Source organism: Chroicocephalus ridibundus, chromosome 2 (assembly GCF_963924245.1).
Source record: "Chroicocephalus ridibundus chromosome 2, bChrRid1.1, whole genome shotgun sequence".
NCBI lineage: Eukaryota > Metazoa > Chordata > Aves > Charadriiformes > Laridae > Chroicocephalus > Chroicocephalus ridibundus.
This window is the reverse complement of record NC_086285.1, coordinates 62,670,465-63,213,118: the sequence shown is the minus strand read 5'-3', so window position 1 is coordinate 63,213,118 and position 542,654 is coordinate 62,670,465. Positions and strand designations below refer to the sequence as shown.

Below are 542,654 nucleotides of genomic sequence, written 5' to 3'. Positions count from 1 at the left end.
AGCAACCTGGTCTAGTGGAAGGCATCCCTGCCCATGGCAGGGGGTCTGGAACTGGATGATCTTTGAGGTGCCTTCCAACTCCAGCTGTTCCATGATTCTTTGCTTCCCCTCTACTCAGTCAGTTTTGCAAAACAGTTAATGGAGTGCTGGCCCACCTGAAGGCTGTAAATAAAGAGTGAGGATCAGGAAATAGAGCTCTTGAAATCCACTTTGCCTGGCAAAGATGGTTATATAGCTGTTATGGTTTGAGAAAACCCATAACAATTTATTGTTATTTAGACAATTATTTTATCACCCAATGACCCCTCCCCACCCGGGAAGGGGAATCAGGGCAAGCAAGGAAACACAAGGGTTGAAATATAAATAGATTTAATAGGATAAGACTAAATAATTAACAATAACACTAAAGAACCAGTATTAATCCTGATAACTAATATAAGATATACAAGAATTATACTCAGCCAATTCTATCAGTAGGAAGCTGTGCACTCCCAGCAGTGGACAGTAAATGTGGGACACTGCGAGTGCAACGGCTTCGGGAGGAAGGGAAGGGCTCGGGGCTCTGGCACTGGGGCAAGGAGTTTCTCTGGACTGCCACCATCAAGGGAGAGAGAAACTATGCAGCAAACTTCCTAATTTATATTGAATATGACATTCATGGTATGAAATAATCCTGTTGGCCGGCTTTGGTCAAATGCCCAGTCCTCGCTCCTCCTCGTACCTGCACCTGGCAAGGCTTGAAAACACTGAAGCCTAGCTGGCTATAAAGTAAATATTTTCACAAATTCAGACACTAGAGACTTCCAAAAGTGGAGTTTTCCCCAGCATTAGAAGATAAATTAGTCCTGTGTTGCTCAACCCAGGACAATAGCAAAGCCTTTATAATTATGAGCTGTCAGAATTGCAAAGGACCTGAGACCTGAGTTCGCTCAGAACAAAACTCTGCAGCATATCCCTCAGGCTGGCAATACGCCATTCTTGTGTCTTGCCTTAAAACTGAACAGAAACATGGATTTTGGTAAGATACTTTAACAAATCACCTCCCTCGACCTGCTGGCAAAGCTGTTTTGTATGCAGCCCAGAACACAGATGGCTGCCTTAGATGTGAGGGGTGCACTGTTGGGTCCTGAACAACTTCTAGTCCACCAAGGATGCCAATGTCTTTCCCTGCAGAGCTGCTTTCCAGCCAGTGGGCTCCCAGTGCAGCTGCAGGACTTCGGATTTCCCCTGTCGAACTTTATGAGGTTCCTCTCTGCCCACTTCTCCAGCCTGTTGAGGTCCCTCTGAATGGCAGCACGTCCATCTGGTCTATCACTCACTCCTCAATTTTGTATCATTGGGCACCAGCTTTCCTAATGCCATCCCTGCATGATCAGCCAGCATCCCTATGCTCCTCCTGGGTCACCTGCCCCGGCTTTCACCTCCTGTACATTTCCTTTTATCTGAGTTTGGTCAGGAGATCCTTGCTCATCCATGCAGGCCTTCTGCTACCTTTACTTGATTTCACACTTGTCAGGATGGGCCGTTCTTGAGTTTGGAGGAGGTAATCCTTGAATATCAACCAGTTTTCTTGGACCCCGCCTTTTCTCTAGGGCCATATCCCATGGGATTCTTCCGAGGTGATCTCTGAAGAGGCCTGTTCTCCTGAAATCCACGTCCGTTGTTCCTGCTATTTGCCCTGCTACCCCCTCTTACTGTCTTGAACTCCACCATCCCATCTTCACTGTGTCCAAAGCTTACAGGAACTAAGGAAGTGAGGAAGAACTGGTTGGGGGTATGGAAGTACCAGGTCCAGCAGAGCACCTTTCCTTGTTAGCCTCTCCATCACCTATGTCAGGAAGTTGCTGTCAATGCACTCCAGAAATCTCCTAGATTGCTTGTGCCCTGCTGTGCATCACTGTAAGAGATGAAAATAAACTGTAGCATCTCTCTGACAATTTGCGACGTTTTCATTCTCAGATCCAAAACTATTCACTGTAATCACAAAAAATGATGAGATGCCCTTTGAACATACAAATGGATTTATTTATTTATTTGCTGTTTAGCTACCAGAAATACACCTTAGCAATAAACGTCATACACAAGGAGGTATTAAATAGGTGCATGTCTCCGGTAGTACTTGCTACTCCATCTCGTATTGCCTAATCCAAAGATAGAACTGTGGCAGCTTCTTCTTTTGAGACAGCAATAAGGAACCTGTACTGAAAGTTAAATTCTGAAGAAAATAATGTTATGCATACAAAGGAGTCATGTCCACACAGATATTCAAGCTTGGCAAAATCCTTAATGATGTGAGTACAAATGGTGTCTGTGAGGGCAGGAAGGTCTTCTCTCAGGAGAAAGCCACCAAACAGGTTCATCTTGTCTCTTCGACAGTGAGACTGCCCTTTTACAAAAACTTATTTTCACTTGTACTCCAGTTTTTCCTTATTTTCACTTGTATGCCTTTCCTTTCCACCTGTGAAGATGTACGACATGGTGAGGTCAAAAAATCCTATAAACTTTTCTCCTACTGGGCAAAGAACTTGCATAGATGTTTGTGTATGGTTGCTCCTCCTCTTTGTACGTGCGCTTTCTTGTGAAACTGTGGAGTACCTAAATCCCAGACTGGGGGAACTGTCCATACGTATCAAGCACTCTGGAAAACAGAAGTACAGAGAATATATTGAGAGTCGGGCATTCGTAACAACTTGCCTTGCATCACAAAGCAATTCAGTTCTATACGGAAGCAGAGATGTGGGGGAGGGGCAGTGGGGTTTAAATATAATTGCAGTTAGAAAGAATTGTTATTGAAAGAAAACCCTTAAGGGATTTCTATGGATGAGACAGACCCGGGTACTTCCAGAAGTGCATAGTAAGAGGATAAGAAGTAACCGGCACAAGTTGCAACAGAAATCTGATAAGGAGAAACATTCTTCACCGTGCGAATAGTCAAGCGTAGGAACAGGTTGCCCAGAGAGGTCATGGAATCTCTGTGCTTACAGGTTTTCAGCACTCAACTGAACAAGGCCCTGAGCTATCTTGGAAGCTAACTTTGACTGAAGCAGGAGGCTGGAACCCCAGAGGTCCCTTTCGATGTAGCTTTTTCTAAGAGTCTGTAATTTATCTGCTATAACCATGAGATCATCCTTCTGAACGGGCCTGAGATTATAGCCTTCTGGAAGAGCTTTTTATGATAAATGATAAGAAACCTCTCAAAAGTAAAGTAGCTATACAATCTTCAGTTTAGTTTTATTGCACTATGAAGGCAAGAATGCCAGTTATGAGTAGGACAGACTAGATGGAGAGTTCTGATCTAAGTAATAATTGTACTGGTAATGTGGATATTGACTGGTAAATGCTGTTGAGAAAACATCATTTAGATTAAAGAAGATTAGGGATTTCTCTTTAGGGTGAAGATAATACCGTATGGTAACATTTTGATAGCATGACTTCAGTCAAGCATAGTTTTTCATAGTCTGCCTGGGTGAGTCCTGGGAAAGATGACAGGTTCTACTGAAATGTTATTTAAACGTTCATCTAGACTGCTAAACTGTTTTCAGGTATAGATGAGGATACCTCTAACACTATTAGGAAGTGTCGTTATTATTAAAGACTTGAATTTTCCAGAAAGGTTAGAGAACAAATTTTGTTAATAATAGCTAATCCAGACGTTTCTGGATGAAATTTCCACAAAGCTTTTTTTTTCACTGAAGAATTGCTGAGCCAGCTCTCTTCATAACTATTTTAGACTTGATTATGGGAGTAATAGAAGAGACTTCTTTCGGAAATTTTTGGATTGAAGAAGCATGACTTGATTTGGCTTCAGTTAAACGATAGGGTAGACCTTTCACAAGACAGTTCTGTTTCTGGGAGAACTGAAAGCATATTTGTCACATTTAACCATGACCTATGTGGAATGAAACTGGGAAATTTACTGTCCGTAACAGAGGTTCTGTTTTGCAGGAATGCAGTTTCGGTAATGGGATACAGGGACCAGTTGGCTTACAGTGCTACAGAGCTCAGTAGCTTGAATTTTGTGAAGATTTGGGATCTTTTAATTTGAAGACACTGAAATGGGCAAGAATCTATAGCCTAAACAGAGGATGAAAGTTTCAGTTCATATCTCTTTAGTCCCAGGATCCTTATAGAGGTTGTTCAGAAAGTTAATATGGAATAAAATGATGAATAAAGATATTGGTTGGAAAATATAAGGAAATACAAAACAATTATTACCAACAATGAAGTTGATATAGACCTTGGAATGATACAAAAAGTTTAATTAGTCAAAGTACAGCAACACAGGGTTCTCAAACGCAGAAAAGGAGAGACTACCATTCCATGGCATATTCAGGCTTGAGCTCAGTGATGCACAGGTCTGTAGCACAAGCTGTTTCCCTATTTACTTTCATGTTTATCTGTTTTTAAAATGATGAGCAAATGGAGAGAGTGGACAGAGTTGCGTTTTGAAACACCCATTTGCAGCTCAGCTGGAACCGAGGGTTTGATCTTCCCCGGGCAGCTGGGTGGTGACTGCTTTGGAATTCTGCTCCTGCTGTGAAGCACACTTGTGCCTTCAGGCAAATCCCCCAACGCATCTAATGTTGGCAGGTGGTCTCAACTCCATCCGATCCTTTGGATGATTCAGGGAGCAGCATAGTCCTGGGATCTTTCCTCAACGGCATTTTCCTCATTCAGCACAGGGGCTACGGAATCTTCACGGGGTCTCTAGATCTGCCCAGCACCAGGTCAGCAGAGGCCTTTGCCAGCCCCACCTACATCTCTTCTGCTGAGCCCTCTGTCTCCTCTGCACTCACAAGATTTTCAGGAGGAGCTGGGCCTTCTTACAGTCTGAGTAGTGAGCTTGCAGGTCCTGCAAGAATAAATGCTGAAATAAGCAGTAAGAGCAAAATGACTGTGTCTGCCTGGGAAGCAGGGGGTGCCATACTCTTCCAGCGTGGATTCTCCTGGGAAAGTGATGCACATTCTGCCCAGCTTTGTTTGCAAATATGTATGCCTTTATTTCTTTGTAGACATTGCACTATGTCTATTATATCAGCTGAGGAATCCTTATGCAGAGAGAATGGCCACATAGGGGAGCATTGCACATTCTTTGCGTGTGTGCTGGTGTCTGCATCAGGGTACGGAGATCTCACGTCTTGCTCCTCCATCCACATGATAGATGGGAAAAACAAAAGCTAATGTTAGGAGCAGTTGTTTGAGCAGGACAATTAAAGTCTCATAAAGAGAAGGTTTGCTCCCATTTCTACTCTGTTTTCTGTTGGTATGAGCTAGAAGGTTAATGCTGAAATTCCTCTCTGTGTGACTACATCTTGGAAGATCTATGTAATTGTGTTGAGAGATTTGAAGTTGTCATGAATACGGTTCCCTTTCTTCCCTTAGTGATTAGCCATTGAAATGTGAAATAAGGGTACTTTTTAGGATTTGTTTGCTTGATTAATTTTTTTTCCCTTTTGGGAATGGAGATGGTACATCATAACTCAAACTTCAATAACTGTACTTGACTATTACTATTATGTTTCACTCTCTACACTCATATTTCTCTGTTCTAATACCTTTTTTGTATCAGAATTTTATTAAGCGATAAGTGGTGTCGAAGGAATGCTTGGTAAAAATATGAGCTGTTTTGTTTTTTTCAGATTGCTCCAATTTCTTCTAACTGCTCTCATATCTAATGTATTCTCCCCGAGCTTTTGAGCATACTCCAAGGATGAGCTGCGGCTGTGGAAAGGGAATCTGTGCTAGATGAAGTGCAAAAGTTCTGTGCTTAAGTTTTTGGTTGTTAATAACTTAAATCGCTACCTCTGCTGCACCTGTATTTTCCCATCAGTCGCAGCAATGCTGAAGCAAGCTCTTCCGTTTGGGAGTTGTTAGAAATGTGTGTATGGTAATGTGTTTGGGCTGCTTTGCTGCTCATGCATTGTGATTCATCTGTGGGTTCTTGGAAGTAACCTGGATGATCCGCTGCACTTTGACAGTGTTGACTGTTGGAAAGTGATTACATGGACACACAGCCTTCTTTTGGTCTGTACCTCCCTAAAGGAATTTTAATTGGAAGGTGTCTTTAAAACTAATGTGGTTTTGTCCTCTAGTACAGTAGGTCTGATTTCTCATACTTAAATTGTGTAGTAAATATAAATTGATTCCTGTAATACACTCTAAGTAATAGTTACAGTTGGTGGGGAAATCTTTATTGAAACACTTATGTTGAATTGCCTACTTTAGCTCTTGAATAAAATTCCACAGTACAACGTTTAAAATATTCCTCTAGATGAACGTGCTGGTTTGTTTTGGGTTTTGCTTAAACTTCTGTGTATACTATTGAAAACTGAAATAACATACAGTGTCTTATCTGATATCTTCATCTTGAGTTTCAGACAGAATGCGTTCAAACTTCCCGAAATTCTGTAAATCGGTCTTTATGGGCTCTGTGGGCCAGATGTATAAAAGGCTGTATATTCTTTGCATCATTGCTACACCAGGAAGCACCTTGTGCCTGGGAAAGATTTGCTTATTTATTCAGCCTATCTGACCCTTAAGCGATGCCAGTCACGCACAGCAATCTCTAACTGCAGTCCTAAGGGGGCTAGACAGTAATTTTAACAGGCCTACTGCCTACATTCTGCAGGGAAAAAATGCTTTTAAGACAAAACTTCTTCCCAGAAGCAAATACAAATGTTTTTGCTTGCATGCTGTGGTTTCTCTCCATAAATGGCAGACATTGACTTGTAGCCTGTTTGCTAAACATGCTGATACACATGACTGGGCACACTAAATGCCTCAAGAAAAGCTTTCATTTTTCTTTGAAAAATCTCATTCTCCTATATTTTATAGAAAGGTTGGACTCTTGAGTTTGCAGCCTCTGGTTAAAAAAAAAAAAAAAAAAAAAAAGACAAGAGTTTCCTGGAGTTTTAAAATATGTGCTTGAAGCGACTTCTTTCAGTTCGACTTGTTTGTAATAGTGCATTTTTACTGATTCTCAAGCTTAAAGAGAATCTCTCACTCCTGTTCCTTGTGGCTGTTTGTGTATACGCCTGTCCTTGTGCCGGTGGTATGCTGTTGCATTTTGCAAATCATAGAATGGTTAGAGTTGAAAGGGACCTTAAAGGCCACCTAGTTCCCTCCACCCTGCTGTGGGCAGGGACACTTTCTGCTAGATTGGGTTACTCAAAGCCCCATCCAACCTGGCCTTCAACACTTAAAGCAATAGGGCATCCACAACTTCTCTGGAAAACCTGTTCCAGTGCCTCACCACCCACACAGTAAAGAATTTCTTCCTAATACCTAATCTAAATCTACCCTCTTTTGGTTTAAAACCATCACCCCTCGTACTATCACTTCAATCCCCAATGAAGAGTCCCTCCCCATCCTTCCTGTAGGCCCCCTTCAGGTACTGGAAGGCTGCTCTAAGGTCTCCCCGGAGCCTTCTCTTCTCCAGGCTGAACAGCCCCAACTCTTTCAGCCTGTCTTCATGAGAGAGGTGCTCCAGGCCTATGATCATCTTTGTGGCCCTCCTCTGGACTCTCTCCAACAAGTCCATGTCGTTTCGTTGAGGGTTCCAGAGCTGGACACAGTACTCCAGGTGGCATCTCACAAGAGCCGAGTAGAGGAGCAATATCACCTCCTGGCCACACTTCTTTTGATGCACCCCAGGATGCGGTTGGCTTTCTGGGCTGCGAGCACACGTTGCCGGCTCATGTTGAGTTTCTCATCAACGAACGCCCCCAAGTCCTTCTCCTCAGCGCTGCTCTCAATCCATTCTCTGCCCAGCCTGTATTTGTGCTTGGGATTGCCCCAACCCAGGTGCAGGACCTTGCGCCTGGCCTTGTTGAATTTCATGAGGTTTGCATGGGCCCACTTCTCAAGCCCGTCCCTCTGGATGGCATCTCTTCAGTCCAGCATGTTGACTGCACCACACAGCTTGGTGTCATCAGCAGACTTGCTGAGGGTGCAGTCATCCCTACTGTCCATGTCACCAACAAAGATGTTAAATAGCACCAGGCCCAGTCCCAGTCCCAACCCCTGAGGAACTCCACTCAGAAGTGATTCTGTTTTATTTCAAGAAAAGCTTTAGGAAGCAATTTTGCCAGTTCTGTTGCTACTTATTTGAAGGGAAAGAAATTCCTAAGCCATGTCTCATTCACTCTTGTCTATGCAGGTTGTAAGTTCATATTAAAATACACTGAAAAGCTTTGAAATAATCAGTAATGGCCTGTAATCTTACAGTGCCATATAAACTTTAGGAATTTGAAAAACTTTACTTAGTACCATGATTTCATTTAACGTATACTTACCTCTCTGTTTAACTGTAATCCCAGATACACTACAAAGGGATGTTTTTTGAAGTTCATCTGGTAGACATTTCATGTTTAGCTCATTTGGAAGAGGACTGTATGATCATGGCAACACATTTAAATCTGTAACACGACATGCATAAAATCTTCTAGCTAGGTGGCACCATAAATCAACGAACTTTATGTGAGTTGCCATCTGTCTGAATTCATGTTTCTGATGTTGCCATTGAAATAGTTGAATTTCAATGAAACTGAAGAGTTGAATTTCCCAGGATGTTTTTTAAAACCAACACAGAGTTTCTATAACAATTGAGAAAATGAAATGCATCTGTTCTAAATGCACCAATGGATTTTGAGGAAACATCGGAGACTGATTTGCAATTTATTTTTCCTCTAATAACTGCTGTATGAAAAGTTGTGTTGAAGTAAGGATGGGAGCAATAGTAAGAGAAATCAGTTTAGTTCTGTTTTTCCACAGGATGGAAATATGTCAGTGAAAATGGAGAAGTGTCTACATAACTGTGAAATTTTAAATTTTTTTGACTGTTGTTGTCGATACCATGCTTTAGCGCAGCCATCTTCATTGACAGCAAAGGGAAGTTTGAGAATATATTGTACATGTTTGCAAACATCTTTCAGCATGAAGCAACTTTCCTCCACTGTCTTTTTTGAGATAACTAAGTATAGGGACAGAATTTACATGAAAATATTAAGAATAAATTAAAAAAAAATCTTTCTAACATGCCTCTTTTTCTCAAAAAAAAAAAAAAAGGCAAAAAAAAGCACAGGAGCATTTTTTAAAGGCGTGTCGTTCTTTGCTTGCTGGCAGATGAATTGCTATGACAAGAGATTAATACAGACAAGACCTGAACAGCTGACCAGCAGAAATATGATTTCTCCACCCCTACATTCCAGAGTGAATGGCCGGTCCTTACCGTGCCGTTCCTTTTTGAGTTTGTTGCTTTGCTGCTTTTTATCTACCTGACTGCAGTAGCATTTGGAGTCTATATACCATTATTGCCACACAGATGGAAAACTGTCCAAATAAAGGGAGGGATGGAAAAATCTCCACCCACCTCACTAATTATGCTACAAGTAAAGGCTAGGGCATCTCCAACGGGATGACATTTATTCCCGGTGAGATTAAACCCTCACTTGAATGTTGTAGCACTGGGTTTATTAGTTGGGTTTATGTTCATTCCCATCTTGCAGGAGGGCACGTGAGTACGTATCTCTGTGTGTGCATGTTATAGTTAATAACATTCTGAACGATCCTTCAGCTAGGTGGTGGCTGGAAGAAAAGGGACATGGGGCAGGAGAGGGAGAAGAGCCACAATGGTTTGGCAGCTGGGAGAGAATGAATGCATTGCAGTTGAAGGATCAATCTTAATCACAGGAAGTACCCTCCTACAGTAAAGAGTAAAACAGTAAAAGTAACAGTAGAACTGTAAAATTAGTAAAACAGCCTTTTTTTTCCCCCCTCCTTTTTGTTTTGTTGATCATAAGCCTTTCAGGTACTTAAAAAATAATGTGCGAGGAAGAAAGCAGATCTTTACTTGAATTAAAAAATTGTTCTTTACCGTGCACACTTTCATTACCTACTCTACAGCCCAGCTAGCAGTGCAGGAAGAAATGAGCTCTGAGCAACTCTTGGCCCATCACTTAACTGCAGGTGAGGGGTTGTCTTGCTCTCCAAGAAACTGCAAGAAGCCAAGGCAGCGTGAAGTTCCTCCTCCATATATCTGATAAAGGAAACAAATACACAAAGCAAAACTCCATACATCTCCATGACTGCGTATCGTGCTCCAGATCTCTCTGCTTATAGACATCAGGGTATCCTACAGTAATACCATAAACAGGTTATTCTGGGCTGCCATTATGTGCTTGGAGTGCATTCAGTGCTGCTTTGCAGGAGTAACGTATGACAATCCAGGTATGCTGCCGTTGTTACTAGGGATTTATTATTCGAAATAGAAGACTTGATGAAACATTCTTTATAGACTGGATGCTATTTTTTCAGGGAAAAACCCTTCAGAAGTAGCCCTATGAAAAGCAGAATGCCCAGCTCTCTGTTTGCTTATGGGGCACTCTGTCCATTGCAGGATTAAAAATCAGTGAATCTGGAGTGGATTTATGAACTAACACTAACTTTATTTTTAGAAGGGTCAAACTGGATAACATGAAACACCTTGTCATCTGATTGCTTGTTTTTTGGTAATTCAGTACATTACAGAGCACGGTCTGAAGTTCTGCATTATGTCCAAATAAGACTCTTTTCCTTTCACATGAGAGAGGGAGGTTTAATAACATAATGAGAAAAAAACCGCTGATAGGCAGTATTTCATCCACTTTTTTATGTACAAAACATAGATTGTTGCTAGGAAATGCTATAGTGTCAATGGAGCACTCTTATGACAGCACTGTAATTCTTACTGAAACAGAGGTTGAGTAGTCAGCACAGCTGTAGGTCTTATGCTTAACTTTTTTTACAATGGGTTTAAGAAAATAGCCTATTAATTGTGTCCCTTTTCTTTTTTTTTTGAAAAAGAAAGAAAAGTTTAACATATACACCAGAAAAAACAGGATTCTGATTAATACCATGTCTTTATATCTGAGTAATTAACAGCCTTGCTGAAGCTCTGATGTGTCTGCAGTCCTGTTTTTTCAACTGTGTGCATCCTCTGTGTCATCAGTTGAGGACCTGTGCTTTAACTGCGTCACGTCCCACAACAGAGATTAGTCTCTATGTTGAGAGGAGCCACAGTCACAATACCATGTATCACATAACCTACGCTTTATGTAAGTTCGAGTGAAAGAAGCTAAATTCATTATATATTAATGTCTGTTTTGTATTGAAAATGTCCTACAAATCTACAAATTAAGATGGATGTGAATGACTTGACTGTGAAACATATGTGTTAGTATAAGTTGCTTTTACAATGCAGGAGAGATCTAGGAAAGGAAGACAGAGACCTGTAAACCCAGTAGCGTGCTGCATTTCTTCCTCAGGAATTCTCGAATGAGATGGCAGATCAGGTTGTCCATTCAGATGTTTTCCCATTTCACTCTCTCTCTGGAAGAAAAGGTAGATCTAAGCTAGCAAGAAGAATCCTACTAGCGGTTGTGAGGCCTGATTTTTATGCCATTTTCAAAATATTGTTGTTACGTACCAAAGATATAGAATGTACTAAGAGGTTTTGATTCTAACATTAATAAAAGTATAAAAGAAAATGCGGCCAAAACATACATTTGTCACCTATTTGGCAAAGTGCTTTTAAGTTCTAGCTGTCAGAAGGATTTCAATATAAGAAATACTGAGACTCTTAATTTTTTTCTTCTTAAATTTTTGCCTCTTTTAACAGATATTTGAAGAGGCAAAGTCCTAAAAATGCTGTGTCTCTACATTGTTCCTTTCAGAATTAGAGTTTTTCACCAGATTAGCTGCTGTTCTGTTTCTGATGAAGAATAACTTTGCCTAAACATCGTAGGAAATAATTGCATTTGGGCACACAATGAGACTTCCTGGACTGGTGAAGAAAACACACCTTCCCATTGTCCTTTTGTTGTGTCAGTAAGCAGTCATTTTCTTCAAAATATGGTAATTGCTGTCATGGTAACAAAACAAAAACACAGTGTGGCAACTGTTCTCAGCATTGTACATGTGATATCTCTTCTGACTGTAAAACACTTCAGTTTTTAACCAGGGCAAGAGGTGTCCCCTAGTTTAAACCTAGTATAGACAGATCATTTTTTCTGGACAATGGTCCAGGTGTGGGGGCTTTTTCATTGAATTCTATTAGGCAGATGGGTAGCAGGTTAATTTTAGAGGTGGGAAGGGAATGACAGGCCAACCAGTACAAAGTAATCAACTTACTTCTACTAGCTACTTGCACTAGTCCTGAACACCTCTGCAAATAACTAGCTGGGATTGGATTGGCACTGAAATTCTGGGGGCTCTGGCAATAACCAACCTAGCCCTTCTGTCCTTCAGCACCAGAAGAAAGCAACAAACTTCTTCACAGAAAGTGGTGGTCACGCTGCAACCGGTGGAAAAAAGGTTCCTCAGATGACTGTAGCAAAACAGCCAAGAAAACAGTGGGAAGGAAGGTGAGATAAGCTGGCAGGGAGGGAACACCTTTGTGAACAATGGGGGCAAATTATGAACCAAGAGTTGGACAGCTTTTGTGTGTGACTTTTTTCTTGGGCTTTTGCATTAACAATTTAATAGTAATGTGCCTTTTTTCCCTCTGCCTTCTCTGCACCAACTACCAACAACTTATAAGAATTGTAAAGAGCACCCTGTAACATCCAACTCTGAGGAAGGCAATTCATATACTTCTGGATATTAGAGAACGTTTCATTGTAAATGATTGTCTTAGGATGTAATTCTACTGAGTTGCGGAGAAGATGGAGCTTGAGATTCCTTTTAGACAGCAGATTTATCTCCTGTTCTGAGGAAGGTACACGGACCTTATCACATTTTGATTTGGTTTGAGGCAGGAGGCTTCAAAGAGGTGAAAGAAAGACGTTTGTAATGGGGGTTTAATTAGTTTCCAATACTGTTCAATAGAATTTTAATTCACAAAATTCTGTGGCATGTCACATGCTACCTAAAATCTGAGGGAGCGTGGAGAGTAATATTTAGCATAAAAAAATCCGAAAAAAATGTTTTCTCCCTTCATAAACTTGAAATATGCTCTTGACAATTGAGAGGGGAAGGTGCAAAATGAACATAGTTCTAACTTGGACAAGAGGAAGATAAGCTATGCTAGCTGATGTTTTTCCTCTTATCTTATGATACTGACGCTCTTACCAATAAAACAAACATTTTGAGTCATATGATACAAAATTATTACAAGGGGTACCTACTGGATCACAGTTTGTTTTCCTTTGAGTAACAGTTTGTTGCTAGAACACTTGATGACTTCTTAACTGGTTTTAACACAAGTCACTGGTCTACTTTTTCTTCATCACCTTACTTTCTCACCTTCTTGCAGCTACAATTTACCCAGCAGTGCAAAATGTGCTACGAAAAACTTGAATAAATCTGTACCTGTCTTTGATAGAAATAAGCATAAACATGTCATCCAGAATCAGCATTGTTATCTCTGCAAAGCCGATGTGTAAATTATTAGATTAAGGAAACAAAAAATTCTGGGGGTTAGCGGGAGGGAATGGGTTTTTCTGGTATTGTTTTTTGGTAGCTTGGCCATAGTAAAAAGAATTGCTGGTATTTCCTACATGCACAGTCATTACACATTTAAAATTCCATATCTTTTATCAGAGCAACCGTTTACTAGAATTGATAATCTCATAAGCAGAGACAAGGTATTCTGCTTTTAAAAGTTTAGAAATGCTTTTCTTAAAATCATTTTGCTGTTTCAAAGACAAAATCTGATTAAAGCACTGTTTCTATCGATGCTATGGATCCCTACAAACTCTTTTTTTAAGTCTGTCACACTGTGTCTTACGTGTAGAATTAGGCCATTGCAATATCAAGAATGTACCTTTTTCTGTCTGCCTTGAAACTTGCTCAAATTTAGTCATGTTTTTATGATGCTTATTACACTAAGGCCAAATTCCCAAATATTACCTGCATTGGGTATATTTTTCACCTTCCTACAGTTACCGCGTGTATCTTTGCTAACTTCCTTCCCTCATTTAGTCAGTGTTATAAGGATTTAGTAAGAGAGTGCCTACTGCTTGCCTTCCCCTTCGCTGCTCAGGCAGTAAGGAGAAACAGATCAATATATATTGATTGAAATGTAGGTGAGGAACTGAAGGGGAAACAGTCCAGGACTCTAAGACTGTTGTGAGATTGATTGATAATATAATGCACAGTAAGCAAGCCTTTCAGTCTCTGAGATGTTTGCCTAGTATATTCAATTAAAATATTTTAACTGTGGGGTTGTTTTTTTTCCTCATTCCTTTTCAGGCAGCCAAAAGCCAAGCACTTGCAAGCCAAGTACTTGTAATAAGTGTATTTCAAACTTTGATGACCACTGTAAGTGACTGAATAACTGTGCGGAAGTCAGAACTTACTGGTGTGTGTTTTACAGTCTTTCTTTCCAGTGGTCTTCTGAATCATATCTCACTTCTTGTCAGGGTTAAACACGTCCACTGCAAATCAAACAATACCATCAGCCTTTTTTCAGTAGTTGATAGAGAAATCACCTTAGAAATTTTCACTTCCCTTCCACATAAATGGCAGGATTTTCCAGCTCTTGCTGTGCTTCCAGTTTGTTTCTAGTCTACCTGTAAATATCTTGAAGTTAGGCACCAACTGCTTTGATTTCTACTTGTTTTAAAATAAATAACTCACTAACTCATCGTCCGGTTTTGGGGTTAATTGTTCTGAAAATCAGGGACTACTTAATTGATTTGGAAGCACAAGACAAGTGATCTGACAGAATTGCTTCTCTTCAGGTAAGTTCTGAATTCAAAACCTTGTCTTTTCCCTGATCCCTCTCGTCCTGCAAATGAGAATAGGCTTGGTATTTCTAACCTAACATGGTTGCCTGTTTATCCTGCTAAACAAAACTCAGCCCCTTGTGAAAATACATGGACTAGCACAACCTATGCCGGGTTTGCATTCCAGGAGTTCACAATGGTCCTACTCCAGTTCTGTACGTACCCTGGTGAGAAAGATGGCGAGGTTTCCTTACCACAGTATGAAATACAGTAATCAGACAACCTCCTTCACTAGTTGAGCATTTTTCATGCACTATATAAATATTTGTTCCATCTCATTTGCTGGGAGATATAAGAAAAAAAAATAACAGGAGGTGTGCAAATCTTGAAGTATAATTTTTTGAAATGTGTTTAGATCTTATCTTTAGCATGGTTGCAGAAGAAATAGGAAGTTTGAACTTCTAAGTTTAGGCAAGCTAAGTGTCGAATGTATGGAATAGAACAAAGCTAAAACCAACTGCTTGTAATTTCGTGTATATTTGGTTTATATAAAGAAAAATTGGAAAATATTCTATATTCTATTCTGTTAGTGTGCATGATATCATATCTAAAAATTTATATGTACAGGGCTCATTCTTTAAAATATTAAGCCTGCTGAAATATCTATTATATCTATTATGCAGGTATTTTCTTGATCTGAGTTTGTCTTTTTTTCACACAACTTAAGAATGCTAATTTAATAAAGGGAAAAATATAATATTCTGTCAAATGTCCACTGGCAAGATTTGTATGAATTGCAAAAGAGTTGAAATTGGTATCTTACATATTCTGTATGTTGCTTGACCTTTTTTCTGCTAACACTGGACAAAATACTGATCACGGTGAAGATGATTTGACTTAAACCGAGGCAAAATTTCTAGCAGATATTCAGCATTCTCTTTTCTGTCCTATCATCTACTGCCAAACTATCAACAGTAGGAGGAAGCTGGTCAAAAGAATTTGAAACTGGCTAAGAGAGAGAGGGGGACAAGACGTCGTATTAGGAGTCTGCAATGGGGATAATGGGGCAGGACGGGCCTTGGTCTTCACATTAAGTCTGACTAATTTTTCTTGTGAGCAACCAGATGACTTTTCTTCCTCACTGCTTGGCCTCCATCTAAGGAGAGCAGCAGTTGCCTAAAGTACTAAAAATCTGGAGGTTGACCATTATTTAATGCATTGAAAAATTCAGCAATGAGTCATGTAGATCAGTAAGGCTGTGGAAAGCGATTCATAGTGCTACAAAAAGCGTAGGAGGGAGAGAGAGGAGAAAAAAAGTAAATGTTCTGGTAAAATAGCAGTTGACCATCTCCCCTTTCTGCCACGCTGTGCAAAGGCAGAGCTGAAACTAAAATTGGAGTTTGTAAAATCGTAACATTACAGTTTACAAGATCCCTCCGTTTTGACACTTGGAAGTGAAATGGCAGTTCCTCAAATGTCTTGGAGATCTTGTGGATTTGTATATTTCCTTGGACATGTTTGGACATCTGCCCATTGGGTAGTGTGTCTTTTGTTGCATGTTGTACATTTAGCCAGACTGAGTTGGCACTGCACAGTGCTAGAGAAAGCTGGTTAGAGAAAGTTCCATTTCTAGGTCACCTGTTTGCTTTGTCACTTTTGTTAATCCATGCGAATGGCTCTGGAGTTAAATACCCACACCCATAAGTGGGTATACATAGGGTTGCATTTTGGAACCTCTGGACAAAAAACACTGCACTCTGTCAGCTCCAAACAGCTTCTATATTTTGGAAGTAGTGAGAGATCTTCCAATTAATACATTTTAATACCATTATATACTAAACAAAGTACTAACAAAGGTTCTTCTTTTGTGCTTTGAGAACAATCCGAAGCTTGTAATATTTTTTGAGGTTTTGTTTTGTTGTTCTTTTCTACTTTGTTGTCCTTTTTCTGCCACCTCTGGAGCCAGAGTTCTGAGGGGTTTGTTTTCTTTTCTTCTGGTCGTTAAACTACAAGGTGAAACCTGTACCATTGAACTCATGCAATATGGGTTAAACTGCTTCTGCCATAAGACACACAGAAACCTTTTAATATCATTCCTCATGAATGAAATTACTGCATAATTTTTGGAGGATTAACATTTCATTGCTTCTTTTAAAACAAAGTTAAAATCCTCTAGATCGTGACAATGAATTAATTAGGAGTCTAATCTGTGTGCACAGGCTTTCTTAACCAGTAATGTGTAACTTCTGTTTCTAATTATTTGCACCTTTAGGTCTTCTGTTTTAAGGTGTTTCCTTTGTCTTAGGGCTTGGCCAATATCAATAAAATATAAATATTTATACTGGCCTTTGAATTGTTAACTGACTCAAGCAATAGCTTAGCAACTGAGATAACATAGCAGGTTATTTCTAGCATTCTGTTCTTACATGCTACTTTGCTGCCAGAAATGCTAAGGAAAGGCTTCAGAACAAATCATCTCCTAGCCCTTTCTGGTGTACAGGGGCTAGAACATTGTTGAAGTTTACTACTGAGCAAACTGGCTTAGAGTGACTTATGACCCTTTTCAGTACTATTCCTGATGTAATTTAGGGTGTTCTTGTAACTTGATTTAAGAATTAACTGAATTTATGAAGTTATAACATTGTGGCTGTGATGAACACAGAAAGGCTTGTTGATAATTGTAACAAATTACAATGCTGTAGGCATAATTTTCTAGCAGTCTGAGTTAGCAGATCACCATGGACTTGCTATTACCTGAAGCCCTGTATGTGTGTGTATCTTATGTCAGTATTTGTAATACATCCATGTACTTCAGAAAAAGAATAATGTAAATATGTTGCAATAATTCTCCATTTTAAAGTTCTTCTTTTGCTTCTTTTCTTTGTATTTTTTTAAAGAAACTATATATGTCTATAGTTTCCATTAATGCTTTTTTAATTGATGAAAAAATATAGGCATACTTTCTTGATATGGTTTAGAGATTGATCAGAGAAACATATTTTATTTTCTAATAAAAACCCCAGGATGATTTTTTTTTTATTTTTCTAATAAATAACCTCCTATACCCAGAAGTAGATATCAGTATCTTGATAAGCTTGAGTTGTGTTTTCTTGGAGTATTTGCTGTGAATCCCCCTTAAAAATTAAACAGCATCTGTACTAACAAAATAGCTTTGCACTGTAATGCACTCAAGCAATCTCTATCTCATTCAAAAAAACCAGCAGGAGCTGTAAAAACTGCAACAGATGTGAAAAAACATATTATTATGGTAACAGAGAAATTTCTCTCATTTGCAATATACAGTTCTGCCAGATATTCTGCATCATCTTTTTCTCTGAGTGGTATGATGGATTGTAGTTTTCTCGTAAAGAGTTGCTAGGATAATTCTGACAGGAAGCCAGCAGAACACCCTTATGGCTAGTAGTATAGTAGAATTGTAAGTGAGGTAGAATTGCGACTAATACGACTCTTGGAGGAAAACTTTTTTCTTCCTCTCAAGTAGTGGGTTGATACTTCTGTAGTCAGGCTCTAGCACTGATTATGTTGACTGCTCTACCTATTTATAAAGTGGAGACAAGGATGGGAATACTAGCAAACACAAGGAAATTTTCTGAGTGTCTGACCTTTTTCCACCTGGTAGTATTTAATTATACATCACTCAGTCTTGTCTGTCTAATTTAGGTATATCTGGAGGTCCAACTACTTTGGGGTTTTGCAAATTGTCAGGCAGCCTCATGTTACTGTCCTTAGTTGGCACTGCTGGTATTCTGAACATCTGAAAGTCAAAAAGGCTAGTGAAGGTTCTTAACTACATTTCAATTCATGCTTTATGCTAAGATTTAGAAACTCTATCAGTGTTCTGTTAAGTATGACAACTTTTTATCTTGTAAGCATGTCTAATGTTTGCTGACCCTACAAATCGATGGCTAGATCGATGAGCTGAGGCCAATGGTATGAGGTTCAACACGGCGAAGTGCTGGGTCCTGCACTTGGGTCACAATGACCCCATGCAGCGCTACAGGATTGGGGCAGAGTGGCTGGAGAGCTGCCCGGTAGAAAAGGACCTGGGGGTGTTGGTTGACAGCTGGCTGAATATGAGCCAGCAGCGTGCCCAGGTGGGCAAGAAGGCCAACAGCATAGAATCATAGAATCATAGAATTGTTGAGGTTGGAAGGGACCTTTAAGATCATTGAGTCCAACCTTTAGCCTACCCTGACAAGAGCCACTTCTAAACCATGTCCCTCAGTGCCCCATCTACCCTTTTTTTAAACACCTCCAGGGATGGTGAATCCACCACCTCCCTGGGCAGCCTATTCCAATGTTTAATAACCCTTTCAGTGAAAAAATGTCTCCTAATATCTAATCTAAACCTCCCCTGACGTAACTTGAACCCGTTTCCCCTCGTCCTATCACTTGTCACCAGGGAGAAGAGGTCAGCCCCCATCTCTCTACAACCTCCTTTCAGGTAGTTGTAGAGGGTGATAAGGTTCCCCCTCAGCCTCCTCTTCTCCAGGCTAAACAACCCCAGCTCCCTCAGTCGTTCTTCATAAGGTTTGTCCTCCAGGCCCCTCACCAGCTTTGTAGCCCTTCTCTGGACACGCTCCAACACCTCAGTGTCCCTCTTGTAGCGAGGGTCCCAAAACTGAACGCAGTACTCGAGGTGGGGCCTCACCAGTGCCGAGTACAGGGGGATGATCACTTCCCTAGTCCGGCTCACCACACTATTCCTGATACAGGCTAGGATGCTGTTGGCCTTCTTGGCCACCTGGGCACACTGCTGGCTCATATTCAGCCGGCTGTCAACCAACACCCTCAGGTCCTTTTCTGCCGGGCTGCTTTCGAGCCACTCTGCCCCAATCCTGTAGCGCTGCATGGGGTTGTTGTGACCCAAGTGCAGGACCCGGCACTTGGCCTTGTTGAACCTCATACCATTGGTCTCAGCCCATCAGTCCAGCCTGTCCAGATCCCTCTGCAGAGTCAACCTACCCTCAAGCAGATCAACACGCCCGCCCAGCTTAGTGTCATCTGCGAACTTACTGAGGGTGCATTCAATCCCTTCATCCAGATCATTGATAAAGACATTAAAGAGAACCAGCCCTAGCACCGAACCCTGGGGGACACCACTTGTGACTGGGCACCAACTGGATTTAACTCCATTTACCACCACTCTCTGGGCACGGCCATCCAGCCAGTTTTTTACCCAGCGAAGAGTACACCTGTCCAGGCCATGAGCAGCCAGTTTCTCCAGGAGAATGCTGTGGGGAACAGTGTCAAAAGCTTTGCAAAAATCCAAGTAGATAACATCCACAGCTTTTCCCTCATCCACTAAGTGGGTCACCTTATCATAGAAGGATATTAGGTTTGATAGGCATGACCTGCCCTTCACAAACCCATGCTGACTGGGCCTGATCACCCTGTTCTCCTGCATGTGCCATGTAATGGCACTGAGGAGGATCTGTTCCATGACCTTCCCAGGCACCGAGGTCAGACTGACTGGCCTGTAGTTCCCCGGATCCTCCTTCCGGCCCTTCTTGTGGATGGGTGTCACATTTGCTAACCTCCAGTCAGCTGGGACCTCCCCGGTTGTCCAGGACTGCTCATAAATGATACCAAGTGGCCTGGCGAGCACCTCCGCCAGCTCTTTCAATACCCTCGGATGGATCCCATCCGGCCCCATAGATCTGTGCACCTCCAGGTGCTGAAGCAGGTCCCTCACCATTTCCCTTTGGATTAGAGGGGCTTCATTCTGCTCCCCATCCCTGTCTTCTTGTTCAGGGGTCTGGGTGCTCAGGGAACAACTGGTCCTGTATCAGGAATAGTGTGGCCAGCAGGAGTAGGGAAGTGACTGTACCTCTGTACTTGGCACTTAGTGAGGCCCCATCTCAAATACTGTGTTCAGTTTTGGGCCCCTCACTACAGGAAAGACATTGAGATTCTGGAGTGTGTCCAGAGAAGGGCAACAAAGCTGGTGAGGGGTCTAGAGAACAAGTCTTATGAGGAGTAGCTGAGGGAACTGGGGTCGCTTAGCCTGGAGAAAGGGAGGCTCAAGGGTAGACCTTATTGCTCTCTACAACTACCTGAAAGGAGGTTGTAGCAAGGTGAATGTCAGTCTCTTCTCCCAAGTAACAGGTGATAGGACAAAAGGAAATGGCCTCAAGTTGTGCCAAGGGTGGTTCAGATTGGATATAAGGAAAAATGTCTTCACAGAAAGGGTTACCAAGCATTGGAACAGGCTGCCCAGGGAAGTGGCCTGAGTGACCATCCCTGGAGGTATTTAAAAGATGTGTAGTTGTGGCACTTAGGGACATGATTTAGTGGTAGACTTGGCAGTGTTAGATTTAGTTGGCTCACTCAGCAGCTCTTAAGCAGCTGTGCAAGTTATCTTATACACACTCCAGGAACCTCCTAGACTGTTTTCTCTCTGCTGTGTTTTATTTCCAGTAAATATCTGGTAAGTCGAAGTGAGTCACAAGAGCAAGGGCTAGCAATTGTGAGACTTCTCCCAGCTGCTTATAGAATATTTCATCTGTATCCTCATCCTGGTTGGGTGGTCTGTAACAGACTCCCACCATGAGGTCTGCCTTGTTGGCCTTCCCCCTTATTCTTACCCATAAACACTCAACCCTTTCATCATCATCATCAAGCTCTGGACAGTCAAAACACTCCCTAACATACAGGGCTGCCCCATCACCTCTCCTTCCTTCCTTATCACTTCTGAAGAGTTTATAACCATTCATTGCAGCACTCCAGTTGTGTGAGTCATCCCACCACGTTTCCGTGATTGCAACTATATCATCGTTTTCCAGATACACAATGGTTTCCAGTTCCTCCTGTTTGTTGCCTATGCTGCATGCCTTAGTGTAGATGCACTTCAGTTGGGCTATTGATCCCACCACCTTTTTAGGGGGAGAAGCCCTAATTCCTATGTGACTTTTCTCAGGTACTTCCGTGGTTTCTAACACATCAATAACCCTCGTGTCTTTGCTGCCACGTGGATCGCTGTCCTCTGCCTCCACTGAGTTGGTAGGCAGATCTTACTGTGTGCAAGGAATTTTTGCCCTTTTTATGAAAAAAAAAAACCAACAAAAAAACCCCAAACCCCAAAGCTTTGCTATTTAACTTTACTTTTAAGAAACTTCAAAATATTCTGACATTGTGAGGAGGGAGGGCTGGAAATAACATATCCAAACTGGTTTTAGAATGAAGTTCTGAAAGGCCATGTTAAATTCTCATGCATTTCTGACTTTGCTGGATTTGTACTCACTTCATTAAGGATTTTGCCAAGCTTGAATATCTGTGTTGACACAATTCCTTTGTGTGCATAACATTATTTTCTTCAGAATTTAACTTTCAGTACAGGTTCCTTATTGCTGTCTCAAAAGAAGGAGCTGCCACAGTTCTATCTTTGGATTAGGCAATACGAGATGGAGTAGCAAGTACTACCGGAGACATGCACCTATTTAATACCTCCTTGTGTATGACATTTATTGCTAAGGTGTATTTCTGGTAGCTAAACAGCAAAAAAATAAATAAATCCATTTGTATGTTCAAGGGGCATCTCATCATTTTTTGTGATTACAGTGAATAGTTTTGGATCTGAGAATGAAAACGTCGCAAATTGTCAGAGAGATGCTACAGTTTATTTTCATCACTTATAGTGAGTTAGAGGAACAACACAGCAGGGCACAAGGTATCTAGATTTCTGGAGTGCATTGACAGCAACTTCCTGACATAGGTGGTGGAGAGGCTAACAAGGAAAGGTGCTCTGCTGGACCTGGTACTTCCTGTGGAATTTAGATAATGAGGTGAAGTCTCTGTGCTCAAAGAGCAATTAAGACTGGCTTTGCTATCTCTTGTGCAACCCAGGGGAGTGAAGGCTTCTCTGGCTATTACAGGATATATATATATATAACAGGAGTGGTCTTGGGGAGCCAGGACAGCCCTGCTTTTCGTCAGCAAAGACATTAAAATCAAGATAACAGAGACTTTGTGTAGTTCTTTGTTTCCTTGAGAGGCTACCATGCCAGATAATTGATGTTTGCCTCATTAACTGTGAAATGCGTATTAAAGTTGACACCCCTGTATATGCTAATGAAGATTTTAGAGATCATGCTAAACATATATGACTATAGCACTTGTCTCTCCACGCAAATCATACTACACGTCACCTAGGGGAGGGAAACCTCATAATTTTGGGGATAAAAGGATGGGGAAAGTGACTGTTAAATTGGGAGAGAAGAAACTAGATACCTGACGGACCAGTCGACGGGCTGCTTTCTGTTCCTCCACCCCAGACAGGCACTCCTTTCTGCATAGGCACTGCACCTTTCACCCTCTGGTGAACGTTACCCCGAGTTGTTATATCATCATTATTTTTGCTAGCAATATTAACCTTAGTTAATTAGCGCTATTGGAGTTAGTGAATTTATCAACAGCAATCTCGAATCTGTTCTGTTGCTCTCAATAAACTAACAAATTTTGATTATTTGTGAATCTCATTCAGTGAAAGTACTTTTGCTAGGACTCTGACAGACAAATATTGGAACTGTTATTATTTTTGCTAGACTAATTTCGATTACTTGTGAATCTGACTCAGTGAAAATCCTTTGCTGGGACCCTGGTAGTAAATCAGCAAAAGTTCTGGGACTCTGACAGACAAATATCAAAACTACAGTCCTTTTAATGTGATGCTTGCATACCCCCAACCAGTTCTTCCTCACTTCCTTAGTTCCTGTGAGCTTTGGACACAGTGAAGATGGGATGGTGGAGTTCAAGACAGTAAGAGGGGGTAGCAGGGCAAATAGCAGGAACAACGGACGTGGATTTCAGGAGAACAGGCCTCTTCAGAGATCACCTCGGAAGAATCCCATGGGATATGGCCCTAGAGAAAAGGCGGGGTCCAAGAAAACTGGTTGATATTCAAGGATTACCTCCTCCAAACTCAAGAACGGCCCATCCTGACAAGTGTGAAATCAAGTAAAGGTAGCAGAAGGCCTGCATGGATGAGCAAGGATCTCCTGACCAAACTCAGATAAAAGGAAACGTACAGGAGGTGAAAGCCGGGGCAGGTGACCCAGGAGGAGCATAGGGATGCTGGCTGATCATGCAGGGATCTATTTGAGGCTGAATCTGGGAAAGGAGTGTGAAAAGCAACAAGAAACTGTTCTACAAGTACATGGACAGCAAAAGAAAGACTAGAGGAAATTTGGGCCTGGTGCTGAAAGTAGCAGGGGGCCTGGTGAGAAATGACAGAAAAGGCTGAGGTACCCACTGCATTCTTTGCCTCAACTGGTAAGACTAGCCTTCAGGAATCCCAGGTCCATGAGACCAGAGGGAGCTGGCCAGTATTGTTGTGAGGACACTCTTGATAATGTTTGAATGATTACGGCAACCAGGAGAGGTTCCTGAAGACTCTAAGAAGGCAAATGCCATTCCTTTCTTCAAGAAGGCATTACAGGCTGGTCAGCCTCACCTCAATCCCTGGGAAAGCAGTGGAGAAAATCCTCCTGAAAAACATTTCCAAACTACTTAAGGACAAGAAGATGATCAAGAGTAGTCAATATGGATTTACAAAGGGGAAATCATGTTTAACTAACCTGATAGCCTTTTACAATGAGGCAACCAGCTTGGTGGATGAGGGGAGAGAAGTGGATGTTATTTACTTCCATTTTAGGAAGTCTTTTGACATTGTCTCCCATAACATCCTTGTTGGCAAGCTCACAAAGTACGGACAAAATAAGTGGACAGCAAGGTGGATTGAGAAATGGCTGAAGGGCCAGGCCCGTACAGAGTCACAGAGGTCAGTGGCACAAAGTCCAGCTGGAGGCAAGTCGCTACCAGTGTACCCCAGGGGTTGATACTGGGTCCAGTCCTGTTTAACATCTTCACTAATGATCCAGATTATGAGGCAGAGAGAGAAGCTCAGCAATGTTGCAGATGATACAATACTGTGAGGAGTGAGTGATGGACCAGATGGATGTGCTGCCATTCATAGGGACCTCACAGGCTGGAGAACTGAGCAGAAAGGAGCCTCATAAAGTTCAACAAGGGGAAATGCAAAGTCCTGCACCTGGTGAGGAATGACACCATGCACCAATGCATGCTGGGAGACTACTGGCTGGAAAGCAGCTCTGCAGAGAAAGACACTGGCATCCTTGGTGGACTAAAAGTTGTTCAGGACCCAACAATGCACCATCACATTTAAGGCAGCCATCTGTGTTCTGGGCTGCATTCAAATAGCTTTGCCAGCAGGTCGAAGGAGGTGATCCTTCGTCTCTCATCAGTACTGGTGAGACACATCTGGAGTGCTGTGTCCAGTTCTGGGCTCCCCAGTACGAGTGAGATATGGACTTACCGGAGCAATTCTAGCGCAGGCTGATAACGATGATGAGAGCATTGGAGCATCTCTCATACAAGGAGAGGCTGAGAGAGCTGGCGAACAGGAGGCTCAGGAGCAATCTCATCAACGTGTAGAAATACTTGATAGGAGGGAGTTAAGAAGAGGGAGGCAGATTCTTCTCAGTAGTGCCTACTGACAAGGTAAGAGAAAATAAGCAGAGATTAAAAACATGTTTTATTGGTTTCTTAGTTTTGATACTCCCCTTCCCCCATGCTGTTCTGGCTACCTCAGGAAAACGTTACTTTCCACTAGTCTTCTCAAGGAAGACTGTTTATACAACCCAATGACCCATTGGTACACTCATGTATCTACAAGAAGGATTACCCTCCAGTCCACCTTATGTTGAGATAAGTTCAGATTTTTTTACAATAATTGGTGGTCATTCTTTATATTTTCCCTCAGATAATTATACATTTGGTCATCTCCTCTGAGCCTTCTTCCATTGTGGGTGTTTGTTGGTCGGTTACAGTGGTTCAAGATCAGAGTAACTAAGTAGTAAGGAGGAAGAGTCATCCATTGTATAAAATGTTAGGACTTGAAGACAGATAAGTTAATTTTCATTAAGATTCAAGTGAAATAAGATTCTTCAACCTACAGATATATATCTTGAAAGTTGCAGCTGCAGGCTGTCATACATTGGCCTCCTTTCCCATGTCATTTTGCTGTTCTTCTGCCAGATCTCTTTTGGTTTTGTTTTTGATCTGTTCTGAGCAATTTACTGTCTTTATTAGTTTCTTTTAAATTTTTAGCTGATTTTTGTTTACTTTTAAAACTTCTTAATGAAGTCTGAATTCCAATGGTTTTGTATGTTCCAAATTAGGAAAAATATTCTATTTGAAAATATGCAAGAAAATGTATTTTAGACGTGGGAAATGGGGACATTTGAAACTGACTAAGCATTGCTAATACTTCCCCAAAATGGAGAGTTTCACTGGCTGATTATTAGATTCTATGAGTTGACATCAACTTCTGTTTGATCGCAAACAGAATCAAATTAATTGAATTGGTTCGATTCCTGATCTATGAACATGAAGAAAAAGCTTCAGTTTAGACCACGTTAACATGAACGCTGGGGCGGGGGGTGGGTGGGGGTGGAGAGAGAGCATGAAGGGGAAGATATAAAATAACATATTCGGCATGTTTTGTTACATTTCTAAACTAAATCAGAACTAACAAGAACTTTTTGTAGTAAAATATTCAGTTGAGGACATGAAGAAAACAAATCATGAAACTGTAAAGACATGAATTTTTTTAATGATAAGAATTTGTTTTCCATGTTTAACTTATTGATATCAAAATGACCTTTTTCAATCTGCTTGTTAAAATCTTCTCTGTGTTGTAAGAATTTCCTGTCGTCAGTTCTAGAATTTTGTGTCATTAAAGAATAATACTACCAAAAAAATGCCTTGTCAATTTGCATTTCCTTCTAGAAATCAGAGTTTTAGAGCTCCTGAGTGCTCATAGAACTGATGGAGATCATCAGCACATTTTAATTTTCTTGATTTTGAGGTACAGGAGCATAGAAGGCTCTTCAAGGCTTCCATGCTGAACTTCTAGTTATAGCTGGGGCTGATAAAGACAGATTCTCAGGAAAATCCTCAGCTGCAGTATAGCAAAACACTAAAACTTAACAATCAAACTCAGTAGCAAAAGTCAAGATGGAAGCTAAGAATTTCATATAAATGAGTGGCTAAAATAGCACATAAATGTGTATTTATAAATAGCATTTTTTTTTAAAAAAAGAGATATAGCTGGTAATAGGTTAGCATAGGATTATTTTTACTATGTTAATTCAGTGTTTCACTAATCCGTAAATGAAGGAGAAATTTTGAAATTTCAAAATTAAAGGGAAAGAGGAAGTTTTAAAAACTCTTAAAACCATGGGAGTTTTTATTTTAAGTTTTCTCTGGAAAGGGAAACGCAGGATCTGAGGTCAACCATAAGTGCAGATCAACCTTGCTATGCTATTTGACTTAAACCAAAAATACTTAGCTTTGATTTAGATAGCATGGAGGTCTGCTGTTGGTGTTTAAATAGAAATGTAAATTTAAAGAAAAGTTCAGATTCTAGGAATTGTTCTAGTACTCCCTTTTCCTTTAAATAGAATGAATGAAATTTCACTCTTAAAATCAAATCATCCCCTCAAATTCTCAGATTTTCCAAATTTTAACTTGGAGACAACCTGGAATTTGTCTGAAGCCAGAAATGGGAAAAATATTTTTTTTCCTCATAGTAATGGTAGAATTTTTTTGAAGTGATGACTTTTATCATTTCTACAATCTAGCACTCTGCTTTTGTAAATAACACTTACAGCAGGTTTGAGGAAGAAAATAATTATTTTCAACGCTTGACAAAAATTATGAAGCTTAGCTTTTTTTTTTTTTCAGCTTTAAACTATGTACTACAGGAAAAACTTACACAGCATAGAGAAACAAGCAATCTGTATTTTCTTTCCTTAAACTGATTCAGTATTTTGAAATTACGTTAGTAGGAAACATGTGCGTGATCTCGTAATAACTTTGTGGTCATTGCACAAAACAATAAAGCAATGAATATTTTTAATGAGACCAGAAACCTTAATTGCTCTAAGTTGTTTTTTTTTTTCCCGTTGCTATCGTGATTCTGAGAAAACTAAAGCAACAACTGAAGCAACTTCCTGCCATGGAAGCAATCCAAAAATGAGAACAAAAGCCTCCTACAGACTGGACATGTCGTCCTGGATCGTTATCATTCAGCATTTGTGTCTTAGTAAATTAGCAACCTTTCCTTGTTCTAGTGCCTAGAATGCTTCAGCTTCTTGTCTAAGGGTGAGGGAGCAGGTAAGTGTATTTGGGGGAAAGTATACAAATCTTTTAACCCACTGAAACTACTTTCAGTTTTACAACAGAGAAAGTAAGTGAGGAAATGGTTTTGACATATTTAAAGCAGTCGCTCATGTTAAAAAGGCAGGAGACAATTATCAACAGGCTACTCTCCAGATCTTTGATTCAAGATTAAAATCTTCATGTGGGAAAAATTATTAATTCTGGAAACCGCAAACATAACATTTTGTAAATGCTCTTTTATTCAGGATATGTTCTTTTAAATTTGAAACTGCAGTCAGTGCTTTTATAGGTATTTTCTGGAGTGCTAACAAAATTCTGTGAGGAAAGGTAGTTATAGCTTCCTCTTACAGCCTTCACTCTGGTTCAGTATTGTTTTGTTCACCCAGAAATTCCATGTGGCTTGGGGAGAGGGGGACACTGCTCCCCCAGCAGATTACCGACGCCTATGTAAAGAAGCGGCCAAACTTGTTTCTGCAACCTGTGTTGCTGCAAAAGATAAAAACTGTCTTGTCCTTCTCCATTTCTGGCTGGAGGGTATTGTGGTATACTGTGGGTGTGTATTTGTGCACACACACCTAAAATGAATGTATTTTAGCCCACACTAAAATGAGAGTAAACTTTGAGCACTGATATGCCTAATAAGTAAGAGCTTTGAGCAAGTACAAATGCACTTTTAAATTAATTAATTTAATTAATTAATAATTTGAATAGTAGGAAGGCCTGTCTGGCTAAGGAGCAACTAGTCCACTTTCCTATACCTTAAGACTGGCTGTTACTTCCTGATCTGCTGATGAACAAGAACCATAAACTTTGCTGTTCTTTAGATCACAGTCTTGACCATAAATGAAGAGTTTAATCAGAGTAAATGTAAACTTCAGAAGAATGGTTTATAAAGTACTGAAAACTTGCAAATACGAAATTCTTATGGAGGCATCAGGCACCTTTGAGAGCATCTTGGTGTTCAATCTGCCTTTTTTCCTGCTACTTTTTCTACTCCACATATGTATGGCGATGGAACCAAGGCAATCAATTTTCTGTGTTACGAGGATACATACTGTTTCTCTGCCTGACTTTAAGTACCAGAAGAGCCATTTCAGTCTCGTGTGAGCTTCATTAAAACCTCATGTAAAACAAAGAGAGTGATCAAGTGGCTTTTCATTGCCTTAATATGGATATGAAGGGAGACGTTCTTTCCATGCTGATAAAAAGTTGATGGGACTAGAGGTAGATGTTTTTGTTTGCTTGTTTGCTTGTTTTTAATAGGGAACTACGTGTGATCCATTCCAGCATCTTTAACGTGGGAAATAACTGCTGTGGGAATGAGGGAATGGATTTGCACCTCGGTCCCCCACATTAAAGGCTGTTGCCTGCAGGCAGACCATCACCAAAGGGACAGTTGAGTTTGCGGTGTTAATTTCCCTAATGAGTTGTTAGTGGTCACTGTCCTCCTTTGACTGTCCAACTGTTTGCATGAAATGATCTTATAGCATTAAATTTGTAACTTAAATGACAGGAGTGAATGGAGGCAAGACCATGCTTGAAATGGCAGACAAACCCCTTCCTTGCCCACCCTGCGTAGCCAGGTGCCTCTGTACAACAGGTACGAGGCTCTGGATGTTAAAGGCCAGTCAATGGATGATGTGGATGATGATCCATCTTCAGCAGAGGTGCTGCCAAGGTCAGAAAGGCGCCCTGTATCATGACCACCACCGTTCGGAAGAAAAGACAGGTTATAGTTGCAGGCGACTCCCTTCTGAAGGGAACAGAGGGTCCAATATGCTGGCCAGAGGCTCCTCTTAGGGAAGTCTGCTGCCTCCATGGGGGCCTGGTTAAGGACATCACTAGGAAACTTCCTAGCCTGGTATGGACATCAGACTACTACCAATTACTGCTTTTCAATGTGGGTGGTGATGAAGCCACAATGTGTAGTCCAAGTACGATCAAAAGAGACTTCAGAGTCTTTGGATGGCTGAAAAGGGGATCTGGAGCACAGGTTTTTTCCTCTTTCCTTCCAGTTTCGGGCAGCGACCTTGGAAGAAACAGGTGGGCCCAGTCCCTCAATACTTGGCTCCATGGCTGGTGTCACCAGCAGAATTTTGGATTTTTTTGATAATGGGATGGCCTACACTGCACCAGGCTTGCTGGTGTTAGATGGGATTCACCTTTCTCAAAGGGGGAAGAGGGTCTTTGCTCATGAGCTAGCGGGGCTGACTAACAGACCTTTAAACTAGACTTCAAGGGGGATAACATCAGGCTTGCCTGTGACAAGCCATGGGATGACACGCCAAGGTTAGAGGGACAAGGTACTAGCGAGGGCCCTCAGCCTGTTGCCCTGAAACATGCTGGCTACACTGCAGCACACCTGAAGTGTTATGGAGAAGAGCCAGGGTGTCTTGAGGTAATAGGAGCCAAGAGGAAAATGCCAGTGAATTACCTCAAAGGAACTAAGGGGTGTTCTTCTAAGAAGATGACATGGCCGACCGCCCAGCTGAAGTGCCTCTACACCAATGCACACAGCACAGGCAACAAACAGGAGGAGCTTGAAGCCACCATGCTACTAGAAAACTATGACCTAGTTGCTGTTACTGAAACTTGGTGGGATGAGTTCCATGACTGGAGTGTGGCTATTCATGGTGTTGCCCTATACATCAATAAATGGATAGAATCATATAATCTTACAATGGTTTAGTTTGGAAGGGACTTCAAAGATCATCTAGTTCCAACCCCCCTGCCATGGGCAGGGACACCTCCCACTAGACCAGGCTGCTCAAAGCCCCATCCAGCCTGGCCTTGAACACCTCCAGGGATGGAGCCTCAACAGCTTCTCTGGGTAACCTGTTCCAGTGTCTCACCACCCTCACAGTAAAGAATTTATTCCTAATATCTAATCTAAACTTCCCCTTTTCCAGTTTTAAGCCATTACGCCTCATCCTATCACTACATGCCCTTGTAAAAAGTCCCTCCCCATCCTTTCTGCAGGCCCCCTTCAGATACTGGAAGGCTGCTATAAGGTCTCCCTGGAGCCCTCTCTTCTCCAGGCTGAACAACCCCCAACTCTCTCAGCCTGTCTGCATAGCAAAGCTGCTCCAGCCCTCTGATCTGATCTTCGCAGGCCTCCTCTGAACTCATTCCAAAAAGGTCCATGTCCTTCTTACATTGGGGCTCCAGAGCTGGATGCAGTACTCCAGTCTGACCATCTTTTCTGCTGAGTGGTTGGGGTTAGCAGTGTCTGGATGTGGATTGCGGTGGAATGTATGTAAAGGGAATGATTATTTCTCTATGACGATTGAAAAAAAAGAGTCCAGATAACTGTTTCTGCTTTATGTGTTCCCAATACAAAACAGTGAGGAATTTTTAATTTTTTTAAACGCCTTGTAAAAGCATTAGCCTCTCTTCTGCACCAACCGCTGATGGCTTACCCTTCACTTACTCAATTGTTTGGGTTATGTTTGGTAGTCATTATTGACCTCTTTGTTAACATAGCTACTGTTGACATCATTCCTTATCCAACAGAGATAAGGCCTTGTGTTTTGTTGCATCGTTACAAGGCAGCTCTCCAAGTCCGAATTGTTCATCTTTATTTGAAATATTTGTCTTTTGAGCTTTGTAATGAGACTTGTTTACATCGTGGAAGGAAGAAAAAAAATCCTTATAAATGAATGCAGTAGTCTCAGTGTAAAAACAATAATTTAGTGAAATAATAAGGAGAATGTGTTTTTCAGCTGCTGTTTGTAGATCCCAGTTGCTAGGGTGCTTGAAATCACAGAGTATAACCTTGTCCCGTGGTTACGGTTTGCATATCTTTGCTTTTCTTGGCAACGAGGTTAAAGACTATACCCTCATCACTTATCTGATTAGAACTGGCTCAGAAAATTAATGCTAGGAGAAAAAAAATCTCATGCAGCCCATGTAACCATCAGGATGTTGGATTTCATTAATGAACTGTTAAACCTGTGAATGACTCATTGGAGGGGTGGACATGAAAACCTGCCTTGCTTGCATTCATTTTATTGGCTCTAATTAAGGGAAATGTGTCCTTCAATGTGATAGCTTGCTGCTGTAAGCACAACGTCTTTGCAGGAAAGGGAAAATTTTACTCTTTAGAATAAGGCTGGCTGCTTGCTTATTGCATTAAAAGAAACAGCCATTTAACCAGGTAGTCACTGGACAAGCAGTTAATACACCTCGCTGCCCTCATCTGTGCTTGTAGACTGTAGAAGACTGCCCCTTCCCAGTTAACTCAAACATCTCTTTGGTACTGATTAGCCAGTGTCAAAATACGTCCTAGGAGCTGCACAAAGAAAGCAAGCAAGAGGTTTTTCTTGAAAAATCCCTATGCTCTGTACTTGAAATAAGACTAAAACAAAGCAACAACTAAAAGGAAGAAGGCAACACACTAACACCCGTGACTGGAGGAAAAGAAAGCAGAGGTTGGAGAAGATGACAAAAATTTATTAGCGTTCACAAGTTAGCAAAATACTCTTTGGGGCTTTTATTTTTCTCTACTTAGTAATTATGATCCCATGTCTTCAATGGCTGTTTGTTCGTGATCTAAATCAACACTCTCCTGACGTTATTAGTCTAGCAGTTGGCTATATTCTAAGCTATAGATAACCATAGAATCGTTTAGGTTGGAATAGACCTTTGTGGCTGCTTAGTTGCATTTGACATACTGTTCTTTCTTTTTCTACCAGCAGTCAGGACCAGAACAGCTCACAGGGCTTTAAACTCCCAAAGAAATCAAACTGCTGTTATTCCGGGCTGTAAATCCACTGGCTTGTTATAATCACTCAGTGTAGTGACCTGCACAGTACTTGAAATCTTGACGGTGGCTTGACTTGAAATCAAGACTGTGGCTTTTAGAAAGCTGAGAAATATACATGCAAAAGGCCTTTTTAATATTAGCTAGATATTTTGATAAAAAATGGTTTAGCCTGTTTCTCAATTTTTCATAGCATTAATGCATTAGCATTAAAATAAAGAATTTTCATCAATAAATTGGCCGCCTTTGAATGATCCTATCTTAAAAAGGAGATTTTGACCAACACCTTTCAGTTACCTCGCCATGGCTCCACTGTTCTGGGAGGTATATCGGCCCCAGATTCCTGGTTTGTGATAGAGCAATCTCAGGTTTATTCTTGTGTTCTCATGAGTAGTAAGTGTTCTAGAAATGGCTGTTAAGAATCATTTGGTTGTGATGCCTCCTTTGCTGTGCTTTCTCTTTTTCCGCTTATGTCCAAGCATGAGGACAGGAATGAAAAATTAAGTTGCAGCTGGTCACCTGCTCTACTTTCAGGAAGTGACTTCCTTCATTTGAGTTAATGTTGCTAAGCTGCTCCATATGCTTGTTATAGAGGGCGGCTAGTATGAAACTGTTAATAAAGTTTGTAGTTGTGAATCTGTTGTATTGAACACATTTCAGTTAGAGAGCACCATGGAATCCTTTTTCATGTATCTATTCCATTTGCTTAGGCAACTAAACTATTTGAAAAAAAGAATGACAAGAATTATAAGCTAGCGTCATAATGTGACCTACATATGAATGACCAAACAGCATGGTCCCATTTCAGTAGGGACTTGAAAGGAAAGCTGTTTAATGGACAAGTACAAGGTCCAACTTACACTGTCATCAGTAACTTGTCAGTCTCCTGTTTTAGATAAACATAAAATGCCCAGAAATGAGCTTCAAACATTCATTTAGCTGTATGTGAATTTTAACCATATCGCAATATGAAGATAAATTTAAAATGCACATCACTAGTGCTAAGAAAGCAGAATATTAGTCTAGGAGAATCATTGTTTGCTTTGACAGGAATTTATCGAAGAGTATCAAGAAACACAAACCTGACCATTCTACCAGAAAGATGCTCTAACCATTCCTAATGTTACAATATTCATGACTCTCTAAAAATATTCTTCTGATAGAGATTCAAAGAATCACCATCAGAAACGAAGCAGTTCTGCAAGAAAGGTACTGAGGATTTAAGTTTCTATAGGTCCCTTAAAATCCTTAGCCTTAAAATGGTGCAATTCCTTACGAGAAGCCCTGCGTCAGGTCATGCGGTAACAGAGGTGTTAAAGTTACCAAGATCAATTCCAAAAGAGCTCTTGTCTGTACAGATGTGGCTAAAAATAGCTGACTTTACCAGTTCTTAGTCTTATCAGGAATTTGTTTGTCAAACTAACTAAAGCCTAGATGTGAGAGAATCCATATCTGTTCCTGGAGGCTCATGGGTGCCATGAGAGTTCTGTGAAATTCCCTGTTTTTTCAGTTGGATTTTCTATTCCCATGCCTTTACTGTAATTTTCTTCCTAGTTTCATTGTTGTTTGTAACATTTTTCTGCTTACAAAGGGTCATAGAAATACTGGATCTCTGGAGATTAGCTAGTATGACCACCTTGGTAAGCTGGAGCTTTGCCTACCTGAGTCTTGAAAACTTCCAGGGCTGGAGATATCAAACCTCTCTGGCAACCTCTTCCAGGGCTACACAACTCCTCCTAGGGGAAGCTTGTCCTGATATTTTTCCTAACTTCTAGAAAGAGAATGATAAAACAGGGCCTGAACATCTTGGAACAAGTTCACAACTCTAAAATAGCATGTAAAAAAGCAAGACATTTTTCTTGAAACGATGTCCAAAGCTTTAGCTATCTGTATTTTAAAGAGGAAGAATTGGGACTTATTTGACACCAACATTTATCCAACTAAACAAGGTGAGAATTTGTACCAGCATGAAAAGTGAGCGTATCGAATTAATTTTGCTGTTTTCTTGAAGTGAAAATCTCGCAGTCCTTAAAAATGGAAATTCACTTTCTTTTCTCCTACCCCCCACCTGCCACCTTTTTTTTTGAAGGATTTTGCAGACACGTTCATGGCCATCCATCTAGGACTAGTTGAGAAGAGCACGCAGACTTCTGTAAGAAGTACTTCATTATTAATGTCCACTGATAAAGGGATGCTCTATAAGGAACTGTATAAATCATGTACAAGCTTCTGAAGCCCTGAAGTGGGATTAACTGAAGAAATACATTTGCGCAAAAGCACACTCCTTTTTTTCCGCATGAGACACTTCTTCCCTTCCCCAGCTCCCCTTCTTACTTAGAATCTGTGCTCACACTGCCTTTGACAGGAGTGTCATGAATCTGTGCCTCTCCACGCACTCTTTTTCTTAGAAATGACAGAAAAACTTACGTGATGTCTGTCAAACCTCTTCAAATCAATTTGTGGCAGAAACGTGTTGCCTTAATTTTGCAGTCAGTGTTGTCATTGTGGGTTTGGGGTTTTTTTCCCATATTTTAGCTTAAAATGAGTTTTGTAGGGAAGTAATAAACATGTATTTGTATGTATAATTTATTACTGATCATTAGTATGCTGAGGGCGTCATGAAGTAGGCTGTACTCTCTGCTTTGTTGCATTTGGGAAGGACTCAGGCTGTCACAGACTGGCAGCCAAACAGTTTGTTGGAACAGCAGCTTTACAGTATGACATCATGTGCTTTCGAATCACTTCTAAGTTGAGTCAAAGGAAAAAAATGAAGGAATGACTACAGCATTCCTTTGAGAGAAAGGATTTGCCTGCCTGTCAGGCTGCTGAGGGGCTCTGGCCTGGACACCCAGTATGAGTGGGACCATGGCTTTTTCTTTCCACTTAGTACAAAAACATTTCAAGAGAGTGTTCCACTTCCAATTTGAAGTGCCCTTTGGCACCGGTTCTAGGACAGGCCCTGTAACCCTGTCTGTTCTCACCTAAAACTCCATTTTGCTTTATTTATAAGCTTAGTCTTGTGAATAATTTTTGCGTGAACAAGCAACTGAGAAACTGTGCTAGAAATTATTTAATTCCTCTGCAAATCATGCAACAGCTATTAACATAATACTCATAAATGGATTCCTTGTGATTTTAAAAGTGAAACAGTGGTGGAAATCAAGCTCCTATGAGAAATGCCCAGGTGGTGCTTTGCATTTTGCTGATTCTTCAGTAAAAGAGCTTTCAATTTTATTGCTAAGCTTTGGCTGTATATTTTAACCTTTTGTTTGACTCACTAAATATAACCTCCTATGAGAAAGTATCATAGATTTTTCTAAAGGCAGATAATATTGCATTGGGAAAAGAACAGAGCTCAGCCATTCTGTGTTCTCACAGGAAGCTAAAAAGCTCTTGGAGAAGTGCTAATGTCCGTGACATTTTCCATTCTTATTTCAGGCCATGATTTCCGATACTCCATGGCCTTGGTGTGCTGACTGCAGCTTTGATTTCCCTCTGAAGTTCAACTGGAAGCTATGGCATTGTTTTGTACTGTACTGTATTCCTATTTGATCCAAAGGAGGGAACTGGTGGGAGGTGCTGGGGAGTCTGACTGGCTACAGCAGGAATGAAATTCATTAGTACATGAGATGAGAGAATGAATTTGGTCATACACACCAGGCAGGCTCTGCCCTCGTGTAAATGCAGTTCTTCCTTATTGCTATCATGGGGTTTTTTATGCATCTAAAAGAGAAGTACATTTGAAATGGCTCAAGTAAGACAGAACTGTGAACAGTTCTGTGAACAGTAAGAACAGAACTGTGAAGGCGCTGTAGGTGATACCATGCAAGAATTGCCTGGGATTTCCCATACAGTCTTGCTCACTAGAATTTCCAGGCATGTATTCCTGGCCAGCAGGGAATGGTGTAGGCATCACTGCTGGTTTTTGATCGCTATTTAGGGTTCCCCATAAGTGAAATTTCATCCTGACCTTCCTTTAAAGTTTGTCATTGTTTGACAAACTACTAGTTGTAATTATATTTCACTTTATAAGGGTCGTTTTTAATTTCAGTAACCTATCTTGTGGACTCCCAGTCTGAATAACAAAGCTTTAAGAATGTTTTGACTTCCCGTGTTTGTGGTTAGGTTTGTTTAAGTTCTAGGAACGTGCAATTTTGCGTTCCAGGTCCTGTAGAGACAACCTTCCAAACTGAATGGTTTCCCAGAGAAATTAGTTAGTCACTGCATCGTTAGAGTGAGAGTAACTAAGCCCTGCAACAGTTTGTACAGGGAGGTCTGTCTTTGGAGATAGCGGAGAACTTGACTGAATAAAACCCTGAGCGCTGAGCCTTGCCCTGCGTTTGCCGTAAGTCTGGAACGACCCCAGGAAGTCCCTTCCAGCCTAAGTTATTTTATGACTGATCTGAATACAGCCTACAATGTTTCTCAAGGGAAATTTAATTTGTATTATTGGTAACAATTTTTTAGTAGACTTCTCAATTGACCTCTGAGAAAGTTACCATTTAAAGATGCAAAGAATTGAAATGAGCAGGCTAGTATTGATTGCAAAGTGAGCCAGTGGTGAAACTGAATTTATTTTACCACTGCTCAGAAGTCTTTTTTTCATTTTCAAAATGTTTGTTAGTATGGAAGAGAGCAAAGGATCAGATCGAATTTATTTTAAACTTTTTTCATTTTCCTATCTGTTTTAATGAGCTTGGGTATATGAAATGGAATATTGGAATTTTATATTCTTAAGAATTCCATTTGGTAATTAGTGGGAATTCTTATCACTCTTGTGCCTGTTATCTGCTCCATTTGATCTTGTGCAATATTTCGATACCCTATTTTATATCTTTTGAACATTCTGATAAGGTATATGTTTTAAGTAGCCTTCATGGTAATGAACGCTATACTTGGGGAGATTTTATTTCAAATATTATCCTTATGGCTGTATTCCAGTGCATGTTTTCTGTTGCTTAATAAAGTTACGTGTAGAGATGGTAAGGACCCATGTCATGGAAAATGCATGCTTCACCATAGGAAAGCTTATTGTGAATGGTTGCCTTTCTTTTAGTCTTTAATAACACCTGAAATGTGCATGCACCTGAAAAAAGGTTTTCCATTCCTTTTATATGTTAACAATTTTACGTGTGTGTGTAGAGAATATAGGTGGAGAAGTTTAATCTGTCTTCTTTGAACGGCATAGCTTTTGTTAACTATGTTCCTGCAAACGTGTATAAAACATTTTGGCTTTTGTGTGTGAATACTATATAATCTGAGGAGAAGAACAAGTTATGTGATGTAATGTAATGTAATACTGAGAGGATACAAGTGAAAAGGCATGTATCCAAACAATTACTTAGTGGTTGGAACTATTTGACAATACTTATGATCTATTAGTTTGCTGTCAGTGATATTCTTGAATGAAATGTAATACGTATCAAAACTGAGCACAGATTTTCTGTCCAGAGCCTTTAAACAACATATCCAAACACATACATCCACCTTACCATTTATGCATGAGTTTGTTTCAGATTTTAAAGTCCATCTTCTAGGTACAGGTTTTGATATTCTGCATTGTGTTCTAGATGCGGTGGGTTTTGCTGCCAGTATTTATAATTGCCTTGTTGTTTGGTATTTATTGAAAAAAATGCAAGCAGAATAGATTTTAATTTTAACTCTTTAAAATCAATTATAATTTAAATAAAATTACTTTTATTTTAAAGCTTTCCTTAACCTAACATTCTACAGTTTTAGCATTTAGTCCTCTGGAAAGCTGGACTATTTTAACAAAGGCTGTAACAACCAATCAAAAGAACTAGATAAAGAATGTCAAAACTCAAAACTTTGTACCACTTTTAATTTGTACCACTCTGTTGAAGAATTTGAAGGATAGCCACACAAAACTAGAAAGGGGGAAAATGCAATAGTTCAGGGTTTCTTCCAAGCAACTGAATTTCCTGGACAGTGTACAAAGTATTGCTGTTCTGTATGCTCGGATCTGGCTGATCTAAATCTGAGAATTTTTCTGTAGCCTTTGGCCATTTTGTATCAGTGATTGTTTTTATTCTGTAATGGTTATCTGGGTGGCCAGAGACATATAGGATATGTGTATGAAATTCTCTGTGGCAAAATGACCAAAAAGCTTTTGAGGATCTCGCTTATAGTGGCTTACACAAGGAAGAACAAGTCACATTAAAGACAACTGCACCAACAGGTCTGTTCTAGACACATGCGAAACAGCCACTTCCTTAGCTTATTTCCAGGATTGTCAGGATATGTCTCCTTTTTGTCTGCTACAAACAGAATGTAATGTAAGATTATTTCTCGAATAGTGCAATTTAACATTTCTTCATTTCTTCACTTTTTTTTTTTTTTTTATTTCCTTATTTGCTTGGTATTCTTTGTTTGGAAAAAGTTATGTGCTATTTGATCTTAGGCTTTGTTATGTGCTATTCAGTGCTAGCATTCTGTGCTAGGCTTTGCTGGGTAAAGGTTTTTAACTTCCTGTGTAGGGTCTTTGCCTCGCAGGAGTGAATTGAGATGCAAACACTTAGAGGCAGACCACCCTCCAACTTGTCCTACGTTCACTGTAAATATCCAATGGAAGGGCCTGCATTTATGTGATATGAAGAAAAATGTAACGTGCTGCACATGTGTTGACAGCTAAGGAAATCAAAAGGGGAGAATTAGCTAATCTTGTATTGCTAATTAGAAAATCTTATTTTGACCACATTCTTACCTTTCCTCTTATGGCACTGTGCCCAGAAGATATGGGGTCTATTTCTCATTCCATTTTATGATTGTGAAGAAGTTACACATGCCTTAGCAGTAATAGGCAGCAATCACAAACTGCACAGCGCTTTTCATAGCAAGATTAAGTTTTCAGTGGCTGTAACTTCAAAAGAATTTGGACTGAAATCTTGCACGACACACGTTTCAGCCACTATTAAAAATCCTTCATAGGGTGAACCTAGCAAAAGAGTTTGGCTCTTCCACAGTTTAAAGGAAAGAGGATCACTTGCCCATGTTACCTGTTTTATAGTTTTTTTTCATTTTGAAGACCACACTCATCAGTACTTTGCTGTTTGGGGAAACGGGGAAGTAAGGGAAGTTTCCAGATCCTAGAGTAATACATTTTGTTCATGCTAGAAGGCATTTGCCCACTGATAAGACAAGACATCTGTTTCAGAAGACTTGCCAAAGCTTGAAACTTAATACTGGAACATGTTAATGGGTTACAGGGGATGAACTAGCCTCTCTGATGGTTTGGCATCCTCTTGTACTAATTGCCAGCATATGGAGACTTTTCAGTTCTCCTTCCTCTCTTTTCATTGGCACCCCATCTTTCCCCGCTGCCATCAGAAGAAGCACAAGAGTGGATCATCAGACTGGTGGCCATGAAACACAGTGCTCTTGTTCACTACACAAAAAACTATTCTGAACATGAATAATTGTTGAAAGCGTTCTGAGACAGTGATTGGTTAACCTGAATTTTTGTTGATGCTTCTGGGCGTAGTTCAATATATAAACAATACCAGTGCAAAATTTAGGGGCTTTATTGCTGACTTATTCCAATTATTTATGAATCATTGGCTTACAGGGGAATGTAACAATTCACAAAGACAGAGCTTTTGAAACTGAGCTCTGTAGCTCAGTTGAGATGGTAGCTGCTAAATCACATCTTTGAGTACATTTCAGTCAACTGCCTTAAGGTCTTTGGTTTCCTTAGAAACCTAAAGGAGTTGTTCCTCTGATTCCAGTTATTCTCACATCTCTCTGCTTTATGAGACAAATTCATTTTTCTGGCTCACATTAGAAGTTCTGCTGCTGTAATAAAAGAATATGGGAGCATATAAAATAAATTTCCAATGTTGAAACTTTTTTTTTTGATTGATAATTTAGTACTAGTGTCTGGGGGGGTTGGTTGGGGTTTTTTTCTGTTTGTTTTGGTTTTTTTCCCCCCCCAGCCTCTGCATCTCTGTGATGCAATCAGAGCACTAATTACTGTTCTTCTCATAAACAGAATATATATCCAGCATAAAAGCATAAAGCTGACCAACTATGTACTGTTCGCTCTGGGTAACTCAACTGACATGGTTTCAGTGATCATTTAACCATGAGCATTTAAATGTGATCAGAGACTATTGTAGCAAAAGCCTGATCCCATGCCGGGGTCTGGTCATGCAAAACAGCGTAGCGTTGTTGTTTGTCAGACATGACTTGCATGGCGGCTCCATGTGCAACAACAAAAAAACCAAACCAAAACAAAAAAGGGACAGAAAGAGCAAGTACATAGCGAACCTCCAGTTTTGAGGCTTTCAACGTCCTCTAGCAATTCATGCCTGATTAAACCTCAGTGTAATGCCTGAATTCTTTTCCTCCTTACACCTATCTGCTCTTGCTCGCTGCAGGAATTTCCCATTTCTAGAGCGGAAGCAGCAGAGCATGTTTCCACATCCCAGGTACTTCCACTCATAGTCTGACACAAAGTGACCTACCTGTAGCAGCACTTTGACACATGACACTATGAAATTAAATGCTTGACACAGGGACAAATACTGCACTCAGACATCTCGTTACAGTGGTAATAAAAATGGAAGGCTAATCTAAACACCTTGAGACAAGGATATCTTGATCGGCTTCAGCAAAAGTTCACAGAGAGCACGTCTGTGCCTTTTGGTGTGTGAAAAGAACAGTATTCACCTCCATTGGGCAGCAAAAAGGATTCATGTATTAGCTCTCATTGTTGACCAGAAAATACCCTGATTTTACTCTAGTTGACTGTTTGCTTTGTATTTTGTAGTTGCGTGGCTTTTGTTTGTAATAGATGCAGATCTAAATTAAGAGTGGGACTCAGCTGTTCAAATTCTTCTAAGGAATAAGCACTAAGTGGCAAAACGTGACACTAGACCTAAATCAAATAACCACACAGAATATGAGAACTTTTATTGCATTTGGCCCTTTGCTTCTTGTCATGTTGAACCACATGCTCCCTAAGCAGTACAGAACAGATTCAGTTTTGTCTTATTTGATTTTGTTTTTAAACAGATTTTTCTCTGGCTTTATTTAGTAAAAGTATGTGAGAAAGTAAGGGAGTTGAAAATGAAATGCTAACTCCTTTTATGTTAATGGTAAAAAAACTCTTAGTTTTAGTGGGGCTAAAACTTCACGTGTTGATTCTAGGGTGGATTACAGTAAAGTCCACATACGGTACCAGTGTATATTCACACTGGCGGGATGAGCTCTGACAAAGCTCTCTTTGTCATAAAGCCACTAGAAAAAGAAAGTATCACAGCTAAGACTGATGGATAGGCTTATATTATTGTCTTTAGCCAAGAAAAAAGTGGACATGTGGTAGCTGCTTAGATAACAGTCACCTAGTTTTAACACAAATCTACATCTCTTATCACTTCATTTCCTAATCAATGAACACTTGTTAACAGCATTCTGTTATAAAATGTCACAGTAAAAGAATTCTTACTTTTACACAAAGAAAATAGTTGTGGAATTTAGTGTCAGGGGCAGTCAGCGACATTTGAGATGAACAAACGGGTGAGCTTAAGAAATGTTTCATAACATTCATAACCTGCCACAAAGTAAATTAAGCTAAACTGAACAAAAAAGTACCCAGCTCCTCAGATTCTAGTGGCAAATTGCTGCGAGTACCTGAAGGACTGCTTCTGTTCTGTGGGCAGTCTTGGTAACGTTTCTATCTTTCATTTTGACTTCTCCACCTCTCCCTGAAGCATTTGAGAGTGTAGGTCACCAGAGGCAGAACAGCGCTGAAAAATTCTTGCACTAAGGAAATAGCTTGGTGTGGCCATTTCCATATAAATGCCATCAGGTTCTGTTTACCGTCTTAACAGCAATGCTGAATCTTTGGTGTTAGACTTCACTGATGCTCTGCAGTTCTGCAATTCACTTCCTGGCCATTTCCCCTCCTGTCCAAAAGAAAATTTGTGATTTATATTTCCTCCTGAGAGTATTTTAGGGCTCTGGATAAATGCTGAGCTAACAAAGATAGAGTGAAGTTGGGACTACATGTGAGGAGTTGAATAAACTACCAAAAAGGGACAAGAAAATGTTTTTCAACAGTTAACTGAGGGAAAAAGAAATCAGAAAATGAATAAGGCTGCAGCAACTACTGTAGTTGTTGTCCATTGTATGAAATGATATAGAATATAGATATTTAGAAGTGTGTAGGTGCTGTGGGCTTTTCAATGTGCCATCTTCAACTACAAAGTCATTCACACAGAGCTAAAATACTCACTGAATGAAGGACTGCCTTAAAAAGCTTTTTTTAAAGAACTGCCTCGTCACAACCTTCGCATCACTGAGTGCTTCCATAATAAAGGCTTTTTTTTTCCTTTAAAGTAATGTCTTTGTGCTACAATATCTTTATGTCTCTCAGATATCCTTATTGTAAAATGGATTAACTCCAATTTATGTCTGCAAAACAGATGCAGACCGAGACTGAGCGTGTTGCTAACTGCTCCATGCAACGCCTGTACAAAATACACTACTGGAATCCAGGTTTCTTAAAATTGATCCAAATTATTGGATCTGCTGCAGAGGCTTATCCTTTTCTGGAGCTGCTCTGCATTGTCCGGCTTTGTTCCTTTTCACTTTTTGGTAGGAGATTGGGCAAGAGAATATGGGTTAGGATAGCATTCCATCTGAAAGAAAGAGCATGTGATAAGGTACTCGCCAAAAGGGTCTGTGTGCAACGGAGAAGAGTGAGTGAGAGAGGCTGGTTTTAACTTTACAGCTTCTGGAGCTCTACGTGCTTTGACTGAAGCTCACCTTTTCATGAATGATTTTTGTTGGCAGCTTTGGCAAATAAAAATAAATAAGGAATTCTATCATGGTCAGACATTTACAGGACTGTGCCCTGTACTGTTAGCGTGATGAAGTTATTTCATGAATGCAAGTGCACATCTGAACTATGGCTTCTATATTGGCATGATTTTATTATTAATTTATAAGTCAGTAAAATTGATGAGCAGCACTGATTCCATAAACATAATTGGATTAGTTTGTACACAAAGTTACAGGACAGCGCATTGCAAAATACAGAATGTCCTAAATCAAACTTCCTGTGAAATGAGAATGGCCTTTTATGCTTGAAATTCTGCCACATTGTTTATACAATTAAATATTCCCTGCAATTTTATATATAAAAAATGCATTTGTACTGCTGGTGGGGGCCTGGCAGGTAGCTAGCCCTCCTGTAAAAGACCGAGACTACACACATAGCTGTATATAAATTGACTATGTGTAATGTTGTGGCAATATATTTCTGACTATTTGTATCACTTGGAAAATTGTACATGATTTTCACCAGGTGAAAGGCTGGCGTAGGCTTGATTGATTTTTAGTTTCTGTAACTATTCTAAGAAGTGGTTAAAAAAAAGCAACAACAACATAAAAAAAACCCCTGTTTTTCTAAGTGGAGTGATGACTTGGCATTTTAAAGTGATTATTTTGATGGAAGTTTCAACCAAATTAATACTCTTTGATTCACACAAATATTCTGATTACTGTTTGAAAATTCCAAGCAAACTAAAGTGACCTTTAATCATAATAAGGCGCTCTTGGTGATACATTTTCCTACGCAGGCCTGCTGACTTGAAAAATCTTTTTATTTACTGTTTAATAGTTCTGGCTCAAGATACGGTGTAACTGCTGGTTCACTGAACACCCAGAGCTTATGTAATCTATCATTTTGTCAGTGTTGCATCTCATTTCTCTCGGTCCGGGAAATAATGTTGGCCACAGAGTTTTCCAACCCTGGTGGATCTGGCTTAATATGTTAGCAAAGGAGCTGCCTAAGCAGTAAAGAATTCTCGGCCTTGTAGAGAACTAGGGAAGAAGGAAGGAAAAAGCAAAAAAATATTTAAAATTGCAAAACTTGTGAATAAAATTCATATGAGGATAAACATCATAGAAATAACAGGGATGGGCAGTAAGTAGAGCAACTTGAAAATCAGCTGTGTCAACTACAGCAAGCAGATCTAAGTCCTTCCCAGATCACTTTGCCTTGAAGCGAAAGAAGAAACCAGCATGCTAGCTGATGGAGAGCATGAAGTAGGGGAATACATACAGTTTCATTTTGAACAAGTCTGTGTACTTCTTGTAGTGTTAATTAAAATCAGTAATATTTTGGAATTCAATGTGAAGTCTGGCTGTGGTTTTCTTATTGTGAAGCTCTGAAAATGGAAACTGTAGGGCCAGTTTTCGTAATCTTTGTTGCCATCAGCCCAGAGGCAAGAAAGTTCATCCTTAAACTGGCCTGTAGGAATTTTGCATTCTGAAAGACCCTGCAGGACGTAGGGTACAGCTAGTGCCTGCACTCTGCTCCATTCCTGGATTCTAAGGAAACATACTCCTGCTGCAGTGGCTTGGAGGTGTCTGACAAGAGTATGTCAGAGACAATGACACTTGATCAATCATATTTTTAAATGTTTATTTAGAAGACCAAAAGAGAATTTAAACTGCTGGGTCACACTGACAAATCAGGTCAGGTCGTATGCGAACTTACACAGTGCTTAGAAGAAAAGATGGTATCTTTCAGCCACAGCTACAGCCTACAAACACAGCTGTACTAACCTCTTGGGGAAATGAAGCTAATCTTAGGATAAGACAGTGAGACCTCAAGGTCACGGTCCAGGGTCTTCTTTTCTTGTGAGGGAATGGACTTCCAGAGGAGATCAAGCTAATCAAGGGTTGGACTACTCTCAGGATTTGTTGTGAGGCCCTGTTCTGTGGCAGAGCACTAGTGTCTTATCAGCGTAAAATTGAATAGATCGTTTTCTGTACTGAGAAAAATAATTCTTTGTGTGGGGATGAAAGGAGGCTTCTGGGAGCTCTAGGGAATTCATTGTAACAGTGTAGTAGTATCATGTAAAGCAAGTGTACCAAGTGCTGCAGAAATACACAACATAGATGCGTGTTGGCATTCACATTATTTTTTTGAATAAATGTCCAAGGCACACATAACACTTGAAGACAGCATTCTTGAGTTAAAAATGAAAATACATGCAAACAAAGAAGAACTGCCCCATCCCCCACTTTAAAATACAGAAGGTTTTGATTTGCACACAGGATTAAAATGAATCCAAAGTTACATTACTTTATTAAGGTAGTGTAGTAATACGGTGGGTTGACCTTAGCTAGCTGCAAGATGCCCACCAAGCCGCTCTATCACTCCGCTTCCTCGACGAGGTAGAACGAAAGGTTCATGTGTCAAGATAAGGACAGGGAGATCACTCAGCAATTACCGTCATGGGCAAAACAGGCTCGACTAGGGGAAATGAATTTATTACCAATTAAACAGAGTTGGGTAGTGAGAAATAAGAACGAACCTAAAAACACCTTCCCTCCACCCCTTCCTTCTTCCCAGGCTCAACTTCACTCACAACTTCTCAACCTCAGTCCTCGAAGCGGTGTGGGGGAACGGGGAATGGGGGTTGCAGTCAGTTCGTAACGCTTTGTCTCTGCCACTCCTTCCTCCTCACACTCTTCCCCTGCTCCAGCATGGAGTCCCTCCCATGGGAGACAGTCCTTCACAAACTTCTCCAGTGTGGGTCCTTCCCACGGGCTGCAGTTCTTCACAAACTGCTCCACTGTGGTTCCATTCCACAGGGTGCAGTCCTTCAGGAACAGACAGCATGGGTCCCCCAGTGGGGTCCCGACAGAAAACCTGCTCCAGCACGGGCTCCTCTCCACAGGGCTGCAGGTCCTGCCAGGAGCCTGCTCCAGCACAGGTACTTCATGGGGTCTCAGCCTCCTTCAGGGTGCATCCACCTGCTCCAGTGTGGGGTCGCCCACAGGCTGCGGGGTGGATATCTCCTCCACCATGGATCTCCATGGGCTGCAGGGGTCAATTTGCATCACCATGGTCGTCCACACAGGCCACAGGGGAATCTCTGCTCTGGCACCTGGAGTACCTGCTCCCCCTCTTTCTTCACTGACCTTGGTGTCTGAATAGTAGTGTCTCTCATTTATTCTCCCTCCTCTCCTCCAGCTGCTGCTGTTGTGCACCATTTTTTATCCCTCCTTAAAAATGCTATCACAGCACGCTACTACCAGACTAATCTTGGGCGGTGGTGGGTCTGTCTTGGAGCCAACTGGAACTGGCTCTGTCCAACATGGGGGGCAGCTTCTGGCAGCTTCTCACAAAAGCTACCGCTGTAGCCTCCCCAAAAATTTGCCACATAAACCAAATATAGATAACCCTAAAATGGGCTTTTGTGATTTTGTACTACATTTTCATAAAAATTAGTTTGCAAGGGAGTCTTCAAAGTGCCACCAGAAATTAAGTGTTCTTGGGTTATTTGATAAACATCAAATAAATCCCATCTCCATACACTAAATGTAGCACAGAGCAACAATGACAAGCAGGGGAACCTCCATACTTATGGGGAACTCAAACAGATCCCCTGCCCATTGCCCATCAGGACTGTCACAAAAGAGAACTGACACCCATCATCCAGGTCTGGAACCCACCAGATGAATGTGGAAAGGCTCTGGAAATGCAGGGGAATGGAATGGAATGGAATGGAATGGAATGGAATGGAATGGAGTGGAATGGAATGGAATGGAATGGAATGGAATGGAATGGAATGGAATAGAATAGAATAGAATAGAATAGAATAGAATAGACTAGACTAGAAGAATAGAATAGAATAGAATAGAATAGAATAGAATAGAATAGAATAGAATAGAATAGAATAGAATAGAATAGAATAGAATAGAATAGAATAGAATAGAATAGAATAGAATAGAATAGAATAGAATAGTTGGAAGGGACCTACAACAATCATCTAGTCCAACTGCCTGACCACTACAGGGCTGACCAAAAGTCTCTTAAACACTGACAGGCCTGGGGCACTGACCACCACTCTAGGAAGCCTATTCCAGGGTTTGACCACCCTCTCGGTAAAGAAATGTTTCCTAATATCAAGTTCGAACCCCACCTGACATTCAGGGAATCTTGGGATTGCACAAGACTTCTTATGGCACATTTAGGGGACAAACCAAAGGCAGAGAAAGGGAGGGATCATGGTGGCTTGGAGAGGAACAAGTATGGGTAAATAGAGGGCTAAGAGGGCAAAAGGGGTCACACGTGTAAACAGGTTGCTAGTCAGTATGCTTGTCTGTCCGCGCCCTGGTCATCACCAGCTGGTCATCACCAGCTGTCCTGCCACCTTCTTAAATTCCATTTCTGTTTTCCTGCATAGGGGACTCTCTGTTCCATGTGGAGGTCGACGTGTCAGCAACTGGAGTCAGACCATGGATTACAGGGCCTGCATATCAGCAGTGTAAAAACAATCGCTAACAACTGCACTGCGGATCAGGGGTCATACGTGTCTGCGGTGCAAGCAATTGGTCCAAGCGAGAGTACAAATATCAAGCCATACTAGGTGGAAAGGAGGTTAAGAGGCTTTGGAACAAGGTGTGTCTCTAGGATTGAGGCAATTGGAGAAGCTGGCTCCCAAAGGGATCAGGAGATTTATGCCAACTGATGGAGAAGCCGTAAGATCTGAAGGTCAACTGAGACACCACATGTGTGTGTGTTCCTGTGCAAGAAGTAACTGGGGAAAACAGGGATCCAGGCTGCATGGACTCTATGTCTAAGCTATTGGCTAGTGTGTGCCCAGTTACTGGAGGGATCCACAGTGTGCATGTTTATGTGCTACTGTGTGCAAGGAAATCTGTACTGGTGGAGTGGGACTGGGGGGACTGGAGACTAGCGTGCCCAGGTGTCAGCAACTGGGGAAACCCGGTATCCACAGCCAGTTACTGGATGGACTGTGTGTCTAAGCCTAGCTCCTGAGAGGTCCATAGTGCATGTGTTTGCGAGTGACGAGGTCTGTACCAGCAATTGGAGTTGGGTTGCAGGCCTTGGGGGCTCATGCCTCTAGGGTACAGCATCAGGGGAGATCGGGGATCCAGGTACCAGCAGATCCATAGTGTGTGTATCTGTGAATGAGGTCTGTACCAACAGCTGGAGTGGGATTGCAGGTCTTGGGGGCTCATATGTCCAGGGTACAGCAGTGGGGGGGATCAGGGATCCAGGGGTAGCTTGAGTATCTAAGCTCACCTACCAGAGGAATCCACATAATGTATATGTATATATTTTGTACTAATGCACCTTCATCCTGATGAGCCAAAGGGGAACAAGATGAGGCCATTAGTGCTGTTAGTGTTTGTGTGAGTGCTAAGTGTTTCCATCTGTACAGATCTGTGCAGTTGTACATGTGTGTATGTTATGTATGTGTTGCAGAAATGTGTTTGTATGTATGTGCCTATTGGGAATACATGTTTAGTCTCACTACTCCATGACCTTTAAAGGTCCCTTCCTAACCAAACCAGTCTATGATTCTATGAAGTTTGCTTCTTTCTATTTTTTTTTTAATGAAGCACAAATGAATTGTGAAATTTGTCTGAATTCTGTCACAAAATCAAAATTGGGCAATTCTTACTCTGTACACTTTCTAAGATTGATGGCATGGTTTATGACACAAAATTCTGTTACAGTAACAGAAAATTATATTCTGAGCTGTGTGGGATGGGGGAAATAATTGAAAATAATATATAGGATGAGCCCCATATTAAACGTTAGGAGAATAGTCTCCACTGGGCTATCTACCATACGTTATTTCATGTTAATGTATATTGCATTCCTCTTTGCCTTCAAAACTAGGCTCTGATTTAAAGATGTACCTGTCTTAATCTGTTTCTCAGCTTTATAGTAAGGACTCTTCTTGGGCCTTAAGCCGGCCCAGGCTTCATAGAGGGTAGGTTTTCTGTATCCACATGGTGAAAGAGAAAACCTGGGAAAAAAATACAACATGATTTTGGTTTGTGCTTCTACGAAATATCACAAATGCATTTGACATAATCTATCACAAAACCTTAATCAGTAGTGCAGCCAAACTCAATGCTAATACAAGGGGACCTTAAATGACATTCTGGGTCATTTCAATAATACTGAAGTAAGAGTTTATAAACTAGTTTTATAATATTTTATACACTTTTATTGTGCATCTTAAGGCAAGTAGAGGTATATGACTACTTTTAAAAGTTAGCTATGTGTCTATCCTGCATTTGAAAAACTGAGACTCCACTGCACATTAACTGGATCATTTTGCTTTTTTCCCTAACCTCCGCAGGTAGATTGTTTCAACTTGATTTCAGCACAGCAGCTATCAAGTTACGGTCCACCAGTCTCTGCCAGGTCATCGGAGTCTGGTTATAAATTCATGAATGAGGCTACACGACAGTTAAATCATTACATTTCTGCTGACTCCTGAACTGTCTCAGTGCTCTAAGGCTTTGGATGGGATCGCTGCAGACTGGGTTTGTGTCTGCACCTCTCTGCTGTGCCAACCCTAGGCCTGCTCCTAGGCAGGCAGCAAGCTGAGGGAACGTGAGGTTTTACGGAACGCCTACTGCATTGCACAGCCCTGTCTTTTACGTGATTTTTATTTACTTTACGTCACCAGCCAGAGCTTAAAGCATCGCCGAGCAGCAATCCGGATCCAAACCCGCCGGGCTCAGGACGCAGAGGTGCCCCTCGGTCCCCGCTTCTCCCTCGGGAAGGGGGAATACGATGTTCGAGATGGCGGAAGCCGCTGGGACTCACCGGCCCGGCCCACCCCGCGTCGCCCCCGGCGAGGGGAGCGGTGAGGCAGCCACCGCCTCCTGGCCGCCCCTCCACCTGCCCCTGCCCACCTGCTGCCGCGCACCGGGCAGCGAGCAGGGAGGAGCGGGCGGAGGCGCCGCCAGCCTTAACCAGCCATTTAAGGCAGCAAAAGCAGCTGCTGCCCCTGCGCTAATTCATTACCTCAGGCTCCGCGGGGGGCGGGAGCGGCCGCCGCCGGACAGGCCGCCCGGCCTATGGGGGCGAGCAGCGGAGGGGCGGGCAGGCGGCGCCGGGCGCTCGCCAATGCCCGGGCAGCGAGGGCGGTGCCTGCTGGAGCCGCCGCGCCGGCTTGACACGGGCTGCCGATAGCGCCGGAGCCGGGCGAGTGTCAGGTTGGGCTGGCGGGACTCTGCCGCCCCTCGAGAGCCGGCGGTGAGTTGGCACCTCTTGCGGGGCGGGCGAGACAAGCCCCTCTGTTTTGGGGCTGGGTGGTGGTGTGCGCGTCTTTCCCCCCCACCCCCCAAACCTAACAAATTAGGGCGCTGGCTACCTAATTCGTGTTCGGTTAACGAAGACGCGAGGGGAGGGGGCGGGCGCGTCGGCGGAGCTGCCCCAGGCTGGAGGCCCCCGCTACCGCGGTGCCACCGGCGGCCCGCCCCCAGCGGAGGGGCGCGCGGCGCCCTGCCCTGCCCTACCCCGTTATGTAACGTCGGTGGGGGGCTGCGGGCGAGGCGGCGGCGGGCGCCGCAGTGGAGCGTTCCTCCGCAGGATTAACCCCTCGCTGTCCCCCCTCCCGCTGCTGCGTCCCTCCCGACAGAGCCAGGGGCGGGGGAGCGGCGCTGGGTGCAGCGCTGCTCTCCTTCGCCAGCCCGTCGGGATGGGCTCCGGCAGCCGCATCTCCCACCGCCATCGCGGCGGGGCCGGGGGGGGGGGGGGGGGGGGCTGTCTGCCGGCGGCACTGGGTGGGCGACGCCGGCGGCTGGCAAGCCCGGCTCTGCCTGCGGGCGTCGCCCGGAGGAGCTGGGGGGAAGATCCACCTTGCGCACGCATCAAATGCTGCGCTGTTGGCCATTATCTGGAGCCGGCGGCGAAGCCTCAGCTGCTGCGTCGTGTTGTTGCGCAGAGCAAGTGGTCCCCCCCTTTTAAAGGGGGTCGATGGGTAAAGCCGATTTGCCTTTTTTTTGTTTAAATGCCCAAGTGTTAGCCGAAGGGGCTTTGTCTCTGAGAACCGCTCCTCCATGGAAACCGGCATCAGGTGTGGGAGGCTTTTTGGATGCTGCGGTGTGACACGCGGAGGTATAGAGACAAGTACGGTAGCCTAGGGTGGAAAACAGGACGAGGCGAAATCATGTGAATTAATCTGCCACCCGGCTGGCTAGTTTGAAAACGAAGACGCGTACCCGCACCCTTCCACCCCCCCCTCCCCAAATCAGCAGCGGTTGCAAGCGTTTCTTCAGTCCTGGGTAAAATCTCGCGTTCCTGGGCGAAATTCTTCCACGGGGAAGATGCTACAAGGTGCCGAACGCCCAGGTGAAAAGCGTGTGTCCTAAACGCTGGCAGCTTTGAACCTCGCAGCATGATGCTGCTGACGAGCCATTTCCCTGTTCGTGTTTTGTAGGGTCTACATGAGCAGGTTTGGCGGGGGGGTGGGAGGAGAAATTCTTTCAGATTTTACGGAGGATTGCATAACTGCTTATGTTTATTTGAAAAGAAAAGGAGGGGCAAACCCAACCCCCAGCCTGAAATGAAACACACGATAGGAGACTGTTTTCACTGACTTCTCCTGAGCCTTCATACTGTTTTCTCAACTGGTGTCATTAAATAGCATGCTTTAGAAGCGTTAGCGTGATAATGAAACATTAACGAAACAGGTTTGGGGTTGTTTTTTCTATAGTGCTCTGAAAACTTGCAGCGAAAGTGGAGAGACAGCTATACACTTTCATGGTCTCAGGCTTAAAATAGCATGACTGTTTATGAAATGTATACAATCTATTTTTTAAATGTCGATGGCCATTTTTTTAATCCTTTAGTGATGAGCCACTTCTTTTTCAAATTAGGTTTTTTACAGGCCCTCTCCTAACTCAAACTCACCCCTCCCAAAACCAGAATAAAGTGCTATTTTGACTGCTTTTGTACCTCTCTGGATCACAGTCGTATTCCTTTAAATAGTCCATCATTTGTAACTGCCAAAGTATATGTCCAGTATTAAATCATAGTACAGTGTAATGCTTAGACAGCATGCCATGCAAGGATCAAATTGCAGATAAAATTCACATAGGAATCTCCTGCGGTGCTTGCACTTGGCCCTTGTAAATGTAAGAAAAGGCCTTTATAAATGGAAATATACATACAGCAAGTAGTGTTTTCTGTGCCCAGTTTAAACTGTGGATTGACAGTGGTGAAAAATAATGTCTTTTTATTTAATTTTTATAGTAGATATATTCATTCAAATTATTTTCTGTAGGCAGCTATATGACAGAAGTTATTTTTACTTCTTGAGCTTCTTTGAGCTTAATTTGAAAAAGGAAAGAAAAAAAAGGACATATCTTTTAAGGAGGAAGGAGGGATGCAGGCAGGCAGTTATGTCAATTTATGTTAAGATTAGTGTATTCTGATTATTGTTAGAGGCAATTAATTGTACTTAATGTATCTCAGAATGTTTTAGAGAATAAGCCATACAGTGTTTAAACTTAATACCTTGCTCTCAGATGATAAGCTAAGATGCAAATTAAAATAATACCGGATATTTTCCTTGCTTTGCATACTTTGATTACGTAAGCCTTCAGTGTGAGAATGTGACTGTATTCACAAGCCTATATCACTGTATGAAGAACAGCTTAAAACAAGAACAGTTTTTCCTGTGGTGTAGTCACTCCATGATGTCATGTCCTTTCTATTTACATGCATATTGCTTGTTGCTCTTGCATAAATTAAATGAACTCTTTTCAGCAAGCAACAAACAGAGGGGTTTTTTTCTCCATCCAAAAACCATTTTTGTGCTGGGCGTAGTAATTGAAATTAAATGCAGGTATGTAATTTTCATCCCTAGTGTTTCTCTGCTATACTGGCATGACTGCTATGGGCATAAGTGCTTTTAGGTGCCTCTGCCAGTTAGTCGAAAAGAAATATTTTGCTTACTGTTTGTATTGCCATAGTGTCTGGCAGCTGTGATCAGGGACCTTGACTAACGTGTTAGGTGCAATATGACCATGGAACAAAATATTATGATCCAAAATACAGAACATGACACTGGTACGAAAAAGGGAATGTGGGTGTTGTTAGGAAGGATACATTGATACATGTGTGTGCATTATCCAGCTATGTATTTTCTCTTTCTCATATGTTAGGGCAAATGGAATTGTAGACCTTAATGTCAGACTTGCACAGTTCTGTGAGGGAAGTTCTGGTATCAAAGGGCATTCTTGGGACATGTGAATAATGTCTTGATTTGGGGGCGCTTTTAAATGTATTTAACTTGAGGAAATGCTGAAAGTTGAAATAAAATAAAATAAAAACCTACATCGACCCAATATGAAAATTTTTATCTTAAGGCTACTTGGTTTTTACTATTCTTTAAATTTAGGGTCACTTCTTAGAATTTCGAAATGGTGTTTTCATTTCAAAATCAAAACATTATACAGGAAAAATCACATTGCTCTGCCTTTCCCCCAGTGCTTTCAATAAGCAGTTCTAGCTAGCTCTTCTTCTCGTCTCCCTCATGTGCCCAAATCCATAAAAAAGACATAGTAACAAATACGCCTTCAGCAGAAAGAAATTTCTTAGTGAATGCATCGATCCTGCCCATCCTAAATTGCCCATACATAGAAGCACTGCAAGAATTTCCCATTGCAGTGTAGTCTGGCTATTGGAATACTTTGAAATAGTAGTGAAAGTAACTGTAGATTGAGAGGATGTTATTGGTAAAATACCCTGATATAAATATGGCCTTTTAGTACATATGGCCCGTACATGTAGTACAGGACAAGTACACATAGCCTGTTCAGGTTTCAGGACGCTTTTTCTGACTGGGTGTTTATCTCAAGTGCTGATGGAGCAGAACAGACTGATTTTGTGTTGGTCAGTTTTCGTGGCTCGCAGTGGTATGTCCATCAAAACAGATGGGAAGTTTTTAATCTATTGTTAGTTATTATGTGGAGCAGGTGGGCAATTCAGTTTGCTCCTGCTAAGAGGGAATCTTAACTGTGTTAGGACTTGGCAGATGGTAAGAAACCTGGGTTCTTTCTTAGTCTTGCCTGTTGTCTTGAGATTCCCTCTTCCTTTTCTTTTCTTCCTCATCTTTCCCCTGCCTCATAGTGTCCTGAGTGTTTGATAAGAACTTCCCTTGTCCTGGGTAGAAAACTGAGAGTATACAGACCAAAGCTTTGGAGCGTTACGTGGAAGATGAGAAGTGAAGAAGAATGAAAAGGAAGAAATGGATCTGCAGTACAACTGTCTTAAATAATCTTACGAAGTTAATTCTTGCCCAGTTTGACTAATCTTAAGAATATACTTGTGTGATAGGGTTCAAATATTGGAGCATTTGGCAAAATGAGGACAGAGAAACTTTAAAAAAAAAAAAAAAAAAATCAAGAACGTAACAGTTTTTGCTTGAATCTCTGAGGGATGCAGTCCCAGTTCAAACAAGTTCTTAAATGCACTGTTGAGGAATGGTGTTCAGTGCCAAGCAAATTTTTGCAATGGAAATTCAAATGCTGAGGCCTTGCTTGCAAAAGTACTCTTTAGTTGTTGGTGACTCTGCTGATTTTTAAATTAAAAACAAATCTGCATCTGCCTGTCTCATCTGATTTCACTGTCAGAAGGACCAGTACTCGAACAGCTTATAGATGTGAAAGAACTTACTGGTGATTTAGCAAGGCGAGTATTGCCCTCCAATATTGTACCAAGCTGTAGGTAGTTGAAGAAAATCTGTACTTAAAAGTTAGTTTATTTTTTTGTATTCAGACAAAACTGAAACAGCAGACTTCAAGAACATAAGCAATCTTTAGACTACCTAATCTGACTTCATGCATTAGTTATTTTCAGTTAGTTTTCTGAGACCAATAACATACAGTTGATCACAGTCTGTCTTTCAGAGATGCTTGACCAAGTGTATCTTCTGTATTAAATGGAGTGTAATGTGCAGACGTCAGGATGTGAAGTATTTGCAGCTATTCTTGCAGTTTACCTTTAGTATATCCAATGGTTGATTATTTCTCCCTAAGGAAGTCTTATTTCTAACTTGAATTGGTGTAGCCTGAATTTTCAGCTGTTGGGTTTCTTTGATAGTAAAGAGCCATTTAGTATGTGATGCACTTTCTCTACGAAGATAGTTGGATACCTCACCAAAGTGACTTCAGTCACCTGACAAATTACATTGGTGGAATTCTTTAAGTCTCTCGTGGTAAATCATCATGTCTCATGATTTTGTAGCTCTAATACAATCTCCAGTTCTTCGATCAGAGGTGATGTTTTGTGACTATTAAATCTTACAGTGTTTTCAAGGCCTGTAAGTCTCTGTTAGCTCAGTTTTTGTTGGATCTAATTCTATCCTTGTCAATAGCATCAGTTGGTTTTTAACTATAGGTGGTACACAAAGCCCCCGTCTTACTGGTGTTTGAAGTAATTTCCTTGCTATGCAATTTCTGATCTCCTTCATGGAGTGGATCTTGATTACTCACGGCTTTTGCAGAAATATTTTGAAAGGGTTCTATGGAAGTTCAGATTGGTAGTCTGCTCTGGATGGGGAAGGTAGGAGGGGACAATGTATAGTGTATGAGGAAATTAAGCTAAGCAAACTCTGCAATTGTAATGTTACAAGTTGGGAAGCTGTACTCAACTAATCCTAAAATGATGATATGCTCAGCATGTTCTTTGGAGCTTTAAATTAATTATATGACTAACTACTGTGAAGAGCAGCTGTTGTCTTCCCGTCTCTTTTGGATCTGTGTTTCCCAAGTCTTTTTTTGATCCACCTTGATAAAATACCTCATCTGAACAGTTGAGGCTCCTCTTCTGTTGTGCTTTAATCGTTGTGAATATCTTTTTCTTCCTTTTCAAAACTGTTGTATCCGCTTCCTTCTGTGAAGGCCGTTCTAGACGCTGGTTTGTATCCTTGTGTGGAACTGCAGAATATTTGTGTCCAGATTATTTCTTCATCTACCAAAGCTAGACAGCAGCCCAGCTGAGCTCAGGATGAATACTTAGTAAGTGGAATCCTCAAAAGTGGTAGTCGCATAATGGAAAAAAATGCACAATAAGAATTCACCAGTGTATAAATGAGTGGTGGATACCTGTATTTGTGCTTCTGCCTTCATAGTTGAAACCTTGTGTAAGTTACACAGTGGTACTACAGTATATTGTAGAGCTAGTTAAGAGTTATTTAGTTAGGTAAAGAGTTTTTGTGTAGTTTTAAGTGTTGTCAGGTGAACGCATGTCTTTTAAGAGAAAAACCTTCTAATAGAACTATTGCTGATAAAGGTGTGTGTGTCTGTGTATAGGTGTTTCATTTATGCATATATAAAGAGGTGATATTTTATGAAGTGGTTCTTTGGAGCAAAGGAGTGTAAATTACGAAGAACTAAACTCAGTTTTGTATGTAAGTGATGTTGTAGCAGTCACTTTGCGGGTGGATAGCAATAGCTTTTAGAAATAGAATAGTAAGACATTTGTCAGCAGTCAAAATGCTCTCTGTGCTTGATAGTGTGTTTTCTAAGGTTGCTCCTTTGATGGCCTATCACGGTCTGAAATACTGTTTCGCTAAGGAGGAACACTGCGCACCTTGAGTAACCACCTTTTTTGTTACTCTGTGTGTGTCCTACTAAAGATCTTAATGTAGCGGTGTGATCTAGCCAGCCGTGCCCTTGTCCATAGTGCCAGGTACATGTATATTTTCAAGAGACCTCGAGGTTCAGTTTCTCAAAAAGCCTTATGAAAGGATTTAATTTTCTTTAAGTAAAGATGGGTTTAAATGTAGATAGAGTTGTGTTAGCTTTGCTTGGTCTGCAGTGTTCTTTGCTCATTTTCCTTCTGTTACACGCTAGGGAAAATGGATGGCTCTCATTCACTTGAGCATCACATGTGGAGAAATATGACCAGAGCAGAACTCGGAAGAGAAATGCTTTAACTCTTGCTCCTACTGATAGCTGTGAAGGAAGCTTAAGGAAAGCTTCAAGAGCATTGTCTAAAGCATTGCATTTTATTAGGAGGATGTTGCATTTCTCCAGCTGTTTATCCCTTCTCTCAGCTTGAATGTTTATGCACGAATGTGGGAAAAAGATTCCATCTGCTGTACTTTGTCTCTGCTATTTTTATTTGGCATAAATAATTACAGACAGAAAATAAATGAGAATTCCCTTTAACTGCAATTCTGTAATGTTTTTAAAACATGAGGAAGATAGATCAAGTACTAAAATAAAACAGATGCAGTCAGACAAATTCAAATGCCTTGAACAGCTTGATAATGAATCCAATTCACTCATAAAAATAGCACCTCTCATGCTCATTGAAAACTTGCTTTCTTTTTTGCTTGGGTTGGCTGGGAGATCTTTAGAAATTTTGGATGGCAACTGTTTGTGGTGCAGTAGATAAGGTTTACCAACAGTGCAGAAACAGATTCTGATAAAAATTACACATTAAGCACTTGCATGCTTACCAACACTTGATGTGCAGGAAGGATTATCAGGAGAATGGAAGATGAAGCCAGGTTACAATTAACATAAAACTACTAGGGTGTGTGCCTGTGGTCAGAATTCTTTCTAGTATGCCTGTTTTCTATCTTTCAGGTTTAAGACCATCTAAGAAATACCTCTATTTGGTAGTTCGGCTGGTCTGAGGAGCTGAGAATGTAGGTGTGGAGAGTTTGAGGCTGATGCATTTGTAAGAGAACAGTGCAGAAATAGGAAGCTTATTCTGAGGTTAAAACAGAAGTGAAATTGTTAATGTTACCAGACTTACCTCACCTTGCTGGCTATGTTAACTGCATTGCAAGGGGTCTACCGTCTCTCTCCTTTCCCCCTACTCTATTTCTAGTTTTCAATAAAATCAGTAGATTCCTAGCTACCGTTTTCTTGAGCATTCATTCAAATGTCTGATGCGATCACATGCATGAGAGATGCTATCTGACTGCATGTAAGAATCCTGTTTTTCTTGGCCAACTAAATAGATGTATAGATGCTTTTGAGGTTAATCTGTTTTATTTTCTCCCCTTTAGAACGTGAGGATGCAAGGAAGATCAGCTAGATGAAATTTGCCCATGAGCTAGGGAATTTTTTGGTCTGAATGCCCATTACAAGAAGCAAAAGTGGTGGAAAGCCTGCATACTTAGCTTAAGTACTGGCAAAAATGGAATAGAGTGCTTGTAAGATTTTTTTTTCTTTTTCTTTTTTTTGTTTTTTTTTTTTTTTTTTTTTTTAACCTGCTAGTAACATTTTGCAGATAGTAAAACAGTGTCTTTGCTTATGAGTCTAGAGTTTGTGCTGTGGATTACCTACTTGCCCTTCTCACTTGACAAATCAGGGAGACAAAACGTGCAAGAGAATTGCTGACAGGCAAGGAGGTTGCAGAAATACTGTCTCGGGAATTAACTTACGTCTTGGTGAATATTTAGAATACAGTTAGGTACCTTCTCCACTCTACCTTGTGGCCAAAACTCTACGGTATGACTGTAAACAAAGCAGAACCTTGGACTTTGCATAAAAACAACAGCAAAAGGAACTGCAGAAAAGGACTAAATCAAGGACAGAATTTGTAGATTTTTGTTGCTTAGTTGTCTGGGGCATATGGTAGAAGGGGTTAAGAACTTATGGAGGGATCCGGGCTAAGATTGAAAACTTGAGCAGAGATTCCATTTTAGGGCTATTTTATCCAAGTTACTGCCTTTGGGCTCAAGATGAGGAATTTACACTGTGGACTTTGGATTTTAGCTAGAGGATGACCCTGATGCGCAGCGTAAACCTAACTTTGGGATCTTGTGGAGTTATGTTGCAAGTTGCAATGCAACTCGGTGTTGCACGTGAGAAATAAGGTTGGCATATGCATAGGCAAGCATTACAGGAAGGGAGTAGATGTTAGGAATGCCATTATTGCATTGCAGCTGTGCCATTGTGCTATTTAATCTTTTCTCCAAATTCATCAATCTCAGCAGTCTTCTCAACAGAGGTCTGCTTGATGCTTGAATGTCTTCTGCCGTTAGAAAGTTTGAACTGAAAGTTATCCTTAGTTCACAGGACTTTTCACCTCATTTTAGCCAATTCTTGGTGAGTAAATATTCTAAAAAACAAATGGTTTTACAATAAGCTGCCTTTTCTATTAACTGGATTGTATCTGAGGCTGTAATAAGTATCTACTGTAGTGTTGTAGTCTTTTATGCTGTCTTAGACAAATACGTTCTTATTCATGTCTGTGACAGTAAATGCTGCAAGAAGACTTCCATTAAAAACTGGTTTTGTAATACTTGCTGCAAATGAAAGCAATTCAACTTATATTGGGACAGAATATTCCCTAGCATGCTAGAGGCAAGCTAGATGAAGTAGATGAGAAAGTATATGGTATAGCCCCAAAAGCTAGGCATTCACACTTTTGATAGTTTCCTGTTGATTTTTTTTTTGAAGCATTTTTAGGTATGGAGATCATAAACTGGGTTAATACATTTGCAGCTAGTGAGACTATGTTTGTATTTCCTCCGCAGAATCAGAGAACTTCATAGCACTTCAGAGCACTCCATGCAATAATGTACTCGCTTTACGTGGCCTAATAATTAAAGCAGTGTAGAGTATGGGTCCCAGAGTCCTCATTAAGTTCTGAACTCTGGCAGCGGAAGAGTCATGCTTCTTCATCCCTTTGCTTTGGTTTCCCTGTCTGTGACACGGCAGCGATGCTAACTCCTGTTACAAATACTAACCTGCCTGCACTTCCTCAGCAGATTAGCCACACGTTAGTTCTCAGGGGCCGGGCAGGGAAGGTGCCACAGTGAATCCTTACCAGGTAGGATATACGCGTATTCTGTAGAGTTGCGTAAATCGGTGAAATTGTTGGCAAAAATACTCTGTGTTTTAGGAAGTCTTCGGGTCTTCCTTGTTGGTGCCAGGAGGTGGTCTACTTCTAACAGGAATTCCCCCAAATCTAAATCAAGGCCATACCAGAATTCCTGCAATATGCTGACGCCTGGAGCGGTGGTGGATAAGTGAAAGAGTGTAAATTAATATAAAACTTCCAGAAGAGCTGACAGTTGGCCAGTATTGAGGCTTTGGGCTTATTTATAGGTACCTGGTATTCGTGCAGCTACACAGCATTGGCAGCTGGCATTCACAGGAACAATAGCTGCTTGTCCCCTCGTTTTTGAAAGAATACAGATTAATATGTGACTCTATCTAGGGGAGTTCTCCCAGCTGTCTGTCTGCAGATGAGTATGTGTTGTAGTCTCTGGCTGAAAGGAAGTTTGATGCTATGAGAAAACTTTTTCTAACGGGTTAGGCATGTGCTAAGAACACAGATCTGCATTTTCAGTCTATTTTAGCATGAGTTAGTCATGACCTCAGTCAGATTGATCCCTAGCTTAATCTCTGTCTGTATAGATATCTCTGTCTGTATAACGTGCTGTATTATTTACCTATTGTAGAGTGAGAGAAGGGACAAGACCTGTTGTTTCATGATACTAAAGGAGTATTACATGATACAGACTACAGCGGTTCATAACACAACACCTATTTGTCTAAATATTCTGTGGACTTCTGGAACTGCGTTTTTTTGCGGACATTTCTGTTCTTTCACAAAGCCTTCTGAACTCTAGCGTCTGCTTATACCGCTTTCTCAATGTCTTATATGGCTGCTTTTGGTTATTAAAAGGTTGTTTCTGATCATGAAGCTTAACAGTAACTGCTGCTTAGCAGGTAGTTATGGTTAGTTCTGTTGCAGCTGCAGGAAAGGGGTATGCCTTGGTTGTTAAGTGACAGATGTTAAGCAATATCAGAAGAGGGAGAATTTTAGAATTGTTTCCATTGGAGGAGTTTGTGTTGAAGTGCAGTATATAGCCAAAAGAACTTTCTATCTGCTGCAGAAATAAAACCTTAACTAGAAAAACATACCAATCTTTGCACATGTTAGTCACATACCATGTACAGCTGTGACTTCAGAAGAATGGGAGAGGTAAGTGTTTGCCCTTATCCAGTATTAGCCAAAATTCTGATACCTGAAGCACCTCTTTATGGGTTAAAATTTGTAGCAGCACCACAGATGTGAGTCTGGGCAACAGTCTGCGTGTGGCTGTTGGAACAGGCCAACAGTGCACCCTGTCCCTAGGATTTTTATTTCTGCGACGCTGAGAGCGGATGAGCGGAAGGCAAAGGCTTCTGTGGCGTGCTTCTGGTGTGTTAGGGGTTTCTTCTTTATGAAGGCCCCTGAAAATAATTTTAGTGTTCTGTTGCTCAGTTTAAGGTTTCTTTTAAAAAAGGCAAACCTATCCTCCATGAGCTATGATAATCTGAAAGTTACTGTGGTAATTTGAAAGTTGTTCTCTGTAGTAATGATGTCCCTTCTCAGTGCTCCTGCATCATGGATGTGTGGATGAATTCAAATGAATTCCACAGCTACAGGTCTTTGGGCATGAACTTGAGAAATGAATGGTTTTGTTAACAAACTTTTCTAAGCATTTCTGAGGCTTCCTTACTTGTTAGCCCTTTCATTATATAATATAAGGGTTATTAACAGCAATATTTTTGCTGCACTTTCAAAATATTTCTTTTTGCAATAAAAAATAATTTAAGAGCCACAGTCCAGAAAATGAAGGGCTACTTATTTTTCCTTCAGAAATAAAAGTAGGTAGAGATGCCTACAGTGTAAAGAGCATACTTTTATTCAAATCAGTAGAGTGACTGTGGTGATTGTAATTTTCAAAAAAAAAGAAAAGAAACAAACAATGAGTGTTCTCTCGTTGGCTGATGTAATGGTGGTGAAATTAGGTTTGTGCCCTGTTTTGGAATGTTCTTTCCATGCCCTTTTTTTTATGTGCTATAATTTTTTTCTAGATGGGCAGAGAGTTACATAGTTCTATTTATAGACTGTTGTTTGGTGGTGGAGGGCACTGAGTTCTTGCCAGCTTTACAGACCACTTATTCTTCATACGTTGTGACATGTAGCTTAACAGAAAGTAAACTAGTGCGAATTAATGTAATGAGTTTACCCTCCTCTTCTTTGTAGCACAATGGCTGACAATAAAGCGAAGTCAACCAAACCTGTGAATAAGACTCCTCCAAAGTCTCCTTCAGATCCAGCAAAGGACCGAGCAGCAAAACGGTTATCCTATGATTCAAACAGCTCCCATGAGGGAGCTATGGCAGGAGAAATAAGTGCTCTGGAAGAGGCCTTTAGAAAATTTGCCATCCATGGTGATACAAGAGCCACAGGAAAAGAAATGCATGGGAAGAACTGGTCAAAGCTATGTAAGGACTGTCATGTGATAGATGGGAAGAACGTGACAGTTACAGATGTTGACATTGTCTTCAGTAAAATCAAGTAAGTTCCTTTCTGCCATCAGTTCCTTGTCTCCTCAATGCGTTTCATAGATATCATCTAAATTTATCTTCTGTTGCTTACAGATGTTGTGAGGCACTGTATGTCTCTGTCACAATTGATCTTTCTTGTTCCTTTATGAAACTGTTCCTTTGTCTGAAGATACAGCTTTCAGCTTTTGTCCTGCTATCTTAAACTGACTTCAGCATCACAGGTGTTATACCGTACAAAGAGGTATGATGTGATCAGGGCAAATGCAGGCTGTTCCAAGAAACATATTGGTTTTTGACTGCAGTAAATGATGTGAATGTTTCCTGAAGGATATCTGACTGAAGTCAGGATGTAGTTTTGCATCTTGCCAAAATTCAGCCTCAGAGGACAAAGGCTAAGGTGGGATATGTTCTAACAACAGTCCTGATGTCCAGCACAACACCTACTCAAGTTTAAAGTGTAGGGCCACACCACACTGATTGTGAATTTGTGATGCAGACCCATGGCTTTCATTAATTGGTTAGGATTATCTCATTAGTCCTGTCGTATTCTTGTGAGCAGACTGGAACTTTAGTGAAATTTCTCCCTAATTTGAAAACCTAAGCAGGCTTGATCCAGAAACTCATCAAATCCAAGGAAAGACATTCAGCTGTTCCAGCATATTCCGTATGAAGCCCCAAATCATTTTTTTGTTCCCACTTTATGTGTAGAATTGGATTATTTTCACCTTCCCCCTCCCCCTGGTGTCTGAAGTGGTAGTCTTGTCTTTTCTGCTTTTTATAATCACAGTAACGGTTTAAATTGTCTCACACTTCATTGTGTTGAGGAACATGCTTTAAGGGAGGTCCCTTAATTGTACTTGCAGCTTGTAGGAATATTTGTTTGGCTTGTGCTCTCAACTACTGTGGTGTAATGCTGGGGTGGACATGCAAACTGTGTTGCTTACGAGGATAGTTGGGAAAACTTGCTACAAGCACTGACCCTTTAGAGTGCATCAAAGCACAGAAGGGCAGAGAAGAAAAGGCCCTTGATCTTGAAAGGTTGTCTAGTCTAACATGCACCGATAGAATTACATTACTTATTTCTTTCTGTATTTGTTTCTTTTCTCTTCAGGGATCTTATCTAGGCAGTTGAAATATGCACACTCCAACCCTCTTGTTCTTGTATTAGTCTACTTTTTCTTTTAGGCCCTACATGAATTTTTTGGAAGTTGTGTTTCCAGAGTGTGGTATACTTATTTGAAACAGACGTTTAGGCTGTAGGGCTGTTTGTTTCTTTCTTGATCTATGATAGACAATGCTGCCTTCATTTTCAAATTTTCTTTGGCTTTCATCAACTTAAAAATTCCTCTTGTACCTATCATCACAGGAAATAATAAATCTTAGCGCCACTTTCTCATGTCAGCAAGTTAGTGACAGGACAGCCCCATGATAGGCCATAAACAGTTGCGCAACATTAGCGGATATAAAGAAGTGTGAGTTTTGGTGCCTGCTGGGCTAGAAGGAATCCGATCCTGTTCTGCAGGAGTGAGTATGAGGTGGCAGGGACCTGAGGCTCAGGGGGAACGTCAGCACATGTTCAGTCTCAGCTCAGCTTGGGGGTTTTTGTCTCTGCCTCCGTGGGAGGTGCCTGTTCAGCAGTTTCTCCTGTGACTGCTGCTAAGCGTTGTCATTTCTCTTGGAAGAAGAACGCTCTTATGTCTAGCATTTAATAGTTTAGAAGGTAACTGCATCGAATGCAAAAGCTTTTTTTTATCTTAATTGCGTATTAATTACTTGCTCGTTCCTCACCTGTATACATACGTATAACATGTATTTTGTATATTCTTCTCTTTTAAACTTTTTTTTTTTAAATTAATATTGCTTAAATGGCAGATGGGGAAATTTACGATAGCTGAGATTTGCTGTCTTTACTGAGGTGGTCTGTTTTTTCACGTGCATGCTTTCAGTAGGTATACTTCACATTTTCTTAAGTGTTGGGTGGAGGTTTTTTTACATTTTTGTTCTTGAGAGCAAGATGTCAGCAATTCTTTTTAGTCTAGATTACATTTATTATAGTGTTTTTAAGTTTTAACAAGGGAAGATTTAATGGCTGTAGTTACTCAGGTGTTAGTAATGTGCTGTAACTTAGGAGGCTTATGCATGGGCTGAGTATAGAGGGTTTCTTGAGCATGTTTAGACAATTGCGTCTCCTTGCTTTCTCTTTTTGCTTCACGTTTAACCCTAAGCTAAAGGATAATGATAGATTTGGTGATGCATCAAAACAGGCATACTTGCAAAACAAACTCGTGCTCGTTTCCATTTTACAAGCATTTTTCCCAGCAGAGCACTAGGGTTTTTTGACAGCCCAAGTGTTTCCCCATCTGTGTTGAATGAAAAACATTAAACACTATAAAAGAATTTCCGGCTCCCCAGAAAGTGCAGAGTACTGCTTCCATGCCTCAATAAGCGTTATGCTTATGGGTGTCAGAAGGTTCTGTACTTCACTGTTGTTCCTAAGTTCTTCAGCTAGACTGTGTCTCCCAAGATGGACTTTGGCCTGGGATTCTTATGGTAAGCTGGTGGATCTTGGCAGTTGTAGTCTGTCCAGGGAACACACCCAAATATAAGAAGATATCTTTGTCATACCCAACTGCAATTGCCATCTAGCATTGTGATAGAACTTCTAAACAGGTTTTCTGTTGGGTTTATTACTGGGAAACCACTGTGTTTAGCAGGGTTTGTTTTCTAGCCAGCTATACTTACAGTTTATGACAACGTCAAATGTTGTTCAAACACTAGAAAATAATTAATCTAGTAGAATTGTTCTTTGGATTTATGAATTACTATGTCTGTGTATAAAGCCCATGTTTGTCATCTTGCTAGCTCTCCCAGGCTTCATTTATTGTTCTGCTACAGATACTGCCAAAATAGGTAGGAACTATACACATTGCTGATAGTCAGGGTAAAGTAACAGGGAAATTCGTAACAGATAGGTTTACCTAAGAGCTACTGAAAGATAGTGTTTTATTCACTGATCGGTAACTTCCTCTGCTGCAGGAGAGATTTTATCAGTTCAGTCCTGAGAAGTAATGAACATTTTTGTAGACTCAACACCCCCTTCCCCACCTTCGCCAAATCAGGTGAACAAACTTCTGAAAGTTTTGAATATCCATGGTACTTTTTCAAAACTGGGACTATATGTCTGTCTTTCAGAGATAAGGTCAATTAAGGTTAAGTTTATGTTGTTATGAAGGTTGAGAAAATTCTGGTAAACCTTTGTTACAAATCAGAAAATAAGTGCAGAAAGCTGTTTTCCTTCTGCATGAGGATGGCAGGTCAGACTGAAGTGTAATCTGTCTATTTATCTTGCGTAAAAGGTCTGCTGAAGGCCTTCATGTAAGGACAACATTTGTATGTAATTTAGGATGAGAAGGAGGAACGGTCTAATGCAAAGAATGCACAATAGGAGACGTGAAATAAGAATTGCTAGAATTGCATTGTTTGTAAAGATGTAAACTGGGTGATCTCCGCCCTCCCCCACCCCCTACCCACCCTCCCCTCCATGTATTTTTGTTTAATAGTAATTTGTAGGTCCTTAAGGGTCTTACAAATCCTTCCAATGTGGTGGATTGTAATATAAGTTGTGTGTTAAAAATTGATTTAAGAGATGTCTTTTTCTGTCTTTTTTTTCCATTTCTATTTTAAAAACTTTCTATTGTCAGTTCAGAAAACACAAGAAATTAATCAGCAATGAATTTTGTAATAGAATTACTTGAAATGAAAAGCCAAGGCCTACTTGTGGGAGTAGCCATGCATGTGAATATTTAAAAGTTGCATCCCTAGAGATCCGAGGAAAACCACCTACATTTATGACAAGTATTTGGATTGCAGTTGAGATAAGCTGCCATTTCTATAATAAGTAAAAAAGTATTTATTTTTTTTTTATTTTTAGGTTATAAGAACATACAATAAAGACATCTCATATGATACTGTTATCTTTCTGTGCATGTTGCACCTGCTAAAGCAAAAGAAACTGTGAAGAATGAATTACAGAGTTTTACAATATCTTATGGGATGAAATCTTTTAAAAATGCAGCAAAACCAACAAAAGTGTATATAACTGTAAATGCAATTACGTAGTGAGCTTTCCTTACTGTATTTTACGGTTTCACAGTCAAAACTTGAGATGTTGGACTCTTCTTCATATGTTCATTGGACTGCATACAACTGTAACGCTATGATTGCAGGGTAAACTTTCATTTCAAAGATAGCTTAAAGTTAATGTAAAAATCTCTTTTGCTAATTGGTATCAGGATGGCTTTGTCTCTTGGCAAAAATGAAGCAACCCCTTTTATGAAAAACCTGCTCATATCATTGTTTTAAATATTTTAAGCCTTCTTTTTTTAGGAAGTAATTTTTTTTTAACAGGTCCCTAAATTCACTGCCATACTTGAAGGCAAGGATAAGTAACAATCATATTCTATGAGAAGGAAAGTTTTAATAAATTACTGTATGTGAAATTTTAGTAACAGGACCAAAAATAGTATTTCACCATTTTTGTAATGATAATAACTTCAATTTCCCTGTAGGTCAGGCTTCTGCTAAAATGTAGGGTTTAGTATAAATATCTTAGTAATATTAGATCATTTCAAGCACTCCTTTTTCACATACTGTCTGAACATTATATAGACATCTTTCTTTTACATTTTGCAAAGTAAGAGGGATAATGCAATCTGGGTCTACTGAATTTAGAGACATACAACTTACAGACATACAACAGCATTTGAAAATGGATGGTTTTCATTAAAATGGAAATTCCATGTGTGTCTTTTTAGTAACCGAAGCAATTGTCTTCCTTCTTGGAATTTATCCTCGTTAACCGACTATTTCTTTTATGTTACTCTTCCAGAGTTGCAAAAGTCTGTAGGCTGTGTGTCTTTTGTTGTGCTTGCAGAGTGCAAATATGGGTTTAGTGAATCTTGTTGCCTTGGAGAAAGCAAGCTCATTGGTGACACAGGAGAAGGGCACAGAAGTTCTGCATTTGGTATCAAAAGCAACATGTGGCTACATTCTTCTTCTTAATCCAGCAAGACAGTGAGACACAACAGTCTAAGAACTTCAGGGTTTTTGTATCAAGGAAAGCACAGTACCCAAGAAGAATAGATGTTACTGATCTCTGACCAGCATTCTGGCATGTTGCCTTAGGAACTTAAATTTCTTTGTTTATTGGGGTCAACAACTGCTCTGTCAAATTTGATATGTTAGGTATGCCATACACATTACTTCACTTGTTGTATGTAGTTAATATGGTAATAGTAATAGCCCTGATATAAATACCGCTGCTCTTATTTTAGAAGTGTTCCCACTCAGCACTGCAAGAATATGGTTTAAGTACTGCCATAAAACTGCTAATTCTATGACATTATTAGGTAGAAAAATAAAAATATTTCTGTTTACACTGGCATGTTACTATGGTTGCAGGCAGGCCTGAGTGACGTCACGCCTTGGATCCATTGTGAGCATTTATTTAGGTAGTTGTCTCCATGGAAACATTTGTTTGTTTTGATGTTACTATGTGTTAAATTTTAAACAAATTTTTGTGGTTCTATACTGGATTGTTATTGAAGGCTAGTTAATCTACAGAAGCTTTGTAAATATACCTTACTCCCCTCCCTCTAAAATATTTTTGGTAAAAGATCAAGTGAAAGCATAATTGTCCTCTCACATTCCATTAATAGTTTCTTATGTTGCTTTAACATGTTTTCTTGTTGCTGAGGAAGCCATGTGTTCTAAAGGCCAGAAAACTCTCCTCCATCTTTTTGAGAAAGGAAGGTTTTGTTCCCATGGAGAATCTTCACAACACGCTTTATTGTGCCCTTACTTTTGAGCAGTCCCACCCATACTCTATCCTTAGTACATCTTGCCCAGTCAGCTGTTTCGCTGAGTTCCCACAGTCTGGATCAGTCAAGTCCCTACAGGAGTGCTTGTACCTGGGACCAGCTGGGTCTTAATTCAGCAGTAGTTCACCACCACTGCGGGACTGTGGAAGAATTAAAATAGATAATGTTTGCTCTAATTAGCTGGCAAGATAACTCTTGGCAAGAATGAGTACATGCTTTCACCCTTTGTCAACTGTAATAGAATTGTTGCCTTTTCTTTGTATTGAACAATTACAATGCATCTTGCTTTCTTAATATAGTTGAAAGGAGTATTACTTTGACGCCCGCACTCATTCAAAATAACTCTCTCTCCCTGAGGTTTCGCTGAAGTAATTTGTATTTAACAGAGATCTTACTGAAGCCCCTCTTAAATTTTTAAAATACGTAAGTAGATATGAAGTGGTCTTTATATATAAATTAAGCACATAGTAGCTGTAAGTTGTGTTTTACTTCCTTACTGGAGAGATTCTTTTAAAAGTGACATAGAATCTGATTTATGTAATCCTACTTTATGCATGAAATAGGCATAACAGTTAACTTGTGTACTTTAATATGTCTGTATCAGGAAATAAGTTTTAAGTGGATATAAAATGGTATGCAGAGCATAATCTATGCTAATAAATCTAACTCTTCCAGGCAAATTGTGAAGAAGTGCAGTTATATGTAGAAATGTAGGTAAGTTACAACAGAAAGTGTTCTTTACCACATCATCTATATTTTATTTTAATTGAAATTAAGATCCAGTCCTTTCTTGTCCAAGATGCCAAATGTAATGTTGTCTTTTGCACTTTATCCTTGAAAAGCTTTTCATTTAAAAAAAAAATCAAATCAGCTCTTCTCCCCCTTCTGCCAAGAGGCATAAATTCTAAAAGTGAAACAGTGATCACTTATGAGAAGAAAGATGGATTTAGATTCACTTGCTGTTATGCGGGCTTGTTTTGTGCATGCAAAATGGGTAAGTTCTGTACCCCTAATGATGGATGCTGATTATGCTTTTAAAAACACCTTTTTGTGTGATTAGACATCACGTGAAAACTTACAGATAACAGTGGTGGGTGATTCATTTCCCAGCTGATACAGAATGCTGCATGATATCATACATGGTACTATATAGCAGCTTGCTTGGTATTTGCTACACTTTGTGGCCTATGCCGCTTGTGGACTATGGGGACTTCTACTGGTTTAGAGTAGAAGTAGGGGTCTGATAGGAGATCTTGCTTCCTGGGGTTTTGGAGGGGTGTTTGCCCTTTTTGCCTTTTTTAAGTCAGCCTAATTTCATCATACTGCACCATCATTTAAAATTCCCTGTTTTTCATTTATAAAAGTGGCTGTGTGAAATCTGTGTTAGTTATATAAGTAAGTAACTGTTACTTAAGTAGGTAACACGTAAGTAACATTTTACTGATTAACAAACAAGTATTTTCTAGACTGTTAAACATCAGCGTAGACTTTGTCTTTTGTTTTCCATGGATTGAAGTTTATAATTAAGATGTAAAAGGATGAGGCAGCACTGTCTGCAGCAAGCGGGTGACTGTAAAGTTTAGGATCCTGAGAGGAGTGGGCCAGGTGAATAACAGAATTACAGACCTGGACTTCAGAAGGGCAGATCTTGGCCTGTTTGGTTTCCTGCAGGAAAATGCCCTGGAGGGCAGGGGGGCCCAGGAGAGCTGGTTGATCTTCCAGACGGAGTCCTCAGAGCACAACAAGGGTCCATTCCCATGCGCAGGAAGTTGGGCAAGCATGGCAACAGGCCAGCATGGGTGAACGTGGAGCTTCTGACTGAGCTCAAACACAAAAAGGAAGTAGAGAGAGGCTATGCGGGAGGAATATAGCCCATGCATGAAGGAACAGAGTGAGGAGAGCAAAAGTTCGGCGGGACTTGAGACTAGCCAGGGAGGTGAAGGACGACACGAGAGGTTTCTGTAAGTACACTGGTAGCAAAAGTGTGAGCTGACTGCTCGGTGTGGCAGGGGAGCTAGTGACAAGGGACATGGAGAAGGAAGAGATACTCAACGCTTTTTTTGGATTCCCTTTTCAACTGGTAGGGCTTGCCCTCAGGATTCCCAGGTCCCTGAGCCTGTGGGCGTGAAGCAGTACCCACAGTAAAGGAAGACAGAGTTAAGAATCACTTGAGCCAATTAGACAAGTTGATGGGACCAGGTGGGATGCATCCAAGGGCGCTGAAGGAGCTGGGCAATGTCATTGCAAAGCTGCTGCCTAGCACCTTCAAAAGGCCCTGGCAGCTGGAGGAGGTTCCCAGTGACTGGAAAAAGGCAAACAGTGCACACATCCGCCAGAAGGAGGATGCAGGTGACTACAGGCCAGTCAGCGTAACCTCAGTCCCTGTGGAGGTTGTGAAGCAAATCGTCTTGTAAGCCCTTTCTTAGCACACAAAGGACAAGTTGATTTGGAGCAGACAGCATGGATTTGCCAAGTCATACCTGATCAACCTCATTGCTTTCTATGATGAAATGACTAACACTGTGGGCAAAGATGTGTACTATACCTTGATTATGGCGAGGCCTTGGCCCCAGTTGCATCATCGCTAAATTGGTGAGGTATGGGCTGGATAGCAGGCTGATAGTCTAGGAAGCAGCTCTGGAGATGGTGATGGACAATAAGTCGAACGTGAGTCAGCAGTCCTTGCAGTGAGTGACTTTTGGCAGCAAGCAAGGGCAGCTGCATCCTGGGCTACATGAGTAAACGTGTGGCCAGCGGGTACAGGGAAGTGACCCTTCCCTTCTGTTTGGTGCTTGTGAGACTGTATATGGAGTGCTGTGCCCAGTCTGGGGCTCCCTTGTGCAAGAAAGATTGATACACTGGAACAAGCCTAGTGTGGGGCCACCAAGACGGTCAGGGGCTGGTTACAGTATATGATGACTGTGGCAGGGAAAAAAAAAAGTTTCTTTATGTTCCTGTGTAAACAATAGGAATTAATTTCCCGTTCTGAAGTTAGAGGGGAAATTTTATAGGAATAAAGCACGTGAGTATGTGTATGTGTTGTTTGACTCCTAAAATAGGGACATGCGCTAGAAATCATCCGTCTCGTAAAGAAGACTAATACACCATAAAAGTTGTAATTAAGCTATTTTTAATCTGTCTATGTGTATAAAGCTACTAAAAGAATTAAGATGTGGTCTGCTTAGGATGTGATGCTGGTAAATGGAAGCATAGTGCATTCGATGTAGTTTTTCATCTTCCTCCAACTTTAAAAAAAAAAAAAAAAAAAACAAACCCAAAACACAATGGGCTGACTTGGGAGACCCCATTTCTTGTGTTCTTCCCATTATTTAGAAGTTTAAGAGGACTATTTTACAACTGAATCGGAGCAAATCTCGTTAAAGACCAGTTGTAACTAACATTAAGTTGAAGAAGGATTCACCAACACCCCAGCTTAAAAAAAAACGTGAGTATGTACTATCTTTCCTATTCTGTTTCATCCTCCCCACCAACGTAAAACTATTCCTTGGAGAAGTGTTGGCACATTGTTTTCAACTTTGTGGAAGGCTGTGTTAATCAGGCTACTAGATCCCCTGATTTGGAGTTGCTTGGAGTCTTGAAATGCTTGGGAGCTGGAGTTTGGGGCTAATATTACAGAGGAGGAAAAGAAAGGGTCGTTTGTAAATGCTAAGTGTATATCACCTGATCTGCCCCTTCAGGTTGGGCACTGCATGGTCTCATCTTGATGGAGTTAGATCTGGGCCAGGCAGGTTTAACTTATTAATTTGAAATTGTTCCTGGAAGTGATGTTACATGCACCTTCTTAATGTATTTTGCTCTTGCTCTAGCCAGACTACTAGTTGGTGAGAATTTTTAGGTGTTACATATAGAGTTAGAACTTGCAGTGTTAAAACACCCAAGTGGTGTTACTGGGAAACAGTTCTTTGAAAGTTATCACCCTGATTAATTAGAATGGTGTTACTGACTATCTTCTGGCTTTATTGAAGTGCAGTTTCTTATCACTTCCGTTTGTGTGTGGAAACACAAATGAAATCCAGATTTTTCTTTGAAACTTGATCTCCGTTCATGACTTTCTGCATTATTTTTTTTAATGCATATGCATGTATTCCCATGAATTTAAAACAAACAAACAAAACCCAAAACCCCAAAAAACAAACAAACAAAAAACCCAAGCATTTTGATATGGAATCCTGGTATAATCACCAAAAAGGGAAATACTTGCCCTTTGAGAATTTTTTTCCCAATTTTGTAGTCAGTTTTAGGTTCTTGCCCTTTACAAAGGGTCTGGGTGTTACCAGGTAATACATAATTTTGAAAACCTTGATAAGATTGCTAATGTTGGTGCTGATTCTGAAGGCTCCCTGAACATGTTAATTACATAAACAGATCTCTGTGGCAGCCTTTGCTAGGAAGAAATGCAAGATTAGATACTGAAATTTTATGGTTGAAGGAGCAAATACAGAAAGCCACCCAGTTTCAGTGAGGAACTCAGAAGGATGATTGCAGTTGAGAGAGTGTAGCCAGGAAGAGCACGGCTAAAACATGTACCGTTCTGGTAAGGAGTAATATTGACACCTCACCTGCTGCCCGTTGCCAGCATTTTTGGCAGTGCAGGCGCTCCCAGCGCCCCGCTGCTTTGCTACGCGCAAGTACTGTTACTGGGCTGCTGCTTGTTTTGGAGAGCAGCGTTGTGTCCTGAACGGCCGGCACCAATTTTTGCAGCGCTCCCGTCAGAGTGTTAATATCGTTGATTTAATGATGTAGCGTGTGAGTTGGGAAATGCTTGCAGCCTGCCATTTTGTCAGGTGGTGTTTGCCTCCAAGACTTCCTTTGATCCACCGGTTACTAAAAAGACACAGTACCTAAGGCAGGAAGGGAATGTTTCTGCACTATCTGGACATTGGTAATTCAGGCAAAAACAACCCAGAAAACCTTACTGCAGTGTTTTGTGTCAAGCCAGGAAGTTTCTGCTTAAGCTGTAGAACAGCTTTAAGTCAAACGTGAGTCTTTCTCAGTGATGGCAAGCAGCGGACAACATCTTCAGGCAAGCTGTTTCAGTGGAGAGAGGAGTGCGTGGTGAAAACCTCTGCGCTTCACGTCTGTTTTGAATGTCTGATACTCCTGAAGTCCAGCAGCTTTTCTTGCTGTGTTGACTTCCCGCTAATTGGCTCTGGAGATCCTTCTTGGGAATGGTGCCACGTCCTGTGCGAAGCCGCGTGGCGCCCAGCTAAGGGGAGCTTGCCGCAGGCTGTGCTCGCTGCAGAAGTGGAAGCGGTGCAGCCACAGCTGTGTGCTGCTGCACTCACCGCGTTGTCCAGCCTCTCGCATCGTGCCAGGCGAATGCGCCAGCTTTCCTGGCGTTGGCTTGGTGTTTTAACCTGAGCGCTTTGTGAAAAGGATGGTAATGAGTGCTGTCAGAAAATGAAGAACACAGCCCTAGCAGCATTGAATTGTCTTCCTCCTTTTTTGCCTCAGCTTTGTTCTGGAAGGAAGCGTCCTGAAAGCGTGGGTAATCTTTTAGTCTTACACTGTTGCCCTATTTTCAGGGTTATGGCACAAGCTTTATAAGATGCTTTGAAATGCGAAAAGCTTTCTGGCGCGCTCCTTGAAGCAGACGTGAAAGTATAAGACTCTTAAGGAAAAGGATAAGCCACTGTCATCTGGCATGTAGGAGTTAGTGCATCTCTTTGTCTCTGCTGATACAGCAGAGCGTTGTACCACTTAGTGCCATTTGTGATCATGGGCACCAGCAGCTGCAGAACAGTGATGATCTTTGGCACCAGGCTGTGACTCTCATGACACATGAATTCATTGCCCAGATGTCTTGGGTCTTCATTCTGTGCCCTTCAGTTGCAAATATTGTTTAAAAAAAGAAAGTAAGCTAATGAGTGGAGCAGCTGTTGTGCTGTCAGTGGCTGTATTTTTTGTACTGTGTAAAAGATGCAACTGATAGCTTGTATATCATCATAAAAGTGCGTACAAAGATAAGTTGTTTTTCTTTCAGCTAACAACCAATATACAGTGATATTGTAACGTGATCGTAGTTCATTACACCACAACTGAAAAATCAGTATGAAAAAACAAGATAGGTCTGTGCTTATTGTTTGGAATCTAACTCAGTTGTACAAGATCTGCAGGTACACTCATTATAATTCCCAGTTCAGTGCCAATTAACCCTGGATTTATCTGCTTCATGGTATTTGAGGTGTTTTGTTGTTCAGCGTGGGGTGGTGTTGGTTAAGCTTCTGAACGGAACTGGTACTGCTGGGAATGGAGAGTTTATCTCACCTGGAGCAGTGTGGGAGTAATACAAGAGGCTACTGAGGAGAGGATCAGAGAGGAGAGGGCAGGCAGCTCTTGCTCATCATCATGTGCGGCCTGTATTTCACAAAAAGGTGTTGTGTGTTCACTTCCGCAAGAACGCGGCTCTGGGGTATGGGATAGATGGAAAATGGTGACTGCGCTGTTTACCGTCTTGTCCAGTCACTTCCCCCTGTATAGCAGCTACTACTGCTGCACGCCAAGCTACTTTGTGGCTCTAGGGGAACATAATGAGCCCTCTTTTGGTACTCCTCATGCTCAGTCTTCCTGTGTCTCAATTTGAAACATTTCCATTTTCTTCCTGTGGTGGATGCTGTGTGGAAACAGATGCCTGGGGCACTTAAATCCAAGTGGAGATCAGCGTGCTCTTGCAGGTAAAATAGCGTGTGTCATGCTATTCTCATTTGGCTTGATATCAATGGAAGGTTTTGCAGGTTTGCGAGCAGTATGTGTTGATTAGCGTTTACAGCTCTGTAAGAGGGTGTCTAGGGAGAAGGTTTTAAGTTGGTATTTTTGGTGGGTTTTGTTTTGGTTTTTGTTTTAGCAAAAGGAATGAGTATTCTAAAAAAAGTCTGTAGATAGACGAAGGAAGAAACAGGGAGTAACTTGTCATTTATAGGGTCTTACATTTTTTTATCTGAAGTACTTCGTAAGATGAGAGATAAGTTTCAAACATAAGAAAACAATAGGAGAAGGTACTGAAAGGTAGCCATGATGAAAGAAAATGTATACCCCATATGGTAGCTGATAGCCACTCTATTAGATGATATTCTTGTGTATATCCAAAAAGAAAGAATTTTGATACTTTTCAAGCATTGTATTGAAAATAGGTGTTGGATGAAAATGGTGGTGAACTGTCTATGATTTGAGTTTAGGACATTTTAAATTCTAGTAATTAAAGATAATGAGTGGTGTGAATGCAAATCTGAGAGTAATGACTATAATCTGATTAAATGTTTTTTGCTCCCAGTAAATCCTGGTATTAGTTTAAAATGAACAGTGAAGAGTATGCAGTTTAGTAATTCCTTGAGAGGACCGATACATTTGCCATGTGCTCCAGCAGCTCATTCTTTATTAAGGTAGCACAAATAGCATGATTGGTTTTCTAAGCTTTTATAGTAAAAATAAGTAGAAATTGTTTCCCTACTTTTACAGAAAAGCTGGAACTGTAGTTCCTCTTCCAGGCAGGCTGCTTTTCTTGCATTGCTTCACCTCAGATGAGAGTAGTGGGAGAGCTTTTCATTATGGGCGGCTTTACATGAAGTGGGTGGCATAGCTGGGAAAGCTGTTGAACTAAAATGCACAGAACTAGCTTGATCTTTTTTGTCAAGACAACGGTATGTGACAGCTTGGGTCTCCACTAGCCAGATGAAATGAAAGCTACAGAAAGGATACCAAGCAATCAATTAAAGAAGCTGTTTGGTTTTCCTCCTGCTGTACTGATAAGATGAACTCTGGTTGCCGATTTAACAGTCTGGTTTTGAGTTTGACCTGCAAATCTATCTGACTGCGGCTTCAATCAACATGGGCGGTTTTGAACAGTTTGTCTGATTTTAGTAATTTTCTGATTTAGTCCTGTGTTCTGTGACCAATCAATGAATGCATGAATACTTGGGAGACTGTTCCTTTTATTCCCCTCTTAATTGCTACACTGTGTTACCCAGTCATTCTAGTTCTATGTCTTTAAGGTACTAATCTGTGAAAGGCATAGTCCAGGTGGACAGTGAAGTGTCTGTCACCTGAGGTAAACAGTAAAGGTACATAAGAGCTATCAGACTAAGGGCTACCCATAGAGAACTGGATGTCTTTAATGTTGGGGACAGGGACTTCATGTTATCTACCATGGCATTTGCCCTTTTTGGAAGTGTTTCAACTCCATTTGTCAAAGCCTTGAGACAGAGAAGATAGCAAGATGTACTTTCTGGAGACAGTTATCCAAATAATTTATGCCAAGTGTTGATTGGATTCCTCTACGTGCTTGCTGCAAGTGTAATCTCTTAATCTTGGAAGAAGTCACTTGCTGAACAGCACAGCTTCTCTAACGTACGTACATAGTGATTTTTAAAGGAGTTATAGTATTGACTAACCTCTCAACAGCATTATTGAGTTAATTGTTGTGTGCTGATGTTTAAGAAAATAAAGCACACAAAGTGTGCCCGTTTTGCCTGTACTCAGAAGAATTATGGCCAACATTTCTGCTTGTCATCTTCATTGAGCTCCATTGAAAATCTGTGAGGCTTTTTGGAGCTTCGAAGAGTGAGAGGATTTGACTTCTGATACCTCTAAAGGGGTGGACACCCTACCTCTGCTGCAGGGTGGAAAGGCACAAAGACACTAGTTTTTTGTAGCTGTGGTCTCAACGGGGCTTTGTTGACCTGTGTAGAATAAGATGTTTAGCAAATGCACAAAGCTTACTTTGGTTATATTCTACCCTATCAGACTTTCAGTAATTGAAGCAGAGTGTTGGCCTGGACCAGTTACTGCTGAGCTCCTTTTGGTTTTGCTGTCCTTACTGTGACAAGTTAACTCAACTGTAAATAAAGGCATCAAGTACTTAAGCTAGTTTTAAATTAACTACTTGCATAAACAGACCTAATATAGAGGCTCTGTGATAAAAATTACCAGCACATAACCCTGCAAAGGTGTTTGTCTGTTGCTTGTTATGGGGGGAGGGGGGGGGGGGTCCACAATAGGCCTGCACCGGCTGGTATATGCTGTCCGGCACATAGAGTTTAACACTGTGTATGTACATGGCATTGTCTTAATATATTGTTTTTATGTCATCCTGTTTTCCTGCAAGAGTCAGTTTGCAGTTTTGCTTTCTAGGCGATGAGGATATACCTGACTTGCTTATGAACAGCAGTCTACCCTACAGGCAATGCTGGTGGAGCGTGAGACCAGGTGTTGGATTAGCTCCCATGGAAAATCATCAGCAGTCCTCATTCAGAAGATATTAAATTGCAAATAAACAGATATATAAGAATCTGGTGGGGGAAGCCAGTCTCCTGACATGCACCGGAATAAGAGCACAGAATTCCAATACGAATTGCACCGTTAACTGGCCACAATTTAGAAAACTTACTCTCCTGTACCAAACATTGCGGGAATGGATAGTACTACATTGAAAATCCTCCTTGCACCAAAATACCATATTGTCAGCAAATGACAGTTTGAAACAGTACTTGACTTTCTTGCTTTAGCTCGTAAAATCAGTGGCTTTGAAGAAAATGTCAGCTTCTGAATTGTTTTTCCTGAATTGCTATGTGAAGCCTTATTTCCTGAATATAAGTAACTAAGAGCTGCTAGGTATTGCTAATGTAATTATGCAACGATTCCTGTTTGGAAATGAAGCAGAAGGTGCCCTTTGTACAAAGCAAAAGTCAAGCGGGCAGCACGTATTTAGCAGTTTGTATTCGAAGGCTGGGGAGTTGTGACCTGACAGAAAACAAAGAGAGGTGCATTGAAAGGGAGTTCTTACTCCCTTTCAAGAAGGTTTCTGGTGTTGGGTATAGCTGGTTGCATTGTGAGGGGTGTTTTTTGGAAGGAAAAGCTTCTAAGGTATTTTGAGCTTATTAAACACTATTAACTATTTGGTGGTATCTGATCACAGCAACGTTGTTTGACTGGACGCGTCTAAGGAGAGCTTAATTTCATCCTGGCATGCAGGGAGGTCCTCTGCCCTGATAGATTTTTGCAGGAGATGTAAGAGAGAGGCTAAATTTGGCAGAAATTTCCCCTAATAGTTCAGTAACTCTAGCTGCTTCCTTAGTTCAGTCACTGAAGTTATGTTAAACGTTTTCAAAATTGTTGGAATCTTTCGCAGCACTGGTTTGATACCTTCCTTCAGTAGCTGTTGATCTAAATAAGTCACAGATTTCTAGAAGAACGTATGCTTGTTCTTTCATGGTCTCCTCTCTGCCTTCACAATTCATTCCAACATCTTGGAGGCTTCCTTAATTGTTCCTTGTCATTTTGGTTTGTGATGATGATGTCTGCAAGATAGAAAACCATGTGGGTAAGCCTCCATTTATTGTAAGCTTTTGGATCTTTCAAATAGAGCTAGCGCTTTGAATTGAGAGAAGCACGATGTAAATGAGAGAGTATCTGTATTGGTGTTAACTCTCAGAATTTTCTGCATTTCTTTTGGATTGGTTTCAGGTGCTGACATGAGTCAGCAATGTGAAGACTGATAAACAAACCTTTAATCCAGGGGAGGACATAGATTCCCATAGATAATTTGGTCACTGTCTGTTTATAGCTTTTACAAAGTGCCAAGACGTTGGCATGGACTGTTCTGCAGATTCTGTGGTGCAACTGAGACTTCCATTGGTAAAAAAAATGTTTCCCTCTCTGAACTCAGAGAGGACCGATCTCTCTCACCCCAAGGAGTACTGCCTCAGAATCAGAATGGCTTATTTCTGAAGCTGGATGTAGCTTTATCGTAACTTTTTGTTTGGCAGACTTTCTGTGGTAGAGTTATCTTGGGATTTTTAGGATTTTTATCAGGAAATTCATAGAGCTCTGGTTTGCAAACGCTCTCTTTTTTTTTTTTTTTTTTTCTATTCAGTCTCTGCTTTGCCTACGTTGAATTGTTTAGGCCTCACGAGGGCCTACACTTATAACTTGCAAGGTACTTTGCACTTCCTGCAGATGTTCCTTGTTATGTTTAGTAGGGGAATCTTAATTCAGATTGATGGTTGCTTTGTCAATTACTGCAACTTTGTGTTGGGATGGTAACTGCATAGACATGGCTCTTGAGATATACAAAATAAGTAGGCAGATGCGTTAGCTATTTTTCCCCTAAGTGGTGCAAAGATACCTATCTCCACAAGATACGGTTAAGGAGAAATGATAGAAGCATAGCAGAGGAACTTATCAAAGAATATTTTGTGCATTGGAATATATATATATGGAATTCCATATATATAGCGCATATATGGAATTGTCTTTAGACTTGTGGATCTGTAGAAGAAATGTGGTGCTGCCTTTCTTATATGCAAGTGTTATACAGCTTTTGCTGCTGTATAATTTAGCTTGAAGACTTCCCATCTGCATTGACAGCTACGCCTAGCCCCAATTTTCTTTCTGTAAGAAAGAGAAATTTCCTACTGGAGAAATTAATAAGGAGGGAAACAGTCCAGAACCGGTACTTGATTAGAAGGCACGGAAAACAGAAAAGCAAGTATTTACTTCTGCATTTGTGTATATCTCTATGGCACACATGAGCAATAATGTTTTGAGACCAGCTATAAGTGTTATCAGAACATGAGCCTTTTCAGCTTCAATGTGAAAAGTCCAGTAGTTAGAAACTGCTCATCGCTCTATACGTTCTCATGGAGGTCGTTTCAGTGCCTGTTCTGCCAAAGAACAGTAAGATTTTTCTGGAAATGACATTGATGCTTGAGTGAGCAGAGAGAAGTAACTACTGTAATAGATAGGTAATAAATAGATAGGTGCATTGTTGCTTTATGGTAATGTTGCAACAGAGCTTTTTCCAAGAACGCAGGATATATATGATGTCTGACCACTCAGTGCCAAATGAGCTTCTTTGGATCCATACAAAAAATGAAATATGTGCTCAAATAAGGATCCTGTTGACATGACAGTTGTCTTACATTTATTCTTTGGTCTGAACGGAAACAGCCTCAGTTTATAGTTATTTATGTTTTTGATTTGCTGGGTTTTTTGGTTTCTTCTCACCTGATTGCAGGATCAGCTGTCTGAAAAATGTTGGCCTATTTGATTTTTTTGGGATGTTTTTCACTATGCTTCAGTTTCAGGTTAACTTGAAAGCATTTTATTATGTCTATGAGAAGAATTCAACGTGTTTGGTGTTCCCCTATTCATTCACTGTGGTAAAGACATATCAAAGCTATTGCGAAAGGTGAACCGAGCAATACTGTGCTCTTGACATAGAGTTTGTCTTCTGACATTCTTTTGAACACCTCACTTTAGAGAATTAATTTTCAACATGATTTCTGAGCAGGTTACAGTTCTGCATATGTGCTTTTCAAAAATACCGTGTCCACCAATTAAAACTCTTTGTTGCTTAAAAACCTTCATTTACATGCACAGCGTTCTAGATTACTTGTATATAATCTGAACTAGAAAGCATGATGTCTACCAAATGAGAACAAATGCAGATTTAGAGATATATCTGAAAACTTGGATTTGGTAGCTGGATTATCTTTGGCCTTTAGTATGTTTTGTGATGTGAAGAAGGTTTAAAAAATGCAAGACTGGACATTTTTAAAAAAAATTCTTATAATACTTGTTTAAGTTCAGCTTACTTCCTAATTTTTCATATCAGCAAGAATTAGCTTGGACTCATAGATTTCCTGTTTGTTTCCCACCTCCTGTTTTCTTCCCCCCCCCCCCCCGTTTTTTTCTGAATGATAGGAAAATACTTTTTCCCCAAATTTTTCTGTGCATTCAGTTTTTGAGTGAACTAACTGGCTTTGTTCCAGGTTGAAGTAATGATGTTTCTGCAGGTTTGTAGCTGATTCAACAATGCTGTACACAAAGCAAGAATATGATTTAAAGTGTTGAAATGTCAATTGCATACATCTCAAGTATACGCAAATTTTTTTGTGTATGTGCTTTTTTAAATTGTAGGCAAAGATTAGGAGGACTATTTTGCACAACAAACAAGTATAGATTTCCTGGGGTTTTTTTTGTTTTTATTTTTTTTCTTCTTTTTTAAATAGTACAGTTCTCTTAGAATCATAGAATCGTTTAGGTTGGAAGGGAGCTTTAAGATCATTGAGTCCAAATGTTAACGTAGCACTGTTTCTTCTTGTCCTATCACTTGTTACTTGAGAGAAGAGACCAACCCGCATCTTGCTGCAACCTCCTTCAGGTAGTTGTAGAGAGTGATAAGGTCTCCCCTCAGCTTCCTTTTCTCCAGGCTAAATGAACCCAGTTGCCTCAGCTGCTCCTCATAAAACTTGTTCTCCAGACCCCTCACCAGCTTTGTTGCCCTTCTCTGGACATGCTCCAGCATCTCAATGTCTTTCCTGTAGTGAGGGGCGCAAAACTGAACACAGTATTTGAGTTGTGGGCTGACCAGTGCTGAGTACAGGGGGATGATCACTTCCCTAGTCCGGCTCACCACATTCCTGATACAGGCCAGGATGCTGTTGGCCTTCTTGGCCACCTGGGCACACTGCTGGCTCATGTTAAGCCGGCTGTCGACCAACACCCCCAGGTCCTTTTCTGCTGGGCTGCTTTTGAGCCACTCCGCCCCAATCCTGTAGCGCTGCATGGGGTCATTGTGACCCAAGTGCAGGACCCAGCACTTGGCCTTGTTGAACCTCATACCATTGGCCTCGGCCCATGAGTGAATATGTTCTATGTGAATTAAAGGTTGCTTTTTCTATCCCTTTCCCTTCTTTTTTCTTTTCTTCAGTTGGTGACTTTTTTTTCTTTCTACTGAACAGTGTAACTTCTGAATTAGGATGGACGTTTTGTCAGAGACCTCACTGAAATAGAGCGAGAAACAGACATCTTTTCCTATCAGAACAAGTAATAAAATGTTCAAATTGCACTTGTGGTTTTATTTGAGCTTCATTGTGATTTAAAACCATGTCCCTGCAATACACACCCTTCGCCTTGCCACCATCTTGCGTTGTTCTTTTCATGACGCTCTGATGTGGATTGGCCCAGCGTAGGTGAAATGGCCATTTTCGTAGCTGTAAAGATCCTGCCTGCAAATTAAAAAACTTGCATAATATTAGACATTAGATATGGAGCTAGGCTTCGTGCTGGAACATCACAAAATCCCAAGAGGAAAGCAAGAAAGAAATTCTAGGAAAGCTAGCAGCACATCAAAGTTGCTTGGATTTTCTTCCGTGCAATTTTAAGGAAAAACTGAGAGGAGAAAAAACTTCTGGATGATGTGTTGCTAGAAAGAAGGTTGGATCCTTTACTATTGTTACCTAATGAGTTTAATTCAATTCTTATTCTGCTCCTTGTGCAGTGGTTCACTTTCAACACCCAATTCAGTTCTTAATGAAAGCATAATTTAAGCTCTAATATCTTGAGGCTTAATGAGTTAAGATCATACTATGTCAAGTCCTATTTAATAATGCCCTTATTCTTTGAGCTCTTGTAGTTCTGTTTGAATTTTGTCTGAATCAAGATGTCATATCATATAATCGTACAAAATCTAGTCGTTAGTGAGATACTGAGCATTGAGCATTTTTTGTTCTGAATCTCATTAATAAAAATAGCACTATCTAGTATAACTGATTTCTATTGTGAGGATTTCGTTTTTCTTTCCTCTATCCCATGCCACGTCCACATCCTTTTCTTGGTTGACTGATCTCATCGAAAGAGGTAACTTGTCCTCCCTGAATGTCAAAACCATCAAAACAGTTACTGCATGTGGAGAGAAAGCAGTAAGGAAGCTTACTGGCTATCAAAAGCCTGTGGGGACTTGGTGCTAACATGAAAGTTCATTGGGTTACGCCTCTCTTCCTATCTCTGATTGTCATTTATTTATACAAATTCAGGTTAATAATATAACAGAAGTCCTGAAAAATAGCTAATAATCTGAAAGCTGCCCTTGAGAATCTTTTTTTTTTTTTCATGCTTATGAACCATTTTGTATAGCTTCTAAAGATTAACTACTTGGGATCAAACGCATTCGCTTTTGCTTAAAGGACCTTTGGCCGTGCAGCATTGGACTTGCCTGTGGTTACAGCTTGTGACAGTATTCTAGCTCCCTTTCAGCAGTGTTTGTGTTGGACACTATTTCATTGTATATAGACTGGTCTCCTTTGTGAACAAATATTTTCACACTGCTGGGGACAGTGAATCAAACTACACAAGTCCAGTCATCTACCTGTCAAAGCACTTGACGCTGTCCTACACTCCATCCTTGTCTCTAAATTGGAGAGACATGGATTTGATGGATGGACAATTCAGTGGATAAGGAACTGGCTGGATGGTCACACTCAAAGAGTTGTGGTCGTCAGCCTGATGTCCAAGTGTGTAAACCGATGACGAGTGGCATTTCTCAGGGGTCACTATTGTGACCATGCTGTTTAACATCTTTGTTGGCAAGATGGACCGTGGGATTGAGTGCACCCTCAGCAAGTTTGCCGACAACACCAAGCTGTGTGGCACAGTCAACACACCGGAGGGGAGAGATACCATCCAGAGGGACCTTGACAGGCTTGAGAGGTGTGCCCATGCAAACCTCATGAAGTTCAACCAGGCCAGGTGCAAGGTCCTGCACCTGGGTCACAGCAATCCCAAGCACAAATGCAGGCTGGGCAGAGAATGGATTGAAAGCTGCCCCGAGGAGAAGGACTTGGGGGTGTTGGCAGCTCAGACCCTGAAAGAGAGGAAGCTGGCGATACTTTTCCCCTGTTTTCCACTCTCCATGCTTCCAGTCAGAAGTTGCGTGTACTTTTTACCTTGCACAAACTCTTGTGTTCTCTGGATTCCTCTGTGAGCTCATGCACCATGTCAATTTGCCAGAAAACAACTCTACCAGGAAAAAGAGGACTGTCTTCTCTGCTAGGTTAATGAATTGAACTGACTCACAGAATTGTCTGATGAGTGCCAGAGAGAAGGCAAGGGAATGTGCAGGACTATATGGCCAGGAGCCATGGATGAGGGAGCGAGGACCCTGAGGTACAAGAAGGGAACAGAGAAGGAAGATACAGGAACGAGCTATTCCTTTCACTCTGTTTTTTCTTGAAAATAACTTGATTGTTAGAAACTAGGAAAAAAATAGTGATTTTATTTTTGCATTACTAGTGGAAAAAGCCGTAAAAAGTAGAATGAAAATTAGCAATGTTTCTTCATTAGGTCAGATGTTGCACCACCACAGTAAATCAAACTGGAAAGCTGATCCAGTTGAAAGATACCTGGGGTATTTTTTGGTGTTCTAGTATTTCTTTTTTAGATTTATTTCAGCACTGAGCCATTGGTGCCTGTGGCAGGGGCAGGAAGCAGAACAGACATTTGTTTCAGCAATACTACTGCTCAATATCAATTCATGGACTTAATTGCTATCTCACTGGAGTGAGAAAAACCTCAAAAGTAATAATTGCTGAATATACTGATGCCATTTTTCAATAAAAATTCTCAAGTAACTTAGATAACTCCAAAACACAAGCAGCTACTTAAGATCCCCATAAGCACCTGGGATCCCCACATGCTACTGAGAGTTCTGTGATTTGCAACGTTTGAGGGGTTGTTGTGAAATCAGTCGCTGTTAAAGAGAAGTTCCTCCACGTGTTGTCAATTCAACATGCAGAGGGAATATGTTCTTCTGCATACTCAGCCACCAGTGCAATATAGTCTTTGTGAAAGACAAACTTCAAAGTTTGAAACGCTTACCCAAGCTCTACATCTGTTTCACTCAAACTACTGCCAAAGGTTTGCTTGCTGTGGCTGCTCATTTTGAAGTAGCCTAAATCCGTACATGCTTTCTAAAGCATACTTTGAATAGCTACAGGAAAATAAGCTTTAGCTGCTGTTGATCAAGTGCACAAGTAAAGTTACCACCTCAGCGTGAAACCTCTATAGTTTTGCAGATACTTCCTTTGCAGCTTTTTATCAGTAGCTAACCACTACATGGATCTTTATTCTTAAATGTCCAGATACAATATTATTTTTGTTCCCTTAAACTGAAAAAACCCAACAAACAAACCCCAAACAAGTGGATTCTGCTATTCTTTTAAGCTCATTTGATCTATTCCTCTAAACCCTATATAACCCTCAGACCTATTTTCTGCTTGGACTTTTTCTTTTCCTCATCCTCCTTAAGTCCTGTTAATCTCTTTAACCCCTTTAACTCTGGGATTTGCTTTCCTTTGGAAGCTTTTACCTACTGCATGTTTTTGCCAAGTCATTTTCTTTCTCTAGTTCCCCCCTTCTTTCCCTTCCTAATACTGGTTTATCTGATAGGCTTATAGCTTTTGGGTCCCCCCCCCTTTTTTTTTAAAACTTCAGATTTTATTTTAATGAAAACAAATTTTCACTGTGAGTATAGCGCATGGGAAGGAAGTGCAACAAAAATAAAGCTAACAGGAGGAAAAGGTTAACTTCAAATATAGAAGAAGAGAGTTTTCATGAGAGAAGCCTAAATGTTTAGGTTAAAATGAAGCCTGATAAAGGTATCAACTGCTGGTTTAGTGAGCTGCGGACGTCCTCTTGCTTCAGATGCAACTTCATGGCAGTTCACAAGCTGTCACAGTTTCAGATACTTAGAACGAACTAGATGCGCTCTGCTTTACTCTTGTTCAGTGATGAGACAAAAAGCACGTGGCGCTTCCAGGTTCATTTCCTGAGCGAATGATGTGTGTTCTTCTGCCCTTGCTGCCCACTCCCTGCCTCCAGAGAGGTTTCTGCAGTTCATGACTATTGCTGTGATATAGAGAGGGCATTTTGCACTGTACTTTGCATTGTGCCTGTCTTGTTGCTTTGCTCTACTGGAACGATGAGAAGAAGACTGATGATGGGATCACCTTTTGATTGTGGGGTATACGAAGTCATTCAGTTAAACTCCTTATATCTGCCAAGATGCTAGAAGTTATATCTATACAGTAATTGTGAAGGTCACCTGGACATGTTCTTTGTCAGTCCTAATCTTTTCCTCAAGAGAATCCACTTCTGGTAAATAGCCATGCACTCAAAGATGCCTGCATTCCGGAATTGACCACTGCCTTAGCTGAAGATCTCTGTTCTATCTTCTTCCTAGGAACATTTTTCTGAGGATATTTTCTGGAAGGGTATCTTCTTTCCTAACAATTTGCCAATTTGCACTTGCTTGCATCAACATCCAGATGTCTAATTTCAGTCTCACAGTTTTACCCATTAATTGGGCAGAAGTCTCTGATGCAAGATGATACCTCAGGTTTTGTTTTCTTATTTGTCTCTTTTACAACTGCCTTTCTTTAGATCTATTAGGTAGTGCAGCTCAAAGAACCTGATAGAATTGTATTACAGTATCTTTCCTTCTTCCCCCCCTCCTTCTCCATTCAGCTATATTTGTCAAGTTTTTACACAAGCCTGGGTTAGTCATACACACTGTTCAGTTTTATCCAAGAAACTGTGTTCTCTTTTTCATTTGTAAATTTTTTGCATTGTATATCTAAATTTTGTAATTTTGTTCTTGACTGATACGTAGCAAGAAACAGATCTTCACAGGGTGTGTTAAATACTCCATTAGATTGTACTGTTCTAGCAGCCTGGTTAGCCTGCCTAGGGACCTATCTTTGGTTTGGGTTGGGGTTTTTTGGCTGCGAATTGTGGGGCTGATAGTCAGTAAAAATGATGAGCCTTATAGCCCAAAGAGAGCAGAAAGTGAACATCGTAAACTACAAAAGGAAAACAATAAACTACCAGCCCTATAGCATAATCTGCTTCTTGGTTAAACAGATTAGCTTTGGACTTTTTGCTGGTGACATTCTTGGAAAAAAGAATACATATTTTAGATGAGTGATGTATTTTGCAGAGACCAGTACAAATCTTTTTTTGCTTCAAGGAGTTCGTCTGTGGTACCTTTTTACTGTCAACGCATACAGTACAAATACTACTAACCATTGATATTAATGTACATTATGTTTAGAGACTATGTCAAAAAGGTTGGTGTGTTATCACAAGTAGCAAGAAAAAAAAAATAAATGTCAGGTCTGCTAAGCAAAGAGGAGTGAATGCTTTGGGAAATACCACAGCAGTAATCATAAAGTTGCTGCTGTAAAATGGTAAATTAGAAAAATCTATTTGTATGAAAATCAGGGAGTTTCAGCTGTACTGAGTTTTTAGTATTGCAGACTGCTCTTGAAAAAAAAGTAAAAAATTCTGGACAAGTTGAGCAAGATCCACCTATTATTTCTCCTAACTTAAAAAAAAAAAAAAAAAGAAAAAATCAAACATCTTTTAGAAGAAACACTTTCTCATTTCCCTTTTTTTGTTTGTTTGTTCGGGTAAAGTAGAAATGGCTTAAAGTTCAAAGTCTGGTCTGAATGTCATTAGGAAATATGCCTTTGTTAGGATTTGGGATTAAAAATCTGTCTTATGTTCTGATCTAAATGTTATCATCGCACCTTTATATGATTAAATTGAATAATTTAAATTATTGATTCTGATAATTGAGAAGTGTTTATTATTACTTAGTTAGCAGTTACCTACATGGATGTGGGAGTAGTCGTGGCAAATCAGAAATTGCCTGATTAAACCTATTGTGCCAGAAAGTCAGAAACTGTGACAAGTAAGCCACTCGGGCATTCTGTTGCCAGTGCAATCCTTCATTCTGCCTTCTGAATGAATGAGACTGCCTTGGGAAGGGAGTAAATATAGGGAGTGGCCAAAATCCTGTTTGTTCTGATTTACAAGAGATTAAACTTGCTGAGTTTTACTTGACCGCTCGGTTGACTGAGACACCCAAGTCCATGGTGAATTTAAGCTAAATAAACCTTACAGACAAAAGTCCTTGTTTATGCAAAAACATTTGTTGGGCTCCCACCTCTAGTTACGCTGTCTTCAGGCCCTTGTCAGACTTTCTTTGCTCCTTAGACCTTTGTGGGTAGATGACAACTTCCACAGCAAAGCAGCCCTGGTTAGTGTAACCTGCTGTAATCCTCTCTGGCAGTCTAGCAAGAATAGAAGCTCCTCTGAGTATTTTTACATCTTCTTTACCCTCTTCAGTCTAAGCAAATTGAAAGTTAAAGTGACGTTTTGGGATGGGGGTATGGGATTATTTTCAGTAGCTCAAGAGATTAAGACAGAGGGCTATTAAATTGAAGACTTGGCTGTATTAATGCTGAACTATAATGGTACTATGAAGTTAAAGATTTCTAATATCGGTCAAGAATTTTGTGTATTGGATATGTGGGGTCTTTTCAGCTAAAATTGTAGACAACTGTTAATCCAAAGAGTATTCAAATCCAAATAACATAGAAGTATTAATTTGCAACATTACGTTTTCACACTGTATTGTTCTAATCTTATGAACAAGGGACACTGTTAGTAGTAATATTTACAAATGAAAACTGCAACACTTGCTCTTGAAATCTACTTTGAGCCAATGTTTAGGCTTTTACACTTGATATTCACTATGCTGATACCCAGGCTCAGAACCGATGCTTTTACGTGTATGAACTTAGGCTCCCAAGAGCGAACGGAGGAATTCAAGCTTTAGTTCGGAATCTCCCTGTTTGTAGTAGTTACATGTGAAGAGACCCATCAAGGAAGGGGAAGTGATGAGAAGCTTCCTAAACTTCTTCTGACTATGTTCAGTCTGTGGGCATAGATGCAAGCAACTTTCATGAGTGTACCATAAATACACTGTTTCCTTCACTGAAGGACATTGGAGAAGTTTTTTTGTAAGAAGCAGAGCTTAAAATAGAATAGCATGAAAGAATGTGTCCTTCCTAAATATAAAGGTTTATTTGTGCCATAATAAAGTACAGGGATTAAAAAATTTTACATTATTAATGTCTCTCATATATATTTTGTTCTTTTCATGAATGTGGCCAAACTTACGACATCTGTTTTCGTAAAAGCCCTTTTTTCCCCACCTTCCCTCTATCGTTACTATTTTCCATTTTGTCTCATTTTCTGGTCGATAATTTTAATTTGCATTTCTAGTGTCTGATTATATCATATTTCCGTAGGTATTCACACATTCCTTCTATTCCGTTAATCTTTTTTTCCCCTTTTTTAATGTACAGTATTTTGTCGTTTTTCTACGTCTCTATTAACTCTACAGAGTGCTAAACCTAAGAGAAGAGTGTTAATAGCTGAGAGCTCACCCTTGGCATACTTAATTGTAGGCAAATTGTTTGAACTTGTAACACTTGGAAAATGAAAGTTAATCTATTTGTTTTGCTACTCCCATGGAAACGAGATATTTATAATGAGCTTCTAAAAACAAGTTACAAATATACACAAAGAAGCTGATTCTTTGTAGCAATTGCTTAATAGAAACAAACTGGTTTGTTTGTGGTTTGTTAGTTGTTTTTTTTCAGTTTAACTTCATGACCTCTGGAAAGCTGGTGTCAGGAAGCAGCTTCCTGAATGTGAACAGAGCACTAAAAATGGTGGCAATAAACTGAGGGTAAGAGTGCCTTGTGTGTCATGCAGTGATGATAGTATTATCATTTTTCATAGAATCATAGAATGGTTTGGGTTGGAAGGGACCTTTAAAGGTCATCTGGTCAAACCTGCCCGCCGTCTCCCCCCACTCCCCCCCGGCAAAGAGCAGGGACATCTTCAACTAGATCAGGTTGCTGAGACCCCCGTCCAACCTGACCTGGAAATGTTTCCAGGGATGGAGCATCTCCTGCCTCTCTGGGCAACCTGTTCCAGTGTCTCACCACCCTCATCATAAAAAAATTTCTTCCTTATATCTAGTCTAAATCTACACTCTTTTAGTTTACAACCATTACCCCTTGTCCTATTGCTACAGGTCCTGTTAAAAAGTTTGTCCCCATCTTTCTTTTAAGCCCCCTTTAAGTACTGGAAGGCTGCTGTAAGTTCTCCCTGGAGCCTTTTCTTCTCCAAGCTGAACAACCCCCAACTCTCTCAGCCTGTCTTCATAGCAGAGGTGCTCCAGCCCTCTGATCATCTTCGTGGCCCTCCTCTGGACTTGGCTCCAACACGTCCACATCCTTGTTGTGCCAAGGGCCCCAGAGCTGGACTCCAGGTGAGGTCTCGCAGAGTCACCTCTCTCGACCTGCTGGACACACTTCTGCTGCTGCAGCCCAGGAGGATGCAGTTGGCTTTTTGGGCTGCGAGCGCACATTGTTGGCTCATGTCCAATTTTTCATCCACTAGTACCCCCAAGTCCTTTTTCACAGGGCGTTTTTGTGGACCTGGAGCGGGCTGGTCCTGTGGCTTCAGAGTTTTGTAAGTCAAGAGCTACGTAGGTTTGTTGAGAGACTTTGCCTCTGTCATTTCTACCTGCTCAGTTTGTTTTCTCCTCTGCATTCAACCCATGACTGTACAGATAGAAGAGAGGGTGGGAGCATGCTGTTCTGCTGAGTAATGATGACAGCAGCTGCTCAGAGTTCTTTGAGACCTGCGTCTAGAGACAGGAGGGCTTGTAGCATTGCTACTTGGTAATTTAGATGCTATGGTACATAGCGTACCAAAAGTGCCACATATTGTGAGTTAATCAAGAGTTATGTTCTTAGGGTTTTCCACCAGACTTGGCGTACCTTGCAACTGTAGAATTTTTCAGTCAATTATGATGCTTTTCAAATTGATTTGATAATACTGTAATAGATGTGAGAGGGAGAGAGGATGTTTTTGGAGTGTAGAAAAGATAACGAATTTCAAAATGAAAGCTGTATTATTTAGGAAACTTTTACTTGGGATATAGTTCCAAAAATTCCTTTACTCCCAGTCCCATTTTTAGTGTCACTCCAATTTAATATTTTTTGCTGGTAAAGAATATCTGTCATAATGCACATTCCTTTTTCTTTTGGGTCCAGCAGCAATACTACATTGCTCATGTACGTATCCAGTTACTGGTGACACCTTAAATTGGAGGGGAAAAAAACCTCATTTCCTTTCCCCATGTTAGTGAGACAGGGAAAAGACCAAATGTGAAAGGTAGGAATGGCTACCATTGACTTGACTATGTCTTGTTCCTCTCGGCACTCTTATTTATGTATTTTTCCTTTTAATACCAAAAAAAGAAAAGTCTTCCTCTCCTATTTGATAAGTGCAGAACCAAAAATTTGCATGTGTTAATAAAAATAAAAGAAGTCAACATGAACTTCAACAGCTTTTGCTGAAAGTGGTCATTCCCGTTGTGATGATCCTGGCTAAACTGTGGCAGTCCTGATTGGAGACTTCCAGGTAATGTATGTGCTACAGAAGATTGCATTTGAAAGGTCTGTATGTTAGACTTGGCTGTGAATCTGTAATAAACACAGGCCTTCTCGTATGGTGTTATGCTGAAGCTGTGCACTGATTGCCAATGCCATGTTTTTCTAAATGAGAAGCAAACCAAAATGAAGTCCTGACCTCTTGAGGTAGTTAAAAGTTCTTGGGTATGTTTTGTCAGAAGAGAGCCGTTAATCCTATTAATGAGAATCCTGGACAAATTCCAAGTAGTGAATTGCAGTTTATTCGATGTGTCTTTCTGATTAATGAAATACTGGATTATAGTCTTCGTTTCCACTGTCATGATGTTCTTTTACTAGCTAATTCCATGAGGTACTCAAGCATATGCTTCATCTAAAGCAGACGAGTAGTTGCAAACAGCAAAGTCTGGTCAAAAAACATGTAAAGTTTATTTCTGGCTAAAATAGGGAGTGTGAAGGATGTAGGGATTAAAGGAAATAAAGGATAAATACAGGAAATAAAGGATACTAGTAATGAGTGGTATGTTAAAGGGTTGCATTAGAGTTGAATTTTGTTGTGAATAACGAGTTTCTCCTTGTTTTAAAAGCCTGGAGTAAAATTTCATTTTGTGTTTAATTTAAGTAGCAGTCAGTTCCTAACTGTTGGTATCTAAAACTGAGAAATCTCACTTCTCCCTTTCATTAGTGCAGACACCCTCCAACTGAGGGGGATTTGACCTCTGAAGGTGTCTGAGAGAATATCAAAGACAAATCAATGATAGAGAGATAGATTAATTGCTCTTTGCAGTGGCTCTTTGTGGCATTTGAATTAAAATTAGATTTCTATGCATAGTTTTTCTAGCCTGAGATTTCGATTGCCAGTGTACCCTTTCTCTATCCTTGCATCGATCATTTGTTCCTGTATAAACAGCTGTCACTGTTGAAAGGACTGGTCTGGGTTGCGTGGTGTGGTTTTTGTTGGGTTTTTTGCTTTGTTTCTTTTCTGATTTGCTTGAAATGCTCTCTAAAAGAAGTATTAAAAGAAGTGGCTTAAGTGGAAGCAAAACTCGTGTAGTAGCATGTTTCCCAGCAACATGGACTCTCAAATATTTCTTTGACTTTGAGGGTTTCATAATGTTGTAAGCAATTGAAAATATCGTCTTCTATTAAAGATGGTACTATTTAAGGTTACATCACCGTCAGAATTATAACATCTTTTTGAAAATATTTCTATTTGATCTGTTATGTTTTAGCTTAAAACGTATGGCTAAACTGTGGTGTGTAAATTCTTGTTCTAAAGATCAGGGAATCTGTAATTTATTAATGCAGCAAAAGGTGTGCTTTTTTGTGTGGTAGAATTCATAGCAGAGAAAAATTTTGTGTTTTAATGCTGTGGCCTCGTACCATTTTTAAAATGAGGAATTCTAAAATGAGGAACACTACTGAATTTTAAAATGAGGAACGCTAAAAATAGTTTCATATTAGGGAAAAGAGGGGAACAGTGCGTACTCCACTACATTATCTCGTGCCTAAACCGAATGTTTTAAAATGCTAGAAAACAGACTTGCATGAATCGCCTTTTGGTTAAACACAGCTCTGTAGTGAATGCTGTGTTTCTTTCTGAGAGTTTTATCAATTGAACTCTTTGGCCTGTAAATGATCTGCAGGAGTGACTGTATAAGTAGATGTTTGTAAAGCATGAATTTTCCACTCTACTTGTCAGATATTGCACTGTACACTGCGATAGCAAGGTCGTCTCTACTTAAAGTAAGCCTAAGCAAGTAACTTACCAGTGTGGAAATATGATCTTCCTCTTAGTGAAAACAACAGCAAGTCTTCAGCTCTGAATTTCTGGCGGGTTTATGAGTTCATCAGACTACTATATTGTGTTTTCCATGAACTTGTGAATGTTTTATGAAGCAGGAAAACAGGTATTGAATTCACATTCATCACTTGAACATTTGTCAGTCTTTAATAGAGGAGGAATTTCAAGTTTTTAAATGCTTTTCAATAGTTTGCGTTACACAAAGTATCACTCTTAATTTACTTGTGAGTATATGAATAGTGACCTATGAATAATATGTCATAACCAGTTATTCAAAGAGGAATAAAAAATATTAGAAAGCAAAACTCACCTAAAATGCTTCAGTTCTTGTCTTTTGTGCATGCAAGCTTTACATGTGATCACCAAAAGAGACTATATTTGATTTGATGAGCTGCAGGCGTTCTGACAGCAGGCCAGGTCCCTTTGTTTCCTCTTTATTTCTGAATTTCTGAACACTCATCCAGGGAAGTTTCTAAAGTGCTATCTTACCAATGTACACAAAAAAAAGAAAGTGAAGTTCCTGGGATATATTTTATTTGTCACCATAGATGGGCTGCATGGCTCTTCCTGTTCTTGCAGTTTTCTGTTGTTCATTGTGGTAAACTGAAACCATCCTGCTATTCTTGGAATGCCTGTTGTACTCTTTTGTAATTTCTTCCAATTCTTGTGTGTTTCAACAGGGGAAAGTCTTCCAGAACTATCACTTTTGAGCAGTTTAAGGAAGCTCTTCAAGAACTCTCCAAGAAGCGATTTAAAGACAAGAGTGATGAGGAAGCAGTTCAAGAAATATATAAACTAATTGAAGGAAAAGCCCCGATTATATCTGGAGTAACGGTATGTTACTGATCTAATGGATGGACTGCTCTAGCCGTCCTTTGTTCTGCTGCAGTCTTGTTATATTCACCTGCTTCCCTTTACGATCCCCAAATCCGAAAAGCATGCCTCTGTGGGCCTGGAGGCGACGGCTGTGCTGAGCCGAGTGGGAGCAAAGATCCTGTGACAGCTGAGAGGCAGCAGTTGACTGCTGTGTGTTCTTGTGGGGCACTGTCATTGCTTCTGCTAGGAATTGCAGTACCAGCTAGCAGCGTGGTCAGGAACATCCAGGAAGAGCTCCCGCCTGTGGTTAGAACGTAGAGGCATTCATGAAGAGTGGTGTATCCGAATCAAAGAGAGTAGAAGGGGAATCAATTTAGAACCTCATTAAACAGTTATTGGGCGCTGTGTGAAATACCAAAAAACCTAAAGCAAAGACGTCTTAAAATACATTTAATACACCACGTGAATCTGGGAATAATTATCATGTGATCTGGACTTTGGTTTTTGTTTGTTCCAAGTCTGTCAGAACTATAGTGTTCTTTCTTTTTCTTTTTTTTTTTTTCTTTTTTAAATATTGGCGTTAAGCTTTAAATATGATAAAGGAACTTATAAAGCCTAGTGTTACATAAGTTTGTCTGTCCTTTTAAATGTTCAAGTTTTTAGGCAAGCTTTTACCTTGGAGTATCGGAGATACTGGAGTGTTTACCATCAACTTGAGTAGGAAAATTCAGTCAATTTAGTTCATGTGATTAAAATTCGTGATCCTCCTGAATTTTGGCTGTAGAGCTGTGAATGAAAATCTAATTGTAAATAATCTTTCTGGAAAATGGTTCTGCACAAATGAAGAGTGGAAATGTCAAGTGGAGAGATCTCTTTTGAGTTGTACAGTTTATCAGATTTTTACAAGATTTTATTTTATTACTCTTGTACTCTCATTTGAAACAAGTGGTAGTTTTGATACAGACTTAAAATAATGAACTTTTATTTCGTCCTCCGCTCATTTTAGTGAGTTGGAATAACCTGTTCATCTATCCAGGGATTCTCCCTTGGAATTATGCACGTTCTTCTAGGCCTCACTCCTGATTCTTTTTTCAATACTTCAGCAGTCAGATATTAAAATGATCAGCGGCTGCTAATAAGGGGACAGCCTCTTTCCCCGTGGACGACAGGGTGACGAGAGAGCTTTGCAGATGCAGGGCAGTGTCACGGAGGTGCTGCAGAGCTGTATGAATGTGCCAGCAGCAGGGGGACAGGAATGGAGGGGGAGCATGAGCCAGCAGTGTGAGGCTTGCCTGTACTGCTGTTGTATCTGCGGTCCTGGGGAGGGTTGCAGAAGAAGTGAAGAAATAACGGGAGAGCGGGCATATCACAATATTCTCTCCCGCTTGCTGGCAAAGTAAGGAACGGGAAGCAGAGTTTAAAGGGAGGGAGGGACATCACAGGCTGGGAGTGTGTGGGGGGGGAAAACCCCCAAATTTTACGTTTGTTGTGTCATGCAAATTTAGTTCCCAGGTGGTAAAAATGACCCAGGCACTTGGATATTAAAGGTATTAAAATAAATAAACACACAGCCACTCTCCCACCCAGCAACCTGGGAACACAGGTCTGAAATCTATATACAAGCATTGTAATGCTTTGTTTACTTTGGGAAGCCCATGTTCTGGAAATTTTATGTTGGACTGCTTGCTGTGTGGTTAGACAGAGTTGTATGAAGCTTTTCTTAAACTGTTGTAGCGTAACTCAGTCATGCCATGTAGTGTGTGCCCTGCTCTGTACAGCTTTGCCATAGGTCACATAGATTTGTTTCAGGTTTCAGACAGAAAACTTTAGTGTGACTGTGGGCACATTAGTCTAAACGTATTAGGGAGAGAGTTGAAAGCATGATTGAGTGAGGCATGTGGATAAATATACTTCAGGAGGAGATTTTTGTGTCTTAACTTCTCATGGTTTGTGCCCTCTGTTTGGAGGGGGTGGGCAGCACGGCAAATATGTCTGTACTGAATGGCAGCGTGGGGAAACCACTGCTTCAACAGGATGGCTGGGAAGTTCACTTTCACATCAGACAATAAGGATTTTGGTGTATGTTGTGATAGAAGATTTTTTTTTCTTTTTCTGTTTATTTTTTCTTCTCCTTCAGAATGTTGTAGAATTACGAAAATCCCTGCTTGTGCTTGAGAAAGCTCAGCAGACAGACAGTGAAACTGAGTGAAATTTTGGGCCGCTTTCTAAACTGCAATGAAAGGTGTATGGTTGGCTTGGTCACACAGGAAGAAAACCAACAGGCAAGTGATAGGGGTTAATTAGGCCATAGCTTTATTAGCTCGCTTGGTAGTGATTCGGCAATAGAATATACAGTGCATATCATATATCTTTGACAGTTTACAATCAGACATGTAAATGAAGTCTAGGGCCTTTTAGTTGCCCTCACTCCTATAAAAGAGCAAGACTGAGGTTCTTTCTTTTGTGCCAAAAGCTGTGTGCTGTAGCTTATGTTGAATGCATTTCTACATCTGTGGAACAGATACTTGTTTTGATCGTTGCTGGCTCTTAAAATGAAACCAGTTCAACCTCAGTGTATATTCAAGAGAGTCCCTGACCTGCCCCTGTAGAATAATTTCAATTGGGAATGAAATTCCCAATGGGATGATCTCATTCAATCTTCTGCCCACAGGAGGGTTAACTTCAAAGCTAGATCAGGTGGCTCAGGGCCCAGTCCAGTCAAATTTGCTCTGAGGGTGGTGTGGGTGGCGGGGCAGCACAGCAACAACAGCACTTTAACAACTGGATGATGGGTGCTCAGGGTGATGGTGATGAGGGACAGGATTGTATTCTCACAAAAAGGGACCTGTGAGGGAAAGAGCAAGGAAGCCAGAGTGCGGCCCACAGAGCGCAGCAAATGAGACATAGCAGTTAGAATCATGGAATTGCCTGGGTTGGAAGGGACCTTTCAGGTCATCTAGTGCAACCATCAACCTAACTTGACAAAAGCCATCATTAGCCGTATGTCGAAGCCCTATGTCTACCCATCTTTTAAATACCTCCAGGGATGGTGCCTCAACCGCTTCTCTGGGCATCCTGTTCCGATGCTTAATAACCCTTTCAGTGTAAAAATGTTTCCTAATACCCAGTCTAAACCTCCCCTGGTGCAACTTGAGGCTGTTTCCTCTTGTCCTGTCGCCTGTTACTTGGGAGAAGAGACCCAGAAATTCCACTCAAGACTATGTGAGTCTGCTTGAAGACTACAGTGGTGGTCTCAACATGCTGGAAGACATACTGTCCAGCACATGGACATCTATTAAGACGTAGTAGTAGTAGTCCACAGGACTACCATTAGCACATCAGAGTCCTTGGCTCCAGAGGGAGGAGCCCTCTATCCAGGTCCTATGCTGCAGAGTGCTCCTGTCTCTCCCTGGAGGTCTGGGCAGTGGTGGCCTTTCCTGTGGGACATGTGCTGTGCTCAAGGCCCTGAGATTCCAGATTAAGGGGGAAGATGAAGAGGAGACTGACATGATATTTGTGGAAAACACAAGATACACAAGGTGAGGAAGGGGCAATGGCTGGAGACCAAGTGGATGGAGACTACGAAGATGGAGAAGGCTGGGAGCTTGTGACTTCTAGCAACAAGAAGTCACAGATGTGTTTCACCTACAGATCTCCAATTTCAGAATAGATATCGTACTCTGGGTGCTGGTGAGGATCAACAAGACCCATCAGAATCAGCTAAACCTGAACTTCATGTCCACACAAAAGGGAAAAAGTCATTGATAATGTCACCCAACACTACCTTGATGCTATGGGGACATGCAGGTTCTTTTAAGGATCCTTGGTAGAATGAGAACAAGCCACAGGTTTGTAGTTATAATTAGAGCTTTATTATTATAGAAAGATTTTAGCAATTAGTGTAGCTTACTGTTACACTGAATTCCTATCAATTAGGATAGCTTTCCTATTACCGAAAATTGCAGTTACCTATATTTTTCAGTCACCTGGACCCTCTGCAGATCAGGTCAAATTCTTAATAATCATCGCGCAATAAAATAATCGTAATCTGGACTCTGACTTTAAAAGGTACATGAATCATTCACTGAATGCTCGGAAGAATAACAATGGAGGGGGTGTCACGGTACTCTAGTCTACAGTGAGAGTGCTCCTCCTTTTCTCTTCTGTTACGGTGAAAGTGTCCCCTATATCACACCAGGAAGCCTGAAAGCCTTGAAGTCTTTCTGCTCTTGGATCAGATTAAAAATCTTTCGCATAAACTGATCTGTTTATACCTCTCAGTTTGGGGGCTTGGCCTATACAATTTCCATGAATTAGTGGATTATGAAGAGACTACCAGACAATCAGTACGCAGGGATTCTAGCTGCAGGAGACAGCAAGCTGCAGGTGATAATGGCTGCATAATGATCTTTATCTCCTCCTGTCCATTGTGTTCCTCAGATGTCTTGCCCTTGCTTTGACCTAATGGTGCCGCACCCAGCGTAGATCAGGCCGCGGTTGGCATGGGCTGCATGTTGGCCAAAATAGGAGCAAGACTTGAGTGAACAGTCACAGGAGGCATCCCTGACCACCAGGGGATCACAGCTTTTGCCATCCAGAATATCTCACGTGCAGTTATGCTTCCCTGTTCCATAATGGGTGTCAACAAGCCCTGGCAACATTGCTGTACTAGGTGTCATAAGCAGTGGGTATACAAATGAATTTCAAATTGTTCTTTGAAACTTGATCGCTTGAAAGTTGAAAAATTTTCCTTTAGAATTTTTTTTTTTCACATTTTGTAGACAGTTTTAGGTTCTCGCCCTTTACAAAGGGTCTGGGTGTTACCAGGTAATACATAATTTTGAAAACCTTGATAAGATTGCTAATGTTGGTGCTGATTCTGAAGGCTCCCTGAACACGTTAATTACATAAACAGATCTCTGTGGCAGCCTTTGCTAGGAAGAAATGCAAGATTAGATACTGAAATTTTATGGTTGAAGGAGCAAATACAGAAAGGCACCCAGTTTCAGTGAGGAACTCAGAAGGATGATTGCAGTTGAGAGAGTGTAGCCAGGAAGAGCACGGCTAAAACATGTACCGTTCTGGTAAGGAGTAATATTGACACCTCACCTGCTGCCCGTTGCCAGCATTTTCGGCAGTGCAGGCGCTCCCAGCGCCCCGCTGCTTTGCTACGCGCAAGTACTGTTACTGGGCTGCTGCTTGTTTTGGAGAGCAGCGTTGTGTCCTGAACGGCCGGCACCAATTTTTGCAGCGCTCCCGTCAGAGTGTTAATATCGTTGATTTAATGATGTAGCGTGTGAGTTGGGAAATGCTTGCAGCCTGCCATTTTGTCAGGTGGTGTTTGCCTCCAAGACTTCCTTTGATCCACCGGTTACTAAAAAGACACAGTACCTAAGGCAGGAAGGGAATGTTTCTGCACTATCTGGACATTGGTAATTCAGGCAAAAACAACCCAGAAAACCTTACTGCAGTGTTTTGTGTCAAGCCAGGAAGTTTCTGCTTAAGCTGTAGAACAGCTTTAAGTCAAACGTGAGTCTTTCTCAGTGATGGCAAGCAGCGGACAACATCTTCAGGCAAGCTGTTTCAGTGGAGAGAGGAGTGCGTGGTGAAAACCTCTGCGCTTCACGTCTGTTTTGAATGTCTGATACTCCTGAAGTCCAGCAGCTTTTCTTGCTGTGTTGACTTCCCGCTAATTGGCTGTGGAGATCCTTCTTGGGAATGGTGCCACGTCCTGTGCGAAGCCGCGTGGCGCCCAGCTAAGGGGAGCTTGCCGCAGGCTGTGCTCGCTGCAGAAGTGGAAGCGGTGCAGCCACAGCTGTGTGCTGCTGCACTCACCGCGTTGTCCAGCCTCTCGCATCGTGCCAGGCGAATGCGCCAGCTTTCCTGGCGTTGGCTTGGTGTTTTAACCTGAGCGCTTTGTGAAAAGGATGGTAATGAGTGCTGTCAGAAAATGAAGAACACAGCCCTAGCAGCATTGAATTGTCTTCCTCCTTTTTTGCCTCAGCTTTGTTCTGGAAGGAAGCGTCCTGAAAGCGTGGGTAATCTTTTAGTCTTACACTGTTGCCCTATTTTCAGGGTTATGGCACAAGCTTCATAGCATGCTTCTAAGCCTTTGATGCCAAAGTTCCGATAGAAGTCCTGTTGAGTTAATAAAATTTATGCTGACCGAACTGCATCGGTGCAGTTTCTCTGCTGCAAACAGGGTAAGCCAGTGCAACAGCGTAGCTTTCAGTGGATGTATTTTTCTTCAGCAAACTGCTATATTCTTCTGCAGTAGTGTTGACAGAATGTACTAGCTAGATTTCTGTGCTCGCATTTCCTTTTTACTGTAGGATCCCTAAAGATTGATAGTGCATTTCTGAAACTTATTCTCAAAACTGATGAAATGGAATGTTTCAGTTGCTCTGCAAACTGCTCTTTGATTTATCTTGAAACAGAGGGCAAAATGTGCCCGAGTTTGCAGAGGTATTTTTATAAGAAAGGAGCAGGAAGGCATGTGGCACTGTTGTTAAGGGTGTCAGGGTTTAAAAAGACTCTACAGCTTTCATTTTCCTGTCTGTGGTACGAGGGCTGTTTCAGACAGATAGAAGTTGGAACATGGGTAATTTGTAATTTGAATGAGATGTTGGATTTTTTTGTTACGTTTTGTTTTTTACCCTGGGTGTGATCAAACATTGCAACAAGTTGCCCAAAGACGCTGTGGAGCCCTCCGTGTTTGGAGGGTTCAGGACTTGACTGGAGAAGCTTCTGTGCAAAGCGGGGAAAAATACTGAATTGCTAACAAAAAATGCATGATTGCTTTAAATTAGCAAATCTACTGTTCTAAATAAAAATTCTTTTTATTTCCCCTAACTGCTTCTGAGACTGTGGCCTGTTCTGGTCTTCTCAGTGAGGTTTTGGTGTGAGAGGAGTTTCAGTTGAAAGAGGCGGGAGGCATGCATACCTTTCCTGCCTCATCTGAGATGTTCCCTTGAACTTGGAGGTCATGTAACCACATCTTTGGTTGGAAACTGACAGTGAAGGAGCAACAGCCATTCTTAAAAGATTTTTTTTATCATTAGGGGGAGCACGATGGTCCAGCAAAATATCAGCAAAAATACAAGCTTGAACAGGTCTTTGTCAGTGATCTCTTCTTTTGATAGAGGCAAAGACGCTGAAATTATAGCTGCTGGCGTGTGTTAATGGAAATAAGTGAGTGAAGGGAAGAATGGTCAGTCTTGGAGAGCAGAAGTCTTGATATTTTTGGAAAGTACCTTTGGTGTTCCAAAATGAGTTTATACATGGATTATATTTGATTCTGTTGTGCTAAGTAAAACTTTTCTCTGAAAGAGAAAGTTTTTTTAAAAAAACCAAAAATGTTATGTGTATCTTCTGTGATATGCAAACTATGTACTTAACTGTATATGCAAGTAAGAGAAAGAAAATGGAGGCTTCTGTGGGCTCACAGAAAGGAAACGAGGAGGTTGACCCCCAGTAGTTTATTGCCTTTAAAAAAATGGAACTAGAGAAATTATATAACTTAATGTAGGTAGTAACAGTTCAAGCAGAATTGCTATATGACAAGACAGAATCATTTGTCTGTGATTCATTGTGAAAAAGAAGGGAGAGTGTTGACTTGCCAAGATGAAAATTGTCCTCATCTAGCCCTTTGTGCTGTTCACTATATTTCTTCCTACGTTTTCCCTCACTGATGAGGGATGGTCAGCTCCCCCAGCCCTCCCTTTTTTTTATTTGCCTCCCACTGCTTACGTGCAATTAGTAATGAACAGCTGGGTTGCATGGAAGGATGAGCTCCCAACTACCCTGTTAATTATTCTTGCCCTTTGCTCAATTGCAATTTAGTCTCCATAATTGGTTTTGCTGTTCATAACCAGAAACAGCATTTTGATGTAAACAAGTTGGGTGCACATTTGGTTCATAAAGGCAGTTCACTAAAAATAAGGCTTCAGCACATAAAGGAATCTTTTAGGAATAAACTTGTCACCTTAGGACGCTGAAAGTGATGGAACAGCTAATCCTGGAAATAATTTCCAGACACACGAAAGTTATCAGTAGTAGTCATCGTGGCGTCACCAAGGCGAAGTCATGCTTAACCAACTTGATAAGCTTATACGATGAAGTGACTGGCCTGGTAGATGGGGGAAGAGCAGTGGATAGTGTCTACCTGGTCTTCAGTCAGGCCTTTGACACGGTCTTTCATAAGAGTCTCGTAGCCCCTCAAGCTGTTGCTGTAGGGGCTGGATGAGCAGACAGTGGTGTGGAGTTTCAATTCAGCAAGGTGGATGGAAAACTGGCTGAATGGCCTGGCTCTGAGAGTGGTGATTCATGGTACAAAGTCTATTTGGAGGCCAGTAACTAGCAGTGTACCTCGGAAGGGACATGCTTGGTTGGAGACCAGTAACTAGTGGTGTACCTTGGAGGGGGCGTACTTGGTCTAGTCCTGTTTAACATCTTCATTAGTGATCTGCACGGTGGGGCAGAGTGTCCTGTCAGCAACTTTGCTCATGACACAAAGTTGGGAGGAATGGCTGGTACATCATCCAGATGCTGCCATCCAGAGGGACCTTCATAGACTGGAGAAATGGGCTGACAGGAACCTCAGGAAGTTCAGCAAAGGAGAAGTGCAAAGTCCTGCACCTGGCTAGGAACAGCCCCGTGCACCTGTTTATGTTGGGGGCCACCCAGCTGGAAGGGAGTTTGTCAGAAAAGGACCTGGGGATCCTGGTGGACACCAAGTTGAACATGAGCATGCAACATGCCCTTGCCACATGGAAGGCTGCTGGTATCCTGGGCCACGTTAGGCAAGGTATTGCCAAGCGGACCAAGGGAGGTGCTCCTTCCCCTCTGCTCAGCACTGGTGAGGTCACATCTGGAGTGCTGCGCTCACCTCTGGGCTCCCCAGTAGAAGACTGATACAGAGCTACTGGACAGAGTCCAGTGAAGAGCCATGAAGATGATTAAGGGACTGTAGCATCTCTCCTATGCAGAAAGGCTGAGAGAGCTGGGACTGTTTATTCTGGAGAAGAGAAGGCTCAAGGGGGAATCTCATACCGGAAGGGAGGATGAAAAAAGATGGAGCCAGGCTCTTTTCAGTGGTGCCCAGTGATAGGACAAAAGGCAGCGGGCACAAAATGAAACGTGTGAGGTTTCCTCTGAACATCAGGAAACACTTTTTCACTGTGAGGGTGACCAAACACTGTCATGGTTGCCTAGGCAGGTTGTTGTGGCTCCATCCTTGGAGATATTCAGAAACCATCTGGACATGATCCTGGGGAACTGGCTGTAGATGAAGGAGTGGGTGTTTGGAGCAGTTGACCTCCAGAGGTCTCTTCCAACCTCAACCTTTATATGATTCTATGATATATAGTACCACTAGCGGCTTCTGGTTGAGGAGGAGTCCAAGACAAATGTGAAGTCCTTGTGTATTCTAGTCTGTATTTACAAAGGCTTTTTTAAAAGAAGGCATCTTAGCAGGATGCTTAAATTGCCCCAGCCCTTCTATGTAATGTTCACGTGACCTTAAAGAGGAAGTAGTATTTTCTTTTTAATGGATATGCATTTGTCATAAGAAACATAAAAGGAGAAATGGGGTGTTCTGCATAAGCAAACATTATCAGGCATCTCATTATCTCTGGTCTTTTATGTGGATGAATCAGTTCAGGGAGTGAGAGCATAATATACAAGGAATTAAAATTGCTTGAATTTTGTACTGTTGAGCCTCCCATTTCATAGAAATTGTGCCAGCAGGAAACTAACAGGGGTTGCCATCTTTCAATTGTTGGAAGGGGTGCACCAGTGACTTCACATGCAACTTAGGATAAGACTGCAGTTCTTGTTCAGTTAAAAAAACTTCGGAGAAAGAATGTTTGCCTTGCAGCTACTGCCTTTGTGGTCATTTTACATACTGTGACTCCTGCGATGCAGGAAGCTTTCTTATCCATCCTGGGTTGAAAGAGCACAGGATGTTGGATCACTGTTGTTCTTGCTCTGGATTTGTGATGTTCATTGTGCTGGGGCTTTAGGTTGGGCTGAACTGTTTTTCAGGACAAAAAGACTGGTTTTTTAATCTCTGGTGTTAACTTACCTTTACTTCGAATGTTGATGTTTCTTTCTCCCTGAACATACACATATCAACTTTCAATTAATAGATAGGAAAACCAAAGGTCTGAATCACTGTCCCAAGTCATTTACTAAATAAGTGTGATATTTATTTTTTTTTGAGAAATGTGAAAAGGGTGCTAAAACATAGAGCTATTTTTTGTATTTCAACCATTTGCTATATTGCCATTGCACTTGGAACACACTTGGCTCTAGCAGATGAAGAATGAGTTATAAAAGAAAGTTTTCATGTTAGTACTAGTACAGATCTTCACCAGAGGACGTAACAGCGTTATGAAAGAGACACCAGCTGGAAGTAGGGGATGGGAAATCTGTAGACAGATGACTGGTAAGTTCCAAATAGAGAAGTATCAAGGGAAATTAATGGGGGAAAACAAACAAACAAAACCCAAAAACTCCACTCAGTGCAAAATCCTACAGAAGGTGAAAGTAAAATTTATTTGCAAAGTCTACTAAGCTGGTTCTCATTCATATATACCTATTTTCTAATAGTTTTCATTCACTCACACTCTCACAGTCAAGCACAAAGATGCATGCGCCAAATCAGTCACGTTTTGGCACACACGTTGCATCCCCTGTGTGTGTGGGACACAGAGGACAAGGGATGCTCACTGCTGAGATATCAGTATGTCTCCTGGGTTCTTCATGATTGACAATGACAAACTAGGTTTTGGATAGATGTTTCATGACCTTTAAGAGACAATAGTAATTACAGACTGGTCCTTTGCTTCAGGATCTTACTTCAGCCTCCATGAATTGTAGGCCATCCAGTCTTTTTGTCCTGAAAAACAGTTCAGCCCAACCTAAAGCCCCAGCACAATGAACATCACAAATCCAGAGCAAGAACAACAGTGATCCAACATCCTGTGCTCTTTCAACCCAGGATGGATAAGAAAGCTTCCTGCAATGTTGCTCATCCTCTGTTTTCTTTGATGGTTTGAAATGTGGGATGTGTCCCTGCCCGTGGCAGGGGGTTGGAACTAGATGATCTTTAAGATCCCTTCCAACTTCGATTCTATGATTCTGTGATTCTGTGAAATGTGTCGCTGTTTTCCCAGTAGACTAACAGGAAAACAAAAGGTTCATGTATCACACTGCAACCTTGTTTCTACCATCTTGTTAGGATGCACCTGATTTTTTTTCTGGTAAGTCATCTGTGTTGTGGTCTTATCAGAGTGCATACTGTCTTGATGTAAACAACACGTTCCTCAAGTTTCTGAGACTTCGTGTGAGAATGTGGAGTGTATGCACATTTAGAGAACACTGATTTTCTGTAAAGCAGTGGTGATTAGATACAAGGAAAGTAAATACATGTTAAGTTGGATTAACTTTATACTGAATATTGCCTCTGTCTTGCATTTAGAGTGTTGCCATATTTACAGTACAAACACGTTTATCACTGGTACCATCCTGTGGCGTTTAGCAATAGTGTTATATAAGTAAACATAGAGCAAAGTTTAGCCCTTTGATTATATGATAAACTGTCTTGCATCTTCTACGACAACTTCTTCTGGTGTTAGGAACGATGAAAGATCCTTTGGCAAGAATCGTGCCCTAACTTTTTTCCTTGCTGGCTTACATGGGGAGAGTCACAGATTTTTCTTCATTTTTTTAGTAAGTTTGTTAAGAGCACACAAGTGTGTTAATAGTTAAGAAAATGACTTTAGTAAGAAGCATCATATGTTCTTTTGGAGGGAGAATGATCTAGTAATAACTTAAACATGCATAAGAAACTTGCCCACATGTATTCTATCCTACAGTCAGTCTTTATTAGTATGCTTCTGCAGCTGTTATGACCTGTGAGGGGTTTAAAATGAAATGGGGACCCCAAGTATTTATACGAGTTAGGCGAGACAGAGGTACTGCCCCCTAATCTAGATGCTTCACGGTTCAAAACGGTGGTTGGTGGAAGACTTTATTCAGTCAAGCAGTCCGTCAGTTTGTCTTCAAGTAGTGGCTGGGTCCTTACTCGTGAACACTGCATAACAGGAAACACTGCACCATATAAAAGCTTATTCCTGATGGTTTGTGCCAGGATTTTTGTTCAAGGTACAAGCCCCTGTGTTTCCCTTCACTTACCAAACAAAACCGTGGTTCGCAAGTATAAGGCTTAAAATAGCACAGAATTCCTAGTGCCTCTGGCCAGGGTGAAGCTAGCAGGTTGTACAATCTTACAGAAGTGTGTTTCTGTGTTTTCCCTGAGTTGTCAGAGTAATTTCCAGTGAGCAGACAGTCCTTTGGTTCTGTTGCGTTATTCAGTAAATCGAACAGGTTGTACACAAACACCCTGAGGAACAGAAAGAATAAATTCTCAAATGGACACCAGGCCAGGAGTTTTTTCTTTGCTGCTTTTGATGTCTCAGCTTATACATTTCTATTGCATTTTCATTTTGTCTAGCTGGGCTGCTAATACAATTACTGATCACAGGGTGTGTTTTTTTTAATTAGCTCTACTGTGAATGCAGGTTTCCTGGTTATAAGGTGCTAGCAGGCCAATGTGGACAAGAAAACTGTATGTATTAAGAAGCAATACTTCTTCCTAAGCGATGTCTTAATTTCCGTTTTTCAATGTCGAAAAATAAGCACTTCTGCAATTAATACTCTGAGACTGCAAGGCAAAAGTCCCTAGATGTCATTCAGCAATACTGTGTTGAGAAATGAATGCTCCAGTTGTCAATTTCTTTCAGATAGTGACAGAACTCACACCTCCACACCATCTTTCCCCTCAGGGCCTTATGTGAAAGTAACACTGTAGAGCAGTGCGGTATTGTGTGTCTCACATATCGGGTATGTTTGGAGGGAGAAAAGCAGTAAGTTTGCAACCTGAGATTCTCATTAAGTAGTTATGTATGCGGACAAATTCCCTCAAAACAGTTTTTATTTAAATGGTGTGGAGGATGTGTGGCTTCCATGCTGTACACGTTATTAGCATTCATTCCCAGTCTAACTGAATCCAAGTATCCTGTTCCTATTGGTACAGATTCGAGCATCTTTTACAAGTCTCTGATCTTTTAATGTTCAGCATTAAAAGATACTCGACATACGTCATCCTATGGAAGAGCCTGTTTGTTAGTTCTCATTAATGAGCATTTATTTGGGCTGAGGATGGGTAGAGGGAGAATGAGGTTTTTGATGAAATCTAAGTTTCCCAGAGCATTTACTTCACTGCAGTAAAGCCCATGTCACTTTTGTCTCTAAAATGCACCCTAACAGGGTAGTGCACACAAGAAAGATACACAAATTTTATTAGTCTTTGTTTATCTTAGCTCCATTTCCACTACTCCGCAAAAATCTTTTGTGTTTTCCCTTCACCTTTAGTGCCCTTTCTCTTCTGGTTTTAAAATGTAAACTTAAGGATCAAAGGGACTGCTCCCAGTCCAAGCACACAGGTTAGCATGTGCCTGTATTGTTCTGCGAAATCTCTTTTTCTTTCTGTTAGTGTAGGCAAATTTTCTTAGTCTCATTGACAGCAAAACTTTGATTGTTAAATAGCCTGATACGACTCAGTGGAAGCAATGTAGAGGAAAGTCTTTGCTCAATCCCATTTCATAGACTGCTAATTTGCCAACATTGAAAATAACTTTCAGTCCTTCTAGTTTGTTACTTTTGTCATGAATCCTAGAGTTTAGAATAAATTTGTCTCTTGAAGCAGTTAATTCTATCTGTATTGGTTTGTTTTTTCTGTATTGGTAGAACCAGACTTTTATGCATGGATTTTGATGTAATGGATTTTGAACATGGCTGTTCCCTATGACTTCTTCATATCTTTGGTGCTTAGAACTTGATTATTACTCAGAAGTATCCTCATATTGAAAGACTGTTCCAGAAGTTTTTGACATAACTTGCATGATTTTCTTCTTGGCTATGATTGTTGTCATTGTATGTAATGGCAGGAAACAAACATTTTTTGCGTCATTTTGCTGGGAGTAGATATTTACATAGTCTCCATCATTAGTAAAGATTTAGATGTTGACAGCAAGTACAAATATCTGTATTAAGAGTAATTTATTTCTGATGTGTTTTTTTTGTTTTTCTCTCTTCCAATAGAAAGCCATTTCATCTCCAACTGTATCACGCCTTACAGATACATCAAAATTCACGGGTTCTCACAAAGAGAGGTTTGATCCCAGTGGGAAAGGAAAAGGCAAAGCTGGCCGAGAAGATCTGGTGGATGCTTCAGGATATGTATCTGGCTATAAGCATGCAGGCACATACGATCATAAAGTACAAGGAAGCAAGTAAGGCTGAGAGTTTACAACATAGAGGGAGAAAGAGAGGGGGAAAGAGAGTATATTTTGTCAGAATGATGTAGATGAATCCCACAGGTTTTGGTCATTGTGAACGCTAAGACTATGTTGTCAAGAAGTTGTTTTCAGGAACTGGAACTGATTTCAACATCTGCTGAGCTACCTGCAGCACAACACCACTTCGTTACATTCCTCATGCGTATATTGGCAAAAATAAATATATTGGTACAAAAATTACATCATTTTGTTGAGCTTTCGACAAAAAAAACCCAAACCAACAAAGTCAAGAGCAGTTATACTACACTTTGTCAATTCAAGCAAAAGGTCTCAAACATTCCTAAATGTCCAGTTGCCCTGAGGATGTTGAAGAGAACCTCTTTAAAAGAGGGTCTTTCATAGCAGTCTTTCTGAAGAATATCCCATTATTTACACAGCCTGATTGGACTACTATTTTGGGGCTTTTTTAAAATGTCTTATACAGGATCTGGCACTCAAAACATTCAACAATATACTATTGGGGAGTAAGTGGTTGTAATATACAAGGTGCTAGCCTGTAAATGTCACGCACCACTCATGAAAAACTGAAAAAAAGCTATTTCTAGGACAATATAGGTTCTAAACTATTTTACACCAACAGAAAGAGGTGGAAAATACCAGCCCTTACTTTCCTCCTGTCTAAACTTTGTGCTTGTTACTGTGTGTACTGTAGCATGGTTCTTACTGGCTAGATTTGGATGGAGCTATTGTACTAACCTGAGAGGTGAGGAACAAGTCATTACTAAGTCTATTAAAGCTTTTTGCAGTCTGTTTTCAAGTTTGCACTGCCTCACATTTGAAATGAAGGGGGCATTAAGCTAATAATGCTTTAAAATGTTACGACTAAACACTGCCAATCAGATTGCTATGAAGTGAATGTTATTATGCACGTACATTGGCACATACTCTTTTTAAGCTATAACATATGTCAGGAAAGTTTATGACCCCTCGGAATAAGGACATTTACAATTAATATCCATGTAATTAGTTGCAATTTGCCCACAAAAATATACTATTATAGCTGGGCTACATTTTATGTTAGATTTGGTTGAAGCCAAGGGATTTGATTCTCTGTTCGCTTTTGCTGCCCAACTTGGGAGCAATAGTATTGTTGGGCATGGCTTTCCTTGCTGTAGAAGGAGAACCAATTCCACAGGCTTAAGGTACAGGCAGCTGAGTGTGACCTGCCTGGGACCCAGAGTGCCAAAACAGCTTAATAGGAATAAAAATAACCCATTTTTTATATTGGTTAAAAGGCAGAGAAAAGGCTGGTCCAATTTTCCGCAAGAACTGAAGAAGTAACCTAATGTATTACTCTGCTTCTCTAAAATTTTGAAAAATAAGATTTTCAGGATTCAAAACCAGCCCCTAGCAGTTTTGCTTTGCTTGCTTTCAAAAAGAGCTCATGCACTGATTTTCATGTTCAACTCTGAATAAAGGTTAATAAATGTATTGCTCTCACCCAACCCATATCAGCACCCCCCTCAGAGTACACAAAATTTAATGAGCAGTGTGTGCCGTCATGTGCCATGCAGGTCAACAGTCTGTATTAGTCCAATGTCCGGTAACAGAGCACTAGTTTTCAGCCCTTAAACTGTTGATGTTTTCTCTTTCTAACATTGAATACAAGCCTTTCTTGTAACTTTGCCACCAATGACCCTTTGAGCCCATACATCAGCCTGAAACCAAAACAACAATAGCAAACAAAGGCAAGGACTTCCTTGTGGACTCAGAGGTTTTTTTCTTTGTTTATAATTTATTTTGTCTTTTGTTTTGAAGAGGGAGGGAATTTTGCCAAAACTCAGCACGTGTTCTTGTAAAGACTTAAATGGTTGGCTCTGGTTACCTGGGAAGATTTTTGATGTATGTAAGGATGCTCAGGATGAGAAGCATCCAGCTTTGTAAAGCCTTTCCAAGAGTTACCCATTGTTCTTGAAGAAAAATTTCCATGGAATGAAGGATTACCCACTCCTGTGTTGCACTGGTGACCTGTCCCACTCTGAGGCAGAAAAGAGCATACTGTGATACCAACAATAGCTAAATTATTCCAGCATAGTAGTGAACTAAATGTAGAGAACCTTATTCTACATCACCGGTACCTGTGCACCTGAAGAAAGCTCCAAGATAGTCCTGGTTTTTATGAATAAAAAGGTTAAGCCTCTAACCCTTGGTAAGTCCTTCAGCTAAGTTACAGACAAAACCAGCGTCCCTCTTCTTCCCATTGACTTTAAGACTTGACTCATAACTCACTGGTAACTGAAAAGGTCTGGATCAGCCCGAATGAAGGATGAAGTCCAGTCAACTGCAGAACCCTTTCAGCACACTATTGATGTGGCTGTTTGTCACTAGCTGGCTGCCTTGTCTGGCACATCAGGTGGTACTTAACCTGAGGTGCATAAGTGCCAGGTTTTCTGAAGTACCCAAATACTGAGTGTCAGTAATGCCAGGCTGTTGCTACACAGGAGGAGTGATTGGTTAGGAAGATTTTAAGGTATAACTAGGTTTTAAGTTGTTAGTTTACAGTGTGAGAGAGACCAGCATGCTCATAAGATAGAAGGCATGCAAAGGAATGGAGAATGTGACAGATCCAAGCTGACGCTGGCTAGAAATTGAGCTACTCTCTTTGCTTAGAAGAGGCTGATGGAAATAGCTGGGATTCTGACAGAGTTTACTTTGCATTACTTGTACATTATAAAATCCTTATCACGAACCAAACCACTTTATATGGACCTGATGGAAAGTTTTTTTAAATACTTTCGGTTGCATGGTAAGCTTTGGATCAGGACCTGAGGAGATGCTTCAGCTAGCAGTATTTTATTTTGAGGAACACACTTTGTTTATTCTTCATTTCTACAGTTGGATAGTTTTAAAATTCAATCAAACAGATGCCTGAAAAGAAGTCACTCTGATATCACAGTGACAAAGGGAAGTTGTAGCTGGAAAGATAGTACTTTGGAAAGATTTTTCCCTTTTACTGCACTTAATGTGGAAGATAAGAGCTATAAGAGGAATAAAACCACCACATCCAGCTTTGTATTAGGGGTTCAGACACCTCCTTAAGCTCTTACTTTTCCACTAATATATGTAGGAAGTCAAAAGCCTAAATACTAGCTTGAATGTTAGCCATAAGTTCCAGGCCTGCTTAGGAATGAGGCAAAGTACATTTTCTCATTCATCTGTCATTCCCTCAACTCTCAGGACAGCACGTACAGCTGATACCTCAGAGATGAGGGGAAGAGGTAGCTCAGGAGGTGCAGGATGTGACCCATTTTCAGCTCTTGAAGTGTTGTAGAACATATGTTTTTCCTGTGTACCATACTCCTGACTGTAACTAAATGTCACGTCTGAAGTAAGTACATGGGTACCTAATAGGGTTTACACTCATCTCCTTTTTTGGGGCATCTCAACTCATTCCATCTAACTTTCCCGTCTAATTTTCAGCATCTTATACCATGCAGCACTCTTCTGTGTGACGTCTTCTATAATAACCTGTTGTTCCTAATTATCTTTGCTTTCATGACTACTGAACATGCTACCAAAAGAAATGTGATCAGAAAGTTTAGTAGCTTTTAGCAATAAAAACCTTAAAGAACAAACGCAAATTACACTGTTCATTTACAATTAAATCCTTAAATACTATGGCAGTACACAGTCTTACCTGTATCTCCACTGAGGCTTAACCTGACCATCAAAGGCTTTGCAAGATTGAGGACAAGAAATAAAAATCCTCACTGAGGCTAAAGAGTAGTCTTTACAACTAATTTTCTAAAGGTAACCTAGTTTTTAAATAAAATACCCAGAAGTCAAATGGGTTTTCTTATTAGTGATTGCTTACTAATTCCCTCTAGTCACTCCCTGTGCTTCAGTTACTTGTTGAGAATTTTGCAACAATCTTATCAATATGGAAATATCAGAAACAAAAAATTATTGTCCTGCTTTTTGCGGCTATCAAAGCTATCACAATAGTGTTACTGAGAAGCAGACATTAAAAAACATACATTCTTTCAACAGTCCTATGTGAACAGTTGTCAGTAATTGTAATCAAATATTTGGAATCCCAAAGGAAATGGCTAAGATCTAGCCACTTTTTCCTTTTTTTAAACCTACAATATTTCTTATCTCTTTTTCACTTTAGGGAAGGGAAAGGGAGATTTCAGAACTACTCACATGTCACAACTTGTGTTCTTCATCAGCATAGAGATTGTCCTTCAAAGATATTTTGGATTGAAGTACAATATTTTCCATGTATTTTACTGAGCTTCCCTAAATTAAAAATTCTTCTGACAACTTTTTGCATTATAGAAAACTTTGCTCATGAAGTAGCATTTCAGTCTCCCATATTTTCCCTTGGTTGGCTCAATTAATATTTTTTATGGTAGCTGGAAATAGCCAGAATTAAAAGGCAAATGACTGCTCTGGGTTTGGCTTGCAAGTGATAGGTATCCCAGCCATCTGTAGAGAAAATCCTTGTGTACCTTTTTCCAAAACCAAGAGTTTAAACTTGTAATTGATAGGTTTTTTCCTTAAGGCTTGTCATAGTTATAAAATAAATTTTAATTCTTTGTGCCTGCATGTATGATATTCAAAACATAACCCTGCCGTTCAGTGATGCATGTATTCTGGAGGCATGTGCCTGTCATCCATGATGAGAATTCTCTGTTTGCACTGGCCAAGAAACAAACCTTTTACCTTCATGATAGAGCAAATGTAATGTGTTGCACTAGTGTGTGTCCTCCTAACTGACTGTTAGCCTTGCGTGTGTGCCAGAATAGCTACACCTTTGTGTACATTGTTTGTAGTGTGAATATTATGTTCTTCGCTATTAGTTGGTAATAAGTAATGTAATACACAAGACTTGTACAGGTTTGTGTGTGCATATACATACTCTTTGGATCCAGCTAAGTAATTAAACCATATAAATGTTAATCCAAACCTTCAATCTTATTAGGGACAAACTCTAGTCCTGCAGCCAATGCTGTTCAGCTTGGCCAGTTGGTGACACTGCCATTCTCCCTCCATAGCATGAGGGTAAAGATCTAAGGAGGCTTTTATGTTTTTACACAACTATCCTTTTCCTGTTTCTGGGGGAAATCACTCTTCAGTGATTCTAACGTAGACTTGGTGTGACAAGAAGAGTTTCTCTGTAGTGAGGAAGTAGTAGAGAGAGGGTCAAGGTGAAAGCAAGATTTCCTCTGAGTGCTCTCAAGAGACCATTTAAAATTATGCCCTGCATGGGCATAATTTTCTATATTCCTGCATTTTCCTTTGCCCCAACTTTGTGAAGCAAGTTGACACTCACTATGTATACATGCAGTTTTTGTCATCAGTTAGTAAGTACAAAGTTATGATATATTGAGGTGGGAACAGGAAATAGGACTGTCGTACAGTGCCCATGGACTTGAGTCGTGCATAGACCTTTATAAAATTAAATACCTGCAGCACAATGACAAACTTGTGTGAAATTCTCACAGTCTGGAGTGCCTCAACTTGATACATGTGTACGTCCTGTATTGGGAGTATTTGCCCATAAAATAGCATTTAGACATTCAGTTACGCATTTTGTGCACCCAAGTGCCCATTTGGCTTACCTAGTATAAGCTGAAAATGGTGGACTGGGATGTTTGTTTTAAATCTTCAGAATCATAAAACCAGTGAGAGACCTTTAATTGCATTCATGCTGGCTCATTAAAATCAAACGCAATGCTTTGAAAGATGTTCCACCTAAGAATGGTGCTTCAGGAAGCTAAAGAATATTGCAGATAGAACCTCCGCATCTTAATTGTCCAAGTAGTTTGTTTTTGCAGGGAGAAATAACTGTAATATATTTGGTACTTTTTCATGTTTTTCAGTATATTACCTTGGGGCATATATGCCCACTACTTTGGAGCAGATAGATATATATGAGTGGCAAGACTATAGAAGAGACCTTTTTTTTTTTTTAATACCTTACATTTGGAAATTGACATTGAAATGCCCAACTGGCTAACGTGATTTGGAAAAATGTTAAGCACCTACCATATTCCATTGCAGGTAAACAGCCAATAAATTAATTTTCAAATACAGTTATATAGCATCTCTTTTTGTGAGTTACTGAAAAGCTTATGGAACTGTACAAAGCAAGTTTTGTTTTAAACATTTGTAAAGGTCTTAAAGATAATGCTCATAATAATTTGCCCTTACCTTCAGCTACCTTATTAAAGATTTTTCTATTATTTGCACATTTTTCAGAACAGATCACAAACGTGAATAAAGTTACATTCAGGTTCATTAAAAATATAGCCCTAAAAATACATTCATACTTCATCTATCTTTACATTTTGATCAGGAGCTATATTATAGATGGCCAACAAAATTAGAAAAAAGATGGCGATCTGCATCCCCACAGTGGTGATTATTTTAAGCTCCAGTTTACATCAGATGAGTTTCTGTATGCTTGCATTTGCTCAAATGCTATTTTTAAACAAAGTAATCAAATAATGTGAAATAATGCAGCCTGGGCTCTGTTAAATAGGGTTATAGTACCGCAACGGAAATGCTGTATGTCTGTAATAGTCATGCTAAATACGTACTAGCTCTTTACAAAGGCTTTGTATGAGGTCAGTTACCCTACAAACTCTGATGTCCCATATAAAATCCTGTTGGAAAACTGCTTTTATTAGCACTGTAGTATACGAAAGGGCAAGGCCATAGACAAAACAAGTTATAGGATGCAACAAAAGTGTGTTTGTGTTTATCTTTGTGCTGGGTTCAGAATATATCCGCTTTGGCAAACTATTGCAGCAGGGAAAATGTTTTGTACAATGCTTATAATACAAAGTAATTTGTCTTTACATTCTGTAAAGCAGAGAAATGGTCAATATTGGATAAGTATATTGAAGTTTATTCTTAGCAAGGTTTTGAGTTTCGCATATTTAAATATTATGGGAGAAATATATATTTATACAGAAGTATAATTTTTGAATGTTTGAGGTTGATTTTCTTCAGTCATGAACCATTTATTTATCCACATTATGCTTTATTCCTTTGCTAGCTTGTTTATCTGTCCATGCTGTTCCGACATCCATTTCTAATTTGGTTTAGATGCTTTGATTCTTTATTTGCACAAATCTGGATGTGCACGCTGTCAGGACCTGATCGGAAAGTGTAGAGGCAAAACTATTTTGTCTTTGGTTACCTAGAGCACTAATAAAAATTTAATCATTAAATAGTTATGACATGGAGATAGGTCTTGACATAGTCTTCCTTGGAGCACTGTACAGCATGATAAAAACTTTCAGTGAATCTTACTGTTTCTTGTTCTTATTTTCATTTGTCTTTCGTCTTGGTCCAGAAAACCAGGAAGCTGCTGTGTGCTAATAATAACCTGCAATATTTATAATTGCGGGCATTGCAAACTTTAACGTTCAGCTGTACTAGCCTACTGTGTTCACTGTGAAATTTTCAACATGGTAAAAATTTTACATGATCATTTAACCTTACAAGTTTACTTTTTTTCCTCACTAATTTAACACTGAACATTTTTTTTCATTATTGCAAATGAACAACTTGAGCATAGCGTTTCTTAATCTTAGCTATAATAGATAAACATATCGTAAGCAAAGATTTTTAACCACTTGATGAAGGGGGACAGGCACCATCTAGTGCAAAGCACACTTGGCAAAATCTTATCCCCACTGCAGTCAGTGCCAAAATTCTAACTGATGTTCGCAAAAATGAAATCACCATTACTAAGGGGTTAATATGCTTAGTAACCATGTGAAGAGGTTATGGGGGAGCACAACAGTGATTCTCTATTTCCATATCTTTATTTCTGTTAATTTAAAACTACTACTATTCAATCTTTAAAATAAGTAAAGAAACTTGAAGGGGGGATCATATACTACTAGTTTGTACTAGGTTTTTTCAGGAAAAGGAAACAAATTTATATATATATATATATATATGCAATATATTTTTACACTGTTTATTAATGCTAGAAAGTATTAAATGTATCACTTTATCAGTGTGAATGTTAAAGTAATGACAATGTTATGGATATTTTAAACCTTTTAAAGTTGTCTTGTTAAATTCTAAACCCACAGTAACAATGGAAAAGCTACTTTGTCTACAACATTATTGTTGATGTTTTAGGGAAAAAGTTCAAGTACAGCAGTTGTTTGATTAGCACTGTAAAAGCTTGGCTTGAAAAGTTGTAGTGAAATCCATATTGTAAACACCATTTTTTAAAGGATAGCTTCTCATAAAGTACGTTTCTGCTGTTGACTGACTGTATAAAATTGTATCTTTAGTTGGTAAAGTGATCAATAAATGTGTTACTACATCAGTTCCTGGATTTCTTGAAGTAAATGGTATTTGCTGATAAACTTTGTTACCAACCGTTATTTTACCATTTAGATGTTAAGCAAATTACTAGTGAACGTATAAATTATGTCAAAATACTCTCTAAACAACAAGCTCTCTGGTTCTGGGCAGAATATATTTCTTCTTTACCATTTATTTTCCTAGTTTTAATAATAATTAAACCTGACAATTAACATTTTGCGAACTCTAGTGTGATCCACCAAATGAGATCTGTCAGGGATGAAACGATTTCTTCCTAACTAGCTACTTAACGTGGATAGGTCCTCAGTCTCAAAAGCCTACGTTACTTCTCTCACCTTTTCTGAGTGGTGTTGAAAATGTTTTATACTTGCAAGGAAAGTCATTTGCTACACCGAACACTGTTCGAAGGACGTTACATTCAAAAGCAAATATGGACCTTTTATTTATAAATAACAATATTCTTCAGTTTCCAGTAGCAATAATACCACGATTATTCAAGAAACAGAAGACTGAAGTTATTTAATCCAACTAACGTCATAATAACATAATGAATAATGTGACAATAACCTGGCCACAGTGCTGCTCTAGAAATGTAGAGGTACTGGATTAGCAGCTACAAGGAAACATAACTAAACAGTTCACAGCGACACTGTGCCTTCTCCAGATGCTCTCGAACTGGACATGGTGGTCTCTGTGTTCACACACTGGACAACCTTCTTTAGAAATGCCTTTTAAGTGAAATCTACTACAGTTGTATCCCAAGATAACTTTTCTTCCTGCATAGGGACCATATACTGTTTGTAGTGTGACTGCCAGATAAAGCTCCCTTTATCTCTGAGCATGTATGGTTACCGAAACTGTAAAAAAACCTAATGAAGCAAGACCTTTAGGGATTACTAAAGGAAAAATCAACATTTTTTTCCATTCAAAAAGCCCTTAAGGAAGGGGAGATAGTACCCTTCTGCCCTATGAGAATAGAAGACACTAAGATCTGTATTTTCAAAAGAGTTGAGGATTTTTTATTGTTTTCCTGTAGAGTCTTAGAAATGCCCACTCAACCCTACACTGCACTTATGCATAAAATAAAAAATAAAAAAAACATCTGCCAGAATGTGTTCTGTTTATTCCATGAATATAATTATTTGGGCTAGCTTTTCTCTATGTGTAGCTACTGTTGCAATAACTACACGTGGATTGTACTCGTAGAGGTAGTCCTATTGAGATGGGACTGACAGAGTGCCACGTAACCCTTGCCGGCTTTCTGTTCCAAGCTTTCAGAACTGACCACTCACATCAGCGTCAGGTCTCCTGCCGTCATGTCCATATACCAAATTCTGATCTCTCCCTGTTCTACCAGGTGTTCTACCACACCAAGGACTGCATGGAGAAAGGTGGGGTGGAGGGAAATTCCAAAAAAAAAGCTACCTCTGCCAAATCTAATCTTCAGGGGACTCATAAACCCTGGTCATCTAGTTAGCCTTTTTTCAGTTTCTGTTTAACTCACTGCCACTGCTTATTAATAATGTAAACTAGCCCAGGCTCATTGAAAATTGCTGCTCTGGTTCATATTCCAACCAGAAGTTCATTCCAGGTCTACATCACTTTATTTCCAAAGCTGTGAATTCAAAAGATTACACAACCACCCATGGGTCACTTAAGGGCTCAAGGCCTGCAGGGTTTTTCAGGAGTGAATGCAGGAATATAAGGAGTGGCAGCGATAGTAGGAAAAAATAGCCAACTGGGGCTAAAGACCTTGCTACCAGCTAGTGCAAGAGTGTCTTCCCGCTTCAAAGCGGGTAAGCTAGTCAACTGAAGCATCGGTTTTACACCCTCATTGGAATGATAGCAAAAAACTGTCGTCACCATCTGTTATATCATTACTATGGCAACAAGACAGTTTTCTCTGTGACAATCCCTGATACATCAGCCTGAAAGGTATACGAAGAATTTTTAGTTCCTGCAGAAAATCTAGATCTCTTCTTCCTTAATGGAGATATGAAGGGGAACAGCACATGTTAGAAGAGATGCATTTGTTTTCAGACACGCATCTGAAAAGTAACCTTTTCCTTCATTACAGAACAAGAATTTCATCTTGGAAGTCATTATCCAGAGCCTTCAGGATAGGCTTATAAAGGAGTAAATGTACAACAGTTTTTGACATTTTGAAGAATTCTTCTACTATTGCATGAAGGGAATTGTTCTGTCTTTTCAAGAAAGGTCAGCCATTGTCATCCCAGATGTCTGTGATTCCTCCTTCACTTCCCTTCTGTTCTTAGTTCATGGGGCAATCAGAAGTAGGGCCTCTTCGTTCTCTTTTGCAACCGGAAGGAAAATGCAAAGTACATAGATGGGCACAGATCCTTATTTAGGAGCAGGTTTCACAGAGAATTTTACATTGATTTTATTTTTATTTACCTTAGAAATTAGATGAGACATAAAGGTTGTTTTTCCACTACTTGCATAATGAATTGTACAAAGAAGTTCAGGGAGATATCCCAAGTCATTGCCAAGAATCTTTGTAATGCAGGTTAATATCCCCTCTGTTGGATTTCATGTGCAGCAGTAGAATTAGAGAAGTATTAAGTACTGAACGTACTAAACTGTGCAGTCTCTTTTCTGGCACAGCGGAGATTGTTAGGCCATATGGATTAGTGACATGGCTGCCTGCAGAATCTTTTGCTATTTGTCTTGCTCCTCCCTACAGAGGGAATATTGAAGAAACAGCAAAGGAACTTGAACTTTGAACACAGAATCATAGAATCGCTGAGGTTGGAAGGGACCTTTAAGATCATTGAGTCCAACCTTTAACCTACCCTGACAAAAGCCACTTCTAAACCATGTCCCTAAGTGCCCCATCTACCCTTTTTTTAAACACCTCCAGGGATGGTGAATCCACCACCTCCCTGGGCAGCCTATTCCAATGTTTAATAACCCTTTCAGTGAAAAAATGTTTCCTAATATCCAATCTAAACCTCCCCGACGTAACTTGAACCCGTTTCCTCTCGTCCTATCACTTGTCACCAGGGAGAAGAGGTCAGCCCCCATCTCTCTACAACCTCCTTTCAGGTAGTTGTAGAGGGTGATAAGGTTCCCCCTCAGCCTCCTCTTCTCCAGGCTAAACGACCCCAGCTCCCTCAGTCGTTCTTCATAAGGTTTGTCCTCCAGACCCCTCACCAGCTTTGTAGCCCTTCTCTGGACACGCTCCAACACCTCAATGTCCCTCTTGTAGCGAGGGGCCCAAAACTGAACGCAGTACTCGAGGTGGGGCCTCACCAGTGCCGAGTGCAGGGGGATGATCACTTCCCTACTCCTGCTGGCCACGCTATTCCTGATACAGGCCGGGATGCTGTTGGCCTTCTTGGCCACCTGGGCACACTGCTGGCTCATATTCAGCCCGCTGTCGACCAGCACCCCCAGGTCCATTTCTGCCGGGCAGCTTTCCAGCCACTCTGCCCCAATCCTGTAGCGCTGCATGGGGTTGTTGTGACCCAAGTGCAGGACCCGGCACTTGGCCTTGTTGAACCTCATACCATTGGTCTCAGCCCATCGGTCCAGCCTGTCCAGATCCCTCTGCAGAGCCAACCTACCCTCAAGCAGATCAACACGCCCGCCCAGTTTAGTGTCATCTGCGAACTTACTGAGGGTGCATTCGATCCCTTCATCCAGATCATTGATAAAGACATTAAAGAGAACCAGCCCTAGCACTGAGCCCTGGGGGACACCACTTGTGACCGGACACCAACTGGACTTAACTCCATTTACCACCACTCTCTGGGCACGGCCATCCAGACAGTTTTTTACCCAGCAAAGAGTACACCTGTCCAGGCCAAGAGCAGCCAATTTCTCCAGGAGAATGCTGTGGGAAACAGTGTCAAAAGCTTTGCAAAAATCCAAGTAGATAACATCCGCAGCTTTTCCCTCATCCACTAAGTGGGTCACCTTATCATAGAAGGATATTAGGTTTGATAGGCATGACCTGCCCTTCACAAACCCATGCTGACTGGGCCTGATCACCCTGTTCTCCTGCATGTGCCATGTAATGGCACTGAGGAGGATCTGTTCCATGACCTTCCCAGGCACCGAGGTCAGACTGACTGGCCTGTAGTTCCCCGGATCCTCCTTCCGGCCCTTCTTGTGGATGGGTGTCACATTTGCTAACCTCCAGTCAGCTGGGACCTCCCCGGTTGTCCAGGACTGCTCATAAATGATACCAAGTGGCCTGGCGAGCACCTCCGCCAGCTCTTTCAATACCCTCGGATGGATCCCATCCGGCCCCATAGATCTGTGCACCTCCAGGTGCTGAAGCAGGTCCCTCACCGTTTCCCTTTGGATTACGGGGGCTTCATTCTGCTCCCCATCCCTGTCTTCTAGTTCAGGGGTCTGGGTGCTCAGGGAACAACTGGTCCTACTGCTGAAGACTGAGGCAAAGACGGCATTAAGTACCTCAGCCTTTTCCTCATCCTTGGTCACTATGTTGCCGGCCCCATCTACTAGAGGACAGAGATTAGTCCTCTTCTTATTGCTAATATATTTATAGAAACTTTTTTTGTTGTCCTTGACAACAGAAGCCAGGTTTAGTTCTAGCTGGACTTTGGCCCTCCTGATTTTTTCCCTACATAGCTTCACTACCTCTTTGTAGTGAATTAGCCTCAGATCTGCAGAGTAGTTACGAGAATGCTACACCCTTCTAAATGCTAGATGAGCGTCACAGATCTTGGTAGGTACCTATCAAAGCTCATCGTATACCAGCCTTGCCATTAGAAGTTGAACAAATTGTCATTACTCCTGCAGGAGATGCTGACTACAAGCCTTTACAGTGAAGATAAGCCTGGAGTTCCTTCTGGTTTCACAAGTGGCTAGAGCAGGGTATGAGCAGGGACTAACAGCCTTTAAGAGGCAAGATAGGAAGCAATGTTTGTGTTGTGAGATAATAAGCAGTATTTTGCAGTATCGAGTACTGCACAGATGCAGAAGAACTGCTTGGCTTTGTGCAAGGTCCCTGTCCTAGAACCACAGTTTTGAGGGGCAGATTCCTGTGGCATTTGGAGAAGCCAAGTTACTGAAGTGTTGAAAGAGGCCTAATGCTTGTATGGGTTAACTGGCTTAGGTTTTGGGTGTTTGGGGTTTTTTTTATCCCGGGAGCTGAGAGGTAAGTATTGACCTGACTTAAACAGATTCTGTGTAACTACCATCAATGAGAGAGAAGGCTAGATGTGTTCTGTAGAGCTTTGCTAAAGCCTCATCCAAAGCTATTCCAATGTAAAGCTGTGATATTTATTGACTGCAGCGGACCATTCATTCAATCAGCACATTTTCACTCCTGGTGAGACTAAGGCAGATGCCAAAAGCTAAATGCTATATTCCTATTGTGCTTTACTCCTGGATTGGTAAATGTGATGTACTTATAGAAAGTTGTGATTAGTTTGAATGGAGTAAATAAGGGGTAGGAGGACAAGAACCAAAACAAAAATATGCCAAGTAGTGGAAACTTCAGAGAAAAGGGGAGCAGAAAAAGACACTCACAGTGAAGTTAGAGAAGAAGCAGTCTGAGGACTATGAACTTAACAGAGAAAGACCATCTGTAGGTGCCTGAAGTTAACCTTTTGATGGAATAAAGTGAGATGTTTCAATAAGAACTTACAAACTTGTCACAAAAAGTGTCTGTTACTGGTTTGAATCAGCATAAAGTTGCTGAAAGGCTAGAAAGCGTAAGAGGCTTAAGAGCTTGTCTACCATACAAAACACACTAGTTTTTCTGAAAAGACAGAACTCCTGCAACACAAGAATTGGATAATTTGTAACTACTGCTGGATGCATCAGTGAGAATGGAAATGTACAAACAATTAGAGAGTTAAGGGGTTTGTTTTTTTTTAAATCACAAGGACAGATGTGCTGGCACATGGGAGAATGGTATTTACTTTATCAAATGAGCTGCACAGTCCTGTGAGAGCTGTTATAAAATGTCAGTGGAAGCTTTGCCTACGCACGCTACCAGGTTATCTCTACTTTTTATGTAGGTAATCGGAGTACTGAAAAGATTTTGCTCTGATTGAACCAGCTTTCTTTTAAAATCTGAGAAAAAAATGACTTTATACTTATTTGAGTATTTTGGAGTACATCCATACTCTTTCACAACGTCAACAAGTCAGTCAGCAGCATCAGACACCTCCTCTGCACGCTTTGCTTGGCAGCCCACCTGCTCGGCCTGGCCTGGCCTCCCTCCCTGCCGCAGGACCCAGCGGCAGCCCCCATGTCCTTATCTGCTACTGCTAAACAAAAATATGGGGGAGGGGGAGAGGTTTATACAATCCTCTACTGCAGGATGTGTTTCTACTGAGCAGTACAACACTGTCCCCTCTAACCACTGCTTTCAAAATAAATGCATAGGTCTGGATCATTCACATCTCAATGAGGACATCAATCTCATGTTGTTGACAGGCATACGCAGCACCTGATTAGCTATACTGCTGCAGCACACAGCCCAATTCTAGTTGGCCTGTTGATCGTCAACAGGCGGATACAAAAGGAGAACCTATTTCCAGCTGAAATACGAAACACAGTAAGAATTTGTGCTGATTTGTTTTGCAAAACACGATCTACAATCTCCTTGACAGAAGTCTCTATTGGGAAAAACCCTCCAAGAATCACTTCACATGAGTTTAGAAAGTACCTACCTTCCATGGAAAAATCCTGTTTCTTTAGATTTGATCTATCCCAGAACTACAGGGATTATACTTGGCCTTAAAATACTGTCTTTACACAGGTTTAAATCTAGAAACAATGCTGCAGTAAACAAGGCTGTGGTCTCCTCTGGTTGTTACAGCTTACTTCATTCCCACCTTCTGGCCTAAGGAGAGGCCATGAAGCAGAGCAGGAAGTTTCTGCCCCCGTGTCCCCTCTCCTCATCCTACCAGAGCAGAGGACGGTTTCACCATGCACAAACCAACAGCAGAACACCTGCAGAGACAGATGTTGGGTAAGATTCCAGCTAGCCAAGAAAAGCCCCGTAATCAACTCAGTGAACAAAGGTGTAGCAGGGATGTAAGAAAGTTATGGAGGAAGCAAACCTTCTGTTTCAAAGCCGACACTTTGAAAGATCTGACGGATGAATCACCTGTTGGATATCCTTTTTAGAACCTCTGTAAAGATGCCAAGAGCTGGTGCGTCTCTGGGTCTCCAGCCACAGTCCCAAAATACAGTCCGCTGCCCGCTTCTGACAGCTGCCGTGCCTAAATGCCTGCCCCAGGCTCCAGTGCCAGCTTCTGGGGTGAGCTGTTCTTCCCCAGAATCCCACCCATGCTTCCTTGTCACTTATTTGCAGAATAAAGCAGAGAAAAATGTTGGTAACAACACTGATAGCACATCTTTCTGAATGCTGAGTGTGCATTCTTGTCCCTTTTAAAGCCAACAGCTTTGCTAAAGCTTTCCTAAAAATCTGTCCTCTTCCTCCCCAAAGCCTCTCTGTCCCACTCTCTCACCTCAATATTTCCAACTTTTCCTACGACAGCCCTGGCTGTCTCTAATCATTCTACCATTTACCTACCTACTGAGAGATAGAACAAATTGGTTTTCACAACATTAGGCACATCTTTAGCCAGAGTAAACAAGTATGCCTTTTGTCCCCAAGTCATTCTAACACTGCAGGGGTCTTGTCAGCAACGTGAATACACACCGAGAGATGCAGAGCGACACACAGCTTCGTAGTACTGAATAGAACTGGAAGAGAAAGTAAGTCACCGCTGTGTCACAACACCGGACAAACTTAAATTTTTCAAACAGTCAAACATGGCTGCTGAGAAGAAAAAGTATGCTTCTTATTTGTCTGTTTCATTTATGCTTAAAACTTAAAGTGTACCTGTGACTGCCATGTTTTTAAAGGCTCCTCAAGTTTATCACAGCGTTGAAGCCATTCCTTCAAGCTAATATTTTCATTTGTTATCTGTTGGTGATTTCGCAGTTCTGAAAGAATTAGATCATTTCCTACGATATTCAAACATCCATTTTCTGGATGAATCATAGAGAAATTCTTGGAATTTCATGCCAAAAGATTCTGTAACATTTTTCTTGATCATAACCAAATACTTCATACATTTCCACCAACCATACAACTATAGAGTATTTAAATTAAATTTCAATATAGTAAAACGTACTCTTATCTTCAGTCTTCTCCTGGCAATACTAATTGTCAATCAAATTCAATTTTTCTATTTTAAAGCTATTTTCTTATTGCAGCTCTGTTGCTAGAATGGGCAGTTGCCATTTACTGAAGTGATGCATCTGAGAAGTATTTAGCTTAGTTTGTAAAACACTTCAAGGCCCTATAGACTGGAATCTGTATAACTTCTTTTAACCAATCAGTTTCATAAACTGTCTTCTGATTTGGAGACACAGGCTTGACTAGAACAATACACAGACCATATATCACACACACACAGAGAACTATGTCACATCACACTTGCATCTAGATGTGAGGATGATAATTTATTGCACAACTTTGTTTTCCAAAAAAGTCAAAGTCTTGTCCAAGGGGGAGGCTAGAATATAAGATAAGTTTATATTTCTTCAACTTCTTCCCCAAAAGCTCAGTCTTTTCTGAGGTAAAAAGTAGTTAGATTTTTGAAGAACGCTTGATATTCCACTACTGGTTTTTCCAAACATTGAAAACCATTAGCCACAATCCAAAAAAGGAGTCTTCCTGAAGGAAAAAGTGTCATTAGAATTTCCATTCAGACATTTTTATTAGGTGGACTGCACTGAAGCCTTCCGCCGTGTGAAAACAATCTAAACACTATTTCATAGGAAAAACCAAAGGCATGTATCCTATTCTTTAATACAAAAGCCAACTAGAGTAAAAGTATCCAAAGTACAACAGTTACTACCTTTGTTGGAAAATACTTATACAAGATAGCAAATTCAAATTTTTTCTATATCCAAAATTAGGAGATTAAAAAATGAGCGTGATTCCCATCACTGATGTTTATAATGACATTAGCAGTAGCGTACACAATTGCTTAAGGCATTTTTCATGTCACAAGGTTATAATTGAGTTAGCAAACAGTGTTTAATTAAATATTAAGTGGTATTTCCAAGTCCTTTAATTTACTTTACAACAACATTTGTTCACAATTTTTTATTTTTATATCCACAAGAGAAGGAGAAATCCGATTTTTCTGAGAAAAATAGAAGAATGAAAGCAGATTGACTGGATACTAAACAGGCACTTTGAGTTTACACAAGAGTTCCCCTTGTACACACTCATTAGCAAGTGCATCTCTTGTTTCCAATGTCTGATGAGATGTATTAGCCATTACCATTATAGAATAATGCCTCAGCAGCTGGTATGGATTTACTGTGATCCTAGCTTGACTCCAGAATACAGACAGGGATGAAACTATCATAGCAAAATGTACTATTTATGCAGACATTCCAGGCTTTCCCCATTTTCATGATACAATGACACGAGACAAATAGGGAAGTGGATAGATGCAGTCAGGTAAACTAAACTTATTGCTTGTTTTACTCAGTTACCTAGATCGCCAGGCTTAAAAAAGCACAGTATGATACACAGCTTACTTCTCCACAGAATTTATTCCTAAATTTACAGTCAGCAGATTTGTGTTTTCTCATTCTAATACCCTCAATTGGTGCTGAGCAAATCTAAATTACTTATGTACAAAACTTCACTAAATAAGCAAGCATCAGGTAAAAGCTAGCATATTTAAATATGCTTACTTGGGTGAGAGGTCACGGTCAACAGTTAAATACATTTTGACTGCTGTCTACAGTTACGATGGGAATAAAAGCATCACAGTCGGGCCACCCTATATGAATTACACCTACCATAAAATGTTTGAGATTTGCTTCAGATAATACTACTGAGGAAGGATCTTTAAAACTCGCTGTTAAGCTATAAATATCTGTGCTCACTTTCATATTTAAAAGACTTCAAACTGGTATTCTCGTCCAGAAATTGATCCAGCTGCTATTTTTAAAGCGGTCTGAGGATATTTAGAAACAAATTAAGCAAAATAATTAAAGTTAGTGAGTGTTTCCAACAGAGTTCAGCATCCCCACTGAATCACAGAACTATACCATGTAAGTAAATGTGATCATTTTCTTCTTCATCTGCAGCTGTGTGAATGATTTTGTATAAAACCCACACAGGCACGCACTCTTAAAGACCACTGCTTCGTTGTTTCATGTTTTGCGGCAGTGATGTAAACCCAGTGAGCTTCAGCAGCCATTACAGGGAATCGCATGTATTTTCATTCATTAAATACTAAGTGGTATTTCCAACTACTTTCACTTTATAAAAACGTTTGTTCAAAATCGTATTTAATTTATAATATTTAAATATTTCATTTTTAATTAATATAGAAATAATAGGTATAAATAAAATCTTACCTGAATTATATATTATTATATGCAAATAAGTATATTAAATAGAAGCAATTAATTATAAAATGATAAAAAATAGTACTTTTAATAATACAAATTCTTTATTTCTTACCCAGCAGAGAAGGTCTTCTTGTCAGCATGTCTATATGCTGACTTATTTTCACTTACGGAATTGACTACCAGCGGTTTATGAAGTCCAGAAGACTTGCTTTTACAGCTCACTAATTAAGGAACAAGGGAAGATAGAGGCATGGTTTCTAATACATTAATAATGGATGGGATGGATGGGAGTGGTGTTGACAGGACACTGGTGTATTTGGTTGTTGCTAATCAAGGCCTTTTCTTCTCCTCACACCACCCTGCCAGCGAGTAGGCTGGGAGTGCGGAGACACAGCCAGGACAGCTGACCCCAACATACCAAAGGGATATTCCATGCCATGTGATGTCATGCTCAGCATATAAAGTTGGGGGGAGAAGGAGGACGCTGCCAGCACTACGGCTTCAGGAGAAAAGGAAGGCCTCAGGGGTCCAGCACATTGCCGCCATCATGACTTAGTTGAAACTAAGAAAAACACTTTCACTGCCAAGTCCTAGTGGGTTCTTTTCACATGGTTTCATGCAAACTGGACTTAGGACTTTTGAAAGCACTCTAAATTGGTGAAGGCTAAAGTTAAACTAGATTGCCACTAATAATTATTGATTCCATATGTTAAACTAAGAACTCTTTATCATGTTGCTAAACACAACTGGAAGTTAAACAGAAAGGTATGAATTAAGACATATTTTGTTACTAGACGAAGTAACTGGTGTGTGAGTTATCTTTGTGGAAACAAGCAAATACTGCATTTCGTGGACCTGTAAAAGGATGGATCTTTGGAGGGAAATTAAAAGAACCCACTAGGTGGTGCACAAGGCATAGAGGAGACAGGCAACAGTCTGGAGACTTAACTCCCACCTAGAAATTGTTTTCAATTTTTAAAACAGTCATCACAAAGAACTAAAAGAAACCCCGTAATCTAAGGTTAAGATTATTGATGGCAAACCTCAGTGAAAAGTCCAGGGTACAAGCAAATTTCACCTCACTTTGGCAATGCAAGTTCACTTATATGCACATTCACTGACTACATCTGTAGGAAAAAAGAAGCTGCTAAATAGACAAAGATTTTCCTCCTAAAGCCTACACTATATGTTGTTGCTAGAGAAGAACAGGGAGAGCATGAACTTCCAAACATCTAACGTATGACATTGAGCTGAAATCCAAAGGTCACATCCATTTCTCCTATCACACAGGAGGAAGGAAGCACAGGGACTTGCGCATCGGTTCTGTGTCATTTCTACCCCAAGATGTGTGTCCATTATGTCTCTGAGGATTGTGGGGTAGAAGAGATTTAGCAATCTTAACAAGTAGAAAGCAACCACAAACAGCCATAGACACATACTTCTTATAGAGAAGATATAGTAATAATTTGCACCATGGTAATCAACACCTTGAACAAAGCAAGAAAAAGAATTTAAGTGCTAAAATTGATACCTGGATGGGTTGTAAAGTTAGCCCAGACTATAATTTTATCATAAACTTCATCTTGAAGGTTTAGATTTGGGCCTTTTTTAGACAAATCCTTAGTGTTACTTTCTGAAAATGTAACTTTGCTAGTTCTTTTTCAGGTCCTTGTGTACTGTTGGCATGTTTAGCTGGTGAATCATTACACAAATATTTATACTGTAGCAAAGAAATAAAAGAAATTTAGGTTTGCTATCAAATAACTACAGATAATTTAATATATGGATATACACTAGAACATGCAAGAGAAAAGAGTGCTAATGGATCCCCTAGACAATCCTCATTTTCCAAGCACGACAAAATACAATGTGCTGCTTTTTTGAACAGAATTGAAATACAGCTTTTCAAAATTGAGCCACTGACCAGGTGCTCCACACTTACTGTTTGGTATTATAAGAAAACTAGGTGATAAAAGATGGATATTTTTCTGATTTTATGCTACACTGTATTTTTGCTTTGTCCATAGATTGATGGCACAGTGTGCTGCACTATTTTCTTATAGGATGTAGTGTTAGCACTGCTGCACTAAAGTACTACTGCTTTCTGTTGATTCAAAGCGTAAGTGCACCAAACCCATGGTTGCCCGCAAAACCCGAATATCATCTTCAGCAATTTCCACTACACTGAAATGTCATACTCTAGGCATAGGGATTTAATGCAAAATTTCAAACAAGTTCCAAATATAGGTGATTAAATATAACACAAATGCTTATGCCATCTTTATCTTTATAAGGTATATCATTTTACTCGCCTGAAGCTAAACACTTACATTCTTTAAGGAATCAAGATCCTAGTATTTACACTTGCATAGGAAGCGTTATGAGAATTGATCTTTTCCTAGCATTACCTGAACTTCCTATTACAAAGGTATCTAGGTATATCTAGCAAACTGTATTTCAAAACATGCTTGTTAAAAACATGCTTGCTAATGATTCTTCTCTCATCCCCTCTCCCCCCCCCCTTTTTTTTTTTTTCAAAGGAAAATTATAAAATTCTGAAGACGCCAGCATTTTTGCAGTACTCCATCTTAGATACTGTAACTATCAGGACACGTGTTCAGCAGGCTACCCTTTTGCTGATGAAGTGATACAAAATGTTAGGAAATAAATTCTATAAGAAAGTTTCCTCAAGACCACAGATATTTTCGCTCTTTGATATTTATCACAGACTAATAAGAACCTTTAAGTGCTCTTGCAATCTCTTCTCTCAGACTTTTGCTTTCAAAGACTTTTTTCTCTCAGACTTCTGCTTTTTGCTCTCCAAAGCCAGTATACAAACTTACTCTATCTCTACCCAAAAAAGCACAGAGAGCAGCACAGTCTTCAGGTCCGTCACCTCTTGCAATGAAACCTCGATCTCTCTCCTTACAGAGATATGACGACTCTGTTGGGAAAAAATCATGAGAACTGCTAAAAATTCAGGACTCCATCATCTTGAACTTACAGTTAGCTGGTAAAGCAGATATATAAGAAGACCGTGTTATGCCAACTGTGAAGCACTTCCTGCACTAGTCTCTTTTTTCCATGCAATTCTACTTCATTTATTAACAATGGAAATGTCAATCCTGCTATCTAAAATGTTACAGAAAGAACTTGTGGTAGAAACACTTTGATCCCAAATACTATGAAGCTGCTGACTTTCAAGCAATACCAAAAAAATCCTATACGGGTTTGACAAGTAAAAGAAAGGTTCACCTCGAAAGAAGCATTTGAAAGAAGTGTCTATTTTGGGGTTTAGTTTTGGCAAAGCAGTTAGTGTCAGGCTGTTCAGTTCAATTATGCCTTAAGTTACAAGCTAAACTTGCAAAAGCCAGGAGAGACGTCATCAATTCAGCAGAGCCCAGCTTTGTCAATACCATTGTAGCTACCATTAGCAGTGGGATAACCTTTATGCCCAGACACCAAAAATAAAACCAAGGCAATAAGGAAAGAGATAAAAAAGGTGTGGACAAAGCAAAATGAATAACCCAAGGCAAGATTATTCCAACAATAGCACAATGTACCTCAGTTGTAACCTGAAATGCTCCCACTTTTGAGCAAATGCCAGGCTGACAACAGAACAAAGGTGAACATCCCAGAAAGAAATTCAGACATTTAAGGTCATTTCATCTATAACCATTTCTATAAGCCTATACCTATACACGTGCAGGTGTTTTTCATGAAATCTGTGGTAACAAAACAGCTACGGGTACCAAACAGTTAATGGCAATAGAAGCTTACTTATTTATTACCATGTTGCTTCCATACTTGAGAGGTGGGTCGAGTCTCAGACTTCTTGTTCTTTAACGTTTATGCCATCAACTTAAAGATACCAAGGAAATACCATTTTAAAATTAAAAAACATAAAAATAAATTGACAAGAACCAAACACGCATGTCTTAAAATTATGTCTCAACTGTATAATCAGCAGCTGCCTTCATCACTTGAAAGTAAAACTATACAAATCCCAAACTTAACTGACATTTTAACCCCTATACAGGACTTTAAGATCTGCATGAATCTGAGTCTCACAAAAGCCAGAGAACTGATACTATCTTCTCCTTATCCACAACTTTATTTACCAAGCTTTTGGGTTTCGTCCTGGAGATTTCACAAAATATTTATACCACAGCTAATTATATTTCACCTTCCCGAGTGCAAAGATCAGGTTACACAAGGCAGAATTAACATGAAAGACTGCTGATCTCCGTCAGATCAACGAGATTTTTGCTGGCAACCTGATGACCACGTCACTAGAGCTCATTCCCCCTTTTCTCTGCAAGGGTCTCTCGCTAGAACGCAGCAGCCGGAACACTGCTCTCTTAAAGCACAGAAGAACCCTGCTGTAACCAACAAGGGGGAAGGCAGTTGCAGCAGCAATGAGAAAGCGGCGGCGTCCTTGGAACCTGAAATACCAGCAAATTCCTGTACTTCTACTGGGTCCAAACCCAATTTGTATCAAAACAAAAATTCAAAGGAAAAAATTCAAAGGAAAAGCAGTTTCCTGTCTGACATGTAAGGCTAGGCCTAAGTTTGCATTATGGCTATCCTTCAGATTCTAATAGAAGTTTAGAGGAAAATATTAAAATATCTATATACATACTTTTGCAGCAGGGCCTTTATGGTTTTGGTTACTTCACAGGATTTTTCCAAGCTTCTAGCAAAGGGTGTGCCACACAAGCTTTGTTCACTGGATTGCAGTAGGATATTCTTGCATTTATGTCAGGAACAATTTAGTTTTAATTAGAGGTCTGTCAGAAATTTCTTTGTGTGTTCTTGGTCTATTTACCTCCCCTGTGTTCCAACTCCCAATTTATAAAATGGTGAGGTCAATAATTGTCCTCTCCTACTTATTGTCTGTGTCATTTTTCACCACAGTTCTGCATGTGACTCCACTAATCCACATCACAACTTTAGAAGAGGGTTTAAATGAAAGGTAATAATGCATTCAAAAATTTTCCGACACCATTTTGAGAGGAAAAATCAATATTAGAATACTAAGTTTTATGTAACTAGCTTGTACCTTAATTATAATCATAAAATAACTCAGGCTATAAGGGACCTCTGCATGTTCTCCACTCTCCGAGCTTCTGCTCGAGCAAGCTCTAACTTCAACGTCAGACAAAGCTGCACAGTGTTCTGTTCAGTCATATTTTGAAAGTCCTCCCTGGGTGCTTGACCAGTGGAAAAAATCCTTCCCTTACACCAAGCTGGAACTGTCTTTTATTGCCATGGAAACGCTAGCTGCCTCTTGCCCTTTTACTGCATATATTTGTGAAAAGTCTGGCTTCAGCTTCTCTGTATGTCCCCGTTAAGTAGTGGAATACAGCAACTAGATTCCCCTCCTCTCCCTTCCCCCAACTCTTCTCCAGGGTAAACAAACTCAGATGCCTCAGCCTATTCCTTGTATGTCATATGTTCCAGACCCATACCAAAGTAGAGGCCCTCTTCTGGACTCTCTCCAGTTGTACAACCCGTCTTTTACTGGGGAATCCCAAAGCGGAACACACCGTTCCAGATGTTGTCTCGTAACTGCTGAGTAGAGGGGAATAATTGTCTCCCTCAATCTGCTCTTGTTAATGAAGCCAAACAAGTATTGCACTCATATTCAGCTCATCATCCAACAAGTGCCCTAATTTTCTGCTGTCACAGTTTGGGCTGGGTTGACCCATGACGAGACAACAGATGCTCTCCCCACCTCTCGCTGCAAGGAGAGGAACCGAGATAAAGAGATTTATGAGTTTAAAAAAAACTAAACTACTTTCATGAAATATTAATAATAAAATAAAAAAAGGAAATAATGAAACAGATACAATGTATACAAAACTGTATCAGGCTCCCAGGGAGTTGTCACCAGCAGGCACCGGGGAAGTTCCAGTCTGGACTCAGTGACAAACAGGAACTAGATTCCAGAACACACTGATTGGGATCAAAAGCAGACAGGGTCTTCCTCAAACCTCACTCATTGCAGAAAAGGAGCCGCTGAAGAAACCAACCATTGAGAAACAGGTGACACCTTGGTCCCTCAGCTTTTATACTGAGCGTGGCAGATGGGATGGAATACCCGATTGGTCAGTTTGGGTCACCTGACCTGTCCACTCCTCCCCACAGGTGCAACCCCTCCACAGGGTAAACAGCCAAGTCAGCTGACCCTGGTTGCCACAACAAGAAGTAAGAGGTAGAGTCTCTCTTACTGAACAGAAGGTTGGCTCTGCTCTGCCCCAAGCTAGGACATCTGCAGAGCTGGTACGTCACCAGCCAGATTCAGTACTTGTTGCAGGGGGTTATTCTGCCCAAGGTACAGGACTTTGCATTTGTCTTTGCTGAGATGGACATGGACCTGTTGGAGCAGGTCCAGAGGAGGGCCACGAAGATGATCAGAGGGCTGGAGCACCTCTGCTATGAGGGCAGGCTGAGAGAGTTGGGGCTGTTCAGCCTGGAGAAGAGAAGGCTCCAGGGAGACATTACGGCAGCCTTCTAGTATCTGAAGAGGGCCTACAAGAAAGCTGGAGAGGGACTTTTTATAAGGGCATGTAGTGATAGGATGAGGGATAATGGCTTCAAACTGGAAGAGGCTTGATTTAGATTAGATATTAGGAGGAAATTTTTCACTATGAGGGTGGTGAGACACTGGAACAGGCTGCCCAGAGAAGCTGTTGAGGCCCCATCGCTTGAAGTACTGAAGGCCAGGTTGGATGGGGCTTGAAGCAACCTGGTCAAGTGGGAGGTGTCCCTGCCTGTGGCGGGGGGGGTTGGAACTAGATGATCTTTGAGGTCCCTTTCTGAGGTCCCTTCCAACCGAAACCATTCTGTGATTCTGTGATCGTATAACTTAATGATGTCAGCCAACCAAGTGCAGTCTGTTCTTTCCTATCCAGTTGTAAATACTGATTACTTGTTATCTAGAAATTATTTTGTTGCTTTGGGATGGGAATAGGAAAAGTAATGTAAGTTTACCCAGAATACATTTATTCAGAATAACTTGCTTCGTTAACTCACCTCTTTAAAGATATCTATAGAATCACATGAGCAAGTGAAAAAGCAGTTACAAATGAAGGTGAAAGCCCTAAACAGACTTAGGTCTGCTTTAGATACCTAAGTTTGAACATGCTGAGGAATTGAAGTAAATGCACACTAAATGACAGTAATCTTAAATGATTTTTTCTTCTTCCACAGTTTTCTGACTGCCTGTCCAGAAAAACAAGATCTTAAGAGGAGCAAGAAGAGCAGACATATTAGGGTCTCTATGGATTCTCTACGTGAGCGAGTTCTACATAGAACACATGCTGAAGAGTAATTTCAGCTGAACAGAAACTAGACAACAGAACTTCTTTTTGGAAGGGTTATGTTACTAAACTTTCTATATGCTCCCCGTAGCTTTAAAAAATGGAGCCTGATGAAAGTCTTTCAGACAGTCACCGGACTGGTAGAAAGGAAACACAAAGCCTTTATTTTATTTACAATTCATTGTGAGACAACTTTAAAAATGTAAGACTAAAAACCTGATAAGTTAGCCACCTCCACAATTAAAATCAGATGGCTAAAATAAGTCTACTAATTTAGGCTATTAATGGCAGGATAGTCCACCTGAGAACAGCTCTGAAAGCTGCAACAACATGTTAGGTAAGAAGGAGACAATGAAACACTGCTAAACTGAAAAACACCAGGCAAGTTAACAAATGCATTATGCTTGTTTTTATGTGAGCATACATATAGTTATAAAAATTGTAATTGCTATAATCTAGTCCTGTATCTTGATATAACAAAATGATAGCACCAAAGCCGACATTCAAAACATAATATAAAATTGTTTTTATTGCCAGAGGGGTGCCTGAAGGCACAGTATACAGTTACGTAAATACGAAGAGCCAACACAATGGAAATTTAAATGCAACTGAACTACACTCAAACCAGGTATTTCAAAACATCAAAACCATTCTGAATACATCAGAAATCCTTTCTTCCCTATGCTAACCAGTGGTATTCGTTTCCCAAAATGCTTACAAACCAATTCCAGGTTTAGAAACAAGCTAGCATGAACGTAGGGGGCTGGTGTTGAAAATTAATGTTTTAATAAGTTCACAAATGATAAATAAATATCAAGAGACCACATGGAGACACATGATGCCAACAGAAAAGGCGCCACCAAAAGTAAATTAATGCACAAGAAACCGACAAGACTTATTAGATATATCTGTGGTCATATCTATGCTGCTGAGCGTACTACCAGACAGCTATTTTTAAATGAGACACGTGATGTACCAGAAACATTCCAGCCACTGACACATGAAGCTGTGTGTAAACCAGTTCACCACACCGAGGCAGTAGTGCTATAGTTACATGTAATTCTCTTTGCAAAATACTTGAGAAAAATTCAATTGGTGAGTAAAGTCTTGCAGATTTTCTAAGCGTTTCCAGACTTCACTGTGATTTTTCTGACCTCACCTAATTATACTATTCACTTTTTTGAATGAAGCTCTAACTTATGAGACTGCATTTCAATATCACTGTTTTGGTGCTGTTGTACATTTATTTTCATCTATTTCATTCTGTTGCTGAGGAAGACTTAATTTAAATGAATGATCTGTAGTAAAATGCAAGATGCACCTCATTCACTATCACTCACTGGACAATCATCTAAAGTTACCAAAAAGGAATTGACTATGTTAGGATTTTCACAAGTGTTTAAGCCAGGTTGTTAGAGCATTACCACTAAATGTTCGAGATTATTGAATTAAAAGACAGTTTACCAATCTAACGTCGTGTGTCAATACTGAGGTAAGTAAAAAATGTTAATAGAAAAAAAAAAGTACACTCAAGACCACCATATAGGACATGAAATCCATACTAACGTAGCAACTGTAGACAAAATCTTGATAAATCTTGTAAAACAAACCATTCGACAGAGAAAAAGGGATTTTTTTTTTTTTTTATTTTTTAAATTCAGATGTCAGGAAAAGGTTACTTCTTGACTGTCATTTCAAAAAAATCCATTATATTACAGCAGTTGCTGCAATTCATCTCCCATTGATAGCACGTGTTAGAGCTATAAAGGAAGCAATAGGAACAAACTTGCTGACTTTAGGTTAATGATACTTTTATGTTACTGAGAAATACAAAGGGGATGTGACAAATATCGAACTTTGGCGAGAGTTAGGCATGTAGGAAATTTAGGCTGGCACTGTACAATCAGAATTTTTGGCAATAGAATCAGTGGCCAAAAGTGATGACTAATGTCAGTAGCATTGGGGCTTCATATGGAAATCGGAAAGCTTCTGAATGCTTCATTTGAGCATGATTATACTTTAACTTAGTCTTACACCTGAAATAATGTGATTTTATTCATACAAAGGTAAATATGCAAACTGTCTGCTGTGGAGCTCTTGAAATTTGGTAGGAAAGAAAAATTGAACAAACAGCCTTCACATGCAAAAAGTAGTACAGCAGGAACTCTAAGAAAGTCACAGAAAACATAGGAAAGCCTCACAGTTAACATCCACTTAAAAATATACATTTGCTATAGTGTTTAGTGAGTCAGTAGTACTAATTGTACTAGTAACTACTAACAGAAGTAGCTATCTTCACTTTCTGTGGCCTTTGATATCAATGAGAAAGCAATAAACTACAGTATGGGTGGAAGATCAAAATTCACAAAGAAATAATATAGCAATTTGTTTTGTAGCTCCACAGAAAAGAAAAAAACAGCACAGCTTCCCAGAGGAAAACAGAATCTAGTTGTCTTCCCTTGTGTTACTGTGAGCACAAGATAAGCCATAAGCACAAGATCAAGACATTTCAAAGGGACAAATGCAAAGAAAAAGGAAATAATCTATCTTATCAAAACATTTGTAGGTACAATAAATCTGTAAATGAAGTGTGTACACACCCGTGAATTTAATAAAGTCATATCCTCATAGGACAGTAATATAAAAGCTTAAGCGCAAAATATAGTATTGTTTTGTATTCCCTGGGTTTTACCTCGATCCATGTTTCAAAACAACTTTATTCTGAACTAATTTTGTATTTCCAAAATACAGTCCAAACTGACAGAATTAATGGAATCTGATGTTTTAGAGAAGCCAGTGTAGTCTCCCCAAAACAAGAACGGGATTTATACCAAAGCTGAACACATTTATAATATAACCTTGAAAGTATACATCCTTGCAACTTCAAGGTCACCCATTGATGGGTTTTTTTGAACAATCTCATTTTACTTAGAAGTGGTATCAAGTACTTGAAATAATTAGATTAAGGGAGTTTGTCGATTGCTTTCTTCAGCTTTCATTATTTACATTTCTGCTACAGTAAGCTAACAAGCCACAACGCTGACTGACATACTCCTTTATACACACCATGCTAGTGATTTTGCTTGAAAGGCATCCCTGTAAAGATGTGACTTTGAAGTCATGTTATAAATGGAATAGCAACTGAGGACCCTGGGTTTGTCTAGTTTGGAGAGAAGAAGGCTGAGGGGTGACCTCATTGCTCTCGGCTTCCTGCGGAGGTGAGGTGGAGAGGGAGGTGCCGATCTCTTTTCCCTGGGATCCAGTGCCAGGACGCATGGGAATGGCTCAAAGCTGCATCCATCAGGGGAGGTTCGGACTTGACATGAGGCAACATTTCTTTACTGACAGGGTGGCCACACCCTGGAACAGGCTTCCTAGAGAGGTGGTCGATGCTCAGAGCCTGTCAGTGTTGGAGAGGCATTTGGACAATGCATGGCCTGCATGGATGAACAAGGAACTCCAGAAGAAACTCAAGACTCAAAAAGGAAGCCTAAAAAGGATGGAAGCAAGGACAGGTAGCCTGGGAGGAATACAGAGAAATTGTCTGAGCAGCCAGGGATCAGGTTAGGAAAGCTAAAGCCCTGATAAGATTAAATCTGTCTGGGGGCATAAAGGGCAACAAGAAAATCTTCTATAGGTATGTCAGTGATAAAAGAAAGACTAGGGAAAATGTCAGCCCTCTCTGGAAGGAAATGGGAGACCTGGTCACCTGGGATATGGACAAAGCTGAGGTACGCAACGATTTTTTTGCCTCATTCTTCACTATTAAGAGCTCTAGTCACACTGCCCAAGTCACAGAAGGAAAAGGCAGGGATAAGGAGAATGAGGAGCCGCCCACTGTAGGAGAAGACCAGTTTCAAGACCATCTAAGGAATCTGAAGGTGCTCAAGTCCATGGGACCTGATGAGTTTCATCTGCAGGTCCTGAGGGAACCAGCGGATGAAGTTGCCAAGCCTCTATCCATCATATTTGAGAAGCTGTGGCAGTCTGGTGAAGTTCCTGCTGGTTGGAAACTAAGGGCAAATCACACCCGACAAATTTTGGTGACCTACAACAGCATTACAGAACTAGTGAATAAGGGAAGAGCAACTGATGTCATCTACCTGGACTTGTGCAAAGCATTTCACACTGTCCCGCACGACATCCTTTTCTCAAAATTGGAGAGACATGGATTTGAATGATGGACAATTCAGTGGATAAGGAATTGCCTGGATGGTAGCACTCAAGAGTTGCAGTCAATGGCTCAATGTCCACATGGAAACCAGTGACGAGTGGTGTTCCTCAGGGGTCAGTACTGGGACCAGTGCTGTTTAACATCCTTGTTGGCAACATGGACAGTGGGATTGAGTGCACCCTCAGCAAGTTTGATGATGACACCAAGCTGTGTGGTGCAGTTGACACGCTGGAGGAAAGGGATGACATCCAGAGGGACCCTGACAGTCCTGAGAGGTGGGCCCATGCAAACCTCATGCAGTTCAGCAAGGCCAAGTGCAAGGTCCTGCATCTGGGTCACAGCAACCCCAGACACAAATACAGGTTGGGTGGAGAATGGATTGAGAGCAGCCCTGAGGAGAAGGACTTGAGGGAGTTGGTGGAGGAGAAGCTCAACGTGAGCCAGCAATGTGCGCTCGCAGCCCAGAAAGCCACCTGCATCCTGGGTTGCATCAAAAGAAGTGTGTCCAGCAGGTCAAGGGAGGTGATTCTACCCCTCTACTCCGCTCCTGTGAGACCCACCTGGAGTACTGCATCCATGTCTGGAGCCTCCAACACCAGAAGGACATGGACCTGTCAGAGTGAGTCCAGAGGAGGGCCACAAAGATGATCAGAGGGCTGGAACACCTCTGCTATGAAGACAGGCTGAGAGAGTTGGGGCTGTTCAGCCTGGAGAAGAGAAGGCTACAGGGAGACAGTATAGTGGTCTTCCAGCACCTAGACGGGGCGTACAGGAAAGATGGGGAGGGACTTTTTCCAAGGACATGTAGTGATAGGATGAGGGGTAATGGTTTTAAACCGAAAGAGGGGAGATTCAGATTAGGTATTAGGAGGAAATTCTTTACTGTGAGGGTGGTGAGACACTGGAACAGGCTGTCCAGAGAAGCTGTGGATGGCCCATCCTTGGAAGTGTTCAGGACCAGGTTGGACGGGGCTTTGAGCAGCCTGGTTAAGTAGGAGGTGTCCCTTCTCATGGCAGAGGGGCTGGAACTAGATGATCTTTAAGGTCCCTTCCAACTCTAACTATTCTATGATTCTATTACAATGCCCTTAACAGCCTTGTCGAAGGCTTGGAAGCATGAGCAGTATGAAAATGCAATAATCAGATTTTTTTTACATGTTAATTCAAATGCAGGTCCAGACCTTGGAGTGCAGTAAGCTATGAAGTCTAAACACCTCTGATAGATATGAAATGTGGTTGTAGTAGAGACTGAGTTTTCTAAAGAGCATAGATGCTGAATACCATCTTAATAGACAGAAAACAAACCAAGTTAACACTTGTACACGGCTTCAATAAACCAGGAAGCTAGAAACTGAAAGTTTTTGACACATGGCATGAGTCAGTAGCATCTTCTAGGTAAAATGGATGCTAATATTGTCCATGTTCTGATGGACACACTGAGTTAAATCTCCTCCTGCAAAACATATAAACAAAATCTCTGACAACTATTAGTCTATATTAAAAGACAGAACCAACATGCTCAATCTTCCTACTGTATAAGGTTTAGATCTTCATATAAAATGGCTTGGGGAGGGTGCTGTTTCTTTAGAAGGTGAGGAGAAGTGTGAGAAGAGAAACCGACCTGACTGGATATCTGTTGTCCTTATAAAGGTATTTGGTGAACAAAGCCTACCTTTACATACTTTACAAAAGAATAATATTTTACTTTAGATGAGTATAAAGTTAAAACAGAAGCAAGACTGAATTATGAACTTCATGCATCCCAGGTTGCCATTGGCCTTCTTGGCCACAAGGGCACATTGCTGCCTCATGGTCATCCTGTTGGTGACTGATCAGTCACCAGCTGGTGACTGATTTGCCTGTGTAAAATGAGCTCCTAATAAATCATCCAAAGGCCAGAAAAAAATATTTAATTGATAAAATTCTTGATTGGCATAGAACCAAAGACACCAGAGGGGAAGGAATTGCATTTATTGTTTACTTGTTTCTACAAATGTCAGTGACTGATTCATTAATGTATTTTCAGAATAAGTATGGAGAAAAAAAATATCGTTTTTTAAAATTCAGATCAATCTGTTATGGAGAAGTTAAAAGACAACCTAGTAACAGTAACTTCTGGAAAGGGGTTTCCTTCCTCCTTGTTCTGCTTCCATCTACACATTTCCACGCACTCCTTTGTACCAGCTTTATTGTTTGCTGGACCTTTCTGTGATTGATTCAACTTACTAATGTAGCACAAGGCTGTCTAGAGCTAGGGTGACCTAAGTACTGCTGAATGTACGGCAGGAGCAAGACAGCTGTTCACCGGTGGTAAGCCTTTAGATCTCAGTCTCCTGAGTTTGTCTTGTGTGAGTTCAGTCTGAGGACATTTTTTTTTCTAGACCACTGTGGCTGTGCAAAGGTAGATGACGAGATCATTTCAGTACTGTAGCCACATAAATCTTTGTCCTGGATTCAGTCGCCTGGGACAAGGACTGCATTCTCAGTACACTATTTTGCAAACGAATAGATGGTGTGGTGTGTGGATCAGTGCGGTTCTGCCACATTTACTATGTCGTGATGCAAAATGTCTTTTTTTTGTCTCACAGCTCCTCACTAGGGTCCCTACTGAGTGATGTTCTGGGACAAAACACAACTTTAATGTTATAGTTTCATGGGTGACTCCTAGCTTTACCAGTGTAATAAATAATTATTAATGTATGGAAGATAAGGAAGAAGAACCCATAATGTCATTTGGATAGGTCTGAGAATAGGGTATATTGAATAATTCTTATTTACTTTTATATTTTTCATAGAATACAAAATTCAATATTGGATAATTCTAACGTGGACAAATTCTGTAGCAAGTTTCTGATTGTATCAGTCCCTGAAATGTTATGGCATTAAAATTATTGTGAACAACAATAGGTTATTATAATTTATCTTTCCTACTTAATTCGTGTCAAAAGGTTTATGCGTAAGAGGAAGTATTTTAATCATAACTATTTGCAGATAAGAAACTGTAATGGGATATAGTGATAGATGTAAGTAAACCCCTCCCATTCTGATAAATTGACATATAAAAAAAGGCATCTCTCTCTCCTCAAAGGAGGTAAAAACCCAGTGGTAAGAAAAAAGAGTAGAATAAGTCTGGGTTAAAATTCTTACTTCCAGCACTGCATCAAGAAACAAAAACTTGGGGCTAGACTGTTAAGGAATTTAGAGAAAAAAAAAAAAAACAGTCCAGTTCAGCCAAAGAAACAGTCCATAACTCTAAATATCAAATATCTAAATTTAATTTTTAAAAGTAGAATGTTTGTTTTTTTTTTTAAAGGCAGGATCAAGATAACTGAAAGTAAAGTTTAGTCATATTGAGCAAAAGCTTATTATTGGGCAGAACAAGGATAACTGGGAAGTAAAGTCCAAAATCAAGTCAAAGACATCTATAGGAGAATTGTTGACCACAAAGGCAAGGAAGTTTAAACTCTGCCATCTGTGCTGTCGGCCTTACTTTTGTGCAGTCTGGGGAAATAAATGAACGCATTTTCCCCTCAGCACTTCAGTTACGGGGTTTGAAGCATTCCAAGACAAGGTTAAATTGCCAGAGGCATGAAACAGAAGTAACAGAGGTAATATTAAACACAAATTAAACATACTTGCTCTCAGTTGATACGATGTTCACGTACCCCATCTCATTTCTTTCTGGATCCTAGTGGCTCTTGGATCTCGGCTGGGTAAGCGAGCTATTAGGTGCTTATTTGGTATTTCAAATATACTTTCTTATGACATTGAAAGATTATTTGTAGTCTGTGTGAAACATTGTTTGAGTCAGTTGTTGCATATTTGGCATGATATCAATTTACGCATTTTAGAATAATCTATCTTCTCAGAAATGTATCATATTTCTGCAAGTGTAGTAAACTGAATCGGCTCTCCAAGAAGTCAGATGAGCCCCGGTGCTGACAACAGGTAGTACATAAATGTGTGTGTGACTGTGTGGGAGGAGAATGAGGAATTAGACCTCTGTATTTCATCCAGATAAGCCAAAGCGTAAGATTAAAATGGAAAGAGTCTCTTTCTTTCTCTTTCATCCATGAACTGTCACGGGTTTCTGTCTTTGCACTTGCCTGACGTCCAGTTTTCCCTACATTAACGTGTGGCACCTTAGTCAAGGGATGTCCAGATTCTGAGTGCAACATGTTAACCCTTATACTCAGTTTTTTCTTTAAAATACTCCTAGAGTTCAAGATTTAATCTTGTCCTGAATTGAAAACTTGCTTTTCCTCTGTTTCCACGACATGACTGTCTAATCAAAATGAGCAAGTATCTTTTTGCTAGTCCTGGTGTTCTCTCTTGTACTTGAGTAGCCAGTGAACAACTCCTTTTCTCTCCATGACTCATTGTGCGTGTTTTCATGGTGAAGTGTGCTCTACACTGGATTTTATATTCCGTTACAATGCCTGTGTAGAAACAAACCCAGTGGAAACATCTACATGTGACAGATCTGTGTAATCTGCTGTTTCTTGCCTAGGCATAATAATAATGGACCTCTTTGGAGTGATAATGAGCGTGGTGTGCTTGGTTCCTGAACTTCTCTAAAGCATAATGTAATAAAAGGGAAGTAACCAACTGTTTGCCATACAAAAATGAGCTTCATGTAGGCTGTTCTGACTTGTTTCTTCAAATACCATTCTGAGATACAAGCTTTCCTGAGGATTTTTTGTTTGGAACGTGGCAAGTGGTTTGCTGATGCACAGCAGCCAGCAAAATTAACCTGATGAGCTGAATGTGTTGAATGACATGCCAGTTCAGAGATTGAGAAGTGTGCCTTTTAATGTTAAGGATGTTATGCTTCATTACAGGCTAACGAGAAAACAAAATTATTACAGCACCAGAAAACATCTTTGAAACTGAATTGAAAATTGATCCTAAACTGGTTGTTGAAATAACATATTTTTCCGTTTTTCCATTTTTTTACTTTTCAAAATTCAGCGTGTGACTCTTGAAGATACTGATGAATTTGTTCTGATCACTGTTAAAATCTCAATTTCCTGAGAATTAGAATCACCAGATGAAGTTTACTGTATCTCATTTGAATTAATCCGGTTTTGTTCCGCAGCAAAGAGATTTCCCGTTAATAGCAGAGTTTTTCTCTAAGAACTAATGAAAATACATTGATTTTCATTATAATTTTACAGAAATGTAAGCAATTAGAACTTTTCTTGTGTCCAACAGCTATCTAGATGAAATTTATTTAAATTATTGTCACAGTAAAATGAAATACAAATATACAGCTTTGCTATCTATAGTTTTTTTGGTTATCATTTTAGAGTTCCATCATCAATCATTTAATACCATGCTCCAGCGACTGTCATCATTACCATGTTTTTCTGTCCTTGACCTTTTATTGACTTGATTGGCTTTAATTAATCAGCAAGAACTAAATGTTTTACAAGTGTTCAGTTTTGTAGATGAAGCGGGTGAGTTCTTTTTGAATACCAGCCTGTTCCAAAAAGCCAGCTGCTGAAATTCAGCATCTTCTCCAGTTGATGCTCCTAGTGGTCCATCCTCCATGTCATGCACTGTCCCTGTGTATTTACATTGTATAGAAAATTAAGAAATCTACACATCCCCCTTACATTCAAACTAGTGGGAAAAATGACAAACTGTTAACCATTGTACTTTTCAGGAACGCATCCTCAGCAAACAGCAGGGTATGACATAATTATTTTTTTTGTGATTTGGGTATGTTTCTTTATCGATTAGTAATTAAAAACATGGTTTTTAAAAGGATGTTTTAATGGACTCTGATATGCTTCTTCACATGTATGTTGTTATGAAATCTAAGAATGATCGAGTCTAAAATATATGTGCACTAGAAGAGAAATATGTATTTTACTTAAGACTTTTTAGAAAAACAAATATAGCACATGCAAATCAAGTGTATTACTGTTGATTTTGGCTGCAATACACTTTTAGTTTCTAGGTCAATGATATTATGATAATTTTTTAGCAGAAACTCAGATTAGGAACTAATTCCATCAGGTACATGATACATTTCTCAACCCGCAGAAAAGATAATCTTCAGGGTTTTGAATCATTTAGGTATGGTGGGAGCAGTTGCCCCATGATAACACTGTCTACATTCAGGGAAGTTACAGTGCTGTCATCTCTAATTCATGTCCATTCATATTCATGCATTTTAGCCCAGTGCTGCAGGAAAAGAAAGTAGTTTACGGTGAGACAGAGTGCTCCAGACTGCACTGTTCAAGCTAGGACGATCCAGCAGTGATCGTCTTGTAATTTTAGCTGCTAAGGCTGCTCTTTCTAATACAACACAGCAAAGTGGCTGTAACGCAGGTGAGGGTTTAGGACTCCAAAGAATCCCGACTACTTTTTCTTTCGTTTTCAAAATGTTACAGAAAGGAAGAAGCTGATTAGCACCTGTCTTCAGCTGCCTGTGTCAGTACGGCAAAGAATCGGTTTAGAATTTCAGACCTCATTGTCCACAATCCACTAAAGGACCTCCATTGGAATTTCCTTCTCCAGCATATGTTCAGTTTTCTCTAAAAGGAAGTCCCTGAAATAGCAGGTGGCTGCAAGATACTCTGTGAAGGTGAAGCTGTGAAAGGTGAAGCTGCGAAAGGTGAAGCTGCGGAATACCGGTAAGGGACCCTGAATACTGACAGCTACGAATCTTGTCAAGGGATGTTGTGGTCTGACTTTTGTCATTTTTCTTTTGGAACAGATTCTTTGTGCATGCTAAAATTTTGCTGTGAGTATTCTTATGGAAATCCTGCAAGGAACAGGAAGCATTTTATATATCCCTCCATTATGTGGAATGCTTACTGGAAAAAATAGCGTGCTCTGCAGTGCCCAGATTACAACTGGTTGTATAGAATGATTTTAAGGCATATGAGACTGCTTTGTATGGAGACAAAGTCCTCCATATTTATTAATATATTTTCAGTCGAGCATGCAGGTAAGATACATGCTAAGTTGTAGTATATGATTATCCTCACAAAATACACAGAAGAGTTCACTGGAGAGAGAAATTTAGAAATGCCAGTCCTTTATGCCACGTGTAAAGAAAGAAGCCTTTACTCTGATCTTTTTCCTGAGAGAACTGAAGATCATGTTCACAGAATTAGTTATTAAAATAAATAAAGAAAAATGTCAACTTATATTTTTAGAGCATCTTCTCTAGTATACTTTCAAAATCAAAGTTCAGTTGCAGTATTTTGATATTTCGGTACAGTCAGGGAAAGTCAGTATAGAAACTGATTTTCAAATACCTCAATTTGATTTTTTTTATCTACTATTTATTCTTTATAGAAAGTGCTGATAAGCAAAGTAGTTATGCATAGATGTGGTACACTGCTATGCATATACGTATATACAAGAAACAGAATTTATTTTAAAACTTGTTCATGTAATATTGCATAACTCAACTCTTGGAGCTATTACATTATTAACTTTTGTATAGCAATTAACTTTTCCTTGAGGTTACCTGTTAATATTTATCACGTAATAGTTCTGCCCTAAAATAATTACTTGTGAACATGCTAATTTTCAACTTTGTTTGAAAACATAAGAAACTGCACTCCACTTTTTTCATACTTACTGAACAAAAAGGGGGGAAAGTAGTAACTGATCTGCTTTTTACGGTAATGTCATTCGAATTGTCACTTATAACAAGTATAGATAAACTATCATTAAATCTGTAATCTGAACACTAAGGGGCATGCTGTGTTCAATGTCTTTTGTTTTGCAAATGAAATGACATGAAATAATTTCATACCATTGTATTTGACCTTATGGTGTTTCTGGTGTTTATCAGAATAATGAAGTTGTGAGGAAATCTCCAAATATCCTTAAATGTTCTAGCAAGGAGTGATGGTTACTCAGCAGATGGTGTTCTTTTCTTTAAGTTCATATTCTTTCAGTGCCACATCAGGACACTTGTTTTTTCCTCAGACAAAGCCAAGGTCCTGGTTAAACCTGATCAGAAAATGGAAACGGTGTTCTGAAAAAAAAAAAAAAACCAATCAGATTCTTATATGCAAGGTTGACAACTGAAGAGTTTCCACTCATAAACAAAAAGAAACCCATTTATGAGTATCATAGAGGTAGTAAATCAAGTACTTGATTTCCTTGGGATAGTGTACATTTGAGGTACTGCAACATTTCAGTGTATAAATTTACCTTCTGAGTGTATTTTTCCAATGTCTGAGGATAGTCTCATTGACTTACAGGTTAAAACAGTGTGTCTGTAGTCTTTTCTAATTTCCCTACAGGTCCCTTAACTGATACATTTAGATTCAACTTCTGAAGTAAAATAGTATTCAACTTAGAAGTGTTACATGTCTGTACAGTACAGACTTAAAACAAAAATTGAAAATAAATGGAGTTTTAAAAATGAAGGCAATGTGTTGGCTAGTGTTTAGACTGTAGAAACTGATGTTTGGCCATGTAAGGAATTTTATAGTGCAAGAGATAGGTACTAACATATTTAGATAGGTACTAATATATTAAGATATGTCATTGATTTTTTTTCACCATTGGATGCTGGGCTCATTGGGTGACTGTCTTGAACTTCAGTACCAAACTTCTACTCAAGCCCTAGAGTAGGTGTCAAGAATTACCTCTGTGGAGCTTGCTCTCAGTGATCACCCAAGGTCCAGATATGCTCTTGACAGGGGAGCAAATCAGTGTTACTTTTGGAAAGAGAACCGCCAACTTTATTTGCAGTTTTTCTCTGTCCAAATACTTTCTGGATGTATTATTCTTTGTATATAGAAGTCTATTAAGTGTAACACACAGCCTCTAATCTTCTCTCACAGTGATTGCCTACATTTCTTCATTAAAAAAAAGGCAACTGAACAGTAAGTAAAAAAAATGACATTTCTCCTCTAGACTGACTCTTTCAAAAGGTTTATGTGAAAACAGATTGTAAATCTCAAGTTTTATAGTTGGCAGAGCTGATCAGATGTTTTCTTGCTCCTGAGGGTAGTGTGTCTTACAGGTTTTTTTTCTCTTGCTCTGCTTTACTGTCCTCCCTTGTTCCGGGTCACATGCTACTGTCCCTTTCTTTGTGCAGGCCTGGTGCTTGTCAGACTCTCCTGTGAGCTGTTTTAACTCACTAGCAAGGCAGAAAACTGACATCTTTCTTGCTAAGCTGGGTTTCTGTTACTTTACTCAGTGAAAGATGCTCACAGAAAGGTCCAAAATCCACCACAGGCAGCAGCAGACATGGGACCTGCTGGAGACAGGAAACTGAGTGGGTTATAGGCAGAAAGAAGCAGAAATTCACTTTTGGGGAGCAGGGCGTGTCACGTTACCTTGTCTTATACTGAGGCATCTCAAAACTGGATCTTCAAATCCAAACTCTCTTTGTACTGTGAAGACAGACCTCTCCACACAATAATTCATCTTGTAAGACAGATATCTAAGACAAATTGTAAGAATAACCTTTTAAATTCTTTCCTCTCTATGGTTTAAAACGGGATCCTGGAGGTGAATAATAGAGTATTCACATCAGCTCCAAAATTAAGAGAGATTAATCTTATTTTCCTGGCTTGCAGCAAGTCTTAGAGTAGGATTTGAGATAACATTTTCTTTCACAGTGTATTTCAGGGGAGGCTAAGAGCACACACATATTCAGTTAACACAGTTTAGCTGGTGAGTGGTCACTGGCTATGACCTAGTACCTAGCAGCCTGGGGTCGCTACTCCATGCCTTCAGCCTCTGCTGATTCTGTAGTCTGCGTTGGCAGGAAGAACGATTTCTGAGGTCGGCTGCTGTAAATTTCTTGTTCATTATTATTGCCCCCGGGAACAAGTTTCAACGTGAATAGTATATGACACAAAACAGAACTGTATTGTATTACAAGATGTCTGCAGCAGGTGCTGTTGTTGTAGAGCTGTCACAGGTCAAGTGGAAGAGTGGAGATGAGAGGCATCACGGCAGCAACCAGCACAGCTGTGGATGCAGAGTGTGGGCATGAAATTGATTACAATTACTTCGTGTCTTAGAAGCAAGCTTTAACAACAGTTCTGAAATAGAGATGAGAAAAATTTGTTTCATTTATACTTCCTTACCTGTAATCTATCTGTATCTAAGCTAACAGCCCCTGGTAGTATTCTTGTAACAGTTTTCACATGTGATAAAATACTGAGCATTTATTTCCAGAAAGGATATTGCTGGCAGTACAATGTAATTTCTGTATTTTAATAATTCATCCAATAGGTGGCAGTAGCTGCTTATTGGCTGATAAATTAACCCATTCATAGTACACTGTGTAAACACAAAGCAGTAAAACCCAAGTATGTTCATATGTAGACACTCAACACATAACTGACATGTAATTATGCATGTTACAAGTGTGTCACCCGTTTTCCATATTTGAACACAAAATCCTTTCCGAGTATTTCCCTTTTGAGTCTGTTGGTTTGCTCAGAATTACACGATAGTATAAAACTAATAAAAGTATTACAGGGCTACTAAAGATTAAGGACAGATATATGTCAGAGCATGCTTAGTTCTGAGGTCGTTAGGGTTTGTCTACATTTGAAATCTGTTGTGGGATACTTTGAGTTGTTTCACCTTATGATTTCTTACATCCACATTAGAACACTTTATTGTAAATTATCTGGCATTAAATTGTGCTTTTATGATTGACATTTTACTTAAATAATATTGCAAGTTTATTCGCACCAAAACCAGTCTGGATGTGGTGCCGGGCATGGCAGCGTGAGCACGTGAAACATGTCATGTTGCAAGACCATCAAAACCTGCCGCTGTTTTTCTACCATGTTTTGCTGCTTCTAGGCTTTCTGTTCAGCCATGGTGCTGCTTCTGTTCTGGAGTCATGGTAAAGAGATGGTTATTGTGCCGATTAAACATTTATCTGAAGACTTTTACATGGTCATGCCTACTTCATAAGGAGTTCACAAACCAGAGCTCTTGGTGCTTTGTCTGCCGTATATGTTGTTACTGGAGTCATATACTGAGAAGCTTGGAGTGGAGACTTTTTTTCACCAGAATGATCTGCATTACTTTGATCTGCAGATATATAAACAAAAACCGTTATGCAGATGAAGGAATACATAGGATGAATTCTAGTTTTACTAAATACCTCATAAGTAGATTTTGGATGAGAATTACAGTGGTCTGCTATTTCTACGAAAAGTTTGATAGTATCTTGCTAAACGGGCTATGGCAGTCTCAGTAACATAAATACAAGAATGTCAGGCACACTGGACCTCATAAACCCTGATAGAGACATGGAGAACCTGAAAATACCCTGAAAAATACTGAAGAATTAACCTGAACCACAAGCAGAGGACAAAACCCATGCATGGGGCCAAATCCAGCAAATAGAAATGGATACAGCAGAATATAACTTCAGCGTAGGTGGGTAGTGAGGTTTAAATAACTTAATGGCACTAACACATTTTTCCAGCCTTTCTTTGTTTCATAGATTTAGTGCCTTTCCTACCACCTTGCCTGCACCCTGACTGCTATTCAGCTGTCCTGCACACCACCTGTTACCGCTTCCCTATTTCTGTAAGTACATACAAACAGAAACACTCTCCCACTCTGCGTTCCCCATCGTGGTGCTTCATCTCGTCGCTTCTGCCTAGTTGACTCTTAACTCCCTGAAAAGGGAATCCAGGTGAGTGTTTTAAAGACTGTACAGAGAAGAGAGATTCAGTAAGTGACATCTTGGAAAGAACGAAAGGGCACACAGAACTCTGAGCTTTTCACTAATACACCGTCATTATGTGGCTTTACAATATTCACAGGAACAGCCAGCTTGTCAGTGGTCGTTCATTTCTCCAGGTTTTGAGGGTAACCAGTTTTTGCAGTGATGCTTCGTATCACACCTGGGGAGTAGCAACGCACATGAGGAAGCTATTTTTTTTCTGCTTTTTGCCTTATAGTTCTAATGCCATGAAAAATAAAGTGTGGGAAGAGGGAAAGGATAGTGGATGATGTTGCAAAGGCAAACAACTTTCTTGAAATACATAGCAAGGTAGTCTTTGGATGTACATATTGCTATGAAAGCCTAGGCCAAGATTTTTATAAGAATAGTATTAATTTTTTGGTATTGCTATGTGTTGAATTAAAAACAGTTGACTTTTTCTTCTCACTCTTTTGGGTCATGGATCCCCCTTTTATACCATCATAACAGATTCAAAGACTGAAATAACATGGAAACTTCAACCTTGTTAGAACAACTGTGTTAGAAACTATGTGTGAATGTGCAGCAAAAATAACACTAAATGTGATAACATTTAGCAAATCTGATTAAACTGAGATACCACTACACTGAGCCAAGAAGACATGTAGCATTCCTAAGATATGTCCTCTATGAAAAAAAAAAGTATACTGATGAAAAGCTGAAATTAGTATCAGTGTGTGAGTACAATACATCCCTCATTTTTTGAATTTGTATCATTCCACTGAGTCCACATTTCTGACTTACCAAGCTTGCTTTTCTCCTACTCCCTTGTGCAAGATTCTCTCTCTTACTTGCTCTCCTCAGCTTCTGCAAAACACATCAAGCAGCAATCAAAAGGAACATGGTGTTTTTTTCCATGGAATCTCTGTCTTTCTTTCAGTCTTTTAGATGTGCCACTGTATTATGTCTTACTCTTTTCTATATATCTCATTACTGTACGTGAACTTTCCATACAGAGGCCAAACTCTGACACACCACGGAGAAACACTTTTCTCTGTTTATGAACCTTGGGCTATAGAGTAAAAAACCCAAACATCCAACCATTTGTAAAATCAATTGCCTTCTTCGATTTAGAGAATGCCAGCTATGTAAAACCAGCTTGCCTTGTCGTGCTATTCTTGGATAGACTCACTTGTCTCTACTATGACAGTCCTAACGTTTGAGCTACTTATATGCCAAATTAATTAGCAATCACCAGGGCGGTAAAATAACCACCACAATGCACTTTTCTCTCTTGAGGTCGTTCTCGTGTATGAGAGGTAATATCTGCAGCCACAGGACAGACTAAGCAGAGAGTTCTAAGAAAGTATGTTTGAGATCCTACAGTTCTGCTGCCATGTCACGCCCGTCTTTTGGCCCATTAGTGAGTAGTATTTGACTGAGCCCAAAGCCACTGCCTTCCTTTGCAGGTGATCCTGATTCACGAGTTATTCTCCATTTTGTATATGTTGGCAACAGCTACCTGTGTTCATCGCAATTTGCTCCAGACTGCCTGACTTCACTTTGAAAAAGAAATAGGGTTATGAAACCAAGACGGTAATAAGACCAATAAATGAGAAATGACAAAGGAGCTTCAAGGTTGAATAAAGCTGCATCATAAGCACAGCTGATCAGGCCCACTGGGTAGTGGGAGTACGCACAACAAGCTTTGTATAACTGTACAAAGTCAGACATCAAAAAATTGGTGGAACTTAGCGCATGGATGACAGAGGCAAGGTGGGTTACTGGTGAGCAACATCCTGTAATAGGTCATTTCCATGTGGAGACTGCAATTATAAAGACAAAGTCCATTTTTGGACAAGTCTGGTAGCTTTGACTCCTGGGCAGTGATCAGCTTCCCCACTCTCATATGGTTATCTTCCACATCCCCAGCAAACGTGGATCACTCCTACTGTTTCAGGCACAGTGCTGCAGATTTGTTTCTCTGATGTGGAGAGAGAGAGGAGGGAGAAAGGTTGTGCTGGCCTCACCTCAAACTGGGTACCTTCTCAAAACAGGCCTATGGAATGCAAAAGTACTCCTAGGAAAAACATGGCAAGCTGCCCAAGGTGCCAAAATGATTTACTGTGACTCTGCTCCACTACAACTCAGGCAGTGCTAGGTGCAGTGCAGCTTGCCAATCTGGATGAATATTGCACTGTAAATTACATATTTCCAGTGAACGTTGTATCTTTCAAATACCTTTGGCATCTAGACTAGTCTGTTCACACAAATTCTATACAGTTGAGTATGTCTGACCTTCCTGACACCAATGTCAAGTTTCTGGAAAACAAATTAAATGTAAACTTCAGTAGCCACTGAGCCACAGTGCCACTGCTACAGCAGATTGACCTTTCCTAGTCTATGTAAGTGTTTATCATATGTGCATGCACACCTTGATTTCCTGGCAGAAATATTCAGAATATGTGCAAACTTTGTTGGAGTGCACTGCTTGTCCTGGAGAGGATAATGTTTCTCTAGGTGTATAAACCCCATGCACTTTACGTAAATCACTTAGCTGCTGAGATAAGCAAGTAGGTTACTACTCCCAAGCAGGAGCAGTTGGCTCCTAGGAGCCAGCTAGCTCTTCTTCCTAGTTGCAGCCTCTAAAATTTGTTTACAGAGCTGTTTGTATAAATGCTCCTTTGTCTTTTTTGGTCAAATGAGTTGACTGAGCAGCATTGTATCATTCATACTTTTTATCCTGATCCCATCTGAGCTTGTTTAACTATGAGCTTTACACTCAGTATGGAGCATATGAACAAATATACTGCTCCAGGGAAGCCAGAGTTCCTTATATTCCAAAGATTGTCTGTGTGATAAACATCACTTACTTTGAACTAACAAACGCCAAGTGCAAGGTCCTGCACGTGGGTCAGGGCAATCCCAAGCACAAATACAGGCTGGGCAGAGAATGGATTGAGAGCATCCCTGAGGAGAAGGACTTGAGGGAGTTGGTGGAGGAGAAGCTCAACATGAGCCAGCAATGTGCGCTTGCAGCCCAGAAAGCCAACCGCATCCTGGGCTGCATCAAAAGAAGCATGGCCAGCAGGTCGAGGGAGGTGATTCTACCCCTCTACTCTGCTCCTGTGAGACCCCACCTGGAGTACTGCATTCACATCTGGAGCCCCTAACACCAGAAGGACATGGACCTGTCAGAGTGAGTCCAGAGGAGGTCCACAAAGATGATCAGAGGGCTGGAGGATCTCTGCTATGAAGACAGGCTGAGGGAGTCGGGGTTGTTCAGCCTGGAGAAGAGAAGGCTCCGGGGAGACCTTAGAGCAGCCTTACAGTACTTAAAGGGGGCCTACAGAAAAGGTGGAGAGTGGAGTGTAGCAACAGGATGAGGAGTAATGGTTTTAAACTGAAAGAGGCTAGATTTAGATTAGCTATCAGGAAGAAATTCTTTACTGTGAGGGTGGTGAGGCACTGGAACAGGTTGCCAAGGAAAGTTGTGGATGCCCCATCCCTGGAAGTGTTCAAGGCCAGGTTGGATGGGGCTTTGAGCAGCCTGGTCTAGTGGGAGGTGTCCCTGCCCAGGGCAGGGGGTTGGAACTAGATGGTCTTTAAGGTCACTTCCAACTCTAACCATTCTTTGACTCTATGATTCTACGAATCAGAGTTAAAAATCCTGCTGTAGTGCAGGAATGCTATAAATGCAAAAATGCCATAAAAGCATTTCCTTAGATAGTAATTTGAAGAACTCATTCTGCTCCTTCTTCTTTGCCCTTAAAAAAAATCACTCTACGGCAGATCTGAGTAGTTTTATGTTATAAAAAGATGGGTTGTTTATGTCATTCTGTATATCCACCTAGCCCCAAGGTGTGGAAACATAATGAACAAGCTCTAGCAGCAAAAATCATTACAAAGTTTTTCGGAGTTTTCCCCTAGCATTTTTTCACATGAGGAAAGGACATACACATACCCAAGTGCTACGGGGCATAACCAACAAACAGTTATGATCTGTGAGTGATTGGAAGGCAGTCAAGGACACCATGCTGAGTCTACGTTTCCAGTATTGTCTTCTGCTCCCTGCTATAGCATTTTTCAGTAGACAAAAGCAAACAGTATTGAACATCATATACGTGCAAACTGTGTCATCTACAGTCCGTTGTCCACATACTGCCACATAGTTCTTTAAAAATACAGTCAGGCACATTAGGGCCAGTGCCAAAAGTAGTTAAGATGCTATTGGCCCGCCCTCATTGTCAAGAACTCTGGAGGTGCTTGTGGTTGGGACCGGGAACTGATAATTTCTAGTCCAGAGCAGCTGTCTTGTTTCTATAATCTTTCCAAATGGAACTGGAGCCTATCTAATCCCATTTTTTCCTTGACCACAGAGAATTCACTCGGGATAGTTCATAGATCAAAATTGGCTTCCAGGACTGTGCCGTTCAGTTTGAATATGCATTCAGCAGGCATTATGCAAGTGAAAACAGCTTGGCTGACAACAGTTGCAGACTTAGTGAAATGGCAGGTGAGGTGGAGGAACTTTTGCCTCAGTAAAACAAGATATTTCATTAATCAGCTGATATAACTGTGATGGCATGGTCTTTTGTCAGCAAAGAAAGAATTTAGCTTTCAGACAAATGCTGATTCCTGAAAAGAACAGATTTAGCAGGTGTGAAGACAAGTCACCGATTTGTATCCTTTCAGGAGTAAAGAGAATTACTACTTTTTTTGTCACCGATAGAACAAAAACTTATTTTATTTAAAATGAAAAAATGTTGACATAGTTGAGTAATTGTTGCGTGAAAGGGGCAAAGCGGTTTTGGCAGCAAATAAACCCCCTTGCATTCTAACACCCCTCACCGAGGTGGGAGGCTAGGTGAGGCTAGGTTTAAATTCTGAGTGAGTGATGCCCAATTCGCCACTAGCAGTCCAGTCATGTTTAATATGTATTAAACTGTTACGAGTTGGAAACACTAATAGTGGACTGCACCTTCAGTCTAGTCGTACTCATGAACCATCACGGCCGCTCTCAAGTCTTTGGTCACGTTCAATGAGAAACCAAAATGACTAGCTACTTAAACCGTGCAGTTTATAGTTTATACAACAGATATCTAGGTTCTTAGGATTCCCTGTGATAAATACACGGTCTGCAAAGCACGTGCAAATGAAAGTACACAAAACGCATGACAAAGTTACAAACGATACAGCCTGGCTATAAATGTAGGAAGGAGATTCTCTAGAGAGATTTCTAAGTTTCCCGAGGAAGCACTCGGTACAGTCTAAGTCTTACCCAAAGGTGTCCCTGTGGTGGGGAAGAAAGGCTCAGCCCGTCGACTGATCCTGGAAATCAGTGATGGAATTCTTTGCGATGGTGTCTTCCCTGGGTATCCCCCCTCTCTCGGGCTATTTTTATACTATTTTTTACCTTCAGGGTGGGGTTTGAGTGACTTTAGTCATAGATACTTTTATTATGATTGGTGTAAAATTCTCTCGCTTCACAATTAAAGGTATAGTTTACGAGAAATTCAGGGCACAGACTCAAGGAGGCGTGGTCACACCTTGGAGGCGGGTAGCCTTCGGGATGGAGGTGTGTTTTGGTACTATAATGACATTATAATGAGCAAAGATCGCACAAAGGACAGCATTTCATCAAAATTTGACAAAATGTTGGCTCTGAGTACCGAGCGGGCAGCTAACTGGCACCTTATCAGTTTCATGGTATCATCCCTTTCCCGTGTCTGCTATACATCATAAGGTAAAGCCGCGGAATAATTGCATCCCATCCCGTACCTTATGTAGCTTCACAAGCATCCTTATCAGGGAACCACAGGTGTTGTAGTCTTCATGCCAGCTGTGGTTATGTTCTACCTCAGAAGCCTCTTGATTTTATACTTTTCCTTAATGTGTGAACAATGCTATACTTTTGTATTTTTAGCCAATTTAGTAATTATTCCACAGTAATTCACTTAGTTTGTGAAATCAAAAAGCAGCCAAGAACTTCTGCTTGATCAATAAACTAGTGCTTTTCTTTAGTTGTAAGTCTGACATATTCACAATCATGCAACCCAGATTAGAAGTACTTAGAGTTTAAAGATTTAGTCTCTACATTTCTAAGTAAATGTAAAATGTGAATTATTTTGAATTTTCTTTGGTCGTAAGCAAGATCATAATTCCAAAAACTATACAAGCTTAACTGACCAAACCTGGTATCAGGTGTTTTCCATGAGAACTTTTGAGGTTTTGACCTATATTTTTTCCATCCTTCAACAAGAGGCAAAGACTTTGCAGCATTTCTCTGCATAAAATGTCTGCTTTTGAATCAGCACTTCTTGATTTAGTGCTCTCTACATTCTTACATGAAGAAAATACATAAATGTCAGTAACAGGAAATGGCTGTTGTGCAAACACTGTTATATCCTCTGCAATAATTAAGAAGTAGGAAATACGTATGATTTTACTCACATGTGCACATACAGACACATCCCCTGGTATGAGAGTTTAAACGTCTCTAGAATCTTGCTTTTTTGGCTCAATTTGTTTCAGTTACAAACTTTGAATACCCCACCTAACTTGCGGGAAATCCTTTCCCTGTGTTTACAGACCTTTTTCTTTGTGTTTACTTCATGCAAACTGAGAACAATGGTGGCTTTTTTTTTCAATGCTTTTTATCTTTTGGAATTGTTAGAAGTCCCACAGTTCTGCTGTCACTAGGTCACTTAACAGACAGTTCAGCTTTTCCCAGTTGTGTGTCCTGTAACAGAGTAACTCGGCTTTGATACTTAAAGTCAGGCTTCAAAGGCATCTAGTTTTTAAAGCTGGCTGAAGTGTTGCATCTTTTTAGAAAAGGTAAAACCCATTTCCTTTTTTAGACACAGCTTTTCAGCTGATACAACTTTATCAAAACACCTTCGCTAGCTTTTCCAAGGTGCACACTAATGGCAAGAGGAACGTGGTTCCAGTCCTTGCATCTGGTCACACAGTACCCTGACATGTGTCCTGTATCCCGTCATGTGTCCTGCATTAAGTTAAATGACAGGAACATGCTTCTGCATTGACAGCGCATAACTCGAAGACCACAGCACACCCCTATTACAGCCATCTCTTCTTAGCGCCTGTAGTTTCATAAGCAACGACTGGGACATGGAGAAGGGCTGGGCTGGTCTCAGCTAAGTTTTTGAGGTAGCCAGTCAGTTTAGGCAGTCCGTTTTAACTCATCGTATCCTAATTTTCAAATGGTGATGATTAAGACCTCTTTCAATAGCACATTAAAAAATTCCATATAAGATCTAAGTAAGAGAATTGTTCAGCTTCTCATTTTGTGAAAACCTGGGGTCTAAGTATCCCAGGGACTTTGCAGGTTATGTTAAATAAAATATAGGCATAGGTAGAGACAGAAACATATCAACACCTAGATTGTTTATAGATCACTTTTTTTTTTTAATTTTTGCATTTTGATTTTTAATTGGATTGTAAATTCCAATTTAATCTAATGTAAATTTGGCTAAAAGTTGATGATGTGATGTGTACAGACAATGAATGGGGAAATGTTTCCGTTCAGAAGAGCTTAACATTAATAAAAGAATGTTTACAAGTCATGATATACATATAACCTTACAAGAGAAATTTTGTTCAAATTTTAAAAAAATATTTATTGCAAGTAGTCATACATATAGTGCTAGAAGCTAGATCATGAAACAGAACTATAAGTTCTTTTTCATTCAGGTGTTGATGCGTAGTACTATGCAATTTGTCTAGGAAAATGAAAGGTTGTCTTAAAGACTTTCTAAACCATTAGTTTTTCACTAGAAGGTAACTCGTACTTCCTAGCAAAAGCCAAAGAAATTGCTGGAGAGATAATGTGTAAAGGTGGCCTATGTCTTCTCCTTGTAGTTCAGTTTGATTATGAGATAAAAGCATCCTTCTGAGAGATATGTTATTTAAAATATAATACAATATAGTGAACACAATATTCATTATTTTTCCACATAAAAAATAACTTAGTAAATGCTGCTAGTGAGTTTCTTAAACCTGATGTGCTACCTGTTTGAGTTATGTCTTTGTGTGACAACGTCTGGGGAACCTTCTTCATTTGTTGACGCTCTTCCCTTCAGACATGATATTATGGGGATTTAAGTATGTCTTAACTGATTTTGAATCTGATCTGTTATTTCTGCTAGGTTATTTTTCCTTGTTTGTAGCATTTCGTGCTCAGTAGACCAAAAATCTAGGTCTTGTGTGGTTTTGCACATATGTACTCTGCTGGTGCTTCTGTTATCTGTTCAGTTCTTCATTACCAAGTCTGCAGCAGTGACAAACAGTAGTGAAGTGATGTAATCCTGTATCAAACCAGTGATTCCACAAGGAAATATCCTGTTATCTGCTGGTTAAAACCCTACAGGTTACTTCAGACATCTGAACATGATGATATTGATGGCCGAACTGGAATTCCATAGAGCTGAAAGTCAATGCTATATGTCTTCGCAGAATAATGCCTTCTGAAAAGAAACACAATAGGTGTTGGGGCTAGCTGACTCTTCCGTGCATACATCTTTGAATATCCTTACAGTGAATGCCTGCTTATATGTTCAGTACACAGTAAGAAGAATAAGTGTATCTCTATTTTCAACTTCCTGTGAGCTTCGCACGCTGCACATGATGCATTTGCATCATGCAGCAGAAGGCTCTTTGTGCAACAGGGATTATAAAGATTTCTCTCCAGTCACACTCAGTGAAATATCCTTTGTTAGATATTCTATCAAATGTTCCAAGTTTCTTTCGGTGAGCAGTGGGCCCTTTTTTCAGTTTTTACTCAACGGTTCTGTCAGTTTTAATGGTAGGGAGGCTGCTTTAAAATTACTGTCCTGGCTTGAGTTTCTCCTTTTGCTTCTCTGTTTACCAGTTTCTTGATTGTAGTCTGTATTTCTCGTCTTTCCATTGGGCTGATGGCTCGTGTATTTCACCAAAATCAAGTAATGTGCTGACTTAGTGGACTGGGAGAATCCATTTGAAATGCTGTGGCCATTCACGTACCTGCTTTATCTCAATTATGAGTAAGCTGATGCTGACTGAATAATTGGATATTCCCCACACATACGTGCAACCTGACCTGTCTTATATCTGGTAAGTCCCTGACTCCTTCAAGGCTATCTTAATTGTTCAGGTTATACTGCTTAAAACAGCAAGCAGAGATGAACTTGTGACATGGTGCTTTCCATGGCCAGCTTAATAAAAGGCTCATTACCTCTGATAGACTCACCCAGATAATGGTGCAACACAATGGAACCTTCCTTTGACAGTCAAGCATATCCTTCTGTCCAAAGCCTGAAACTCTGGACGTGTCTCCGTCACAGAGTGCAGCTTTACATAGCAAAGCTGGAGCTAGTTCTGATTAAGCTGGTATGTCTACAGAGGGCAGCTCGGTGCCATACAGATACACCAGCCTTGATTCCCAAAGCAATATAATTACATCAGCTCAGACTCCACTCTCAATAACATATCCTGCTTCCCAGTAAGAATAATTACACAGCAACAGAGCGCTACACTGAGGCGGCCACAATGCTGACCCCTTAGCTAGTTAGTTTTGGGTTAGCTTAAGTATCTTGATAAGTCTGTGCCCCATGCTGCGTAGAGGTATTCTATACTGCGGTGTTGATAGATCTATCATCTCATTTTGTTGAGCGTATGTAGCAGTGGGATATGGAATAAAACGGTAAAACTTTCCCAACTAATGGAAGTCTGCTTGGAATTTCAGACTTGAATTCAATTGATTCCTGGAGCGCAGCTGAAAAGAAACATGCTGCTTCATTTCAGTGCTGATAAATTAGTAATCATTCTTTTTCCCCCACAAGCAACATTGAGGCAGCTATCACAACTCTGAAAAGGGCAGAGCCTGGCTTATTTTTATTAAGGTGCAATCTGCTATCTCCTCAGTGTTCAGCACAGGTCTGTTCTCTGCTCTTTGCCCCGAAAACAGTACCTCAGTTGTGCTGTACTCAGACTATATATAGCACTTAAGAGATATCAAGGGTTGACCTTGACATCAAGCCTGTACAGATACTTAAGCTTTAAGGAGTCACCTGAAGGAAGATAAGAGAGGTGTTTTAGCCCATTTACTTCTTTCTGAAAATTTTAGTATCAGTACTTGGGGAGACACACTTACTGAATATCTTTCTAACGGTTGCATTTTATGTGCTTTTATTTAAAAAGCCAATGGAGAAAATGGGTGCTTTGAGGATTCTGTTTAACTGTGTTTCTCTATATTGAATACTCATTTTGACAGTGATCCCCCATTAACAATAAAACCTCTTTCCCTCTCATTTTCCCCACCTAAGCTCTTTATAATGAGCACAGAATATTGCAAGTTTTTTCCCATTTTTTTTAGGAAAAAGTTGCCAATACAGTCCTGAATTACATTAGAAAATAAACTGCCAAGGATTGACTTGCATGCTATGGATGTTTGTTGTAAAAGAAAACTAAGCTAAGTTTATGTTATTCCAAGTTGACACAAGTTTCTTTGAGCAAATATTATGTAAGCATGATGTGTGATAGTGAAATCAATAACAACACAGTGCCTTACCCCAGTAGTAAGCTTTTCCTGCAATAATAAGTTCAGTAATAATAAGCTTTCACTGAGAGTGTGTGTGCGTAAATTGGTGTCACATTGCAGCTGAAACCTCTGTCTCCCTGCTGTGTACTCTCCCGCTCTCTCTGCTCTGTCTCTCAATTGTATTATTCCCCAGATTTTGCCAATACTCCTTTGGTCAAACAGTAAACTAACCAAGAAAAAACACGTTTGTTTATCTTGAATAAGCTCACAGTGCAAGCAGACAAGTGCCAGAGTTAACAGAAGGTGAAAATAGTATTTGGTTAGAAAAGGAAGATGGAGGAAAGAGGAAGTGGGATCTCTCCTTTTGAGTGGTGAAAAATTCTTAATTTGGGCTACTGTAATACAAAACTGAATTTAACTGTATAAGTAGACTGCACGTACAGTGACTGTTCTGCAGAGACAAGGATTATATCAATAAAGAGCATGTTCTAACTCACATTTCTCATTTCTTTAACTTGTGTGCTTGAGAATTTATAAAATAGAGTCATTTGCAGAATGGCTTACAGTCATTAATAAAAACAGGCAGTTTGAATGTAGCTCTTCTTCTGGAGGAAAGTTACACATAACTATTGAAGTATTTTTGTTAAAATCCAGTATTATCATCTCCATTGGATATATACAGCAATTTAAGTATTACATTCACAACACCAATTGCTAATGAAAAAAAGGTATTCAATAAATGACTCACTAGGCTACATATCGCTAAACTCTGTTTCTAAAGAAACCTTAAATAAGTGTCAAAATTGTTAGACAAATTTAAAATGACAAATTCTTTGCTTTCAAACAGTTTCAGTTCAAAATTCAGTTGAGCTAGTATAGAATATGCTTGAATATGCTAAAGAGTAAATACGGTTTTTCAGAAAAGACACAGACTATCTGCTGAAGTTCTCTTTCTAAAAATGATTTCCAGAACTTTTTGTCGTTGTTGCTGTTTTTCCACGAAAAACAATCTGCAGGTCTGAAGTAGAGAAGCATGTAGACCTTTCTTTGAGTAGCACTACCATTGCCAGCAGAAAAACGATCAGAAAATTCTGTCTAAGATGACTGTGACTCTTCACTCAACTCCTGCTCAGATTTTGGCTAAGCCAGCTCACGCAAAGGCCTGATGTACCCTGGGAGCCATTCCACTTGTTCAACGTAGGCAGGATATGGTGTCCAGAAATGGCTAGAGGTCATGAGGTAACCACTATCACCTACGGCTCGTGGTCTCCTGCAGCTATAAACTTTGCATCAGCAATTGTGTGGCAGTCTCTCCAGAATCTGCTAAGAATGGATGGAAACACACCACACTTCTAAGCTGGAAGGTATAAATACATCAGCTTACCCAAAACATTTTTGAGGTGGATCCAACAGCAGCTGGACTCCTGAGGTTTTCGTGCTTCTTGGTGGGATAAAGGGGAAGCCAGCACCATGATGGGGGAGAGAGGATGAGCACTCTCACCATCAGCTACATAACTATTTTGTTCATAGGTGCACGAGTTTCAAGTTATGAGCTGCAAGTTATAAACTAGAGAACCCGTGAGTTAGAAACCTCATGAATTAAGTGAAGATTTAGTGAAATTATGTGTTAGACTAGTCTGTAAAAAGGGGATTGAGCCCTTGTTTGTCATGTTTGTTAGTTTTCTTTCCTAATGAGCTCATAAAATAAAGTTTAATTTACAGAGTACATTGTCCTGTACATTTGAAAGATCCAAACAGACAGTGACAGAAGAACCGAGGAGAACACTGGGATATTTGGTCTCACTTTAGAAAAATGACTAGCAAATGGGGAAGCAGAGACAGATGTTACAGAGGGATGTGAATTTATTTTGAAATGTGCTGGACAGGTCTGTCTGTCTGAGCCTGACCAAGTCCCACTGTGTAGTGATGTGATACTTGTGTCCTGATAGGACAGACAGCTAGATAGAACGATATAGACCACTGCTGTTTCCAACAGTGGATTACAGGTCAAATTCCCAAGCTTCTAAAACAATCACTTTAGGGACAACAGGTTTGGAAAGTTAGAAATAAAAATTTAGCAAAGAATTTTTTAAAGTCATCTTATCTTTAAAACACCTAGATTTAAGAGATGCATCTTATCCTTGTTTGATTTTACTTTCTGTGTGAGCTCAGATTCTCAGTATCTTAGATTAGCCAAAGCTTTCTTGTCTGCAAGATGTTGCTTCCTTTATTACTGCTTTAATTTGCCATACCATTGCTTCTCAAGCATAGTCGTTCATGTAGGCATCAAGCTTTCCTGCAGTGTTGACAGTGACAACTATCAATAATACAGCATGTTAATTGTTTCAGACAACCTAATACATATGTTCAGCTTAAAATGCAAACTGGTATTTATAGGTTTATTCAGATTTTTTCTCCCTCTGTCCTACCTCTTCTGTCAAAATAATGTTTTTACAGTATAAGTGTATCTATATGTACTTTCCCAAAGCACTAAATTCTGTCAATTCAGAACACTTAATGTGGAGTTTTACTTATTATTCAAAAGTATATACTTCAGGTATCTAAACTTTAAAAAAAAATGTAGAGTAATTATTGCCTGTTTATACATTTTTTCTTATACACTTCTGTAAGAGAGAAGCGTTAAAGCAGTAAAGTAATAGGTTGGATTTTGATGTCTGCTCATCTCAAGATGGCCAGTCAATAAAGGAACTGCTGTCTTTTTGGAGTTTGAACAGTGATCTGATGACTTGCCTAATGGAAGAATCCCCGTTTTAAGGTTACCAGTCCATCGTGTGCTATCAGATCATGCAAAGTTTAATACATTACTTCCCGTGATGCACCAGGTCTGGTATGAGGAAAGGATTTAGGTGCTTATAGGAAAAGAATTAGATGGGAAGGACATCCCATAGACCACTGAAGGTGCATTTGTCAAGAATGGTCCTATCCTGGGAATGCCCAGGCTCACAAGTTCTCCCACTACAGCTGAGTTAGTAAACTCTTGAAAATAAATAACAAAAGGTGTCCTTTCTCAGGTTTTGTCAATGGGGATCAACAGTCTACAGAAAAACAAAACAATAATCAAAAGGTTCTAAATTACCTAATTATAAAGCCTGTCCTCACCTGGGTCCTGTTAATTTTCTTACCTATTGCAATACCATAACTGCACTAGCTATCCAGTTGCCATGAAGTCTGTATGACAGATAAGACAGCAGTTTCAATCAGTCTAAACTATATTTTGTATTGGTACAAATATATACATACACATATATATATATAAAAAGAAACAACATCAGCTTTTATTCATAGCAGTTAGTTCCCTTCTGGTATTCCTTTTACAGATTTAGAAGGAAATTAAATCATAATATCAGACCATGTATTTTTCCATGTATCATAAAGTCAAAACTTTAACACATCCTGACACATTGTACTTTAGACTTCATGCCCATACTTCATTATTTAGCTCATTGGTTATTTGCAAGCATCAAAGGACTGTGTAAGATAAGAAGAACAAGAAGGAAGGCCTAAAGCCTTATGCACAATTGTAATAATGAGTCAAAACCTTGCATCTTGAAGGGAGCTATGCCTAGATGGGACAAGATCAGCATTCAAAAATTTCAGAAACTGATTGTGGTTTAAATATGTTCCTTAAATATAATCTGTGCTGAAGTGAAGCCTAGAAGCAGTGAGAATTTTGGATCCCCTTTTATTGGGCCAATTTTTCCTCAGGAGCACACTCTACAAGTCTGTAAAGGAGCTGAGATCAGAATTAGTATAGAGAGCAGTTCAGGAGAGTGGGAAAGTCTAAAACTAGTAGCGGATGTTGAGTTCAAAGAAAACTTGCTGTATAAGGAACAAGCCAGAGAAACCAGTTCTTTAGCTTAGTTTGACACTGTCAATCAGCAAAAATGTGATCAAGAGGGAGCCTAAAGCCAGCTTTTTTTTTTTTTCAAGGAAATGGGAAATAGTTGTTTACCTGTAAGGCTTATTGCCATAAAAAAGTATCCAGTCTGGTCCAGGAGCACAGTATAGAAATCATAGTTCTGCTTTCCCTCCTTCAAGTAAGTTTAATCCTTTACCTTGAAGATAGCAATGCATGTGGACTATTGAAAATTTAAAAAATACAATGAAGGCAAAGTACTTCAGGTCTAATAGAAAAAGAATGTGAAGTACAAATACTGCCTTTTTGGTAAAATTGAAAGCAATTTTTTCTTCATTGCATTCTTTGCCCAGGAGAATTTTTATGTGTTGGTTACTTTCAAAGTGAAAACCAAGCAAGGAAGCAAACAAAAACTATAGGGAAAGCAATTTTATAGATGATATGTCTGGCTAATATTAGTCAAAGCAAGACTTTTAGGATTCAAACTATTTCATATGTTCTAGTGGAGTCTGCAACCTTTTATAACCCTTCTCTGTTATTTTTCAATAATTATCTTTTCCTAGGATTTTACGAACTATTTTAACTATTTTTATATAGAATTAAAATAAAGTCCAGTATACGAAGTCTTGCTATTAAGGTTATTTGTATGAAATAATTAAAACAAGCAGAATGCTTATCTTCCCTCCAGACCTTGTTTGGTCCCCTTTTCCCATCAGTAATTAAATACTGCCTTCTATTCTTTTGCCTACAACTAGGTAAAAAAATGAATTAGAAAGAAGCAGTAAATATAAATCATATGCAAAAGATGAACTAAGCATCAAAAGGAAAGTGCCAGGTCTTGCAAGGGGCCAGAATTTCTACACAAATTCAGTTGGAGGTTCAGTTCTCCAGTGACTTGTCTGGACTAGGCATTTACAAAAGGAATTGGGGAAGAAAGACTCTCATACACACTTTCTTTCCCTTCTCTGTGCGGGCTACCTACCATGTCAACATCCACAACCATCTCAGGGCATGGAGGCAGTCAGAAAACATGGAGGAGAAATGGTCTAAGCCTTACATCACACATGTCCCAAGACGATGGCCAACACCGCTGATTGAATAGTAAATTATTACCCCCTTGAAGCAATGAGGAAACGATGTTTATGTTTTGCCCCTGAGGTGTGTCTCTGGGACATAGTGCCTCCTGTGACTCCCACTCCCATAATGAAGGTTAAACACCAACCTTTGCTTGGGGCTATGCCCAAAGGCAGTCTGCGTTTTGGAAGAAGTTTCAGGCTTTTATTTCCGGCCTTAACTGTATGCAGTCAGTCAAGATACTGGGTGTATCAATGGAGGCCCCGTCCTCTGTTGTAGTGGTGCTAGGCAAAGGCTGACCAGTATTCAGATGTTCCTGAATCGGTTTTGCATCCTTGTACTTGATCGTGGGTGAAATGTCGAGGCTTCTGGAGCTCTAGTTTCATAAAGATGCAGACTACATGTAGTTTCACTGCAAATTTTTGTTGCTGCTTTTGTTTCCAGGGGGTGGGCTGAGCTTTGAATCTCAAGGAGGCAGATAATCAATGCAAAATGATAGGGAATAGAAAGGGCTGCAGAAAACTTTTAGTTTATGAATCTTATTCTCTAAGGGTTTGTATACTCATTAAAGCATTCATGATTGGGGTGATGGTCTTTTGATCCTGCTCCACTTCCTGTATATGTGTGGTTGTAGAGACTAAATGTTTTTGGGATCCAGACTTTTCCAATATTGCAATATTTGAACTTGGCTGATAATGTGTCTCAAGGCCATTATATAGTGCTGGTACTTACTACATCACATATGCGGAAAATGTTTAAAGGATTGTATGCTGGACTCTATACGTGGACAAGTAAAGCTCTAAAATAGTGTGAATACATTCTACAGGTACTATTTGTTACTCAGGTTATTCAGTAAATATTACTTGTTTGCCATAATTTTCTACAAGGTTTCTGTGGTGCATTTCTACATAATAAGGATTTTACAGTGCAAAGTATGTCTGCCTTGAACTAGGAAGCATGTATAGGCTTCTCACTTGCTTCAGCACTCATTTCTTCTTGCTAATTCTGTATTTGAAGTCTACTGGATGGCTTGGGGCAGTCATTTGGAAGCCCTACATCTTATTACCTGCAGAGTCACTAGCAATTTGCTGGACATCCTGAGTTAATGGTCACTGAAGGCAGCAGTGTGAAGGCCAACACCTGATATTTTTCAGTTTGTGTATCTCCACCAGGCTAAGTTGTTAAACTTTGGGGCACATTGTAAGTCTTTTTCTTCAGGAAGTAGGGTGGAGAGGATTTCAGGTAACCTTATATCTTCTTGTATTAACGCTCAAGGAACTTACAGGATATGATTAACACTGAAATGATAAGCCCAGAGCTTCCCAAAAGTGGTTATTAAGCCTCCATATGTGCATATTACTCTAGTTAGTTTATTCTGAGAGATTCCCAGGTAAGAGCCAAAGGTCATGAAATGGCCCTTTGCTCTCCCTGGTTAATGATAGGCTATGGCCAATAGAACTCCCTGGTTCATCAGAAATATCAATATTCCCGTGTCCTGAAATACAGAAGGTAATGAAGTGTTAAACAATTATGCATAGTGGTAGGTGACCGTGTAAGAAGAGAGATGTGTTCCTAATGGGTTAATATCCATGCATCAGTCTATTACAGCAGCTGGAGAGCAATTTCCTATTCTTTTGTTTTGGCTATGGTTACTAATATCCCATTTTTTCTGGTCTACCTCACTTTGATGTCAAAATAATGATTAAACAAATAAGTACCCCCAGTTGGCAAATGGTCTTTATAGGAAGTCTGTCCACAAATATAAAAGGGTGGGAATGAATGACAAATAAGTATACCTTGTACCAGCTCGTGCAGATTTGCTAAAATCCTAGCAGAAGCTGGCAGAAAAAGAAACCGTTAATTGTCTGTTAATAATCCTGTCACAAGGAAGAGTGTATATGTGTCTATGAAGTGTGAGTAACTTTTCAAGAGTGACCCACTCCACAAGAGCCTTCATAACAGTTAAATGTGGTTCAACAACTAAGACACTATGGTTTAACAGCCTTCTTTGGTAAATTACTGGCCAATTACTAACACATACTAAAAGAGCACATTGCATCTGCCAAACTTTATTCGGGGATCTGTGTACTAACTTGAAGACATGCAGCCAAGTGTTTTGTCTGGTTTCTCTGTATTTTTGTTCCTGTAGAAATAATGCAGTGAAGTATTTTTCCTCCTGGGCATAGGATAAAGACAATCATATATGTTCCATACAAGTGATTCCCGCTTGTTTGTTAATGAGTGGTTCACAGAAGTATGACACATGGGCACTCAAGGTGAAATATAGCACAGGGCTCGAATAAATAGACTCTCTGCTTGTACCACAGAGTGCAGTTCTGCTGTTAGCACCACACTTTGCTGGAAGCAGATGTGTTGAGGAGCACAGTTCAGGGACACAGTGACAATTCTGAATGGCATTAGCTGATCTTGTTTGTTTGGCCTTGGAAGCCAGAAAGTGGCAGCAGCAGCCCTGAAGCAGCGCAAGATGAAGCCTCAGGGCAGGAAACTGATGCCAGTGAGACGCAGAACATTGGCAGATTTTTTCCAAGTGACACAAGCAGACTCAGAAACCACAGCCTGAAACTGAGCTGTCTGTTACATGATGTTCCAAAGCAAGTAGCTGTGTGTCTTGTCTGTCTGACAGTAGCTTCTTTTTTCATTTTTCGTTTTGCAAATATATAGGAAAAACACTCACTGGTATTCCTGTGTATGTGTTCTACAGTTTGAGAAAATGCTGCTCCCTCCTAGCTGCAGATTCCCCCAGTATAGCTACATATGTCAAGACACTTTTACACTATTACATTAAGATAAAGGTTTGAGTGTACGTGAACACGAAGATCAGCGTCCCTTAAGTCACGTGGGCTTATTGGAGCCAAATGACTTCATTTGAAGTTATTTCCATCAAAATCTCAGCCCAATTAGAATATTTCCATAATATCCATCTAAAGTTACATGAAACAATGTATTGACTTAAGATTGTGGTCATCTGAGCTCTTACTGTGTTAAAGCAACAGGGGGGAAACATTACCACTGAGAAGGGTTTGAGTGTATGGTTCTTAGTGCTTTTTAATTTCTGTTGTAGCAGACCATGTATGCACCCCACTTTCTTCAGTGGCAGTAATTCCTTTATCTGCAGTTATGGTTCAAAGTTCCAACTTGACTATACCCTCAGGTGAGTAGGAGGGCATCACCGTTTCAGGAGCAATAAAGTTTGCCTCTGGAAAAGCAAAAACATACTACAGGCTTTGCCGCAGGAAATTTAAGCTAGTTTAAAAATGAAAAGCCAGTAGACTGAAGTGAATAGGTGAACAGCGGCTTGCATGTATCTGTACTTAGTATTATTTATGCTATAAGACCCCTTTTTATTTGACCAATGAGTAATAGAAGGAAAGCTGTTACGAATTTTCTAATGTTATTGTTTTCGTTGCAATTTTCAGTTTTAAAAATTTTAATGATCATATAAAATTCTTTGTTTTGTTGCCTTGATCCTTTTATTATTGATGTCATTTTATTCAAGAAAACAGGAATGTTCTTGCCTAGAAATGCTTTACTAATGTTATTTTCTTCTGTTCAAAAAGTCTACCTCACAAGACCAGATTGTTGGAAGGCTGTGATACTCAGGTATGCAATTTGAACTATTCTGGGAGTGGCAGCTAAAAGGAGTTTGAACAACAAAGTCTACTAAAGACAAATCCTCATGGCTATGACTAAACCAGCTGAGAAATCCAAAATAAAAGTAAACTCTCCACAAAATTCAATTAAGTGTCCTAATGGGTCAGCTGAATTATCTTGCTTTCATTAATAGCTGCTTTTAATGGGCTCCTGAGCCAGCCTACACGTGAACCATAGCTGTAGAAGACATAGTCAGCGGAGCCGAATTGCCTAATGCAAACAGAAGCAACTAAATTCCGGCTTCTGACACAGATGCAAATTCCTTTTCAGTGTATATCATGGGGGAAGTAAATGTTCTGCAAGTCACTCCAGAACTGTGGGAGGATATAAAACAGAGGAGAAAGACAGGATGGCAACGGTATGGTAGTTGATAAGAAATCAAGGACTGGAAAATTCAGTAAGAAGACATTTTCCTATAGCATGCGACAGCATGAAGATCCACCCTCTTGAAACTAGTGGAGTTACAGTAAGTTTAAATTAATATAAATAATAAAGAAGCAAAGCTGTATGTATCGATTTTTGAAATAGACTTTCCTTGCAGTAAAATACTAGTACCAGTATGCTAGTTTTCCTACTAGTAGAATACTAGTTTTATTTTAATGAATCTTGCCTTCATCTTAAAAAGAAAGTATGATTTCTTGGGTCCTAAGAGAGTTTGCTGTGATGGCATGATTCATCAAATCTACAAAGATATGCACCTCCTCTTTTACACGCATGAGAAAAGTAAAAGTCCACCAAAAAAAAAGAGGATTTTGGTTATTTCTTTCCCCCGTCAAAGTCTGATAACGTTATGTGCTCCTTCAGCTGTAGAACTGTAATAACTGGACAACACTATGATAAATCTTACAGTGAAAGGGAAGGAATGGCAAAAAAATATTTCTTCCTGTTGTGCCTGCCTCTGTTCTTAGCTTCAGCCGGTATTACAGCCTCTACCATCACTGACCTACCGTGAGATAAGATATGCATTCTAGATATAAGAATCAGTATCGATCTGAGAAAGAAGAACACTAGTTCCCAGTCAGATAAAATTATGAAAAGGCATGAAGGCATGAGGCGTGTGCCAGAACCGTGGCCTTAGGCCAAGCTTACTACTTACATTTCTTTCTATTTCAGGGCATTTCCTTGCTGTTCCACATAAAAATAACTCATCCAGAGTTTCACTGTGCTCTTTTTGTTTCCTTGCCACTGAAAGTCCTGGGAGTCTAATCTTCCCCTCCATACGGGGGATCCTGAAGTGTTAGTACAGGTTTCACGGCTCTGTGGCTTCTGGGCAGCCTGCAGACTGTGTCTGCCCTGAGGGCAGGTGTCAATTCCCATCCAGGTTACTGCAGTTGCCCAGAGAAATTGTCATTCCTGTCAATTCTGATTAATAATTTGTTAGAAGAACACTAAGAAGGGCACTTCCCTTAGAATTTCGGGTTCTGAAAGTACCACTAACCAAATAAAATGTCAGACCTTTACAGACCAAATGTAAACACGAGTAAACAAACCCTGCTTCATAGTGAATTTGACAACTCCTTGTACTTCACACCTCCTTCAGCATGGACTGCATTTTAGTAGACATAGTCTAGACACCAACTCCGTCTCTGATATGCTAACCTTATCTAACTTCTTTTTTCTTATGTTACTGTACCAGAATGAGTTGTACTTGAATAGACACCCTATTGTAAACTGGAAGAATTCCGGATATGTGTTAGGGGATTAACATTCTGAATCAATAAAATGTAAGTTTGTTTTCCAAATATTTCTGTTGCTCTTGATCAGTGTAATTTTGTTTATTGTTCTGTGTATTACAATTAATAATAGGAAAAAATCGTTTTCTAGTATACCCAGTGGAATGATGCTGGAACGCTTTGATTTTTAATTGACTATGATGGCCAAAAATGAACTCAGTACAGACAGCTCACCCAGAGTTTACAAACAAACTAGTGAAGACAGAAATGGAACCTGGGTCCTAGTCGGTTATTACTTTATATCAGAATCTACCTTGTTAACAGATCGGTACTGAAAAGCCAACATTCGTGTCCGGAAAAAAAAAACCAAACAATTAATTGTGCTTTCAAATTTAAGGAAAATTTTTTCAGCACTAATAATAAATCAACTGAGGCAGTAAAGACAATGATTACTTTGTATATCACCATTTCTATCTTTGTTATTTATAGTTAAATACACGGGAATTATTTTTAAAGCAAATTCAATGATAAGCATAATTCCAAGAGGACTGAGCTGCTTACTAGAAAATGTTTACTTGAAAAAAAAAATGTGAGTCATGAAAATATTAAAATGTCTGAACTACTGATTTTGAACAATTCAGAATTAAATATTTGTTTTGAACAGAAATTTTCATTTTGCATTTGTTTTACCATAAGCAAAATACTGAGGCTAAGTAACATGGAAAATAAATTTTTGAGGTCGTTTTTCTTCTAGAGTGAAGGATTTCAGGTTTATTGGAACTCACCGAGTCTTCCTTTTTAAAAACTTTGTGTGAACTTTTATTGTGATTTCACCCAAACCAATACTTTTTTGCTTTGGTTCTAGTGATGTAGCCACTGAATGGAAAAAAAAAAATAATATTGCACTGCTCTACATATGTCCTTTCAGAAGCCAGTAGAAAATAAAAATATAGGCCACAAGTGTGCTTGCTGAAGTTGAATTTCATAAGTTTTACCAGGCCACAAACAGCAGTCAGGCTGAGAAAAAAGTAGCACTTTTAAGTTTGAACACAGAGTGTAATAAATGTTATGAAGGTGCAGTTTGCCATTACTCCTCTCTACAATGATGGCAGCCCTTAAATCCTAAAGAAAATTGTTTTACAAACGATTATGGATACAAGAGTATCTGGCCAGAAGGGGTTATCTACTTCCAGATCAAATTAGGCTTCTGAACTAAACTCACACTTACAGTTTTGGATTAGCGTGATCTCTAAATTGTTATGAATTTAGGAAAATCCTGATCCGAGTGGTTAAAAATTGTTGTGAATCATAAACGTCTGGTCTTGAAATTATACTAATGACAGTAATATAGAACGTGTCTAATGAAATAATCAGACAGGTAATGTGCCCACTGCAAACAATGGTTTGCCTGTACCAAAGTTGTGACCGTGTAATATAAAATGAAGACTTCCATGCTAGTAGCTGGATGTTGTGATGCTATATTGCACTAGAGAACCTAGAAAATGTTTTCCATCACTGCCAGTCTGTGATAGATTCAATTAAATGAGCCAATAAGTCTGTTCAAGATCTTATAGGTAAATTATTTGCCATGAACATGCCAAAGTACAGACACGTAAACAAATATAAAATATTGCTCAACAATGTGCATCCTATGGTAGTAATGTCATTTTGTTTCTTCAAACAACATAACATTTGCCCTCTAATCTCTAGTTCTTATTTATAAAGTAAGGTATCTTTCCTTAAAAATTCTCATTTTGGCTGAGCTTTTGAGGTTATTTCCTTAATTGTGCTGAATCAACTGATTTAACGTAGCCCACACAGTTATTCATTTGTGTTTGATTCTAAAATGTTGGATTCTAATATGTTGGATCTTTCCCTTGTTCTTTTATGTTGCTTTTTCTTAGAAAAAATTATTGTTTTAGATATTAGAACTAAATAACTGACCACAAAAGCAAATATTTCTTAACAGTTGGATTAAAAGAATTCTTTTCCTATTCTCAGTTTTGTATTTCTTGTTACATCAATATTTCATTTAGTCTGTAGCCCTTATTAGAATCTTCCCATGTATAGCTATATTCTATGTTAAAAAAAAAAAAAAAGAGAGAGAAGCACAGAAAAGCTCTCTCTCGGGCATATTCCATGACAATAAAAGAGACTTTAAAAAACCTAATTTCTGGATACCTTTGTGATCCCAGGCAAAAGATTACCTGATTCCACATGCAAAAACACTGCTGTCTTCCTTCACAGAATCCCAGGCACAGAATAACCATTTGCTTTTCTGCCATGAGCTATCAATCTGCTTTAAAAACATATTTTCTATAGAAAATATTTTAATGCTCATATTGGAATGTATACACGTTATAATATTATATATATATATAAACATACATATAAATATAAACATATATTTGCAATTCAAAATCTAGTGCATAAAAGCAAGTTTTCTGGGGAAAAAAGACATAACAGTAAAGTCAATGTTTGTAGTAGTTTTTCTTTTGAATGGAATCTTGTGATTGCTGCTAAAACATTTCAAATATGGCAGATAACAATATGACTTCTAAATGATAACATGCAGGAGGCAAAAAAAAAAAAATCCTACAAGTAAACAGATCTTTTTGCTAAGCGTGTATTCCCCACTCTTCTGTAATATCTTTGGTGGGGAAGTCACAGTATTCAATTTCCTAAAGCAATACAACTTACAAAGACCCCCAAGAGGGAAAAGAATGACTGAGATTACATTGAGCTTTGTGTTTGATATATGGGAAGTTACTCATAGCTGTAAGGAAGAACAACATGTAGAAGTGGCTTTGTTGTTGTTGCATTTGTTACGTTGCCAAGATTAGAGTTTACCGAGGATTATAGTTCCGTTTGCAAACTAAAGCAATGTCTTATTTGATCTAAAATAAGATCATAGTCTCATCAGTTCAAAAGCAAATATGAGTTTTTATATAACTGTGAACCTGCCTTTGCAGTTTCTTTAAAACCTCTTTAGGTTTTAGCCTTTGCAAATAGTGCTTCCGAAAACAAGTTTGGAGCTGATATCTCTTTTTTTTGGTAGCAATTGATTGAAAACTTTTAAATCATTAGAAATCAAGCCTGAATCTCCCTCCTTAGAAGAAGTAAATGTGTATACCACATCCTGTTTAAAGATGCTTTAATTTCAAATGTATTTAAACTTAAGTGTAGTAACTTACAATTTAATACACTTAAAAATATGCAAGTAATATTATGTTACATGAGCTATTCAGGGAAAGACAACACTGTGAGGAACTTCAGAGGAATTGACTTAGTAATGATGAAAGTCAGTGTTGACTAAAGCAAAGTATTTGACTGGGGAAGGGGGGATCTGAACTACCACTCATAAAATTCTACGTAAATTCTCTCGTCTTCAGGACAGGTTTTGAATTTTTGTCAATTAGGAAAAAACAAAACAAAACAAACAAACAACCCTGGCAAGCATGTAGCGTTAAGAAGGATGTTTGAATTAAAAGAAAAAAAAAATAAAGAAAATAAAAGAAAAAGAGTTAGCATATGGAAAAGAATGAGAAAATGACACACTGAAATTACAATTTTATTTAGAATATTTTGTTCACTATCTGAAATTTCAGTCCACGTTCTTCTTGCGTAATTGTATCATCGAGATACCTAAATTATACAAGTAGATCCCCTTAACCTTACTTTCAATATAGAAAGGATAAACAGGCACCTCCAGGTAATTAATTTTTATTTTCGAATATCCTGAGTTTCCCTGTGGACAGCCTGTGTCTTTCCACTGAACAAAGAACGCTGAAGCCAATACGGTCCTAACTTTACTGAGGTACATAATGTAAAGGTAGATTAACCTGTGTACAAATATGAAATATCAGAGTGGTAGTTCAGAATGAGGCAACACTGAGGAAGCCAGGGGAAAAAATCTTAATCTAAAGAATAAGTGGAAAGAATTATATGGATTCAGAGGAAGGTCAGTAAAAGGTATTTGTGGTAATTGTACGTGGTAAAATAATAAAGGAAATAAGGTGGAACCTTTCGTTCTTCCTATCACATAAAAGGAACAAGGAAATATTCAGTGAAATTGTAGGATAATAAATTCAAAACTCATGAACAAAAAACCCCAAATCACTCAGTCAATAATTGCAATCTTAGAAATCAGAGCAACAAAGAAGTTAGTCAGTTACTCATGAGTACCTCATCAGTTTGAATAAACGATAAAATCACTGGATGCTCTGCTCTGTAAATCTAAGTCCTGTCTTTTTATTTTTTAAGAACTCTCAGTCTTAATGCTTACTTATTTTATGAAAATGTCTCTTGCTTATATAGAGCCTTATCATTCCAAATATTTTGTAAACTCAACCCCTGCTGCTGATTTTAGATTTTTTTTTTAAACTGTATTGGTCATATACTGCTGCATTCTATTTCAGAAACTTTCTGACCTTTTAGAAACCTCACCTATAATGAGATCCTGACAATGCTTACGTTCTTTTTCCTTTCTTAAATTATTTTCTAGGTCATGAAGTTTCATATTAAATGTTACTGATGTGCACCACTGCTAGAGCTAAATGTGATAGATAAGAAGAATATAAGAAAGGTCACCCTAATTCAAACCAGTCACCTATTGTTCTGACAATGGTAAATACCTGATGCCTAATAAGGAGTTCAAGAACAGGAAAAGTATGCCTCTGGTATTTTATTCCTGGAAGGAAACTTTATTTATCACTGGAGTTTTGTTTGAATTTTGGTTTCCAATTCCTATTAAAATTTTGAGCAGCCTGCAGGTTTTGAAGGAAGTAGCTAACTAGTCTTGGAAGTAGCTAACTGGGATTGATTTCTTTCTGTGTAGATTGTAGTCCAGAGAATATCAAAAGAATTTCCATGACTGACTTCCACTGAAATACTTTTGGGCTCTTTACTCTCTCTCACAGCCTACAAATCATTATAAACATACTCCTGTGAACATAACTGAAAAGTAAATATGACTTATGTATAGTATCTCATAGTATATCATCAGATAAATTATGATACACCTATTTACTTGTAAAGAGAGCAAAATTTGATCTGACATAATCTATTATGGGAGAGAAAGAAAAGGCATTTGGTCAAGAGAAAAATTTAGAAACAGAGATGTTTACTAATATTTCTTGTAGATCTATCACCATTGATAATCAAGAGTATTCAATCTTATCTAAAGATTATAAATACCAATATAAATAAGGAAATATGGCAAGGAATTTGATTCATCTTTAAATAGTGATCAGCCTATAATATTCAACGATGCAGTACCCTTATGAAGTAGATCCTAATTAATTAATTAACACAATTAGATCATTTGATGCACAACAGACATATTCTTGTCTCATACTGTTTACGTTTTGATGTCTGCTTTTTAATGCCACTATGGTTCTTCTCAGCCTAGAGAAGAGAAGGCTCTGGGGAGACCTTATAGTGGCCTTCCAGTACTTGAAGGGGGTCTACAAGAAAGCTGGGGAGGGGCTGTTTGCAAGGGCATGTAGCAATAGGACGAGGGTCAATGGTTTTAAACTAGAGCAGGGTAGGTTTAGATTAGACATTAGGAGGAAGTTCTTTACAATGAGGGTGGCGAGACCCTGGCCCAGGTTGCCCAGAGAAGCGGTGGAGGCCCCATCCCTGGAGACATTCAAGGCCAGGCTTGATGAGGCTCTGAGCAACCTGATCTCGTTGAAGATGTCCCTTACTGCTTCCTGCAGGGGGGTTGGACTAGATGACCTTTAAAGGTCCTTTCCAACCCAACACATTCTATCATGCTATGATTCTACATATAATGACTCTCTCAAAGTGACACAATATACACATTGTGACATGATACTTTCCCTTAGCAATTTAAGAGCTCTGCGTGAGTAGGGTCAGAAAGTCAAATTCTTTCCTTTGACTTATAAATATGTCATCCTTGAGGTTCAAGGAAATCTCTGATTTACCTGAAGAATCAGAACTGTAATACATAGCTTGTATTCACATCTCTACTGGACACCAGTTTATAGTGGATTATATAGCCGGTGTCTGGTATGCTTGCTTACTTGCTTGCTTTAGAAGGTACTCGTTATTTCAACATGGCCATGGTTATTTTCAGCCCTGATCTGACATGGAGGAGTGGGTAAGTATAGTTCTTTCAAGGTCACTAGCACAGAACATGGTGATGCAAGGTTATGTAAACTGATTTAGGAGAAACCAAGAGTTTATTGTGTGACCCAATATATGGACTATCATAGTTAGCGTACAAGGTAATAGAGAAGTAATAAGTTGTAGCTTGCATGGTTTCTTTCAGATACAGAATACTGCACTGTTAAAGTAGCATTCTCTCTGTCTTTCTCTCTCTAGAATAAAATGTAGGCGACATTTAATTAATAAAAAAAGGTTAAAATGGAGATGTTAAAGTAGATTAAGGAAGTTTTCAATTTGTTTAAGAGGAGAAAAAAGTAAAGCATGTGGAATGTTGAGATCATAGTTTAAAATGTTTTCAGAAAATATTAAAAATTACTTTACTGAATCTCAATAAGGAAAGTATTAGCCGTAATTCTCAGTGATTCCTCTTCACAGTAAAAGTTAAATGAATTATAACTAATAAGCAGAAGTAAAAATGAAAAGATTAATTATACACCTTCTACCCTGTATTCATATTAATATCAAGATCAGTAAGTCTGCAAATTTCTCTGGATCCCTACAATAATGTTTGATGCTTTCTTTGCTAAGCACCTAATAACTCTAGGGGTCACAGAAGGAAAAGGTGAAGCAAGAAATTTATGAGGTAAAGGACATAGGGGAAAGTAAAATTTTGTTGATGCTCAAGTGTGATGTTGATTTCCCAAGCACGGCATCGTAAAAAACACTGTTGCAAGGAAAACTTTGGGGAATAAGTTTGTAATTTGTGAGCTACTTTGGCAAAATCTTAGTTCTTTTATTTCCTTTTTTCTTTTCAATTTGTAGTAGGCCCACTGTTTATGATTCATTATCAAATATAGTCCTGAGAGGAACACTTTTTGGCAAAAAATCAGTAGTAGACACCTCCATTTCAAGAAAATTGGGCTTTCAATTAATTAAATGGCAACCCTATATTTTTTAATAAAAGAATTTTTTCATATTAAAAAAATAAATTTTGTAGAATATGATAAAAAATATGGAAAATTAGGGAACACAATGGAGTAAAAGCATTCTAGGTTATTTGCTTATATTTAAATTCATTTAAACTGCTCACTATTGCCAAAAGGCAATGATTTTTATGCTTTGGCTTGTGTCTACTTGTTCCTCTTTTCCCTGCACTGGGACAGATGGCCTTGGTTTCTTCCCTTGCCCAAGCTGTAGAACTTATTGGATCTTCAGAGGACCAGTTCAGCTTACTAACTCAGTAGAAAACTATTCTGGTATTTTTTGCTGGGCTGTAAGAATGACATCAGGGGTGGTTCTGTTGCAGCACAAGGTAAATGGTAAGCTGCAGTAATGAAGAAGCAGAAACAGATACAAGCTGTGAGATCCTCCCATTTTGATGCTTCGATCACAGACTCACAGATGATTGAGGTTGGAAGGCACCTCTGGAGGTCATCTGGTCCAACTTCCCTGCTTAACTAGGGTGACCTACAACTGCCCAGGATCACGTCCAGACAGTTTTTGAATATCTCCAAGGATGGAGACTCCACAACCCTTCTACGCAACCTGTGCCAACGCATGGCCACCCTCACAGTGAAAAAGTGTTTCTTGACATTTAGAGGGAACCTCCTGTGTTTCAGTATTTGCCCACTTCCTCTTGTCCTGCCACTGGGCACCACTGAAAAGAGCTTGGCTCCATCCTATCTGCACCTTCCCTTCAGTTATTTTACATATGGATGAGATTCCCCCTTGAGCCTTCTCTTCTTCAGGATAAACAGTCCCAGGTCTCCCTCAGAGATAAGGTGATCCAGTCCCTTAATGTTAGATGAGTTCTCAAAATTCCTGCTCTCAATGACGAGATGTTAGGTAAGCTCACCACATCGTTTGAAAGTGCAGGCTTAGTTCATTAGAGAAGCAAAACAAAGCTTGATGCCTACTCTCAAGTCCAACTCCAAACTTCCTCACGTAACTGAAAATTTTATAGGAGCTCACAGTTCTTCAACCTGATCACAGTTCTTCAATCTGATCACAGCAACTGTTGCTGACCATGGGGTTTGCCTAAACAGTCATAAACTCTGATTTGGTTTAAAAATTCAAGTTTTATGAAGGCCTGTTTTTAAACAGAGTTGCTGGCTTTATGTGTGGACAACTAAATAGATTAAAAATTCAAATAGCTGAATCTATTGAGCTGACAATTTTTGAAAATGTGAACCCAGTGAAAGCTGATTTTGTTTTAACTCAGCATAAATTTTTTAACTTTTTTTAAGCTAATAATCATGGGGGAAATTTTGCCTCATTTGTCAGTGTATACCATGCTGCAACAGCACTGCATGTTCCTTCAGACTGTATATAACTTGAAGTTTGTCATGTATAAGCAACAGAGTTAGAGGTACAGAGAGATGTTCACATTTTAGGACACACAAACGTTTACCACTTCATGCAGGAATACCACATTCTCACTGTTCTGTTTGTCAAGGTGCTAAGCTATAGTTTGTAGACTGCAATGATCTGTGAAGACAACTACTATTGAAAAAGTGGGGCGAGACGCAGGCTGGAAGGAAGTGAAAAGAGGAATACCTCAAGGTTACACTTTAGGGACGGTCTCCTTTAATATTTTCATTAATGCTTTTGGCATCCACAGCTGATTTGCTGATGATGCAAAGTTTGGAGTTGCCATCCATACAGAGGAAGATTGTATTGAAAGGACATGATGACACTGAGGACTTAATACTAACATAATGAAATTCCATGCTATGAAACAAAAGATCATGCAGTAGCAAAAAAACAATCATCAGTAAGCTAAAAGCTCATTCATTGGAAACCAGTGGAAAAGAGTAGGACTTGCCTATATTACTTGATTTCAGGATGAGTATTGTGATAGGTTCCGGGATGTAGCTGTTAAAAACAATGCCATTCTGGTGTGTTTCAGGCCATATGTTTCAGAGGTGATGAGGAAATATTGTTGCCAGCCCACAAGGTTTAATAAAACCTCACTTGTGTGTCTCCTGGTGAGCTCTGTTCAGGAAGGAATAATTCAAGCTTCTTTTCAAAGAAGGACTGCTCAGGTAGTTAGGGAGTGGAGAGCCCGTCGTATAAACGCAGACTAGCTTAGGTTAGCCTAGTTTAGGTTGAAAGAAATGCCCAAAGAGAGTATGATTACTTTTACAGGGTGAAAAAGACCAGAAGAAGAAACAACAGTAAAGGACAATGCTCACACAAGAATAAATAGGTTGTGAAATTTCTGATGAAATTTATGTTAGAAATGGTATGAATATTCCTAACCAGCTGAATGTATTTCAGATAACATTTTCAAGACAATATGTGGAAAATTTATGCAGGAAATACACAATTTAATGCATGTACTCCCATGCACGCATGGATTTAGTGACCAGGGCAGCCCTCATAGGCTCATCTTCGTGTATCTGTCTTCAGTATTATCTGCATTTCCATGCGTTTCTCTTCACTTTTTAAGACTAAGGTACAGTACATAAAGCTCGATGCTGTCCTGAACCGAGATTAGGCTGGTGAGGACCTTTCAGAAGAAGTGCCTCTGATTTTAATATCACCTCACTTCAGGACTGGAGTGGACTGAAAGCAGAAACAGCTTATCAAAAGGTCCAGCAAGGAAATAGGAGGAAAACGGCAAGAATGTGCAGCCAGTGGGCAAGTGATATGACTGAATCCTTAGTCCCAGACACAAATGCCCCAGCGTCTCTCAAAGATGTGGCGTGTCCCTGCGTCATCATATTGAACAATGCCTCCAAGGTGGCGACAGCAGTTAAAATTTAGGGAGGTTTTACAAATTACTTGTTTGCTGTGTGGATTCTTAATTTCATGTAGTAGATAAAATTAGTAACCCTTCGTGGCAACTGCGTGGAGTACTTCTGTGTTTTCAAAAGTGTGACTTTGTAGGAAACAGCAGGTTAAAATACATTAGTCTGACAAAACCTGGATCCACTGCCTAATTTTATTAGTAAAGCTTCATGAAAGCAAAGTTCTAATCAGTTTCTTTCTTGTTTTCACTTCAAAGTTATCATGATAAAGTTATTTTTTCCATGTATTATTTGATTCTAAAAAGAATTATTGAAAATTCAGTAATAATAACCCTGATCAAGGCTTTCAGATGTCAGAAATTTGTCAAAGCAGATTAATGTAGTTAACTACTAAATGAAATAGTGTCAAATTAATTTGCATGTTTAGAAAACATCCCTCTTCCTGTTTACACATTCATTCATTTACTGATCTTAGTCAGTTTATGGCTGCTGTTTTAGTAATGTGGAAGTGCACGCCGTAGATATGCTGCACCTTGTGGCCTTTGGAACTTCAGTGAGATAAAGAGCAATTCAGTTCAGATTCCCTCAATTCAAAGTAGAGAGCACTTCCACTTCAAAGAATCTCTGTCACAGCCCCAAAGGATGATTTCTCTTCCCATTCCACTCCACTACTGCCCAATTGACTACAAAACATGTGCTGCATTCTGGTTAAATTAACATTTGAAATGCCACATGCAAACTTCTTCAAATTGATTGCAATGTCCAGCACAGTTAGTGCAAAGATTTGTGTACTGAAATAACAAATGTTTTTAAAAGATCAAATCAGTTGAAATTTATTTTTTTTCTCAAAAATTGAAGTTTCAACAATTGTTTTTGCTTCAGTGCAGACCAAAATTAAATCAGGACCACCTTAATTTCTTCTGAGCCATGATCAATATCAGGGCATTCACCTGAAATATATGAGATTCAGGATTATGTCTTTGCACTGAATTAGGCAGATTGTTGATATTATCACCGGCTCTGAAGTTTTTCCTTCCTCTGTGGCTTTAACCAGGAATACCATTCTCATCATGTGAAGACTTACTAAAGAACGGTTCATAAAAATATGTATGTTTTGGTTAAATGTTTTGATTCTAATAAACCGGAATTATCCAGTGAAACTCCCCACCATTTCTAATGCATCATTCTTAAATATTTGCAGGTTTTAAACTATGTATCAACTACATGGAAGCACTGACTGTAATCTATCAACAATTCTTGTTGATCAAATTGCCACATTCAATATCTTAAGCCATAAATTGTGTAGGTAGATTTTGTTAGTATCATACTTAATTTAATTATTGTACTCTGCTTTAACTGATTTAAGTTTAAAGTAACTGCTAATTATTACATTATTGTTGTTGCACACCAGGTAAGGCTCACTGATTTCTTCATTACAATTTAGATAAAGAAAAAAGAAAAAAAAAAAAAAGGCAAAATTTTGCCCTCACAAAGTCTCAACTGCCTTCTGAAAATACTTCGGATGAAAGCTCCTTGATGTGTAACGACAGAGGAGAGGCTTAGATTGGGCATTTTGATGTAAGGAAGCATCCTGAAGGTAGGAGCAGTTTCAAAGCATCAGATCCAAGAAGCTCCGGGAAGCCCCATATCCATGGGTTACCGGGTGCCCTTAAACCCAGGCAGGCTGCAGGGTCGCTCCCTCTGCTGGAACAAGATATGGATTGCGACAGGTAAGGAAATTTACTCTTGTTGCTGGGTTTTCACATACTGGTTAAACCATTTATGTCCACACCATGGCCTACCAATAGAAACAAGTGCGAATCACTACGTGATGGTGGCTGCTGACGGCTAAGCAGACCTCAGCATGTAATTTGTGAAGGGCAGGGAGAACGGGGGACACCCTTGTTCACTTTGAGGGGGTGGGGGAAGTCTCCACCTGCAGATATCACACATGCTTTTGAACAAGCTTTATGTGTCTGCCAAAAGAGGAGCTCTGGGGATGGCATATTGAATTCTGTACCTGCTCTAGGTGAAACCAAATGGACTTTTTAATGTGAACGTGCACATATTAAACCAGGCAGGGCAGGCATGAACCATGGATTACAGAAAGTCATGGTATGTGGGGAATCAGAAAAAGGAAAGATTCCCTCTCCATAGGTCAGTCAAAACTTGAGATCAAGAAGCATCTGAGCCTAGATACAAAACCAAGAAATAAATGTAAAATTATTGTGCTAGAAATTGAAACTGTTCCATTTAGCTGCCTTTGTCATTTAAGGGTCATTTGTTTTTCACCTAAGCAATTCAGCTGTTTGTTTGGCTTGCCATGTCAGGTGAAGCTACAGAAAGCTGAATACCTCTACATGGAAATAGTTCAGAGAGATGCACTTTTATTTCCTTTTTTTTACCCACTTGATCTCTGGTTTCCAACACAGTCTTCCCCCAGCCTTTTTAATATACAGCCAAATGACAATTGATTTTTAAAGATGAGCAGGTACAATCTCCCTGATGATTAGGAAAACTAGCAGTGGCATGTCATGAGTCTAGTATATGCATTTGTGTTGTTAAGGATGTTGTGAGTACCTGCAAGAAGGATATGTGGTGAAAAATGACAAAGCTAAATTTGAATGGATAGAGAGAGTCATGTGGGAGCTTAAGCACTGAGATGAAACAACATACACATATAGCATTTTGAGTGGTCCTTAGGTCTCAGTATTTGGGATTTTTGGTGAGTACTGACAGAAGACATGCATGAAAAGGAAGGAGTGCAGAGACCAGGAGTACAGAGAAACAAAACAGGAGTAGGATGCCAGAAACATAGGAATACAAACAGTACAAGAGGGAAAGCGTGGAAGATGCAGGCTGCCACGGATGAAAATCTCCGTGGTCATCTTTGACTAGCATCAAGCCCAGAAGAGCCCTAATACACAATAGAAGACTTTTCATTGAAGTTGGAACTTAAAGAAGGAGGACTTCTAATACACATAGCATTTTATAAAAGTACATCTCTTTTCTGAACATAATATGAGAAAATGTATTAGGTATCTGGTGCCTTGTAATAACTTCTTTCCCTGTCCCATTCCCTTTTCACTGCTTATTACAGTGAGAGCTCACACAGATATAATCCCTTATGGAGGGGGCCATCCTTATCTGCTGGGGCTAATGTTTGTCACTTGTACCCTCCCACTCCTAGTAGATTAGCTGCTAATCTAACATAAATGTGGGGGTTCATTAAAAACAATAATAGCAACAACAACAAAACAGAAAAATCTCACAATCTGCGTGAGATGTCTGCCATTTTCAAAAAGATGTGAGGCTAAAAATGAGTGATCCGGTAAAAATCCCCTCCACTTACTGTCCTTAAATGCAGTCATGTCTTGAAATGAGTCGTGAAAAATACAGATAATTTCCTCTGCCATCCTACTTCCCAGCCAAATCCATTTTCATGTACTTCTCTGATTCATTCGCCCTCACCCTAGTCTTCATTTTGTTCACTTAAACTGGTAGTAATGTGTGTGAGCTGAATTAATACATTGCTTCTCAGAATGATTTCAGAGGTTCATAGTCATCACGCTGTACATAATGCTCTGCAACATTGCTCAGTCCAGCAATATTTGTCCGACGCCTTGCAGCATAAACTTGCACAGCTGCACTCATTTCACTTGGAGAGAAGTTGGGAAATGTCAGCTGTTGAATCTAGTAAAGTCAATATAAATTCACATGGTTTTGCATTCATCTGCATGTAAACCACACTAATTTTCACCAAATCATACAGTTATATTGGTACAATACCATTCACAACTATTACTGCTCTATTTAACTATGTATACAGTTGGAATTACGGTGTAAAAATATATGCTGGAACTATATCCCTTTCAAAATCTTACCTTAACCTGCTTATGCATTTAATAGACATTAATATGAAAAGAGTGCATTTCCCTGAGGAAAGAAAGGAAGGATAATAAGTGATTTATGATGGTTTATGTTGCATCAGGAGGTTTTTCACAATTCATTTGCCAAGTCTTTGCTACTTGGATTTATCTACTTTCCTTTATGAAAGTTCTGGGTTCCACAGGAATGTGTTTCTTAATTTCACCTCAGCTATGAATATTTCACATTTGTTGTAAACACTAATATTGAAACTTAATTATAACTTCTACCTCTAAGTTAGTACAACTGAAAGGCTGTGTGTGCTTTCTAGAAAAAACGAATATGATTTTAAAGATTTTAGTTTATCTGTTGGGGGGGGGTAACTGAAATTGTCTATTACCTCAGCTTTAAAAAACTCCCCAAAAAGTAATCTTTACAAGAGACACATCATGTGAAGGGTGTATAAGTTGCTACTAATTATTTTCTTTAAGCAATTATTTACACATATCCAGAAGCTAGAATGTTAGAGTTCTTTCAGTTGCAAAAAAAAAAGAAAAAAAAAAATCACTTAGGACACAAAGCCATTATTTTACAGTAGGTAGAAATCTTCCTTGTGCGATCTTTTTGGAGAGTTAGCTGTCGTGTGATATCTTTATTGCAAACATAGTACTCAAGCTGATGCTTTTTTTTACTGATACAGAATCAGGACATAAGAAACTACCTAAGGCTTCCATAAAGACCCTTCAAGAAAACCGAATCTGTTAATAAATGCATAAATGCAAATGTATTCTTGTACAAGTATATATTCTGTACATGAGTTCATGTATATACAGTGGACTGTTGGTTTAGCATGTACTCACGTACCTGCAGGAGATTCATGGGGCTGCCAGTTCCTTCCTCTGTCCTCTCTGTGTCGTTCCACCATATTAATGAGTTACACAAGAATTCCCTAATATGTACAGTCATTTGCTATCCAGCCTACTTAAAAAAATATTCTCTAAGCAGTCGGATGATAAGACAAATGTCACAGATACACTTTGAACCATTAACTTGTTACAAAACACCGTGTTGTCATTTTAACAGTGTTGTAAACGTTGTTTTGAGAAGACTTTGTGACAAGAAAATTATGTACTTTTGTAGCAGTTTGGACCAAGGCCTTAAAAAATCTTTACAAATTCTGAAATTCTCACAACATCCCTTTAAGGTAGGTTCTGGGGTATTTACACTTTCAACTGAGGAGCATATTAACGTTAGCTTGACTGTGCTAAGATGGTACTTCCAACATTTTTTGTTTGCTAATACTGATTTACTTCCACCAGCAAACTCAGAATTGTCATGTAACTTGGTTGCTGTCACCACTATTGTCATGAGTACATCATCACCTAAGGGCAATCAGAGGCATGATCTTGGCTCCAGCTCCTCCAACTGAAGTGTAAGCCTTTGCTTATCTGTAGAAAAGATCCCCTGGGGAAGACATTCTCATTTTTCTTGCACAGCTGCAGGTATTCTTGATCTATGACACATTTGTCCTAACATAGTTAGCTTCAACGCTTCCAATAGTAAGGTTTATTTCTACCCCTGTTATCATTTTGTGGAACTAGATTTGGGAAGAATCACATATATAAGCCGGGACACTATGGCAGTTGCGGTGCCCTTTTATCAGCTGCGGCTGAAATGTTCGTGATGTGATGGTACTTGGAATAAATTGTGATGATAAAACCAGTGCTGACAGCTGGTCATTTTCTCCTAATATATCAGCGAATGGAACTGACATTAACAACTAGGAACTCCTACTGTTCACATGTTACACAGGTGATCAACAGCTACTTACTTCCAACTGTAGTTCTCTCTCTATAATGGCAATACACAAAAATGCTACTCTCGTATTGTCCAGAGTCATTTGCAGAACCTTTAAAAACTTGGGAGCAAATTCTAAAGGACATTTGGGTGCCCAAGTCATGCTCCAAGAAAGATAAAATAATATTGATGGGATTTCAGTTGTCAAAACACTGAAATATTCTGCACGTCTTTGTCTACATTTCCTAAATGTAAAGAAAGTATTTTGCTGTTCTGTCATGCTTCCTAAAAAGAGTTGTCAATTCCATCTTCAGATTGGCTCCTAGTTTAAAAAATTCCTACATAATTTCCCTTCCCTTAAGTAATGAGGAAGAAGGGAAAATAAAAACCAAGATGTTTCATTGTTTGAAGAGAAGAGGGTGCAATGCAGGGCCTGCACTTGCCTTGAGGTAATAACTGAATCTTCAGTGCACTAACTCAAGAGAACTTTGCTCCTTGAATTCCTCAGCTAAGATTATTATGCGATAATGATAGGCACCCTTTATAATAATGACATTCCATGCAAATTTGTTTCAATTACCCAGTTAATTGATTTATAGAGTGTCTGTGCAGGTCACTTAGACTTTGAAATAGTACTTAGCCTTTCTCCCAAGTGATTGAAATAGTCGAAATAATTTCTTAATTTTCCAAACATTTTTAATTTTGAACTCTTGAGAAAACCAGCTGTCATGTAAGTAAACGAAAAAGGTAGTATATTTTTTCACAGAAAGTCGAAGAAGCAGTGGACTGCACATGTGGCCAGCTGGATTGCTTCAGAGCACTCAATACAGGAGAGGAGCTCCTGCTGCTGCGGTGTGTAGAAAGGTGCACTCAGATCTGTTTGCTGAAAACACGCTACTTTGCTGCCTTTTTTACGGCAGGGTGATGATTATCATGGGTCCACCCGCCTGCAACACACAAGTGGCCGGGCTGCGGACTGGCCAGGATACCAGCAGGCAAATGTTATCAGCAAGAAATAAGCTTTTAGGGGGAAAGCGAGAACCTTCTAAAAGGTTTCACGTTGTAACCATTAAAAAAAAAAGGGGGGGGGGGGGGGAAAGAAGCCAGGTAGCGTTTTTAATATAGCACATCTTAACAAAAAGTTGCAAGAAGATCTAAGTGCAAAGCCAAACCGTGCCTGCTGGTGTCATTTCCCCGAGCACCGTGGGCAGAGGTGCTCTCTGGCGGACAGAAGAAAAAGATGGTCTGAGACATCTGCTCTATCTTCTTCAGTGAGCGACACCCTAACGCGATTTGACGCTAAAAAGCCGAAAAGAGTGCATTTCCCCTGTAGCAACCAGCTAGGTGAGCGGATTTGAGGGAGGGAGGCTGGCCCATTAGGCTGCGCGTCCAAAGCACCCAACCGGAGACTTGCGGATCTCCTGCTCATCCCATTCCGATCCGAGCGCGGATCCCGGGCTCCGCCTTGGACATGCCCGCGGGAGCGCCCCAGCCTTAGCCCTTAGTGCTCAAGGTCGCTTCTTTCGAACCTCCCCCCCCGTGGCCAGAGCTGAGGCAGGACGGTAGACACGTCCCCCCGGAGGAACGGAGCTCCCCTGCCGATCCCGAAAGGTGCTCAGTCAGGGCATAGCTGTCTCCGCACTGCAGCCTCCGCGGGAGCGGCAGGAAAAGCTCCGCCTCCGGCCGTTCGGGAGCAGTCTGATAAAGGCAGGTGCGGGCAAGCAGCAGGACCCCAGCTCGAAGCATCTGCCTGTGCACAGAGCCCCTGACCCCTCCTTGGCCACCCCGTGCCGAAGCGGCACCTGAGCCAGCCGGTGCGGCCGTGGCGAGGGCGGTGGGATAGGACCCTCTCCGCTGAACGCGCCGGTGTCCCCGCGGTCCGCAGTCTTCGGTCGCGCCCCCGCGAAGGGCCAAGGACCTCGCCCCCAAGGACCTCCGAAGAGGCGGGATTTCTCCGGGAAGGGGAAGCAGGATTTTGCTTGTGGCTTGGAGATGAGGCAGGTATCTGGAGTGGGGTTCCTCCTGGGGCTGATGTCTCTCCCAGAGGCGCTGGGAGAGAGAAGTTCGGAAAGCCCTAAAAATAGCAGCCAGTCTGAAAGCTTTGCCATCGTCTCTTTCAAATGGCATCACGTCAAGGACCCTTACATCATTACGCTCTGGATACTTGTGGCCAGCTTGGCCAAAATCGGTGAGTTTGGAGTTACATATTAATACATGTCCTCTCCCTTTCCCTTCCCCCTTCCCCTTCTCCCACCCAAACGTAAATGAAGAAAGCTTATCGTAAGTCCACTGACCCGTTTTCAGGGGGTTTACTGTACTCTGTCCTGATTTCATAACACTGCCCTACACGGTGCTTAGCAGCGTGATGTTCACCTGCCCCAGTGGGTTACCTAGTTCATTTTCAGTGCCTAGGACTGCGACTTCTGCATCTGATTCCTTGCATAGCCTTGCTATTCCTTGAAACCTTGCGTTACTGTTGCTCCCAGGAAAAACTCTTTCACAGAACTGAAACAGAAATCAGACCTTATTTCTTGTACAATACCTGTTCTAGTTTACGATACGCTGTTCTCCTGATTATAATTAGTAGTTATATTAGCTAGCACCATCAGAAATAAATACTGTAAATTATACGTGACCTTCACATTCTCTGCTTTGCAGTGCGTTGCCGAATAAGTGAAAGAGCATAGTTTCTAAAGAAAGGTAATATATATTATCAGACCATCTGATGCACCTGAAAAAATACAAGCTTTAGAGCACATGGAATTTTCTTCAAGAAACTGGAATCAATGAAAAGCAAGGACTTAGTCTATCTTCAGTGCAGTTTAAGTGAACTTTTATGAATGCTCTAACGCTTATGTTCTGAACTTTGTGACTTTTCCAAAAGCAAATTTATATTAATAACAGTGTTTGTTGAACTAGAAGAGTCACTGTTTAGTTGGACTGTATTTTATTTGCTTATGTACAAATGATATTCTAAAGCATTTTTCAGTGATATTTGCATCTTGGGTTTCACTTGCCTAACCATAGATATATCTTTATCTGAATCACTGTTGGACTAAATCTTGCAAATAGTTTGTGTTCAGATGGTTGCTGCATTACCTAGATTATGTAGAAATATAGTTTTGTTTTAATTGAGTTTTTTTGGTGAATTATATCAGGTAGAAAGCTGGGGAAACAAGAAAGAGGAAAAAACAGCGATAATGTTGAGTCACTATAAAATTGTGCTAACTAATACAGCGGTTGCTCATTTGAACCGTCTTTCTGAGATGCTCTTCTAAATAAGTATTTGCCCTCGGTGTTATTAGGCTTGTGCTGTTTTGTACGTGCGCCACACTTGTATGCATAATATTAGTGCTGCACAATCATATCAGTGCTGTGTCAGAAAATCAATGAAGTTTACAGGAGAGTTAGATTGAGAGTTATATTTAAATTGCAATAGCCTGGATTAAGATCAGTTCGGACTAAGATGAGCCATTTTACTATGCAGTCCTCAGTATAAACTCTTGGTAAAGCACTAATTGTTTTTGGAGTTCAGGAGCTGAAAGTTACTCATTCTGTTTTTAAATTCTGTGTACTTCTTTCGCAGCTGTACAGTGCATGTCGCTTATTAATAGATAGTATCTATAACCAACTCCATTATTTTTCTTCCCCAAAACTCTCAAGCTTCGTTCTTTGCTCTCTTAACATTTGTAATTGCAACCCTATACTACTCTGGACGCTGTCTCTGAAGAAGCAATGGAGAACTGCTGTATTCCACTGGGAGCGTATGAATGCTTTCCCCACCAGTCACAAATAAAATACAGAAAAGCAGAAGTGTACACTCACTGTTCAACAACTTATTAATGAAGAAAGCATGAAGGTATTCATGTAAGTCAATGAGAAAAGGAACTGAAAAAAACAGCTTGTCATCCTTCCATCTGCCTCGGTGTGTCAAGGGTTCTGGAAAGTAGGCCAGAAATCTATCGGAAGATTTTGAATGGCAAAAATCTTATGCTAGATCAAAGAAGCCTTATACATTCAAAAAGCAGACATAGAAGAACCGAGGAAAAAAATATAGAATATCTGCCCTTGTGTCACTTGCTTTACTACCTGAAGGAGGGCAAAGGTAGTGGAGTCAAAATGCTGGTTTTGCTGTGGGTTTTTTCAGCAGGGGAGGAGCTGTTCTTGTACATACAACCTCACTTCTCCACGGCTACAGAGGTTGGGAGAGTTATTTTACTGGTGGATGATAGGCGATTGGATTAGCAAAGAGTGCTCTGGGAATTGCAATTGGTAGCTGGGGTTGAAAAGTGCATGAGAATGCTTTGCCTTCTCTTGCATTAGAATAACCTTAGGGGTTTGTGGTGGATTTTTTTTGGTTTTGTTTGTTTTGTTGTGGTTTGGTTTTGTGATTATTATTTTTTTTAAAGTTTCAGTTCATGATGTTATATGGCTTGGGGAAACGTATTTCTTGTGGATTTTCTGGGATGTTGTTCATATTGTGTACATTCAGAGTCTAAATTGGTGCTGACAAAGTATTCTGCAACATGAACTATCGGATGTGAAATCTCATAAGCATCCCTAATACATGAAGTGCCTAATGTTTTGGGCTTTGTGGGAAGGAAGCTGTTTTTTGTGTGTTGGTATTGCTACAAATGAAACTGTGGAAGAAGAGTCTTCGTACAGTTAGCTTTCACGCCCTGTAGGAAATAAATAAATTTGTCTGTGCCTACTATGAAACTTCTGATGTATCTCAGTGTACTGTTTCACACACTATAATCGATTTGATCTTCTTCATTTGAAATGTTCCAACCCTTCGGTCTAAGGTAGACAGTATTCCACTTTGGCTAATGTTCTTTATTTCCTCTTTTGATAGGCTCTCTTATCACTACAAATGAGTATCCTTACGGGATAAGGCCAATAAACTCCTTACATGTGTAAAGCTAAGTCAGAAAAATATCTTATCTACATGAAGAAGGTACTTGAGGTACAGCTGAGAACCCTCCTAGTGGGCTTCAGGTGTCCACTTCCTGGTACCTCAGTTCTCCAGATGAAACAAGCAATACTAATGAAAAGAAACCCAAACACACACATACGTGTACGTATAGATAGTTATTGTTATAGGCTAGGGCATTTCCTACAGTAACTAGTTGATAAAGGATGTAACATTTTTAATCAACGTACTTGCACAGTTCTAATTTAAGGTCAAAGACACATGCACACTGACCAGCCTTGCACATGCTTTCTAAGTTCACTTCGTCATGTGCTTTCCTCCGTCTTTATCTGTCTTTTATAGATCACATCTTGAAAATAACATTTTAATAAACAGACGTGTAGAAGATACAAAGAGTGTCAGGGAAGTTTGCTACGGAAAGAGCCAGAAGTAGGAGGGAGATCAGAAAACAACTTTGCAGACAAGTAGAAGGAAAGGAATAATCAGCTCAGCGCTAAAAATGGGCAAGAAATAAATAGTTTAAACTCTGAATATTGTATACACGTTTTAATATTTAATTGAATCATGATATTTCTGATATTTTGTCTATTTAAAAAAAGTATGCTTTTTACTTGGGAGATATCCACTGCATGCTTCTAGACTTGTTAAAAATCCCAGGAGACAGAGAGAGGTTACATTTATATTTTAATTCGATGTTGGGGAACTCATAAAATTCCTACTTGTTTAAATCCTTTTGTGTACTGTAGCACTTTTCAGAAGGACAGGTAATTTCTTGTCCCAAAATAAAATTTAAAAAGACCTACAAAGTAGTCTTTCTCTCTGTTTAGCCCCCTGAACTGGTTTAATGTGGAGCAGATAAACAACTTTAAGAAACGGTGGGCGAGTGAGTGACTATGAACAGGAATGAGGAAGGGTACATAGCCTTTTCATTATCTGTGAGTCAAGCCTCTTGCCAACTGTTTTTGTTGGTATAGTTTATGCTGAGCCTAAGAATGTCACAAAAGCTTTTTTTTTTTTTTTTTTAAGTGCCTGTGTAGTTGCACACAAATTCTAAAGGCTTTTATATTAGAAATTTTAAACTGGGAGTGAAATTTGAATCCGAGGCAGTTGGTAAATCCATCTTCAGGAATGCCACCATGCTTTGGAGGAGGGGGAAGAAGTGATTCAACAACAACGAACAAACACTTAGGAGAAGGCTGGCCTAGTGATATCTCAAAAAGATACTGTGTCAGATGGACTTGTTGAGTCCATCAGCTCTTGAGACCCCAGGAGGACCCAAGCTGTAAAGCACACTATATCTCTAAACTTACAGAGATACGGGTTCCTACAAATGCTCTAGTTTCTGCATGCCCAGGCCCCTTCATATTGTCTCAAACTACTCTGAGAAAGGAGCTCTTCAGAGTATTTTGTTAACACAAACAATTGCTGTGGAGAATTTTAAGCATGTTAGGGATGGGCTAGGGAAGGAACTGTGAAATGCAGGTCTAACAACCCATCCAATTTAGACTCCTGGGGCAATATTTTCTTTGAAGAAATCAATACCCCTCCCTCCAAAGCAAACTGTCAAAACAAAAGCCCATTTGACTCCCAAGTTTCTCCTCCTGGCATTTTAGCACTAGTGAAAAGAGTGAACTACTTAGAGAAAGTGATTTAAGGTATTGTTTTAATAAAAGCAAAAAATGTGAGAATAGCTGTTCTGTTGGCGATTCTTCAGTAAATAACATCTTCAGGAAAAACGTTGAAGGATGCTTAGCAGAACTTTAGTGGAAGTATTTAAGTGAAAATGGAGTCAGAGACTCAAATGGTGAGGATACTACCAGACGACCCTGCAAAGGTTAAACGACCAGCCTGGTCATGATTGTAGTGCTTTTTAAAAGCTGCTTTCATTAGCAGGTGATAATATGAAAAAGGTCTTTGCATTGTGACTAGGAAGTCTGGACTTGGCTACCTTCACCCGTATCCTGAACAAGACAACAAGGAAAAAAATATATCTTTTACTTTTATTGTAAACTCAGTAGAAGCTGGAACAGGTTGGCATACTTATAAGGGAGGCATATGCATTTCCTTACTGGGTACAGCCTTTCATTATCTATCTTAAAAACAGTTACACAGAAATGCTATGAATTTGTGCGGACAACTATGTTATATAACTGGGGTGTCTTCATTTTAGTAAGATGCTGTATTTCCTCTTGCAAAGTGCTGTTTAGAATACCTGTAAGCTAGGAATGCTAAGTACTGTAAAATCTCTGCCTTCTAAGGAATTACCTTTTGTATGCAACATTTTAGGCAGCTGAAAAGAACATTTCCGACATAGAATAATAGCTTAGCATTTCCAATCCTAGGAACAACTGTGTAAACCATGTCTTTATTAAATTTATAAGCTGTAAATGGATGCCTATTTCCACATTTTATTTCCATTTTAGTCTTGTACCTTACTCATCCTTTTGCCACCCTTCCTGCCTCTCTGAAACACGCATCTGTTTTTCCTCTCTCCCCCTCCAAGTCTTGCAAGCCTCAAGTCTTAATTATTTAGAGTAGGGAAGAAGACACCAGGACAGAGTAATTCGACAAGATTCAGATTACATCCCTTGACGAATAGCAAATGTACAATGGCAACTTGTGTGAATTACATAAGAAAACAATGGCATTTTGAGAATGGGCCTGAATTGAATACAGTTCAGGCATGCATACCTAAGAAAGGATCTCTGCCATCAATTACTCTCAGGCACCTGTGTGCAAAGTGCTCAGCGTTCTCTGTAGAACAATGGAATCCTTTTAATACTGTACTCTTAGGATTGTTGAAACCATTGATTTACTGTCTTCAGAGCTAAAGCCACTTACTACTAAGAGTGATCTACAACCCCGCAAAGTGACTGTAATTCTGTCATGTGGTAATGCAGCAGACCACAGGCCTGCAAGTAATAAGTGCAAGCAGCAAACCTTTTCAGGTGTATACAGGTTTTTGAAGTGAAAGGCTTTCTGAAGTCCCCGTGGTTTTAGTGGAGCTTTGTGTGTTAGAGATGCTTAGCAGGGAAGCTGGTATCAGAAATCCTGAAGTATCACTCAGAGTTATTTTCTTGCTGCCATAAGAAAGTTGCTTTTCCAGTTGTTTTGACTCATATCGCCAGAAGTCTATCAAAAGTCAGTTTCAGCACCAATTTGCTTGAAGAAAGACTCCTTTTCCCCTCTATCCACCACCTTTTAATTGCTCTGAAACAGTAGGGCAAAGGATTACTGGTTCATTCTATTCCAAGATGAAGTCCGAAGTCGTAGGAGAGTATTTCTTATCTGAATATTCTTTTTGCTCTTGCAGGAAATTGTCTCTGATTTTTCTCATCTCTCTGCAGTAGCGCAGTTAAACTAATGTCCCAAAGAACTAGGGGCTGCGATTATTCTTCAATTTGCTAACAAGTGTCACCCATTTAAATTACAGACCATTAAAACAGTCTTGGTAAACTGCAAAGAACGATTGATTGGCTGTATTGTGATATTTTGATTCCTTCTGTAGAACAGCTTACAGAGTATTCACGCCTGTGAAAGGAGTGACTTGATACCCAATTGGCTGCTATGTAAGCACTGTAAAGTCATAAATACTGAAACTACAGGCTGACAAGGAAGTGCTGACCTAGGTGGAATGCAAGACCTCAACTGGAAACACTTTTAATTAAGGCACGAATATTTAATGTTTATTCATGAAAGAAAAAAACTGGAAGATATACTGAAAGGCCTATGCAAAAGCAGGGGTTTTGAGTAGATGAATCTGGAAAGTTTTCTCCTTCCAATAACTGAAAGCAGAAGAAGTCATTCTGGATTCACTAATAAGTGACTAGGTGGGTTCTTCTGCTTTTATCTATTGAAAGAAAAAAATGCCTCGGCCTTTTGTCAACGTCAAATGTTAAAATAGCAGCAGTCAGACAACAAGAAAGAAAATCTTCAAGTAGATTGTATACTGATTTTCAAAAGCATTTGGTTACAATTTTCTCTGGTTCAATTACAGTTTTCTTTAAAAAGTGGGAAAAAAGTGGGAAGTGGAAGCTTTATGGATTCCTTCACTTCCAAAAATTGGGCTTTGAGGAAAACATTAAATATTCAGAAACCTGTGAAGTTCTTCAGCTAGTAAGATTTCATAATGAAAATCTCCCAGCTGCAAACAGATTGTAAACTGATGGAGGGACTTGTCTAAACACACAACTGATTTTAAGGTAACTATTTTGTCATAGTTAAAACATTCTAACTCCATCATTAAAATGAATATTGTTACATTAATTTGGTGGTATAATAGTATTCCAGGGACTAGATGCCATAGGTTGATGTCAGATGGCTTTATGTCAGTGTAAGTATATCACTAGTGATGGTTGTACCGGAGGTATAGTTGTTATGTGATCATACATTAAAATAAGTATAGTTGTAGAATGGAGTTATTACAATCCTCCTAATCCGGTGGAATAACAGTATTGATAAATATCTGGATGTAGATTTTCAGGTCTTGACAGCTTTGACATATGCTTAACAAACTCATTTAAGGAATGTTGTTTAGTGGTTTAAGTGGTTACAATATTCATGCCAGAGTGAAGGAAATAGTGTTTGAATGCTTGCTCTTCTGTTCTGATGCATAGTCTAGAGTTTAAACTGCTATAGGACTTGGTTTGAATTGAGTTGCCAAATTTTCCACTGAAACAGCTCTCATCCTCAGCTATTCCATCCTACTTAGTTCTAGGGATGACTTTGGGACAATAGTGAACTGAGGAAAAGTAATCTTTCAAATTGTGTCAGTTAGTGATAAGTGACTGTGTTTAAGGCTTAAGTCAGTGATACACTGCTCCTGTGATGTAACTAGCTGGTGGCTGGGGAGAAATACACCAGAATACAGGCATGGTGTCCTGCAACACCAGCATAAGTTTGATATTGTGCTGGACACTGGATCTCCTATAAAGTTCACCAAGTCATAGAATCACAGAATGGTTGAAGTTGGAAGGGACCTCTGGACATCATCTGGTCCAAGTTCCCTGCTCAGCTAGGGTGACCTACAACTGCCCAGGATCATGTCCAGACAGTTTTTGAATATCTCCAAGGATGGAGACTCCACAACCCTCCTATGCAACCTGTGCCAACGCATGGCCACCCTCACAGTGAAAAAGTGTTTCCTGATGGTCAGAGGGAACCTTCCGTGTTTCAATTTGTGACCATTGGCTCTGGTCCTGTCATGGGGCATCACTGAAGAAAGCCTGACTCTGTCCTCTTTGCATCTTCCTTTAGGGTATTTTTATACATGGATGGGATTCCCCTCAGAGCCTTCTCTTCTCCAGGTTAAACAGTCCTAGCTCTCTCAGCCTTTCCACATATGTGAGATGCTCCAGTCCCTTAATCATCTTCCTGGCCCTTCACTGGACTGCCCAGTATGTCCATGTTTCTCTGGTATGGAGAAGCCCAGAACTGGACACAGTACTGCAGGTCTGGCCTCACTGGTGCTGAGTAGAGGGGAAGGAGTGCCTCCCTCAGCCCACTTGGCAATACTATGCCTAATGCAGCCCAGGATACCAGTTGCCTTCTTCCGGAGGTTCCTGTGAGCCCATTTCTCCAGTCTGTTGAGGTTACTGTGGATGGCAGCATGACCCTCTGGTCCATCAGCCACTCCTCCCAACTTTGTGTCATTGGAAAACTTGATGAATGTACACTCTATCCCATCATCCAGATTGTTAATGAAGATGTTGAACAGGACTGGACCCAGTACTGACCTCTGGGGTACATCACTAGTTACCAGCCTCCAATTAGACTTTGCACCCTTACTCACCACCCTCAGGGCCTGGCCATTCAGCTAGTTTCCAATCCACCTCTCTGTCTGCTCATCCAGCCCTTACAGCAAGAACTTGAGTGGCTATGAGGCTCTTATGGGATCTTGAAGCCATGAGGAATGTACTCCTGAGGAATGTATTGTCCTTCATGTGCCTGGAAATGGTTTCCAGAATTAGTTGTTAAGACCATATAAGTTGTTAATAAGTCCATGGGACCAGATGAAATCCATTCACGGGTCCTGAGGGAGCTGGCAGATGAAGTCGCCAAGCCGCTTTCCACTATATTTGAAAAGTCGTGGCAGTCTGGTGAAGTTCCCGCTGATTGGAAAAGGGGAAACATAACCCCCATTTTCAAAAAGGGGAAAAAAGGATGACCCAGGGAACAACAGACCAGTTCTATCAGAAATATGTATAGTAGTTCTATCTATCAGATCCTGGTCTTTGGATCAACAGTGTTCATACACGGATGGAACTTTATCCATGTCCTACCTGGTCAGAGAAAGCAACATTTCTGCATGCTGTTTTGATTTACTGATACAGTATGAGTTCCATCTATTATTTTAGACAAACCAGGATGAGCTGATATTCTAATAAGTAGTATTACTTGATGGGAATGTGCAGTGAGATCTATTAATTGGTAGTACCAAGCTCAAGCAGTAGCTAGCTGATTCAGCAGGAACATGTGTAAACCTGGAGTTGGTGGTTGTAGTGTTCCCTGCTTCCTGGGGAAGAGGACGACAGATCTGCTTCCTACAAATCTCTCTTCTGCCCACAACTGTATGCCAGAAAGCACACTTCTGTAGTCCTCCTCTGTACTAGGTAAGAATTACTTCTGGGTCTTCCACTTACCTGAATTGTAACACTTTGGAATCCTATCTCAGTTTCCCCATTCCTAATGAGAATTTTCTCAAGAAGGCTGCATTTTTTCACCTAAAAAAAGAACCCCAAAACAAACCCAACAAGGTAAAAATCCAAACCAAACAAACAAATAAAAGAAACTCAGGCAAAACTATGTGGGTGGGTATTCCATTGTTACGGTTCTTTCCTCTCCTACAGGAAGGACCAGGAAATTTTCAAGTCCATGATAGTTATGGCTATGGTGGTCTCCTAGCACTTCCTTATATGGTACTTATTTGTCTCCTATCTTCATTTCACTTCACAAAAAATTCTGCAAGCTCTGACTCTGGATAGGAGGTCATTTGAACTATTGAACTGATATTTTTGTCAAGATACATTGCTGGAGTGTAGATGAAGATATTTTGAGCCCAGTTACCTGTTTAGATTAGTTGTGATGGGTGATCATTAGTGGAGGATAGCATATTCTTTTTCTAAGTAGAAATATTGCATAAATACTGTGTTTATTCTCATGTTTCTTCATGCTTGCTACCGTAGATGTGATGTGGAAAAGCAATCATAGATATTTTTAGAGGGAAACAATGAATTTAAGTTGCATGCACAATCTTGCTAGTGTAACAAGCTGAGTAATGTAGTCTGCATTTTTAAAAAAATGAATAGTTTTGTGTTGATCAGTGCACTGATCAATAATGAAAAAAGTAGGACAGAAACTACTATGAGAGAAAGGGCAGGATGGAAGCTACAGATGAAAGTGCTGTGTTGCACAAAAATGAAGTAATTAGATTGTGAGGGAAAAAGAAGAGAAACTATGTACATATTTATATTTGGTGTCTCATAAATGAATGAATTAATTTCTTATTTTCCTAATTTCTGTTTTGTTATTATCACAAAGAAGATAAATATTTGATTATCGTCAGAGGTTTTCTGTTAACATATTTTCCATTCAATTAAAGGATGTTGTCATAAACTACTGCGTGACAGATTCTATCAATATGTCCATTACTCATAATCTCTTATCATGAATTAGCAATGTAAGATTTTTTAGACTTTGATCTATAGAGCTTCAAGAGGATAGCTTTTACTCTTGGGCAATCTCTCCTCAGAGGGACTCATCCAGTGAGCCTACGTGTTGTGATGTGGAGTACAGTGTATTTTAGAGAATGTTACCTTTTACAGGTATGAAAGGAACATGCATAGCAAGGCTTAGTTGTTTCCCTGCTAAGAGGCATTTCCTAGACAAGACGAATAATCAGCATCACTTTGTTCTCTTCAATGTTATGCTAAGTATTGCTTCAAATCAGGGAGCCGCCTTTCTGTCTCATCCAAATAGTCCTATAAATCTTCATTTTATCTGGGCTTTTTATAGGTGGATTATATATATGCCAGTTGTTGCACTGTTACTGATCTGTGCGTGATTATACCTAACAGGTTAAAAAAACCAACGGTATGATGCAGCTATCCACAGTTGCAGAGTTTGAAGTGCTTTTTTATTTTAGTATTTACTTTTTTTTTTTTTTTTACTTCTGTGTTGCACAATCTCTCATGTAGCAAAGTCATATGATTCAAGACAAGAACAAAAGATAGGTTGTAAAACAAGGAAGGTGGTAGCTCATTCAGGCCAGTGAAGTGGTTGTGTAGTATCCATAACAGAGCCTGAAACTTGTATTCTGTAGTGCTGAAAACTTACATTGCTTATGCAGTAAAAGTGTCTGGAAAGAGAAGACTGGTCTTGTTACTTTTTCTTGATAATATTTACAAAAAAGGACTGCACTCTTCAAAATTTTTTATTAGAAATAAAGGACATAGCAAGTTCAGAAATTACGCTTTTTTTTTTTTCTTCACAATGTGACACATATGTCATTGGAGTCAGTGAAAGATAAATGCTTTGCAATTTACCTTCCCTCTCCCCTCACCCCTCAAGTTAATTCAATAAATTTTCAGACATTCTCTGATCTGAGGATGAGGTTATTACACTTTATATGAGTCTAAAAAAAAGCCTGTTGCATTTATCATGGAGTTAAGGGGAGCAGCAATTCACTAGTACATAATACATCAATCTTATTGGCAACCTTATGTTCCCTAGCATTTCAGTAACCAGAAGTACATCTTATTTTCATGTCTTGAATACTTGTACTGGTATTTGTACTTGTGATTCATGTACATGTATTTCATGTGTTCATGCACACGTACATGTACAGGTATTTCACATGTACATGTGAAAATGGTAATTAAGTGAAAAGCTAAGTTTTTGAGAAAAAAGTATTATTTTTAAGCTCTCAATAGAGCACCTTAATTCTTCAGCCTTTCCTGAGAAATGCAACATAGTTGACCTTACTAAAAAACAAAGTTTTCAAGGCATGTTCACTTGAATAGTGCTGTTTGGTGTTTGAAAGTATGAGGATGTAAAAACAGCAGGAGGAAGTATGAAGTTTCCTTCTGTTTATTGTGATTTAGAAGTAAAGATTAAAACCAGTCCAAGATAAACCTGCCACTGTAGTAGAAACTCAGCTTGTGTATGGGTATTGAAGCTCTCATGTCAGGAAACACCTACCCAAAAGTAAGGATGAATGGTCCATAGATACATTTTCCTCTTACTGCCTGGTGTAGCGTGTGTTCTCTGCCACATAATGGAGGATCCCAACATGTTGAAAGTCAGTAGAATCTTGTCTATATGCCCTCATCTAATAAACATTTTATGATTATAGTCGAGTGAAGTAGTACTACGGCCAGCAGCAGCATTCATGCTGTAGTGCCTAAAACACAGTATCTGCACCTGGGGTTGAAAGAAGCCTGGTAGAGAACCTCATACTTTGGGAACTGCTTATCAATTAAGAATATAATGGAAGTACAGATAAACCATCAAGCACATTCAGTTGCTGACAAACTAAACTCTCATAACTGAAATTAAAATAGTAAAATATATCCTGTATATCATATGATTGCTTTGATGCTAGTGAACATGTCAGAAAGTGGAGAATCCATAGACTTAAAGAAAATTGAAACTTGGCTTGTGTCTTGACGTTTGTTAATCTGTTTCTTTTCTCCCTATCAGGACTAGCAGTATATTCGGGTACGGGATTTCAAGAGACTAATGAAAGAAACAGTATTAGCAAAAAATTATGAAGTTGGGCTGTTCACAGTACTTTCTGTTTTAGAACAACAGCAGGACTTACCTACCTGCATTTTTTTTAATCTATGGTTGGTTTAAAGCAGTGTCAGTTCAGCTAGGTCTTTCTGTCAGGTTGATGCTTTTCCACTCCAGCATATTTTTTTTTCTAGAGACTATCCTGGCATTTACATGTATATGAAGATGCTACACTAATCCTTTTAGAATTAAATCCACATATATAATTTTTTTTTTCAGTTATAAACTTTCTCTCACTTAGCTTTCATTTTTATTCTCATTTAACTCCCTTTACTAGACATGAGCTGGCAATATGCACTCACAGTCCAGAAAGCCAACTGTATCCTGGGCTGCATCAAAAGAAGTGTGGCCAGGAGATCAAGTGAGGTGATTCTGAACCTCTACTCCACTCTGGTGAGACCTCACCTGGAGTACTGCATCCAGCTCTAGGGCCCTCAGCAGAGGAAAGACATGGACCTGTTGGAACGGGTCCAGAGAAGGGCCACAAAGACATTCAGAGGGCTGGAGCACCTCTGCTATGAACACAGGCTGAGAGAGTTGCGTGTAGTCAGCCTGGAGAAGAGAAAGCTCTGGGCAGATGTTATTGTGGCCTTTCAATACTTTAAGGGGCCTTATAAGAAAGATGGGGACAGAATTATTAATAGGGCCTGTAGGAATAGGACAAGGGGTAATGGTTTTAAATCAAAAGAGGGTAGATTCAGACTAGATATAAGGAAGAAATTTTTTATGATAAGGGTGGTGAAACACTGGCACAGGTTGCCCAGAGAGGTAGTAGATGCTCCATCCCTGGAAATGTTCAAGATCAGGTTGGACAGGGCTCTGAGGAACCCGATATAGTTGAAGATATTCCTGCTCATTGCAAGGGGGTTGGACTAGACAACTTCTAAAGGTCCATTCCAACCCAAATTATTCTATGATCCTATGATTCTGCTGAAGTTTAGCTCATATATATGTGTCAACAGAACACAAAAAGAAGCACTACTGTGCATGTATTAAGTCTAACATTTTATCTCTTTCTATGACCACGTGACCCGCCTTCTGGACGCGGGGAAGGCTGTGGTTGTTGTCTATCTGGACTTTGGTAAGACCTCTGACACCGTCCCCCACAGCATTCTCCTGGAGAAGCTGGCGAATGATGGCATAGACAAGTGTACTCTTCACTGGGTTAAAAACTGGCTGGGTGGCCGTGCCCAGAGAGTTGTGATTAATGGGGTGAAATCCTCTTGGCGGCCGGTCACCAGTGGTGTCCCTCAGGGCTCAGTTTTGGGGCCAGTTTTGTTTAATATCTTTATCAATGATCTGGATGAGGGGATTGAGTGCACCCTCAGTAAGTTTGCAGATGACACCAAACTAGGTGGGAGTGCTGATCTGCTTGAGGGTAGGAAGGCTCTACAGAGGGACCTGGACAGGCTGGATCGATGGGCCAAGGCCAACTGTATGAGGTTTAATAAGGCCAAGTGCCGGGTCCTGCATTTTGGTCACGACAACCCCGAGCAGTGCTACAGGCTTGGGGCTGAGTGGCTGGAAAGCTGCCCAGCAGAAAAGGACCTGGGGATGCTGGTGGATGGCCAGCTTAACATGAGCCAGCAGTGTGCCCAGGTGGCCAAGAAGGCCAATAGCATTCTGGCTTGTATCAGGAATAGCGTGGCCAGCAGGAGCAGGGAAGTGATTGTGCCTCTGTACTCGGCACTGGTGAGGCCTCACCTCGAGTACTGTGTTCAGTTCTGGGCCCCTCTGTACAAGAGGGACATTGAAGTGCTGGAACGTGTCCAGAGGAGAGCTACCAGGCTGGTGAGGGGTCTGGAGACCAGGTCATGTGAGGAGAGGCTGAGGGAGCTGGGCATGTTTAGCTTGGAGAAGAGGAGGCTGAGGGGAGACCTCATTGCCCTCTACAACTACCTGAAAGGAGATTGTCGAGAGGTGGGTGTTGGCCTCTTCTCCCAAGGGAATAACGACAGGACCAGAGGAAATGGTCTGAAGCTGCGGCAGGGGAGGTTTAGATTAGACATTAGGAAGAATTACTTTACTGAAAGAGTGGTCAGGCACTGGAACAGCCTGCCCAGGGAGGTGGTTGAGTCACCATCCCTAGAGGTATTTAAGAAACGTCTAGATGTGGCACTTCAGGGCATGCTCTAGTGACAGAGACTGTAGGGGGTTTTTTTTGTGTGTGTATGGTTGGACCCGATGATCTCAAAGGTCCTTTCCAACCATGAAGATTCTATGATTCTATGATTCGTGCTGAATTCTTACTGCTCCCTAAAAATGAATTTTTGCACAGATCTTTTTGGGAATACATGCAAAATCTTTATCCCATGTCAGAAGGGCTCTGACTAGACAAAGGATATTTTCCTATATAAAGCAAAGAATCCTGTGTATCATGTTTAGTCTATGTGTGTGACATTGTGGGATGTTATTTTTTAGTTAGGAAGAGATTTGTATCTGGGAACTTCTTTTTTTTCTTGAAACAAGCAGTCATCTTCGGTAACTAAAAGGTTTGAGTTGTGAGCTACTTCCAATACAGCTTTAGTCAGTTGGGTTTTTCCCTTCTTTTTTCTTCACTATGGAAAATCAGTTTAAAATAATGTCCTTTGAACTTCCCTTTCCATGCTAGCCTTTCTCATTTTCCCTGTGTATGCACTTCAAAACATGAAGGCATAAATGAAAAAACAGCTGGCTCATCATCACCTTCCTCCCCTATTTTGAAATATCAAGCCTATTTTCCACATACTACATATTGCAGTATAAGGACATTACTTATAGGACACTGTTCTTCCTGCTGTTATCATTGTGTACTTCATCTCTCAAATGAGATAATGAAGGTATGAGAGTTAACATATTACTTAATCAGAGAAGCTGCAAGGACAAAAATCAAAAGCCACGTTAAAGCACATTGAATGACAGCAATATCTCAGACCCATTGGCAAGAAAAAATTAAAGTGATAGACATTAAGCTCCACTTTGCTCTTCGTAAATTTGTGGAAAAATAAGCCATGTACCTGGATTTCTGAGCAAAACTACTTCCTTTATGGTCAGGAATAAGTCCATTCAGTAAGGAAGCATGTAACATTTTCTGCACTCTATTGGCTAAGCCAGAAACTCCCAGGCTTGATTGGTGAAAATGGTGCTTTCTTAACCTTTTGTGGAACAAATAGACTGAGTAGTGCGCAAGTATTGTAACACAAGAATCCGTGCCTTTTTCTTTCCCACATACCACCTTGCTCAGTTCCTTACCATGTTCTTTCTGACTAGCACAACTGATTTTAAAAGAGCCATTCTGTCGTGAACTGAAACTCCACAAAGGGAACTGTTTATGGAGAAACAGGTGAGTGACAAGCAGCAGCATTCTTACAGAAAAAAGTTTTTACTTGCTTCTCTATTTCCTGAAAAAGCTTTGGAATCCCAAATCCTTCACTGAGGAGCTTCCACAGTCCTGTAAAAATCTTAGGAAAAGACTCTATCCTTTATCTGTTGTAATTCTGGACACCTTTTGCAATAGGGAGTGTTTCTCTTAAAAGCATTTCTAACTTTTTAGTGAAAAATAACCTCATCTAGAAAATCTGAGATTACCGAATTCCTAGAAAATGTAAACAACATACTTGAGTTTCTGAAGCTACGTACAAGAGTTGTAACCCATCATGAAACTCTTATCAAGATGCTGGGGTCTTTCCTCCAACAAAAGACTGGCAAAATTTTGAAGCCTCGCAGGGTGCGCAGTAGTATTCACTTTCAGTGGAAACTAGCCAGGTATGTTTTCTTAATTTCTCTCAAATGAAGTTTGTTTTCAGTTTTAAGCAAGAGCTACTTGACATTTGTGGGGTTTGGTTTTTTTTTTCTGTCTGTGGGCGTCGCTGCTAAATATGAATACCCGAATGCTTATTTAATTTACTGCTGTAATCAGGAATACTTCCACTGTAATTCCATGCTATTCCAGTTGTACTAATTAAAAACTTGCCAGGGTGGAATGTAGGGGGGAGGAAGCAAGGCAGTCTACCAAGGCTTGAAAAACGTGCTTTCCTACCCCATGACTTGGAGCAGGCTTCATAGCTATTTCCCCTAGCCCTTAGGCTTTAATTACGTCCCCTATGCCCCTTCTAACAGGCAGCAGTCCTTACTGTGCCCTGCAAGAAGCAGTACTCCAGAAGCACAGGAAGTCCCTATAGTAGAATGAAACCTTCAGAGTTTCAACCGACTATTGGGATTCATTATACTATTTTTCTTCTTCGTTTTCTTTTTCTTCTTTGTACAGTGGACCTGAACCAAGGAGAAGAACTGGTTCTGTTTTCTGTTCAGGTTTTGGTAATTTTTTATGCGACTTATCATGATACCAGAACAATCGTTTCCACGTATTACTAGTAATCCATTTCTTTGCAGTTCTTTAGCTGTATGAGCAAATGCCAAAACATTCCAAAGGGAGACTTTTGTTTTAATTCATTTATCATACTAAAGTGAAGGTCAAAAGGAAAAAAGTTTCTAAAATTCAGTGTGAAATGACTTAACTCAGCATTTCTTGGCATTTCTTTATTTAACCCAGTTCTCCCCATCTTAGTGGAAAATTGGTATTTTAAAAATAAAAAATTGCTTTCACTATCTGTCAATAAATTTCAGTGAATTTTTGAAGATAATTTTAACGCTGGACCAGTTGTAATGTATACCATTAGTAAAAGTAAATTTTAGCTTGTTTTCATGCCCCCATATTATTTTTTAATTTATACTGTAAAATCAGCTGGATTTTTAGACCTCAGGCAATTACTTTAGTCAAAACTACCTTAGCGATGAGAAAATTACTGTGAATTCTACTTAAGGTTATGGCTGAACCTTTAACATTGAATTGGAAGAGGTTATGACCAAAACATACTATTGTTATTCTTTTGTGCACAGAGTAGCTCTAGTATGTAATACCCTTCAACTGTGCTTCTTTATATTTATGTTCAGTATGGATTATCTTGTACTGACAGCATCCTAAACACAAAAAAACTCATAGGAACCCTTAACTGAGTTCAGTCTGTGAGGAATATTAACTTGAGCAAGATTGTCTTTCAAACTTATTTCTAATATCTTTGCATAGGAAATGAAGCAGTTTTATGACACTTTTGCTGTCCTGTTTTATATCCTCTACTATACTTCAAGGAGTTTCTAATGCGTACTTTGCTCTCATTTTGAAATATTATTTTTGACTGTTCCCATTCTTTCAGTGCCATTCAGTTCCATAAGGCCCAAATGCTACCACAATTGCAGTGCAGTGGGACTGCTCCTTCAAAAAAGAACTATTTGGCATAATTATGATAAACCGTACCTGACTGTTTAAACTTCATTATGTTCTAAGTGCTAGAGAGGTAATAGTTGCTTACTCACACACTTCTTCGAATTTGACTTGGGGCTATCTTTTTATGTTATGACCTATCAACTGGGAACCCTGACCTGTATGTTGGTTGCATTTTTAATTGCTAACATATTTTGTTAATTGTTCACCTACAAAGAACAGCAACCTGAAATCTCCCATTTAATGAGCTCATTACAATGCTGTACACTTTGCGAATGGCGATCATTACATATGTGACAAATAAAGAAAGCTTTCTTGAGCTGGATAAAACCAAACTCAAACCAGTTCATCTAAACAAGTTAAATATGAAGGACTTTCTGCTTTGCTTAGGAAAAATATATCCAAGATTAAGTACGAGTAGGATTAATAGTGGTGTTCATGCAGTATATTTTAAGACAGTAGCCAAGGACCTGCATCAAAAGTGTTTTTTACTGCTTGTTACACAATACATGTATATTATATATTTTGAGATTTTTCAGATAAAAATAGCTCTGAGATATAAAATATATGAGTTTTTTCAATAAATCTTTACATTTTTGCTAGACTGGTAAAAGCATAAGGTACTGATTAATAAAATAATTTGTGTCTAAGTAATATAGTTTAGAAGAAATTAGTAAAAGCTTTTTCCTTAAGGGTTTTGTACCACTTGTATATAAGCAATTCAAAATGGCAAAATCAGTTCATAAGACTTGCTAAATACCATTGTTGCAAGGTCCACAGAACAGAATCTAAAGGACTATAAAATATGCTATCAGTGTCCTGACCAGGAAAAAAACCCTGAGTGCACTTTGTTGATAAAGATTAGAAAGGCAAATACAAGTAATAATGATCAGCTTCAGCCATGTTGAGTCTGCTCAAACACTTCCTGACAGACTAGAAAAGCAGTTCCCTAATGCTTTGAATCCTTGCTTCAGCCAAACCACTCTTAGAAAACAATGGGAGACTTTTTTTCCCCTTGATTTAGGCCTAAAGTCATCTATTAATAAGACAAGGGGTAGAACAGTTACTGGGTGGGTAATGAAAAGACAAAACAAAGAATGAAATTGTAAGAAAGTTATTTGTAGAAGTCGCTAGGGTTTAGGTTTTTGGACTGGTCTTATGCAGGGGTTTGTTTGTTTATTTTTTTGTTTTAAATTACCACTGCAAAAAGAGGTGAGGTATCCTACTGAAGGAAGGATACTGAGGTATCCTATTCCTTTCTGATGATGCATTTCTCTAGGAATACATTTCAGTATTCGTGTAGCTCTGGCTATTGTACTAGAAAAACACATATAATCTTGAGGACTAGGGGAAGGGATGAAATACAGTAGTACCCAGGGCAGTTTCACTCAGGGAACAACGACAAGAATTTCTACGTGAAGCTGCAAATGAGAAGAAGAGAGGTATACGTCTGTATGAAGTGAATACAGGATGACTGTAAGTCACCAATGTGATGATAATGAATCCAGGATGTGGCTGAACTATAGATTGTGATAGGAAATTATTAATGCTGTTGGACCTGGTTCTACTCTGACTCATGCAGAATGCAGTCTGTATTTCCGATGACTCCACAAATGTGAACTCAGATTGAAACAGACAGAGAGAGCTGAAGTGAAGGCTGAAAATAAGGGGCTTAGTTTAACAAACCAAAGACAAGCAACAAAAAGAGAAGGTTTCTCTCTGTGCTTATACAATAGGAAATGAAGGATTTGGTATTAAGGGAAAAGGACTATTTAAGAAAATTGATATCACTGTTAGAAAGGAAAATGGATATAAAATAGCTGTGAACAAGTTCAGGCTAGCAATCAGAATTAAGTCTCTAACTATGCGATGAGGGCTGCTTGTGTGCATTCACATAGGCTTAGCTGGAGCAAAAATCATCCAAAAATTGTCAGATCATTAAATGTTGTGGTGTGATAAGGAGAGTCTGGCTACACAACCAAATAGCTCTTCTAGTTCTTATTGGTCATAATTAACATTCCTAGATCCTCTGTGCGGGCTACATAAGCAACTGTAATTAATTGGAAGGTATGCCTATGGCTATGCACGCAGGAAATGCTGCGTTTGGTAATGCAGCAAGGGTAGAAAACTTAGGTAGTCAAGTCATGAAGGAGATCTTAAAAAAGAGATCCAGTACAACTCAGGTCAATGCCCAGGGATGTAAAACTGGCGTGATGTGTGAAAATAATAAAGCGTCACAGAGATGGAGCAGAAAATGAAAGACGTATGAGTATAAAGAAATCAAGTATAGCAAGTGCAGGAAGCTTATTAGAGAACTAGTAGGTGGGCAGGACTGCTGAGAAGTAAAGGGAGCCATAACAAAAGATAAGAGAAATATAAATACAGGAAACTTCATTACACAGGAAATTGTGTCAAAAACCTTCTCTTAGTAGAAGAGTGGAGTAAGTAGAAAGTGGACTTATCAGAAGACCGTGCTCTTGAACAAATATATGAAATAGATAGCAATTAACACCAAATACTTAAGGACAAGTAGCAAAATCTCTGGAGAAATTTGCAATTAAAGCTGCAGAAGTATCAAGAAAGTTGCCCATCAGACAAGGTGACTTAAGCATGGAAGAGAGCTACCCTTCCTTAAAGAAAAAAAAAAAAACGAAAAGAAAAAGGAAAAAAAAAGTAAAGAGAGAAACACTAAGAGTCATTATTGTTAAGTAATTTTTCTAAACAATTGCAACAGTGAAGTTTCCTAAGGAGTTTGTACTGTTTCAGAAACATTCACTATTAGTCTGGACCAGGTGATGCGCAGAATGAAACCGACATACGTTGCCCTATCATGACAGGGCACCACATAAAGATCAGTGTTTATATGAGAATATTAGTAAACCGGGAGTTAGATGTAACTTTAAAACAGCGATTGTTCAGCTTCTTTTTCGATATTGGGGAGGTCAGACTATCTGGATCTCCTATGTATACAGCTTAATGAGAAAAAAACTGTCAAAGGCTAAGGGTCAAAAATAACCTTTTAAAGGAGTTTGCAGAGAAGCAGGGGGAAAAAAGAGAGAAAATACATGGTTCTCTCTGCCCCAGCATCTACACACAGTTCCTACACCATGAATGCTGCAATCTCTGCCCAGGGGCTTGCATAGGCCACATCACACATTTCTACAGAACTGATGCTTCTTTCTTCACATGGCAAATGCAGCTGGTTAGTCTGAGCTGTGATCCACCAACTGGCTGCAACTAACGCGTGGAGATATGGAGCAAGAGAGTGGGCAGGGATGCATTCCTTTTAGAGATGGTGGAAGCAAAATGATCCCTTCTTGAAAATGTATGCTCCATATTATGTTTTAGACGACGTGACCATTCCCTAGTCAGGTAGACCAAAATAATCAGAATTTCCAGAGGCTTTTGGACTGCATTACTGCCCAACTACACTTGTCTCATTTAGTTCACAAACTGGTATTCCATTATACTTCGAGCTATAATACAGGCAAGGTAAAGCAGATTTTTTTTCATGCGTGCTATTGGAATATATTTCAGACTTATGATTTTTTAAGTAATGACATACATCTGCAGAAGACGCTACTGAAAAAAAAAACCCATCATGCAGAAAGGGTAAAAATAAACAGTTTTTAAACAGAATTCCCCCTCTATAATGCTAAGGAGAACACGAACAGGTAGATAAGATAAGAAACGAAAATTTCTTGCTTGCCAGTCAGAGTCCAACTCCTAGAAGATGTTTAGTAGAAAGATTTTCCTTTTGGGCAGAATATTCTTTTGTGGAATTCATTTATATCTTCTCTTAAGCAGCTTCTATGTTGTGCCATTACAGGAATTTTATTATATAGTGCCTTGGAGACATTATTATTTGCATCTCTGTAAAGTAAATGTAAAGAATCCCGAAGAAAAGTTTGCAGCATTTTGCTCTCACTTCGGTCAATGGCAAGGATTCTCACCAGTTACAGAGAATCAAGTTTTGTATTTCAAATTAGAAGCGCTCATGGCTTGATTTAATATGACAACTTCATCTTTATAAATGAAAATTTGAAGTGAAGACTGAAAAATAGACTAATAGCATACTATTGGTGCATATTTGACCCACTAGCAAAAACGCATATGGTAGACCCCACACCTGTCACAAGTAGTCGTAGGAGGACCTGAGAAATATTTGTAAATTTGTATCTATGTTTTCATGGGAACTATGGAAATGATAAGTATGAAAAAAGAGGTTGAAAATCTCTTAATAATCTAAATTATTTTGTGATTCCTTGAATTTTATCCAAAGATACATAGAAAAGAAACTTTGAGAATTACTAGCATTATTATAAGTCAGTTCTTGATTTTTCTGCTGACATGTTCCATACTGTGAATATGCAGTAGGCTTTGTGATTTACTGGGACAGTGATATTATCTGAAAAAATTATTTCAGTGTTTTTGGGGCCTTGATTTTACGCTAACAAAGTTAATGGAAATTAACTTTGGAATTTATTAATGCAAATAAATTTCCATTAACGAAGTTTATGTTTATACTTTGTAGAAAGCTTCAAACTCAGTGATGCTCAGCTTGAATTTAAACACAGTGTACCCACTAGCCAGTCCAATCTGCTTTCAAGACAGGTTTAGCATGTACTGAATGGAAGATATATATTTAACTTTTTCACTAATACTGTGCCTAGACATATGTAGATGACTTCTAAATTGAAAATATTAAAATTTATAGATCACAAGATTGGCCTGTGCACTGTTATTTCTTTTATGTCATGGACTGGCTACAATTTTTCTTTGCTCTTTCCCCTCATTAAAATATATACATGCACTTTTCATTATTAACAGCAGTGAAAACAGACTTAATTTCGCCTCTGGGTCCCTCACAGGGTAATTTATCTGAGCACCACTGCATGCTATCCTTCCTGATATTTGTAGTTTCTTTCACAACAGAATCCCACTAAACTCCTTGTCCATTATTGCTGGATTGTATTTACTCCTCAGTCACGTGAAACACCTAGTCATGCTAGACATTCAGAGGTAATTAAAGCTTCCAAGTCTACTTTGTCATGGGGACATAATTCATTTTGTGGGACTATTTCTGGTTTTCTCCTAAGTAAGTAAAGGCAAACTTTATGAAATGAATGTACTATCATACGTCACTTTGTAACACACCAAGAATGTATTAGGGACATAACTTCAGGATAATGAATTGTAAAAAAAACCAAAACTACATTAAGAAGTGAATTTGTAATTAATTTATCATCTCTATCAAATTCTATAAATGTAATAACTACTCATAATGTACAATCTTGATTGAATATATTTCATGTACATAGCCAGGAAAAATAATCAATCACTGTTAAGTGCAAATATGAACTAAAACATTAATCTTAGTTCCAATTACATTTTACTCTAAAGCTATTTCATTGAATTTCATCAGTTATGGTATTTTCCTTTTGGATATTTCTATGTTTATAGACACTAGGATTCTGCTGATCATACTGTATACTATCTGCCTGCAGAGTTACCTAGCCAGTTACCCTAAAACAAATACAGTCTGGTGTTCAGATTTTGTTTGGGCCAAATGCAAAAAAGACAAGAGACTTCTCTAGAGCCCTATTTCGTGCAATAACTTTGCTGTCCACAGCCTGCATTCCTAAACTAACAGAGTAGAAGAATTTATTGCTGATAGTTTTAAAATCTTGTAAAATAATCAGTCAGTTGGATTTAAAGGGAGCACAGATAGATATGATGTAGCTGATTCACTGGGAACATGCAGCTTCTAGAAGACAGTGTTATAGCCAAAATCAGCTTGGCTTCTGAGTACTCACCGGGAGAAATTGTTTTGGGTTGTAAACGTAAGAATTCTACAGAATATGAATTTTTATCTGGACATCAGTTTTCTTTTTCCAGATGTCTGGTTCTGAAAAGTCTTCATAGGTTTATTTTAAAATTCTAACTTTAACTTCTTGTAGTCATAGCTTATCTGCAAACCTAAGAGTAGGAAAAACAGACTTGGGTTAGTAAGACTAGCTCAGCAGCATTCATTTTCAGGGATAAGGAGATAATCCCTACTCTGTGAGGTGATAAATTAGTTGATAATTCACTGACTGGAAATTCAAGGAATCAAGAATGATCAGTAGGAAAGACTTCTGAGAAGTTAAATGCTACAATTTCACTTGAAATAGTAACCACTTTTTCTTTCTTCATTTAATTTTTTCTTTTTTTTTTTTTATGCAAACCCAAGGGATTTTATTATAAAGAGAGGAAGCTAATTGTGAAAAAACACAGTGTTTGTTTCTCTGAAGTGTTATTCAGCTATTGATTACATGACACAGATGATGCAGAAAACTGGCATGGTTTAGCCAACTTCACTGAATGCAGTTTGCTTCCATGTGTGATTGCTGTTGTATTAATTCCACTCTGAAGCTCTGTTCTAACATGGCTTAGTTTTCACGTCTTGTCTACAAACACTTAGAAACATGTACATTCATGCTCATTCTTGGTACAGGCTGGCTGTTCTCATGTTTTCTATTCTGATGAGGCCATGGAGGTTATGCAACTAATAGGAAACATCTTACTGTGGTACTACTATAATGATGGGTGATGCTTCTAACATTGACTGTGTAGATGCAGCCAAGACAAAGACAGACAGTTCGGGAACGGGGCCCTTAAAACACTCTAAAATGTAACTAGTAAATGTTTGACTAGGACAAATACTTGACTGGGAGGAAAAACAATGGTCTTTCAGTAAAGTAACCTGGTCTAAGATCTCTGCATAGTCATGGGAAAGATTCTTCCACTATACCTTAAAAGGCTGTAATTCTTAATGATGGCTTCTTGTCCAAACTAGTTTTGAGCTAACTTGCATTAGTGTTGTAAAAGTTTCAACACAGTTCTAGACTGATGGTCAAACAGGAGAAACTCGGTGGCTTTTAGTGGAATTTTCTTCCTAAAGTGAAACTCACATTTTCAACACAAAGCTATACAAGTAAAATCCCATTTATTGGCCAGTATCACAAAGTGCCAGGGTTCAGACCATCTGGGACACATCAATATTTAAGATAAACTCAAGGAAAAGCTCACAGAAATACCAAGAAAGTCAATTAGCACACCTGTGCTTATTATCAAACACCCTGCAACCTCCTCCTTTTTCATGTTGCAACTTGCTTTGTAGACTTGACTTCTCTCTGCTCTTCTGTTTTTTGGTGTTTTTTCTTTTTTCTGATACCTAACAAGTGCACTATAAATATATGTTGCCTCATATATTTGCTGTCTTACTTGTCTTTCTGTCACCTTGAACAGTATATTTTTTCTGTCTTGGCCTCGCCATCTTTCTGTCTCTTTAGATTCACCATGGCACTCTGTAATTTTCTCTCCCTCTAATTATTTCCTAGTTTAATAGTCTTACCGCACCATCCCATTACATGTTTTTCTATAATAGGTACCATACACCTTTCATCTTTATTAATGGATTTGACATACTACTGTAAGATACAGATTGTATGACACTTTATACAAAAGAAAGCAGCCTATTGCTGAATCATTTCCCATGAATATATCTTTATATAAAAAAGGCACCATTAAAGCCCCCGTTCCTCCAGAAAGCCTCTGAATTAACTGAAACGTTTACTAGGGAGATTTTGAGGAAAAGGCCCCAAAGGGATCTCCTGTGAATCCGCTTCTGCTGCAGGCTACGTTATCGTACAATATTCTTCATGAATTTAAAAAGCGTTGTCTTGAAACTAGTTCTTCTTTGAGTATTCTTCTCTGCCCTGGTTCCGGCGGGGACAGGGTTAATTTTCCCCATCTCTGGCAGGGACAGAGGCATCCCATGCGGTGCGAGCCATGCCCAGCCTGGAGCCGGGAGCTGCCGGGGGAGGGGGCGGGAAGTCGCCGCTGGGAGCGGGCGGGGGCGCCCCGGCTGCGGCCGGTGAGCGGTGGTACCTCACCGTGTTTGTACCTTCCTCTGCCAGTGGCGTTGGTGGTGTTTTCTTCTGCCCTTTGCTGTGCTGCTGAACTGCCTTTGTCTCAGCCCACGAGTTTTGCCTTTTTCTTCCCATTCTTCCCGTGTTGGGGGGAAGCTCCAGAGAGCGGCAGGTGGTTCTTTGTTGCCGCCTGAGGCTGAACCACTGCATTCTCCCATCCTCCAATAAACCTGCTAGTATGCTGATCATTTTTAAAGACAAATGTTGGGAGGTCAGAGGTGTATTTTTGGATACAGAGATAAAGTCATACATTTCCAGCATTTCTACCATTACTTTTCAGTCTTGCGCTTACAGCTTTGCACAGAACACCATCTTTCTCTAAACAGATCTTTTATGGAGAAGATAATCCAATAAAGGAAATAAATGTCATGGAATATTGGTTTCATATAAATTGAAAATAAACCTTTTAATTTTATTTTATTTTATAAGTGGCTGGGTTCTGATACTGTATGTATCCTATGCATTCCATGCATGCTTTTAGGTCTAATAACAATGAAAGCAGGAAGTTTGTGTGAAGTTGTGTGAACCAACAACAGTTGGTTCTCACATTGTTTCTCCATTCAAATTCTGACAAATTATTTTCCTCTTTCCTTGCAGTTTTCCACTTGTCCCACAAAGTCACTCGTGTTGTTCCAGAGAGTGCTCTGCTGATTGTTCTTGGTCTCCTCCTTGGTGGCATTGTATGGGCAGCAGACCACATTGCCTCCTTCAAGCTTACACCAGATTTATTTTTCTTCTATCTGCTGCCCCCCATTGTTTTGGATGCTGGATATTTTATGCCAAACAGATTGTTCTTTGGAAATCTTGGTTCCATCCTTTTGTATGCTGTCATTGGGACAGTCTGGAATGCTGCCACAACTGGTTTATCTCTCTATGGTGTCTATCAGACAGGAATAATGGGTAAGTTCGATCTGTGAAGGCAAAATTGTGAATGTTACTGTATCCCAGCTGTTAGATGGGTGATACTTTACAACTTAATTCTTTTCAGCAGAAAAATACAATTTTATTGTGAAAAATTTGTAATACTTTTACCAAATTTAAGAATTATCTGAGAAATCTTCTCTGAAGCAAGCACAAATGGGATTGAACCTGTGTCTCTCATACTTCCCTGCTCTAAACGTTTGCATACACTCTCAGGATAAAGCTCAGGATTCATTCTGCTAATGGACATCTGGGCAAAAATATACTCTGAAGGGTTTGTTTCTTTTTACTGTGATAGAAACCTTCCAAGTTATTGTGAAATGGAACTGTCTTCCTTCAGTCAGCTTTAATATTAAGTAAGCAATGGTTGCTGAGTGGGTATGTAGGCATGACACATCTCTATTCTACCTCCTGTGGCTGGAAATTGTAACTGAAGACTTACAGAGCCGAGTAGCAAATGTAAGACACGCTCTCTCTTAGTTATACTACAATATAAGCTCAGGGGGCAGCTAGAAGAGGCACAGAACAGCAATTCTTAGTCTTCTCAGCCGGTGTGGCAGGCACACAAGATATGTACTGCCCCCTGAAGAATAATAATTCACATTGTATGTGGGTTGCGTGTGTTTTGAAACAGACATCCTATCTATGCTTTTTTAGTGCCTGTACTGAAGAAGCTCAAGATCAATTCTAGGACAAAATTCTCTTAGGTTAGTGAGTTCTAGAAAATACTTACAGGGCACATCTGGGTGCTGCTGAGAACAGCACAGGTACAGCGTGCTGCTGTGCCTGTGCACTCTGGCCATTTGCTCTTGGTGACCTTGGATTGAATGAGTGGCTCCAAGACTGCAAGGGGTATGTTGTGTTGTACAAAAGGCTCAACAGCCAGTCATGGCCGTGTTCTCTAACCACAGTGGTGCAAAGTTGACTCAGAGAAATTTACCGCAGGCTTCCTTTTCAGTCCAGATAAAAAGAGTGCCTCAAATGTCAGAAGTTGCAGATGTTGCAGAGAACATTTTTGTGATAAGAATGAAACTATTAGCTGATTATTGCAGAAGATAACATAGTAGAGTTTTCCAGCCTCAAAACTTATCTCATGGTCCAGCACAGGGAAGTAGCAGAATTTGGGGCTAGGTTCTTTGAAACTGAGCATAAGATTGGGATATCTGTTCCATACATTTTAAGGGAAATCTGTGTTGTCCTTTGAAAATCCCAGTCTGAAAGAAATAGACCACAGGCTTGTTCATATGAAACTCATATTACATAACTGCAGATGTTTGTGATATAGGCATCTATGATGGACTGTCATGGTTTAACCGCAGCTGACAAGTAAGCACCATGCAGCCGCGCTCTCACTCCTCCCACGGCGGGACTGGGGGGAGAGTCAGAAGAGTAAAATTGAGAAAACTCATGGGTTGAGATAAAGACAGTTTAATAAGTAAAGCAAAAACCGTGCACACAAGCAAAGCAAAACAAGGAATTCATTCACTACTTCTACAGGCCAGTCAATCTCATCTCTGTGCCTGGCAAGATCATGGAGCAGATCCTCCTGGAATCTCTGCTAAGGCACATGGAAAATAAGGAGGTGATTGGTGATGGCCAACATGGCTTCACCAAGGGCAAGTCACGCCTGACAAATCTGGTGGCCTTCTACGATGGTACTACAGCATTGGTAGATAAGGGGAGAGCAATAGACATCATTTACCTGGACTTATGCAAGGCATTTGACACTGTCCCACATGACGTCCTGGTCTCTAAATTGGAAAGACATGGATTTGATGAGTGGACCACTCAGTGGATAAGGAACTGGCTAGATGTCCACACTCAAAGGGTTGCAGTCAACGGCTCGATGTCCAAGTGTAAACCAGTGACAAGTGGCGTTCCTCAGGGGTTGGTACTGGGACTGGTGCTGTTTAACATCCTTGTCGGTGACATGAACAGTGGAATTGAGTCCACCCTCAGCAAGTTTGCTGACGACACCAAACTGTGTGGCGTGGTCAACACACTGGAGGGAAGGGATGCCATCCAGAGGGATCTTGACAGGCTTGACAGGTGGGGCCATGCAAAACTCATGAAGTTCACCCAGGCCAAGTGTAAGGTCCTGCATCTGGGACATGGCAATCCCAGGCACAAGTACAGGCTGGGCGGAGAATGGCTTGAAAGCAGCCCTGAGGAGAAGGAGTTGGGGGTGTTGGTGAGTAAGAAGCTCAACATGATCCGGCAACGTGCGCTTGCTGCCCAGAAAGTCAACCACATCCTGGGCTGCAACAAAAGAAGCATGGCCAGCAGGTCAAGGAAGGTGATTCTACCCCTCTACTTTGCTCTCATGACACCCCACCTGGAAACTGCGTCCAGCTTTGGAGTCCTCAGCACAGGAGAGACATGGACCTGTTGGAGTGGGTCCAGAGGAGGGCCACAAAAACCATCAGAGGGCTGGAGCACCTCTCCTATGAAGACAGGCTGAGAGAGTTGGGGTTGTTCACCCAGGAGAAGAGAAGGCTCCAAGGAGACCTTATAGCAGCCTTCCAATACCTAAAGGGGGGCTATAGGAGAGATGGGGAGGGACTCTTTATCAGGGAGTGTAATGATAGGCTGAGGGGTAATGGTTTTAAACTGAAAGAAGGGAGATTTAGATTAGATATTAAGAAGAAATTCTTTACTGTGAGGGTGGTGAGGCACTGGAACAGGTTGCCCAGAGAAGTTGTGGATGCCCCAGGAAGCGTTCAAGGCCAGGCTGAATAGGGCTTTGAGCAACCTACTTCCCATTGGCAGGCAGCTGATCAGCCATCTCCTGGTAAGCAGGGCTCCATCACATGTAACTGTTATTTGGGAAGACAAACACCATCGCTCCAAGCGTCCTCCTCTTTCTTCTTCTTCCCCCAGCTTTATAAGCTGAGCATGATGTCATGTGGTATAGGATATCCCTTTGGTCAGTTGGGGTCAGTTGTCCTGGCGGTGTCCCCTCACAGCTTCTTGTTTTATAAGTAACAATTTTTCTTTAGAAGATGCAAAGGTGACAGCTCAGATGCAGACACTATTGACTTTTATAGGAAGATACGATGTTTTATGTGCTTTCAGCCTGTAGGCACAATATATTGCATCCACAATTTCACATTTATAGTTAAACACAGGTTTTCAGCAACAAAAAAGATGACAAAAGGATATTGCTATTGCAACTGATTGGACAAGCATTTCTTTCTTTAAATATCCAAGCTGCTTAGAACAATTTCTAAGTAAAAAAACTGGCCAAAAATATTTTATTAACATCCTGTTCTGTGAAACACAATGAATGATAATTACTTTAAAAAATATGGTGATAAAAATCATTAAAGTGAAAGCATTGACCTCTTTATGACATGTGAAATGGAAAAGCCAAGTGTTTTTCAAAAAATTTTATTTTAAGTGAAAAATCAATTTATCTCTTGCTCTCCTCTTGCTCTTCAATCCTTAAACAATTCTCAACTAACTGTAAAAACTGGATTTGATGGCTTCATGTTTTGCTTCATCATTATTCAAATCTTTCAGTGACAGCATATACTAGAACTCTGAGCTTACGGTTAAACAGGAGAATCAACCCCTACCGCAGGTCACAGCTAAAGCCCTACAAGCTAAAAATAGGGACATTAACAAAGGCAAATAATAAACTGATGTGCCTACTGAATTTAAATGTTTGGAATGAGCATTAATTGGTATATTGTGGGGACCTGTATTTACCATCAAGACATATTATAACCTACTAGAGTTCTAATTTCAGCTCTGGAAAAGGCCAGAGAAGCCTGTCCCCGATTCAAACTATGTCATTCTCTAGCAAAGCTAAGTAGGACTTTAAAATATCCACATGACACATACTTACTAATCCACTAAATACATTGTGTTGACCTCCAAGATGCCAGCAAGATCTAGCACCACACTTTGTGAAAAGCCTTGCTGTTGTTACTTGCTGAAGATAGGAGAATGCTGAGTTATTCTATTTCTAGAAGAGTTCGTAGCAGCCTCTGGTTGAAATTCTATGGCATATAATTGTTTCTACCCAACTTTTTCTACAACTGGAGTGAATAATGCCAAAAGTAATGTCATTAAAACATAGGAATGTAAATCCCCTACAGACTAAGATGAACAAAAACCAAATTACTTCCAACTTTACCATTGAATGGCCTGTAGTACTGTCCATCAATATGAGCGCATAATCCAAATTGGATTACATAGATTTCCTAATAAATAAACTTAAAAGCAGCTCTTTGTATTCAATATCCTTATAGATATTATAATTTGCAGAAGAAAAAGTGAGAAGGTGATTATAACAAAGAAATCCTTCTTTAGAAGTGAAATTAAAAGATCAGCACCTTAACTAACAGCCATACCAGTCTGCTTTCACTGAATAGGAAGAAATACCTTATCCTAAATCTTCCTGGCCGATTGCACCTAACTGTTCGCCATCGGCTTGAGAACTAACACATGCAGCACTTCTCCGCGGAGTAATTGTGGTTGTGACTAACACTTAGAATTTCCTGTACGATCTAGGTCATAGCGACAACACGCTGAGTGTGTGTAGAAGTCTTAAACTGGTCCCAGCAAATTTACCTTGCTCAGCTGTTACTGCTGGCAGCTAGTCACTCCCGAATCTAGTGAGCTGGAGGAAGCAATGGTCATGTATCACTTGGAAATCACTGGCATTATTAGTCTATATAAAAGTCTGATTTAGAAACCCCATGCCTCTTGGCACTGCTTTGTAGGAATTATAGATGTGTCCTAACCTTTCCATAAATATTTGCTCACTAGCTTTGCAAGTCTTCAAGGAATGTACCAATGATTATAATTGGTAACACATAAAAAAGATAAGCAATCTCAGTGAGCCAATTTATTTTAAAAGCTTATGTTCTATTGTACCCTGGTATCTGATAGTTATTGTCATTGTGTTCTCCTTGAGCATGGCAGAGAAGGACAGCATTTGGTGGAACCATTATTTAGGTTCAGGTTCAAGGCTGTTCTCAGAACTTTTCGCACAGACATCAGCTCACTGCTTCGACCCCTCTCTCACACTAAACTGGGCAGATTCAGCCCTCATTCACAGCCCAATATGTCCAAGAGTGAACAAGACTATTTCTCTTTTTGAAAATATAAAGTAGTTACATGTCTGTGCAAACTATGAATTTCTGTTTTCAGGGCCTTACCAAGGTCCCTATAAACTGTGTGGAGAACACTGTAGATGCTCTGATTGGCAGACAGCAGCTAAGAGAATATGTACTTCTGCAGCTCCCCCAGATTATTGGCCATTGTCATGTACAACAGGGTGTTGTCTACTTCTATCCCATGTAAGTGTCCTTCTCTTGAGTAAATATGCCCATGCCATTTGGTATCAAAAAATATTTGCAATCTAGTTTCTGTTTCAATTACCTTCCGAGCACTAAACATTCTGAATTTGAAAAACTATCTCGTAAGAGTTCTTGCTAGAGGAGTGGCCGTGTTCTGGAAGTACCTTACAGGCAATATTGATCCTTTGCTACGGCTACTGACTGTCATTGTCTGACTCACACTTCCAAATCATTTAATCAGATGGATTTCTCCCTCACCTGTAGAAATCATGCCTGATACAACTGTCTATTAATTTGGGGCATGGGCACTGTGTCCTAATGAATGAACTCTCAACATATTCCTCCTTTGCTTTTTCTCATATACTGTTTGGCTTCATCACATTTTAGTGAACCTTGCTTCCTCCTCCATCCATTAATGAACACAAAGGGAACTTTGTTCTCTACCCTTTCAAAAATCTGTTCCCCAGAAAAAGTGACTGGGACGCCACTCTTGATTGCATGAAGAGGGTAAATTTTGCAAGGTATTTAGGAAGCTGAGCAAAGCAATCTTTGTATCTCTCCCTTTTACTTTTAAAATGATAGTGATGCTTGTCTCAGTTTGTTTGCATAATTGAAAAAAAAATCTTAATAATGAAAAGAAGAATTAAAAATGTAAATAAATACTGGGTTAGTTTGTCACCAGAGTTTTGTAGTTCCAAAACTTTTGAAATCATTGCCAAAATTCCTAAGGGGCTACAACACAAATATGTTGAGGTAGATTTTAGTCCTTCGTCTCTTTTTATGGTCCGCTTGTGAACAGTTTAACAGTGGCCTCTTGAATCACAATTTAGGAATAAGTGGCTCAACTGGACCTGTCAATGAATGTCTACTTGAATAAGGAGGCCACAAGTGGTGTTTAACTGCACTGAGTGCAGCTAAGCCCCACTGTAGCAGTTCTTAGTGACCAAGAGTCAAATTTTGCCTGCAGCATGAAGTATTTTGGAACATTTACTTCAGGAGTACTGTTATATTCCTCTTACCATTTTGTCAGTTCTCATTTATCCTGAGATAATTTACTCAAGTTAGATAAACCATGCTACACACAAATAGAAAACCAGTTTTGATCTGGAAATACTTATCTCAAGTGCCTTGCCATTAGAACAGGACTGTACTGCTCCCAGAATCAACTTTGATCCACATGGGCCCTTCTGGATCCAACAAACCTTGCAGGATACAAGATGACACAATGCAGAACTTGTTAAGTAGTTTCTGTGCCATGCTGTCCAGTTGATGTCTTAGGATCCCTATTTTCAAGGATTTTGCATTATCTCCAATATCAGAGTCTGTCATTACTATAGATAATACAGAGCTGACTCTGCTTATAGTTTGTTTGCTTTGCTTTTGAAGGCAAACTGAATACTGGACTGCTGGACTTCCTCCTGTTTGGCAGCTTAATTGCTGCTGTGGATCCTGTAGCTGTTCTGGCAGTGTTTGAAGAAGTCCATGTCAATGAAGTTCTATTCATCATTGTTTTTGGAGAATCACTTCTGAATGATGCTGTAACTGTGGTAAGTAAATAATATATCCCAAAGTCACCCAAACTCTGGAGGGTTTCCTCTGAAGTTTATTTTCCACTTAAGTGAATTACTGTATCAACTGTGCATATCTACTCATGGACTAATGTAGCGTAGCTCACAGTGTTCTCTGTCTTGCTTACAAACAAAGATTAAATGTTTGAGTATGAAAGCTAGTTGGAGCCCCTAAGCCACATAAAAATATACAGTCCTGGGTTGGATGAGCACTAGCATGGATGAAGTTTCAAGTGTGTGTTTTATTTGCCTTTGCTGTTGAAGTATGGCTTTCATGACTTACTGAAATTAGTTCCAGGGATTTTAAGCCTTTCTTTGCTGCTGTTTTTTAATGCACATACTCTTTTCTGCATATTTCCATTATGCCCATAATTTATATGCATACCTCAGATATATTGACAGTGAGAGAATAAGAATACTCGCCAAAGTACTTATACCTGTTCCCTCTCTTTTAGTTCAATCAGATGTTTATCAAACAGATATAAAACAAAAACCCAGTTTGGGAAAAACTGTGGGACATTTTAGAAAGTTTCTGACTTGGTTTGGGGTTTTTTGGTAATGTTAATTTCTGGGTTTGTTTGGGTTTTTTTGCATTTAGGAAGAAAAGAAAAACTTAATAGACTTTACTGGACTTAAAGCAATCACAAATTTCTACTGATGTTTTAATTTTAACTGAAACACTCTTTCTTTTCATGCAAAATTTTTCTCAGAATAGAATAGTCAGTAGTTTTGTAGTGCAGTGCTAGTGGGCAGGGACACAGAAGTCCTATGGCAGAAAGATGATATGCAACTGAGTAGCTATACAGCTTCAGTTCTCTTCCTGGATCATCTGTTCCTGCTCCTGCGTATCTCCAAAGGAGGGTAAGACATGTTCACAAAGCTCAATGACTAAATTTTTTGTAACCTAGGCAGCAAGGCACTACAAGGTCACTGGCAGCAGCCTAACTGAAGATGCCATTTGGGGCCTCCAGAGAAACCTAACTGCCCTTAGATATTAGTCTCATTAGGACTTTTGAGATATTACCAGAAACAAATATTAAAATAAAACCTTGATGAACTCAAGGATCAACTTGAGTTGATCCTACTGGCTTTCAGAAGGAAAGTAGGTTTTTTTACTGTGAAATGAATACAAGAACTCACTTTATATACAAAAGAAAGTTTGACTCTCTGAAGAAAATCCAGAATAGAAGAGTAAGCACGATCAAGAGTCAGAAAGTAGAGCCTATGAGAAAGTTTGAAACAATTGGAGTTCTCACCTTGAAAAAGAAAGAGTGGAGGACAGATGAAAGTGGATGATGTAGTATTCTCTAAATGTAAAGGTGTAGAAGACTACTGTTACAGAACAAAGTAACCTGTATGCCATGACTGGGGTAAACATGATAAGAATTAACCAGCTTAGCTGCAACAAGGAAAGCTGAGAAAGCCTCCAGCTCTCCTTCATCACTGGAGGAATTAAGAATAGATTAGACAGGCATGTGTCAAGAATGAGGCTCATACAAAACTCCTCAGGCAGGGGTATGAGTAAGATGAATTCTTTACTTTCAGCACTGTCACTGTTAGGTAATTATTTTTAAAGCTTTAGTACAATTATTATAATTTATTCTCTTTTATGTTCAACTTATTTTACGTATATTAACCTATTCCAATCCAATCTTATTATTAGCATATTATTAAGTATCTTATTTATCTTATACAGACAATTAAATAAATCTGCCAAATACCTGGATTTTAGAGTAAGAAGCGCTTTAGAAAAAACATCTAGATATACCAAAGCTTCTTATAGACATCATATTGAAATAAGAAAAGTTGCTTTTTTTTAAGACTTTTTGTTTCTTCTTGCTCCACTGCATTTTTTCCATTTGAAAAATTCAAAAATCTCCAAAATCTTCTCCCTCCAGATAGAATTTCCTTCAGTCACACATAATTTCAGAATTCATAATGTTGGGGCCCATAATGGGACTATTTTAATAGGCTTAATTCAGAAGCAAACATTAAGTTAGTCTACTTTTCTTTTCAGGTGCTGTACAATGTGTTTGACTCTTTTGTTACAATAGGTCCAGCGAATGTGACGGGGATTGAATGTGTCAAAGGCATAGGTGCGTAGAATTGAATTCTGTATCACACCATTGTTATATATATGCAGACTTTTAAACAAAATATTATGATTATGCTATCAGTAACTGTTATCTTTCAGCCAAGGATCAGCCCTTGTCACTCTCATTCCCACACTCCTGTGGCGTAGACAAACAACTGAAGAAAATAACTAAGTTAATATTCCTGAGTATTTGGGAAACTTAATCAGATTTGTTTTCTTCTGAGGAGGCTCAATGGATGTGGAGTTCAGGTGTTAAGACCACCAAACTTGACAGCTCTGCATATTTTCTTTGTATTTTATAACACGTCCTTAGTTTCCGCCTATGCTTTCCCTGCATTCCAGGAAAGTTGAGATTGCATATGGGCGTTCTTACTCCTTATCACTGATTGCCATCAAGTAATGTTTGACAGTGACAATTAAGAAATGTTATTTACCTAAAAATTTAGTCACTATTTCCCATTCCAAGCATGACATGATTTATGAATCAAGGTTTTACCAATGACTTTAGCATATTCTAAAACATGCTTTTGGAAAAGCATTTGTTTACAGAACATGTGAAAAAAATTGTTCAATAGTGAGTTTTGAATAAGCCTAAAACAGTGAGACTTACAGAAAGTAACCTTGGGTTTTTTTCTACAGAATGCTGCATTCGCATACCAAGTGGTCCAAAGCAATTCATCTTGTTGCATTTTAGAAATAATTTTTGACATGTCCTCCAAAATTTTCTCTGATTTGCTGGCCATACAATAGAAGAGGACTAGTTCAAACCATTATATTTCTACCACTTAAGTTGTGTTTGGTTTTGTTTTTCAGTGTCATTCTTTGTGGTGAGCGTGGGGGGAACACTGGTTGGCATTTTCTTTGCATTCCTGCTCTCATTGGTCAGTCGTTTCACCAAGCACGTGAGAATCATTGAACCGGGATTTGTGTTTATCATTTCCTACCTGTCCTACCTCACAGCAGAGATGCTTTCTCTTTCCGCTATCCTTGCGTAAGTCTCTTTTTATTACTGCCTGTGAAGGGGCTGAGAAAGGAATATGGTTTTTAAAAACATTGCAAAGAAAGAACTAAATTATATAGGACAGCAATAGAATATGACACTCATGAAATTTATGCTGACTATTACTATCTTCACACTGCAGTAGATTATAGTTTGCAAATACTGTCATTCAGCCTTGAAAAGGAATGCAAGTTTTCCAGTATCTGCTGTGCAACATGAGAACTTCCTTTGCAAAATACAGACTTGACTCTTGGCTCTTTGTGATTAATAATTCTTCAATAACTAACAGTTGTCCATTTGCATTGACATCTTTCCCTATAATTTGTAATTGAACTAATATTTTTCTAAGGCATTATGTGAACGTCCGTTATTTGCTGCTCTCACTGTCTTGACTAGCCTGTTAAGGTTTGCCTAAACCTTGCCTGTTTTGGCTCTGTGGTCTTTCTTCTTTCAGTATCCATTGATTCTTGACTATCTTTCTTCTCAGTTTTGCTTGTTATGTTTGTAGATGCTACAGTGAGTATACCCAAGATCTGAAAATTTTACTGCAAACAGATCATTAGTTTATGTCTAATGTAAACAAGATTTTAAATTTTGCATGTAAAGCACTGCAATAATCTGAAGAGAATTAAGGTTTGTTACGATCTAATTAACTGCTGTCTTCAGACCTCTTGTGATCAGCTCAGGATGAATGTTTGAGATATGCTTTTTACCTAGATTAGACTCCACAATGACTCCTGAGTGTATTTTTTCTTAGGCATTAATGGTGGGGTTTTATCACTGTGTGACAGACAGATGGAAATAATATTAAATATTACAACAAATGTTTTCTGAACAATTGCTTCTTTTTTTTTTTTTTCTAGGATAACTTTCTGTGGCATCTGCTGTCAGAAATATGTGAAGGCTAACATCTCTGAACAATCTTCTACAACTGTAAGATATACCATGAAAATGATGGCCAGTGGAGCAGAAACTATTATCTTCATGTTCCTGGGAATTTCAGCTGTAGATCCAGCTATCTGGACTTGGAATACAGCTTTTATTCTGTTGACACTGGTCTTCATCTCAGTATATAGAGTTATTGGTAAGGGGACAATCTTCTTCCTGTCCTTGCATTGTATTGTTGATGCAATCACATATTCTTTTGGAAAAAAAAATGAAAAAAAAATATTTTGAGTTCTGGATTTGTTCCTTTTAAACTATTCCATTTATTTGGTTTGAATTTGTGGTTGGTTTTGGGTTAGGAGGGTAGATCTCTACAGTAAGCTTCATCACATGCTGAAAATATATAGTAGGATTTCACTTTTGATGATGTGTGAGGATATGACTAGCCCAGCAGTTAACATTAATCACCCAGTTGCTAACCTTTGTTGACCCAGCGCATGGTATTGGCAAAATCTCCCAGAGAAATGGACCTTGTTTTTTAACTTGCAGCCTAACAAAATATGTGAGTTCCGTCAGCTATATCTTTCTTTCAGCTCTTTCAATTTAGTAATAAAGAGATTGTCTTAAGCTAATTTTATGGTCAACTTCAGCTTTGAGACACACAGTGATGTAAGACTATATATAATTACACCACAGATTCTCTGTCTTAAGAAATAATTCTCAGGGGCTGGTGGAAAACAGTAAATAAGACTGTGGCCGGTAGGGATTATCTACTGTCAATTTACTGTGTTTATATAAGTTTGCAAACATGTCAAAATACCAATGACGATTTCCCCAAATATTGTTCTACTTGTTGTAGAATTGTTCTACTATTTAATCACTGTTTTGTGAAATAGAAAAGGGGCTAACTGGAAAAAAAGCACAGAATGATGTACTGCTAGACAGTAACACATAGTGTCTTGGTGTATGTACTTACATCTGGGAATAAATTGAACAGGTTTATTTGCCCGTTTGTCTTGAATCAAATTCAAATAAAAGGTAACACATCTATATAGCTGGCAGTTTTCCCCAACTCGGTATTCTTATTCCGTCTGGAGATTCCTGGGTTGAATGAAGGGCCTAGCCCCATGTCTTCCTTTCTAAATAGTCTGTAGCCACCTCTCAGTAACCACTGATGCGTGTGAGATATTTAAACAAGTTTTCAGTATTTTGACTTTGTCACTTGTTTTATTCCCAGAATGAGTGATTAACAATCCTGTAACGAGTGTAATCCATAAGTAAATACTAAATATTCAGCAATAACAATATGCCTCCATTAAAGTAATTGAGCTTAGAAATTGATAAATTACTGAAGACCTGATGATATTGGGCCTTATGTAATTGCAGCTCTCATACCCTTGGAGGAGTCAGAGCGGTGGCATGAATTAATTTTCAAGGTCCTCTCCACCAGAGGCCTATATATACAAGACACTCTTCCTTCAGCACAAGTTCGAAGTTCTCCAAAAAGAGGAATATCTATTTTGTACTGGTTAGCAGTCCTGGCCTGCTGAGTGGGACACACGTGCTGCACCACTCTCAGGAGCAGTGAAGCTGTTTTCCTTCTCTGGGAGACATTGTGATTTCTAGAGCTTTAGTTCTCCTGCAGCAGGGAGCATCTCACCTGAAGACAGTATTAGCATAGCGACACAACCCTTCATAAGACAGTGGCATAAATGTCATTTTTAGTGATTTGTAAAAAGTACCACACTTACTCCTTAAATCAACACTGTTTCAACACACTTCTCTTCCTATTAAAAGACTCTGTGCATATCACTGACTATGGTGCTAGAAATTCTATTATTTCTCAACGGAGAATTTCAAAGGTCAGTACATCAGAATTTCACCTGTAGTGCCTATGTCAGAGGGCAGCACTCTGAGAAGAGCTGCTGGCTCAGAGAAGCTTCATCTAATTCCTTTGGCTAAAGATAAAGAGTAAGGTACCAAGTGGGTCTGCACTCCTTGGCAGTGTAGAAAGTGGAGGGAGAAGCAGATGGTGTAGAGGATTTTTATGAAAGCAGACTGGTGGTACTGTTTCTGTTATGCACGGTTGAGATATTGACATTTCATAAGAGTATTTCTAGACATGCTGGCATTTGTTTTTTATAGGTGTGGTCTTACAGACATGGATTCTTAACCACTACAGAATGGTCCAGTTGGAGATAATAGACCAGGTGGTGATGTCATATGGTGGACTACGTGGAGCAGTTGCTTTTGCTCTGGTCGTACTTCTGGATGACAAGAAGGTGCAAGAGAAAAACCTGTTTGTCAGCACAACTATCATTGTTGTGTTTTTTACTGTTATTTTCCAGGTAATTCAACTTCTTAAGCATGCTTCTTGCAAGGAGAAGGAGTCCCCAAAAGTACCAACTGCTTAAAGCAGTTCTCAGCTGAAGGTTGCATATTGTTTCACTGAACTGAAAGCATAATTGAATTTGTAATTTTAGTAACAAAGATCCTATTTTATGTTTTCATATGGCACCGCAAGGGACAAAACACAATTTCCTCTGTGCTAAAAAATGTTCAGTCTTAGCTGCTTGGTATTAATAGCACTCAAGTTAATATCAGGTTAACATCCTTCACTGCATGTGAATAACTATAGGGAACAGTCCTTTTTATAGGCAAATACAGTCATTAAGCTGATCCACCTGAGCCTAAGTCCTTGTTTTAAAAGATGACAGTAAGCAGTGGGACAAGAAAGTATTTAGAATCCAAACAAAATAGCACTTTCTGGATTAAAAAAAACAACATTAATTTAATTGGAGATATGCCAGTATATACCAGCTTGGATTTTTTTCTCAAATTTATTATAGAAAGTTTAACTGTGGTCACAAACAAAAATATGTGCAGAAAACAGCAAGTTCAATGCTACAGGAAACACTTTAACACCTCCACTGCCACATTTTTCTTATAGGAGATGTATTTTTCTACTGGTTGGTGTCCTTTCAAACCTTTATAACAGAAGCGGAGGGTATTACCTTATTTTATTTTCTAAAGGGGACAGAGATCAACTGAGGAAGTATGAGAACCAGCACATAACACAGAAAAATGCTCTATTTCTCTTTAACAACCACCAGCTGTAGGAAAGCCTAAGATAATTCCTATGTATTTCGTATCATGCTTCAATCCTTAGGGACTGACTATCAAGCCTCTGGTACAGTGGCTGAAAGTGAAGAAAACTGAACACAGAGAGCCAAAACTGAATGAGAAACTTCATGGCAGGGTAAGATATTTTTAAACACAACTATGGTGTCTTTTTGATTTTTACAGAGTGCCTTAAGAAGAAAAAAAAATAGAGAAAATTTATTTTTGAAAGGGAAAGGGGAATCAAATTTCAAATGCATAATCCTTCAAACATTTTAAAAGTAGGCTGTAGTTTATCTTTGGGTTGAGTCCTGTGAGGGAATACGCAACTGAAGGTTCTGGTCTTTCACTTGAGAATTCAGTGGGGCTGACAGTACTGGGGAAGCAGCACGACTGGAATATGCTTCTTTCTCTTCATCTAAAAGAGGAGGACATTTGATTGAAGATCGCTAGGGCAAAGTGTGTGGAAGTTCATTTTTCCTTCTTAAATATTGTTTATTTGTGGATAAGATAGGAAAGCAGGCTTTGTAGCCTGCATATTACATAGAAAGGTAGTCTGCTGCCCAGTGCAAATGTTACTTATACACTGAAATTCCAGGTTAACGTTGATAGTTTTAGTTCAGTGAGAATGCTGTCTATGCACCTGCATTTCTTTAACGTTTTAAAAGATTTTGAAACGTGATCTCTTCCAATTCAGTTTCACACAACATTGTAAAGTTTTTGTTCAGTAAAAGAAAACATACATTTTCAATACAAATATAGGCTAAAGGACAGAAGCCCGTAAGACATCTTTCATGGCCTTCTTTAATTCACAAGCTTTTCAGATTTACACAGGTATCCTGCATTGAGTATTTTAACATATTCTTGTAGGAGCTTCTAATCTTGTCTGTTCACATCGGAGGTTACCTGAAGTGAATTAACAACTTAATGATGGACAGGGTTGGTTTCTGGGGAATTCTCTTACAGAGTACTGAATAAATGCGTTATGCTTTTGTTATCCAGCAATTCAAATTTCAATTTCCGTTCAAATAATTTACTATTTGAAAATTAGGATTCTTCCCCCAGGTGAAGAAATACAGTCTGTCTACATTTATGGGATATAGCTTTACATGTCAGTTAGTAGTGCAGGCCGAGCAGTAATCTTAATCCTAACGCTTTGTAAAGTTGTATGTACTGATTCGCCACTTCCTAGAATATTCTAGCAGATATTGTTCCAGGAGGCACAGTGCTCCTAGAACAGTATAAATTGCAGCCTTCAGAGAGAAGGAGCACTGTCTGTTCTCAGCCAGTAGGAGGGAGACAAATTAGTTATATCATTTTCTCCACTTCCATGTCAGATATCTCCTGAGGCAATAATTAATATTATATTCAGGAATAATCCATATCACCCATTTTGTTCTAAACCTAGCATGCTGTATATTTTGCAGTAATCACTCCAATGTTCAGAGTGAAATGTTAACAACCATATACAGAAAAAGACCAAATTTTATCTGCAGCTGCCTTGGTTTGAGTCAAGAATTATAAATCTCAGGATTTCTATCAGCCATCTAATATACAGAGTATGAGATTTTTCCCTAGATATCAAAAGCATGGTGCTTACTTCTACTGTGAGGGAAGTATGGAGTCCTGAAACATCTAAAAAGAAACACTAGGGAAATTTTTCAACTGATTTAATCACTGGCACTAATAGTGACTGACATACTTCATAGGGCAGAAATGGAGAAGGTAAAATGAGTGGTTAAAGAGAGTCTTAAAATTGGATGTTAAAATGGGGGCTTAAGTACCTTCTTGCTGAGACCCTTGTAATTCAAAAATAGTTAGTGAATTTGTAAAGAACTGGTTAGAAACCTCAGGACCTTTGAAGAAAAGCATATAGTAGTATTTTTGTAAATGGGAAAAAAACCCTGCTTACCAGCAAAAAAATTATTCTGCATAGTCTCTTGGTCTAACCTGACATAAATTGAGCTATTTTCTAATTATGCCTGTTATTTCTGTAAAGGTATTAATTCCACTTTTGTTTTCCTAGGCCTTTGATCACATTCTTTCTGCTATAGAAGACATTTCTGGACAAATAGGACATAATTATCTGAGAGACAAGTAAGTAGTAACTAACTTGGAATGTTGAAATACTGCTAGGAAATCTTATCTGTAAATTATGACTTTTTCAGTTGGTGGGTTTAGGGACAGCTAGGATGTCAAATGTAGTTTAAAAGGTTATATACTGAAAATACTGGAAATATGGCAGATGTGAATATAGTTTATTTTTGTCCCCTACAACTGGAATCTTTTCCTTTTCTTCCACAGTCCAGATTAGGCCTTTGCAAACGCCTCAGTTCACATCCGGGGATCAGCTTCTCTCAAGACTTGAGAACTGTCCATTTGCACAAAATTTAACCTAAAATGCTAATGTTGGTCCTTCTCTGTAATACTCCATTCTGTTCCATTCCATTCCATTCCATTCCATTCCATTCCATTCCATTCCGTTCCGTTCCATTTCATTTCATTTCATTTCATTTCATTTCATTTCATTTCATTTCATTTCATTTCATTTCATTATCCTATTTCTACAAAGGATGTGTTCAACACCCCTGAAAGCAATGGCAGAGCGTGCTTTGAAATGACTTGAATAGTTTAAAACCGATAATGAAAATTATGGACCATTTCCATCCCCCTCTGTTTATAGTTGATTCATCTTGAGAGATTACTCAGCTGAAAGATAGAGACACCATTTTCTTTAAACTACACGTGAAGAGTTACCATTGTGATGGGCAGACTTCCATAATCTAGATGAACAAATGTGAAAAAAGGACATTAAATCTGGACATCTTGAGTGTTAAGGACAGGCAGTTCTCTCCCTGGAGTTAGGTCATTTCATAGGTGCAGTCACAGTTCTAACCTGCTCACGTCCTGCAGACTCAACACGTCAGTTCCAATCCAAAAGCCATGTGGTTGCATCAGCTTTCTGCAGAGCACTCCTCTAACCCTTGCTGAGAAGCTGAGTATATTAGCTTAGGTTTAGCTTTATGCTCATATAACTACACAACTGCTGGGCTGGAGCTAGATTGTATCTGAGCTCAAGTAGAATTGCTCACCTTTCTGTACCCAGTTACAGGGAGAATCTCCTTCATTTCTTTTTGGTCTTTGTTCATTCATGCAGTGAAGAATTTTCGTGACGTATCCCAAATAGAACATCCTCATTCTTTTGGTCTAAATTTTTAGTTTACTTTTTGGGAATGAATTTCAGCAGGCTACAGGGGATACATCCCCAGTTTTGACATACTGTCTTTAAGATGGAGCTAAATATTTTTAAAGTGGAAGTTCAGAGTTTGACTTCTTAGGTGTTAGAAAGTAATCTCCCTGAGTAACAAGAGAAGGAGTAGCTTAATGTAGATTCATGGTTGAGTGTGTGGTTTGATGACTAATGTATTTTGAATGAGATCACCTTAAGTTTGCTTCTTTTGGACTATACGTACCTGAAAGTGCTGCTTCCTCAAAAAAATGGCAGCCCCTAGCATCCTCACTGATACGCTCAGGTGTGAAAGCATGAATTAGAGACTGCTTGTCAGGTGTTCTGTCTAGAGAAGAGGAATAGTTATCAATTCTGTGAATAATGTTTAATAACAAAAAGGCTTCAACAATCTGAATAAAAAGTCACAAACTCAAAATAGCCATTGAGTAAGATGAATAGAGTAACTTTGAACAGTAGTCTCCAACGTTGCCTCAAGAAAATCTTGAGGAAGGCAGATGGAAGCAAAGCAGCCTTTATCTTCTGGAGCCTATATACGAGATGGGAGATATCCTACTATCAAATAAGCTTGGAAGTGTAAATCACAGAAAATATACATTAATTCTATCCCCCTGAGTACCTCAGTGGCATGAATAAGGCCCTCTATAAGTGCTTTAGGAAGGGCCCTGCTGTTGTGAACTGATTTTCTAGGCTGGCTTTCCTACAATACAATTGGGGAAAAGCAGATTCCCTTCCAAAGGAGGAAAGAAAATTAAACTTCTAGAATGAAGCTATTAAATATAACAATGCATAATCAGAAGTGGAAAAATAAGGTAGCATGATCTCCCAGAGTATAAAATACCCTAGTGACTCCGAAATGAGATACTGTAATCATAGCGCCCTTGCTGTTGTAGTAGTGTTTGGTAAGTTAACCTATTAAATGCTTTGTGACAGCTGCACAGCTCTGTAGGAGGCTTTTCCTTAACTTTCTTTAAATGCTAATTGAAAACCTTCAAAACACAAATCCCTCTCGTTGGTATGTTCGCCATTTTTTTTCAAAGTGCTTAGCTCACAAAAATATCATTTATGCTAGACTAAAAATGCTGTGAAACTAAAATTCCTTGTTGCCATTAACAAAGTTTGTTTAAATTATCAGGTGGTCCAATTTTGATAGGAAATTCCTCAGTAAAATACTGATGAGAAGGTCTGCTCAAAAATCAAGAGACCAGATCCTTAACGTTTTCCATGAACTCAACCTGAAGGATGCAATTAGCTATGTGGCTGAGGTATTTATGAATGCTTGTTGACATATTATAACATAGTTTGGGGTTTGGGCTTTTTTTTGGTTTAGTTGGTTTATTTTCTGGTTTTGGGGGTTTTTGTTAATTTATGATATAACCTAAAGTTGATATATTGCAGGGGATGTCTAAAAGAAAACTACTTTCATTTCTGCTCTGCTTTTTTTTTTTCTAAATGTGCTTTGAGTCTCAGTATCACCTGTTTGAGTGGCTGTAGTTCTCAATATTATGCCTGATCCCCAAGTATGAATATTATGTCAGTGTACTCTTCTGTTGGATTTTACTGAATAACTTTGTTTCTATATTCATTGCATGAAAAACAGCGTAATTCCCAAGGGATTAGGCAAACTGCCGTCTTTCTAAATGTGTCAACAGAGTCTGGCTCCTGCAGAACAGTGGTTCTGTGTGATGACAAATCTTACTTGAAGCAGCTCACTTCCAAATGGTGTGGATATATGACCAAAGTAGTGGACTGCTATAATCTCATTCTGACAGATCACAGTAATACAAAAAAAAAAAAAAATTGGGAAGGGTAACTTTAATTCAGTGGAATCATAACACCCACACTTCAAAAGTTAAAGTGGTATACAACAGATATCAAAAGCAATCACAGAATTGTGAAGGTAGAGCAATTTAAGACTCGCAAGAGGAGAAATGTTTAAAGTTACAGAATGGAAGAAAGTTACTGGCCTTCTGCATGAGTACCATTCTCAGTCTGGAGCAACGCTAAGAGATTGTGTAAGAATTCCTAATCTTTTTCGGTATGAAACTGGTCACTTCAGTTCAAATCACTACAAATGTGCAGTATTCATATAGTGTAGAGTGTAGTTTTAAATGGAATATTTTAAACAGTGATCTTTGAAGTGATAATCCATCTATGCCTGTAATCTCCAGGTGAACCCGTTTTCACAGCTACATGATATACCAGTTAATTTCTTTAACTAAAATAAAAACTATTACTATGACTGATATTACTACTAATAATAATCTCCTTTCTTTTTTTGAAAATGAGCCATATCCAGGCAGACTTCTTCCAGTGAAACATGGAATTTCAAAGACTGAATTCAGAAAATAAGAGGAAATTCGGAAATTATGTTAGTGTGAAAAATGGGGAGTGGTTCACAAGATAAGCAAATACTTCCTTTTGAGATTTTGTAAATTACCCATTCAGTTTTCAGACCATTTGAACTCAAGAACTAATGTTCTTTCTCGTGGTGCTTTCTGGGTCACACCTCAGAGGAAGAAAGTTAGATAATGACTTTGACTTTGATGAGCATGAGACTTATGTTCAGATTCACTGCTGAATCTGTTCAGTAGATTCATTACAGTATTTTTTATCTTTAACAGATGCAAAGGGCCCTATAGATAGCTAAGCCATGTGGGTTTAGCCCCAGAATCTTTACCCGATAATGTCTTGAATCCCATACAGTAATGTCAGATTAAGTTAGATTACTGCTTCTTGTGCCATTTCCATACAGCAGCCTCGGAAATGATCTGCATTTTCTGATACACGTTTTGCCCTAGGTGTTCACAGCTGTAATATGTCTTGTTTCTTTCTGTGGCCAGGGAGAACGTAGAGGTTCCTTGGCATTTATACGTTCTCCAAGTACAGACAACATGGTAAATGTGGATTTCAGCACCCCACGCCCAAGTACTGTGGAAGGCTCTGTCTCTTATTTACTGTAAGTAATGTGGACTGATTGCGGTGCGGAGGGGGGGTATGTTATATGTGAAGAAATGGAAACAATGTCATAAATTTTCAAAAATGCAAATTGCAGGGCCTTCATTCACCCCTATTTTGAAATTCAGTTACTCTTTTCTCCCACACAAAATGGGTATACATACAGTTATATTGTTGCATTTTACACACAAACAAATTTTTGCAGTAAAGGCTGGTCAGATGAAGCAGACATCCACATTAGAGTTGTTCCATATGCCTTTTGTTCATCAACTGCTATAGACAGGTCTACATGTCATTTCTGTGTCTGCTCCAGAAAAAGTCAGGAGCGAGGCAAGGAAAAAAATTTCTCCTTCCTTATGATTCTTTCACTTAACAGACAGTGTCACGTAAGCTGAGAAATTAATGCTACACCCACCTGAAAGACAAAAACCGATGATCTTTACGCATTTCCCATTAGGTATTTCCTCACTCATTTTCATCTAGTTGATTTTGACCTTCCCCTTTTTTTTTCAGACTTCATCTTCATTTCTCTTTCTTGTTCCCCATTTTCCTGTTTTTTCTTCCCTTTCAGCAATTACTGGTTTTAAATACTGCTGTTTGTATATTGTATTCTTCAGGAGAGAAAAAGCTGGACCAGTTTGCCTTGACATGCAAGCTTTAGAGCAGAGGAGGAAAAGTATCCGGGACACAGAAGACACAGTTGCTCATCACACCCTACAACAGTACCTGTATAAACCCAGGCAAGAGGTGAGAGCCTAGCATTGGACTGTTTTCCAATCTAAAACTAGGAGACATTAGGAACCAAAATTTGGGAGCAAAACTCAGAAGGAATCAACCCATCTGTAAAATCTGCACCCTTGAGGAAGATAGGCTCTTTGTCCATATTTTTTCCCATTTATGAACATGCCTCTTTAACAGAACTAGTGCCTTTGACTTCTTGACTGGGGCCAGTGGAATGCAGAACTGGGTCCAACATAGGTTCTGAAGCAGGATTAAATGGAGTGTATCAACTGAAGTGATTCAGGCACTTTCAGGGAGAGGCTTACTTTGAATGACAGTCACTCTTACATACTTAAAATTCCTGGACTTAAACCTGTTCCGTGGTGAAGAAAGAGAAAGGAAAATAGGAGTTTCATTAATGCCTTCAGACTAGTCTTCGATTCATTCTTTTTTATGGAGTTGTTTACATTTGCATGACACTAACTGAATGCATTGATTCAGGGCATCCAGCTGTATTTCTAAATAAATGAATATTGTCTTCCCTTCCTGGCCACAGCACAAACACCTGTACAGTCGACATGAGATCATGCACAGTGAAGATGAGAAACAAGACAAGGAGATTTTCCATAGGACAATGAGGAAGCGCTTAGAATCTTTCAAGAGTACCAAACTAGGAATAAACCATTCCAAGAAGCTCAATAAAATCCACAAGAGAGACCGGGGCCAAAAAAGGGTAAAATACTTTCACAAGGACCCAGATGTAGCCACCTATTATACAAAATAAGGGATGGGGAGGGCAGGGAGGACTCTGAAGGGTCCTATGTCCTGCATTTATCTCTGTCCTTTAGAACTTCATGAATTTAAAGGGCCTAAGCAAGAAGAGATTAAACTATGAGATAGCTCGAGGGGCATCTTCTCAGTGCTGCTTTTCTCTTTGCTTTGGGAGCCTTCTTCTGGGTGATTTTTGATCACTTGAAAAACAACAGATCTTGAGCCATGCTACAACACTGTGGGGAGATGTTGCAGGGTCGATATACCACGGTAGCACTATAGCATAGAGCGTTCTACAAAATTTACATGAAACTAAGAGGGAACGTACAGCATACAAAGAGCCGAAGTTTCTTTCTTTTCTTGTAGTGAGTATGAGCGTAGGGGGGAAACTAATGACATCCATGTTGAGTTTCAAGCAAAGCTTACAACGGATTTCAGGGTTATGCTGCTGAACTTGTGATTTCCAAGGATGTCACTGCCATTGCTATCTGATGATGGTAGTGGTTTTGGTAACTTTCTGTGTTTTCTTTCAGCGAAACAGCAATGTCATACCAAATGGAAAAATACCTTCAGAAAATCCAGTACAAGATTTTACTTTGAAGGAAAAAGGTAAAAAAGACTCGTAGACCAGTTTCATTAGCTGCATTTTACCAGCTGCATTGTCAGTAAACCATTACTGAAAAAATTTGTTACATGCAACATTGAAGCTGGTATTAAAAAGGGACTTCTAGTCATAATTCAGAACTCAGAGTGGGGATCTGCTCCATGCATAAATGCAGTGTCTTGATGATTTAGAAGTTGTTTTTCTAGGCAGCTCGATGACAAACCAAATTTTAATTGTCTCTTTACTCACATTTTTAAAATGCATTTAAATTTTGTAAAAAAAAAAAACAGTGCCGTGGCTGCAACATAGATGAACTTTCAGATTCCTTTTGGATAAGCTGCACAGAGCAACTTTTGCTAACATTTTTCATCACAGCAGGATATTTCTGCCTGGGACACCATGCCATATAAAATTAAGTAGTGGAGATAACACGCTCATCTGAGTTAAGGTCCATTTGTTTAGAAGGGTCTGAATCAGAGCTGACTCTAAGCAAGCACATTAGAACGCAAGGAGAGCGTAGCTTTGAAAGGAACACATAGTCAGAGGCCAGTTTCAGCACTGATTCACCCTTCATGCACAATTTTTACATATGGTTCAGCCTTGAAAGCGCAATCTGAAGCTGAACGGCCTAGGGAACATCCCTAGCACAAGCTGGTTTTGCATGTAAAGCCTCAAATTCTTTCACCTCATGTTTTAGCCATCTTTTGGCATTGATGTCAGTCATAGCAAGACATGATGGACGCCAGTATGTTTTTTATGTAATTATAAAATAATACATATCACTTAAAAACTGAAACGTGCTTTAAAAGCCACTGAACTAGCTCTTTTCCTGTTCTTTCCTTTGTTGATGCATGCAACCCCTTGATCTCAAAGAGAATTGAATTTAAGTAGAGAGGGATTCATCTTTTCTCAATAGCTCCAAGCAAAGATATTTTTCTTTATGTATGTTCTTTGAATCATTTTCTGAGCATTATTTTTGTTTGACTGACAGGGGCAATACAGGCTGGCTGAATAAGTGTAATATTCTAGAACCTTTTTGCATGGGAAGAGCTTTCCAAATACTTATAAGTAGGTCATTCAATGCTGTCATGTTAAAAAACACTGTGTATAGATGTCATCCTCTACTTAAAAAAAAAAAAATCTTCATTGGAAGGCAATCTTAACAAGTGGTTTGGCAGCTGTCGTAAAACTGATTCTACAGCAGTAGAAGCAGCAATGACTTCAGGTTTGAAATCAGTCAGGATCCTAATGCTAACTTCTGTCAAATGATGAAGTGCCTGGTCACTGTGATGATGACATTTGTCAACACGTGAGCATTTAAGACACAAAACACAGCAGCAGCCGTGGTGCCACATCATAGGGTGGTTTGTTTCAGCCCCAGGAAAGCAGACAATTCTGTTATCCAAAAGCTTAGCCAGAGTGTGAAATTTATGCCGGCATCAAAACAGCACAAAATAGCACTTCCTATCAGAACTGATTCAAATCTCTAATAAAATTGGACTTTCTTTTTTTTTTTTTACCCCAGATTTGGAGTTTTCGGAATCAGAAGAAAATAATGATTATGAAACTTTTCATCTAGGCAAAGGAGTTGATTTCCTGGCTAATGTGACAAAGCAAAATTTCACAGATACTCCTACTGGTAAAAATATTAATTACCTACTGAGGGTTTGGGGTTTTTTTTCTCAAACGTTAAAAAAAAGACTAGAAATGCTGATCATTTAGCCTGGGGTTTTTTTGTTTTGTTTTGATGTGTTCTATTAGAAAATGTATTTGCTTAATATTAATGCTAACAGATAAAAACTTTTGGCTATCCAGAGGTATGGAGAGCATCAAATTTGCTACTGATAGAAGTTGCAAGCATGACTGCCTAAACCAGACCTAAACCCACTAATTATTTCTAGTAACAGAAAATGTTATTTTAGAATTGTCCTACCTCACAAAACCAGTCAATACTAGTCCTTTGGAACTGTTTTCTACTTGCATTTGAAGTACTTTGTTGTGATAAATGTCATGCTTCTACTTTCAGGCCAGATTTCTCCTCTTGAATTCACAACTCCCTCAGATTCTTACAGGTTCATAGAAGTCACTGAAAAGGGCAGATTTGCAGCATGCCTGGAGAATTCATTGGATTTCATTTCCAGCCCTGAAAGGCTCAAAAATATGAGATTGAAACTGTATCACTATATATTATTTATAAAGTTTTAAAGTATTTCTCTTTAGCACTTTTGTGTTTGAATTATCAGCATGCCACTTTATGCTTCATATGTAATATGCTGCATACAGTGAAGAAGAACGCTTGTATCTGTACTCTTTTGGCAGACATGCTGATACAGCCTTTTCACTGACCCATGACAAATTCTATGTTTGAGAATGTATAACGACATCCAGAAATTGATCCAGAAATAAGCAGGTGGCAAGATTAGACCTAGACTCATTTTTAAAATTTCTTTTTCTTTTCAAACACTACAAACTAGATATCTATATTAAAAGGCTCGTGTAACTTACTTTTGACTGTTTTGTGGCCTGCTTTAGTTCCCTCACACGCGTATCATTCCTTTATGGAGTTGTGCAGTTTATGCTTTTGCGGGGTTTTTTTTCATCTTTTTTTTTATTATATATGGGTTTGATTTGACTTTTCTGCAGCTATTTTATATTGTGCTTTGTTTTGCTTAATATTTGCGGACTGATTTCTTCTTTTATTGGTTTTATTTTTTGTCTCCAGATATTCCAAACGTAACTACATATTGGATATAATATCCAGTTTTTCCCTCTAATAGAAATCAAAAATGACTCGCAATAACCAAACAATGTATGTGTATATAATGGTCTGTGTATTGGCCTAGTCACACCTATACCATATATACACCTATACACCTATATCAGCCTATTTTTTTCCCACGATAGCCATTCTCCTTTTACAAAGCATCTTGCTGTATTACCGAGAAATTATTTTGATTAATTGTATTTGTAACTCGTGAACTTTTTTTAGGAATTGATAACCCGGTATTTTCAACTGATGACGATCAAAGCATCTACATGAAATTCTCGCCATGGTTATCTAGTGAAGATACTGTGGTACCATCACAAAGGGCCCGAGTGCAGATCCCATACTCTCCAAACAACTTCAGACGGCTCACTCCTTTCCGGCTCAGCAACAAATCAATAGATTCCTTCCTGCTAGCAGATGGCCCAGAGGAACGACCCAGATCTTTTCTCCCAGAATCAACACATATGTAATATTTTAAAGGATGTTATCACCTTTATTTTTAATCAACCTTCCTATCAACCCTGACTACAGACAAGTAAACTTACTTTTCTGATTTTTCTTCTCCCAGAGCATCTCTTTCCTTCCTGATTTCTTTGTACAACTAAACAACTTCTGTTTTTCTCCAGCTTGAATAACAAAACATCTATTTTTCTTTTGCAGAAGAGTTGTCCAACTATTTGGGGTCCAATGACGCTATTTTTACAGCAGATAATGGTCCTGCTCTTTGTTTTGGCTTGAACACTTAAATGCCAAGAAAATAGTATTCCAAATACCAGAATATTGTGCACCCATTTTCAAGAGGCCCCAGGCTTCTTGGTTAGTCAGTCCTAGATGATAAAATTTGTACCTGAATTCCCTAACAGGAATCAGGTAATTCTGATTTGACCTCCTTAAACAGTGATAGGTCTTTTTGTGTAACATTGTCACTACCATCTGCAGATGTAAGCAAAGTAGTCTGAAGCCCCAGAAAAACAATCCAGTTGCTAATTTCAAAGGATATGGTTTGCCCATAAGAGGTCAGACAAGTCATTTAACCAACTGGACTCTATTGCATTCGGATGTACACTAAGAGCAGCAGGGCTAGACCAGCAACGATCTGGGCTAAGGCTCTCATTCTTAGCGTGATTAGAATATGATTTTTGACTCTCTTGCTAAGAAGCCTTGAATCAGTTTTGAGCATTTGTCCAGGTTATTTATCTAGTGCCCAGGAAGGGAAAATGGTCCCACCACTACAATACAAGTACTCAATGACACTGCTCATATCATCATTAAATTACATAAGAAAGAGTTTTAAAATTTAGCACGTTTACTAGAATGCATCAGAGTTCCCTTGCACAGGTAGAGATAATTACACAACAGCCAGACTGTGGAAAAGCAGAATTCCAGTTTTGGTTAGAGCTTTATCCTTAAACCGTGAGTTTATCTTAACACATACCTTATTTTAAAACCAGAAAAATGCTTAGCTTTCTGATGCCGTAAATAACTTGTTGTTTCTAATGTGGTAGAGGCATAAAATTATATTGACTCTGGGTTTAAATCAATTATCCTAGTTGGCCTTTAATTCTCACTTTGTGGAAATTTTCCACACCATAAAAAGCAGCCGTCACTTTTATAATCAATAGGGTCAGTGCTGTAAATGAGGTGTGTCAGGTCACAGTTCAGACATCACAATTGAATAGAACACTGGGCACTGTGGGGATCATGCAATGAAATGCAATGATCAGTTTCATCATGAATTTGCTTTTGTGGAATCCATGGTCACAAATGTATGACCTAGTGTCCTCTATGCATCAACAAATAAAAGGAGTGTGGTAAGTTGAAAGTACTTCTGTAGTTAGCTGATGAAACTTTTTTCAGATAAAGACCTCAGGGTAAGAGTGAATGCTGGTAATTTTGATTTGAGAAGAACTTCATAACCTTTTGAAAAGAAATAGAAAAGGAAGTTCCGTTTTTCTTCTGTTCTGCCTTCTATCTCTGCAGAAGATGTGCTAGTTCAAGTGTAATTACAGGAAGCACATCACTTTCTTTACTGGAGCGGCCTGTAGGTTTGTGGTTGGTTCTAGTACTCAGTTCCTTATTAATACATCTTCGATTATTTTCTAAATGAAGATTTGAAAGGATCAGCAGATTAATTAAAGAACTGTGAATTAAATTCCAATATCCTGATTAAAAACTTGAATAATGAGTAGCATTCCAAGAGGAAAACTTCTCCCTGACTTCCACACTGGAATTCTCTTCACTTTTTTTTCCACTGAGAATATTCCACATAAAATACTGTCATATGATTTGATGAATATTTTCTTGCTAACCTTTATTCTTTTCCTCTATTCTATTGCCTTATTTATAATTGACTTTATTATTAGGAACCGGTATGTGTAAGTTCTTGTGCAAGTATCTTTGATGTATCAAAATCACTAGGTTTTTACTGCTGTGTTTGTTAAGAAGTGTTTTGGGAAGTTAGGTTTCCCAAGCTAATAAGCTTAGAATTTGATTACTCTCTGAAGCACTCCTCCGAATTATCTCCTTAACAAAATTCTCCTAATAGGAGAATGATACTGAAATGTCAATTAAAAGGTTTTAAAAACCCATGTAAACTGTAAACCAAGGGTCAAAATGTGAAGTTTCTCTACGTAGTCTCAAGTATACAGAAAACTGATCATAGGCTCTGGTCAATAAGAAATTGACTCCCTGGTGAGACCCTGGGCTACTTGACTCAAAGAGCAGAATTTCTTTTAAAAGCTTCTGAAAGATTTCCTTGCTGAGCATCAGGACTACATGTTTCAAGATAAAGCTACACCTTAATGACTAGATGATGGCTCCATCTCCTAAATATACGAATCAGGCAGTCGGTTCATCACAAACACTGAACTAAGTTTTGCCGGATACTCAGCAAGGATAAGAAGTTTAATAAACTCACTTTAGGTTGTCTAAGATAGAAATTGGGAGAGGGTACAGTTCCCCAGCAAAAAAGCCATGTTAAACCACCCACTTTCATAAAACCTTCATAAAAATAGCCAAAAGCAAACCCCAATAGCCAGCATACTAGTATAGAAAGTATATATTACAAGTGTTTCTATTTAATTGTGCTCTCTAGGTGATATGGACCATGATGTTGAAATCACAGAATACTCCTCTTCAGATGACCAACTAAACCAAAACCAAAGCGTTTCAGTGACTCCCCTCCACTTCTTTCCATCTTGCCTTCAAATGCCTTGGACACAAAACTATTCTTCATTGGAAAACAGAGGGAATATATCTCTTTCTTCTGTCTCTGAGTATATAGCTTCTTGTGACCCAAATGTAGCTGACCTCTTCTGGGAAGCAGGTACAGATATGAATAACAAAGAGACAGTAAACTCAGGTTATTGTTCTGAAGTTAGCTACAAGTCAGAGAATTCACAAGAAGAGAATTCTCTACTTATGTTTGAAGGGCTGGAAGACTCTTATATGAAGGAGCCCCAAGAGAAGAAAATGTTGCTTGATGCACAAGGAAATTACAGATCTGCTGCAGCCAGACGTGTACAAAGCCGACGTTCTTTTCACAGGCCAAAACCTCTGCAACACCCTAAGCTTCAGAAGCTAGCATCTCTTCCAGCATCTTGCCACATCCCTCCACATTCCTTAGAACAAGAGGAAACACAGTTGTGAGCCAGGACTTACTTGAAAAGAGAAGATGAGCGAGAATAACTTGAACAAAGGGCTTCTGTAAAAATGGAGAGCAACCTCTTGGTTCACAGGATCTGCTCTAGCATGGTTTCAGATGGAAAGGGAGTGGGGCCCCATAATGTCAGAAACATGGAGCTTTTCTGCTGCACTTAGATTTTTGAGTTCTCATTCATAATGAAAGGGTGAATAGTAAAGGAGAAATATGCCTCCTTGTTATTTTTTCATGCAGACTGTTACAAAAAGTCAACATTATTTTTGGAAGGCTAAACCAAGAACCTTTTCAAATGGTAAATCCTTGTTGTGTTTTTTACATGGAAATGGTTTATTATGCCATTATGCCACAAATACATTTAAAGAAATAGGCTGCATTATGCTTATGATGTATGAAATGAATGTAGGAGAAGCCAATGGTTAGCCTCTTGACTGCTAAGTCTACCCTGTCGGTATGGATCAGTGCCTTTTATAAGTGCAAGCTAAAGAAAAATATTTTCCTGCTCTTGAATATTTGTGTCACTGAGTAATTGTGTGACATTGACTCTGGTGGAAAACTTTCCAGTAAGAGGAAAGTCCTAGCACCTTGAAATATAATTAAGTATGCCAGGAAGGCCATTTCCTTCCTTCACCTTCATTTCCTCTACTCACTACCACTGGAATGAAAGGACATCCAGAATTAGCTCAGAATTTTAGTTTGTGTGTCACAAGCAACTCCTTTCACATTCTTAATTAAGCTGCTCTACTTTAAATAGCCTCACTCAGACAGAAGTGTAAAGATTTGTCATTTTTGCTGCTGCTTTGGAAGACACCTTCCAAATACTCTGTTAGATTATCTTGTTAATTTATGTATCACTTTCAATAGCTGATCAGGATAATGGTCTCTTAGATGCTAACCTGTGTTTTGCCACATGGTTCAAGTGCCACAATGACTCAGGATGTTGATGGTTCTAAGTATTGAGGTAGTTTGGCTAATGTGTATGTATATACCTGTTTGTGTTAGGAACTTCCTTTATCTTTTTTGTCCCCAGTTTTCTGTTGAATGGCAGTAGTTAAGATTGCACTAGATGCCTATTGCATATGAATCAGATCTACATCACCTTGAAGACATCTGGAGACGTCAGGGAAAGCCAGCTCAGATGAAGACTAAAAAGTGAAAACTCTGAGACCTCTTGTGGGTGTATAATGCTACATGCTGGCATATAGTCCTCTGGCCTATCTGTATTTTGCCTTGGATGATTCCAGTCCTGAAATTTTGGCTTGAAATCTTCAGTGGTCTAAGTTGCAAAGGTTCTGTGACATCAATGAGTGCTTAGCCACTTCTGTGATCCTAATTTGTGCATTTCTTTTTGATATCAGTGTAAACCATTTGTAAATGAGCTAAATCACCTGCAAGGAGGTATCTGAATTGCTTAAGACTGGATCCAATGGAGACTTTTTGAAATTTGAGATTTACACGGGCAGCCAAAAAGATTGGAGCAATGTGTGAAAATTTGTGCCCACGCCTTTTTCCTATCTTTGTCCTCTTTGCTAAAACTGCCTGTTAGGCTGGTGCAAATTGTAGAGATACGTTAGCAAGTGTCATATAAAAACCCAGATAGATGCATAACATACGCCTTTAGAGACTACATTCAGAGTACTGGTTCTTTTGATATCAACCCACAAGCAGCTGCCTGTTTGCAGTCATCCTGGGGACTGATTCAAATCAGTGTCCCTAATTGGAAAGCTTCATCACTCAGAGCTAGTCTTGTTAACGAGGGTCCTAAGGCTGTCACAAGTAGGGATGCTAATTTTAGAATTCAGTAATGTAAATACAATTTTTTGTGAACTGAGTACGTATGAACACACTATTTTGATGAAGTAGAGCACACTAACGCTGTTCCAGATATTATAATTGCAACAAGTATTTTAGTCACTGGCATAGATACACTACGAAGCCGTGACTAATCCCAAATATTAGCACAGGTAAAGTGCAATGTACCAAAATCTAACATCCAGTCTCATAGCATAATGCTAAAGTACCAACACCAAAGTTGGCAGGATGCTTGTCAGGTGCTGGCTTTGAGATAAAACTTTCATTTCTCATTGCTGTTGTACAGAGGTCATTGCTGTGTTGCAATCAGAAGAACCACCACACTGTGGACTCTTTTCTGCGTGCTTGTTAGAGCATTCTTAATCTATTTGTGTACAGGCTACCTCAAGAAAACATTTGTAAATCATCATCAGCAGATAGGCATTTTCATCAGATGAGCAAGTGTTGCACACACAAGAGTATGCAATTTTGAAAACCACAGGATATAAAATTTTGATGTTCTAGTATGCTTTTATGCTAAACAAGAGAGGACCAATAGAGACCATAGTGTTTACAAATACAGCAGTCACTGTGAAAAGTCAGCACCATCCTGCATGCTTTTCAGAGGGCTGTGGGCTGTAGGAGATTTTTGCAAACCAGAGAAGAACATTATGCCATTTTTAACAACAGAAGAAATGGAAAGACACTACATACAAAGGGCTTAACTCTCCATTTACTTTCAAAGGCTTTATGCATAGTTTATTTGTTGTGTCGCCACAGCTGAACAGATGAAGGACAAACTGGACAATACAAAAAGCGGGTTATAAGAATTCATCATCTGTCCCACTTCCCCCCCGCCCCCCCCCCCCATACTCTTTCTACGTACTTTCACATTTCAGTACGTGTCCTCTGAGTGCAAGTGTTCGGTTGCTTCTTCGGCACACTTTAATCAGTCAAGCACCACTAACTTCCATCACAGCAATATAGATTTAGAGCTGCTGAGGAGCTGGCTGTATGTATCGGCTTCTTTTTTTACCACGTGGATTAAACTGAAATGATCCGTTAGTAAATCAGTTCACCTCTGGTGAGGTCAGTTCAGTTCTTCTTCCCTGGCTGAAAACTCAGTTTCTAAATTTTTTATGTGACATGCTGTGTCAAACAAAGGCAAGTTGGGAGTTCCACAGTCCCTATTTATTGAACAAGTAACTATGGCCTACCTTGTTGTAAAAATATGAAATGCAGAAATATTCAATGTCTTTTCTACAGATGTTGCTCCATGGAGAAGGTTCTTTTTAATAATGTTTATTACGCTGCACTATGACCTAGTAATGTTAAAAAAAAAAGTGTTGCCTGTATTCAGATGAATTTTGTCTCTCTGAGCTGTGAAGCTAGTTATTGAAATATATGAAATTATGTTTTACAAATATATGGTCTAGATGGAAGTTTATGTAACAAAAGTTGCAAAACAATCACGTGCCTTAAATTCTCACTCTTTGGAGTGCTGCTGTTCGGAAATTTTTGTGTGTACTTTCCAAAAGGTGTCAATTTACTGCATGTATTTTTAAACAAGTCAAGTTGTTCTGCTAATGGGTCTTTATAGAAACATTTTAATAGTATACCATAATGAGAAGTTTCGCAATAAATTGTATCACTTTGGTGGAATCACACTGCTCTGGCAAGTGATTTAGAGAATCGTTTATTTAGTACACTTAGCACACAAGACTTCTGAGAAGTTTGTATTTCTGCTCCCAAATCAAAGCTAAAAAAAGAAAATAGTGTGCTGCTCATCATTCAGTGTCATTCATAAAACACAAATCATTAAAAGCAGCAACAGAAGCTGTAGGTCTCCTGAGTCTCTCTGACAACTGTGACGCTTTTGTTTAGTTCTAGCCTCACTGCAGTGGATGACAGAATTCCCATTGACTTTATAAGCCAGTATTTCCATCCTTGGAACGGAAGAGTTCGTATTTTGTCAAGGTATACAGAGAAGTCATCATTATAACAACGCTACAACTTAAAGTTTACATACATGATGATATATAGCATCTCATAATACATAATTATATATTATCAGATTATAATACATATAATATTATATAATAGTTTTGATGCAAAGATTCAGTCTTTTGGGGTTTCGTTTTACTGTGCAATATTTTTGAAGATTTCGTAGTCACTAGTAACAGCCAGCTTGATTTCCTACACAGAAACCAAGGAAACTTAATCTAAGCTGTTTTGTGATGAATCAATTTTCCCTGAAGGTTCTGTGATCCCAGTGAAAATTACCATTTCTACTGTCAACCTGCTGTTAGGATGTTTCCCTACCTGACATTGCTTTCTACAAAAGCCAGGAGGCATGAAGTGAAAAAATAAACTATAAATAAATTCAGAAGAAGTTAATGGAATTAAATAAATATTATTTTTTAAGTATGTATTTGAAGAGATTTAAAAAGATAGTGCAGATGACCAAACCATATACTAGCAAATAAGATGCTGCAATGGCAAAATCAGATAGAACTGGTTTTGTGGTATGCACATGCAATAGTTAATCAGCTAATAGTTTATTAACTCAATGGTGGTGGGAGTGTCATCCCTTGTCACCTTTGTTGATACACAAAGCATACAGAAGCCATGAACAGCCACTTCTGTTGGAAAAATTGAAATCTATTGGTAAGGATTCTGATATCTCAAATTTACTGGCTTCTTAGTTTAATAAGGGAAGAGGCACATCACACTGAAACAGGTAACAGGCTTTTGCAAAACTGGCACACAAGAGGATGAGAGAATTCATTGCTATCCATTGCTCAGAAACACAAAGAAATATAAAGTTGTGGTCAGCACAGTAGACCCAAGCAAGGTAAAGTGTGAATAGTCCAAGATGGTTTAGATAGTACCCCACATGAGCTCTAATCCCTGATAAAAACAGTGAGATTATACCTATTCAAGTCTCAGCTGTGTTTTCAGTTTTTTAAAACAGCATTGGTGGACTGAACACACACACAAAAAGCTTTTATATTCTTTCCCCTTCACATCTACTTGGGGTCCTCCTTACATGCTGAGAGGCATCCCAAAGCTTTGTACCTCATGGATCTGGAGGTAGAGAAAAGCTCAAAGCTAGTTATTAGCTATTTCAACAAAAATAAGCAGAAATATGGCATGGCATTTTGGTATTGGACCTGACTCACTTCTCAACTTGAACAGAAGACAATGGCTTTTGGAAGCTACAACATTCACACTATGAGAAAGTCAAAGAAGCTTGGTGTTGGGGCACATGGCACCTATTGCCAAGTTGCTGCTTTGCATCATTTTATTTGATTGTCATTTTGTTTTGTTTGCCATTTCATCTGCTTTATAAATTGGAATGTATTTTTTTTCAAGGTAATTACATTTGTATCAGCTAACGTTTTTGTAGCACTGGAGCTCTATATTTAAAAGATGTACCATTACCTACTGGTATTAGTTCATATCAGCTCCTGCCATCACACAAGATAACGGCTATTGCAGTCTTCATACCTATCATAGCTAATGTCACCACTGTTTGTGTGTGATGGTTTTAGCAGTAAGACCGGAAACCCCACCTTCACTACAGACATTGCACTTTACAGGAGGATGAAGAAGTTTTTGTTTCAGAGTTTTATAAGTTGAGTTTCATATTCAAACCAAGACATAAAATGAAGCTCAGTCAACAATGGTCTTTTGCCTACCTAGAGTCAAAACTATGTACACTGAGGGTCTTTCCAATATCCTCTCACCCTGAAATTCTAACCACACCTGAGGTTCAAGTTTCCTTACCAATATTACACCCATTATGACCAGCAGTTATGGAAAATGAAGACTGGAAAAGAGGAGTCTTTCAGTGAGGTTCATTTGATGCTGTTATGGATCTGAGTGGTACCACTTCTGCCTCAGAAAATAGGTCCTTCTGATTGGTTGGCTAGGTGATGTGCCACACAGAACCTGTACTTCCATCCATTACAGGTGAGCTGGTTGGCCTGCAATGCCTCTGTCAAGAACAATCTTGAACACATAACCATCAATTATGGTTTAATCCCAGCTGGCAACAAAGCACCATGCAGCAGGGGGAGAGTCAGAAGAGTAAAAGTGAGAAAACTCAGGGGTTGAGATAAAGACAGTTTAGTAAGCAAAGCAAAAGCTGCACACACAAGCAAAGCAAAACAAGGAATTCATTCACTACTTCCCATTGCCAGGCAGCTGTTCAGCCATCTCCAGGAAAGCGGGGCTCCATCACATGTAACTGTTACTTGGGAAGACAAACACCATTGCTCCAAATATCCCCTCCTTCCTTCCTTCTTCCCCCAGCTTTACATGCTGAGCATGACATCATATGGTATAGGATATCCCTTTCATCAGTTGGGGTCAGTTGTCCCAGCTGTGTCCCCTCCCAGCTTCTTGGGTACGCCCTGCCTTCTTGTTGGCAGGCCAGTATGAGGAGCTGAAGAGTCCTTGACTGCTTAGCAACAACTAAATTATTAATGTGTTATCAACATTATTCTCATCCTAAATCCAAAACACAGCACTATACCAGCTGCCAGTAAGAAAATTAACTCTATCCCAGCTGAAACCAATACACCATCTAACATTGCTTGTTAGAGCTACTGCATTGTTATTTGCAAAACCTGATCCTTCTCATTTGTGTGCATTTGCCATTTAATTACTTGCTGTTCTGAAATATTGATGTATTCATCTTGAATCCTGAAAGTGTCAGTATTACACCCAACATGCAATTCAAAGAAATCAAATTTCACTCTATCTGTGTAACCGGGCTGTGAACTGTGGGGCTATGGTTGAGTGAACATTTGGCTGATACTACATAAGACAGAGAATCATAGAAGTTAAGTTGGAAGGGACTTTTGGAGGTCATCTAATCAAATCTCTGAGGAGCAAGCTGAGGTCTAACTAACTTAAAGCTAACTGAACAAAGCCAAATCAGGTTAGAATCTGGAATGATTAGGGGAATGGCAGGGTTCACCTCTTTTCATACACACACTTTCAGCTCTCAGGGCTACTTTCTCAGATCACCAAAAGAAAACCTGCCTTCCTGGCAGAAGGCCATCAGGGTATCCCCAAGAAAACGTTCCAAACACCTGACATCCCTGGTGTCTAGAGGGTTATACAGGAGCCAAGAGTCCAGACTGCAGAGGGGCATGGTATGGTATGCTCAGGAAAGCGTGGGCTAGGATCACTTAACCAGCCAAATAAAGCCCTCTGCATATGCTGATCCTCAGAATGTGTGATAAAGAAGTGCTTATTATGCTGGTATGTCTGGCTCTAATTTTGAACAGATGCCCTTTTCCCCCATAAGCATTGGCTTACCTTGCTGTATGAAAGACATTACTCCTCTGTTCCCCAGAGGTTGTAGCCACAAGTATAATCCTGATCATAGGATTACAGGTAGGTAGTCTTCACTTTCTTTAGCTTTAACTAGCCCTGCAGGAAGTTGTACTGGTAGATGTCATGGTTTGGGCCAGGCTGGCCAACAACAAGACAACAGATGCCCTCCCCCACCTCTCGCTCCAAGGAGAGGAAGAAGAGAGATAAAGAGTCATGAGTTTAGAAAAAACTAAGCTACTTTCATGAAATATCAATAATAAAATAATAATTAAAAAATAATGAAATAGATACAATATATAAATATATATACAAAACTGGATCAAGTTCCCAGTGGCAGGCACTGGGAAAGTTCCATACTAGACTCAGTAACAAATGGGAAGTGAAACACACTGACCAGGATCAGAAGGCAGATGAGCTGACAGGGTCCTCCTCAGATATCAGTCACTGAAGGAAGAAAACCATTGAAGCAACAACCCACTGGAGAAGAACCACTGGAGAAGTGGCAACCCGATCCCTTTGCTCCCTCAGCTTTTATAGTGAGCGTGGCAGATGGGATGGAATACCCGATTGGTCAGTTTGGGTCCCCTGATCTGTCCTCGCGTCCCCATAGGTGCAACTCCTCCACAGGGCAACCAACCAGCCAGCTGACCCTGGTTGCTACAACAACAGGAGCACGAGCCTCTCTCACTGAACAGAAAGTTGGCTCTGCTTTACCCCAAACCAGGACAGCCAATCACGTAACTGCTCTGCAACACTCTTGTATGTGGCCAAGATTCTACAGGTCTTAGTGAACTCTGCTTTCCAGTAGTCTTCACCACATAAAACCATCTATCATTTAAACTTCAAATTTCCCCTGGAGCTTTCTTAATTCTTGAAACATAAAAAGACCCCAATAGTACATGTACCCATTCTTTTCTAGTCATCTTCCTTTGAGAGACAGCTGCACTAAAGCCTGCCACCTGAGGATTTTCACCCGATGCGATGTCCGTGTGCTGCATGCAGATAAGCATGGGAAAGGGTGTGCATGAAGGGAAAAGGCTAGAAAACTGGATAACAAGATGGGGACTGGAGCTTGAAGTTGCCTGAGCCGTTCTGCCTGTTGGAGTGTTCTGTGGAGTATGTAGCCACTGAATCTCTCCTGCGAGCTGGAGGCAGGATTTGATTGTTCCTGTTGCAAAGGCACTTTGGGAGTACCTTAACAAGCAGGAAGTGTGAACAGTCAGGGAAGCAACCCAAGCCAACAGTTGTGTACAAAGTCAATGTTTGGTTTCTGCACACCACCAAGAGTGTATTGTCCATTCACGTCTTCATTTGTGAAATGTATTCCTTTCTACTGAAAGACTTAAATTTTTTTTCTTCTATATAAAATGCAAATTTGGGAGGAATCTTGAAGTGGTGACTTTTTTACCTCACAGCCGTATGCGGGCTGGGAACTGAAGGAATGGCTTGAACTTGTGTGAGAGCGATTGGAAGCATACCTCGTATCTTTCCAGGTCATTGGCTTTTAGTCTGGAGTTGTTCCATAGTTTGTTCATTGTGCAGGAAGATCCTTGAAATTGGGACTGATCGCCTCCACTTATGTTTGAAGATCATTAAACTTCCTATTACTACTGATTGGATTAAAATTGATAAAAAGAAAGCGGGCTTAGAGCATTGAGGTGTGAGGTGTCATTGATAACATTGTCTATGTTATCAGGCTCTGTTTATGCAACAAGATGCAGCGTATAGGAAGGTATGAGGTTTTGAATAACCCAAATCACCACAGGTAATATCATACAGGTGTACACTGGGTTAAAAAGCTTTTTCATGGTATTGAGTTTCTTTCAGTAGCCACACTGCTGAAACCAAAAAAGAGGCATAGTGTCAGTTCTTTAATCTCGCACTGCTTTCCTATACATGAAGAATTGAGATTTTCATTATAATTGTTCACAGAGTTCTGACTATCCAATTTTTTGTCACCAGCTCAAACCTGAGTCTTTCTATAGCAGCTTGATATAACCTGTTATGAAAATTCCCATCCCTAACTATTATATCAGTCAGTCTTTGTAGTATGTAGTTCACGTTATACACTGCAATGTAAAGAGGTAGTGGAATTTTACTGGAGACTTTGGTGTTGTTCATGGTGGTTTTGGTTTTTTTTTTTAAGGCCAGCCTTGGGAATTTTTTGTTTGTTTAGTTTATCTGAGTCCGCAACAGTTCTTTTTCAATGCAGATTGGATTTAACACATTTCTTTTGCTTCGAGACCAAAGGCAGTACAAACACTGTCCATTAGCTGGGTGCTTGGTGTGATTGCATGTTAGTTTCCCATCTCAGTGTGTAAAAGAAGGTCTATTATTCCTTTTTAATTTATTAAATCCTAAGCCTTCAGAACAGTTCATTTAGCAAAGTTGTTTCTTTTGGGGTTATGTAATGACATCACTGAAGACACAAGAGTGGAGGTACTAAGGAATTTCCTAGTACTTCCACAGCACTTGCTAATAAGCCGCTGCTGTGGAATATGGTTTACCTTGCAAATTGCACTTGATTTTTTAAATAGCCATTGAATAAAACAAATTTGTTAGGCGCTATGCTGCTTTGCCTGTAGAAAAGCAGTATGGGAAGTCTCTGTAGCTGTTTCACGGGTAACTTCCAAAGCAATCTAAGAACCAAACTTTGGTCTTTAAGTATGCAGCTTTTGTCAGGTGTTACTCTAATAACAATAACAGGAAGCAAACAGTAGACTTCGGAACAAGTCATTTCCACATCGTGTGAAATCCTCACTTCAGGAATTCTCAGCCCCGTAACCTAAATGCTACTTTTCCCTGGACAGCTACTCACACTCCGACACAGGCTGCATCCACAGGGCTCATTTCAACAAAAGCAGTGTCAGCTGAAGGGCTTCCTCTTATGGAGAGGTGTCTATTAGAAGGCTGAGATACATCTCAGAGGCGCAGGCATAAGAAGTGCGAGAGGAAGAAAGGGATGAGTGATCTTTGATAATGTTATAAATCAGTTGGAAGCTGCATTGCAGTGGGCTTTCCCGAGTGGGGTGTATTGCTTTGGGCTCACCATTGTGCTTTAGAAATTTAGATCTTCGGGGCAGCTGAGGGGTTCAGTCTCCTACAACTAATAGTGCAGATACAGAGGGGTCTGGAATCAGGTGGACATGCAGCTCTCAGAGCTGTATGTGGCTTCAGAGTTTCACAAACTGGATAGATAAGTGAGAATTGCTTTGAAATGGGCTCCTCCCAGGTTCCTGATTTGTATGACTAGCTACGACATGACCGGTAGTTGCTAATGTATGGATGTTCCAGTCTCTTATCTGTGCATCTTCCCATCAGGAATTGTGTGATTTTTCTGTGCCACGTTCTTCTTCGGGAAAGAACAGTGATAGTACAAAATGTGCATCTCACAGCCTTAGTTTATTCTGGTAAATAATACTTCGTGAGATGTCTTGAGAGTCACCTATACTCTTGTGCTTTTACTTACCCAGGCTAGAATTTGATCACCTTTCAAAGGATTACTGTTTTTATTAGCTGCACTTAAAAAAAAAAAAAAAAAAAGAAAGCAAGCCATGTCACGGAATATTTGTCCATGTGGTCCTGAGAGTCTTTCATTTGAATTTTAACTGCCATCTTGTGGTGGTTCCCTGACTTAGCTACAGATTTGAAGTGTATATGCCTAATGACTTTTTGTTATGGTGAGCCTCCCTAAAACAGATGAGAAGACAAAAAATTTGGTGTTTCAAGTTAGAATAAAAACGAGGAACATAACTTCCTTTAAAGAGAGATCAAAACCACTAGGTGAGACAAAGTAGAAGAAAAAAGTCCAAATACATAATGATTTTCCTGCCCACCCTCTCATTGCAGGTGGGTTTATTGCTTCCATTCTTTACAATTAGCTCCGTATTCAAGAGGTTAGCAGATGCTGCTTGGTGCTAAGATGCTCCTCTGAGGTCTGGCAGCCTGCTCTTAACTCTTCATTGCAGCTTCTGCTTCTGTTGTAATCTAGAAATTCCCAGATCCATTTTGTGACTCCTATATACCAATAGCTTGCTGCCTCTTTAGAACCCTCTGTCCTTTAATGGATTTTGTACTCCAATGACAGGAATGATCGTCTCCCTGAAGGACTCAATATATACCACCCGCTTTTCTGAGCTATTTGAAGTGAATGAAGGTGTTTCTTAAGGTGGTATCATCCCCCCATGCAGTGAAGATACCTGTTCTGTCATGATCTCATGCACAATTTAGCTTGTAGTGTATGCAGATGACCAAGGATGGGGAAGGCTTATTTTAGCCTTGCCTGCTCCTTACATATCCATGCTTGGAAGCATGGAGAACTGGTGGTCCCTAGACTGGTTGTCTCCTTGAAAGCAGAGACTCCTGTCTCAAATTTTCTTTGTGCTAAAGGCATTTGGACAGATGACTTATGGGGGTAGCTAAGTCGCCAGTAAGCATGCCTTGATCACAAACCAGTCCAGTTCTGTTCTCTAGAGGGATGCCAACATCTACTGTGTGTCTATCTTCCGCTGCTGAATTCCCTTAGTTTCTAAGCCCCCTTGTTTTTGAGTCTCTTGAGTGCATCTCTGTATGCAGATCAAATAGCTGAAATAACTTGATAATCCTCAACTGCTTAAACTTGCTGCTTTTCCACTGTTGTCTACTCCTCTCCTCCTCCCCTAAACTTGTTTTCTTTCAGAGCCTACCTTCTTCTATCTCTGGTTTATAGATGCATACATCAAGGACGTAACTTGATTTGTTACCTCTAGATAGCTTGCTGCTCTGTAAATTCATGTGTTTCAGCAGACGCACACCTGGATAAATATAGCTACCAAACTGAGGTGAGGCTTCTTAATCAAGCCCTGCCTTTTATGTGGGAGGTGGGAAGGAAGAAGAGAGCTGGCAAAACACCTTAAGATTTGCTCACCTCCTCATCAGTGCCCTGACATAGTGCTGCTCTTGTACATGAACTATACTTGTCGTCTTCTGTCTAGTATCTATGACTGGGACTTACCTCCCTCATCTCTGTAATCCTCATAGTCTGATACCTTCTGTCATCTTCTGTATGCTTTCTTACAGCTTTTGGTATCTTCTTCCTCTGACATTTTCCAAAGGGTTCTTGCCTGCAGAGAAACAGGAGTGGCATACACTTCCTGTTCTTCTCCACAGTTCTTTGGAGCTTTCATGAGTTCCTTCTTCTCCCCTTCTAACCGTGGTCATATGCATACAATTTATTGGAAATTTTAAACCAAAAGAGTATAACTCACTAGATTACTCGGGATGTTGGGGGTCTATATGCTAGCTAAATTTTTCTTCTTTTCAACGCAGGGCTACAAGTAGCTGGGAAGATCTCCTAAAATGTGAGGAATTTGCAACACTCCTTATGTACCATCTTTTCAATATGACTTTACACTGAATTCTACTCTTGTTTTCCCATCCTACCCCCAACACAGTGCTAGTGTAACCTTATGCAATAAGAGTAGTTACCAGGCTTTGGCTTTTGAAATCAGGAAACAGAACTCTTCCTCAAGAAGAAAAAAACCAATCATTTCGCAGATTCGTGCATCACTAGATCTCTTCTGCATATTTCTCAAGTTCAAAAGGAGTTCAGTCTTAAAAGAAAAATGACAGCATTTTACAGTGCTGAAGCTGAGCATGGGAAACTTCAAGATGATACAAGTAGGCTTTGCATAAAGTGTCAATTGGTGTTATTAGCATAGAATAGCTTAGAAGGGAGGGTGTTTAACTACCGGAGTCTCTTCAGAATCCATAGGTAGTATTTACTGCACATGCTGTGAAAACATATGCCAGCATTTTGTAATACGAATAAATAACTCCAGTTGCATGAAAATGGATTAAGAAGTAGTGCAGAAGAAGAACTGTATTACAATTCTGCCAGAATTGCACAATGGAATTAAAATGCAGCAGCTTGGACTGTGACATAAAAAACTAACTTTTACACACTGTTGTGCAACTTAGACAAGAGAAATTCCTCATGAGCAGTGATGAATGGAATGTATAAAGACAACAAGGTGGAATAAATACATGGAGAATTTGTGTCTCATTTTCTGAGAGACTTCTTGAATTACTATTTTAATGCTTTTATTACAGGACTCTAGGTCCCTTGACACTTACCTTCAGAACGTGCTCTCTTCGTTGTACGCATCTTTTGAGGCCACAACTGCCCCTGTCCTGTGGCAGCTATTCGGTGTGATAGAAAAGTTGTATGGAGATGACTTCAGGTGCCTAATTGACTTCCTTGTCCCAGCTAAGAGAGCCTTACAACGTATTCAGCAAGAAACAAAAGTATACCCACTCCCGCAAAGCAGAGGCCTCCTTTGTCGCTGAGTTAAAGAAAAAGATAACGTTGAATTTAAAACAGATAAGGTGGAATTTAATCACTTAACTGCAGGGATCTTTAGATCTGGCAAACAGCTCCAAATGTAGTGATCAAGCCGTGTTGTAAACTTACAAAAGAAACGATTAAAAGCTTAGTAAATATTTCTTTTCAAACTCTTGACCTCTACAACAACAAGATCTAGCACCTAAAGAAAATGTTTTCTGCAAAACCTTGGAAACATCCAAGAAAATGTACCTTTGTTATTACTTACTTCAGTTTAAATATCCCAGCTTTATTTTAAATCATACTTCTGCAGTCACCAATGTAAAACTAAGGCCAAAATAAAACTTGGGTTAGTTAAGCACTAAACGAAGGAAAATGCTATAAAAAAATCCACAAACTTGCAAGATGCTTTCTACAGGGCATAATACTGCAGTGGGGCAAAACATGCAAACAAACAAGTGTTGTGTTTTCCAAACCAAGAACTTAAATTCTGGTTAACGAGTGTCTTTAGGATGAATTGGCTGTAACTTCAGGAGAGGATGTTTTTCAAGGAAATTTCCTGGGGAACCCATGCTGCCTGCAAGTCCTTCTTTTTCTAAAATGGATTCTGTTGGAGGCCAAATGAATCCTGTGAGCTGGGAAAGTTAAGAAAAACAAATCCAAGACGCAGTGTTTGTTTTCTGTTTTGTGTTTGGTTTGGTTTGGTTTGATTTTGTGCATGCGTGTGAAGTTTTACTCATTTCTTCTCAGCTCATGACTTCATTTTTACGTTGTCTTAATCCCTTACAGCTGTTGTAATATATAAGATTAGAAAGAAACCTGTATTTTATTTTCTTTTCTTCTTCCCAGTTTGAGTTGCTAAACTGAAGTTCAGCTACAAGTCTGACACCAAATTGTATTTTATTTTTCCCTTCCCCCAATGTGCTATTGTATACAATTAAATCTATTCCTAACCTCCTTTATATTGTTTAGTGATTGAGAGGCTTCACCTTAGGTGAAAGCCTTAAACAGGGAGCAATAAGAGTGTATATAAGCAATAGGAAAGTGTATAACTTCATTCCTTTTTGGAAATAAACTGTTAATTAGAAGTTAAATGTTTCACTTAGGAATAGAAGAATATTTAAGAAGTGATCTCAAGGTACTGAAACCTGTTGGACAAATACTTCTGTGAAAATAGTCAAGGGCAATATTTAGTTTATATTAGTTGTCTCACCTTATCAAAGTACAGTATCTCTTCATAAACATTACACATAAAGTAGGGTATCGTTACCCTTGTTCTCTAGGCACATTGTTCTCTAGGGGTTTTTAATTAATTGTTATTTTAAGAATGATCTCTTAGAAACCTCTGTAAAATCCTAGGATTCTTCCCTTGTAGAAGTCGTAACAGAAGACACCTTTAAGTTGCCTAGAAAGGAGAGTGTAGAAAGGGAAAGTATAGAATCCTACAAAGTTTTCTAAGTGATCATTAAAGTTTTGCATCATATTGCATCAAATTGCCCACGAATTTTTGTTAGCCTGTGTCCTGTCATTTAAAACTGAAATTCGCTACAAATTGTAACTTGCTTATTCCACATTTTTAAAATGATCACAGAATGGTAGGGGTCAGAAGTGATCTCCAGAGATTTTTCTAGTCCAACCCCCCTGCCAAAGAAGGTTCACCTAGAGCAGGTTGGACAGGAACGCCGTTTTGCAACAACCTCTCTGGGCAGCCTGTTCCAGTTCTCTGTCACCCTCAAAGTAAAGAAGTTTTTCCTCATGTTGAGATGGAATTTCCTGTGTTCCAGTCTGTGCCCGTTGCCCCTTGTCCTGTCACTGGGCACCACTGAAAAGAGCCTGGCCCCATCCTCCTGACAGCCGCCCTTTAGATATTTATAAGCATTGATGAGATCTCCTCTCAGTCTTTTCTTCTCCAGGCTAAACAGACCTAGGTCTCTCAGCCTTTCCTCGTAAGAGAGGTGCTCCGTTCCCTTGATCATCTCCGTAGCCCTCTGCTGGACTCTCTCCAGTAGTCCCCTGTCTTCAAACACATCTGTCTTCGCATCTGTTTTCACCACTAGAGGTCGTCACTGCTTTAGATGACTAATTTGCAACTAATTTGCAACTGACCTGTCAGTAAAGCAGACGCAGGGAAAATTTTGTGCATCCTGATTGAAACCAAAGCAATAACTGTATACCTTCTGGTGACCTGTGTTACAGTACCCATGTACAGTAAAGTTGACCATAAAATTAGTGCTGAAAAATATTTCTTACATTCCTCCAGTTTATTTTGAAGATAATTAAGATTTATTTTTAAATGTAACTTTTTTTTTAACCAGACCCCACTGAAACATGTTCGCGAAGTGCTGCAAGTTCAAGAATGGAATCTTTCAGATATATCAGATAGAGCAGAATAGATTTTACCACAGTTTACTAAGATTGGTTTTGTGTCTTTGTCATGTGTCTTGTCTTGATGATACTTGGTCAAATATAAATTCTCAGCGTTGTTCCTGATCGTGTTTTCAAGATAATGTTCCCCTCTTTTTTTTCCATAAAGACACAAAAGTCTTTTTTTTACAGAGCCAAGATCTCAAGCATCAGTAGCAATATCTGTCTTCGATCATTCCACACCACTAAGGAGACCACATTCTACTATCGCTAGTAGTAGCACATCTTCCTCAAGCAACAAGACATCATCATCAATTCTAGGTTCATTGAGCCTGCATGTCTGCTCCAGCCCATCACATTCAGGGTTCCACTGGTTGTATGATATTAGCACCTGCATTGAGGAAGATGAACTGGAGCAAGAAACAGGAAGTCAGCCTTCAATGAGTAAGTGGATTTCGGTATTGGCTGAAGAAGATATTTTTCACATGGTCAGTGGTTCAGATTGTTAAGGGACAGATTTACAGATGTACAGCAGCACGGCTGAATATCAATGAATTGTAGTTTCTTACTTAAAGTTGTATCATTGCTCAAATGAATGACATATCTCATATTAGTAGCAACTCCCAATGCACTCTCAATGCATCACTGTTGCTCAGATACGGGCAGATCCTTGTGTCACTATTTAGGCACTATGTTTCTTCTGCCTTCAAGAACCACATTCTTCCTATTTTTGGCTTTGGCAGTACATAGAATCATAGAATCATTTAGGTTGTAAAAGACCTTTAAGATCATTGAGTCCAACCATAAACCAAATGCTACCAAGTCCACCGCTAAACCATGTCCCTAAGTGCCACATCTACAGATCTTTCGAATACCTCCAGGGATGGTGACACAACCATTTCCCTGGACAATCTGTTCCAATGCTTGATACCCCTTTCAGTGAAGAAATTTTTCTGAATAGCCAATGAAAACCTCCCCTGCCACAACTTGAGGCTGTTTCCTTTCATCCTATCACTTGTTACTTGGAAAAAGAGACTGACACCCACTGTCCTGGTTTCAGCTGGGAAAGAGTTAATTTTCTTTCTAGTGATTGCTGTGAAAGGAATGCCAACATGCATATTGTTTTAGTTGTTGCTAGGCGATGTTTATACTTTTCAAGGTCTCTTTTCAGCTTCCCATAGAAGCTGAGAAGGAGCACAGACAGAACAACAGAATGGCCAGTGGAATATTCTGTACCATAGACGTCACGCTCAGTATATAAATGGGGGTCGGCCAGGAGGGGAATCTGTGATCACTGCTCAGGAAAGTGCCAATTCACTCGGTGGTGAGAGTGACTTGTGTCATTATTATTATTATTATTATTATTATTATTATTATTATTATTATTATTATTATTGGTGGTGTTGTTCAGGAAAGTGCCAATTCACCAGGTGGTGGGCGTGATTCATGTCATTATTGTTGTTGTTGTTATTTCCCTTTTCTGCTATTGTTCTATTAAACTGTCTTTGCCTCAACCCATGAGGTTTTTTCCTCTTCCTTTCCTCTCCTTTTCTCCCTCTTCTCCCTGCCCTTCTTGGGGGAAGGGAAAGAAATGCAGGAGCAGCTGCATGGTCCTATCTGCTGTCTGGGGTTAAGCCACAACGCTCACCTTGCTACAACCTCCTTTCAGGTAGTTGTAGAGGGTGATACGGTCTCCCTGAGGCTCCTTTTCTCCAGACTAAACAACCAAAGTTCCCTTAGCCACTGCTGACAGGACTTGTTCTCTAGACCCTTCACCAGCTTCGTTGCTGTTCTTTGGACACAGGCATTGTAATGATAGTATTTCATCAAGGTACTGGGCTGTCAGACAGGTAAGTAGTGCAAGTCCAGAAGCACCGTCTTTCATGTTATTAAAATTCAGTTATAGCATCTTTGGAGGTTTATGTTCAGTTTGGGACAAAAATGGTCTTAAGATTTTGGAAACCAGGTGTTTACTTTCTTCTGCTCTGTTGTTGGAGTTCATTCTGGTTTACAGTGCATTTCACTTTTTGCGTGCTTTTATTCCTGTTCATAAGTCATAGAGAATTTGGAGTCACCTCAGTGCACTTCAGGTGAAAGTGTGAGAGGTTTTCGTATTTCTGCCTGTTCTGAGTTGTCACGGCTTACTACAGAGAGTTTTGGAATGAAGGCGTTTCAAGTGCTATTCCAATATATTCCAAATATTCCTCGCAGTGCACAGCTCCTCTTCTCCCTGAGAAGAATCACAGAGCAAAGTAAAACAGGCAGTGTGTTACATCTGTAAGTACCGTTACTGGCAAGAAGCCAGTCCATTTTTATTTTGCATATCTTTGTCCTCTTAGAAAAATGGCATTATTGAACTAATGCTGAGATCTGTTGACGATCCAGACCCTATGGACGTCAAACTACTCCCCGTGAGACAGGTAACTAAATTAAACTATCAGTTGCTCACCTGCAGTGTTTTGATTTCCTTTGTGTTGCAAAATTGCCATGTTTTGGTTTGTGTTGCAATGTTGACATAACTGAGTATAAGCACGGTACGCTTTGGCTTTTAGCATCTTACTCCATATAGTGTTATTTTACACTTCTGTGGTTGAGGCTTTTAAAAATCCATCTTTTAGAATCAGTTTTGGAGAAACTAGAAATATTAGTCCAACGTACAAAGTTGTCAAATGATTTTTTTTCAACTGAATTTACTTAAAGCAATTCACTGATTTAAATTTCTGCATTCAGTTGTGTTTTTGCTGAGTGACTTGCCTGAGTAACAAAACAGATTGTATTCCACATTAACTCAGGGTGCAATTCATTACATGAGTGCCAACATTTATCTTCAAGTTATTTTATTGGCCCTGTTCGACCATGCTGCTGTTCTTTTTTCTGGGAATGGTGATACAGATCTTTCAGCAAGACTTCTCATGAGAGAACTCCAAGCCTAGAGTGAGGATAGCAGAGTCTGGGCTTATGAGTTTGGTTTAAACCGTTGAGATAGCATTACAGGAACAAATCATATCAATACCGGTTGTAATTCAGCAGAACTTCGGAGATAGCGTATCTTCTGGCTGAAACGAAATTGCTTGGTAGCAATGCGCTCTGTTCTTTCAGACAGACTTTTCAGATCTGAAGGGTTTACGGAAGAGTGTCCAGATGCAAAAGACATAAATCCGTAGGAGTGTATGAACGCTCTGAACATCAGTTCTGTTAAAAGCCCTGAGTATCAAATGGACAGTCTCTTCTGAACACCTGTTACAGGCTGTCATCACAAAGACATCCCTACAGTGCTTGTTCTAACACCAGCTCCTCCTAAAAACTGGAACTTGAGACAGGGCATTTCTGTCTGTAGAGCTACATGTGACATTCAAATAACATTTGTATGCACATACAGACTATCTTGAACGTTAATATATTTACAGTTACAAAAGAGAGCAAAATGGAACACTGTCCAATGGGATATGCGCCCAAAAGAGGCAGAGGCTGCATACTCTTTACTTACAAAGAGATTATTCAGACACAAAAAACACTGCAAGTTCAATGTCAGAAGTACCAGTAATTTTAACAGTATATTGTAACGCTGAGGCAAACTGGAGGTCAAAGGTTGCATGGTACTAAACGAGTGCTAGTCAGTCAGAGCAATTATCTCTTTAAACTTAATTCGCTTATACATGAATTACAAAGTAAGGTGCAGGCCTATTTAACCTATAATAAAAATCCCTGTTGCCTCAAGGGAGCAGTGGCAGGAAGATCCCCATCGTGTTTGATCCCCTGATGTTTGCAAGATTCTGTGAGGATAAATGAAATGTATGATGTAAGGATACGAGCATTTTTGTAAAAGTCACAGGACAATACAATACTAATTACAGCTCTTGTAAATATGATCTGAACAAACAAACAAAAATCTAAAAATAGGGGATACTCATCGTTTTTTGGGTGGTCCAAAACTGAGGATACAAAGAAGTAGCTGACCCTCTCATTACATAAAAGCATTCGGGAATGCTGTTAAATGTTCTTATTGGAGTTACAATTTGCAGAGCAAGCAGTTAAGGGATTTTTGCACAGGAATGAAAATAAAATGTCTTAGCTACCTTGTGTGAAACGAGCTCTTTTGAAATCTCAGATAAGTGCTTAAACTAAATTTTGTCTGTATTTGGAATAAGTAGAGATGAGGTTGATGCTTGGAGGAAAGTTAATAGTTTTGATTATTAGCTGTTAGACTGCTGAAGTGGCTATAGCAGTGTTAACACACTAGGAATTTAGTATGTTCTTACAATTGGAAATTAGGCTTTCGTCTAGGCTCCCTTTCTCACAAGAGGCTGGACCAGATGATCTTTTGAGGTCCCTTCCTCCCAAGCTATTCTATGATTCTATGATATTACATGGCTTCTCGATCTTGCAAGGACATGAATTTACAATCAAAATCGACAGCTGACATCCACCTACAGCTGGATACAGCTGTGCATTACCAGCACTTCTGTGTACGTGTCCAGCTAGATAGAGAGAAATATAAACCTGGTAAAATCAGTTCTGGAATTTCAGAGTAGCTGAAATACCCGTGTTCACTGTGTATGTGCATACATTTGCATGTATACAAATGCAATTGGCTGAGGTCTGCAAATTCATTCAAGGAAGTAGGCAAAGTAGAAGGAAATATTACTGTCACTAAAAGTAATAGTATTTTATAAGGAGATAGAAGGAGATAGGAAAGCACAGTTAAACCAGATTCTCTTTATTAGTCAAATATGCAGGTAGAATACCATTACTATTCCCAGTGCTATTTGTTTTTTATTAGGAACATATGTAGACCTGTTTCATATATATGGCAGAAAAAGGACTAGAGCTCCTCATTATGGATTAGACCGAAGCTAGCATGCTAGCCAACATGGATCCAAGGTCAACATACTCTGTTGAAGTATTCCTCTACACGCCCCATACCCAGAGATTGCTTTACTTTATCCTTCATCCCAGCTATCGGCAATGACCTGTGTTAGTTATACTAGTCAGCCACCTGGGGAACCACGAGCACTGCCTCTGGGGTGTTCCAGCACACGTCATCTGTGCTCCTTCACAGCAGTCTCGCAGGTTTGGAGTGGTGCTAGTACTGAGCTTGGCTTTGACTTTTATACGTGCTGAGGTTAAATGTGTTTCCTTAAAGTGCTTCTGCTTTACAGCTGACACGTTGCTATATCTCTGCTTCTCCTATTTTGTCAAAGGAGCACTTTTGCGGAGATTTCTCATCAAGAAAATTGCTGTTCTGAGACACTCTCCTGGTTCCGGCGGGGACAGGGTTAATTTTCCCCATCTCTGGCAGGGACAGAGGCATCCCATGCGGTGCGAGCCATGCCCAGTCTGGAGCCGGGAGCTGCCGGGGGAGGGGGCGGGAAGTCGCCGCTGGGAGCGGGCGGGGGCGCCCCGGCTGCGGCCGGTGAGCGGTGGTACCTCACCGTGTTTGTACCTTCCTCTGCCAGTGGCGTTGGTGGTGTTTTCTTCTGCCCTTTGCTGTGCTGCTAAACTGCCTTTGTCTCAGCCCACGAGTTTTGCCTTTTTCTTCCCATTCTTCCCCGAGGGCGGGGGGGAGGTTGGTGGGGGGGGGGAAGCTCGAGGGGGCGGACGCGTGGTTCTCTGTTGCCGTCTGAGACCAAACCGCGACAGACCCTGATTACAATCCTTGTGTGACACAAGAGAACATCAATAGTGTAGTTAAGAGGAAGGGAGCGCTTAGAAATGCTTTTCCTAACTCCTCCATGAGCAAAGAGAATGTTTTATTGATTAATTGCTGTGCCAAAAAAAAAAAAAGCATTCTTGTGAGCTTTTTTTATGGATTAATGTGGTCAGGTCATTCCCACTAAGCAGTAAGGTTTGTTTTAAATAGATTTCCCTTTTCCATCAGAACAAACTCTGTCATGTATCAGATCTCTTGAGAGTTGTTTGACAGGCATAAATGAGTAACCAATGCATTTTTTCTCTTCAATACTGGAATGGTGAAGGGAAAATAATACAGAGAAAAATGCTGCTTGTTGCTATGTTAGTTTTCAAATAGCCAATTAAATTCGGGCATGGGTGAATTTCCTAAAGTTGGCTTGAATGCTTTAACCATATTAGAAAGCTTTATGAGCTTGAATCACCTCTGTAACACCTTTTGTAAGGGCAGTCTGGTGGAAAGCTTATACGTACCTCCTTCTTGTAAATTTTTTTTCTTGTTTCACTTGAATGTTCAGCATTTCTCAGACCACTGTCACTTTCATGCAGCAGCTTGCTTTGGGAGCTGCTTATAAGAATATGAAATTAAACCCATTTTCTGAACTAAGGCAGAACAATGCATTTTTAACCCTTCATGGTTGGAAAGGAACTTTGAGATCATCGAGTCCAACCAAACAACCTACAATCTCTGCCACTAGAGCATGCCCTGAAGTGCCACATCTAGACGTTTCTTAAACACCTCTAGGGATGGTGACTCAACCATCTCCCTGGGCAGGCTGTTCCAGTGCCTGACCACTCTTTCAGTAAAGTAATTCTTCCTAATGTCTAATCTAAACCTCCCCTGCCACAACTTCAGACCGTTTCCTCTGGTCCTGTCATTATTCCCTTGGGAGAAGAGGCCAACACCCACCTCTCTCCAACCTCCTTTCAGGTAGTTGTAGAGGGCAATGAGGTCTCCCCTCAGCCTCCTCTTCTCCAAGCTAAACATGCCCAGCTCCCTCAGCCTCTGCTCATATCACCTGGTCTCCAGACCCGTCATGTACGGACAGATGTTTCAAGTCTTTCATTTTAAACAATGATGGTTGCACCAATGTGATAATCAAACAGAAAATATGCAACTGCACTTATGACTTAGAACTTCTGACTTTTGGACTGGATCACGTTATTCAAACTATGGGAGTCTGCCAGACTCTCTGAGGGTACAGAAGGCTGAGTTGGCCAAATGGTTATTAGTCTGTCACTGTGGGGCAAATAAAACCTCTGCCACTGCTCTGTTAACTCTCCTACTTTCCATGCTCATTAGCAACCTTTGTCATCTCCGAGTTACCTATAGATAGTGTCATAATGACCTGTTCCAGTGTGGTAGTTTTCAGAGAATTAGGCATGAGCTGTCTCCATCTTTCTGACCATTGGGACCAACAAGTACAACTCAAGGCTATGTTTCATGTAGGGTGGACTACAAACGCAACCTGGTTTTGTGCAAAGACAGCAGCTTGCTGAGGGAATACATGGAATTTTCTTGCATAGACAGAAAAATTTATTGATCACTTCAGGCTTAAACTGTTTGTAAAACATTAAAAGACTTAAACTAAACTGGAAAATATCCTCACACAAAATATAAATTTTTGCAAAAAAATAATAGATTTGAAATGAAAAAAAAATTTAAATATACTACATAGAATCACAGAGTAGTTTGGGGTTGGAAGGGACCTTTAAAAGTCATCTAGTCAAACCTCCCCCAACAAGGAACAGGGACGTGTTCCTAAATCAGATTGATCAGAGCCCTATCCAACCTGACCTTCAATGTCGCCAGGGATGAGGCATCTACCACCTCTCTGGGCAACCTGTGCCAGTGTTTCACCACCCTCATAAAAACTTTCTTCCTTTTATCTAGCCTGAATCTAACCTCTTTTAGTTTTAAACCATTGTCCTATTGCTACTAAAAATTCTGTCCCCATCTTATAAGCTCCCTTTAAGTACTGAAATGCTGCAATAAAGTCTCGCTAGAGCCTTCTCTTCTCCAGCCTGAACAACCCCAACTCTCTCAGCCTTTCCTCACAGGAGTGGTGCTCCATTCCTGTGATCATTTTTATGGCTCTTCTCTGGACCTGCTCCAACAGGTTCATGTCTTTCCTGTACTGAGGGCTCCAGAGCTGGGTGCAGTACTCCATGTGGCGTCTCACCAGGGTGGAGTAGAGGGGCAGAATCACCTCCCTCCATCATGCTGGCCACGCTTCTTTTGGTGCAGCCCACATGATGCCTTTCTGGGCTGCAAGCGCACATTGCCGGCTCATATATCCAGCTTTTCATCCATTAGTACCCCCAAGTCCTTCTCTGCAGGGCTGCTCTCAGTCCCTTGATCCCCATCCTGTACTGATACCGGGGGTTGCCCCAACACAGGTGCAGGAACTATGACATGGCTCTGTTGAACCTCATGAGGTTCACGTGGGCTCACTTCTGGAGTTTGTCCAGGTCCCCCTGAATGGCATCCCACCCTCAGGCTTGTCAATGGTACCACCCAGCTAGGCGTCATCGGCAAATTTGCTGAGGGTGCACTTGATCCCACTGTCCATGTCATTGATGAAGATATTAAACAATACTGGTCGCAATACAGACCCCTGAGGGTCACCATTTGTCACTGATCTCCATCTGGACATTGAGCCGTTGACCACTACCCTCTAGAGGCAGCCACCTAGCCATCCTCATCCACCAAACAGTCCACCCATCAAATCCATATTTTTCCAATTTAGAGAGAAGGCCTTACAGAAGTCCAGACAGATGACATCCATAGCTCTTCCCCTTTCCTGTGATGCAGTCACTCCATTGTAGAAAGCCACTAGGTTGGTCAGGCAGGACTTGCCCTTGGTGAAGCCATGCTGGCTGTCTTGAATCACCTCCCTGTCCTCCTTGTGCCTTAGCATAGCTTCTAGGAAGATCTGTTTCATGATCTTCCAGGCACAGAGGCGAGGCTGACAGGTCGGTAGTTCCCAGGGTCCTCCTTTCTACCCTTTTGAGAAATGGGTGCAATGTTTCCCTTTTTCCAGTCACCGGGGACTTCACCTGTCTGCCATGACTTTTCAAATATCATGGAGAGTGGCTTGGCAACTACATCAAACAATTCCTTCAGGACTCTGTGATGCATCTCATCGGGTCCCATGGACTTGTGTAAGTTCAGGTTTCTCAGCTGGTCACAAACCTGATCTTCTCTTACAGTGGGAGGGACTGCTCCTCCAGTCCCCCGCCTTGCAATCCATCCTCTCAAGAGGTGTGGGAAGAGAGGCTGACAGTGAAGACTGAGGCAAAAAAGTTGTTGGGTACCTCAGCCTTCTCCTTGTCTGTCGTTAGCAGCTTGTCAGTTGTGTTCATCAGGGAAGTACACTTTCTTTGACCTTCCTCTTCTAGCTGACATACCTGTAGAAGCCCTTCTTATTATTCTTTGTGTCCCTTGCCAAGTTCAGCTCCAGCTGCACCTTGGCCTTCCTGACCCCATCCCTACACAACCAGGCAGTGCCCCTATGCTCTTCCCAGAACACCTGTCCCTGCTTCTGCTGCCTGTGCATTTCCTTCTTGCCCTTTAGTTTGACCGGCAGGTCTTGACTCATCCATGCTTGTCTCTTGCCTCCCTTTCCTGATTTCTTACACCTGAGGATTGAGAGCTCTTGTGCTCTATGGAAAGCATTCTTAAAGATCTACCAGTTCTGTTCTGCTCCCTTGTCCCTAAGGGCAGTTTCCCGGAGAGATCCTATTGACTAACTTCTTGAACAGCTGCAAGTTTGCTTTCCTAAAATTTGGGGTCCTGACTTTACTCTTTGCCTGTCCCATATACTTCAGGACTGCAAACTCCACCAGTGCCCGATCACTGCAGACCAAGCTGCCTCCAATCTTGACATCTCTGATTAGCTCATTTGCGTTGGTGACTAACAGGTCCAGTATCGCATCACCTTTGGTAGGGCTGTCTGTTACCTGGCTTAAGAAGTTATCCTCGATGCACTCCAGGAGTCTCCTGGATTGCCAGTTTTTGTGGGAATTTTAAAACATTGTCAAACCATTTTGCTCAACATAACTCTCTGAACTCTACCCTCCCAAGAATCACAAAATCTTATATGAAAGATGACTTCTTAACAAGTGAGAAATCTCTGTAATTTTTTAGATTAATTTTGATTGCTATTTCTGTAACACCTCAAATAAAATATAGATGATAACTGTCAAAACACTTTTGCAGAAAATGTTTATAGTGACAGATTATTTCTGGACTGAGAAATTCCGCCAAAATAATTAGATCTGTCATGTCCACCTTCCCCTACATTCCCTACAGAGCAATCTTCTCAGTATTTTCTGAAGTTAGAATGAACTATGTAGTGTTATACTCTTTTCTTTGCTTAACTTTCATTCCTTAACAAATCAGTCCTCTCTGTTCTTTTCCCTTAGTTATGTCAGAGCTGCATCTTTGCAAACCGAAACCTCTGAATTCTGTTTTTACATGACTATGCCAATAAATGTTGAATGTAAACAGTATAAACTGGCAAGATCTGTGCAAAAGCAATGGATTACCTGTATTCTCCCATGCCCTATCTCATTTTGATCTGACCCAGGAGTGCTTCCATAGCTGCTGATAGACGTATATATCCTGTAATGGAATATAAAAGTGAAATCCTTAATAGAAATTTCTCCCATATTGGATCCGCTTCAGCAAGAATTAGTTTCTTCGTGCATTTAAGGACGTAGTTTAGTTCTGAGGTTCTCAGTGGTAGCCTACTTCAAGTTAATTTGAAAACCAGCTATTTCATCATTAAATACTTTTATTTTTAAAATACTCTTTTTAAAGGTTAAAAACCTATTAAAATCCACTTGATGAACATTTTTTACACTGATTAGTCTTTTTGTAGTAACTGAAAAGTTGTTCATTTTATTCTGTTAAAAATAATTTACTATTTATTGCCATACAAGCAAAAAAACAATAGTTAAACAGGTTGAATGCTGGAATATCATGAACTTTGCTGTTCATCAACATTTTAAAGTGATTTTTCATTATTTCTTCTACCATTAAATAAAACACAAGATGTTTAATATAGTAATTGTTTTGACAGCTCTGAATCACATGACAATGAAGACTTTTTTCAAGCTGTGCTGACCCTGCTTTTCTAGATTCCACGTCTGCTTTGCTGTGAAAAATTTACGCCATACTTCATGGATTCAATTTTTTCTTTTTTTTTTTAAGTAAACCCATTATGGAATATTTTGTCAAAAGGAAAAGAAAAATTCTAAATATGTTTTAAATGACATGGGAAGGGACATCTTTATTAGACTGTGTCATTCAGAGGAAGCTTTTTATTTTTGCAGAGTTTTTGGTTTGTGTCAGCTTAATTTTGCCTTCAAACAGATGAGTGGCATCGCTAAGATAATTAAAAAGCATGTAAGATGAAATAGATAGAACTTGTCAAGGTTATTAAGTATTTCCTCTGTTTTTCAACTCCAGTTCATGTATAGCAGATGATGATGTAGGTATTAATATATTTTGTGCAATTTTGTAAATGCTGAAAACAGCAACATATAACTAATCCCTGTATGACAAGAAAAATGCACAAATTGATGGAAACTTTTGTAAGTATAGTTTTATTACCTTTCAAAATTTAAACAGCTAGTTTTTAAGGTACATACACAACTTTTTATCTGCTTACCTAGTATATTTGGACCTGTTTATCTGCTAACCTAGTGTGTTTGGACCAGTGGTCCAAAAGTTCCAAGATAAACTGCTCTAGTAATGTCCTGGATTTTTATTAGAACAAAGCAACAATTATAGAGGTAAAAACCTGAAATAAGTACTTGTAGTCACTTTTATATATGAAAAATCGATTGCTTATTTGCTGGGGAAGACAGTTTGACTCTTTGCTTCTATGCTTTTTCATACTTCTTTTAAAAGAAACAGTAAATGTAATACTTTTTTCCATGTTAAATTTGGTACCATCATCTGCAGCTTTTTCAACACAGCGTGCTACTGTGAGATCCTGATGCATTTCTCAGCAGGAGTTTAATCTTCGGTATTGACCATTTCCAACAATAAGGTGGGGCATGGCATGGAACTCAAGTCTATAAATCTGACAGAACCTTCTCTGGATTTGAACAAGGGCATCTCAAGACAGTCAGTTTTGCCAGCCAGGCAGATGATCTCAGAAACCTTTGTACAAATGACACTGGAGAAATGGGAGGTGCAAAACAGAAGAGGTGTAGGGGTCATCTGCAGAAGGTAGAAGGTGAACAAGAGAATGGGCAGGGGAGCAGAAGGAATGGATGATGTGAGCTGGGGCTGTAGACACTTAGAAACTATTTAACGTTATTGATTTGAGAGTTTTGCTAGATGACAAAGGAAAAAAGAAAGATGCTTATGGGACTGTCTTGCACTCAATGTTCAGTCAATAGCTAGTAGAGGACAACCCAGCAGATATACTGAAATCCCAATTGTATGGCAAAACCCCTCACAACTCAAATATAAGGCACCCTTGCCCCCCCAAAAAAACCCCAACCAAACAACAACCCAACAAATATAAAGTTTACAAGTAACTCAGTAACTTCAGTCTATGCTCATTATCTGTCCCACTGGTTGCTCACCAAAAGACACGAGAGGAGACCATAAAGGAGATATCCGACATTGCTTCCCCTGGCAGGCAAGTACCAGGTTGAGAGAAAGAAACATCATCTCTGCTTTTGTGACAGCTGGGCGAGAGAGGTTTTTCTCCTGGCCTGAAAAGATAATAGATTTTGAATGCTCTCCCTTTCTTGTATCCCAGTGAAAACATGATTTCTCAACAGGAAAAAAAAGACCATCTGTTGCTCAAAGCAACAACAATAGGTTGGTTGCCTGGAAGTTACGAGAAAGTTTTAACTCTATGCTCTGTCTTGTTCAGCTTGTCTTGTACTTAACCCTCCGTCTCCTATCACAGGGAAGTGTCCTGGTCACCAAGTCTCTGAGCTCTTCCAGAGTCTTTGGTCTTTTCCACTGGAGCCACTGTATTTAGCTATTCCTTGGTGATAGGAAGGGCAAAATGGAGGGACACTGTGTAGCTCAATGACTGTAGCACCTCAGTCTTTCCTTATAGCTATCATTTTTAAGAGAAGCTCTATGCTAACTCTGAGAAATCGTCCCCATCAAAATCAGCATCTGAATCCCCAGCATATCATCTTTCATGGAAGAAAGTGGAATACAGATCATGTTATGTGTTTAAGTTGGACCCTGAATTCCTTTTTGTATGGCATAGGAAAGATACATTCTCATGTATGTGTGCTGCCCTGATCTTACTGTTCCTGCTGGGCAGTGGTCTGTACTTAGCTGAGTTAGCTTGTTTAGAGGACTTAAATGAATAAATGATCTCTGATGAAAGATCTCACAGTTAATTACTGCAGAATCACAGTATAGCACCAAAATAGAAAGCAGAGGATTAGCATGTGACTGCTCAGTCTGCCTTCCCAGAAAGGCTTCTGTTAGCAGCAAACAGCAGCTGCAGATAAAAATAGAAGGTGATAAACAACTAGGATCTTCAGTTAAACACAGAAGTCACTCTCCATGACGGCAAGGAGTCCACAGCAACAATGAAGTCTCTCCGATTCATTAGTGCCGAAGCATTCGTGTCAAATGCAGAGTTTGCCAGGAAGAGTCTCGGCAGTGTTGCCCATAATCTTTTTCCTCTTCTTTTTAAAGCCAGCTATTTACTGGAGCAAGGGGAAGTGATTCATGACTTGGTAGAGAACTGGCCATTTGTTGACTTTAACATGGGAAAACTTTTGGGAACTACTGTGGACTACCAGGAAGACCTGAGCCATAGAACATGTTCAGTGTGCTTGGAAAGCTGTCTGACAGGGCTGAGAGACTATGTGCTGAATCATCCTTCTCCCTACGTGAAAAGGTTGAAAGTGGTTGACCTGACGGGTATAAAAGATGTTGAAGTTCAGTTTTGTGAGTGTAAGAAGACAATGGGCAGATGGGCCAGGACACAGCTGCTCTCTAAGCTTTGTGTAGAACTGCTGGTTTACCTCCAACAAAGACCCTGCAATCCAGGTATCTTTGAAATCAGTATTGATGTGCTAATTGATCTGTTTGTTACTGAGCGTAACTATGAGCTGGTAGTGCAGGCCCTGTTGAAGAAATGCTATTGTCCACTGAAGATCTGCTGTGTGGCATTAAGATCTGACAGCCTGGCTTTGCAGAAATTCTTCTATATCACAAAGCTCATTGATCCCTCTCTGTTGCGCAAACTGGAAATAGTTCACAATGTTCGTTTAGAAATGGAACACTTGGAAATGCTCTTCAACAGTATCCACTTCCCTCTATTGATGTCCTTGACCTTGCCAGCACGAACATTTAATGTGCGGAGGTTTACAGCTACAGATGAACGGATGCTTACTAACATTGGAGAAAAGATGGGCAAAATGACGCAGCTGACCGAGCTGAGTATGTCATTTTCTATACTCACAGGAAGAATACAGAAACTGCTCAGGTAATTTGGTCATCCTGCTTTCAGTCAAACTGTAAAGAACATCCCTTTGTGCCATCAGCAAGCTAAGAATCTCTGGGAATAAGGGCAGTGAGTATATCTCAGGGTATGTGTGAGTAGGGGCAGCAGGAAACTAGGAAAGACTATTTGTTGGGGAGAGTTGGAAGCCAATATCTAATACCCTTAGAAGAACTGACTGTTCTTATTAGTCTTCCAGAGCTCATCTGATGAGTGTGATGAGAATATTCTTTTGGCTACCACATAAGAGAGGGGTACACCCAGGCATTTTTGATTTGCCACATCTTGAGCTTGTATCTCAATCAGCGTAGGCTGGCCTTTCATGCAAGACCTGAGTCATATTCCAAGTATTTTTCAGGGTCTCTAGTGAATTTTTGTCATCTAAAAAACAGGCAGTAAATATACTAAGATTCTACAGATACTGTATTTTTAGGTGGCCAGGGGGATAGTAGACTTTGATTTGAGACTTTGATTTCAGTTGTTTGTTGTGCCTGTCAATCTCAAAAAAAAAAAAAAGGTGGACAAAAGTTTAATCAAGATAAATCACCTTGATCTAAAATTTCTCCTGTACAAAGAAGTCATTTCATTTAAAAGTTGTGAATGGCACACCGCTTAAAATGATAGAAATAGATTACAAGTTTCTAGCCTTGATCCATGTGAAGTCTGTGGCAGAGGTCTCACTAAGATTTAGTATGCATGAAAGGGATGGCTTGATTTTTATCTGTCAGAACTATTTTATATTCAACTAGAATATTTGCACATAATCTCAGGTACACTTCTTCTGTCCCTCTCTTTGTCAGAAAGTCTCTTTGCAACTCCAGAACAATACAACATGTAAACCTCTTGGCCATTTAAAAACTAATAGAAACAAAACTAGAAACAAAAGCAGATGTCTTGTTAGAATATTGATTAGGTTTCATTTTGGAATGGATCCTTCCTTAACGGAAATGATCTGAATAACAGCTTTCTACAAGAAGCGGCCACCAATGCTTTTGTGGTAGTAATGATATGCTGGTAATTCAGGAAGTAATAGGCACCTGACAACATGTAACTGGTTACAAAATAGACACATAGAATGTCACCAAATTAAAACAGCACAGCTGGAGTCATGTAAAATAGGAGCTAATTCATGGAACTGATTTCAGGAGGAAAATATTCTTGTCATTGTTGGCACATGCTTCTATTTCTCAGAAGAGGTTAGAAAAAATAATGAATGTGGCAGATGGCTGCATTCGTAATGTGGATAGTTGTATGAAATGTTGTAAGTGTAGCTTTTCAGTGTTTTATGCCATAAATATTTTTTTTTCTCTTTAACTCTGCAGCCCACTAAAGACTCCACTGAAGATGCTGGATGTTTCTAACTGCTCATTGAACCATGCTGATATGGCCTATTTAGCCAATAGCTTCCATGCTAATCACTTAGAAGCCCTGGACCTGAGTGGTCACAATATACCTGACCTTTACCCATCAACATTCTTTAAGCTTCTCAGCCATTCCTCTTCAGTGCTCAGGAGTCTTACCTTGGAGGACTGTAACATCCAAGACACTCATGTCAACATGTTGATTTTAAGTTTAAGCCCTTGTCAGAAACTACAGGAGTTTAGGTTTCTTGGAAACCCGCTGTCATCCCAAGCACTTAAACACCTTTTCACATTTCTCTGTGAGTTGCCAATGCTGAAAAACGTGGAGTTCCCAGTTCCAAGGGACTGCTACCCCATTGGCATCACCTACCCAATTGATGATGCCTGTCTCTGCAGATTTGATCACCAAAAATATGAAAGTGTAGCAGAGGAACTTAACCTTATTTTACTCCAAGCAAATAGGGAGGATGTGAAGGCTTCAACTCCACTCTTTGGCAGTTACGATGCAGCTGTTCAGGAGACGAACAATGAACTGGGAGCTTACTTGATGAAGTCCTTCAAAGAAACTTTAGAAAAGTTCACTACTTCTCTTAACAAAATGAGTTAAAGGTGTAACATAGTGGTGATGATATGCTCTGTCAAATCATAAGTTAATCTAGTCTTTTCTAGAACTGAGCCTTCATTGATCAGTCTTGAGATTTCTTTAACTTCTCAGCTGAATTTACTTCTGTTTGAATAAGCTCTGATCATCTGAGGCATTTTAACTGTGCTGTATCTATTGCATACACCTTACATAAGCACTACTTGCTCTCAAAAGAGGGGAGGACCCTTAATAGCTTATTATTTTACACAAAAGCGCCTTGTTTCTCAGTAAATCAACAGGTGTTCAAGCTTGGCTGATTCCTTATACAGTTTCCTCTGGATTTGGCAGTGAGGCTTGTAGCCCTACAGAAAAGACAGGAAAGTCCTTTTCCAAGTCCAGCAGGATGTCTCAAAGACTGTGTGCCTATCCTCACCTATGGCTCCCAAAACCAATTTTGTTTTTTGCCTTTGGCCCTCTGAATTCACCAGTCTGTGTTTTATGCAGCACATTCACAATAGTGGGGGATGTGTAACAGCCTCCATGTCCCTCTGCTTCTCTTTTCTCCTGCAGAGGCAAGCACAATAAACCTTTTTTTTTTTTTTTTTTTTGCATGGGGAATTACAGAGTTTGTCTAATACCTTGTGCTGGTGAGAAGTAAAGTTCCGTACTGAGGAGGCCAGCAAACCAAATGATTGGCTGACAGCAGGGGATTTCCCCCTACTTCCCCCAGTAATATAAAGCAGCCTATGAGGACTCTGCTGAAACTCTTGCGAAGTGTATTTTACAAAGGCGTACCAGGCAGTGCTGCACAGCCGTGCTTGTAATGTCGGAGGTAAGTGCCTCAAGCTGATCCCTTTGTTGAACCAGCTTCTTGGCTGGTAGAAGGTACCCTGCTGCTTTCAGCTGTTTTAAAGAAAGTCGGCGATAACAATGCAAAAAAGACTAGTGTCGAAAACGCATGTAGAAAAACGCATCCAATGCCAAATTCAGAAATGTGGAAAAGGGACGAGGCTGGTTGCTGACTAACTAGAAGTTCATCTACATAAAATACTGCCCTCTTCTGCCAAGACTGTGTATTGTTCTGCTACAGAATTAACAACCAGTGCCTGGAAGAGTCACATTTATTTTGCAAGCTCCAGTGCAAGAAATGTATTTGAGTGACAGAGTAAACAGAATCCCAGCCCCACCCCCCCGCACTGTGTTGGAACGTGGGTAAAGGGACCAGCAGGGTGTCAGGATGCAGCAGCAGGGCCGCAAAACAAGTCTGGGGAGAGTGCTGTAGTGGGGAAGGAAACCCCGGCTACTAGGCAAGTGTCAGAGTCTACTCAGCTTCTCACCTGTTAATACTGCAGACAGACCAAAAAGAAAGATATTAGCAAATCTTACTTATCGTCAGCCAATTTGAGATCTCTGCTGCCAGCCTCTGTCAACTCTACCAGTGCCCAAACTGTTCTGATGTAGAACTAGAGACTTCGTTAGCTTCCAGGTGATCTGAAAAAAAAATAAATAAGATGCTCAGGTTAATGCCCAGCACTCTGCCATTAAATATACTTTAACAGTTCATGAAAACTTGATTAAACAGCACTGAAAGTGAATGTTGTAGCAGGAGTTGAGCTATCATTGTAGTATTAAAGATCATTATTAAGATAACAAAGGCAGCTTCCTTGAAATAATACTGGATCTCATCATCTGAGGGTAAGGAAGAACCTTTCTTCACTTAGGCAGTGCTGGTTTGTGAAGCTTTCTGTTTATCCACAATAAGAACATGAAAGCAGCTACTAACATAGTTTACAAGAAAAAATAAATCAATGGATCGTGTACTGAGCAGAGCCTACAGCATGTATTGAAATGATTTTTGGATGTCTTCTTAGCATATGTTCTTTCTTCTAACATGTTTTATTGATTAAACATATGACGGTAAAATTGAAAGTGAATAGATGTGACCTGTTTATGTTTACAGAGCACTGAAAAAAAAAAAAAAGTAACCTAAGTTGCTGAGCTAAGCAGCTGCAATTTAGAAAATGCCAGAACTGGGTTCCATATGGTCTTGTTTATATTTGGACAGAGTTACACACGCTCCCGTGTTCTTGCCTCTGCTCTTTACCTTTCCCTCCCTCTGACTTTGACATTCTTTCCATCTTAGATTTGACCCGTGACTTCTCAGCCAGATGTAGTGGTTTAAATTTTGCTAGGCCAAGGATCTACTCCTTTGGGATGAGCAGTGGCACTTCCTGTTGCTGGGAGAGGACGCGCCAGGTACAGCAACTGCAAACTTCTGTGTAGTGATTCTTCCACCCTGTCAGCAGGGCCAGCTAAGAGGTTGTGCCTGGAGGTGAAGGTCGGCCATTTTGGAAGCATGTTGTGCTACAAGAGCAGGTCCTTGCCTGTTTCAGTACACAGAAAATAGACAGCTTGTTAGTAGATGTCTATTCAGCTCTTATTTTAGAATATTTAGATGTCTTTGTGAAGACTCCTGCCTATGCAACTACCTCTGCTTTCTCCTTGCTTAAAGACAGTCCTGGTCCACTCCTTTGTTTTATTTCCTCCTTCTTCTTCCCACAGACTCCTGCCTATCTTCCATTTTCAGTCTTACATATATATGCTGTCTCTTTATGACTCTCTGGGCAGGATGAGGATGTAGAGGCCATAATTTGTGTTTCAGTGCCCAGTGAGGATCAGCATTATGTCTATTTCAAATATTCCCATTGAGCCTGGAGAATGGAGGGCATTGCATTACAGAAGTGGTGCACGTTTATCTCTCTGTGCAGAATAGCTGTGAATGACTGCCAAACAGTTGGAGCATGGGGATCCATGTGTAAAAAGGATTTGGATCCTGTTCCTGGCAAGCATGCAGACGTTTTCAGAGTTTTGTGATCTTCTAAAATACACTTTTATAGGAATAAAGCGAAAGTTTTATTGTTTACAGTTGCATGTTAAAATTTTATTGCATGAAATACAGTATTAAATAAAATGCATAACAGGTTTCTGAGTACTTTGAATACTATCGAATCCAAAAACCTGAACTGCAATAAAACACTGCAGTATATGACAACAGTACTTTACTGACACAAAACTATATTTACCTGAGAAGCTGTTAGGAGAAAATGTCGTATTTTGGGCGTGGAGGGATTTGTACCCTTTTGGAATGGAATCAAATATTTTTTCTCTTTTAAATCACACAGTTTCCAACTTTAGAGACAACTTGTTCCAAGTTCTGAAGAACTCCAGAGCAGCTGTGTGCAATTACCTTTGCTGTGGTGACAGGTGCTCCTTTGTGGAAATCCTGTCCTTAGCTCTCACATATCCTACCTTTGTCTCTTGAGTTTCTTTCTAATTATGGTTGTTATTGTTGGTTTTAAATGCAGCACAAGCTGTAGCATTTTGGTGTACTGCAACATGGATGTGTGCCATCTCTCAGAAGGATTCCTGCATCTCTTCTGCCCCAGCAGTGCTGATTATGGTTTGGGCCTGCTCTTTCTTCCTTCTTCCATGTGTATGGGACTTGGCATTCTGCTATTAGAGAAGAAGGACTAATGCTATAACTAATTAAGCATATGAAGTTACTCTATACTTCGCAAGTACAGCCAGATATTGATTTAATCCTGCCTTGTGTTCCCTCTCTTTCTGATTTTTATCAAGCTGGAGCCATGCGGTTGATAATGCCGGCTATGGCTATTTAAAATCATGGACCAGAACTCAAAATGCTGTAAGATTTTAAAGTAAATTTAGCTTCATTTTATCTTTTATTTCCATTCTGTTACTTACAGTTTTATGTTGTAAGAAATCCCAATTTTTGAGAATTATCATTAAACACAAAGTTCAGTAAAGAAAGAGGATCAATTCCTTTTGTTATTTTTCTGAAAGCTAAAATTCTCACATTTTCAGTTCAATTTTACCTCAAACCAGCACATCAGGACAAACGGTGGACCAGCTGACAATACTGCCTCACTAACATTCCGGTAGTATTTATGCTCAATGATACCTTTTCTAAGATTTCTGAAGTGGCAGTTGCCTGTCAGTTTCAAATGCTTGTAAACAAATGCCAAGAAACACTAAGAAGGGAGAGAAAAAATGCACAAGTCTGCCCTCTGACCAGCTTCCATAGTGTGATAGAAACTATGAAGGTCTTCCAAGGTGAGCATGGTGTTCTATTAGATAGAGGATGCCGCTGGGCTGAGACTGTTGGAAGAGTGACAGACTGCTAGCTTTCAGAGAAACAGTCTTCCTCAGTCTCACATGGTCTGCAAGGGTGTGTATTGTAGTGAGATAGAGGACACTTTCCAGCTTGGTGTCATCTAAGACCTGCTTCTGCCATGTGTTGTCAGTTCAGACCATTTATCTTGTTGACTCTGTGTCCTCAAAGCCTCTGTGTCCTGAAGCTTCTCCTCTGACCTTGGCATAGTTGATCTTACTGCTTCCGCTGGTTTCAGCACTTCTGCAAACCAGACACCAAATGTGAGATGACAAAAAAGGTCTTAGCAGTCAAGAGATTTGTCCCTTTAAACAACATTCTGTACCCCTCTACCATTACCCTTTCATCCTGCCCACTGGGGACTAACTCATTTGAAAACCCTGTGCAGTTAAAGTTGCATCCAAGAAGCAAATAACTATTGCCACCAGGACTGCCGAGAGCAGACAACATATCCTATGCGCAATTTCTACTTTCAGCTCTAAGCAGCACGGTCAGTTCTCCTTCCTTCAGCCAATGAGGCATTCATATTCTTTCTCCCAGTTCCTCTGCATCTGGAGTTCCTCCCAGGGACTTTCACACCCCTCTTTTTTTAACCGAAGTGCAACGATAGGTCATTTGCTTTTCTTCTCTTTAAGCCATTGCTGGTTTGTTGGTTTTTTTTTCTGAAGTCCCTGTGCCACCCCCTTTGCCTTCTCCGCCCCCACCCCCAATAGCCCCCTCCTTTTTGCTTGCTCACTTAGGGTTCCATGTCTCTGAAGCATCTGGATCATTCTCACTACAGGGGTCGGGAGTGTTTACAGTCCTAGTTAGAGATACTGCTCCCTCACCAAAGGTGCCAGGAGGGAAAGCTGTGTCTTGTCCTCACTGTCTCTTGGCAGTGTTTTCATCACCCCACAAAATTGGTGCTCCGCGGTTTCCTGGCGACACAAGCCTCAAAACAACAGTTTTTAACCATGGCCAGGCTCAAAAATTGCAAATTTCCAGCAATTGCTCCCACACCAAAGGTGCCAGGAGGGAAAGCTGTGGCTTGTCCTCAGTGTCCCTTGGCACTGCTTTCATTGCCCCACAAACCTTGCTGCTCCGTACTTTCCCGACAACTTAAGCCTCAAAACAACAGTATTTAATTCCAGCCAGAGCCACGCTGAAAAATTGCGAACATCCATCAAATGCTCCCACACCAAAGGCGCCAAGAGGGAAAGCTGATACTTGTCCTCAGTGTCCCTTGGCAGCATTTTCATATCCCCACAACCAGTGTCACTCTGTGCTTTCCTGGCGACTTAAGCCTCAAAACAACAGGTTTTCAACAGGGCTGGGCTCAAAAATGGCAAATGTCCAGCAACCGCTCTCACACCAAAGGTGCCAGAAGGGAAAGCTCTGGCTTGTCAGTGTAACTTGGCAGCACTTTCACCGCCCACAAAACCTTTGGAGCTCCGCACTTGCCTGGCCATTTAATCCTAAAAACAACATTTCTCACTCCTGCCAGAGCCACACTGAAAAATTACAAATATCCAGTGATTGCACCCACAAGAAATGTGCCAGGAGGGAAAGCTGTTTTTCGGCCTCACTCTCTCTGGGATCCGCTTTCATTGCCCCACAAACCTCGGGGTTCCATGCTTCCATGCTTTTGCCCGTGACTGTAATGGTCAAAATAACATTCTTTGCCCCAACATTTTTCTTATCTAACCCTAACCCTAATCCCTAATTCCAACCCTAAGCCTAAACCTAACCCTAACCTAACTGCAAAGCTAACCCTAACCCTGGCAACTTAAGCCTCAAAACAACAGTTTTTCCCCAGGGCTGGGCTCAAAAATTGCAAATGTCCAGAGATTGTTCACACACCAAAGGTACCAGCAGGGAAAGCTGTGGCTTGTCCTCACTGTCCCATGGCACTGTTTCATTGCCCCATAAGTCTTGGTGAAACAAGCTCTCCTGGTGACTTAAGCCTGAATACAACAGTTTTTCCCTCTTACCAGGGCTGGGCTCAAAAGTTGCAAACATCCAGTGAGTACAACCACATGAAAGTTGCCAGAACGGAAAGCGGATCCTTTTCTTCAGTTACACTTGGCAGTGCTTTCATCACCCCACAGACCTTGGAGCTCCGCTCTTACCTAGCCACTTAATCCTAAAAGCAATATTTATCACTGTCGCCAGAGCCGGGCTCAAAAATGCAAACATCCAGCGATTGCTCCCACACTGAAGGTGCCAGGAGGGAAGGCTGTAGCTTGTCCTTAGTGTCCCTTGGCACCGCTTTCATAACCCCACAAACCTTGCTGCTTTGCCATTTCCTGGAAACTCTAATGGTCAAAACAACATTTTTCTCTCTCACCACAGCCAGGCTCAAAAACTGCAAACATCCAGCCATTGCTCCCACATGGAAGGTGCCAGGAGGGAAAGAGGTTGCTTCTCCTCACTGTTTCTTGGCAGCACTCTCACAGCACCACATATTTTGGGTCTCCGCACTTCCCTAACAACTCAATTCTCAAAAAAACATTTTCCAAGATCACCAGGGCTGGGTTCAAAAATTGCAAACATCCAGCCATTGCTCCCACATGGAAGGCGCCAGGAAGGACCATTGTTGTTGTTCTGCACTGGCCCTTGACAGCGTTTTCATAGCACAACGAAGCCTAGCGCTTGCCACTTGCCTAACAACTTAATCCACAAAACATTTTTTCATTGTCTCCAGACATGGGATCAGAATTTGCAAACGTTCATGGATAGCTCCCAGATGAAAGGTGCCAGGAGGGAACTCTGTTTCTCAGCTGCACTGTACCTTGGAAGCGCTTTCACAGAACCACAAAACCTTGGCGCTCCGCTCTGCCTAACAACTTAATCCTCAAAAAAACCCTTTTTTTGCTCTCGCTAGACCTGGGATCAAAATTTGCAAATGTCCCACCAATATTTGCAATTTTTTAGCCCGGCCCTGGTGAGAGTTGAAGAAGGTTGTTTTAAGGATTAAGTCACCAGGAAAGCGAGGGGCCCCAAGGTTTGTGGTTATGTGAAAGTGCTGCCAAGGAACACCGAAGACAAGCAACAGCTTTCCCTCCTGGCACCTTTAGCGTGGAGCAATCGCTGGACATTTGAGCGAAAAAAATGTTGTTTTGAGGATTATGTTGCCAGGACAGCACAGAGCCCAGCGGTTTGTGGGGCGATAAAAGCGCTTCCCAGAGACAGTGAGGACAAGCCACAGCTTTCCCTGCTGGCACCTCCGATGTGGGAGCAATCACTGGACGTTGGCGATATTTTTAAGTTCCGCAGGGGTCAGTGTTGGGACCGGTGCTGTTTAACATCTGTGTAGCGACGTGGTGGTGAGGCGCCGGCACAGGTTGCCCGGGGAAGCTGTGGAGGCTCCATCCCTGGAGGCGCCCGAGGCCAGGCCGGATTCGAGCCCCCTGCTGCGGGAGAGGTGTCCCTGCCCGTGGCGGGGGCTGGAACCAGACGATCTCCAAGGTCCTTCCGGCCCAAACCACCCCCGCTCCCGCCATTCCGAGGCGGGGGGGGGGGGGCCGGGAGGGGCTTCTCCCGCCGCCCCGCCCCCGCACGCGCCCCCATTCACGCGTCTCACGCCGCGCCATCTCCCGCCGCGGCGCCACCGGCCGCGCTCGCCCCGCAGCCGGCGAGGGGACACGCGCTTCCCGCGCGCCGGCTGCAAACCCCGCCCCGCCGCACGGGCCGAGGTGTCCTCTGCCCTGCCCGAAAGCGGGCTCACCCCCCACACTGACACCTCTCCCAGACCGCCTTCCAAAGGCGGCCACCAGTGACGCACCTGCACAATTAGCCAGAGACGCCTCAGCACCTTACCATTACAGTCTGCTCGCAGTCAGAAGGACAGGTCGGGTTAGAAGCAACTAAGTACAGAATCCAAGTCAGTCTCCAGGAAAACGCGCCATACATGGGCTTGTGGGCTGTCTGCTGAGGTCTTCTGATGAGACCTGCCTCTCTTGGGGCTTGCAAAGGTGCCGGTGCCCTCCGACGAGCGACAAACTCCCACAAGGCTGAAAATCAAGACACAAGAACAAAACAGTTCACTTCATTGCCACAAGGCAGTACGCAAAAGGGCAACTGCATTTCCGTGGCCAGCCTGGACCCAGCCACCACACTGCTCCTCTTGCTCTGGTTCCCTTCTAGATGACTTTCAAAAAACACTCCTCTCTATTCCACTCCTCATGGACAACCTTTCAAGAGAGAGGAACAGGAAATCCACAGCAGCATTTTCTTATGGCACAAGAGCACAGGAACTCCTGAGCAACTACTGTCTGAAGAAACAGAAGCAGCTGCAATTCTAAACTTCAGTCCTCGGAGACAAAATCTGCTCTCCTGGGTTTGTGAGCACGAGTAGCAAGGAAGTCATGCAGAGCAACAATCACAGCAAGCCTCTCGCTTTGTTCATCGACAAACTCAATCCTTAGGCACAGTCAGAAATGATCAGCCTCTTCAGATCACGGGCCTGGCCCCAAAAAGGAAATGTTTCTCCTCCAGACGCACACAAACTGAGCAAATAGAACCATCGGTAATGGTGCTGAGAGGGAGAGAGATTAGGACAGGGAGTTCCAAAGGGAGCACGGGGCAGCTTAACCTGCACAGGGACTGCCACTTCCCATCACACAAAGACCTTTGAAAAGCAGCATTTCCCTGGCACTTTCACCTTTAAAATGCTCATGCACATTAACAGATGACTATGTGAAGATATTTTAACATCTAGAGGGATGGATGGAATGTAGCCTAATGAGACAGGCAGTTGGGGCAGAGCAGCCTGCGCAGGGAATCCTCAGATTTTCGCTTACGCACAGCAAGTCTTTTGGAAAAACAGACACCTGCCCCTTTGAGAAGCCTCACTTTGCCCTAAGACACTGCACACAAGCAAGAAACTGCACTCTTAAAACAGCTACAACAACCAGTCCCAAAACTCTTCATCTCTCCTCATGTGCCCTGGGCCAGCAATTTTGCTTTTTGTGTTTGAGAAGCAACAAGAACTGTTACAGACATTTTTATGCAAACGGAGAAACCACAAAAGGTTACAGAAAATTTGTAAACATGTGCTAAGGGAACAAAGAAATATTGGAAACAAAGCCAAGGCACCCAAGGGTTATGTTCTGGGCTCATCCCAAGTAAGCGCAGCTGGCAAGTTGGAAACCTGCGATCCTTATGCCCAGGGTTGCCTGATGGAAGGCTCCAAAACAAAAGTTCTCAGTGGACTTGTGACAAAACCCAGCAAAAGCACTGAGAGCGGCTGCCTATCAAAGGGAAACGTCTTAGGCAGAAGAAAATACAGAAGGCAGAATGGAACAGAAACCCAAACAAGAGCTGTCTTGCGTGCATTCAGATGTGTATGAGGGTGTGTGCGTGCAGGCATGGATGAGAGCTCAGGGCACGCGTCTGTGTGCATGCAGACATGGGTGAGGGGTCAGGGCACACGTGTGTGCATGCAAGCATGTGTAAAGGCTCACGGGACGTATGTCTGTGTGCAGACACGGGCAAGGGCTCAGGGCACGTGCGAGTGCATGCAGACATGTGGGAGGGCTCACAGTACACACGTGCATGCAGACATGGGCGAGGGCTCATGGCACATACATGCGCATGCGGGTGTTTGTGAGGTCTCAGGGCACACGCGTGTGCATGCAAACACGTGTGAGAACTCGGGCGCATGTGTGCATGCAGGCACGTGTGAGGACTCAGGGCACGTGTGGGTGCATCCAGACAGATGTGAGGGCTTGCGGTACACATGTGCATGCAGATACGTGTTAGGGCTCCCAGCGCAGCTGTGTTCATGCAGACACGCATGAGGGCTCAGGGCACGTGACTCATTGGGAGGGGAAGGGGAAAGGGAAGGGGTACGAAAGGGGAAGGGGAAGGATAGGGAAGGGAAGGGTATTGGCAAGGTTATTTTAGCTGTACTAGTGTTACCAAAATGGATTTCCTTGTGCTATTCTTTTAGTTATTCCTGGGCAGGTACCAGGAAAAAAAAAAAAAGGCAGCAGAAGTACACACTAGGTAAGTCTCCTTTTTATTGCCAGCAGGAAAGCTGCCTCTCAACTGGGAGCAGGAGAAGGACCCCATGTTGCAACTCTTGATTCCTTCAACGCTATCTTAAGACTTGTTACGTATTCGAGTTTGCAGTTGACAGAACCTCTTGGTTTTGGCCATGTTATCATCTGTTACCATTCACTTTTAAGTATTTGTACACACAAAGCCCCCTGTAAGCATGGTTAATGCATATTGTTTGGCTGAGTTTACATGATTTTGTTGCAACTTTTTTCTGAAAGGGGAAGGGAAGGGAAGGGAAGGGAAGGGAAGGGAAGGGAAGGGAAGGGAAGGGAAGGGAAGGGAAGGGAAGGGAAGGGAAGGGAAGGGAAGGGAAAGATATGCACATACCACTAGGGTATGTATTTTCAACTCAGTTGATCTGGGCAGCAAAGCCTCAAATACAGGAGAATATCACTAATTTCCAGTAACCAGAAGTCTTTGTCTATCACCAAATCATGAGGAGAACAGGGAACACAACCTCACAAGATGTATGTCTTGTTACTTATTTATCATTTACAGAAATCTTTGAGAAAGCCCTGAGTTTTGTTTTTGTTTTTGTTTTTTTTTTTTTTTTTCTAATTGCCTAGTGGAAGTGTTATTTTTCAAAGTTTAGGTCACTTGATTTAGATCTCTCAATGACTCAGATGCCTTGAATAATTTACCTCTGAGTCAATGAATCATTTTATGCCTGGTTTTACACTGGCAGCACACAAGGAGTGCTGTTAACATCAAGTGCATCGAAGGCAAAGGCTCTGGAGACTGTAGATGCTATAAATATTTGTGTATGAAATGCTTAAATGTATTACATTTAGAGGAAACCTTTACCATAGCAGTTGTCAAATAGTTTTGTAACAGTTCAGTGTCAATCTGCAAATGTTTTCACAGATGTTCTTGTACAAACTGCCTTTGAATTGAAAGTCCAGTAAAGGCAGTAGGGTTCCATACATCTATTCTAGACATCTACTATAGCTCAGGGGCCACCACTGGTCTGGTAACCATGTGCCAAGGAAGCACAGCTAAACATGGGCCTCTGCACACACCCACCTGCCCACCTCTCCTCCTGCCTTTCACAGACAGCTCTGCAGCACCACAGAAGGAGGAAGCAAGTACATTCAAGAGCTCCTTACACTCAAGGTGTGCTTTGAAAACATTGGCCAGACATTTTGCACAATGCCACGGACCATAATCAAGGTAGCCCTTGCTTTTTTGAGAGAGAAAGGAGGATGAAGAGCTCAAGAAATGAGCAGACACAGAAATGAAACTATTTCCTCATTTCTACACAATTGGTCCAGGCCAGGAATGGACAGCACTGGTGGTGGAAAAATCTGGGATGTTTCTCTTTCCGTGTGACTTGTGAAGAAGGATTGCTTTACAGCTGATGAAGAACTCGATTTCAGCTTTCAGGCAACAACTTCTGGCAACTGCAATGGGGGGGAAAAAAGGAACTGGGCTTTCCAGGCTACACGTCTAGATTTGGATTGCAATTCCACGACCATGCTCTGCCACTCTCCACAAGGACAGAATGCAAATGACAGAAAAAAAATCAGTCAAAAGCACTTGGGAACAGGCAGAGCAAACCTAGAGGATGCACTCAGAATCACTTCAGACCTTCTGGGCGTCATCTGACAAGTCCCACTGCAACAGCATCTTAGGACCCAAGTCTTAAAACAGCACTAAGGCAACGCGCTCTGTGCCTGAGGACTTAAGGTCTCTCTTCAGACACAGACAACCACGACCAGTCTGCAGCTGTTCTTTGTGCAACGCCAGGGAGGGTCTGGCTTCATCTTCACCCACCCATTCGGTAGCTGTGGCAAGAAGCAGCCAGGGCCAGCAATCCCCCCAGAGGCCCTCCCATCCTCACGCTGGCCCAAGGGACCTCGGGGGCCCTGCGATGGACCCTCTCATCACTGCTGCGCAGCAGCCCGGAGGAGGCCAGGCCCTCTCCTCCCCTCTACCCCTCTCTTTTCCAACCTGAACGATTCTATGATTTCTATTTCAGAGTCGTGGGGAAGAGGCAAGGAGAGTGGCTGCCATCTTTTGGCCGGCAGCCCCGTAGTACCAAGAGCAGTCCGTTGGAGATAGCTGGAGACCGACGGAGACCGTTGGAGACCAGCAGAGACTGCCAGAGACCACCGGACACTAGCGGTCTCCGATGGTAGCCGGTAGTGCCCGGAGGTCTCCGGTGACCTCACACTGGAGACCATTGGAGTCCGCTGGAAACTGCCGGAGGCCATCGAAGACCGCCACACGCTGGCGTTCCCTTATGGCCTCCGGCGGCCTCTCGTGGCTGAGCGTCAGAAGGCGGCTCAAAGAACCGCGCGGCTGCTCTCTCAACCCCCCCTCCCGGGAGGAGCGGCAGGAAAAGGCAAAACTCGTGGGCTGAGACAAAGGCAGTTTAGCAGCACAGCAAAGGGCAGAAGAAAACACCACCAACGCCACTGGCAGAGGAAGGTACAAACACGGTGAGGTACCACCGCTCACCGGCCGCAGCCGGGGCGCCCCCGCCCGCTCCCAGCGGCGACTTCCCGCCCCCTCCCCCGGCAGCTCCCGGCTCCAGACTGGGCATGGCTCGCACCGCATGGGATGCCTCTGTCCCTGCCGGAGCCTGGGGAGAATTAACCCTGTCCCCGCCGGAACGAGGACATGGTCTCACACTGGAGACCATCAGAGGCTGCCGGAGAACCTCGGATACCGCCAACCATCAGGGCACACGCATATGCACGCAGACATGTTTGAAGGCTCAGGGCACACGCGTGAGGGCTGACGGCACAGGCGTGTTCATGCAGATATGTGACAGGGCTCTGGGCACACACGTGTGCGTGCAGACATGTGTGAGGGCTCAGGGCACACTCAAGTGCATGCAGACACATGTTAGGGGTCACGGCACATGCCTGTGCATGCAGACATGAGTGAAAGCTAAAAGAACACATGTTTGCGTTCAGAAATGGGTCAGGGCTCAGGGCACATGCGTGTGCATGCAGACATGTGTGAGGGCTAACAATACAGGTGTGTGCATGCAGGCATGTGTGAGGGCTCAGGGCACATGCACGTGCATGCAGGCACTGTAAACCAGAGATGCCCAGCCCTGGGGAGAGTATGACCCCCCCAAGGTTTCTGGGGCTGTGAAGGTGGTTCCCAGAGAGAGTGGGAACAAGCAAGAGTTTTCCCTCCTGGCACCTTCAGTGTGAGAGCAGTCTCCGGCTGTTTCTTGTTTTTGAGCTTGGCCCTAAACAGAGTGAAAAGTGATTTCTGAGAGTGACCTTGCCAGGAAAGCTTGGCGCCCCAAGGTTTGTGGGGCCGTGAAAGTGGTTCTCAGAGAGAGTGAGAACAAGCAACAGTTTTCCATGCTGATGTGGGACCAATCTACCGATGTCTGCTATTTTTGAGTCCAGCTCTGAGGAGAATGGAAAAAAGTGGTTTTGAAGATGAAGTCACCAGAAAGGGCAGAGCCCCAAGGTTTGTGAGGCCATGAAAGGGGTTCCCAGAGAGAGTGAGAACAAGCAACAGTTTTCCCTCCTGGCACCTTTGGTTGGGAGCAGTGTCCAGTTGTTTGTAATTTTTGAGTCTGGGCCTGCTGAGAGTGAAAAATGTGTTTTTGCAGATTGTGCAGTCAAAAAAGCTTGGAACCCCAAGGTTTGTGGGGAGATGAAAGCAGTTCCCAGAGAAAGCGCCTCCCGGCACCATCGGTGTGGGAGATGCACTGAGAAAACAGAATACAGAATAACAGCTCCCTAGGACCTGCTCAGGCATCCTCCTCCGTGGGGCCGTGCTACTGTGAGCTGCTATATCACCCCACCAGTTGACAAAAATCAACGCTGCTTCTATTGAGTTTTTTTGATTGTAAATATTTGACACAAGAGCATGCAAAAAGGGAATGCCTTGCTCACATCACCAGAAACCCCAGGGCTACCTTGAAAGTCAGAGCCATTCCCCAGAACTCTCTTCAGGCACATCCGGGTCGAGGGCAGAATTTACAAAGATGTAAAGCCAAAATACAAGCCCAATTCCATTATATAATGTAGGTATCCTGTAAACAATCCTATAAACAATGCTACTGACCCTCACAGTGTTATCAAAAGTCTCATGGCACTTTGCCTTGTGTTCCCATAAAGGTCCTGGAGTTGGCTAATTACATGAGAAACTGTGCTATCGTTTTCAAAAATAAGGGTGTTTCTAACCCTGTAGAGAACTTCTGAAGATCTAAAGCCAAAAACCCAAACACCACAAAGCAACTTTTGGGATATCGTCCTGATTTCTTGAGGCTTCACAATTTTGCAGTTTTCAAGGTCAGCATTTTTTGTAAACAATGAAAGTAGTTTCTGTTTTTCATAATGACCTGTTTATGTCTAGATATTCCACTGTATTTTCGAAAATATTTTCAATTTTTTCCTTATTACTGCTAATATGTCAACCTAAACATAAGGCAAATGCAAGTCTTAAACCACCCATACCTTTACTAGATTAGAAATAAGAACTGACAATGTTGATGGTATTAAAAAAAAACACGTTAAATCCCCACATATTCTCCCTTTTCACCACAGCCTGCTTTCCAAAAGCCTCATGCCTAGTTCTGTAGCCGCCTTCTTTCCGAGGCTCAAGTTTACGTGTTTGTCCACAGCATACTGTACTGCAAGCTCCTTCTCTAGGCACGTTGCTCTTTCTCCCTCAGCACAGCCAAAAGGGCCTTGTGGATAGTGGCCGTGTTTCTACATGGGTTTAAGGGCATAAAGCCCCATAAGCCCACACACTTAACATGGTGGGTTGCAGCTTCGTTTAAAAGCACCACGCTCAGGACTTGGGCACGCCTTGGGCAGACCAAGCAGTACTCTCTCCCCTGATACTGTCTAGCCCAGGTGAAGCTTTGAGCTGTTGATGGTACCCAGATTCTCCTGTTTCTGTACCTTTTGTCTGGGATGGGCAGTCAGCCAGGGCATCCGATATTGATGCAGAGCCTGGTCTTGGGAGGAGCCTGGACCTCAACGGAGGGAGCAGATGTATGTGGAGGGTGTGTTGATCAGGGACGCAATGCAGAAGTGCTAGTGGTGTGGGCTACAACCTTCCTAATGCCCCATTTCCTCTGGTCTGACACAAATGCAGCAGGAAGCCCAAGTTCCTCCTCTTTTCTCTTTTTGCTTTTTTTTTTTTTTAATGAAAGAGCCTTTATTTTAGTGCCCTCCTGCACTGGGTCAGGGAGCCCATGTATTCCTGCCCAACACCCATTGCAGCACAGCCCTTCTTAGCCAGCTCAAAGCACCACTCATACAGTCTTCAGAAAGGGCAAAAAAATGGTAAATCCATCTTTCTGGGGCATATCCTGGAAACGTGTCCGGAAATATTGGGCAAGCTGGATTTTTGAGAAAGTTTTGATAAACTATTTCTCGTATCCCTGAGCCAAGTAGCATACACATGCACATTCACTCAGACTGGATGAGTGAAACTGGAGAGTGTTAAATCCATGACTGCTTAAAAAACGGTTAAATCCCATCATCTTTAAACAGCTCTGTAACCTACCCAACATGTACAAACAGCTCCAGAGATACTAAGTCAACCTCAGCTACTGCCATTAAACAGAGGAGGAATGGGTAAAAATAGGCCAAAGTCACGATTTTTTTACTTGCACACCCCTATAGCTTTACTAGCACCTCAGAAATCACAAGACAAGTCATAAATTTAACATAGTTTACAGGCCTGCTACTCAAGGCATTTGTCAACAACATCTAGCATGTCTAGTTTATGGACGTGAACTTGAGATTGGATTTTTCCATGCAGGTATCTACAATTTTATACATGATTAATCATCTCCCCTAAACAGAAAAAAAGATAGCCAAAGTCTTGTGAGACACTTTACATTGTTTCACTTTTACAGCAATTTCAGCCATTTCAAACTCACTTGGGATTTCTATATTGCCAGCGTTTGCTAAAAATCTTACCTATTACATCTCAGCAACATACTGCTTTAGTCTGAAAGTTCATACACATTTAGATAACCTTACTGAGAATGCAGTCCTTACAAAAGGCCTTTGTGTGACTATGCACACAGGAAAATGTACACATAGGCTGTGTATCATTTGCTTAACTGGACTGAGGTTCAGGTGTGAATGTAAAGGTATCCCAAATCTAACAAATTTATCGGAGGTAACAGCAAACAAAATTCTAAGCTTTTCAAGTTCTTCTAACAAAATGAGTCATAGCAGTCCTTAGTTATTGTGAAATGTGACTTAAATATTACCATTACAGGGACACATACCATGTTTGTTCCACTTCTTCTGAGGAACAGATATCGGTGGTTCCAAGAAATAACCAAGAACAAATAAAATCAAATATCAAATCTAGATGTTCTCCAGTTAACTAGACAATGTGAGATGAAATATATATTTGACAGGAACAAATGCATATTCAAAAGTCTCAGGGCATGTATACACCATATACTGTTGGTTTGTCACTACACAATCATTACCACCTTTTGGGATTTTTTAGGTTAACTGCCTTCTGAGGAAACAGACTTGCACATGTTAAGCCTGATTTCCTCATAAAAATCCTTCACAGGCTTCTAAGTGCTATTTCAAACGCCTGGCACTTGCTATGGAAAGAGACCAAAGTGGTCAAAAGTTGTCTGAGTGTTCCCACAAGGACAATGATTTCATCTAGCGGTTACTTTCGGGGGTTGTTGCCTTTCTTTGTCACTTGGAGCAAAACAGGCTTATATTTGAAAATATGGCCGTGAGTTTGGTATATCACTCAGTTATATGAATCCATTTTAACTGTTTTCATATATATGCAGAGAGTAGTTTGTGTACTGGGGAGCTTCCTGCTGAGGTCTGAGGGCCTTCTCTCATAACTTTTATGTCCTAGGTTTAAACAGCTATTGTCCACTTCAATCGGAGTTTCACGTTAGCTTGTGAACGAAAAGGCTGGAAACAAGTACTTCAACATACAAATCAAAATAGTTTTGTTTATTTTTACAGCTGCATTATTCTACTGCAGTAAACATAAGCAAGCAAATTTCCTGGACCAATTCCAAACCACATTCCCCAGCCATAGTGCATTTCATCTAAGTTTGTTTTCCCGTATTTTCTCTCACACCTGCCATCTGCTTTAAAGTCAAATCAGAACTTGTATATAATACAGGTGGTAACATGAGAAAGCTCAAAAGTCAGATTTAATTAGGCAGGATATAAATAGCTGTAGATTAGAAAAAAATGTTTGAGGACAGTATGTATACAATACCTGAAAAAAAAAGTCATTGTATAGTAAGCTAATTCTAGTTCTTTTTTGAAGAACTCTTGAAGTAACTCTTTGACAAAGACCTTCACAATGATGAGAATGTACTTGAGTGATTTTAAAGGCTTAGTTTTTAAAAGGTCATGCAGGAATTTGAGGTGAATACATCTTTTAAGACTGCTTAGATTACTGGGAGGGCACAAGCAGTTGGTTACAACCTTGAACATTTTCCATACAACTGCCAAAATAGCGTATCTAAGAAGAAATCCTTCTGGGGCAAAGCACCAGCTGTTTGTGGATCATAGAATGGTTTGGGTTGGAAGGGACCTTAAAGATCATCCTGCCCTGGGCAGGGACGCCTTCCACTAGACTACATTGCTCAGAGACCCATCCAACCTGTCCTTGAACACTTTGAGGATGGGGCATCCACAACTTCCCTGGGCAACCTGTTCCAGTGTCTCACTACCCTCACAGGAAAGAATTTCTTCTTAATATCTAATCTAAATCTACCCTCTTTCAGTTTAAAACTGTCACCTCTCGTCCTATCATTACACTCCCTGATCAAGAGTCCCTCCTGATTTTTGCTGTGGGTCCCCTTTAGGTACTGGAAGGCTGCTATAAGGTCTCCCTGGAGCCTTCTCTTCTCCAGGCTGAACAGCCCCTGTCTGTCCTCATAGGGAAGGTGCTCCAGCCCTCTGATCATCTTCGTAAAGTTGGCATGGCTTCATGAAGGGGACGTCACCCTTAATCAACCCGATAACCTTCTGTGATGAAATGACTGGCTTGGTAGATGAGAGGAAAGCAGTGGATATTGTTTTCCTGGACTTCAGTATGGCCTTTGACACTGTCTCCCATAACACCCTCATAGACAAGCTGTTGAGGTAGGGGCTAGATGAGCAGACAGTGAGGTGGACTGAAAACTGGTGGAATAGTTGGGCCCTGAGAATGCTGATCAGCAGTGCAAGGTCTAGTTGGAGGCTGGTGTACCCCAGAGGTCCATACTGGGTCCAGTCCTGTTTAACATCTTAATCAATAACCTGGATGATGGGGCAGAGTGTACCTCAGCAAGTCGGCTGATGACACAAAACTGGGAGGAGTGGCTGATAGGCCAGAGGAGCATGCTGGCATCCAGCATGACCTCAACAGGCCGGAGAAATGAAGTTCAGCAAGGAGAAATGCAAAGTCCTGAACCTGGTGAGGAACAACCCCATGCACCAGTATGTGTTGGGGGCCGCCCAGTGGGAAAGCAGCTTGGTAGAAAAGGACCTGGGGATCCTGGTGGACACCAAGCTGAAAATGTGCCAGCAATGTGCGCTTGCAGCAGAGGAGGCCACCAGTATCCTTGGCTGCATTAGGCAAAGTATTGCCAGCGGGCCAAGTGAGGTGATCCTTGCCTTCTGCTCAGCACTGGTGAGGCCCAACCCGGAGCACTGTGTCCAGTTCTGAGCTCTCCAGTACAAGAGAGACATGGACATACTGCAAAGAGTCCAGTGAAGGGCCTTGAAGATGATTAAGGGGCTGGAGCATCTCTCCATTGAGGAAAGGCTGAGAGAGCTGGGACTGTTCAGCCTGGAGAAGAGAAGGCTTGGAGGGAGAATCTTATCAATGAGTACAAATATATGAAGGGAGGGTGCAAAGAGGACAGAGCCAGGCTCTCTTCCATGGTGCCCAGTGACAAGATCAGAGGCAATGGGCACAAACTGAAACACAAGAGGTTCCCCCTGAACATCACGAAACATTTTTTTACTGTGAGGGTGATCGAGTACTGGCATAGGTTGTCCAGGGGAATTGTGGAGTCTCCGTCTTGGGGTGTACTCAAAAGCCATCTAGACGTGGTCCTGGGCAACTGGCTTTAAATGGCCCCGTTAGAACAGGGCAGTTGGACTACCTGACCTTCCAACTGCAACCACTCTGTGATTCTGCAAATATTAAAATATTCAAATTGTACAAACATTTGTGCTTTATGCAAGACACTAAATGTCTTCAAAGGAAGGGAACAGTCCTGGTTTGATATCCCTTGCAATGACATGTAATGCAAATCCCTTCTCAGTTATTCAGCAACATCCTTGAATTCCCTAATAGCTCCTCTTTGCCCTCTTGGTAGTCTGTCAGAGTTGCTAAGTCCCCTGCAAGCTTCCTGTTTCTGACTTAACGCTTTTGAGAACGTCTTTAGCCATCTGCCCTCTTAATGCCTTTGTGCACACCGCCTGATGTAGTTTATGCTACTGTAACCCGTGGACTAGGTATCAACAGCAGAAGCTGAGTAGGGATTTACTCTGCCTATCTGGTGGGACAAGTTTTCTTGTTCCAAGAGTCTTCTAATATAAATATTTTAAAAAAATCACAAGGCAGAAGCTTGTGCCCCTTTTGAAGAGTCTGGCTGTTCACTTCAGGGTCCCTCCAAAGAAATGATTTAGCTGACAGAGTAAAAAAGAACAGGCCTCGGCACCCTTTCAAAGACAAAAATGTAAGGCCTGAGTGCTGACTTGTTTAGCCTTGCCAAAGGAAGAGTGAGGGACACAAGGGGGGTCAGATTTTTTGCTATAAATACCTCAGGGAGAAAACAAGTTATTCGTGCTAAGAGACAATGCTGGCAGGAGAACAACTGCATATAAACTAGCTGTGAATACATTTAGGATGAATACTGAAAGCAGATTTTTATCCACTGGAGCGAGGTGACCTCAAACCAGCCTTCGAAGAGGAGCAATAGCAGCACACATGAGCCCAATGGCATCTGAGTTGAAGAGTTTAACAGGAGACTGGACTCTAACACAGAAGATCCGTTTTACTGTTGCATCCTCATCATCTGTTCCACATTATAATTAATTCTGATAACAGATGAATACTTTCCACACACCTCTCTCACCCGTTACACCCATGCATAAACCTCACGATGGCCTGTACTGATGAATGTCAAGCACACAGACTGAAAAACTCCTGCCAGCCTTCGTCTCATAGAAAAGGTATCAGCATGACATATCAGAATTTATCAGTCTCAGAAATAATAGTGATAAAGCATGTATATTACTCAGCCACGTATGGCTGACGCACAGATTTTGTATTCGGAGAGCTAGGGCTTAGATTTCTCACCCCCCTTATGCTCCTCTGGAAGTTTTTTCCATGTAGTCACTGTGGAGGCACAGTTATATGGGTACAGACATCTCAGAAGGTGATGTCATATATTCTTCCTTCTTACACTGAAATATGCAATGCAGGCAAAAGGTACTTTTATACCATTATAACCACAAATGAACCAGGAAAATGATATGCTTTAACTATACTTGAACCACTAACACAGACTCATCTGAAGTCAAGTCCTTGAAAGAAATCTTTAAAAAACAAAACTAAACCCGTTCCAGCAGGCAACCTATTCTTACTTCACCAAGGTTTTGTTCATCAGCTGGTTTTGAATGCCAGAAGGTAACTCGCTTTCAGAAAAGACTGCCCTGTAACATTATGTGGTGAAATTTCACATTCATAATTTTATTATAATTTGAATAGAGGCAGTATCTGGAGAGCAGAGAAAATGACTATACAACGAATTTGTAGAACATTCATTTACATAGCGGAGACCTTTTGATGCTTCTTTACAGTTTCAAGAAAAAGGCAAAAATTTTTGCTAGTAGGTAAATCCAAGAAGGAAATATTAAATTTTTAATGATACTGTCGGATACACGGAAACCATTTAATTAAAAACATGGCTTTTAGCATTTTTGTAGTTTAACACTGTATGATTATAGTAGTAAATTTACTAAGCAGGTTAATAGGAGTCTGGCTAAATACATGTGTCAACTTGCTGCCATTAGTTATGAAACTGCATATATACATCTACCAAAAACCTTGAAAGAAAGTGCTGTATTAACTATTTAGTCTTGTATTTGCCGTGAACATAAGTTTCGTGAATATCTTTCTACATACACTACACAATGGTACATACTGAACTATTTTGCTTTGTGCATTTTTTAATTAATTAAAAAGCAAAAGCTTGTGGCAATATACCATCCAAAGGAATGCAATCCTTTAGGGCAACTTCTTTTTTCCCCACTTACCAAGTAGAGCTAAACTCTCAGGAAACACCACCAGGAGCGTCAGGATTCAATTCCTTAAGATCTTGACTTCAGCAGGGCTTAAGGAAGCAAATGGAATAGAAAAATAAGGCCCTGAATGGAAATGATAATACATGGGGGGAAAAAAAAGAGACTTTATTTTCAGCCCAAAGGCCAACACTTGGTGTCTTAACAAGACACGCTAAAATTTAAGTATCATCTACAGAAGTGAAAAGATACAGTAAAAAATTCTTCCTCATTTCAATCCTCACAACACATCAGATTTAAGTCTAATTGAGACTTAAATCTAATTCAGATGTCAGCTGAAGAAATTCACTGGGCTCCAACTGGATGACTAGATTGGGCAACTGGGTTCTTGGTGCATCAAAAGAATTAAAAGGAAACCTGTCCTCACATGTTTCAAAAAGATCAACGCTCCAAAAAGTAAGAACTGCATTCTTTTTTGGATGGTACATAAACACCATTTTAAGTAGTATACCTCTGTGTCAGAAGAACAGAATTATTTGGTACAAATCAGAGGCACTTGTCTTTGTTGCTTCAATGGTAGCTACTATGCTTTGGAATGCTTCACCCTTCCACACACATCCAATGCCCACTCCTAGTAATACACCACGTCCTGGTCCAAATACATTAAACTTCAAATCTTTCTTCTCTCTCTCTCTCTCTTCCCCACCCCCCCTTCCTTTTAAAAAGTATAGAGTTATTTATACAAAATTCACAGTTACACAACTGATTTGGTAACACTTTGGCTACAGTCACTGAATAAAGTTTCAATGGTCCTAATACTTCAGGAAATGGGAAGAGAGCTGTTAATAAAAACCAGATCATAATTTATACAGGACAAACGTAGTTCAAATTGGTGGAACCTTCTTACCATATAGCCCAAACAGAGTTTCCTATTCCATTTAACCATTATTTAGTAAAAGGGGGTAAAACCATTAAATCCTCCAAGTGGGTACAGTTACTGGTTAATCCATGCATCAGCACGCCAAATTCAGCACGTTATTTTATTCCTCAGATAATCAATATAATGTTGACAGCAACACATCAAACAGAGGCAATGAAAATTTTCAGCACCGTCACACTGAAGCTGCTTTATTACCAGCTGTTCTGATACGGGGGGCTCTAGTACTGTTCTTTTTGGAGTGAATGGGAACTGCACAGTAGACCTCAGCAGCTTCCTCTCCTCGTGAAGGTTTCCACTGCAACAATCTGCATCGATTTTCTGTAAAGCTAACTCGCACTTTGTTAAACATTTAAAATAATGATGTGTTTAGAAAGATACCGGGACTTGTACAAGCTAACGGTTGTAAAAATCATGACATAAATGCTCACAAGAAATGGGACAGAGTAACAAAATAAATTCCATTCCCTTTTGGATTTCCTGGCTCGAGGAATTATTAAAAACCCCACATTATAAACCACAAATAGTTCCTACAGATAAAAAAAAGCCAAAAAAATCTCCAAAACTCCAATAAAACGGGGGCCAAAAGAATCCACAAATATAATTATGTATTAGGTAGGGGAACACATGTTACTACCAAAACAGTATTGCAGAGACAGGAAATGGGAAGTATCTTGTCACTGTAAGACAAAAGTCAAAATATGGGAGTCTATTGTCTATAGCAAGGCACAGGCTACATACAAATTTACTTATGCAAAATAGTGCTAAAGAGGCAAAGCTCAATAATGGTCCGGTTTAAGAATATCCATATGACATATCAAGATCTGAGATCCACTATAAATAATCAGGCATAGGTAAAAATACATAAATTATAAAATTTTCTTCTTTGCTTTTCCCTCACTTTTTTCCTGTAATTATTAAAATACAGAATATTCCCTGCTCAGTTCTCTGTATAAAAAAATAGTAATACAAAAAACCCCAGTTACAGAATAGATTTCCATGCAATCTTTTTTTGTTCTGCCACCTCTGCCCTATTTAAAATGTTTCAAAGTAGAACAGCCCAGCCTTCTTAACACTAAATACTGAGCAATCTCCCTGAATATTCCATGTCGCTGCTGCTGCTGCTTTTTTATCAGAAATCAACTTGCACAAACCTTCTCTTCACATACGTCTTCCCCTTTCTCCATTCAGTTGCTATCACTGATCACGTAAAGATGAAGGGAAGAGCAAATAGTCTTCCTCAGACCATCATTCTCTTAAGAGCATGTTTGCAAGGCCTATAGCTACCATTGATGCAACTACGGCAAGTGTCTTTGTGGAGGTTATGAAAAAATTTTCTGCACAAAAAAGTAGCACAGCCTAGTAAGTATTTCTGCTCCAATAAATGATGAGAAACAGCATGTGAAAATATATTAGAAACCCTTCAGGAGAAAAGCTTTTCATTTATGCTTCATTCAGGTATGGGCTACATGGGTTTGGGTGGCACCCAGCTGCTTTTTTTTTTTTGTCCTTCGATATAAAAACAAATAATGCTTTGTTAAGTCACAGGCATCTTCAGTTAAAAAGCTGAACTCTAGCAAACACAATGCAGATAGACTGTCCTCTGCTTTCCTTCTTCGGAATTACATGGTTCAGACGTTGCTGCTGAATAGGCTTTCTCCCTCTCACAGTGCTTTCCTTCAGCGAAGCGCTCTGAGTCAAGGATGGAAAGGCATCAGATCTTCTTCTGGGATCCGATCATGACCTTTGATACAAAGTTCACAATGGCGCTGGCAGGTTGCTCTGGATCGTGCTCTGCAAATAGGTGGCATACGTTGTCTGTGGCACTGCCTTGCTTCCTGGCAATGAACCCAAATACTCTGCAAGGGCAACAATCACAGCACATCAGAGAAAAGACAGGCATTGCCTCATTTCATAAAGCAGAAAAGATACTGCAGAAACCAAAAGGCTGCTTCTTTTCTGATGGACAAGGTCCTGTGTGACTGGTAAACAGTGGTCCAGATGCATCAGCCAACTTGGGAGCTCCTGAGTGGCTCTGGATGGCCAGAATTGTGGAAGGAGACTTTCCCCTTTCTTCTGCTCTCTCTATATCGAATCCTGTACTGTTTGCTGTCAGAGACATGCGGCTGACCCTGGGAATATATTTAATCTGATTCAGTACTGCTGTTCTCTTACCTACCTTGGGGTGTGTGTGGTGTGGTGCGTCAGCAATTGCCTCAAGAAAGGTTTTGAGCACCACACATCTCAGTGGACAGAGTACTGGAAATGGGACTTAAGCCATCTATTTCTGTTCTTTTCCAGAAACCAGTCCCTGAGCTCTTTCTGTTTAGGATTTTTCTTTTGGTAAAAGGGGGACAATGACATTTGCCTTCAACAGAAGACACTTTGCAGTCTACTGGTAATTATATATCTACACCACGCACTAGAGTGTGGTGGGTTTTCAACTATGTGCCATGTGGGGCATTATTTTTTTTAAAGCCATCGGTCTAAGTGAGACAAGTAAGCTTGTGTTAGTGTTGATGGACAAGTGGAAACAAAATTGAGTAGCAAATGGCTCTGTTTTCATTTCTGAAACTTCAGTCAAACTACAGATTTGCAACCTAAATAAACCAAGTTAGCTCTGGCTCCAGACATCCCACCATCACATAATTAGGCCCCGACTTTCAGAGGCACAGGTGAAGTAACTGAAGTCTAATTACAGTGGGCAAAAAGATTTTTGTCTCTGGACAGCCATCTTCCCTTCTACATCTCTGACGAAGATAATTTAGAACACTGAGAAACTCATCACTGTAGTGATATTCCTAAAGCAGCCAGTTAAAAGAGACTCAGACAGGTGTCCACTTACTTTGCAGAAAGGCCATCTTTCATCCATCTTGTTGTCCATTAAGAAAGCAGTGAAAAAAAAAAAAAAAAAAGGAATGAAGAGATAAAAATGAAACCTATGTTAGTTTTTTTGGTAGATCAACAATACAAACAACCTATTAGAAATATGGCTTGTCTTCCTTACTTTCTGTCTTGTGGATCCAAAGCACAGAAAATAACAGTGTTGACTGGATAATGTCGTCGAAAAAAGAGTCTGGATAAGAAGAAATAAAACAAGTTTTAGGAATAGTTAAGACCCGTAAAATTTTAAACAATGAACAGATCTGAAAAATAAATCTTATTTCATCTAAATTTAATGATGACTGTATGTTTTTTGCCATCTGAGTGACTCTAAAAGCCACCTGAACTGCTCCAAGCAAATAAATACATATTTAGAAGAGTAACATCAAGTTTTTGAACCAAAAGAAAACTGACCCTCAAGGTAAGAAAAAGGACTAGAAGAACAAAATGTATTTTTTCTAAAAACTGGCCATTTAGATACTATGTCAGTGGGAAATGCAACTTCTCGGAACTTGTGAATAATTTGATTATATCAAGTTTCAAAATATAAGCCCTCCTAGGCATTATAATTTAAGGTTTTGTCCTGGATCTACTATAAACAGTTGCAGAGCCCATGGAATTAAGAAGTCTGGCACTCGTTTTTCTTTTTTAACCTATAATGAATTCCTGTTGTCCCTCCTTTGTTATTGTCAGTTTTCAAATCTAAAACCTCTGTGGTATAGTTAACAGCATTCAGTACAAAGTAAATATAAGCTAACTTTTTAACATAGTATTTTACAGATTATCCAAAGCACTATTTCAAATATTGGAGATACACAATGTCTGCTTAGACGAACTCTACTCAGTGATACTGGGGAAAGATATCGTGAAGATAAATTATTTCACTAAATAGGTTGAATACCAAATGCTGGTAAAGCCATTACTTTCCCTTTTTATAAGAAGTAACAACAATGAAAAATTGCCATGGCGAAGTGACCTTCCAGAGGTAAAAGCTGCCATGGGGAAGTGATGTCCATTGCTTAAAATGTTCATTCTCCAGTACTGCAGACAGCTGACACCACCACTGTCATTCTTTAGACAATCCTATTATCCTCTGAGACAGAGGCTGCATCTCCTTCTCTTCCCACCCCTCTGTTGCTTACTTTCTTTGATTATCTGTCAACGTGATTCCCTGCGCAGACACCTTGAAATGGACAACGGTTGAGATGGGAGAAGGATCTTGCATCAGCGTTAGGCTCAAGGCTTTCTGTACCGCCTGGTAGCCCGTAAGCGACTCCATCTCCACTGAATTCAGGTACCAAACGTTACACGCTGTAATGAAAGAGGGAAAAGACTTTGAGAGGTCATTACCCAACAGCAAGCAAACGGCTATCTTCTGGACAAAACTAAACAAAATGTATATTTTCCACCTTTGTAAAGCAAACAGGGAAGACTGGCAGCAAACTGCCAAACGTTCGATGTATGCCTCACCTTCTCCCACTGTTGTTTCATAGTTTAACCCTGTAATTTTGGAGGTCGTAGGCCTTCTGCTGTCCCTTTGTTTTTAATACCTTTATATTTAAGCCAATGATGTATCTACCTACTACCAAAGACACTGAAATTTAAATAAATACAAGACAGCAGCAGAGAGGCAGGCCAGTCGTAGGTAATACTACAGCAAAGGTATTCCTGAGGGGAAAGAATGAGGATATTTTGCTTTTAGGTACAATTACAGCAGCCAATAAGAAAACAGACATTTTTTCAGAATACGTTCACACGTTTTGCACTTTCAAATGTTATTTAAACTATATTCAAAGGAAACCATTCACTCATTTGGCAAGACAAGAACATTTTCAACCCATAAAGAACTGCGGGTTGCTGCAAAGCTCACTTCGCATTAATTCCGCAGTGGTTTGTATGTTTAGCGATTTTAGGGCAAACAAAACTTCCACCCTGAGAAAAATTACTGACTTTTTAGGTCTGTTCTTTACCTCGGCATGCACTTGCTTTTAAAAGCCCTATTCCTCTCCTAGAAAAATTAGTAACTTCTGAAGTATCTCTATAAAATAGAAGCTCATTGGTTTCTAAGGCTACTGAACAGTTAATTTTTTTACCTGGTCTCATATCAAATCTGCAGCAAGCACTAGAAAAAGAAGTATTAATATTACATAGCATTATGTAGTAGTACTCTAGTACTGTATAATACTACATTGTACTACATGGTAACAGTGCCATATAACATTACACAATATTAATTATTATTAAGTAGTACTAATAGAATTATTCACGTGCTTAAATGCTTTGGAATTGTGGTATAAAGTCAGATTTACAAGCAGATTTAAGAACATTTTTGAAACTGAAAAGCCCTCTTAGTCTTATTCTACAGCGCAAGCAAGAATGATTAAACACATCTGTAGCGAAACACTTGTACCAACAGACTTTGTGTTTTGGCAAAAATATTTGTGTAGGTATCCAGGACAGAATTTACAACTCTGGCAACTGACGCATGCAAATTACCATGCTAATATTTCATGTGTTTAGCAGTTCAGCTTGGCTTGATAAACTTACTATGAAAGCAAAGATGAATCTAATTCATTTATGATTTTTTATTTACTCTCTTTTCGTATGTTTTTTCTGTAATCTGACTAAAGCTTTCTCCCGTGACTATCTACATAAAATACACAGCTAGACACTGGCACTTTCAAACCAACCAAGCAACTGTAGTTAAAGCATGCGTAAGTGTAAGTTTGATTCCAGCATGATGATCGGCCCTGTAACTCCAAGCTCTGGAGTCTGTCGGTGAAAGAAGGGATCCAGAGATTTGATTTGTTTGGTTTGTAAGTGCAAAATTTCCCAAGTGTATTTGAGCATTGCTGTGATAGGTTCAATAACCATTCAAGGCTATTGAATCAATTACTATAGAACTGCAGAGAGGGATTTAAGATGATGAGTGGCAAGTTCAATGAGGCCTTCCTTGCTGAACAGCTTTCTGTCATGTCTATCCAAAATTGTAAGTAACATTCCAAACCATAAGCTCTCCTCTTCTCACATCATTACTGCGTATATTTCGTACAGATCTAAAGCTCTTCATTATCCTGTGAGCCTTTCCCACCACAGGAAGCTTGCCTTGTTTCACAGTCACACTCCTTACCACTTCTGAGACCCAGATGAAGGGTTTCCCTTCCTCTTCCGCCACACTGCAGTGTGGTCAATGACACCAATGACTGTCAACAGACTGGGTTCAGGTTTTGTTTCTAAATGAAACAGCCAGGCATTTTGTCTAGATTGCCCTCAATGTGATAGTTCAAAAGCAGTCACCAAACACAGCAGATTCCTTTACTTCTGTATCCCAAAAAATAATACACGGAACGAACCTTTTTCAAAAGTGTTGCAAAGTGCAAAAATGGCAGCTTGAAAAGGAGATTGCAGGAAAAGAAAGGTAATGAGAAAGGCTGAAAGATTTCTCATTTAAGAACATCACGTGTGGTCTGATGGGGTATGGAATCACGGCAGTTCTACAGAAACCATACTCAAGGTAGAACAAAAGGAAGACATCTGTGTCTTTCCTGCAATGCAGCTGCCCTGCAATGTTGCCGCTCTCATCTTCCACAGGTGGCATTTTGTAGTCACGTCCATGCCATCATCAACAGCTATACACTGTTATGGGCCAGTTAGAGTAACCTCTGCTGCTTTTAGCCTGCGAGCGTGCTTTGTTCAGAATGCTTAGTTCCTTGACTGTATTAGTGGAAACAGACATGAAAAACTGAGATTTATTTGGGGCAGAAAATTTTGCTGCCAAACAGGAAGGTTAATAAAGCAAGGTCTGTTCTAGGGAAAAGCCACTTCTTTGTATAGTTCCTAGTCTTCAATTGTCACTCTCTAGGAAGCAAAGGATTTCCGGCCAGCTTCTGCATTTAGATAATGACTGTAAATGCTCCTTAGGTTTTTCAGACAGCTACAAAAATGATCATTCTAAGAAGACACATCTTCACTATTTTGCTTGAGGAGCGGGAGAACGGTGGGGTAAAGGCAGAGTAGGGAAAAAGTGCATCTGCTTTAACTAAACTGCAGGTGCTTACACAAGCTCGGATAGCTGGGAAAGAAACAATTTACATGTTTTGGGTCTGCACTTCAGTATTATACTCCCCAACTTGAATGAACGTCTATGACTGGAAACATGGAAAATCAGTGAGAAATGATGTATCAAGGAAAAAAAAAACCTCTGAGAATCTGTCCTAGCTAATTTATCTATTCAGGTTCCAAACCCTTGTTTAACAACAAAACCAACAACAATAAAACCAGGAAAAACCAAATGTACTAAGCTCCCCAAATGATCCATGATGTGACAGCCCCCATAAGAAGTTATCTGACTACTGCCCCAACTGAACTAAGAATTATTTCTTTTCCTTTGAAAAGTATTGCCTAAGCAAGAAGAACCCAAAATTTCTCACAGGACCACACATGCCTCCTTTGCTGGGGCGAGGGAAAGTTCTCTTTCAAGAGGGAAAGTTCTACAAAAATTCATTCTCCTTGTTTTTTTCCCCTGTTGGACACAACAAACACCGCCAGCGCTTGCAGACAGAAAGGCCAACACGTGCTCACTCCTGGCACAACCTCACATAGACTTGCCATTGCTTCAGTCACACATTCCTGCTTGATTACAGCACTCCAAGTGGTACTTAAAATTTTTAAGTCAAAGCAGACTTGCTTGCTGAACAAGCAGGGAGCAACACTCTCTCTCCAGAGCTGCTCAGCTTGGCAAGTGCCCCCTTCAGAAGTGCCCTAAAATGGGTAAGGGCAATGACGCAGCATTATAAGAATAAAGGCATGCTTGGCGACAACACTTCTGCTTGTGACTCCAGCGGTAGGCTAAACTCAAAGGAGAGTGGCAAATGTAGTGTATTCTCCTTTTCTAATGGGACTAATCCGGGGGACAGATATAGGACCTGGGGAGAATTCATAGCAGCCTGAACACCAGGGACCATAGGAGGGCATGGTCAGGATCCCCTGGGCATGCTCACTGTACAGGGGAATAACCCAGTGGCTGCATTTCTAGTGAGGACAGCCATCAAATTATGAAGGAGTACTCAGGGCACCGTGTCCAATAATGGTGGGTTAGGACACCACCACGCTTTTTCAGACAGGCTATTTCACTACCTGTCTCTGGGTCAGCTGCACACAAACAAAGCAGATGAGAAGCAGAGCATATCTCTACGCAGCTGCTGCAAATACCCCTGTTTGAGGGCGATACAGACAGTACCAACGCGTAGTATCACATCATTTGGAGATAATCTTGTCAGGGTTCTTCTGTCACATCAATGAGATGATGGTAACACAACTTAACTTGCCAGAATGGGTGCTGCAGTATGCATGAGAATCCATGAAACAGCATCCAATGGAAAAGACACTGGACATTTTCTAACAACATGCAGCATCAAGTGAAACAACAAGGCAATATTTTTTTAAGTTTTTTTTTTTCAGATTGACGGGACAGGAAACATTTCCCAGTGGTATTGTTGACCCCTATGCTGAAAATTTAACCCTACTGAACACTTGCCTTAGTTGCCTTTTGCAGACCTCAGACATAATTCATGAACCTCTGCAACCACAGACTGAAAATATCTTCTCTAAGTTCATCAGTTATGAAAGCAACGTCACCTCTTAAAAATTGCTGTGCTTGAACCAAGCTATGTGTACCTCATATTCTCAGGGGAGACACAGCTGGAAAGCAAACACAGAGTTGTAGAACTTGAGAGCTGGTTGCAGAAAACAGAAAGAACTTGGTACATATCCTCACAGTGCCTTTTACCCTTCTACACAGCACTCTAAATTTAACTGCTCCCTTTAGGCATCCTTCAGTCCAGTCTAAGCTTCAGCTTCTTCCAGCCTGTAAGGTACAAAATTTGGTGACAGTCAAATGCAAGGAAAAAGTTTAACAGACCTGCACCCTGTTTGAGAAGCTCCGCTGCTGAGTTCGCAGCCGTTTGTGGAGAAGTCTCTGCGATCTCCTCCAAGGGATCTGCAAACAGAAAACAACTGTCCGTATCTTGTCTGGACTTGAATCGACAAATCAATGCATGTGGTCAAGTATGAGTTTAGCTTTTGTAATTGTGATCTCATCTACAGAACAACTTTTGGCCAAAAACATGAAACAACTTTGTATCTGCAACTATAATAATTCATGGGGTTTTTGTGCTGCATAAGTTTTTTTGCCTCCAGCGCTGCAGGGACACACGTGATGTCACATTAAAAGAATACCAATAGCAATATTCCCTCACTACAACCTCAAGATTTTTTAAATAGCGCACTTTTAATTATCTCATTTAATTTGTATAATTTACACTAATTTAGGCACAAAGACTTTGTGTTTCTACAATGAAATCAATTAATTGTATTTTGATTCAACACAATCCTTCCTTCTTTGTACTTATGTAGAAAACAAACATCTGAATTATTAAGACAGCAGAGGAATCTTAGCTTCCCCATATTCTGCTAAAATTAGTGAGAAATTGTACATCAGTATGTTATTTCCGTTGCATAAATGCATGTAAAAAGATCTCGCTGCTGTATTTAACATGATGCATTCTGTCTTTGAATACGTTCAAATGAGGAAGAGAGCAGTGATACGGTGTGTAACACTAGTCACATGTTCAGAGTTACCCATACGCTTTAAATAGTCCATGCACTGTGTCTAGAACCATTAACCACAGATGATCATCTTAAAATGTGCGATCATATCGGATTCAAAATTAAATCCAAAATAAAATTGCACTGTGGTATGTTTCTTCAGGACAAAGCAAGTGTTTCAGTCCTGCACCTCTGCCAGAACAGGAGTAGCTTTCCATTTTAGGTGAGGAGGATAAGGAGAACAACCCCACCTACCACACTGGTTTGCCATATAAAGAGATCTCTGGTCACATCTACCATAGCATGTTTTTGTGCTAAAATGGTTTCATTCATGTATTTGCATAATTCAAATGCTATGTTTGAACACTGACATATGGCCTTTAACAAAAGTTTAAAGAGTTCAGTAGAAAACCACAAGAATGTTTAACATTTCAATAACACATCTGGTGTTAACTTCATGTGGGAGAGTAACAGACGACTGAATTATGGGGCAAACATAGCTACATTTTGCTGTTGTCTTAGAGTGGTTTATGAAATCACCATAACCAAAATTAGAATTACAGTCCCATGACGCAACACAGGCTTTTTGATCATTTCCTTAAACAGTATTTGGACCTGTTTAAGTTGCCACTTCCTTCATGCCAGTGCCACACTCGGGCACCTTCTGTTCTTTACCTACTTGCCTTCCCTAAAGCCCTTTTGCCACAGAGACCTGGTGAGTGGTTACATCTAACCATACATGGGCATAATTTCACGTCTGAAAAGTACATTTGTCTTCCTACATGCTAGATTGCTGTGCGGGTTTCCATGACGCATATATGTTTACGACTGGAACATCACAGTACTAGTCTGCTCACAACTACGGCTCGGATAACTGCCGTCAGCAGTACTGAAGAATCACTTTTAAAACAGAGCTTCCTTCCCCTGTGCGTTCTTGCTTAGATATCGACTTGTGACATGTTCACCTGTCTTCAGACACTGGCACTCTGAAACAAAGCTTGGCTGGGTGTATCTCTTCTGTACTTTAAGAAGCATACCTCTGTCTGGGATGAGGAGCTTGCAGGGCAATGCCAGCGGAGTGATGGAATGCTGATACACCAGCGCTGTCAAACTCCCTGTGGTCAGAAGAGTAACAAGACATGCACAGTTAATTTGGTGAACGACAAGAATGCTGAACAGTTATGTTGGCTCTCAAGTATTTTATAGACCAGGAGGCCGCCTTGCCCTACCCTTTAAAATAAATTCTCCTAGCACCTAAGCCAAGACTTTCTTTGGTCAACTTTAGTGTGTTCGTGTTTCCCAGCACGGTATCAGTTCGATGTACCTGAACTCACTAATCACAATCATACACTCCCTTTCCCTGCTTAAACACACTGCTTAAATCCTAACCTAAATGGCTTTGCTTCAAATGGAGAAAGCGCAAAAATGCCAAAAACATCAAGATGTGGAAATCAGTAAATTCCTTTCAATGCTCTCAACTTCTGCTACATTAAATGTAGTAAAATCTTACAAAGACAGTAAGAGCACAAGGGGTCAATGCTATGTGTTGAGGTAGAGAAAGAGTGAGGAGTTCTGCCTCTTAGCCATCTAGTCTCCTCTGTCTAGTGCTTTGTCTACACATACCTCTGTTTTCTGCTTCTAAAAGTATAAAAGATGGTCTAGATAAAACCTCCAGTCAATGTGGCAGTGATGCACGTTGCATTCTCTATTAAATTATTCTTCTTTTCTATTCAAACACACTTTTGTCATTTGGACTTGACTTAATTAAAATAATTAAACATTAGCGTGTGAGAATATAAGGAGTGAGTGGAACGTGTAATCTGTTTGTACAAAAAGCCATCCTTCGATCCCATTTACTAACAAACATTGAACATTATGATCATGTGCTTGAGAAAAATCACAGTTCAACCAAAACCCGCCTCATTTTTAGAGCCCATCAGAAATTTCCTTGAAATGGCAAGATGACCCTAGTCTGCAAGGGTCTTACAGAAACACAATGACCAGTTGATACTATTCGTCCTTCATTGTCTTATCCATACAACTACTTTGCAAAGTAGTTTTGAGGCTGTACACATTGAAGGATTAGGAGATACTCAGACTAAATGATTAGTAAGGCTACCATGTGCCATAAACAGGTACTTCACGATCAAGGTAGGACTGGGCTAAAAATTCTGACTTGAAATAAGTCTCATGCTGAACACTGACAAAATTCAGTCCACCTTTACTTCAAGTAAGATTTGTCATTTTACACTTGTTCATTTTATGGTAGATGACCCTTTCATGTGTGTATTGGGTGCATGTGAAAAGGCTGGTAGCAGGGGGTGGGAGGGCTGCAGGGTGACCTCTGTGGGAAGAGGCCAGGGGCTGCCCCACGCCGGATACAGCTGGCTCCAGCAGACCCACTGCGGGACCACTGAGCCACGGGCAGGATGCATCTAAGAACAGGCAGAAAAGGGACAGAGACAAGGGAACAAAAAGGGTGAGACACAGCAGAGGGAACATCATGGTCAGAGGAGGAGGAGAAGGAGGTGCTCCAGGCACCCAAGCTGACATCTCTCACCTGCAGCCTGTGGAGGACCCCTCATTGAACCAGATGGACATTTCCTGAATGTAATGTGCTTTCATCATATTACATCAGGTAGGCTGACGCAGCATAATGTACTTTGTGACTGTCCCACTCTGTTGTCATTTTAGCCAGACAGTATACAGTATAAATACAGCACAGGACAAAATAAGGCAAAAGTCCTGAACCAATAAAGCCTGTAAAAGTCACCTGGCACAGCTGTCTGCAGCAGCATTGGTTGTGGCAGACAAGCTTGACCACTTGAAGCTTGGTCGAGTGTATCTGTGCTAGAGCGCCCTGCACATATATTTAAGGTAAATGTGTACAAGGCTCCTATAACCTTAAAATTTCCTACAGAAATCATCAGGACATGAGCAAAGTATTCTCTCATTTGCACTCCATCCAAGTCTATAAAACAGCTCTGGCAAATGCAAACTGTTTCCATCTTCTGTGTCCCTGTGATGCACAGTACTTACCAAAATACGGTTCATTCGGGCATCCTTTCAAGCGCACCCCCTTGTGAGTGCATTCAATCAGAAAATGCCTTACAAGTTCATTTGACATATCTCCAACTGCATGGGAAAAGAAAAAGAAAGCTCATGAAGAGAAGCAATGAACAGACAACAGTCCCGCAAATTACCAGGTCTTTATGAAGCAGTTTTCCACATTACCACCAAATGTTTTATATACAGCATACAAAGAATACATTAGATCTGCTCTGCTGCAAGGTTACGACCTGTAGTAAAAAGGCCATTTTGCAAAAAACAAACAAGCAAATACCTCACTTCAGACAACCAGAGGAAAAGGTTTTATAATTGTAAGTGACTGACATCCAAATACACACTGGTGTCCAAAATGTCCAAGCATGGTCCCAACTACAGACAGGAGCAGAAATTTTGAAAATAAAGGGTTAGAAATTCTAATGCACTTGCCCATTAGAAGAACTTGCATCCAATGTGACAAGGGAATACTCAGATTTCTAGTAATAGTTCTGTGAGCGGAGCTTTTGCAGATTAAAACAATAGACGATTTAGCTACATAAAGGTAATGATGCCAAATCTCTCAGTGAACTTTTAAGTTTTGAAATGTTTGCAGATTTATGCTAAGTCTGCTCCTGAAAACAAACAATTACATGAAACACTCAGGCTTTGCTAGATTTTAAAATTTTTTTTTAGATTTTATCTCTCAGGAATCTAGGACAAGTCAAAATTGTTAAGTTGGAGGTAATGAGGAAATTCAAAATCCAAGAGGCATATAAAAATTCCCTTGAGATTTAGCATTCTTTTAAACTTATACTTACATATGTACACATATAACTAAGACAACTTCATTTCTTGAAAGACTTGATTCACAGTATTTCACACCTGACTACAAACTCAATCTCTCTCCAAGTAATTAGAGGGTTATTTCATAGCAACGGGACAAAGCTACCCAACCACTCAAACAAAAGAGACACAAACACAAATGCTCCCTTTGATTCTGATCTATCTATTTGATTCTGATCTATGTGTCCAGGAAACACATGACATCAAGGGTTAACTTTCAGGCTAATACAGATGAACACATTCTTTTGGACAGCAGAAACTTCCATGCAAGTAAATATTGCAACAATCACCTTTTCAAGCAGCTTACTGTTTGCCGTTATGCTCTCACAATATTAAAAATAAATTACTACAAGGGTTATGCGGGAAGGGGAAGCGTGGAACAAGAAACCCTGCAGGAGACTGAACAAATTTGTGCCTTCTGGGATGAAACAGTGGGAACAAAAAAAGCTAAATATCACAGAGCAAGAAGCGGAAGAACGCTAGTCTCAACTAAAATTTTCACTTACTACCACTTGCCTGTGGTACAACTAACATAAACTGGCTCTTAAAGTTTAGTAGAGTTTGAACTTTCACGTCTTCCTAGTCTTCATTGGTCTGATGATAAAAAAAGATTACTAAAAACGCCTACAGCTGCTTCCCATTTGCCTCCTTGTTTTTGCTATCACCACCCCAGTGCACCCTGGTTGTCTTCATCAAGTAAGACATTGCAGTGGTTCTGCTGATGTTGCTTGGCAATAAAACAAAGGACTACGTGGCAAATTTTTATAAAGTACTGGCTCAAGATACCAGATTAAGTGTACAGAATTTATAAGTGTTACTGTAATAGAGATGGATTGCTAACCTTGCCCCAGAGTAAGCATGAAATCTTAAAAACCCCCCAGCCAACCAACAGCCAACCAACCAACCAACCAACACCATACAAAACCACACTTCCATAAACATGACACTAAGAACCCCTGCTTTCCTGTGACCTCAGTTGCTTACCTCACCAGGCAGCACGTACTAATGAAACATAATAAGCTTTGTAAAAGGAGAACAGCAGCAATGAAAACCACCCCACTACCCTTGCAGTTAACACAAATGAAGCCAAGAACACTACAGATACTGGCTGCTGAGTTTCCATACATTGATCAATGCTTTCTGGATGTTCTTCTCATTTTACCTTTCACAACTATCAGACACAAGTTACACATGGAGGCACTGGAGCTGGTAGAGTAGGTGTATTTCATCACTTCTTTTAAACAACCATCATCTTTCCTTAGGGAACCCCCTCAGATCTATATCTAATGTAGCCCTGTCTCAAACCAAAATCTTGGGGTCAAAAATATTCAATCTTCCAGCCAAGCAAAACCTTTACATAGTGGTATATGGATCAAATGCAGACTTCGGATTGCTAGGGAGGACCCATTACCGATATGACGCTGGTTTCCTATTAGGTTCATAAGCTACAATATATGTACAGCACCACGAACACACATTTACAAAACATGACGAAACTGTTAAGTACAACAGACATCATATTCAGTCTCATTTAAAAATGTACTAAATGTAGCCTGTAATTCAAGTTGCACTTAGTAGAAGAGGGGAGATTCCTCCAGATTGTTACCCAATTAGAAGGACTTCCTACTATGTATGGCTTGTTGAATAATAGATAGAAGGCATACAGTACCTTTCTTGTTTAACTGCAGCACAGAAGGAGGTGGTGTAGCAACTTTCATTGCAAGCCCATAGGCTCCCCGGAAAGAATGACTGTCTCGAACAATGAATGACCCAGGTTCCTTGTCCTTGAGAACAGCAATGGCTGCAAGGGATTCCAGGAAAGAGAGAGAAAAATAGTTCCGGAACAACGCACACATCCAAAAAAGTACCAAAGTGCAAATCTATAATTAATAGGAGACTAAAGGAAATAAGATCCTTTTCTCTGTCTTTATTGCTGTAGAACAGAATACAATCATGCATATTTAGGGCATCTGAGTGGAAACATCTTGTGCAAATCTCACAGGTACTTATTTCAAGAGAAGCCTGAACTACAGATCCCTACTGATTTTTAACCTAAGAAGGACATGCAGGTCCCACCACCATTCCTACAACCAGTGCAAGATCAAGCTGATTCCTGCTTATATTTTGTCAACTTGTTAGAAACATGACAGAGAGCGCAGCCTGTAATTCCCAGGCTGACTACGCAGCACTGTTTTTCTTTTCCTACGCAGCTTCAACAGGCGGAGCAGATCTGTTTTCATCCACCACCAAATTCCTGTCCCTGCAAAGCAGTCTCACTCCCTTACTAGTTTTAAAGCAAGGGAAGGCATGTCAGTGAATATTTGTTCTTTGACTGTGCAAGCATTGAAATATTTTAGATACGTATTCTGTAACCTCTGCTGGAAGTGTGATCTGAAGTCCTCCCCACAAGGAACCATTTGCAGGGGAACTGCTCTTGCTTTGCGTGAGTCTACTGCAGACTTTGAAATCTAGTAGCCAAAATCTTAAACTCACTTTGAAAGAAGACAAAAGGTTCATCTAATCATTGATCTTAATTTGATCTTAATAAAACCTTAGTACTTAGCTTTTTTTTCCCTTAAACTTTTTTGAAATACTTGTGTTTGTTTCCAGAATGTCTAACGATCAGCAAGCCTTCAAAGAAACCCTGGAAAAAACCCAAATTTGACCCCGGAGTCCTTAACTATCTGTATACACAGAACATGGAAATAACACATACGGGGCATGAAGCAATATTTTGCAAGGCCTGAGCTATGATTACGTGAAAAAAGAGTAGTAACAGAAAATCAGGAAAATGCAGATATAATTGTCTCTCCTCTTTAACTGAGTAAAGCAAATGAGTATATATTCTGCTCTATTGATCTGTCAGATGGTGAAGAAAACAACTATTTTCACAATAACCTGTCATATGTTGAGAGGAGGAGGATAAATATATAAAACCCTGCAATTCAGCAGTACTTGCATAACACTTGTAAATCCGGGGGGGGACAGTAATCATTTGTCACAGGAGCAGTCCATTAAGCACAGGAAAAAAGAACAAGCGCTCCCCCTCCTCGGCAACAGTATCTTAAAACACTTTTTAAAAGGAATTTCACTTGGTAGGGTGAAAAGAGGCATACTAAAAGGTTGGGAAGATTTTCTTTGCATTTGTTCAAGCAGCTAGGTTTAAACTTCCTTTATGATCTGTTCCCCGCTCTGGACTTCCATCAACTCAGAAAGTATTTTTTGCACATTTAAAGACTCAGTTCTCATTATGGGCGGGGAGCAGACAAGGGGAAGGGGACTGGAATGAAAGGACCAGTAAAACATCATCCCAAGATGAATTAATGATCCATTTTCTATGATCCTTATTCCCTTGGGCTCATATTTACCACTATGCTATAAGAGGCATTTCACCATTTGAGAAACTATGAACTAGACAGACATAGCAATTCATCATTTGCCAATAGCTGAAGGCTATTTTGGCTATTTACTGTGAACTGCCTTCCCCACGCAGAACTAATTTGTAATTTTTCCTTTTTGACAACTGCATTTTAAGAATCCCAGTTTAAAATCCTGGCATAACTCATTAAATACAATTCAGTATAGCTGAATATTACAATACGGTGCAGACCAATTGCATACAGAAAGCACCCAGCACGCTTTATTTACGCATTGTTGCAGGGACAAGGTACAAGATCGTATGTATACGTATTCACATCCATAATAAAAGCTTTCTCCATCTCATTCAGTAATACATGTACGTACAGATGTACTGTATCTGTATTGTACATCATACAGGTGTCGGTCCATGGGAGTGTTATTTTTTGACCTTTAAGAAATAATCTGTGTCACTTGCGGCTGACAATAAAATTCAGGCTACAGAACAACTGGTAAATAAGGATGTTTTTACGATGACTTCCAGCTAGTGAATTATTCTCTGATGTTTAGCATCTCTCAGCCTATTATCTGTGCAGGGAAACACACGTGGCTGAGATCATGCCAGAGCAGCACACTTGTACTCAAACGGTTTCTGAGAGCAGACAGTTGTTCGCTATTGCATCACGCATATCTGCCATTCCGAAACCTGAAGCTTTTCAGTAAAGTGCATTTGCATCAGCTACCACAGGCAGATTTAAACTTCATCGCAGTTAGTTCAGTTAGGCTAATAATTTGTCTGATCAACTGCATAGTTTTCAAGGACTGCTTGACTGCCCTCCACTCTCAAATTCAGCCTTTGGACAAAAGAAATTAAGTGAGGTTGTCTGTGTCCCTTCTAGATTTTACATTTCTTCTTGTATTTCTTTTAGACATCAGGTATGCATCAAAAAAATTTAAGGGGAATTCACCAACTAGCCTTTCTGGGAATGGGTATGTCAGAATACGTATCAGCTGATATACCTTGTTCTCTTGAAATATCTGGCTTGTACCAGAACTTGGATGTGTCCTGGACAAATTTTACGGTCACATGTTTATCGGTTGTGTTTTCTGTGAAATAAAAGGGAAAAAAATGTCAAGAATTTTTTTAAATACAAAAGCATTTTTTACTTTTCTTTTCAACTTCTGATCACCTTAATTATTCAAAAAAGTCATGATTAGAAGGACAATTTAGAGAAACTCTGACTTGTTTTAGAACCAGAAAATGCAATAATGTACACTAAGATTCTGAAAGCATTTTTGAAGTTTCATTTTGCAAAACCCACGAAATACAAAAACCTCTTACATTTATAAAGCTGTATGAAATACAAAGCTTCTCACTGGGGTCCAGTGACTATACATCTGCATTTTTAACTATTCTTGACGCAAGTCTACAAAGGTGCAGAGAGAAACCAGCCCTTATTAAAAGAAGTTGAACTCCAAAGCGCTTGCTTGTGGTTTGGCAGTTCAAAAGGCAGGCTGCCCTTGGCTGACAGAAGCAGAGAAGAGGCACAGGAAGAATCTTGCAGCTGCCTTCTCATCCAAAGCCAGTGAACTGGCACCACTTACTGCAAACATTGCAGTTCTCTGCGACATTTTCATTCCATTGCTTTTCCCCCCCCCCCCCCCCACTTTTAAAATCCCCTAAATGCTTTTTTATAAACTCATATAACACACAACGTGTTTTGCATTTCTCTGATGCAGAACCTACCTGCCACTGGGGAAGTGCTTAACATTTTCGAGAAATCTGGGAGGACGTTTGGGAAGGGGATGCTGATTGTGCTTCCACTGTGGGGGCTAGAGAAGCCACTTGAAGAAGGTGACACGGAAGCAAAGGAACGGTCTCCCTCAGAGGACCTCTTTTTCTCTGGAAGAGGTGGTTGAGCATGTAGGTTCCCTCCATGGTGCTGCTGAGCAGCACTGTTCTGGCTGTTGTGTCCAGAGGCCGCTGTCAGAAAGTTTTGTGTCAAAAAGCCGTCGTCCTCAGCACTTGTCACTGATGAGCTCATGGTTTTAGGAGAGATGCTACTATTCCCTACGAAAGTAGCTTGTGTCTCCTCTCGGGGGGAGTTACTGCCCCTGTTGGCCCTGCCGTAGGTCAGGTAGGCCCGGGCGTTGCTGCTGGCAGCAGGTTCTTGCTGTGGCTCTGCTGGTGAGTTCTCCAGGCCGCTCAAGGTGACGATTTGCAGTCCTGGAGTTTGGAAATGAGACAAGAGAGAGACATCTTGCACGGCATTTGAAAATTCAGAGGGCACGAGGTAACCTCCTGGCGGCCTGCTGTTTCCCATTGAAAGCTGGAGCGACGGGGAAGCTGTAGGGCTGCTTTCAAGCCAAGGACGTTCTGTTGCAGAAGAGCTGTCAAAAAAAACCCCAAAACTGAACATAAAAATAAAACAACGGCCAAGTCATTCCCTTGAAACGACCCTGTACAACCCATACTGCAGCGATCATTGAAAGCAATGAGTCACTTCACCCAGGACAATATCTGAGAGTGCTCTTTTTGACAACGTGCTGGACCTGGTGATGCAGCCGGATCAAGGGATTACAGCCCCACCCTGATCACTCATTTCTTCAGTGTAGGTCATTACTTTCTGCCTCATCTCACCCTCCACCTAGTCATGCTGATGGGACAGCTTCTGAGTTTGCACTGTAAACCAGGCCATCAAATTAATCACAGCTGAAAATACTCCTTCTTCCCCCTGTTTGAGAGGGTTACTTTCAATCTGAATCAATTCAGTGAGGCTGTTCACAGCATTGCTTCACATACAGTGGTCCTGGAGATGTCTACATGGTGAACTGAAGTGCTATCTGGAAAAGTGCAGTAGGAGGCAAGAATTTCTTAAGCCAAGTCTGCCATCAAAGGCAGAAGTTTATGGAAGAAAACTGACACTGCCAGAACAGTTCTTACGTGCAAAAAAAAAAAAAAAAAGAAAAGAAATGGGCTAAGGAGGCAGTTGTGCACCATCACACAACAAATGACTAACTATGATGATAAGAACACATTTCACAAGATGCAGGTCCCTTTTAATAGAATTTATATTAAAAAAGGAAGGGAGGCATGTCCAGTGGTTAATTTATTTGACGATGGAATCATTTTAATTGATAGCATTGAATATTTCAACAGTAAACATTACATTTTCTACTGGGTAGCAATTCCATCTGCTCAAGTAAAGAATAACAAATATCCTTATAAACAAGACAAACTAAGCTAATGATGAAACCACCTGATAAAAGTTTAAATTGTCTCTTTGCTTCTAAAAGTGAAATGGTCTCAGACTGCAGCTGGAAACCATTACCAGCACGAACAAATATAGAGAGAACAAACTCAGTGTGAGATGCAAAGAAAAAAGAGCTGACCTAAGATATATAAAAAAAAAGAAAGGATTTTTAATTAAAAGGGAACTATGGAAATAAGTGGGTATCAATAGATTTGAATAGCTCAAAGTAGAAGGGCCACAAAGAAATGGAAGGGAAGCAAATGGAAGAAGATGGAATTGCAAGGAAAAAACCACCACAGCTGTAGGTATCTGCTAGATGAAATGAAAAATGCCGGAAAAAACATTTAGAAAGAAGGGAACAAAATTTTCTAGATAAAGTTTGAAGTAGGAATGTAAACTTGGTAATGAATGCATTGCCTGATAAGCTTTTAATTCATACCCACTTATAATGAAATGTTACATTGCTTCCTCCTCAGAAAATACTAACATACTTTGTTCAGTCTTATGATTCATATTCACAATCACAAAACGAAAACATTCTTTCACAGTCCAAGTACCGACTGAAAATGAAATTAATTAGATGGGAAGATAAATACAAGATAAATAGGAATCAACATACTTGAAGTCCTCACTGAGAGTCTGACAGACCAACCAACAGCATTCCAAATACTTACTCTGAAAAAGGAGCCAATTATCCAAGAACAAGAATAGGCTAATTAGCCACAAAGGAATGTTGTTGCGGAGTGACAGAGAAGGAAACCTAATCAGCTCTAATGTAACACCTCATCTATTAAGGAAATATAGGGCACAGCTAACGACTGATCATTCGTCCTCACGGTCTTCTGAACCTTCTAACAGTAACCTGGGGCTCCTTGTTTGTTTGCTGTGTTTCCTGCTATTTCTCATCTTATTGCTGTAAATTCTTTGGGACAAGGACTATTTTGTAAATTTATACTACTCAAGCTCTGGTCCAGAGCCCTACATGTTTACCACAATACAAATATGAAATAATAAAATCTCTCAGCCTGCTGAGCAGTTGAAAGGGAGTCTGCTATTCGCTACCAAAAACAAATCCTCTGACATTTTACTGACTAGAAAAGCATGTACTGCAGTCAAAAGAATGCTCCCTCTCACATACAACTTATTCCAACATGAAATTTTATGAAATGCTTTTCAGTAAAGCATTACAGAAGCTGGTTAAGCACACAGGAAAATATGTAAGAGCTTGTGCTAGCACATAGTAAAGTAACTGAGCTATAAATTCCTATTTATTTTTGAACTCCTATTTATCTTCAAAGCTAATTGTGTCCCTGGCATATAAATAACATCTGTGCATCTGGTGAATTCCAGCTGCTGAACAACATCATCATTAAATGTCATAACCAAACTTGACGTCCTTGGACAAATGCTCTGCCATGAAGATGCAAGTGTAACATCTTGGCCAGAAACTGTATTAATGAGAACTAAACAGTAAGGTAGGAGAATCTTTTCCTACCTTTCTCCCCCTGGGATAGGACTGTTACTTGAAACAGTACATGAAGATGCAAAACAGCGCTGAAAGGAGGGATCCGTCTGCATGCTGGCCCTCAGCAAAGCAGGGTTAGTGCCCACAGTGCTGTCAGACATCACCATTGAGTGGTTAATGGCTTCTGTGTAACTTTGAGATTCTGCAGCAAAGGAAACAAAGTAAAAGGCAAGTTAAAAAACAACTCACGTTTTTATGGACCTTGTACTTAAAAGAAGCGTTTATAAAACAATCTGGTTTTCTCTTATTAGAACTACAAAGAAGAGGTTTTGTTTGTTTGAGCAGTAACGTTTTATTTCACAACATTACGCTGATTGCTGAAAACATCCAGCAGGACAAATGGCAGAGGAAATAAAGATTACAGAATTACACCACTCAAACTATTTGATTAATTCTCCAGGGTACCTTCTCTAGCCCCAAAGATGAGAACAGAGCTGTCTGTTCCAAGTTGTTTTGCATTCCACAGTCCACTGTGTTAATCAAATATGTCTAGTCAAGTGTCCCATGTGACTACACACACCACCAGTGTGCACTTAAACTCCAAAGTGATATAAAACTGGAGTATTAATTCCGCCCATTGCAGAATGGGGCAGGGAACCTGATGGAAAATGACAGAGAAAATGCTGAGGTATTCAAAACCTTCCTCACCTCAGTCTTTACCACTAAGACAGGCCATTGGGAATCTCAAGCCCCTGAGATCACAGATCACAGGGAAAATCTGGGTCAAGGAAGACTTAACTCTCGGTGGAGGAGGCCCAAGCAAAGGAGCACTTAAAGAAACTGGACCTATGTAAGTCCACTGGGGCCCGACAGGTTGCATCCACAAAAGCTGAGCGAGCTGGCTGACACCACTGCAAGGCCACTCTCAGTAATCTTTAAAATGTCACAATGATTGGGAGAGACTCCTGAAGATTGGAAGGGAACAAGCATCACTCCTATCTTCATGAAGGATGATCCAAGGAACTGCAAGCTTGGCTAGACTAACCTCAGTCTCTGGAAAGGTGATGGAGCAACTAACCCTGGGAACCATTTCCAAACACATGAAGGAAAAGAAGACAATTGAGAGCTGTCAACATGGATTTATGAAGGGGAAATCATGCTTATCCACCCCGATAGCCTTCTCAGTGAACTGACTAGCTTAGTGGCTAAGGGAAGAACAGTGGGTGTTGATTATCTTGACTTCAGTAAAGCTTTTAACACGGTCTCTCATAACATCCTCATAAACAAGCTGACAAAGCATGGGTTAGATAAGTGGACAGTGAGGTGGACTGAAAATTGGCTGAATGGCTGGGCCTGGTGGCTTGTGATCAGCTGCACCAAGTCCACTGGGAGGCAAGTCACTAGCATTATATCCCAGGGGTTGATACTGACACTTTCATTAATAACCTGGATGATGGGATAAAGTTTCATCAGCAAGTTTGCAGACAACAGAAAACTGTGAGGAGTGATTGATAAACCAGATGGTTGTGCTGCCATTTAGAAGTGGAAGAAATGGGCCAAGAGGAGACTCAAGAAGTTCAAACAAGGGGAAATGCAAACTCCTGCACCTGGGAAGCAATAATCCCCAGCACCAGTACATGCTGGGGGCCAAGTGGCTGGAAGACTGCTCTGCAGAGAAAGACCTGCAGCTGCCCATGAGCCAGCAATGCAACCTCATGGCAAAGGCAGTCAACAGTATCCTGGGCTGTATCAGAAAGAGTTGCCAGAAGGTCAAGGGAGATGATCCTTTCTCCCTGCTTCACCCTAGCGAGGCCACATCCGGAGCTCTGTGCCCATTTCTGGGCTCAGCAGTAGGAGAGAGACACAAACTTGCTTAAGCAAGTCCAGCGCAAGGCCACAAAGATGCCTGGAGCATTACTGGGACAGGAGCAGGGTCTGAGAGAGCTGGTATTGTTCAGCCTGGAGAAGAGAAGGTTCACGGGTATATCGTCACTGCGTATAAAAACCTGAAGGGAAGGAATGGAGATGAGGGAGGTGGTCTTCTCTCACTCTTCTGCCCACATGAGGAGAAAAGGTGCTGAAAGGCAGTTGAGCAGCACAGAGCAGCACCAGGTTTAATTACCAGTACAGCTGCAGATTCCAGGTATGACTTTGTTCACACCATGCAGACAAAAAAGCTACTTTCCTAGTAGCTTGCAAACAGCATGGGAGCAATTGGTTTCGGATTCAAGTCTGAATTATGTTCAACTTAATTATACTTGACATGAATACTATGGGATACAGCTAAAATGGATGCATTTGCATGAGGAATAATGTGGACGCTATTACTGAAGAGCCTTATACAGCTTTATATAACCAGTCAAGCTCTAATGAGGATAACATTGAATTATTCTGGTATCATCTAAAGCAATCCAACACCTATTCACATAAGCCCAGGTTCAACAGCACTATCTTCTACCACAGAAAAGGCCATGCACTAAGATTCTGCAAGTGCCTGCACATCTGAATAGCTTCATATACCTGGATAGTTCCACTGACCTTAACACTTGCAGGACTGGAACCCAGTAAAATGATTACAGATGAAACAATGTCTAACTACTGTCTCTTGAGTAAATACACTTCAAAAGATTGAGGGAGAAAAAAATATACAAGCAAATTATGGAACAATTCCAGTCCTACAAAAAATTAAGATCCTGTTAATGCATCTCCTCCGTAATGAAAGCTTTCTAATGTAAAAAGGAGGAAGGATCTCACTATTTCTATAAGCGCCACTGAAACAAGTCTAAATAAATCTTTTCCCTTCAATTCACGGCAGAGCCTGGCTCTGCCATTATTTGAATGAGGAGGGTGCAAGGTACTTAAAAAAAAATGCCTGAGATAAGAAAATCTGCAAATCAGTGCCGTGACAGAAAAACATTTGAATTCCTCACATAGCACACATACTGTACAGAGCAAACATTTAATTGGATGAGGGAAACATTAGAAAACTGCAACGCTGCCTTTCAACTATACCCATTACTTTAACTATATCCACGCCAGCCATAAAAGTGAACTTTAAAGAAATACTGCTGAAATGCGTGTGGTGTGGAAAACCTAGAGAAATCTGAATTTCTATCTATCTAATAGGTCAGATATATTACAGTCATTCTCGTGCTGGTGCAAACACAGTCAGAAAGAGCTGGCTGCATAAACCCATGATTTAGGCCATATTCCTACTGATATCAGTGGTGCTTGTTTATGCAGGTATGACAAAGATTGACTGTTTAGCCGAGTATTATAAAGACCGATGTTAAGCCTTGAACAATTATTCCAATAAAGTAATATTACTTTGTCGTAACTGTTATCTGAGAAAGAGATGATTAGCTGAAGGTGGATTGGTCAAACTAATATTGTACATCTGAAGACTACTACAGTCTCCCCAGAAACACAGGCTAAAAGCAGATGAATCTACCCAAGCAGCAGGATCTACCGGAGCAGCATCTGTAACACAAAATCTCGTTAAGTGCAACAGACATCTCATCTCTGCACATGAAACTGCAGATGCTTCCCCATTATACTGCAGGTTACAATGACTCTGCTACTGTGTGGGAGAGGTTGATGCATCCCCTGCAGGGGAATTATGATAACAAGCTTAACTCCATATGCTTGCTTGTTTTCATGCTTCTGCATCTGTTCCCCTGATAGTAGACTATATAGAGGAGTCACCGGACGCCTGTGACCAAGATCCTGGGGGCAGGAAGGGGAGTGGCACGCCTTCTGAAATAGCTTAAAATCTTCTCCCACTCTAATGCTATCTCAGCTATGCACATAAAAGTTAATCTAAAGCATTTACACAGTAAGGTCCTCTCCTTTTCCCATAATAACAGCATGTGATTGCAGAAATGGACCAAGACTTCATTCTTCCCTGTTTCAGGCCTTGAACTGCTGCTATTACCTTTAGAGCACCGAAAGCTGCCCGAGGGAAGGATCGCTGTCCCATTCACAGATGCAGCATTTCTTTTGATACCCAATTTTCACAGGTGTGAAACACGAAACTAAGAGTGAAAAGCCACTGGCAGTCAGGCATGTAATGTGCAGTAAGAAGGAAAACTCTGTACAGCTCTTCCCAGGCTAGAAACAAGTGTATCTGAAAGGCACTTCCCATGAAAGCAGCTTTGTTTACATTTCAATGAAAAACCAGCTTGCTGAATATTTCAGCAATGTCCTCTCTATTGTCTGATGCAGAATCCACACTCACCAGTCAGCTGTCAACCCATGGAATCATTAACTCAGTGCAATGCCATAGCTTCTGCAGGATTTCTGTATGCATGGTACGAACTCCCTCTGGCACGTTTCCTGCAAAGCGGCAGCACTTCTCGCTGCAGGCCCCTACTAAATCTACACTGTTATATCTGTGAGAACCCTGACAATGTAAACGTGCAGCTCCCTACGTAAGGAAGTGATGTGACAAAACCAGGCTCATTCATGTTCATGTCTCTTCATGCACCCAGGTGAGACCTGAGACTCACTATCACTGATCACCAGCTTTACAGGCAGAAAGTACTAGACTCTTTGCATCATACACTGCTGAAAAGTGACATTCAGGAAGAAAACAAATACTATAGTGCCCATATGCAATACAGAAAAACATTCAGCTCACTCTTTTACTGTCCCCCTTCCCAGCAAAGGGCAAATACTTGTAAAAGTTGCATGCTTCTTTCAGTTACAAGTAGAAATTCCTGGATGTGCCTAGGACACAGCCATATAAAGTAAGATGTTATAGATTAATCTGTATTTTAATCTACTAAATCTGTTAAAACAGAAAAGAAAAAGAACCCCCAGAAAAAATCCAGAAAAAATCCCCAGTGGCTTAACCCATACCATGGTCCGGATAAAAGATATGTAAAAATGTTCCTTTTCCTCTTTGTTGTAACAGCTGAAGGGCAAAATCACCTCACAGCTTTGGAGACAATGGTCCAACAATGGCAGGGAAGTGTAAGGAACAGTAATTCCACTTCACACCCTGTAGCAGCTTCTCATTCATTCCCATCTTTGTAGTTCTTTTTGGGAGGAGGTGATAGCTAACCGCATTGCATTAGCTCGAAAATTCCAGTCAAGATCTCCAGTTACATCTTTTGGGGAAAGAGAGCTTTAAGTCACTGTTCTGCTCCCAAAACCCTGAGCTGGCCACCCCCAAATTATCTCAGGCCAGCCTAAAAGCTGAATGGACGCATAAAAGCATTTTGCTCTAAAGCAGCAAAAGGGTAAGAAGCTTTGTGCAATACTTTTAAATTACACAGTCTATTTCTTGATCCATGTTTTGATGACCTCAGCAACGATGAAAAAAATCCAGCCTAACGAAAGACTTGCAAGAAGCTACATCAGGTGTGGCTGTGAAACATTCCTAGTATCAACACTCTGATTCCGAGGTCCCACCACTTCCACCTCTCACTGTTCGTATGAACAGCTGATAAGCCCATTCCCTTAAGAAGATTTTCTGACAAACTCATCTACGAAGACAGAACTAAAGGCATCTAGGAATGTAATGGAAGAGTGTTCTGTCTCTTCTCTACACAGTAGAAGTACTATTTTTTGGTTTCGGATGCTTGCATCCCACTAAGCACTTGATATTTCTCATTCTGCCAGGATTCGTTTTGGATTGGTCCTACCAAACAAGAATTCTCAAGGTCTTCTTCCCTTTGGAACATCTCTGAAAAAAAAGCACACAGTACTCCCCGGCATTCACCAAAAACTCCTTTGCAGCTTGGGATCCAGCTGGCTCCAACTACCATTTGGAGTTTACGTGACTGCCAGTGGAGACTCCACTGCAGTGCTGAGCTGTTGATCTCTCCTTCCCACATCTAGGGAACTGTGACGGTTTCTATGATAATAGTCTCTGCTGATACAACTTTATTTTATCCAGGAGACCAAGGGACAAGAGATGGTCACTTCCCTTTTCCAGTTCTAAATTTTATTACTCATAAAGCAAGTTATACCACCATTCACCGGCTCAGAGCTGAGATACTACACGTACAAGGAAAGGCAGAGCAAGGATCGAAGAAAACCCTAGCCTTCAGTATTAAGCATCGGAACGCCCTATCTACAGACACAGTGGATAGTTCCATGCCTTGAAGTATATCAGTAAGGCAAAAAGTAACGGATGAAGATCTTAAGCACATGTTATGAAAGAGGTTTGTTTAGATATGTTTTCTTTGCAAACCTCAACATCTACAAAAGGAAAAAAGTGGAGAAAGCTTTACCAGGGAAACAATCAACAAAAGCAAAACCACCACCAAGCAAAGTACAGAGCTAATGATACTGAGTAGGCACAATTTTAGTTCTTCTATGACATGTTGACAATATTTCAGCAAAGAAAATGTTGACAGAAAGATTAGTTGGAAAATCACAGTATGGAAAACTGGAAAAAATTGGAGCAAGGAAGAGAGCTTCAGTGGAAGGGAGGTGCTGACATGCAACATCCAGCGATAGCTAACTGGACTGGATGAAGTGAAAAGGAATGCACAATTCCAACTGTACAGTGCGTTGAGTAGCAGAGGCTTACACTACTATGTAAAACCAGAAACCCCGAAAACAGTGAATTCATGACAAAAGGATTTGGCTCCCTGGAAAAAAGAGTCCCTCCACCAGCTGACAGAGTGCTAAGAACAGAACTGGCACCAGCGAAGCTAAGGAGCTCCTTAGCAACCTCTAGAGAGCTCACATGGAAGGCCAAAATTAAAACCTCTGCAGATGGAGAAAGGAGACAGCAAGATGGTCCACTTGAACCAGTCTACAAACTAATACCTTTCCAAGTCAATTAGCACTGTAAGGTTCTTATGGGGTATCCATCTTCTCTTTCACTCTCTCTCCTGCTTTTCCAAATGCTAAGGTGCCAAAATCGGTAAGAGAGACTGAAATAACGCTGAAACCTCTCTTGCTTTCAGTCAGTCTGCAAACTATTGACTTTACTGAAACTTTGACCTTTTACACTTGCTATATTCCGATTTTAATGTCACCAAAATACAGCGAACCAAATTAGTCACTTCCATGAAATCCATCAGCTTTGGTCCTGCTGTTCCTTCCTTTCCATAGAATATGTGGAAAACAATGAAAGATACTTAAGATCTTGTCTTTTATAATTTCAGCTGCCAGGGAAGGTAATAACTTTATTACCTCTTTTGCAAAGTATATGCAATCATTTCCAACACAAGTTCTTCCACCTCTCATTCAGGGCTAAATTCCCCCAAGTTGTTGCTGCTTCCACCATTATTTCTTAAGCGTTTCAAACAAAGAGCTCTGAGAACAACAGCTGATTTACTGTATTACTGTTTCTTTTGGTTGAGAAGAGTTAAGACACAAGTAAGCTGACCTAAGTCATACAAGCTGAAAGCAAAATCTGAACAAGCCCAAGCGGCAACAGAACACCTTCCTGTTCATCGTACTCAAAAAAGAGGAGCTTTATGCTCTTCGCATTTCTGACAGAATAGAATTAGAAAGTTTATCTTTAGAAAACAGATACCTGTTAAGAAAGTTTCCAAATAACAACTTGCAGACTTAGATAATGATTGTCACTGTCTGCTTACTTCCCAGTTCTGGCAACGTCCCCCCAGACCCTGCAGCAACCAAATGCTGAATCAGCACCTTGTCATTTGGTCCACTGTAGTCACCTACCATGGAGCTCTGAGGAAGCACGAAAGTCTGCAACATTTTCTACAAGAATATTTTATAAATAAACTGGATTTTATACTGTAAGAATATTCAGCTATGTTACTGACTTTGACTATAGCAACAGAACCCCTGCTTTTCCCAGTACTTCTTCAAAACTATTTTTTTTTAGAAAAAATAAATAATCCTAGAATACTAGCAGTTTTTATCTTCTTTTCCTGTTTTTTGATTTTTACTTCACCTTAGACAGCAAAAACAAAGACATACCAACTAAGAGTATAAAGACCCTGTGTTGCTCAGATTAACTTGCCCTCCCACAACTGACTATTATCAATTCACAAGAAATTTGGAAATCCACCTTTTTAATTTTCTTAAGAAAATCTGAGAACTTGAAAGAAGGGTTAATGTCCATGCCAATGATTCCACTTCAATGAACCACACTGATAACTACAAAAAGGATAATATTAAGCCCATCTTTAAGAATGGCAATAATGAGTATTGGTAACTTGGTGAACTGGAGGACTGGACCAACAGAAATCTTATTTATGACCAACATGAAATAAAAAAAAATCTGTACCTAGGACAGAACAAGACTTTGCAACAATACAGTCTGGGATGCAACTGGTAATTAGTAGCCCTGCTGAAAAGGATCAGGAGTTGCAGTGGGTATCAGGCGGAAAGAGTCTCTTCACTTTGCTGTCACCCCAAATAAAGCATACTGAGCTACAGCAGGAGGAACATGGCCAGCAGATCAGAGGAAACTGATTACTACCCCTCTGTATTTGATGCTGGAAAAGCTTCACCTGGACTACTAAACTCAATTTGAGGCCACCAGTTCAGGAAGATGAGAAGCTGGAAGTGATCCAGCGGAAGGCAACCAAGATGACCAGGGGCCTTGCTCACACAACCCACGATGACAGGATGATGTAGCCGGGATTGTTTAGTCTGGAGAAGAAAAGGAACCACGTGTGGGATCTAAAAGCAGCCTGAAACTACTACAAGAGGGTCTCTTCTCTACCGGAAGAGAGAACAGAGCCAAATTCTTCTCAATAGTGACAGACAAAAAGGTCTTGGGAAATTTTCACTAGAAATCAAAGAGCTTTGTCACTATGGTCAGTGCAACACTGGAAGAGGTTAACCGGGGTTGTGGTGGAACCTCCGTCAGGACAGGTTTTCCTGACTCAGACAAAGCAGGATCTAGTACTTGTGATGGTCCTGTTCTGAGTCACAGGTTGGACTATGCACCCCTAGAGGGGCTTCCTAAACATCATTTCTATCTTTCTACAGTAACGCTAATTTCCTCATGCAGAAGAGTCTAACACAGTCATTTCCAAAATTTTAGTTGCATAACCCATCAATAAGAAATTTTGAACATGCATCGCCAGTATACAAATTTAATATAATAAGTAAATGAATTAATAAAAAATATATGTATATATTTAACGTATCAAATATTAAATATATGTATTTAATTATTAGTCGTATGCACGTACTACTGAAGTTCTAATATTTTCTTCCCACATGCCAATGGATTGTCCTATTAATCACCTGGGGCACACATACCCCACTGTGGAGACCACTGGTCTAACACACTGACAGAAAAAAAAGGGCATGCCATTAAGGGATAAAAAGAGGGGGTTTTAGGGTTTTTTGTGTTTGGTTTTTTTTTTTCTTTTTTTTTTTTTTTTAAGGCATGGAACAGGGGCAGTTTCTCTGTTGGCCTGGAATCTGCTGTGCTTTATGCACATCCATAAACTCCTGTTAACAATTGCCTGCGTTCTTTCAGAAGGAGAACATGTCATGAGCCAAAATCATATACCACCAGAGAGGCACCTGCAGTTCTCCCACCTTTAAAAGAACGACCAATAGCAAACAGATATAACGTAACAGGGTTTTCTTCATGCTTACGAAGGAAAAGACAAAGTTACTATTGCTTGGAGATTCTGCTCATGCCTGTTTGAGCGGATGAACTCTCTTTGCAAGTAACCAAATCAGTTGGGCTGAACCTGGAGAAGCTATGAAGATGGTGGCTCTAGCACCCACAGACGAACCTCTCTGCACTAGAAAGGTCAGCTTCAACTGCTTCATTAAACACTACTGAGAAAGATCTCCTGGTATTACGTGCTTGGCTCTCACATAAAACACAACAATGCGGTGGCTGACAACCTGCGAATAAACCCAGCGTATCTGACGAGGTGGTAAAGACCGCCTCAGACATCTTAGAGAGGTTTATTTGGTGGAAGAAATAACGCATTCAACAGCTAGAACCCAAACTGCTAGTAATCAAAGCTAAGTTACAGTGCAGCACTGAAGCCTTCTAATTTCATACGATTATTTAGTGTGCATTTAGAAGTGTTCGTTGTGTTTTTGGGAACATTTCATCAAATGTATTTAGAATAAAAAAAAAAATCTATTCTTGCCTTATGCCTAAAGAGGGCTGCAAATCATCCGTGTTGCCCCTTGAGGGGCCATGCTGCCCTCTCCTTGGCACAGCAGCTCGCCCCACCAAGCACCGGGTGAGCGAGGCTGGCGCTTTGCCACCTCCACGGGAGATTCTGGCCTGCCGGCAAGAGGCATGACAAGAGCGGGTGCACAGTGGGGCACTCCTGTGTTACGGCAACTTCTAGCTCCCACAAGGGCCCGCAGGGGCTCCCGCCGGTAACAAACAAATGCAGCCTCTGAAGCTGTGCCAGGCGTTAGCTTATCTCCAGGCAACCCTAGGATCAGGGAATTAACTGCACTTACCCTCTGTCCCTGTCTGCACGGGGATAAGCATCAAAAGGATGATTTACCAGACACCACTTTCCCCCACTCACAGTCCCTGCCCTGAGGATCGTACTATTCCATTGATAGACCCTTATATCGTTTTACAGACGCTTGGTATCATACGTTCATTCAAAAATACCAAAATACGAATAACTCATATTTGCTGAATAGAATTTGTAATACGGCATCTTCAAAGCGGTAAAATTCTTATCGTGTCTTTCTGAAGGACTTTCTTACACTGATTTATTTTCCCAAATAATACCAGAAACAAAAAAAAAAAAGAAAAAGAATAAACTTCCCCAGGGACTAAAGCAATCAGTTGCACATGTCTTCTCATGTATTTTAAAAGATCTTGCAGATGCACTGCTACTGACTTTAAGCATAGCTTTGCTGTCTTAGGAATGCACATCAGCTGCGGAGGCATCTCCTCAAGCCATCTGGGTCACGTGCAAACATAAAATGTGACATTCATTAAAACATTCTTTAGGAGAGAGCCACTGTCAGTCCACAATGCATAAACAAGGGCACTACTATTCTGCCTTTAAGTACAGCAGATCATTCAGTGATCAACAAAAACAAATCCACCAAAACAATTAGAATATAATTATTAGCATGCCCACACTAAGTTTTCACAGCAAATCAAGTAAGTAGCTTTAGAGACAGCCAGTTCCATTCTTATTGAGGTTTATCTCATAATGCAATTTCAGATGTTCACATTGCTGAATATGACAATTGTAACAAATTGTAAATTTAAATTGCAATAATCTCAGAGGGGAAAAAAAAACACAGTAGGAATCAGAAGCGTACAAACTGGTACCTTCGAAATGAACAGTAATACTTTTTCAGGCAGAATGCCCTGAAAGACCAAGCGCCTTTCGAGAAAAGAGTGAAATATCTGCCCTGTGCTCCAAAGTTCATTACCTGTTAAAATTGCTTAAGGTGTGGGACACGGTGGCCTGGGGTTGCCTGTGCTGAATGGAAAAATGCAACTCATGTCTACTGACAGACGCCCCTGCGAAGCCAATGCAAAGGGGGCAAAGGTGGGCGTAGGGGGAACAAACTGTAGCAAATACTGAGTGAAGGAAGTAGGGACCGAGCTTGCATGGGGCTCACTTTCTGGCATTCCTGGAAAGCAAGCACCGAGACATGGTGCTTGGAAAGACACCACCAAGAGAGAGTCTGAACTTCCCTTTTTCTGCCTCAGTCCAGTTCCCTGGTGCCAAACAGGCACCAGAGAGGTAGATGCAGCTTTTGATGTCTCAGTACAAATGGGCGCAATCAAACCGATGTTCAGACCTTCTACCAGAAGTCTCACTTTGGTCCTGCTCTTCTACTGTCGGAAAAATTCTGCCTAAACGTGACCCTCTTCAACCTGTTCACTTTTCTGGAGCCACTCGCCTGTTAACAAATGGCTGAACCCAGCTCACTGAAGCCAAATACCAAAAGCAGGCGCTGCTTTTTAGTTTTGTAGTAGTATATCTAAACCGTTTTCATTTTAGAACCAGAAAAGGAACTGATTTTTCAGAATCTGCTTTTAATAATCTGGAACTGAAACAGGTAAAACCAAACTCAGTTCAGTTGACCTTCAGTGCCGTTCAGCGAAAGGACTGAGAAGTTAAGCTATTAGGTGTTGGTCTGTCTCTTAGGAATTGTAATTCAGTAACTCTCCTTTTAGAGTTGCAGTCCTTACACAAGCATCTGCTGTTAGTGACTGAATAGCAAAACTGTTTGCAATAAGGCCATAAGAATCAGGCTCTCGTAAAGTATTCTGGTGCATCCTGCACATCATAGCATGTAATAGCTGACTGCTCTAGGACCGCACTATATTTTGATGGAAAATTCAGATCTGCAGTAAGAAAGTGAGAACATTATACATGCACTGCCTAAATTAGAAGAATTACTCTGCCAGTGCTCATGGCATAATTCCCTGTTTTACTCATTAAGCAAGAAAGCAGGAAAACTATGGGATATTCCTCGTTCAGGAAAGGCTTACGTTTACAGAGTCAGTTCATTTTTCATGCTTTTGAAAGGAAATTTAATGCTGCTATAACATTAATGATTATTATTACTCCTTGGTGGAGGAAAATGGAATCAGCCTGGACAAAGTTTTTGTACGCAGTCAGCAGTTATATACGTTCCAGGCAGCCCCCGTGTCTTAATTAACCACACACACAAAAAAATGAGAAGTCTTCCTCGGCGGAAAAATAACTTCACGAAGCTCATGAACCCTGCCTCGTACCCCCTGTCGCTCCGCTAACGGCCACAGGGAAAAAGCTCACACCGACAAAACCCTTCGTCCGCGAAGCCTTTCCGTTTCTCTGTGGACCCCCACCGTCGCTACATCAGCACGCAAGGCACAGTTCGTCCCCCTCCCTTCTTCAAGGGTTTGCAAACACCACGGAAGCACAGCGCATGATCTACGAACATCCCCATCCCCCTCCCCCTGCCCCGCTCTGCTCTGCTCCAACGGGGCGCCGCCGAAGCGGCTCGTTGTTGGCTTTATTGAACCCCCGCCTCCCCCCCGCCACCTCCCGCACCCCGCACCAACGCGCACCCGCCGGGGCGCGGATGGCGTTTCGCCGCCGCGCGTCGCTAGGAACGCGATCGGTGAAACGCAAGCCCCGCAGAACGAGTCTTCAGACTGAGAAAACACACAAAAAAAGAGGCAAGAGTAGGAAACCGAGGACCTACCTATGGAAGCCATCATGACAGACGCTCCCTCACAGAGCCCAGGCTGCGCGAAATCCTCGTCCCCTCCCGCTGGGCCGGTCGCGCCGCATGCCGTGTGCGGCTCAGTGCAGCACAGCAGCCAGGCGGGCCGCTCCGCCACGCAGGGGCTTGGGAAAAGCCGCTTCCCCCATTTGCCGCCTTTAATACCATCCGCTCTCCCCCACGCGTTACAGATTCACGGCAAAGAGGATTCCAGTGCGTACAGCGAAAGAAAACCGGGCTCCCGCTCTCAATACAGCCGTTCGGCTGAAGGCGGCCGGAGTTCAACCCATCCGGGCGGAAATAATTCCACGATTGTTGCTGGGCTAAGCTTTGCCGCTCGCTCTTCAGGCAGGCTACCCATTCAGTGCACCCCTGCTCTGCTGACTCCACCTCATTTGCATCTGACTTTTTTTTTTTTTTTTTTTTTCCCCCCTTTCCCTCCCCCCGCCCGGTTCTGGCAGGGGCGGACGCCGCCTCTCGCACGCACAGCGCTGCCCCCAGCGCATCTTCCGCTCGGCGCCACGCAGCGCCTCGGGAGCCGCGGGGGCACCTCGGGGATTCAAAGCTCACTGCCCTTCTCCGACTCCGAGCACACAAGCACGACCTTTGGGCTTGGGGTGGGGGTTTTTGCCTTTTTTTGTGTGTGTGTGTGTGGGTTTTTGTTGTTGTTGCTGTTTGTTTAGTTGGTTGGTTGTTTTTTTTTAAGCAGATGCCCAGTTCCCCGCCGCTTAATTTGACCCCACAGATTTGTTTCTTTCCGAGAGACGCAGGACGCGGAACCGAGAAACGACAGATAAGTGCTTTTTAAATGTGGACCAAACCCCAGCTGCTCTAGAATGCCAAACTGGCTCAACACTCTTGGATAAATTTAGCATCCAGAGCTCTCAATAAAGTTTGACTCACTTCCCCAGACTTCTTTACCCAAACACCCCGTACAATGCTACTGTGTTGCATTCAACAGCACCCAGCATTGTTCAGAGCAGGTTTATTTACGGGTCAGAAAGATGAGTGGAAACACTGCAGCACCACAATGGGCAGCACGTTTCCGCCCCAGATTGTTCTTCAGGGTCCCAGGGCACCGGATTTTCTGAAAGGATGACTATAGGAAATTACTTGATATGGACAAATATGACCATTTAAAGCTTTCCTGCAATGAATTACTTGATTGCTTTCAAATTTCTAACGGGAACATATTTTTGAACGTGTGTACTAAACCATTTTGATAGCTTTAAAATATATAAATTGACTTGATTAGAGAGATGAGTACTGGTAAACTAATTAGAATTTTGCTTTCTTCCACAGACCAAAAGGTAAACTAAATCAAATTCCTTTATACGAAGGAATAGCATAGCAACTGCTCCTATTAAACAACTTCGTAATGGTTGCACCCAAAACACCTCAATAGCAAGGATTAGTTGTGATACACATCACACCATCAGGTAAAAAACGAGGGACAATCCTTGCCACAGAGACAGACCAGGTTATTAATGCAGCAGTCTACAACTGCCATCAGTTCCTTTGATTAATTTATTATGCAACTACACTTCCTCTATATCTTGGATGCTTGCTGGCAGAGACAAATGCAGTTGAACACAATCTTCAAACTCCTATAAACAATAATTATTAGAGAAAATTGCTCTCCATAAAAAGCATTCCTGGCTCTGCATAAAAAGCACTGTAATCACAGGAAACCTTTGGATGTCCCATTTCCTTCCTGATTTGCAAGTCTTGGAAGATTTGCTTGTTCAGCTATTTACACTTGATGAATTAGAAGAGAACCAAGAAGATAAGAGTGGTCTGAGATACCACACGAAGGTTGGGTTAAGCGAGAAACTGTTCAAAGTAACATATCAATGTAACGTAAGTAGACACAAGGTAATGAAAAGCAGTAATATACTTGAGTTTTGTCAACATTTTACCAAATTTATCCTTTATTAAGTTTTTGGTTTTTTTTTTTTTTTTTTTTTGCTTTCTAACTGAATCAGACCTGGTTATATTTAGGGGGCCATTCATAAATGAAACCTCTTTGACATGAAAGGGAGGGGAGTGTTGGATGTCTCGGGTGAGGAACTAGTTGGGTTTAGGTGAGCGCAGTTTGTAAGATAATGGCACCCCAAAAGGAGAAGGTCTGTTACTTGGCAAGGAGAATTGCACAGCACAGAGTCCTTCACAGATCAGGTCCTCCATCCTCCGCCAGGCAGGTGGTGGTGTTTACTCATAGAGCAAGGCCTGTGTACAGTTCTCCTAGGTAAAGTGCACAAGATTCCCAGTTTCATCAGAACCATCACGCTGCAAGATCCATCCAAAGGAGCTTAAAATGCAGGGCTTGAATTGTAACACGGACCTTTCTCTAACAGGACACCCTGCAATGAGGGTGGCTATGCCATGGCTCTCAGACGCAAATTCAGCAAACTCTACAATTTGTACAGGAAACACATACGTTTCCCCGCTGCTCCCACGATTGACAGAAATGTGGGAGTCAATCTCAAGCAATAGTGCATTTCAGATTTTGTCTGCTAGGTGTCTGAATATGAATGGCTTCACAAAACAGCAGGACTAACTCAGGTGTAGAAAAACACAGACTAATTTTATTTTTGTCCTCTTCTGCAAGAGGGAATAAACAGAAAGAATTAACATAGGGGAGAATAGCATCTTAAAAAACATAGAGCAATATGACCTTTGGACTGTAAACACTTAAGTGGGACTGAACGTGTTATTTCCTCTCTGTCCTCACTCAACACTGGCAAGTCTGTAATTCTGAAATTAAAGAACGTCTTTGACTTCTGAATGCAGCAGACCAGACTTTCCCAGGCACTCAAACACAGGATTGTTTCGAGACTTTAATTGTTTTGAAAAGGTGTGCTCACAGCTGTACTTCAGTTTTTGGAACTTTCTTCTCCTTCAGCCTTCCCTCAAACTACATGGGTCACACTCTGGCACATCACAGCCATCGACTGCCACATCATATAGTAGGAGGCCTCACCCTGGAAGATTTGCAAAAACTTGTTTCACGTAATCATAGCAAGGTAAGTAATTGTTCCCATGGATTTTTCTTAATTTAAGCTTTTCCAGACAAAAGGACTAGTAACATCTCAAAAATGCATGCTACCTCTGTGCACTGCTAACTAGCATCAACAGGTACATGTAAAAACAATCCACATCTGCCAGACTGCCTGCTCATCCAATCCTGTATTTCTGTTAAACTGCTGATGAATTTTTGCCAATGGCGTATCCCTCGCATCTTTAGAACAAGCCAAAAATAGCAATGGACTTCTCAGCTTCGGATTCTTCTCTTTTTTATATACATGTAAGATTTTACTCATATATACTTCAATGAATAGATACATAGATAGTTATTGGTCAAATGACAGAATTATGTGGGGAAATGCATCACTTTTTCCCACTGAAAGGGAAAAATGGAAACTAAACTCTCTAAAACTTAGTGCTTCAGAAACCTCTCACAGTCAATTTTTCACTGGTTCTTATAAAGGGAAAAAAAAAAAAAAAGAAAAAACTACCCCACCCCCCCCCCACACCCCCCATCAGTGTATGATCAGGGTGTATTTCAAGTTTAACTAAATAGGCACATCTGCTTTGAGACCATGATCAAAAGTTACAACACTGAAATGTTGTATAAACACAGTTTTTCCTGTGTAATAATTTGATTATGTAAACAGCATTTTTTTGGCATTTACAACTTCAGATTACACCGTTTATTTTATCGCGTGAATTTTAGAAATTATGAACTCTCATAGCTACCAGTGAAGATAATGAAAAACTGCGTTCAGCACCTTTGGAAATGCCACCGTTTTTTCAGCTAATAGGTGCGTATTCCAAGTACAGTCGGTTATCTTGGACAGCAAAGATTAAAAAAAACTTACATAAATAAATAAATACCAGATAATGATACTGCTTTCTCTCAAGAGAAAATGCCTTTGGACTAGAGCTACAGGAAGGATGTTAAGCTGCACGCTGCACAATTAAGCTTTCAGATGTATTGCTGCTGACCAGAATTCAAAGCCCCTGGGCAGAAGCCTGCATTTGCTATGTAATTGATGGGAAACGAGAGCTTTGGAAGAATCATGTTCATTTGGTCACCTAAGGCTAGGTAATAAACATTGCACAAGGGAGGTTTTATGCTATTGTTGGAAGCTGACAATTCCAGACCAAAGGAGTATTTTTACACGAGTTTCACACTTACAGACTTTAAGTAGTCTAGTAGAGTTAGCCCTTTATCCTCGGTCCTATTCAGAGGACTTCCTCTAAATCAAGCCACGGATTTGAATTCAAGTTTTCCTCCTGCAAGAAGCCTGCGCTACCATTATTCTAACCTGTATTAAATAGTAACGTGAATGAACCAAGCCAGAAAAATCTGGCTGAAAAGCATCATAGTTTTCAGACTTCCACAGGAACACCTGGTTGACGTCCTTGCTGATAATCATGCACATGTCTCCTGTGACACATGAATACTCAAACTGGCCATTAGATTTGCATGGAAAAAGCTCCTCCTCCTTCTAAATGGGATTTAGAAAATGTCAAAGAGTTAGGTTCAGCTGGTGGAAAATGGAGAAGACAATCACACTTGTAAATGCCACTGGCTTTAATAGCACAACTGTACAGACCTGTCGAGACCCGAGGGATAACAAAGAATGTCACTGCATTGAAATTCCCATAGTTACTTCGCTGGTTGCAATGTTGATACACGCTGAACTCTGAACTCACATCCCTCAGCACTGGGCAGACGGAGCTGTAGGGGGATTTCTCAGACTGTGAAGTGCCAGAGCTGCGACTGTCAGTGCTAACGCTCCCTTGCTTTGGTATTCTCTCCTGGCAACTCTATAGGTGTTTTCTGACCTGCTTTTCTTCTCAGAGTAACTCAACCTGAAGGTTCCAAAACGCACCAGTTTCCTGAATGATGTCTGAAAATAGTTCTTTGACACGCAGGTATTTAAGAGTTTCTTAGTGCATCTACTTGGTAAGCTAACTCTGGGGCTCAGCAATGATCTAAATAGACTGGTTGTACAGTATGCTCCCTGACAGAGCAAATACAAGTTGGAATGAAATTTCTAGAACAAATATTGCACGCAGATCATGTATTTTGAACATATTCAACATTCCCAATATTTTTTTCTAACGTTTTCTTAAACTTTGCATTCTTTTTCAAACATCCTTTATAATGAATTCAGCGCCAAAATATTTGTGGCAGTTGAACACAGGCAGGCAGAGTTTGCAAATTGCTAGGCTGCCACTCAAACATAGAAAGAAATGGTAAGATAGAAGAAACAAAATTTAAGCACAGCAGGAACATTTTCATTAACATACTTAGCTATTTCACGTAGCGTTTGAGCTTGATCTTACAATTTCAAGGGATGTGAGCGCTGTACAAGTTGCCTCTTTCTTACATAGGTCTCAGCTTTCAATGAAATGCACAGTTTATGCATCCTTTAGTTCTAGGCAATTTTATCAACTCTTTGTGTCATCTCCCAGCTGGGTATCAAATCAGTTTGCACAGAATTACAACCAACAGGCACCCTTCAAAAGCACTGAGTGAAGAGTACTAATGATGTACTCTCTGATGACCAGATATGAAAGCAGCACCGTGCAGCCATATGGGGCACTCAAGGCCACTGAAGGCAGTCTTTGGGCCACTCAAGGCAGTCTTTGAAAAGCTTGGGAGCATCTGAAACGCAGGCTTTAGAGAAAGAATCAAAGCCTTAATATTGTGTGGCTGTCAACTGCCAGGATATGCAGTGAAGAGGGTTTCCAGTGGACTGTATTGCTAAGCCTGCAGGTGCCGTTTCCTCTGGTTCCAGGTTTTTCCTCAGTTAATAACTCCTTTTGAAAAAAAGGCAGTTGCTTCATTTTAGATTCACAGTATTATAAAAAAGTGAGTCAAGACCAAACAAATAGCAGACTAACTGGACTAAAGTGAGGTGCCCCAAACAAGGAATGAAGTCTACAGAGTGGGTCTTGAAGGAGAACCTATCAGCAGTTATTTGTTTTAATGGTATTAGCATGGGACCAAGGACCAGTAAGACATGTTAAGCTACCATTGATGGAAGACTTATAACCTGTAAAAGACTTTAAAGATGTCCCGAGCTAAAAACTTTAGTACGTATGAGTTCCTGTTGGACAGCATTTTTGTCACAAGATCCACCATTTCTTCAACACAGTTCAACATTTGACTTGCGGACAAAATGAGTGGGTAAGAAAGTGGGGAGCTTCTTTCTACGTTTAGGGTCCCTGTCACTTGGATACTCATTTCCCTGTGAGAAAACCTAATTCACATTTGCTATTTCAGGTGGAAGACTCCACGTAACTTTTCAGCAGTGTCTTGGTTCAAATGGATAATGCAGACAGGGCCAACCTGTTGTTGACTTTCCCTTTTTAGAGGGACAGTCTCGGTTCTTGTGTTTGCTTATCCATCAGTGCTTTCCCTGCACGGAATGAAGAGTCAGCCAGTAAAACCAAGAAAAAAAAAAATATTTTCTCAGAAGGTGAGACACACAGTATAAACCAGAAAGTCTTTCCAAATCACTATATACTCAAATTTGTTCTCCAAAGCAATTTTAACAGGGCAGGATACAGCTTAAAGCTCGTTCTGATCTGCGAACACAGTGTTGTGTCCAAATGAAAATTCTGCTACAAAAATGAGAGTAGGAGGATGAGGAGGCATTGACTAGCTTCACCAATCATCTCTTCAGTGTAACGGCTGAAGCACCTAAGCATCCTCTCTGTGGTTTGGTTTTCTTTGGTTGGTTGGTGTATTGTTTTTTTTTTTTTGTTTGTTTGTTTGTTTTTAAATTCTGCAGGATTGTAGAGGAGCTGCACATGGAATTACGTACATGTGTACTAGATTATGCATTCTGCTTGCACTCAAAGTCAATGTATTTTCCATGGCTATCTGTAGCACATGAATTTGTCTCATGTTCAATGTGATGTTCAACCTGTAGGTCACACCAAACCCCGCCCTTTGCAGAAGTTCAGCTCACAAGACTGTGAGAACATTTTACCATGAAACACCTTTGTCTTGACATAAGCAACAGATTTAAAGAATTTTTGATTCTGTGATAAGATACAACATTGGCTACAAACAAAAAATATATTCAGATTCCAGAGTATTTTATCAAACTGCAGTATCCAAAAACCAACCAAGACAGAGTATGCTTTAGACAATAAGCTTTCTTACGAAAGCTGAGTAACAAGAACGGCATCTTTCCTCAGCTTTAACTCATCAGCCAAAAAAAAAAAAAAACATTTATATTATCCCACCGTTTCTTCAACACACATTATCTTCCATAGACTTGGCACTCCCTAGCCTTTTATATTCAGGTATGTATTCCTTACTCCTCTGAATCAATGACATGTTAGAATTTTTAGTGAGTGCCTGAAATAAGTACAGATTTTGTAAAGTTTTACATAGGAACATGTAACATGGCTATAAATAAAACCAGTCCATATTTAGTTAGCTAAATGGATTAATCTCCAAATAATTTCACATCTCTAAACCAGAGAATAAAGCTTTGGTAAGTTAATCAGTGTGCACTGGGAGAATACCTCCCACAAAAATCTCAGCCAAACTGAGGGGGGCGGGGGGAAAGCTCAATTAAAGCTGATGACCAAACAGCTCAGTTGTGGCACTTAAACGATAACCATTTTGGTTAATATGGCTCACTACCAGTATGGCATAGACTACCAGTATTTTCAAGTTATTTCCAGTTTCAATTTGGTTCTTCTGTTACAACATATTTTCCACCATTCAAACAGACGCAAATTAAATAAAATCATTAATCTATTCACCACAAGAGACGGAACACACCTTTGCTGCGAATTTGCATTACCAGACTGAAATTGCTGATTAATAAGTATTGCTTCTTTCTCCGCAGGCCACAGAGGATACAAAATTTCCATGTTTGTATTTGAAAGATATGTTAAGAAATGTATTATAATACGTGTTGCAAAGAGAAGGAGGTCTATGACAATAAAGACTCGAAAATACATCGTCATCTCCAAACTTTGTGCAACAGAAAGTTTGTACAGAGGTTAGTTTTACTGAGCTGAATGCGTCAATAAGAGTAATCCAGGGAGGAAAAAGTGTCACACAGATCATAGCACGTTGTGTTGGCTTCAGTGTTCACAACAGCCAAGAAGTGGCCTCTGAACATTTCTGACTACGCTTTACAGTATTCCACATGCTCTTTCTGGAAGATCTGATTAAGTGTATGTCGGTAGAATCCAAACAGGAAAACCAAGTCCTTTCCTACTTGCTCCTGAAGCCTATAGAGGCTTCATATGCACTAGTAAACGGTAAATTCTATCATAACTAAGAAACATTAGCTGTTTCATTATAAAAATATTATGGAGATGAGCACTAGATTTAGCCACGAGATAAACATGGTCAAGGTCAATTGCAGGACAATGAAAAACATAACACAGACCTTGTCTATCTGCCTTGTAGTAAATATCATAAATTTCTTGTCTCTACTTGTATTTTTTATTGCTTGTTAATAGCCTCAATGTTTAAAACAAACAAACAAACCAACCCAAAAGTACCAAAAGAAAACAACTCCGAAAAACCCCAACCCCAAATCACAACACCAGCATAAACCAAAATGAACCTCTGTTTCCAGGAGGACAGAGCTTATGATAACCATCCACTGAAGTGGATGGACTGATGTTCTAGGCAAATAAACACAGAGGTCTGGAAAAGTTCCGTACCTATCTCTTGCTTTGGACGTGTATACCTTACATAAACAGTTAAGAGAACGAGAGGAAGGCACTTATAAAAAAAATATGATATGAAACCTTTTCCTATTGTGGAGAAAGATTTTTGCACAATATAAACTGGGAATTTTTCCTTCTCACAAATTAGTATTGCTTTTATTCCCCATGCTACTAACCCTCCCGACACACAGCAAAGGTTTTCGGTTCAGAATCTTGACTTTTTTTATTGAACAATTAAGCAGTATGCTTCACTCCCCTTGCAACTCAGTGCCTGGAAGAAATTACAGTCCTGGAATAACAGTATTAAATTACAACAGTATAAAATCATAATCAGTAATAGAATTATGCAGTAACGAGGATATCTGTTAGGTTGTGAGTTTGTCTCCCACGAGATTATGAAACACTCACCATTCTACTGGGTGGTGTAACAGAGTAAGCCTATGTTAGTTAGTGGTGGGAATTTAGGATTACAATGTCTCTGTCAGATGAAAACAGTCTGTATGAGAAGAAATTGTGGAGATACACCAGTGTCTGGTCTTGAAGAGTTCCGTGACAGCACAAGCGATGACCTTTTGATAATTTTTAGAAAAGATGCAGCTTGTATGCATAACACAAGCTTTGAGTACAGTACCTATGCTAACCTCCGTGGCAGGTATGAAAAGGCAAGGCCTTACGCAATGCCTGAAGGCTCTGAGATTCCTCATACTAGCAGCAGTGCTATCATTCCACCACACACACTGCTTGGAACCACCCGAGTTTACCTAGGCTCTTCAGAAAAGACGGAAAAACAGGACATCGTGTCTTCTCTTTCTCAGTACATGGATAAAGGATTATAGACAATCTTCCCTTGTCCCACAGATCCCTGCCTTCTGCTGCAAGATAGTGCCCGTTTGTGAATACAGATTTTCTGCAAAGCTCTGTCTATGCTTTAGCCAGGGCTGAAGAAGGGGCAGCTCCTCACGTCCAGCCCGAGGGGTGGCGTGGCAGGGGTGGTCAGCCAGAGTTCAGTCCTCTGGCAAAGAGCTTGCTGCGTTTTCATTTGTTACTTCTATATACAAAGGGACTCCAATTAGCTGTATGCTGTCTGAGACAAGACAGCCTTTATAAGCTTCGAAATGGCTTAGAAATAGCGCTTCTGTTCCTCCACTGATGTCTGGGACTCTCCCATGGGATATACAATGGCTATTGTGTTACTGAGAGCACTGTATTTGGGTTCTATCTGGAGCCTACTTTTTCATGGGGTATTTATAAAGCTAGCCAATTTACAGGCTGCTCAAGTTTGCCTTAAGAAACATGGTGTCTTTCAAAAGCTAATTCCGAATGAACTCTGTGGGTGCTGTATTACTTGCAAGCTATGTAAAGTCAGTAAAAGGGCCACGAAACCATGGCAGCAAGTGATCGCTGAAGCAGCAATGTTGACACGAAAGGACTTCATGCCTGAACACAGACTGAGGGAGGTTAAACTTGCTCCCGTCTGAGAAAGAACAAGGCTCTGGAAAGGAATCCTGCTCTTTCTAGCTGGCCCAGGCACTGCATCTTAAATAAATGTATAGGGAGAAAGAAGAGGTAGGGCATAGCTGATGAGAGGGACAGATACTGGACTGACCGCTGGACTGACTTTCCCTAAACAAAGTGGTTTCACCTGGAAAGAAAATTGAGATTTCTAGGGCTAATAGAGCACCATTTTCTACAGGGTTTTGTCAGGCTTCAGTGAAGACTGTGCCCTCCTCTTCAATAAATAGTTCAAGAATCACAATTAGATGCATTCAAGATAAGGTACACAGTTTACAACAAGAATAACTTGCAAAAGAACAGATCATTTTTCGTTTTGTATGCAGAAAGATTGGATGTTACTGTAATTCTTGAATACAGAATACACAAAATCATGTATACTTTTCTAAAGCCACAGTAGTTCTGCCTTGGTATCATAAGTGCTAACTACACTGAAAGCTATTCTCTACAAGGAAGTGGGGAGGAAATAAGACAGTAACATATCTAGATAATTGGTGGCCAGATGTTACAGCATTCTCACTACTAACTTAGAATGCAGATAAGCAGGAAAGCTGAGATGCAGAACAAAACAATTTTGAATTCAAGGGTAATCTGAACTGAGACAAAAAGGGCAGTATCTTAACAGCAGAAATTAAGACTCCAGAGTCCATGACTCCAAAGACCTGAATCTGTTGAAATCTCTGGAGAAGTCCGTATGTTTCCCAACTTGTACTAAAATAAAAACCATGAAAGCATTTAAAAGAAGAGCAAGGCTGCAAAGGAAAGTACTAAAAATTGTGGCTGTAAGAATTCTTACAAATTGCATACTGAGTCATCTTTGTTGCATGTGCATTAGCGCAGTCTCAACCACCAGAACAGCTACTTATGTTCCCTTCAGACTCTTGGCCTCATTCAACACACAAAACACAACTCTCTTGCTCTGGCCATGAATTAGGGATTGTTAGCAAAAATAATGAGAAGACATCATCTTCACTTCTTGCCAAAGTCAGAAGATGCAGAAGCAAGTAAGTGCAATAAATAGATACTTACTGTAGATATAGGCAATAAATAAAGTAGAACAGTAAAGGGAAATGAGAAAAAAAGAAAAAAATATTTAAAGTGGGATTCTAATATTGCCTCTGGCAATAGAAGTTTCTGTGCTCTGGTGGGAACTAACTAAGATTTCTTAGTGGTGCTTGCTAATGGTGTATTGCATGCATTCTAGCTGACCCGCCTCAGACACCTTTAACCTTTATCAAAGGACATTATGTTTGTGGCTAAAAGCAAAGCCATAGGGAGCTGAGTACTTAACCTGTAGCATTCAGTACACCTTGAGCACCATTTTTAAAGGGGCATTCAAAGGGACAACTACCTGCTATGGTCTAAACTAGAGTAATTATTTTTAATGTCCCATTAACTGAGCATCTAACCCCAGCATTTGGGAGATGACAGCATTTGGAATTAAGCAGGACAATCACCAACAAAACAGAGAAACACACTGAAAGCCACAAAATTTTCAAGTGCGAGTCCTAACCCTTAGCAACAGCGATGGCAACCATTTAACAACCAAGTGTTCAGTACAATAACCCAACGTAAGTAACCTGTAATTGATTTGCTGAAGCTGCCCTAAGGAGGGCATCTACCACTAACTGTTTAAGTTGAGAGAATAAAGGGCAAAGCAAGTGAAGCATAAAGAGATGTCTTGAACTGGGTAGAAAACTGCTTTATTACTAAAGATAATTTTATTCTGTGTTGATGTTTGATATTATTTGCTTTTGATAACTGTTAAATGAGGCAAATAAGACAGGAAGGTGTTTTTTTCCAAAGTTAAAAACACAATACTGTAACTATTATTGCAGCAAAATCCACCCTCGAATTTATTGGAAACTCTACTATCAAGAACCTGCCTGAGAAGACAGTCATAGCCTAAGCAATAAAACTATATATGCACACATGAATTAACATCTGAACATCTTCTAATGCATACAATTTAAATTGAGGTCTGTGATTTTTATTCTGGTTTCAAATAAATTATGTTGGCTTCCTTCTATGTCCAGCACTTTCTCATGCAGTCAGGTGAAATACTTGGGTTTTTTTTAAAAACTTATTTTTTTTTTTTAATAATTTCGCACAGGACAGGTGACAGGTAACAAAATCTAATTTGCAGTTAAGATTTTGTGATCAACATCATCTAGAGATGAGCTGTGACCCACATGAAATGTTCCAAACAGGGTGTTTTGCTTCTTTTTAATTTCTCCAGCCCCTTCCTCGGGGTGACAGCTATTTTTAGCAGCAAAGAGTTAAGGCCTTTATTAATAAAACTCATAGCTAGATCACATTAAATCTTTAACCATATAATTATCAACTACTTTTCCACGATTGCGCATTTACAAACTTTATTGTGGCAAAACCCCACCAGAACATTCATTCCTTTGATTAAGGATCCTCCTTGACTTGAGCATAGCTACTGCCAAGCTCTACTGCCAGCTTCACTTTCCTGGCAAGATGGCAACATCCCTGTTTCCTCAGCTGGAGACAAAACCTACTAAAAATCACAAGGAACTCAAGTCTCCTGACAGTACTCTTTTGATACTATCAAATATCATCAGAGAGATCGTGGAACATTGAAACCATGCAAACACATACAGAGAACAAAAGCAGAATAGCCTCAAACGCTGAATTGCATTTTCTCTTACTGCCAGGACGCAACTGCCTAATTGCTCCTCACTGATTTTGGACACTGAACACGAACACAGGACTCCCTCTTGGCAATTAAGGGCATTAAAATTTTCTTGGATAATTCTTCATTGTTTACTTCTTTTTGATATGATTCAAATAGTACTGCTAAATTGTATTTCTCTGACTTGCACATATCAAAAATCACCAGGTGTATGTCCTGTTTATAAAGGAATAAACACTGTTGTGTTATTTGCCTTCATACGCACTTCGGTTTCAAATTATTTAAGAAGTAGGTGTATCTATCTTACCAGGACTGGTTCTGTACAGCTCAGATGGGCTGCTGACCTTTTGGCAGGAGGGAATGCACTGATGGTATAGTGGAGGTGTTTTCACTAGGAGAGAAGGAAAAGTGCAATTCCTCTTCAGTAACAGTAAAATATTAATAGTGCTATTAAAATAAATAAAAAGAGACAGACATTTCCTTACCATATGATGTGTCTGGTGACAGGGGAAAAGCTGGTGTGGATGGGACAGCTTCATTTCCATTTTTTGTTGGGGAGATGATTCCCCCATCTATTTCATCTTGGTAAAATGCAACAGCCATCTAGAAAGGGCACAAAAAAAGTGAAAATTACAGTGTGAAAATTCCCGCTTAATCCTACAACACAGTGAGGCATTTTTCGTTAAGATTATAGAAAGTTTCATATAATCGGATCCACTGTTCCAGCAGAGAGATCTTGGAACACTGAAAACATGCAAACAGAGAGGACAAGAGCAGGACATCATTAAACAAGAATTGCATTTCTGAGATAACTACAGTCATTCGTTGTTCTTATTGCCACAATGCAACTGCCCAATTGCTTCACTTTGATTTTGGACACCGAACACGAACACAGGACTCCCTACTGGCCATTCACTTCAATAAATATGTCTTGAAAAATTCTTCATTGTTTACCTCCTTGGTCTCCCCTACAGGAACCGGTGATCCTGGATTTACAGCCTGGTCAGCAGTAGGAGACTTCATCCATCCACACCTGTTATACAATGGCTGCCCAGGGACATTATTGTCATACTGCCCAACACTTAACTTTCTGATCCTTCCCCCTGCTGCATCACTATCTTGCGTACCTGTTGCTGAAAACAAATAGATAAACTGATTAATAAACTTTTTTTTTTCCTCTCAGTTAGAGCTGTTAAAACGAACTTCACTATTGCGCCTTCACTGATTCTGTTCAAGAAGGCCCATGAAAGACATTTCGTAATTGCTTTACAAAACACATGGAGGGGAAGGATAAAACCAATTGTATTTAGCCTTGCTGACACAAGTTGGAACATACTTGCAGCACGCCCGGTTCCAGAGGAGTGAAGCAGCACGCTTCAGCTGATGCTTATTTTTAGAAGAGGTTACTCCCAGTGCCACCGACAGAGCCTGCCAGCAGGGACCGCTACGGGTAGCCAAATGTGAAACCTCTGTGTCCATCCCTAACACGTAACAGCTCTCAGCACCAAAACCACTGCTGCTTTCCAGGACTGCATCTTCCCCGAAAAAAACCAGCTGCTTCTTAGCTAACACAGACCCTGGCCCTTATAAACCCAGCTCACTTTTTCTGACACACACTGCAATCACACTTCATCATAAAAATTAGGTATTAGATACACAGAGGACCTGTAACGTTTCGGAGTCTGAGGAACTGAGCACAAGAGTAGGCTGAGGCAGCAGAACAATCCAGAATATTCAAGGGCCTAAAGCAGCATTTGTTTCCAAAGTCACTGTTAAGACAGTGTCATTAGCTAGAGCTTTATGATTAGCAGGACTGTATACTTTAGTCATCTACTCCCACCAGCAGGCACTTTCAGAAAATTCCTGCAGCAATTGCTTTTCCTACCCTTCTTCGTAAGTCAACAATAAGGACGCCAGAGTAGTCCTTTCTGTGTAGTCACGGGACAATACAAAGTTGCGCAGCAACTTTTCAGATAATCTTCTGAGAGTTTTTATTGTCTATATATGTGCAAAAAGATCTTTGAGAATTAGCTATTTCTCTTAAAAGAAGCTGAGGATTAATACAAGAATTTATTTTCATTGGTCAGTGTCATTTAAACTCTTACAATCATTTCCAACTCTAAGTATGTGTTGATTAAGCACATCTCCTACAGACCCTGATCACAGAGCTGTTAACAGCAGGAGTCCAGAGCGCGTTCTCCATCTAAATCAGCAGGAGGGCTGGCCAGCCACCTGGGTAAGAGAAAGACGACGAGTGTACACCTCCCACACACATCCATTTCCTAATCTGAAGTAGCTGACAGAAGCCAGGTTGTAAAATTTGACATGCAGCAGAAGTGCCTGTATTATAGACATTTCACCTTGATTACATAGCACAATTATAGAGCATCAATGCACAAATAGGTTTCTGTATAGAAGAACACCTTTTATTTAAGATTAAAATACAGACAGGGATTTCAGACTAAAACCCATGGTACTTAAGTGATTCTGCACTGAGATACATATGCATCAACCTGAATAACTTGCTGGCAAGTAGTGGCTTATTCTAAAAATATTAATAAATCTCTTGTAAGCTACAGAATTAGATGCTTTGAAAAATCCAGCTCTGCTACCAAAGCCAGTGTGACAGTAATGACTACTTAAGCCAATAAATAAAATCCTGTTAGTCACTTTTGAAAATTCCACCAATAGGGTTAAATTTCAGGGTCTAAATTTAGTCAGTTATTTATCTTATCAAGTCAATATAAATATACCTAGAGCATCTTGGAAAGGACACAGCTGAGATTCTGTTTTTATGGTACAACTTTGAAAACTAAAATATTTTTTTAAGCACCCATATTTTAAACACTTATTTAACCCTTTGTTGCTTGACTAGAAACTTATGTGCGGTCTTTCATGTGGAAAGAGTATCTTCTAAAGACACTGTGAGCAAGCTAGATGCATCGAACAAGATCTTTGAAGCCAGAAAAGGATACAAAATCACAAGTATCTCCCAAACTTCTTAAGTGATGCTAAAAAATCATGAAGATTTGTACTGAAATTGAAGATGCTTAGCAATGTAGACAGACTTCACACTAATGCAGAATTTGCCAACTTTTTGCATTGGAATTCTTTTTTTATTTGTAATTTCTGTAAAGAAAAATGAGTGGGAATCACTGTGCAGAATCTCAGAATTTGAAGAAATCATCTGAGACCAGGCACTCCCAGTCCCACCACTCCTCCCCAGGAAGCAACGGAAGCCAGGAACAACACATGAGAGTTTCACTCCATTTGTAACCCAGTTATTAAGGTACAGGCCGTTTCTTTCTGAATGTGCCTCTCCTACTTAACACAGCCATGTAGATGATGAGAGAGAACGTCTACCTTTTCAATGGGTCAAAACAGACCTCAAAATTTAGCACAGATTTCACTTGACATGCTAACGAGGGCTTCATTGTCAATGATATTCATACACTCATGTCATTAGTATTCACACACTCGTGAAGCTTGTAATTTCTATGAAGTTAATATGGTCCGCAGAAAGCTGCAAAGAGGTATCTCAGGAAAACTGGATATTTTCCTTAAATAGAGTGGAAGTGCTTTACATATAAAATTCCCAGCAGATGGTGGATAACGGAGAGGAGAAGTTGAGCTGTTATATTGCAAGAAAGCTTAAAGCAAATAACTTGAATCTAAGGGATGAAAATTAAGCAAAGCTGTCAGCAAAAACTGACTTTTACACAGTTGATTAGTTTCGCGAATGTACTTCAGAGCTGCCTCACAATGTAACACGTTGACAGTTATTAATTTAAAAGGCATCTTTTGCAGTGTAAAGTGTCAGGAGCCAAGACTTCCTGGAAGTCACATCATATGTTTTTGTTCTTGTAGTTTAGTTTAAAGTTTTGGCAGAGCTTCACAAATATCCCATGAAGACGTATTTATTTCTTTGAAAGCATTCTGTATACTCTCATTTCTCTCTTTTCCCTTGTGAACGACAAAAATAATTTTGTTTTCCCTGAAGAACAAATAATAACATTCCAACAGACTGGCATCAGAACTGCGTCAGGCATTTATCTTGTCAGATGGTTATCACCACGCCAATGCTACAGCTAACAGAGCACGGTCAGTGGTTAAAGGTTAGTCTTTGTCTGGTTTCTTTAGCTGCTTACCTTTCCTGGAGTGCTACTGAGAAGTATTTATAACTGTTAGAAAGAAAACAACACTAAGCTCAAAATCTCATCTGCAGTGGCATGTCAAGAGGCGCTCTATCGCGTATATTAGCAGTTGTCCCACCTAAACTTCAAAAACTGCTACGTTAACTCTTCAAGTGTTACACATGTTTGTGTTTACCAACTGCATGAGACACACCATTAAAAAGGTCCACTTCTACTTTCAATTGTCACAACTAGTGAGATGATGCTTATGTGCTTCCACATGATTCATCAGGCTTGTGGGCCACCCTCAAAACTACCTTTATGTGAGAGTGTGGCAAGCACAGCATATGTGGTACAACTCTGTGAGACCTCTTCTTGTGGAGGTGGAAAAACAAGCTGGACTGACAGCCCTTCTGCCCATTTTGGAAGTCCTTATCATGTGTGAAACAGAACTATCAGTCTTTTCCAAAAGCCATCATAGTCCATCTAAGACCGTCACTTAACTTCCACCTATCACAGCCAACTGTGCAAATTACAGTCAAACTGGAAACCCCTTACAAGAGATGATTATAAAACAAAGTTCATAAGAACTTTCAGCATCATCTTGTTCACCCCTCTATAAGGGGCTCTAAATAACCTGCAGGCTCCATAATGTACTTCAAATTATCAAAATAATAATTGCCATCCTTTAGTATTAAGGATTCAGAACAGAAGAGAACAGAACATTCCAGTCGGAAGGGTCCTACAATGATCATGTAGTCTAACTGCCTGACCACTTCAGGGATGATCAAAAGCTAAAGCATGTTATTCAGGGCATCGTTGCCCAGGGGCACAAGTTTCCCAGGGAGGTTGTGGAGTCACCCTCCTTGGAGACAGTCAAAAGCCATCTAGAAGTGGTATTGGGCAACTGTAGGAAACCCTGTTTGAGTGGGTGAAGGGAAGGTGTTGATCAGATGACCTCCGGAGGTCCCTTCCAATCTCACCATTCCATGACACAAAATAATCCTCAACTTTCAAAGGGCCCAACAAAGACTTTCCTTGGTGTCTGGAAATGCTTCTAGATATGGTATAATTTCAGACAGCAACAGCCTTCCCAGTGCTTTTCTTAACTTGCTGAACCAGTTGGTTCTGCTCATACACAGGTGACACAAGGGTGCATAAAAGGCTTGGCAAGGGGACAAAAATGCTTTAAATCAGACCATTCTTTGATTTAATAGCTCCAGTTTGGAATTTCAGATCATATTTTCTAACATATCTTTTAACCCCACAATAGATTTCTGTCTCCATATGTCTTGTAATAATCAGCTGCTAGAAAAAGCTAAGCATTTTAAACTTTAAATTGTGATTAAATTAAATTAAGATTACATGCACTTCATTGTATCTGTGAGACACACTGCTTTTTCTTAATTTCTAGCACTGGGATGGAGTAATCTCATGAAAGCATACAGGCTTGGTAGAATATACAGCAGCTACGAATGGAACTGAATAGAAAAGCAGCTATGCAGAAGATGACTGGGAGATCTTGGCTGTTGCCCTTGTGGCAAAAATCCAACTGCACGCTGAACTGTAATAGCAAGACAGTAGCCACCAGGTCAAGAAAAGTGATTACTCACCCCTATTCAGTATTTGTGAGGCCACATCTGCAGTGCTGCATCCAAAGTATAAAAAATTGGACTGAATCCAGCAAAGGGTTACCAAAACAGTCAAGGACTGGAGTACACAACATGAGAAGAGGCTGGGAAAATTGGCTTGCTCGCTCCCAATAACAGAATGGGCCCTCACTGCCTAATGCCTAACTGCCTGCAGGAGGCATTACAGAGATGCGGCCAGACTCTTCTCAGGGATGCAAAGTGGTAGGACAAGAGGCAACAGACAAGTTGCAGCAAGGAAAATTCTGACTAAATACAAGGAAAAAGAGCTGCACAGGGAGAGGGGTCAATCCCTGGAGCAGGCGTCTGGAAACGCTATGAAATCTACAACCTGGAGGTTTTAAAGACTTGACTGGACACAACCGTGGGCAATGTGATCTAACTGAACCTGCTCTGAGCAGGAGGTTGGACCCAATGACTTCCTGAGGTTCCTTTCAACCTGAATCACACTCTGATTCTCTAACGCACTGGATCCCAGGGAGAAGAGATCAGGACCTCCCTCTACCCTTCCCCTCCTCAGGAAGCTGTAGAGAGCAATGAGGTCGCCCCTCGGCCTCTTTGTCTCGAACCTCGACAACCCCAAAGTCCTTAGCCACTCCTCAGAGGACATGCCTTGCAGCCCCTTCACCACCTTTGGTGCCCTCCTCTGGACACATTCAAGTACTTTAACATCTTTCTTAAATTGTGGGGCCCAGAACTGCACACAATACTCAAGGGGAGGCCACACTAGCACTAAATACAGCAGGATAATGACCTTACAAAGCAGTTTTATTTGACAACACTGCTTTCAATCAACTGCAGAACAGTTTAGGAAATGCCAGATGTTGTCAAATCACTAAGAATTAACTTCATACTGGAACCATTAATTGTAAATTTTTCACATTTAAACATAAGGCCAAACACATTTTCATTTAGAGTATCTTTGGGAAATTAGCAAAGATCTCTATCGGCTTCAATGCTTAATGAAAACGTGTTAGATTTTTTTTTTTTTTTGTAATTTTATAGCTAAATGGGTGATCAAAGCTTGTGTATAGATGTATAATGAATTAATTTCAACACTATCCCTTTCACAAGAGACAAAAGGTAACATTTATACATTTAAGAAAATATGACAACCATGTACACATGGTCAAGAAAACCGCATGTGGTTTGAAGAAACAAAAGGAAAAATTACTAGGATGTATGTTTAATCAACCAACCAACACAATTCAACCATAATTAAAAAAATAATACACACAACAAATAACAGACTCTGCAGACAGACATGGAAATTATTGCTGCGTACAGGCACGTCACGCACAGAGGAGTATAGAGAGGACCAGACAAAGCGATGCACTTGAAGTGAGCTTCTCACCATAGCTTCAACCTGTGCGAAAAGTTAGCATGACATAAAAGAGGCTCCACCAGTTCAACCCACAGATCAATAAAACTCAAGGTTCTCTCGAGAAATTTACAGTGAAAACTCCCACTAGGCTGTTTTTCCAGTGCCCCTTTCGCAGACCTCAGCATAGTCCTGAAGGCTGAAATAAGACTCTGGGGAGAATTATGTTAGCATTGCAGAAATTCCAGACGCCACTGCCTATACAGCAGTTAAAAAAAGATCTTCATAACTCCGACTACCCATTATGGTGAAACACGGGGATTCAGCCCAACGGGAGGCTTAACAATTCATGAAGAAAAAAAAAGTCCAGAAGTTAATTTCTGACAGCAGAGCCTTCAGGGACTGCCCCACATACTAAAAAATGTTACCATACTATCCAAATCAGAAGCGATTTCCTCCTCTGGCACCATTTATCTTCTACAAAGTTTAAGATTTTTGCAGAAGGCATTTAATGATCAAGCTTTCAAGATAGCTTTATGCTTACACCAAAGCAATTCTTTCAGCTTTACAATCACTGTTATAAATTTAAAGGAAAAATAACATCTTCAAAGGTAGCAAGACAAAACTTGAGCCAAACATGGTTGTGGTGGAAGAAGGACCCAGTTGAAACAAAATAATGGATTTCTGATGCAAGTCCTAACAGAGTATCTTGTTAAGCTCAAATTTTCAGATTCACAGCTCTATAGGAACACTGTTTCAAAGTGATTAATCAGAACAGAAGCCAACTGAGCTGTGTCTGTGATATCTTCAGTGCCTTAATATTTCTAAAATTAGTAGGAACTGGTATTGCAACCACAAAAATCTCTTTGTTCTTGAAAAAATATCCCATGTTTAGCAATGATTCACAAGCAAACTCTTCTCTTTTCATAGAATTGTTAGGGTTGGAAGGGACCTTAAAGATCAGCTAGTTCCAACCCCCCTGCCATAGGCAGGGACATCTCCCACTAGATCAGGTTGCTCAAAGCCCCATCCAGCCTGGCCTTACAAACTACCAGGGATGGGGCTTTCACCACGTCTCTGGGCAACCTGTGCCAGTGTCTCACCACCCTCATGGTGAAGAGCTTCTTCCTAACGTTCAATCTGAATCATCCCATCTCTAGTTTTGATCCATTCCCTCTAGTCCTACCATTACCCGACATCCCAAAAAGTCCCTCTCCAGCTTTCTTGTAGGCCCCCTTAAGATACTGGAAGGCCACTCTCCTCGGAGTCTTCTTTTCTCCAGACTGATCAACCCCAACTCTCTCAGTCTGTCCTCATAGGAGAGGTGCTCCAGCCCTCTGATCATCCTCGTGGCCCTTCTCTGGACACGTTCCAGCACGTCTATTTTCCCCTATCTAGAATGAGTAGTAGACTAGGATTCTAAACTCCTTATAACCCATTACTCTAACAAGCAAGTGAATAAGTCTAAACTCTACCCTAAATCCAAATAGGCCATTAAACCTGTTCATGTAGAACACAGCAGCTTCACAGGTCTGGCCACTTTAGTTTCTTAGCTCTTGTACACCGTGCCAAGCATGGGCAGCAAGCCTGTTGCAAAATCCAAACTGGTATCTCCAAACCTGTACAAAGATGTCATAATCATGACATCACGACTCAGGTGGCCACATCCTGAAAGTTATAGCATAGCTAAAAATTTGTGGAACAAGTACATGACATAACTTAAATGAAAAGTTACTGTGCTGCTAAATGTAACTGAAGTTCCATCTTTAACTTTAGCTTAAAAATTAACTAAATTTGGTGTAGTTTAAAAAATTGAATTCAGTTAAAACTCCAGTTATAACTTTAAAACTCCATTTTTAACTTCAGTTTAGCTGAAAACTTCATTTAAATTTACTGTTAACCACTGCAGAATTAACTCCAAAGTCAGGTACCAAAATATTCCTGGGCGATGGAAGCTACAACAGGTTTTGTAGTGTATTATTAGTACATGCAAATAAGGCACGTGAGGATTTGAACAAGCTTTGTTCTCCTGTCACCTTACACCTTATTTCAGACGGACTGGGTTTGCTCTCCCACAAAATATCAGAGTGAATGGGAACATCTGGAACAGTTCAATGCTTTTAAAAATTATTATTAAACCAAGTATGCAAAAAGGATTTCTTCTCCGCTTCTTTGTCTGCAGATATACTGTAGCATGATTTACGATACTGTAATTTGGACCATCTTCAAAGATTTATTTTTGATAGAGGAAAAATCTCTGAAGATATTCCAGACACTTGTAATCAGATGTTTAGCCTCCTCGTTTTTATTCATTTTGCACGTTGGGATTTTTTTGAGGGAGGGAGGGAAGATGGCTTTGTTTAATGCTCAATTCTTTACTCAGCTGATAAACTACATAAACTCCACACAAAATGTAAGACTGTGTGAACCGGATACCTGTGTTGTCCTCACCGCATCAGGTGACCTAAGGATGTTTTAAGATGGTATTTTCAAACACAGTCACTCATGCATGAAGAAGAATCAGAATGAGCAGAGAGCAACAATATAATTTCAACTTTATGGAAAATACAGTCCCCCTCTTCCTCGTGCTGGTGGATTTAGATAGACATGCATCTCTTGGTCACAGCAATGGAAACAGGCTGCCCTCAAATGTCGAGTGCATGTGTTCGTGTGCTTTGCCTTAGTTGGATCACATAATTCTTTGACTGCTTTATAACATTTTTCTGAAGACACAAATTGTAACATTTTAAGAGTGAAAAGGTGGGGAGTGGGGATGAGACACGGGTGAGTAATGGTAGGTTTTACTGAAAATGGGTAAAAACCTTTCTGTTCTCTAAATTTACTAACAGATTCTTGCTTTTACAGTTTTCTAGGTAGAAGCAAAACATTGTTTTAGCTTTCCCTCTCTATCCCATAAGCCTAAGCTTTTTGATAAAAGAAGGCTGGTTTGAGGAAATAAGTCTTACAAATGATCTTTAACAGTAGACTGAAGTCATGTGTTATTATGCATGAAAGAATACACATAGACCGAAGTAAAGGGGGAACATAAGGCTGCAAAGACAAGCTTACATACGCATCAACATTTTCTCAGGCTACAAACCTTCCTGTTATTTAAAATTAAGAACTACTGCAGCACTGTTACTAGTAAATGGCAGCTTCATTTACTACCAGAAACTCACCCCCATGTAACTCAGCTCATATAAAAGCAAAAAACTGGAAAAATCTTAATGTATAGTGCACTAATTCATCTCTGATAAGCGACGAACATAGCACTGAAGGAGAAAAGAGGTTATCAGCCACTGTGCTACATGGTTCACACAGACACATCCTAGCAAAAAGAAATTCAAGGATCGCTGTTGGCTTTATTCCTGTTCTCAAGAACACCAAGCACTTAACCCAAGACATTATTTCAGACAGAACCTAGAACTCTGCGCCATGGGCAGTCAATACTTTGTGCCGTGTTAACCTAGGCTAAGGGTATACATGTATAAAAACCTCTAGGAAGAAATGCGAAAGGAGAGGTAACTGCCTGTTTGTCAATCAGTGCAGAAACATACAAGCAAAGAGAGGTAAGAATGCACCGTAACGTACACCCTGGCTGCCGCATAGAGCTTTCATTCTTAAATTCATTCTTCGAGCTTTGGAGGGCACTGGAAACATAGGCATACCTTCTTAAGGCATGTATTTTCTGCACGCTCATGCAGGAAAACAGATAAACCCATCATCCTTTCATAATTCAACCCTCAAATTAGACACACACACAATGTATTACATCAATCCCATTCATACCCAGCACTGTTTGCTCCCGCTCACTCGCCCATTCAACCTCACTCAGAGCCATTCAGCCCTCATCTGCCAACTCCTTCCATCACAGGCCAATCCATTCTCGATAAACAGTCAAAGACTGTTTAAGTCACAGGGTACAGAGCTCTCCCTAAAACCTTACTAGGTAAAACCAACCATTACTCACCAGTGAACAACTGCTGTTTTGGTTATCCTTTATTCATGGCTATTTCCTCATCCCCATGGCAGCCAGCGTTTTCTTGTGCTATCAGTTACACCTCCTGTGCTGCAGTAGTTTCAACAGCTAATTAATTGCCTTAGTGGATCCCCTCGTTATCCTAATTCTATGAGTCTAGTCCAAGGTAAGGTAAACTACGTCCAACAGCCCTGTGCTCCGTTGCCACAAACTGGCAAAGAACAAGAATGTATTATTGTTATTTTAAGGGATTATTTCATTTATATTGTAAGATTTTCTTTTCTTGCTAGAATAGCACATGTTTACAGCCTTTCACTGCAGGTATGCTGAGTACTTCAGCCTTACTGCATGTATGTGCGTACACAGGGGAACAGAGGCAGGCTAAACTGATGCTACCGTTGTGCACTGAGGAGGGAAAGCAACACTAAAAGTCTGAAGAGGAGCTTTCCATGACATTATACATTAGCTTGTTCACACACATGCAGGAATAAAAACATAAACTCATTGTGCTCGGTTATCTGATATTTTTTTAAAAAACTATTTAACAGTTGCCATTTATCCCAGTGAGTACAGAGGGTATTTCTTGTTATTTATTAATCCTTGCACAGAAGCACTAATCCTCAGTAGAGTATGAAGACAACCGACTTTTTAAGGGCTTGAGTTTGTACCTGGAACTCTAGAGCATTTGACAGACCTGCATACCTTAATGCCGCCTTCACTACCTCTCCTCACACAGATATTGCATAGAATCATAGAATCTTCATGGTTGGAAAGGACCTTTGAGATCATCGAGTCCAACCATACACACACACACATACAAAAAAAAAAAAACAAACCAAGAAAACCAAACCACAACCAAACAACCTACAATCTCTGCCACTAGAGCATGCCCTGAAGTGCCACATCTAGATGTTTCTTAAACATCTCTAGGGATGGTGACTCAACCACCTCCCTGGGCAGGCTGTTCCAGTGCCTGACCACTCTTTCAGTAAAGTAATTCTTCCTAATATCTAATCTAAACCTCCCCTGCCGCAGCTTCAGACCATTTCCTCTGGTCCTGTCATTATTCACCTGGGAGGAGAGGCCAACACCCACCTCTCTACCTATATACTCAAAGACAACTGAACTGCCAAGCATGTTTGAAAAAGGACGGGAGCTAATAAAGAGTATTTCCTTGTTTCTCAAACTTTAGGCTTGCTGCTCCTTTTCCCACCCACAGTCAAAACAGACTAATTTTGCTGTTTCAATTTATCTACCTGTTTTCTTATACAGCTGAGGCTTGGGAGGTGGTAGGGGATTCTGCAAAGAGTAGATTACTTTTCCAGTGTTCAGTTATCTGCCTAGTGGTGTATCGTGATGTTTGGACTACACTTCTGGATTTACTACTCTGAAGTGCTGTGCAGAGTTTGAAAGAACGTATCAGAACATCTGTGTTTTATGCTCAGAACTATGACCATCATCTGGATTCAGATGAGACATGAAATTATAGTCCTGTTGCTTCCATCTGACCACACCAATTCGCAATTTCTCCTTGCAGCTAAAATGCTCCCTTTCCAACGCATGATGTATCCAGGGAAAAACATTCCAAGTCTTCCTCATTCTTAATTGGTCAAACTGCTTTTTCCCCTTGTTGTTTTGTGCACACCATGCATAAATGACTCTGTATACAGCAGCGGGGCAAGTCCAGATATGTAAATAAATAAATCCTACAGCATCTGGAAAATCAGTATGTGCTGGCGACCTTTCTAGTCTCAAGCAGAGGAGGCAGCACACATCTACATATTGTTTTACCTTTGTAACAAAAGATAGTTTCAAAAGCAAGCTCTTACTAGTATAAACTGAATTATACTTGCAAAAGTCAGAAACAGAAAATTTTAGCACTTGACACAAAGGCAAACTTAAAGATTCATAACCATGGTGCTAAAGCTATATGCAGGAATATTTCCTTCAAAAAACCTTTTGTTTAATTGAACGCTATTCTTATGTTACTTACTCCAGTATCACATGCTGAAGCATATGCAGAAAATGACAGGTGAATCCTGACGTTTCCCACCTTAGAGTTGGAGCTAATGCCCTAAAATACCAAAGTTACCTTTCTCATAGCTCTGCCCTAAGTATTAATCATAATTTCCTAAGGGTGTTTGGTAACACGGTGGAATAACTGTGTTCCTCACAGTAAAGTTCCTACAGATCAAGTCCTATCACGAAGACACAGGTATGCAGTTTCGGAACAAACCTGTTCTATCTGCTTTAAAGGCTGCTAAAATGGCCGTTCTACCTGCCCCCCACCTCCAGCCATGGGCCCTTACCACTCCTTTTGCACACCGCATTCAGCGATTACCTGTCCACGTTGCAAGTCTAACTCTTTGATCTGACAGAGAGCTAACCCATAAGAAAACCTTCAAACCATTAAATAAACAAGCTAATCCAACAAACCTCACCACTGCAGAGTCACCAGATCTGATGCTGAGATGAATGGGCTAACTCATGTCCAAGGATCCTGTGTTGTGGTTTGGGCAGACATCCTCGAGGCAGTGTAAGGCTGCCTCTCTTGGGAACAGCCTGCTGCATTTCAGTGGCATTAAACACAACATAAAATGGCACTGCTAATTGCGATGAATATACTCGAAGGGTTTAAAGGGCTGACAAGGGACTCAACACACATCTAGAATTGCTGCTTATCACTCAAGAGCAAGGCACGTCATCGTTACACAAGGGAAACTCCTCAAGACTACCTACATTAACTGCAGGCAGAGGGCTTTAAACTTCAGGGCACTCAGCTGCCTAAAGGCCCTGACTCAATGAAAACATCTAAATCCTTACTATTCCTACTCTCTGCCTCTTCTACCAGAAGATGCCATCCTCTGAAATAACGTCCTCTGAAAGGGAGAGAAAATGACGGCGCTTTATCTTATACCCCCCAGAAACGTAAGCTAATAACGTCTCCCCACACCCCACCAAATTAAGAGCTGGAGCACCCATTCAGTTTTGCCGCCTTTGATGAAGTGAACTATAACCTCTCAACAAGGACAACCACAAACAGATTTTAGCTGAGAATATCAAACAAGGTTTTATACTAGTACCCTGTTTCAAAGAGACTACTAAGGCTAGAAGGTGCTAATAAACCTAAACAACACTGGCAGCATAATGGCCTGAAAAACAGAAGGAAAAATTAACAGAACGCACTCTAAGGGTTAAACCTTTAAAGGAAATTTCCCTAAACATAAATATCCTAAGTCACTACAAATATGACTAGAATGAGGTCCATAAATCTCGATGACATAAGCCAAGAGCAGAGGCCTCCAGTCTTGCATCCTGTATCCTGAATTCCACACATTTTAGGCTTTCTGCAGTGCTTGAACTCTAGACACAGTTCATTCATTTATTTTGGGCCCTAAATCATAAACCGTTTCAGTACAAACGCCTTCTAAAAACGTCTCAATGTAGGAATTAGAGGAATTTTGCTCCCTTATCACTTAAACTTACAGCAGCAAAAAATCCCAACTGATGATCTATAACAGGTAAGAATTTGCAGAATAGCATTTTTTTCAAGCAAAAACAAGTACCTGCAAAGCTCATCTCACATCAGTTTGCTTCCATAATTTGTTGGATGGTTATGTAAAGAGGGTATCAGAAATAATCCCTTGATAATCATCCTTAAAGTTGTACATCATGACCTGAGGTCTTGAGGTACCACATCATGAACACACAAGTGCCACGAAAAGCATTATACTCGGAAAGTATTGCAACAGCTTACCATGCTGGGAGGGATTCCTGTTTGTGACCTCTAACTTGTCATGGGAGCCAGGACTCATGGCAAGCCCTTCCACATCTATATCAAGGCTGGTGAAGCCATTTACTTGATTTTTGTCCCTGGTGACAGTGTTAATGCGTGTCGGGATAGGTTCAAAAGTAGGGTCTAACTCCAAGATCAGCCTGTTCAGTTGTTCAATGGACTGATCAATATCCAAAGTTGGAGAAGCTGGCAAGCCCCCAGCGTTCCGTCCTAGATCCAGGCCATTTGTGTCCCTCTGAGGCACTGGCCTTGACTTAAAACTCTCAGCACTGGCATGTTCTGCAGCTTCAGCAGCACCTGGCATGCTTTCTAGTCCCCTCTGCACAGCATCTCTGCTGCTGGAGCCACGCGTTGGGGTGTCTGGGATTCGGGACTGGCTCTGGACGCTGCCCAAATTCTCCACAGTGTTATGAATGCCAACCCTCATTTCATTCTCTGGGACAAAAGCATATTGGTGAGCAGTGACCATCTGCTGCTGGCGTACCCAGGTCTGAGTAGAATAGTTACTTGGGCCATAGGCTTGAGGCCGGGGTGAGACAGGATTCCGTTGCAATTGCTGAGCTGACTTTGACTCAGTGCTTCCAAAAGATCTCTCATAGAGGGGATCCACCCCAATTCCCAGGTCTGGGGCAAAAGCATTGTGATGCTCTTCCCCAGTGTTACTTCCAAAGCCATCTGAAAGAAGCGAGTTCTGACTGCTCTTGTGGCAACTAAAGTTCCCTAGGTGGGTGGAGTGCTGCCCTTCTGAGGAAGACAAAGTCCCAATGCTGTCCACGCTGTGAAGGTCATGATTAGGCATTTCGTCATCCAGAATATCAGTCTCCCTGTCCTTCAGTTTGGTGTCTCCATTAACGTGAACTTGAGCTGGCACTATGTGGCGAGTCCCACTGTACTTGCTTTGAGCATCAGTCATATCCTTGGTGGTGTTGACAGAATCCTCCAGACCAAAGCCACTAAGTAGCTGGTCCAGTTCGGCCTTCTCTTGTGGGCTCAGACCTCGTTTGACTCCTGGCACAAGGCGCTCCTCAGTCTTGTCTGTCCTGATGGAAGCTGTTGAGTGTCCTGAATCACTGCTGACAGACAGGGTATGATCACTGTGATCAGGACTGACAGTCACAGGAACACCCTGAGCAACACCAGGGATGCTGCTGTCTGAAGAGCTCTTCTTCCTCACTTTCGCATACAGGCTGCCATCAATGGGACCTTGGGTATGCAGCACTGCGGAGAGATAAGTAACAGGGAAAGGGAGAGAAAAGGACAAGGCATTATATAAGGGCTTTGACTGGTGGTGTATCACGCCACAGAAGTCCTGCTAATACTAATGGTATTGTTTCTCCAAAACTAAACTGGCTCTAAAATACAGTATCAACCAACGGCATTATCTTCCCTCGTTTTACGTTTCAACTTATAACAGTTTTCTTGATGGAAATATAACATGCCATTCACAGCTCAAGATGAAATACGGTTCTCTTTTTTTATGCTGTTTTGAATGCATGTTTATGGCTCCACAAACTCTTCATGTTAATTTGAAGAACTATACTATTACAGTGCTAGAAATTTGAGAGACAGCTAACATGCATTTCATTCAGAGCAAGAATGGCAGGAAGCTACCAGCAATACTTGTAACATATCATGCAATTACCAGTTTATCCATTTCTACTACACTACAAACAATCATTTACTCCTTTTCTTGGTGGTGCAAGGTAAAAACAGACTTTCAATCAGAGCTGCGGTCCTTGGAATATAGGTAGGGCCTCTTCACAAACGCATGCATGACAAAATGTCAGACCAGGAAATTTCTACACGTGTCAGGGATCTGGTATGCATTTCACATTTCAATTTTAATAAGCAAGGCCATAATCCCATAAAAGTCAAAATATAAATGATGGGGAGAACCTAACTATTTCTGATCTCTGAGGTACTCACTCAACTGAAGTTCACGAATAACCATTTGTAATAAATAAGGGCTAGAACTTTCCTGTCTGTTTAGAACACCTTTAGAAAATGCAACAATTTTGCAAGAAAATGCATCTACTCATTTTACTAAGGCTAGGTGCTGAAAACAGACAAATTCCTGCTTCCAGTTGCATGAGCACAACTTAGCACGCTTCACTGACATCAGCTATGCACAGAACTGGGTAAGCCAAATTTTACCCTCTTACAGGGCTAATGAACTCTAACGGAGGGCTTCGTTGAAGTGACTACCATTGCTTTTGATCCCAGAACTGTTACTGACATCCATGACCCCGGCTGCTTCCTGCAATCTCGAGGCACGTATCTTGAGTTTTTTAATCTGATATATTGATTTGTCTTTCATGCTGCAGCCACTGCCCCATCTGAATTACTTCTTTTCAATAATCAACAAAAAAAATAATAAATCAATGCAAAACATACAGTGGAAAGTCAAGAGAATCACAAGTTAGACTAAAATCTCAGCCTTAGAATTGCCTGCTATGCACACACCTCTACGTGTTTTATCACATATGTAATATTTTAGATGTTATACCTCACTGCTAACGGGAATCACATAAAGTATATACTCAAGAATAACAAGTATGAAATTAATACAAAATGGGTAATTAAAGTCGTAGAAAAAAACCCTTTTCCTTCCCAGAAAAAAAACCACAAACTATAGCAGATTTTTATATACGATAAGGAAGTAAAAAAATCCATTTCAGTTAAAAATACTACCGTGAGAATAATCTCTTCCATGTTATTTCAGAACTACCAACACTGGCAATGGATAAAACCACAGAACACTGACTACAGTGATTTCCTCCTGCAACATTTTAAAAACTCAAGAGTTTATTTGAATCCAGCTTATTTTATCCAAACCACTTTTTCCTACCTCTGCTTGTCAGGGCTTTTTAAAGTTCTCCTTGACATTATAGACCAAGGAGAAGAAATGAAGCCATGGGAGGCACATTCTCATAATCTTTTATTGGACTGGTTTGTCCAGCTCCCACACACATCACACAGGTCAGACCAACCTGAGGTAGACTATGGCTACTGGGCTCTTAACCAGTGCCGAAAATGAACACAATTAATTCTGTTTCTTGCGAAAACTTCAGGAGTAAATATTTCTACTGTCTGCCAAGCCAAGAAGGTAAAAGTAAAGTGAGTGGTTCTACTTTCAATGGATTTAATGCTCATTTACTAAAACATTTATAGTAAATATAAGTCTGAGTAACTTTTCCTACCCATAGTTTGAGAATTGTTTGATGATAAGAAAATCAGACCGTTACAATTTAGTAACAGGCAGATTTTTGTCAAAGGTAACCAACAGCTTAGTCTACATCTGTGGCAGTTCCAGAATCCAAGAGCCACAGAGAGCCCAATGCATTTCAACATCAAATCCACCACGCGTTTTCAAAATAAAATTTCATGAAGCTTCTGAACTATGAAGCTTCGCTAGGCAATACCATTTTAGAAAAAGCAGTAGTCAGAAATTGTACCCACAACGGCAATGAATTCGTCAGTTTATAATGGCAAGAAAAGTGGTCTGGTTGGAAAGATCCTTCATTATGGGACACACTGCCAAGTTATGACAGATTTGATAGATTTTAAACTAATAATTAAAGAACAACTTTTTACTTTTTAAGGACTAGGCACTACTACTTTTCTGATGTTGATTTTAAAAACAGCACATACAAAAGACCAAAATACTCCTTTTCAGAACAAGTCGTCAGCGCGGGGAAACTGTTGTAGAATTTCTCTATAGGCAAACTGTTAGAAGTCTGATGAAGTTTATAATGTGTAAATCCCATGTTGAAAAAAGAGCTCCTATGTATGAGGTTGAATGTCTGTGTACAGATATTTAAAAACAATATTTATGAAAAAAATACCCTATCTAAGCAAAATACAGCCAACTGACAGTTTCTCAACCTCTTTTATGCTGTGATTTCTCGTAAGCTCTCACTACTGCTAGGACAATGAAGCACGCGGTGCTTCACGTGGAATTATTTAATACAGTTACCACAATAAATTGCAAAAATTAAAAAAAACCCAAAAACAAAAACCAAAAAATAACACTGAGTAACTATTAGGTGATTGGGTGCTTTTTTTTTTCTCCTGTGTGCTTAGTTTTGAGTTTAAAAACTAGAAAACAATACAAAACTGCTTCGTTTTAAATAGTTGAATATCCTGACACAGAATAGGCTTAAAGAGGTTACAGGTCTGAACTGGAACGCAGTTAGGTAAATACAGGACTAGTACACTTGAACCATTAAGAAGTCTTCCTGTCTGACTTTTCTGTTACCCAAGACTAGGCATAGTGCTGTAAATCCTTCAAACGTGCTAGTCAGCCGTAAATAACTCATACCAGACGGAACATTCTCACATGCAGATTTGGTTCACCGTACAGAAATGTTAAGTACAAAATCTGTCAAATTCTTGAGTACGGCCATGGAAGCAATGCAAAACCTCTGTGCATTTCCCTCCATTAGCCCTCCCTGTACCATCATCACACAGTGTCGCACCAGCATAGCAACAGGAGTACAGACAAGGAGATGGACAGAGCGCCCGGGGGCTTCTGACCCGGGGGTCTCGTACGTGTACACTCTGTAAGGTTCGGAGATAACTCTGCCCAGTACTTCTTCCACTAATACAAAATTATCAAATTTATTCTGCATGTTGCCCGGAATGCTGAGCAACCACAAACCATTTGGGGGTCTCCCAACTGTGAACCATACAGCTCCCGTTCTGAAGGAGAGACGAGAATTCAGCTTACCAGTAGGATCTCTACTCAAAATTACGCTATTTCATTTGGAACACCCCCCCAAAAGAAATACAAACAACAAACTTACACATAAATGGATTATAAGTCTCAGGAATTGCTCATCTGCCCTCTTTATGTTTCCATTTGAAATAAAGAAAACTTTGTTAGAAAGTTGGGGTTTTTTTTAAACATCTGTACAGTATCTCTATACACAAATGTGGAAATGTGCAAATATAATTCCTCAATGTATTTTTAATGGTGTTAAGAATTAGTAGAATAGCTTTCAGCAGAGGATGGGCTTTTCATTGCTTATGATCTTTGTTTGCTGTTTACCTATTAAGTGTGCAAACTGGAACACTCAGGTGCTTCTTTTGGGCTTTGGACTGGATACACCAGCTTTACAATATTCAGGAGTTTTTGTTTTTTCCAATTCTGAATAATTTACACTTCCTAGAGACCGTTCCTTTGCATACTACATTTATGCGTCAGTACAAAACTTGGACTTAAACTACTTCAGGATTCTAAGATGTCATTTAAATAAATTTAAAAGCATCTTTTTCTAATAAATGTGGAAGTTAAATGGCTATCTTTGAACTCTCAAGTAATCCCATTTCTGGCTAAGGCATTTAATTAATTACTACACAAATCCCAGTTTTAATCTGAGCTGTAGTTCATAGTGAACACTAAGAAAATAGCATTAACTGGTAAGCATCAAGGAAGGGTGCAGGAATGACAAGTAAATCAGATGAAAGGAAGAAAAATTTTGCCACAGGAATTTCTCCCTCCCCTAACCTGTCATGTAGATGAATGAAAATGTCTCTTCTGCAAAAACACTTAGAAGTAGAGATGTTTACTACACTGAAGAATGCCATCCGCACTCATTAGCAGCCAGACTCATAGAGAGATACTACTGAGAACAACTAGAGTCTTTCTGGGACTTCTCATAAGGTTGGGCTCAGGATGGCCCAACACAAAAGTTGGTTAGAACAGAGGCTGTATACTTCAGAGAGTGAAAGGTTCATGGCCAGGAGAGGAAAACTTGCACACATGAATCTGTATACGTTCACGAGCCTGTATATGGAAACATCTCATTTTTATGGGGAATCTCAGTAAATCTCACCTTAAACTTCAGCAGTTGTAACATGTTTTTGCTACAGTATGTTCCCTGTTAAAAATAAAATCCCTGAAATTTGAGATTCTCTGAAGATGACTGCAACCACTTTGTGTAAGTAACTGACGACTGTAAACTGTCTGGGCTTCCCAATTACTACATGTGCTAACGAATCACACAGTCCCGTCAGAACTGAACGCCATGGCAGAAGGGGTGATGTCCGCACACTAGCACCTCAGTGAAGTATTTCGGCACCATAAAACTGGCAACTAGGTTTTGTGGCGTTCATACCTCAAGACTGCCAGTATGTGGAACGCCAGCAGATTAAAAAGCCTGAACAGCTGCGGACCCGAGTCCTATCTTATTCAGCGTCGGCCTAAGTGTGTTCATAACGAAGATAACAAGTCTAGCTATACTTACTAAGAAGAACTTCACAATGAAAGAAGCCAACAGCTTGAAATATTTTATACGCCCTGCATTATTGTCTGAGAAATGTACATCACCTAAATTGGTAGGAACTGCATATACATGGGAGGAGAGGCAAGAACTCCACTTGACTAAACAAGCAAACAATTTACCAGGATTCCCAGTCCTGCATGAACCACTTAAAGCGAGCGCCCAGCTACATAGAAGAGGCGTTTAAGATGCACATGAAAACGTAATCAGTAAAGCGTGGGAGCTAGATGTCCCACTGAAGTATCCAAATCTGAAAGTCTGGTCCACTGCCAAGCTTCAAAAATCCTCAAGGCAATTTCTCAAAGCAGTGGCTCCCCAAAGGGCGCACCAGTCCCAAGCAGGATTGCAAGCCTAACAGACACTACTTTTGATAATTATGCTAGGACTCGAGGAGTCATATTATGTTATCCATCTACAAGCAAAGCGAGACACACGTATGTTTGGAAACTTTACTTTTGGTTGTGAACTTAAAAATTAACACAATATGGTTAGGCTTCACAAGGAAACACCTGCAATTGTGGGGGATAAAACAATTTATTTGCAACTAGACCATTTTGCTCTAGTAGGCAGGTGCCTTTTTAGAAACCTCCAACAGTCACCAAAAAATTATCAATCTGCATTATAAACAGATGGGAAAGAATGAGACTCACAGCTAAACAAAACCCGAGCTGCTTCTGAGGAGTCTGGACATTAAAACTTGCAGCTCCTGATCGTGAAAACACAATGGTTACTGCACATAACAAATTTAAATTATTTTCAAATTTGCACAGGTATAGGAAAACATTCTTAGATTAAATTTTGGTGGGTTGTTTGTTGTTGTGTTGTTGTTTTTTTGGGTTTTTTTTTGGTTTTTTTTTTTTTTGTAAATATGACAAGCATTTACATGTAATTATCCAGTAATGATTAAAATAAAAATCAGGTATGGAATGCTGAACAGCATTAGGAATTTAGTTTTACCTCAGACTTGTGTAAGATTTGTCACTGCAAGTTCAGTGGAAATAATACAACTTAGTTGAGGTAAAAAAAAATAATAATAATAAAAAAAAAAATCAACTCTGCCTAGAATTTTTTCCCTCCTAACTTGGTTTAAAGGAATATAAAATGCTGTATGAGGCAAAAATCATAATTTTATTTTATTTTCTGCCAGGGAGGAATTAAATATACAGTATCACACTCTGTTGACAGACGCTGCATTTATAGAACACACGTATACATCAGTGGTTTTACACAAATTTTATATTGGGTAGCCCGAGATATGTTTCTGAACCAGAGTAACCCAGAGAATATTTAGATATGAATTATTTTAAATGGAAACAACCACCACAAATCCATCTGCAAAGGTTCAATGATATCATAGTAGAGAACATGCAAATAGTCAAAAGAAAGATAAGATTTAGATTTTTAGTTATGTGTGTACATACATGTAATATACGTATATGTACACCACTTTATATATATATAAGCGCTCTATATAAACTATATATAAGAACTGCATACGTGTGGTTTATTTGTTCATAAAACCAGAATAAATGCATTATTCAAATACTATAAACCTTCCAAATACAAGATTTTGAAGTTCTCCTTGTATTATGTAACACCTTCATTTCATATTCTACCTTTTTCTAAATCATCATTTTGGAATACCTCCCGTCTGCATCCACGTTTTCCATCAAAAAGTGATAAGCAACTTAACCGCAAAACTGAAGCTATTCATATACGCAGAGAACACTTTTGACCGAAGCAAGTGAGCAAAATATAATAGCAATGCAAAATTTTATTCTGCACACCTTGCTAAGTTAATGGTACTGCAGAGGCCTCATGCATTCGACACCTCATCTCAATGCACAACTCAGTCCCCACTCTCTTTTTTTCCGAGGAAGCAAGACTCTCTAAAACGCAGGAGGTAACACAGCTGTCAAAAAACAAGGGAAGTTCACAATGGTGGAGACCTAAGTAATGCTGGAATTCAGTTAACCAAACTGAAGGGGCCCCACTTTCTTTCAGCCTGACCTCTCTTCTCAGGAGCTGTTCCAACTCCCTGAACTGCCCGGGCTGAAGCCTGACAAAATTCCCACATTGAATCTGAATTACACATACATACCAGTATCGGGAAATCTCTTATAAATGAAAGACTCAGAGCAAAGCGTATGTGTGTGTTTTAGCTCTCATACCTAATACACAAAGAGCAACTTATAGAAAAATTAAGGGCTGAAATACCAACACATACCAACTTCAGTGGCTTCCTTCCAAGCCTGTGTTTCCTGGCACTTCCCTCCTTGAAATCCAAATACCCAAAGGCAGGCTTGTGAGTTAAAAAAGTTTTCAGTCTTTCAGTCTTTTGACTTGTCCCCACAGCCACCCCCTGTCCATTCACCACTTGTGAAAACACATATAAATGCAAGCCAGCTAGGTAAACACATATACCACAAATTCAGCAAGAGCCATTCAGTCCACCTGAACAAAAAGACGACAGTTGCAAATACACAAACCTTTGCACACCGTGCCCTTGTTCATGTTGCAGCAGGAAACATTACAGGAGATCTGGATTATTTTTTTCAACCTCATAAATAAATATTTCTACCTTCAGGCAAACCTGGACAAGTCCAGAGCTGCATTCCTTCAAAGTTAAATCTTTTTATGTGTGCTTGTCTTTTTCTTTCTCCCTCCCTAACACACACAGGCCCTCATTCCTTGCAAACGCTTCCCATGTAATTCCTATAAAATACATACAGAAATACACGTGGTTTGTATTTCCAGCTCTTGAACCACAACAAAGCTTCTTACCTCTTTACTAGGCACGATGAGGAACTTTCTGCAATTGTCAGTCTTTGGCTCATTTAAACCAACTAATATTCTCTAAGAAAAACACTGCACAGAGGAAAGCCAGAGTTCGGGCAAAATCCCCAGCTTGAAAAGGCAAGAAATGTCTCTACTCCTGCTGTTTGAGCCGCAGCTGCTGTTCCTGCTCCTGGAGGTAAATGGTCTCGCTAAAGAAGCGTGAGACTTGTATCAGCCAGAAAAAGCCAATGAAAATGTAAACACGAGGGAGGAGCCTGAGGGGACACTCAGGTTCAATGAAATCTGAACTCCTGGAGTCAAGGAGGAGTGGAAATGCGTTGGCTGAAAAGGTAATTCAGTCTACAAGCTGTTTCCTTACAGCTGTTCTTTTCTCAGACTGTTTCAATATCCAAATGAAACCGAGCAAGTTTCAGCTCCCCAGATCATTTAGCCACACGCTTGTGATTGCTTCCTTTTGACGTCTTTTTCCTAAAATAAACAGCTTTTAGAAAATGTTGTTCTTCTGCGCTGAACAATGAGGTCAGACACTCTCATCCACATCTTCATGAATTTGCATATTACTGGAGTTCCAGAAAGCTTTTCTTGCCTGAGAAGTCCTGCAGTGTTAACACTTATTTTCACGTAGCAGCTGCTGCTCTCAAGCTCCCAAACCCCAGCAGGTTTTGACTCTGTCTCTGGAATGAATCAGCTCAAACTAGGGGAGGAGTGAGCCTCTTAGTTTCTCCTTTAATAACAGCTGTATCTCACCACACAGCAGCCCACAAACTTTTGCTCTAAACATTATTACAAATGTACATATGCATCACCACCAGCCAGCCATGGCCTTAGACAACATTCATTTTCTATTTCAGGGACTGTCCACACTTTAACAACTTCTCAGTTGAGCAAAGGATAAATATGGTTGTTGCAACCACAGAGTACATCTACCTGTTCATTGCTTATGAAAGAGTTAGAAGTTAAGTTGAAACCTAAGCAGAAAGCGCAGACTTATCTGTTCAAATGTTGCTGTTCCTGCAAATCAGTAAATGGCTGCACATGAAACCAGTTAAAACTCTGATAAAAGACACAAACCACAGAACGCAAGCCATGCTGGCAGAACTTGCTCAGAACCAGAGAAGTGGCTGTCTCCTCTGGGACAATGCAGCATCGCTTGCAAGCTGGAAACTTCCAGCACCTGCCTCAAAGATACAAAAAGAAACAAAAAGGTATATTCAAAACTCTGGATGCAAACTGATGAATCTCATTTAAGATGGAAATTTAGGTGTGGTCTCACTGCATTTTGATTCTCTCTGTAGAAAAAACCCCAACTGTATCTCTTGCTTCTGTTACATCCCTCTTCTCCTCCTTCATAAGGCTGCACTGCACGCGCATCCTGGTGAGGTTGGACCATTAGCACTCAGCGTGCTTGAACACAGGTCAAGTCTAAACACCAGCGCCTGCACTAGCTAGATTACCAGAAGAAACCTGGACAAGCTAATTGCAACTCTGCATAAATTAACTAATCCTAGGATAGCTTACCTGTAACAGACTGATTCAGACAGATCACCATGCTGCTGAAATGTTATTGTTCTAGAAAGCCTTAGCGGTCCTCCACACAATCATGGCAACAATGCTTTGTGAACTCAAGCAAGCCCTGTATAACTACAGGTTAAATCTATCCATGGATGTGTTTAGAAAGCTGTTCTCAAACCGTATCACTCAACCAGTTTTGCTGATGCTTCCTCTGTTATCAGTTCCAGGCTTTCTGGAACACATCACCCTTTGCAGTACACCGGGTACCTCTGGTTGTGTGCACGTTCCCACATCTGGGGACTACTGGATTACTGGGCGTGCCAGTCTGGTCCAGTTCAGGCATGGAACATTTAAATTCTGTAAACTAGGCTACAATATAGACCTCTTCAAAGCTTTTATGATGACTGTTGTGAGTACAGATGATACCCAGTCTGGCTCAGAGCAAAGCAAATGAACTGATGAAAAATTACGTGAAAAAGATACGGATCAGCATTGTGAATCCATATCATCTTAGACCTTCGCATTGCCCAGTCATGGTACTTACTACAATTTGGAGACCTAAAACTGCATTTAGTGCAACTTTCAAACTGTGATGTAAAAAGTAGGTCCTGATTTGGTAAATTCGCCCAAAGCTGCAAGATCAATTTCTGGTTCATGAACATTCATCTGGCAATCCTTTAATATATTTTTAGAGAGTTTTTAGAGAATTACTATTTGAGGATAACAGAATGGACTGGAAAGAAAGGAAAATGTTCAGAAGTCATCTTCTACCACTGCTTTTCCTCTTTTCCTTCCCCTTCTTATCCAAGACATCCAACCAAATACTGATAGAATCATAGAATCATTTAGGTTGGACAAGACCCTTGGGATCATCAAGTCCACCCATCAACTCCACTCTACAAAGTTCTCTGATGTTAATATATGCATTCCATTTTAAAGAACTAGTTTTCCGACATGAAATAGCAGTAGCTAACTCATCAGGAAGCTGTTTGGTTTGCTATGCTTCTCAAGTCCCTGACTCTTAATAGAAAAGTAAAGGAAGCTGAAGAAAACAAGGCATGTAACTCAAAAAAGCAAAAAGTGAACAAACACTCCGAAAGGAAACCGAGTGGGTTGCTGCTAGCAAAAAGCTAACAAGCATGACCCTCAGGCTCACCTGAGGTCCTTAAACCTTGACTCTTTGAGAAGCAAAGGAGAGACCACACAGAATCTTTATGCTGTGCAAATACTAATGTGTATTTCCCAGCCATTCAAAAGAATTACATTTTGTACTTTAATGATTTCACAAGGACTCTGGAGTAAGAAAAAACTGCTTCACAAAGCACAGCTGCTAGACCAGAAGCTTCTAGTCCAGCCACCATGAAACACAAGAGCTGGCCAGCACAGACTCACCCGTAGAACACTACTATATGGTCCCACTTTTGCCCACCTGGGATCAAAAGAAAACAACACTTGTGTCGTGATCCAAAGTACAAACAATAGACTGATATATTTATTACTGCTACCCCATATACAGACACTAGCACCTATTGTGTCATTTCAATTCTACTTCTGAAAACGTTTCTCAGTCATTTAAGACTTAACTTGAAGTATCTCGTGCTTGGATAACTAGCAAAAGAATAACAAAATGTCATGGTACAGAAACATTGACACAAGTACAAAACACTAAGTAAAGTTTAAGGGCATTACAAAGACACTGAACTGCGTAAAACTATTTCCTTTCATTCATTCCAAAACCAAAGCGCATCCTCAGGAACACTCCATTAATTTGCAAGTGTGTACTCCAAATGCTGAGGTTCAGAAGTCACAATTATTCTTCCTTACAGCTGGAACAGCACATTCATCTAAGTCATGGCTTTTCTTTTACTATCCTGTTAAGATTCGAGAAAAAATTAGTTATGGTCATTAAATGTAAAGTAGCAGAAAAACACTGATGACTACACAGAATCACAGAATGTTTTAGGTTGGAAGGGACCTTAAAGATCATCTAGTTCCAACCCGGCTGCCATGGGCAGGGACACCTCCCACGAGACCAGGTTGCTCAAAGCCCCATCCAGCCTGGCCTTGAACACTTCCAGGGATGGGGCATCCACAACTTCTCTGGGCAACCTGTTCCAGTGCCTCACCACCCTCACAGCAAATAATTTCTTCCCAATAGCCAATCTAAATCTACCCTCCTTCAGTTTGAAACCGTTACCCCTAGTCTTATCACTACATGCCCTTGTAAAAAGTCCCTCTCCAGCTTTCTTGTAGGTCCACTTCAGATACTGGAAGGCTGCCATAAGGTTTTCACCTGGGACCGGTGGTGACAAAGATGTTGAACAACAGAGTGAGACCCCACCTAGAATACTCTGTCCAGCTCTGTAGCCCTCAGCACAAGGACACGGACCTGTTGGAACGGGTCCAGAGGAGTGCCATAAAGATGATCCGAGGGCTGGAGCACCTCTGTTATGAGGACAGGCTGAGAGAGTTGGGGTTGTTCAGCCTGGAGAAGAGAAGGCTCTGGGGACATCTTGTGGTGTCAGTAAAAAAAAAAAAAAAGGCCTGCCCATTCAGCAGGTAAGATGTTTATATATTGGTAGACTCCAGACACAGAGAGAACAATATGAAAGAGCTCTAGTAATGCAACAGTTGGACAGAAGATGTCTACGATAAGTAGGCAGCCTGGGTTGTGACAAAAAAAATCGTTCCCCCTGCTTACTGGAAGTTGCTTCCTTCTGTTCAGTCTGGAAGGAGTTTGAACTCGCTGCTCTCCCTCAGCATTCAGATACTGCCCACGTTTGAAAGCAGAATCTAGAGGAGGTATCATCAATACGCAGGCAGACATGACCTGAAGTCTGCCCCATCTCTCAATTTCCCCTTATTGCTTAGCAGTCTGACCCAAAGCTCCCTGATGTTTATTGAAATCTTTGCAAAGAACTTAAGTCTTAAATAGAAGAGATTCCAGATAATCATTTAACAAGTGAAACTGCTGGGACAGGGGTAGAGATTCCCAGGACAGCTTTCTGGGATCAAACCATGAATAACAAGTGTACTATCTTTAGCAAAACTTCACTTACAACTACCAGGTACTGCTGAAGAACTAGCAAACAGCTGACTGCACTAAAAGCTGCTACTGTTATTGATACAGACAAAATTCTGCTGTTGGTTACTTAAAAAAAAAATAAATCTATTTTCTCATGTTTTGGAGGAATTTATTTAACCACATTTTACTAGCAGAAGTGCCTATGGTTTATAGTGCTAAAATGACACATACAGAGTGACATACTTCATTCTGTAGAGACTATTGAACATAACAGGTAGCTCTTAAAAATGAGACATTGAAATCAAATATTGTGAGACTCAGGAGGGCTAGTCCTTCATTCTGCTCTTCTCCAAAGTTGAGAAAAAAAAACCAACACACCAGCACATACATGAAGTGGTTGTGCAAGCATTAACCCCACTTTGGAAACACATGCAAGGGGTAAAAAAAATTCTCTCTATATCTTTCTATGGTTCACTAAAGAGAACTGTTGTTTGCAGAAGATGCTTGCTGCAGAAACCTTTCCAGGAAGAGTCCTCAGTTCTTCAGTACCTGCTGTATGTATTCAATGGCAGAAACCAACACATATGTTTCATTAACCAGCATGCCAGACTCAAAACAAAACAGACAGTTCAAGGATAATCCCAAAAGCAATGCATGCCCAATTTGCTGGAAGAGCCCTCCTTCAAAAACCAACGCTTATCATAGAACCAAGCGTTCCTGACCAAAGCACCTCCGTAACAAAACATTTTGCACAAGCTGTAAGCAGAAACTCATCAGGCCTTTTTAATCAACAAAACATGCTTGCTGATGGGGAGAAAAGGGTGAACACTGCACCACAAAATCGTTAGTCTTCTTATGAAGGGAGTGGTGTAGTGGCTAGCTGAAAACCTGAAGCAGGATTGCAAGGACAGTGTCATTGAAAATGAACCTAGCCAAAAAAGACAAGGTGTGTGATGTTAAAGGACCAGCAAAATGGGTAGTAATTATACCAAAACCCAGGAATAGTCCCTCAGAACAATCTGATTACTTCCAGGATTTACCAGAAAAAGGACGGCTATTGCTTCATGATGGCCTAAAATACCTAAAATACCCAAGAAACTCCAACGCCTTTCATGCTGAAGTCTGTCTTTTGTTTTGTAGGTCTTCCCAGAGATTGATGTTTAGGGATTATCATGAATTTGGTATAATGAATCACGAGTTCATTCATGCACGTGCATTCATTCCAGAGACAGCATGACCTCTTACGTCATGTGCAAATGGCATCATGAGTGATGATGCCCTCTATTCACATTTTCATTGGTTACTGGACCGAACACTCATACAGAAAGCAAGATGCACAAGATAAATCTGGTGTATGCGTGCTTGGGTGCAGGCACAGAGAGGGGACTTAATTGCTCCTTTCTCGTCTTAGGAAAGTCACAGAACAAACAAACAAGCACCTAATTTGTACTAAGGCATTTTAGTTTGTTTTTCCTAGTTACACTTTCAATCTCTGATGCTGCCATGCTAATTTTACTCCCAAGCAAGTAAGGTGTTACAGGAAAAAAAAAGATATCCAATACCTACACCATCATGAAGGTTTCCTTGTCTAATGAAGCTAAACAGCTGTGATGCCTTATTGCCTTCACAAGAGAGAAGAGTTGTTCAGGAAGCAGGTGCAGGGAAGGAACACACACCTGTGGCAGAGGTTTGCCTTTCAGGACTCTCTATTCAGCCTGGGCCATTAAGCAGATTGTAAGATTGGGTGAAGAGGCTTCTCCTGTGGTATCTGTACATGGAAGGAGATACTGATTTGGACATCAGTGTTTAAATTAACAATATTAACAGCCACAGACCATAGTTGACATGACTACAAAACAGGCACATGCTAAAAGGTAAATGCAAGCCTGCTCAGGAACCCAAATAAGCTGGGTGAAGACAGACTTGCTTGAAAAAGCAGCGTTACATGGCCCCGAGATAATGGCCTTTGGGCAATATGTAAAGAATACAGGAAGGAGAAGAGATAACGCTAGCCAGTCACATGTTACCTTCCTCTGAGATTCTACTGTCTGAATCCTCCTGTGCTGAAGAGAGGGGTCTTTTGCACAGTCTTATAAAAATGTAACTGCAAAAGACATCTGAACGTACCATAAGCGTCTGTTAAACCACTCAAATTTCACCCCGTGGTCTTTGGGTCTAAAAGTGTTATGAAAGCCTTTGGCAAAGGGCTAGTGACTAACATCCTTGGGATAACACCACTGCCTATTACTGAGACAGTACACAAATCAGTTGGAGGACATTAAAAAATGCATTTTTTTTTTTCCAAAGCAAATTAATTGGCTCTGCAGTAGCTTTGAAAGTATTTGAATGCGCAACCTGTTAAATAAACCTGTGCGCTGTTAAAGACATTGATACCAGGGGTGGGGATGCAAGTGTGCCAAAACAACCTTCACAGATGAAAGGCAGAGAAGCTACAGGAGAATATGTAAGTAGGAGCTAACAAATTAAGGGCAAAGGAATTCATAGGAAAGAGAAAGAAGTACAGGCAGTCAGAGGCAGGAGGCTAATGGAAAAAAGCAGGGGCCTAGGTTAAATGCCTAGGCAACCCTACTTCTAATCTGGCTTTGGTTTCAAACATAAGACTTTCAATATTTATCTCAAGTGTAACAGTCCCTCTCTGGCACTTAGCATTTCGAGGGGTTTTCTAGTTTCATTTGAGATAAATTTAAACTCAGCAGAACTGACACATAGTACCTACCAAAATCAACGTCCCAGTGCACTAAGTAAAATGCATATAATTACTCACTTCAGATACTGCCTTATTGGCATGTTCACACGTTTGGGTAAAAGGAAAAAAATATTTTTCAATAGAACTTGACAGGCCAAGTTCTGGAGTTCAGCTTAGCACTAAGTAAACACTCAAGACTTTCAAAAAGGTGTTCAGTGTATCTTAAGAGATACTCTTTAAAAATGAGCCAAAAAAAGTCACTTTGAATCAGTAAATGCTTTGAAAGTCTGGCCCCTGAGTGCAACTTAACTGTCATCTCCTAACTGACCTATCCAAAATACTCTAATACTGAGGGTTTTCTTGGTTAACAAACCCCCCCAAACCCCAAAACATGAAAATAAGATATTACAGCCCAGAGCAATCTTAGCTAATCAAGCACAGTCTTGAAAACACCTGCGTGAACTTACATTTAGACCCTAACATATTGAGTTTAAAAAAATATTTAAGCCACAGGACTGTTACAATCAATGCTGTATTAAAGGAGAGAGAATTACCTATTGCTGCACAAGTAGAAATGAAACCTTGTAAACCTCTGTTCGCATTCAATATTACTGACATAGACAAGAAAACATTTTATATCAATTTATCTCCAACTCATTGCGAGCCTCATGATCAAGAAGACTAACCAGATTTAAATTATATATATTCAAAAAATTAACATACAAAACTTGAACAAATAGAAGACATAAGTTTCCTCACAGAACATTAATTAAAAGGCAGACACTCCAAAGCATTTCAGATACTGCTTCACGCTGGCAGCATTTTATAAGGTAATTTTTTCTATTTTCTATAGAAGTACATCAGGGATAAAGGCAAGATTAGGGAAGATGAGGGCCCTCTCAGGAGGGAGACAGGAGACCTGGTCCCCCAGGATATGGAGAAGGCTGAGGTGCTGAATGACTTTTTCCACTCGTTCTTCACTAGAAAGGGCTCCAACCACACAGCCCAAGTTGCAGAAGGCAAAGGCTGGGTCTATGAGAATGAAGAACCACCCACTGTAGGAGCAGATCAGGTTCGGGACCATCTAAGGAACCTGAAGGTACACAAGTCCATGGGACCAGATGAAAGCCATCCATGCGTCCTGAGGGAGCTGGCAGATGAAGTCACCAAGCCGCTTTCCATTATATTTGAAAAGTTGTGGCAGTCTGGTGAAGCTCCCGCTGATTGGAAAAGGGGAAACATAACCCCCATTTTCAAAAAGGGAAAAAAGGAGGACCCAGGGAACTACAGACTGGTCAGTCTCACCTCTGTGCCTGGCAAGATCATGGAGCATATCCTCCTGGAATCTCTGCTAAGGCACATGGAAAATAAGGAGGCGATTGGTGACAGCCAACATGGCTTCACTAAAGGCAAATCATTCCTGACAAATTTGGTGGCCTTCTATGAAGCACTAGCTACTAGCACAGTGGCCACAGCACTGGTAGACAAGGGGAGAACAACCGACGTCATCTATCTGGACTTATGCAAAGCATTTGACACTGTCCCGCATGACATCCTGGTCTCTAAAATGGAAAAGCATAGATTTGATGGATGGACCACTCGGTGGATAAAGAACTGGTTAGATGGCCACACTCAGAGGGTTGCAGTCAATGGCTCAATGTCCACATGGAAACCGGTGATGAGTAACGTTCCTCAGGGGTCATTACTGGGACCAGTGCTGTTTAACATCTTTGTTGGTGACGTGGACAGTGGGATTGAGTGCACCCTCAGCAAGTTTGTTGATGACAGCAAGCTGTGTGGTACGGTCGACACGCTGGAAGGAATGGATGCCATGCAGAGGGACCTTGACAGGCTTGAGAGGTGGGCCTGTGCAAACCTCATGAAGCTCAACCAGGCCAGGTGCAAGGTCCTGCACCTGGGTCATGGCAATCCCAGACATGAATACAGGTTGGGCAGAGAATGGCTTGAGAGCAGCCCTGAGGAGAAGGACGTGGGGGTGCTGACAGACAAGAAGCTCAACATGAGCAGGCAATGCGCACTTGCAGCCCCGAAAGCCAACTGCATCCTGGGCTGCATCAAAAGAAGCACGGTCAGCAGGTCAAGGGAGGTGATTCTGCCCCTCCTCTCCTCTCCTCTCCTGAGACCCCACCTGGAGTACTGCATCCAGCGGTGGAGTCCTCAGCACAAGAAGGACATGGACCTGTTGGAACGGGTCCAGCAGAGGGCCACAAAGATGATCCGAGGGCTGGAGCACCTCTGCTATGAGAACAGGCTGAGAGAGTTGGGGTTGTTCAGCGTGGAGAAGAGAAGGCTCCAGGGAGACCTTATAGCAGCCTTCCAGTACCTAAAGGGGGCCTACAGGAAGGATGGGGAGGGACTCTTGATCAGGGAGTGCAATGATAGGACGCGGGATAACGGTTTCAAACTGAAAGAGGGTAGATTTAGACTGGATATCAGGAAGAAATTCTTTACTGTGAGGCTGGTGAGACACTGGAAGAGGTTGCCCAGAGAAGCTGTGGATGCCCCATCCCTGAAGGTGTTCAAGGCCAGGCTGGATGGGGCTTTGAGCAATATAGTCTAGTAGGAAGTGTCCCTGCCAATGGCAGGGGGGTTGGAACTAGATGATCTTTAAGGTCCCTTCCAACCCAAACCATTCTATGGATTCTATGATTCTATGTTTCTATTTTCACTGTCAAATAGAAAGAGGGGAAATGGTTGCAGGACACCTTTTCATCCCTACCTTCTAACAAATCTCTCTTTGTCTGAAAGAATACTGTACCCAGCTGGTGACTAAAAGCTGGAATTACCATTTATTCACTATCAATATATCTTTCAGTTTCACTCACCTAAAATGGTATCAAATCTGCTGTTTTCTTTGGTAGGCATCTGTATTCCTGTTAAGGTACCAAAGCCAAGCAATTTTGCCTCAGCCCTTGAGTTTTGCAATACTGTAGGGGCCTTCTTGGAAAACAAGTGTTTAACTACATGAGAGGGCACCTCCCTATTGAATAGCTATTTACTTTGGGTTGAAGAGGAGAAAAAATTTCAATAAAAGTTAAACATCCCATCTAATCATATGACACGGGTGCATACCAGAATGTTGGTTACTGCCTGCCTGGAGACACTTCTCAGATACTTTCCTTTATAAAAAGAAAAAGAGAAGGACAAACCAGTTTATAAATATTTAGCAATTTTTGACTAATTGGCGTTGATTACAGTTACAAAAGGCTAGAAAAATCTGTAAAGCAACACTCTCAAGATGTAGGAATTTGGATTCACTCAGCCATACCCTATTTGGCTTGAATTAGAAACATCCATTTGTTTCCAAGGTTGTTTCTTCTTTAATTATCAAACACTGTTAAGCAAGCAAACCCACTTTGCTAAGAAACAGCGAGGTTCTGTTGAGAAGGATACTGAAGTTCCTGCCTTGTAAAGACTGGCTGAAAGTCTTTCTCTTGTCATTTTTACACAATTTCTAACATGTGCGAATGTTCTCTTCTTTCCACAGATTGTACAGCTGGCAGACAAGAGAGTGCAGAAGGATTTCCTGGTTGTTAAAATAAGTGAAATGTTGTAAAATGGAACACCGAACAAGAACCAGGTGCATTTCTGTTCCCAATCCATTGAATTTGGTGAAACTAAATCAAATATTGTTCTGGCCAAATATAACTGTTGATGCTTACCAGTTTTCTTTATGAAAAAAAACCCCAAAAAACAACAAACAAACCAAACCAAAATGAAATCCTCTATCTTGACTAACTGAATGCCGCACACACAAATGGCAGTATAGCATCCCAGTCACACACATCAAACAGTGACCATCTTAAGACAGAGTTGTTCCTTCATGGTAGAGTCATTCTCTCTCTAGAATAATCTTAGTGTGCTATCAGGATACTTAGAATAAACCTGAGATAAAGCAGTGTAAAAGGAACAACAACAGTCATCTTTTCTTCCAATTATTCATCTTCTCTATCAAAATGAGTTTCTGCTCTTTGGCAATGCATTTGATATTTATTTTTAATATCTCTGATTTTATTTTCAGAACACCTCAGAGCCCAGCCTTGTACCAGGATCCACCAGTGGGTTAACTGATGGTTCCTATCCAAAAGGAGACTTGCATTTTCAGCAAGTATCTCTTCAGTATTTCTTACTATGACAAGTAATAATCACGAAAATCACCATTGAGAACTAAAAAGACAAAAAAACCCACACCACAAAAAAACCCACTCAACAAAAGACAAGTCAAATCCTTTCCATTTACCTCTTCCCTCTGGTCGGAGGGAGAGCTTTTTTCAAAACTACTTGTCATTTGGTATTTAAGAGAGCAAGAGAAATATTAGTAAGTGCAAAGCATACGAAAGGTTTTTCAGGGAGGGGGAAGGAATAAGGGATTACTTGTTTCTTTCAACTTTCTGTTCCCACAGAAAATACTTCATCTTCATTTATCACTACTCCCCCTCTCCCTGCCCCAAATGCCATAATTACAAGCAGTAATTGCTTTTTTCTAGTTTTTAATGATAACAATAGCTCCTAAGCCCACGAGTTTAGTCCACCACTTCACTTCAAACTACTCCCAAAATATTATCATGAACAATCCCAATCCCCAGATCAGTATAAATATAAAAGAGACACATGTGACCTTAGCAATCAAAAGGAAGAGAAACACTGAAGTGTGGCTGGAAGTATGTGAGCTACAACATCCAAATTATAAAATGAAAAACATGATTATCAAGAGGAATTAGGACACATTTAAATCTCTTGACATAACAGAAGATACTATTCATTTGTGGCTACAGGTGGTATATCTTTGTGGTCAACTTGCTATTTTGCAGCAAATGAGCAACTTCTGTAAATCCATACACATCTATTGTATGCTAAGCAATGCCTTAAGGCAAAGGGAAAAAAAAAAAGGGCAGTCAGCAAGATCAAAAGTCATTTCTGTTCCTTCCTGCCAACAAAACACACGCAAGACTTGATGAGTACCATGACTTTAAAACCACAAGAATGCCAATGGCAATTATCTCAGACTTCTACATGGCAGCAGGAAGACCACCTGATTCTTGTGGTTCCAAATCCTAAGTTTGACTGCATACTTTTAAATCAGCTTAACAGAAGTCTCTCGTGCTAACACACTGCTCAAGAAACTTAATAAAATCTTCAGTCTATTATGGAGGACCATTAATACAAGAGACACTTCCCAAGGGATCTGAAGAGAAACAGTATTTATGAAAAGAAATCCAAACCATTTATTGCTGTCCAATTGTCAAAATTCCTATGCTATTAAGAATGAGGGACAAGGAACTAAATCCAGAGAGTAAACTGCCCAAAGCCTGGCTATATTCAAGACAAATATACACAACCTTATTACCATAAAAGGGTTCAAGATCATTTAAAAGACAATTGTTTCTGTCTGCCATACTGTATCATGCCCACAAACCAAGACACTTTGGGTACATTCTTCTTTTACCTTGTCCTTTAATCCATTGTTCTTTTGGTAACAAGGCCAAATAGGTATAGGATTTCAAAAGAGACGTACTGCTTTCTTGTTCACTTCTCATTCTCCATTGTAACATATCCGCTCGGAAATAGCAATTCCAGACACACATATACCTACAAAGCAAACCCTGTTCATTTCACAAAGCTCTGCTGCTCTTCCTGGCCACCTTGATCTGGAATTTCACAGGCACACATTTTTGAAATTAACGAAAAGGTGTATAACTGTAATACGGAAATCATCTGTCACACTCCTATCTCATGTTATTCCTATTTACATTCCTGTGGGAAACCAGGTACAAGTAAAAGCCTGAAGAACAGTTCCTACATAAGGCTAGGAGTTTAACTTAACACGGAGCAGATCTGAAACAGGCAATCTATATGTGACTTCCCTGAATCTTAAATATACCACCACTGTTATGCAGACTTTCAAATGAACCACATCTTTTTTGAGGTACAGAGAAGATTCACTCTCTGCCTCAGGATTGTAGCTAAGGACTTCAGACACTAAGGTTTTTGACTTTGCTCACTTTCTGGATGTGAAATGAACACCTCCTCTTAGTGGTCTCTCATCTGTGCTGAAAACTAGGATCAGTACATCTTTTTAATGCAAAAGCACAATATTTAATCGTTATAACTAACCATAAGAAAAGTCTGTCCTGGTGTTTATATATCCTACATAAAAGAAGAACTAAGCAAACTACGTTCACCTCCAGCAGCAAACTAAGCTTACCTTTGTGCTGAGTACAAATCTCACCCTTAAGAAAAAAATCTAGCTGTCCCCTGCATACGTGCTCCAGCCCCTCCTAATCTTTTGCCCAACCTATGAAGAGACAAATGCTCTGCCTGCAATTCTGTTGTTGAGCATCGCAGGATAACACCCTGCCTCCTAAATGCTTGCTTGGGGGCGGAAGTATCTGGACACATCTCATGTTCTCATGGTATATTCTCTAGCTTCAACTCTAGTGACTTTGCAGATGCACAATAAACTTCTCAATATCGATGCTAACACATCATACTTATGTTGTATCTCAGGTAATTCATACATCATGCACACGAATTACACATAAAAGCCTATTAAGTGGCACATACAACTTCTGAACATCAGGAAAACAAGCTTGTGCTTGTACTTGTGAATGGTCTATGATAAAGTCTTCTACAAGACATGAACAGCATGCAGTTCTGTATCTTCCAACGGTGTGCTGACTACACATTTATCTCTGTTTTCAATTTCCTGTACTGCTGTCGTTACCTACAATGCAAGGCACGAGGATAGGAAGGTCAAATCCATCTATCCAATCAATCTTAGCAATTAAAAGATATTTGACATCATTGCATTGCTTGCTGAGAGCTACGTATATACAAAGGGGGGGGAAAAGGATGCAGAGAAAAAAGCAAATGATATGGAACCTGAACTGAGTAGAAATTGAGACATCTTTTTTTAGTCAAGATTCAGTCTCTCTGATGTCACTCTCCTTCTAAAAGACACTGCAGAGTCTTATTCAACTATAAAACTTCTGATGAATCCCTATGGAGCGCTCTATCTGCCCCACATAACAGTGCCAAATGATTGTTCTCTTCCTAGCCTCTGTTTTCCCCTAGTTTTGGGCAGATCGGGGTCTGCTGTAGATGAGGAAGTACTCCTGTACAGGAGTGATGCAGTGGAAAGAAGTCAAGTTCCCAGTACGCCTCTGCCCCTAAGACCCTCACTGATGTAGTCATTAGATGGTCAATGCTGAGTTCAGGTTGTAAAAAATCAACAGAAACAGAGCCTAGAGAGCAACTAATTAACTATCCTAGCTCTATCTCGCTCTCATTTTGTAACAGGAGAGTTGTAAAAACAAGACCTTTGGCATCCATTCAATACCTTCTCTCATGTTTTTACTTGCAACAATGTCAGGCTTGCATGCGCACTGAGGTGTGGAGGGACAGGTGTGACATCCAGAGTCCTTACAGGAAAACTATATCCACTAAAAGCACAACATTTACTCAAGCAAAACACCAGGAAAGCACCCACACTGGAGTCACGATCTGGAGGTCGCTACTGGAGGCTTTCATCCTCTGCATGTATCAGCAGATTACAGAAGAAAAATCTAAGAAATAAAAGGGCAATTCGGAAACAGGTGAATTTATGAGGGGAAATATGCAAATATGCACATCCTTTGCTGTTTGTTTATGCATAACTTTACAGCCTAGTGCACCTCCTGCAACACTCCAGATAACATACTAAGTACTGAAGGCTGCAAACTCACCACATCATTTCATTGTTCTTAAAATTCTATATTGGGATTCCAGCTAGAAGCTTTAGAAGAAAAAAAAAAATTAGGCAAATTTACAAATAATAAAGTAACTCGTATCAATCAGGTGTGTCTCAGTCCAATTCAGTGCATCAGCAAAATTTCTCTTGAACAAATACTACAGCTTTCTTTCCATAACAACCACTGAAGCTAAATAAGGAAGGATAAACAGCTACTTAATACCATCAGTGAAGTGGCATTAGGTTCCAGCAAATGAGCTTTCCTTCCTCCCTTTCAAAAGCTCTGGCACAGTTGCAAAAGGTTTTGCCTTGGTCTCACGTGACTGAATTACTCACCTTCCCCATCAGGGCTCATATTTTCGTAGGAATCCCAGCGTATTAGTGGGTCTGAGGTATTGTAATCAACTATCACTCCATAGTCATTCTGAAGGTCTTCATATCCTGAAAAATAAAAATCTGTTTGAGACCAAAAATTATCACAGCCATGTTTGTAGTGATATACAAGCACATATGCATGTGGCCTTCTGACACAAGTTTGCTCCCTAAACTGCAGTACCATATTCTGAAACGTAAGAAGCAGCAATAAGGGAAGAAAGGTTATATAAACCAGCTAAGAAAACCCTTAATTTATGTTTCATTACAGAAGATACAAGCAGAGAATTTTATCTCGAGCTTCTTGATAATGATGTAGCTGTGATAACTTTGATCAGCCCCTGTGATAACTTGGATCAGAATAAAACCACAAGCACCTGTAATGAGCTGGTACTAAAGGAATGATAACATACAACTCTGTTACAGATTATCATTCTGATACCACAGCAACTTATCGCTAAATATGAATAGAGAGAGTTGAAAATTGCCACTCTGTGTCCCTCCCAGTTCCCCCAAGGCGCCAACTATACTGTTTCATCCATTCTCCAGCCTCCTGGCAGAACCTGAGATTGGGTGGCTTGCCTTAAATGTGTTTTGCTGCACCTAAGTAGGCTCTGCCAAACATACCTGGAATTTTCAGCAGTAACCCACGTTTTTGTGCCCTTAACAAGGCATAAGATAATATTCTGCTTTTAAATGTATACCATGAGGAATTTAGGTGTGGTCCAGTGATTCAAAAGCATAGCACAGACATCAAGAAGTCATGACCTTGGACTTGGCTTTGACACCGATACAAATCAAATCGGCTTTCTGCCTTTGCTCCTCTATCTAGATTAGGGAACAAAGAAATCCTCAGTTATCAACTTTTTGGCTATGTCTGGAGAAGCAAGCCCTACTGTAGATTGTTCTAAAGCAGCAGAGCGTTACGCGCATGCTGTGGCTTTCAAAACAAGGGTAGTTAAAATTAGAAGGACAAGAATGCTATGGTCTTGTACCTTTATATGCAGGCAGAAAAAAAAGCCATCTGTAGAGAGTTTCTGTGATGACATTTGTCACAAGGCAGATTTATGAAGTTTGTTACTTCAATATTTAGGTGTCTCATCTTCTTGGCAAGCGCATTCTTTCTTAAAAACTGTATCACAGTCAGTTATTTTTTAGAATACTGTGTCCAGTTTCAAAGTACACAATACAAGAGAGATATAAATACAGGGAAGCAAGTTCAGGGGAGGGCAACCAAGGTGGTCTCGACTGAAGGACTTGCCCTGTGAGGAAAGGCTGAGGGACCAGGGCTTCTTCAGTCCAGAGGTGAGATGGTCCTGAGGGCTACCTGACAGCAGCCCCCCAAAGGCTGCGGAGGAGACAGAGACAGGTGGGAGCAAGGTAGAAGGACTACACGGAACTGGCATAAATTGAATCTAGAGAAGTTTAGAGTCAACATAAGAGAAAATAAATCCACTGTGAGAACAGTCGGACATTGGAACAGTCTGCCCATTGAGGTCTCCATCCTTGGAGGTTTTCAAGATTTGATGGGACAAAGCTCTGGGCAACCCGGTCCGATCTCACAGAGGACCCTACTTTCAGCAGGAGAATGGACTAGAGATACCCTGCAGTTATTCTATGATTCTATAAGATTTTCAGATGTGGAAAAGTAATTTTCCAGAAATTGTAAATAAATGTTTCAAGGTGAACTCTTCTTCCTAGCCAGTTAATCCTTTCGATAGCAATTGAATACAAATTTCCAATTACTTAGAACCTTACTTTCCAACAACTTGGAGCCTGGTAAAAAACACACCTCTGATTTGCCATCTAAGGCAAGGAGACTTGAAAAAATTTTCATCCTTTTTCAGACATGTCAACTGGCCCCTCTTCAAGCATTTACTATCCAGAAATTTTTAGAACAAGCTGGAAACATTTATTTATAAAACTGTTTTTCTTATATGGCTTTCCAACAAGCTAAGTGAGATCTTTGTGTTCATCTGGATAGAATCCAGCTTCTTACTGGCTGCTACTACAAGTTTCTAAGTGATCAAACTGGTGGGGAAAAAAAAAAAAAAAAAAAGGAAAAAAGGAAAACATGCAATTCACAGGACACTGAGCGTGAATATGTAGAGGCAGACAGTTAAGAATATTTGGGTTTCATTCAGTCTTAGGCAAAATCCATACTTTTCGGGACACCATAAAATGAGGAAGAACGCATCCGTTAACACAATTAAACTGCAATATAAAGCATGATCTTAAGTTCTTATTGCAGATCATAATTATCTACGACCTTAGACATATTACAATAGAATTCTGGAGGCATACAGGATATACCCTACAAGCCAACTTCAGAGCAGAAGCATTTCCAACAAAACTACAGCTGTACCTCTTTATGCTAAACTGAAGACAGTCCAAACTTCACCACTGCAAATATTATCAGTTATGACAACATCCAAAAAAGGTTATGGGACAGGCCACTGCTGTCACTTATGCTGAGCCAAGCTACCTAAACCATGCATGTTTTACACAGATGCACTCACCTTGAATTTTCTCTGGAGTTCCTGAAAACACTAACTCCACTTTGCCATAATCAGGGAAACGGTCATCTGAAAACAAAGGATAGTATTTCAGCAAGCTACCTCCCAGCAAAGCAGTCCCAAGGCCCTCAGAAATCAGGATTCTCCATAGCTATTAATATACGTACCCTCATCACTCTCCCCTTCTCACTTGCAGTTTAGAGATTTGCTTCTTGAAAAGCCACATTCTTTGCCCCACACGTTCTCCAGAAAAGATCACGTAAGTGTCAGCTGGAGTTTTGTTTACTTCCAAGAACAGTCAAAAGTGGAATATAGGTACAGTTCACAAACCTCTCTAAACAGACATGGCTGGCTTTGGTTTTAAAGAAAAACACACCCAGGAGAAAACTAAAATTGTTCTCTATATTGGCTAAACTGCAGTACTTCACCACAGCACTTTTGTGTAGCCCTACGTTGCAGGAAAATATTTGATTTTCGTTTGCCAGTAGCATAGGGTGAGGGAGTTATAATCCCGCATACAAAATAAAACTGAAGTAATAATAATTTGGAAAATACGAATACTGGCACAACACGTTTTTGAATATGTCTGAAAACTTTACCTCCATTTTTGGATATTCTGAAGCATCTTAAAAGACCTCCATACTCAAGCAGACTAGGTAACAAACACAGTATCAGACTTTGTGACTGTTTTCATCAGCCAAAAAAGGGATCAGCTTAGTTCATCTTATTTTCTGTAACGGTAACTAACAGAGTCACCATTTTACACACGTCTGTTGTTTCTACAAATGTGAGAGGAGGCAATAAGAACTATGTAGGAGTATCTGAATTATTTTGATAAGTCACTTGAAGAGCTTTTCTCCTCATTAGGAGTTTCCCTATGTTACATGCTATGAGTTAACTAACACAAAGCAGCTTCCCTTTCCCTAAAAACAGGGATGAAAAAACCAAGAATCCTTTTGAAAACAGGTCTTGGAGATGATCACATGCACAGGCACACACATGCACGCCCGCACACATATGCAGCTAACCAACCACAGAAGGCAAGTACCTTTGCTGGCATTGTCCAAATCCTCTTTGCCAAACACTAGGCTGTGTCCTTGAATAGCTCCAGTGTGAAACTGAAGGCGAAAAATCACATCACGAGTAGCTGACCGGTATTTTTTGTGATAACACTTCAGCTAGAAAGAGAAAGAGAAACATGTCAGGAAGTAATTTCTTACGAATCTAAACAACTGTGTGCATACGCATTAGTTGCTAAGTAAAGCAGCCACAGCGCAATTTACTGCAGACACCTCCGATGTTGTAACAAGCAGGGTATGCATTATTCAATTGCTTCAAATTATACAAGCCCAAGGCAAGATAGCTCTAGATGTGTAAAAATAATAATTACTGTTTTCATCACTATCAGTCACTAATCAGCAGATTACAATTCAAAAATCACGGCACATGTCAGTACAATGTTGGAATGATGACTTGTATCCATACTTCTTCACTGTCACAAATTAACGTAAAACTGAATTATAGCACACTCATTTCAAAATAACTGAATAATATGCAGAGTTTTTAGAAGCAAGCCTGCAAGCTGATTACATCTATTTTAGGACTTTTTAAAAACCTACTCTAGTGATGACAGGATCTTGTTTTATGTTACTGTGGGAAGTTGGTAGTAGTTCTGACACCTTGGCTAGAACAACACGGAACTCTAAAAATAACACCTAGTATGAATTCCAACATCTAAAGCTGAACACAATACACTTACTCTCTAACACCTTCCCTAGACTAGAACTATGGATATTTACCCACTAATTCTCTGAGCCAACTGTAATACAGAGCCACTCAGCCTTCTTACAGGAACACATGAAAATTTTGGTAACCTTAGTCACAGGACTGAAAATTTTACAGTATTATCCTGATGATATCAGGATTTTATGATAAAGCAGATGTCTTTTTAATGTATTCCAGTAACAACAAAAATCACCTTTTTTTTTTAAGGCAGACTGAAAAAAGCACCCTAGACAGAAAATACTGAATAACTGAAGAGCAGTTGTTCAAACTGAAGTAACACAAGAAAGACGAGGGGCTTAAGGGGGATGCTTCTGAAAGCTGGGATTAAAGCATAGTTATGAAATTCTTCTCACTGGAGGATCTGAAAAATCTAACATAAGCCGTTGCTCTCTACCCTTCTTTACAGTAACACCATGATAACTTAAATTCCAGAAGTTAATCAGTGTTGACCATATACATGGCACATAAGATAACTTCTGAAATATTTCAGCCCATGTACAAGAGAAGGGTTTTTTCAGGTATTCTCTATGCAAATCACATATTCCTAACCCTGTAAAATGGCTGGGAGATCCTCTATGCAAGTAAGCATTACATTATCGGAAAGTGAGGATTTGGAGTTGTTTGTTTGTTTTTTTTTTTAAGAGAATCCCATACAGCATAGTGGTAGCACCAGGTAAAAAAGTATTTGCTTATTTTAAACAGTGTTTTACACCACTAAAATTAGCATAGTGTATGAATCCCTGCCTATTGAAGGGATCTATTTTCTTTTAGTCCAACACAACATTCATACTAGCAATAGACCAGGAATGCTTTCTGACAGTACTTTCCCCCACCATTCATTTCACATGTTCTTCTGTCCTTTTAGTTTAACACACTGAAAGGCGCAGAAACTATCTTTACTTTCTCTGTGCGTAACTGTGTATGACAAGCAAGAGAGAAAGCAAAAAGTTTTAAAATGATAGTGCTGGATTCAACCATAGTTATACTTTGCACACAGTGAATTACACCCACTATAGTAGTGCACATAAATTCCTTTTAAAATACTGCCATGTGCTTATAGAATCAGAAAGCTTTAATTTGGTATCACATGTTTTGAGTCCCAAAACAATTTAGAATTAGTTAGGTATTTTCTTTACAGCATATAATTTTACAATTGAGCATGTTGCCTGCCAAGTTATGGGATAAAGGTATTTTAATGCCAAGTTACAAATACTCCCCAAAGCAATTTTTATGAAGAAAACAGTGATACAGGCCTTACTGTACTTGGTGATGCTATGAAATGGGAATGCTGAGAGCGATTGTCTCGGCTCCTAAAAACCTTCTAGTTTGAGTTCTATAGGCATTTTGATTCCTATAGGACTCAAGGATGATGACTAAATTAACTTAACCTATTTTGTAGTATGTCCGCAACCATTTGCTCAATTTATTTTTTTACAAGAATGCAAAACAGGTCAGAGACCGTAAACTAAATGGCACAGTTTAGTGGATTTTCACTCCACACAAATAACTTACCATAATATCTCCCTTCAAAAGCTGGGCAGGGTCTAAGGCAATACAGATTCGGCTTTGACTTTCTGGCCCTAGGCTACTTTACAGGAGAGAAAAGAAAAATAAAATTTATGCATTAAAGAAACAAAAACAACGGAAAAAAAAGACTATGTAATTCTGCTACTATGAGAATTAATACCTGGATCCAAACCTACAGGAAAATGCTTACGACTTACTATATTCCAGATGTATAAACTGGTTGCATAGCCTGGTATAACTTCAGAAAAGGCCGGCAAGCTGAAAAGAAGTCAACAGAAAAGATTGTTTTGTAATTATTTTCCTTTATCTGAATACTACAACTAGGAAGCCTCATGCACATCCATACTGAGCAAAGCGGCACAATGCTGACCGTCAAAATGTCCTCCAAAGCAAAATTGGCTTTGATAGGTTCGTTTTCCCCCAGAAAAGTATTTCATTATACTTTATGAAAAAAGTCGCTTTTCCCTGATCTTCAGACTAGTTCTGAATTACAGAGGAGCGGATTTTAAAGGATTACGGTAAGGAACGAAAGAGGGAACATTTCGCTCCTTATTAGATGCCTGTCTTCCTTCCTTCCCACTTTTTCTGCAGGAAATGAAAATTATTAAGGGAAGAAAGAGAATGGCCAAAACAAAACAGAAAACCAAAACCAACCCCCAAACAAAATAAAAAGTGTTTTCAAAATTAAACAAGTATTTGATCTAGAATTTTATTTCAAAACTAGAAACTCCCTTATGTTTCTTACTACAAAAAAAATACCTCGTCTTTATTGAAATAGTTATTTTAGAAATAAAAGTAGACTAAACAACAATGACAATGGAGCACTGCAAATTCATGCTGATGACATTTCAAAAGACGTGCTATTTAACTCTCAGATGATAAAAATAGTTATACTCCTTGACTATGCTCTAGCACAATATCTTGGTTTAGCATTTTCATTTTAAAGCCACTTATTATAGCAGGCCACCTTAGAAGCACACCATATTCAAATGGCTTTTCCACAGAAAATCCAATCGCAAAACAGAAAATAGATTATAGGTTCTCAGCTCTTTTGCAGGGAACGGGATCACAACTGTTCAGAAACCAGGCAGACATGAATAGCATCAAATCTTCATTTAACAGAGGACAAGAACTTTATTTCCCGTGCTGTACTTTTTACTCTTAGGATATTCCTCTTCTGGTTCTTTTATTGGGAGTATTTGGACTGATACCAAGGAGCATCAACTCTACTTTGAGATTCATGCAGGCTTTCTAGAAAGCTCCCAAATAAAACGAGACTTTCAGCCTACATTTGGATAGGAAAAGTTAGGTAATTTACCTCCCCCAGCATCGAAGCTCGGGATGCCATGAAGGATAACATAGTGCAGGAAAAGAGGAGTTGCATTCATTTTCACAGATCCAGATAAAAGGCCACTTAAGAATTGCACGTATCTAAAAATACAAAATTTATTTGAATTAAATAAAGCCAGTAATGCAACCATATCAGGGAAATACATTCTTTACACATGAATATTTCTAAGCCGTGGGTAGTGAATAGCATTGTGACATTACACATAACTCCAAGAGAATAATCTTCCCAAAATAGCATGAAGAGACACTTTAATTTACCACTTTATTAAATCCACAGCTATTACATCACTATTGTTGATGTCTTCATTTTATTTATTTCATCACTACTCTAAGTAAGAAAGTAACTAGCAGAGGTAGCAAAGTCAATCATTTTGGTGTACATTTCTAGTTGCAACTGAAGGTCCCAACTGATTTTCCCAGCAGCATGACACGTGTCCCACTCCATTTACAGAAAAACGCACCTCATTAAAACAAGAGCAAGAAGCGTCCTCGCCAGAAATCTTAGCGTTAAGGCCAATGCAGACAAATAGCATCCTCATAATGGTAAGTGAGCTCATTCAGCACCAAACAGAGGAAAACTACAATAGCAACTTGAACATCATCGTATTTCTGCTATTTAATACCTGGCAAGTCTATGCAAGTGAACGTCAGTGCAGTGTGTGTTAAACAAATGCCTCTTATCTCCTTAAAGAACCAAGGGAAATCTGTCTCCTTTAATTTTTCTGCTGGCTTTGAGTCCCCTTTTCTTCCACGCTCATTATACGACCTTCATTCAACTTCTCTCAGGAACGTACAGAAAAAAGAAAATCACCTCTTTTTCCCCCTTTACGCTCATATCACATTAACCAATCCCTTACTGCACACTCCTGGTAACACCACAACTAAAGATACCCTGCCCAACAACAGCTTTACTACCCCAGAATGGGGGTTGTAGTGGTTTAAAATAAGTTTCATCTTATAGACAGCTAGCAAAGCCCACTTTATTTTGAAAGCTTTTTGCTTTCCTTCACTCTTTCTGAAAATATTTGGTACATGAAAAGCACAAATTTACAAATTGCCACATCTACATGACAAAAAAACCCAGTGTGGTACAACATTTTGACAGTGACCTCTCAGTTTCAATGTTTTTTCTCTACCATGACCTGGTTCTAATTATTCCCAAAATTTGACTGAATTTTTGAACACCTTTCTCAATGCAGTGCATTTAGTAGGCTTATAGGCATTTTGCTTATTTTTGAGAAGCACGTTCAAAGATTTATCCTAAAGGTTTATGAGAAATTTTTAAATATGAAGGGTCTGTTTCTGCACTTCTTACTCAGGCAAACCTTCAAGTGCTTATCTGAGAATAAGTATCCACTTTACGTACTGTCAGAATGGATTCAGAATAGGAGATCTGATCTATAAGCTGCTTTTCCTGCCTCTGTTACAGCATCCAACTAGCGGTGGGGAAGAGCTAAGTGGTATTTTCAGGACTGATGCACTTAATGGCCACAATTATCAGTACCAGTAAGCAAAGCTGTTAATTTCATGTTAATTCCCTCCCACTGCCCCCCCAGAAGAAATAAGCGAGCGTCCTTGAAAAGGGTAGGAAAGCTAGATACCACCATTTACACCAACGATCACCTAAGTAAGTAGCTACTGAAGCTTTCTGTCAACATGGTTGTAAACACTGCCCTGACACACCATTCACGAAGGCTGTGGTGACGGTCCCTGGCTGTAAGGGAAATAGGCCTGCTGCAAAAGGATTCTTGATGGGAAGATTAAGAACATCTATGGTAGGCACCACTCTCAGATCCTTATTATTAAAATGCAATCACATATATGCAGGCATAAAACTGGAAAAAAAAACCCCAAAGTGGCCAATAAACTTCTGGTTATGAAAAGTTGTTTTCAAGGCTAATGGAGTGCTGTATTACTATTTTTCAAGTGGAAGAGAGCTATGCAGGTCACCAAATGGGTTCAAGAAGCAAGAGAAAAGTTTTTCTTATTTAAAGATTAACAAAACCAAATGCCTTATGTTACTATTACTACTTAATTTTCTGTTTCAATTACTAGCAAAGCCTTATCCTTGAAAACAACTCCTAAAAAAACTACTGTATACATGCTGATTAAGACCAAAACCAAACAGAATTATTAAATCAAATGCAGTTGATATTTTATGTTTCTAAAAGAAGATTCACCTATATCACAATTACTTGTCTGATGGATATCAATCTCTTTTGGTACTGAATCCTTCATTACCTCTCGTCAAAATGAGGTAAAGAGCAAACCCCAGAACTATTCACTTTCCAAAGTGCTTACTTTGAGTCCTCACTCCACCTTATTCATGCGGCCGGACTGAAAAGGTAAGACATCCAGACAGAGAGAATGAATAATGCCTGCTTTAACAAACATTTACTAGCATGGACACGGAGTAGGTGCATAATCTGCAGCAACTCCAAACAAGTGGTTATAAGATCTTTATTGCACACCAACCAACACACATTCCATACACATAATTTATGCCGCAGAAAAATGAGTTTATGATTATCTTTAAGGAATTAAGAAATAGATTGTGACATCTCTTTTTATTAACAAGCAATGCATTTAGAACACATGTAGATAACAGTGTGGTACAAAAGGTCTTCTCTATCTTGGGCTACATGCAGGAACTGAAGGAGGTATCTCATCAACCAAGGAATATTAATACAAGATAAAGTGCTCAGAGTTCAGGAATCACTGGAGGACCTTGTGGAAATAGCCTTCACATAGCAGGGGAGAGAGTAAGGGATGGAGGCAGAAGATAACAATGAAGTTTCTTATTGGTATGAATTAGAAACAAATTAAATACCTTCTTTGGGATGGCTGCATTAAAGCTGAAACTTTATCATCAAAGAATTTCTTCATAGCAAATCTGTCTAGAGCCTGATCAGCACTGTCAAAACAGAGACACAGATACCACGTTATTCCAGTTTGGGGTTATCTCGGAAATTCAGCAGATTACTGCTTGAAATACACCAAAATATTTGGAAGGAAAGAAAAAGAAAAGAAAGAAGCATCTTACTAGCACCTCTGGCACTTACAGGTCAGACAAGAATGTTTTTTCCACTGACACTTTCCCATTCCACACCTTAAGGCAGTTTCCTTCCTGAGGCAAAGCACCTACTCCCTTATTCAGTTAACTGGATTGCATATTTCCAGCGTGAATATGTTAAAGTCATAACGCAATAAACTTCAGCAAAGCCAAGCAGCTCAGGCTGCAAAAGAAGGATACTTGCCATAATTTCCCGAGAGTGCCACTGGGGAGTGTTCTCTGTGAAATACAAATTTATTCTCTTTTCAGAAAAAAAGCAACAACATCATGTAGATGAAAACCACTGCCTGGCTCTAACTGTACTACAGTACATGAGGTGCTAGAGGATTGTTTAAGCAGTCAAATAATTCATTCAGTCTTTGTTTCTTGTGCCCTGAGCCACCAAGGCTAGGAATGTTTAAAATAAATGCGTCGATCTTTGAAAAATACATGTTTTGCATCACACAAACACAAACTCTTCAAATGCACAATTACAGAGCAATATATTCAGAAAAATACATTTCCTTGTGTTCTCTGTCTAGAATGGCTCTTATGTGGGTCTTCTGCATCCGTGTGGAGGAAGGTAAGAGGGTATAGAAAACAGAAGTGTCAAAAATCAGTAGGAATGCTGTTAATCACATATGCCAGGTAACATGCTCTCCTGATTCTGTTGTATCTATACCAGATAAAATCAGCATGTCTTTTAACAGATGTAGTTGACAGTGATAATTAACGTCAGGACATAAAAAAAAAAAGCAGAAGTTTCAAAATAATTAGACTCTGGAATCTCAAATTTTAAATTCCACATCTTGTTCAATGTACATGAGTTCCAAGGAAGAAAACTGTGCAAAGTATGCATGTGCATATCAGGCTAAAAATGGAATTTATACTTTTTCCAAAAATTAATCAGAAGTTACCAACTGTCTTGACAAGGTGCTGGATCAGGCTGTTAAGTCATGCCTTTTCTTCATGGATGTTAAAGATTGCATACTTACAATATCCTTGACCCAAAAATTCTCCTCTTCATCCAACCCATCATACATCTTCACCTATACTACCACCCAAGAATTTTAGGCAACTCATTTGCAACTGGCCAAAGACTGTTAGTACTTGTTAAAACAGAATTTACCAACTATTACAAAGAATTCTGTTTACTCTTGTTATATTTGACGGCACAGTATTCTTTCCTAAAACCAGGAAGGTTTAGAAAAACAGATATTTATAACATATAACCAAAAGGGGTTTGCATTATAAGGCCTCATTACTAAGCTTGGATTTTTTGGCATGTGCATGAGGACAATTCGGACCTTCATTTAGTGTGAACAGCCACAAAGTCTTCTGAGCGCCGTTTTTAACACAGCAGCTGGCACCCTCAACAGCAGCACCAGGAGGAATGTCTGCTTCTGTGAGGTTGCTGTGTACCAATTTGAAGAGTCTTGATAATGCTAGGGACATACAAAATCCTAGCCGGGAAACTTCCCCAACCTCACTCTTACACAGAAAAGTTAAGTTTTGGATAGGAGCTGACAGACAAACAGAAATTTAACGGAGGGCTTCCAAACTCACTCCTCCCCTGCAACCTCACTGGAGAACTCCTGAATTTGTTTGGGAGTAAAAGATGACACCTCTCATCGCTGGGCTTTACAATCACATGCAGGTGTTGTTCTGTTATAGCATTACTAGAATGTATTTATAGCCAGGTACCACCCTTCAGGATGACACAATATTGCAGCACTGAAATCACAACACAGTACTGTACTATACTCACTTGACAGATTCTGTTGTTCACGATAATTCTCAACAAAATATTATAAAATTGTTGTGATCATTGTCCCAATTACTACTTGAAGATATATGTATTTATTTTTTCAGCACATACTGGTGTGTATAATACACTAAATTTCTTAGTCTACCTGTCAATCAGGCTTACCAGAGTGAACACAGATGCGGGTTTTAGTGAAATCCGTGAGCAATTTGCCATCAGCCCATAGTGATTCAGGACTTTATTCACTACAAATATACTACTGACAGACTGGTGCGAATTCAGAACCAAATTTGATTTTACCATGGACTTTAGAGCGCATTTTTATTTTAATAAAGAGACCAAGGGAAAACAACTTGATTAAAAACCAAACCAAAAAATCCATGTTCCATGCTTTTTATCAAATTTTATCATTGTTGACATAAATTGTCAATTGTCATTTCAGAATTTGAGCACTCTAAAAGAAACAATTAGAACCAAGTAATCAGACACCTGCCGTTTGAACTGACTGCAAGATAAAGTCTAGATTATTTCTTAAACTTCATTCTGCACTTTGATCAACATCTAGGAATTCCGTATTCAAATACTGATTCTAATAATGGTTTTCCTTAATGACTTTAGGAATAGTTTCAGTGATTCAAAAGAGGCAACTTGATGGATGTAGCAAATAGATAGGTTTAATAGAATGAAGATGGTACCATTATATTAAAATGGTTTCTTGCACATTTCTTCATTCATCTCGAAAGACCCTTTAGAGAATTTTCCCACAGAATCATTGACTATCTCAGATTAGAAGGGACCTTAGAGCGTCACCTAGTCCAACCTGCTGCTGAAAGAAGGACCATAAGAAAACTCTCTCACAGAAGCAGGCTTTTTTAAGACATGTTCCAAGACCCTTTGAGAAGAAAACCTGACAAACCTGAACTGACAAACAGCAAGCTGACAAACTGTACTACAATTAAAAGGCTTCTTTTTTTTCTGATGTTTCCTTAATTGTAAAAACCACACAACATGCATTATTCACAGCTTACCTTGCAGAAACATTGGTGAAGTGCATATATGATGATATGACTACGCCTATCCTTCCTTTTCCTCCCTGTATTAGGAAAAAGGGAATGATAATTTATTACATTATTGGGTATTATTTTATTTAAGACCCATACTAGACAAAACTAACACGGGAGATCCAGAAAATCCTTTTGCTCATGCATCTCCTGTGTTGTTGGAAAGATGGTAACGAAGCAGAAGCTTGTCTGTCTATGCAAGCTGTCTGACAAGTGACAATCAAAAGAACTAAGTAGGATTTCTACGTGTTCATCTGTCAAGTCTTACTAAGAGGAAATGATTTTAAAAAAATATATATATCTTGACCAGTAGTAGAAACAGCGTATCAACTATTCTAATTTTATATTACTCTTTTCAGAGATCATTCAAGACAACTCTAGACAAAGTTGCAATTTTTGGCATGAAGTGCTACACCATACCTATTTTGGAAAGCATATGAGTTTCAGACAGGTTTAGGCATTTTTACCTCCCCAGCACCTGAGATTTATAACAACTACTGCTTGTTTTTCTACAGATAATTTAAAAAATGTTGCAAAAACTTATTAAATAATTCACATTACATAAATTCAGTACCATTTACCAAGCGGTAATTCTCACAGGTTTCAAAACAGTTTCAGTCTCTCAGCTGATACAAGTAGCTGTATGTGTCTTTGTGGTTGGTAACTTTGAAGTCATTACTGAAAGGCATTAATCAACAACATGTATTACTAATTTATATATAAAATACTAGGAATACTTTGCCCCCTTGTCTTTTGTCCCATGTATGGGCCATTCCCCTGGCTGCAGTCCTGCAACTAGTAGGAATTCAATAGTGTTCCATACAATCACAGCATTCCGCCTCCAAGCAATTCAGGACTGGGGACTATATAACCTGACTTGAAGAGTTTTGGTTCCGTTATCACCCTCATTCTGTTTCGAGTAACATATCCCAGTGATACAGAGACAGATTTGCCTTGAGTGTCACCAGCACAGCTATCAGCTTAGTTCTGAATTCATTTTATCTGTATTTAAGTCTTCTCTTTATTTCTCTTCATTGTGAACAAGCAAGGAGAAGAAGTAACACTGCACAATGGTAGCTTTGCTATAAGGCACTGCAATGATTCTGGCAGTAGGAACATGTCAGAAGTACCCAGGAGGTACTTAACGCCCTCATTTCCTACAATCACATGACAGCCTAAAGAGATGATATGTTGCCTATCCTTATCCTGCAACAAAATCCATGAAAGTCACAGCACGTGAAGAGCTTCTAAAGAGTTTGCTATTGAGCTGGAAAAACCTTAAGTTTCTAAATACACTCAAGGAAGTAGCACTGACCTCTGAAGGAAGCAAACTAACATCACTGTATGCAATACCCACAGCAGAGGCTAGAACCTTATTTATCATAAAAAGCAACATATAACAAGCATTCAAGGTCAGTGGATTTAAGCTTCCTTAAATCAACTGAAGATTTGGCACATTGTTTCCAACATCGAGAACAGAAAGGACAAGGTTTTTGAAAACTAATACAAACTGATAGGTGATGTGTAGACACAAAGCTCACTTACTCTGCAATGGATCACCACCACATGTTGAGGATCATTGTTCAGCCATGACTCCATAGCCTTGCAGATGGTGCACACCTTATCGAGAGGCGGAGCATGGAGATCAGGCCACCCCACATCCATAATCTGCAGTTAAAAAAAGTAACATTCACAAGACACTCGACCCTTGGCTTCAAATAACTGTGATAGTGAAGAGTCTACACGTTTTTCCCAAGCGCAGATAATCATGTCATTCAAATGCCGTGATGTAACTAAAACATGCTTACAGATCTCTCAAGGGGAAGAAGGCGATTTGTTTTGTTTGTGGTTTCGTAGGGCTTTTTAAAGATACTAGTACTTTTATGAAAACAAACAAACAAAAAAAACTCTCCCCAAAACCTACCAACCACTCACAAGTGACAACACTTCTGATCATCTTGATTTCTTAAAGAATTTTCAGCTAGAAATTCAGGTCTTTTTATAACTGTAAAATATTTAGAAGGCCAAAATTAGAACAAAGATGTTTACTGGCCTGGTCCAGTATTTTATGATTGTTTTTATTTAATTTGCAATTTATTTCCTTCATGTGCAACAGATCTAACATCTCAAAATTTTGTTCATAGTTTCTGTTCAATTTTAGTCATTATATAATACTATTTACCTAACCTATTATTATTATATGCGTATTTTTTAACCCTAACGAAACCAGTAACCATGAACAACTTAAATCCTTCGTGATCAATAAAGCATTCAAAAGGTCAGAATTAAGAGTTGTTTTAATATTTTTCTCAGGTAGTGTACATCCCTGCAAATCTGCTGCTGTAAATACACATCTGTGCTACTCTGGCTGTGTAACACCTGCTGAAGAGAACATGCATATATCATTTTTTACAACAAACAAATACAACAACTGGTGAGGAGGAACGGAAGACAGACATCAACAGCTCCCCTGCTTCTCTGCACAATACAGACTTAAGGAACTGTGAAAAGGTAGTCACAAAAGGGAAGTCTATATCTGAAGTGAGTTCACTAGCTCCAGCTATCAGACTGTACATTGCAGTATACAACCCCTACTAACCTACGACCACAGAAAGAAAGCACACTTCAAGGAAAATCTGTATCACTTAATAGGAATTGCATCACTCAATAGAAATTTTTCAGTAGTCACAACAGGCTTCAGGTCCTGTGTGCAAAGGCTAAGAAGACAACAGGAACAGCTATGTAAAGCACAAACCTAACAGACAGAAAACTTGGGGAAAAAAGTTTGGGAAAAAAAATCCCTTTTTAAAGGGATGCGTGTGGAGGTGTTTTTATCATCTTCTAGAAGTTGTTCTCTTACTCTGTGTATGACACTTGCATAGCTTCAGGGTTTACCAGGCCATTTAAGTAGTATTTAACACTAGAAAGAGAGGCATGTTATGGAAGACAATACCTTTGGGTTAAGCTTGGCAAGGTCGTATCTCTTTTCAGAGAGGTTTAACACCTGTTCAGAAAGAAAGGAAGAAAATATCAACCACCAAGACTTCATAAATGAACATAAATAAAAATAAATGAACATAAATAAAAATAAAGCAGTGTAGACAAGTATATATGACTTTCATTAGGAATTACTTTAAATCAGTATCAATCAATAATAAAACAATTGAAACAATGCTCCTGAGGCAGATTCTCTTTCATGGTGTGGCTATTTCACATTACAATGAGTCAAGTATAAATGACATTCATAATCATTTTAGAAGACTCATTACACTACCAGAATGGAATAGAGAGAGATGAGAAATAGTAAATATGAGAAAGAAGTCCATTATACAGTTTACTACTGCACAAGGACAATTTAAGAACCCCTTTTCTAAATTGTATCATCCCATCTGGCATTAACCAGCACTCTCATCAGCAGTCTCAGTAAAGAAGCCAAGAATTTGGCTAGTTTCTTTAGAACTAGGCTAAAGAAACTACATCATTTTGCTTCTAGAAGCTGATGCGGTACTTAAAATGTGCAAAGTCATCATGGACACAGTGGAAGCAGGAAGATATTATACCATCTTTAGGAAAAAGTACACTTTTTGAACAAGAAATTCACCCAGAGAAAGAAGAAACCCCCCAACTTAACAAAATACCCAGGAAAACACCCTCTATTTCAAGCCGCATAAGGTTCTGGAATCACCCATGATATTGACCATAAAGGGTATACACGACTTTCATTGACCTCAAACTCCAAAAGAAAGCATAACACATCTTTATATGATGTGGAACGTAGTCTTTATTCCAGTATATTGTTTGCATTTTAAACAGATTACTGCTGAAGAGCTAAATGGCAATCAAAAATTCATATGTGCACTGTTCATATTATTTTGGCTCAGGAAGATGTATCAACATTTACAATTAAGACTACAGTTATCCTTCCAGAAATACCAACTGTAATTCAACAGGATTGAAGTCAGAAGAGTCTTATACAAATGACTCACAAAAAAGTCTGTAATTCTCTATCATTCTTAACATTTGCAAAACAATTTAGCGGAGAGTTGCATTTCTCAGTACAGAATTCTTAAAATTAGTGTTAAAGCTATGTTAAGAGACCAGTTACCTAAAATTTTCCACAGAAAAAAAACAGTGCTAGCTGCTGAGGACTTTTTTTATTCATCTTTCTTGTTTTATTTATATGTGAGATCAGTTTAAAATTCCTGTATGTCAGGATACAGCCCTGTTCATGACGGTTATTTGTCACGGCTGGATCAGATGCCAAACTCAAAGATGCTGTTGTACCCTAGGTCCCTGTCAAGCTATAGAGAGAGATCAAACTGAGATACTCCAGGAGTCCTGTCAGCGCAGAATAGAGACCATAAGGTACAGGAACCAACATTTCACATAGCACAACAAAACAAGATGTCACAGAAGTCTTGGAAGAGAAGCATATGTTGTAAGCAGATGTCAGTGGAAGATTAATTGCGCCCTTTTTGGCATATCCTAGGTCTACTTACTTGTATTTTTGTACAAGAAAGAGGAATGTTAGTCTTTCGTTCTATGAAACTTAAATGACTTTGCCCTAAAATTTAGGACCTCATCTAAAGAGCAGAAATTAAGAAAGGTAATGGGGAAAACGAAGCCCTTCCTCCTTACACACAGCTGAGAGGAAACATCCCCCTTCCCATATGACTTAATCCTGAACTGGTAAGTAACTTGTACTATTAAGATAATATTAATTCTCTCACTCTGCTGAATGCTCAGGAACACCATAGAACAAAAATAAGGAGATCTTTTAGCTAGAGAAGAGACCTTTATGAAGGTACTAAAGGGTCTTGAATTTGGTCTACTCCTTAATCAGATGACCAGAAAAACAAAATCTCATGCCAAAGAACAGAAACAAATATCATGTAGCTGGCAATTTTGGAAAGCAAAAGATATACTGTGGTCATACGACACAAAGTACTGGCTGGGGAACAATTCACCAGCCTACAGCCCATTCCATTAAGGAGAAGACACTGGGAGAGCAGGCAGGCAAAACCCTTCTACCAGGTGGGACCAGACTTGCTTGCTGAAAACAGTGTGTTGAGTAACGAGCAGGGCAAGAAGGAAGGTAGCCAAAACACGACATAAGCTAAAATTAACAAGCAGTCCCAACTAATAGAGCAACAGTAACACACAAGCATTACCATGTAATTTACCTATGTATGACTAAGAAATTGTGCATCGGTTATATTAGTCTAACCTAGTACAAATATGTATATGCTAAGACTGCACTGTAACCACTGAAATTTTTTTGCAAATTTCTAGCAGTGGGTTTGGGGCTTCTTTCACTTTTAAAAAAGAACTGACCATGAATTTAGGCAATAGGATTTACTGTCAGATTCCTAATGCCTTAGATATAAATGAGTTACTGTTCATCAGCTGCTCTGTATGCCCCCACGTAGATACCTCTCTAACTAGTGAGATAATTTAGAATAGCTTACTCAAAAAAACCTCAATTACCATTCAGTCACTGTGGACACAAATTTGTAACTGGAGCACACTACTAACTAGAGAGCTAATTTAGAACAGTTTACTCAAAAAAACTTGATTACCATTCAGTCACTGTGGACACAAATATGTAAGCCGATCACACTAACACAGCAGCATACAAGAATAAGGTGACTTGCTCATTTATCACTGCTTTAAATCAACATCAAGAGAACTGCTTTGACAACCGTAAGTAATAAACACTGCTATAAAACCTGTTAGAGACACTGAAAAAAACCATACATATTTATCCATTTTAAACACCGAAACATTCAGGTTTAGGAAATGAGCATAAAATCAGAAAAATATACAGACAAACTTACAATGGAATTTTTCTTTTGTTAAAAGCTCAAAATATCTGAACAATTGAGCATTACTCCTCTCCTACAACTGCAATGCATGGCAAACTTCTAGTTAATTAGCATGACAAATACATTACTGATGAAGCTGATCAAAATGGTAACATAATAGTGAATTTATTTTTGCAAACTGAGTTTTTCAGTTGACACAGCAATTGTGTCATTTAAACTTTATTTAGCTTTCTGACAGATGTTTACACTATTTTGAAAGTACTGGTGTAAAGTAGCATTCACTTGGAATAAAGCCTTTGAATCTTGCAATAACATATGCATTCCTTTGTAACCACAAGAGAATTTTTCTTAGGGAATAAAAGGATGCTTCATTCTATCCTGTAAAACCTCCTTAATATGACAGGTTTAAGTTTTTAAATAAAAATTTGTTGCAGAAAGAATCTGTCAATTAAAATACACTGCATGAAAGCAAACATATCAATGCACTACTGTTTCTTGGAGACTTTAAGAACCTATTTTTTAACAAACACACTATGGAATATTTTAACTCTCTCCTCTTTCTTTTTCCGTCTAATCCAGGAGATTCCTAATTCATGATTAATATAAAATAACAACAACTTAAGGATGAGAGGGAATGGCCTCAAGTTGCACCAGGGGAGGTTTAGATTGGGTATCAGGAAAATTTTCATCACTGAAAGGGTTGTCAAGCCGAACAGGCTGCCCAAGGAAGCTGTTGAGTTACCATCCCTGGAGGTATTTAAAAGATGTATAGACATGGTGCTTAGTGACATGGTTTGGTAGTGGAGCTGGTAGTGTTAGGTTAACAGTTGGACTCGATGATCTTAACAGTCTTTTCCAACCTAAATGATTCTATGATTCAATGATTGAAAAAGTCTTTTGCTATTTTTGACATAAAAGCTTGCTTGTTATAACAGCCAGTTTCTAAAGGCTACCAACATTTAAAGAACAGGCTTTTACAACTCTACATGAATTTTGACATAGCACCGGATTCTTTTCAACATAATATGACTTCCCTCTTGCTGACCAAGGCCACACGCATACGATCAGAATAAACTGATGGATGTACTACACAGATGCTACAAAAATTCAGTTTTGAAGTTTTTCTCTGTTAGAGAAAAGTCACATTTCTTCTAGGAACCAAAGCCTTCTGGGAAGCTTTTTATTTTTTTTTTAGGACAAAAAGCAGTGAAAAGTCTACTGTAAGCTCTGGACAGGCTTCCATCTCTCCATAAAGGACTCTGGGTCTTAGACTGCCAAAGTATAAACCTCTACTATTAGAGCAAATGAGATACCTATGATTTTTTGTCACACTCTTCGTAACAGATTCACTCAAGCAGGAAACAATGCACTCGCCCAGTTCTTTGGGTGCATCATTCCCCTTCTCCGTCCTCACTACAACTGTAGTGGCAACAGTTTAACATATATAAACATATGGAGGGAGAACAGCTAGATAAGAAGTGACAAATGCTGATTTGTAGTATATGTTCCGCTAGCTGAGATCCTGACCCAATGAAAGAGTAAGACTGTTCTCATCAACTTCAGCAGAACTGCTCACTGGGAGGTGGGGGAGAGTTTCTGCTATACATGATCTTCTTTAGCAGACTGAAGGAGTCTTTGAAACATGAGAAACAAAAGATAGTTTAAAAATGATCTCTCTGGATCTACAACCTGGCCGCGGTTTGCCAGGTTATCTTGCAAATTTGCAGAAACATACTTGGAACAGACCGTATCAAACTTTCTTTTGACCAAGTCAGCAGATTTCCAAAGGACTCATTAGAATATAAATAAATAGAACAAAATTAAAATAAAACCAAAAAAACCCGTAGATCCAAATTTTGCAAGAGAAATTGACTGCAATCGCACTTAGAGAGAGGGCACCCTAACAAGACTTATATCAGGTATATCACACATATCAGATTTTTTTGTAATACAAACAGGTATTTAGTGAGATTTAACTGGACTGAGATTACAAGCTTATTTCACAAATACCAACACACTGGTGTTGCATGGGAAAAGCCACTAAGAACAGGTGAATTAGAACCAGTAAAGCTTTACATACAGGTCACCTTCAAAATATTACTATCTTGTGCCTTACAAGCTACCAGCTCCTGATGGAAGGGAAAGCCAAGGGAGGGAAGGTGCCATGCTGAGGACATCAGACCATGTTAGAAGTATTATAAATGCATCTTGAGGACAGTAGCTGGTTCATAATGTATCTATGACACCTTGGTTTGTGAGTGAAAAATAATGTATTTAAATCATTAGGTGGAATCTCTCCAGAAACCGATTTCCATCAGGAGTCAAGTTCATGCTCCTGAAGCTGTGGATTTCATTCTAATAGTTTACACACACTAATTAAAAAGACAGTAGAAGAAAAAACAAACAAAACATTGGCCCTGTTTTAAATTCACTTTTGTAGAACAAGCTGAGACAATACATACCATAAGGTTTAGACGCACTAGCCAGAAAACAGCACAGGAGATTAATAGCTTGGGTCATCATTTGAAAAAAAATATAAATTCTGCACACAGAGCTCATTATAGATTTGTTTACAACAGCTTAAAACACTACTGAAAATCTTGTTCCTGCTTGCAAAGCTGTAAAGGTAGACCAAAGAGGCTTTAGATGAGTGACTTTTAGTTTAGAATGGTGTATGTGGACCTAAAAGTGATCTTCTTGCAGGACAGAAGATGAGGTATCACAAAAGACTGATCCTACACATACCAAGTAATTATCCCCATGTTTGGATTTGAGCATTCGGGTTACATCTTGTAGATTGTGGAGGTAAGTTTCCTCAGAACAGCTAGCAGGGAAGGATACAGCGATGATCCGCTCTGTGATGTAAGTGAGGTCAAGTTCATAGCCTTCCTCCATAATGTGATCAAAGTCTGCACTTCTGTGAAGAAATCAGATGTGGCAGTTCAGAGCAGAGCAGATAAGAACAAACATCATGTATTAATGAGAAGAAACTGCAACTTGGGACTTATACAGTCAAAGCATCTGATGTTTCCAATATTGTTATTACAGTTACAACTTCTTAAATGCCTATAGAGCTCAAACTATTCAATTGAGTACGCAAATGGAGTTAGCCAAACATCACAGTTCTTCACATCAAAACTATAGAGAAAAAAATCTCTGCAACTCATAATGTAGAAAAGCAGTAAAATGAAACAACTTTGACAAACACCACTGCAAAAAAATTGGGTGATAAATAGAAAACATATTGGTATTTATGTCCTCGCAGATTACTTTTTATGTAGAATTCTACAAATTGGTAGATTCACCAGTGAGCTGTAAAACACTTGCAGATAGATACCATCTTGAAATCTACTCTGAGTAACACTGAAGTGAAGCCAAAACCAGTCCCCAAACTGCAACAGACACCAATGTAAACCAATTAATCTCACAGGTTAGTCTCCATATACTGACATATACTCTAACTTCTTCTTTGTCTCCAGGTTGAGGGCACAACCAGGCACTTTACCATGTCCTTTTTAATAGAATAATCAGAAGATTACAGTCATTAAGTTAAAAATAAGCTCTTAAGTTAAAAGTAAGCTCAGCAAATAGGCCCAGTTGTTTTTTAAGACAGGGATTGCAAAAATGGTACTTGAGTAGCAAGACATCTCTTGCAGAAGACTGAACTCATGAAATTACAACCACAAATAACAAAACCTAAACCACCACAGCATTATGTAACACTACTACACAAAATATGAAATAAATACTTGCCGTGATCCTTTGTCACAACTGAAAGTGGAGTTCTTCAAAGCACTGCTGGAATTCTGGAACAAAGAAAGCAGAACAGTCAATTTGGCACCTTCCTTGCTGCCACTGATGTCAATGTTCCTGCCCTTTTTCCTCATCTATTATGTCCATATCGCGGAAAACTACAGCAACAATAGGATAAGAGAGTACCATTGCCTTACGTTTTGACCGCAAACACTGTGATTATCGCCAGCTTATGTCCAACTCTTCATACAGACTCACTACTACCTCTTCCAACACACTATCACCAGAAGAGGACTAGTTGTCTTTTGTGCTCTTCTTGGTAACTGCATTAACAAACATTCAATGGAATTCTAAGAAGATGAAGCCTGAACCTCTGTATAAACCTGAAAAAGTAACTTCCTCTCAAGTGATTCTCTCATGACAGCACTGAAAAATATACTCAATTTATTCCAGTATCAGACTTCTGGGAGTTTGAAGAGAAGCCTGAGCTTCAATGGTTTTGCTTTATGAGAATTTAGTGTGTGTCTTTTGTGGTTCTATTTGTTCAGTAAGTATGCCTTAAAAATTGTGCAAATTTTCTCCCCCATAAAGCTTAGTAATAGAATTTTTCTCACCTGATTTCAGCTGTCTTAGAATTAAGCCCCAGTGTGATAATCACTTGAGAAACAGAGACATCTAGAGGGGGCAGTATCCTTTCTTTCCAGGATAGTCTTTTAGAAAAAAGGCAGCTATTGTTATACTAACATTAAATAAAAAAAAAAGTATTTACTTTACATTTAGGTATATCTTTTTATACGGAAAATCAGAAGTTCAATTTAATATCATGCATCAGTAACTCCATAAGAGTATTCACTCGTCTTCCTGCCCTGAATTCATACTTACTAAACAGAAAAATGCACAGAAAAGCTTATTTAGATGAAGGGTAAGAGCTGGAAAGCTGATAAACCCTATCTATTTCAGGTGCACACATGGCAAATATTCCCAAACCAAATAAACTGTGTTCAAATGGAAGAGGCCTTAGAACTTTCCATACAGTGACACCGTATATCAAAATCTGGGAACAGCTAGGACACATACAAGCATGCAAGTGGCTTTTTTCCTTGCAAAATTTCTGGAAATGAGCTGTTCTGGCAAATTTTAAAGCACACCCGATGGCATAAGGTGCACCTCACCTAAGTGCTTGGTCTCAATTCCACTGGTTCCTATCTTTACTTAGGCAATAGAAAGTGAGGAAACCATGGGATTTTCGGCTTCTTTTTTACTCAATCCTTTCTTGTGATTTTAAAGGCTGTAGGCAATACACTATGGGTGCCAAAACAAGTAAATAACTAATAAACTGAAATTCAAGAAAAAGCTTTTAGCATGTTTTGTTTTGATAACTAGAAAGCAACCAGCTAAACATGCCTCTCACTCCACTTCCTTGATCTCTCTTAGTTGCACAGATGTATCCATTGCTTAAGGAGTACTTCTGCCATTTTAAAATAAATTTTATGGCTAAACCTCCATGTAACCTGAATAATCAGTCATTTCTGGTAAGAAAATAAGTGATGAAATCATAGAATCATAGAATCTTCACGGTTAGAAGGGACCTTTGAGATCATCGAGTCCAACCATACGCACACCAAAAAAAAAAAAAACACACCAAAAACCAAACCAAACCAACAACAAAAAAAACCAAAACCCCATAAGAACCCACAAACAAACAACCTACAATCTCTGCCACTACAGCATGCCCTGAAGTGCCGAATCTAGACATTTCTTAAACACCTCTAGGGATGGTGACTCAACCACCTCCCTGGGCAGGCTGTTCCACGGCCTGACCACTCTTTCAGTAAAGTAATTCTTCCTAATGTCTAATCTAAACCTCCCCTGCCGCAACTTCAGACCATTTCCTCTGGTCCTCTCATTATTCACCTGGGAGAAGAGGCCAATACCCACCTCTCTACAATCCCCTCTCAGGTAGTTGTAGAGGGCAATAAGGTCTCCTGGCAGAAGTCATTGCTGGGCCGTTCTCCATCATCTTTGAAAAGTCCTGGAGAACAGGCGAGGTGCCTGGGGACTGGAGGAAAGCCAATGTCACTCCAGTCTTCAAAAAGGGCAAGAAGGAGGACCCAGGGAACTACAGGCCGGTCAGCCTCACCTCCATCCCTGGAAAGATGATGGAACAGCTCGTTCTGGGTGTCATCTCAAGGCACGTGGAGGAAAGGAAAGCTATCAGAAGTACTCAACATGGATTCACCAAGGGGAAATCATGTCTGACTAACCTGATAGCCTTCTACGATGGCATGACTAGATGGATAGATGAGGGGAGGGCGGTAGATGTGGTCTACCTTGACTTAAGCAAGGCGTTTGACACGGTCTCCCACAGCATCCTCATAGGGAAGCTTAGGAAGTATGGGTTAGATGAATGGACAGTGGGGTGGATAGAAAACTGGTTGAAAGATAGAGCTCAGAGGGTTGTGATTAGGGGCACAGAGTCTAGTTGGAGACCAGTGACGAGTGTTGTTCCCCAGGGGTCAGTACTGGGTCCAGTCCTGTTCAACATATTCATCAATGACCTGGATGAGGGGATAGAGTGCACCCTCAGCAAGTTTGCTGATGACACCAAGCTGGGTGGGGTGGCTGACACACCGGAAGGCTGTGCCGCCATACAGAGAGACCTGGACAGGTTGCAGATCTGGGCAGAGAGAAACCTTATGAAGTTCAACAAGGGCAAGTGTAGGGTGCTGCACCTGGGGAGGAACAACCCCATGCACCAGTACAGGTTGGGTGCTGACCTGCTGGAGAGCAGCTCTGTGGAAAGAGACCTGGGAGTCCTGGTGGACAACAGGATGACCATGAGCCAGCAATGTGCCCTTGTGGCCAAGAAGGCCAATGGCATCCTGGGGTGCATCAAGAAGAGCGTGGCCAGCAGGTCAAGGGAGGTCATCCTCCCCCTCTACTCTGCCTTGGTGAGGCCGCACCTGGAGTACTGTGTCCAGTTCTGGGCTCCCCGGTTCAAGAGGGACGGGGAACTGCTGGAAAGGGTGCAGCGGAGGGCTACAAAGATGATTAGGGGACTGGAACACCTCTCTTATGAGGAAAGGCTGAGGGATTTGGGTCTCTTCAGTCTGGAAAAAAGACGTCTGAGGGGTGACCTTATCAACGCTTATAAATACTTAAAGGGTGGGTGTCAGGAGGATGGGGCGAGGCTCTTTTCAGTGGTGCCCGGGGACAGGACAAGAGGCAATGGGCACAAACTGGAACATAGGAAGTTCCACCTAAACATGAGAAGGAACTTCTTTACCCTGAGGGTGGCAGAGCACTGGAACAGGCTGCCCAGAGAGGTGGTGGAGTCTCCAACTCTGGAGACATTCAAAACCCACCTGGACGTGTTCCTGTGCAACCTGCTCTAGGTGACCCTGCTCTGGCAGGGGAGTTGGACTAGATGATCTCCAGAGGTCCCTTCCAACCCTATGATTCTATGATTCTATGATTCTCCCCTCAGCCTCCTCTTCTCCAAGCTAAACACGCCCAGCTCCCTCAGCCTCTCCTCATATGACCTGGTCTCCAGACCCCTCACCAGCCTGGTAGCTCTCCTCTGGACACGCTCCGGCGCTTCAGTATCCCTCTGGTACAGAGGTGCCCAGAACTGAACACAGTACTCAGCTGAGGCCTCACCAGTGCCGAGTACAGAGGCACGATCACTTCCCTGCTCCTGCTGGCCACGCTATTCCTGATACAAGCCAGAACGCTATTGGCCTTCTTGGCCACCTAGGCACACTGCTGGCTCATGTTAAGCTGGCCATCCACCAGCATCCCCAGGTCCTTTTCTGCCGGGCAGCTTTCCAGCCACTCAGCCCCAAGCCTGTAGCACTGCTCGGGGTTGTTGTGACCAAAATGCAGGACCCAGCACTTGGCCTTATTAAACCTCATACAGTTGGCCTTGGCCCATCAATCCAGCCTGTCCAGGTCCTTCTGTAGCGCCTTCCTACCCTCAAGCAGATCAGCACTCCCACCTAGTTTGGTGTCATCTGCAAACTCACTGAGGGTGCATTCAATCCCCTCATCCAGATCATTGCTAAAGATATTAAACAAAACCAGCCCCAAAACTGAGCCCTGAGGGACACCACTGATGACCGGCCGCCAAGAGGATTTCACCCCATTAATCACAACTCTCTGGGCACGGCCACCCAGCCAGTTTTTAACCCAGTGAAGAGTACACTTGTCTATGCCATGATTCGCCAGCTTCTCCAGGAGAATGCTGTGGGGGACGGTGTCAGAGGTCTTACCAAAGTCCAGATAGACAACGTCCACAGCCTTCCCTGCATCCAGAAGGTGGGTCACATGGTCACAGAAAGAGATCAGGTTGGTTAAGCAGGACCTCCCTTTCCTAAACCCATGCTGGCTGGCCTTGATCCCTTGGCTGCCCTGCACTTGCCGTGAGAGCTCGCTCAAGATGATCCTCTCCATGATCTTTCCTGGTATCATTCTCTACTGCACACTGTTTTAGCATATAAACTAGCACATAATCTAGTAGCATGCAGCGTATAAGCATATGAGCCATAACATAATGCAGACCACTAGCAGAAAAAACCCTGTTAGTGAGATGTGTATTTACTGTATGCATGCCAAGTCCACCTATGAGATGCACAGTACTATATAAGCTTTCCTGCTCTGTGCATAAAAACAGATAATCCTGACAACTTCCAAAATCCAACAGCTGGTACAACTTAAATTACCAGTTCTGTTTGGAAAGAAATTGTCTTCAAGTACCTATATCACAGTTAAAAGCTCTAGCTGATTGGTTGCACATATAAAAATATAAATATATCGGTTTAAAAGGACTCTTCTTCTGAAATCTCATCTGGGTATCACGTTGCACTGCATGGTCTCGTATAGCTGCAATAATCCTCGGTCTCTCATTGCAGGCATGATTTTATACAAATTCTGGCCAGCTCCCAAAATCAACAGAATCCTGCCATCTTCAAAAAATTCTTTGATTCAGACCATGCAACTTCCCATTGCTTAGTTATAGTGCACCAAAATACTATAATTTTACTTAACCCTTCATAACATCAAGATCACCTTGTACATTATATTATGACTACAGTCAATGACTTGTTGGCAAATGGACAAAGTCAATGACCCACCTCCTTTTCTCTGCACATCTAACACAAGGTTACAGTAACTTCCTCCTCCCCTCCATGGCTTAATTATCTTGTAGCTAGCAGTGCTTTCTTTTTTCTTCAGTTCTTCTTTTTATTATTTGTTTTGTCTACTAATTATCAATGACTACACCACTAACTTTTCCCCTCACGGCTAAAATATTTAACAAAATCCAACAGATATAATACATGACTTACTACAGATGCAAAATGGTTATTGAAAAAGCTTTTTAAAGGTTTGATGAAACACATACCATGCACACACACACACCTACAATGTGTTTTCACACACAAGAAGAAGCTGTTACAGCATTTCTCACAACAGGCAATCTGTAAACATGAGCCACGCTTCTGACTGAATTCAGGTTTGACAGCCAATTAAAACCAATCTTGAACTTCTGTGACTGCCTTTCTTTGTTTTAACATCTCTGTGTGGTTTAAAAGGGTCATTTCACTGATAAAAAAAAGGGATTCTTCTTCTAGACCAAGTCATACACACATACCAGCAGAATACGAGTTTCACCAAGCACAGGATTCAACAGCACAGGGCAGACTATCCATACAGGTAAGTCATCTCCATCCAAGTAAAAAAACCCAAAACACTATTTTCTGCCTTGTTGCACACTGAAAGGATAATGGCAAAACTTTTGGGTAATCTTCCAAGACAGCAAATGCCATCTTGTCATCTCCCAGGATGGACAATTACATAGAAAATCTTTCAAAACAAGATATGATTTTTGTTTCCTGTCAACCAACTGCAGCAGTGAAGATGAAGGGGAACAAAAAATAATGGCTTGAAATGGGGTATATAACCACACCTGGCTAAAAATTTAGAATTGTAATTAGGAGAGATCCAGTGGAATTAGCACTTGATTTGTTGCCAGTGGGACAGACCACCCTGAGATTATTCTTCCTTGAGCTTCTCCCCACATTTCTTGTTCCCCTCCTTCCCTGGGACTGCCTAGCAATGCAGACAGTATAACCAGTCATTTGAGAAGCAGAGTTTTGAAGAAAGAAAACACCTCCCATTTACCTATTCATTCAGTTTTAAGGACTTTTTATATCCCAAACAAACAGATCAATCCCAAACAATAACACGTAAAACTTATCCCTGTAAACAAGTGCAGAGAGCCTTTTGGTCAGACAAACTTTGCTGCAGTTGTTGTAGGAAAACCAGCAGGGGGAAGCAATTGCTTCTAAAAAGTCTTCTCTCCAGCCACAGAATAATATTAATGAGCAAATTCATTGTATCCAAGATACTGCATCGTTGCCCTTTTCCAGTGAAAACTCAAGCCATGCAACTCTTTGCTTTGACCTCCTCTTTACTGCTTCTTTTTGCCATCTTTGGCTCCTGCATCTAATCCTGGGCACATTGCAGAGCTTGCTAGCCCGACTTTCTCAAAAATATAGTCCTCAAGAGGAGACCATCTCAGATTCCAGTACAGCCTAGGTGTGATACAGAAGCTAAGAAACAGGCCCACATTTAATTTTACATCATTTTCACCAGGTCGCAACAATCACAAGAAGGTAAGTTTCCCAGCACAGCCTGCTGCCAGTGGAAGTATAGGAAGTGGTCAAGACAGCAATTACAGCACAGCTTGGACAAAAGAGGCTTTTGAGATCAGTCCTGTTTATTCATCTTCCTCTCACACCAAAGAAGATGAACCTGCTTATGGTCTGCCTCAGATGGCAAGCTTGTGCTGTCCCAGGCAGCAGGCCGCATCTCATACCTTTACAATCTCTTTTCTGGTCTGTCCACAACTTCAGAGCAAAAACATGACATAAGTATAGTACGGGCCATCTCGCACAATGTGACACTGCGGTAGCATTATGACACCTTCTGCACTAGTCCAGAAACAGAAGGAATAAGAAGTAACCTCTCTGCTAAGGCTGCATCCTCTCGCCTATTAACAAAAGGTTGACTCTCAAAGAAAGAAGTGGGGATGATCAAGTAAAAAATAATGCCTGTGAAAAAAAATAAACATAAATCATATCTGTAAAAAAAAAAAAAAAATGACATGTGTCTCGGGAATCTAGATGATCATCCTCAACCTTTCCAAGAACTGAAAAAGGCAACTGGGGTTACAGCTAGCAGGATTACACGCTTTGTAGCCTGACGTCCTCTGTAGTAGAGCTTCAGAGACCAGAAATACCACAGAGTGAAGGGAGATAGTTTTGCCCCAAATAAATTCATTTACATTTTGTCAGTACACTGATTTACTATGTTTTATATGACACCTCTGGAAAAAAAAAAGTCAAAAACATAGTATGTAAACTGCTAGTTTCCAATACCAAAGTAAAACTAGTCATGCAGGCCACATGTGGGCTTAGAAATACCAAGTGGGATAACAACTTACCCCTTTTGAGACTAGAATCAAAGGAAGGCTAATGAAGCCAAATAAAAAAACCCATAGAAATCATTCAGCAGCCTTTCCCAAGTACCTGTTTTTGGCACTGAACTATAATTATATAATACAATACCTGCTTAAAAGCGATCTCAGCGGAATATAAGAACTATTGATTTCAAGGACCTGGTTGTTTTAAACAGCTGAGACAGCTGTACATCAACTATACGCTCCTCCGACGAACAGCACTACCGAAAACTTGCAGCTCCGGCTCTGAAATGCATTCACACAGCTCATCTATTTCTTTCCAGGGCTGCTTTTTGAATGGGAGCATTAAGAAGAGTAAGGATCAATGAGTAGAATTTACAACTATCAGAAATGTAAATCAATGAGTAATCTGTGACTTAAAGGTATCGGGACATATTTTGAAAGAATGACACGGATCTATATAGGATATAAATATTTTATTTGTGCCTATTTTTAATGTTGCTACAAGCATCAGAAAACTTGATTAATCTGTCATAAAATTACATGTATTTTACACAGCTTTTAATTAGCTCATGAAACTTTTTTTCACAAAATTGTTCTCCATTGAAACAGCCACAAATAAAAATATGAACAGAGAGACTGATCAGCGGGAGACCTGAATGCATTTTAGCCAAATTTGTGATGGTATTTTCATTCCTCAAGTCATGGATAGGAATCAGAAGAAATTCTCCTACTCTAAAGCACAGCGTAACAGTTCTATACACTCTGGGGTACTGCAGAAAAGACAGGACCAATGAGCTACACTGATCGTTGGACTGCTCCACCATGATAATTCCTACTGACACAGTAGTTGCTTTTAGAAGCTACAGTGAAACACATGTTTGGATGTCTTGGATGAGAACCAAAATTTGCAAAATTTTTGGCCTCTGGCTTTAGAATGATGCCAAATGTGGAAAACAAATATTCATGCCTTGTGAATACAAATGTCTCTATGTTAGTGTCTATTCCAGTAAGTATTAAAAAAATTAATTAAAAAAATCTTTTTTGGAGTTGACTCTGCGGAAGAGATTTATCATTATTTCTACTGCAAACAGCTATTTGTTTGGATGTACATTTTCCCCCCACACCCTGTATACTGTGTTCCGTAAAAATCTGTTCCCCTGTGTGGTGTTAACAGCAAGAGTCCAGACAGACATGCCCCTTGCAAGTAGCAGTGTCTGCAGAAGTTATAAATCCCAGCTTGCTGTCTCCCTGCCAAGAACTACCCCGACTCTTAGCTGCTGGCAAAGCTGCTCCCACGATTCTTCCCTATAACACTTCAGCCAAGACAGGTCAGCCTCCCCTCAACAAGTTAACCGTAGAGATTTTCATCCAGCTCATCCTTATCAAGTTTGTGGGGCACTTGGATCCGGAGTTCCAACTACCAATCTGCCAGGGAAACAAGGAACTACCAAGATCATCTTCCAATTCACTTAGATTCAGAAAAGTGGCCCTGTTCACAGCCTGAAAGTTCCTGTACTAAAATAATACATGTGCTCCAGCTCTGGTTGTAGGATAGTTTCGTAATTACTCCACAGCTTTGAAACTGCTTCCTGAATGAATACTACCCACAAGCAATACAATTAAACACAACAGACCCAGCAGAGTGTAAAGGTTTCTGTATTAATTCACACCTACCACATTATGAGGCTCTGTAGAAGTCCTGTACACCATGACTCAGTAGCACCTAATGCAAAGTTCCTGTATGTATGTGCTCTACCTCCTAACTCCGTAAAAAGATACAGTGATGTCCACAGTGGAAAAAAAACCAAAACTTGGTGGCAGAGGGAAAGGCTTCAGAAGTAGGTCTCCCAAGTTTCTCTCTGACCTAAAGATGCAAGACATCAAAACTGAAGCAAACTTTCATCGCGAATTTAGCACCCTATTAACTAACAGAAAGTTATGTGCATGCAATTTTGGATAGAAAGTGACAGAATCACTTCTGCCAGCTTTTAGTTGAAACAAGAAGCCTCATTCATTTGTTTTTAATATGTTAATATTAAGAATAAAATAAGATTCCAGTTCACAGGGGTATGTAAGAAAAAGCATTTCTGACTTCCTGAGTAAGAAAGCGTTATCCACGCCTCACAGCTATCCCAAACATTAGAATTAAGCTAACAAAATTTTGGTTCTGACACTACCTAGAATTCAAGCCAAACTCTCTTTGTTGATGTTTACACAGCTTTCCTATAAAGCAGTAAGGGCTGACACTAGAAATACTCCATTAACAGTCACATTGCTAAGAAAAAGCAAGAGACCTTTTCTCTCCTGGGCCAGTGGCCATGGAACAAGATGTAAAGGAGGGAGAGGAATGGAGAGCCAAAAGAGTCAGGCAGGTTAAAGCAGTCTCTTCCAATTTAGTTAATAAACCAAAAGGAGAACAAGTGTGTCACAAATCTAGAAGAAAGAAGGCAGGAAGACAAGGAATGCATCTCCTATTAGCACTACACAGACGGGTTGTGCGCTACCATAACACAACCTGGTTCTGGGTCACAGAACCAGAGCTGCAAAAGCCTCATCCAGGCAACGGCTGCATCTAGCCCCACTCTCTGGTGACAATGCTTTCTTATGACTCTCCCAGCCTTGCAGCTTTACACCTCCTCTCTTTTTCAAATAGGAACAGGTATTCCAACCACTGTGTTTCAGTTCGGAACTTTCTTCTATTTCCCAATGGCCCCTTGCCCCTCATCCATGCCACCCTTTGCTCCTCAGGTATACTGGTCCGTGGAAAGTAACTAGCAAAAATTTCAGGAAACTTGCTAATGGTGAATTAATAACCAATGCAAAATATAATAGGACAAAAGAAACAGCTGAAAAAGCATCGCTTGCCATTAAAGCTGCCTTCAAAATGGCCGTGCATGAATTATTACATGTACAGGAAAAAACCCAAAACATATGACCTCAGCTGGTGTAATGAGCCACCAGTATAAACAGAAAACCTTCTGAAGTATTCAGATGTAACACAATGAAGCTAAAAACTTCCAACTGACAATAGAAAATTATCTGCAAGTATTTTCCTCACAATGTATCTCGCTATTTTGCTTCACATTTGTTACACTAGAAGCAGCTGTCAAAACCAATTATTCACATGCAGATAACTAAGAAGTCTGCTCTATTCTCATTTTTTAATTTTAGTTAATTTGTCTTGTTAAGGAAGAGAAGACTGAAGGGAGAAACAATCTTTTCACCAGACATTTTAGCTGGTTTCAGTATCAAATATATTCTAGCAATTCAGAAATAATTATAATTTTACTGGAATGATGTGGATAATAGCATGGGTCCAAACACAGAGCTGACCTCAGCTGTGCAAAAACATTTATTGCCACCCCAAGTAAACAAACTATACTGCTAATGCAAATGCAACCTCCGTGAAGGTCTCCGGCCTATACATGTAGTCAAGTGTCAGAACTGTTCACACCCTGCACAGAGTGGCACCAGCAGAAGCACACGGCACTGAACCACAGACATCACAAAACAAACGCAAAACACACAAGACTAGTGCTGTGATGCTCCTTTATTGCAATAGAAAGCTTCTCTTGAGTTGAACAATGGATCGGTGAAGACCGTATGCATCTTCCAAGTCCTTCCTTCTGCCCGTTTCTAAATGTTAACTTCATCTTTATGGTGGCGAATCAAATATGTGCATCACAGTTGCCTACTAATAGAGAGTTAACTATAGGCATCTCCCAAGATTTGTTTAGAAATCAAAGAAACTTGGTATCTCTGATAAAAGGCAACTGCAAAGGACTTCAAAAAGTCTTTTCATCTTACTTATTTCACAGAAATTGTTCTAAAAGTATACTCTTACATGCTTTCAGTATTGAAGTGTGCAATACTTCCCATTTTGCAGAAATTTCTACATCTCTTAGAAGACTGGGTTCTATTGCACTTCAATAAATGTATAATGCATTTAATACTATTTGTACCAGTAGTACTACAGCAGCAATAATAATAAAGGGTTGGGAAGGGACATTTAATTTGTTTTGTAAATAACATGGCACGGTAACTTGAACAAATAAAGGCTAAAAGATCAATTGCATATTGACCATAACACAAGAACTAATATTCTTCCTGCTGAAAAAGTATCTCTTGAATTTCTGAACCCCTCTGAATATAACGAATCTGTGAAGATTTTAATATTTCTCTTCATTTCTCCCCTGGTTGATTTAGAAATAAGGAATACAGAGTTCAGTTCATTGTTTCTGGATAAACTTGGGGGGGACACCACTAATTATCCAAATCAAAGGCTAAGGTCACACAGGATAGAAAGCGAAGTGCATGCTTTGAAAATGGCTAGCAACAAACACTTTGTGAAGATGTAATAAAAATAAGTGCCTCAGACAGGAAAATAAATCAGGACAAGTAAAGGAAAAAGAAATAAAGTGTAATTACTTACCGTTCTGGTTACATGATTTTTAATGGCCTCAGAGTTATTAGCCTGCAAAAGGAGAAAAGTTAACAAAACTGACTTTAATTTTCCAGATAGTTTAACTATATTCTAAGAAATCCCCTCCTAACACATACACGCAACAAATAAATCATTCAGCAGTACACACACGTTCTGCAGTACTAATAACCAAACTACCTTTCAAAGAGATACAGAAAACAAATTGATTTTACATTATCATCCTGCATACTCAGGTTTTGTAAGCCAGCATTCAGCTACTGAGGGTGCTTAATCCAAGTTACAATATATATGGAGATGTATGCTTTTAACCATGTATTCCCTTTTGCGTCATTCCCCAATCTCTCATTTTATGCTTTTCCATTAAAACACACACTGGCATGGGTATTGATAAAGCGAACTGTCTAGGATTTTCTTTAAGCACTGTGTAAAAATCTCTGCTCAAGGCTTTAAAACATGCTAAATTTTTTCTGTGGAGGTTTAAAATAAGCCTTTTAAAATAAATGAGCCAATCCATTACTACAAAAATCTAACACGAATCAGTAGAAGCACAACCTTCCATCAGTACATGCTTCGTTATCAATGACTACAATCAGCATGAATCGAGGTAATGTAATGGGGAAGTACAGCGGTAAAACTGGGTAAAAAAAAAAAACAAACCTCAAAATGTTTGCTTAAGGCTTCAACGAAGTCAAGATTTGGCTCTTCACAAAAGAAGATACCCTAGATTAAGGATTTTACCATTTGAAATTATTACAGGAGAATAACAGAAGCATTTCACCTTGAAAAACAGTCAAAATGAGAAAACTAAGTAACATTAGAATTAAGTCAGTGCTGTAAGCTAGGTAAGACTGCACCAGACTTCAGCGTTCCGCCGCTTTGCAAGTCCGCAAAGAATCCATTGTTCACAGAGCAATCCCTAATGTTCAACAGCATAAAAATAATGCCTCAAATGACAATTTCAAATCCTGTGCAAAAATCAACAAGGTTTTGCCCAGAAGACATTAAAGCTAGATTGTAGCGTGCTACATTACTACTGTAGCAACAGCGTTACCATTACAGCTAACACCCCATCTGCATCTTTACCCTGCAGAATGCAAAATCATGTCACAATCTGGAAAATCTTGCATGCAAGTTCTCCACAGAACAAGAATCACTGAAATATAGACACCACTGAATATGGACACCACTTCGGGAAGAAAACAGCCATTAAAACAGTACTCTGCAACACTTCACAAGAGTTTAGGATAAGAAGTGCAAACCTTATGCAAATCAAACTTAATCTTGTACGTTTAAAGCATAAACTAAAAGAGGCAGGAAAGGAACATGTGAAAATGCACGATGGAACATGCTTTTCATAATTTTCACTGGCATGCTACCGCACACAGAGTAAGTGACAGGTAAGAGATTAACTGGTATTGAACCTTACTTATTTGGAGAGCACATCCAAAGGAGGAAAAAAGTCTCAGGAAATTGCTTTCTGATTCTGGGTGAAAACCAGACTATCTTAAAATAGCACCGACAATAAAATGAAAACCCAATTCAGTTCTTCCTGTTGAATTCGCTTTGTTGACCACAACTGGATTCTCCTGCAACTTCAATATACTGTGCAGTAACTTACAGCCTAAACTAAGAATACCAACCTCTGTCCAGGACAGATTATGGGTACCCCAGCATACTTGCATGGCCGCACAACTCCACCACACAGACATCAGTAGTGGTACTACTGAAACTCTGACTCCAAAGCCTGCTGTGGGAAAGATGCTTTGCTAGAGATGCAGCTTTGTAACTGTCAACTCTTTTTTCAGTAGGTCACTGAAGTTCAGATACACTGTAGTTGTAAACCTCAACCAGAAACGCAGTTATAGATTTTCAGAGTGTAAATTATATTAGCAAAACCTTGCTTAATTTCAATGAGCTCCTCCACAATTTGCCACGGCATACATCCTGCACTATCCATAACCCTTATGACGCGAGACTGGCTCACGGTTAACCCTTGAGGACAGGCTTTGAGGTGGTTTTATTTTTTGCTTCCAAGTTTGACATAGCTTGTCAGCTATAAAATCTCCAGTGCTGACATATAGGCTGACCAGTGCTATTAATTCAACCTAGAAATCCTAAATTGATTGAAACTTCAAAGTTCTTGTCAGCAGATTAAAGGTGATATATAGGACAAACACATGTATCGCTATAACTATTATTTCCAGAGTCTTAGGACACCCACTGCTACTTAGCAGAAATAAACAGACCCATATAGAAAAAGGCAAAACACATAAAACACAGTTTTTTCATTCACTTGGGGGTCTCTGTACAGAGAGACTTCGTGGGCTCCGTAAGCAGAGTGCTTTGGAAAACGTGCTGCCTGTTTTGCTTTTCACCAGAAAGTTCATACACAAGCTGAACTCAGCGCTTACCCTACCAGAACAACTAAGCAGCCTATTTGTGTTACTGCGTATAAAACAGAGACGTAAATGAGGTTTACACCTAATGTTTGCCAGTTCAAAAGGATTTTTTTCCTTGTATTGCTCAGTTTAGCAATGGATTCATGTAGTCTGAAAGCTTTCCAGGATAACTAGTAGATGGAACATGGAATAAGCAGCAAGAACATCCTCTTCTCATCATTCTTTTTTAATGGTTTGAATTTGCTCTCCAGCTTGTCAAGCCCCTACTGAAATGCCTCATGTTCTCTCACTCTGCTAGAAGCGACAGCTCTTTCCACCGTACTACAAAGAGGGAACATACAGTGTTAGAAGCAAAGGGCTTGACATAACTGTCTCAACTAGCAGGACCACGCTGTTCCCTTTTTCTTCTGACTTAAGGGGAAGGGTGCTGAAATAAGTTGTGGCAAAAAAAAAGTCTCACATAAATATATGTGTTTATATATACATGCGCATGCACACACACACATAATACATATACACACACAGATACACACAGTAAGCAGATGCCCAGCATCTAACCCCTTTCTTTCAAAACTGGTCCACCTAAGGACATACGCTCTAGTCTCCATACACTCCCTGCACGGCTTTAAAATGGTTGCCCCCAAGCCAAATACTGCTACTCCTGCTGCCTATTCATCAACTCCACGATTAAAATTACAAATAAAACTCTTCAGTGGCTAACTACTGTGGAACAGTTATTTGAGATGTGGAAGACCCAACTTCAAGTCTCCAACCAGATAAATGAAGAGGGGCTTTGAAAGTATATTCTAATATCCAAGCTAAAGATCTTAACCAAGACTCTCAGCCACATTATAATGGAAGCGCTACATCTCAAATTTCTAAAGGTTTTAGTGGAAGCTTGACATTTCTCCTGAAACTTCACTGTTGCTTTCTACATTAGCATGGGGAGACCACTCTAAGACATAGCTGTGCCAATTATAATTCCTCCTGTCTTTAATTGCTAAAAGAGAAAAAGGAAAAGAGATGGCAAAGAAGCCAGGCTGACATAAGCCTATGGGACATCCAGGTGAAAAAAGTAAAGCAAACAAAAGCAAACAAAAAATTCTAACCAGAACAGTTAAATTTACTGATCTTACAAACTCCATAACAAAACTGTGAAAACCCTCCCCTCTCTCCTTCCTACTTCTACGGGGACATCAATCCTATCCGCTGCATGGCCACTGTTTCCAGTTCTTGAGCTCTCTCCCACTACTCTCTCCCAGTCGGAAGACACACTGCCGTAGGCAAAAGACCTGCTACCTCACATTGAAGACATCACTGAACATTACAGTATCTCATCACATCTCATTTTCGGGGTGTTTTTTACTAATACTACCTGTAAAAGGAAGAGAAACACTACTATTCTCCATGGGGAAACTGATCTATATTGAGAGAATCTCAATATAGATCTATATTTCCCAGTGTAAAACTAGGAATTAGAGACAATAGGAGATTAGATGCCTCTCCCATCTCATTAGCACCAGGTGCGCCCATTATACAGTACGCTATATTGGGTCACAGCACAGTGTATAATAGCTAATGTGCAATACTTGTGCACCTCGCCAATCACCGTATTTCAAGAATGTCAAACATAGCAAAACTTTCTTGTCTGCACCCTCCCATAAAGCCAGTTCAAAGGAAATTAGATTCACGTGGTTAGAAATAAAAACCACTTTATTATTGAGTTAGGAAAAATCATTCAAAAAAATTGTCAACATGGATACCTGTGCTTATTACCATGAATACTGACTATAAGCAAAGGTGATTTTAAAATTAACACTAAAGGATTGATCTTTTCTTTTTGAAAGGCAGGCAGCAGTCCTTCACGACACTGTAATACTTAGTACTACAGTAATTTTGGGTTTTTTTTTTGTTAATGCTTGGCTAGCGGACACTTTATATAGAGACGGGATAGGTACTGTTCTTTCCTTTTACACATTCCACAGTCTATGAAAATTCTTTCTCAACAAACTAAAAGCATGTTTGCAAGGGACCTAAGATCCGTCGCTCTTGGGACAAGCTATGAAAGAACAGAAAGTTATGCAGAAAAGCAGAAGAAACCTACCCTGGAGTGTGTATTTCCTTTTTCCAGTGTAAGCTGTCAAGCAGAATCTGTGCAAGCTATCTGCTGGTTAGTAAAGTCAAACACACATTAGAAGTTTCTATGCCAACTGAAAACTAATGATACTGAGGAGTCAAACATGGATAATTTCCCTTTAGCTAAAAGAAAGCTGGGAAGGCAGAAAGAAGCGTGCTATACCTTGCAAGAACATCACGCTGCCGGATTTAGCTGCTATAGTAAGTAGTGTCACATTTCTGAAAAGCCGAGGCTTCTACCCCACAACAGTACCACACTCAGTGGAAAGGTTAGGAGTCAATTTGGAGAAAATAAACAAACAAGCAGGCAAACCTAGCTCTGGAAACTACCAAACCTTTCCCTCCCATTGCTCCCCTATTTCTGCAGATTGGTTTTGTTCAAAGAAAGCCTGATTTTCATTTCATTTTGGATGAACACCAGGGACTGAACACAGTGCATTATAATAAAACTTCATATTTCAACTTTCATTAAATCTTGTAATTCTCTAATTTTCCTAGAAAAAAAATGAGTCCTCCTTCCTGGCAAATATAGTGACTGGCTTTTGAATTTAGTATACACTGCACAGCTCAAATCAGGATCACTACGTTTCATTAATTTAGGGGAGTGGGGTGTCCATATTCACGCAGTTTAATTCTCTGTTCTCTTTTATGGCTAAATCAGAGATATTTATGAACGAGGCACTGACTGCACTTTAAAATAGCATTTTTGAGCCTCTGCTCTGGACACCTGTGGGGTCCATGGCCTTACTCTGGTCAGCACTTGGAACATAAAAATAAAAACCAAACTCCATAGTAATGCATTATATAGAGGCCCACATCAAGCCCCTTCTGGGGATCCGCAAATCCAAAAAGGTTTCAAAAATAATCGTGTCAAGTGTTTCAATTCAGGCAGCAGCTCACAGGTTTTGCCAAGAACATGTCTCATCAGTCCGTGCTTCTGCTATCTATGGCACTGGGGGAACGTGGCACTAACAAATGAAGAAATCAAGAAAAGTAAAAATATTATTAGTTGATGAAGCTGGAAAGAAAGGAAAGGAAGAAAAAAAGCACAGCTCAAAGTTTAAAGAAGCAAAACTAAATAGCAAGAAAGAGCCAGCTAAAAAAAAAAAAACAAACCAAAAAAAAACCCAAGGGTGGGGTGGGGCGATTCAAGGCACCTCTGCTTCCTCATCTATTCAGGGAAGTGGACAAACATCATCTCCATAGAGCTTTCTCCAAAGCCCAAAGATTTCTTCACATGGAGACACAGGACCTATGGTTCTGGATGGTGACAAAGCAGGAACCGAACAGGCAAATATAAACTGCTGCTGGATACTCCCACCCTTTGCAAACAAACCAGTGACAGCACAGCCTTGCTGGGTTTCCCTTCCCGTGATGAGCGGTCACGTTCACGACACAGGCAGCTACAGACTGCAGCACTCCCTGCCAGAACTGCTCTGGTGAGACTGAGGAAAGGAGACAGCAAGATCAGAGCAATGGGAAGCCCTGGTAGACTTTACCTCCACCAAATCATGCTTTCTATGTGTGTATAATACTTGCTTTTTATGCATTTCATAGCTCCCGTCAGCTACGGTTTGGATGTAGCAATAAGGAAAAAATAAGTCCCTGCAAATAACAGAGTTGGTGTTTTCCTAGGTTTCCGTAAGATTTTCATGCTATTGCTTGAAAGAAGGAAGAAAAAGGAAAACACAGAAATGAATTAGCCATGAGTCACAGAAATTTATTACAAATCAAGCCCACTTGAAGCAATTTTCCAGGAAAGCTTTTACAGATTTAAGCCGGAAACCAAAATTGTATCAGATGTAAATCGTAGCATATGTCAGTTCCTAATTCAGCTTAGTCACTGTCACCGTACTCCAGGGTATTTGGAGGTAATACCTGATTGACCCAAGTTAACAATCTGAGGCCCCATTTAAAATGAGACTGGAGAATGCAATCCTTCATCTACATGCTCAGGCCTTCCCAACGGCACAAACAGTAATTCAGCCTCAGATTTCCCAAAGAAATCTCTTGCAGGCTCACATTAGAAACAGATGGACTGTGCTCCATGGGAACAACAGACCCCTTCACTTTTTTTTTCCTGGGAAGATGTGTTTAAAAAGTTAATGAATGCAGTAAGGATAAAAATACGCATTGTTGTATCTACTGATCTTTCGCAGGCAAAGCATCTGGGGAGGATTGCGGTCACCAGGCACCACGGAAAAAAGGAATGAGAGGGTTTCTTTTGCTAAAAAGGACTCATTTTCTTTCAAACACTGTTAGAGTACTGAGTCTTCTTATGTTTTTTACGTTTTTCTGTTCTCTTCCTCTCCTTCCCCATATTTACTTGGGGGTTTGCTTTTTTTTTTTAATCATAATATATTTTCACAAAAATTCACTTTTAGTTTCTTTTGAGAAAATGCTGTCACTAGGTTGGATACATGAAGGTATGTCTTAACTACCATAGATTTCAAGTAAAAATAAGATGCAATTAGGATGTGGCTTTTGTGACTCCACCACTCCCTTCTCCCGCAATTTTTTCAATGTATTCTTCCACTGCTTTAAAAAAAACAAATGAAAACACACGCATCCCCAAAACCCCCCAAAAATCTGACCTACACAAAAAAAACCCTTTTTCTCCCACAATTAGTTTTGTTCTGTTCCCCTCCTCTTTTGAGACAAGCCAGAGCACATTCTGACTCACTGTTCAAAATTGTGGTTTTGGTTTGTTAAGAGGGGCCCTGAACGTCAAAGTCTTTGATTTTTCTCTTCACAGCAGAAGAGAGGCTTGAATGCTTAAAGAAAACAGAGTTAAGCAAAAAAAAAAAAAAAAAACCAAAACAAAAAAACAATCAAAAAAAACAACAAAAAAAACCCAGACCACCACTACCACCCCTCCCCGATTTCTATAAAAATGATTAAACTTCTACCTGAGACTTAGCAAAACAGCTTAACAAACTTCAGTTTGAAGTGATGTTACAATAAAGCATAAGTATCTGGGTAAGCGTCCACTTAATCTTTCTGCATTATAACAGCTGTTGATGAAATCTGATGTTTAAATGGCAGCACTACAGGTATGCAGAATTCCTTGGTAACCACTTGGGAAAAAAGAAAAAAAAGGGGGGGGCGGGGGGAGAAGTAGTGTTATAAAGGTTAAATCAGAAATCTCTCTGGTAAAGATCACTACTTAACCATGCCTTAAAACTGACAAGTCATGTAGTGATAAGGACCATTCAACCAATAGAGTAATTTTAAGATAAGAATCCATGTATGCCAAGAGGTTTGTGCCTTTGTGCCGCATTTCATTACCTCAAGACATTTGGCTGGATACATGTGAGGGGCATCTGAGAAACTAAGACTTCGTTTCCTTTATTCTTCTCAGAGATACACCATCATGAAGGACAGAAAAAAAATTCAGTGGAGACAAACTTACCGCCCTCTTGAAGCATCTTAAACTGTCCTAGAATATGCCCTAGAATCTAAAAAACACCTCAAAAATAATATCCTTCCCTCAACTTTCCTTCTATTTTTATCTTTTTAAAGTAATAGATGAAGTGAAAAGTATATGGAGCTTTAAGATTAGGGCCTAAACCGTCTCCTCTTTTTGCAGCACTACAGAAAGAGACCTAAGAAAAATGTGTGCACTTGTTAGAAATTTGTTTTAATTAAAAATGTTAACTTTAAAAATATCAACTAAGTAATTGTCAATCTTTCAAACTAAGATTCAACAATTCCAGAAAACACTATTTAAACAGACTTGCCACGTTTGACTTTTACCAAATTTTAGGAAAACTGTTATATACGCTAAATCAGCTCTTAGATTAAAAAAAAAAAAACAAACAAACAAACAGTGACCACGGCACCTTTTTCCCCTTTTTAAAAATCTTTGAGTCATGCTGTACATCTCTGCAATGAAAGCCCATTGCCACAAACAAGCCATTGCCTCTTCATGAAATAAAAATGAAGCGCACCAAACATTTGACTTGAATTAACAGAGCTGGACTAACATCGTGCCCCTTTCTCCGGTCAGAGGAATGTGCACGACAACATGAAGTAAGTAGTATCCGAACACTTAACAGCAGCTGGTTTATATTTTAGCACCTGCAACTCCTGACAGCTGCACTGGGTTGATATATGAGGGTCCTGATGTTATTACAAAGCTTTAAAATACATGGCTTATGAGAAATTGGAAGAAAGGGCCTATTTGGAAACAGACATCCAAGCTGAAAAGAATCAATGAAACCTACATTCTCAAGAAAAAGAGCATCTGTGAGTTTCATCAGGCTTCAACAGTCTTCCAACAAACATGCCACAGAGTTTAACTACAGTTCTTGCAATAAGCCACATTAAGGAGAGCAATACAGGCAGTGATTACATTGGCTAAATATATGTAGCAATAATTTAGAGCAGGCATACGCATAGTTTATTTATGTGAGAACTACAGTGTTGGAATTCCTTGGCTGGAATGAATGGGGATAAATCCATGGTTCAGCAGCAAATTGCGAAGCAACAAAGTTTTGGTTAATTTGGATAGAGTACTGCCCTCCCTATTATCTAAAAGATCTCCACTACTTATTCTTGAGGTTCTCAATATTTTACACTCAAAATAGTTGTAAAAAGAAATTGCTTACAGCTAATATGGTCACAGATTATCCTCCTTCAGAACAACAGAACTCTTCACTAAGCAACTAAAATCTATTTGTGCACAAGGCAGAGTCTTAATCTAAAAAATGTCACCACATTTCACACCACTATGTAATGAAAATACCTCACTACAGCCTCCCGTGCAAGAAATTTAAATATAATTCCACCCTTTCTTCTGCCTAAAACTAGTAAATGTTTTAATCAGGAGCTGAATATACCTCTGGCTACATCTCTGTTAGTAAACTAAAACAGGTTAGGCCACTTTTGCCATCCATACTGTTCAACTGTCAGCAGGTCGCAGAGTCACTTGGGCCCCGATCACCAGCATTGCCCCATATTCACAGTTCACATAAACCAAGTTCAACCATTAATGGTAATGACTGGGAACATATCCCACAGGTTGCTCTATGTTTAAACTTGTTGCTGAATAACAAATGACAAGTTTTCCATGTCAAATTCAATACTCAGGTTGTGTGCACAACAAAAAAAAGAAAAGCAACCATGGTTGCCAGTATACATCTAATACTGTGAGCTGCAGACATAAGAACGGGTTTCTTTTCTATTTATAATTTTAGCAGTGATGCCATACAGGATCCTCAGACTCTGACGTGGGTTAATTTATAAAATTGCTGGATCAAAATTAGGAGAGACCTCCCGTGAGTCACATTCCTCACAATACCATGAATCACTGACTTAAGTTTCTAGTCTTTCTTTCAAAGGGTAATAATTAAGAAAAGCATGAACCAATACTTCTATGTCATCTTTTTACTTCTGTCGTTCATATTAGGTAAGTATCATTAACTGTATTTTTCCAGCAGGAAGATCAAGACACAGAAATACGCAAAGTGACTCGGCCAATTCAAATAGCAAGGCAGAAGCAAGATGTAGGATTCCTAATTGCCAGTGGCTGCATCACATACCTACAATACACAGAGTTCTTGGCTGACACTTGGGCATCAGCTGTTGGCTGGTTAGTCCTAGTAATGACCCTAGCAGGTGGCAGTGCTGATCCAGTAACTGTTACACCACATCCTCTAGGCATCATTCGTATTACCTTTGGAGCTAAAATAACCAAATCCAGTCACGCAAGCCAGAAAAGGCTTATCATTTTCCTATCCTGAGCAAGCATGGGTTAACTTCCTCTCTTCCACCATCAACAAAAAAATAACAGGCTGGGGCCTGTTATTGTCGACAATTTGTACTTTCAAACTGACATGACACATTGGTATGTCGAAACAACTGATGTCTTTTTTATTTTTTATTTAAAGCACACAAACAAAAGCAAATAATGTAATATGGACAAGTGCACATGGTTGCTGCATTACAGGCAGGTCATCCAGTCCAGTTTAATATGAATCCTAAACAGCAGAAAACATTTCACCCAGTTAATCCTTAGCCTTCCAAAATGCTCAATAGAACTGCATGGGACAGAACACAGTAACAAGCTTCAGGAATAGACCCTTGATTTGCCAAGCCCTCACAGGGGAAAGGTGATGGCACAGTACTGAAATAATAAGAGATTACAGGAGGCTACAGGAATAACTTAACCTATAACCTAATAAAACCTGATGGATATTAGTAGTGCCAAAAATACTTACCAGTTCATAGTTGCTTGGAAAAAAGCAGGGTGTCACCACCTGGAATGAAAAAATAATAATAAAAAAGTTACTTCCTTTGGAGATGACCCAATCCTGTTGGCTGAGCTCCCTCAAACACTGTGAAATTCAGGCAGAGTCAAAGGGGCACCAACCAGACCAGGTGCAGAATCTAAGTGTCCACAGCTGCTCTCGGTCACAGTACTTTTTCCTCAGCTTCCCCCCCTCCATCCTTTACAACATAATATCTGATATTCTAATATCACCTCAGTTTTAGTTAATCAAAACGTATTCTGCTTTTCAAGTAATCTAGAACTGCAGCAGTTCCCAATACCTTATCCCCGTTTTAGATTTTTTTAATGGGGTGTAGGCTGAGCAGAGCAAGAAAACATATTCTGTGGACTCGCATAGTTTCAGAGGCTTGGCTCCAAGTTAAAACACTTCCTATGGAAAACATGTTCTGTATGTATCACAGCAAAAAAAAACCCAAACAACCTTTTTTCAATATTCAAAAACCAAAACACAAAGAAAGCCAGGAAAAGCACAACTAACTCGGATTACGTGATGACCTAGGGAAAAGCAAATGATAGCTTCTTTCTGCAGCCCATACAGCAGGCACCCTCAGACCTCACACATACAGTCAAAAGACTGATGTTCATTGATTTAAGCCACTCAGCTGTGCTTCAGTAATAGTCATCATGCTTGCTCACTTTAATAAGCACCTTGAGGTTAACCCCAGTGAAAACCGTTTCATTTAATGTGTTCACATTGGTTACGGTTCTGCAGGACAGACTTGCCTCTCAGCCAGCAGAGCAGCACCAGAAACTCCATGACAGCACCTGGACTACAAAGGTGGAGTGTTCTCTCAGGAGCTGTCGGTGAACTGTCCTACCGGCTCTCAAGTTATGGTATACAGAGTGGGTTACTGAGCAGAAGGAGCGTGATATGTCATTTATAGTCCTTAGAATAATAAAAAGAAGATGCAGTCCATGCAACAGAGCAAGCTGTAAGAACAAGAAGAACTATCAGTCCTGTAGACGGCATAGACAAAGAGACAGAACTGACTACACCAGGACAACCCACTCTGGTCTTAGCTCTCAGGATCAGCTTTTAACCCCTAGCATGGAAGGGATGTTATTTCCCTCCATAACTGCTTGTGAAAAAAAAAAATATATCTCTCTGATTCTCAACACTCCTTAAATTACAAAGTGGCAGTTCTTTTGCTTTTAACCTGTGTCTGGATTAACAAAGAAAAAAAAGTGGCACATTGATTTTCAACTCCTAGCCTCCTCACAATCTTCACGCTATCCCTGAAGAAAACAGGACAGATACAAACCCTTGAGGTTTGTCCACCACACACTCTGACTCCTCAGTGGGCTTGCAAGTCCAATGTCTTAATGAGCTGCACTTCTGCAGCTTATTTCATGACTGACACTCATGATTCACTCATCTATCCAACTGAATGCTCATACTAAACAAATGGAAGATGTTGAACTAAGCTGTCACTATAGCATTTCTGCTGCTGAAAGCAAAGACAACGTCTGCCTCTGTGACCTCTTGCCTGACACAGCATGTAACTTCACACACCACCTTCAATTACAACCACCAATTCTCCTTTCAAGCCAAAGCAGCAAACCACCAGGCGTAGCAGTCTGTAGCAGGAAGAAACAAAGTCATGTGCACCCTGCACCGCCACAAGCAGCAAACACTGCATCTATAGAGGAAAGACTGTCACCAGTTGTCCTGACCATGCAATTGCTTAGTACTTATTATAAGCACTAAAAATCATTTTTTGCAAGTGTTCTCATTAGCAGCACGGGAAGTAAAAATAGATTAAAACTGAAATTTCAACAATTACTTTTCTTTGCCTACACTAGGAAGAAAAGAAAGAATTAATGGAAACCCCAAAGGAGTAGCACTGCAGAAAAGCAGAGATGAATTAATATTACATGTTCACATAATTAATAATTGGAACCACTGCGCAATTGTCATCACTGGAGCACACAAATATCTCTGCTCTCTCCCTTCCCTCCACTGTTAAAAACCCTCAAGGAATCCAGCATCTCCTTTCCCTCGGCTAACAAAAACACAATTCTGTTGTAACCTTCTCAATAATTACAGCTAACTCACTGCCTAAGAAAAAGAAAAATCCCTTTTATTCTGACACAAGTGCACTGTGACATCCACTGGAAAAGAACTTCACAGCAGAGAATTACAGACTTTTTTTGCCTGGTGTGGCATCTTACTCAGGCTGTAGGAAGATGAGAGCTAACGTCACAGGTAACGCTTGATCTTTTTCTTCTCCGAGCTTCAGTGTGCCTACAACAGCCACGTATAGCAACCTGACTTTACAGGCAGACTCCATCTTCTCCTGGTTGTGCGTCTCTTGCACCTTCTTTTTTACAAAGATCAACACTCACGTTAGATGGTACTGTTCTAGGACTACCGGAGAGTCACATAATATCCTTTTTGGTGTATTCAGCAATCCCTTCACCCTTGCACGCTGCCACTTACCACTATGTTGAGCTGCCACTAAACTGCAGAGCGCTCACAATGCATCGCACAGCCAAAGACTTGGATGCACTGCTACTGTTTTCAAGCTACAAAATTCAACGCAAGATTCACCGAATCACCAGTGGGCACCGACTTTTTTTCCTCTGACTCCATATACACATATAATGCATTTCTTTCCAGATAAAGGAAAATAGTCAAGGTCTCTATGTATCCCAAATTCAGTTCTCATGAGCAGTTGCAGCAAATTCTTTCACTGCTAATCCACACACAGGTTAAAAGTAAAAGAACTGACATGTTCACAGATAACAGAAAGGCTACCCCAAGTTCTAGAAACTTAAGCTGAGGATATGTGAGCGGCTCCAACTCTTTTCCCTGGTTTGCAAAGGTCTGAGACATGCTAAAAAAATCATTTAGAGAAAAAGTATAGAGCTGGAAAGCAAGATTGCAGGACTTCAATCCAGTATCAACGTAGAGATAGAAAATGGACTACAAATGTCTCATTCATTAGTTTAAGAAGTTACACACACTGTGTATCAACTGCACAAAACAATAAACTTCAGAAATGCTTTTCTGATCTCCCAACTGAAGCTTCGGCTGATCTTAAAGACATTTGCAATCACCTGGTTTGTCAGCTTTTAATAGTATCTTTATTTTTGTAAGAAATAGACTGGATATACATGAAACTGTAACATTTCACAGTTCCACACAACCAAGGTGCGTTTAGCTTCGGTACTTCTGCACATTCACGTATTAACAAGCAATATCAGAATATGGGAATGTCCTGCCTGATTTGCAAAAACAGTTATGTCTTCCGTGCCCCGCGCGTACACACACATGCATATAGACACATTAGTCTACTCACAAATAACCAAGCAAATATTTGAAAGAGGAACTACCTGTTCTTACATACACAGCTAATATGGAAACACTTTCCTGGTGTGATACTTCATGAATCGAGCCTTAGTTTGAAAAAAAGATTTAAAATAATTACTTCGATGAAGAATTCTGACTCCAGTGAATCTGCAAGTAATTTTCCTTCATATGACTGTAACACCAGTCACATCAGTTAATAAGTAACAGACCAACATGAGATAAATGTTAACTCAAACAAGAAAAAATGTCAACAAATGGCAGGTTATCTGGCACTACAGAAATAAAATCTGTCCCCACCTGCTGTAACAGAGACACAACAGTGCCCCCCACCGTTGCACAACAGGCCATTTGCTGGGATATCCGGTATTTGTATTTCAATGCCTTTTTTTTTTTTCATTCCCAGATGCATCTTTCAGTTTTATCTTATTTTTTATTTTCTTTTTGCAAGAAGTAGGTGACCTTTCAGAGGAAGAACCATCTTCAAAGAATGAGCCAGTTATTAACAAAGGTGCATTTCAAAGTCCAAATCTCAAACACTATCATATTGCTTTTGCAAAAGCAATTTAACCATTTGGCTATAATGAATCGCTTTCTTCCAAGCTACAGTTTTGTCATGTAATAAATGCTGGCATGCCTGCCACAGGTTATGTGTAACACACAGGATGTGTAGGTGGAAGATTGTTCATCAAACATACACGTGACAAGCTAAAAAAATCTGTTTGTTCTGGTTCAATACTAATGATGTTACAATATTTATGAGAAAGGGTGAAAAGAGCAGCAAAAGGCAGTCACTGATATCCTCTGTAAAGTTACAGTGCCACTGGAAAGCCACTGGGAAGTTACAGTAATGTTAGGAGACCTTGTGACTGTTGCATAAATAACTGTCAGCAGCCCAAATGGTAACTGAACTCATAGAAATATTTAATGTGTGTATATATGTATAAATATAAATATCTATATACACATACACACACACATCTATTTATTTAAATCTACAGCTTTGGAGCTGCAGTATATCTTCAGTATATCTTCAAATAACTGTGCTTTCAAAGATACAACTTGTAACATGACAAAATTTAAAATATAAATCCAAATTCTAGAATAAAAAGGGACATTATTGCAATATTAACTTGAGATTAGAAAGCTACAGTAGTAATACGCAACTTTTTTTTTTTTCTTGCCAAATAGAACATCTCCAGTTGTGTGGTATTAGTATCTAACTCAGCCTTTTGTCCTGGAGATACCAAGTATCCTCAGCACTTCACGAACAACTCTCAAGCGTACCTGAAACCCACTGAATTTTCCTCTTCAAATTAAGCATTTTTGGAAACTGAACAAGCACTTTGCAATCACTACAATATTTTAATAAACAAGATATAATTGTGTTCCCAAAAATAAAAAAAAGAGAATAGATACAGTAAAATCAGCACTGAGATTCGGTGCAGCTATACACCATTTCCACTCTCACTTGAGAACAAATTATTATGCCCATTGGAAACAACCTTCCTACTTGATTAGCATAAAGAAGTTTTGAAGCTAAGTTTGGAAGAAACAAACAAACAAAAAATAAATTGCATTGTAAATTGCAAAGACAACTACAGTTGAGAAGATGTTAATGGGCTTGGCTCATAATTATCAGTAAAATGCATATGTTTATTAATATATAATGCTATCACACAGTAAGCAAAAGTCAAGTAACATCAGAAAAGCTTCCTAACACATTACATTTTCTCCTCTCAACTTGTTCTGTGATAAAGTTGCTACAGAGAAAGGGAGAACACACACAGCCAGAAGCTCTCTGAATTCAAAACCGAATTCCAACAGTGATATTTTAGTGCCATTTTATTAATTTCTCAGCTTCAGTACTTTTTATTTGCTAAAATAATGCTAAGACTACACGTACCCAACCTCATCAAGGTGTAAAGAGAATCAGTTGAAGTTTGAGAAACTCTCCAGGAGTTTCTTAGAAAAAACACATGAGTAACTGAGTACTGTAACATCTAAGCCGTGTTCCTACAGTCCTAACAGATGCACAATTCCTTTCTTTCTTTCCCTTGGCATTATGCCTTACGAAACAAAGTCTGAAATCAGCACCTGAAATGGAAAGTTACATACCTTCAGGAGGTATTTTAAAATTTAGCGTACATACATAAACCCCCGTTTCCCAAGACAAAGCAACAAACCTGTTTCAAAGTCGCCAAAGGAAAAGAGTAAGCTTTCACAAGTAACTAGGAATGCAGTTACCCCACGATACAGAAATGTATTGTTCACATATCTTTGCCACCTCAAAATCTGGCTTTCTTCCATACTGTGACATTTGATCTTGCCAGGTCACAGTCCTGACCTATACCATGAAAGTTGTTCTCCAACTCTTTGAAGAACACATACAGGTATATATGTCATTTGGAAAAAGGATAAAACAGAACCTCTTCAAAACTCCAATGAAACAGAATACTCCTAGAATCAAAAAACGGATGAGTAACTGATAACTGTAAACCGGTAACCACCGATGAAGTCCTTTATCAGATCACTGGATTTGCTCCAAAAAAAAGTTCAGAAGCAAAGGACAAGAAACTCAGTCAGAAGCTGGGTGTAGCTAACAGGGGTTAAACCAGCCAGCAGAAGCCAAGATCCTAAACCTAGATTTTTACTGGACTTTGCACTAGCCCTCTGCACTCTGGTTTAGTTTGACAATCTGAACTGTAAATGGAGTGCTAGCTACTGTCCCTCCTGAGTTAATCTGTTTAACCTCAGGTTTATACAGCAGGCTGAAATGATTTGAAGCTAAATGGGTGCAAACACATAGCATCTTTACTCAAAATGTCTCATTTTGCTGCTTCTGTAAAGAACAGTTTAAAAAAAAAAAATCCTGACAACTGCATACATCTTTGAAAGACTTGACTTCTGCTTTCTTTGTATCAGATCTGACCTGTCCAAGCTTAATTAGGTACACATTCCTCAGGGAACTATGCTGTCCTTTCAGGATTCCAGGCCTATTTATTTTGGTATAATCCCTATGAGAAAACATGCTTCATTTGCAAAATCAAACAAACCTTGCAACATTACCAGACAGGAAGGGTCCTAGCAAGCAACAGGGATACAGTTCCATGGACGTTCTCCTCTCGCAAAAGCAAAAGCTACCAGCGTGGATCGAATTTTCTTGAGCGAAAACAAGCTGTACACAGGCCTATTGTACCTCAGAATTCTGCACCTTTAACGCATATGTTGGTGTGATTTCTCAGGGTTTCAGTCTGTTTCCAACATCTGAGCAATGGTGATAAGAACTAGAGGCATTATGGCTCCCCTGGTCACAAATAGCACCACACAGTCAATGATATCAGAAGTTTTAGGAGACAGCTGCAGACTTACTGCAGAGGTCACTGAAACTCACAGGTTTCACTGCTTTCAGTGTGCCTGTAATACGTGGGACTGATAGATGCCCATAGAATCATAGAATTGTCTAGGTTGGAAAGGACCATTAAGATCATTGAGTCCAACCATAAACCCTAACACTGACAAAAACCTTCACTAAACCATACCACTAAGCACTATCTTTTAAATATCTCCAGGGATGACGATTCCATCACTTCCCTGGGTAACCTGTTCCAATGCTTGATAACCCTTTCAGTGTAAAATTTTTCCCTAATATTTAATCTAAACATCCCGTGGTGCAACCTGAGGCCATTTCTTCTTGTCCTGTCACCTGTTACTTGGAAGAAGACACCAACCCCCAGCTCTCTACAACCTCCTTTCAGGTAGCTGTAGAGAGCAATAAGGTCTCCCCTCAGCCTCCTTCTCTCCAGGCTAAAGAACCCCAGCTCCCTCAGCTGTTCCTCAAAAGACTTGCTCTCCAGACACCTCACCAGCTTCGTGGCCCTTCTCTGGACACGCTCCAGCACCTCAGTGTCTTTTTTGTAGTGAGGGGCCCAAAACTGGACACAGTACTCGAGGTGCAGCCTCACCAGTGCCAAGTACAGGGGAATGATCACTTCCGTAGTCCTACTTACCACATAATTCCTGATACAGGCCAGGATGCTGTTGGCCGCCTTGGCCACCTGGGCACACTGCTAGCTCACATTCATCTGGCTGTCCACCAACACCCCCAGGTCCTTTTCTGCCAGCCAGCTCTCTCGCCACTCTTCCCCAAGCTTGTGACACTGCATGGGGTTGTTGTGACCCAAGTGGAGGACCTGGCACTTGACCTTGTTGAACCTTGTACCATTGGCCTTGGCCCATCGATCCAGCCTGTCCCGATCCCTCTGCAACGCCTTTCTACCCTCAAAAGCAGATCGACACTCCCACCTAACTTGGTGTTGTCTGCAAATGTACTGAGGGTGCACTCAATCCCCTCGTCCAGATCATTGATAAAGATATTAAAGAGAAGTGGCCCCAATACTGAGCCCTGGGGAACACCATTTGATCAAATGAAAGTATTGAAGGTAACACGAAAGCAATATTTAAACCATAAATTTAGGTTAAAATATGGGGGGGGGGGGGGGGGGGGCAGGGAATTTTGTTCTTAACACATATTACAGAGAAGAGGGAGATGTGGCAGAGGAGGAGTGCTCCAGAAGGCAGCAATGCCAGTCTTTTCTACTTGACATCACAGAAAGATATGAAGGCAGTAGTCACACGTCAGGCTTGTTGGTAAAGTAAGGAGTTTTGGGTTTGTTTGCTTTTTGTTTTACTTCCCTATAGTTGAAAACCATCCATCTGCAGTATGACTCGCCATCTCACTAAGACCAGTTTAATGCATAAATGACAAGAAGGAAAGATAGCTCTTTAAATCAGGCAATCCAAAGATATGTACAGCAATTTAGCCCAGGCGTGGTTTCAGTCAGTGATAAAGGTCTGCAAGAGTCATGTCAAAGAAGCAGAGTGACCTCTCCAGCAGGAAGTTTCCAGAAATCCTTTGGAAAAACTGTTCAGTAAGCAAAAGGAGGCCACAGCAACCCAAAGGACTGAGAACCAAGGAGGAATCTTCCACTTTCCCACCAAAACGTATTCTCATGTTGTAAAGAAGGGGTCCCTCTACAAGGCTCTAGTTTGCCCATTTTTGAGATTGAGAGCACTTCATTGGAGGCAGACAGGAAGGCACTGGAAATGCCTGAATTTTATTACAGTACTTCTGACCTTCTTGTATCACAATCCTGACTTTTATAATCCTCTGGTCATTTTAACAAATTTCCCTCGTCTCAAAATATATTAAAACAAAGTCTTGAATGTGCACACTCCAAATATACCTTTAAGTTTCCAGCTATTTAGAAAAGAGATAATGCAACAAAAGGTTATAGAATGCTCTCCCTATGACAGACTTAAATACATATTTTTAATCATCAAAACTAGCTCTCCCAAATGGATGGTTTTCACTATGACTGAATTTGCTTTAACTGTGGGAGGTATTTTAAATGTCTTCTTCAGCAAGACAGAAAAAGACAAGGGAAGCAGCCTTTTAGAAATGATTACTAGTAGAATACTATGAAATGTCATGTTATCACACAGAAGTAGTAAAAGCAAATTCTAATGAAGCTTAGACTTTTCAGCTTGCTGATACAAAACAGTCAAGACTACTTCTGTGATGGAGCTCATAAGCTTTCAAACACATAGTACTCACTCTTTCATTCTATGTTCCACAAAATTATGGTTATTCATGACGATGTCTATAACACAGTTTCCATTCTTCCATCAAGTCAGTGAGGCAACTCCTTGCAATCTAAGGCTGAGGTGGCTCCAACTTTGAGATGCAATATTGCAGTTCCTAGGAGCATGCATTCTTCATCAAAAGCTCCATCAAAAGCAATATAGTATGACATGGCAATGGTGAAAAATGCTATACATCATTGGGACGTTTTGCCTGCTACCCAATTACAGCCACTGCTGATGTTCAGAGTACCCTTCAAGATGTTGCTATTGCCTTTAGACATAACAGTAGATGCAAAAACAATGCCTCTTGCGTAAAAGCTAAGAGCATCATGTACAGTAAGCGTAAACAACTTTTTATAACAGTAACTCACAAAGCATGGAGTGGTTTATTTTTGTAAGCTACTTGATTCCCATTTTCCAGAGACAAATGTGGCATGGGCTATATAATTCAACCTAAGAAAGCATTCCCGGCAGCAGCAATGTAAAATGCATCCCACTTTAAAAGGCTGACAAATGCCTTTCTACCCCTCTCAAAAAAAAAAAAAAAAAAGTTACACAGCAAGTCTGTGTGAGATGTCCTGTATCTACACGGAAGGGAGCAGACCTAGCCAGAAAACAACTGGACCAGTAAAGAGGTCCTTCACCAAATCACCCAAAACAGGCCAGGGCAGGGGAGGAAAAAAAAGAAACAAAACCATCCCCAACTCTCCTAAAACGTTCTAAGATTTTCCAGTGAAAAGTTCACATCTGTCACAAAAATGTAATCTATACATAGTTTGGTGGTGAACAAAGAAAAGCAGAAATTGATTTGTTTCCTTCCCTCACTAACATTATCTTATCCTCTTTTCCCCTTGCCAACAGCTAGATTTATTTTTAAAAGAAAGTCAGCAAGGAAACAAACAAACCTTGGATTTGTACATGTACCAGCTGGGTCTTGCACAACATAGCCAGCTATCTGAAACAGTAAGTCTAAATGAGAGTTCTTATCTAAAAACACTAGCACACATTAAAATACTTTTTCATTTTTGGAAAGCCCCAGCAAATTAACTGCCAATTACAAAACGCTCCAGCACAGCGCTTCTGCTACTTAAACAATGCAAGGTTTATGCCCATAAAAAGCAATTTCAAGTCATCATGTCCCTCAGTAGCTTACAGTTCTGGTTGAAACTGAAGGTTTATTCATTACACACTTCATTACAGTGATATTATATCTAACAGAGGGCAAAATATTTTGCAGACAGGAGGATCTGTAAAATACCACTCCTGGGTACAATCAGGAAAAATCTGAACATCCCATTGAGCTGCAAATGTCAGTTACAAGACTTACACAGTAACCCCCTGGACTTCAACTGCAAACATTTTTATTCTAGCCCAATGCCAGGCTGCACTAAAAGGGCTGCATGCACGGTGATAACAACATGCTAAACGCTGCCTATGAAGAAAAAAAAATAAATCCTTGAAGTCTTCAGCCTTATTGAATGTGTTTGGATTTACGGATTCCCACAAAAATGTGTCAGTCACAGAGGTTTGTTCACACAGTTGTCTCCTGGAAACAACATGACACAAGTTTTCATTTTAGTCCTTGACTCCCCCTGCCCAAAACGTGAGAGAATTAAGAACAACTCATACTGAAATTAAAAACAAAACAAAGCACACAAAACAGCACAGCACAAAATCAAACTCATGTGAACCCATATGAGAAGCAAAGTTGCCACTACTTGGTCCACTACTGGTCATGATAGTTTTAATCTATACTTTCAACAGTGCCATGTTAACTAAGGTGTAAAAGTTGACAGTACTCTGCTGATCTCAGCAAAGCAAATCTTTTCCAGGTTGCTCAATTATTTTTAAAAATAAAAGAGCTTTACTTCAAATATAAATTTAAAATAACAATGTGATGATTGACAAACCCTGGGCATTCAGGTGAAGTTTGTGGTATTCCGTTTGTGTCTCTTCCTCCAAAACTGCCTTTATTTTTCTGAGAAAGTTTGACACATTATCTGTAGTGCTTGAAATGCAACTGACTGTAAGTATGAAACAAAGTTAGAAAGTTCAAGAGAAACACTATGTTTAAACTGTCACTACCAAAGTAGCAGCCATCTCTCTAAAAAGAAATATACATTTTGACATCTTTGCAGAAGCAGATCTGGCTTCTGCTCTAATTTTGCATTGTTTTAAACATTCAAAGAGGAATTCTTTCCACCCTTTTGCATACACATGCTGAACTCCCTCAATAGCAAGCTGATGCAGCATGCAAATCAGATAGAAAAAGAAAGAAATAATTATCACCCTCAAAAAGAGAGTTTGAGAAACAGTAACATCTAAGATTTAGTTGCTTCCCTTTCCAAACTGACCAAGTATCACTGTGAACACACTAGGCCAACCTTCACACCAATTTCAGTGCAGTAATGGAAGAAAGAGTAGAGACCAGACACTAGCAGGAACACAGTAACCTTGGAAACCTCTCTTCAAATTAAGAAAAAAAAAAACACAACAACAAAAAAAACGTGCTGAAAGTACCTCACCACCACCGTGAAAAGCCCAGCCCAGTGCTTACTCGCTTCTGCTAAAGGTCTTTACCCTGGTTTCACCTAATTAATGGAACCAGTAATCTAACAAGATGGACTAGGGTGCACTTAAGTTAAAGTCAATTAACTTTAGAGGGGTTTTTCCAATTGCCTTGCCTGGAACTACAAGTCAAACCTCATTCTTACAGTGCTAACGGAAGTCAAGAGGTGCTCCTTTAAATACTTTACTCTAGCAATGAACAATAAGTAGCGTCCTGCAATCAGGACATACTGTGCACTGCACACAGAGTGCGAAGTCACCACCCTGCTGTTCACGTAACTTCAGTGCAATACAGAGGAGCCAAAAGTGAAGAACTTTTAAACAGAAAGTCTTCTTTCAAATCTTTCTTAAAAAAAAATATGAAAGAAAGCCAAGTGTGCACATTTGAGATTAGGATTTAAACTAAACTCCTGATACAGAAGGCATAAAAGTAAAAACAGAAGCAGAGAGGAAAATCTGCAAAACAAAAATTAGATTCAGTATTCTTAAGATAAAAAAGGACTGAAGGCAAAATATTTGGGTTGCGGGGCTGGTTGGTGTTTTGTTCTGGTTTGTTTTGGGTTTTTTTCTTTTTTTCATTTGGACATCATTTACACAAGTTGTAGGAAGACATGAAACTAATTCACAATCACAAATGAAATACTAATAAGAATGCACTGTCCGTTGCTTACTTCTGAACAGTTAATTGAGCTGTTTAAAAGACGGACCAGGATGCACTAATGTTAAATTCAGATAATGGTGAATTTCTGATGAAGTTCAGGGGACGTTCCAGTTACAAGGAATTACAGCGCATTACATTAGACCTCTATTTATACAGAAGCCAGATTGGAAGAAGCGGGGGGGCAGGCGGGGGGGGGGAGTACCTCACATACACACATATGCAAACAAGGCAACTTACACAGACAAATGCATACGAGAGAGGAAACACGAGCATGTGTATCTGTAGCACCTATCCAAGCAAATCTACTAATGTTATCAACAAATCAGATTCTTCCCCACGGACACTGGTAGAATTCCATCTTGCAAGTGCTATTTGGAGAACCAAAGCTACTGAGCTAAGAGGGATCAATTACACCGTCTGGTCTAATAAAAAGTACTTCTTTGTACTAAACTGTTTCCCTTCTACTTCTAGACCACCACTGCTATAGTACTGTTATTAATCATTATTGAATGTTTATAGTTGATGAAACCTTCAAAAGGTAATACGTTACTGGAATTTTGAGTGAAAACGGTACTTGCGCATTTGAAAATTGTTCTGTTACGTGGTATAATGAATAAATGCAGAATTTTATTTTTTCATGAAATAAGATGATAGAGTACATGCAGTAGCAATTAAGTTTACAATTGACATTATTACCTTCTGAAAGTCTTTGATTTACACAAATCTAGGAGTGGGGAAATTTTAAGTCATCCAAGACCATGAAGTACTGATCTCACCTTGTATGAAAAGGACTCTGATTTTAAAAACTAACAAAAATCAACTAATGAAACTGAACTGGGTGCAGATGTTTTAACTACATAGGGACCTGGTTTTTAATAATGGCAAGAGCAATACCCTAGCAAAAAAAATTACTGTTTTCTGACAGCTAGGCACCTGATTTAATAATCATCTTACTTAGTTGATAAAGCTTTTGCATTCTCAACTTCAAATACATGTGGATCAACAGCACGAAGGGAGGCAAATAAATATGCTTACCTTTTCTTCACATTTCCTGTGGCAGGCATATTTGCAAACTAAAACAAAAGCAAATAAAACATACAAGTTAAAGAGTGGGTGGATTCTCCCCTCCCGTTCTTTAGATCAGCTTTCTGCTAGAGATCTGGCCAAACTCAAGTCCGTATATATAGAAGCATTTACATACTTAAAAACAAAATGAAAAACCCTATAAAGAAATGCATTTAGTTTTTACCCATTCCTCTTAATTACAGCAATGTTATCACGTGCTTTCCATCAGCTTATGGTAACATATGTCTGGTTAAACCTGGGCTGATTATCCTAACACCTACCTTTACAGCTTCACATGCACCAGAAGCGTTACCACCTAAATAACACATATAGTAAGATCAAATGGTTCCCAGTGTAACCTGTGATTCTTGGTCATATCAGCAGTTCCAGAGACCTAAGAAAAGCAGGGTGACTTCAAACTCACAAGCAACCGCGACTGTTCAGATTTTAATTTCTGATTGTGAAATACAGTTTACACAGTGGTGCAAACATTACTGCCAAGAGGTAAGCACTTTATGTCCTTTGAACTCCTGCTGACCTAAGAGCAGGAAAGGATGAATCGTACTAGCAAGTTTAGATTCAGAAAACAGCACTTAACTTAAAAAGTAGCCAGATGAGCAGTGATGTAACTATGACGCAACAGTATAATACAGCGGGAATCTGACAAAGGCTGGTTTTAATAGATTTTCCATTGATATGCACTTTCTTCTTTACTCTGAAATTTGCTTTTTTTCCATGCAATATCTATCCTTCGGGTACTGTGAGCCAAACTGTATTTTAAATTCAGGAAAAATTTCTTTATTCAATCTCCAAAATCAGTAAGACGCAGCATAGCACAGAGGTTTAGCTGGAAGATTAACTGAGGCCTAACCTTAGACCGCTGAAGCTGAAAGCCATGCTCATTTCTCAGTGCTTCTACCAAGAAAAAGACATTCTACAGCGTGACCCAACAGGAAAGATGTAACTACCAAGATGCAAGGTCAGCAGATACACAACCATGTCCATTTCAGATTTAAGTGCATGCATCGACTGCTGAATGAAAAACCCTCATGCTCCAGTCACTTCTCAGGAAAGAAAAAAAAAAAAAAAAAAGCAAGGCTTACTGACCCATTTTCTTATGCAATCTTGTAAGTGCTATGTTTACTTGTTTTCCCCAGGCATAAGGTAGGAACAAGTTCTTTGTTCATAGTCCTTCACAGGATCAAGATTCTAAAAATTTATTAGTGTTCCCACAAATACACTGCTCTAACTATTAGCATTGGTAATGATCCATAATCACATACCACTTACAAACGCTATCAACCTTAAAGCAAATGGAAGATGTTTTTTAATCCATGAGGAAAAACTTTGTTTTCTTGCGTGACAGCGTGGGGGATGCCTAGATTCATTAAGTGACTTCGTGCACCGAGACTGCATATTTATTAGAATCTGTATTTTAAGTCAGCACGATTAGCTTTGACTTTGCAAAAGGCTAACAGATGCTCTAAAAATATACATGCATACTGTCTGTTTCTTCTATAAGCTACTTTGAGATCTCCTGCAAAATGGTGAAACAGACAAACAAAAAAAAAAAAAAGAGAGAGACAATCACAAAAAGTAAAGAATAAACAGTAAACCTGTCAGGAAGCCCTGATATTACAGATAAGGTTCTCATCATCTTTACTAATGCTTAAGCCTGAATTTCAGGGGGGGTGGGGGGTGCGGGGGGGCAAGATGAAACACAAAACAAAACCAGATTTGATTCCATGACAACTTCCGTGATTTTGCTGCTGGCTCATGCAAAACCAGATCATGAATGTCACCAACAATACACAAAATCTTTACTGAAGACATAGGTAACAGTAAATGCAGCCACTGAATTTTTTCAATTTCCATGTACATAAGAAGTCAGAGTTTGCTGCTCTTGTGTAACACAACAGTACAGTCTTTCCTGGAAAGAAACCACCGAAGTCCGATGTGAGTTTAGCCTGAATAGCAACAACAAGGCCGAGTCTTTCATCAGCATCCTATTCAAACTCATAAACAACACAGAAATATAGCATACAAACTCCATATATACTTAAAGGGAAAACACTTTACTAACAAAGCATTGCTATATTATTTATGAGATTCAAAGGAAACAAAGACTAAAGCCTCAAAAGATAATTAGCCATATACACATCAGGCAAAGCTCTCTTACCGAAACAAATCATGTATTTTTTCAGGTATTTGAATCTATAACATTCTGAGGATAGAAATTGGATTCATTCATAAACACAGCTTCACTCCTCCTCAGCATCCAGAAATACCCTATTCATATCTAAATCCAGCACGTTCATGTATTAGACTTGAGTTAAGTCATTACCTTTTCTCCCTCACTGCCTACTAAAGCTGAATACGATAATAAAACTGGACAGAAGTAAGCACTCCGAAATGAGATCACTGACTGTCCAAAAGCTGGGAGCAAACAAAGCATTCCTTTGTGCTCAGAAGCAGAAAGGTGATTCTCCCCCTTCCCTCTTGAGTGAATGTCAAACTGCTCATTGCATGTGTTGCTCCTAAAAGGCACACCAGATACATCCCAACAACAGGAACAGATCCGCAAGTGTAACAGATCCAAACACCAATTCACTTTTCTTTACAGGTCGGAATTTCACTAGTAGACCAAATCTTTGCCCAGAACAACAAAACTTAAAATTACTTTGATGGACCGTTCTTGGCATTTACCAAATACTTGAGTTTTCAAACCATTTTGCAAGATGTATGTATGTCCCACTGAGGTACAGCAAGTGTCACAATTGTTCATTTGCATTATCTTTTTATGTATATAAAAATCTACGTAAGTATATGTGTGTGTATAAACATTTGCAAATATATATACACGTTTGAACATATGTACACAAATATATACATGCATATGTACACATATACATGCACTCCAGAAACCACAGAAGCCTTGTTAGTAGTAAACATACAACGACTTGCTAAAACCAGTTGTAAAAAAAAAAAAAAAAAAAAAAAAAAAAAAAAAAAAAAGGCTGTTAGCATCGAACATTGCTTAGGAATTAACAGCTGCTTGGAAGAAAGTATACCTTGGATCACTAACCTAACCAATTATCAATCTCTAGATGATAACTCCTACGAACAATTTTATTGCTATATGTTAGAGTCGTGAGAATAAACTTCAAGTTTGTGTTTAAAGTACAGAGAGAGTTAAAGTCAGAGTATTTTTAAACTAATTCGCCCTTCTATTTTTTTGACTGCTATTTCCCATACCCTCCATCCCTTCTCCAGAAGGAAGGGATAAAAAAAAAAAATTGAAAAAAAATTTCTATATATACACAGACACATGGAGCGGGAGGGAGGTACAAGCATCAGCAGCATTTGAAAGAAAGGGAGGTATCAAGAAAATACCATAAATTGGATATGAGGAAGCATGCAGGCTCATAGAGCAAGAGTGAATGGAATAAGGGCCATGCTGCAGCAGCCACAACGCTCTAAGCATCTGAGCATAGCAGAGTTAATGGAGAGAAGTATCACACTGCCTTTCCAGGTACATCCTTTTACAATGCAATTCATATGGTTTTCTCCACTGTATCTGCTGACATCACGAACAGTGAGAGATCCCTTCACCAACACTATCAAATTAACCACTCACCCACACAGAAAAATCAATTTGCTTGATATTTCCTTACTTAGAATTCATTTTGCCACGGCTAATGCTACTACCTCACAGAACTATCCTGCCTGGGTGGTTGTACCAAGGCTGGTTTTGTCTCAGCCCAAGCATTTACAGTACTTGCAAAGAGATGGATTACCTCAATCATTAGATTGCCAGAGAGAGTGAATCACATTTCTATACACTAGCTGTTTTTAAGGAAAGCCTGGAATAGTAGAGAAATGCACTTTCAGAAAATTTTAAAGGCCAAAAAAAGCAGTATGATACCACAATCATGCAATGCCTTTTCAGCGCAATAAACATGCAATGCAAAAACCTATGAAAAATTGAGCACACTCACATACATGCAACTTACAGTTAAAAGATCTCAACAAGCAGCTTTGACCGAATGCTAGCATTCTTCAGGAAAAGCTTACGACTAAGATAGCACTCAGCTCTTTTCAGGACTACAGCCCAAGTGTATTTGAATTTAATTGTGCCTCAAACAGTCCGGAGGACTTAATGTCACACCCAGCAAGGCTACTTCAGTTCTTCAACCGAACAGCTGAATGTCTGCATCCCACACATCAGCTCTCATCAAATACCAGACTTTCCAAATTCGTGTTTAAGGATTCTGGCATCAGTTCCAAGAACAACTGTCCCAAGCTGTCTGGCAATGAAACGGAGGCCAAGCCATATTTAGTCAATTTACTACACTTCAAAACAGTTCCTAAACAATAGCTCTGAGAATCTATTTTTTTTAAAAGGAGGAGAAAGGGGGGAAAAAATAATTTCTTTGCATCAAAATGAAGATGTGCTAACTCCTGCAAGTTAGCAATACTGCTGACAGGGTAAAGACTGAAGAATAAGCATTGTGAATCGTATTTTTCATACTTGAGCTCCAAAATTTGTATGAAATGGAAGTTCTGCTTCTTACATTCATGCATTTTTAGATGCTCTTTGAAAACCAGTAGCAATGTACTTACAAAGTAAGAGAGTACTGCTATAAACTAACTGCAGAATTATTTATGGTTACCAGGACAAAGAGCTTAAGTTGTTCTCTGTGTGGTAAGGGCTAATCACCTTGTCACATTTTAGCATTTAACGGACATACAGTATGGCAATATATTCCATACAAATATTCTGTCACACCACACATGCAGCGAATATTAAAACATGACTAGTTCATAACAACAACCTCACGCTTAACCACAGCTTTTATCAAGTGACTCTCCACAGTGGTTTTTTGTGTGTTTGTTTTTAAACAACTATGTATGGCAAGAGTACAAACAACATCATTCAGAAATCCTCTTGGGGCAGAAACTTGTGTATAAGTAGAGAATCTAAGAGATGTAACTCAGTTTAATACCTCACTAATGCCTAAGAAAGATCACTTTCCCCAAAAGCATATACTATATAAACTCCTGATACTCCTTTTTAAATTCCCGGTGACAAATAATAAATTCAGACACTGAATCACAGGCCTAGCTGCTTGAAAGATGCTTTCTGTCTTTTCCTCAGCATCTCCAGCTCAGCTTCCCCAAAACAGACACATGCTATTACAGCTGTATTTTGACAATAATGGAAGACTCCTTGGTGATCTGCAACAAAACGTAATCTAAACCAAGCATATAAAATGATTTGTGTAATCAAGACTTAGTTTTTAGAGTTCCCAATTCCAATCTTCTCTTTCAATACCGTGGTAAGATGGGTGTCAGAGTGTCGCAGGACTGGTGAACCCTACCCATTTTAGTAGCTAGGCTAGTGTTACCACTACTGAACAACAACTCCCTCCTGGGGGAAGTGTTTTGCACAAAATCCCATGTCTATCATTGGTTCTAAAGAAAAGAAGTTTTCCTTGTTTTTTTCAGAAACCAAATCAAGGTGTTTTAACAAATGCATAGCAAGGCCACCACGACAGGGTCTTCTCCAGACAGAGCTTGGTACAGAAAGGCATCTATGTCCCAAATGGAGAGAACTGTGCAACTTGCTGGCCATTTATGTTTTGACAAGGGTTAAATAAAATTGTGATCAGATTATTAGAAAAAACTGTCAACACCACACTCACACTTTTCTGCTGACCTGTTACTACCAGCTCTGCAACAATTCAACTCAAGATTCAAAATGAAAGCAGTATGAAAAAACAGACACATGGAAGCTATTAACTGCTGTGTTAAAAATAAGATGGCATGCAGTTTTGCGTTGGGCAGATACCCTTGTGTGGAGTGTGGGGGAAGAGATGAAAATATTGGGCTTTAGCTGCAAAAGTAAACGCTCCTATGTTTAAGAAGTTATCAGAGTCACATGCCAAAGATGGAGCACGTCTAACAGACACACTACAGCAACAACATCTGCTGGTGCATTTCCTGTGCCTCAAACAATTTCCTAGATTTTCTATTGTTCTTTTTTCATATTCAGCCAACTATTGTCTCTTCATCTGAATATTGCTCCCAGCACTTCATGACAGGGACTGCAGACATTGTTTTTGAAGATGAAGGCTAAAAGACGGTTATGGGAAACTTGTGCAAAGCTTCAGCATTTTTTAATTTGGGTGGCTATACAAATAAAGAGTGTTGTGAATGAGCTTTCCCGCAGATGAAATATTCCACTTTCTGTTGCTGACAACAGCAGTGGAAAATCTTTACTAAGAGAAATGTATTTTGGCACTACTGCTCCAATAGTATGTCTGTTCTTTTCCTTTACTCCCATCTTCTTTCTCTCTTGGAGGAAGAATCACGACCACCAAGGTTTTTGGGGGGTTATTTTTGGTAGGTTTTTTTTTTTGTCTGTTTGTTTGTTTTTTCCCCTGTGGAATTTGTAGTCTACCATTTTAGCTGCAACTGAGATGCACCTGAGAACTGGGTGAGTTTTGTTTGTTTTTTGTTTAATTTGCCAGAGATGGTGGTACAAGGCCAGAACAATAGCACAGCGAAATTGTTTTCACATTTTTAAAAATAAATTACTTATACAGAAACTTTTTCTCAGCTTTTTAAGCTACACTTGCAAGTCAGGTAGGAAAAGATTAAACCTTAATCCGCAAGTTATTTTTAGACTTCCCCCTCCAGCTGTACAGACAAGCCAATGTTGCAACATTCCATCCACCAAACCATTTCAACCAGACTATGGTTTACTGTAGCCAGCAACCCACATGAAGCCAAAAAAATTGCTGGACTGTCTCCGGGTTTTTCTCACAGCTGCAAACAGTGCAAGAACTGTAAGATCTCAAAAGCTTGCATGCCTATGATGGATCTTGAAAACATACCCTGCACAAATTATGCTAAGAGCAAGGATCACAGAAAAATAAGGGACTGGCTTAAAATGGATGATCTTCAAAATAAGAAAGCCAATGTTGTTAAAAACTTGTTTATTATGCGGATAAGACCTAATGGGCCTGGTAGATTTTCATTCACAGCTGTTCTTAAGCTCCTACAGAAAACATAAGTGACAAAGACCTTCACCAGAAGGGAAAACAATATAGCCTACGCAAAGGAGTCATCAACACGATCCTTCAAGTACTTATACAGTTGTAGGCATGCTTTCCAAGGGTATTTTTTAAATCTGATTAATGACAATAGATGAGGACTCTGCATAAAATCAGCTAACAAATCCCCCTCTTGGCTATTTACGGGGTTCAGATCCTGAATGCATCTAAACGGAATTACGTTGGTAGCCCAGCTTTGTTTCTTGAACCTTTCTTCATGTTCCAGAACAAACTCTTCAGCACTACTTACAACAGATTTCTTCACCTCTCTCTTCTTTATTTAAACTTTATCTTTCCATACATTCTGTCTGTCTCCCACGGTAGTTCCCCCTCCCCACCCCCCTTGTTTTGAAGCCAATTGGAAGTGTGACAGCTGCATAAAGATTTACTTCGATGTTCCTTTCCCCACATGGCATATCGAGTTCATCACACTCAAATTATACACTCTAATGATGGTAGCATTTCATTTCAGATTTTTGGGTTAGACGAGAAAATTCTAACTTCAATTTACCATCAGGAATTTTGGATTCTCTTCAAGTGGGCTAAGTTTATAAAATTGCAGGTATACCAGATGACATAGGAGTCATTAGTTTTCCTGGAAAAATATGCAGAGGGGGACACATGGGATGACATTGACTTTGTGCCTTTTTTTTTTCCTTTTTAATTTATTAGCTGTAATGAACAGAACCTGTAGCTTTTTAGAAACCTTACTTGTTGGAACTTTAACTTTAAAATAAATTTTGTAACTACAGATCAAATTCTGCCATGATTAAGTTGGCCCTTATGAAATAAATAGGGTACTCATCTTTTCACTACAGACAACTTTCTGAAACGTTGTCTACTATCTGTGATGCAGTTCGGCTGCTATGAACATTAAACATTCCACTAGAGGTTTTTGCCTGGTGTATTTTTTATTTTTAAATTAGTAGGAACTTACCTTAGTGATTTCTGCCAAAATTCCTCCTCCCTCCCCCAGTTTCCTCTAGGAGTAACAACATGTCATCAAAGGATGTCAATTTTACAGCTTCTCTCAGCTCCAGAGAGGGCTGTGTTCAGTCAGGATGTTTATGTACCACTTGTGTAATGCCTACTAATTACAGTCTTCCTCTGTATCTCTGTATGCTCCAGTAAGCCTTTATTCATCCTTCCCTTTCATGTCTTTGCTGTTGTTATGCACATAGCTTCCATGTTTGGCTTCCTAAGCTCTGCACTGAAATATGAATGCGTAGCTTGTACAGCTGTGTTAATTAGAGTACATTTTCCTAATCTGGTGGAAGTTGCTATTTACTGTGTGCACCTTTTGTCTAGAGAAGAGGGTCCGACCTTCCCAGGCTTCTGGTGTCACAGATGGGCTACAGTCCACATTTCTTTCATCAGCCTCCTCCTCCCCAGAACAGTAGTACACTCTGTGTCACTCATGTCCATGTCAACATCCACCCATTTCTAAGGGGTTCCCAAAAAGGCTTCTCCAATGCCACTAGATCGATTCATGCAGCCTCCCTTGGACATCCTCCCAGATGCCTTTCACAAACAAGTCCGACAGTCAAATGAGGTTTCATAGCAAGAGCCTGGGTCCCTACCTAACCCAGCATTGCTTGGGCATTCCATGATCCCTCTTCCTCGGAGTTCACAGCAGCTACAAGCTATTAATCTGCTCTAGGCACAGCAACAGACCACGGTCCTTGGTCCTACAGCCTGCATAGCCTGGTTTACATGCAGCTGTCTGTCTGTCGTATTATCAAATCTTGGTTATAACTGAAGACATACAGTGCTAGCAAAAAAATTCTAGATCTCATTTTCTCACAAGTCCATATATCTTTTAAATTTGGAGGTAATTAGCAGTTAATTGCTTAAAAGAAATAGTAATATTTTCTGGCTTGTTTTTTTCATGCTGTTTCTTGACAAGCCTGAGCCATACATAGAAGATCATTACATCATTATAAGTCTTAAAAGTGTTAACTGAAGCAGTTATCTTAACCATCTTAAAACAGTCCCACAGAAGGCAATACAATTTGCTGGACTGGTGCTCAAGAAAACACGTACGCGTATAAACATCAGGCAGAAAGCAAGAGTGATATGATGAAAAACCCTTTTAATCTGATAATAGTCTTTCTATTCTCTGAAAGATCTCCCGTACTATAATATTAACATAACTACATGGCTATGCCTATTGCCATAATTAACCATAAGATGGTTATGCTTAGTTATGTTGAAGTAACCGTTAATATATATCTTATATATAACGTATTATAAGATCGATAGATGGATAGATCTCATAATACACCCAATATATGTGCCTAGTAATACAGGATCTTATTTCATGAGGATCACTCCATGGAAACCAGGGTGACACAAACATTCACACGCCACAAATACACACTACATTCTTTGCCATATAGAGTCAACTGTATCGCCACTGGCCAAAGCAGGACACGACACAAATTCCTTTGGCATTTCTAGCTTTCTAGTTTGTCAGCCAGAACTGTAACCACAGACATGCTTTGCACATTATTAAGCTACTAATATGTTATTGCTGAACTTAGCACTTACCAAAAGGTAGAGTATACAAAACCACCTGATATCAAAGATTACATATGCATATATTTACATACACAGTATGCACAAACAAGCCTTAAGAACGGTTTGTCAGCTCCAAATGAGTCTCAGTATAAGCTAACTACACAATGAGATTAAGTGGATCGCTAGCCCTGAACAGAAGCACAATCACAACCAAACTGGTGAATTTCAAAGGAAAATAGCAAACCTCATTAAGAAGAAAGAGAGCTCCAATTTTCTTCAAATCCTGATCTATCATCTCTAAGCAGCTGGAAGCTCTTGATTAAACACAGATAATGTAAACTGATGAGGAAATGTACTTTCCACTATCACTTCATGTTACATGCTCAAGGAAACAGTCCAGGACTTACAGTAAGCCAATCAACACTTGTGAGACCATGTGTTAACATGACTTACAAGACAGAAGTTGTTATACAGATTAATTTTAAGTAAAGAAGGTGCACTGTATATTCTTTGTTACATTCAGCTTGCATACAATACCATGTTAAGCATTTCTCTGCTGATGATTAGTACATGCTAATGTAATTTAACACCTCTTTGGCTAGCATTTACACATGATTCAAAACTCATATGTAGTCAAACCATCACGGAAAAAAAGCTTTCCAGAAAAATAAAAAAAACAAACAATGAGGAACTAAAATTCTACAAGCGCTCCTACTGGGACTGCTCAAACACATATTCCCAAAACCAACACATTCATGGCTAAATTAGATTAACAAAAAGATACTCAGTTCATTCAAAAACTATTAATTGCTTTCAAGTTCAAAATCTAGTTCATGGAATGCTTTGCATTGCATGTAAAGCCTCACTAGCAGCACCTATACATGTTAACTTAATTGTCAACTAGAGGGAAGGGGAGTTTCAGCAACACAAGTGTGTAATGTGTTTCAATTCTTCATACTTATTTCACCCATCAATGCCCTAGTAACTAGGAAATAATACCGCATTATTTAAAGTTACTCCAATTTCCCAAATCTGGTCTCCGTTTTTTAAATTGCCAGAAAAATAGGTTCTAGAGATTGGGAAGATTCAGAGCATCTAAAAAGCTCTCTGTTCTACACTAACAGTCATTTGATCACAACACAATAAAGATAAATCATAATTTTAAAAAGGAGCTTCCCCTTCTTCAAATCTGCCTTTCCCTTTTGCCACTGTTTTTTGTGGAGCTCGTTAAAAATAAATTCACTGTAACTGAGTATGCTTTACTGAGGTGAATTGGGACAGGGGACAGTTCAGGGACAAAGGGACATCATCATTCAAGCATACCTTTCAGTCAATCATTCATTTTTCAAAGAAAGCTTTTAGGCACTGCATTCAGACCTGACTACTAGCAAAGGACATGTTTTGCAAGACAGGTCTAAACAACATCCTCCCCCCAAAATGACTGCCACATACTAATGAAAACTTATCTAACCAACACAACACCCAGTTATGGCTTTTCCCCCCCCCTCTTACAAGAAGTAGATGATTCATTGCTAGATAAACAGCAAATACTATACAGTGACCAATCTGGAGCCTCTCCCCTCCCCTCATTTCTCTTGACATGTAACTTTCCTTTAACTGATAAAATATTATGGTCTGAAAGGAACCTGCAGTCTGTACAAAGAGCTATTATTTTCTGAGGAGAAACTGCTAAAAAGCAAGATTTTCTCACTAATACACAAGGGAACTTTATTTCCTCTTAACGAAAGGCTCTTCTTCTCCCTCCCTGCCCCCAGTGACAACTTGCTCACTTTCATATAGTAACATCAGTGAGAATTTACCAGAAGCAGCAGTACCAGGATTTGGCTCTGAAACAGCTGGTTTATTTTTCTTCGTATTAATAGAGTTTCACAGTACCAGGGTACATTTCAAGTACTGCAGTGTTGGCAAGGGAACAGACAACTTTTAGTTCTATCTTTTCCAAAACTCCGCTTTATAAAGCCCATGCTGTAAGTTAAAATACAAATGGGTTCTTATTAAATTGAAACTACTTGGAGTCATTCACTCTGTGCAACTCTTATTGCTTCCGTCACCCACGTAAGTATCAAGCAACTAACAATCAAAATGTACCAGCAGCAAAGAAGGATGGTGGGTCTGCCTGGTGCTCACATCAACAAAAGGAGCTATGTGATCCTATCAAGGGATTTCTTCTGAAAATTGCACCCAGAAACCTAGAGAAAATTATTCCCAGACTTTGATACAGACACAGATGCATCATAGCCACGCATGTATTGGTTTGGGGAGTGCGATGGAAGGAACCCAATAGGAGTGCTTGTAGAATTTTAGTTCCTCGGGTTTTTTTGTTTTTTCTTGAAAGCTTTTCTTCCTTGATGGTTTGAATACATGTGAATTTCGCTTTCTTCCTGATATTTTGAATCATGTATATAAACACTAGCCAAAGAGGCATTAAATTACATGGCATGTACTGTTAGTTTCTGTATTTGAACCAAAGCTATTACACATTTGGGCAAAAGGAAAACTTGCTCAGACTCAAACTAACATCTGACCTGTTTACAAGACATATGGCAAACCTCTTAGCACCTAGGTAAGCACGCTGACACAGCTTTTGCGAATGTGAGACTTCCACCTCTGGGCTGTGACAACTCAAATCCAGAGCAAACCGGCAAACATTTTTTCTGTTCCCATCCGCAAGGCCTTTCCCTTCAAAGTACTGATTCTGATCCTGGCTTTTTACACTGAACCTGATCAAGAGGGTCTTCAGGGAATTCCTTCACTAATCAGGCTTCCTCCCAGAAATACTATTTCTGCTAAGTTGAAAACAACTAAATCCTAAGAATTTTGGAACCAACCTCCAGAAGGGCAGACAGAAGAAATATGTTAAAGAAATACGTTAAAGAAATGCATACATAACTACCGTTCCAATGTTGATAGCTGAAAAAGTGAGGTATTTTACATTTAGCTGTTCATCCACAAAGTCCGCATCTTAGCTCAGGAAATAGCCACATTCCTTCCACATCCAAACCTCTCACCTCCCTCTTAAACCCTCAGTGGGTTCCAAAGGTGTCTGAAGAATATCAGAGGGAAGAGGAGGGAGAAAGAGATTCATCTAGAACTGGGAAGTGGTGCAAACACCTCTAAGTGAAAACCAGCAACTACACTTCAGATGAAGAGACAATAGCATTCTCTTACTTGGAGGTAAACCACGCATGCGGCAAGTAAAGAGACTGTTTTTATTAACATGAATAACAGGAGTTGAACATTAACCAGGCTAAACCAGTACAGGGGACTGAAACCCTTATGCCTGGGCAACTTTAAAAAAAAAAAAAAAAAAAAACCTATTGAGCTTTCCCAAGATTTAATTCCACCACAGGTATCCCATGGAGAAGAGGTAAGTACTCTCAATTCTAGACAGCAAGGGAAAAGAGTGAGGGAAAAGAGCAGCAAAGAGTAGGCGGCAATGTCGACAGGCAGCTCAGTTGCTGTGATCTGCACATTCAGGAGGATGATCTCTATTGTTTCTGTGAGTGATTAGACTGAAGGATTAAGGATTAGACAGAGCATAGTGCAACTGGAAAAGTTAAATAAAGAAATGGCTGCTCTTGTGATTTTTTGCAAATTAATGCAGAGAAAACCTTCATGCCTCAGTGAGTAAGGGTCACAGACTCCCTCATTTAGAGGCTGCATTCCAGAGACATCTTTCACCTGCTGTGCACACATCACTCACATGCTCCTCGGAGAGCCTCCACAGACATTGCCTTATTCTGGAACCTGCCTGAATAGCACAGTAATAAAAGCACATCGTTACACAAGTCCAATTACCTATAACAGCACCCCACTCCCCAACAAGAGCAGGGAAAATTATTGCACAAAGGAACGAAATAAACCGAGGTAACATTTATACTTAGTCCAGGGGGAATTCCAGAAACACGGATTCCTTGAAACTTTAACATTAATATAAAATTTATTTCCTTTATGCAGCAAGAAAGTAAACAGCACATCACTCACCTCTGCAGGAAATGCCTTGGCTATCAATTACTTGTTTGCAGATTCCACAAATTTTGGATTTCTTAAAAGACTTGCATTTGAAGGTGTGAGACCTTGAAGCTGTTTCTTGAGTCTGGAAATAAGGGGAATAACATCAGACCTTCCCTCAGCTTTTGAGCCATTCCTTTTAAGTGAAATATAGGTAATTTTAAATTAAACATAACAGTAGCGTGTCAACAGTATAACAGCAGTAAGTCAAAGTGCTCTTGCTCACTCCCTCATCCTCACTCTTATTCAATAACACGAGTTTTCCACTCTTAAGTGTGGGAAGCAACAGCGCGAGGAACCTCTCACAGACACTGCAAGACATTTTATATCATGACTTCAGAATCCACTCCATCACTTATCTTTTAAGAGGAACTAGAGAATAATCTCTATGATACGAATCAACAACCTCCTGATCTAAGGTCTTACCTACATAAAAGCTTGTGTTGGTTCAGCTTAAACTGGTTAAAAATAACTTAAGTAATGCTCTCAGTAGCCAGTTTAACTCATCTGGTGCAGAAGGCAGCTTGGGCTTTTCATTTAATAAATTAAAAGCATCCATGCAAACTGACTTTGGCACAGATTACTAACTTCAAAATCACTTTTGCTTCTTTCCTGGTTCCGGCGGGGACAGGGTTAATTCTCCCCAGGCTCCGGCAGGGGCAAAGGTATCCCATGCGGTGCGAGCCATGCCCAGTCTGGAGCCGGGAGCTGCCGGGGGAGGGGGCGGGAAGTCGCCGCTGGGAGCGGGCGGGGGCGCCCCGGCTGCGGCCGGTGAGCGGTGGTACCTCACCGTGTTTGTACCTTCCTCTGCCAGTGGCGTTGGTGGTGTTTTCTTCTGCCCTTTGCTGTGCTGCTAAACTGCCTTTGTCTCAGCCCACGAGTTTTGCCTTTTTCTTCCCATTCTTCCCCGGGGGGGGTGGGGTGTGAGAGAGCAGCAGGTGGTTCTTTGTTGCCGTCGGAGGCTGAACCACGACACCTGCGTCAGTACCCCAGGTTAATGTTTTTTCCACAGTGTGTCACAGTAACTGAAATATCATGTTAAAATATAATGCAATCTTGAAATTTCTAATTGGGGACAGAACTGCAAAAGTCAATACCATATATGTGATGGATACTATATGGCTTCTATAACTTAGGAAGCATTTAAGTAACAAACACAGCAGGTACCGCAAGCCTACGACAGAGTCAGCATCTCCTTTGGAAGGGTAAAACAACCTTCAGTTTCATTGGCAGACTTTTTTGGAAATATCAGTTACCTATTCAAAAACAAAGACCATATTCGCCAGACCATGGAAATCCCCAAATGATTCTTCATGTTCCTCATTGTCATTTCACGTTTTCACCTCACTGTCCCCTTAAACTCAGTACTGCAAACTGGCTTGCATTCAACGCTTCAACACCTGTGCAGAGCTTTAGCTGTCCAGAGGCAGAAAGCTATGCTTCCACACGCAGTCAGGCCAGGCCACCGCAGCACCAGGCTTCCGCCCATACCTCTGATGAGACGGTTTCCCAGCGTGGTGCAAAGCACAAGCCTATGGCAATAAGGTAACACGGGATTTCTTTGTGGCTTTGAGCAATTCACTATGCGGCTCCAGGCAAAATGCTTACTGTCCCCAAAAACACCTACAACACAGATGCTTTGCATGCACAAGAACGGTCATGAAAAGTTGATGTCACCTTCCAAGTACTGCTTCTACATGAGCCTACTCAAAACTCCAGAGGAGCCCCGAGGAACACAAAGGGCAGCGACTGACCACCCTGAGCAGCCCTGGCTGCCCTGAGGCTATGCTCACCAGTGGGGATGCACAGGCAGGCTGATCTTAGAACAGCTTCAGGAAACATTGTTCGTCTTACCCGCAGGGTAAAGCCAAGATAATTAACACACTTCCATAAACACTGTGGTAGAAATTACTTAGACTGAAGGAACAAAACTCACACTGGACTCTCAAGAAAATCTTTCCACCAGTATAGTGTATTAATCGGGAGAAATTAGTGAGAGGAATAGTAGAATAGCCCATGTCCTTGAAAGGCTGGAGCAGGGAAGGAAACACAGTTCACATTTATTTCTCAAGTAACTACAGTGCTTCATTAGACACTTTGATCCCTCACTGTAGAAGCTGAAGTCACAGATTCCCCTGTATCCCCCACTGCTGACATTTGCATCATGTTACTTCAGGTTAAATTGAAAGATGTTGTCAGAATTATGATTCATATTAAAAATAAAGCAAAAAGAAAAAATACAGCTGAACTCCAATGTTATGTAGGATCATACTTGACGGCAAATGGATCAAATTTATTACTTTCAAAAAAAACTCTGTCATGATTGGGTTTTTTGCATTTGAAAGTATGGGAGATGTTTTGTAAGAGACAGAGGTCCAGGAGGGAGGGAAAACATCATTACAGCCAGGTAATTCACCAATCTGATGTGAGCAGGTTCTACAACACAATGGGTTCGGGCATCGTGCCCAAATAGCTGAGAGTCCCTAATCTCCACAGCCTCTTCTGTGTAAAAAAAAATAAAAAAATAAAAAAAAACTCAGCAATGCCATCATCTTCATCAGTTGCTGCGGTTTCTCGGCTTTGTAGATACATAGGCAGAACACAGAATTCTCATTTTAGATTTTATCCACTCCTCTTCCCTGTAGAGTTCTACTTCTGGGTAAAGTTTATTGGACGCATCTGTGACTGTCTCTGAAAAGTAAAGTATCGCAGAGCTTGTAGTTTTGAAGAAATTCATGGATAAACTTCACAGAAAACTTATTCTGTATCTAGGCCTGCTTCTCCTTATTTCCTACCTCCCAAACAATTCTCTGCAAGCTTTGACACTTGCACTGTTCCAAAGCAAGATAACTGTCCCAAGAACTCACTGGAGTTTAGTGTAAGTATGTCTTGACATTAATTAATGAAGGAGTCAAACCTTCCATTTCATTTGTAATGTAAACATAAAGTAATTTTCCTCCGTGGAATTTTTGAAATATTCTGCAATGCAGCCTTTGCATCTGAATTTTAAAAAATGTGCAATTGTTGTTCGTTTTAAGTACATTCCACTGTGGGCTCTCCAAAGTAATTCAGTTAAACAGTTTGTTTAGTAGATTCAGTACTCATATCCATTTATACAAGAACCCTGCATGATCTACTGTGAAACCTAGAGGAGCCCAGACCAAGGTTTCTTTGTTGTCACCTGGTACAGCTCTTGTGGTTCTCCACTAAGGAAGATGCCAAGGAAAAATAAAAAAAAAAACAGAAAAAAAAATACGAAAGCAACCATGGCAGGCAACAAGCAATGCTACTTTCATGAGGCTCAAAACTGGAATCTAAACTGCATGTAATTGTTAGGAACAAAAACTGGAAGAAAACAATGCAGAACCACAGGTTACAGACTGATTTTTTTGCCCGAGGAAGAGGCTGTAATTATGTCTGGTCGCAGTTGCTAGCATTATGAAACTCTCTTTCGTTTACCACACAAGGAAATATTTTTGGCCATGCTCTGCTTTCTAAGGCACACAGAAATCTAATGAAGCTGAAACTTTATCCACGACTCACATCAATGTAACACAGCAGACTGTGTAAAGATTTACATAGGCATCCTCATCTATGATGAATTTCAAATACTACTTCATCACTGAGCACTTTCATTATGTATCAACATGCCACTCATCATCAGATAAAAAATTCACAGCAACTCTGCCAAAGACCTTTGCAACACATAACGTTTTGAGAAGAGAAAAGCAGTTTACACAAAAAAAACCAACCAGATTTCAATTAAGCCAGACTAAAGCACTCAAGATACGCAACCTGGTTTTTGGCAACACTGAAACAGCAGTTAAGTCTCCTTGGCAGAGACTTAACACTGGTTCATTACACCTACCGAAGAAGTATTCACAATGCTATTCCAAAATACCATATTACATCATAACAGTTAATTATTCAACAAACAACAGAACCAAGCAACATTTTTTTTTATTTCAACTCCATGTTTCCAACATGTGAACTGCAATTGTGATAATGGTTCTTCTTTAAAAAGACAGTCACAGGGCTTAGATCTTTTATCAAAGAATCAAGCAAATATTGTAAAATTAAACCTGTTCATATAATCTTCAAGAAAAGTGTATAACTATATTCACATACTTAAATGCCCAGTTAAAAAAAAAATATCAAACTTAGTCAATTATTTATTGCTTCTACGAAGTCATCCAGGCAGTGACTAAATTACGAGGAAATACAAGTCTCAACAAAAATAATTAAGACTTTTTAAATAAAATAGTTAATTCCAGATGTTACCCTATCTGGAGGGGAAAAAAAGCCAAAACCTGTTGGTACATTATTTCTGTACCTCCGAAATGTGCAACAATCCATGTCGGATATTCCAGAGAAGAGAAAGTTATAAACACACGTGCAAAGGCCCCATAAACTTTCTCTATGTCAGACTCTAGTCCTGCTGAATTATACATGGGCCATAGAAACCCTCTTAGCACAGCAGCAAAATCATATAAAGATATGTTTTGTTCACTTCCCGTCCACGTTCATGCACATATAATCCCTCTTCCCTATCCTCTCTCTAAATACAATACTGCAATTTCCTGGGGCTCTCTTTGTGCATTCTTCTACTATCCAAGTTAGCTTTAAATCCACTGGCTGTTATAATGGTTTTGACTATTATTTTAAATATATGGGAGGGAGAGGGTAGCAGCGTATTAGCAGAATAGGTATTTCACCACCTTTTATGGACTAGGGAAATGCCCACAGGGAATGTCCGAAAGAAAGCTCATACAAGGGATGACTGAAAGCAATCTTCATGAAAAGTCTAAGCCCCAGCTAAAAAATCCCTTCCAAAATTAAGCCATATATCTATTTCTGTAGGATTGCTCCAAAAATAAGTCACATGACTAAGGAAAAAACAGCACAGCTAGCTGAGGGGAATGCCAGGCAATTCACATCCTTTCAGCCCTATCTGAGACACAGCAATATCAGCTTTCTTTGAAAGATGGTTTCCACAGGATGCAGAGGTAACATAAGAGTAGAGCATTGGAACAAAAAACCTTATCGTCAGATAAATCTCTCTCCCCACTTTACAGTTTGAGGTTGGCCACCTCAAACTTTAAATAACAGACAGGAACTTTGTCATATTTGTTGTTTTGCCAGACAGTTTCAAGTCCTTCCCCTTATAATCTGGCTGAGATTTCAGTTCAGGAAACAATAGGTCCGGGTCTGCCTGGAGGTGGGTGACACTCACTGAAGAAAAACAGTGCCCAAGGGGGTCTGAATGCACGCCCATCAGCAGGCTCGACACTCCTTCCAGCAGGATGCAGGGACAGCAGCACACCTTCTGGAGAAAGGCAAGAAGGCTGCCTTTCTCTGGCCAAATCCTCACTGCTCTCCTTCGTCCCAATATCCCTAGGAATCAGTGGCCTGTAAAGAGCAGTGATTCATCCCCTCTCCTCCCAGCAGGGACAAACAGGGGAGCTTGTGCTAACTCCTGATTTGTAATGTAAAATAGCAGCAGATCTCACATTTTTCCATTTCATCAGTTCTTTGCATTATTATTTTTTTTTTTTCAACACCTTCATTTCTCCACTGCACATGAATCTGTATTGGTCTAAAAGCAATTAGGAGACAGATGGAAAGTCCATTAAGACAATCATTACTCCAGACACTGGGAAACTTGTCTTTTTCATCCTCATCTCATTGGCAAACCAACACTTTGTTCTGTGTGGGAAAATACTGTACAAAGGAAAATGCCTGAAAGCAGCAAAGGGCTATGTGCATCATGAAAGCTCAGTGTTTGTCAATGGCTTTTTTTTCTTTTTTTTTTTTTTGTTAAATGAACTGCCTTGACATCTCTGAGACTACAACACTGCTTTTATTACACGAAGATTGGAACTCCCACACATTCAGAGCTAGACATCTGAAGATTAGAATTCACGTCTTTAAATAACAGGGTGAAAAAAAGCTATTTCTGAATATACCTGGTTTGTCTTCAGCTCACAGAAAAAAAGCTGAAGGGCATAACAAAAGTAAAAATTCAGAGACATCAGGTATCTACCTTTGAAATGCTGACAGTTAAATTTTATTTCTTTTTGAAATCATCTTCACCTAGAATCTCTCATCAAATCTCTTCCCACTGCAGATGAATTCTTGCAGGTACACAAAAACATCAAGCAAAGTACATGGTTCTATGCAGATTTCCTCCCTCTGTCTTGATAGTCCCTAATGAACCTGTTTACAAAAGCAGCAAATGCACAAACCACTGCAGCAACGTACAACCTAATCCTCCTATGACATGACGCAGCTACGTACAAGGCCAAATACCAAAGAGCTACCCCAAGAGTTATGTCTCGTAATCAAAAAAAAAAAAAAAGACACCACACAAAAAACACACCACAACACACATACACAAAAAACCCCCACCAAACACACACACCAAAGAAACAACCATGAAAGTTACCAAAAATCTCCAAAGCAAGTGGAGAAAGGGAGAGCAGAAGTGAAAGAAGAGGTCAGACCCAGGCTAGAACAAGGACAGACAGCAGCAGCAGTGTGCCAGAACACTGACCAGGAAAAACAGCTGAGAGGGATGAAGATGCATGTCATTAAATCAGTCACTGAGAAATGGAAGAAATATTATTAATATTAACGCAGTGAAAAATGTTAGCAGTTTCACATAGAATATTTTACTACACAGCTTGAGCTTTCCCTCTGACCCTCACAATCCTGCTTTGAGGCAGGTGTGCCACACTAATACATAATCACTGTGGCACTGAGTTCATACAGGTATTCTGTTGCCAGCACTGCTACCTCACAGATATATCTTTTGTTCCCCCCTATCCTCCAGAGAAAGCCAACATCCGGGCTAGAAATACACAGAAGTAAGCAAGTTGATAGTTGCACACTTCATAAACTTGCATTTAGCAGCTGAAAGCGCATATATCACGGTGTCATGGTTTAACTCCAGCCAGCAGCTAGGACCACGCAGCTGCTCTCTCACTGCCCCCAGCTGGGATGGAGGAGAGAATCAGAAGAGTAAAAGTGAGAAAAAAAACCTCATGGGTTGAGATAAAGACAGTTTAATAGATAGAGCAAAAGCTATGCATGCAAGCAAAGCAAAAAAAGGAATTCATTCACTACTTCCCATCAGCAGGCAGGTGTTCAGCTATCACCTTTCCGCAGGGCTCCATCATGCATATCGATTACTTGGGAAGACAAACACCCATCCCTCCAAACACCCTCCCCTTCCTCTTCTTTTTATATGTCATATAGTATGGAATAGCCCTTTGGTCAGCTGGAGTCAGCTGTCCCGGCTGCGTCTCCACCCAACTTTTTGTGCACTCCCAGTCTACTCACTGGTGGCACGGCATGAGGAGCAGAAAAGGCCTTGACTGCTTAGCAACAACCAAAAACATCAGCGTGCTATCAACACCGCTCTCATCCTGAACCCAAAACATAGCCCCACACCAACTGCCAGCAAGAAAGTTAACTCCATCCCAGCTGAAGCCATGACTGTCGATCAGGATCTGCCTTCTGTAACATCACTATGTTACATCTTCAAGAAGTAAAAAAATAACACGCTTTCAAGTCTGAAGTAAAATCTCATGAAAGGTCATTCACAATAGGATGGGAAAATGGCAACCTCAGCTCAGTTTCCTCCTCTCCCCACACGCATCCTTATTTAACTACTTTATTTCAACCCAGGCTAACAACACTGTGGGCTTACTGATACAGACAGTATTAATGACTGCATGAAGTCTACCTGGCCACTATACTTTGAAAGCTAGAGTTACACTGAGCAGGGAACAGAGTGCAGACCAGCATCTGTGGCCAATACATCTTCACTCAACACCTATGCTCCCCGCCCAAAGTACATACTTCAATTTATTCTCCCAGGCTAGAAGCAATGGTATTACAAACACTCCTGGTTCAATACGTAAACAGCACCATCTTAACTTGCAATCCCATCCAGATTACCATCTGCACTAATGATAGTAATTCATCTAGAAAACAGCACTCTGCATGTGTGGAATTATGTCCTTAACTATTTCCTCGTTTTATGAGGTTATCTTACTTCATATAGTCAAGACTGTTCCAATGAGTAATCTAAAACAGTATCTTCCATATAACAACTTAAAATAGGCACATTTTCTGCACTTTATTAAACCTGAGGATCCAAAAAATTTGGCTTACAAAATTTTGGATTCAGGAATTTAAGAAGTGGGGGAGAACCCAATGTGGAATATGAAAATCTTCACTGTGCATTTTTGGGTAGAACTTCATTTCTTTCGTAACATCTAGTTTCACTATTTTGCTGCTATTTTACTGAAGCTTTGCCATTTTTTTACCATCAAGTTATAACAAAGCTTTTTCAGGAAACAGAACCAAACTAGTATTACACAGATTTCTACAAAAATTTTTTATAGGATAATGTTAAGTGCCACTCCAAAAAAACAGAAATGTTTACTCAACAATCCTGCTCCAGGATGTAATTTCATTACTTAATCAGACAGCAGACAACTTGTGGTTAGCCATTTATTTTGTATTTTTCCCCGGTGTTTCTGTGTGGTCTTGTCAGATGAGTCTATGGGAACACAAGCTGATGAAAAACACTCTACTTGCAACTGTAGATTTTGCACTCCTTCTCTATTTATTTTCCTCTGTATTACAAGATTAGTTGTACCAAACACTCTGAACACATCCCTCTAAGCGTTCATCATGCAATAACAGTATACTAAATCAAAAAGTCTCAATCATATTCCCTTAATGCTACTAACCACAGATTATATTGTGCAAAGTCTGCGCTCACCTAAGCCCTAACAGGCAAATCAGAGGAAACTGAGGGAGAGCAGAGGCTAGTACTAAGTAAGTTTGTATTTTTCCTGAAGAACATGAACAGCACACAATAAGCAAAAAAACCACCCCCAGCAACAGTGTCTAAACTTCCTGCTTAAAACTATCATTCATACTGCAACAACACTTTCATTATGCACAACTATTTTTAAAACGCTAAGGAGAAATCAGAGTTAGGCTGATGACAAGAGGTACACTGCTTGCTGTGGCAAACAGCAAAATAAGGCTCCTCTTCTGATCTTCGCACTGCTTCCAACTCTAACCATCCTTCCCACTCTGGTACCAAAATCAGTACTATGGAAAACAGGCTCTTCAGGCTCTGGCAGACGTTCCTAGCACAAAATGCTGTCACATTTTGCCATACAGAAAGAGAAAGCACTCGCCATGTCAGATTCACGCTTTGTCTTTATTTGAAAGAGGAACTCACAGTAAACTATATAATGTTCAGTTCACATATACATGCTGATCTCTGAGAATAAGAAAAATTCAATAGCAAAGCATACCATGTTACAGTAAAACAACGTGTCTGTAGCAAGCTAATCATTACAATTATACCTACTTCTGCTGAACAGCAAATTTTCATACCTAAGAAAAATTTGAATTAAGTTACCTTTACCTCCACCTTATTATTGCAACCATTTTCAAAGTTGCTTCAGTTACAGCGTGGCGATAGGATAACACCCTTGCCTGCCGATCCAAATGGTCTCTACCTTTCCGATTAGCTATTCTCATTCAAACATTAACCTCTAGTAGGAATACAACAAAACAGCCACCTTGACAAATGACATCAATTGTGGTCACTGACTAGCGCAGGCTGCTACTAACTGTGAGCCCTGTGTGCTCCCACCCAGCCAGGAAAAGATTTGCTGCTACTGGCCTGAGGCTTGGAACTTCAGTTCCTCTCCTCTGCCATGCGAATCAATCGGGATAATGTAAAATAGCTTAAGCACAAGGATCGCATTCAGCTACAAGAACGAAAGGGCTTGTGGAAATGGATATCAAACACAATAGACGTTTATGAAGTTATTATACAGCGCCTGCTCTGTAGCTGATTAACTTGCTCCCTCACCCAAGGACAAATATTTAAACTATTACGTTGAGAAAAACAATTACATAAAACACAACTGTTACTTAACTCAATTGACCTGCTCCTTCCTTGTAGCTCAAACAACTAGTCACTTTAAATTTCCACATAACTATCCTAGATATTTCACTGGCACTCAAATCAGGATCTTTTATCACAGCGAGTAAAGAAAAACTCACTAAAACGTATGTTGAACTTGACTTTCATGATTCTTTTTAAGGGCCCAAAGAATCCACTTTAAACCCTGAATTCTTCCTCTAATGACTAGAAAACTCCACAAACCCTCACTGCTCTTACCGAATACTCCCCAATCTCATCAGTATCACTTCATCAGGATTCTTCAGTTTCCATTTTCTTGACTGTTGCACCAAGGGTACTTTCATATTAGTGTACTGGAAGAGCACTCCATTCTCTCCCCTTTCTCTCAGAATGATGACAGTTTCCTTCAAAGCATTCGTAATTTTTATTCTACTGTAGCTTAGATTTCTTTTCTTGCACTTTCAGAGGATCTAATTCGTTATCACAACAGTTATGCTCCCTCTGCCACACAAAAAAAAAGAAAACAGATTCTTCAAACAAAGCCATTTTCTAGATCACAGAAATTTACAAAAGGAACAGTCCCATGTTGTACTTGGCAAAACCTGAAATAATTTCATAGGAATGTACAACAAAATACAAGTGACACTAGAGAACACTCATTTCAAAGGCTCATCCTGGTTCTGATATCCAATTGTTCCACTACGTTTTTCATTGCGCAGCATGTAGTGTATCGATATCGCTACTGAAATCAAATAAAACTTCTGAAGTATCTTCACTGCCTGGACATGTATGTTTGCATATCTGCTGACAAGGAAAATCTACAGGCTCATATTTTTGTAGGTGTCATGAAGAGAAAACAGAAATACTGTTTTTTCAAGACTTGAGGTGTACCTCTGAACGTCTATTAAACAAGAAGAGGTAGTCTTTCAAAAGAAAGCTACCAAGTCTCAGTCTAGCCCAAAAGTATTAGTCAGCAGCTACGCATCACTCAACAGATTTCACTCAAAATGCCAGGACAATCAGAAGTTTTACTCTTTCAGGATCTTTAATCTGGCTAAGTAGGCTTCTTTACAAGCAGCAAGCCATTTGACAAAACCAAGCAGCAAGCCATTTGACAAAACCAAGCAGCAAGCCATTTGACAAAACCAAGCAGCAAGCCATTTGACAAAACCAAGCAGCAATGAGCAACCAGTGATACCACAGCACCAGGCAAAGACAATCCGCAAGCATACAGTTAGCTATTCAAGATTTGTATGTAGGCTTTTTAGTATTATGTGGCTTTTTTCACATAATGCAGTTCAGGGCAGGAAAATCTGTAAAATTTTCAGTCTGTTTTTGTTATTCAACCTGATACTATAGATCAATGTAGCCCTTTCCCTCTCCTTTACAGCAAATGTACAATTTCCGAAGGAAAACACACTTTTCCACAAACACATAAAACCTTATTGGCCAAACCACAGCCAGAACATACACTGTTCTCCTGAGCAAGAGCATACACAAGAAAAACGGAACAAGAGAAAGAAAGAACTGCCTCTTACTAACATTCTTTCAGAAAAAATTTATAATCCCTTAATTTTGCCATTCAAACAAACCTGATGCCTACAGCCATAAACTAGTGCCTGTGTGCTTGTTTTATTTGCTAATTTTCATTACACACAAGGCTTAAGGCAGTAAAATTGTTTATAGGCTGCAACCCTCAGCAGCAGAGAAACCACAAGGAATTCACAGATGCGATTACTTTCTTAAAAGTTAAAAGCATTACTTCGGAAACATCAGCATACAAAATGGGTGGAATTGCTGAGGAATGAACATACCTCGGTTTGTCCACCAGCCAACTCTCCAGATGAACTGTTGTCAGCCTGGTTTAAACAAAGGGTTGCTTTAATTAGTGAAATGTTACTAACTGACAGGGCAAATTCCAAAAATACTTCACTACAATTAGAAACCTTTTTCCCCCCATTAAAATAAATTTTAAATAGCTTTTAACCCCTACACGGCCACATGGGTGTGCTCTAAGTATATACATTTCTCCTCTGTACATCAAACAACACTTAAGTAAGCTACAAAAATGTTTCCCAAAGCACCTGAAAAGGCTTCCCAGCATTATTACCAGAGGATCAAGGCAACATTTCACTTCAGTCCTGTTTCGGATACCACTAGAACTAAAGTTTTTCCAGTCTAGCTCTACACCGAATTTAACAGGGAGAGGAAATGCATAAAGGAAAGCAAAATGCCAGATAACTGTTCAAACCAGTTTTCAGTTCAGGTTAAGTTCAATTCACAGCTTATTACTATACTGACTGTAGTTGTCACGCTCCCCTCGCTGCGATTAATTTTCCATCTTTTCACTTTCTAGAAACTGTTCAATTATTCTACCACCATGCATTCATGAGACTCCAACCCTTCCCCATGCAGCCCCCAGCATGTTGTGTTTACACATGATAACAACGTGAACCGTGAAAATCAAAATCAAAATCCACTGCTGACAGAACAGGTAGTAAGACATCAATACCAGTGCAGATCTTTTTAAACAAAAAAAAAAAAAAAAAAAAAATCAGTTTGCAAGCAGTAAAGGGTGGAGCTTAGTATTTTTTTCTTAGAACAAGTAATAAAATCCTTTAAAGTTAAGACAAACCAAACCCTGGGATTTAGTAACCTGAACTACCGTACTCTCTAAACTTAAGCATGACAAATGAACCTTTTATATGCAAAACATGCACACACACACACAAGATATCGATTGTATAATACCTGTAGAACAACATGTAGATGCCCTTTTTGCTCTTATTGGTTGCATGTGCTGCATGTACAGACAGATGCCTTCAGACTAAATGAAATGTCTTGTCAAAGTGACATTTTGCACAAAATTTAAGATCTTTCAATTACTCAGCCTCTTTGGAGTATGGCTGTGTTTAACCGTCTCCTGTGACTGAATGTGGTTAACAGGAGCGTCCCCCGTGAAAAGGGAGAGGACTACTTATAGACTTCTTGGTTTATGCGAGGTATTCCCCAAACATAAGGCTCCCTGAACTGAGATTTGATTCATGCAACTCAGTGCTCCAGTGACCCCAGTTCCCAAGCAGGAAAGGTGATCCTGCAAGGTCATTGAAGTGAAAATTTCTAGCAGAATCAGACTACCTGGAATTTAGATTTACATTTACAGTTGTCCAACTCATGCTATTACTTATAGCAGCCAGATTTTCCAAGTATTACAGACAACATGAGCTTGTTGTAGTACCTTCTTATAATGAGTACCTTGTAACCTACAGCAGTGCTTGCTTACACCATGACCTTATGCTATGACTTCCCCTTCATTGTTGGCTGATTTATCTAAATCTAGAAGCAAATATTTCCACAGAGACAGCAACATGCAATCATCTTCTAAGGACCTTCAAAGATCCTCGTGTAATAAGTCTCGATATCTAACACAGTTCTCAAAAAACTAATTTCTGCAGCTATTACACAGTTAATTTTCTTTCACTCACTCAACTTGCTTTAGTCATTGGCTTCTTTTGTTCAAGAGACATTTGTTAAGAAAGGAATTCAATTATTAGGAACCACTTAATGCTCCTGTAAAATGATGGGATTTGTAGATTTTTTTTTTTTTTTAAACACACAAACATATCACCTATGAAGGTAAAATGCAAGACCTCTCAGACCTTAAAAAAAACCAACCCAAAACACAAAACCCCAAACATGCTTTGCTTGGTTTACTCAAATTCAACCTCAAATACAAAAACTCCTGCTAGCAGAGGCCCAGCCACCAGTGCATGACAAAAAATTACTTTGAGTTTAGGGGGATTAAATCACCCCCAGAGTTTCTTTTAAAAAGGCCTCTGTGAGGTGGGTGAGAAGACTCCTTGTATTCTTTCCTTAGGACCCCAAAGCAGCCAAATTGAGCCACCAACTGCAAAAGCAGAGAGATAAGGGAATAGTGTTGCATCTAATCAAAACTGAGGATAGACTGCAATTATTCATCCTGGAACACAACCAGGACCCTCGGTCAATCACGTTTATGAACAAAATTCTGTGAAACCTTAAAATAACCAAAGAACTAACTGCAATACTCTTAAGCCGAAGCAAGCCCCTAAAATCTTTAAATGTAGATGTATAAACAATGCAGGGAAAAATTCCAGTAAATAAATACTATAAGCTTATGCCAGGACTCTGGTTGTTATGTGCTGCTATTTTGTATCTTGAACAAGAAATAAGATTGTCACTTGTGGCACGATATACCCTCACAGAGAGAAATGACACATGCACGCACACAAAGATTTCCAAAGCACCTTCTGGGGTGGGGGAAGAGGTAGGATATAAAATCACGCTGTAACCTGCTATCTGACCTGCAGGATAAGCACCCAAGCAGAATACTGAGAAAATCAGTGTGAATAAAATCCTGATACTTTTAGAAAATCTTGACTTAAAAGAGCAAGTTGAGTATACAACTTCAACAGAACACAAGTTCAACAATCTTTAAGAAGCATGGTTGAGAAACAGAGCATAATATTTGATATCACCTAACCCTTGTCTACTTTTAGGTCACTTCGATACATATAATAATTCCCTCTTGTATTTAAGATGTCTGAAATTGAAAGAAACACAAAAACCTGATGATGTTCATGAGAGAGTTTAACTACTGCAGATTATCAATAAAGAAGACTTCCCTAAACTCACTGAGGTTTCTATGTAGTATCCATGTCCTACAGACAACCGCATCACTATACAGGGAGGCACAAGAGCGCTACTGAGCAATTCTACTTCCCTCATCCTGCAGAATACATGGTGTTCGGCATGCAAACGCAGATGGATTAGTGGTCATTTCTTCAAAAATCATAGCTTAAATAAGAGTTGTGTAGCCCTTCTATGCATCTGCATTTTTCTTGCATCCCCTCTATCTAGTTTGTAGCTCCAGCTCAGCAGACAGAGAAATGTTTTCCTGCAGGCAAGAATGAACAATCTCTCCCCAATTACAGAGCCATGTGTGGGCTATGAGCAATTTTCCAAACATAAAAGGAAGGAGGGAATTTGCTATCCATATATTAACAAGCTAAAACAAGCCAACCTGCAGATGGAAAGGATCAAAGTGTCTGTTTGAGTCACCTCAAAATTAATCCCCTCCAGGAATGTTCACCACCTTCCCCCCACCCCCAACACTACGTCCCCCCACTCCCTCCCAGAGCAAGAAGCTTAAAGAATGTATCTAGCTCTTTTAGATTAATATGATACTCCCCAGAATACACACACCCTTCTTTTTCTCTTTGAAAGATGTTCTTCACCCTTCCCCCTTCATCCCCAGATGTGCACATGCAGATAGCCAAGAGACAATTTTATCCCCATTGTCTATCAAACGTGATACTATTCTTCATCAAAAATATTCACTGAAGGTTCAGGATGGAAATGGCACCTGCATCACACAGAAATATGACTCTCTTCCAAACGCTAAAACAGCAAAAGTAGTTTTTATCATCTATACAGATTCTTTGAAGCAAATTTGCTTTATAAACAGGAAAAAGTTAGTGTGAGAAGCTAAAGATACTGGTAAAAGCAAATATACACATTATGATGGATAGTTTTTTTAGTATTTCCAAGATGTTATTCACATTTGATCTGCCATTGCTCAACTGTATTTTACACAGTATCTTCGTTAGATGTCAAAACGGTATCTGTGATGTCAAACTCTTCTACACTTGTCTCTTCAGCAAGCTGAAAACTATCATGATTGGGAGAGGGCCTGAAAAAAGATTCTTGTTCTGCTAAACTATGGACAAAAAAAAAAAAAAGCTACATTCTCCCCAAAAAAGCCTAAAGAAGTTAAAAAAAGTTCAACTGAAGAAGTTAGAGTTAACATAAATAGCCCAGTTTTATTCCTACAGAAGCATCAAAATTCCCATTTTTCATAAAAAGTGTTAGAAACAGGAAATCTAGTAGCTGATGGCGTTAGTAAGAGCTACAAGAGTAACATTAATTCATCGAGTTCTTGCCACCCCAGAATACTGGCCAGATTAAGGAGGCAATGGGAGTTGGCTATTGGGCCACAAAGCTACTGGGAGTTTACAAGCAAATCTATCCTGCTATCACCCATGTTACATCCATCAGCGCCACTATACTGAAGAGTGGGTAATTTGGGAAACTGCCACGTACAGAGTGATGTGGCTCGCTGACAAGCAACATCAGTTGTTCCAACAACTTATGAAACAACGTGAGCTGTGCTAGGCACCATTAATAGGAAGGAAATGACGCACTGGGAACAGGGGCTTAACTTTCAAATTCCACCTGTTAAATCCATCCCTGGGCTTTGAAGTTCTCTCATTTCATTACTGCTCACAAGTTTGCCACCGCCTCTTTTGCAGAGAGGCTATACACAAAATTAGATAAAAAGAGAGATAAGACACAAACCATTTCAGGTACCAACCCACCAACTGGATCTTGGAAGTGTCAAAAGCTCCCTGCCTCACCACAGACCTCTGGGAAACATGGACAAATGGTTTAGTTTTTCCATGCAGCTGTGCACCATCTCTAAAATTTAGATACCTTTTTTTTTTTTTTTAAGATTGGGATGACATGCAGCTAAGTAACTTTGAGAAGGATCACAAACTGCCCAGATACCACAGCAACATATAATGTAACAGAGAGGAAGGAAGGTAAATATATTTGTGCATGAACATACTTGAAATGTCAGCAGCAATCCAGTTTCACTACACCTGTAAAAGTAAGCTAGCAATAAAGGAGGAGGTACTCAGAGGACTGGTTTCTAAAATTACATCACATTTTTGGGAGCACTGCTGCGTATATGAACACCAGAATTAATAAAAGAAAAGCTTTGGGTTTTTCTTTAGTGAGCTAGCATATTTCTCTTTCCCCTTAGAAAGTTTCGGTCATTTGGTTGGGAAACAAATTTGTATACAGCTATTCAGGATTAATCAATAATCTCGTTGCTACAACATAGGGAACTAAGAGAATACAGCACACCTTAAAAAATTATTCAGCTACAAATAATGAAGAGAAATACAAAAGGCATCCTGAAGTACTTCATCACCTGGTATACATCTTATAGCCAAGTAATGTATTATTCTTCGGAGTATCTTGCTGAAGTTGGTATGTGTAAAGTTCATCTGTCATTACCCCCCCCCCCAATTTTTTCATTACAAATACATCACCCTAAAAATAAAATCTTGATTCTTAGCAAAAGACAAATAACCAAAAGAGCCAAAACACAATCAAGAAATGATATTTTTACTCCTGAAGTACAGAACAGTCTGGGTAAAACAACACATAACTCAGGTCTGCCAGTTCCTAATCTCGATCAACACAAAGGCATAACAGCATACATAGGCTCTGTGGCCCCAAAGTGATCACAACTATTGCATTTCCCAGGAACTCTATATTCAAAGACCTATGCAGGTCAAAAACACCACCCCAGAAACACTCTTTCCTTTTTTCTCCAGGCCTTTTCATACCACTTTTAAGCAGGAGTATTTTCATTATTCTCCTTTCCCACTGACCGTGTCTCTCCTGAATACCTTTTCTCTTGCTGAATTCTGCTCAGCAATAATTACAATAGCTAGGAAATTGCCTGTGACTCTAGGCAACATCCCTAAATCTGTGAAATCCTCAGTTTGTATTCTTGTAACCTCACTCAGGTGAGTTCACACTTCTCCAAATAATTAAATTTCTTCCTTAACTAATGTATCCAGCTACACCTGAAATACTTCATTATATCAGCCATACAACACTGAAGTTGCACTCAATCTTCGCGTGAGCATAACACTTTTCTTTCAGAAAGTGCAGAACTTCAGTTCTGAATACAGTAAGTCAGAGTTACTTGAACTGAAACTCCCAAATCTATTAGCACATACAGGAAATTTCATGGTCATGGTAAACAAATAAAACTGGTGCACAATTTCATGTCATTAAGAAATAAATGGAGCAAGCTCACCACTCTTCTGAGAGCTGTCAAAAGATAGTTAATGACTCATAGGAAAACCTTTATTTGCTCTGCACACATGCTTCATTTCCCTCACCACTTCAAGTACAACAAAGAGAAAAATTCTGCCTGCTTGAACACTCCTACTCTATTTTGAAGTGTTTTTCCCTTCTCAGCTTTACAGGTCTTCATTAGGGAATAACTACATGTAACTGTAACAGCACCCACATGGGTAAGCCAAAGCAAGTAAACTGAACGACCCAAAAACGTTAATGCAGGCAACGTTCCCTCTAGAAACAAACTGTAAAAGAAGCATCCATTTCCTTGAAAGACTTGAAGGAGAAAGAAATTGTTCCAGGATGTAATGTATCTCCCCAACTGTCCCAAATGTATGTCCAAAAAATATGTAATGTAAATCCCCAACTAGGGATGACACAGTGCTTTCCCCTCCTCAAAAGAGCCCAAACCATTAAAAAAACAATTCTTAAAGATACTTTGATTATTTATCAGTTCCTTCTGGCAACATGGAAACACGTTTCTTTAGCCACACGATCACTGACTATTTTGATACTATTATCTTAAACTGGACTATGAATCAGGTTTTCCCCAGAAGTACTGTTCTGTACTTGCAGATTCCAGATGTCACAGCTGAACACAGCCACTCTTTCCCAATTAGCTCCCAAATTTTGTTTCCTGGGGAGTAGCACACTATCTCCTGCAGGCCATAATCAAATCTGGTCTGCCTCACAACCTAGTCTCTAGCTTTCAGGAAAGGTCTGCTTGTTGACACACTTTATGCCCCTAAAATGCAAAAAGAATGGCTATTATCTCTTCAGGACAGAATAAGCATCCATTTCAAAATAAAACTGAGAGTAACAACATGCATACACATGGGAAACAGCTAAAGCGTTTCAGCTACACAGAAATAAAAAGCCAAAAACTGCATTTTAAAAAATTACTCTTTTCTTCAAAATACCTTTGCAGAGCAGAGAAAGCAGGTATTTGACAAAAGAATACTCACAGCAAAAGCTACTCTTGTGCTTCCTGGGGGCTGGAGTTCTAGCTGGCTTCTGGCATGAGTCCTCTAGATTAGTTTCTTTAAAGAGAACTACAAATCCCATGATGCACTTCATCAATGCTAACAATAAAAAACTTGTGCTTCAGGAAAGCCACTACTTGGAGACAAGTCCAAGTTTACCAAGGGGTGGGGGGGAATCACAAATGAACCAAATCCCATGAAGCAGCACAGAAGTAAAACCACAATATTGAACAGAAAATGCAAAATTTTTAAGCCTCAAAAGCAAGAACTCTACAGAAGAAAATTGAGTTTCCAGCCAGACTTAAACCTATTTCTTCCCCTGCCCCATCATTAAGCATCTTGAAACACATACGTAATTTAATACAGACAGACAAATCTTAACACTCAAGACTACACACTTAAGTATGCTTTTGTACAGCAGACAAAGGAGTGACAGGATAGCTCCAAAATATTTTAAGTAACCACAGCATATAAGACAGAAAAAAGCAAGACAAGTAAAGGAATACTGGCCCCCATAAAAATACTGCAGAACATGAAAAGCTCTCCAAATAATGCAGGACAGCTGGATTCAAGCTGCAGCGAGGTCACTGCTCAGTATCTGCTGAAATGGAACACCTGCAAGATTACAAAAAGCACAAAACATGGAACTCTTTTGAAAACGACTACAGAATTATTGTCAGTCACTTCTTTCCAGAGTAGTAACTTCTAAAGAAAGTGTATGAGACTTGCCAATATTTACTTATTATATTTTACTTACAGACTGAAGATGCATTTCTAAAACAGGTCTATTGCTGATAGTTAAAAACCACAATTTTGCTTTCAAACCATAGCCAAAGAGCAAGAGCAGCTTAAATAGAATAGTAGGTTTTTTAGATGCTTAAAAAAAATTCAGTATTTGGACTAGACAGGAGAAAGCAGAGAGGAAATTTAAGAAACAGACTAATAACAAGCCCAGAGTTTTGACTGAAATCTACTAATCTAAAAATTTATCGCTTAAAATCCAGTCTACTACTAAAAACGTACACCCTCCCCAGAGTTTGATCTTAAATCCCTAACCTATCGAAACTATCACTGGCAATGCCAGGTTTCCCAAAAGCTGCAATAATAGGTTATAAGTTGTACTTGACTTTTCATCTTCCAAATCAAATCTGTCTCAACTGAAAATAAAAATAATTCTGAAGGCTGAGAGTTGCTGACAGTTGCAAGAATAAGTGAATGACTGCAAAAAAAAAAAAAAGACAGCACACTTTAGGAAAGGCTTATTAAAAATAAGTGAGATACCTTGTGATCATAAGGAAGTGTTTTCAGAGTTTTTTCAAACACAAATTAAATTGATTACATACTAAAATCAACAGCAATGATTTTAACCACAGAACTAGTCAGGTTCCAGGCTCTCACTTCTTGACCATAGCAACAGGCTGTTTGTTTATGAACTAGAAATCAGCCAATAACTGCTTCATCAAACCCAAAGGGAACAGTTTGTTACTGAAATTCAGGCAGCTGAAATTTCTTCATGTATGAATATAATTTTAAAAAGGCAAACTAGCCATAACCTGGCAAAAGTACAACGCCAACAATTTGTTAAATTTGGATTGCAAACACTATAGAAAGGCTCAGACAGACCAAGTAAACAAAACCTAACACATATGTTCAGGAAATAACCTGTTCCCAGACACACAAGCACACAATACCCACAGAGATATTCTTTGCTCTCATAGTTACTATTTTCAGGACACTAACTTCCAGGAAAGTATCTTGTAACAAGCCACTGTCGCCTATTAATCATTAAAGCTAGAAAAAATAAAAGCCTGGACGCACACAAGTTGTGTTTCCACGACTAATTCCTTTATTACTTGGGGAAAAATCATGTAAGGCTGCACAACACAGATCATGTCTCCCTCTTCACTAGCCCCAGGAAGGGCAAAAGGGTGCCCATGATGTGGTACAGAGCCTAACACTGATAGAGCTACATGTTACAAACCACCCCATCTTCAGAAGAAACCTCTAATTGAGTAATCCATTAGCTTGTGGTTGGTATCAAACAGCCAGGAATGCTCGAGCTGTGCCTGGCCAGAGCATCTCTCAGTCTCTCCTGGTAGTTCATATTAAAGTACCAAAGTGGGAAGGGGAGAGTCTGCATTCACAGCATACAAAGAGGGAAGACCATAGGACCTCTAAGCCAGTACGCTCTCCTGTGATGTGGAAGGCTCAGGCTGAAGTTCCTGCCCTCCTTTGCTTCCACATTGCAGATAAGCACCCCAAACACAGTGCTACAGTATCTGTCTCGGCTCCATGAATACTGGATTATTTACTACAATAGCCCAGCCTCAGATCTGAAAACCAACTTTTCCCCTCTCCCTCCTTCCCAGTGGGATGCCCTCAATTGCCCCCACCCCCACAACTACCAACTTGACAGCATCAACTCATCTCCATTGGCCACTACAAATCCAGCTGCTGCCCTGAAACAGGAGGATTTATGCTAGCCAGCACAGAGGACTTAGCTACTGACATTGTAGCTACCAGAGGAGAGAAGGAAGAGGAGACAGACACTTCTGCAAGGACAAGAAGCAGTATCGGCAACCTGACACTGACCAGCAGGCTGGAAGGAGCTGCAGAACGTACCACACGGCTGTCTGGGCCCTCCTCATCCCCTCCAGAGAAAAGGTGGCAAGCCAGATGGAAGTGTCCCCTGGGCTACTTTCAACTGCAGCCACCTGCTGAACCACTAAAACAGAAACATGACACCAGAAAAAAGCCTCAAAATGTATTAATGGGGATGAACATGGGTGATCAGGACACAAAAGTGTCCGAATTTGGCAACCAAGAAGCCTTGCAAAAACCTGAAGTTTTTGTCTGCGAAAGACAGAAGGTGCAACATGCTTAGGTTTTTTTTTATTGGTGCAAAAAAAAAAAACAACCCACAAACACTGCTAGAGGAAGTATTTCTGCAGAGACCCTCATATCCAACAAGACAATTTTATACAAATATAAACAGCCCTCACTGAATTACACCCTAGTGGCTTCTTTTTTCACCTTACCTTCTCAAATGAATTTTAGTAGTACTAGCTGCAGAAAAAGGGCAAGTATAGAAAGACCTATGGGAAAAGGAAGCCAACCCATTTAACTAAAAAGACAGCAATAAATACACTCCTATTGATCAGTGGGAAAGAGCTTACCAAATATACAGATTGAGAATGGTAGGCAAGGGACAAGAGGGCAGGATGGCATGTTTGAAGTTTTATATATGGTCTAATGATTTTTTTCAACGCAAGGAAGAACTACAAATTCATTTGCACTGCAGGATTACACAGTTTACCCAACTAAAATTACCTCCTTCAAGAACAGCATTTTAATTGCAAGTAAAAACTTAAGTCTGCAGGTTGAATTCATGATCACTTACTTTTTCACTCCGTCCACAGGCATACAGCTTTCAACAAACTGTGAAGAAAAAAGATTACCTCAACTTTACATTTTTTTTTTGTTAATTTCTGTGGTTTAGGCTTAAAAGGTATCAGCACCACTTTTGTCATTCAGTAAGTCAATGCAAGAATGATAGATAAATAAAAAAGCTAACCTCCAGAAGTGCCTCCTGAACATGTAAACCTAATAGAGCGCTCTCCATACACCACCATTCTCTTTCTCATTCCCCAAAATTAAATATATGCATTCCTAAATGGATTAAGATCCTCTTTCTCCCATCCCCAAAGCTAAGAGAGTGTCTATATAGCTTAAGGAGCTACAAAGACATAACAGCAGCTTCCCTTCCTCTGTCTCTGAGGCTGCTTAATTTCCTCAGGTCTTTTCCAGTGGAGGTGCACTGGAAGCAGGCTGTATCACCACACCTGTCCATCAGATTACTGCAAATCAACCTGTCACTTTATGCCTCAAGCAATTAATTATCTCAATTCTGTTATCACACAGGTCTGTACCCGCAGGGTAATTAGATAGTAGCATGGGCAGGAAAAAAAAAAAAAAAAGAAAAAAGAAAAAAAGAAAGAAAGGTGAACACCTAGTCCCTGTGAAGCAAGGCAATGTTAATTTCCTATCACTGGCAGATCACTACAACAGACCCTGCAGGCTATGGAAATTCTGCCTTTAATACATGAAGCACAGAACAGCTACACACCCTTCCTGAATTTAAGAAATCCTGAGTGTGCAAGTCCAGTTATATTCTTAAACTATGCAAAAAAAAAGGCAACTTTAAAAGCACAGTTACATGGTTAAGTATATTAATACAGGAGACTACCAAATCAAGTGGGGAAAAAAGGGAGCGGGGGGCACTTAACATGCATGAAGTGCAATACCATTATCAGTGCAGACTCTCACACACTGCCATAAAGACAGCAAGAAAACCCCCTCACTCTCTCATTTATCAGATGTAGCTCATTATGTTTATTCTGCCATTCCAAGCACTGCACTAAAGGATTAATTTTAAAAGCCAAAAGCAATACAATGAAGTACGTTCCTGTCAGAGTGCTAGGGGTGTTGCAAGCAGCAGGGTAGCAGATTGCTCTATCCCCAGCTGCAAAATACCATCTTCCACACTGTTTTTCTGAAACTCAGTTTTCCTTCATCATCAAACAGCAGGCCTCACTTTGGGGACATTGGCCTGACAAAACTTTAATAGCGTTGACATTTCCAGGATGCGTGCTTCCCCCAACCTTATCTTCTACCTCTCACTAAAATAATTTGCTGCGAAACACCTGTAAATACTTACATGCAAATCCTTATTATAGGCCTACAGTATAAGAAACAATTAACTGACTATCAGAGAGGCTGTACAGTCACCTGGCTTGCTTCTAGCCTTCCAGCCACAAAGGTACTAAGGCAAAAAAAAAACAAAACCAAAAAACCCACACCATCAAAAAACCACCCAAGAACAACAAAAAAAGCCTGAAGCGCTAACTCACTCCTGCCCCCCCACCTCTCCTATCACACACATCATCTTTCATGGTTGGAGAGTCTCCATCAAGAGGGATTTTCCAAGAGAAGGTTCTTCAGCAACAGCTCAGGCGTGTAGTTTTTAAGATGTGGTAACTCCTGGTTACTTTCAGTCCTGTATTTGAGTCCTCTGTGTGGAAGGCACATGAGCTGAGTTTAACCTCACCTGCAAAGGTGGTTCTTTTCTAGGCTTCACTTCCTTGTTGCTGGTCAGTCTTAGCCTATCAATCAATGGCAGTGATAAAAAGGCCTAATATTTCTGAATAATAAACAACAGGAATTGCTCCGTAGTGCTATTTCACTTAAGCAATTAATTTTAATTCTTAAACCATCAACATGAGGTACGTAAGTGAGTAAGTACCTTAGCATCTCAATAAATGTTTCCACTGTTATCTTCCCAACTTTACTCAATGACTCAGTATCAGGGGGGAGTCATAGAATCATAGAATAGAATCACTCAGGGGAATCACAGAATTTGTTGGGTTGGAAGGGACATTTAAAGGTCATCTAGTCCAACCCCCCTGCAGGAAGCAGGGACACCAGGTTGCTCAGAGCCTCATCAAGCCTGGCCTTGAATGTCTCCAGGGATGGGGCCTCCGCCATCTCTTTGGGCAACCTCTTCCAGTGTCTCACCACCCTCATTGTAAAGAACTGCCTCCTAATGTCTAATCTAAACCTACCCTGCTCTAGTTTAAAACCATTGCCCCTCGTCCTGTTGCTACATGCCCTTGCAAACAGCCCCTCCCCAGCTTTCTTGTAGGCCCCCTTCAGGTACTGCAAGGCCACTATAAGGTCCCCCCAAAGCCTTCTCTTCTCCAGGCTGAACAACCAGAACTCTTCTCAGCCTGTCTTCATAGGAGAGGTGCTACAGCCCTCGGATCATCCTCGTGGCCCTCCTCTGGACCCACTCCAACAGGTCCACGTCCCTCTTGTGCTGAGGGCTACAGAGCTGGATACAGTACTCCAGGTGGGGTCTCAGGAGAGCAGAGTAGAAAGGCAGAATCACCTCTCTCAATCTGCTGGCCACAGTTCTTTTGATGCAACCCAGGATGCGATTTGCCTTCTGGGCGGCGAGTGCACGTTGTTGGCTCACGTCCAGCTTTTCATCCACCAGTACCCCCAAGTCCTTTTCCACAGGGCTGCTCTCTATCACATCATCCCCCAGCCTGTATTGATAATGAGGATTGTCCTGACCAAAGTGCAGGACCTTGCACTTGGCCTTGTTGACCTTCATGAGGTTTGCATGGGCCCACCTCTCTAGCTTGTCAAGGTCCCTCTGGATGACATCCCATCCCTCTGGCATGTCGACCGCACCACTCAGCTTGGTGTCATCTGCAAACTTGCTGAGGGTGCACTTGATCCCACTGTCTATGTCATTGATGAAGATGTTTAACAGCACTGGTCCCAGTACGGGTCCCTGAGGGACACCACTTGTCACCCTTCTCCATCTGGACATTGAGCCATTGACTATACCATCCAGATGTGACCATCCAGCCAGTTCCTTATCCACCAAACAGTCCACTGATCGAATCTGTATCTCTCCAACTTAGAGAGAAGGATGTTGTGGGGGACCATGTCAAAGGCCTTGCAGAAGTCCAGATAGGTGACATCCGTAGCTCTCCCTTTGTCCGCTGATGCAGTCACTCCATTGTAGAAAGCCACTAGGTTGGTCAGGCGGGATTTGTCCTTAGTAAAGCCATGCTGGCTGCCTCGAGTCACCTCCCTGTCCTCCATGTGCCTTAGCATAGCTTCTAGGAGGATCTGTTCCATGATCTTCCCGGGCACAGAGGTGAGGCTGACAGGGCAGTAGTTCCCAGGGTCCTCCTTTCTACCCTTTTTAAAAATGGGTGCGATGTTTCCCTTTTTCCAGTCACCAGGGACTTCACCTGTCTGCCATGCCTTTTGAAATATCATGGAGAGTGGCTTGGCAACTACGTCAGCCAATTCCCTCAGGACTCTGGGGCGCATCTCGTCGGGTCCCATGGACTTGTGTATATTCACATTCCTCAGGTGGTCACGAACCTTGTCTTCACTTACAGTGGGAGGGACTTTGTCCTCCAGGACCCCGACTTGCAGTCCTTCAACTCAGGAGGTGTGAGGAGAGAGGCTGGCAGTGAAGATCGAGGCAAAAAAGTTGTTGAGAACCTCAGCCTTCTCCTTGTCTGTTGTTAGCAGTTTGCCATTCTTGCTCATCGTGGAGGGCGTACACTTTCTTTAACCTTCCTTTTCTGGTTGACATACCTGTAGAAGCCCTTCTTATTATTCTCAGCATCTCAGGGAGTTCACCTGTTGCCCCAACCATGAACTTACCTCCATTCACTCTTTTCATTTAGGCTTCTGCCTGACAGGGGCAGGACCCCTTGATCCTGGTTACTTTCTGATAGGTGCCCCCATTTCTGTTTCAAGAGAAGCAGAAGACTATCTCCACCAATCTATTTCATGTTCAGCCTCCCTAATGCACCTTAACCATTCAGCTTCCTCTCCACAGCTCTGCCACTAGGCCGAGCAGATCGTTCACCTGTTCACAACGCCACAGCACTTCTCACAGCTGCCACCTGTTACCAGTGAAAGGCTCCAGCACTCCCTTGCAGCCTGTGACCTGGACGGCTGTATGTTTCTGTGGCAGCTCTATCTGGGTTCCCACATCCATTGTGGCTGGGGTTGAAAACATGACCTTCTGCCAGGTGGAGACCATAGCTAAGCTCCTTCCAAGAGGGTGATGACCACCAAGAGGACTCACCAGCCGAGCTGGCAGAGCTTCAGTTCCTTCCTGCGTGCCCTTCCCCACACCCGGCTGACGCCCACGTGCTGTTTGCCCTGACTCGTGTCGTGTCGCACTGCGTTTGCCGTGTCCGTTCGCCCACCCAGGGAGCCTGCCCTTGTCGTGGTGCTCCCAGGTGATGCCCTGGGTGACGCCCACTCGCTGCTTCCTCCCTCAGTGTCCAGCGACCTGGCCGCTGCGCTTCTGAAAGGCTTTTTTTGGAGGGGGGCGGTTGGCGCCAGCGAGTATGCCTTGCTTAGGTCTGCCGCCGGCTCCTCAGCAGCCCACCCACAAGCTGCCGGTTCCCAGCACAGACTAGCCGCTTTTCCCAGCTTCAAAAAGCCCCCAAAGGAGCCCCCTGCCGGCCCTTTTTGCCGCGAAGCCCTTCCCCAGTGCGGACTTGGCTGCACTGGCGCCATGCAATATTTTAGGTTGCACTTAAAAGGGCGAAAGTATGACAAAGCTTTACTTATAGAAATACACAGGATTTTTCATATCACAAGAACGCAATGACAAGCAGTAATGTGCAAGCTGGTTTAGTACTTTTTTTTTTTTCCTCTATCCCCCAAAAAAACCCAACCCCACTATAAATTTCTGACAAGTTTCGTGAAGCTGATGGACAAGGTACATTCAGCCTTCATTAGTATGGTAGGCATTGTGCATTCTCAATAGGTACTCAGTAACAATCAAGAGATTCTTCTGGCATGCGAGTTAACAGTTTGATTCTTCAACTGGCAGCCAGAAAAAGTACACTAGAAATTCTCACTAGGAATGAAACAGAACTCTAAGCCCTAAAATTAAGTGCCTAACCAACCACTACGCTTCTTTTAGTATGTTTAGTGACTTCTATATCAATTTCCTTGTATTGCAAATGTCTGACCACATTTGGTTTTCCTTCGTTACACTTGTTCTGCAATTTTAGCACTGCTTTCTATGTCAGTTACCATCTTTGTTTTTGTTAAAACATGTTTAGGAGACACACAAGTAATTATACTAATCATGTTTTATTCAAATAAGCCTCACAGATCTCTCCAAAATACCACCTCATTCTCTGTCGTTTTGAGAGAAGGAAAGTCAGACACAAAAGTGATGAAGAAACTCTCTATCACCTTTGTCAGATGCAAAAGAAATTGCTGTATTCTTCTAATCTTCTGCATTATTATATCACTATCTCAGTGATATCACATCTTCTGCCAGCCGTAGATCTTATGGTCAAAGAGAGAGATAAGCCTGAGGGATGGACTCACATGCCACTCTGCAAGCAGCAGAGCCAGAGAAAGAACACACAACAGGGATCTTTTTCTGTGTTCCAGCTATAAATATTTTCTGCATGACCAGGAAACATGAGCAGGCCAAAGAAGGTAACAACAATGGTAACGGTATCCTAAAATATCACAGTTGTTCAGTAAAATGAAGTGTGAACTGCAGAAAAGTAATTTGGATTAAGTCACAGATTGCAAGGAACACTTGATTAAACCACTTGTGGCCACTGCCTTCTCTAAATAACCATTCCCCGTGGTACGTACACATCTACACTGAAATGAAATGGATTGTTTTAATTTAACTCATGAAAAACTCTTGACAATGCAGCACTGATTCATGAGCACCTGTACTTCCAACAAATTAAGTAACTCATTAAGCCTTCCAATAAACATTAGTTATTAGAAGTAATCAATTTAATTACAACAAACAAAAGCACCCTTTTGGCTACATAGGATGAAAAAGCTACTACTTCCAGTACTTCAGAGGTTCTATTTCACAGCTTCAAAGTCATCAAGAACCTCATTAGTTTCAGCAAAAGCCCCACTTGGCCTTCTATGAACTTGACTAACTAACTGCAGCAGTTTCTTTTAAAAATTAGCCAGCTTAAGACATCTGTAATCAGCCATGGTGTTGAACGGTACCCAGAAGTCTCCTATCAAACATCACATAAAATAGACCCAAAGTCTCATTTGTACAGTTACAGCCCTTGTGGCTCTTGCCACTGTTTCATACCTAGTAAAGTGTAAACACTGCTGTTACAAATGTAATGACTATCACCAGGCACTCCTCAACACACACGCAAAAAATACACCGTTTAACATGTAAAAAACATCCCAAAAAAAAGGGCATTTCAAATTACACAAAATACCGTAATTATCACCTAATCCTAGGCTTGGAAACGACACACTTCGTTGAGGCACAACTCCTTACTGCTCAGGAGACCATTCCAACTTGGAGGATCACAGCGCTGCAGCCTGAGCCATCCGGCCTGCGCTCCTGCTCAGTGCCAATGCCAAAAGCTGTATATGCCCTAGACAGTTACCAGAAGACACAAAAACATCCTGAACCTCAATTCCTCATATGGATAATTTATGCAAGAAAAGCACCAGTAAGCAACTAGAGATTTTGCTCTTTCTCGTAAGACGGCCGGCAGTTTTAGCCAGTGATGGCAAGCCACTGCCATCGGCTAGAAGTTGAGCGTCAGGAGGTATTTACGTGCGTACGAAAGACACCACCGTTTACCACAGACACCAAACAGATGCGGGGCAGCGGCTGAGGGCAGCCCCCGCAAGGACTGGCAGCAGACGGCGACGCGAGAAGCCGAGCGTGGGGGCGGCTCCGCGCTGCCGGAGTCGCCTCAGCCCCGCACCGAGGGTTCCCCCTGCTTGATAAACGCGCAGGTTTAAGTAACTTTCCAGGAGTGAAACGCCTGCCTGCCGCTAAGCTGCTCGGCATGAAGAGACCCAGCCTAGCTACCCAGATAGGAGAGCGCCTTCCTGGCCCCTCGGCCGGACCCTGCCTGCGGACGGCGCGGCCCCCCGGCCCACCGCCGCCATCCCGCCCTCCCCGTGGCGGCACTCCGCCACCTTTGCACTCCCCGTAGAGACGAACCCTTGAACCTCAGCGCACGGCTTCCCCTGTTCCCCTCGCCTGCTGGCCCGGCCCCCGCCTGGCCTGCACCGCCGGGGGCAGACAGCCAGGCATAGGGGGGCGCTCCGGCCCGCCGCTGGGAACAACGCCCCCCCGCCACCCACCCTAACGGGCCCCGAGGGCGAACGCACGGCCCCTCCGCCCGCCAGCGGCTGGCCCCACAGCCGCCTCCTCTCCTCAGCCCCCCACCGCGAAGGCGCCGCGGCCCGCCGAGGGCTCCCCCCGCGCCGCCGGACCTCCTCCGCCCCACCAGGAACAAAGCCCCGCACCGGCCCCGCGCGCGCTCCCACTCCCGTGGGTTCCCGACGGCCGCCCAAGTTTACCTCGCTTCCCCGGCTCCGCGGCAGGGCAGGGCGGCGCGGCTGGAGAGCGGGAGCAGCGATTCCCCCTCCCCCAGCGCCGCAAACACTTGTTTTTATTTCCTACGGTCCCTCCCGCCGGGGAGAAACCTCCAGCGCCTCGATCAAGGCTGAAGAGGAGGCGGGGAAGAGGCGCGTAGCACAGCTCCCGGCCGGGGAGGGGGGGGGGGGGGGCGCGCGGGGCAGCCCCGCCAGGCCCCGGGCCGCTGTGCTCAACCCTGCGGCAGCGACACCCCGCCACCGCCACGGACACCCCCGACCTGTCGCGATCCCCCCCGTGGCCGCGGGACAGGCCTGCGCCCCCCCCCCCCCAGCCTAGGAGGCTTGTCGCTTGGGGGTGGAGGGGTCTCTGGAACGACGGAAGCGCCGCCACGCCGTAGGGCCCTGCAAGGCTGGGCTCTCCCGGCCTGTGCCCCTGCGGCTTTCAACTTAAGCGCACGGCTGGGAACCGCAACTCTTGGAACGCGAACACTTACCTCTCTCCGGGACGGCCAGCCATGGCTGCCGGCAGAGGAGTGAGCTTAACAGCCCTGGGCAGCCACGTGCGAAGCGGCCACGGTAACCAGTTTGGTGCAGCGGGGCCTGCACCGGCCCAAGTTTCACGGCGCAGCATCTGAGGAGCCAGGATGATCCCCAGAATCACAGCTCGGCCACTGCCTAAGGCTACAGATTCGCTGCACACACGTGTTTGTGCAAGTACAGTTCTTTACCGCGCTGACATTTATGCTGTTTACACACCAAGAATTACCTCTCCCTTGAGGTTGCTCAAGAAAGGGCAGCCCCGCACCTGGAGTTCCTGTAGGATCCATCAACCAGGCACTGTCCTCTGTACCTGCTGGGTCACAGCAGCTGCCGCTTGCAGAATGGGGTAAGGCATGACATCAAAAACAGCCAAAGAGCAGGGCAGTGAGGAAACAGAGGTACCGCTGTCCTTTTGCTCAGCATTTCAGAAAGCACAGGTCACACCCCAGATGCAAGAAATGAGAGTTCATGTCCTTCCTATGGTGAAGGATTTCATCCCCAAAGTTACCCTGAAACTTTGCTGAACGAGGCATAACCTGAGGCTCGTTCTTTGCATCAAAAAAAAAAAAATAAAAATCAAATAATCACTGAAGCAAAGTGGAATTAATAGGATTGAGAAACTTAACCCAGATCATACTGGGGCCTCATCTGAGAGGTAGATGCATATCACTGGAGACAAAGGAAAGGATTTGAACATCCCTCTTATGACTGGAGCCCCATGTAAATGTCCATAACGGTGTGACCTCTTTGTAGCTTGATCCAGGCAAGCTCGTGGAAGGCAAATCCTAAGCAGGAATAGCTATTACTCTTACAGGCAAGATTTACAGCCAGCCCATTCTAGCACTAGGCACTTCCCCTGGCTGATTCAGGCAACACATTGGTTAATATTTGTAAATCCTTTGCATTCAGGAGGAAAGAGCCCCAAGAAACAGAGATCTGTAGAGATCCCAGAGCTGGGCTTCAAAATTCAAATCTAAGGCTGTTATTTGCAATGCTTCGTATTATGAGAATAGGCAGACAGACAGCCACATGGAAGGCAAAGACATTCAAATACAGATAGAGAGAGAGCAATATAACACTGAGTGAACAGATGACAAAGTAGATCCCAGACATGCTTAGTGTCTCAATTAGACAAGACTATATTGTATCGCTAGGAAAGCTCCAGCATATTTAGAAGCCAGACATAATCAAAATCCTTTACTCATCATCACTTCTTAAATCTCTTCTCTCCCTTTGTGCCAAGCAGAGAAAGAGCACATGTGTTACAAACCTTTTAAGACACGTGCATCCCTCTGTTCTCTGAGGCACAACTTCTCTTAAACTTCCTCCTGGATCAATACCATCTGCATAATCCCACTGTATGGCTCACATTTAAATAATACTTAATGTGTCCCTAAATCAAGCCAAGAGACTTTGGGAACAGGATCAAGCTCGTAATCATCCGTGCACAGGTGCACACAATCAGCACCTTCAAAGCCTCACAACATTTGGTGTTTTTCTTAAAGCCCCGTGACATGTGTCACGTGATTACCTGAAAATTTCATTAACAAAACAAAAAAGAATTACAATTAGCTTCTAGCTTTTAAACAAAAGTTTCAAAACTTGAACCCCAAGGAAAGAAGGCAGAAATTATTATATTTTTAAAAATTTAAACTATCGTGTTATTTAGCGCTCTAACACATGATTTTCAGCTTGCGCTTTCGCAATACTTCATATATATGCAGGTATCCACTCGCAGATGCATGTATTTTTACACATAAATGATACTAGACAAAGGAAAAAAGTATTTATTTTTGCATACCACTGGCAATACAATGTGAAGACTCAACATCAGGAAGTTCAGCAGGCAGGGTTTCTGCCACAGTGTTAGCTTAACTGCACATTCTTTAAATTTTATAACACGTAGCTTTGACAAACAATATCTTCTTATATGTTTACATCCCTAATTATCACCTCTGTATGCCGAATTCCTCCCCTCCTCACTTTTCGTAGGAATGGGGAAGAATAGGAAGGGAGAAAGAAAATCTGTGCCTGTGTTTTAAAGAGCTTTAAGTGTATTTGAACCTGCCTAGAGGTGTACTTAATGGTCAAGTTAAACATTCATCTCAGATACACACTTGCTGAATCAAGGAATCTGCTGTGTGAAAAGAGTTGCTAAGCTAACCTGCTAATCAAAGTAGTCTTGCTTTCTACTTTAATGACACCACAAACACTTTTAAAAATACCAAAGATTGGAGTAAGGGGAGTGATGGTAGTGACTCATACCTTTTACACGCTAGGGGTCACTTGCCCCTGATTTTGCGTGGTGCTTTATTCTTACTGGTTTCTAGAGAAGCACCCAAATTTGAGTAAAGTATCAGGTAAACAAATAAAGCTTTTTAATCAAAATGAAGAGGGACTGCTTATTTGATCGTCACTGAGCTGAAACTAACCATCCACACCTGTCAGCAGCCAAGAAATTTGAGAGCGAGTTATGCAGAAATCAGGACACAGAAAAATGGTTTTCAGTACTATCTACCTGTTGCTATTTTGCTTAAATAATGCAAATCCAAACCAAAACAGTATTATTTCATCTGCATAAAATATATGTAGCGATGGTGTATGCTATGTGTATAACCATTCATAAGGCATATAGATACACATGACATTTGTGTCAAGAGTACTTGAGAGATACCAAGTTTTCCTTGAGGAAGGCTCCTGAAACTTGGTGCACTCTTTCAATGCAAGCCACTTAATACAAATTTGTAATCTGACTGCAGTGTCGGAGATCGCAAAATAATACTTTCTTTGGAACTACTTAAAGCTATGTAACATAAACAGTAGCATAAGAATTTACAGTGTCTGCCCAGCAGCTCTGTATTCTGGCATCAACAACAACCACCAAATCCCAGCCTGTACTACAGGCTCACTGTTCTTCACGCAAGGCTTATTTTGTTGCGATATGGTTTTACCTTTCACTGGTAAGGCCTCTTCCCAGGATAAGAAAGACAGCCAATAAAGTTTTACCTTTCTGCTAGAGTATTTTTAATGAAAGAGTTGTAAAATAAGTGAAGTACTTTATAGAAAAAAAACAATATAAAAAACCTACAGATGGTAATAGAAGAGAATATTCAATTGCTCGGCCCTGATTTTCTTAAATCTGATCTAAAGCAAAACGATCATTGCCCTCAGGACAAAAGAAAACGGTTCATGGATTACTCTGCTAATACAAAAATAAATTATAATCAGTACCTTAGAGTACTGCCAAACTGTGCATTAGTTTCCCACATACGCAGTTTACCAAGTATTCTTTCAGAAGCACTTCTCTATGTATCTGCAAGTTAGGCAATTCCCGGAACCTACTGCTGTGTTTTGGAGAAAATTGCTAGGAAACTATCTTACTCAGATGATAGCTTAATCTTAACAAAAGATAGTGAAAAACAATTTCAAACTTAGCCTGAACTTCAGATCTTAAAATTATTTCCATAAGGAGCCAGTGCCAAAAAGAAAAAAAAAAGTGCTTACATTTTTATTTGCAACAAGAAAAAAGCAGAACTCTCTGGTAACTAGGTTTTGTTTTCTTTCATTTTCAGTAAAACTAATCCTTATAGCTGCAGTGCTGTACACGTAATAATCATATAATTCAGGCACTGTTTACAGAACTGCCCCCTGCATATGTCAACTTTGGGCACTAAGCCACAATTTCATATATTTTCAAGCTACCACACCAACTGACCATACTTACCCCATGTTCTACGTTCCAGGAATCAACCCACACAACCTATTTTCCATCATTGACTTACTGGTACGGAACAAGCTCATCTTGAATCTGCTGACGGATCAAACACACCAGTGGTTGTGTTGCAGATACGTTAACCTTCTGAAACATTCAATTGGTACAAAACCAAAAGAGAAATACAAAATCTCTCTAAACTGTATGAATAACTTCAGTCCGTACCCACAGTATGCTGCAGAAAAATCTATCATTAATCTGATTCTCATTTGGTACTCTGATTCTTTATGAAGAAGGGACAAGAACAGGAGTCTTGCACAGTATTTGCAACATTTTGTCCTTGTACTAATTTAGCACATTTTCCTAATAAATGATTGCATTTTTGCAGGTTATCAGCTTGCAAGGCAGAAATAACGGCATGTCTACATCGCCCACTACAGGATAGTATAGGCATGCTGAAAATAACCATAAAAAGTAGGACTACGCAGTTTTAAGGTAGGCTCATTTATATTATGATACAATGAGCATTGTATGTGTAAATATTCATGTCATCCAGTACTTAATGCCCTGTGATATAATAAAAAGGTGCTTGTCACTTAACATTATCCGATAAGCATTTTGCTATTCTCCAGCTTCCTAGAACTGTTCCTCCATTTTGTTTTTCTTGAAAGAACAAAAAAGTATTAAGAAGAAACTAGGGAGAAACACTGCAATTGGCAAGTTTAAAAATGAAATTGTGAAGGCTGCAGAAAAGCCTCCAATGCATTGTATAATGGATGCTTTGTGTAACATATACTAGCACTACTATAGTCCAGAAAAAACTCCCAACTCCAGAAGATGGTTTCAACACAAGTCTGGTGGTACTGAGTGAGGGAAGTCAAGTGTTACTTGGTACAGAGAAAAGTGGTAGGAAAGAGAACTAAATGAAAAATAAAACAGTTGCTGCTTTTTATTCTCAGAACTTTATCAGTTCCTTTCATAGGCCTTGGTCAAAAGTTCCACACACAGGGATCAGCTGCATAATTCTTCAGCTCTTGTGATGGGAAAGCAAGGATGAATCAAATGCCATGTACCATATACTCAATGCAACGTGACTGGAAATTTTGTGTAGAGCATACACAAAATTGCTGCAACTGGCCAGGCAAAATTCAAGAAAACAGAACCAAGAGCATGATGTTGTAACACACCTTATCAAACCTCAGTGCATCGCTCCTTGTGTACCCTAAGCACTGGCGACTGCCATGGGTTTTTTTGGTGGCATGGGAGCTTCAAAATTATATACTCCTCCACCCCCACGTCCCTTCTTCACGCAATGAAACAGGGCCCAACTCAGAACAATGCATAGAGGACTTTTTATTTTTGAGATAACAGCTCTGAGACAGAATCTGCTGTATGTGTTGTGTGCCTACGAACAGCATTACTATGTATATGCACTAATTAGTGGAGATGGGTGGATTTCCTTAAACCAAACAAGAAAGAAAGCTTTCTCCAAGCCTGTGCATAGCATCCTACCTCCCAGTTACAATCCAGTAGTATCAGTTACCAATTATCAGTGAAGCCATATAATGCCTTGTAGACAAGTAGCCACGAGTTTACATGTCCATTTAGACCTTTCATGGACTGCAGGTTAGCCACCACTTTTTTCTAGAATATGGAGCCAGAGAATTGGGGGGTTAGTCATTAATTTAAAAATAAGATTCTTTAGAAAAGGGTAGATAGAGCCACACTCTTTAAATACTGTAAACAGGAAATTTATTTAACCAAGGGCTTCCTTATAATTATCCCTTCTTAAGCATAGTATGCTATGTTTCTGTAACACATAAAACCAGTGTCCTGTGCCCCAGGGAGCCTAAATCTTTGTCCAGGCACTCCACTATTGCCTTTCTCCTTTTTCAGCCCTACATACCATCGCCAGTTTAAGGAAGTTTCCTCAGCTTTCATGATAATGTCAGCTGCACAAAAGCATTAAGATTTGAATGGCTCATCTATCATTTACTTAGGTTATAGGGCTGGTAGTTGCTCTCCTCAGGGAATATGATGTCTTCTTTCTAACTGACAATGACATGATTCAAAGAAGAAGCCCCAAAGAGTGGAACCTAACCTGTAAATGTACATTATGAAAGGGAGATGCAACAAGACCAAATTTTTAATAAAATATCTTCCTATGAGTTGACATAGGTCTGCCTCCAGGGTCCAGGCACCAAATCCTGTTTCAAACTCCTGTATCCTTTCCCCTCCATGCTCCACAGTTTATAAATCAAAATATTCGTTTCCTCCCCTCTTTGAATGATAGGGCGAGGGGAAGAGACCAGTTTCAAGTCTGCTGTGGTCCAATGACTTCAGGAGAGTTGCAGTAACGTAACTGTAGTCCCAATGAATTATGAAAATATCTCCAATTAGCTATAACGAAATAGAACAGAGGAACAGCATTACTCTGTGTGAACAAGAGACACAAGAGGCCTGTTGTATCTTTCCAGGACTTCCATTCAACTCTGCAAGACAAACCAAAACTATGAGAGTGGAATGAGAAGGAGGAAAAGTTTTACCACAGCAGCAATTATAAAACACAGGGGAGGGATCACATTAGCTACTTGTGCATACCAAATCTCAGCGTAGTACCAGACAAGAAACATTTAGGATAGAAAACAAAAAATTCTCTCACTGAAACCTCTCGTAGGGATGGAGAATGTTTTAACAATTTCACTACATCTTTGGTACTCATAGTGTCTCATTGTACTCAATGAAGACAAAATACCCACCCTTTTACAGTTCAGCATTCCCAATAATAGTTTCTGAAAATTTGCCTTCTGCCTACCTGTTAGATTATGCCACTCTTACACAAGTAGAGACAAAGATGTTACTTATAGTAAGTGGCAGGAAGCACTGTCATGAGCTGTTTCTAGGTCTGTTCAGGCACCTGGGAAACCTCTTAACTTCTTGGGCAGAGCTTGGGAACCACTAGTTGGTGCTACCCCACATTTTTGGCCCGCACAGCTTCCTAGCACAGACTTAGTTTGTGCTGGCCTAAAGGGTCTCTTCTGCCACTACAGCCACCTATTCAAACAACATGATCCACACACAGAGAATTAGTCTTCTGCAAGGAGGACTCCATCTCTACGGAGGCTTTGTCAGCAGTGCTCCATGAGTTTAGAAAAGGAGATTTTCCCTAAAAGGACTCCCAGTTGACATGGCTGTGCCAGTCCAACTTTACAATGTAGAGCAAGTCAAAATTCTGAGACTAACTCCCCTTTCATCTATAATAACCTTCATTTTACTTCCTTTTCTTTGCCGTCTGTTTTGTAAGCCAGGAGAGTTCATATTTTCAAGCTTTTATCCAGAACCAGGAACTCTCCTCATAATAAAGAAAACTGAGATTAATGTATTATTTACTTACCTTCAGAACACAAACCTTATAAAAACACCAAACTATTGCAAGACTCGTGATGAATAGTACAGCCAAGCACATCCATTTTCTCAAAGCTGGCAGGACAAGACGTTGCCTAGAACTACAGAAAGTTGCTATGACAAGGCATATCTACTTGTTTGCCTATGTCAGCAAAATTCATGCAGAATAGCTGACGTACGTCAAATTTACAGACCACCGGATCTTCCTGATCTCGCTTTATTTCAAAAACAGCACCAATGAAATGAGCTATGTACAGTAGGAAGAATAGAACTAAGCCTAAAATAAGGGACGTTATCTCACACTGAAATTTCTTGTGCGATAAGGGAATTTCTCTCTTAAACTTCATCAAGCGTATGGCTATTTTGGATCATTCCTATGCCTACTGCCATAGCAGACAAATGTACAGTGGTAGCGTAAATGCATGACTCAGATTTTTGTGACTGCTCTTTCCAAGGCTTTTCCCCTTCCCTTTTAATGCTCACCGCCGCAATGCTTAATGTGTTTAGTGGAGGAGAGAGGGTCTAGAAAAGGCAGGTTGGTGGGCTTCTAGGGTTCTATTTTAAACAGCCCCCATAAAAAGGTACAAAACTGAAATAACTTGAAACACACCAAAAGCTGTGTTTTGAGATCACAGTGTTGTGTTTATAACTTCACAGAACATCTGAAGCCAAGTTATCAGGCCACCATGATGCATGCTAGGATTAAATTACAATATAAGCAGCAAACATGTCTTAAGATGTTAGTTAGCACCTTAACAAACTTCAAGAGGACTTTTCAGTCACATTCAGATAACTTATCTGAGTGAACATAGCTAAGAAAGCATAATTCTGTGGCTCATCAGAAGACAGCCTCTTACTACTGGCTCAGCAACACGGCAACTGTTGACCTTTAACAATTTATTCACATTTCTGCCTGGGGATAAATTGTGGGTATATATTTATACACACAGACACACACAGACACACACTTATAATCCTTGTACCATTTAAGCAGATTACACAAAAAATGTTCCCCAAGGGAAACAAGATAAAAACACAACATTTATTGTTTGCAAATGTGGCCACAGAAACCTCAAGTGTGCACACCATGCAGCCTTAACTCTTGTGCCCTGAGGAATTCTACTAACTACTGCTCTGTAATGTATAGGAGTGCAGAGGGGATTCCATGTTCAACATTTGGTAATGATATATCTGAAACTAAACTCAAGTGAAGAATGGGAATGCCCTTGTCCAGGGGAAGGCTACTGTCTTTTCCTTGGTTTAGATCCCAGGGCCAGGTTTAGTCACCAGTGTAAGTGCAAGTACCCTACTACTGTTCTGCCCAGATACTTCCAGCAGCAGAGGTTACTCAATAGAGGGGTTACATCAGAGTCTCAGCCCATTCAGCCTCATGTGACCATTTTGATGAAATAGCTGAAATGCCAAAAATAATAAATAAGCACCATTTCAGTTTGTGTTTTCAATAACCACTCAAACCAGACACTTGTTCAGTAAGAGCTGTATTAAGGTTATTTTGCATAGATCACAGAACAGCACTGATCAGATCACAGCATTTGCTTACAGTTAATCACAATACCAGTGACTTGAGGTAGAATGAAATCCATGTCTTTATTCTTATATCCAAAGCATCATGCCATTTTCCAGTGAGTTTTCACTCAAAGTGATATACAGTGAAGTAGACTGACTTTACAACTGCATACAACATTTTTTTCTAGCATAATATTAACCCATGCCAGGTCTTGTAAGCCCCATCCTGTCAGCCACTGCCTTTCTCCATACAAAGAGGAACTTCTCTACATATTAATTTTAGGATTAAAATACTTCCCAAAATTTTGGAGATAGGAGTTTTTGTCCCTTTTCCAGAACATCCTTGATATGGATAGAGACATCAGGGAATCATGTAAATAACTAGTCTGGAGTCACTGACTAATTGATCAATTTTGAAGAGTGCTATGGTTTGAAATAAGGTTTACCCAACAGTGACTCTTTCATTTCTAGTGGAATTCCCTGTTATGCTTTTTATCTTTTCCACCATGAGTACTCCTTGGAATCAATACTGGTTCTTATTTCTTCTGTATTTACTATGGTTCCTTTCTTTATGTCATGTTTTTATTATCTTTGATGTATTACTAGCTTTGATCGCCATGTATGTAGTTGCTTTTAGAGCTGATGTATATGGTGCCTGATTTACTTCTGCTGGTGTCCAACTTTTTGCCAATTACGAATGTGCCCATCCTTTAGTTGAGCGGCACAGTTCATCTTACCCGGAATCCACTCCTAGCTTCCTCCTGCCCTGCAAGGCCAGTATTCCTCAGAGCCTTTCTGCCACCAGAGTATTTGCACATAAACTCTGGGCAGTACATAAAGCAGAACTACATTAGTTTCTATCTATTTATTTTTGTTTTACATCTGCCCTTTTACTTAGCTCAAGCCTTTGTATTTGCATAAATGCCTGTATCTGCACAGTCATTTTAAATCATCCCCCCCTTGCTAAGTTTGTAATTTTCTTCTCTTCATCTCGCTCTTCTCTTCTTTTTGATCTTCATTCAGTTTTTAGCACTCTCTCCAGATTATCAGATTTCATATTTACTTCAGATTTATTTAAATTCATATTAAACGTCGATTAACCTTGATTTTTAGCAATAAGGCTAACTCCTGTTTAGTCTGGTGTGTTTTTTAGATAAATAATACTTTACAAAACCTTTTTGCCAGTGTTTAGAGGAAAGAATCTAGGAAAAGAAACAAACTAGCTAACAGAGTAGAAACTTCCCTGAACAATGGTCTTTACAATGGTTTAAGTAATTTGCGCACATTTTGGTGCTGAAGTATTTATGCCACCTCTCTTTGGACTTCAGCATCTACAGTGCTGCAGACAGACAGCTGTAACACTGCCAGCAGGGTCTGGGTGTTCCACAGAGAGTTTGTGACACCTTCTTCTGCAGCTCCATAGGCAGCTATGAAATGTGTACAACTTGTGTATCTTAAGATACGCCACTGCATGTCTTAAACCACCTGCTTCCATTCAGCTCATGCTATATAGCCTGACACACCCCACGTTCCTTTTAATTTCAGTCACCAAGGAAAGACATATTCAAGACCAATGTCCTTCACTGCACTATAGGACAAAAAAAAAATCGCTTTGAATAAAGACTGAGAGGAAGGAAAAGAATTTAAAATGACACAGAAAGGTAAAACATCATTCAGTTTTCTTATTCTATTCACACAAATAATCTTTCTCACCAAGAAAACCTGGAGACATAAATAACAAAATAAAGAAAGAAGTAGCAACTAGCAATAAAAAAAAAAACATACTTGCAATACAGATTTACCTGCTGACATCTGGAATACACCGTGCCCCTGACTAGGTGTGTCTCAGTTGATTACATGGGAAACTGGGAAAACATTGGAACTATACCAGTGACTGTAATGTGAAGGACACAACCAACAGTGTATTGTGTCAGTGTTCACTTTCTTAGTACAGTGGAAATGCAGATAATTATGGCTGACACTTGAGAAAAGAATGTCCTTGAAAAGATTAATTGGAGTGACTCTGGCCCTTCTCTTCCAGTGAGGCCATTCAGATGTATAACCAAATCATCCTAATTTCTGAGACTGTAGTGAGTATTTTGATGAGAGAGTTTTCAACTCCTGTCTCAGGCTTGCCAGTCAACAGCTTTCTTCTCACTGATGGATAGATGGGTCAAATGTCAGCTGCCTCCAAAGGTGAATCTTTTACTGTCTCTAATAATCAGCTTAGAGCAGTTAAAATCAAAGCAAAATTACTTGAAGTTTTACAATGAGATAAAGATTCCAATAGCATTTTTGCCTGTAACCTGGATATCCTTTATAAAAATGTTTAACAGCAATAAAGGTTTAATTATCATGAAAGAGGATGTAACTGTGTTGTATTTATATTTACTCCTCTTAAAAAGTACCTCTCAGTGGCAGTAGAACTGCCTGAGGTTTTTAAACATGCCTATTACAGAGCATCCTCATGCAAGTTTGCCATATTTTTCTGACTCAGCTTTTGCTGGAGGAGTTCATTTATTCCCAGAAGCCTTCCAGCTTATTATAAAACATGTGCTTGTTTAATGCTTATGACAAGCTGAAAGTTCACAGCAAGCTGTAGTGTCAGAAGTAGCAGATCCTAAATGTCTAAGTGCAAGAAAGCAGGCTGTGGTGGCCTTGCACAATGCATTTGTCTTTTTTTCTTCTATTTTTAGCTTGGTTTCATAACTATTTCTTCTGAGTACAAAAAAATCACCTTGCTTTAGATCTCTGTCTTTAGCGTCTTCTCTAGTAGTTTTTAAACTCAGCAACTTCAATCCTGGATGGTTCCTTCAGATTTCTTGAAAACAGTAGTTAGCTGGAGGATGCAAACTATAATCATGCCTCCATCAAAAGAACACCATCATGTGAGCACATCCTTGCTCATCAGAGAGTCCACTCAGGAGACTGACTTCAAGACATCAAGAGCTATTTATAGGCCTAAGATATTTGCCTTTGTTCTTGGTAGTGAGTTTGGGTTTTGGTTTTGCTATCCTTTGGGTTCTTTGCATGGGCATCCTTAATACTGCCATTTCCTGATTTACATAACCATTATCTTAAATATAGGTGGTTGGTACAGGATAAATAAAACAATACACAGTCACCCTGAAAAATAAGGATAAAAAGGAAAGTAAAAGCATATAGAGGGAAACAAGAGGCAGCGACGGTTAATTAAGGAGATTGAAAAGGACAGAGTAATAGCGAAAGGAGATCAAGTCACAAGCTGTTGATGGTAACCACTATGAAACCATATAAACACGTAGATACTGGCCTACAACTAAAAGGAGAGCCCCTTTAATTAGTCCTAGAATGAGGAGGAGCTACGGTTTTGATGTTTAAAATAAGTAAATAAATAAATAAATAAATGAATGAATGAAGAGGCGCTTCCTCCTGAAACTTCAAACGTCTTTCCCAGCAATGAGGCCGTGCCCGGTAATTGCCCGTGGCGCGGGATGAGCGCAGCGCCCTCCCGTGGCGGCAGCGCAGGCTCGCCGGCCGGGCAGGATGCTGCCGGCTGGGCTTTTCAGAGCCTCTCCTCTTTCCCCCTCTGCCGCAACAGCAGATGATAGCTGATACGCTAACCCTGCGAAAACCATCTGCTCTCTTCTATATATAAGTGTTTTTACTCCTGTCCTGGGTTGAGCAACACAGGACTAAAACACAGGACTAATTTCTCTTCTCATGCTTGGGGAAACTGCACTTTTAGAAGACTCTGGTGTCCAAATTCATGAAAATATTTACTTTATAGCCAGCTAGGCTACATGGCGTTCAAGATCTCAGTGTCTTCGAGCCTTGCCAGGTGCAGGGTGAGGAGGAGAGAGACCTGGGGCACTTGGCCCAAGCTGGCCAACACCATTATTTCATACCATGAACATCACATTCAATATAAATCAGAAACTTTGCTGTGTAGTTCTCTCTCTCCCTTGATGGCAGTGGTCCAGAGAACTTCTTGCCCTGGTGCCAGACCCGTGAGCCCTTCCCGTCCTCCTGAAGCCATAGCGCTGGCAGTGTCCAACATCTGCTGTCCAATGCTGGGAGCACACAGCTTCCTGATGATATAAGTGGTTGAGTAAAACCCTTGTCTACTTTATATTAGTATCAGGATCAATACTGGATTCTTTAGTATTATTGTTAATTATTTAGTCTTATCCTATTAAATCTATTTATATTTCAACCCTCGTGTTTCTTTGTTTTCCCCTATTATCCTTCACGGGTGGGGAGGGATGGATCATCGGGTGATAGAATAATTGTCTAAATAACAATAAATTGTTATGGGTTTCTCAAACCATAACAACTCCCCCCAGGATCAGGTCAGAGAGTTGGCACCTGATAGATGCTCATACAACAAGGTGATGCTGTTCTGAGCAACAAAAACCACCGCCACAGCTTCAGTCAGGATGAGGGTGCTGGCTGCATGAACGCAGCAAACAGGACAAGGGCTACGAGAGCGTGCTGCACAACTGGCCAGAGAACTGGTTATGCAAAGCTGCTATATGGAGGATCCAGCAAACATTAATGCATTTCACTTTTTACAGGCTTCATAATAAAAATCATCAAACGCAGGCCTGGAATCATACAGGAAAAGGTTTTCAGATAATCTGTGTCAGGATGGCTGCCAGGCTGTAATGTGCTATTTTCATTTGTGCAGTTCAGTCTTCAGAGATGTAGAGAGGAGTACGAAACATTTAATCCTGAGGCCATATATTCCAGTAAATATTCTTCTGTCCTATGTAAAATTTTGTTTGCCTACTTAATCCTTTCATTTCCCATGGAAATATTCTATATCCTACTTTTTTGGTGTTTTAATCTTTCACATACACAGTGACCACATTGCTTTTTTTGTGTCAGCACAGCCAAGGCAAACATCATCATATACTTCTGGCTTTCCAAGTAAGAAGGTACACAAATGGAGTCAGTTGAACCTAAACCTTGTGAGTGCCTAAGACTACTTGCGGCATTTTAGCAAGAAGACATTTTCTGGTGGGTCCCTACTCAGAGGCTCAAGACTTTTTCAGGGAATTGAAAAGAAAAGTTCCTAATACTTTACTTCGAAACAACAGGGACTGAGAAACACCTACACTAGAAGACACACATTTAAACATGGCAGAAGCAAACGTGCGTGTGAAAAATTCTTCATTTCTCCCCTGAAAAACAACTAGCAATGTTTTTTTCCATAAGCATCCCAGGTTAGCGCAACTGAATTCAAAGCAATGATTTCCCTTCTCAACTGGAAGATAAGCCCATAGTTTTCAGTGCTGCTAGATAAATAATTAGCAGTCAGATGACAAAGAAACATATTAAGATCCCTGAGTAAGAGTAACTAAGGTTTCTATTCTCAGTCATGGGAATTAGAGTTTTGGGAGATCATAATTGCAAGTGTGGAGACTGGGACAGCTTATTAACAGAATTAAGTTTCATATGTAATCACAATTATTATTTTTTTTTCATGCTCAGAGACCTTTCCTATATTTACACCCTCACAATTTGGCAAGATCTCCGAAAAGGAATTAGAGTTGATATGCAAAGCACACACACAAACCAAACATTGTTATATTCTTCACACGCAGGTGAAAAGAAAGTGTAAGCGTCAAGCTAGATTGTTTTGACCTAAACAATTTTTCCTTCCCACCAGTAAGGCTGCCGACCTACAGTTCCATTCTGATCCTACAAGAATGCCAACATCTCTTCTCTCTAAGAAAGCCACATCTTTTACAATTTTTAAAACAGAAATATCCAACTCTAATACACTAAGCAGAAATCATTTTACCAAACTTTTGCCAGCTAAAAGCTGGCCTTCAAGTTTAAACTGTCTCGGCTCCCTCTGTAGTCAGCAAACAGCAGTAGCTAATCTTAACATGGGTTGAATAAATCATCTTCTGGGATACTTAAGTAGGAAGCCTAGATTCTTTTAGATAAATATTAATGTAAGCCAATACATACATATTACAGAAATTTATACAGCTTCTGGTAAGTTATCTCGTCTCGGTTTCTCATCTTTTGCTCCCTCTCCTGGTATCTTCCCCACCCCATCTCTGATTTCCTCAGCTATTTTTCTGTTTCACTTCTCTACTTTTCTTTGCAGATCTTGCTTTCATATTCAACATCTCGTCCTTCCTGTTCAAGATCTCCTTTACTATCTCCCTTCCTTTTTGAATCTCCACATACAAATCCATGTACTCCTACTTCAGAGTCCCTGCTACTCTACCCTCTCTTTTTATTCCGCTCTCCCAGTCATAGAAGGCTTAAGGTCAAGAGAGCGATCAGGCAGCAGCTTTGTTACACAGATGGGGTAGGAAGAAAGCAAAAGGAACAGTAGTATCTGTTATAGATCAGTTTCTCCTTCTGTTGAGAGCCAAAAAGAGACTTAGGACTGAGCCTGCTTGCACAGCCACCAGCCAGTAATTTAATCAGTAAAATCTCTTGCTTGACAAAACGGTGATCCTTCACCAAATCTAATATAGGTGCAATTAAAGAAGGCATGTGGCTTTGGATGTGTTGTTTGTTCTCTAATTCCTGATGCAAAAAGATCCCGAGTAAACATAAAACGTCTGCTTCTCTGGCATCTTTAGATGTATAAACCTTGTTTACATAAATCCGGCATGGCTGGGTGGACCAGCAATCAAAACTGCGTGTTTCAGGAGGGCACCGGATATCAGCTTGCAGGCAGATCAGGAAGTCAGGAATAAGATACCCTTCCTGTAGTAACTCACAGAGTACAGTTACAACAGCTGAAAAGGAAGGAAATGATTAAATATTTTTTTTCACTGAAAATTCAAGTCTGCTGGAGCAGGATGTATTTTTAAAGCAAAAGAAAAAAAGAAGGTACAATAAAAAATAGAAATTAATTAGAAACAGAACAGAATCTGTTTATTCCTTCTAATTTGTGAATATATTGTAGTTCAGGGTCCTTCCGCCCCCCACCCCCCAATGCAAATTAAATTCTTAAAACAGGAACAGCCAACTTTTGGGTAAATGATCACAGTTTCAGTGAAACGTTTCTCAGGATCTCCAGAATCAGTTTCAGAGGGATATCTTCTGACTTCCCATAGCAACTCATTTGTACATCACAACAAGCAAACCCATAGCAAACACCGTGTGCATTGCTGGGGGTGGAGAGAAGAGAAAGGCTGAACAGGAGGAAGGCAGCGGCAATGGGACTCATTTTCCTTTGTTTTTCTCTGACAAAACTGTCATGGCCAGGTATTAGACCTAATTAAAGCATCCAGAAGACTTTCATATTTGTTTCCACGGCTATTTCCCTTGACCTACCACTGCCACAGGGTTTGGTTAGAGCAGACCACATCACATACAAACACTGTGGAACATTTCACTTCAGTGGCCCTATACCAGCGTAACTCTGATGTTCCCTTTTCTTCTTTTGGTAATTAGTCCTAATTATGATAGATTAATCACGAGCTGAAGTGTTAGAAAACATGTTGTTGAACTCTTCTTAGGATTCATTTGCCTTCATCCACTTCTCCAGGAGCCAGACTTCATTTGCTGTGTTCAGCTGACGCTTTCTATTATAACTAGATGGATGGCCATTGAACTGTCTCTCAGCCCACCACCCACCCTGCTACATCTATCTGGAATTTGAGGGGGGGGCAAGGGATGAAAAGAAATCAAAAATATCAATTCTGTATCACATAGCGAGAGGCCATGGCATTTACAAGAGTGTCCCAGGTGCAGGTATGCACGGTAATTCCAAATGGCCCCATGTGGCCCTGTTTGTTTGTGGGGCTTCACACTCTGTCCCAGTGCTGGACCCATGCCGGGCAGAATCACTGGCGGCTGCTGCTACCACCGCAACTCCTAGTTTTATAAGGAAAGCACAATGTTCTCAACCCACACCTCCCTCCCAGCACTGGAAAACTTTCACCACCAGCAACGCACGTTGCAAAAGGATACCACAGCTATTCAGGGATATCCAGATCAGTAACAGTGGCAACAATCAGAAGGGCAAGGACCAGTTACAGAGAGGCCTTTCCTAATGAAAGATCTGGGGTTGATGTTCTGGCTCTAGCAACGCTACACTCTATTAGATTCAACTGTGAGAACTAGGCTCACAGGTATCGCACAGCTCACGATGCTATGTCCCAGTTAAACATTTTCACGTGTTATTTAAAAGAAAAACAAAACAGGTTATAATCCCTACACTCTATTAGATCAATATTTAGTCTACAAGAGCATACATGAAAAATAGCTTACACAGAGCAAGCAAAAGTCATGTGGAGGGTGAAAATACACAGCCTTTTAAAAGTGTTAGAAATATTTATTTATTAAATATTTTTTTCAGCATGATTGTGTTTTCTTTTTAAGATGTAGCTTACAGCAAAATTATCCCCTTCAAATAAGAAAACAGTATTAATATTTGGATCAAGTGAGGTTTAACTATAAATTCCTCTGCATTCCAGAATCCAATTATCCCCTCAGCTAAAAGGACAGTATAAGGGGTGGAGCAGGGGTGGGAAACTGCCTCTGTAATAGGCTTTCTTAATTTTACCTTATATACTGAGGCAGTCAGATTTCTTCGCATTTCGGAGAATATGATCCATAGCTCAATGTCCAGCTTGCAAGTTTTTTAAAAATCAGCAAGTATTTCAGAAGAATGCTCTCAATGCACTCTGATCTTCATCGAGTTTAAGGCCACAATATGAAAGTAATTAGAATTGTAAGTCTTCCAGCACCAGTAATGTTTTTCAGCTTTCTATTTTCAGGATTTCTTGGCAAGGTTTCCTTTCTAATCCTGGCTCGCAGTTTCCGTATAATGGCCCAAACTGCCAACAGGATTTTAGAGGAGGAATGCCTTGTGGCAATTTTTTTCTGACTTATTACAGGAAGGGCAAAATGTGATTCTCCCCCCACCATTAGCCAAAAATGGAGGTTCAAAGAATTTTCAAGAATCCAGCAGCCAGCAGTCCATTCATCTGTGTCAAATCCCTGTGAATCGATGCTTACTCAAGTCACGATCCCAGCTTCATACCATAAACTCCCAACTCAAACCTTTCTTCTCAGGAAACATCGACTGAAAATGCACTTTTCATATTTGTCCTGTCCGCGTTTTATAAGTATAAGCCAGGTTTTAGTTTGCAGTCACATCCAAGATACAAAAGTGTTGAAGGCAATAATTTAACTAAGTGCATCTTTAGCTTTAAAAAGTTATGCTGATAATTGATCAAAACACTGAAGATAGCACTGAAATGCAACTGCAGTATAGAAGGATTCTTGCTATTTATTTATTCCTTGCTTTTATTTTTTGTGACAAAGTATAATACATAAATTTCTTAACGAAAATTCATACGGCATGTGGAAGCAACAGGGAGAATATGAATAGTTACAAGGAAATTATTAAATCCACAGTGTATTTCATAACAGCTACCACTTTAAAGTATGTTGTGCACAATCCTGTGGCAAGGTTAATCATTTTCATCCTATTTTCTCATTCTCACCATGTTTCAGCAAAAGGTTAAGATTATATTTTCAACGCTTGTGAGCCAGTCCTCTGCAACTAACTTGCTCTAAATTGGAATTAAAAGGAGTTTAAAGCAATTTAAGCTGAAAATACTGTTCTCTGGTGAGTTCCATGCAATTCATTTTTCCATCTAATGCCCTCCAACATTACTGAAACCAGTTCAGGTTTGCTAAGTTTTTGAATGACATTCCAATGCTGTTAACACTGACAACTTCAACAGAGCTGCAAAACCTAAGAATACACAAGCTCTGTCTCAGTCAGAGCTGCCTAAGGCTCAGCTTCCACCCTTCTAGAAGAGCCTCTGCCTCTAAAGATGGGGCCATCCACAACGAAACCAAGCACTTGGTTCTGGTCAATTAATTCTACATTTTATAATGAATATTTAGCATCAATGGCCTTTCAAGATGGACTGCAAGTGAGAAATAAGATGAATGAGGAAAACATCTTTTTGCTTTCAAAACAGTATTCTTCCACTTCTCCTTTTATGGATGTTCAGTGCATTCATTGATCCCAGCTGCTACATTAAAAACACACTCCTTTTTCTGTGGGGAAAACAGCAGTGTCATGGTTTGGTGACACAGATGCTGCCCCATCACTATTTTTGAGGGGTCTGTCACTGTTCCTTTTGTACAGACCCTCACATCATGAAAGTCTTCATGCTACGTGTGTAAACACGTTCCTAAATAGGAATTCCTTCCAAATGAAGGGTGAGGAGAGAAAAGCTATCCCCGTAGTGTTCTGGCATGGTTCCACAGTGAAGAACGCTACAGCTTTTGCCTTCAGATCCCTGGTTTTAAACACCACAAAGCCTAAAATCCAGCAGGTTTTGTTCACTTTCGGCCAACAGATTCTCTTCTTTTCCCAGGTGGGGACACACTTGATGCAACTAAAACTACCCAGAAGTCAACAGGATAAGTTAGGACTGACTCAGGGAAATGCTATGGATCAATTATCTTGTAAGCAGCTAACAGAAGACACGCTTTTGTGTCAAGAGTAACTGCGAACCTCAGCTTTCTCCTACTTAAGCAAGTTACAACCACAGGAGCTCGGGGCAAAAATTGGCCACCAGACTTCCTTCTGCATGACTTCAGCCCTCCTCAGGTTAGCACTGCCACTGGTGCCATGGCGCTGGAAGAGCTGAGTGAAGTGCTATACTCACAATCATTATTTTCACGTGAATATAGTTCTTCTTACGGTGCCCATCAAACACACTCAGGCACAAAGCAGCATTTTCCCCTGCTTAAGCACAAAGGCAAGGAACAAACTGTTCCAAATACCTTAAAGACAGGATAAAAATACAACCCTTTGATTAACTGCTCAGCAAAATTACAGCTGTATGAAATCCAGGTCAAAATCCCCAGGTTGAACTCACTCATCTCCTGTATCATCTCTCTCTCGCACCACGCGTGTGGGCACACACCCACAGCTAGGTCCCGGCGCCACTGTGCATATACTTAAATGAGGCCCTTGGACAACTGCATTCAAGTCCACGTGATCGGCCCGTCGCTGAAGCACCATCCTGAATACATGCACTGAAAACCCGTGAACCGAAGTTGCAATAAATCTACAGAGAGCCTTCATAAATCACATGGGGAGCCTTCATGGACAAAGACCCAAATGGTTTTAATTTCCCTCTAAGTGATAGCCATAGTTAATACCAGATTTGGCAGGAAGCAGGCGTTCCATGCCCTTTGGGCTTATATGGACATGAAAAAGAGTTTATATTTGACATTTGCTTTAAAAACATAATGAAAACCTTTTGCTCTTTCAAGTCCCAAACTTGCATTAGTTTCTGAGAGTCTATTACTTTAAAAAAAGCATCTGTTGGCTCTGATTGCTTGGATAACTGACAAAAAAAGCATTAGGAGTAGGCTCTTCGTTAGTGTTCTATAGCTGGATGACAGAGAACAAGGAGCAACAGAAACAAGATGCTGAACAGCACATCTGCCCCTCTTACAACTGTTTTTGATAAATAAGAAGTGGCTTATGACATCAAGCTCTGATTCATCCCTGGCAGTATTTCCACATATTGTCCCGGTTCTCTCCACATGTTTTCTCCCTGAATGTCACACACAGCCCTCTCCCTGGTGCCCTGGTGGCACGGCCAAACATTGTGGCAAGTATTGGTAACAGTGGTTATCCAAAAGCAACAGCCTATATTCCATCAGCTGTGCTCCACCTTCCAGCCAGACGTGTAATGGACGGTTAATGCCTCCACAGTGTTAGATGCACTGGGGGTAAGTCAGAGCTGGGAAAGTTTGTGGATGACAGTCTTCTCAGGGCAGAAGGTACGAAAGGACCACGGCCAGCTAGTTGTGAGAGCAGGAAATTTAATAGAACTCTTGCAAGTTTATTAAACAGCAGTTTAATACAGCTTTTGCAAGTCCCACAGTCAAAATATAACCAACCTGGTTCCTCCGTCCTGAAATCTGTACCGGAACCAAAAAGATATGTCTTGATCTATGTGTCACAGCTCCTGAAAAAATGGCTGACTTCACACCATGTGTAAGGCAGCGTATATAAAGGCATAACTCAACTGTTAAAAATCATGACCTAAGGAGAGGAACAGCTCTGCGTTGTGCCCTAGACCCATCATCATCATGATTTATTGCCTTATGTTGCATCACTTAAAATTAATACATTACCAGTTTAGCCATGTGGTCAAATACATTCTGGGGTTCACAAGTAACTTGAGATATGAATAACAACCAGTGTGGGCACGTGAATATGTTCACATATGTACTCTCACATGTAAATGTGCAGATTATGTGCTACGTTCTGTAAAAATATATGTATTAGGTTTTTTTAAAACCTAAACTTACGCTGCAGAAACTGCTCATATTCATACCCAGGGAGTAAAGGTGCAATTAGGATTATCATTATAACTTAAGTGTCCAAGAAGTGACAGAGAAGTCCTAGCTTTGGTGACTTCAAAGGGGATCTGGGACAAAACCAACTTTTCGTAAAGTCCACAGCGTCCAAAAGGGTTTTAGACAACAGTAAATCACCTCAAGATGACTCTTGTATTATCATCTCTCCTTATATTACCAGATGTTTGAGGTTGGAAGCCAGAAACAACTAAGATAGAACAGGGGTTGGCCCATCCCCAGAGAGGGAGTAACTTCCATGACCAGATGGACCAGGGCCAGTGGGAAGATCTATAAACCAAGTGCAGCGGCATGACAAATCTGTGGATTAACATCAGCATTGTCAGGGAGGAAGGCATCCTCAAAGCTGGTCATCACATGGGATTTTGGAATGAATTCTGTTTTCAAAAGCCAATTCAGAAATTCCAGACTGAACCACCACCCGACCATCATGATCTGAAGTGGTCATCCTGGCCTTCGCAAGCTCTTGAGGTTTGATGAGTCCTTACAAAAAAATGTACTGGATGGCTGATTATAAGTAGGAACCTCAAAGACTTTGAGATAAACTTCACTTTACCCTATCAGCCTGAAGACCTCTTCCTGTAGTTTTATGTATGTGTTATAAAACGAAACAGGCCAGAAACGAATGAGAGCACCTATTCACATCAGTTAGCTCTGGCTTCATTCAATTTTTTTCTCCCCAGACCTGGAACAGCTCTGATAAACAATAGTGGCAGTTGACTCTCTAAAACATTTCACATCTCTGCTATTTATGATAGCTGAAACAGCTATTTATGCCCTTAATCCAAAAGGGAGGACCCACAAAGCAGTGGTATTTGGCTTTAATTGCAAAGATTTTCTAAAAATAAATACCCAGGAACCCATTATTGGAGAAAGCTGTATTGACTGATGGTTAAAGCACAGATCCGTTAAAGAAGATCTGTTACAGACTGTGCTACCAAGTTTTTTTGGTTAAGCGTCTTTTCACCATTCCATTTATTTCATTACAGCCACAATGAAAAAGTGCTGTGTTGTGACAGAGACAATGGAAAATCTGCAAAATTGCAATCAAAGTGGTGACCTAAAAATTCCCATACTTATAAGTGACATCTGCTTAATTTGAAAAAGAACCTCTGGGACTTTACATACAAGTTTTATTTTGCGCGTGCTACTAATTTTGAACATGGAGGTATTTTCAGTGATCATCTGAACAGATTTCACACAGAACTTAAATTAAATAATTGTTTCAGACATAAAGCATAAAGGTGTACATATACATTTGAGGTGATTCTCATACTGATTCTTGCTGTGCTTCTATGGTGGTAAAATTTGCACTGTGCCATCTAGGTCAAATTTTCTTTCCCATTTGATCTTACAACTGGCAGGTCATTGAACAAGAAAACAAGAGTTTCATAAAAACACCCCACAGTGATTCCACAAGAAAAATGAGCTACCAGTTAAACAGAATAATAATTTCGGACTCAGAAATTGGTGAAATAGTAGGGCCAAGACTGCATAGAATGCTGGACAACTGCAAGAAATCCTGGACTATTTTAATGCTTTTTTTCTAAGGACAAAAACGTTATTCAAGTCCTAAATGGGTGAGCTGCCAAACAGCACCTCATAATGCCTTCAGTTGTTACGAAGCGCAAACTCCTCTCCCCACCATCTTGCAAGGAACTACAGAGGGCACAAACTAAGTCAAAAATAATCTCAACCCCTCGCACGCAGTGAGAAACACCTAACACACATTCAGCACTGGGCACGTGCTTACCTTTTACATTCCCGCTGTGTTAAATTGAGTTAGCGTGGCAAAATCATGTCTAGCTGGAAAATCTAAACCCGCTTATTTTAGCTCTTTATGTATTAAAAACAGAGCAGGCTGGAAGGAGAAAAGGAAAAAAAAAAATTAGTGCACTGCTGTCTTCTCTTCATCTTTTTTTTAAGAGACAGCCACTGCACATTTGAGGTTTAGGTTTTTTTTGTCATGTGGAGGGGAAAGGTTTTTCCCAGAAGTGATCAATTACAGAAAGCTGCAGGTCACGTAAAATGAATTCACAACATGAAGGTAGCTGCAACATCCAGTCACTGGGACTCAGTCTTGTCACGTACTGTGTACCATAGCCTCTCTTCTAATGGTCAAACCTAGGTAGTGGGAATTCACGTAAATAAAGCAGGAGTACAGGATATGAGCTTACAGAGTTTCTTGCAAACTGTCAGCTGGCTTCTAACTTAAATCTCCTTTTCCTCTCTTGGTCCCTCCCATATATACCTCCCCAACCCAGCGCATACATAAGAAGGTTAACATGAAGAATACTGTTAACTACCACCCATGCTAAAGACGAAAAAGCCCCCTGAAGTCTAAGTTTCATTTTCTGCAGGGCATTTGTATTTTAACTGCCAGGGCACTGTATCCTGTATAAATTATTTCCTGGGTAAGAGGTATCTTCATTTGCCTGGAGTTTTTAAGCAGTAACTTTCAGCTTTCAGAGACTGAATTAGGATTCTTAAACCTCTCTTATAACGCTGGAAGAAATTCACAAAGAGCTGGGTTCAGCATTGGAAGTTTTGTTGCTGTAAGAGCCATAGAATCAGACACCCATTCAGCAACTGCAGATATTTAAACCAGGGCCTGTGTTATACATAAACAACTAAGCATGTTAAATTATGACATATCAGGCTTAGTCAAGTGAAAATCTGTACCAGGATACATCACAGATACAGTTTCACACCCAAGCATCCTGTGACCTACGCACTCACATTAGGAGAAAAAAAGAGGGCAGTGGGCAAGAAAGCTGTTTTTGTAAGAGTATCTGAGAGGATGCAATAAAGCAAAAGGAAATATCAAGTAGTTATCTCTTCAGAGGAAATACAAGAGGGCATAATGATAATTGTTGTTATGTTTGGGGAAGAGGGGGAAATTTACCATGACCAGCTCCATACATAGTCACTAGGGGATTAAAAGTTCCTAAGCTTTAATTCTGTAAATATATGTCATCTTTAAAATCCTTTTTCAATTTCTAGACACGTCAAGATCACATAAGCCTGTAAGGATTCTATTGTATAGGAAAAGGCTTTAAAAATTGCTTAATGTTCAAGTGCTTTGTTGAATGAAGAACCCTGATACTGGAGCTAAGTACACATTCAACCACGGCAGACTCATGATGATTCCTCAACCTCTTACATGAGTAGAGCAGAGTGGAGGAGGAAGGAAAATGCTGCTAACATTTTACTTTTTCAGGAGAGAGGCCAGGACTGCCCAGGCACCAGTGCTACTCAAGCATTTATTAAAATCAGCAGGAGCTCCCTCTGACATTGAAGGGCCATGGGATCTGCATCAGCCCTTGAGGTCAGGAGGAAGGACCAGCTGGCATGAAGGACAAATAGGAAAAAGGAGCACGATTCTCATTGCGCGTATCATAAAAGGACTCACATGTTTTGAATAACAATTATGATAATTTAATCATTGGTTTGGATGATTAAACAATGTGTGTCAGTGACAGAATTGTGATCTGAACCATCTGTGCAAAGAAACAGCTTTATGAAATGGTGGGGTGACTGAAACTATGTAACCTCCTTGCTTTTAACCAGCTAGATTTGAAGCAGATTGTTCCTACTTGTATTCAATCAATGCATTTCGCCCTCATTGTTCTCTGAGACTTTTAGTCTATCAGTTTTCTGGATAACCAAGGCTGCCCAAGATCCAGGAAACTTCCCTATTCAGTTAAAAAAAAACAAAACAAAACACAAAACCACAACAAAAAACCAAACAGAACCAACAACTAATCATCTTTTACAATAATACAATTTAACATTCATAGTCTATGGGAAGAAACAATTCTGAAATTATAAAGCAACAGCACTGCTCAAAGTAAACCACAAACTCCAGAAAAAATTGTTTTCTATTATAAGTTTCATGGGAAAGTTGCTCATCTTACGGGACATCACTTGAGGGCAGTAACTGAGCTGTTTGGGGAACTTTGTCTTCCCTACTATTCACTTAATATTCTTCAGGAAGGAAAAAGTTGTTTAAATCCTTGGCTTATCAGTTCCTCTAAGAAATTGTATTTTTGTTAAGTTTTGAAGCTGCATTTATTTTTCTGAAAAAATCTTTACTTCCCTCTTGCTGAAAACCGCTACAAAACCGGATTAAAATAACTGAAAGCTATCCAGCCCATTTTCCACAGGATGTATCACAGTTGTCAGACAGAAGGCACGATACTGAAGCGTAGATGTAATTCTTTCCAGTAACAGCCATTATGTCTCAGTGTACTTCACCTTTCTGAGACCACTTGGAAATCTAAGTGATACAGCAGCTAAACTTGCTTGAGGTTTTTGAAAAGCTTTTTCCTTACTTTGGTCATTAAAAATATGATAGACAACTTGCACTTCAGGAAGGATTCTTGTTTTTATTCTGACTTTTCTGTTGCATAACACCATACAAGGAAACGATGCTAAAGACTTCTAAACTTGTGGGCTTTTGGGGTCAATGCTGCTATTTGCTTCATATTCAATCCAAAAACCCTTTAAAAACTTTCTTCCTGGAAAAATTACTTTTTTTTCTATTTTTTCCATCTGTACAAATAGGTCATTAGTAGCAGAAGCCCGAGTATTCCTACAGGGGGATTATGGACTGTGTAATATTGGTGACTACTCTCTGATGTAGAGTAACATCCTCACATTTGCACGTTTTAACCCAGAGTCAGAGAGACTAAGATATAACATGGAAGCCTGCTGTACAGAGAAAGACAGTACAGAGATGCATTTGGACTGTCCTTTTTGCTGGCTTTGCACAAGTGACAACTCATTGCTTAAAAAGTAATATGCTTCAGTGGAAAAGCATTACACTGAGGATCAGGAAACCTGAAGTTTTTTTATGTATTTGCTGAGCAACTCTGAAAAAAGTTATTTTATTTACCTTACTTTGCACTTTGGTTTTCCCTATTGCTTTTTTGCTTGCTGATATAAGACAGCAGGACTCATATACCGTTTGTCTTTTTCAAGAGAATATCAGCAATGCAAACCACAGGTGTTTTTTTATCATAAAATGTTATGAGCTGTGAATACACCAGTCCTTGAACTGAAATTATCAGAGACTATATGCAAACAGGTTCCTATCTCCCACACTCGATTTCCAAGGAAAAAAAAAAAAACATCCCAAGAAATGCTCCTGTAAGAAATCTGACCTCACTCACTAAAGATTGTTCAGGGACTCTGACCTCCCTTACAGTATTATACACAAAGAAAAAGAAATTTAAATACATGGTTAAAAAGTAAAGATTAAGACAATGAGTTTCCAGGTAACACTGGGATCTGCTCAGGAAGGATTGCCTACAGAAACTGAGCCAGGGCTGGTGTGTGCATTGCCTGACTCCAGTCCAAACTGAATGGGGAATTCAATAGTCACTGTCACAGCAGCCCCCCACAGAAAGCTGATAAACCACCCGAGGACAAGGCCTAACCAAAACCCATAATTGCAGACCTGTTGCATCAGTGACGATTTTTAAGTTAGCTTGATTCCATTGATTCCAAGACAAACATACTTGTCTAGTGTATTCACACGAGAAAAATCTATTCTTCCCCTTGAAAATACAAACCAAACAAACCCACTCACTCTTTAAAATACCTTCCTAGAGTCAAATTTATGCTATTTTCCCCTCAACTTCGTGTTAAGACCTTTTGCCACATTCTGAGGCAGGATGTCTAATATTACAATTATTTGAACCAGCCAGTGGTATAAATTCAGATGGCCTATTGTATAATTATATATCTTCCTGCTGGAAGAAAAAGATCAATAGCAATTCAGCAATATAGAAAGCTTATATTTTAAGCTGTTGCATGTTGCCTCCTTTTTCATGTTCCAGATGTAAAATAAAGCCACTGATGTTAATAAATCCTGCCCACGTTTTCTGTTCCATAACAGCAGCACAAATTGGAGCCTACGCCATCATTTGAACTCATTTTATAACCAATATTTTGAGAATTACCAGTCCAGCTTCCCCTATCACTCATACTAATTTAAAACTGATGAAATCCAAGTGGTTTCAGAGAAGAAACTCTTGATTTGTACTAATATATAATAAGAGAAAAATGTAGACCATCAATTTCATGGAACTTGGTATGAGGATGGTGAAGTTAGCCCCAGCAGTCCCTGCAGACTGGTGCTAAGGCAACTACCAGATTTCTTTATAGAATCAGAGAATCACAGAATGGTTCGGGTTGGAAGGGACCTTAAAGACCATCTAGTTCCAACCCCCCTGCCATGGGCAGGGAAACTTCCCACTAGACCAGGCGGCTCAAAGCCTCATCCAGCCTGGCCTTGAACACTTCCAGGGATGGGGCATCCACAACTTCCCTGGGCAACCTGTTCCAGTGTCTCACCACCCTCACAGGAAAGAACTTTTTCCTGATATCTAATCTAAATCTACCCTCTTTCAGCTTGAAACTGTTACCCTGTGTCCTATCATTACACTCCCGATGAAGAGTCCCTCCCTATCTTTCCTGTAGGCCCCCTTCAGGTACTGGAAGGCCTCTATAAGGTCTCCCTGGAGCCTTCTCTTCTCCAGGCTGAACAACCCCAACTCTCTCAGCCTGTCCTCATAGCAGAGGTGCTCCAGCCCTCAGATCATCTTTGTGGCCCTCCGCTTGAACCCGTTCCAACAGGTCCATGTCCTTCTTGTCATTATTGCTTGTTGCTTGGTATTATCCTCTGCCTGTCCTTTTAAGAGTTACAGAAAGAGGAGTTTAACATCATTAACTTGTTCTTTTGCTCCTGGGTTCAACGCTCAGGTTCACTTGACCCTTCAAGATATCTTAGCAAGGAAAGGAAGAATTAAGAACAAACTTAAAAGTAAACTCTAGCTTAAAAGGAGTTACTCTTAAGCAGTATTAATATCATTAATTAGCTGGAGAGCCTTCTGGGCACCAGCCTCTCAATTAGCAGCCCCAGGCAGCCACAAAGAAAAACAGGAACCTAAGTGTAGTGAGGCAGAAGTGTCATAATGAACAGGTACCACACCAGTGTGACACTTTCTAAGCAATAGGGTTACCCTTCCCTAACTAAAGCCTAGCTATATAAGTTCTAGCATGCAAATGAGAACAAGGCATGGCTTTTGCTCCCAAAGTCATATAGTGGGGAACATTTTCTTAATGTGTTTCAAGAGCATCCAGCAAAATTGGGGTCCTGGTGCCGACTGAGTCACTGTGCAATGACCAAGTCGTAATCTTCCCTCTAGTAAAGCATGCTCCATTAAGATTCTAAAATTGGAATCATGGTGCTGGAGCTAAGAGTTACTAGAAAATTAATATTTATCAATCTCTGAAAAAAACCAATTTGTTACAATAATTTTTCTTTCCGTTTAAAGAGATCACTGGAGATCATTGTATATGCTTTTAAATGGAATAAAGCTCCTTCTAATTCTGAGAGAAGGCAAAAATTTCAGCCTTTTAAATGACTCACTTGTCTACAACTGAATGCTGGACATCTTACATCTCAGAGGAAAGTAATTTTGGCAGGAAAACATAGACTCAGATATTCTCTTGGCAGCTTTTTATAATAAAATGGTTATTTGAAGCCACTTGGTTTGAAATGTTAGACACACAAGAGTGATGGCGATGGTTTCACAGACAGAGTGCACATGAGATAGTCAAAGGGAGCTTGAAACCAGTAAGGATTATTTAGTGCATATAACCACAGTTACCACTTGTGTGGTATATTATTCATTAATTTCTGGGAAACCAATCCTAAAAGGTTTCAACAGAAACCGTATGCTTTCAGAACAGATTTGAAATGAAAGAGGCTGCTCACTTGAGCATGCAATAGGAGAGGGCAACTGCTAAGACTGCTATAGTGTGCCAAACCGAGTCAGCAAAAACATTTAAACATATGCTAAAAATTAATTAAAAGCTGTTGTTGAATAAAGCTGTCAGAGGTAACCCCGAAGGAAGCGCATGAAACTGCAAAGGTCCAGAGGTTTGCTTAACAAACCAGATGCTTGAATGAGCCTCTGGAATGAGCTGCGTGGCTCTGAGCCTCTCAGCTAATGCTCTAGAGAGGTTTCTGGTACTTCCTATTTGCAGTTGTGCCGAGAGGCTGCTATTTTGGAAGTTTCTCTGTTTTTGTGCAGTCATAAAGGCAAAGGGAACCCATCACTGAGATCAAATGGGTTTAAAACCAGAATTATTTAAAGTCGATCAAACTTTCACACCCGTGAAAAGTTCCTATGTGTGCTTCAGGATTATCAACCCGCCCTCATTTTTGGACATTTCTGTTCCGTAGCTGCCCCAAAATGCGAGTCAGGTGCATATTCAAAAGTAACAAGGGAATATTTACAGGAGCAGGAAGGCGAACGCATACCGTGGCGTGTGCCAGCTGCGGCCGGTGTGGCAGGGCAGCAGCGCGCTGCTGACCCAGTGCCGCGGGCTCAGTCCCCCCTGACCGAGCCGGCGCAGCGGGGGAGCTGCCGCCTACGCGCTGGAGGCCAGCGGAGCGCTAGGAAGCCCCTGGCAAGGAGTTACGGAGGGCGCCGAGACGCCGCCTCGCGTACCCGCGCCTTTGCTTTCCTCGCTGCCGCGGAGAAAGGCGGGCGCGGCCGCTGCCACGCACACCCTCCGCCCCCCCCACCCGGCCCAGGCGATGCGGAGTTGCCGCCGGCGCCCAGCGGCCGAGCCCGGCGGGGCGAGGCGAGGCGAGGCGATGCTCTCGGCGCCGGACGCAGGCGCCTCCCCGCGGCCCGCCCTTCGGCGGCGGCGCCGCCGAGCCGGGCGGGGGTGGCCGCGGGCCGGCAGCGCCGAAACCCGCCCCGCCGCCCCTTCCGCGCCGGGGCTGGGGAGCACGTCCCTCGTACCTGAATCATCGTCTCAGCCTCTTCTCGCGCCCAGCGGCGACGGGGCAGGGGACGCAGCTCCCTCCCGCGGCACGCCAGACTCGCCCGGCCGCCCATGGGGCACTCCCGGCAGCTCTTTGCCTCCAGCGCAGCCCCAGGACTCTGCCCGCTCCTCACTCGCCGCCGGCGGCCATGACCCGCCCCCCTCCCCCCCGCCCCGGTGCGGCCGGTGCCGGGCTTCCCTGGCCGGTGTGAGCTCCTCTGGCTGTCGGCCGCCCTGCGAGCGCCTTCCCTCTCCGCTTCCCCTTTTGTTACTGGGCTCCCGAGCTGACCACACCGTGCCCCCTCCGGGGCCAGGACGACAAATCAGAGAGCCGGTGCCGCAAACTCTTGTCTGCAGCTGGGGAAACTTAGCCTTCCCTTGTCCTGGTGGGAGGGTTTTTGGATCACTGAGTGGTATGGATACAATAACATCGAAACTAATAACTCGCAAAACAGTCTGCTTCCGAGGGTGTGCTGCTTTTGTGCAGAAGTGAGCTTTCCAGCAATCCGTCACTAAAGCAAGCTGATGATAGTGCCCAAGTAACTTGAGAAAGAAAAATGGATATTTAAAGTTGACACCAAGAATGACTTGGAAAATAATTTCAGAAGGGGAGAACCTACAGGAATGTCCTGCTTCATTGTGTAATCTGCGTGCCTGTGTACGTTAAATAATTCCCTTTAGCTTTTAACAGAACTTATTTTCCCTCCCTGCAAAAGGATGCATACTGCTAAGGGGCAGGAAGGCTGACGGTGTGATGGAAGCATGGTACTGTAAGCTTAGAGACAGGGGATGTGTTTACCTCTTTGCCAAAGACGTTTGCTATCCTGTGCAATTTAAGTTTGCAGAAACGTACGTAATTTTGCATGTTTTAATTCTTAGATCTCCAGCTTTAGCTGCTTTACCCACAGTGCTGAGAATCCCGCCAGGACCTAAGGGTGTAACACTGGATAACTCTTGCTACTATAATTAAGGGATCATAGGCAAAAAATTTCAGCTGTCTTCTCTTTGGGTTTCCAAGTTTCCTCCTCTGCAAAAAAAGACACGGTATAAATCAGTGCTTCCCTGCCTCTGATGTGTCCTGAGAAGTTCAAGGCACAATTACTTGACTGTCATGCTGTAAAAGATATCTGTAACTGAACAGCAAAGAGAGTTCATTACCTATTTCCAAGTATTTGAACTTCAGTGTTCTACCAGTGGCATCTTGAAATAGATTTGGAGGAACTGGGTCGATCAGTTTTGTTTTAATTCAAGGAACAGAAGAGATGGGAAATCATTTCTGAACATCTGTGTTGTGACAACATCTGGCACATTATGATTTAGGACAAAACAATATGTCTTTTATACAGGCAAAAAGGAAAAGCAATTAAATTGGTTTTAACACTGTTATTATTTGTTTGTACCATTTGGATGTTCTAATTGTGTGCTTTGCCCCCGTTATGCTAGGCACTTGGCTTCAAGATGGGTTTCAGCCTTCTCCCCAGCAAAACCAGAGGGAGGCTGGGGAGGGCCTAGGAGTGTGGGGAAAGAAATAACAAAAAACGCAGAGATATGTAGTGATTTCAAATTAACTGTGTCTAAGACATAGAGCACTTCCTAGAAAACAATGACCACAGCCTGAGGCAAAGCTAGGCATATTAGCATCGAGTCTGCCATTAACTCTCCAGGAAATGCACTGGAGTCTTTAATGAAATTATAGCCAGTTACTCGGTGGGAGAGGGATTAGTCAGCAAGAGGAACATTTTCCTTTTGGTGCCAATTTTTTTTTTTTACTGAGCAGCACAAAAATTATATTAATTTCATGACCCTGCATCTGTGTTGGAATATCTACAGAGAAAAAAATGAATTGCACAGAAGTTATTTGAAATTCTTTCAAAAGCTTGGTAAAGTTTTAGCATTGTTGCAGTGGGCACAGGAGCAGCTCCTAAATTTTGCACATATTGTCAGGGTTGTGCAATTCTCAGCCTTCTGTTCTTCAAATACTTAGCTTCCCTCTGTACTGAACAGTCGAACAGTTTTGTTATTCCTGCTAGTTATGACTGCCAAAAGACTCCCATTAGCCTTAGCAGTATGTGTTAACAGGCTGTTTCTTATTATTCAGATTATCTGGACAAAAAAAATAATAATGTTTTTAGAACAAAGATGGCAGCCAGCTCGTTCTTCTCGTCCTGACAAAAAATAAGTATTAAATAGGATAGATCAATCTATGCCAGTTTTGAACACAGCTCAATCAATAGTGTTTTGTGAGAGCAATAATACATGGCATTTAATGCATAGTGCTTTAATGACACGATCTAAAAAGCCAAGCAAAAATAAGAGGGAATGTGCTCTTCTGTAACACTTCACATTTTTCAAAGACTGCACAGACAGTACTGCTTTTCGGTAAGGAGTTTAGAGGTAGTATCCAGTTCTAAAGACTGACGAAACTAAATACTCTCTTCTGGAGGAGGTGAAATGGTAACTCAGCTATGCAGAGCAGTACCTAGACCCTCTGACACCAGTGGAATGACAGGGTGATGCACTGCTGTCAGTCACAAGCCCCGAGTCTGATAACTGTGCAAGAGCAGCAGTGCTGTTAATAATTTTTCCAAAACACTGTTTTTTTCCTGAGAAGGAACATGAGTATGCAGTGTTGAGGGAAAATTAGGTTTATCAAGTTTAATATTTCCAGAGCAAATTCCAGACTCAATATAATAAACATTGAATACTAACTTATCACAGAATCACAGATTGGTTGAGGTTGGAAGAACCTCTGGAGGTCATCTCGTCCAAACTCCTTGATCAATCAGGGTCACCTAGCACCAGTTGCCCAGGACCACATCCAGACAGCTTTTGAATATCTCCAAGGTCAGAGACTCCATCACCTCTCTGGACAACCTGTATCAGTGCTCAGTCACCTTCACAGTAAAAAAGTGTTCCATGATTTTCAGAGGGAACTTCCTGTGTTTCAGTTTGTGCCCATTGCCTCTGGGTCATGGAAAAGAGCCTGGTTCCATCCTCTTTGTACCCTCTCTTCAGGTATTTATACACCTTGCTGAGATCCCTCTGAGCTTTCTCTTTTCCAGACTGAACAGTCTCAACTCTCTCAGCCTTTCCTCAAATGGAGAGATGCTCCAGTCCCTTAATCATCATCATGGCTCTACACTGGACTCTCCTCAGTGTGTCCATGTCTCTCTTGTACTGGGGAGCCCAGAACTGGACACAGTGCTCCAGGTGTAGCCTCACCAGTTCTGGGTAGAGGGCAAGGATCACCTCACTTGGCCCGCTGGCAATACTTTGCCTAATGCAGCCCAGGATACTGGTGGCCTCCTCTGCTGCAAGCGCACATTGCTGGCACGTTTTCAACTTGGTGTCCACCAGGACCCCCAGGTCCTTTTCTCCCAAGTTGTTTTCCATCTGGGTGGCACCCAGCACATACTGGTGTGTGGGGTTGTTCCTCACTAGGTGCAGGACTTTGCATTTCTCCTTGATGAACTTCATGAGGTTTCTGTCAGCCCACTTCTCCAGCCTGTGAAGCTCGCGCTGGGTGGCAGCACGCTCCCCTGGCCTATATCAGCCAATCCTCCCAGCTTTGTGACATCGGCAAACTGACTGAGCATACACTCTGCCCCGCCATACAGATCACTAACAAAGATGTTAAACAGGATTGGACCCAGTATTGGCTCCTGGGGTACGCTGCTACTTACCAGCCTCCAACTGGACCCTCAGGGCCCAGCCATTCAGCCAGTTTTCAATCCACTTCACCGCTTAGCCAGCCCCTACAGCAGCAGCTTAAGGGGCTATTAGGCTGTTACAGGAGACGGTGTCAGAGGTCTTACTGAAGGCCCACTAGACGCTAGCCACTGCTCTCCCTTTATCTACTAGGTGCATCAGTTCATTGCAGAAGGTTATCAGGGTGGTCAAGCATAACTGCCCTGTGGTGAAGCCATGCTGACTGCTCCTGAGGAGTTTCTTGTCCTTCATGTGTCTGGAAACGGATTCCAGGATGAGCTGCTCCATCACCTTCCTAGGGATCAAGGTGAGACTGACCAGCTTGTAGTTCCCTGGCTCCTCCTTCTTGCCTGTCTTCAAGACAGGAGTGATATTTTCTTTCCTCCAGTCTTTGGGCACTTCTCCCAGCCACCATGATTGAGCAAAGATTATTGACAGTGGCCTTGCAATGATATCTCCCAGCTCCCTCAGCACTTGTAGGTCCTTCCCATCAGAGCCTGTGGATTTATCTCAACAAAAGTTACTTTACATTATACTGGTTGTCTCTGGTACCAGCACGACTTTATGCCAATAGCAGCAAAGAGTTTTGCCATGGTGGAGCTGGTACCCTGGCTATTCTGATCAGGTTCCATATGTGAATACAGCAGGAATATGAGGGAGGTGGAATCAAATAAGCCTGAATCTCATCTTGACACACATATAGGTGAATTGTACATTAGAAACAGAAATGGAAAGTTGCCCAAGACAAGCATAGCTTCTTTATGTTGTCAAAATTCCTCTAATTCCTCTGTTTCTCTAATAAGTAACATTATTATTGAGATACTTTTAAAAACTGTTCAAAGCTTCGTTTAGAAAAAAACTGTGTGAACATAGTTCCCATCAAGAACTAAGAACTGAATCTCCATGACCCACTTATCCAAGGCCTGTAACTACCCCGGGTCACAACCTGAGACCAGCATATGCAAATAAACTAATTCCTATGGATTATTTTGGAGAAAGAATTGAACAAACTTCACATGTCAAAAAGAAACACTCTGGCCATTCTCTTATCTCTATCCACAACCTCCATTAACCTCTCCTTTTGCTACCCCAAAAATAAAACCCTAACCAAAAGAATTTTCCTCTCAAAGGGGCCAGTGTTAAAAGCCTTCAGAAAAGATACCATTCCTCGTGCTCTGCTATTCAGCTGCAGAAACACCCCTTTCCTGCTCTGCCATCTGACTGTGGGGGAAACACTGCTTTTTCACCCCAAGCCAAAAATGTGGGAGGTCGAGAAAGGAGAGACAGATGTGGCAGACTTAACAACTTCACTATGTCTGGGAAGCATAATGAAAAGACGTCTGTTTTATAATCCCACTATATGTGCCTGGAAAGATTAGAAAGAAAAGGGGGTTATGCTAAAGCGTTTAAACTGCTCCCCGTATAGTTACGTCCTTAACTCTCCCACCCCAAATAAAGCCTCACCCTGAAATCGAGTAAGTTAAGAATATTGTCTTTAGTCAAAAGCCCCTTTACAGTGGGACTCACACAGCAGAAAGAAAAAGGCAAACCTCTGCATAAACGCAGATCTGAGTAAGAATTGTTCAGGTTTTGTGTTTGTCTTATATCGGCTTAGCTATTCATGAAAAGTAGGAACACATGCTTAAAACTTACTTTGTTACAATGATGAAAATATTAGCCAAAAGCTCTGGTGGTACCTTTAAAAGAAAGGAGAGTTTAAAAAGCCCAAACATGTTACATAACTGTGCTGGATTTCCAAGCAAAACACACAACCGTTCAACAGACAGTTAATGTCTGCAAAATTCCAGATTTTTTTTTCAAATGCCCTCTGGGGCCAATTTAATATTTTCCAGACCCTTCCCCCCTCCCACCTCCACTTGCTAAAAACCAGCAGTGAAATACCAGGAAATGGTCTTCAGCTGCAGTAATGTTTTCTTTTGCCTGCTGTCCAAGCTCTTGAATGGCTCCCCAGCCCCTCTGCCCTAGCTTTTTGGTGCCTTTGGCATTCCAGGAGCAGGCAGGTGACTTGGGCTCGCTCGCTGCCAGGCTTTTGTTACTCGCAGCCAAACTCGGCTCTGCAGGCTGCCTTCAGACAATAAAACGAACCACCAAAGCAATACATGCAAAGAGTGTCTCTGCAAGACTGGGGACAGTTTATGCAAGCTACTCCCTCAAAGCATCCAATAAGCTTTCCCCTTGCAAGGATGTCTCCCCCACTCCTAAACGTATCATCAAAACTACCCTTTCTTCTGAGCATATGATCAAAAACACCGTTTCCAAAGACATTTGCTTGCTTACACTGAAGGAAAAAAGAAAAGCTGTGTTTGATATGCTTATGCTGTTATTTTTAAAGAAAAAATATTTAGTTCTACTCAAAGGTATTTAGCTTTTAAGGTCTCCCAAGGGTTGTCAAACAGATGATAAGGCACACGGGTCCAGAGCCGCACGACTAATTAAGTCTTAAGAATGTAAGAGAATAAATATACAGGAGGAGGAAGGAGAGAAAAGTGAGATTTCAAAGTAAAACAAAAGTAGCTTTCAACAGATAAAGTATGTCCATTATACTGCAGGCCACAAACTGCACGCGCTTACACATGTGCGTAATGCTGTTCTAAGTAGGTTCCAGTGTGAGCAATTCTGGTAATTTAATTTGTGTGTGTATTCCTGTGTCTTGCAAAGCTGTGAGGCAGGCTCCTTGATGTGGAAGGCAGAAAAGCCGCAAACAATGGAGTCTGATTAACTGTGAAGGCTGCGGCCTCTGAAAGTCACTATTCCTCTCCTTTCAGTCACCTTGGACTATAGTAGCAAGTTTGTCTCTGTTACTCTTTCTTGCCACCAATCCCCTCTCAAGAGTGACAACTAAAGAGGGCAGGAAGAGTGTTGTCCTCTCCACACTTTGCCATCTTCAAGAGAATCTGAGCTTGATGCCACATCTTCACCTCTGTCTTTTACTTCCCCGGAAAGAGAGATGGAGGAAAGAGAGCCTGATCCATGCCAGACCAAAGGGTGCACACTCATCACCTCGGTCAGCTGAATGTACATATGCTGGCTCAAGGGACAAAACTTCTGCCCCCTCCAAATTTACCCTTGTCTCTTCCCATCTTTGTAGTTTTGCATCTAAGAGCCTTCAACTTACGCAAACCAATGCAGCTGTATTGCCTGTTCCTATAACTCTATGCTCTTGAATTCTCCCAGATCTCTTACCTGCCAAATGCAAGGTCAAAAGACTTTCATTGCAGACACAAAAAACTCAAAGTCGGTTGACACAAGGGCATCAAGAGAGACTATAGCAGGCTAGGTTAAGGTTGGATGCACCAAGCTGAAGGCAGTCTATGTCTTTTAGCTTCTTCGACTTTAATAAATTCCTAGTGCGGCTAATATGGTAGAAAAAATAAATTCCTAGTGCGGCTAATATGGTAGAAAACAAGTTTCGCAAAAAAATTAGGAAAACACATGGGGATATGCTTCAAAGGCATACAAACAAGCCCCCCATCCTCACCCCCCCCAAAACCTTAATGCTTCAAAAATCTCAGAACTGATCTGACTGTGTAACTGCGGCCTGGGGTGTTCACTTAGCACTACTAGAGCAGCAATGCCAACATTTCTTTAGTTACTTTATGCCCAACTATCCCATTGCAATTTCTAGGACATATTCATATTTCCATTTGATAAAAGTTAAGTGATTATTTCCTCTATTTGGACAATGTCAAAGAGCAAAATGTTTAGGCTTTTTGCACATGCTAAATGTATATGAATCAGGCGATGTGAAGAATGGGATTTCTATCTCATGCAGGCTATCCGTAATTTATAAATTTGGCTGAATTCCAAATTACTAACCCTACCATGTTCAAAAATTTCCATGAAAAAAAAAAGCACCACTTTTTAATATAAATCTTGGGGATGGGTCTCAAAGTATGTTTTCTTCATCAGAAACAAATACTGTCCTTTGGCTTCAGTCTTTGATCCCTAATGGTAAAGTCAATGAAAGCGAAAAGTCTCTCCAAAAATAAAAAGTTAAAATGCTGAACTAAAAAAAGTCAGAATTGTAGTTCCCAAATCAAAATTCCAAAGAAAATTACCTACTTCTATTAAACATTTAATTTAAAATGTAACCAGTTGTCCTCACACAGCAGGACTTTGTCCAAGTTTTACCTTCTAACTTCATACAGAATATTTTATCATCTTAAAATTTTAAGAGTAAAAAGCCTGATTATAAATCATTGATTATAGGGGAAACTAAAGTTTTGCAGCCAGGCTGTGTCTAGATCTAAACCAAAGAAATAAGATTTTGAAAGATTTAGGTTTTTCCCCCAGATGGTCTAAGAGATAAAGACTAATTTTGTTGAATGCCACTGTGATCCGAGAAGTAGAGTTAGTTGCAAGTGTCCGTATAAATTCCTTAATTATTCTAATTTTATTCTGGCAAGCTTCACATTAGGGGTCACATCCTGCATCCCTTGTTCTCCCCAAAACTCATTGAAGTTTCCCTGCAATGCTGAATGACCAGATTCTCAGAATGTTTAGATATCTGGTTGAGTGCAAATAGCAAAGCAACATATGGAAGTAAGTTTGTATTTCTTTGTTCAGCTGTCATCAAAGATAGATTGGGGTCAACCACCTAAGACACATATTCATTCCAATGGTTAATACAGACTATGCTTTTCCTGCACGCCTGTATTTAAACAAAGTAAAAAGAATTAAAGAAGTTAATAAAGCCACTAAGTCTGCAGAAAATATCCTTGCTGCATCTCTTCTTACACTGTCTTCTGAAAATGTGTTTGGAAGGTAGTAAAACAATTATAGTACACAAAAAGATTAATTGTGAAAGATGAGAAAAAAGTATTTAAGTATTTTGCTTCAAGGCTTGGCCAATTCGGTTTTATTAGTGGCCATGAGTAGATACTTGTAAAACTTGTACCACTAAGGAGAGCTTAGTCCTTATGAAAATTGGACCACTTGTTAAGATGTCTAGTTTTAATCATCCCCAATTTTGTGTTTAAGCTGTCTAGTCTTATTTCCTATTTTGTGCAGTTTGCCTAACAACGCAGTAAATACAGTTAAGTTGAATTAATTGGTGTTTCATCAACACTTTGAAAATTCCAAATGAAAAAAATACTCTGTAAAAACAGGAATTCGTTATTCTTGCATATCCACAGACCTGCATCCTTATGGATCTGAAAGTAGTTTTTAAAACTGTGTGTCCCAAGAGACGTGAAGAGGGGATGAGGGGAAGGAGGTTCAAAGGTTTGATTTTTTGCTAGTTTCTTTTTCCTTAAGACCTCAGTCTTCCTACCATTAGTGTATGTAAACATTAGTATATATACTTACGAACTAAAGCTTCTGTGAACACATCAAACAGAAGAGGATGCTAGCTAGTGTACGGTTCAGCAGTGTAAAGAGGAATCTAGTTCACACGGTTACATGCCTTCAGTGACTGAAAAAATGTAGCTTATGCTATTCTCTGTGTGTGCAGTTTACAGTTTATGGGGGCACATGCATTTTTAAGCACATATACATCTAATGACAAAGGAGGAGGGTAATGACAACAGTGAAGAAATGCATTTAAGCAGCAGCAGTATAAATTGATGTCAGTCATTAGGACAAATTTTCTACTGATGCCTTGGACTGGACTAGATTGTCAGGGAAAGGGAGGCTACTGGAAGTCTTTAGAAACACATCAGATCAACAACTGCCAGAAGCAGGACCCACGTATTCCTGCTTGGAGGCACAGGCTGACCTACAGAGAGGAGTTCCATCTCTCCCACATTATCTCCTATTGCAGGTTGCATAAAATGCTCTTTTAGGGAGTACTAGGAAGATGAGATATACGGAGTATTTCCCTCCCCACATAATTATCCTTGTCTTTGTAAGTATAGCATAATCCAGTTCTCCAACTTCAGGTCTGGACATAAAAGGACAGAGTATTGTTCTCCATAAAATACAAGCATGAGACATGCAGATGTAATGTTCAGACTAACTGAACATTAGTTAAGTCATCATAAGATAGACGGGGCAACATTCACTATGTAGGATTGTTTGTGGTGGTGTTTGGCTGAGCGTTCCACTTAACCCTCACCCCAAAGCACTAAACCAAAAAGCAGAAGGTGGATGTCCTGTAGACAAAATATGCACTTATAAGAGCATGCCGACACCTGGATTTTTCCCCACTGGAAAAGTAATAAATTACTGATGATTTTTTCATCTCAGTACCTCTCCTACAAGCTAGTCTAAATAGCCTTTAACATTCACTGTGCCCTTCTCTCTTGGCAGCTTTAGAATCAGAAAAGAGATTTTTGGTACGTCGGTACAGAAGGTATATAAATATAGTAGGACTGAACAATACATTAGTCATTTGTGGGCAACTATGTAAAGGATGATACAGCACCCCAGAGGAAGAATGGTACATGCAACCGAAGAGCACAGGAAGAGTACAGCCCAAAGGAAGAGAAAATAACCTGTGTGATGTTCTCTTTCCTTCCTTTACGCTTTGTTCTTAGTTATGTCTTGTGTGTGCTGGAGAAGCAAGGGGGGGATCTGTGGCCACCTGCGTAAAGCCACCACCATATCTGTGCAATAATAAAGGTTTTATTGGAGCCCAGGTGATAGCAATTTTAGCTGTTGCCCGTACCATAATACACATAATAATAAGCCCTCTCCTGCTGTGTCTTTGGCTGAGGTTAAATTCATTCCAGTGCAAAAGATAAAAAGCAGACAGCAGAGGCTTAGAAACCCATCTGCCAATACTCAAGATACACCTACACAAGACGTGGGACCTTCTGGTTTATAAAAATGACCACGCCATCTGGTCTTCTGTTGGAATGCAATTTCCAGTAGGTCACAAGAAGAATCTCATTTTGCAGATGCATGGCCATACCAGATCTATGTTGCAATACTATCATCAACAAAATTTACTTGAAGACATTTTTTTCTTCACAAACAGCTAAGATATACAGCTACGTGCCCCAGACCACACACACGCAGTACCACCAGAGAGATTCCCCTCCTTGCTCCTAGAACCAGAATGAGCAAAAACAAGTTATGAAAGATTCATGTGGTAAATGTGGCAATGATTTCAGAGAGGAAAAAATATATGAGATTATAAAAATTCACAAAAGAATGATGCACTTTTGCAAGAATATCTTGGAGCCCAATGAAAGAACCAGTGGTATTTTGTTGCATTCTTCAGGCAAAACTAAAGCTGTCACTTTTGCCCTTTTAGTACACAAATGCACAGATATCCCAAAGGCCTGAGTCTTGACCATAGAAAGTTTAATAATAAATGACATATTTGCGTTCATCTGTATAAATACTTTGCAAGGTCAATTCTCAAAGGAAGCAAGTAGAGTATGTACTATAACAGACAGTAGAAGACGAATGTTCATCAAACTATGCAAAAATCCATTGTTGCCTTTTAAATAACTTGTAGAGAGAAGGTCAGGACCAGACAGACCCTTATGCTTACAAGCAGCTGTTCTTAATTTGCAAGAAACTGTAAACAATTTTTAATCTCCTTAGCAAAAGAAGTAGTGAGAGTTTAAGTACTCAAAGCAATGTCTGTTCTTGCCTTTCTCCTCACATATAGATATTATTTTTTCTAAGTGACCTGGACAAGCTAGAGAGGTGGGCCCATGCAAACCTCATGAAGTTCAACAAGGCCAAGTGCAAGGTCCTGCACTTGGATGGGGACAATCCTCATTATCAATACCGGCTGGGGGATGACGTGATAGAGAGCAGCCCTGTGGAAAAGGACTTGCGGGTACTGGCGGATGAAAAGCTGGACATGAGCCAACAACGTCCACTTGCAGCCCAGAAGGCCAATGGCATTCTGGGTTGCATCAAAAGAACCGTGGCCAGCAGATTGAGAGAGGTGATTCTGCCCCTCTACTCTGCTCTCCTGAGACTCCACCTGGAGTACTGCATCCAGCTCTGGATCCCTCAGCACAAGAGGGACATGGACCTGTTGGAGCGGGTCCAGAGGATGATCAGAGGGCTGGAGCACCTCTCCTACGAGGACAGGCTGAGAGAGTTAGGGCTGCTCAGCCTGAAGAAGAGAAGGCTCTGGGGGGACCTTATAGTGGCCTTGCAGTACCTGAAGGGGGCCTACAAGAAAGCTGGGGAGGGACTGTTTGCAAGGGCATGTAGCAACAGGACGAGGGGCAATGGTTTTAAACTAGAGCAGGGTAGGTTTAGATTAGACATTAGGAAGAAGTTCTTTACAATGAGGGTCGTGAGGCACTGGAACAGATTGCCCAGAGAGATGGCGGAGGCCCCATCCCTGGAGACATTCAAGGCCAGGCTTGATGAGGCTCTGAGCAACCTGATCTAGTTGAAGATGTCCCTGCTTACTGCAGGGGGGTTGGACTATATAAGCATTAAAGGTCTCTTCCAACCCAACAAATTCTGTGATTCTATGATCAACCTTTTCTATCCTAAATGAAAAATCCATGGGATTCTCTGGCAGGAAGAACAAGATCACTAACCTCTGACACATTGCCTTCTGAATGGTAGAGCCGAACATCCTTCTGGGCATCCCCTGCAGTTCAAGATGGGATTAGGTCTGGAATTTAGACAGAACAAAATAGGGAGGGGGGAAGAAGACATAATTCCCCTACTTTAACATATAGAAGTTAAAGATGGAAAAATACAGCATCCTATGGCTTGAATGGAAGTCAAGGGGTTGTGGTCATAGGGAATGGCTTTGAGAGGCTTCCTTCTTCTATGTGGTAAGAAGCAAAGAAACAAAGTTCCCACAGGTTATATGGCTTATAAAGGGCAATATCCAGAATCCCTCCCTGAGCATTGATTTAGCATACCAACTATGCAGAGCTGCATTTAGCATCAACCAAAGACAGCTTACTTTGATTCTTGTTATGCACATTTTTCTCCTGAAGGTGAAAGTGGAATTTATGCTTTCATAATTTTCCCACAAGAAATACCAGAAGCTGATAAAACATGCTATGCTTTTGGTAGCGTAGATTATGCTGGAAGAGACTCAATTTGTACAATCTTACTCTCATGCCCGCAAAAGTCATGTTATCAGGTTAACACCATTAAAGAACATGAAGGTGGAATTCATACCTTTATTATTGTTAAGTTATAGATAATGCAAAGCATATATAAGTACCTAAATAGAATGAGAATACATCTAAATATAGCAAAAATTGCTCAGGAGACGCTTTTCTCACAACCACACATAATTAATTCTGTTCATTAAAATGATGTGCGAGTAGTAAGTCAGCATGAAGGCTGCTAGTGCTAGGCACTGGACAAACCCTACAAAGTAGCTAGCCCTCACAAGATTGCAATACAAATTGACAAAGAGAGGAGGCGTGGGGTAAAGGATGGGATAAAAAGGCATGGTTACAGCAGCAAACTTTTGTTTTATTTTCGTGGTTATTTAAGATGGATTTAGTTAGTAAATTAAAGTTCAATTAAAATGACTGCATAAGAAACTGTGCATTTTCCCACTATCATACCTAACTTAATTAACCACTGTATTTATCCATTCGTATTTTTTTTCTATACTTGAATAAATACATCCAAAATTGTTGCAAAATATTATTTGAAGAGCATTTAGAATAAAAGACCATGTCAAAATTTGGCACAGCAAACCCAACCCCGTCATGTTGAAAAAACATACTTTTATACATCTGGAAGTTTTGTTTGGGTGCTTTTTTTTCTTGTGGGGGGGGGAGGGTGGGTGGGTGGAATGGGGGTAAGAGATTCCCATTGAGTCCTCTTTGATGAGGAGACTACTAGGCGCATACAATTGGCCTCAGCCCATCAATCCAGCCTGTCCAGATCCCTCCAGCAGATCACCAGTCCCACCCTACTTGGTGTCATCTGCAAACTTACTGAGGGCACACTCTGTCCCCTCGTCCAGATCATTGATATTAAACAGAACTGGCCACAATATTGAGTCCTGGGGAACACCACTTGTGGTTAGCCACCAACTGGATTTAACTCCATTCACCACAACTCTTTGGACCCGGCCATCCAGCCAGGTTTTTACCGGGTGAAAATACGCCTAAAAAAATAGAGATGTTTTTGTTACCTTCATTACTTTTATGAATCAGCCCCTGTTTCTTGCTTTTAGTAAATGCTTTGGGTTTTCAATCTTTATTAATATTATATCCCAGATTAATGCTGCACCTGTGTCTGAGCTTTTAGCCCTCTAGACACTAAGACTTAGGTTAATGTGTTTGCTTTGCATTTGCCATTGATCAAAAAGCACGTGAAGTCAGTTATTCCAGTTCAATCAAAAGGCAGTGCTTTGCTTCAACCACCATATTGCAGTTGTATACCTCAGTCCTATGTAAACACGTAGAAGGTGGTATGGCCTTGTCCTGGGCAATAAAGGCTGCCAGGCAATGCATCCTAGAGTTTCTTATGCGAAGAACAAACAGATTGCTCCTGAAATCTTCAGAACAAGCTCCAAGCCTGGGAGCCAGTCAAGTAACCAAAGGACTGTAAGATACAGTTTTATTTTCACCCATGCCTGACATAACTGGTCAGGGGCAATTACGAGATGAACCAGATAGATCAAGATAGCTTTGTAACAGGAAATATATGCAAATACTTATATGAGAAGGATGTAAATAGAACCTTATGTTATGCCTCGATGTCAGTCTTAAGAATTAGTGTTAAAAAGCACGTTAAAAAAGTGTTAAACTTTGCCCTTGCAAAGACTCCTAGAAAATCAGCACAAGATACATCTGCACCGGAGTCTCCAATCAGCTACTGATTCTGTGGGTCCCAGAATTACTGTGCCCCCCTGAGGAAACTGAACTGCTCCTCCACACCTCGGAGGTGTGAGCTAATCCTTCTCTTCTTACCTGAAGGAGAGAAGGGGTAAGGGGCATGTCCATACCTCATTTTCAAATGAAATGTCTGCTTTTGGTTTTGGGTGTATGGGGGGAGTGTGTATCTTAACCTGCACTGAACATCTGTGTTTAGGCAGGTGAATTGCTTCCTAGAAGCTGTCACAGTCGCATGTCAGTCCTTAAGCCCCACTGTGGAGCTGGACTGTAGCCCTCTTTTCCACATGTCATTTCACAAAGTGGGGAGTTTCTGCAGGTTATAGTACACTATTCTGAAGCTTTTCCACATTCTGCTTTGCTTAACAAAGGCATCTGCTTAATTTAAGTACCAAATTAAAATCTAGTTTAAAAGATTTTTAGTATTTGTATGTGTATATATATTTAGAACCTCATGTTTATGGGAAAGGCCTGTCATTTCCTTATCGCAGTATAAACACAAGGTATGAATAAATTGCATAGCACAGTGTTCTTTCACTGCAACCTTTAAGTGTTCTTAATATCTAAGAAAAAAAAAGTTAATAGATACTGTTACAAAGTAGTCCAGTTTATGTATTTGCGATGGGGTCTTTGGGTATAATACTGATTCTGCGCAACTGTGAAGCTGAACAATTTCCACTGATTTTAGTGCACTCTGGATTGCCATTGATGGCAGCAGAATCTCACCCTTACATTTTCGTGTTCAGTATTCTGGACATCAAAAGTTTGTATTTATGTTAAACTGTTTATTTGTTGAATTTCTCTAATTAGTTACTAATTATAGCCTTTTGAAGCAGAATATCTCCTTGCTTACTGGAGGCCTATGCAGTAAGCCATGATCTTTTCAGTAATTTAGTTTTCTGCCTAGAATTATTTGGCTTCTTTTACTTAAACAAATAGAAAAGTACTGAAAAAATGCCTAGAAATTACACCTAAAAAGTCTTCCATCCAGTTGTCTACAGAAAGAAATAATTTTGCGGAGGATAAGGTAAGTCCCATGTAATCAGGGTCTACTTTATAACCCAAATTAAAGTTTTTTAAGCTATATAGGCTACACTAAATGACAATCTGACATTTAATAAGAAGGCATAAATAGCTAATTAATGTCAGAACTTGATTTTTTTTTCAATGCTTTTGTCTTTTAAGAAGAATAAGACCACCCATCCAGACACCACTTAAGCACTTGAAAGAATAGTTGTAATTTCTTTAGTACAAATAAATTTCTTTAGTACAAATAGGAAGAACATTAAAGCTAATTCAGAAAAGGATAATTAAATGATTAAAAGCAGGTCTAAGCTGCTATACAACAAAACTGAAAGCTCTAAGGGCCAGGAATCTTATCCAAAGAAATGGGTGATAAAGCCACCAGTGACTGCACTGAAAACAGGATCGTGCTCCAAATCTTGCTCAATTTTCCCATTTGATTACTTCTACTAATGCCACTGATAAAGCAGAAATTTGATCAGAATTCTTAATCTCCTGCTTCCCCTTCTTGCATGTTAATTAGAAACAAAGTCTGCTTCCAGTTACATATTTCATCATATTTACCTTATTTTTATTTTTCTTGCACTGTAAAAAAGGAACTTTTTCAGCAACTTGTAAAAACATGTCACATAGAGGTTAAGACTTAGCCAACCTGTATGGAGTCAGATGAATCTAAGCTTTCACATCTTGCTTCCTGTGTTTAGTTAACAAACAATGGCCTATGGAAAAACAGGGTAAACCAGGGAGTCTCATACTGGAAGAAAATATGCCTCGGTGGCCATGTGTCCTCAACTGCCTTGAGGATTGTCAGAGTCACCTCGTGCATGGCTGGGAAACTAGAACTGGAGGGGGGCTGACCTGGTCTAACGCAACTGCTGCTGGACAAGAGGTCTGATGCAAACAGAATTTCTTTAACTTCTTCAAAGCACAGGGATGAGTTTTAAAACATTTCAAAGGCTCCTCCCAAGTGGTTACAAATTTTTCCTGAGTTCTCAGTATCCTAACATATTAAGAACAGGCTTTATATAGGGTAGGAATGAATACTGATACAAGAGAGAGGGCAGGTCAGAATTTTTCTACCAGATTATTTCCCCATAGAAAAAGGGTATTTTAGCTTTGCTGATTTTATCCAGTGCTGTGTAGCTTGGAATAAAGTATTTTGCTTTAGACTGATTTGGCATAAAGTGAAATATCGCTTCATAGCAACTGTTTTATTTCATGCTGTTTCAGTGTTAAAACTGCGTTACTTTACCATGACGTGTTGGCACAGAGGATTGTGCTTCAGCTGCCCACTGCTTCAGTCCTCTCTTGGCCTGGGCACTGGCGTCCGGTAAGAATCTCCTATGAGCTGCAAGAATTCAGCAGTATGTTCACTCTTATCCAGGCAATTTTACTGCTTGGATTTTTGTAAGACCAAAGGTCATAGCCAACATGCCAGTCTTGTTCAAAATTCTGCACTGAGATTTTGTGTTTGGAAAAGTATACTACAAAGCCAACTGAGAAGTCAAGATCACAAATACATATCTCTTTAAACCAGTCAACTATTTTTTTTTCTTATTTTGTCTAGTTGCTGGTGCAGCAAGGCTAATAAACTTCTTATAATAAAAAATACGTACTCAAATTTCTCTCCTTTCATCTATTTTTCATTATTAATAGTTTCAAGGCAATTTTTCCACAAGCATTTATTACTGCTCTACCTCTGGTCCAGATGAAGTCAATGGGAGTTTTTACTACTGATTTCCACAACAGCAGAGCTATGTGAACAATGAATACATTTGACCACTTATCTGTTACAAAAATAAGCTATTAATTTTTAAGAATCTGTGTCTATAGATTACAAAGAGTTGAAAGCATTGAAATTTATAAATGGGCTGGTTTGCTTCAAGCATTTCATCTGTTTTTATTTTCTCCTTTCAATGCCAGTTAAAACCAGTCTTCTCTCTTTCCAAGTTACTGCTCGGAGGAAAATGAGTACACAGAAAGTCAGAAAAAATGTCTCAGCAGTTATCCTGGCTACAGCCAGCCACAACAGGAGTACAAGGCATGTAACAGCTGGGTCTTCACAAGCTCCTGAAGATCTACTTGAGACTGTGACCCTCTGTATTAAGACACATTGTGATACAACATGTAGGGCCTTGTCAAACCAGCAGGCAGGCCTGCTTCCCCAGCAGTTTTCAGAGGTCCCATGAGGCAGCATAACTTTCATGTGTCTTAAAATACCTTTTTTGAATTATCACTATTGAACTTTCCACTTTCCAGACAAAGGAGACAGCGCACGACTCAGCAAAAAGATGGAACCATCTGTCAGTGGAGAAGGGGTTTGGAATAATCCCCTTAGCAGAATCAACGCTTGGTTTCTCTATGTTCTAAGCTGCTTTACTTCGCATTTAGCAAACATGCAGGCACAGTGATCAAGAAAGGGAGAGAATCTTTAAAAGCACCAAAGGCAAGACAGTAAAGCAGAAATAGTGTTAAGATCTTTAAAGGGACTTCAGCAGCTTTCACACGTATTTTAGCCATTCAGCAGGCTCGCTTTTGTACAGACTAGGCATTTAAGAAAAGCCTTTGATATAGTATATAGATATACAGATTTCAGCAAATTTGCTTCAATCGAAATTACAATCTGCAACTTTTTCCAAAGGTTTCTCAGCTTGCTTTTATTGTTGAGCAGCCTGTTCTTGCCATTTGGCATCCTTGCACAATTAATATATTTTTCTATCTATTTGCATTATACAGGTTCCTGACAGGTCATTCAGTAAGATCATCCTTATAATGTATAATGGTTATTTGAGGCTATCAATCAGATGCATTTCTTATCAGTCATCAGTGATAAATACTCACTTGGAGAGAGGTTTGAGTGCCATACAAGGCACCACTGCTAGAGTTCATGTTTGCCTACTTAGAGTGAAAGGAACGGAAAAAAATAAATCTTTTGACCAATGCTACAGCTTTTTATAAATTCCACTGGAGACAGTCAGACTTGTAGACTAAAGAGATGGCTGAATGCTCAGCAGAACAGCTTAAGATGTCAAAGAGCTAGGTTCAGATGAATCCCTTGGCCTCTTCTGTGTAACTCGTGACTAAGAAGGACAAAGGGAGAGTCCCGTGGGAGGTAGTCCTGAGAGACAAAGGAGCCCAGGAAGGCTGGACGCTCTTGAAGAGGGAAATCCTAAAGGCCCAGGAGCAGGCTGTCCCCATGAGGCGCACAATTAAAGGGCGGGGAAAATGGCCGGCCTGGATGAACAAAGATCTCTTGATGGGACTTAAGGAAAAAAGGAAGGTTTACCACCTTTGGAAGAGGGGACAGGCAACTCAGGAGGAGTACAGAGATCGTGTTAGGTCATACAGAGAAAAAATCAGGAAGGCAAAAGCCCAGCTGGAACTCAACCTGGCAATTAACATAAGGGACAACGAAAAAAAGTTTCTATAAATACATCAACAAAAAGAGAGTGACAGAGAATGTCCATCCCTTACTGGATGCGGGGGGAAACCTTGCAACCAAGGACAAGGAGAAGGATGAGATACTTAATGCCTTCTTTGCCTCTGTCTTTAATAGTCAGACCAGCTACCCCCAGGGTGTTCAGCTTCTTGGGCTGGAAGATAAGAATGGAGAACAGAACAACGCCCCTGTAATCCAGGAGGAAGTAGTTAATGATTTGCTTATGCACCTGGACACGCATAAGTCTATGGGGCCGGACGGGATTCACCCAAAGGTTCTCAGGGAGCTGGCAGGAGAGCTCACCAAGCCTCTCTCCATTATCTGTCAACAATCCTGGTCAACCGGAGAGGTGCCGGATGACTGGAGGGTGGCCAATGTGACGCCCATCTACAAGAAGGGCCGGAAGGAGGATCCCGGAAACTACAGCCTGACCTCGATACCAGGAAAGATCATGGAGAGGATCATCCTGAGTGAGCTCTCACGGCAAGGGAAGGGCAGCCAAGGGATCAGGGCCAGCCAGCATGGGTTTAGGAAAGGGAGATCCTGCCTGACCAACCTGATCTCTTTCTATGACCATGTGACCCGCTTTCTTGATGAGGGGAAGGCTGTGGTTGTTGTCTATCTGGACTTTGGTAAGGCCTCTGACACCGTCCCCCACGGCATTCTCCTGGAGAAACTGGAGAATCATGGCATAGACAAGTGTACTCTTCACTGGGTTAAAAACTGGCTGGGTGGCCGTGCCCAGAGAGTTGTGATTAATGGGGTGAAATCCTCTTGGCGGCCGGTCACCAGTGGTGTCCCTCAGGGCTCAGTTTTGGGGCCAGTCTTGTTCAATATCTTTATTGATGATCTAGACAAGGGGATTGAATGCACCCTCAGTAAGTTTGCGGATGACACCAAACTAGGTGGGAGTGTTGATCTGCCTGAGGGTCGGAAGGCTTTACAGAGGGATCTAGACAGGTTGGATCAATGGGCCAAGGCCAATGGGATGAGGTTTAATAAGGCCAAGTGCTGGGTCCTGCATTTTGGTCACAACAACCCCGAGCAGTGCTACAGGCTTGGGGCTGAGTGGCTGGAAAGCTGCCCAGCAGAAAAGGACGTGGGAGTGTTAGTGGACAGCCGGCTTAACATGAGCCAGCAGTGTGCCCAGGTGGCCAAGAAGGCCAATAGCATTCTGGCTTGTATCAGGAATAGCGTGGCCAGCAGGAGCAGGGAAGTCATCGTGCCTCTGTACTCGGCACTGGTGAGGCCTCACCTCGAGTACTGTGTTCAGTTCTGGGCCCCTCACTACAGGAAAGACATTGAAGTGCTGGAGCATGTCCAGAGGAGAGCCACCAAGCTGGTGAGGGGTCTGGAGAACAAGTCCTGTGAGGAGAGGCTGAGGGAGCTGGGCATGTTTAGCTTGGAGAAGAGGAGGCTGAGGGGAGACCTCATTGCCCTCTACAACTACCTGAAAGGAAACTGTAGAGAGGCAGGGGTTGGCCTCTTCTCCCAAGGGAATAACGACAGGACCAGAGGAAATGGTATGAAGTTGCGGCAAGGGAGATTTAGATTAGATATTAGGAAGAATTACTTTACTGAAAGAGTGGTCAGGCACTGGAACAGCCTGCCCAGGGAGGTGGTGGAGTCACCATTCCTGGAGGTATTTAAGAAACGTGTAGACATGGCTCTTCAGGGCATGCTCTAGTGCCCAAGATTATTGGTTTGTGGTGGGGTGTTGTGTGTGGGGTTGTGGGTGTGGAGTTTAGTTGGTGGGTGCTTTTTTTTTTTTTTTTAATGTGGTTGGACTCGATGATCTCAAAGGTCCCTTCCAACCACTAAGATTCTGTGATTCTGTGAAAGGAACTCACCATTAAAAATGTTTCATAAAGCAGGGCAAGGTGCAATGCCTCATCCTATACTGTATGCAGTTTATGCATCATATGAAATGTGGCAGGTCTCTTCTGGAGAGCTGTTGCCTTCCATATGCATGTTAAAGAAGCGTATGCTATGGTACCACTTGCACATTAAAACAAATGAATATTTTCCCTGTTTTTAAAGTTGTGAAAATTCCACTCTGTTTGAATCCAAATATTACTAATGTGTCATGAGAATTAGTATTATTCAGTTATTCTAAAAATAAATACGTAGCAAAAACTCTTTGACGTTGAAACATCGTAACAGAAAAATTAAATAAGACTGCTGTTGAAACCACTGAAAGGCACAATCCTGATTGAATCTGGGATTTTATTCAAGTGAAATTTTACCTTTTCATCAGCTTTTCTTTGGGCTTGAGAGATGTTGAAAAGAGGCAGGCATTAGGGTTTTTTTTCTTTTGTTTTTAAATACCACCAATATAACCTGCTACTACTGCCCACTCAAAAACATCTACCCCCCTTCTCTCTGTCTTCGCAGATAAGCCACTCTTTTGACAGACTAGACTTGTAATGATCTGTCCAAAAGCTGTCTGTAAATACTTTAGGCGAACAGAATAGGAAATATTTAAGAGCACCCTGAAAAGTCAAAGCATTGATACCCAAAATATATATTTACTTCCCAGTCATCTTACATGTATACGAGAGAAAAAGTTGAAGCGTGTTAGGGCTTCAAAGCAAAACCTTAAAGGTATGCACTAAGCAAAGTACATATGGCTGGGGCTGGACCTTTAATGCTCATTGTCAGCAAATACCCCTGTCATATGTTAGTTGTAGATGCTGGCTTGGTTTCGGAAAATCTAGCCGTGCACCCGGAAGGGCAGTTACACTGTTTGGAATTCCACATGCTGGCAAGGCCTTTGTTTAAAACTGACTCACTCAAAGACCCTGCCTAGGGTTGCAACTAAGTAAGCACTTGAAATGACCTGCCAGCCCACCAGGTAGTGCCTTTCCAGCAGATTGAAAATTATTTTAATGCCAAACATATGAAGAAGACCTGGGTAAGAGATAAGAGGCATGTTTCAAATGCCAAAAGGAAGCTCAGAAAAGAGCCCCTAGTTCTCCCTGGCAGCAAGTAGGAATGATGACTGTTTCTCACTAAACCTGCTCAGAAATGCTCTCCAAGAGCACAGAAAAGAGCTCCTCCTTTACTTCTGCCTTTATCATCTGTAAGGCTGCCAAGCGCAATCTTCCACCTGGGCAAAGTACAGAACTATGTGAATAGTTATCACCTTAAATGATAAGTAAAAGCTCTCATAAAGAGGTTATGACATGTATGCATTAAACCAAAACCAACAGGAGTGAAATATAATGGGATACAACCAGATCTCTTCATGCGTGTTTCATCAAAATGGATCTGTTAAGAAGAAAAAAATTAAGATATGAAGTCTTTAGTCATGTCTGTGACTCTGTCAATAGACAGAAAGTACCATAGTTTCTCCACAGACTACTCTTTAAATTAGAGAAGGAATGAAGCAAGTAGGATTGTGAACGTGAATTGCGAATGTGAATGTGGGTGTGCACGAAGTAAATTATGTGCATGCATTGGAAAATAATTAGATTAAACAGAGGAAAGGATGCAGAGAAGAATAGTCATTTTTCCCTTTTCACAGAAGGTGATCTAAAGCCCAATGTGGATGAGAACCTTCTCCAAGAACACACAGAAAGTCTCTGGCAGAGCCAGGGTACAAACCCACAGCACGTAATTCCCAGAGCTTGAACCACAGGCTCATTCTTAACCATTGAAGAATCTTTTCTCCCAAGACTTCAGCTGTTCCTATTACATATGCTCCAGTTAAGCCATAAACTGGCATACAACAGCATGGCTTGGATTTCCATTCCTTTCCCATAACTCTGAACATTTTTATGGCAGGCACCAGAATAACTGCCCTTGTTTCAGCTAGGAAGCTTTTCCTCAGGTTTAGGCCTATGGCAGACAAAAGAACTCATGCTTCATCAGAAAAATATTTATTTTTCCATCAGGAAAACCCTGTATTTAAAACTTTCAGAAGAGGGAAAAGGCTTCTCTTCTCTTTGAAAGAATTTTTTTCAAATTGAATTTAAAAAAATCATCTTTGTCAAGACTTGTAGTATAATTTTTGATAAAGAATATATGTTAATGACATTTTCATTAAGTGCTAACACGATGGAAAGATAGAAAAATATGGATATATTGAGAGAAAAAAAAAGCTTTTTCTGCCTCTTCAAATGTCTTATAAATTGTATTTTTGGGTTTGTGGTTTGGTGTTTTTTCCCACAAATAAACTCCTATTAATTTATTTGGGCAAGTTGTTTTTAAAAGACTTCTTAATTTCCTTCAGATGCTAACATATTTTTTTTCATGCATTTTAAGTTAGGAAATAATTTACTTCTTTCAGGGCGTTTAGTGGTATTTCCTCCAGAAACCTCTGACCAGGTGTCTGATCTGTATCTGGTCTTTATAAGAACTAGTGTTCTCTTCAAAAGGAGTTTTGAAAAGAGCACAAAACCCAGTTTCATAGTTCTTTTAAAAATCGGGCTTGTGTCTACATCTAGTACTGACTTTCTGCACTGGATAAATTTAACCCAGTGCAATGATTTGACAGGACAACGTTCACGAGGATTAAGTCATGACTCCACTGAAGTCAACGACAAAGCCCCCAGTTGACTTCAGCAGAGCCAGGATTTTACTCCTGTTAAATATTAATATAATAGGATTGCACTATCTGATGGTATCTTATGTCAAATCTTCCATAAAATATACATGCCTTTATGTTTATTCCTCTTTCACTGAGAGATATATTGGGCCTGTTGATCGAGAGGTGTACAACAGCATGTTATCATCATGTGGGTTTGAATCATAGCCTGAATGGCTGGTACACTTTCCCCCCATGACTCTGGAAGGTGTATTTGGAGACAAAAGACACATGCTCCAGGACAATGCTGCCTGTATGTGAGCTCTTGCTCCTCAGAAACAAGTTTTTCAGCATCCTACACCAAGTCAAGTTGCTTCTTAGAGCAGCTGAATGTTCGTTCATGAAATTGTTTAGCATTTTAATAATCCTATATAGGAAAAGCTAAAAAGAAAAGCTTTTCTCATATGCATATAGGATGCATAAAGAATATGCATCTCATATTTAATCTCTCATACCGGAAGCATTTTCGGCAGTATGTAACCTTGGAGAGGCTTACATGTGCTTATTCTTTGGTTTGGATTCCTATCATAAGTTTTAGAACATGTTAGGATCATGCTGCAGACTGATGGTTTAACTGACACACAGAGAGCCAGACTGAATCACAGGACATCGCTCAAACAGAGAGTGCCATCTCAAAGGGAATACACAGCGG

At 40.3% G+C, this 542,654-nt stretch overlaps 4 protein-coding genes and 1 long non-coding RNA gene across 25 annotated transcripts; 4 read left to right on the top strand and 1 right to left on the bottom strand.

Moving 5' to 3' along the window:
* Positions 1-50,612: 50,612 nt before the first annotated feature.
* On the top strand, positions 50,613-117,200 carry TPPP (tubulin polymerization promoting protein). Its single transcript, XM_063325700.1, has 4 exons — positions 50,613-50,758; positions 62,519-62,833; positions 94,340-94,493; positions 108,642-117,200. Exons 2-4 carry the CDS (start codon positions 62,523-62,525, stop codon positions 108,834-108,836), a joined length of 660 nt encoding a protein of 219 aa, XP_063181770.1. The 5' UTR covers positions 50,613-50,758; positions 62,519-62,522; the 3' UTR covers positions 108,837-117,200.
* A 71,571-nt stretch (positions 117,201-188,771) lies between these two features.
* On the top strand, positions 188,772-248,181 carry SLC9A3 (solute carrier family 9 member A3). Of its 3 annotated transcripts, XM_063325698.1 has the most exons (17): positions 188,774-189,330; positions 215,698-216,000; positions 222,717-222,877; positions 224,916-224,994; positions 225,807-225,984; positions 226,857-227,077; positions 229,024-229,226; positions 230,048-230,137; positions 232,025-232,095; positions 234,381-234,510; positions 236,089-236,204; positions 236,821-236,950; positions 237,480-237,656; positions 238,228-238,303; positions 239,824-239,937; positions 241,288-241,531; positions 244,160-244,297. In XM_063325698.1, the coding sequence occupies exons 1-17, from the start codon at positions 189,135-189,137 to the stop codon at positions 244,161-244,163; spliced, it is 2,493 nt and encodes an 830-aa protein (XP_063181768.1). In that variant the 5' UTR covers positions 188,774-189,134; the 3' UTR covers positions 244,164-244,297. The 3 variants fall into 3 exon arrangements, with proteins under 3 accessions (XP_063181769.1, XP_063181767.1, XP_063181768.1); XM_063325699.1 differs by lacking the exon at positions 244,160-244,297 and having other exon boundaries at positions 188,772-189,330; positions 241,288-241,535; XM_063325697.1 differs by lacking the exon at positions 241,288-241,531 and having other exon boundaries at positions 188,773-189,330; positions 244,160-248,181.
* A 25,532-nt stretch (positions 248,182-273,713) lies between these two features.
* Positions 273,714-280,485, top strand: LRRC14B (leucine rich repeat containing 14B). 3 transcript variants are annotated; one of them, XR_010069905.1, is made up of 3 exons: positions 273,714-274,726; positions 276,064-277,517; positions 279,868-280,485. XR_010069905.1 is itself a non-coding variant. In XM_063325696.1 (2 exons), the coding sequence occupies exons 1-2, from the start codon at positions 273,822-273,824 to the stop codon at positions 276,707-276,709; spliced, it is 1,551 nt and encodes a 516-aa protein (XP_063181766.1). In that variant the 5' UTR covers positions 273,714-273,821; the 3' UTR covers positions 276,710-279,666. The 3 variants fall into 3 exon arrangements, 1 of the variants encoding a protein (XP_063181766.1); XR_010069904.1 differs by lacking the exon at positions 279,868-280,485 and adding an exon at positions 278,829-279,666; XM_063325696.1 differs by lacking the exon at positions 279,868-280,485 and having other exon boundaries at positions 276,064-279,666.
* Positions 280,486-297,581: 17,096 nt separating this feature from the next.
* On the bottom strand, positions 297,582-518,642 carry TNS3 (tensin 3). 17 transcript variants are annotated; one of them, XM_063325678.1, is made up of 34 exons: positions 518,466-518,642; positions 469,971-470,015; positions 458,169-458,280; positions 457,888-457,935; positions 444,496-444,533; positions 431,205-431,243; positions 420,437-420,478; positions 408,522-408,574; positions 407,514-407,685; positions 401,897-401,947; positions 400,489-400,611; positions 398,911-398,975; positions 395,896-395,979; positions 393,034-393,146; positions 391,913-391,973; positions 391,701-391,773; positions 389,452-389,581; positions 388,407-388,472; positions 385,852-385,956; positions 361,400-362,656; positions 347,515-347,693; positions 347,046-347,163; positions 346,868-346,951; positions 320,574-320,745; positions 317,572-318,215; positions 316,845-316,931; positions 314,137-314,268; positions 311,619-311,714; positions 309,617-309,694; positions 307,894-307,971; positions 303,116-303,284; positions 302,098-302,166; positions 301,936-301,962; positions 297,582-300,949 (listed from the first exon to the last, which is right to left on the bottom strand). In XM_063325678.1, exons 1-34 carry the CDS (start codon positions 518,559-518,561, stop codon positions 300,805-300,807), a joined length of 4,851 nt encoding a protein of 1,616 aa, XP_063181748.1. In that variant the 5' UTR covers positions 518,562-518,642; the 3' UTR covers positions 297,582-300,804. The 17 variants fall into 17 exon arrangements, with proteins under 17 accessions (XP_063181748.1, XP_063181747.1, XP_063181755.1 ...); XM_063325677.1 differs by having other exon boundaries at positions 391,701-391,776; positions 518,466-518,641; XM_063325685.1 differs by lacking the exons at positions 469,971-470,015; positions 518,466-518,642 and adding exons at positions 480,520-480,557; positions 488,058-488,230 and having other exon boundaries at positions 391,701-391,776.
* On the top strand, positions 488,605-513,336 carry LOC134511553 (uncharacterized). The gene is made up of 3 exons (XR_010069903.1): positions 488,605-488,961; positions 492,716-492,822; positions 512,861-513,336. It is a non-coding gene; the product is annotated as an uncharacterized LOC134511553 (long non-coding RNA).
* Positions 518,643-542,654: the final 24,012 nt, after the last annotated feature.

Excerpts from the sequence above, each read along its gene's own strand:
- TPPP (XM_063325700.1), top strand. The coding sequence starts at position 62,523 with ATGGCTGACAATAAAGCGAAGTCAACCAAACCTGTGAATAAGACTCCT. Across the intron at positions 62,834-94,339 it reads ATTGTCTTCAGTAAAATCAA|GGGAAAGTCTTCCAGAACTA; the intron begins GTAAGTTCCTTT and ends GTGTTTCAACAG. Across the intron at positions 94,494-108,641 it reads CGATTATATCTGGAGTAACG|AAAGCCATTTCATCTCCAAC; the intron begins GTATGTTACTGA and ends CTCTTCCAATAG.
- SLC9A3 (XM_063325697.1), top strand. The coding sequence starts at position 189,135 with ATGAGGCAGGTATCTGGAGTGGGGTTCCTCCTGGGGCTGATGTCTCTC. Across the intron at positions 216,001-222,716 it reads CTATCAGACAGGAATAATGG|GCAAACTGAATACTGGACTG; the intron begins GTAAGTTCGATC and ends TTGCTTTTGAAG. Across the intron at positions 234,511-236,088 it reads CAATTAGCTATGTGGCTGAG|GGAGAACGTAGAGGTTCCTT; the intron begins GTATTTATGAAT and ends TTCTGTGGCCAG.
- LRRC14B (XM_063325696.1), top strand. The coding sequence starts at position 273,822 with ATGAAGTCTCTCCGATTCATTAGTGCCGAAGCATTCGTGTCAAATGCA. Across the intron at positions 274,727-276,063 it reads AGAATACAGAAACTGCTCAG|CCCACTAAAGACTCCACTGA; the intron begins GTAATTTGGTCA and ends TTAACTCTGCAG.
- TNS3 (XM_063325677.1), bottom strand. The coding sequence starts at position 518,561 with ATGGGCGGCCGGGCGAGTCTGGCGTGCCGCGGGAGGGAGCTGCGTCCC. Across the intron at positions 320,746-346,867 it reads GCTGTACAGAACCAGTCCTG|AATCTCAAAGTTACACAGAA; the intron begins GTAAGATAGATA and ends CCTTTGCTGCAG. Across the intron at positions 318,216-320,573 it reads CCTATCCCAGGGGGAGAAAG|CTCTTCTGCAACAGAACGTC; the intron begins GTAGGAAAAGAT and ends TTTTTTTGACAG.